This window comes from Anabrus simplex, chromosome 1, assembly GCF_040414725.1.
Source record: "Anabrus simplex isolate iqAnaSimp1 chromosome 1, ASM4041472v1, whole genome shotgun sequence".
Taxonomy (NCBI): domain Eukaryota; kingdom Metazoa; phylum Arthropoda; class Insecta; order Orthoptera; family Tettigoniidae; genus Anabrus; species Anabrus simplex.
Genome location: NC_090265.1, coordinates 441749480 through 442300016, shown reverse-complemented (window position 1 = coordinate 442300016; position 550537 = coordinate 441749480). Strand labels below are relative to the sequence as shown.

General features: G+C 39.4%; 3 protein-coding genes across 7 annotated transcripts; 1 reads left to right on the top strand and 2 right to left on the bottom strand.

The window, feature by feature from the left end:
* Positions 1 to 79492: 79492 nt before the first annotated feature.
* LOC136856926 (probable peptidoglycan muropeptide transporter SLC46) lies at positions 79493 to 301313 on the bottom strand. 4 transcript variants are annotated; one of them, XM_067135184.2, is made up of 11 exons: positions 300738 to 301313; positions 237840 to 238258; positions 218108 to 218282; positions 217849 to 218032; positions 195740 to 195896; positions 177651 to 177752; positions 149688 to 149825; positions 138987 to 139028; positions 111000 to 111083; positions 90907 to 91063; positions 79493 to 80035 (listed from the first exon to the last, which is right to left on the bottom strand). In XM_067135184.2, exons 2-11 carry the CDS (start codon positions 238234 to 238236, stop codon positions 79963 to 79965), a joined length of 1509 nt encoding a protein of 502 aa, XP_066991285.2. In that variant the 5' UTR covers positions 238237 to 238258; positions 300738 to 301313; the 3' UTR covers positions 79493 to 79962. The 4 variants fall into 4 exon arrangements, 2 of the variants coding, with proteins under 2 accessions (XP_066991285.2, XP_066991286.2); XR_010858474.2 differs by lacking the exon at positions 79493 to 80035 and adding an exon at positions 91147 to 91354 and having other exon boundaries at positions 90929 to 91063; XM_067135185.2 differs by lacking the exon at positions 138987 to 139028.
* Positions 301314 to 354122: 52809 nt separating this feature from the next.
* Positions 354123 to 354934, bottom strand: Spase12 (Signal peptidase complex subunit Spase12). Of its 2 annotated transcripts, none has more exons than XM_067144237.2 (2): positions 354727 to 354934; positions 354123 to 354611 (listed from the first exon to the last, which is right to left on the bottom strand). In XM_067144237.2, exon 2 carries the CDS (start codon positions 354536 to 354538, stop codon positions 354248 to 354250), a length of 291 nt encoding a protein of 96 aa, XP_067000338.2. In that variant the 5' UTR covers positions 354539 to 354611; positions 354727 to 354934; the 3' UTR covers positions 354123 to 354247. The 2 variants fall into 2 exon arrangements, with proteins under 2 accessions (XP_067000338.2, XP_067000331.2); XM_067144230.2 differs by having other exon boundaries at positions 354805 to 354929.
* A 70324-nt stretch (positions 354935 to 425258) lies between these two features.
* LOC136867114 (E3 ubiquitin-protein ligase rfwd3.L) lies at positions 425259 to 491903 on the top strand. Its single transcript, XM_067144221.2, has 4 exons — positions 425259 to 425389; positions 458799 to 458887; positions 458970 to 459183; positions 490407 to 491903. The coding sequence occupies exons 1-4, from the start codon at positions 425347 to 425349 to the stop codon at positions 491864 to 491866; spliced, it is 1806 nt and encodes a 601-aa protein (XP_067000322.1). The 5' UTR covers positions 425259 to 425346; the 3' UTR covers positions 491867 to 491903.
* Positions 491904 to 550537: the final 58634 nt, after the last annotated feature.

Genomic DNA, 550537 nt, shown 5'->3' with positions numbered 1-550537 from the left:
TGAGAATATTGTTTCTTCCTTTCCATTACTTATGAGAGTACTTTCAACTAATAATATTCAACTGTCTTGAGATCAGCTGATTTCTAGAACAGGAATACTTGATGTCTCGTGCCGATACCAAATTCTCCATTGGACAAATCAGTCAAAATTTTGAAACAAGGTACAAATATATATATCAGAGCACTCAAACATCATAATCTGCATTTGCTAGGCACTTGCTACATACAGGACATGAATATGAATAACACACACATGAAAATCTTCAGTAAGCACCTTAGAGACATAGCCTCAACACTCCAACAAAATAGTCTCAATATTCTTGATGAATAGATACAATTTACAGTACAACCACATCACACAAAAACTGCCTTTTTGACAACATGATGGGCATCAAGTGTGTCTGTGATGAGTGTCATTTGCTGAACACAGCCAAAGGTAATCAGTTGAAAGTGCTTGTAGTGAAGTTGATACCTTTATTAGTTAATTAAATTATTAATTGCTGTGAACTTTAATATGAAAATAATAATCCAACACATACAGAACAGAGGCTATTAAATACAGTAGTATGAGCCCTATATTTTTCTAATATAATATTAATGATGTCGCCCCCTGTGGGTGGAGGACACAGACGAAGAATTCACCCACGGTATCCCCTGCCTGTCGTAAGAGGCGACTAAAATATCCGACCAAGGTATGATCAAATTAGAACCATGAAACTACTTCTGATTAGTACCACCACGCGGGGAACACCTTGGGTCGCTTTTACTTGCGCGTAGTACCACTATGTTGGGTACCAAATAGGTTTATCATTAGTAGCAGACAAGAGCACAACGGCTTTTACAGTACCTGTGATTAGTAGCACTATATGAGCGACACCATGGGATGAGGGAATCCATGGTTCTAGCTTGTCTATGATTAGTACCCACTATATAAGGAACAACACGGGATAGTACAAGTCCCTGTGGTTAGTACCCGTATGTGATGAACCCCATAAGTTCGCGTTGCCTACAAATGGTGCCGCAATGTGGAAAACAGCATAGGTCTGTATTACATGTGCGAATTTCATTACCTGTGAGTAGTACCATAATGCGTTGAATACCGCGATTCTATGCTACTCTTGATTAGTACCGCAACATGACAGATACCATGGTTGTACTTTCCTAGCGATAAGTACCATTGTGAGGGGCCACTGACTTGGATTTTGGACCCCTTTCAACTGCAAGTATCATCAATTCAGTATTGTGCTATAGAAGCTGTCCTTTAGTCAGTAATACTATTGTTCTACGCCAGCTTCTGTGCATGTGAGGCACTGTGGGTCGGTTCCACTGATCGTTTTAAATTCATATCCATCCATCCATTCATTCTTAATCCTCACGTTTTGAATTGTGGTCAGTGGATGTGTTTGGGCTTTTAATTTGTCAATTCATTTCGTCTCATTTCATACCATTAGGGCCGATGACCTAGATGTTAATCCCCTTTAAACAACAAGCAGCAGCAACATCATCATCATCATTAATGATGCCAGATCTCTACTGCTCATGGGGATAGTAGTAATCGTCACAGAACTTGCTGACTGATCTTATGTTCATTATAGTTAAGAGATCTAATTGGGTTTAATTTGTAATAGGCTGTGGTTATTAGCAAATTATGAGAGAACCAAAAGTTAAGATGTATGAATCTACTCTAAATGAAGACAGTCATTTGTAATGTCTAAAAATTTCTGCGCTGGGTGTTCGCATTTATGATATCCTTTTATCCTCTTCACTTTGTGTTAAATATGTTCATTGGTTTCTAATTTAAAAAACTGGTATTTGTAAAATATTAGCACTAGCTTTCAGATGACTGAATGATACAGAATGATCAGATATGTTCAACTCTGGCGCAGTGTTTTTCCTCTGGGTGAGGTCCCCGCTCATTCGCCATACACAGGAAAGGGATGGTGTGGTATGCCGTCATATGTTCTGATCCTTGGCGCCGACCTTTTGTTATGTGTGCATGCACATCCCTGCTAGCTGACCTTGTATGTGTGTGTAATGCCACAGTATATTACAGCTGTTCCCAACTGAGTGTGTGTTTTTTTCTTTCTTACTCAGCAAGTGGCCATGCAGTTAGGGTTGCGCAGCTGTGAGCTTGCATTTGGGAGGTAGTGGGTTCGAACCCACTCTTGGCAGTCCTGAATATGGTTTTCCGTGATTTCCCATATTCACTCCAGACAAATGCTGGGGCTGTACCTTAATTAAGGCCATAGCTGCTTCCTTCCCACTCCTAGCCTTTTCCTATCCCATCGTTGCCATAAGACCTATCTGTGTCGGTGTGATGAAAAAAGTAAATTGTAAAAAAAAGAGTTATCCTAAGTCTGTAATGAGTTAAGCTTGTGGATTGTCAACAGCACAGCCTGTCGTGATCAATGATTCGTATCTTAACTCAGCTTGTGAAGTATCAAAGATGGTTTCAAAAAACTTCCTGGGTGTAGACAATCCAGGTCGTGAAATAGTCCATAATCTTTATAATAAATTTCAAGAAACTTGAAGTGTCCAACCTAAGAAATAAAAAAGAAAGCAGCGTAGGTTTCTCGCAGAAGAAAAACTAGATGACATTGGTCATCATTTGGAAAACTCTCTTAAAACATCACTTCATTGTCTTGCACAACAAGTGGGAATTTAGGCAAACAAGAACTGAAACATAATATTCTTCAGTACACTGCCAGGATTCCTCAATATGAACTGCAGTAAATGATGAATAATTTCCTAACGAGGTGACAAAACTGTGTGGAGAATGAATGTGGGCTGTTTCAACACCACCATTCATAATTTGGTAAGTAATCAACTTCTTAAAATTGTTTGTGTTGTATGGCTTTCCTTCCTGCCACAGACCTTCGACCCACACGTGGCGAACGAGTGCACACTTACCCATAATAAAAACACCGCAAGCCAGAGTAAGGCATTTCTGATCACCCTGTTTAACCTCAATTTATAAGATTATTTTGTAGCACCTTTTGTCTTGTTGATCATTGAAATATAGTTTGTGATGTCACTACATTTTAAAATCTGTCTTCAGTAATCATACTGTGCTGATTGTGAGACATTGTACTCTATGCCAAGCAACAGAGGTGATCACAGATCCTGTGAATGAGACATTGTTGTAAATATTACATCTGTTTTTTTTTTTTTTGTTTTTTTTTTTTAATACTGGGTGCTCTGTATTATAAACAGACTAAATGTTCCAACCTTTAATGTGAACTGGCTTGTTTATTGTATGATTGAAACTTGTTAAAATATAAAGGGTGGTCAAATGAAAACCGAATACCTGTCAACAGTGTGAACATGGAATGGTTTTATTCAAAAGTAATGACCAAAATCGTTCATACATTTATCCCACTGGGAGACGAGATGATTAATTCCAGTTTTGTAGAAAGAGGTTGATTGCTGATGGATCCACAACCACACCCACTCTTGCACTTCCTCGGCTGAATGAAACTAACATAGATCGCCAAAAATGTGAAAATCACAAGGTGAAAGATCTGGGGTGTATGGAGGATGTTGAAGTGTTGCCCAACCAAATCACTGAAAGGCAGCCTTTGCCAGATTGGAAGTATGGGGGCAAACATTATCATGCAACAGGATGACTCCGTCCGACAGCATTCCAAGGCGTTTTGACTTTATGGCATGTTGCAGTTTTTGCAAAGTGTCATCATAGCGCAGCACCACTAGGAAATGAACCACACTTCTCTGCTTTTTTTTTTGCTTGCCTCCATTTTTACAGCTGGATGAACACACTAGACCAGTCCACACACCAACAAAGACATAACCAAACAACTGCGTGCACCTGTGAGTTGTCACTCTACAGTTCTCCTACCACAGCGATGGCAGTATCAATATGTAACAACAGTGTTGCCACCTTCTATGCGGAATGTGTGTTATGGCAGGTGTTCGGTTTTCATTTGATTGCCCCTTATACTTCACATGATATGTATATGTGGTTGACAATGAGGAATTTGCTCTTACTTATATCCTTCTGTCAGTTGCCTAAATCATTCGAACTGTGTAATTTATGGCCATATCCTTCCTCATTTCTTCATGCTCATAATGTATTTTGTTTATATTGCTGCTCTAGTGATGGCTTATGCTTATTGTTTCTTATTTATATGGAACTCAGTAATTGTGGTGGAGGGTTGTGGCTTTAAAAATGAATGGTTGCAATTTGCCTACTTTCAGAAATACAGAAATTTTATTAAATATGCTTTAAAATGTAACTGACAAGGAATTAATACATTTTATTGCTGCCCCCTTCAATTACAACTGTAATCAGTCTCGCCCCCTCTATTTTTCTCAAAACTTTCTTCTCAGTAGACTTTGATTCTTTAAAAGTTTCTCCATTTCTGTTATAATATAATAATATAATGTTATAAAACTCAGAATTTGTAATTTCTGCCATATGTTCTTACTTTTATTAATAGTGCATTTTGAGTTTCATTATATTTTCCTAAAATTTGTATTAGCTGTAACAAGATGTGTTATTTGGGTTTATTCATCATATTTGTTGTGCTTTCAATGCTCCTTTTACAGTTTACAAAATATATATGTGAATAATCCCCGCATATTTTCAAAATTTGGCAACAAAATGTTGGAGTGCAGATATGAATCAGCATTGGTCCAGTGCTCCATACATACTGAAATTTTGAAGTTGATATTTTTCCGTCCAGTCTGTTGTCAACTCTTTTCCCGCCCCAATGGTTCTTTCATTTTGGGGATGAGGTCAAAATCACACAGAAGGCAGGTCCATTGAGGATGGCAGGTGTTCCCAGTGCTGAAGTTGTCTCTGCTGTATGTGGTCTGGAGTTGGTCTTGGATATGCAACTGTCTATGCAGGCAGGTTCTGTACCACGTTGGTGTCACCGTTGTGCCATGTGGAATAAAGTGACACACAGTCACGCCTCTGACGTTGTAAACTGTAATGACCATCAGCTTCACAGGGGAACTTCTGTCTTCATGGTGACCTGCATGTTGCCATTCTACAGACTGGCATTTGAGCTCTGGTTCATACACCCTGGCCCAGAATTCATCCACGGTCACAATTCTCTTCAGCATTTGCTCGCCTTCCTGTCGGTAGCATATCAAGTGGTCAGAGAATATGACATACCATGTCCACGTTTGGACGTCAGGAAGTGCACATGGCACTCACTGTGATGCAGTTTTACACAGATGATCTTCCCATAAAATTCTGCGGATGGTTTATTTTGCAATGCCTGTTTCAGCTTGTAACTCAAGTAGCATCCATCTTCTGTCCATGTACATGCACTGGGTAATTACTGCATGCGACACATCAGTTCCGACACTAACAGGTCTTCCGGACCATTGCATGTCACTACTTGATTCACATCCATGCTGCAATGCTGCTGCCCATTTTACAATGGTTCGGTACAGAAAGGCATTATTCCCCACTACTTCCACAAGCTCTCCATGATATTCTTTGGCAGTGTGACCCCGGTGAATGGTCAGTTTGATGTTCACACACTGTTCTTGCCTCATCACATCCATTCTGCACGGAGCTTAATTCACTACTGCAGTCCCATCACCCTGTGCTTGGTACCTGTCCAACACACCCTCATCACATGCTGAGTCCACGTACGATGAGTGTCATGCTTTCCAGGACATATGAGTATTGTGTGGTAGCACTGTGCAAATGTGAGAAAAAAAGTAGTTGACGGACCCTCATATTACATTGGTTGCTTTCCATTTTATTTTACAATTCTGAAGGAGGATAGTTGATGTTGCCTGATATACAGAGTTGAAGTGCTGTATAAATAACTTAAAAATAAGAAAGTCATATTTTATTGAAGTATTGTTTAACAAATGCAGAATACAAACAATAAGTAAGTCTAATAAAAAATATGCTAGGAAAAGTGACTTATCTAGGTAAAGTTGCAAAATACCCTTGTTGAATAGTCATAAATAGAGTGGTCATATAAGTTCTTCACCTCAAATACCTTCTGACTAGTTGAATAACAATGAGGGACACATGAAGGATCATGCAGTACATGTCACATGTGTAGTTGATCTTCGGCAGCCATATTCAGCAATGCAATTATTCCCACATACATACATGTAACCCTGGCAAAAAGCAGTATTGAAGTACGCCCTTCCCGCGTCCAGGATAGGTCACGTAAAAGAAATCCCGACCAGTCTCTCAGGGTTCTTCAATGTCTAGTTGTTTTACATGGGATCAAAGAAAAGCTGATATGCCAAGTACAGTACTATTTTATCTATCTGCCAGTAGACTTGATGGACGTCTCCATCCGACGCTTCAATAGATCAATAAATTGTTTGAAACTCATTGCCTTAACTCTAATGTGTCTTACACTACCATGGAAATCTATAAGTAAGACCTCAAGTAAATTTTAACTATTCTTATTTATTAAGGGAAAATGTAGGCCTATATAAAAATCTACGAAGAGAAAAACTAAGTGCTGTAGTGTAATTAAAATTCAAATTTCATTGATTACTAAACATCACTATTGAAATGCACTAAAACTCATCTTATTTACAACATTGATAAAATAAAATTGTTAATAAATGCAAACTCCTCCTGGGAAGATTAGGTTGCATTATAACATTCTTTATATTAAACATTCTTTGTTATCTGCAGTAGTCTTACATGTTCATATCACCGTTTGTTAAAATAATGTTTAATAGCTTTACTCCAGAATTATCTCATGATGTATATATTCTTTCCTAATAAGCATCTGGAAAGTGGATAAATTTTTTGTTAACTTAAGCCAGAAATCATGTCTTAAATTAACATTCCTATCCAAGGTAAAATGATCATTAAGTCTAGCTTGGTATTCACAGCTTTAAATGATTCTAGGACTATAAGATCTCCAATCTCAGATTCTGATGTACTTCAAAATTCCGAAACCTCCTCAGGAATGCAATCTTGAATTCGTCATAGTCATGGAAACTGTATTTAAATGCTTGGTACCGTACACTAGGATTTGAGTCTAAAGGCTTTTCAATTATGTGCAATTTCTTGTCCTCAGGAATCCTATTTTCCATAAAATATTCCTCCATCTCTCTTAGGAATTGTTTTGGTGATATGCTTGCAGTGTTATTAAAATGTTTAGGCCTATCATCATATGTTTTAATGATGTTTATATTTGCGGGATTGCCGTTGTTGTTGTTCCCCATTATAACATCATTGCTATTCAGGTTTGTTTCTGCTGTAACTGTAGGCGTTGTTTCCCTCTCGTTGATTTGGACTTCAATCGCTCCTTGCCTTTCATTATAATTTGATATGACAGATTTCGTCACCTGGTTTTCCGTTCTTATTTCTTGGATTTCCTTCTGAATCTGTCTTAATCCTTCTTCCGCCTTGTCATTCCTTTCGTTGGCTTCATTTTTGTTGTGTCCCATCTCTTCTTTCATGATGTCCAACTTGTGTCCGATCTGATCGCGAGCTACAATGAAATTCACCTCCATCGATTTGTTTGTGATCTTGATCCTTTCATTTAATTTGCTTCTTCTCTCTTGATATTGTTCCCATTTTTCTTGCAAATTGATTTTCAATCCCTCGATGTTTTCTGTCAGTTTCCTTATCTCTTCTTCTTTCAAGCTTTGAACATAATTTTGGTTTTCTGACAGTTCTTCTCTGATTTTGTTGATCTCTTCGTAGACATGTTTATTTTTATTTTCCATTATCTCCGTCATTTCATTGCGCAGGTTTATTATATCATCTTAAAATCTGTGATTTCTGATCTGATTTTCCCAATCTCTATTTTTACTATTTCCTTTTGCATTTCCTCCATACTTCTCATTTCTTCCATCTGCTTCTGTTGTAATTCCTCTTGCCTCTGTCAAAATTCTTCTTGCTTCTGTTGTCCATCTTTCATGTTTCCTCCGCTGTCCTTCTCTAATGTTTCTGATTTCTTCCATCATTTTATCTCATTTTTTCTGATCATCTCTCCTTTCTGTCCTCATTTCTTCGATCATTTCCTGCTGTTTCTTCTCCTGCTTATAATTTCCTTCAGAATTTCTAATATTCCTCTTTGCTCTTCATTTATCTTTTTTCTCTCTTCCTGGTTACTCTTTATTGCTTCGTCCCTCTTCTGTAGTTCTTCTCCTGCTCCTTCTGGTATTCCTCGAATTGTGCCCTCATCTACTCAGGTTTGCCATCTCTAAGTTTATTATTTCTCTAATTCTTTCGCGATCAAGAATTCCTAGGTTTCCTCTAATGTCTTACACTAAACTTATATCTCTGCCTTAACCACTAAGTACTTTTATTAATCTGTATGTATGATGTGGGTGCGTAGACTACCCGAAGATTCCCTTGCTGAGCTATACTAAACCATTCCAGATCATGAGATAGTCCTCGCCCTAACTACATTTTTCAATTTTAGCCCATTTCAGTGTGATCATTACACAAGGAATTAACATTTTATAGTACTTCTTTGCAATTTTTATTTCACAGATTAGTAAAATTTATATTTTATTCTACCATTTTCATCTAAATTTTGCAATTTATTGTCTATTGTCGCTGTAACCAGTCCTTTTCTTCTTACTCCAACGTTGGGTGTCATAATTACTTTTTATGTATACGTGTGTCTATCTTTTTCTTGCCTCCACGTTGGTCATCATGATTTTTTAAAATCTCTTTCTTGCCTCGATGTTGGGCATTAATTTCTCTTTTTTTAGCTGCACGTTATGTCATATTTCTCTTTTAATCTCTGTCTTTCTCTTCTTCTTGCTTCACGTTGTGTGTCAGTTTTCTTTCGTGCCCCACATTTGGGAATCATATTTTCTTTTTACACCCGTCCCACGTCCAGGATGTTGTTGTTTGAGTCATCAGTCCATAGACTGGTTTGATGCAGCATTCCATGCCACCCTATCCTGTGCTAACCTTTTCATTTCTACGTAACTATTGCATCCTACATCTGCTCTAATCTGCTTGTCATATTCATACCTTGGTCTACCCCTACCGTTCTTACCACCTACACTTCCTTCAAAAAACAACTGAACAAGTCCTGGGTGTCTTAAGATGTGTCCTATCATTCTATCTCTTCTTCTCGTCAAATTTAGCCAAATCGATCTCCTCTCGCCAATTTGATTCAGTATCTCTTCATTCGTGATTCGGTCTATCCATCTCACCTTCAGCATTCTTCTGTAACACCACATTTCAAAAGCTTCTATTCTCTTTCTTTCTGAGCTAGTTATCATCCATGTTTCACTTCCATACAATGCCACGCTCCACACAAAAGTCTTCAAAAACATCTTTCTAATTCCGATATTAATGTTTGAAGTGAGCAAATTTCTTTTCTTAAGAAAGCTCTTCCTTGCTTGTACTAGTCTACAGTTTATGTCCTTCTTACTTCTGCCATCGTTAGTTATTTTACTACCTAAGTAACAATATTCATCTACTTCCTTTAAGACTTCATTTCCTAATCTAATATTTCCTGCATCACCTGCCTTCGTTCGACTGCACTCCATTACTTTTGTTTTGGACTTATTTATTTTCATCTTGTACTCCTTACCCAAGACTTCATCCATACCATTCAGCAACTTCTCGAGATCTTCTGCAGTCTCAGATAAAATAACAATATCATCGGCAAATCTCAAGGTTTTGATTTCCTCTCCTTGGACTATGATTCACTTTCCAAATTTCTCTTTGATTTCCTTTACTGCCTGTTCTATGTAAACATTGAAAAGGAGAGGGGACAAACTGCAGCCTTGCCTCACTCCTTTCTGGATTGCTGCTTCTTTTTCAAAGCCCTCGATTCTTATCACTGCAGACTGATTTTTATACAGATTGTAGATAATTCTTCGTTCTCGGTATCTGATCCCTACCGTCTTCAGAATCATAAATAGCTTGGTCCAATCAACATTATCGAATGCCTTTTCTAGATCTACGAATGCCATGTGCGTGGGCTTGTCCTTCTTGATTCGATCCTCTAAGATCAGACGTAAAGTCAGGATTGCTTCACTTGTTCCTACATTTCTTCTGAAGCCAAATTAATCTTCTCCCAACTCAGCTTCAACTTGTTTTTCCATTCTTCTGTAAATAATACATGTTAAAATTTTGCAGGCATGAGATACTAAACTAATGGTGCGGTAGTTTTCACACCTGTCAGCACCGGCTTTCTTGGGAATAGGTATAACAACATTCTGCCGAAAATTAGATGGGACTTCTGTCTCATACATCTTGCACACTAAATGAAATAACCTTGCCATGCTGGTTTCTCCTAAGGCAGTCAGTAATTCAGAGGGAATGTCATCAATTCCAGGTGCCTTGTTCCTATTCAGGTCACTCATAGCTCTGTCAAACTCTGACCTCAAAATTGGGTCTCCCATTTCATCTGCGTCAACAGCCTCTTCATGTTCCAGAGCCAAATTTTCTACATCTTTACCTAGATACAACTGTTGGATATGCTCCTGCCATCTTTCTGCTTTGTCTTCTTTCCCTAGAAGAGGCTTTCCATCTGAGCTCTTAATATTCATACACCTAGATTTCCTTACCCCAAAGGTTTCCTTGATTTTCCTGTATGCAGCATCTACCTTTCCCAGGACCATACAGCCTTCGACATCCTTGAACTTCTCCTTCAGCCATTCTTCCTTAGCTACCTTGCACTTTCTATCCACTTGATTCTTTAATCGTCTGTATTCTTTTCTGCCCTCTTCATTTCTAGCATTCTTGTATTTTTGTCGTTCATCAATCAGGTCTAGTATCTCCTGAGTTATCCACTGATTCTTAGTTGATGTTTTCTTCCTTCCTAACATCTCTTCAGCAGCCCTACTGACTTCATTTTTCATGGCTCTCCACTCTTCTTCTATAGTGTTTCCTTCAGCCTTTTCATTTAGTCCTTTTTCAATATGTTCCTTGAAACAATCCCTCACACTCTTTTCTTTCAACTTGTCTAGATCCCATCTTTTTGCATTCTTACCTTTCTTCAATTTCTTCAACTTCAGATGGCATTTCATGACCAACAAGTTGTGGTCAGAGTCCACGTCTGCTCCTGGGAAAGTTTTGCAATCCAACACCTGGTTTCTGAATCTCTGCCTAATCATAATGAAGTCTATTTGATACCTTCCAGTGTCTCCAGGTCTCGTCCACGTATACAGCCGTCGTTTGTGGTGTTTGAACCAAGTATTAGCAAGCACTAAATTATGATCAGTGCAGAATTCAACCAGCCGACTTCCTCTTTCGTTCCTTTGTCCCAATCCAAATTCTCCTACTGTACTACCTTCTCTTCCTTGGCCTACCACTGCATTCCAGTCTCCCATCACAATTAGATTCTCGTCACCTTTTACATATTCTATTAAATCTTCTATCTCCTCATATATTTTTTCGATTTCTTCATCATCCGCTGAACTAGTAGGCATATAGACCTGCACTATTGTGGTGGGCATTGGTTTGGTGTCTATCTTGACGACAATAATTCTTTCACTATGCTGGTCGTAGTAGCTTACCCGCTGCCCTATTTTCTTATTCATTATTAAACCAACTCCTGCATTTCCCCTGTTTGATTTTGTGTTGATAATTCGGTAGTCGCCTGACCAAAAATCTTGTTCTTCCTGCCAACGTACTTCACTTATACCAACTACATCTAACTTTAGCCTATCCATCTCCCTTTTCAGATTCTCTAACCTACCACAACGATTCAAACTTCTAACATTCCACGCTCCGACTCGCTGAATGTCAGTATCCATCTTCCTGATAATCGCCCCCTCTCGTGTAGTCCCCACCCGGAGATCCGAATGGGGGACTAGTTTACCTCCGGAATATTTTACCCGGGAGGAAGCCATCATCAGTACATCATTCATACAGAGAGAGCTGCATGTCCTCGGGAGTTAGTTACGGCTGTAGTTTCCCGATGCTTTCAGCCGTGTAGCAGTATCAACACAGCGAAGCCATGTTGAGTATTATTACAAGGCCGTATCAGTCAATTATCTAGACTGCCGCCCTTGCAACTACCGAAAGGCTGCTACCCCCCTTTCGATGAACCATTCGTTAGTCTGGTGTCTCAACAGATACCCATCCGATATGGTTGCACCTGCGGCTCGGCTATCTGCATCATTGGGACACGCAAGCCTCCCCACCGCGGCAAGGTCACATGGTTCGCAGAGGAGGACGTCCAGGATAGGTCACGTAAAAGAAATCACGACCAGTCTCTCAGGGTTCTTGAACGTCTAGTTGTTTTAAGTGGGATCAAAGAAGAGCTGATACGCCGAGTATTATTTTGTCTATCTACCAGTAGACTTGATGTACGTCTCCATCCGACGCATCAGTAGATCAATAACTTGTTCAAAAGTCATTGCCTTAACTCTAATGTACCTTACGCTACTGTAGAAATCTATAACCATGACCTCACGTAAATTTTAACTATTCTATCTATTAAGGGAAAAAATATATAAAAATCTACGAAAAGAAAAATAAAGTAGTGTAATTAAAATTCAAATTTGATTGATTACTAAACATCTGGTGTGTTGAGCTCATTTGTTAATGATCACATTTTATCTTTCATCTCTTTTTATCACTATTGAAATGCGCTAAAACTCATCTTATTTAAAACATTGATAAAATAAAATTGTTAATAAATGTCATCTCCTCCTGGGAAGATTAGGTTGCATTATGATAACATTCTTTATATTTAACATTCTTTTTTTATCTGCAGTAGTCCGACTTGTTCATATCACAGTTTGTTAAAATAATGTTTAATAGCTTTACTCCAGAATTATCTCATAATGTAGATATCCTTTCCTAATAAGCATATGGAAAGTGGATAAGTTTCTTGTTAACTTCAGCCAAAATTTGCTGTCAATAAATAAATACTACTCAGTCATTCAAAAATCATGTCTTAAATTAACAGTCCTATCATTAAGTCTAGCTTGGTATTTACAACCTTAAATGATCCCAATTAGGACTATAAGATCTCGTGTGAATCAATTAACATTAGGGAAATCTCATTTTTGAAGACATAATACGATATCAACTCATACATACTCTTACATGCAGTAGCAATGATCCTCTGTATTATTATAATTGTGCCATGTTGAGTTTAACAGAATGCAGCTATTTACAAGAAGTTCGACCTTAACATGTCCAAGTGGAATGAACATTTGTTTTCATAGGGATGTCTTTAGATGACCACAACCTATCATCCTATTTTTTTTTATTATTTTTTTTTTTTATGAAGGTTAAATACGTTATAACTATTGTAATACATGGATTCTTGATAACATACAATGTTACTCAATTACTAGCACATGTGATCCTAATCTGCGTCAATCGTTTTGCTCATGGCTTTAAGCATTCCATCTCTTCTTTCATTTCATCATAGAATATTCTTCCATTGAATCCATCTTTTATTTCTTTCCTGTAACAACTCTATAATTTCATCAATTATCCATTTCGACCCGTATTTCTTCTTATTATCCTCATCTCTTCATAATACTAATAACTTTCCTTGATGCACAAGTAGTTTCATTCTCATATACTCTCAATATTGGATCAACTGCTTCTTAATTCGTAATAACCGTCCTCCTATCTGGTGACATTTTCATATCTCATAATAACAACGTATCACCTACTTATATTCTTTGAATATATCACCTACATTTGTATCAAACTATTAGTTGGAGTCTATATATTCTCATAACATCATCATCTTATAAGAACTTCGCCTTCAGCTATGGCATAACATTACTTGGATCACATATTCCTTTTGATATCTGAGATTTGCTTCTTTGTATAGATGACTACCTACTTCCTTTAAATCGATTTATACAGAAATCACTCGCGAGAATCTACTGTAATATAGGTTAATTTTGATGATTGTAATGGCATAATAAAAACACTTTGACTACACATTCATCTACTCAAATACTATCTGCCAAAACTATGTATTTTATTTCAAGAATCTTATCTTCTTTCCTTCGCTTCTGGAATGGTTTAGGTCTCGTCCATTCTCTACTGCTGGAAGCGATCCTCGTGGTTCGTGGCTGGCTATGTGGTCGTCATCTGCGATGTCAGTTCATCACATTCAGCTCAGGTAACCCCAGGTAGCCTGTTGCCCATCTGCTTAAAGAGATACCATCTTGAGATGCTCATTTATGGAAATAGAAGACATATATGAGATCAGCTGACACATGTTAATATTATCAAAGCCTTCTAATTGAACAATTATCTTTCTTTTATAATTTTTATTATCAGACCTCCAAAATGTCTGCATTACTCTCAAAATCTATGTTAAGTTGGTTTGCTTTTATAGGTTTTAGCGATGTTATTTCGTTATTGTGGCTTCTTGCTTCTTTGGTCGGTACAATTCTATTAGCGTTTTATAGATGGCTAGTTTCCACTCATGTCAAGTATTTGGGATAGTAATTGCACGTTTTATTATGTTTCGCTTTGTTTCGCGATAACTCAATGTGTTATTCTAGCTGGTATATCCCTTGTTTTTTTTGAAGTTTTTATCTGATTAATTCCAACTCTTATCCGCGATTCGTGTATATGCTAAGATTGTCAGTCATTTTGTGTGATTTTCTTTTCACATTATTAGGTCTTCTCAACAATCCAAATCCTCTGTTTTTTTTTTTTTTTTTACAGTACTATCATGATTATATATTTCGATATTGCATCTATCTGACCTCTGTGACATGCTATGAAGTTATTCATTCTACTTAATTTTGCTATGGGTTATGTGTGTTTTCTCTGACTTGATTGAACTTTCATTTCTGGAATAGTGCAATGGTACTACAGAAGTGTATACATTTTCAAACATGGTGCCGAATGTTGCAGACATGGAAATGGTGATAAGTGACTCCCCGATAACATCAACATGAGGTATGAGTCATACATAGTCCCTGTCTTCTTGACCTCTGGGCTACTAACTCCTAACACTGCAGTGTTTGGAAACTTGCCCACTTCTGTACTCCTTTTCACCAGTGCTACATCTCGGATTGTGAAGATAATTACATCGTTGTCTGTGACTGCCTATATCCAGCTATGTATATGACAGAAATGAGTATAGATACATTTTCTTTTTAACTTTGGTATAGCTGCCTTGGTGCTTATTAAGGCATGGGACACACGTTGAACTTTCTTTCATGTATCCGTTATTCACTGGTGAAAGTAGCCTATTGCTACCTTCAACTAGACCAAAGATATCTACAGTGGGGCATCCTGTATAAAAAGATAGGATCATTAAAATTAACCCATAATAGTATAAACACAATGACAGGTTAGTGTGGGAAGAGGGAGAGTAGTATCCAAAACTCTTCGTAGAAATTGGTGACTAGATCCTCGGGACCACATATGAGATCACAGCTATTATGCATGGTTTACTATACAAACTAGGACATGGCTACAGAAACCCATGTCATGAACCCTCAAGTCTTTTGCTTATCATAAGAAGTTTCCACATCCTAGAGATTCTACACAGGTCTCAATTCAAATAATAATAATAATGATTTTTTTAAAAAGATAGCTGAGCGAATGGTTTCAGTTCTAAGTCCACTTACTGTTAGTGTCAATGTATTTGTGGTGCCTTTACTAGTGTGTATATTAATATTTAAGAGCTAAGGTCATTATTCTTCACATAGGGCCATTATTGCTTTCACCTAAATTTTTAATTGGGAAAGCATAAAAAACAATTTCAAAAATGGCCATTGTAATATTCAACCCCTCCTCTCTCTCAAATTGATGGATAACGGTCACTTTGATTTTAACCATGATGTTCTGAATTATCCTGATTGGTGACACGTCAACAAACTGTATTTTTCCATAAATTGCCAACTGAGCCATTATAATCAGATTTATAGATTAACCCCAGAAAATCACTATTGGTTCATTCTTTACCAGTTGAATCAAGAGCATAAAGCAGTGAGTAGGGCTTGCTGGGCACTTTGCTATTTGATTTGGTAACATTATGATGATGATGATGATGATGATGATGTTTGTTGTTTAAGTGATCTAACTTCTAGGTCATCAATTTGTCATTTGAAGTTCTCTATACACAATTGGTGGAAAATGCTGGTGGGTGTAATCACTCTGTAACATTATTACTAGCTTCTCACCAAGATGGTTTTCATTAGATTTTTTTAAATGAAAGGCTAAGTTCCAATGGAGTTCCTGATAAAGCTATTGCCCTTGTTCATAATGATTTTTTAAGATATATTGCAGCATAAAATTTCAAGATTGCATGCTTGCTTGCATTGGAAATGCTGTTATAAGCCTTCTGGATCAGGAATCCATCAGAGAGATGCCTTTCCTTATAAATGCTTACACACTCAGAAATTTCTCTAGCTGATACCTCTATATAATATTTGCTTTATTTTATTCAGACAGTAAAAGCACACCTGGAAGACTATTCGACTCATAGTTTTTACACTTCATTTATATATTTAAGTTCTAACATATTGAAAATATTTTTAGTATTAAATTATAAATAAACCATATATCTCACAACTACTCTAAATGAAGAAAAAAAAACAGTTTAGGGAGATGACAGTTATGAAATTTATGTAATATTGTACTATCAGTATCTCTCAGGAGAATTATTATTATTATTATTAGTATTATTATTATTATTATTATTATTATTATTATTATTATTCACAGACTGTAAAGTGTAGTGGGCAGTAATAAAACCTGAATTTTTTGTACTATAGTAAACACTAGACATGAATGAATTAGTCTTTTTTAAGTTTTTTGTGTAGTAATATCATGCTTTCTGACATCTCTGACTGAGCTACATCCGAAAGTGTTTTTTTTTAATCTTGGCAAACTGTTATTGTGGAATCCTACCTTTTGCCATTCAGTTTACCCTCAACTGTTAATAACTTCATGTTCAGTCTTCTTCTGGTTCTTTTGTTTCCTTAAACATCCACCCTCACCACCATTTTATGACTAAAATAACATGTGATCCTTTCAGTGTTGTATATTTGCTTTCTTTATTCAGTGTTTTTTTGTTTGGTATTTTTTTGTTATTAATGTAATGGTACATTTAGTGATCCATGGAACCTGTAAATGCTCTTTTTTTACACATATTTTAAATGAAAGAGTTTTTTTGAATATCAGTCACTATGCAGTATAATTTATCATGATTTCTGTTTGAGGAAGAGACCTAGAAGAATTAGGAAACACCATAATTCAAAAAAGTAATAGAGGTTGATTATGTCAGGGGTGCAAATAAGTACAGAATATTTATAGGCTCACCAGAAAATCTATAGGCCCACATTTCATTCCTAATTTACTGCTTATAGTGAAACCAGCATAATTTCTTCAGAAACCAAAATATGGCTTCCGATTGAGATAGCTAAAATAAAAATTCAGGAAACTCAATCATCAAAAATTACCAGTGTTTCGCCCACAGTGCGGCATGGGCTCATCAGTTGGATGCATGCAGTGGGCGAAACACTGGTAATTTTTGACGATTGAGTTTCCTGAATTTTAATTTTAGCTATCTCAATCGGAAGCCATAGTTCGGTCATGCTAGCCTGGGAGGGCAATATAGCAAGTGGAGATGCAATTCTCCCCTAGTACATCGGCACTGCATTATGCTTATCACATGTATGGCTTGCAGTGGTGTCGCTACCGGCGTGCTAGCCGGCCAGTGTCTTGGAAAAGGTGCGGTATCCAGCTGATGAGCCCATGCCGCACTGTGGGCGAAACACTGGTAATTTTTGACGATTGAGTTTCCTGAATTTTAATCTTCAGAAACCAGTTTTGAATGGATTCTGTTAAGTAGTGATGGGCAACGCTCTCGCTCGAGACTCTCGAAACTGACGTCGCACATCTTGAGACTCTCGCGAGAATCTCGAGACTGATTTTCCTGTAGTGCGAGCTGTGCGACGTACCAGTAACTATGAGTGTAAACTTGATAGCATATCATCAGCAGTTATTGCGTGAAATAATGTTCTCATATGGAAACGTGTGAGCCAATAAATTTTGTCAAAAGCCCGGCAAAGAACTGCATGTTTAACTATGAACACCTTAATACCATTAAAGAAAGTGAAAACAGAATGTTGGTATCTTAAACTATTCGCGACTTATTTGGGGTGGACATCTTAGCTGAATAACCCTGCATAATTTGTGAATAACTGTAGATAGCATGCATACCTACTTGATTACTAGAGGCATGCATTATTCAAACTTGAGACGGGGAAAGATGTGCTTTGCTACATATGTAACTACCATTACACATGAGTGGAACGTGTAATCTAAAATGCCCGAGTTTGCTCCAATTCTTTCGACACGGGTGATGGGCTCTCATGCTGTGAGCTGTGCGACGTCCCAGAAACTACGAGCGTAAGCTTCATAGTATATCATCAGCAGTTCTCATATGGAAACATGTATGACGATAAATTTTGTCAAAAGCCTAGGAAAGCACTGCATGTTGAATTGTGAGTTCCTTAATATTATTAACGAACATGTAAACAGAATATCAGTATCTTGAACTGTTCACGAGTTATTTCAGGTGGACTTCTTAGCTGAATAACCCATATAATTTGTTAATAACTGTAGATAGGATGTACATCTACCTGGATACCTTGCAATCATTGTCGACAGGGTAGCTTCTTGTGATGCAGACCGGACCAGAGGTGTTGTGTGACGATTCCTCATCATTGATATTATGCGTTTTTAAGTGCCGGGTCATCCCAGAAGTATTTCTGCCCACGTATTTTACTTATTTTGAACAAGCAACACAGCGGGTTATGCTATGTGACATCTCTTCAAAATAACCGTCATCCGTGACTTACGTTGCGTTTCGGACATCGTCTTCAAGTTGTCGCGTACAACTAGACGCAATTACATATTGCACAGTCATATATCGAAGTACCTAATTATGACACGAATTCTCTATAAAATTGTAAGGAATTATTTCCTTCGTCACCCAAATATCAGTAAACACAAGCAGTGGTCGTATGTTATTGAATGTGGAGTCTGATAACGATGTACACGTACCTGTCGAAAGAATTGGAGAAAATTGAAGCATGTTAGATTACACATTCCACACATGTGTAATGGTGGTTGCATACGCAGCAAGGCGCATCTTGCCTCGTCTCGAATTCGAACCATGCACGCCTCTATTATCCAGGTACGTGTACCTACAGTAGCCATCGGGTTCTATAATTAAACCACTCATTCGTGTACCTGCCAGTGCATACAATGCCAGAATGCTTATCCTTTATTATTATGTTATACTGCGTCAAAATAGACCTCGGTAGAAATAAACGCCCAAGTCGTTTGTTGACACGTATTTACGAAATTGAGAAGGCCCGTGGTTGGCTATTCACATACTTGGCACAAACAACATTCAGCTCCGACAACCTGTAGGCCTACGACGCTGCTTGCCGCACAATGCGAGGACAACACTCTCGAGATCTCTCAAAATTTCTCGCGGGAAATAGTACTTGCGCTAGTCTCAAGAAATCCCGAGAAATCTCGAGACCTCGTCTCAGACTGCCCATCACTACTGTTGAGTCAAAGGCTGTGACAGATGGTCCATTCATACTGATAGTCATTAAATTCTTGCAGTATTTCAAATAGAACTGTGTATCTCGCTAGATTTTATTCAATTTATATAATTAATATCTTCCATCTTTTCCCAAAGAAGGACAAAGTATTTTTTTGATATGACATACAGCTGTTTACCGAAACAAACTTGCTATATGAAATTTCTGAACGAAAACTCGCAAATGAGATAAGGCAGACAACTGTATACAAATGTGGTAATTTCACCTGCTCGCATGCTCCAGTATGCCCTCACTGGTGAACCAAGATTCCTGGCAGGGAAATTGATGTATGCTTCTGGTCACATGTGCGTATCAGAAGGTTAAGGTGTGACTGCATAATAGACATTGCAAAATAATATGAAGTTTTGAAAATTTGAAACATTCATTGTAGAACGTACATTTTCAGAGATTTTCTTTTAAATTCTGTCACCCATGTTACTGGAATCTTAGGAACCTGTCAAAATAATTTAGACACTCGGGGCATGTGGGCATCTGCTTATTTGCACCTCTGGATTGTGTCACACAGTGAAAACCACTGTATGAATATACAGTATAATGTAATTACCTTTGTTCTGAAAATGGAAATATATATTTATATGTAATAATGGTATCTCTTGGCACAGGGCAGAGCAAAATATGGCTTTCGCTGAAGTCTCTGTCTCATTTATGGCTGTGACTGTATGGAAGCTACTGATATATGTGTGGTGCTGAGTAATGACATTTGGAGTGTGAGGAGTGTGTCTCTAGATGTTGTGAAAGGTGCTGTCTAGCTGAGAGAGGAAAGCATTGGCAAACTACTTCATTCCTCATCTTGCCTAATATGGCTCATTATGGCACGGGCACCAGTTTTTGTGGTTTTTTAATGGCATAATCTTTAGCAGTGCTATTTGAGGATTCAATCAGCCTCTGTACTTATGACTTGACAGACAGACAATAAATGGTGTAGCAAAGACAATGACAATATAAGAAGCTAGGTGATGAGAGTTTGAATTGAGAATGAAATACAAACATGTATACTCCTCAGATCAAAATATAAGTTCATTCTACGAGAGTTCTACATATCAGGAACATGTTCTTTTTTTTTGCCCCAGACTTATAAGATCAGGCTCTTGTGACTGTTTAACATAATCTGCGGAGTTATTTTATCTCATTAGTTACATATGAAATAAAACAGATACTGTAACTATAGGTACTTTATAGGCAGTTAATGTAATTAGAGCATCTTATCTGAAGACTCTTGTCTTGTATTCTTGTAATTCATACAAATTGCAGGGAAATTATATTTCAGGTATGCTGTGGAGACTGTTTGAATTAGGTATTCTCATTGTCTGGAAACTGCTGTGTAACGAGACCAGGACGTACATTCACAGAGTATTCTAAATCTATTTATCTCGGTTAAAATTTTACCAAATGTTTTGATGCATCAGAATTGGCTGTTCAATTTGAGCATCTGGCAACATTACATGAAAGCATGGTATTCTTGCTATGGTAGTACAGCAGTCGATATGCTGCTGTGTTAGCTCGCTGGTAAAGCACTCCTATATTACTGTGGTTAACAGTTCTCTTATGTGTGATTCAAATTGAGCTGCCCTCTAGTACTGCCTTCTGCTGTTATTCGGTGTTTAGTCCTTGACTATGCGCAGCCATATTTGTACAGTTCAGTCCTTGCTGCTCACTTGACCTGTTGAGATGTATTCTTTGTGTTAATCTTATTCTATTCTTGTGTACAATAAACTCGCACTCTAGATTAACGGATGTCATGTTTCACCTCACCGTCCACATCCTTATTAATAGGTTATGGGCCCAGGTATTGTGTGTGAGAAAGTGAAATTGTAGAAAGATACGAAAGTGTGGTCATGTTATCTGTAACGTGGCAAGAAAGAACGAGAAATGGCGTCGCCTGCGACAATTATGATTCGTGGAAAATTCACATAAAAGCGTTATTCATTAAAAATGATGCGTGGAACTACGTGAGTGGTATGAAAGTGAAGCCCGAGGTAAATGCAAAGAATGTGGCCGTAGTAACGGCGTGGGAATCAGATGATAGTAAGGCTATGTCAGACATACTTCTGAGAAACCCTTCAACCGAGTTGAAACAAGTGAAAAGTTGTACGATGTCGAGCGAACTTTGTCAAAAGTTGGAAAGTGTTTACCACCAGTCCATAGGCCCTGCAAGAAAAGCTAACCTGCTGAAATGAATAGTGCTTCAATGCATGAACGAGGGCGATTACATTCGTGATCATCTACGAAGATTCTTCGATGTTGTTGACTGACTCATTGATATGGAAGTGCTGTCACTATTGTTACCCTACAGTTTACTGGCGAGTTTTGATCATTTTTGTATCGCAATCGAGTTACGTGACGAACTCCCAAGTCCCGAAACACTGGACATAAAAATAGTCAATGAAAGTGACGCGCGTTTGAGTAACCAACAAACATGTGCAGAATGCGATGTTAGTGCAGAAACAGAATCATAACAACAGTCAGAACTGTGGTAAATCAGGTAAATCGAATAAGCATGACAGTGGCACATTCAGATGTTTCAAGTGCAAAAAGCCGGGTCATAAAGCAGCGAATTGTCAATCAAGAGTGAAAAGTGACCAAAACAAAAGCAAGATGGAAAACACGTTGTTGTATGCTGCATCAGTTTCGAACGTGTGTCATGAAGCAAACGTCTCATTGGTCCATTTCACAGACAAGAAACTGTGGTGTTTGTATAGTAGGTATACCGCACACATGGCCAAGTACATTGACAGTTTTAAGTGTATTGAATCAAACATATGTGAAACTTTTAACTTGCCAAACTCCAGCTCCACGAAAATCGATGCCATAGGCATTGCACAGTTGATAACACGAGTGAATGAACGTGATAAGACAGTTGACTTGGGATGATGTTTTGTATGTGGCAGATTTACGAACCAATCTTCTGTCATTCGGGAGGATTTTTGACAAGGATTATCGTGTGACATTCGATGAATACGAGGCTGAAATTATCAACAAAAAGAGCGGCATTGTCGTTTTGCATGCGGATCAGGTGGTAACTGGATGGGGAGTGTCTGTTGGAAAATAAACAGTGGTTGGTATGCATGAATGTTGACAGGGTGGAAGGAGTACCATTGGATGTATGGCTGTTTTGCTGTCTGTTATGTCATCACTGGTATATTTGTCTTTTGAAGTAATATCAGTGGTAGGGTGTCTGTCTCCGGTTCCCAAGATAGCGGGTTCAAACCCGGCAGAGGTAGTTGGATTTTTGAAGGGCGGAAAAAAGTTCATTCGACACTCCATGTCGTACAATGTCAGCATGTAAAAGATCTCTGGTGACACATTCGGTGTTTACCCGACAAAATTAATTAAATCTCGCCCATAGACGTCCAAGAGAGATTCGGTTTACTCGGTCTGCCATCCAGTGGGCTAGAGTAAAACGGAACGTCGAAATTGACAAGCAGACAGCCAGATGGCGTCAAAATAAAATGTCTGCACACAGTAGCTGAGGCCATAAGATTATTATTATTATTATTATTATTATTATTATTATTATTATTATTATTATTATTATTATTATTATTATTATTAATAATAATAATAATAATAATACTGGCTTTACATCCCACTAATTATTATAATGTATAATGGGGCCATCAAGGACCACATTGTCTTCTTGCATTTGACTCTGAACTTGGCCTTCTTTAGAGCCCAAATTTCCCTCATTCTTTGTGAGTGGGCCTGCTTACGCTCCTCTGTCCAAGGGGCACCGTGTCTTCTCTTCGGTTGCTCGTCTCGGTTTAGCCCGTTCGTCAATATTTTCTTGCGGAAGCAATCTCTGTTAAGGGCATCTTCTGAGATATGTAGCATTTGCAAGTCTTCTTTGGTATTTCTAAACCAGGGAATTGTGGCTTTGGGATTTGAATCAAAAAAGTGAAAGATCTCTTTAGTTAACTTTCTTCCGTCCATTCTTTTCAGATGACCATAAAATCGTGCCCGCCTTTTTTGGATTGTGTCCGTAATTTTCTCTATTTTGCTGTAGACTTCTTCGTTGGATCTCTTTTGATGGATTCCATTTCTGTACTTTGATCCCAAGATTCCTCTCACAATTTTGCGCTCTTTTTTCTCCAGTTCTTCAAGGAGTCCTTTGTTGGCATTTAGAGACAGGGTTTCAGCTGCATATAGAACTACTGGCTTCAGAACTGTTTCATAGTGATGTATCTTGGTGTTTTGGGAAAGGCATTTTTTGTTGTAGATTGCCCGGGATGTTTGATAGGCTATTTCCAGTTTGCATACTCACTCCTGAAGTGCTTCTTTGTCCAGTCCATTTTTCATGATGATCTCACCCAGGTATTTGAATTTGTCTACTCGGGTGATGTCCCCGTATTTTGTATGGAGTTTTGGTGGGGCATCTTTGATGTTAGTCATTACTTCTGTTTTTTTCAAACGATATCTGCAGACCAGTTTGTTCGGCAATCTCCGTTAACATTTCAACTTGAGCTGTAGCGGTTTCTACGTCGTTTGAGAGAACGGCAATATCATCGGCAAATGCTAAGCAGTCTGTTGTGATCCCCTTGGATTTGGTTCCTATTCTTAGTGGACTGTAGTTGGTTTCCTGTAATCTCACTCACCAAGTTCTGATGATCTTTTCAAGAACGCAGTTGAAGAGTATCGGGTATTACCCATCACCTTGTCGGACTCCTGTTTTGATGTTAAAGGATTGCGAGAGACATCCGTGGAACTTCACCTTGGATTTTGTATTGGTCAGGGTGGCTCCAATTAATGCCAACAGTTTCAAATTGACTCCAAATTCATTTAAGATGTTTAGCAGGACTTCCCAGTCAATGGAGTCGTACGCTTTCTTAAAGTCCACAAAGACAGACACATACTGCTTGGACCTTAATGTACAATATCTGATGATCGTTTTGAGATTTTGGATCTGTTCGGCTGTTGAGCGACTTTTTCTGAACTCTCCTTGGTATTCACCTATTTGGTGTTCGGCTTGTACTTCCAAACGCTCCAGGATGGCAAGTGATAGAATTTTGTAAGTCACGGGTAGCAAAGATATTCCTTTGTAGTTGTTGATGTTCTTCATGCTGCCTTTCTTGTGTAACGGATGGATCAAAGCTATTTTCCAATCTCTGGGTACGGTCTCCTTGCTCCAAATTTCTTCTATTTGCTTTTGCAAGATATCAAGTGATTCCTCTGGGCATATTTCCATAGTTCTGCTACTACTGAGTCTTCCCCCAGTGCTTTATTATTTTTGAGACGGGCAATGTGGCGCTTGATTTCATCTTTGTCGGGTGGTCTGGAATATGGGTACCTGAGTAAGGGTTCCTTGGTCTCAATGGGGCTTTGCGGTTTAGAGCAATTAAATTCTTGAAGTAGTCTGCCAGAATGCTGCAATTTTCTTCATCTGACGTCGCCAGTGTGCCGTCCTTTCACTCAAAGCATAGAGATGGTGGTTTATAGCCAGTGAGCTTGTGTTTGAAGGCTCTGTAATACTCTCTGCTTTCATTCTTCCTAAAGTTTTGTTCTATCTTATCAATGAGAGATTTTTCGTATTTACGTTTCTCAGTTCTGAACACCCTAGCTTCTTGGGCACGTTGGGTTTTGTAGGATTCCCAATCAGTTTCTGATTTCATAGAGTAGTACTGTTTCCACGCATTGAGTCTTTCTTTGATGACTGATTTGCAGGTACCATTCCCCCAGGCATGCTTTTTGTTTCTCTTGATTTCTGCAACGTCTTTGGCGGCCTCAACGAGAAGACTTTTGGTGTTGTTAAAGTCACAGTCATTTGGTCTAGCCTCTCCTGGAACTCCTCGACCCTTTGCCGAAGTGTATCATTGTCGAAGAGATTATTATTATTATTATTATTATTATTATTATTATTATTATTATTATTATTATTATTACTACTACTATTATTATTATAGGGGACTAATGCACTAATAAAAATGTTTAAACCGATCCACTACTCTATAAGTCCAGCTGGTAATTCTTCACATGGTGTTTTCCATCGTCCAAGATGCTCAACCCTAGCTCACCACAAAATGATTCTTGCTTGCTGTTGTGTTCCTTCAAGTTTCTGTGTGATCTTCCAGGAACTTTTGTGTGAACTTAATCATGATGGTGCTGGTTGGAGTCCATGCATTGGATGAGTTCGTGATTTTAATGATGTAGTACTCTCCTTGTAGGCTGCTCTCTCTCGTCGGATATCAGGAGGTGCAATACCAGCAAGATAGTACAATTTTTCTTGTGGTGTAACCTGTGATGATGTGATGCGTTTCATTGATTGGCTTATCTACTTCTTTAGTTTGGCCAGATTTGTCCTATACTGGGCAAGCGTACTCTGCTGCTGAGTAACATAATGCTAGTGCTGAGGTTCTCACTGTGTCTGGCTGTGCTCCCCAGATTGTTCCAGTCACAATCCTTACCACATTATTCCTGGCAGCCACTTTGTTCTTTGTGTTCAGACAATGTTCTTTATAGGAAAGTGTATGGTCTATAGTAACCCCACAATATTTTTTGGTTTTACAATGTGCCAGCTTGATCCCCAACCTTGTGATGTTCAGGTATCTAGCAGCCTGTTTACTCTTCAAAATGGAAAACATAAGTTCAAGTTTTTGCAGGATTTGGCTTCAGTTGATCATTCCTGTAGTATGTGATAAGATCTTTCAAAGTGCTAGTTAGTCATCCCTTCAAAACTGTCAGCTTGAGTAGTGAGAGCAAGGTCGTCAGCAAAGATGAAACTCTGAGTTCCTTTGGGTATTGGTTGATCATTTGTGTAGATGTTAGAAGGGGCTGGTGCTAGTACACTACCTTTAGGTAAACCATTTTTCTGCATTTTCGAACTGCTTCTCTTTCCCTGGAATTCCACAAAGAACCTCCTCTATTGTAGGTGATTTTGTGGAGTTTTGCCGCAAGGAGATTATGTCTGACAGTGTCATAGGCTGCTGAGAGACCGATAAAAACAGCACCTATTATATTCTGCCTTTCAAGACCATCTTCGATTTGTTGAGTCAATGTGAAGACCTGTGATGTACAACTCCTAACTTCCCTGAAACCTGCTTGTTGAGGAATGAGATAAGGTTTGATTTTATCCATCGTTCTTTGAAGGATGAGTCTTTCAAGCAGCTTATAGAGATGACATAGTAATGAAATGGGTCTGTAACTCATCAGGTCGTTCTTGTCTTAACCAGGATTAAGGATGGCAATGACCTTAGCTTTCCTTCAAACTTTTGGTATCTTGAATGACTGGATGCATTTGTTCATTAATTGCAGGACCCAAAGCTTCATAGTAGGACCAAAGATCTTAAATTTGTTCAACTAGTATGTCATCGAGACCAGCTGCCTTGCCTTTTTTTAAATTTATTCAAAGCCTTTTCAAGTTCAAGAAAGATTGTTGCTCTCCAGCTCAATTCCCCATATCATTGTCTTCTTTGTTATCTTAAATGAGTTACCTGGTTTACCAGTTAGTAGTAGCTGATGTGCAATTTGATCTGCTTTGATACTGGCTTGCATGTTTGTTGGGGTATGATCATTAGCAAGATGCTGTAGGTCTCCTAGCTTTCTGGCTACTCCTGTTCATGTTGCTTTCTGATAGCAACTTCCATGATGGAAGCGATAATGTTCTCTGCTGCCCAACTAGTTTTTTCTCCAAAAGGGTTTTTTTGATGGAGTTTACAGTATTCATCTAGTAAGGCAGAAGTTTTAGTTGTTATTCCTGGCAGGTAGTTCATTTTGCATCCTCTAGGAATTGATGCCCTTGAGCAGGTTTTCACTAAATAAACAAAGGAGTCTTAATTCTCAGGTAGTGGATCTACACTTCGTACCTTCTCATCTAAAATGTTAGAGAATTTTGTCCAGTCTGCCTTTTTGAAATTTTATCGGCATTTGAATTGTTCTTGTGGCCTTATAATGGGAAGAAATGGACACATTTTCGGTTTATGTTAGGTATTTGGAATCGGTGAGCATACGGATTTTGAACATTGTTGAACTATGGTTTCACTAACTAAAAAGGAGATATATCCTCTTTGACATCTTCCACTGTTGAAAGAGTAAGAGAGTTTGCTGTCATGTATTAGAGAAAGTTTGTAAGTTTCAGCCCAAGAAAGAACTGCTTCTCCATTTATATCCTCTTTGCTGTATCCCCAAACATAACTACAGTTAGTGAAATCCCCATTAATGGTGGATGCCTTGTTACAGTTTTTTAAGTTCTGAGGAGGAGTAAAACCTGCTGTAGGGGTTTGTGTACCGAGGTGGCTTCACAACTACTGAGTTCCAAAGAGATGATCTCGATGTTATTGTCATGTGTTGGATATACACTGTCAACATGGAGCTCGGGTTTTACAAAAATGGCACTGCCATATTGAGCATGGGGTCTTTCGGCGACAAGTTTCATTCCAGGTATTCTAGGACGCCTCTGATATATATCCCTATGGGTTTCTGGAATACACAATACATCGCACTTCTTGTTTCGGCATACATCATGTAGTAATTGTTCTTTGCACGATGATATGCCTTCGATGTTAATAGATATTACAGTGAGGGTTATCTCTGAAAAGTGCCATTGATGAGCATGAGTGCCAGTCTTGAAATACTTCCAACATCCACTCTAACCACGTGGCCATCCCAGTGCAACCTCACTTCCCTCATCTTACCAGGAATGGAGGCAATTCTGAAGTTGCTCTGCCTAGTTTGGTTTTGATATGGTCAAGTTGTATCACTCCCATGCACTGTCTCAGCATACACATCTCTTTTGAAAGAAGCATTTGTTCATATCTCTTTATCACTCACTGGCCAGTATTCAGAACTCTAGAGTGGCAGTGGACAGATTATTGTGCAGTAGCCCCAATTCATAAGCTTGAGCATCCAGGAGGGTGTCGCCATCAGATGTTATGTGGGAGCTGAGGTGACAAAAGTCATAGGTCTTGACAAGCAGAGTACCATCAGTAGTACCATTCGTTTGTTCACCACTCCCCAAGTATTCCGTCTTAATCAGGTTAAGTTGCAATTCAAAAGCATCAAAACTGGTTTTCCATTGATGGACCAGTCAGCATAAAGCAACCTCCATGGATGAGGTGCTTGCAGGTCAACAGACACCATGTCCATACATAAGATAAAGGCAATGATGACCGAGCGGATCCTTGGTGGATACCGATTTAAATGTTGAATGGCTCGGTGATGCCGGCAGTGCTGTTGTAGAAGAGCTGTTGTTGGTGGACATAAGCATGTATCTTATTTGAATTTAATAAATGCACATGCATCAAATCTACCTAGTAAGCAAATGGTGTTTTATTCTTGCCAAAGCCAAGGGTAAGTGCAGCAAGTTCAGCCTCCCTGGTTGGGCAAGCGAGAAGAAGGTTAGGCTGACTGTCCCCAGTAAGTTATTGTTTTGTAGAGTAAGAATAGAATATCTTATGACTGTTTCACAAAATATTTCAGATAGGTGTCTTACATTTTATATACCGGTACTACATTTGCAGACCTACATATGATTTAAATTATGACTTTCTTCAATAGAAACACAGCTATGGAAGATAGTTCGGAGATCAACTGTGAACTATTTGGTTCTGGTTGACTTAAAATTGATATAAAATCAGGAATAAGCATTTCTTAGAAAAGTGGAAAATATACCTGAATGTTTCAAGAAACACGGTATAAGAAATACTGGTGGGTGAAAGCAATTGAATAATATAAACATATCATTGTTGCTATTGTGTAATGTTGTAATTGTTTCATGAAAGATTGTGTACCATTCAGCTTACATGAAGGAAATTCCCATACTTCACCACTGATTTTGATTAAGTTTTTTTTCAAACTTTAATCAAAATCATTAGAGTTGTGTTATTAGTTATCTAAGGAAATAGTGTGTACTTCAGTATATGACTTTCATTGTTTGAAGCCTTCATTTACTGATGGGTTGTTAGCAGAAGGAGAAAACATGGAAACATATCTGACATAGAGATACCACAGCATAGGGCTATGCTAAATATACAGTATGTAGAAAATAATGTTGCTGCAGATTTGGGTCATTGCTCATAAGCTTATAGATTAACATGAGAGCAACAAACTCCTCTTTTTCTTTTAGTAGGCAGAAGGAGCTGCTTATTAATGGATATGACCTCCAAGTGATATTACTGTTTCTTTTTCTCATCAAGGTAGTTGCATTTTGAATCATGGCCAATGTAAGGAATTTTACAAATGGAAAGTCATATGCCTGTGGTTCATATTCCACATAAAAAATTGAAAGTCCTGTAGCTGTGAACACTGTGTCAACAGTTGTATAAAACTACAGGCTGGCTTGCTTGCCTTTGCAAGTTACCTTCTTGTGTTTACCAGACTAACCTGATTGGAAATATTAACAGGTAGTGATTCTTCTTGATCATCAGATTTCCAAAAGTAATTAAATATCTCCCTTTCACCATTGCCATAGGAAATTGTAAACAATATAAATGTGAATTTGAACTCTTATCAGGAATATCATATTTACTGCAAAAGTTCTAGTCTGATTCTTATTTAAATTTAGCACAATCATATCTTTGCAGCATTAGAGGCTTGAGCTTCCAATAAAAAAAATAGACAGACTAGAGTTATGAAGGGACATTGAACAGACATTTACTGGCCTTAGCTAAAATATGATGCAAGGCAAATTTTACTAAAGGGAGACTTGAGAAAAAAAGTTATCTAGACTTGCTTATTTGTTTTGAGGAGAGTACAGTGAGACTGTGTGTGTCCAGCCATTGTCCTATTTCTCTACGGGATCGGGTACAAAGTGAGATGAATCTTCGTAGCAAATCTTTTAGGACCGGATACCCTTCCTGACATCAACTTCATCAGAGGAAATAATGAGATGAAATGAACGATGTGATATATGAAATTAGGAAGGGAGAGGGTGAAACCTGGTTCCTGCACATTGCCTGCTTCTGTTGATTAGCTCCAAATGGTCTGCTCACATCTGCTCAAAGCTTAACATCCTCATCTGACAGATGAATTGCCATCAGTAATGTCATATGCTCTCATTGCATATGAACACTGCAGAGAGGTTTGGAATGAATCCAAAATTTTGTCACACAATCTAGTGATCAGAAATTGTATACCATCACCTTTCCTGCCCTAGCGGCCAACATTCTGATGGCAATGGGACTCGAACCAGTAAACCATGGTGTCAGTCCATATAGATTTGATGCCTTAACACTTATGGCCACGAAACGGGCTTAGTGTACAATGAGACTATTGTAAAAGTATCACTGTTGTAGCATATATTTTTCGAGGACAGATGCTTTTGTAATGCAATGCACCTATGTTGCCAATGAAACAATTTTGTTCGAATTAAGGTTTGTCGTTGGTCCCTGATATAATGTAGCAATTACTTAATCTTGTTGCTAAAGATAAAATTAACTGTTCTCTTACGAGAAATAAACCCAATTTCTCAACTGAAGTATCTTTGCAGTACTACTTGAGTAATAGTTGTTTTTCAAACTCTCTTATAAGCAGATGTTGATTCCTTTAAAAATATTGAATTAGTCAAGTGAGTGGATACGTATTTACCGAGAGTATTCTTATTTTGTCATTCATGCTGCATCCTTCATTTTTTTTCCTTTTATTGAGAAAGAACATTTAGTAGCACAGTCATTCCTTTCCAAAATCAACCCAGTAAAACAGAAGACAGTTTTGAATCATTGCAGGTCAAGTTTACTGGTTGAAAATTATAATGTGTGATGTTGGTTCTGCTGAACATGCCAGTTCTCTGCCCTGGCAGGCTCATTAATTTTTCTTTTAATACTGTATTTGATTTGTAAATTTTACTTTATAACATTTGTAATCATTGACTAAAAAATCATGTTAGAGTTTGCTGGAGGAGACTGCTACCATTCAGAATTGATTCTTTGTACATCCGTCCAATACATAAGAACTCTGTATGCCAAGCATAACTGTGAGTAGCAGAAACATGAGTGTTAATTATATCTTATGTATATACACACTCTGACTCATGTTTAATCTTTCATTTTCTTCCAATTGTATATAAGCATACGAATTTGTAATGTTGATATTATTTGCTTTTATTTGATATATTATTAAAAAAATATTTCAGCATATATGTACTGACTAGTGTTCTAAATTTCCTCTGTTCCTACTTCAAGATGTTCTTTAATGCTTGAGGTTATTTTTGTTTGATTGATTTTTACGTAGAATAAGATGAAAGTTTTAGAAATTGTGCTGGAAGAGAGCTTTCTTAGAAGCAGTCATTGGAAATGTTGGACACCCTTGTTAATTAAACCATAATTCTCCTTGATATATTATTTGGAAGAAGGAACACCTGTTCATTGGCCTTTCTATCAAAATGAGTACTAAGTTACTGGTCTAGAAATTGGGAGAATTTGGTTTTAAATCTGAAGGATATTTGACATTTCCTACTCATTCCTATTTAGGTTTGATGTGAATTTTTAAGCATATTTATTGTTATTATTTCTCAGTCATAATAAGGATGCTTGAATTTCTAAGGCATAATCATCTTGGTTGACTCCACTAAGAGCGGGTAAAAAGGGGTTGACCCTTCATAGAATGAGAGCCCATGTGAACAAATGAATAATTTGAAAAGACTGAAGTCGAGGTAAAATATGCCTAGGACTTCAAAAATCAGAAATTTGAAACACAAGCTAGATTTTATCTCTCCAAATGGACATTATCACTTGTAGATTTTAGTCTCAATTTTTTCCACAGGTGCAAATTCCTTTCATAACTTCTATCTAACATTACCCACAAGACAAATTTCAGATGGATGCAATCAAGTTACAGAATGGTCCACAAGTCATGGTTGATTACAAGGTTATGAAATTCTTCATTAAATGCACGAAGTAAATTTCTCCTGCTGAAAGTATATTTCCTTACCTGAGTTATGGAATTAAAAGTTTCATGTATGAAAATAAGCCCAGTGAGCCTTGAAGCACTGATTGCACACCAAACCCCAACTTTTAAGTTGTATGACAGGATTTTCCCGAATTCTGAACTTCACTGTTAACTATTTGAGATTTAACACCACCACTCAGGTAAAACCAGGCCTCACGAAACTATAGCAGGCAGATATCCCGCTGAAACCAGTTAAACCCTAGGCCAACAGCATACATTAATTCAGTATATTATCAAAGTGCTTACCGAGGCTGACAATACTTCGAATTATTGAAAATTCGAGGTATACAAAAATATGGATACTTCTTCGGCTCCACAAAAAGAAAAAAAATTGAACTTGCTGCTTCCTCCCGGAAGAAAAACGCAACTCTTGTATAGTGTTAGAAATCTTGTCTTTACTTTTTGTGAATGTTAACATTGTATTAGCTGGAATATCTGCTGCAATGTCTTTCTTCTTTCTCCCACTTTTTTCCCACTTCTTTAATCAGCTTCTGTTTTTGTACTTGCACTTAAACTTTTCAGCACATATTCCTTCTCCATGGTGCTGAATCTAGCAGGTCGACTTACATATCATCCCCTACTTTCAACAGCTTGCTGAGAGTTGCAAAGTAGCCTGAAGTGGAGTTTTAAGCTGCTATGTGGCTGCTCAAGATTGTGAAGTGCAGTAGTGTTTAAATGCTATTGGCTTATAGCTAGTCAAACAATACACATGGACTAAAATACAGTATAGAGAATGCTTTGCTTGTATAAAGAGATAGTATCAAGTAGGGAAATCAAGTACGGTACTCATAAGCGTAATTTTCTGCATAACTGTGAGTTAGATAAAAATATTTTACTTCTGGGCTTAATATCCTTCGCGTTATTGAAAACTTCAAGTAATAGAACTTTGAGTTATAGAAAATATATAAGATCCCTTTCAGATACGTACTATACGTTCAAGTTACAGGGTTGTAACATTATAGTGATACTTTGCCCTATGCTTGGGCATCATTTGTAACTCTGTTCATTTCACATTCAAGACAAAGTAGAAATAAACTACAGATGGATAGGGCATGAGTGAAACTATGCTTCCTCATCAACTCCTGTATGATGCTGGCACAAGACTTCATGGAGCCCCTTTGAGGCGTTTCAAGGATCAGCTAAAGCGTACTATGAAAAGAGCTGAAATTAACACTCAATCCTGGGATATGCTTGCTGTGAATCGTACACTTTGGCGCCAGACTGTTCCTACATCAGTTACGGTGTTTAAAGAGGAACATCGATGACGTGACGATGATAAACAAGAAGCATGGAAACTCCATCAAGCTCAGCCCCACCCTCCCCCAGCCATTCCATGTGATCTATGTGGATGTTTGATTCATGCCAAGATTGGGCTACTAAGTCATATGAAACATATTGATTGATCTTGATGAAAAGCAACTCCAAGATCAATTAAAGACTAAAGAATACTTGTTTATTATAAGGACATTGGTATAGTCCAACACCATTCATAACAGTTTTAATGTGTTATTTTAATTATAATTGCAAATGTGTAGTCTGACATTTCACCCACACTGTTTTAGATTAAGATTTTACTAGACATATAAATTGTCATGTCTCCGACATAGCCCGTTCCACCATCCGTGTACGGAAGAGCGAATGGTTTGATAGAGAGTCGAACTGCGACCTTTCAGTACGAAAAGCAATGTAAGAAAAGGGGTCATAGATTTAAGAAAAAGGAAACTCAATCACAAGACCTATGACAGTGTCATAGTGGAATACGCAATCAGAAAAGGTGAAAGTGTTCCATGTGATAAAAATATATGAGAATAATTTAATACATACTGGTATATGAGAAACCACAAAGGCATGCAGTTCACGAAGGCTTTGAACAAGCCAGGGCATGGCAGGATATTAGGACATATCACAGGATGTTTGTACCATTTTTATCATTGGTATGTAAATATTCTAAGAGCAGTAGCTGGGAACTTCAGAGGTGCACGTAGACAATGGAAATATCCATGTTCTCTGTGCTTCTAGTAAACACCAATAGCAACAACCTTCCTTGGTAAGGGAAAACACCAGCCAGTAGAGAAGGGCCAACTCAGAATCACGAGCAGGGCGAAGTCGAGCGCCTGACAGTAGATTAAAAAAAGTAAGAGGTTATTTAAGGAGGTGCAGAGGGTAAAATTAGGCAGTAGTAGTTGGTCAGGTAGTCAGTCAGAGAGTTGGTCAGGAAGTCACATAGTTGCGCAGCCACACAGTTACCGACAGTCCCAGGGTAGTCAGTCAGCAGTCAGAAAGAAAGTCTCGGTCTTAGTCTTAAAAGTTGATTGAGTGATGGTCCATGGAGGAAGCCGAGAAGTTAGCCTATAGACTTTACGGGAGATAGTCCGAAGAAGAACCAAGAGAGGTAGACTTCTGACTTTATGAGAGTAGGCTCAAGAAAGAAAGAAAGAAAGAAGTGACTTGTAGACATAGTACAGAAAGTTGGTTAGGAGAAACCACGGATAGAGACGAGCAATTCAAGTAGCCACGTACTCAGTAGAGTAAGTGTCCAAGCTTTTGGGGATTTGGACTATTCACAGGACAAGCGAATTGTGGTCTACTAAAGTATCCTCTAAAGCCTATTGAAAGAAATTCTTCCAGCTGCTCATAGGGAAATACTATAGAGGACTGCTAGGTATCAATAACCCCAGATTAGCCTGACAGTAATCCTAGAGCATCGTACGGACAGGTGAAAGCAGCCTACGATGGAGGAGTAACGTGACATGGGAAGGTGAATCGAAAGACCGACTTAGAGCTTAAAAGAACTGCATTCCCTTGACGGTTAGCGAAGTGTGAAGTGCTGAAACCCTCAAGTGCTGGTATGTACAAAAGGAGCTAGGAGAAAGAAGAAAGAAGACGCTGCAAGAAGATCATCCCCCTCGGAAGATAAGTATTCACTAAAACAGACTCTTTAAGGGACAAAGGGAACCAAAGACTTCTTAGGTAGCTTGAAGTCTTATCAGGCTAGGAAGTTCCCTTATTAAGAAGAGAGAGTATACTTGTACATAACTGTGTAAATTTCTATACATATGTTTTGTATGATAATTCCTGGTAATTCTAATATACTTTAGCTCGGCAGAAGGCCATCTAATTTGGTGTCATTATTGTATCATGAGTGGAACAACTGGAGAGAGAGATTGTGTCAATTAATTGTGTAATGAACCCATTCCAGTCCCCAGCCTGTTCTATCCTTAGGATACAACACAGTTGTAATATTTTATTGGTGTCCATATGTATACATGCTATTTCTAATTTTGATCATGGCTGAGGATGATCTAATGTAGCAAGGTCGAAACTAGTACTAGTATTAATTTCAGATACAACATTAATCTAGTGGTATTGAATAGGTGGATCTTTCTCTACCCTTTGATAGCAGTGAGCATTTGTTGAGAGGATACATCCTAGATATAAAAAGTGGTTGACCTGCTCCAGTGGAGTATTCACATTGGAGATATTGAAAGCTGGGAGGTTCGACCCAGGTGCAAGCTGTGTGAGTACTTTGGTTTTCTAAACATTATTGGAGAGACCAAAACAATTGCAAGCTCTCTTGAAACAACTGACAGACTGTTGTAGCTCATCAAGTATAAGAGTAGGTGCGGCAGAGTCATCTGCATATCTGCCAGCTATGTGGACAGTACTGAAACACTTTGGCTGTCCACAGCATTTTGTCGATCAGGTCAAGGATCTTCATGATAACACGTCTAGGCAAATCATTTATCAGAATATTATCTCTGATCGATTTCCTGTGGAGCATTTCATGGTAACTCTTTTAAAATTCCTTTGATGTTCACTTTAGTTTACTTGTATTTTTTAGCGCCTTTAGTTTCCTGAATTTTAAATTCCCTTTTGGTATAGAGTTTATAAAGCAGGTGGTGATTTTCTTTCAGTAGGAACATTATTTGGATACATGCCATGATGTGGCAGCATATCCAGTTATAAACTTAAGGTGCAATAAAGATTCTCTTATACAGTGAGCCTACCTCGAAAGACCAGACTTGATTATCCTCTTAATATGGGAAACCTGCTAAATACCTGGTGACCTTAAAAATGACACTATTATTACTCTTTTCAAAACAGGTGATCGTAGTTTTTGTGGCAACTATTGGGGTATATCATTGCTATCTATATAGCAGGTAAAATCCTTGGTTTTCGAACGTCTAGAGGCACAGCATATATGATCTTCTGTGCAAGGGAAATCCAGGGAAAATTCGAAGAGCAACAGATTCCTTTATACCTAGTATTCTATGACCTGGAAAAGACATTGCAATATCTCTCTCCATTTTTGGATCATCCTCATTTACCATTATATTCCCATCTGCACCATTTTTCACATTCAGGAGTTTATTGAAGTAATCTTTCCATCTATTCCTTATCTCCTCTATGTCTGTTGTTATATTTCCACTCTCTTCCTTCTCTTGTTTTGTGTAGATGTTTTCTTTTCTCTTATTTTTTTATCAATCCATACAATATTTCCAATTCTTGTGTGAATCTCTCCCAATACTTTTTCTTTCCTCATTTACCATATTTTTACACTTAATTTTAATTTCCTGATACTTAATCTTACTTCCTTCTTTCCTATCTCAGTTCCATTCTTGCCATGTTTCTTCTTTCGTTTAAAAACCTCCTTTACCTTTCCAATCCATCAGAGTGACTCCTCTTCCTTCACTCTCGCTGAAGTTTGCCACATATCTTCTCTGCACAACTTACAAATGTGTTTTTAAATTTTAGCCATTCTTCTTCTACACTTTCCATTTCTGATATAGGGATGTGCTGTTTTAATTTCTCCTGAGTTCCTTTATATTTTAATTTAGATAAGTTTTATTTTATTTTTTTATTTCACTCTCACAATTTTACTTATTTTCAATTTTGCTACCAATATTCTGTGGCCTCAATCAAATGTCTCACTTGGTAGTGCTGTTTCATCCATTAACTGTTTACATTTGTTATCAATAACTGTTTTCATCCTTCCTTCACCCCAGCTATATCTAGTGACCTTTCTACTATTCTTCTTTCTAAACCAAGTGTTATCCATAATCATTCCATTTCTTTCACAAAAGTCAATCAACTTATCCCCCTCGCTGTTCCTTTTTCCATATCTAAAAGGACCAATCACTTCTACTTTCCCAGTTTCATCATTTCCAACCTGTGCATTAAGGTCCCCCATGACTATCACTTCCACATTAGTGATTACTTCCACAAGTGTCTCCAAGAATTCCTCTATATTTTCTCAAACATGCCAATATTGGCATATTATGCTTTTGGAGGTGGCGAATTTAGGGCTCTTCATAGAGTTAGTAAATAATACACTAGAGGTAGCATTGGTGCTGGAGTCACGTGCAAAGTTGAACGAGCGTGCTGTTTGGCAAAAGCTGGATTGTTTGGCACTGTCACTACTGGAGCTTCCCGCTAAATTCAAGTAGGCCTATATACTTCTCTGAAGGAAAATGCCAGTCTCCTATGCAGCTTAAGGCTGCATAGAGAGGTTCATAAAGGGCAGTGGCGTATCATTTCACAGGTATGTTTCCTTGAAATGCATTTCCATGCATATAAAATAATACTTTGTGTGACACTTATTGTCATGTGAATTGGCCTACTTGCGCTGACTTCGCAACTGATTCCCCTGTCGGCGTGAACGAGATTCTTTGGATCTTTCCTTGAACGAAATTAATGTTTTAGGAAATATAAGGGATGATATTTTCCTTTCACTGAAAGCGAATATTCATTAATTTTATATTTATTAATAAATTTGTTTGAAACTTTTACATTCTGTACTCCAATACGGCTAACATAATGAGACTCATAACATGTAATGTAAAAAAAGACCTATGGGTATCGGTGTGACGTAAAGCAAATTGGTACAAAAAAGAAAATAAGAAAAGCTGTGCATGATAGCCTGGAATTGTGCTCAGCTTCAGTGGAATAACCTTTCCTAAACCCAAACTGCCTTCTATCCAACCACTTATTAATTTTGCAAACATGTCTGATATAAACAGAAAGAATGCTTCCCCAAAGCTTACATGCAACACATGTCAAACTTACTGGCCTGTAATTTTCAGCTTTATGTCTTATCATTGGTGATGGGCAATGCTCTCGCTCAAGACTCTCAAGACTGACATAGCAGATCTCGAGAATCTCGAGACCGATCCTCCTGTAGTGAAAGCTGTGCGACGCACCAGTAACTACGACTATGAACTTGGTAGTATATCATTGGCGGATATTGTGTGAAATAACATTCTCATATGAAAACGGCGCAATACATTTTGTCAAAAGCCTGGAAAAGTACTGCATGAACTATGAGCCCCTCAATACCATTAACGAAAGTGAAAACCGAATGCTAGTATCTTAAACTCTTCACGGCTCATTTAAGGTGGACATCATAGGTGAATAACCGTAGATAGGATGTACACCTACTTGGATACCAGAGGCGTACATTATTTGAACTTGAGACGGGGAAGATGTGCTTTGCTACATATGCAACCACTGTTACACGAGTGGAACTTGTAATCTAAAATACCCGACTTTGCTCCAATTCTTTCAGCAGGCGTGATGAGTAACGCTCTCGAGACCGATTCTCGTGTGCGACACGACGTCCCAGTAACTACGAGTGTAAGCTTGATAGTTATCATCAGCAGTTTTCATATGGAAACGTGTGTGACGATAAATTTTGTCAAAATCCTAGAAAAGCACTGCAAGTTGAACTTTGAGCTCCTTAATACCATTAACGAAAGTGAAGACAGAATGCCAGTATCTTAAAACTGTTCATGAATTATTTCAGGTGGACTTCTTAGCTGAATAACACGTATAATTTGTTAATAACTGTTATAAGGATGTAAACCTACCTGGATGCCTCACAATCGTTGTTGGCAGGGTTCCTTCTTGTGATTCAGACCAGGCCGGAGGTGTTCTGTGACAATTCCTCTTCATTTATATTATGTGTTTTTAAGTGTCGGATCATCCCAGAAGTACTTCTGCCCACGTATTTTACTTCTTTTGAATAAACAACACAGCAGGCTGTACTATGTGGCATCTCTTCAAAATAACCGACATCCAAGACTAACGTTGCATTTTGGATATCGTCTTCACGTTGTCAAGTACAACTAATACAATTTCACATTGCACCGTCATATATCGAAGTACCTAATTATGACGGGAATACTCTATAACATTGTAAGGAATTATTTCCTTCCTCACCAAAATATCGGTAAACACGAGCAGTGGTCATAATATGATACTGAATGTGGGGTCTGATAACGATGTATACCTACCTGTCGAAAGAATTGGAGCAAACTCAAGCATTTTAGATTACACATTCCACTCATGTGTAATGATGGTTGCATATGCAGCAGGGCGCATCTTGCCTCATCTCGAGTTCGAATAATGTACGCCTCTAGTATCCGGATAGGTGTACCTACAGTAGCCGTTCTTCTTCTTCTTCTTCTTCTTCTTCTTCTTCTTCTTCTTCTTCTTCTTCTTCTTCTTCTTCTTCTTCTTCTTCTATTATTCCCTTTTCCAGATTCTCTCTGGGTAGGGTAGTGTACTAAAGCCCTCCACTTTAATCTTTCCACCACTCCTCTTCTAGTACTTTATTGCTATCAACTCCTCTATTTGCAATACAGTCCACAACAGAGCTCCTCCATCTCATTCTAGGCCATCCCCTAGGCCTCTTTACAGTCTCTGTGTATCCATGAAAGTTCTCTTTAGTATTCTCTCTCCTGGCATTTTCATCATGTGTCCAAACCATTCTAGCTTTGCTGTATCAATCTCTTCTTGAAGTTTACACACTCCCACGCTTCTCCTTATTTCCTCATTTCATATTCTATCTCATCTTGTCTTTCCCTGTATGCTCCTCAATAACCTCATTTCAGCTGCTGTATCTTACTTTGGTTTCACTTAGTCTGTGTCTAGGCTGCTGAAGCATAGGTCAATATAGGTTTATAATAGGATGAGTATAAAACCTTCTTGCACTTCATTGGCACATCTTTGTTACATACAATGTATCTCACACTGGTAGAAACTCGCAGACTGCTTCTTTCTTAAATCATTTCCTCCATCCAAATTTCCATCTTGTGACATTATGCTGCCCAAATATTAAAAAATTTTCACTACTTCAAGAGATTCATTTCGCATTTTTATCATTCCCCTGGATTTTCTGTTACCTCTCGTCATGATCAAAGTCTTGCTTTTCGCAGTACTAATCTTCATTCCAAAATTTCTTATCTCCTCATTCCATAAATCAACTTGTGTCTGTACTTTCTCTTCATTATGTCTCCAAACTACATTGTCTTCATCAAAGACTTTACTTGCTTGCCCATCATCTTCTCCTTGATATTATGTAGAATTCTATCCATGATGATAATGAAGGGTAAGGGAGACAATACACTTCCCAGTCTTAAGCCTGTCTCAATTTTGAACCATTCAGTTTGACCCACTTTGGTTCTAACACAGCTTTTGCAGTTTTGATACAGTGCTATTACCATCTGCATTGTTTCATTCCCAATCTGTGCCTCTGTCAACGTTTTCCATATTAAATTCCCTGGGACACTGTCATATGCCTTTTCAATATCTAGAAATGTTACTACCATGTCCTTTCCATATTCCCAATACCATTCCATCAGTAGACACAATGTAAATATTGGGTCAAATGTGGACCTGCCTCTTCTGAATCCATACTGGTGTTCTGCCAATTTTCCCTCTACTCTGTCTCTTATTTGTTTTACCAAGATTCTTTCAAAGATCTTAGCTGTACGAGGTATCAGTGTTACTCCTCTGTAATTTTCACATTGCATCCTGTCTCCTTTCTTGAAAATTGGTATAATGACCCCTTTCATCCACTCTTTTGGAACAGTCTTTTCTCTCCTTATCACTCTGAAGAGTCTATACAACCACTGTAGACCAAATTCTCCTGCTGCTATTATCATTTCTATGGTGACCTTATCAATTCCAGCTGCCTTGTCTTCCTTCTTTCTTTTGGAGGCCCACTCGATCCCTGCCATGGACATCTCGTTTTCCTTATCTTCCATCTGCACTAAATCTGGTTCTTCGATTTCTCCTTGTGCCGAGGTATTTTGCACGTTGTAAAGCTGTTCAAAGTATTTTCCCCACCTCTGCAATATATCCTGCTTCTGTGTCATCACTTCCTCCTGTTCATTTTTAATGAAGTTAGGAACTTCACCTGGGTTTTTTTTCTTTTTTACCCACTGGAATGAGATCTCTTTGCTTCCGGTTTTATCTTCTGGCAGAGATTCAGTGAATTTTTTCCAGCATTTCTTTTTCTCTTCTTGAACCACCTTTGAGCACTCTTTCTTGTAATGCCTGTATTCTGTTTTGCATTCTGTTGTTCTGTTTCTCAGCCTAGAAACATAATCTACTGAACACAAACTGAACTACTTGTTATAAAATTCAAATATATATCACTACTCCCAATTTCTACCAACAAGCGCTAAACACCAATATCGTCATCATCAAAATTTCCCCTTATCCAGCTCCTGCCAATTTAGGGTATTTATATCACTTCTCTATCTTTCCTTCCCAGTCTAAATTTTGTCTTCTTATGCTGCTCTTCACTGATTTAATTCACCTTGTTCTAGGTCTTCCTCTTGCTCTCTTGCCCTTGCACTTTACCTCCAGCATCAGTCTAGGAATTGTATTCTCCTCCATCCTCTTTACATATCCAAACCACCTTAGTTTATTCTTTTCAACTCCCTCATTTAGCTTTCCTGTCCCAACTTCCTTCCTAACATCTTCATTTCTCACTATGTCTTTCCTTGTCTTTTCTATCATACTTCTTAGGAATTTCATCCCATTGGCTTGAATTCTACTCTTTTGCCTGCTAGTCAAAGTCCAAGTCTCAGCTGCATAAGTCAGTATTGAAACGGGAACGCCCTACGAGCATTCACGTTTCATTCTTTTATTAAGAGGAGCTCGCTAACACCCGGCCGTAAGCATTTAAAACTTGCGCCGAGCGCACAGGCATAGTGGGAGCTGCAAGCTCGCGATGTTCTAGAACACCGGCCAAGGACAAGCGACGTCACGCAGAAGGTTCCTTCGTGTTCCATAGCATTGCTGCATGAACGAAATATAATCTCAATATTTCAATAACGTCACCTTGCAGGCAGGAATAATGAACGCTGCTAGCCGAAATTTCGTGTCAATCGGTGTGAAGATGGCCAAGATATAAAATTTTCTTGGGGTCCACATGTGTAGCCACGCCCACCGGCCTTCGGCAATATAAGCGAGTTGCCAGCCTGGGGTAAGGCAGAGAGAGTGTGCGGTACGCAGCGGCAGTGTGCTGTAGGCAGTAAGTGAATGGAGTCGGCAGTAAGCCGCGAGTTCAGTGAGTGTGTGCAAGCAAGCACGTCGCGACATAATTCGTCACTCGGTCCGGCTGTATACTTGAGTTCAGAACGTTCGTGTTAAAAGCTTTCTCCGTAGCCTTAATTTCATTTAAAGACTGTGTTCTCGCATAAACTGTGCCAGCCTTGATTTCATTTAAAGACTGTGTGAAAACAGCGGTAGTGTTTCTAGCCAGCCTTGATTTCATTTAAAGACTGTGTTCTCGCATAAACTGTGCCAGCCTTGATTTCATTTAAAGACTGTGTGAAAACAGTGGTAGTGTTTCTAGCCAGCCTTGATTTCATTTAAAGACTGTGTTCTCGCATAAACTGTGCCAGCCTTGATTTCATTTAAAGACTGTGTGAAAACAGCGGTAGTGTTTCTAGCCAGCCTTGATTTCATTTAAAGACTGTGTTCTCGCATAAACTGTGCCAACATTCCCTCTTAAAGACAGTGGAATGCAGTATCGTGATTTCTTTTCCGAGGAACCATGTAAATTCCCATCATAACCTGTTCAGAATCACGTAAGATCTTAAGTGCCAGTGATAATCTTCTAAAATTTACGACGTAATGGAACTTGGACTGTCATTTATTTCAACAAGTGTATTGTGCTGATGGAGTACAGTGCAGAGACTGTACCCGGTAAATTTAATTTTCTTTATGAAGTGCTTAATCATTGCACCTCGGAAGGTCCTAGATTGTTTTCGTTTGTTTATTATTCCAAATACGATAATTCCTTCCATCTTATCCTCGTGGAACTGTGACTCTAACTTTATCCTTGCCGCTAAAGTGCGTTCAACATCATTGACTGTGGGAACTATTTCGGCGTGCTTCGCCTTAGAGAAGTGTCACACCAGTGTCCCATGACGTCCAATGTGGAAGCTCCACATTTCCCCGTTCCTGCCTCAGGTTCGAGTCATCAACACTAATACAGAGAAAACCCCAACGACGGAAGACAACACCGACGCCGACCGCAAGACGACGCAGCCGCCGCAGGACGACGTCCTCTCCACGCCTTCAGGGATAACTCCACGATTCAGCTGTAAAAGGTGACATAATTCTTTGCATATCTATTGAATAAACTGAAGGATCCACTTAATCATGATTTTTTTTTTTTTTTCACTACCCTTCTCTCTCACTCTCTTAGCATGGGCCGTACACGCCTTGTCGTTCCTCATGCTCTCCGACAAACTGAAGTACGGGCGTTCCTGTTACAGTATGGGTACATTGTACATTTTGTACATTATCTCTTTACTTTTCCTTGAAAATACCAATATATAAATAGTACTAAATGGGTTGCGATCATTTGGTATAGCTACTTCATGCAAACAACAATCAAATAAGTACTTCAGGTATGGCACTATATCCCAATCCATTGTCTTTAGTATGTCCCCAGAAATCTTATCAATTCCAGCCGCTTTTCTAGTTTTCAACTTTTGTATCTTATTGTAAATGTCATTGTGTTCATATGTAAATTTTAATACCTCTTTAGCACCAGTCTTTGGTCCATTGCATGTCTTATATCGTCAGTCACTTTGAGTGGGGCTGTAGTCGAGGATTGGAAGAACTAATGATTGTATGTGTTAGGCTCTCACGTTACATGACATAATATTGCTGTTTCTTAAGAGAATGAAGCATAGAAAATATCTTTTTACAAATACTTTTAATAAGTTCATACCAATTTAAAGTTTCATTCATAGTCACTCCAAGGTTTCTCACAGCTTGGTTGAATGGAATTACTCTGCCATTCAGTATAAGAATAGTTTCATCTCATAGTGTAGTCAACAGTTTTTAAGAGCCAATGATGATTGTTTGAGGCTTGGAGAAGTTAAGGAGGAGGGAATTTTTCATGGAGTAAGTACAAAATCGCTGATGGTCAGTGTTGACGTCTCTTATGGCTTGAGGTAAATCGGAGGTCTTACCGTGACAGTAATTTTGTATGTCATCTGCGTGAAGATGGTAGCTACAATTCTTTAAATTAGATGAAATGTCGTTTAGGTACAGAGTAAAGAGCATAGGACCTAAAATACTGCCCTGTGGGGTGCCAGCCTTCCTGATTAGCCAGTGAGAGGTTTTATCAAGGGTTATAACCTGTTGCTTGTGATGTTTAACTGAAATCGAGGATAGTAAGTATTGCCGCCAGTCTTTGGACCATTGCAGGTCTTATATCCTCAATAACTTTGAGTGGGGCTGTTCTTGAAACCAGATTACAGTGCTGTAGGAGAGAATGTTTGCTTAAGTATTCCAACATCTGCTCATGAACCAAACGCTCAAGTGTTTACAAAAGTGCGGGGAGAATAGAAATTGGGTGGTAGTCAGATGGTTGGAAGAGGTCGGATTTCTTAGGCACAGGGATTACATTGACTTGATTCCATAGTGGAGGAAAAGTTCCAGTTTTAAGGCAATAGTTAGAAATGTGGGTGATGACTGGTAAAACAGCACCAATAATGATGTGTAAGAAAGTTATAAGGCTATCATCCACTCCTCTGGCTTTGATTTGATAGGATATAATACATTTTAACTTTATTAGTAGTAACAGGATGAAATGAAAATGTTATTGGTCAGGTAAAGGGTTAATTATGGAGTTGGGTGTTGAGTTATGAGAATTTAGTACATTAGGTGGTATTCTTTCTTCAGTAAAAGAATTTAACATCAAGTGGTATGTGTGGCACAGGAGGTTGTTGCTGATGTTTTCCTATGGCTAAGGTACAAAGCATTTTCCAAGCACTGTTTGAATTCATATCATTTATAGTTTCTAATGAGCTTTCTAATTCAGTATGTAAGGACATGATAGTTTCCAAAGCCACTTTGGTTATGAGTTTGTTTAAAGCATCTAAAAAGTGCATCACAGTGGGCCATCAAGTTTTTAATTTCACTATTTAGTCAAGGATAAGATGAATGAGTAGCTTTTATGTATCATTTAGAGGGTGTTTATTGTACAGAGTGATTACAACGGAGTTAAAATGATCTACTTTTGCATCTATATCGTCCAATAGGACTGTGTCATTCCAGGGTTGATTGTGTCATCCATTTTAATGCTGGAAATAACATAGTTAGGATTATAGTTTAGCATTCGGAGGGAGATGGCTGGGACTGGAATCTGGCCATCGTCTGGGTTATTTGTCACAATGTGGTCAATTAACGTATGCGTTCTCTAGTTATCTGTGTAAATGCGATTCATAGGCTCTAAACGGAGGATGGTGATATGACAAGAAGAAAACATGTCAATAAATTTAATCTCGTATGTTTTAGTAAGTACGTTAATGGTAAAGTCTCCTATGGCAATAATATGCTTGTAACTAGACAGTAATCAAGTAAACAGAATTTGAATTTGGTCATATTTGTTATTTTGGGTGGCTTGTATACAACAAATATCAAGAGTTTCTGTTGGCTAACAATGATTTCAATCAATCACTACTGATCTGCATTTAGGGCAGTCGCCCAGGTGGCAGATTCCCTATCTGTTGTTTTCCTAGCCTTTTCTTAAATGATTGCAAAGAAATTGGAAAATTATTGAACATTTCCCTTGGTAAGTTATTCCAATCCCTAACTTCCCTTCCTATAAACGAATATTTGTCCCAATTTGTCCTCTTGAATTCCAACTTTATCTTCATATTGTGATCTTTCCTACTTTTAAAGACACCACTCAAACTTATTCGTCTACTGATGTCCTCCCATGCCATCTCTCCTCTGACAGCTCAGAACATATCATTTAATCGAGCAGCTCATCTCCTTTCTTCCAAATCTTCCCAGCCCAAACTTTGCAACATTTTTGTAATGCTACTCTTTTGTCGGAAATCACCCAGAACAAATCGAGCTACTTTTCTTTGGATTTTTTCCAGTTCTTGAATCAAGTAATCCTGGTGAGGGTCCCATACACTGAAACCATACTCTAGTTGGGATCTTACCAGAGACTTATATGCCCTCTCCTTTACATCCTTACTACAACCCCTAAATACCCTCATAACCGTGTGCAGAGATCTGTACCCTTTATTAATCCGTAGAGTGGGGCTCGCTCCAGGTGACGCGACCGGAGCGAGCCCGCTGGTGGGCGCGCGTCATGTGAAGCGCGGAAAGTTTTTATTTTTTATCTCTGTTACGAAATAAGCGGTAGGTTTGAAACTTTCTCCGTATCTTCCGAGAGGTGCTGCCATCTGACAGAATTTTTTTCATCTTCGTGTATCTGCGCAGTTCTCGTCTAGGAATCCTCTTATCTGCTACATAGGTGCATAGTGCAAGAACAACCTAATGTGGCGCTTGGCGAGAAGCTCAGTCAGTATGCTGCGAGGAGCGTAGTATTTCGTGTCTCGGTGTGAATGTTTTCAGCTCTCATAAGTAGTTTTGTTGGTATATAAATTTATCTTGTGATTTATATTTTTAATTCTACATGTAGCGTTTCCTATTTGTAGTCAACATGTCAAAAAGAATTGTAGATCTTCTGAGTGATGATATACGGGATATTCTCGAGCTCAGTGAGGAAGATAGTTGCAGTGATTCTAGTTTAGATAGTAATGGTGAAACTATCCTGCTATTAGATGCTCCAAGCATGAGTGCTTCCATTGGAGTAGGCCTGTTGCCTAGATGCCATGGACAGGTGTCGAGTTCGAGCTCCGATGAGAGTAGCGAGTCAGAAAGTGAGAGCAATTTGCCTCCTACTCCGCCTAATGACTGGGATGTAAGGGGATGTAGGAGAGCCCGATTTCCAGTTACATACCAAAGTGGAATTCAGGGCAAACTTTTAAATAAAAAAGAACCGGACGAAATATTTGAGCATTTCATTGACGATGAACTGTGCGAACTTTTTGCAGAGTAAACTAATCTGTACGCTCAGCAGTCAATACAAGCTAGTACAGGAACAGCTAAAATGAAAAGGAGAAGCAGGGAGAGGGATTGGGTTCCTACTAACAAGGAAGAAATAAAACTTTTATATGGGATCTTTCTTCTTCAGGGTATAATTCAAAAGCCGAAGCTATCTCATTATTTTTCACATAATAGATTGTTTGCTACGCCCATGTTTTACGAGACCATGTCCGAGAAACGTTTTTTCCTTCTACTGAAATTTTTACATTTCTCAGATAATGAGGCTTATGATCGGCAAGTATCCCCAAAACTCTACAAAGTGAAGCCAGTTCTAGACATTCTTGTATCAGTTTTAAAATTTCCTATTTACCAGATGATCGTCTATCAATTGACGGAAGTTTACTCCTTTGGAAGGGTCGCTTGGGGTGGAAAATGTACATTCCGAAGAAGAAAGCTCGTTTCGGAATGGAATCTTTTAAATTATGTGAGGCTAAAACAAGATATGTGTGGAATATCCTGTGGTACACAGGCAAGGAAACTGAGCTAGTAAATGAGGTTTGTGGGGTAAATATTTCTCAGTATACCAAGCCCTGGAAAGTAGTGTTTGCTCTAGCCGAACCTCTTCTAAATAAGGGATATCTCATAGCTCTAGATAATTATTACAGTAGCCTGGAACTCTTCGATCATCTCAATGAGTTTCAAACAGACGCTGTCGGCACTGTAAAATCTAACAGAAAAAATCTTCCGAAGGACATCATGGGGAAAAAGTTGAAAAAAGTTGAAAAAAGGGGAGGTAGCTTTTGCCTATAAAAACAAACTCATGGCCTTGAAGTGGAAAGACAAGAGAGACGTCTGCATGCTGAGTAGTATTCATGACACGGAAATGCGCACTGTTCTAAACAAGAAAGAAGAAACCAAAGAGAAGCCGGTCGTATGTATTGAGTACAATGACTCAATGGGAGCGGTGGACTTATCGGACCAATGTATCTTGCCATACAGTATGGCGAGGAAAAGAATGAAGAAATATTACCACAAGATTTTTAGACACCTACTGGATATAACAGTGTTCAATGCTTTTGTGATATACAAGAAACATGGCAGTAAATTCACTCAGCTGGAGTTTCGTATTCAAATTGGGCAGAAACTATTTCAGAAGTATGCGAAAGCTACCCCTAACGCAGCCTTGCCAATTCGATCAGTGAGACCCGCACCCGTTGACTTGTCAACTCGATTTTCAAGAAGACATTTTCCAGATTTCAATCCAGCCTCGAAATCAAGACTGCATGCAAATAAGAGATGCGTTGTTTGCATGGCGAAAGGCCAGCGGCGGGACACTCAGTATTGTTGTGTAGTATGCAATGTCGCTTTGTGCCCCTCTCTTTGCTTCAGGCTATACCATACAGTTGAAGTATGACATTGCAAATATGCCAGCGAGTCTCAGGTTCCATACTCGGGGAATCTGAGAAGATCGTAGTCTACACTCTGTGACCGCTGTACAATCTGTGTGCCGGCAACTATCAGTGACCATCCTGAAATAGTTCTTTTCAACTTTTTTCTCCAGTCATTTGTTATGGCTATTGAATGTAAATAATTAGTGTAAATGGTGTTGAACAGTGTAGTGTAATTTTGTGTAATGTGGTGACAAAATTGTGATGAATGAACTCATGCATTACTCGCTGCCCTCTTCAATGGCAAGTTATAGGCCTACGTGGTGAGTACATTTTTCTATTTTATTTCAGGAAAATGTAATATTTGAGTGAATGTGTCTGTATTATTTGGAGTATATGATACTTTTTTATTTGTGTGTTACGCATTTCAACATTGAATTAATACAAGCAACACAAATAATACTCCGAATCGGAGTAAATATGAAATGGCACATATGCAATTTTTGTACTGACACTGGATGAATTGAAAAATCGTTTTAATTGTAAATAATAACTCAGTTTACACTGCAACATATAATTTTATGCTAATTTTAACATAACATAATATTTAAGTGGGTGTAGGTTGGCAAAAACTACTTATCTTTTAAAGAAAAAATTAAACCCAAACTGCCTTTGCAAACATGTCTAATATAATCAGAAAGAATGCTTTCCTAAAGCTTACATACAATGCATGTCAAACTGACTGGGCTGTAATTTTCAGCTTTATGTCTATCACCCTTTCCTTTATACACAGGGGCTACTATAGCAACTCTCCATTCATTTGGTATAGCTCCTTCAACCAAACAATAATCAAATAAGGATTTCAGATATGGTACTATATCCCAACCCATTGCCTTTAGTATATCTCCAGAAATCCAGAAATCTTATCAATTCCAGCTGCTTTTCTAGTTTTCAACTTTTGTATCTTACTGTAAATGTCATTGTTATCATAGGTAAATTTTAATACTTCTTTAGTATTACTCACATCCCCTATCCGGACATTATCCTTGTAACCAAAAATCCTTACTTTCTGCTGACTGAATACTTCTGCCTTTTGAAGATCCTCGCATACACACTCCCCTTGTTCATTAATGATTCCTGGAATGTCCTTCTTTGAACCTGTTTCTGCCTTAAAGTACCTATATATACTCTTCCATTTTTTACTAAAATTTGTATGACCACCAATTATGCTTGCCATCATGTTATCCTTAGCTGACTTCTTTGCTAGATTCAATTTCCTAGTAAGTTCCTTCAATTTCTCCTTACTTTCATAACCATTTCTAACTCTCTTTCCAGTTTGCACCTCCTTCTTAGTCTCTTTACTTCTCTGTTATAATATAGTGGATCCTTACCACCTTTAAAGGAACAAACCTATTTTCACATTCCTCAACAACTGCTTTAAACCCATCCCAGAATCTGTTTACATTTTTATTTACCATTTTCCAGTGATCAGAGTTACTTTTTAAAAACTCCCTCATGCCTGTTTTATCAGCCATATGGTAGTTCCTAATAGTCCTACTTTTAATACCTTCCTTTCTTTCACATTTAACTACGGCAAAAACAGCTTCGTGATCACTAATACCATCTATTACTTCGGTTTCTCTATAGAGCTCATCTGGTTTTATCAGCACCACATCCAAAATATTCTTCCCTCTAGTTGGTTCCATCACTTTCTGTATCAGGTGCCCTTCCCATATTTACTTATTTGCCATTTGTTGGTCATGCTTCCTGTCGTTCACATTACCTTCCCAATTGACATTTGGTAAATTGAGATCACCTGCTACTATCACATTCCTTTCCATATCATTTCCAAAATAGCTGATTATTGCATGAAATAATTCTGAATCAGCGTCAGCGCTACCCTTTCCCGGTCTGTACACTCCAAAGACATCAAGTTGCCTATTATCTTTAGAGAAGAGCCTTACACCCAGAATTCCATGTTTTTCATCCTTAACGTTTTCGTAGCTTACAAATTCTAATTTCACTAGAATGAATACTCCCCCTTCTACCATTCCTATCCTATCTCTACGATACACAGTCCAGTTCCATGAGAATATCTCTGCATCCATTATATCATTTCTCACCCATGATTCAACTCCTATTACAATATCTAGTATTTTATTTATTTAATCGTATGGTGATTATAACTACAAATTTATAAGTCCAGGTCCAAGTGATTCAGCCATTCTACAGCACTTTCTAAAAGATGGTACAGGTCGCTGGGGCTTCCGGATTAGGCAAGAAGAGGGCACCGCAGGATGACATGGTCCACGGTCTACTCCCCCTCACCATATTCACGCATTGGAGAATCCATCCAATCCAACTTATGGCGTAAGAAATTGCAACGTCCATGCCCAGTTCTCAGTCTGTTGAGGCGACACCATAGTTTTCTTGGGAGGTCGAATCTCTTCATTTTCTGGGTTACAATATCTGGTAAGTATATATCTATTAAATTACTTAATTCGATTCCTTTGTTTACAATGCTTCTACAGTTGAGCACTAACATTTTTATGTCATCCCTACTTGATTTCCAGTTCCCTGTTCGCGTAACACCGCTCCCTAGGCCACCCTGTTTCCCTGAATGTACCTGCCTATAATCCTTCTAAACAAGTTTCCTAACTTATATGTACCACTGTGGTTTAAGAGAAGGCCATCTGGGCGCAGATCCCTGTCTCCTGCCCTCCCATTAGGATCTAGAAATCTCACTCCCAGTTTCCCACATACCCACTCCATAGTCTCATTTAAATCCCCAATCACCTTCCAGTCAGTATCCCTCCTACAGAGTATTCCACTGATAACAATCTCCGCTACCTTAAACTTCATCTGTGCTGCATTTACCAGATCCCACACATCCCCAACTATGCTGGTACTTATACCTGCTTGCCTTACGTTGTTGATACCAACGTGAAACACTACCACCTTCTCCTTTCCCTCTTCCTTCTCTTCTACTTTCCTCAACATCTGCCTCAACCTAATTCCTGGATAACACTCTACCCTGGTTCCCTTTCCTCCACACACTTTCCCCACATGTCTAACGATGGAATCTCCCATGACCAGAGCCTCAACCCTACCCACCTCATTTGATCCCCTCCCCTCCTGGTCAGCTCTATCTTCTCTCACTGCTGCAGAAGCTACTTCATCCTCACTTTTCTCCCTCCCATGACCCTGTTCCACCTGTCTTTTCGTTTCCACTACACTACATTTCCCTTTCCTACTTTTTCCCTTCCTCCTACTTCCACACATCTCAGCAACAATTCCCTGTTCCTTATATTCCCTCGATTGTTCTACCTGCAGTGACTTGTACCGATTTCTAACAGACACCTGTCCTGAATTCTGATCCTGAACAGAGCCCTTAGCCTGCAATCTCCTTCCCCTTAAAACATTAGACCACCTGTCTTCTACAATTCTCCCATTTCCTTCCCATCCCTCCTTTACACCTGCTGTATCCTGTACATTATTTGAGGGAGGCCTACTTTCTTTCCTGTCCTCTGAGAGAATCCTAATTAACTCCCTCAAACTCTCCCAACTCCTCCCTCATACTCCTTAATGCCTGGCCACACCCACAGTTCCTACAGTTGCACTGCTTAGCCATTATTTAGGGAATAATGGGAAGAAAAGGAAAAATAAAATAACTTATTCTGTGCAAATAAAAATGAAAGGAAACTAATATTGCTCATAAAAATGAAAGGAAAGAAATATTGCCTATAAAAATGAAAGGAAAAAAATATTGTCTAGGATAGTTCACAAAAATCTCACAACAACAAGGTAATTAATATAAGCTACTACTACACTACAATACTACCGGTACTTAGTTGTACGAATTTTTTTCTACAACACCCTAACAGAATGAAAATTGCTGTTAATTACTGAAAACCGAAAGTAATACACAAGAATTAGGTCCACACAATTCTAAACTGCAGTTAAGTCTGCCCTAATTACTGCAACAGAATTCTAGTAAGAGAGTTAATACAGATACCACAGATACTATAGATACTACAGATACTATACTACACAAATATTTCACAGTAATAGAATAAACGCACTAATTTATAATAAAATACCTACTATAATACACTAAAATGATTTTAAACTACATTCAGACATAACCTAATTATAATATAACTGGTTATTACTAAGCAGAATCTGAAATGGAAATTACAATTGAAGTTTGAAATTCGCAAGACTACTCAAAATAGTAGAATAAGCACTCTAAATCATAATAAGTCACTACAATACACTACAACAGTTTTTAAACTATGTTCAGATGTATCCTAATTACAAATAGAAATGAAAATTGCAATTAGGCCTGAAGTTTGAAATTCGCAAGAACTACCGTACTCAAGGATTACCAACAAAGTTAAACGCATAGACAGAAGATTATTTCTTTAGGGTATAACTTTATCCTACTATGCTCTAATAGAAATGAAACCTTGTGTTTGGTTAAATGCTTAAGTATCGAAAGGATTGCTGTACACAAAGAAAAACACGAATATAACTGGTAAGATACTATCTAATATACCTTATCTTCACTACAACAAGCATAAACTCTGGCCCTAGTTGTGCAATGTCGATAAAAGATGGGTGGGGTAATGGTGACAACTGAGATGAACCAGTACAGCTTGATATCGCATTTGTTTGTTATTCGTAAGTGGTTTTATAAATGTATTATATGTTTGTCTGTAACTGTTATTCCGCTGATCCTTTATGCTCTCCAGTTCCGGGACAGTAGTGACAAATCTTTTCATCCCATTGGGAAGGTAGATCACGGTGTGTCCATCTTGAGCCCAGATGTGGGATGGCCGGAAGTGATCCCTCGCCAGGTTTAATATGTAAGAGAGGTAACTTAAAGGGTCCACCTTTTCAATACAAATAAATGTTATAATGTTTAAGTTATAACATATTTTTACTTGGAACTAGTTTCAACGCTATTCAGCCAAAATGTGAGAAATAGGCATAGGCGTATACATGCAGACATGTACATTACACAAAGTGTTACAGCATTATTATTAAATAAGAGTAAAAGAGACATAAAATATTGAATTACAAGGTCAGAAATTGTCAGTCATCAGAATAGTCCATGAAGGGTGAATCAAAACTGTACAAACACGAGTTAGGACTCAAAAACACAATCCCCCAAAAAACATACAACACAACAAAATCACACGGAAGTTTGAGAAGAACTTGGCAGTTAAAGATTCAAATTTTTTCAGACACTCTTCCATTAAATGTCGCCTGCCACAAGTGTAGTAGAAACATAAGTTAGGATTCAACAAACACAATCGTCTCAAAAATGCACATAACATTTTAAAAAAACTTAGGATTGAGATGAACTTGGCAGTTAAGGATTCAAATTTATATTCACTTTTTCACTAAGTGTCAATTCAAAACAGGCTGTGAAGGGTGAAATAAAATTGTGCAAGCATGAGTTAGGACTCGATAAACGCAATCTTTTGAAATACATGTAACACATTTGAACTTTGTGTAAGCTCGAGATGAACTTGTAACATTTTGTGTAATATAAATGTCTGCATGTATACGCCTATGCATATTTCTCACATTTTGGCTGAATAGCGTTGAAACTAGTTCCAAGTAAAAATATGTTATAACTTAAACATTATAACATTTATTTGTATTGAAAAGGTGGACCCTTCAAGTTACCTCTCTTACGTTCTCAGTTCAATACGGACAAAAAATGAAATTCTTAGATTTAAAAAAAGGTTTAATATGGTCTTACCGGTCTTGGTGAGGGACTCAGTAATAAACACCTTTGTGCCCTTCAGGAGCTGCTTCACCTTCCACACGTGGTCACATTAATGGTAGCAATTCACTGTAGTCACCACTACAGCTGCTGAGCACTGAGGCCACCCACTCCTATGGCTCTGGTCAAGCTCTCCATCGAGAAGTCCACGTTCAACTTGGTTCGGAAAGTGTAACTCACTTCCTCATAGATATCCTACCATGGTTCCTCATTAATGCCATGGATTAGGGAGCAGTTCCTATGGCTGTACTGCCCTCCTCCATCAATGAGCTCTTCTTGATGATCAATCCTTGAGAGCTGCAAACCCATCCTCGTTACAGAGCTATTTCTTGACGAGTTCACAGAGTTCTTTCTGGATGGCAATATTAACAGACACCATGAGCCTTTCTTTTGATATTGTGTTTCTTATGTACAAAACACTCACTTTATTAACACATTCATGCCCGTATCAGAGTTATTGCCTATAGCGTATGTCTATGCTCTGGACCGTATCCGAGTTAGCCTGGATAACCACAACCTTCAATTGTAGCCGTTCCTATGCAGCTGTGCTTTATTTTTGTCACAAATATGTGTGACAGAGATGAAGGTAATACCTTTTTGAATGCTTCTTTCTGCTTCTACTTACCAGAAACCATATGGCTTTGGAGATTTTCCCTTCCAATGCATTTTTTAAATTCCGTTTCTGAACGAAGGCTAGTGCTGGCCAAGCTAGCTGCGTAGTTGGTTTATGATTGCACAAGCATGTGTATAGCCACATTCTAAAGTGTAACCATGGCGTTTAGGGACAATATAAGTGTTGACGAAATTGCCGACATCCTATTCAGTGAAGACTCAGGTGATGAACTAATTCCTGAACTAAGTGACAGTGATGACAATGAAGAAGATTCTCCTGAACATGTGACAGAAAGCACAATACCTGAAGGTTCACCTTTATTTCACCCCCACTACTATCCCATTTATGCCTAAACTAGGTCTGACTATTGAAACAGAAAACTCTAACAAGATATTATTTCTCACAGCTGAATTTCTCGAATACCTGTGCGAGCAAACAAATCTGTATGCCAGTCAGTTAATCAGTGCTGCGCCACATCCCTTCTCTAAACACTCTCTTACACAAACCTGGAGTCCGGTAACAGTTTCAGAAATGAGACAATTCTTGGGTTTGATGTTCACTACCGACATCATTAGTAAACCATCTCTCAGAATGTACTGGACAGAAGATCCAATTTTCTCCCTATTTTCTCAAAAACCATGTCACAAAAACATTTCGAAAGTATTCTGTCATTTCTCCACTTTAGTGACAGTAGCAAATACGAGCACAGCACTGACAGATTATAAAAATTAGACCCATTTTACAGAAACTTGTGTGATAGATTTACAGTGCTTTACACTCCTAAACAGAAAATTGCTCTGGATGAGGGAATGCTAGCCTGGAGAGGATGCCTAAGATTCCCCGTATACAACCACGGTAAAATAATAAAATATGGGATTTTAGTGAGGATGGTTTGTGAGTCTAACATGGGGTATATCTATAAACTCATATGATGCAAGTGGTGCAAATTTACAAAGCACAGTTTTTCAGCTGCTTGAAAATTATCTTGGTCAGAGATGTATGTTGTATGTATGTATGTTGGGTATTCAGCCTGAAGGCTGGTTTGATCCTCTGCAGCTCTGCCAACAGCTGTCATAAATAGCCTAGGCGTCACTGAAGAGGCGTACTAGGGAAATGAGGAGTGAGGTAGTTTCCCGTTGCTTTCCTCACCGAGCCAGCCGCTGCTATTACATATCAGTCTGCCAAGCCCACTGAAATGCATGCACCAACCGACCCTATGAGCAATATCTACACACCATTCATAACAGGGACTGGCTGTATAAGCAATGGTATTACTAGCATCACTCATACCTCAGTCACTTTCATATTGTTAAAGCCAAGGGTGAGACTGAGACAGGTCAATGAAAGTAACAAATTTGATATAGCCCATACCAGAAGACATAGTGCACTGTAAACACTACATCTCGCCAGCAAAGGCATTGGTCAGAGATATACCATATTTATTAGTGTCATGCAAAATACGCTCTATGATCGGTTCATATTTGTACAGTATGTCTATGACCGAATTTGCTTCTCAAAGGCGAGCCTTGTTCGTTCGACCTTGCCCCTTGATACTCGCTCCTTCATGTGCTGTCTGAGTCACAGGTAGAAGTGCTTGCCTCCCTCCATCCTTGCTTAGTTGTACTTTGCTGTTTGTCTCGCGTGCCTTTGCATCAATGGTGGACTCATGACTGGGCATGAAACAGTAATGAAATGAATAATTAAACTCATATTTTTATACTATGTTTCTACACTATACTGGGAGAAATGGTTAATGGATTTCACGTGCTGCTACATGTATTCCTCCTGGCTAGCGTACTTTACCGCTCTATATATGGAAACTAAATACACATTATTAATGCATAAGCCATATATTTCACTACTAGCCATAGCAGAGACATTGTGCTTAAACTGTGAAAATTAATGCCATTATAACGCATGAAGTTAAACATATAAACCTCAAAATTAATGGAAAAAATACTCTTTGCTAAAAATTGGGAATGAATTACAAACTAATTATTTATTGTTATGATTAATATGAATTAATAACAAGTCGTTCACTTGGCCTGGGTTTGGCTGACACCTACGACTCATAAAAATCTGGAATGCACAACATACATCTAGCAATTACTGGCAGAGTGGGCAGACTGATTTCATGTTCCTTCCACCAGCACAGTAGGTCGTCATCATCTTCACTAGCATTCATATCCTAGTACAGCTCTACTTCGTCACCAGCAGCTCAGTCTTCACTTATTCACTCACTGAATTGTTCTTTTTTCTTTGGATGCTCTTGTAGACTGGTCGATGCATGCACAGTATGACATGAAGGATCTACAGAGACACCAAACACCTTATTTATTAACTAAACAAGGTGTTTTGATGGATGTTGGGATACAATTACGTAACTAGACACAACAAATATTTTCCTTCTTTCTAAATCCGTTTACCCTCCAGGGTTCGTTTCTCCCTCGGATTCAACGAGGGATCCTAGCTCTACCACCTCAAGGACAGTGTCCTAGAGCATGAGACGTTTGGGTCGAGGGGATAAAACTGGTGAGAAGGACCAGTACCTCGTCCAAGCGACCTCACCTAAATATGCTGAACAGGAGCCTTGTGTGGGATAGGAAGTTTGGAAGGGATAGGCAAGGAAGATGGAAGGAAATGGCTGTCGCCTTCCCGGCATTTGCCTGCAGGGGAAGTGGCAAACCACAGAAAACCACTTCGAGGATGGCTGAGGTGGGAATCGAACCCCCGCTATTCAATTGACCACCCGAGGCTGAGTGGACCCCATTCCACCTCTCGTACCACTTTTCAAATTTCGTAGCAGAGCCGGCAATCAAACCCAGGCCTCTGGGGTGGCAGCTAATCACACTAACCACTACACCACAAAGGCGGGTGCAAATTATATTACGAACCTGATATACAGATCTGTTATACAGATGCGCCTGACTTCGTCCATTACGGCCTTCCTTTCATCTTCTTCTAATGTTTTCAGGTGGCGAAACGGAGGCTATAGTAATGTGGCTATTTTGTATACAGTTGAGACTTGTACCTTTTCACTTCAGAGCTTGTGAGCTCTGATCTTTGTCTACCGGGCGAGTTGGCCGTGCGCGTAGAGGCGCGCGGCTGTGAGCTTGCATCCGGGAGATAGTAGGTTCGAATCCCACTATCGGCAGCCCTGAAAATGGTTTTTCCGTGGTTTCCCATTTTCACACCAGGCAAATGCTGGGGCTGTACCTTAATTAAGGCCACGGCCGCTTCCTTCCAACTCCTAGGTCTTTCCTATCCCATCGTCGCCATAAAAGCTATCTGTGTCGGTGCGACGTAAAGCCCATAGCAAAAAAAAAACTGATCTTTGTCTTACGGATTTCCTGAAAGTAAAATTATGGTTCAACATAATATTAATGTAATGACTATATGCATATTACTGAAGTGACAAACTACAGAAGTCAACCATAAATAAATACCTCACAGTCTGATTGAATGACTGAGCAGTGCTGTCACAGTTTATGGAACCACAAGAGTATTGAGTGAATTGTTGGTGCTGTTTCTTGTTCTATGTCATTTATGAATGGTTTAAGGAAAGCTACCATCTGCTCTGCAACCTCATAACAGAAGCCACCTAACTTTTGGAAGGCCTTATGATTTTGCAACATATTGCTGATCAAACATAAATAAAGCTTTTGAAAATTATAGACGTCTGCCTTGTGCTGTTCACTGCAAAAAATCATACTGCTTAAAAACAGCCTGTAACATCGTATAGAGACTTCATGATTACTTCTTGCTGTATCATTTTTGAAGCTGGGTAGCAAGACTCTGTCTGTGTGTGCGTGCGTGCGCGCGTGTGTGTGTGTGTGTGTGTGATTTTTTTTTTTTTTTCAGATACCTTTGTGGCATTTATTGTGTTTGCATATACTGGAGCATCTTTCATAAGAAATCTTGTTTCATCAAATACGTGCGCATGTGCTTTATTTATGCAGTGAACAGCACAAGGTAGGCATCTATGATTTTCAAAAGCTTTCTTTATGTTTGAACCCTGATCTGTTATGAAAGCATGTCTTTATAATCACACTGAATAATGTTTTACTTTCACTTGTTTCCTTTATATCTGGAAATTTTGTAGTAAAAACCAAATTAATGAACAGTTTCCACTCTGTCTATATGCTGCATAAAAATGTAGCCAAGCTAACATTAGTTGTGCATGGCAGAAATAAGGAGGGTTTCCCCAGTTACTACAGGAAGCGAACTAGAGCGCACGTGTCACTCCTGGAAGCACCTGCATGTCGTTTTGTTTTGATCTGTCTGGTCAATGTGATTTAGAGAAGTGCTGTGAACATTCATATCATACTATTGTTGCCTCATGGCCAACCAAATTTCAGATATATGGTAAGGCTACATTGTTGGCCTTTCCGATGCTAATTTCTCATTATCGCGGATTGTATAAGAGTATAAAACGAAAGGTCTCAACACTAGTAAGTCCTCTGTAGGCAATGTAATAAAATTACATCAGAATGGTTTCCTGCCAGAAACAACAACTTCGAAAAACTGCCACGGAAGAGAGTTTGACCATTCAGGACTCTGGACATCATTCAGAAGGTAAAGGCTGCTGTCCTGAACTAAAATCCACCAATTCAAGGACACCTTGCCAGCCACATAAGTACATCTAAAGGTACAGTCTACCATATAAGTAAGAAAGATCTGAACCTGGTGAAGTGGCATAAGGCACGTGGATGTGCTTTGAAAGCAAGGCACGTTAAAGAATGGTTCACTAATGCCAGAAAATTATATGAAAACTACCTATCAGGCGATAAAAGGCAGTCGATTGTTATCTTGGATGAAGCTTTGGTTTATCTGGATGACACCAACAAGTCCCGGGCAATTTACTATCGCCAAAAGGCCAAAAGGGGCACTCAAACTCATCAAGAAAAACAAAGAAAAGTTTGCCAGGGGCCTCATGGTAGTGGCAGGATAATGTGCTTGGGTAAACTCAGAATCCTCAGTTTGCTCAAAAAAGTGATGTTCAATGCTACCTACTTCCAGAAGAATGTCATGGACCCCTATTTTGATGAAGATATCCCTCGGCTGTACGGTGAGGATGCTTCAAATGTCTGGATCCGCATGGATAAAGCATACAGTCACACTGCCAGATCATCAGTCACTTACTACGAGAAAAAAGAAGCAGAGGCGGGTGTCCGTGTCATACCATTTAGTGACATCCCTGTCAAATCCTCGGATGTCTCACCGATGGATTTCTGTGCCTTTGGTCTCCTGCAAAGAGCTAGATGTCCCGCCACTGTTGAGGGTCTTCGGAAAGTGTGTAAGGAGGTATGGGACAATATTACGCTTCCTGTACTCCGTTCAAGTCTTCTGGAGTGGAAATTGAGATGTAGGGCAACAGTCCGTGTCCGTGGCTATCACATCGAGCACATCTGGGTCTGGAGAAAACTAATTGTGTAGGACAAAAGGTAGTCAAAATTGTCCGAGCTTGACTGGGGCAACCCTCCGTAATCAGAGGCAGTTACTGTTGTGCGTCTTTGTGATTACATCATTGGCGACCGTGTGACAGGACGTAAGATTTTACATATTTTTTACATATTTCATCTGCCTTTGCTTGGACGTTTCTACTAATGGTGGAAGGATGTGCTAACACATCAACAATATCTACTTTACCAAAATTAGCACCGATATTAATTAGTTCTTGCCCTAATTCTGATGCAAGTGTAATAGACTGATATAACTTGAAAACAATATTCTTTAACCCATGGATAAATAATGCAAGTATTGAGCTCGAATTATTATTATTATTATTATTATATGATTATTATTACTTGTGAGGTATGACCATGAAGTGTTTACATCCATTTATTATTATTATTATTATTATTATTATTATTATTATTATTATTATTATTATTTACGTAGTTAAGTACGGACAGTCATTATTTGTGAGGTTATGTCATGAAACATGTGCTGTATATATATTTATGTGAGTTTAGTTAATGTAAGAACCTGTAATTAGTAGTTTAATTTATTATTATCTGTATATATGATGTGTAATCCACTACAGTACTAGCTGATGTACCCGTGCTTCACTACGGGATTCTCAGAAAGACTGAATTGGTGGTCTAACTGAATTCAACATAGGTCATTACAAAAACGTCAGTAGGAATGTAGCGATTGAAAGCAATGTTATCATGTAAAATACTCGATCAAATGAAAAACCGCACACTTTCTCATTTTCAACGAACAGTACTACGGTGCCGATCTAAGAGTCCAAAGTTCCAGAGCTGGAGTAACCAGGTCGCAGACTGCCGTGAACACTCCTCTATCATTATTCCGTTAAATATGCACACTACACATTCCAATCAGTGCCTCAGAGTAGGGATTGTATAGCTCGAATATTATGATGAACCAGTGTGTTACGTACCAGATATATCAGAAAATGTATGAACCAGAGGAATGGCATGCTAAAGAAGAAAGTTATCTTACACCCCAGCTACTTCCCACCAATATACAGGCAGGCTCTTACAGTCGGTACGACCAGGCGAGTCGGCCGTGTGGTTAGGGGTGCGCAGCTGTGAGCTTGCATCCGGGAGATAGTGGATTCGAACCGCACCGCCGACAACCCTGAAGATGGTATTCGGGAAATAGTGGGTTCGAGCCCCACTGTCGGCAGCCCTGACGATGGGTTTCCGTGGTTTCCCATTTTCACACCAGGCAAATGCCGGGACTGTACCTTAATTAAAGCCACGGCCGCTTCCTTCCACTTCCTAGACCTTTCCTATCCCATCGTCGCCATAAGACATATCTGTGTCGGTGCGACGTTAAGCAAAAAAAAAAAAATGGCATTCCGTGGATTCCCATTTTCACACCAGTCACACCAGGTTGTACCTTAAAGCCAAGGCCGCTTCCTTCACACCACTATTCATTTCCTATCCCATCGTCGCCATAAGACCTACTTGTGTCGGTGCGGCGTCAAGCAAATTGAAAAAACCTCGGTACGCTGCAGTAATCCTATCTATCGGGGATGAGAGGAAACAGAAGACAAAAAGCACATCACAACAAACAATGGTCAATGTAATGTTATTGTTGATAAAGTTTATGAGCTTTCTATATTGCAGGCCTTCACATTAGTTTTCTTTCCACTCTGTGATATTAGGCTGTCTTACAAAATTATTTATATCGTAGACGGTAGTTCCTTATTCTCAAACTTTACATACCGATTTTCACTGAATTCTGTTTACCCATTTTCTCGTGACTCGGCGCTCATATGGACTTAGTAACAAAAATCCAAATTCATGAATATCTCGGATTATATGCGGTAAGGTAACAATGTATAAGACATAAGTGATCGGAAATTTAATAACTTCTTACATAACTACTACTAACTTACGACATAACTAAAGTTATGTTAGTTATGTAGTATTTATCGATACGACCACAAATAACATAAATAACTTATTTGAGAATTACATTTCAGACCTTCCCCTAAACTACCATTTCACTCAGCGTGAAAAAATAATTTATAACCAGGCTTGTAGTGGTTCATCTGCCGACATTACATACCGATTTTCATTAAATTCTCTTCAGCCGTTTTCTCGTGATGCGTGTACCTACAGACAGACAGACAGACAGACAGACAGACAGACAGACAGACAGACAGACAGACAGACAGACAGACAGACAGACAGACAGACAGAAATTATGGAAAAGTAAAAAATGCATTTTCTTGTTACTGTGGACATGACCGATGCAGAAATACCATCCTTTTCAAATTCTGAGCAATGTACAGACAAAACTCTTATTTTATATATATAGATTACATTTCAGGCCTTCCCCTAAACTACCATTTTACTCAGTGTGAATAACATTATTGACAGCCTAGATTATAGCGACCTATTCCCCGACTTTGCATACCAATTTTCGTGACGATACGACCACTAATAAAATAAATATATGACAATTAAATTTTAGGCCTTCCCCTAACTACCGTTTTTCTCAGCGTGTATAGCCCATATTGTAGCGACTTATTTCCCATCTTTGTCTAGCGATTTTCACTAAGACACGACCACTAATAACATAAATATTTGAGAATTAAATTTGAGGCCTTCCCCTAAACTACCATTTCACACAGCGTGATTAAAATAATTTATAGCCTAGATTGTAGCGGTTTATCACCCGATTTTACATTCCGATTTTCATTAAATTCTCTTCAGCCGTTTTCGCGTGATGCGTGTACATACATACAGACAGACAGACAGACAGACAGACAGACAGACAGAAATTACGGAAAAGTAAAAAATGCATTTGCTTGTTACTGTGAACATGACCGATGCAGAAATACCATCCTTTTCAAATTCTGAGCAATGTCCAGACAAAACTCTTATTTTATATATATAGATTGTGTAACACATTGTAATATCCAGAATAACACTAGTAATGTGAGAACTATGTAGAATCTTCCTTTCAATTGTAACTATGTATTAAGTGCACTAGAATTTACTAGAAGATATGTTAGGACATATCCTTCTAGAAGCCTGGCCAGGCAACATATATAAGGAAGCGGTCTTGATGGTGGAGGAGAGTTATTGTTTAACAGGAGTTGTTTTTGGTGAACACGTGGTTTGTTTAGGCTGACATGCTAAAGTAAGCAGTCAGCAGTCAACTGTTTCAAGGTTGCAATCTCCATATGCTTCGTGATAGGCAGTTGTTAAAAATGGTGGTTTGTTGATGTGTGACAAATGTTTAACAGTTCGTAAATAAAATTAAGTGTACACATTGATAGCATTTTGTGCGTCTTTGTGATTACATCATTGGCGACCGTGTGACAGGACGTAAGATTTTACAAGTGAATATGAGCATAGTGTGAGATAGATCAAAATGCACGTGATACTAAAAAATATTTCTGTACAACAGCTCAAAGACGAGCTCACCATGAGAAATCTTCTGACAAACGGCAAGAAGAAATCATTGCAGATGCAGTTACGGGAAGATCTCGTTGAGAAAGGAGAATATCCTGAAAAGTTTTTCATCGAGGTTGACGAAGACAAAACTTCGGAAGATGAGGTAAATATTTCCAAAATGTGTTCTAACCTAATGACCATGTTGCAGGCACTCAATGACAAAATCTCAGACATTGATTCATGAGTTAATTCCACCTTGATGGAACAGAAGACAAACTTGCAGACCAAATTTTGAAAGTAAATGACAAAATTTCAGACAACATTTCTCAAGCTAATGCAGTCTTAACCAGACAAATATCACAAGTGTACACGCAGGTTTACCAAGCAGAACAGGGCCTAGAATTGAAAATTTCAACTGTAGATGCTAAAATTTCATCCCATGTTAGCAACGTCACCAATCGATTAACACAATAGATATTGGACATCAGGTAAGAACTGGGACAGGTCGAAGAGATCGATAGTAGGGTAAGCCAGCTGGAAGGGGACATCTCGAACCTCAAAGAGGAGGTGGAAATCCAGGTTTCTGGCATAAATAATGCAAGTATCGAGCTAGAATTATTATTACATACCTGCCAACTTTACAAAACCCAAAATCAGGAGATTTTGATGTGAAAATCAGGAAAAATCAGGAGAAATCAGGAGCTACAATTGGTCAAAACTGCTTATTCTACATGACTTGTGCAATACAGTACTGTGATATATTTATAACACTTGTAGTCTCAAAGCCCGACTGCTGCTATACAAGGCTACAAGGCTAAAAATTACACATCTCTATTACCTCACAGAAAGTATGTAGTGAGATGATTGGCCTCTGATAAGCCTTCCAAAAATAGTATGAACTCATGTTCCACACGTGTCAATCGGTCATGCACTCAGATGCCATCACTTAGTAAATGCATAGATTACGGTAATATTTTGCATTAAGCGCCTGCACGATTATGTGAGGTTCAATGCTATTTGTATCATATAACTAGCTGTTGTACCCATGCTTCGCTACAGAATTTTCAGAAAGACTGTCCTTATAGTTTTCCCAACTGAAGTCAACATAAGTCATTACAATAATGTCAGTACGAATGTCACGATTAAAAGTAATGCTGTCATATGAAATATTCGATAAAATGGAAAACAGCACGTTTTCTCACTTTTAACTAAAAGTACTACGGTGTCGATCTAACAGTTGAAAATTCCAGAGCTAGAATGACCAGACCACAGACAGCCACAAAACACTCCTGTGTCATTATTCCATTGAAGTGTGCACACTGCTCATTCCAATCACTGCCTCAGAGAAGGGATCAAAAAGCTGGAATACTATGACGATCCAGTGTGTTATGTACCAGCAGTATTGGAAAATTTATGAACCAGAGGAATAGCATGCTTAAGAAGAGGGAGATCTAACTCCCCAGCTACTTCCCTGCAGCAGTAACCCCATCTACCGGAGATAAATGCCAGCAGAATACACAAAGCACATCATAACAAACAATGGTCAATGTAATGTTATTGTTGATCAATTTTGTGAGCTATCTGTATTGCAGGCCTTCAGATTTAGTTTTCTTCCAACTCTGCGATATTACAGCATCTTATGTAAAGTGAGTCCTTTCTTCATGACTCCCTCTTGTGTTATTATTTAAGTAATCGTTCCTTCATGACTTTTTTTCTCATTCTTATAATCATCTTCACAATTTAATCACCATCACCACCAATATTGTTATAGGTGATGCAGTAAAACTGAATAAGACATAAATAACCAGACATTGTACTTTCTATAACTTTTGTTATGTAGTAGTTTTCAATATGGCCAATAAGATAGGTAATTAAAAATTAAATTTTTGGCACCTTCCCCTAAACTACCATTTCGAACAGGGTGAACAAAATTATTTATAGCATAGACTGTAGTTCCTTACTTCCCAACTTCACATACCGATTTTCATTAAATTCTGTTTACCCATTTTCTCATGCTTTGGCGCTGATATGGACTTGGCAACAAAAATCCAAATTCATTAATATATCTGTTATCATAGCCAGTACGGTAAAAATGTATAAAACGTAAATGATAGGAATTTTCATAACTTTAATTATGTAGTATTTATTGATAGGGCCAATAATAACAATATTTGAGAATGAAATTTTAGGCCTTTCCCTAAACTACCACTTCATTCAGTGTGAATACAATTATTTATGGCCTAGATTGTAGCGACTTATTCCCCGTCTTTATGTACCAATTTTTGTTAAATTCTCTTCAGCCGTTTTCTCGTGATGGGCGTACATACATACAGACAGACATTACGGAAAATTAAAACGTGCATTTCTCCTTGTTACTGTGGTCACGACTGGTACAGAGATATCATTCTTTTTAAATTCTGAGCAATGTACAGACACTCTTTTTATATTGAGATAAATTAAAATTAGTCAGAAATGTCTCCAAATGGCTCCTAAAATCTCTAGAATTTATTTTATTTTATTTATTTTATGAAATACTTCCTCTCATGCAGAGGCTGTCTTGCGACAAAGTATACTTTTACATTTATTTTTAGAAGAGAAATAGATATCCTGTACTTGAGAAATGTTGAAGGTAACCTAATTGTAACAGTGATTTCTTAGAGTTATCAGCGAGTCCTTTAAAGCTATGTTAGCAATCTCCCATAACGTTGTAACTGGCAGAGACATCTGTTTCCAGAAATTAGCTGCAAAAGCGGGAATCGTTCCCCTTGCTCCAATCATCAGACCTACTATGTCGATTTCCTCTATCTGGTATTTCTCCCTGTAGTAAGGAATTGTTGGTAAGTAAATATTCCTTTTCTCTAGTCGTTATCATTGAAATTCTGTCACTAAATTGCTAAAAAAGAATTCATATCTAGTGACTAGAATCTGAATCTCTAGAATCGACTAGAATGATGTGAATGAACACGAACATAGCACGCGAGAACGAGAGATTGACAATTGATATACGCGTCGCGATATACAGGTTTCAATAATCATTGCACATTCGTGCACATTTCTCGTATTAATAAACGTCAATATTTCATTTGAAAGCGGCCAATGAGCAAAGGACTTCCGGCCACTGCGTAAAAAAAAAAAAGCTGAAACGGTGGGATTTGCAAACGAATGTTTGAAGTTCACCAAAATAATAAGCAAAAATCGGGAGAAATAATAGAATAACCGGGAGGCGGGAAAACTGTGGAAAATCGGGAGTCTCCCACCTAAATCGGGAAAGTTGGTAGGTATGTTATTATTATTATTATTATTATTATTATTATTATTATTATTATTATTATTATTATTATTACTATTACTTGTGAGGTATGACCATGAAGTGTTTACATCCATTTATTAGTATTATTATTATTATTATTTACACAGTTAAGTACAGATGATCATTATTTGTGAGGTTATGTCATGAAATATGTGCTGTATATATATTTATATGAGTTTAGTTAATGTAAGATCCTATAGTTAATAGTTTATAATTTATTATTGCCTGTATATATGATGTGTAATACATTACAGTACCGGTATTGTGCAACATATTGTAACATCCAGAATAACACTAGGCCCTAGTAAGGTGAGAACTATGTGGAATCTTCCTTCCAATTGTAACTATGTATTAAGCACTCTAGAATTTACTAGAATATATGTTATGACATATCCTTCTATAAGCCTAGCCAGGCAACATATATAAGGAAGCGGTCTTGATGGTGGAGGAGAGTTATTGTTTTACAGGGGTTGTTTTTGGTGAACATGTGTTGTGTTTAGGCCAACATTCTACGGTAATGTAAGCAGTCAGCAGTCAACTGTTTCAAGGTTGCAGTCTCCTTGTACTTCGTGATAGGCAGTTGTTAAAAATGGTGGTTTGTTGATGTGTAACAAATGTTTAACAGTTTGTAAATAAAATTAAGTGTACGCACTGATAGCATTTTGTATGCGTCTTCGTGATTACATCAGTTCTTTAAAGTCTTCTCTGGCAACAGTGTTAAACGGTCGGAAAACTTTGACACACATGAAAATACTTAGCGTTAGTTATGGTTTGCTTTGTATTCCCGGGCAATACTTGGTGAGAAAAGCTAGCGTTAAATTTGCAAACGTGCCTTTTTTTAATGAGTTGTACTGAATTTATATGTTAAAAATGCACTGCAAGAGTCACAGAAAACATACCCTGTCTGCTGATCGTCTGCAGTGACTACAAGCAGGAATTTCTTCCAAACATCAGATCTGAGCCCATATCTCATACTTAGTTTATATTATTTATATTCATCCATAACGCTGTCTGTCGATTCATGTGGCATGGCAAATTTCAGTTCAAAATTAATGGTTAACTCAACCATTCCATCATCCTTTTATACCCCCCAATTCTCGGCCTTTGCTCTATGTAAGCAAGGGCTTACTCATATCTGGATGAACCACATTGATTGCAACGTCAGTAAAGCAAGCAAGGTCAACCTCGCTAGTCATCAAACTTCTCTTCGAACACACCCTGTCGAACGAATTGCAGCAAACTCGGGCATTTTAGCTTACACGCTCCACTCATGCATGATGGTGGTTGCATATGCAGCAAGGCACATGTTGCTTCATCTTGGTTACCCATCTCAAGTTTGAACAATGCACACCACTAGTATTTATGGATAATTATTACAACAGCGTTGGACTCGTGAAACAATTACGGGAACAGAACACTGCCGTATGTGGAATAATACGGTCAAATAGGGGCGTACCGAAAGATCTAAAGGAACACCTGGCAATTCTCAAACAGGGCAAAATGACTTTCAGGAGGGACGAGGATGTATTGCTTGTTTCTTGGAGGGACAAAAAGGTTACTACTATGGTAACTACCATCCACTCAGCAGAAATGGTTGAAATAAACAAATCTGGAAAAAAATACTGAAACTAGAGTCTTTGACTGACTATAATCAACACATGCATGGTGTTGATACTGCAGACCAGTACTTGGCACTCTGTCCTTTCATGAGGAAAACAGTAATGTGGCCAAAAAAGGTTTTCTTTTATTTACTGTACTCCTCATTTTTTTAATGCATTGTGGCTCTTTCAGAACTCAAATCCTCAAAAAATAGTTTCAAAATTTCGTGCAGACAATAGTTAGGAACTTTCTCCAGGAAAAAAGGGAACCTGATATACAAGTACAGTCACCTCTCTCTGACATCTCAGCACCCTCCACTTCATCAGCTCCAAGTCTACATCCTGCAATTTTGCCGCAAAAAGGGTACCGGCCAAGGATCTACCATTCAGGTTAGATGGGAAGAGAAAAGAACATATTCTCTTGAAGTTTCCACCATCAAATAAAGTAAAATTCCCCTGAAGAAGGTGCAAAGTGTGCTTCAAAAAATAATTAATGAAACACACTATTTTTGTAGAAAGCGCAGGTATTCCCATTCACCCAGGAAAGTGTGACATTAGCTGCCACACTCTCCAGAGATACTAGAGGACTTCTTTAAGGTATGTGAAAAATTTTGTTTCCATATATCATTTAGTTTAGAACTTATTGTAAAAATAATTTGTTGTTGTTTTCTGTGCCATTAACAGCTGGAATACCTGGGCCAGCCATTTAAATAGCCCGCTCAGATGGTAGGCGTGAATGTGTTAAATGAATTCATAATACCATATTGCATACCATTTTCAAATGATGTGCTCCACACAGTAATTATAACTCACTATAGTCTCTAGAGAACGCTAACACAACACAAAAATGTTAATGGAAGTGGCCAGCATTTGAGCCAAGAAGAAGGATAAGACAGTTGAAGGACAGGGTTGCCTTAAACTAGAAGTTGTGTACAGGATTGGAAAAATGGATTTGGACATTTATAATCATATTTTTAAAATGTTCAATCAATCAATCAATCAATCAATCAATCAATCAATCAATCAATCAATCAATCAATCAATCAATCAATCAATCAATCAATCAATAATGTTCTGCATTTAGGGTTGTCGCCTAGGTCACAGATTCCCTATCAACTCTTTACCTAGACTTTTCTTAAATGTTTTCAAAGAAGTTGGAGATTTATTGAACTTTGCCCTTGATAAATTTTTCCACTCCCTTATCCACATCCTACAAATGAATACTTTCACCACTTTCTCCCCTTGAATTCCAACTTTATCTTCGTATTATGATTTTTCCTACTTTTAAATGCTCCACTCAAGTTTACTTACCTACTAATGTCATTCCATGCCATCTCTCCAGTGACAGCTCGGAACATACCAAGTCTTCCCAGTCCAAAGTTTTCAACGTTTTTCATAATGCTACTTTTTCTTCGAAATCACCCAGATTTCCTTTTGATCTTTTCCAGTTCTCATATCAAGTAGACCTGGCATGGTCGCCATACACTGGAACCATACTCTAATTGGGATCTTACCAGGGAGTTATACACCCTTTCCTTTACATCCTCACTAAGTGCATAATTGTTTACTAAAAATGAACTGCATACTGGTACTTTATTATTAATCAACTATGTAGTTGAAGGTGATACAATTGGAATGAAACATATCCTGCAGTAAACATGTTTTTGTGAATGTACAACTTTAGTTCAATTCGGCTATTTTAAGTAAGTACCACTTTTAAATATTGCCACTGCAGTGTTTTGATTGTTGTTTAGAGCACGCACGCTAAGTAAGTATATCTGTACGCTAGCCATTATAGAAGCATTCACCTGTATTTTAAGTTTGTTTGTATGTATTGAAAATGTCTCTGACAATTAACGGTCCCACCGAGTGTGAAGTACGCACTGTGATTCGATTTCTAAATGGAAAAGGCATGAAAGCTGTTGAAATTCATCAACAGATTAGTGAAGTGTACAGCAAACACACTGTGAGTGATGGAATGGTAAGAAAATGGATTAGAGCATTTAAAGAAGGCCATGCTAATGTCCACGATAAGAAGTGAGTGGGCGACTGTCCGTCATTACTAAAGACTTGGTTCAAAAAGTTGATGCAAAGATTCAAGAAAACAGATTCCTTACGATTTTGTCATTAAGTTATGAGTTGCCTGAAATTTCAAGGAGTGTCCTTTATGAAACTGTGACAGGATGGTTAGATTATCGGAAGTTGTGCCCACACAGTCCAAAACAAACAGCATGGCATGCTCACAAAAGAGATTCTTTTGCTCCATGACAAGGCGTGACCTTACACAGCTAATTGAACCCGAGACCTCATTGCTTCATTTGGTTGGGGACAATTCGATCATCCTCCGTATCTTCTTCTTTTCTTCATGGGGACTCTAAATATTAGTTCCTAATCAGCGTCGACCTCTAAGATCTTTTGCTACCATGTTTTTCCTTTATTCCCACCCAGATATACCTGCTCCTTTCACAAAGCTGCAGATTGTTCTTATTGGGTCTTCTTGGATTTTTTCTCTCTCTTCACCTGGTAGTCCTAGAGTGCAGAGAGTGATTCTACCCAGCGCCTCACATTCGAAAAGTAAGTGTTCAGCTTCCTCTGCTTCATTGCATTTCCTACATATATTGTCTCTTATTACTCCAATTCTATGTAAGTGTTTTTTTCAGATGGCAGTGTCCTGTCAACAGTCCTGATACTCATCTTATATTTTCTCTGCTGAGTTTCAACAGTTCTTTAGTATGCTTCTTGTTTGGTCCTTTTATCAGTTCTTTTCCAAGCCTGCATCCTGGAGTATTTTTCCAGTTCTCCATTTGTTTCTTTTGTACCCATTTTTCTGTGTAGTGTCGGGCTTGTCTATAGGAAATCCTGCATACAGATTCTGGGCCTACAAAATGTGTTTCTGCCCCTTTCCTGGCCAGTTTATTTGCCTTTTCATTTCCTTCTATACCTACATGCCCTAGTACCCATATTACTTTGACAATGTTGTACTTTGAGAGCTTCAGAAGAAGTGAATAGCAATACCAGACAATTCTGGATATTATCCGGACTGCTTCCAGTGCCTTAATGGCCGCTTGGCTGTCCGTAAAAATGAAAATGTTCTTATTCCTATAGTTCATTTTCAGATTTTCTTCAAGACATGTTGTGATAGCTATCACTTCAGCTTGAAAGGCTGTAGTGTGTTTGCCCAGGCTCATCTGGATTGATCTCTCAGGTCTTCCCCCGCTGATCCCTCCTCCTGTTCCATCCTCAGTCTTTGAGCCATCAGTCCACCACACTATATCTTCTTTTTCAGTATTCCATTTGTTGATATCCGAGACTTATTTTTTTATTATCTGGGTCTCAAATGGTTTTTCAAAGTTGTACTTTGGTATCATATGATCAGAAGGCATGTGTAGAACTTCCTCTGTTATTACTCTGTTAATTTTACAGTGTCCTAGATTGGGTCTTTGTGCATTCCAGCACTCTGATTGTGCCAATCTATATGAACTAATTCTAGCCTGTCCTTTTATGAAATTATATAGTGATGGGAGGTCTAGTGAAGTATTCAAGGCTTCTGTCGGCATAGTTCTCACAGCTCGAGTTATGGCTATGCTTGCCATTCTCTGCAGGCTATCCACTCTACTACTTACTTTTCCTTGACTTACTTTCTGCCACCAGATGATTGCAGCATAGGCCATCAATGGTCTAATGATCATTGTATATATCCACATTACCATTGATGGTCTTAGGCCCCATGTCTTCCCGACAGCTCTTTTACATGCATACAGCAAGTTTTTGGCCTGGGTTATGTTCCTTTCTATATGTGGATTTCATGTTAGATTTTTATCTAACACTACAACTAGGTGCAGTGCCTGTTCTTCCATATATATATCTTGCCCAAAGAGCTTCAGTGATCTCTTTCCCTCTAATTTTCTCCTTCCTGTAAAAGGGACCAGAGTTATCTTGTTTGGGTTGACTGATAGTTGTTCTTTTCGACACCAGTTCTCCTCAAGGTTAAGTGATCTTTGCATGAGGTCCTGGATAACACTCATCACCTTACCTCGTACCGCAAACACTAGGTCATCTGTGTACCTTTGTGCATAAAAACCATGTTCGTTGAGCATAACTATGATTTTGCTCACCACTAGGTTCCACAGCAGAGGAGAAAGAACTCCTGCCTGAGCACAGCCTCGGGTGGCCCTAACCACCAGCGTTTCTTCAAACAGGGTTGCTTTTATCTTCCTTCCATCTAACATGGATTTAATCCATTTGACGATGGTTTTAAGCACCTTGCTCTTTTCCAATGCTTTGATCATAGAGTCATAGGTTGTTTTGCTGAAGGCTCCTTCTATATCTAGAAATGCTGGCAGTGCAATTTTTTTTAAATTCTAGGCTTTTCTCTAGTTTACAAACCAACTGGTGGAGTGCTACTTCAGTGGATCTGCCAGGTCTATATACAAACTGATTTTCATCTAACTTTGAGTTCAGTTGCACCATTCTTCCGATATATTTATCCAGAATTTTCTCCATTTCTTTCAACATGAAGGAGGTTAAACATAATGGTCTGTATGCTTCGGCTTGGGCATAATTTGCCCTTCCAAGCTTAGGTATGAATACTGCTTTAGCTTCAGACTATGATTTCGGTACGTACCCTAAAGCTAGACTAGCTCTGAAAAGATCCATCATGGCATTGACGAGTATCACCCGTCCTTCCTGTAGGAGTATCGGAAGTATGTCATATGGTCCCGGAGGCTTTATGGGATGAAACGTGTCGATTGCCCATTTTACATGGTTATATTTTATTGTTCTGTTGGCACAGTTCCAGTCTGCTCTTGAAGCTCCAGTCTCTGTTCCAACCATTTCTTCTTCTGTCATCTCCTCAGCCTCAGGAAAGTGACACGCCATTAGTATCTCCAGCGTGTCCCTCCCCGCCTGAGTAAATGACCCATCTAGTTTTTCCAGTGTCCCCATTTGATTTATATGGGTTGCTTTCAGAACCTTCTGGAGCCTTGCTATTTCAGTGTGTGATTCCACTTTCTCACAGAACAGTCTCAAAGATTTCTTTTTTTTTTGGCTTTCCGTATTATCTCTAGGTTATACTCGGTGAGTTTCCTATAGGGTTGCCAGATGTACGGTTTTGCCCGGAACAACATGGTTTTTTCTCATTTTGTTCCGCATATGGTGCACTATTTAAACCGTACGCCCAATGTTCCGTTTTTTTAAATATCATGGTTTAGACAATAGTATAGTATCAAAAAAGTGCGTGGTTATGATCAAAATATTCTGTATTCTGACCTGACCAATGATCAGCCATCACAGTTGAGAACAGCACTTCTGGCAGTGTTCTAGCGGTACTAGTGGGCATGTAGTCTCCTCCATTTTATATATATATATATATATATATCAATGATTTAATTGGCCCAGAAAAACTGAAGAACATTTTGATGGTACTTAAGTTTGTCATAAGTATATCTCCATCGAATGCATATACTGAAAGAGTATTTTCAGTAATGGCAATAAAATGGAGAGATGACAGAAACAGATGCTCAGTAGATATAATAAAAAATGAACTTCTTGTATACTTCAACTATGGTGACAATTGAAAGGAATTTCTCAAGAAAGTTTTGTTGAATAAGAAACTGTTACAAATTGCTTCTTCAAATGACAAGTACTTGTGAAATGTTAATTTCAATGTAAAGACTAACGCACTATTAGTTTTTTGTAAGTACCTACATATTTCATGCTGACGCTGTTATATTATTACCGGTATTTACTTGTTAATATATCCCTGGTATTTTCTCTTAATCATCGCTATGGTGTCTTAATTTAGTGCTATATGGCAAGGGAATGGAAGTGTTCCTTATTTGCCATCAGGAAATCTAGCAACCCTAGTTTCCTATGATATATGTCCCACATACCATTTCTAGATGATATTCTATATAACATCCTAACTTTTTTTTTTTTCATTTTGGCTAGTTTGTTGTTCCACCACCTTAATTTTTTCGTGTTTTTCTTTTCTTTGAGAGGACAGTTTTCATGGAATGAATCTATAATGGCCTCTTCTAATAGTTCCACTGCCTCATCCAATTCTTTCTGTCCTCTCACCTTAGTTGGAATTTTTTGTACAGCCTTCCCTAGAATTTCTCTGTATCTACCCCACTTAGTTCTTTTTGGGTCTCTGTACATCTCAATCCAACATAGTCTCACATCTAATGCAAATTGGATGTGCTGTTGGTCTGCCAATGATGGTTCCTCCAGCACCTTCCAGTCTTCAATAAAGTTTGCAATATGCTTAGTGCTTAGTGTAATGTCTATTACCTCCCTACGATTTTTATTCATAAATGTAGGCTTGTTTCCTAGGTTTATTATTGTCAACTCAGTTCCAATAATAAACTCTAGTAAAGACTCACCTCTTGCATTGCAGTTCATGCTGTCCCATGCCGTGTGATGTGAATTTGCATCTGCTCCAAGGACTAGGTGTTCACCTTTCCTTTTTGCGTTGCAAATTAGGTTCTCAGCTTCTTCTGAAGAGGGCAGATTAGTTGAGTTATATGGGAGATATCCAGGGCCTATGGTTATTTCTCTGGATCCCTCCCAATTTCAAAGTTTAATCTTGGCCACGGTTAAGACCCCTGAACAGTGTTCCTGCAACACAAGACATTTTAATTTCCCGTTCACAAGAAGACATGTTCTGGGTATTTCCGATGTATCGTACATCAGCTTACGTCCAGATTCTGCCAGTCCTGCTACTCCTGCTACTCTGCCCTTGACTACCCATGGCTCTTGAATAAGGGCCACATCAATAGCCTCAGACTTGAACTTCTTGGTGAAATTGGGCACAGCTGCTTTTTTATGCTGAAGATTGCCCTGAAGGACCTTCAGCTCCATCTTTATCAACATTGGGTTTCGTTTTTTCCTCTGATGACCTGAAACTTGATCTGCCTAAGTCTGAGCTTGGCCTTAAGGCTTCTCTTTTTGAGCTCTTCAAAGTCTCTTTCACCAAGGGCTAAAATGACTGTCCTTCCTGTCTTGTCGATTGAAGTGGTATTCAGCACTCTCCACTCTTGTGTTAGTAGTTTGGTATGGTGCTGATTGATTCTGACAAGACCGGGTCAGTTGGCCGTGTGGAGAGGGGCATGTGGCTGTGAGCTTGCAACTGGGAGATAGTGGGTTCGAATCCCACTGTCAGCAGCCTTGAAGATGGTTTTCCGTGGTTTCCCATTTTCACATCAAATAAGTGCTGGGGATGTACCTTAATTAAGACCATGGCCACTTCCTTCCAACTCCTAGGCCTTTCCTATCCCAACATCTCCATAAGACCTATGTGTCAGTGCAACGTAAAGCCACTAGCAAAAAAAAAAAAAAAAAAAAAAATTCTGACAAGAACATCCTCCACTTTTATCTTGTCAAAAGGAGGTGGGAACTTGATGATGACCTTGGTCGTGTTCAGCACCTATTTTGTGTCCGCCACCTCTGGGGTCTCCCCTTTCCATGGGTTACAATTTGATACTGTCTGTTCCAGCCAACTTTCTGTTTCTGGATTTTCACAGATCAGTACCATAGCTCCACTTGCCTTGGTGACACAAGGAAGCCTGGCAGACATCCGTCTGACAGCGGCTTCATTTGTGCTATCAGAGCAGATAATTCAGTTACGTCTTCCTCCTTGAGTTTTCCATATGGAAAGGTCTTAGGTATTATTGCGACCTTAACTGAGGCTAGTCTTTCCGAAAAGGACATGACTTTTTCTCCCTTCTGTTTCTTGGAGGGTGGTTTTGTAGGCAAACTTGATGGCGTGCTTTCCTCCGACCTTGGCCTTTTGGGCATAGTCATTGATATAGCGTCTTGCGGATCCCTGTTCCTTGGCTTCTACTCCACCCAAGTCCCAGCTGCTATCTTGGCTTCTTCCTCGTCTTCTTCTTTTCCTTGTAGTAGGCACTTGTGTGAGGTGGTCTATCTATGTGCATCCTATTTAGTTTCGATGCCCATATCTTCAGGTCTTTCTCAGTGAAATCTCTTGTTTCCTTTTGTCCAGAAGTCTGCTTTCCTGTTGCTTCTTCTGTTTCTTCTTCAGATTTGAATTCAGCCTGCCCTACTGGGACTTCTGTCTCCATATTCTCCTCTTGGGCCTGCCGCTGGACCTACTCTTCTGGAGCTTCCATAGCTTCCCTTGGTATTTGTTTAGGTGGTTCATTTGGAATGTCCATAGTTCGATATGACACAGGGTTTTTGCCCTTTCTAGGGTCCTGAGCAGCGTTCTCACCATCCGTGATGAGGCATTCCACCAGACATTGTCCTCCCGCAACTCAGGCTCTCCGTAGCAGGCGCCACGACCCTCAGCCATCCATCTAGCAGTCCGCCCCTAGCTCGAACCCGACCAGGTTTGTTCCACCTTCAGTAGACCTACTCACATGGTTTTCACTTGGCATTTCCACGACTGAGTTCACAGCCATGGGTTCCCCCTAGGTTGGGTTTGCCCCGTTCTCAACCTGCGGCTTGTTCAGGCTACGAAGGGCAAAGCGATGTGTTGGTTCCGGTACACCGCAGTGAGCTTTCACCACAATCAGCAGCACCCACTTCACCCGAACCACCGTATCACCCATGAGGAGGTAACATGGATGCCTCTCTAGCATGTGTGGATCCTCCGTGTAGTTGTGACCTAGTGTCTAGTGACTACCACTTGTTCCTGTACTTGGAAAAGCATTTATGCGGTCAGCGCCACGACAATGATGATCTAAAAATGACAGAAGCTGGTTTCACGATATGATAAGTGCCTTAGTAGTTTAATGTACAGGCTTAAATGTAAAAAAAAAAAAAATTAAAAAAAAAAAATTACTTTTTTTCTATATCAAATCAGTACTTAAAAAAAATATGCCTCATATAGGTGGACCCTCATAATAAAAAGAACATAATTTTATGATTGAGTTACTCTTCAAGATACTATAGTCTTTCGTTAAGTAGTGGGTTTCCTTTTACGGAAACAATGCTATAAGGTCCATGACTGCTCTTGTTATCTCTCCACTGATAGCATTACCAGGTATACATTTTCTGTGTTTATTAATGGGGAATTTTCATACAACTAGTAGGTTAACCACTCTACAGACTCAATTTGGAGTGATACGAAGTATACTAATAAATGTAAACTTACATACTGTCTTGAAGATGACGCCAAAATTATATATTTCATTTTTTGACTTTTACACGTGGCCTCCTTTTCTGTATTGGGGCAACTTTCATCAGGCTCTGCAAGTATGGATCCTGCTCATTCTTGGTGTAAGTCCTTAATGCAAGTTCCCTTTATTATCTCACACTTGTACTCTAGTTGTTACTGACCTTTTTCCCTTTTCTTGACATCCATAACAACATTGTCTTTCTCCATGATGTACAATAATAGCTTCTTACAGCAGGAAACTATAGTGACCAGTGCCATTAGTTCATATGGTTGACACCAGAAATGTTTAATAGGGAAACAACTCATGTCCTGGATATGTGTGCTTTCTCAAATAAACAAGATTTTCAAGGGCCCGGTAAAACCCCTGTAATGAGGCAGACATGTGTCTTTCCCTCTAAAATATGGGAATACATATATTTTTAACACACATGCATTAAACTCATTTTGCCCAAAAATAGATGTGGTTTCTCAAATATACAATTTGATTTTAGTTCACTTACTTCACTTGATGGCTGCCTTCACATATAGTCTGATTAACTTGTAATAATTTCAGGGTTTGAAGTGGACACTAGGCAACCAGGGCAAATATCATCATCAATCAATGTTCTGTCCCCTTAAAACTCAAATGTTTGGGAATATCCCATAGCCTGTTTCCTAAAAGTCATCTTCAGCATTTCATAACATTTTGAAGCTATTTTTTTTCCCTAACCTGAAGAAGAATTTGATTCAAACATGCTGTTGATGTTCATTGTCCATTTTGCTATTTGCAGACAGCATGTAGGTATAAACACAAATGTAGCATCACTACTGATGCATAGAAAGCGCTGATTTTCAGTCCACTGACTCATCAGAGCGTGACTATTCCACTTTCGGTGGGTAATGATGATAACAGTGCTCTATACATGCATGGGAATTACAGTCTGGTTTTAAATTACCAGAGTGGTACATTGTAAGAAGAGTAGTTTCATTGTTTAAATGAGTAATAACACCAAATATGGTAATGTTGAAATCATATTTGACTTATACCAGTGAGAACTTCAAGGAATGCAAGTTTTGTCATCAGGCCACACAGAAACAACTATACATATCTCACAAAAACATAACAAAATGCATACAACATAAAAAAATCATAAATGGAAAGGAAGGGGACGGGGAAAGAGATGAAGAGTGTGTGGTGTGTGTGAGACATAAATGGAAAGTAACCATATCTCTTAAATTTTGGCCAAATGATATTGAACTTAGAATTACATTAATAACACTATAACTAACATTGATTATACAGGAATAATAAAAAGCTCCCAGATGTCCAATGTCCAAATGATACTGATTTACCAAGCCAGTTGGCCACGCGGTTAGGGTCACATAGCTATGAGCTTGCATTCAGGAGATGGTGGATTCAAATCCCACTGTTGGCAGCCCTGATGATGGTTTTCTGTGTTTTCCAAATTCATACAAGACAAATGCAAAAAGAACAGAATAACTTGATTAAGGCCACACCCACTACCGTCGCTATCCTTGCATTGCTGAAAGCCTTTGATGTGTTAATTAAACCACTAGCAAAAAAAACTGATTACAATTCATCTTCATATATACGAATTTTATTTATTTACACACTGCCATTTTCATTTTTTCACAATCATATTTTTCTTTGCAGGTCGTAGTACATATTAACATCTATCAGTTGATTTCATTGTCAGCTGAACATCCAAGTTCACGTTCTACAACAATGTGTTGAATTATCAGCACACATCTGGAAAGAAAAAAAAATAGATTCAAAATATGGTTGACTTTTAGAAAAAGAATATACTGTACATTTATGGATTTTTTCTTCATTATTGTTCATTATTAGGATCACACTTCAGTTCCAAAAGACATGCCTCACTATCCAGTGCTAAGCCCACATCCCACATAATTAGGAAATATTGAATGATAGTAAAATGTGATAGAGACCAAGGAAAAAAGAGTAAAGTGAAATGTTAGAAATTCAAATGGCTCTTATCACAGAATTCCCATCAGTATTTTTCCCAAATGCAAGTTGGAAGTAATTACTGGATGAACATAAAAGCAAAAGATTAGTTTTGGAGAACAGAACTGATTATAACAAACAATGAACATCCTCAATAGAGTGTTGTTATCTAAATGAATAAAACAGTAACATTTATCTGTCCATTTGATTTTTTTTTTTTTTTTTTTTTTTTTTTTACACCTGTCTGTCTATTCCTCCATTACATAAAATTCACTGAAGATATTTTTATGAACATTTTGGCTAATCCAGGCTGCCAATCACTACTACTTTAATCAAACTGATTTAAAAATTAATTTAAAACAAATTATATTTTGATAGGATCACACTTCAGTTCCAAAAGACATGCCTCACTATCCAGTGCTAAGTCCACATCTCTTTGCTCAGCAACTGTCTTTCCTTTAAATAATTAGGAATGGCTTGTATTTTAAATTGTTAATTTAATCACTCAAAGTAGCCGCCTTCTACGGCCAGGTCAGGGATTTTTTTTTACTTGGACCTGAGAGCTGGTTCGAGGCTCACTCAACCTACATGATTACAATTGAGGAGCTAAGTGATGATGAGACGGCAGACCTGGTCTAGAAAGTGAAGAATAATGGTCGAGAGGATTCGTTGTACTGCCTGTGGATCACCCCATAATCTAAAGGCCTTTGAGATAAGCAGCGGTTGCTTGGTAGGCCAAAAGGTCCTTCAGGGTCAATAGTGCCATGGGATTTAAAAAAATAATAATGCCTTGTAGTAAGAGTATTACTGTGAGTTCTTTGAAGCTACTTGGGGGTTCTGAGTCCCAAGGAGAGAGAGCAGCATGTTTTCATTTATAGATAGTTAGGCAGTCTACTATACAGGAATATGAGACTGTGAGTCAGCAGAAAGACCAGCTGTTAGCAGACCATGGGTATCACTCCTGGGACTACCACCACAAGTCTACCATTATGCTCAATTAATGTCTTTTCATTAATCGCCAGATTCAGAGAAGGGTGCAACAATTTAAGCATCATCATGTGGAGTGATGATACACTCAGATTATAGAAATGGATATAGAGATGCAGTTTACTGATCACCTAGCTTCAGAATGTCAAAGCCATGCTCACATGCTATATTAAGAGTCTGGAATTGCAGTGCATGCAATTTTAACACCTTGTTTAGTTATGCTACTTGCAAGTATCAGATCAGAGTTGTAACATCTTTGCCACTGGCCACTGCTGAATGAAGGAGGTAATTTGCAATTTGCGGTCATTACTGAGAGTAGTGAGATCATTTAACATCAGCCCAACGTTGTAATATCCCAGCCACTAACAGCCTGTAAGTCTATGTTTAATAAGCCAATATTTTCATTAAGGTTTTGTACTGTGTAGTCTATGTAGAATTGAAGGTCGTCAGTGTACATATGATATTTACAGTGCCTTAGATTAGATGAAATGTCATTCACAACGAGTGTGAAAAGAAGAGGTCAGAGTACAGAGCCTTCAGGATATCCTCTGTTCATATGGCGTTATGAGGAAACGAGTTCATTATCACATTTCACACATTGTTAATGCCCGTGAAGATAGGAATGCATCCAGGAAATCGTACTCTGAAAGAAATGTAGAGCCTTCAGTTTTATAAGTAAAATGTCAATGTCTACACTGTTAAAAGCTTTACTATAATCTACCCCTGTCTATTGCTTGTCGAACGTCCTTATTTTACATTCAGTAAGGCTGTAGTTATATTATGTCCTCGTCGGAAACCAGACTGGGATGGATTATGGGTTTGAAGGTACTCAAGACATTTGTGTATGGACTATATATTCTAAGATTTTAGATAGAGCTGATAAAATACAGGCTGGATGATAGTCTCTCTCTTCCGAAGGCATTTGACTTTTCGAAAAAGATAGCACAATATCCGTCTTTCATGGAAAAGGATATGTGCAATGTAGAAGAGTGAAACTGATTATTGGTAATATAAATTTAAAATCAAGAATGAGTTTGACCATGTCACTCCCAATGTCATTAATTTGTTTCGCTTTCGTGCTTATCCTGAGGAGTGCATTTCTGACTTGGGTGTCATATGACTGAAATCTAACGTTAACAACTAATCCTGACAAAATTCTGACTCACGGCCAATTCTGAGAAAATGCCCAGCGTGTGAGGTGGTTTACATGTTTAATCTGTAGATAATGTGGTGTTGTGCACAGAACTGATTACGGCTAGATGAAAACATGGCCAAGTGTTTATTATTTGTTCATTCTTTGACTAATACGGCATGATTGTTGTTATTTATTGATTCCACTGTAGCCATTTTACATAGTGAAGGTGTTAACAGAGTATAGTGAGGTGACTGGGATTAATTTTTTTGTACAGTTTAAACATGTGAAAAATTGATTCCATGGTGATGGTACTATTTTTATTTTGTTCATGTAAATAAGGTTAAGAAACCATCAGTCTGAAGCGGGACCTTCAGAACTACGTATGTTTGTAAATAGTAAATGATGTTTGTGGATGTTTATTTTTGTAAGCAGCAAAACAAGTTGGTCTCATCACGTGATGATTATTGTTGGTGTTTGTTTTGTTTTATATTGTGTCAGAAGTAAATTCACATAGTGAAACTTATGGTAAATCTTTTATTGGTGGAGTAAGGAAAAACCTGGCATGCTACCCAAATTTATTTTCAGAGTTAAATGGTAGCAGGTAAGGTAATGAAGCAACTTTGGAACCTCATCAGCCTGATGACCATCGCCTTGGGAGGAGGAGTTCATTCATGCTATACAAAGTGAATTATTCCTGTAGATCTTTTGCAGGTGGCACCCATTCTCATTATTAATTGCCCGACATATGTGGCGCGAGGTTCACCTACAACAATCCTAACATTTACGTAATTACTAATTTATTTAAGAAATATGACATCAAGGTAGCATTTTCAACAAACAATAACACTGGACACAGGTTTTTCAACCATAACATGGTTAATAAGAACAAAGAAGAATGTTTCCAGGATTCAGGAATTTATAAGTTGATATGCAACCAGTTCAAGGCCACAACTTTGCAATAAGGTATCAAGAACACGTCAATGTGGAAAAACATAGAAGGTTTTCTGCAATGGGAGTACATATGAAAAGACGGGCCATAAATTTACAGATATCAAACAAGACCTTGTAATCATGAATAGACTAAATAAAGGAAGACTGATGAATAGTTTAGAAAATATTCACATTTTTCTGGATAAATTAATTAATAAGGACAAGAACTTAAATGAAATGAATGAACAAAGAAATTGAGATATATGGAATTATTAGGTAGGAATCATATATGCCCAGCAATTGTAACAGGCAATCACGAGGCCGCTACATCACAGACAGAAGCCACCTCCTCGCGTGAAACAACAAATGACGACATGTCCTCGCTTACCCTCCCCCCTCCGAATCAAGCTAGCATACAGACATCATCACACCGCTACTACACAAGGTCGAGGATAGCAGAATCAGACCCACACCCGTAATTAAGGGAAGTAAAGGAAGTAAATTAGACAGGGGTAAGTTCAAAATTTCTCAATTAATTTCCATTATTCTAAACAGTTTCCTTAGGCAACACATCCCCAGGTGATTTTAACTAATAGACGCATATTTCTTTCTGCCGGTTACAGATCGTACAACAAGCTATCCGACTTGACGAGTTTATGAATACAAAAATTGTTTAATTCAACCAACAGCGGACACACACTTTTCACTTAGAAAAAGGATACGCAAGAGAATCACGCTTCATAGTACAGTACAAAAATGACGCGGAAGAAACAAGAAGTCAAGTAAAGAAGAAACAGACTCCAGCAAAAAACTTTTCTTCAGGATCATAACACTAAAAAATCTTTTAGTTTTTTAAACAAGTGATTTTATTATGCCTTCAGGACTTGAAATGAAACCAAAGACATTCTAGTCCATAGAGAGTATTTTTAATTTATTTTAAGTTTAACGTCCTAGTAACAATCGCCCCCCCCCCCCCCCCTCCAACCCATACGTCCCTTAAAACACCAGTTTTTTAATGACAACTATGTGATTGTTGTATGCTGTTTTTATCTAAGCTTTTATGTAAGCAACTGATGATGATCGCAAAGCGATCAAAACATGTCCTGATATAATTAATGTTTTTATAAGTAGCCAAAGGCTAAATAAAAAGAAAGGTATCGATTAGGTGGAAACATTTTTTATATATTGATTAGACTACATTATCAATACGGCAATTAAGCGGACAGTTTGTAATTCTAGGACCTTATCGGCTAAAGAGGCCAAATATTCCATCTATAAACTTGAGGGTTTGGCAGTTTTGTTTGCACTAGAGAAGTTCCGACTCTACCTGGAACATGTCGATTTCGACCTAGAAACGGATAACCAAGCCTTAAGTTGGATTTTAGGTAGACCTCGTCGTACTGGTCGTATAGCCCGCTGGGCCATCAGGATTTCTGCTTTCCAATTTGATGTGAGGCATATTAGAGGATCTGAAAATGTAGTTGCGGATGGACTAAGCCGCATGTTTTCTCATGAAGTGGAGACGACTGAACAGGAAGATAGTTCTTCTCTTCCCACGCCCATACCTTCGGGGATTAATGCTATTCTAACTGACATCCGTATGTTATTTCGGGATATTGAAAAATATCAACGTGAAGAGCCTGTGCTGGTTCCTATTATGGAAACCCTTTCTTTTGGGGAACATGTGGTCCCTTATGTGTTGAGGAATGGGGTTTTGTGTTGCCCTCCGAGGCACGATTAAAATATGAAAGTAGTAGTTCCAGCTGTGCTTGTGCCTATGATCTTCAAGTACTATCATGAGACCCCATTGGGGGGGGGGGGCACTGAGGCATCTTCAAAACTCTGGAAAAGATCCGAGAGATGTTTATTTGGAAAGGTATGGATGGTGAAATCAGAGGATTGGTAAAAGCTTGTAAATCTTGCTTACTCAGTAAGCCCACCTTGTCCACTAAGCTAGGTCTATTGTCATCTCATCAAGCTTCTCACCCCATGGAACGTCTATATATAGACTACGTCGGACCTTTCCCACAATCCAAGGGGAACGGAAATAAATTTATTCTGGTGTGTGCAGACGGCTTCACTAGATTTTCTTGGTTATTTCCGACTAAGTTGACAACTGTGCAGTCTACAATATCTTGTTTGAATACTATTTCTGCTTCTTCTGGTCCTTGTCAATATATAGTTTCTGATAATCTAAGGCATTCACATCTAACTTATTCCACAAATTCTGTTTTGACCTGTCTATCTCACACGTAACCACTTCAGCTTATTACCCTCAAACGTCTCTGGCTGAGCGAGTCAATCGTAATCGCATTTCATCATGAAGATCATTTCAGATGGGATACTTCTCTGCATTGGTTAGTTTTTGCTCTAAATTCGGCAGTTCATGAGTCACACAAATTCCCTCCAGCATCTCTCGTGTTTAAGTTTGTCCCTAACCCGCCGCTCTCTAATCTTTGGTCACTTAATGATATATTACCAGAGACAATAGATCCCAATAATATTAGAGATCTATGGAAGAAGGCTAAAACCAATCTTAAAGTTTCCCATGAAAAGGTTAGAGAAAGATATGATCGTGGACAGAGGCCCACCAATTTAAAAGTTGGAGATCAGGTCATGGTTAAAAATTTTGTTCCTGCGGGCAAGCTTGCGCCCAGATTCCATGGGCTGTGCATCATTCTAGATTTTCTAACACCGGTTACAATATTGGTCAGTAACCCAACCACGGAGAGGATATTTAGGGTTCACCTCTCTCAGGTGAACCCTGTGTAAATTCAGGGTTGTTTTACATTCGCCACTAAACATTGGCAGGAGTCGAAGGTTATCTTTCCTTTTAAGAAGCGTTGTCCATCTTAAAATATATTTAATGACAATAGGGAGGCCTTTTGTTCTTATTATAATAAGTATCTAGTGAGATTTCTGCTGTAAAACCTTACCCTCTGATAAAAATTCCTTCATCCACGCATTGCTGTCACACACGCACAATCAACGCCGCCTGCCCCTCTGCCTCCTGCAAATAAAGACTGTACTCTCAAACTCCAGCAAAACAATCTGTCACCCAGATATTATTGTTTCAGTACCCCCCTCAGCCATTGGCGGCCATGTCTCAACATCTGGCGAGCGATACCGGAGTGGGGTAAAGGCCCACTCCACTTTAGTGAAGTCTCCTTCTGAACAGCACGCTGGAGCTCCATCTTTCCGGCAAGGGCTGAAGTGCAGTAACTCCACCGCCAACTCATCTGGGGACTGCACATCTACATCTGATCTGCAGCAACCATCACCACGACCACCTCTCTCATAGTAATGGGAGAGACGTATCTGAGGGTACTTGGGGAGTCCGAGGGACCTCGCCTGAGTATCGGCAGCAGCGGCCGGTCTTGACGTCAAACTTAATTGCTATATCATAAACTTCTACGGTGGCATGAAGACTTCCTAACTAGTTTCACAACCTTTTTTTTTCCAAAAAGAGACTTTACCAGATATTTCTCATCTATAAAATTTCAATGTGAAAATTTTCTTCTTTCAAATTTTTCTGTGTCACCCAAGGAAGGACCTTTGGGGAGGGGAGGTCTGTACCGGGTGGTACACCTCAACGCTGCACATTTAAAAGAAGCGCCTTAAGGAATGCTATCTCTCATACAAAACGTGAAACAACTAATTCATGAAGTTGGGACATTAACGAGATGTCACCATTAAATTATTGAGTAATGTGTTATTTTGAAGTTACCTAAACTGACTGGATTTATTTTTTTGTGTTTGTTTACTTCAAGAAGTTTGAATGTTTCTCCATAGATGTCCTTACAAAAACTGTGGGCATGCACTCTGGTGCACGGTGGAAGAACAAGTGATTTAAAGAAGTTTTGTGTTATTATGTTTTCTCAACTAAATTAACTTTCATTATTTCATTATTTCAAGGTTTGCAACACTTCTTTCTCATTCCACCAGCTTTTGAATCTGGCCAATCAGGAATTTTCTGTACGTAATTATTTTTCAACTAATAATAGGCTTCTTGTACCTTTTGAATTTGCCAATAAAAATGAGAGGGTGTGTCTGGATTTAGTCCAGAACCCTCTCGAACTATCTCCTCGGGTATAGAAGCTGCAGATTTTTCAAGCTATCTTGTCTTATTGATCGTCGTCTTACTGAGTGTGTGTGTTATGACAGGAGGTGGCCCGGCTCATTCTTCGCCAGGCAGTTCAACAGCCCAGGTATGGCCACCAGCCTTATATTTCTGTAGCTACCTTTGCAGACTTACACGAGGGGAAGGTTCTAATTTCTAACTATGTAACTACCTATTTTCTAAAATGTAAACCTTCTTTTGGCTAATGTAAAATTTCATAAAGACTTAAACTGTAAATCGGGGGTAGAGAGTGCGTTACCCTCTCGAGTTCCCCTTCAATTTATCTGGAGGTGACTATGATTTTGTAACTGTTTCTCCTTTCTGTAAAGCATTAAATTAACCTTCATTCTAGTCACCTCAGTAGCAGGCTCTGCATCATCGAGCCGCGAGCCCAATTAGAGTTTTATACTTACTTTTCTAGGAGCGCAAGTATACACCTCCATACATTTTGTGTTCGGGCCAGTAATTTAACCTGTTCTCCTTTCCATGAAGGCCCAGTAGTTTTGGTAATAAATACTCCTGTGAAAAAATGGTAAATTATAGGTTGGGCCTAGCGAGGCCAGAAATTTGTAACTTTTTTTTGGTGTAATGTTGTCTTGAGCGGGCTGTAAGAAATTGGGATCGCAGTCTCCTTAGTTAAAGTTGGAGAGCATGTAAGCTCTTTTTTGAGATTGCTAATTTTACTGTAAAATTGAAGGGTGCCTTTGGAAGGCTGTATCTGTAACCTTTGGAGCAAAGTGCTCTTGAATTGGGAGATTCTCTCCTCGTCCAACTAAATGCAATATTTGTGATGTTGTGAACTTGTAAATTTGGAGCTGGAAGCTCAGCACTTGTAATTTCCAAACTGCTATTTGTACCTGTAATCTTGTCATTTCACCTAGTGAAAATTGTGTTAAGTTTGTGATTTGAAAAGAAAAGAAATATAACCTTTATTTAAAGTTTTAAGTTAATCTTTGGTATAGTAGATAGACCCATTCAGCCCACATCTTCTTTCACCTCTCTGGGATCCACTAAAGCACGGTAACAGTTTCGACCGGAAATCAATAAAACATCAAACGCTTACTTAATACGCTATTTATTGTTACAAATCAAATCAATTACTACTGATCTGCCTTTAGGGCAGTCACCCAGGTGGCAGATTCCCTATCTGTTGTTTTCATAGCCTTTTCTTAAATGATTGCAAAGAAATTGGAAATTTATTGAACATCTCCTTTTGTAAGTTATTCCAATCCCTAACTCCCCTTCCTATAAACGAATATTTGCCAAAATTTGTCGTCTTGAATTCCAACTTTATCTTCATATTGTGATATTTCCTACTTTTAAAGACACCACTCAAACTTATTCGTCTACTGATGTCCTCCCAAGCCATCTCTCCACTGACAGCTTGGAACATACTACTTAGTTAAGCAGCTCGTCTCCTTTCTCGCAAGTCTTCCCAGCCCAAACTTTGCAACATTTTTGTAACGCTACTCTTTTGTCGGAAATTGTCCAGAACAAATTGAGCGGCTTTTCTTTGAATTTTTTCCAGTTCTTGAATCAAGTAATCCTGGTGAGGGTCCCATACACTGGCACCATACTCTAGCTGGGGTCTTACCAGAGACTTATATGCCCTCTCCTTTACATCCTTACTACAACCCCTAAATACCCTCATAACCATGTGCAGAGATCTGTACTCTTTATTTACAATCATATTTATGTGATTACTCCAATGAAGATCTTTCCGTATATTGAGACCTAGGTATTTACAACGATCCCCAAAGGGAACTTTCACCCCATCAACGCAGGTTGTGAAACTCACAACCCGACTTCTAATCCGGTTATCATCATACCTTTGCCTACTGTCCATCTCACAACGTTATCGAGGTCAATTTGCAACAATTTATTACTCTGTACAGAATAACATCATCTGCAAAAAGCTTTATCTCTGATTCCACTTCTTCACACATATCATTGACATATATATAAGAAAACATAAAGGTCCAATAATACTGCCTTGAGGAATTCCCCTCTTAATTATTACAGAGACAGATAAAGCTCTGCCTACTCTAATTCTCTGAGTTCTGTTTTCTAGAAACAAGCCACCCGTTCAGTCACTCTTTTGTCAAGTCCAATTGCACTCATTTTTGCCAGTAGTCTCCCAAATGCCTTAGACAGGTCAATCGCAATACAATCCAATTGACCTCCTGTATCCAGGATATCTGCTATACTAGTATTTAAACACAGACAAACACTTTCAACATAATAATTATAATAATGAGATTGCCTTTTGCTGATGAAATTGAAAATAAAAATTCAAGTTCTGTTTATGGAAAATACTTTTAAAATGATGTTTAATTTCATTTAACAAACATCTAGACAATGCTCCTTCTCCCTCTACTCAACAATGAATGATAACAGTGCACTTTATGCATTATAAATACAATAAGTCTACACTATGAGTCGCGTATGGTTGAATAGAACGGAGACGGGTAACGTGAGGAACTGCATGCAATGAAACGACCGGATAGCCAGCTTGTCACTCACTGAGGGAGTGGAGGGGGGTAACAGTGGTGTGACAGAAGTGTGGACGAGTCCATTGAAAGGTACTGACAGGTAGGAAGTATAATAAACAGTGTTCACAGAATGATTGATCAAAATAAACAGAAATGGTTGAAACAACCAGATGCGATCCCTCATGGGTGAAAACATTGAGTAGTAGTAGAGGAGTGTTCACAGCTTACGGCTGTCTGTGGCCTGGTCATTCCAGCCCTGGAACTTTGGACTGTTAGATTGGCAGTGTAGTACTGTTCGTTAAAAGTGAGAAAATGCGTGGGTTTTCATTTGACCAAGTATTTCATATGATAGCATTGCTTTTAATTGCGACATTCCTGCTGGTGTCATTGTAATGACCTATGTTGATTTCAGTTGGGAAAACCACTAAGACAGTCTTCCTGAGGATGTAGAAAGGCAGGTGGAGACTGTCAGCCATTATAATGAAAACTCCTCCAACTTGATCATGACTGATGGTAAGCAAGAGGGCCTACCATTATAATGAAAATTCCCTAAACCAGTCTTCACATAAGAAAAGATGTTTAGTGACTTCCCTGTTGCGTTTCTAGGGCAACGTTAAGAGCTATGCAATTTAATACAATCTTACTCACAATGTGTACACTACCTAAACTAGAATTCTGTATACAATATAGAATTCCATAGCGAAGCACGAGTACATCAGCTATATTAAAAAAATTATAAACAGCTTAATTCTCAAAATTTGTGTGTATACTTTCTTTCTACCTTACTATCTACAAATATCCACACTTGTTAACACAAAATAATAGGAGACTAGCAATGTTTTTGACTCATTTAAATGAATTTGTTGCAGATTCAAAAGATACTTTGCTATTTTAACTGATATTGAAATTTCCAAGTTTGAACTTCCCTTTTTAAAGTGTTAAGTGATTTAGTATGGATTATAAACTACTTCTTGAATTTCATTCTACTTACAAAAGCATCAGAGCATCAAATGAGAATATCCCTGCAGACAGAAGTAAATAAGCTCCAGGAAATATATTCAGTGTTGCAGTGTAGAGTAGTGTGTACACAGCGCTGGATGCCAGAGGTGTCAATGCTTCCAGTGATGCCAGCAAGGAGAACACTTTCCCTGGCAAAAAAAATAAATAAATAAATAAATATATATATATATATATAAAAACCAACAAGTCATAAGGAAAATATTTAACTTACCTTATAAGCAACATGGATATAGAACCACATGAAATAGTTGGAGAAAGTAATTTCTACTAAGTGTTCAAAATAGTATTTCATCAGTATGAGATGTTGATCAACAAACTGATCCTGATGAAGGATCCATCCCATTTGAGCAAAGTGAGGTCATTTTCTGGCAAGTTTTCACTTCAAAATAAAAAGACTGAGGTTTCCACCTTTTCCATACCTATTATAAACAAATTAGTGATTAAATTACATTACTATTGAAATTTGCAGGACATGTTTTGTCCCTTAGAGACATCATCAGTTGCTTATTTCTTGCATAGATTAAAAATAGACATATACCTGGTAGTAAAGAGTTGTTAAACACTTATGATTCCTATATTGACAAAGATGCACTTGTGTTCAATAAAATCAGAAAAAATAGTGCTTAAAACCAATAATTAGAGTCTTTCTGTTTTAAAGAAACTTAAAATTACACTTTTAAAAAATCTGCAGTAGAATTGTCCTTGTAAAACTGGTCCTGTTTTAAAGCCATTATTATGATAATCTTGCAGATAATTCAAAAGATGATGATTGAGGTGACAAATTAATCAAATATATATGGAAGAGGGGACTCCTCAAGGTCGAAACAAAGATTGTATTATATAACATAGATATTTGAAACCACTGTGGAAAATGTTGCAGAATGCAATATTCAAACTGGGAGTCCTCTTTTTATTTTATACAGCTGATGCCCCTCAAGAGCCGTGAGCGGTCTTAGCAGCGGCAGTTGCTTGTCGTTCAGATATGGAAAGCTCTTGGCCCATGGGATTTGTAGTTTCTGCACCCCTTTAGGCCTCTAGCAGCGTAATGGCCAATGACGGCCGCTGCAGCAGTGTCTGACCAATGCACGGCAGCCCTCAACCCGTCAGGTTGTTTGTCAACAAACGGGGTGGGGTCACAATGGATCGGTCCTCCTTCAGCTCCACTCCACAAAACAGTGAACACACCACAATATATTATAATTTTATCCAAGGGAAATATGAGTGGACATGAGATAACACCTTTATCATGTAGCCTAATACAAAAGCATAGATAAATCAAAGAGACATTATGAGAAAGATCATTACTAAAATACATATGTTCAGTAGTTCCTAATCCTACCGCATATACAAATGGACAATAACAAAATATAACTAAAGGGTGATTTTTCCATTGCAGGACTACTCCATGCAAAACGGCCTCCTGCGCCTAGCTGATAACTTCAGTGATTGGGAGTCAGAAAGTCTGCACCTGTGATTGTTGTGGTAAATTATTACTAATAAACACTTAAAAGGTAAATCTATTCACCTGTAGTCATTCAAACAGAGGAATAGGAAATTCCCATTTGCTGAGAAAGATACCAAAATGATTTTTACAGAGCATGTCCTACGTTATCTACAGTTTCTTGTGTGAATTTCGCTTATGACTGTGTACAATTTTTATCACAAATACTTCCCATTAAAAAAAAAAAAAAAAAGTTTGCCAATCTGTGAATCGGACTTTAACAACTTAGAATCATAACTTTTAAGAGAATTTATGTTATTGGTTCCACCTTTCAATACAATTTAAACCTTACACTACAGTTGAATATTAAATTCAGAAATGTTTTCTTCCTGTATATGTTTCAGCCCTCATTGGGCCATCCTCAGCTGGCTTCAACAATTGACAAAGACATCTTAAATACTACTAGAACTGTATAAAAACATGATACAAAAGTGATGACAATGAGTCACGAATGCTTAAAAGGTTCTTAAAAATGCAATTTAGCGTGACTGTCTTAAAAAATCCTCTTGTTACAATCTTGATAGAAATTCAACAATATTGTTCCAATATGTTCTAGTTGTAAAATGAGCTGAGTTTTTATTGAGTTAAATTGTAGGGAACTCCTCAAAGAAAAGAAAACTAAATGAGTATGTTGGTGGATATTGATAAAATGAGGCTAAAAGTAACTGAGTAAATGATGATGCTGTGTACTTACTCCCCGTCCTTCGGCCTCTGTCTTGTCCACACTTTATTTAGTTCTTGATTCTGACATATTTAGTAATCCATCAAAAATGATGTTGTTTCTATCAGAGATTTTGTTAAGATTGAATTTAGGGTTAAATCTTTGGGCGAGATGTATGTGGGGTTGTTCTCATATATATTGAGCAATGCCTTTATTAGCTATGGGTGAAATGTCCAAGTCTTGGTTAATGGAAGTAAAGGAGTGATTAAAATCACTCATATGGTCACTCATAGCTGAAAATCTACTGTATCTCTTGGTGTTCACGTGTTATTTATACCGAGTTGAAAAACTCTCCCTACTTGACCAATGTAATTGGCGTCACATTGGAAACATTCTAGTTTGTAAACATCAGAATCCCAATTATTTATTGTTATGGTTGAAAATGTGTGTGCTATAGAAAAGCTTAGCAATGGTATTGACAGTTCTGAATGCAATGTTAGGACCATGCCTTTCAAATATATTTGTTATCAGATGAACATTACTATTGTTGAAGGAGAAGGTGAGAACATTTTTCTTGGTTCTTTTATCAGCATGGTGAAGACGGGGAGTAAGTACATAGTGTCATAATTTACGCATTTTCTTTTAGCCTTGTGTTGTCAACTTCCACCAACATACTCATTTAGTTTGTTTGTTTTTTCCCTAGACTCCAACAGGCGTAAGAACTGCCAGTAATTCTGACACTTGATTTTCCGTGTTGACATTTTTCAGTTACAATAAGTTGAGAGAAAGTCCACCTAATCAATACATATTTTACCACTAGAACAGGAGAAGGGGTCAAAATGACACCGACCTTCTATTTTTCTTATATCATTTCTCTTCCAATATCTTTAACTTTTATAGGTTTTTGTCCTGTTTACGGTGATGTATCACACCCAGCAAAATATTCACATTGTCATAGATTTTTTATATGGCATACCCTGGACAGTGGAAGGGGTCAGTTTGATACCTGTAAAATTCCTTATTACAATGCAGCAGTTTGCATTGCCAGACAACAGTGTGTACCCAGCCTGGACTTTTAGTATTGTTGAGCACTTACGGTCAGAAGAGTGTTCCAGTTAGCAGGATTATTTTATTCCTCTTACCATGTATTTTTCCACTGAAAAGAAAATTCAGATGTTGAGTCTGAATGTGAACTATCCAATTCAGAAGACGATTGTTTGCTTGAGACAAGCAAGACTAGTGAGGACGAAGATCATGATTATCAACAGGAGAAGCGAAAATTACTAATCTGCCTCCAAACTCACCTCATATGTCTCAGTCTGAGTTAGATGCTCGAGACGGAACTGAGTGGGAGATTTTTGTGCGTTGAACATCCTGAAAGAGCGTGGAGGTCCCACTACAGTACATATGCTTACCACCGAGTTCTAGACTCTGTCGTCTCCTTATTGATGAATCGATGCTTCACCTAATGAAATGACACACAGATTCAATCACTCGGAAAGAACTGGAGAACACAGACTGGACTGAGTCGCTTGAGGAGTTTTAGGCTATGATTGCAATAATGTATACCTGTGGTCTTCTGTGTTCTAAAGATGTGTCTGTGGATGATCTATGCTCATGTTTTTGAGGACAGCAATTCATGAAGGGCACAATGTCAAGAGATATTTTTCGAGTGCTTCTCAGATTCATCAATTTCAACAAGAGCTAAGCGCTTACCAGCTAACAGGTTCACTCTTGTCTCTGAAATCTGGGACAAATTCTGTGGAAAATTCCCTTTACTGTTACCGCCCAAATGAAAATATTGCAGTCAATGAACAGTTATTTCCCAGCAAAACCAGGTGCAGATTTGTCCCATTTATGACAAACAAGCCCAACACATATGAACTCAAATTCTGGATTGCTGCAGTTGTGGCCACAAAATAAATCTGCAATTCCACTCCATACATTGGGAAGGTCAACGCGCGTCCGGACAAGCAGCCACTGGAAATGAACATTGTGCTTTGCCTTATGGAGCCATTTCTAAACCAAGGAAATAAGTGACAACAATCAGCTTCTTCACATCCCTCCAACTTGTTAAGAAGCTCCAAGACATAATACTTCGTTGGTGGAAACAATCAACCCCATTTGTTGTGAAATCCCTACTGAGGTGAAGGAATCCAAGCCTAAATTATACACTACAATGACCTTGCGACAGACTGGGAACCCACAACGCACCTTGACAGTGTACCAACGGAAGAAGAACAAGAATGTTCTCCTTCTTTGCATACAGCATGCTCACGTAGCAATGAGCACAGAACAAAAGAAGCCAGAAACTGTAACTTTCTACAACAGCACAAAACATGGGGTAGGTATGGTCGACCAAATGTCTTGTAAATACACTGCCTGACAAAAAAAGTTAAGCACCCAGGAGTGGTCCAATATTATCCCACTTCGATATACATGCATACCATTGATGTGTGGGTAAATGTTAGATTTACAAGGAACTGTAATGTGTAGAGCGCCCACCAGAGTGCATTCGTGATGGCACCGTCCTGTTATTGATAAGTTGTTACCATTACATGTTATCATTCTCATGTTTAGGTCCATATTGAAATGTACAATGAAGTCAAATAAATATTAAAGTTTATTTATTCCACCTATTCAATACATAAAAAGAGATTTTAATAATGAATTAAATCTGTAAATAAAATTATAGGGACATGTTTTGCCCTTTAATTAAGGGCATCTTCAGCCTTAATCTCAATCTGCAAGATAATTAATCAGGTACCTGATTGTAATTAAATTACATATGAATGTGAAGAAGATGTTGGAAATGAGCAATAGTTATGAAATTCTTATTATGAGGTCTTAATAAAGTCTAAAATACAAATAGTCGTAAATTTATACACACTCTTGAATGTCCTTGTTTAGAAATTGGTAACACCGAGCTCGATAGCTGCAGTCGCTTAAGTGCGGCCAGTATCCAGTATTCGGGAGATAGTAGGTTCGAACCCCACTGTCGGCAGCCCTGAAAATGGTTTTCCGTGGTTTCCCATTTTCACACCAGGCAAATGCTGGGGCTGTACCTTAATTAAGGCCACGGCCGCTTCCTTCCCACTCCTAGCCCTTTCCCGCCCCATCGTCGCCATAAGACCTATCTGTGTTGGTGCAACGTAAAGCAAAAAAAAAAAAAGAAATTGGTAACAAATTGTATACTGGTAGTTTATAAGAACGTAAATTTTGTAAAGTGGCGTCTTGTGGAGGTTGAGGGCGTTAGAGGGAACTTTTGGATCTTTAACAGATTGAATGTCACAATAATAATAAAAATGTAGTTGATAATTCCAAATGGAGTATTAATACATATTAAAGCTGGTAAAGAGACGTTTCCGTTGCTCACTTCAAGTAAGGTTTATAATAAATTGTTACATCGAAACATTGATAGTTGAGGGAGTTAGAAAAAATTTATCGGGTGTTAAACAGTTCAAACGTCAGGATAATGATGAAGAATGTAGTTAATAACTTAGAATGGAGTTTAAACACAATATTAAAAAATGAGTAAAGAGACGTTTCTGCTGTTCACTTCAAGTGGGGTTTATAATAATATGTGAAGTGATAAAACTGTAGTCTTCTAGAAGCATGAGAGAAGAAGAGTGCTTGAAAGTAAGTTGATGTGTTGAATGTTAGCTGGAAGGAACGGCACCACCAACTGATAGCATTTGACAGAGGCCGCATTGTGGGAGAGCATGATGCTGGTTGGTCGTATTGTGCAATTGCCAGGCATGTGGCCATTCAGATGTCACAGATGTGAATGATTTGAATGACATATGAAACAGTATTGAGGTAAGATGCGGAATTCTTGTATGTTTTCGGAAGAGGGATGTTTTGAATGTGAAACTTTATGTGTGTTCTGAATGACAGTCTGTACAAGTCACATGTGAATGAGTGGGAATTTTTTTTTTGAGGTTGGCAACAATGATATGTCTGTTCACTGATGAAGAGGTACCTCAGGAGGGATCTTCCAGTTGGCTAGATGCAATCTTCAAGATGATTGGTGCAAAGACAGTAAAGCAGCAGCAGTGGGAAAGGAATAGTTTTAAGGTAGGGGAGGAGGTCCTGTTGAGAGTTCCTCATCTATCCTCTGCAGATTAGAAGGAGATCCACAAATTTTTCAGGCTCAGTGAGGGCACATATGGTAATTGATCAGAGCAAGGTGGTTGGCACCTATAACATACATAACCTGAAACCTTATGCGAGATGACGGGAGTGGTTTGCTGCAAGGAATTGAAGGAATGTTATTGAAAATATTTTTTCATTTCTTTGACAAGCCTGAGCTAAACAGTATTCCTGTTATAATTGTGATTTGCTGAATTGTCAGTATCTCAATTATTACAACAACATATTTATGATCAACATTTACATGACATCCAGGGAGTTGATATTTCCTTCCCTCCCCCCACCCGACCCCATATCCAACACAACGCCTGATATCCTCATACTCTCCCCTAACTGAGAACTATGACGTGTCTCTACCATTGTCCGGTCCCAAGTTCGGAATGGGAAAGAAGGAGGGTTAGCTGGCTTGGCAACCAGCTGCAAAAACTGCTAACACCGAGTGTTGAGTGGCGGTAAATAACTCGATCCCCCATAGGGGCCAACGGTTTAGGGCGGATGAGCCCCTATGAGTGGGGTGATGGTCCCCTCAGTGTAGGAAATGACACTGGAACCCATCATCTCTGCATTTGGCCCAACGGCAAAATGGACGCAGGAACTTCCTTTTTGTGGTTCTCAATGTCTGTGGAGGCGGATGAGGTCATGTCAGACGGACTGGCTATGAAGGCGCAACTCAGTGGTATTTCGAGTCTGCGGCAGTCCGTTGCAGTCATGGTACTAGAACCTGCAAGTCATATTTCACTTGTGCCGCAGGGTATAGTTCCGAGATCACAGTGTGTGGGTCACCACCTTCTAAGCTGCGATCCACCTTAAACAAAATCCCGCTTGTGGAAATTTTTCCTGCTGTCATGCCCTTCAACTCAAGTCCAACGGCGATGGGATACGGATGGTGGAGGCAGGATTTTGGGTAAAACTAGAAGCCTCTAGTTCGGACCTGCACGTTGGCAGCAGATGTGTGATGGTCATCTTTCTGAGACCCCGTGACTACTCTGGAATTTGGTCCTGCATCTGCGTTTGGGCAAGCCTATTTAGGAGCACCGCTGCCCACTCTGAATGGGGAAGGCCCTAGAAAATGTGGGCTAAACATCAGTAGTCACACTCTCAGCTGGCTGGGAGGCCATACCCAGCGGGTCACTCTTTATGCGGTCGAGAAACGAAGATTACCAAAACTTTGATTATGGGAACCTGGAATGTTCGAACCCTACTTGATTTGAAAGACAATAACAGACCTGAGAGAAGAACAGTGCTTCTCACCCATGAGCTTGGATGAATCAACATTGATATTGCTGCCTTAAGTGAAACCAGACTGTCCAGCGAAAGTAAACTTACAGAGTTCAGCTCAGGTTACACAATCTTTTTTCTTTGCTAGTGGCTTTACATCGCACTGACACAGATAGGTCTTATGGTGACGATGGGATAGGAAAGGGCTAGGAGTAGGAAGGAAGCGGCCATGGCCTTAATTAAGGTACAGCCCCAGCATTTGCCTGGTGTGAAAATGGGAAACCACGGAAAACCATCTTCAGGGCTGCCCACAGTGCGATTCGAACCCGCTATCTCCCGGATGCACGCTCACAGCTGCGCGCTCCTAACCACACAGCCAACTCGCCCGGTTACACAATCTTCTGAGAGGGAAAAGATCAGGGAGAATACAGCATTCATTCGCTGTGAATACTACATTGGTGAATTATTATCAGCTAACTCCAACCAGCATCAACAGCTCCCATGAATGCTCAATTGGATTAAGATCAGGGGATCTGGAGGCCGAATCTATGGTCCTAAATTCACTCAAGTGCTCTTCCAACCACCTGCGTGCCACCACAGAGCGGTGACAATGTTCATTGTCCTGTTCAAACAATGCATGTCCATTAGGGTACTCTAGGGCCAGAAAGGGATACAGATGGTCTGAAAGAATGTCCACATAATGTACACCTGTCAGCACACTCTTCAGCCGGACAATGGGGCCTAGTTGCAACTGTGAGAATGGCGCCCAGACCAGAACTGAGCCATCTCCTGCCTGGACACTACCATGTTGACATGCAGGATCCATAGCTTCATGGGGCATACACCACACTCTCACACACCCATCAACTCAATATAACTGGAACCGACATTCATCAGACCACACTGCATGCCGCCACTGCTCTGTGGTCCATTGCCAATGTTCGCGGACGCAAGCACGTCGTTAAGCTCTGTGTTGAGATATCAGCAAAGGAACACGAGTTGGTATTTGGCTGGTGAAGCCTGTACGGTGCAGTTGCCTCCTTACGGTCCTGGTAGAAATGGGTTCCTGACTCACAATAGCCCGTCAAGTGCCCAGTATGGTTTTGAGGAGGCGACGTGTTGTCCGTTCGTTAAACACCTGTGGTCTTCCCGTGCAGCAGTTTACACAGGTGGTAACATTCTCTTGGTGATATTGAAGACCCAACCTCGACACTGTTGACCCTGGAAACCCAACTTTGTGTGTAATCTCCACGTTCAAAGTCGGTTAACTCACGATGTGTTGCCATCTTCACGATACTGGTGTCTGTGACAGACTGCTCAGCTATGCCGCAGCTAGCCACAATGCTCAGGGGTCATGCACAGCGCATTTTCTAATGGGACACCCCTTTTGGCCACTCAGTGTATATACCGGTATGTACTTTTTTTTTTTTTTTTTTTTTTGCACAACTACAATACAAATGACACAGTAAACTATCCCTTTAGACTTGTATAACAATAAAACAATTCTGTATCCTAGGCCTAAGATTTCCAAGTTGAGCTGATGGCCCACTCCTATAAGGGAGAATGAAAAAAATTAAAATAAAAAAGAAGAAGAAATGGAAAGAAAGAAAGAAAAAGAAAGAGATTAAAGTAAGACCGGAGCTGGTCCTGCACACAGTCCAGTACCAAAGATGTAAACAGAAATGTCTCTTTGCATTTTTAACTCCACGATTAAGTCTTCAAATACATGAGAATATCAGATGGTGAGTACAACACTCCAATCAATACTGATGATGAAAGTAGACTGATTTGTTAGGTGCTTGGTTGGACCTATTTGCACCGATGTTCACTGAAGCAAATAGAACACACACACAGCATTACACTTTCTGGAACACTGTGGATAGCATGATGTCAGTGGTGACATGGAAGGTTTAATAATGCAATGACACTGCGTTCAGTCTCTAAATAGCCTCAGTAGAAGATATCTGGTCTTGTTGGAGAATTACAAATTTCGATGGTGCTGACACGGTGAAGATTTTCAAGGTAGGACACAATCATTATGGGACTCAATACACTTAATACATCGACACACACAAACAAAAATACATGCAAATGTTCCTACACTTACACTCATACAGACCTCTTCCCCTCCACTTCCGGCCAGCCTTCAAGTGTGGGAAAGAGACGAGTAAGATGAAAACTTCAAAGCTTGGCCAACTGCACATGGACTGGTCCCACGAAGGACAAATCACCCAGTACTATCTTTATCAAGGATGGTTTAATTTAAATGGAACAGAACCATTTAAAAAGGCTTATTGCAGGTGATCATCTCTGTAGCTAAACAGGGTTTACCTTACTCTACAAGACATTCAGAGATGTGAGGCTGGAATCCAACAGCTTTCATAGACTATCTACAAGTATGGTTTCTCCCAGCACTTACTCCAAGAATATACTGAAAATACTTTCTTGAAGGTGGACAGTAGCTATCTCCTTCCCTGACCTAAAAATATATATTATATATGGCCCACTTGACATAGTAAAAATATGAGGGCTATTTTTTTCATCCTCCGATCGTGGTGACCAAACAAGTGGAAGGGTGCGGGATCTGCTCGCTATGTTTCTGCAGATCTAACCCACTATAACATTTGCCATTGCCACGTTCAAAACATCAGTTGGAGTTGAGTTGTAGGCACTTAAACAAAGTCAGCATTATTGCTTTTCCTGCCAAGTGGGAGTTGCGCAGCATCATTCGATTTCTACAGGCAGAAGGGAGTAGTGCAGCAGAAATTCACTGCAGAATGAGCCATGCTTATGGTGCAAACCACATACTGCTGCAGTAATCCAACAGTTTCTTGCTCAATTTCAATGGAAAGTGTTCAATCACCCATCACACAGCCCAGAGATAGCGCTGAGTGACTTTCACCTTTTTGACAGCTGAAGAAAGCTCTGGGAGTACAGCACTTCCACATCAAGGAAGTTGTTCAAGATGCCATGCAGACATATCTCAAACTTCTGTGAAGAGGGTATTGGAAAACTCAGCCACAGGTATGACAATAATATCTCAATCTTCACAGTGACTGTGTGGAAAAGTAACTTCAATTGTACTTGAATCCTGATAATAAAACAATTTTGTGATTCACACTCATCGTTATTTTATGCTCCATCAGTGACTGAAAAAGACAGTCCTCTTAAATTACCAATAAGCTTTCTGTTGCTATAGAATTCTTAATTTCTCTTATTTCCCTTGGATAAAATTATACTATATACAGGGTTGCTCAGCTAACCTGTCCACCTCAAATATCTTTTGATCCTTTAAAGATATTGATATTCTGTTTTCAAATTCTTAAATTGTAATAAGGGGTTCATAAAATACTGTCCAATTTGCCTCTATCACATGCATAATTAGTGAGAAAATGATAGCAACTTTGAATTTTTAAAAGAGACTAAAATTCATTTCAACCAACAGAACAACCAAGAACCGAGCGACAAGTTCAGTGATGTGTTAATTTTTCAAATCCGATGAGTACTTTTGGAGATACTAAATGGTTTCATATGTGGAATCATTACACAGAAAGAAATGTGCTATGCACTTTGACATTGAGCGCATAGTTCTCCTGCGTGATTCATGCCTTGTTGTTAAACACACAAACCTTGCCTTTATCTCGAGCAGGCCTGAAGAAACAACAGTATGTTGTACAGCATTTCGGAGTTACAAAGCTTTTATTTCATTGATGTTGAATCCGAAAGAAACTAGATTAGTCACTGAAACTGTAATACTTCAAGTGCTTTATTGTCCTCCTCATGAGTACACAATACATGAAATGAAATCAACAATTTAGAAGTCCAATGAATGACCATGGTCATTTGAAAGAATGGATGCAAAAATCAATGGAGAACATTATTGTTGTGTATTTTGCTCCTCCTTAAAGCCAGCATATAAGATCAGTGTACCTTAGCAACAGACAGTGGTCAAGTAGAGAGTAAATTAGATTTGATTTGATTTGATTATTTATCATCAACAGAGTCATTACTTCTCCAATTACAGATGATATAATAAATACAAATATAGCAATACTAACAACAACAACAAATAATAATAATAATAATAATAATAATAATAATAATAATAATAATAATAATAATAATAATAATAATACGAAAAGTACCTGCAGTTAAGTACTTGGGAGAATGGATTTCTGCGAATCAGAGCGAGAACCCAGCCATAGATGCCAGATGTATCAAGTTTGAAAGGGCTTATCACTCGTGTCATAGTATCTATTCATCTAAGTGCCTCTCCAAGAACCTCAAACTCAGACACTACAACTCGGTAGTCAAACCATCTGTTCTGTATGCTTCTGAGTGCCTTGTAATGGCTAGGAAGGGCCCACTCAGAAAGCTGGAGTTAAAAGAGAGGAAGATCCTGAGGAGGATATTAGGACCAATCAGAGAGGAAGGAGGCACTTACAGAATCCGCCATAATGATGAACTGTATGAACACCAGGAGGACATCGTCACGTCTATAAGGAAAAGGCGCCTGACCTTTTATGGACACTTGGCCCGTCTGGATTCCAAAAGACTCACCAACAGGATATTCACAGTAACAGGAAGAGGCAAGGCTTCTAAGAACAAATGGATCACGTCAGTTAAATCAGATATGGAACAACTAGATATCCCACTGGGACAAACTCATGACCGACTACTGTTCCGTCAAGCCATCCGACACAGAGTTTTCCCAACGTCCCTTACAAGTAAGAAGACTACAGGAACTAAGTGGACCGAGGAGAGAAAGCTGGCTCATAGTCAGCAAATGAAGGAGTATTGGAAGAAGAAGAAAGCAACAACTTTACCCAAGAGTAGATATGAGCTCCGTGGTCCTCAGTAGGCCTAAACGACAAAGAAAGAAAGAAATAATAATAAAAACAACAACAACAACAATAATAATAATAATAATAATAATAATAATAATAATATGATATGCTAGCATAATCTGCTGTTCAGACAAAATGGTTCAGGTATTTCTTATTTTTAGGAGCAATGTTTCATTCTCCCTTTTTTCAACCATTTCCATCACGCTCAAAAAGTAGTGTATGGTATTATTTAAGTCTCTCCCAGTCACATCTGCGCTTGCATTAAACTACCTCATTTGGTTTACATGTTCCTGGAAAAAAAAAAAAAAAAAAGCTTGAATAAACTGGACAAGATGGTTTACCACAAATGCAGATGTGCTGAGAGAGATAAAATACCATGTACCAAATCACTTTTTTTTTTTTTAAACTGTACAAATTCCTTCTGATGATGGTGCTTGTGGTTGTTAATTCAAGAGTGGAACATCAAGGTTATCAGCTGTTTGTAACAATAAAGGAAAGAAATTAAAGAGTTGGTCCTCTTGAAAACTAAGGATGTCAATATGAAAGGGAAAGCCCATGCAAAGCAGAAAACTGGAGGACACTGTAGGCAACCCACATTTTACAGTTTGTGAGCTGTGGAGTAACGAATAGAGTTTAATTGAAATGATTGATTTTAAATGCTTACTTTCAATATGCTTTTTTGGCATCCATGTTGTAATGGTAGACCATATTGATCCAACTGGACCACTAGCTAAAGGTGAATTTTGAGCATGTACTGTGAACACATACATTTTCAGCAGTAATAAATATGAAAGGTTCCAGAAATTTGAACGCATAATACCATTGCGCCTGGAAGTGGTATGGTGGTGTTCGTTTTTCACATACTATTTCACTTACAAACAATTAAAGTAGAAGTCACTATTACTGCATGTGCTCAAATACGTCACCATCAATGGCGATGCATATCTGCATACAGACTGAAGTGTTTCCCTTGATATACCCCCTGTGGGTGGGAGACGCAGACGAAGAATACACCCACGGTATCCCCTGCCTGTCATAAGAGGCGACTAAAAGGGGCGACCAAGGGATGATTGTCTTGGAACCATTAAACCACTTGTGATTAGTACCACCACGTGGAGAATATCATGGGTCGCTTTTACTTGCGCATAGTACCACTATATTAGGTATGGAATAGGTTTGTGATTAGCAGCACACAGGAGCACCGTGCGGTCGGCTTTTGCAGTACCTGTGATTAGTACCACCATATGAGCAGGACCATGGGATAATAGCTACCATGGTTCTGCCTTGCCTATGATTAGTACCCACTATATGAGGAACACCACGGGATAGGGGAAGGTCCCTGTGGTTAGTACTCTTGCGTGATGAACACCATAGGTTTGCGTTGCCTGTAAATGGTGCCGCAAAGTGAGAAAAACCATAGGTCTGTATTATGTCGCATTTCATAACCTGTGAATAGTACCATTATGTGTGGAATACCGCGAGTCTCTGCTACTTTTGATTCGTACCGCAACATGACAGATACCATGGTTCTACTTTCCTAGCGATAATTACCGTTATGAGGGGCTGGTAACATGGATTTTGGACCCCCTTTAGGCTGCAAGCGTCATCGATTCAGTGTAATGCTCTAGCAGCAGTCCCTTGGTCAGTAATCCCATTGTTTTCCGTCAGTTTCTGTGAATGTAAGGCATTGTGGGTCGGATCCACTGATTGTTTTAAATTCATGTCCATCCATTCAATCTTCGTCCTCATGTTTTGAATTCTGGTCAGTGGAGAATTTTGGAATTTTTAATTTGTCATTCCATTTTGTTTCATTTCGTACCATTAGGGGCCGATGACCTCGATGTTAGGCCCCATTAAACAACAATCATCATCATCATCATCATCATCATCATCATTTCCCTTGATATCATATGACATGCTGCAATAAAGCAGCTCTATAGGTCATCTGGAGTCGTCGGGGCTTGCTAGTAGACTTTGTCCTTTCCTATACCCCAGAGAAAAATCCAAAGGAGTCAAATCGGGGAAACGGTCAGGCCACCTAATTGTGCCTCCATGCCCAATCCACTGGTCAAGGAAAGACCTGTTAAGGGTTTCCATAACAATGAGTGCATAGTGAGCAGAGACCTGTCATGCTCAGGTTTACATTGCCATCTTTCATAACCATGATCCTACACTTGCTGGGGAAGTGATATGCAGTATGGATGGTACTTGTGTCTCTGAAAAATACTTGGCTGGCTGAATCCTGTGCCCTCGAAATGTCCGTTGTGCTCATCTGTGGATTGTGCTCAGCTGCTGCAGGAACATCCATTGTCACTGTTTCACCTCTTGTGGATTTGTTTCTCTTTCTCTCCTGAGGCATCCAGTTTCCGTCAGATAACAATTTCCTACATAATCTTTGAAGGGTAGTTCATGATGGACAATGTCACAACAGATACCTCTCCACATATAACGCTACCACTGATGTTGCATTTCTTTTACATTTACCATAAATACGAAGCATGCCCACTCTTTCCTCATTGCTGTAGTACATTTTGCTCCACTTCAGCAGTAGCCTACATGGAACATAATCATACAATGGTAGCATCTATGGAATACCATCTCTTATGCATGTGTGCATTTCCTCCTAACCATCTCGTCCTGTATTCAAGCGGAAACATCTGAAACCACCTCACTGTGTAGAATAAATAATAAGTACTCTACTGGCAAATCGGTGAAATTTGAATTCATTTACACAGTAAAATTAAGCACGAAGCAAAACTCGTGCATTTAGTTTATTGCGAATGTCTCATCTAATTTTAATTCTTACGAGTCTGCGTAACCATCAGATACTTTGAGAATATACAATCCATCACAGTTTGCTACGTATGGAATACTTTCAGTATGTGCGTTTATCAACAAGTCATACAGGAGAACCATGCGCTCAATGTAAAAGTGTGTGGCATTTCTTTCTGTGTAATGATTCCTCATATGAAACCCTAATATCACCAAAGATACTTGTTGAATTTGCAAAACTTGTACTTGTCACTCAATTCTTAGTTGTCCTACTGGGTGAAATTAGTACAGCTCCACTTCAGAAACAAAGCTGCTACCAGTTTCTCAGTAATTTTTTATGTGATGAATTGCACAGTGTTTTATGATCACCTTAATACATACAATTTAAGAATTTGAAAACAGAATGTCTATATCTTTAAAGGATCAGAAGGTAATTGAAGTTGATATTCCTGCAAACCCCCTGCTCTTTTGTTTCTCCTGAAGCTTATGGGAAAGAATCTAGGTTAAGATTTATCATCAAAGTTCCAATACACTTCTTTGCTTCTGGGTACTCCTGATTTGCCAGGCTCCCTTACCTAATGAGCCAGCCATACTAACTAAACAACTGGAGTTTCTAGTAGAACAGTATGCATGAAGTGTGTACATCTCTCATACAGAGCATGATCTTTTTGTTAAAAAGTGAGTTCTATAAGTAGTAATGCTGTAGTACATCTGAAAAGTAAGATTGTGGTACTCTTGATGGAGTTTAGTACATTAAGATGAGTTGTTCTTGTAAAACTAAACTTCACACCAAAATATGGTATTAGAAAAATTGTGGAATTAGTATTGTAACAACAAAAACTGTGATGGTCTGAGGAGGGAACAGCTTGCAGACAACAACACTGGGGAAGATCCTGTGGGAAGCTAAATTGGTACAGCAACCAGCATGGCTGAGCGTAGCCCAACGTATGAGGCATACTGGACTCAGTGGAAATCCCTAAAGGTCAACGACAGTCTGTTGACAAGTATATGGGAGTCAGTTGACAGCAAGAACAAGGTCACCCAGCTAGTAATTCCCAGGAACAAAAGGATGGAGGTGGTGGCTAAGTTACATGGAGTAACCACTGCAAGCCATCTTGGGGTCAATAAGACCTTGGATCGGGTCTAGCCAGTACTAATACTGGATGCACCTGAGGACGGGCTTTGAAACATGGTGGCAAATGCGTGCCACCTGCACAGCGAGCCAAAACCTTCGTAGTTGGGCCAGATGCAGCAGTAAAATGTCAGAGCGTCCTTTGAGAGGATAGGCACTGACATCACAAGACTATTTCCTAAACAAGATGTCAGAAATCGCTACCTGCTTCTAATCATGGACTATCTCATGAAGTGGCCGAGGTCAACACCATCCTCATTAAGGAACTGATACTGTAGAGAAAACTTCTTCTGCTGCTTTGGTGTCCTACGAAGGCTGCCCAGTGACCACGGTAGGAACTTTGAATTGATACTGATGAAGGCCATTCTACAGCATCTCGATGTATGCAAGACCTGAATGAGATTTGTTCACCTACAGTCAAATAAATTGGTTCATGAAGACTATGGAGGAGCACCTGAAGAAGATGGCATTGGCACATCAGGAGGGACTAGGATGAGAATATGCCCTTCTTTCTGATGGCCTACCATGTACAATTCATAAGACAGCAGGCATGACACCCGCCAACGTGGTCTTGGAACGTAATGTTTAGGACGGCTCGGGAGCAAGAACAACTGGCAACAGACTACACATCGAAACTGGTGGAGTGTTTTAGCAAGACCGACTCCAATCCTCAGACCTTAATGCTACTCTCGATCGTTCAAAGATGGCGAATCGAGTAGCTGGAATTGTTGGAAATGTGGGTTTGTTTTGGCTTGTTGTTATCGTATGTAGTCGGTGTAATTTTATGAAAGTTGACGATAAATGTTAGTTTCTTCATAGAATATAAGTGTGCGAGTGTATTTATATGAGTCAGTGGATACATAGGATCTGTAATTATACGCAGTAATGTGAGAATGTGCTTGTTTTGATCGTGTTTTTACCCATTAAAGAACATGAGTGCACTAGGTGGACCAGTTTTTAGTCTAACTATGGCAATGCCTCTCATACAGCTATTCTTAGGTTTCCTACGGAATTGAACATTAGAAGAGAAATCGTTTAGGAATATACATCCTGATTATTTTGAAGTCCATGGCAAAACCATAGCGTGCATGCATCATTTTGAGAATGAGTCTGAGGTTAGGGAAACCAGTTCTCTACTTCCAAACTATTCGTATTCCTCGAAAAATATTGACTTAGATAGAATATAATTGATATTGTGTTATTCTGTCAGTGTCTATGTGCTTAAAGTGTCTAGTGATTTACATGAAAGTGTATTTTACAATAATCTGTGCTTTACCTGCGGATATGTTTGGCTGGATGTTGGAGTATAACAAAACTTATACATGTGACAGATGGAGCAATCTGTATACTGTTACACAAAAGAAATAGTGACTTAGAGGGATTAGCTGGGTTTGTAACGTAGGGTTTTACACTACCAACACCTTCCGATTCATGCTGTGGCTATCTGTTATCAAGCAGACTGTGCCGAACTGAAGCTCGTCCATGTGGTTAAATATCAATGTTTAGTCAATAGAGTTTTTGCACTCATGTTCTTTAATGAGTAAAAACCTATTATATCTTTAGTGTCTGAACGTTTCATTACTAAGGTTACTATCATTGTGTGAAGTGCTGTTATGCCATATGTCAACATTATATGAACATTACCAGGGCCGTTCATTGGGTTAACATAATCATTTCGGGTGTGCTTGATCTGAGTGTCTCAGACGGTTAAGGCGCTGGCCTTCTGATCCGAAGTTGGTACATTCGATCCTGGCTCAGTCCGGTGGTATTTGAAGGTTCTCAAATATGTCAGCCTCGTGTCAGTAGATTTACTGGCACGTAAAGGAACTACTGCAGGACTACATTTCGGCAATTCGACGCTTCCGAAACCCGTAAAAATGTAGTTAGTGGGACGTAAAGCCAACAAAAATTATTATTTCGGGTACACTTCCCATTCATTGGGTGGTGAATTTAAGAAATTGTCCTTCACTTCAAAACCAAGGCAACAAGTTATGTTTCACAGTTCCCTGAGAGCGAATAAATCGTGGAATTTCGCACCTTAATTTATTTTGAAACATTCAACATGATGTTTGAAATATCATTTTAACTGTTTCATCATGTATTTTCATCTATCCAGCGAAGTGAAATCGAAGAGAAAACGTTATTTGACGAATTGAAATGTCTAAATAATCAGGTTGTTGGTCTCTTTTATAGTAGAATATATGTGATTCTAGTTGATTATATGTGGTGCGTACTTGTTGGCGAAGCTTTTTCAACCGAGCTCGATAGCTGCAGTCGCTTAAGTGCGGCCAGTATCCAGTATTCGGGAGATAGAAGGTTCGAACCCCACTGTCGGCAGCCCTGAAAATGGTTTTCCGTGGTTTCCCATTTTCACACCAGGCAAATGCTGGGGCTGTACCTTAATTCAGGCCACGGCCACTTCCTTCCCACTCCTAGCCCTTTCCTGTCCCATCGTCGCCATAAGACCTATCTGTGTCGGTGCGACGTAAAGCAACTAGCAAAAAAAAAAAAAAAAAAAAAAAAAAGCTTTTTCATACGTGTAAAAGTGATTTTCCCTACGATGTTACATTTATCATATTAAATTGCCGCCGTTTATATAATATGTACGTGATATTTTCGTGTTAGTCAATACCAGCAATCCGGCTACTTCGGCCGCCATGTTTTTTTAACATTACGGTCTGAGGATTGGAGTCGGTCTTGGTTTTAGTGACAACCATGAGTATGTCCGATGGCACCTGAAGGTAGCTAGCGATCTGATGAAGGTCTGATAGCATCCTGAAGATGGTATTCCGTGGTTTCCCATTTTCACACCATGCAAATGCTGGGGCTGTACCTTAATTACGGCCACAGCTGCTTCCTTCCTATTCCTAGGCCTTTCCTGTCCCATCAGTGCGACGTAAAGCAAATAGCAAAGGTCTGATAAAACTTGGTAGGTAAACTTAGCAAAATTACAGGAAAGTAACCGAGTGTGGCTATACCAATCCATATGAACAAAAGGAAAGTCATCAAAGCTCCAGCCACCACATAAAGGTCTCTACATTATTATCACCAGGATTAACAAAGCAGTCTACTGGATTCAGCAGCAACCCTGAGGGAAAATGATGGTTGTTCCCCAAGACTGTCTTATGTATTATCGTCAAGCTACGCAGTACAAGCAGGTTTATGAAGGGAGCAGGGAGCATTGTGACAGTGAAGGCTGTGGGATGGGCAGATATAATACCAGTGAGAGATAATAATTGCAGCTCAGCGGTGACAATGTGTTAGGGTCAGCAGCGAGCAAAACAATCTGGAATTGGAAACTACTACTGTGGGCTAGGTATATAAAGAGCTCAAATGGTGCATGCCAGTCAGTCTCGAGTGAGACAGTCTCAAGTGTGTCAACATGAGTAAATGTAAACAGATGGTCTTGAGTCTGTGACAGGTCATTCATCAGGAGTGAGTCCACTGGCAATGTAGAGTTCCAAGAACCTTGTTGGTTGAGAACTGTTCTGGAATGATATTGGGCTGAGAGAAGCTGAGTGTTCTGGAATGATATTGGGCTGAGAGAAGCTGAGTGGAGAACAGGGTTTGACACACTGATATTCATGTGAGTGTGTGCTTATGTGTGTTAGTGTGTGTTATGATCTTGAGTAAAAACTGTCCCAAGCAGAAAACTCCAAAGCAAGTGAAATTATGAATAACTCTAAATAGCAGTTAATAAACTTAGTGGATAGTAAAAGATTTTACCTCTCTGTGCAGCGATTTTTGTTTTAAGGACCCGCCAAAATATATTTTAACTTACCAATTTCATCACCGGGAACAATCTTTGTAAGAAGAGACCGGCTGAGAGGGCCAACCAAGGAGCCACTGACACCAATAACAATAGCTGGAAAACAAAACATATTTACACTTAAACTGAAGATGTAATTAATTTTTAGTTCTTTGAATTAATGTGAATGGAATGCAGTCAAATTAAGTAGATGGATAGGATAACCAATGATGGCAAAAGTAAGGAGGATTAAAATGCAGACTGGCCCCAGCAAAAAGGCCTTTTTTTTAAAAAAATTTGCCATATTAAAAAGGTGTTTCTAAAGATTACTGCATCAAGAATAGCACTATATATGTAAAACACAAGCAAATGCAGAAAGAAAGAGAATATAAACATTTGAAATGTGGTGTTGGAGAAGAACGCATAGAGTACGATGGATAAATTGAGTCACAATGAAGAAATACCACATCAAGTTTGTCAGAGAACAACAATTTGGCAAAATTTGACCACAAGAAGAGATATTGATAGAAGGTATCTTAAGGCATTCAGGATTTACCCCATTCTTAAAGGTGGAAAGAGGTCAGATATTGCAAATTATTGCCTGGTCTCTATACTACCTGCTTTATAAATCATTTGTGAAAGGATCATTCACCAGCATTTGCTTGCGTTTACAGTTCCATACATATCCCCCCAGCAGCATGGAAGCTCCTGCGTAACTAACTTGGCTATCCTCCTCCATCATGCCATGTCTGCCATCCACTCAGGCTCTCAACTTGATGCATGTTATATCGACATCATGAAGGCCTTCGATACCGTGGAACACATGCACACAAACTTTCTGAATGGTTTAATGTGCATGGGAGACTCCTAGCTCACATTAATAGCTTTCTGAGTGAAAGACTTCAGCACTTGGTCCTTAATGGATGCAGTTCTTCTCCCACCACCACCCTCTCTGGTGTCCCGCAGGGCAGTCTCCTACATCCCCTTCTTTTTGCCCTGTTTATTGATGACCTTATTGATACTGTTTCCCACCATTCACGTGAAATCCTTCTATTTGCAGATTATTGTAAAATCTTCAAGCAGATCAATTCTCCCACAGATACAATCCAATTGCAAAATGCACTTGATTCACTGTCACGATGGTGTACTACATGGCGTGTTAAACCTCGTCTCTCCAAGTGTTCCACCATTTTGTTCACACTTTGTAAATCCCCCATTCTACAAGAATATCACCTACTGAACCAACCAATTGCAACTGTTGACATCTTGACAGTAAATTGTTGTTTTTCTCGCACATAAACAGGATCACCTCACATGCTATGTCTCTCCTTGGTTTACTCTACAGGTTTTCTGACATCACAGATGTAAATGCCCTCTGAGCATTCTAAGTTTCCTGTATCTTACCGCTTGTTGAATACACCTCTCCAGTCTGGTCCATTTCTGCTTTTTCAAATCTCAGCCACCTTGACCATGTACAATCTTTTTTCTGTGTTATCGTCAGAACCAGGTCCCTGCCTGTCGCAACTTAAGCACTATCCAAGTGCTTGGGAAACTAAAACTCAAAACTATTTCTTCTCATAGGAAAGTAGCCGACCTAAAGCTGCTATACAAAGCAGCTAATGGTCTATTTAGGTCTCCAGATTTAGCTTCCTTATTCCCCCTCCACGTCCCATCCCGTAGTACCAGAATGAAGACCATATTCCATATTCCTTACTCCCAGCTTTCTCTCACCCAAAGGTCCTTTTCTGTACATATTCCAGAAATGTTTAATACATTATCTATCAACAAGAACCTAGACATCTTCAAATCGTTTCCTTCCTTCTGTCATATAACATAATTATCCTTCTTGTTATTTCCTGTTTCTGCTCCTATATTTACTGTAGATGTATTTTCCTTTGTTAATGTCGCTGTTTATGTAAATATGTATTAGATAGGATTGAACAGTTTTTATTGGGTATATTTGGGTTCTTTTTAAATATTTATATCTCTTTCATTTTAGATTAATATCTATCGTACATAGCTTGGATCTTTGTAATTCGGCGTTATGCTGTTGCTGATCCTGAATGAATGAATGAATGAATGAATGAATGAATGTTGTTGTTGTTCGAGTCATCAGTCCATAGACTGATTTGATGCAGCTCTCCACGCCACCTTATCCTGTGCTTTTTCCATTGCTACGTAACTATTGCATCCTACATCTGCTCAAATCTGCTTGTCATATTCATACCTTGGTCTACCCGTACCGTTCTTATTGCCTACACTTCCTTCAAAAACCAACTGAACAAGACCTGGGTGTTTTAAGATGTCTCCTATCATTCTATCCCTTCTTCTCAGTCAAATTTAGCCAAATCAATCTCCTCTCACCAATTCAATTCAGTATTTCTTCATTCGTGATTCGATCTATCCTCACCTTCAGCATTCTTCTGCAACACCACATTTCAAAAGCTTCTATTTTCTTTTTTTTCTGAGCTAGCTATCGTCCATGTTTCACTTCCATACAATGCCACGCTCCAGATTAAAGTCTTCAGAAACATCTTTCTAATTCCAATATCAATGTTTGAAGTGAACAAATTTCTTTTCTTAAGAAAGCTCTTCCTTGCTTGTGCTAATCTGCATTTTATGTACCCCTTACTTCTGCCATCGTTAGTTATTTTACTGTCCAAGTAATAATATTCATCTACTTCCTTTAAGACTTCAATTTCCTAATCTAATATTTCCTGCATCACCTATCTTCGTTCGACTGCATTCCATTACTTCTGTTTTGGACTTATTTATTTTCATCTTGTACTCCTTACCCAAGACTTCGTCCATACTATTCAGCAGCTTCTCGAGATCTTCTGCAGTCTCAGATAAAAAATAATAATATCATCGGCAAATCTCAAGGTTTTGATTTCCTCTCCTTGGATTGTGATTCCCTTTCCAACTTCCTCTTTGATTTCCTTCACTGCTTGTTCTATGTAAACACTGAAAAGAGGGGGGACAAACTGCAGCCTTGCCTCACTCCTTTCTGGATTGCTGCTTCCTTTTCAAAGCCCTCGATTCTTATCACTGCAGACTGATTTTTATACAGATTGTAGATAATTCTTCGTTCTCGGTATCTGATGCCAATCACCTTCAAAATCATAAATAGCTTGGTCCAATCAACATTATCGAATGCCTTTTCTAGATCTACAAATGCCATGTACGTGGGCTTGTCCTTCTTGATTCGATCCTCTAAGATCAGACGTAAAGTCAGGATTGCTTCACGTGTTCCTACATTTCTTCTGAAGCCAAATTGATCTTCTCCCAACTCAGCTTCAACCTTTTTTTTCCATTCTTCTGTAAATAATACGTGTTAAAATTTTGCAGGCATGAGATACTTAACTAATGGTGCGGTAGTTTTGCACTTGTCAGCACCAGCTTTCTTGGGAATAGGTATAACAACATTCTGCCAAAAATTGAATGGCACTTCTCCTGTCTCATACATCTAACAGAGTAAAAGGAATAACCTTGCAATGCTGGTTTCTCCTAAGGCAGTCAGTAATTCATAGGGAGCGTCATCAATTCCAGGTGCCTTGTTCCTATTTAGACCTCTCACAACTCTGTCATACTCTGACCTCAAAATTGGGTCTCCCATTTCTTCAGCATCAACAGCCTCTTCTTGTTCCAGAACCAAATCATCTACATCTTTACCTTGATACAACTGTTGGATATGTTCCTGTCATCTTTCTGCTTTGTCTTCTTTCCCTAGAAGTGGCTTTCCATCTGAGCTCTTAATATTCATACACCTAGATTTCCTTTCTCCAAAGGTTTCCTTGATTTTCCTGCATGCAGCAACTACCTTTCCTAGGACCATATAGCCTTCGACATCCTTGCACTTCTCCTGCAGCCATTCTTCCTTAGCTACCTTGCACATTCTATCCACTTCATTCTTTAATCGCCTGTGTTCTTTTCTGCCCTCTTCATTTCTAGTATTCTTGTATTTTTGTCGTTCATCAATCAGGTCCAGTATCTCCTGAGTTATCCACTGATTCTTAGTTGAGCTTTTCTTCCTTCCTAACATTCCTTCAGCAGCTCTTACTGATTTTATTTTTCATGACTATCCACTCTTCATTGTGTTTCCTTCAGCCTTTTAATTTGATCCTTGTGCAACATATTTCTTGAAACAATCCCTCACACTCTTTTCTTTCAACTTGTCTAGATCCCATCTCCTTGCATTCCTTCCTTCCTTCCTTCCTTCCTTCCTTCCTTCCTTCCTTCCTTCCTTCCTTCCTTCCTTCCTTCCTTCCTTCCTTCCTTCAATTTCTTCAACTTCAGATGGCATTTCATGAACAACAAGTTGTGGTCAGAGTCCACGTCTGCTCCTGAGAAAGTTTTGCAATCCACCACCTACTTTCTGAATCTCTGCCTAATCATAACAAAATCTATTTGATACCTTCCAGTGTCTCCGGGACTCGTCCACGTATACAGCCATCGTTTGTGGTGTTTGACCCATGTATTGGCAAGGACTAAATTATGATCAGTGCAGAATTCAACCAGCCGACTTCCTCTTTCGTTCCTTTGTCCCAATCCAAATTTTCCTACTGTATTGCGTTCTTTTACTTGGCCTACCACTGCATTCCAGTCTCCCATTACAATTATATTCTCATGCCTTTTACATATTGTATTAAATCTTCTATCTTTTCATATATTCTTTCGATTTCCTGATCATCCACTGAACTAGTAGGCATATAGACCTGCACTATTGTGGTAGGCATTGGTTTGGTGTCTATCTTGACGGCAATAATTCTTTCGCTATGCTGGTCGTAGTAGCTTACCTGCTGCCCTATTTTCTTATTCATTATTAAACCAATTACTGCATTTCCCCTCTTTGATTTTGTGTTGATAATTCGGTAGTCACCTGACCAAAAATCCTGCACTTCCTGCCAACGTACTTCACTTAGGCCCGGTTTCACAGTTTGAGTTTAAGCCGAAGCTTTAGTAAGCCACGCACGCCGCTTAAGCAAGGCTTACTCTTTGGCTTAAACACTACGAGTTTCACAGTAGGGGGACCATGTGCAGCTTTACTAAGCTGAACATCTCCGAAGTTGGTAATGCTTGCGCATGCGCAATGATTCAATTCTCATCTTTGTTTACATCCGTAGCCTATGATTGATTGACTTGTAGGTTATACATCGTTTATCAGCCAAGATAATTTAGAAAAATGAACGGAATATGTGATTCCAATAATAGTAACAAAAATAAAGTTTAAAAAAGGTCACTCGCCCATCCTGCTGACACGTATTACTACTACAGTCCAAAATGGCCATAACTTCTGAACCATTCATGCAAATAATGTCCTGACAAGGTTATTGTAATCCTTATAAAATACTGGAGGAGGTCAAACAATTTATTTCGATGAGGAATTGGAGAATAATATCGAAATATTTATTTAATGTTAAGGAGTTATATTTTTTACCGCTGAGTATAGCATAAAATGGCTTCTAGAGGGCAAACGGTTGGAAATACCATTGCGGACATTTTTGTAGAGGTTTCTATGCTCTACAATTCGTACACTTACACTTGGGGTCTATCGTTGATGGTTCACGCAGCGTAAGCCAAGAAAGCAAGTGACCGACCAACATTTTTGTCTCTTTTACTGTATATCGGAACACGGAAACTGTATTATTTCACGAGCCTCGAAATATATTCAGAAATATAAGTTATTCAATGTTATTGGTTTTACGTCCCATTAACTATGAATTTGAGCACCTTCACCACAGGACTGAGGCAGGATCGAACCTGCCAAGTTGGGCTATAAGAAGGCAGCGCTCTACCATCTGAACTGAATCCTTAGCTTAAACCTCAGTTTCATACAGCTTAAGCCAGTCACAGATAAGCTCGGCTTACCACTTGCACTCCCCACTGTGAAACTCGTCCAGAGTTTAAGCTCCCGCTTAAGCCCGATCCAAGGCTTAAGCGTATACTGTGAAACCGGGCCTTATAGCAACTACATCTAACTTTAGTCTATCCAACTCCCTTTTCAGATTCTCTAACCTACCACAATGATTCAATCTTCTAACATTCCACACTCCGACTCGCAGAATGTCAATATCCATCTTCCTGATGATCGCCCCTCTCATGTAGTCCCCACCCGGAGATCTGAATGTGGGGCTAGTTTACCTCCAGAATATTTCATACAGAGAGAGCTGCATGTCCTCGGGGGTTAGTTACGGCTGTAGTTTCCCATTGCTGTCAGTCGTGTAGCAGTATCAATACAGCTAAGCCATTTTGAGGATTATTACAAGGCCTTATCAGTCAATCATCCAGACTGCCACCCTTGCAACTTCTAAAAGGCTGCTACTCCCCTTTCGATGAACCATTCATTAGTCTGGTCTCTCAACAGATACCCATCCGATATGGTTGCACCTGCAGCTCGGCTATCTGCTTCATTGGGACGTGCAAGTCTCCCCACCACGGCAAGGTCACATGGTTCGCAGAGGAGGAATAAATAAACAAGTTAGTTTCTTTTTCTTTTTTTTTTTTTTTAGGGAATTTTAGGAGATAAGAATAGTAGGGGGAGGTCAGACTTGAATATGACAGACTGATTAGAACAGATGTGAGATGAGAAGGTTAGCACTATGTAGAAAGACTATGGAGGGCCGTAACAAAACAGTCTATGTACTAATCACTCATTAAAAACACTCAAAAAAGCAAGTGAACAAAAACAATGGATTTTTCTAATTATTATGTAGCTTCATTTGGGAGAAAACTAGTGCCTCATGTGTTATTTGTATAAAATTTAACTAAATTCATATGAACACTCAATTATAAGTAGAATATTACAACATAGCACTATAGAAGAATTTATGCAAAGCTGAGTTTGAAATTGAGGTTAGATCAATTTATGTGAAGCAAATCCTAAATTGCAGTCTGTATTTTGATCTATTATGTGAAAAAAATTCAAACTTCATAAGATTTTTAAAAATTCTAAGTTATGTTGAGCTATGAGAATTTTATATACAGTAAAATTTGTCCTCAGCAGAAACCCAAGGGACTGGATATTTTTTCTGCTATAAGCAGAATTGAGGTTCATAAAGGTGGTTAAAAATAAAATAAGAATCATAAGTACATACCTCTGTTAGATAATCCAGCAGTAGATTTATCCTGCTTAGAACTTTTATAGAAATGTTTTATAGAAATAACACCAATAGTAATACTGTACAGTACCGTACTGTCATTTACTTCTTCCAGTAATCCAGAATTGTACACTGGTAACAACATATCCCTGGTAGCACGGTTCTCAATTAAAATGCGGGCATGGCAAGTAATGTCAAACAATCCCACGTCATTTTTCACTAGTGAAAAAGAATGAATGTCCTTTACGGCTGATAGGCCATGTCAGAAGGACTTCACGTTACATAAACCATTTTCTTCATTGTCTTCATTCTCGTCATCATTGCCATCAATTTCTGTTTTCTTGTCTTGGAAATGATGAGTGACGAACTCTTCAATGTTGTATAACACCACCTCTGTCTCACCTTGTCAATCAATGGCCATGTAATCTTCTGCACTGAGATTACCATAATTACACTGTTCGAGAGTTTGTTGTAACACATCTGTATTTTTGTTTATTATGGTTTCTTCGTCAGGGTGTGAGACAAACTTGGACTCGTGAAAGCACTGACGATTTGGCGATATCCCTTTCACTGCTTCTGCTATCCAAATTACAGCATCAAGCATAAAGACAGTGTCAGTTCGGTGGCAGAGGCTGCTGATTCCATGTTTGCAAGCAATGGTACCATTATCAGTTTTCTGTAATTAATCTTAAAACAATTAATGTTGCTCTGGTCCATTGGGGAGTTACACTAGGATTATTTGGAGGGAACCTTGTGAGCTTAATGTTAGAAAGCTGTATTGCTGGATGGCATGTAGCATTGTTGAGAAATAGAACAATGTTCCTGGTTTGTTGCTTCATTCTCAAGTTGAATGACACCAACCATTCTTTCATTAGGTGTGACATCATCCAAGACTTTTATTGGATCTCCAGTCAATAGGAAGACTCTTTAAATCCATGTTTTTGAAGCATCTGGGTTTTGCTAATTTTTCATAACTAATGGCTTTCCAAGTTTCCCCGAAAGAAAACCACATTAAAATACTGTCAGTCCCTCTTTGGAAAGGTTCCCTCCTGTACATCTTTCCCCTTTTAGAGATAATGTTTTGCTAGATAGTGCTTGGAAAAATAGTCCAATTTCATCACCATTAGCTATGTTCCGGGGTTCATAACCTGTAATTAGAGAGCCAATTTTGTAAGTCTTGTCTGCCAATGTTTCCTCAGTGATGTCTCCATCCTCTCTGCAGGCCTCCTTCAACACTCTCTAATGTCTTTTAAAACTTTCCAACTACCCATTGAACATGGTAAAATCTTCCTTTCTGAGCTTTTCTGCAACTTCTCTTGCAATTATTAAATTTTTGCTATCTATAACTGGGCTACCACAAGACAAACAAGCACCACGCTAGTCAACTTCACACAATTATGTTCCTAATCTGTAGGTAGGCTATCACGCGACAAATATTTGCTACCCTTTACTAAATCACTCAACACAGAACGAATTTCTAACTTCTGAATGGAATGCAAAACACAAGCAAAAATAGATTTATTGGGTTATTCAGCAGTATCACTGAAAACTGGCAACCAAAGTTGAACTTTCCTGAGGCTAAAGGCTTGCACTCCAATGGTGTTTACCTCTGTTTGGTTCAGGAATTCAAGGCCATTTCCTGTTTTTGTGTATATTTTCCGACGTGCCTTATGTGGCGAGGGCTGTTTTCTGTGTTGGAAATCACATTCTTTTCACAAGGGAAAACTGAGTCGATTTTCAAGGTTATGGAAAATGTAATCGTACTAAGCGGTAATAGCAAAAATATGTGAAGCGAGTAAATGAGGTATTTTTATATAGATTTAATAAGATGAGTTGGGACTTTGATTTTACGATGTGCTAAACGAGAAAATGTCTTAACGAGGAGCGTTCTATTGACGTTTCACTGTATGTAGTTCACAAACAAATTATTATACAAATTTATACATTTCCAATAGGCACTGTATGATATTACTTGCATTCCACTGTTACTATTACTGTTACTATTTAGTAAGGACAAGGTGCGACAACCTGTCTTATGGACTTTGGTTCTAATATGAAGGTTTAAGTTCAGACTGCATAATACTTTCTTCATCTGATAGAATGCCACTCACGTTTTCTCAATTCGAATTTTTAATCCTTATCTCTCATTTAGTGAACAGCCTGAATGATCTGTCCTCTGTACTCTTAGCAGTTGTTTCCTACTGATGTAGATAGAATTATATTTGTTAAAATTCTTACTAATGACCATCATTTTAGTTTTCAGAATAAGGAATATACCTACTATATATTTTTCAGTAGATGCCACGCCCCTGGCTACATCTTGATTCAATCTCACTTAATATGGCTTTATGCTGGGAGAATCAAAATCCACAGCCTGTTTCCAGTCATTCGACTGGGTCAGGAATGGAATGAATGAAGCCCCCATCTAGCAGCGAGGATAGGAAATGTGCCGGCTGCCGAAGCCTATCGCACTCCTCTGAGGCAATGATTAATGAATGATTAATGAAATGAAATGATATTGGAGAGTGTTGCTGAAAGATTACACAGGTGAAACTGGAGTACCCGGAGAAAAACCTGTCCTGCCTCCACTTCGATGCTGGGAGAATACACATCCCAAATATCTGAAATTACTGAAATTATTTAATTGTTTTTGTTTTGAATACACCTGAGATTCAATTCCCTTAGGTTTCTTCTGTACTGATATCACTCTACTCTTGAAAGTGTCTCTTTCTATCATACACACTGCACCTATTTTCAAGTCCCAATATATTAGATTGCAGGCTTTCAGCACACTCTTCAATTAACGCCAAATCATTGGCATAGGCCAAACTGTCTACTACATTTCTACCTTACTGAATCCCTCACTGCCACTTTATACCTTTCAGTACATGATTCATGTAAACGGTGAACAACAAACGTAATCTAATTACTGTAAGTACTTTGAACAAAAAACTCATTCTACCATCAGATTTCACAGTAGCCTAGTTGTCAACATAAATGCCTTTGATTGATTAATGCTATAATCCCATAATCCCTCAGTACTTTGTCATATGCCTTCTCTAGAGCTACAAAACATAAACTTAACTGTCTATTCCTCTCGTAGCATTTTTCAGTTACCTGGTGCAAACTGAAAATCTGATCCTGACAGCCCCTATGTGGTCTGAAGCCACACTTGTTTTCATCCTACTCACTCTCAACCATTGATCACACCCTCCCTTCCCAAATCCTTCCAGTTCCCTTGTTTACAGATAGGTGCAATTAAATATTTCATTGAATCAGAAAGTACCTTACTAACATTCCATGTCAATGTCATTAGATTGAGGAGCTATTTCATCCCCGACTTCCCAATGTATTTCACCATTTCAGTTCTACAGTAATTTCATCCATTCTTGCTATTTTATGCCAGTGGATTTATTTATGATCTTTTCCACTTTCACAAGCGTAATTTCATCGACATCATTGTCCTCCTCCCCATGAGTTTGGATGTTCGTGACGTCACCAGAAAGATTTCCGTTTATGTTGAGAAGATTTTCAAAATATTCCTTCCACCTGTCCTGTGGTTCCCTGGGATCTATAATGAGTTCACCTGATTTTCTCTAATTCATTTCCTTTTTTGCACTCCCTTCATAAGATGTTAACGCGCTTCTCCAGGACTGGGACTGGGACTGTACCTTAATTAAGGCCACGGCTGCTTCCTTCCAATTCCTAGGCCTTTCCTATCCCATCGTCGCCATAAGACCTATCTGTGTCGGTGCGACGTAAAGCCCCTAGCAAAAAAGAAAAAAAAAAGACAGATGGCCTATATTTTTTTTACTGTACCCATGTACTGTACGCATGTCGAAAAAACATATAAAGTGTTTACATATCCCTGTTGAATAGTTTTTATTTGTGTATTCACTAGTACGTTTTCCCGCCTAACATGTTCTCTTTCCTTGTACTCTGCAGAAACATCTTAACGAGGTTTTACTGTAATATACTGTTTGTTAAATTTGGAGACATATGAGTTGGCTTATAAGGCAAAATTGGTTGGTATCATCAGATGATGGTTGTTGTTGATGTTTCTGTTGCTGTTGTTGTGTATTTATGGAGTAAATTCACATAGTTAACCTAATAATACATTTTTTTATTGGTGGAGTGAAAACCTGGCATGCTACCCAGATTCGTTTACAGCGGTTTAATAGTGTCATGTAAGATAAGGAAGCAAATTTGGATCCTTGTCCATAAATAACCATTGCCTTGGGAGAAAGGATCCTTTCATGTTCAACCTAATTATTTATTTCTGTAAGTATTTTGCAGATGGAGTCCTATATCACCAATTTATTTGTTATGACAATTGCCTTAAAAAATACTTATGTTGCCCAGGCTAATAGGGAGTATTTATTCTATGAGCCATTTCTGTGTAATAGTAAGATTTATAGGAGTTCATGTTGACTCTTGACAGCAATTTGTTGGTCATGAAATGTCATCTGAAGTTGAAGAAATTGAAGAAAGGAAGGAATGCAAGGAGTTTGGATCGAATCAAGTTGAAAGAAAAGAGCATGAGAGATTATTTCCAGGAATATATTGCACAAGAATTGAAGGCGGCAGAAGGAAACACAATAGAACAAGAATGGACTGTCATGAGGAATGAGATCAGTAGGGCTGCTGAAGAAAGGTTAGGAAGAAAGGAAAGAACTAAAAATCAATGGAACTCAGGAGATACTAGACCTGGCTGACAAATGGCATAAGTACAAAAATGAAAAATAAAAAAAATAAAAAAAATAAAAAATGATAAGGACCGAAAAGAATACAGGTGATCAAAGAGTGAAGTAGATAGAAAGTGCAGGACAGCTAAGGAAGAATGGCTGACAGAGAAGTGCAAGGATGTCGAATATTGTATGGTCGTAGGAAAGGTAGATACTGCATACAGCAAAATCAAGGAAATCTCATTAAGATGTTTCTGTAGGGGACAAGGAAAACGAATGTGCTAAGCAAGAAAATGTACTACTGAATATATGAATAAAAACTCTCCAACAGGGATACAGAAACACTACATAAGATTGATTTTTTTTTTTTTAATATGAGGGTATATTACGTCCTATATCTGCGGGTACAGTGAAAACTATATCTACCAATTCTATGGATGAGAAGAAAGTATTACAAGGTGTGAAAAACACAAGACAACAATACGAAAACATTTGCACGGGGGCCCATAAGAATGTCGAAGTATTACTGCAGATCACAATCGCTCTCTTTCTAAAACAAGTGTTAGGAGAAGCCTTTTATTTCAGACCAGTGGGTTATTAAACATTATTTTCTGGTCACACTCTTAGACAATGAATTACACTCGATCATATGCGACTGTGAGGAAGGATTTTGGCCACCATTTTGAACAAGTTTCAATATTCGTGCCACCTCTGTGCTCTTAAAATGTGGATGCCACTCTACTTTCTGACAGATTTTAATTTTGTCTTCATTTTAAGGAATTTTAAGACTTTTTCCGTAATAACAACAACTAGGCTATCACAAGACAAATATGCACCATGCTAGTCAACTTCACACGATTATGTTCCTAATCCAGACATAGGCAATCACGCAACAAATATTTGCTACCCTTCACTGTACCACTAAAAACAAAATAAATTTGTAACTTCTGAATGGTTGCAAAATACAAGCACAAGCAGGCTTACTGTTATTCAGCAATATCACTGCTAACTGGCAAGCAAAACTGAGCATTCCAGAGGCTAACAGCTTGCACCCCAAAGGTGCAACTTATCTTGTGAAGTTCAGAAATTCAAGGCCTTTACCCATAATCACACAACTGTAGCGACAGTTCTTACCCGAACTGGAAATCACATTTCCTTCACAAGGGATGACAAATAACATTTTCAGGGCTAGGAAAAATGTGATCATATTAAAAGGTAATATCAAAAATTCATGACTCCATAAGTGAGGTATTTTTATATACATAGGTGGTTTGAAAAGTTCTCGGAATGTACTAGAATTAAGTATCTTACCTCAGTGGAACTGCTTTTATTTTTCAACATAGTCTCCCTGTAGACTAATGCATTTGGTCCAGTGATGTTCCAATGCCTTGATCCCATCTCGAAAATGAGATTCCTCCAGGCCTGCAAAATACCTCTCCAATTTGGCTGTCAGTTCTTCCCTTGTAGAAAATCTCCGTCCACCAAGGAAAATTTTCAGCTTGGGGAATAGATGAAAGTCTGATGGTGCCAAATCAGGTGAATAAGGTGAATGTGGCAACAATTCGTACCTCAGTTCATGAAGTTTTGCCATGGCAATAACACTTGTGTGCGGCGGAGCGTTGTCCTGATGAAAGATGACTTTTTTCCTTGCCAAACCAGGCCTTGTTTCACGTATCTTTTCCTGTAGTTGGTCTAGGAGGTTTGCATAGTATTGCCCCGTAATTGTTTGTTCAGTAGGAAGATAATCGATCAGCAGATTGCCTTTTGCATCCCAGAAAACTGAGGCCATGACCTTTCCGGCTGAACGCACTGCCTTTGCTTTCTTTGGTGGTGGTGAATCAGCATGTTTCCACTGCTTTGATTGCTGTTTTGTCTCTGGGGTATAGTAGTGGACCCAAGTTTCAACTGTAGTCACAAACCGGCGCAAAAAATCTTGTTGGTTGCACTGAAAACGGGCCAGACTTTGTTCGGACATTTCCAATCTGGTGCGTTTATTGTCCAATGTCCCATCTTGTGGATAATTTTTTCATACCCAATTCTTCGGTTAAAATATAATATACCCATTCAGAAGACATCCCTACAGCTTCAGCAATCTCCCGCACTTTCAGTCGACGATCCTCCATGACCATTTTATGCACTTTTGCGATAAATTCTGGGGTCGTAACACTTTTTGGCCGTCCACTACGCGGATCATCATCCAAGCTCTCCCGACCAAGTTTAAACTCGCTGGTCCACTTGGCAACAGTTGAAAATGAAGGAGCAGAGTCCCCCAAAGTGTTCTGAAAGTTGGCATGAATTTCCTTTTTTTCATACCTTTCTTTACAAAGTATTTAATCACTGCTCGAATCTTAGGTTTTTCCATTGTCACAAATCATTACGCGGGAACAATAACAAAGAGTCGTTACTACCATACTTCTGCAGCTAGAGCACTGACGCGCCACGTGTTCACTCACAAAGGATGTGTGATTATTGTGCGGGAACCTCGTTGCTCTAGCACTGATATCTAGCGGTGATTCCGAGAACTTTTCAAACCGTCCTCGTGGATCTAATACAATGAGAATCGGAACTTCAAATTTACGATGTACTAAGTGGGAATGCACTAATAAGGTTTACAGTATTAAGAGCTCAGATGGAAAACCACTCCAACAACAAGGCATAAAGATGGCAGGAAAATATCCAACAGTTACATCAGGGAAAGAAGTACAAGATAATGCTCTAGAACAAGAAGAGGCTGTTGATGCTGATGAAATGGGAGACCCAGTTTTGAGGTCAGAATTCAACAGAGATTTGTGAGACCTAAATAAGAACAAATCACCTGGAATTGAGGACATAAAATGAAGACAAGCACAAACAAGGAAGACCTTCCTCAAGAAAAATTTTTTGCTCACTTGGACCACTGATGTAGGAATTAGAAAGATGTTTTTGAAGACTTTCGTCTGGATCATGGCATTGTATGGAAGTGAAACATGAATGGTAACTAGCTCAGAAAGAAAGAGAACAGAAGCTTTTGAAATGTGGTGTTACGAAAGAATGCTGAAGATGGATAAGTAGATTGAATCCCAAATTAAGAGATACTGAATCAAATTTGTGAGAGGAGATTGATTTGGCTAAATTTGATGAGAAGAAGAGATAGAATGATAGAACACATTTAAGACACCCAGGACTTATTCAGTTGGGTTTTTGAGGGAAATGTAGGTGGTAAGAATGGTAGGGGTAGACCAAGGTATGGATACGAACAAGCAGATTAGAGCAGATGTAGGATGTAGTAGTTATGTAGAAATGAGAATGTTAACACAGGATAGGGTGGCATGGAGAGCTACATCAAACTAGTCTATGGACTGATAACCTAAACAACAACAACAACAACAACAAAAACAAATACAAAGGTGTGAAAATTATTAGACTCAAAGGAGAAGATGAAAAATGAAATTGCCTTAGTTTTAGTTTTTGCCCTCACTTGCCTTTCTAATTTGTTCCCTGGAACTCCCTATCCTTCAGTCAAATATTCATGTGACTTACTAAACTTTGTGAAATACTGTATTATTCATATTTTTTAAATATTATATTGAGATTAATTATTTCTGTTTGGTTTGTTGCTACAAGATCACTTTCCAAGATTTTGGATAGTAAATAGTACAAAGCGCAGAAAATTACCAGCACTCAAGTAAAGCAAAATATCAGAGAACCACTTCATGTAATTCCATTTTATCTAATAACACTCAAAAGAGAAATTAAAAATCCTCAACATTGGAATTTAATACTGATAGAGGAGTCTACTGACTATAATATTGTCACTGATGTAATCGAAAGAAAATGTGATTTGCCTTCTATAATTTACTTTAAACAGACAATAAATAAAACATACAAGAGCTCCACTGCAGCACAAAAAAAGAATTTTATGGGCAGGCAAGTAATAGGTAATGCGACAGTGGAAATAAGAAAAAAAATTAGTGTTGAGTTTAATAATTTTCACGCCTCTGAATATATGCATCATAATAGTCAAAAACTAATAAAAATAAAATAAACCCTTTGTTTTTTGAGAAACATTATCTGAAATTAGTGGCTGTTGCAATATATAAGGAAAGTTATTATAAGATTTTCTTTTATGAAGCTCCTACATTTGTCAGTTAAGATTGTTTTATACAATGAATTTGTCCTTTCTACATCACATGATATCACAGGCACATGTGAAAAATATCACAATTCTTATTCACTGAATGGTACTCTCATTTCAGTCTTTTCACCCAACAGTGTTTTGATGATTTTGTAACCAGGATTTTTATTTCATACTTGACTAAGGTTACTGAATGCAATGTTAGCAGTACTGTGAGTTTCTGGGGGCAATAGTTATGCATAATATTATTTCACAATAAGGATGGGTATTCCTCTGTTACATAGACACACACTACTTTCTTATTTTATACCCTACTGATTCCAGAGATTTTATTAATTAATTACTGGTAATTAGCTAATGACAGAAAGGGTACAAATAATAATTTAATAAGACATTACAAGTAAAGTATGAATTTTTGCATTGATAATGTTAAAAATGTGCTATCAAACACTGTCCAAAATTGTCTGTGAAGGTGTGATTTACAAAGTATATCATTACTGTATATTTTTTAATTAAAAAATAATGTACAATTTGCTTACAGATCTGGCAATTGAAGCAGGGTGAACTACAGTATTAGACATCAGAGTCCTGGCCAGAGAGAATTACTTTACGCTTCTGTTTAACTTTCTACATTGACAACAGAACATGAATAGAGCTGAAAAGAGTCTAATATCATAATACGAAGCGTATTTTTAAAGTAAGGTCCATTTTGTTGTAGACACTAGTAGTTCACGCGCATATCGCAACGAGCATGTGCGGCGTGTACCGGCATGCCTCGGGAACAACTGTGCTCAGTTTCAGCTCTGTAGCTAACCTGTACGGTTCTGTTCTGTGCCTTCAAAATGTTTAAGACTATCAACTCGCCTGCCGTGAGTGAGGTTCGGTCAGTGATACGGTTTTTGTCAGCAAGGAACCTGTCTGCAGCAGAAATTCATCGACAGATTTGCGAAGTGTGCAGTGATACTGTTATGAGTGAAAGCAAAGTGCGTAAGTGGGTACAACAATTCAAAGACGGCCATGACAACGTCCATGATGAGGACCGCTCCGGTCACCCTTCTTTGATTACAGACGATTTGGTGGCTTCAGTTGAAGCGAAGATTCGTGAGAACAGGCGCTTCACAATAACAGGTCTATGTGAAAGGAAGTGCTCATTGAAAATGCTTTGCAGTGAGGGACTATCCTAATAACTATTGTTAACTATTTGTTGTTTTTATTTCCTGCACATTGTGCGCTTTTCCTCTTTAAAATAACAGGTCTCTCAAACGAATTCCCTGACGTGTTGAGATCAGTGCTTTACAACATTGTTTCTGAACACCTAAAGTTTAGGAAACTGTGCTCCCGTTGGGTCCTGAAACTCCTAACAGAGGACCACAAAAACCAAAGATTTGAGTGTGCGATGAAATTCTTGACTCGTTATTACGAAGAAGGTGACGGCTTCTTGAGTCAGATCGTAACTGGAGACGAAACATGGGTTTCGCATATCACGCCCGAATTGAAGCAACAGAGCATGGAATGGAGACACACACACTCGCCTGTACAGGTGAAGGCCAAATAGACTCTGTCCCAGTGCAAAATCAATGACGTCAGTGTTTTGGGATAGGCATGGTGTTTTGTTGGTCGACTTCATGCAACAAGGAACCACTATCAATGCAGAAGCATACTGCCAAACCCTGAGAAAGCTACACAGAGCGATTCAAAACAAAAGACGCGGCATGCTGACAAAGGGAATTGTCCTTCTCCATGACAATGCAAGACCTCACACTGCAGGTCAGACCCACGATTTATTGGACAGTTTTGGCTGGGAAGTTTTAGACCACCCACCCTACAGTCCTGATCTTGCGCCGAGCGATTACCATCTGTTCCTCCACCTCAAACATAACCTCAGTGGCAACCATTACAATGATGACGACGACGTGAAAATGGCAGTGCACTCTTGGTTATCGGAGCAGGCGGCAAGTTTCTATGAAGAGGGTATTTTAAAATTGGTTATGAGATATGATAAGTGTTTGAACAAACTTGGCAACTATGTCAAAAAAATAGAGTGAAGTATGTACTTTCTGAAAATAAAGTTACTTTTTTGAAATAACTTTTCTTTGTGTACATATTTTCAAATGGACCTTAGTTAAAAAATATGCCTCGTACAAGATATTATACAAAACCTAAGTTTCTTTAGCAAGATGTCCCTTTACACAAATGATATGGCAGACTCCATGCTTTAACAGTTAAGGGAGGTAATAGATGACAATATGCCAATAGTGGTTGGTCACCACTCTAACTTATCTATACAGCAGTCTTTCTCAGGACTGCCAATAAGCCAAATCCCTCATAGTTGATATAGACAGATCTAGGAAACGTTTGAAGCTACTAGTCAAAGTACAGACAAAGAATTGCACAAACTTTCCAGTATTTGAAATTCTGCATATATCACTGTGCTAAACTTGAGTTGTACAGTATATTTTCTGATGTATTTTTATCAACAGATAATTCATTTTAATTTTACTGATGTTGCATGGTATACTAGCCAAGTCATTCTGGAATTTTACAGTTCGACAGAACAAAAACCAGACAGACATCCATCCTATAATCGAGTTCCTACCATACACATTGTAACTGAGGTTAACAGTAGCCACTGCTTCAATGGTTCTTTGTCGAAGTGCTATTAAATTCTGCAGCAAGGGGGGAGACTAAACAAATCTTTAATTAAACCCCTACAGGAAAAAGTCACACAGAGTCAGATTGGGTGATCTTGAGAGACCACGACACAAAATTTAAGTCTATGTTTTTGTTTGAAGAGTGCCTGATCCAGCAATTAGGAAGTTTAGCATTAAGATAAGCATGCATATCAGAATGAAAATGTGGTGGTGCTCCATTCTGATGGAAAATACTATCCATGCTATCTTCTTGCAATTGTGGCATTAACAAATTTTCCAACATGTACAAGTAGGCAATACAAATAACAATTTTCCCACTGAATATAATGGTCTGTACACTTTATGAGAAGAAACTGCACAAAACATATCAAGTTTTGGAAAGTCACAGGCATGTGTTGGTTCAGAGGGCCCCAGATTCAATTCCAGGCCGGGTCAGGTATTTCAATCTTAAATGGTTAATTTTCTGGGAAATAGGTGTTTGTGCTGTCCCCAACATCCCTGCAACCCATTCACGACACACAATACTATCCTCCACCACAATAACATGCAGTTTTCGATACATAGCAGATGCCATCCACCCTTTACGAAATGTTAGCCTTACAACGGCTGCACGAGGCTAGCAACAGTTAGGCGAAATGATGGACATGTTCCACTCTTGTGCGAGGACTTTTCAAGTCCCAAATATGCTCATTGTGTTGATTGATTACACTGGAAACATGGAACATTGCCTGGTCGCTTTACACAAGTTTATCAGCAAAGCCATTGTCATCTCCCAGTCTCACTTGCAGTTCTTCACAGAATTGAAAAAATAACATTTTATTTTGGGGACTGAGTGCCTGCATTAACTCCAGCCGGTACAGTTTGAAAGCAAGTATTTTGCGCAGTATGTGCCGGACAGTTTTCTGAGACATTTGCAGTTCCTGGCTTGCATAATACACTGATTTAGGTTTTTGAGGACTCTATCTATCTATCTATTTATCTATCTATCTATCTATCTATCTATCTATCTATCTATCTATCTATCTATCCCCTCCGGAGGGCCGGACCACCTTGAGGGTAATGCCCTTTCTCTGGCCAGGAGATTTGGGCAGGTTGGGGATAAGTGAAGGATTAATGAGGTGGGTAAAGGATGTGGACAGTGAGGAGATGAGAGGGGGTTTGCGGCCTCTTGGCTAAGTATATGTATACTTTATCAGGTTAATTAAATGTGGTAATTTATTTCTTCATTTTCTTTTATTAATTTATTTTGTTGTTGCTGTGATACTGAATGGTTTGGAGATGAAGAATGTGGGGTAAGTGATTAATGGAAGTGGGAAGTATGAAAGATGGACGAGCATTTTATATATATATACACACAATAAAATCCTGTTATTACAACTCCGCTTATAATGCTGTCCTGTTTATTACACTCACTTTGTAAGGCTGCTGGACAGCTCACATAAAACAATGCATAATTTTACCCTATTACATTGCTTTTTCCATGTCAAAAAAGAGGGAAAATTCAGTATAAATTGTAAAAACAAAGACTGCACTGTATTTGAGATGTGCAGTTGTGAATTGTGTAAAATAGCAAAGCATAAATTTCTTTCTATAAGTGAAAAACTACAAATTCTCTGTAAGCATGACAAAAATTCTACACTGAATCAAAAAGATTTTTCTGATTTTCTTCATCCAGCTTAAAAACATTAATAAAAACTAGGGATGCTATTACTGATGCAGTTAAGGGTGGTTGAAAACATAAAAAGGTAAGACCTGGAAAATATGAAGACGTTGAGGAAATTCTTATTGAATGGACTCACCAGTCTCCTGATGCTTCAATCTCATTAAGCAGCCAAATCATAGAAGAAAAAGCATGAGAAATAGAAAGCAAATTAAATACAGTGCTCCGAGTGGTTGGCTTGATAGATTCAAACAAAGGCATGGCATAGTATATCGGCAAGTCAGTGGTGAATCAGTCAGTTAGGGACAGTGGTAAAGGACTGGCAAAGTGAAGTGCTACCTACATTCAATAAAAATTGTGCACCGTGCAATGTGTTTAACACGAATGAATGTGGGTTATTCTTTAAGCTAATGCCCGACAAGTCAAATGTGTTCAAAGGGGGAGAAATGTCAGTGTGGGAAATTAAGCAAAGAAAGGGTAACTGTGCTTGGTGCTGCAAATGCCATTGGATCTGAAAAATTACTTCTGTTACTGTTGTGGAAGTCAGCTAGACCCTGATGGTTTAAAAGCATTAAACGTCTGCCTTGTGAATATAAAAATCAAGCCTGTGCCGGGATGACTAGTGACTTGTTTGTTAATTAGCTCAAAGAATTGGACCAAAAAATGGTAAAAGCCAATCACAAAATCCTGCTTTTTATTGACAACTGTCCAACTCACCCAAAAAATGTGAACCTGCCTGCCAACACAACCAGTAAACATGCTAATGAGGAGCACACTAACAAGGTTTCACTGTATCTGCAGTGCATCAACAGTGGAGCTGTGGGAGTCATACAAGTGCTCAAGCATTTCCATCGAAAGCGTGTTGTTATACAATACAGTAAAACCTCGTTAAGACATTTCTGCAGGGGACAAGGAAAAGGAACATGTTAAGTGAGAAAACGTACTACTGAATATATGAATAACAACTATCCAACAGAGATTTTGGAACACTAGATACGATTTTTACGTTGTGTATCCATGGGTACAGTGATGTGATGTGATGCAAGTGTAATTGGAAACAATTCTCTAAACCCATGGGTAAATAGTGAAAATATCATGCTCGATTAGTAGGTGTTGTTATTATTATTATTATTATTATTATTATTATCATCATTATTATTTATGTAGTTATGTACAGACTTTATTTGGTATAAATCGTGGTCATATCATTTATTATTTGTGTGTTGTATGATCTATTTTGTGTAACAAAACATGTGAGGTTATGTCACGATATGTTGTGACATACTTTTCTAGAAGCCTGGCCAAGCAAGGTATATAAAGAGACAGTCTTAAGCTGAGCTGAGTTGTCAGTGAGGAGTTGTTAGTAACTGTGTGAACTCATTTCGTGAGTTTGTTGTGTTGGTAGTTGGTTGACAGGCTAATGTGGCAGTCTTCTTCTTCAAGTCAGTTCAAGATGGCAGTTCATTAGTGTGTGTGTGTGTGTGTGTGTGTGTGTGTATATAACGTGTATATAATTTGTAAATAAAACAGTGTACACAATTGACAGCATCTCCTGTGTGCGTCTTTGTGATTGCGATAAGTTATATATACCTGTCCTAAAGATGAAATGAAATGGCGTATGGCTTTTAGTGCCGGGAGTGTCCGAGGACATGTTCGGCTCGCCAGGTGCAGGTCTTTTGATTTGACTCCCGTAGGCGACCTGCGCATCGTGATGAGGATGACATGATGATGAAGACAGCACATACACCCAGCCCCCGTGCCAGAGAAATTAACCAATGATGGTTAAAATTCCCGACCCTGCCGGGAATCGAACCCAGGACCCTCTGAACCGAAGGCCAGTACGCTGACCATTCAGCCAACGAGTCGGACGTCCTAAAGATGAGAGGAAAGTATTAAAAGATGAGAAAACAAATATGAAAACTTTTTTCACTGTGGCTTATAAAATAATAGCAGTGCACTGAAAGGTGTGAAAAACACCAGACAACAAATATGAAAACATGTGCAATGGGGGCCAATAAAAATATCAAAGTAGTATTGCAGATCACACTCTTTCTAAAACAAATGTTACTAGAATCCTTTTATTTCGGACCATTGGGTTATTCAACACTATATTCTGGTCACACTCGTAGACAAGACAATGAACTGGAGGTTACACTCAACCAAGTGCAACTGCGGGGAATGACTTCGGCTGCAATTTTGAATTGGACAAAATCTTCAACCAACTCGAGGTATCGAGTTGAAACTCAAAGTTGCGAGTTCCAATATTTGCGACCTCTGCACGTTTAAGATGCGAATGCCTGCCTATTTTTGGCAGATTTTAATTTTGTCTTCACTAGCAAGGAATTTCACAACTTGAGCTTTTCCTTATCCATAACTAGGCTATTATAAGACAAATATGCACCACACTAGTCAACTTCACACAATCATGTTCCTAATTCACATATAGGTTATCACACAACAAATATTGGCAACACTTTACTGTACCACTGTCTGGCTCCATGGCTAAATGGTTAGCATGCTAGCCTTTGGTCACAGGGGTCCCGGGTTTGATTCCCGGCAAGGTCGGGAATTTTAACCATAATTTGCTTATTTTGCTTCTGTATGTGTCATCTTCATCACTATTGCACCCTCATCACGATGCGCAGGTCGCCTACGGGAGTCAAATCATAATTCCTGCACCTGGCGAGCTGAACTTGTCCTCGGACACCCCCAGCACTAAATGCCATATGCCATTTCATACTGTACCACTCAACACAAAATAAATTTCTAACTTATATATGGTAATAACCCAATGGTGGGTAATAGACAAGACTGACATTTTGATAAGATTGTGAATAGAAGAGTGTAGTTTTTAGTTTATTTATGATACACATCAATATCAGGTAAGAGATGTTTAGAACAAAATATGTTGTACAGGTTATAAGAGGACTTGTTAAGAATGTGATTGGTGTTTAATAATTATAAGTAGGTCCAAGAGATACTTGTTAGTTTGAGTAAACCGCTGATGAAGAGGACACTAAGCTCCTTGAAACATGTACGGTGTATTATGTGGTAATAAATAATTAATTAACTTCAAGTATTGAGGAGGCGGATTTCAAATATAACCATGAATTTATTGGAGTAGAGATTGTAGTCAATATGGACCAATACAAAATCAAACCTCTATGGTTAACTTATTATAAATGGAATGCAAAATACAAGCACAAACAGGCTCACTGTGTTATTCAGCAATCTTGCTGTTAATCGGCAAGCAAAACTGAACATTGCTGAGGCTAACGGCTTGCTCCCCGAAGGTGCAACTTATCCTGTGAAGTTCAGAAATGCAAGGCCTTTTCTCGGAGTCACGCAACTGAGGCAAAGGCTCTTACCCGAGTTGGAAATGACATTTCTTTCACGACTGATGACAAATAACATTTTCAGAGTTAGGAAAAATGTGATCACACTAAGCGGTAATGGCAAACATTTGTGATGCAATAAGTGAGGTATTTTTATATAGATTTAATAGGATGAGAATCAGGACTTCGAATTTACGACATGCTAAGTGGGAAAACATGCTAATGAGGAGCACGCTAACAAGGTTTTGCTGTATGTGCAGTGCATCATCATTTTATTGGATGCAATGAATTTTATCTCTGCTGCATGTGAATGGACCAAAGTGCAGACCATTGCCAGTTGCCTTAATAAAGCAGGCTTTTTTCAAGGTAAGATTCTAAATGTTGTTAGATAAGGACACTGTACTTTGTTGGTCTTTTGTATGAAACAAGCTCCGCCATGGTGCAGACTGTAGAACATCAGCCTCTCACTGTTCCGGTGGTTCAATCCCCGATCACTCCACGAGAGGTATGTGCTGGACAAAGCGGAGGTGGGACGTGTTTTCTCTGGGCACTCCAGTTTCCCTGTCATCTTTCATTCCAGCAACACTCTCCACAATCATTTCATTTCATTTGTCATTCACTGATCATTCCCCTGTAATGAAACAAGCCTCACCAGCCAAAACAATTCCTTTCCTCAGCGCTACTTACAGGCTTCATTTATCTCATTCCAGATCTGGTCAGTTGACTTGAAACAGGCTTTGGATTTTCGGTTTCTGTTTAAAATGTTTTTGTTTTGCCAGGGGGTTAATTTGCCTTTTTTTTTTTTTTTTTTTTTTTTTTTTTTTTTTTTTTTTTTTTTTTTTTTTTAGGGGACATGGTGCAACACCCGGTGAAACAAATGCCCCTGTGACAACTAATAATGACGAGAATTGGGGTACTGTACAGAAGAAGTTAGGAAATGTTAACTTGGAAGATTCTGTGTCAATTGACAATGGTCTAGTGACATCAGAAATCCGCGGTATCGATGACGTGGTTGCGGATCATGCTGCAGCTACTGTCCAAGTTAAAGGCAGTGATGAGGAAATTGAATCTGTGGATGAAAAATATCCCCACACTAAATGAAGCTCTCAGTACAATCAATCTGCTCTGAAATGACATGATCACTGTTATTCCTAGCAGTGTATCAAGTGATGTGAACAACTACTTAAACCACAAAGAAAATGTAGTCATTCACAGCAGTAGTACACACACTCGACAAGCATCAATCAAAGACTTTTATAGTAGGAAATGAGATAAAACAAATTTGCATTCTGCATTGGAACTACGGTAATGGACAAGATCGCACTGAGCTGCAATAATAATAATAATAATAATAATAATAATATACATTACTGAAATATTGTTCCCAATTGTTTTCCCATTTCGCAAATCATTTCCCGTATATAGCACTGTCCCGCTTATTATGCATTTAAACCACAGTTCCTTGAAGAGCGTAATAACAGTTTTTTTGTTTGTTTGTGAATAAGGAGAGACAGCAAGCGGTTGGAGGTGAGAAGTATGAATGAGTGAGCATTTTATTCCTTTCTTCTTCCTCTTCTTCTTCTTCTTCTTCTTCTTCTTCTTCTTCTTCTTCTTCTTCTTCTTCCCGTTAACCCAAGTCCCCTCAGCTGATAACCATATAGGTGATGAAAAATATTCCTCCACACCCACCCAGATTACCAAATTTATTTAGAAATACATATGATAAATGGCTGAAAAGGGCAGGGGCTGAGGGGAAGCATAGAGCTTAATTTATGGCAGAAGGGGCAGGTGTCTGGAGGGAGAGAATAATAGTTTATACCAGAGTTTCAAGCGGTGTGAAAGTGAAATGCGTATTCAGTCCTGAGTGCGATGCCCAAAAGTGCAGATTCAATGTTTGGTTAGCTCCTGCCTGTAAATGAGTGAGTAATGCCAGGGGGCACTGAAATGGATGGATGTTCTTTGTTTTTTGTTTTTATTTGCTTAACGTTGCACCAACACAGATAGGTCTTATGGCGACGATGGGATAGGAAAGGCCTAGAAATGGGAAGGAAGCATCCATGGCCTTAATTAAGGTACAGCCCCAGCATTTGCCTGGTGTGAAAATGGGAAATCACGGAAAACCATCTTCAGGGCTGCCGACAGTGGGGTTCGAACCCACTATCTCCTGATGTTATATGTGGCAATTGTAATAAATCTTATCATGTCCTCGATGGTTGGTGGAGAAAGCAATGAGCATGTTGGGGTGGTGGATTTGACAATGATACACACAGGAGCTACGAGTTCTGGTCTGTCTCTGGGAAGGGTAGCGCGGGCTATGCAATGCCTCGATTAAGTTGCGTGTTGTTCTCTGCAGGTATTGAACCGGGGAGGCTGGGATACGTTAGGGCATTTAGAGGTGTGGTGGCACTGGGTGCATTGACCGCATACAAGACGTTCAGGATTGCAATGGGATGTTGTATGTCTATTGTAAGATAAGCAACACTCACAGCGAATGGGCTGTGGTAGAGTTGCACGAGAGGCTTCCGCCTTGTGGTAGTGGGAATGAATTGCAATCCCCGCTCACAAGAACTCTGTCAAGGTCACAAGTGGGAAGGAGTATCCCGACCATATAATTGGGCCCAGCGCTGTTCTTTATACGGAAAGCCTTCATCGCGGAAATTCCTTCCTCGTTGAGTTCCTTGAGAACTGTTTCTTCTGAAATAGCTGGGTATACACCCCAGATCACACAGCTGAATAAGTTATGCGTCGGTGGTGGCGACGGGAAGTGGCTGTGAGAGAGGTTGGAATGGTGTACTAGAACCCAGTTGTGCTGAGCCTATCGACTGAGTTAACTTCGGGCTGCACCCTCTCCACTGACTTTCGAGCCATTTGATGTTGGTCCGATGTCAGCTGTATCCTCCCTCCTCAAATTATAACACAGCAGTATAGTGAAGATTTTGGATGGTGAGCAGAACTTGGCTGTGGGGTTTAAGAAAAGGTAGGAACGAGTGCCTTCTGAAGTTAACTGAAGAGTATGGGGGTTTGAGACAGGGGGACATGTTCCCGATATTGGGAGTTCAGATACAGCAGAGAAGATCGAAGTGTTGGAAGGGCACTCATCTGCCATAGGTTGATCTTCAGCTGTAGAGATGGTCGGAGCTGGTGCCACCGAAGAACCCATGACATGCAGCGGGCTCTGCTTCGTGGGGAAACTGACGAGGTGCATTTTATTGCACCTGTGAATTGTCACATTGGGGGTCTGGAACCTCTAGGAGATACTGAACATAATATGAAGGGTTGGCGTGGGTGAACATCAGAGCTGTGTGATAAGCAACAGCTGTGGTGGTGGTGGAGATCGAGGTGACCAAGTAATGCGGCCAGTATGGGTACGTTGTGAACAAAGATGCTGACTGGTACAGGGGAGCTAGAACAATACTCAGACGAGGAGAAGTGCCTTAAAGTGGAGTTGGGAACTTCAAAGTTATAGGATCAACCCAAGGAGAAATGGCGATTCTACCCTAGAACATAGTTATCAAGAAAAAAATGAGCTGGAAACCTCGAAGTGAGGGGATTAATCCAAAGAAATGGGGATACAACCCTCAATGTGAGGTATTGCATCTAGGCCTGTGAACCGAGGAAAAGAGGCAAAGTCCCGAGGTAAAACCTCATGAAACACTACTTAGTTCGCCTGGCTGATCAGTTTTTCAAGTGGAAATGAACCACTGTGACAGAATTTGGTGTTAAGAGTGCTCGTTGGACTACAGCACTGTAGTTACAACACCAAGAGAAGTGCTCAGTATGACAAAAAATGTTGAGGACTCCTTGTAAAACAGTTATGTATGCAATATAAAGTCTAAGGTGGTGGGCCCAGTCTGCTTGGTCCTTTAGCATAACATACCACTCTCTTACAGTCTTATCTGTCAGAGGATCTGTATGAAACTTTGCATGAAACATACACCGAACCATTACAACAGACTCACTTTTACCAAACTGTAAGACACAAAACACTTTCTGTTCTCTTGGAAATGCCTACTGACACTACTGACTCCTGGCAGGATAATGCACAACTTCATCATGGCATATAATATGAAAGAAACTAGTACATTTTCCTCATTTGTTGACACACTTTTTTCTTCTTGATGTCTTTTGGTTACCGCCCTGCCCATTTCTAAAACCTTGGAGGGACTTATGACATAATATGTAGTGTTTACTAGTTGCTAAGACTTACACTGTGGATGTATTGCCTGAAGATAAACACAATGGAAACTCTAACTTGAAGTATGTGAAGGTTTATGCTCCTGTGACAGCACATTATCATAGCAACATAAATAAACTGTATTAAGCATGATAAAACAATGTAGAGATAAACAAGATCTAGATGTTAATGAGAGATGTGACATTACTAGTAAGATCCATTTAGCCTCAGCAGGATACAAATGTGAAGCATGCAGGACTTCAAGCACAAGCAACAAGCAGGTTAAACAAAGCAGGGTAAGTGCCTCTTCTTCCTTGACAGTCCAAAACAGCAGTGAGCACCAATTCTACAACAGGAAACAGAAAACTAAGTATACAAAATATCAGAACTGACATTGGGCAAAATTGCATTTTATAGAGCGAACAGCTACTATTTATATGTAATTTAGCCATATGTGAAAAAAATAAACAGAGAAAAACATTAATTAGCTTACTTTAGCCATATGTGAAAAACATAACATTGAAAAGTAGTAATTAGTATACTTTAGCCATATGTGAAAAAAAAAAAAAGAAAAGCATTAATTAGCATAATCAAGCAATGTAAATTATCTACAGTATGCAACAGTTTTCACTCTCCTGTAAAGTAACAAATTAAGAGTTTCCATAGTATACATAGGCAGTTGAAATATATAAATTATGTTTTTTATATTCTTGCAGGCATGTGTATGGATATTAAGTACAGTGTAAAGATCCATTTTTATCTAATATCCTTCACTTACAAATACCAGAAGATGTTCCTCCCATCCTCCAAGCAGAATCACTTCAGGAGAAATAATTCTCCACCAACATCTGGCTTCAAATATGGAATTAAGCTGTTCCTCAAGAACTTGCAACTATAGACCCTGCTCAGACACAAGCTGGCATGGATTTATCATGGCATGTTTGAAAGACTACATGGACAACTTGTTCAACTGGGATAAATCTTCCTCACTCCAGTGCAACAGTAGCAATGAGATCCAGATCATACAGCATATTATGAAAGACTGCAAGCTGAATACCTATCAGGAAGATACTAGCAATTTCTATGCTGTCACACAAACAGCTCTTGCATGAATAGAGGAACTCAATATTAAAATCTAGTGCTGATTTTAAATGCAGAGTCATTAAAAAAGAAAAAGAAGAATGAGTACATAGTATTGTATAAATTCCTTGTAGATAGGCCTATACTTTTCTCAAAAACAATTGAATCTATACATATAATGTTCGTTGTAGATATCCACAGAGTTTGTATCTACATGGGAGGTGAATTATAATAGTTTGATACTGAAAAAAAAGAAATCGAGTATGGCTTTTAGTGCCTGGAGTGTCTGAAGACATGTTCGGCTCGCCAGGTGCAGGTCTTTTGATTTGACGCCCGCATGCGACCTGCGTGTCGTGATGAGGATGAAATGATGAAGACAACACATACACCCAGCCCCTGTGCCAACGAAATTGACCAATGATGATTAAAATTCCCGACCCTGCCGGGAATTAAACCCAGAACCCCTGTGATCAAAGGCCAGCACACTAACCATTTAACCATGGAGCCGGACAGTTTGATACTAATTAAAATTAAGTCTGATAAAATATTAACTGCAAGGAAAATACAATACCATGCACTCATTCTTTGTAAGCAACAATACGTTCATAAATAAGTTGAGGATTATATTGTCATTCAGCTAGGGCAGGCAGTCTGAAACAGAATCTCAAGATTTCTCGAGACTAGCGCAAATAACTATAGCTTGCTAGATATGCTGAGAGATTTTGAGAGTGCCGTATCCGTATCGTGCGGTGAGTAACATGCATTAGGCATTGGGCAGAGCTGCAAGTATGCGAGTAGTAAACCATGAGCCTTCTCAATTCCATAAATATGTCTCAACAAGCGACCAGGCTGCTCAATTCTAGTGTGCATCTACAATTGAAGTGGTATTACTTAACCTATAAACCATAACCTATTGTGTCAGTATATGTATTGGTAATACTCTTTTTCAAGACTACTTTGTAAAGCAATGATTTATGTCTTAAAACTCTTGGACTATAAATGTTAGATTAGGTAATTACATCATGACTAGAGGTAATATAGAGTTTTTGTGCTGCACTCATTCGTTAATATGTTCAGAAAGCATTCTTGAAATGAATCTAATGTCATTTCTTCATAGTAATCTTCAGTCTTTTTTGATTTAAACATCCATTTGTTCTCAGGAATGAAACCTGTTTTAGCTGATCCTACATGACAAACAACTAATCAGCTCCCCTTTCCCACAGGCACGTTCAGACTCCCATTTCTGGCTGAATCCTGCCAAGTATACTTCACGGTATGGTTCTGACTGATCCACATTTCATCTAGGTAAAATATAGGACGAGTGTCATCTGATTGTCTAATGGTGTGCATAGTGCACAAGAACTTCAATCTTGCAGCAACTACATCACTTCGTTCCATAAGGAACTACAACTTATGAATTTCATGTTGGTTCTGTATTGACAATATCAATAAATTCAATCTTATAAAAGAATTTTATGAATGAGTCCACCTACTCAATACCTGTCTTGTTATAGTAAAAAAAAAATTAAAACAACAGGGCATGGTTCAGCCTATCATATTTGGCCAGCTTCAGCTGCTATAAAATTAAGCTGTACACTTTAAAAAAGTGAGTGTCACTACAAAGGTACATGTTAAAAGAACATATTAAAAAACATATAAAAACTACACATTGATTTTGCAATAAAAATATCCACTTTAATGGGTGTTGAATTGCTGATTGTAAGATGGAGAATGTTCAAATGGTTTCTTTTTATCAAATCAAATGACCAATGTAAAGAAGTTACTGAAATAAAATACTGGCATGATGATGTGTGCCGGTCGTGATGAGACTGGAAGTGTTTGAGTTTAAGGATCATGACAAGCCTTGGGGTAATCGCTATGTTTTTGTTCTTAACTTAATTTAAATTCAATGTAACCTTTTCCTTTTAGGAGTTTACCCCAGACATTGGCATTCGCTAATATGTTCGTCAAAATGACAGCTTTACAGTTAGTCATTATTCTTTTGTTTTGGAGGCCTCCTGTAGTTCAGTGTCCCTCGATGTATGTTAGATTATTATCTGCTCCATACCAGAAGTGTTTTTGGTATGGGAGCAATTTAACTTAGACCCTACATCAAGTTTTATCATTCCCTTTTTCTATACTGATATTATAAAGAGGAAACATTTGTATGTTTGTTTGTAAAGAATAGACTCAAAAACAACTGAACTGATTTTAAAAATGTCCTCACCTACAGAAAGCTACATTGCCAGTGAGTAACATGGGCTGTATTCTATTTTCAAAACAATTCGAGGTGGAGGGCACGGGGGGGGGTATAAAAATAATATGCAAATATAGGCAAAATATCGAATTTGTCGTATAAGGACGAGACAAAGCTCAATTTAATCCTCTTGACGCAAAGAACGAAACTCGGTAAGCCCCATGGATTCAACAATGATAAAGGTGTTTTAATTTAGTTGTATTTTTGATTATTGTATTTAGGCTGAAGATGCCCTTAATTGAGGGCGAAACATGTCCCATGTAACTAAGAATTTAATTATGTAACAACTATACGTGATAATATAAGTATTGAATAGGTGGAATAAATTAAAACACCTTTATCATTGTTGAACTGTTAAATTTTCAATACGGACCTAAAATGAGGTTTATAACATGTAATAAGCCCCATGGACCCGAAAACCCTGTTTTAAGGCCATAAAACCAACCGTTACGGAGATATTGGCACCACACTACCCCTGCTCTAGGAATCGGATAAAAGAAATGAACTGCCGTAACCATGGTAACGTCAGCTCCAGGCTTCTAGAGCAGCGAGGTTATGCATGTACGTTTGGGCATAGCTACCAACCAAAATTGGTACACATAAGACTTACTATCTGGAAAAAATATACTGTTGTGTAAGGCACTCATTGGACTCCTTTGGGCGGGAATGGAAAAGGGGTGAAGAATAAAAATCTTACTACATATAAAAATAGATGTATGTGTGTGTGTAAACGACATATCTCCTCCTAAACTACTGGAGCAATTTCAACCAAACTTAGTAAACATATGACTTACTATCAGGAGACGAGCACTGTGGGGGTAAGCCATCCCTGGCGCCCTTAAGAGAGGGGAGGGTCAGGGGGTTAGTTATAAAAATAATCGAGAATAGTATCAAATTCATAGTTTTCGGTGTCGCTGAGTTAAAAAGTAATACTCCAGAATTTTTTGAAGTCCAAGTTCAGCCCCCTTTTAGGTGGGGAGCGAATGGGGGTGAGATATAGAAATCATTAAAAACAGTTTCGAATCCATAGATTTCAGGGTCTCTGAGATGAATAGTAATACTCTGGATTTTTTACAGGTCCAAGTGGGGGGGGCAAAGGGGGTGAGATATAAAAATAATTGAAAAACTATATATAAAATATTATGTTCTCTTCTTTTTACTATATATAAAAATGGATGTATGTGTGTGTGTGGGTGTGTGTGTGTGGGTGTGTAAATGACACAACTCCTCCTAATCCACTGGAGCAATTTCACCAAACATAGTACACTTATCAATTAGTATCAGGAGACAAACCGCGTGCGGGTAAGAGACCCCTAGCACCCTTATGGGCAGGGGACGAGCGGGGTGGTATAAAAATAATCTAGAATAATATCAAATCCATAGTTTTTGTGGTCGCTGAAATGAATAATGACACCCCGAATTTTTTAAAGTTCACGTTCAGCCCCCTTTGGGGTGAGGGTAAAGGGGGGAGTGAGATATAAAAATAATCGAATGCAGTGTCGAATCTACAGTTTTCGGGGTCACTGAGATGAATGGTGACAATCCAGATTTTTTATCTCTTAGGGTGGGGGGGGGGGGGGTGGGGGGCGAGAGGGGGACAGTCTCATTGACAGTTGAAATCCTGTACATCGTATTACATCGTATCTATAGTGCGATGGCTAAATACATATAGTTATCACTTATTAATTTTTGACAGGATCAAATACTTCCCAGTCGATTCGAGCTTCCATAAGGACGAAGTTTTACTCGAAAATTAAATATTCTAAAACTTGAAATCAAACACATCTAAATAATTCTAAAACTACATTATAGATCGTAACATATCAATCTGCAAGTCCAAAAGGAATTCTATAAAACTTCACTTCACACATAACTAACTGGTAATGCAAATCTTAAAGGGAAATATTCAGAAACCATCCGGGCAATGCCGGGTATTACAGCTAGTCATTTAATATTGTAGTATGCAATCCTGTAAGCCACTAATATTTCTTTTAAATTAAGTGAATTTCTTTGGTGCTTGTAATTGCTCCTGTTTCAAGTCTAATTTTGTTTTGTTTGATATGTGTTTTGAATTACTTTTGCTGGTAACACATGCCGGCCAACCTACATTCATTGAAAATGTATTTACATCGCCAACTTACTTACAGTGTAAATGTTTTAATTTGTCATAATTTCGTACGTTTTCATGTCATTCTGATCTTTATTTTGTTAGTAAAATTTTGATTTTAAAGGGTGACCCCCGTTCATTTTTCTTTCCCTACAACGTCGAGTAACCATTTACCCTCTTAGGGATCCTAGCCGCCTTCCTGCGTACTTCACTAGCTGTCATGTTGGTTTACCTGTTTGTTTTCACTTCTAGCAACTTGCATCTCCAAACCTTACGATGGTTGCAACTGTTGTTCTGATATTTTTATGTCTTTTGCTTCATTCTCATCAATATTTTATTATTATGTATTATCATAATTTAATGTAGCCTCTGACGAGGTTACTCCTATACCTTTCTTGTATCATAATATAGTCTATTTTGTACCTTTCATTATTAATTCTAGATTTCCAAGTATATCTCCACCTTTTTACTGTTTTCAGAAAATAAACGCTGAGAAAATACGCGATAGTGCTAAACAGTTTAATGCAGATGATATTCAGAGTGATGGGTAGGTTCTGAGATGCAATGTTTGTGATATATCAGTAATTGATCAAAAACACCAACATAATCACGTTATGCAGCATATAGATAGCGCAAAACATATGAAGAATAAGGAACTGCAATGTACGCAGTAAGGGTGGATTCAAATTCAAGTATGTTTGGTGTTTTTTTTTTTTTTTCTTCTGAAACAGCAAAGACATTTGTAGCATGTGGTATCCCTCTTTCCAAACTTAACAACATTATTATGAAGACATATATGCAGAAATACACTGACTGACAGAGCAAATGCAACACCAAGAAGGAGTGGTCAGAAATTTTTTCCAATTGCAGGGTAGACTGACGTCACTGAGGTATGCTCAAGATGTGAAATGCGCCGCTGTGCTGCGCACGTAGCGAACGATAAATGGGACACGGCGTTGGCGAATGGCCCACTTCGTACCGTGATTTCTCAGCCGACAGTCATTGTAGAACGTGTTGTTGTGTGCCACAGGACACGTGTATAGCTAAGAATGCCAGGCCGCCGTCAACGGAGGCATTTCCAGCAGACAGACGACTTTACGAGGGGTATGGTGATCGGGCTGAGAAGGGCAGGTTGGTCGCTTCGTCAAATCGCAGCCGATACCCATAGGGATGTGTCCATGGTGCAGCGCCTGTGGCGAAGATGGTTGGCGCAGGGACATGTGGCACGTGCGAGGGGTCCAGGCGCAGCCCGAGTGACGTCAGCACGCGAGGATCGGCGCATCCGCCGCCAAGCGGTGGCAGCCCCGCACGCCACGTCAACCGCTATTCTTCAGCATGTGCAAGACACCCTGGCTGTTCCAATATCGACCAGAACAATTTCCTGTCGATTGGTTGAAGGAGGCCTGCACTCCCGGCGTCCGCTCAGAAGACTACCATTGACTCCACAGCATAGACGTGCACGCCTGGCATGGTGCCGGGCTAGAGCGACTTGGATGAGGGAATGGCGGAACGTCGTGTTCTCCGATGAGTCACGCTTCTGTTCTGTCAGTGATAGTCACCGCAGACGAGTGTGGCGTCGGCGTGGAGAAAGGTCAAATCCGGCAGTAACTGTGGAGCGCCCTACCGCTAGACAACGCGGCATCATGGTTTGGGGCGCTATTGTGTATGATTCCACGTCACCTCTAGTGCGTATTCAAGGCACGTTAAATGCCCACCGCTACGTGCAGCATGTGCTGCGGCCGGTGGCACTCCTGTACCTTCAGGGGCTGCCCAATGCTCTGTTTCAGCAGGATAATGCCCGCCCACACACTGCTCGCATCTCCCAACAGGCTCTACGAGGTGTACAGATGCTTCCATGGCCAGCGTACTCTCCGGATCTCTCACCAATCGAACACGTGTGGGATCTCATTGGACGCCGTTTGCAAACTCTGCCCCAGCCTCGTACGGACGACCAACTGTGGCAAATGGTTGACAGAGAATGGAGAACCATCCCTCAGGACACCATCCGCACTCTTATTGACTCTGTACCTCGACGTGTTTCTGCGTGCATCGCCGCTCGCGGTGATCCTACATCCTACTGAGTCGATGCCGTGCGCATTGTGTAACCTGCATATCGGTTTGAAATAAACATCAATTATTCGTCCGTGCCATCTCTGTTTTTTCCCCAACTTTCATCCCTTTCGAACCACTCCTTCTTGGTGTTGCATTTGCTCTGTCAGTCAGTGTATATTGGGAAGTCTGTTCTAGATGAGAGCATGTTATGAAAATCATATCTTCAGCCTTTGCAATGAAAAAAAAAAAAAAAATGACAACAGATCAGGCAAGTAATAGATGAAAATCCAGTATACTTGAAGAAAATCAAGAATATTTGATGAAACCAGTGCAGGCAAACCAGATATATTCTAGACATTTTAATAGCACCCCTAAATGGACAGCAAGTGAAACCCACACAGTTGAAAATGCAGTTTATGAATTAAACCAACAATGCCAGTGTGGTGCAAAGTTTAAATGATGCATGTATTGTATTGTGGCCTAAAAGAATACAGTATCAACAAGTGTGGCTAGTACTTAACGGACCAAGCATTTTACAAGTTATCGGCATTTGCCAACCTGAAACCTATGTACTATAGCTCTCTTAATGACATATTGAAAAAAATGGGTGACTTCTAATAATCTTCTTGCTATTTTCCAAATCTAAAAAGAAAAGAGAAATGGAAGATGAATATTTAATATCTCTGCACAGCTAAAGTGGAACAAAAATGCATGAGAAGTGACAATCGGCAATATAATCTTATACATTGCCGCAGAAAGTTTGTCAAGGTCCTTAGAGTCAAATGCTTCCAGTCTCATCATGGCCAACACACAACAACATACCAGTATTTTATTTGAGTGACGTTCTTGACACTGGTCATTTGATTTGAAAAGAAGAAACCACTTGAACATTCTCCATCTTGCAATCAGCAATTCAGCGTCCATTAAAGTGGATATTCTTATTGCAAAATCAATGTGTAGTTTTAATATCCTTCTGCTGCTCTTCCCACACCTGTGATGTCGTGGGTGCAAACTGTGTCGCACATGGAGATTTGGCCCTGCTTTACGGCTGGATGCCCTTCCTGATGCCAATGCTATCTAGAGGGATCTAATCACTATTGCATGTTTCTGTGGTGGTTGGTAGTGTAGTGTGTTGTGTGAATATGAGGAGGAGCACATTGGGACAAACACAAACATCCAGTCCCTGAGCCAGAAGAACTAATCAGACGCAGTTAAAATCCCCGACCCAGCCGGGAATCAAACCCACGACCCTCTGAACCGAAGGCCTCAATGCTGATCATTCAGCCAGGAAGTCGGACCAATGTGTAGTTTTAATATGTTTTTAATATGTTCTTTTAACACGTATCTCTGTAATGACACTCACTTTTTTAAAAGTGTATAGCTTAATTTTGATAGCAGCTGAAGATGGCTAAATATGACGGGCTGAAACATGTCCTGACATTTTAAATAAATTTTTACTGTAACAAGACAGGTATTGAATAGGTGGACCCATTAATAACATTCTTTTATAAGAATTGAATTTATGTATACCATAATGAATTTTTTGTCTGTCTTGTGTTTTTCTGCACCTGAATCCCAGCTGTTTGAGTATTCATTTAGTGGATGAAACTGAACCACTGTAAGTTAATTTTCCCTTAAGTGAAGATGTTAATTTCTTAGCTGTTGGGAAATCTCATTTACCGTAAAATTAAAAAATTGCACATCGCACAATGTGTTTTTCGAAATCGTCTAACTTTGTCAGCCTTTTAGGAATATTTATGTGCTTTTGAGGCGAGACGAATAATTTCTGGGCACCCTATGATTTTACATTTTCAGCTTCTCTACATACACGTGACACAGTTGACGCACTTACCAAATGCGCTTCAGCATTTAAGTCTTAGCACTTAGAAAAATTCAGCTGTCTGCAGTTTTCTTCAAGCGCGTATTATTGGAAAAAGTCAATAAACAATATATGCCATCTTCCGAACTTTACCACTATATCCCTGGGCTTGTTGAGTGACATTATTTTCAGTGTTCTAAACTGACAATAAAAACTTCAATTTAATTTTTTCACTCGACTTGCTCATTAACACAACAGTTTACTAGCCAGACTATTCTTTACAGTTGACACGTATTGATCCTCTCGATTACGGGCATCTGTTTATAGTACCTTGTCGATAATGCAGCTGAATAAACATTCTACGCCTCACAATAATATCCCCTTCGAAGTAATGAGTCAGCTGTCAATGAATTAATTTATAATTTTAAGACCCTGGTGCTAATGTATGTAGCGTTATATAAAGGTTAATAAAATGAAAGAATATTAAGACCATTACATTGCAATATATTACCCTACCACCTTATTGTATCACCTCTCTCATCCCTGGAAGATCTCTAGTAGTAGCACGTACTTGTTACGTTATTTAGAGAAGTAGGATGTCATGGTCATCAGTCTCGTGTGTGTGTGCTGTTGGTATACATACCGGTTGTTCATGCCGAGTGGATGCCTCCAGTTAATTAGTGTTAACACACGAAAGGAAATAATCGTGGAGCTATGAAAATTTGTTTTGCTTTATTTGCCTGGAGTTGAAATGAAAAACCATGCAAAAATATTTCAGTCATTTCATTTGTGTTTATTTCCAGTTTTGTTGCCAGACGAATTTTGAGATGGCAATAACCTGTGTATGAACATGGAAACAGATTATTGCTATTTTATTTAACAAACAATAAAAATGCTAACCACTCAGTGTAAAAATATGATTTATATTCCTATATATTCAAAAAATTGTCCTTATCTGTGTCAGTAACCCTCCAAGTCCCAAAAATGAAACATTTCTCCGAGCGCTCATGGTATTTGATTTTAGTTTTACAAGCGGCAAGATAGTCTGTCTGTATGAGGCAATGCAGTTCTTTTGCACTGGCGATGAGGAAAACATAAAATGGTATGAGGTTACAAATCAGGATCCAGGAATGCAAACAATTCTAATTTATAACATAAATAAAGTCTCGAATTTGTTTCCCATTTTGACACACATAATGTACTGTGCATATCTATTAATGAATATTTCATTTTCAATAATTATACTGTAGTATTAGTGATAATGAATTATGAAGTAGGCAAGAAAGTGAATTACAACTAAGTTTTGTGGATGTAAAATCTGTATAGTGTTTTGTGACATTAGTCAAAACAACTGTGTAGTGTGCCTTGTGCCACGTTTGCATGAAAACATGCAGTTGAGTATTTATTTCTTCCAGAATAATGGATACCTGCAATCTATTCTGATCAAATTAGGTATGAATGGCTTATTTATATTTCCTAACTGTTTATATTTCCAGAGTGTTTGTGTTGGTTAACAATAAAAATAAAATCACAAAAATTAATTACGCTCACAACCAAAAATGTAATCCACTTCACAAGGGTTAATATAGCCATAAACTGTATACATGCCAATTTTTACTTAATTACCTTTAGAAATCATAAAATTTAACAATAAAGATTAGTTAAAACACAGGTAACAAAAGAAATTCACCAGCATAAAGGTACCACGATACTGGTGACAGGGCAGCTAAAACTGCAGCAACAGCTTTGCAAAAGTAGCCAAACATTACCAATGGAGCATCAGGTACTTGAAGCCAGGTGCTAAATATAGATGTCCCCAGCAGCATTCCTTAAGAACCAGAGAGAGAAAATCATAAATTTTAGACAAAACAATATGCACTTTTGTAATTAACTCATTTCCCATTACCAAGCAGTACAATTGAAGATCTTGGTGCAAGAAAGTGTTAACTCCTTTTTATTAGTTTTGAGATATTTTGAAGTAAAGTGAAAGTTTTGGAATTTTTATGTAAATGTGAATTTTATTTTACTTTTTCACAGAAGAGCAACAAAACATAATTAATATAATGTAAGTTACAATGCTCTACCCTCATAATGAATTAATTTCTTCAAGCTATTTGTAAAAAATATTGAGTTAACGTCTTCTTGCGGAGTGGAGAGAATGGCATAAAATTTGCTTGTATAAAAAACAAAGGGTCATGTGCAATAATTTGTTTATTGAAACAGAAATAATTTCACATCAACAATACAATACCAGTAGTTTAAAATACTAACACTTAATGATAGCAGCTTACTCCGTTTATGTGAACATTTTACAAGATGAAGTTTTTGCATGCCAACGCCTTAATCACAGGAGGAACCCTCTTCGGAGGCAGCTCTGCCCAGGGAGTGGTGCCCCTGCCTATGTGAGTCCCAGAGCACACTGACCCGGTGTGTAGCTCCTGGCAGGGGTTCCAGATCAGGGTTTTGAGTAAAGACCTCAACGGAATCTATGGCAGAGAAGATGAACTTCTGAACGGTGGAGATTGTGGAAGAGGCAGCCACGTACTCAGGGAATAGTATGAATACACTACTGATTAGCAGCGTTTGTTTCCTATGATAAGGGCAGCTGCAAGAGTGTCTGTTCCCCATTTAAGGGGTGGCCTGAATAATTGCTGACAGTAGAGCTAAAATGCCTTTGGGAGTGGTGACCCCCCTGTAACAACAGCCTAAAAATGAGGGGTGGCATACCATCAACACCCTGATCTGGCAGGAGCTGGACAAGCCGGACTGAGAAGCTCAGATGGTTGAGGCGCTGGCCTACTGACCCCAACTTGGCAGGTTCAATCCTGGCTCAGTCCGGTGGTATTTGAAGGTGCTCAAATACGTCAACCTCGTGTCGGTAGATTTAATGGCACGTAAAAAAACTCCTGTGGGACAAAATTCTGGCACCTCGGCGTCTCCACAGACCATAAAAGTAGTTAGTGGGATGTAAAGCAAAAAACATTATTTGGAGTTGGACAAGGAGAAATGAAAAAAAAATGAACACTTTAATCAATATACATTCCACATTTTATTTTTCTGATATAATACGAATAGCAAAGCAAAGCAAAGCAAAGTCACCTCTGTACAGGCCAGAAGGCACTTGGAGGAGTGGAAGGTAAAGGCTTCCACCATTGTTAATCTCGGCACGTGATGGGGTAGAGTGGTTGGCTCTACACCTGGCCGCCTTTGCCCCCAGGAATTAACCTGGTACTCATTTTTGGTGTAGGGTGAGTGAACCTCAGGGCCATGTGCACCTCCGGAAGTGGAAATCTCGTTTCTTAAATTTTACGACTTCCTGGCGGGGATTCGAACCCACGTCCTTCCGGGCGAGCCGAGCACGCCTTTACCGCCTCGGCCAGGCAGCCCCATTTAATAAGAATACCTAGCAAAAATCAATTTTGTGCTAATTACAAAAACAGAACATTTTGTAGTATTTTTATTTCATACTAGCTGATGTACCCATGCTTTGCTATGGAATTCTAGATTAGGTGTACACGTTGTAAGATTGTATTAAATGCATAGCTCTTAACGTTACCCCAGAAATGTGGCGAGGAAGTCACCATACGTCTTTTCTCATGTGAAGACTGGGTTAGGGAATTTTCATTGTAATGGTGGGCCCTCTTGCCTACCATCAGTCACAATCAAGTTGGGGAACTTTCATTATAATGGCAGACACTCACTGTCCACCTGCATTTGTTACATCCTCAGAAAGACTGTCTTAGTGGTTTTTTTCCCAATTGAAATCAGTACAGGTCATTACAATGCCGTCAGTAGGAATGTTGCAATTGAAAGCAATGCTATTACATGAAAAACTCAACCAAATGAAAAACCACACATTTTCTCACTTTTAACAAACAGTACTATGCTGCCAATCTAACAATCCAATGTTTCAGAGCTGGAATGACCAGGACGCAGACAGCCGTGAACACTCCTCTGCTATTATTCTGTTAAGCGTGCACACTGCTCATTCCAATTAGTGCCTCAGAGTAGGGATCAAATAGCTGGAATACTATGATGAATCAGTGTGTTACATACCAGCAGTATCAGAAAATGTATGAACCCGGGGAATGACATGCTAAAGAAGAAAGTTTTCTAACTCCCCAGGTATTTCCCATCAATATTCAGGCAAGCTATAATACTCGGTATGCAGCAGTAATTCACAACAAACAATGGTCAATATAATGTTATTGTTGATCAATTTTATGAGCTTTCGATACTGTAGGCCTTCACATTTAGTCTCCTTCCGACTCTGAAATACCACTCCTATCGTAATCGGTACAGTAAAACTGAATAAAACATAAATGATCAGAAATTGTATTCTCTATAACTTTTGTTATGTAGTACTTTTCGATAGGGCCAATAACATAGGTATTTACAAATTACATTTTAAGCACCTTCCCCTAAACTACCATTTCATCCAAGGTGAATAAAATTATTTATAGCCTAGACTGTAGTTTCTAATTCCCAGACTCTACATACGGATAATCATTTAATTCTGTTTACTCGTTTTCTTGTAGCTCGGCGCTGATGTGGACTTAACAACACAAATACAAACTCATGAATATTTCTGTTATAGCCATTATGATAAAACTGTATAATACATAAATGATCATAAATTTGATTCTATGTAACTTTACTTCTGTAATATTTATCGATAGGATCACTAACAACATAAATATTTCAGAATTAAATTTGAGGTCTTCCCCTCAACTACCATTTCACTCAGCGTGAATAAAACAATCTATAGCCTAGCTTGTAGTGGCTCATTCCCTGACTTTGTATACCGATTTTCATTAAATTCTCTTCAGCGTTTTCTCATGATACGCATACATACATACATACATACATACATACATACATACATACATACATACTGAACCCGACAGGGGCATGATCCAAGGACCTTAGGTTGATATCGATATCCGTAATTACGCACGCAATGCTATTAAAGGGAAAGAACGCTGAAAATGATTAATATTCATATCATTAATAGAGGTCATACCGGAACTAATTAATATTCATACCATTGAGATAGATAAATTGTGTATTTTAAAATTATTTTACGAGATTTCTTTGTCTGCGACTTATTGCGCAGTATTATCCTTTGTGTAGCGGGGGCCCCGCAGATGAAGCCAAGCCAACTTAGACCCGGGAGGGGTTACGAATGGGGATTCCCTGTGACATCACTCGAGAGAAGACATCCCTCCTCAAGGCTCACAGAATGAGGGGAAACTAACTTTTTCGAAACGGAATATAGGAGCCATCTTGGAATCGGACTGGCCAACTTAATTACCTACGAGGTAGAAAATTAATAAAACTCGAATTAGGGGATCATCTCCCGATTTAAAAGGGATGAATGTTACTGGGACATTTATTTAGAGTGTTTAATGTCCTCTTCCGTGATAACTTTCAGCAGAAGAAAGAATACTGTGTTGTTTCTGCGTGGAAAAGTACTGAGGCCATCTGGTTAGTCTCATGACACGTCCTCGACGGAGGGACTTCACCCCGTGTGGTAGGGGAAGCAGAACATATTTTAATTAATTTAAAGAGATTCACCGAAGGATAATTGAGTGGCTATGTCTCAATCGCACCAACTAGATACTGGTCACCGACCACCCGTACTATTTTACCTCGAGTACGCCGGGAATAGGCGCTACACAAATTAGTGGAAGGGGTATCGCCCCCTAGTAAAAACTACTGCAGGAAGGGAGAAGAGTCAGTCGGGATTTGTGGCTTACAGACGGCGGAGCTACGTGCCGTCGAGCTTCCAGCGATCTTTTGTTTGAGTGAATTTCAATTTAATTTACAAGTGAAATCGCGTACTGTGCGTAAATATTGCAGAGATTGGATAGACGTGATGCTAGTGTCTAAACTTTAAAGATCAGGGACGTGTCGCGAACATTAAATATAATTTGTAATAATATTATTATTATTATTATTATTACCGTACTACAGCGCTACTGTGTCGAGTAGTAACAAAGGTACGCGGAATCCGATACTGAATCGCGGATTGCGGAGTGAGGTCCGATATCGTGGCTGGACGTTCACACCGAATGAACTAAACAAATCTTGGAATAAATAGTGACGTGTTGTGTGCCTCAGGAATACTGCCAGCGGTTTCGTCAACCTAGAACAATGGACTCCCGGTTGGAAAGAAGAATGGTGCCTCCAGTAACTGCTTTGGTGCCTATGGGTCAGCACTAAACCAGCAATGGACTCCCTGAGCTGACAACGGGTCATCGAGATGGAGATGAGTATAAATCATAATTAATATGACGTAATCAGATTGGGCGGGGAACAGTTATCATTACCTGACGCTATAATGTTAAAGATTGTAACTTCAGTAATGTAGATGTGCTACCATGATACACGTAGCTTCTATTTACTTTATTTAATTAGTAACACGTCTGAGCAATCAATTGTGAATAAAGGGGTAATACGATAAGTTTGCATGCAGTAGTAGATTGACTTAATCATTTTATTTGGGAAAACTTGTAATTATTGATGCGTCAGGAGACTAAATTTTAGTAATTCAGAGTGATTCAAGTTAGGTTGTAGTTAGTCCAGCGATGATAATGCATGGCTGGTAAATAGTGTAATTTTATTCCGTGAGCACCCAGAACTACGAGATATGACTTCGGAACTGACATCCCAGGCCTCCACTGACATATATTTAGATAGGAAGTGTACAATTTTAATTGGAAGGCTTATCACAATTTAAGTGCAAATTGAGGAATATTTAATTCATAATTGTATTACCGTGTGACGATTTTATGAGAAATCACAATTTAGATATGGATTAATTACACCGTTATTACGAGGAAGTTAATTATGATCATGCAGTATGGTCTAATTTCCAGGTAAGTCGTGTAGGGAGATGGTGTAATGATGAACCCAATAATAATAATAATAATAATAATAATAATAATAATAATAATAATAATAATAAATTGTAGTTATGGTAATCATGCAAGTATTGGTATCATAGAAACCGGTGTCGCGTCGCGGGATCATGATATTGTAAACGAATGTGTGTGTTGAATTGAAGTGAAGTATTGAGAGCCAATGTAATTTTGTTTAATGAACAATGAAGCTCAGTTTATTAGTGAACGATCCCCGAGATGGGGTGTTATGTTAAGAAAGGGCGTTATGCCGGTGAAGGCCGAGGCCAATGACCACCCGCCGGGCAGGGCTGGGGCAGTTGACCTAGTGAGGAGAAGTGTTGGTTTTTTTTGTACGCTCGTCCGCTCGTGTAGGGGAGCCTTGAGTTGAAGAGAATGAGGGCGAAAGAATCGCCTGATAATGAAATATTCAACACGCCAGAATGATGTAGTTGCTAATAAATGACACGGCGATTGTTACCAGTACTTGTTAGTTTACTGTCATTACACACTTGAGTATAACGTAGCTTAGGGTTTTCAGAGTCCCACTTCCATCCCAACGGGTGTCAGTTCAGTTCCCGACAGCGGCATTGGTACCCCAATGCTCAACTGAAGGCTGGATGTCTCACGTGTTTACTGTATATAATTTGTGTTCTTTAAGGGTTTATGTATCTTGTTGTGATTATATTGAGTTGCCGATGGTGTTGACCATCGGGGTGGTGAATTGTATACAAGTGAGGGTCGGTTCAAACCCGGGCGTTTGTTCCACATCTTTATGAGTTCCTTCGTGGTACTTCGTTGGGGAATAGTCGTGTGTTTAGTATAGGGATTGCTCAGATTCGTTGCATGCATGTTAATCCTATTGGTCAATGATATCACATAGCCTCAGTGTCTATGATAAGTGTTTTCCCGTTCGAATCTCGTCATAATGGATCGCTCTGCGATAGATAATACTCGGATCCATCACATACGACTAAAAGTCGATAACAAACAACAACAATTGATAATAATCCATGTAATTCATTTGTATATAAATGCGTCATTACCATCATCATCATTAAGGCCTAATAAACCACTTGTATTTGTCTAAACTTTAACCCGAATGTGTTCTCATTGTAATTAGGTATGATCCGTCTCCTACCCTGTATGCCTTTAAGCTTAGTCTAGTTAAGCGCCTATTTGTTTTATTCCAACCCGTTAACGCCCCGTAGATGTCATGCCGGAGCCATTAGGCGTAGGGACGGGTGCATACTAAATGGCGCCCAACGTGGGGCGTGTTCTAATGTTAAATAGGCGCGTATATTTATATTACCTGACATTTACACGTTGCGCACCATACTAAAATATCAGTCCAACGTGGTGCGAGATAAAAGGGCGTAAGTGAACTGTGGGGGCTCGATATGTCCGTAAATAAGGGCTACTCAGATTTAGGAAATTTAGCGCCATATAGAATGACATCCAAGGTCTGGCTATATAAATATGGCCCAAGGTGGGACACATTCTACGGTTTAATAGGCGTATTTTGATGTTTAATAGGCGCATAATTATCCCACCTATTGCATACCATTAATGCAAAGATAGGGGCGTGTTGTGTTGTGTATTAGGCAAGGCATACTTGTGCGGCTTCCAGGAGTGGGCACGATTATTTTGGTAACCCATGTCTGCTTCTGACATTTCCACGCGAGGCCCAGTTCATTATGATTGAATAAGTGACACCTTGATGTCAATATTAAATCGTTTTATGAATGAGAACACAGTCATGGTCCAATGATATGGGCAGAGCCATGACATTCGAGTAAGCAGGGGCGTATCCAAAATTCAAGGGGATTAGTTCGAATCCCGGGAAACAAAATGAATTTCCCATAAGTGAGGTTTGAAGTGAATAGTGGCTTTTTCTTAGTGCCTGTTTATTCACGGATATTAGCCAGTGGTGCGTGTTTCGTCACCAAACAACCTGCTATTAGGAAATATATTTTACGTTAGTATAACCGTGGATGAGAAGAGGTAACCTCACGCCTACTTTTCTTTTTCGAGTGGCAGTAGGTTGATTTCATGGGTTCAGTTTGAGATTCTGATGACTTTGTGTGTTTGAAGGACCTCAATGCTGAGGACATGGGTTGATTTACTGGCACTATACCACATGTGTTGGTATTTAAAATCGAGCCCAATTTTAGAATCACAGGTCAACCGGCAACTTTATTAACTGAATCTGAGGGCTAATATTATAATCATTTTCGGAAATTTCCCGTTGCCTTCTTATATCAATTTCATGAACCTTAATGATGTTAGGCGGTTAGGCAGCTTCAATGATAGCCGTTTTTGAGGCTTAATTTGCAATGATGATTAAAGTAAAAATTATTTGAAGCTGGAAGAACGTAAAGTTTGGATAGAGGAATCCTTTCTTTTAAAATAAATAATAATTATATATTGTTGTGGTTTGTTGACGCCAACGTTAGCGAGGGGGGTCCTGTCATCTCAAAGGATAGCGACATGGATAGTGAAGCCATGCGGGCTTTGATGGAGGAGATTTTGGTCAGCGTGAAGGACGATATTAAGACGCTTGGAAATAGGATGGAAGAGAATAGTGCGCGGAGTAGGGCACTCGAAAATAAGATGGATGAGAATAGTGCGCAGATTAGGGATATGAAGGACGGTGTGAAGGACGATTTAAAGGCGAATCTGGAGGAAATGAAGGACGATATTAAGACGCTTGAAAATGAATGCAAACAGGGGCGCGCGGAGGTCAGAGAACAACTAGAGAACTTTGACGGTAAATTAACACATTTTGAGATTAAATTGGAAGAAAACCGAACCGAGACTAGTAAGATGATTGAGGAGAAATGCAGTAGTTTAATGAACAAAATTCAGGAGGTTCAACAACAATGCGAAAAGGGGGCTAAGGAACTAAGCGATAAAATAGACGCGGTTTCTCAGCTCAATGCCGTTGTTGAAATAAAGGTCGAGGGAATAGTTGAGCGGCTTGGTCAGGTTGAGACCGGTATCGAGAGAGACATAACTCGCGTGAATGGCGAAATCGTGGATGTTAAAGAGGAAATCGATCGGCTGAATGGTGAAATGGAACAGGTCAGGTCCAAAGCGAATGACCGCGACACGAAGATCGAAGAGATAGTGGAGCAGGTCAAAGACAACCAGATAAATATCAGGATCGTTGAAGAAAGGACTGAGAAAGCCTTGGCGGTAATTGAGGCCCTAGACGAAAAGATTACGTCAGTATCGCAAGCAGCGCAGTCCGATACGAAACTAACTTTTGCCAGGTTACGGAAGGAAGTGTCAGGACAAATAGTAGGAGAGGCTGCTAAACAGATCCACGAATGGAGCGAAGAGAAAGGCTCGAAAATGATGGTGAAATTGGAGATCCACGAAGAACAAATTAACGCGCTTCGCGAAGAAATAGAGGGAATGAAGAAATTAGACATTCGGGATGAACCACATTTCAAAATGGAAACGGCCGGAATGAAGAAAATGGAATTGGGTAGCGGATCACATCAGTTGGGCTACAGTCTGTTCAAGGAGCAACTACCCGGCAATGAAGAGTATAAATTACCGACGATGGACGAGAGAACGTCGACCTTGCTTGGCCAAAATTCAATACCGATGTATAGCCTCTTACGTTCGGCGGATGATAAGCCAAAAAAATTCAAACCAGGCACCAGGACCACACCAAAAAGTTTCCTCCGCGAGGTAGATGATTACATGGCGGATCACCGGGTACCAGCGGATAGGAAGTTACGAGTAGTTGAAAAATTTTTGGAAGACCAGGCCCTTGAATGGTTTAAAGCTTTCCGCTACTGTTTCGATAGCTACGAAGGCTTTAGGAAGCTATTTTTGGAAAAATACTGTGGTTTGGACACGCAGCAAGGGCTTAGGTTAGAGCTTTACTCGAGGAGGTACGCTTCGGGAGGACCCACAAGGTTCTGCGATTATTTCACGTCCCAGCTGGTGAAGATGCGCGAACTGGACAGCCCACCGACTGAAAATGAATTAATAACCGCTATCACAAAGCAGTTCCCAGCTGACGTCCAGCGCATGTTGATTGCGGCAAACATTCGTACGGCAGTGGAAGCCGAGCACGTGTTAAGACAGTTGGATCAGACATCTCATGTCGGGCACGGTCGAGCTAGAAACGTAGAAGCCATCAACACGTTAAATGTTCGAGAGGGAGATCAGTCGGTAAACCGGAGTACTCAGGTGATAAGTACTCAGACTGACGCTCAGATAGGCAACCAGAACAGGAATAATAGGGATTGGAGGTCTCCGAAGTGGGAAAACCACCAATGGAAGTGTCGAAATGACCAGGGTAGGAGTCAATGGTATCAGTCAGGGAGGTACAACCACGGACAGAGCGGCGCACGAGGGCGACGACCTTACGAGAGAACACCCAATTCCTACTGGGGTAACCGTGGTCGACAGAACAACAGACCGCGAGAATACTATCGGGGTGACCTCAACGACAGAAGGAATGAGTCACGTCGTTACGTCAGAGATCTGCAAGATACCCAGGCCGGAAACGATCGGTGGAAAGATTCGATGCAGCAGTTTGCTAAGTCGGATGAATGTCGAGGGGCAGAGAGCCTCGAACTACAGGCACATAATGCTGCAAACCGTGCCAGTAATCTTGATCCCCGCGCACCACCATATTCAAGTGGAGGCGGAGGTCAGCAAAAAAAATTAGGAAAACCGAGTGAGGAGATAGTCGGATTTTCGAGGACTACCGACGCGAAGGGGGAACCGTGGACGTCCGTGACCATCGCATCTTGGATAGTTCAGCCCGATGACCTCGTTGAAGATCCCGTTCAGGCATGTCCAAAACCAATCAGAGCGTTACCCGTCATTTTTGTCCGTGTCAACCAGTTGCTGGTTCGTTGCCTCGTAGACACAGGCGCGAGCGTCAGCGTGGTATCTAAAGTATTAGTTAGAGAACTGGAATCGAAACAACATATACCAATCATTCCGATTTCCAATATTAAGGTTAGAGGAATAATTCCGGACCGCACAACTACATGCAATAGCCAGGCCTATCTAGATTTGGAAATTGGGAACAACCTCATATCACATCCATTTATAATTTTGACTAGAATGGAATATAATATCATCATTGGAGCTGATTTTCTTCGGGAATTCAAAGCGGTCATTGACATGGACAAGAATGAAATTAGATTCAGGAACGATTCAATTCAGGGAGATGTAAGGTTAAACGACTTCGAGGGACAGCACGGGGAGGAGAAAATTTGGACCATGGAGATAGAACAATTGAAACATGAAGGAGGAGATTGCTTCCCAAACTGGGATGCCTATCGGGACGAGGTGATCAAGGAGTTTGAAGGGATGATTTTCAAGTTGGAAGCGGAGAATGAAGGACCATCATTGGCGGAGGTAGTCCAAGAAAAGATCGACGAAGCGAAGATAGGGGAGGAAGACAAAGGCACATTACAGAAAGTCATAGAGAGACACGAAAATGTATTTGGTTCACGTCCAGGGAAAATTCCAAATTTCAAATATTCCTTAGTCGTCAACAATTGGGAGCCATTTCGGCAAAGACCATATCCGATACCTGAAAAGTTTCACGCTGGGGTGAAGAAAATTATACAGGAGATGGAAGATAACGGAATTATATCAAAATCACCCACACCATTTTTGAATCCGTTGGTCGTGGTGGAGAAGGGCAACGGTTCGTTGCGGGTTTGCCTCGACGCGCGAGCAATAAACCAGCGATTAATCCCAGAGTATGACCAGGCCCCGTGTATAAAAGAGGTCCTCAAGAAGTTCCGGGGAATGAAACTATTTAGTGGAGTTGATCTGACATCATCATTTCATCACGTTGAACTTGACCCAGCCACCAAAATTTTGACCGGGTTTCTGTTTGATGGGCAAACCTACGTTTTTAACCGGTTACCCTTTGGATTGAAAACAGCAGGGTCAGCGCTCATTAGGGCACTAGATCGTAACCTCAGTGACGAAGTTAAACAGTTTACGGTGAGGTACGTGGATGACATCCTTATTGCATCTGAAACTTTGCCAGAGCACCTGGAGAAACTTGATAAACTATTAGCTGATTTAGAAAGGAACAACTTCAAGGTAAACCTACCCAAGTCTAATTTCTGCCAAAGGAGTATCCTATTTTTAGGTCATGTGATCGACTCAGAAGGAATCATGCCCAATCCTGTTAAATTAAAGGCAATTCAAAATTTTCCAAAGCCGACGAAGGTGAAACATGTCAGGCAATTTTTAGGAGTTTGTAACTTTTTCGCGGATCATTGTCCGAACTACACCAGTATAGTTGCACCATTACAAGATCTCCTCAAGAAAAACAATAGGTGGAAATGGGACCTTGCATGCGATGAAGCATTTGCTAAAGCAAAGGATCTGTTGGCCCATAGTGTGAAATTAGGATATCCGAACTATACACAAAAGTTTATTGTGCAAACTGATGCGTCGATTATAGGAGTCGGGGCAGTACTGTATCAAGAGACGCCCGAACCCGAACAGAGGATCACCTATTTGGCTTTCATGAGTCGCAAATTAAGATCGCATGAGTTGAAATACACCGTGACCGAACTAGAGATGCTCGCGATCGTGACCGCTCTTAACCATTGGAAGAAATACATTTATGGGTACCCAATTGTGTTGAGAACGGATCACAAAGCTCTGACGTTCATGATGAAATCTGCATTAACAAGCGAGAGAGTCAGCCGGTGGTGCTTGTTTGTGCAGCAGTTCGACATTACAGTTGAGCACTGTGCCGGAAAGGCAAATGTAATTGCAGACGCCCTCAGTAGAAATCCAGATCCGGAACCTATCGTGGTTAACCAAATACAGTTGATAGAATAAGGGGACCGCGAAATCATAGAAAGGCTGCGGACTATTGGTGAAGAACAGCAGAAATGTCCGGAAATGAAGAAGTTGATCGATTTCCTCCAACGTAGAATACAGCCGGGGACGGATGAATACGGTGAACTTCAGAAAAGATCCGAGAAGTACCAATTTTTTAATGGCATGCTGCATAAATTCGTGGACGAGGACCACACGCAATTCAGGATCGTGGTTCCAACGACGTTGCAGGTTGATTTAGTTTGGCTCGCTCATCACGTTACAGGTCACGCAGGGAGAGATAAAGTGATTGCAACGCTTCGGGAAACTTTTATCTGGAAAAATTTGAGGAAAACTGTTCAGCAGGTACTCCTCACTTGCGACATTTGCCAACGGGTAAAACCCAATCCGTACCTACTTAAGCAAAAACCGAAGCCGTTGTTGCCAAGTAAACCTCGGGAACTGTTCGCTTTAGACTTTTACGGACCACTTCCCAAGGGAAAGAGAGGGCTTCAATACATTTTGGTATGCGTGGATGTGTTTTCAAAATTCGTCACTCTCTGTCCAATCCAGAAGGCAAATACTAGAGCCGTTATAAATCAGTTGAAGACTAAAATCATACCACGTATGGGCAAGCCCGAATGTGTTCTCACGGATCATGGGTCGCAGTTCACATCGGGAAACTTCAAGCGAGACATCGACAACTTAAACATCAAACATCACCTAAGTTCAATTAGGCATCCGGAGTCGAATCCCGCAGAGCGGATAATGCGAGAAATCGCAAAATTTTGCCGCATCTACTGTCCTAGACAACATTGGCGTTGGGTGGACGTGATTCCTGTTATCACAGAAAGTATCAACGGCACTATCCACGAATCCACCGGCCAAATTCCGTCAGTGATTCATTTCGACAGTTTCCCGAAGAGACCATGGCACGAGGTCTTAAAATGTCCACAGGATCCTAGGCTATCGGTTGAGCTATGCATACAGGAGACAGCAAAACATTTGAAGGCCCAAGCAGAACGAAGATTACGTCGTCTCCGTAACAAGAGGTACCATCGACCACTGCGCGTAGGGGAACTTGTTCTCGTTAAACGACCAACAGTATCCGATCCACCTAACAAGTTCTACCACAAGTTCGCTGAACTGTACATCGGTCCTTACCGAGTCATCCAGAACCTCGACAACAACGCGTACAAGGTGCAAAGCATGGACGGCGCGACCGAAACCATCTATAACGCGGCAAATCTGAAGTTGTACCATACGTCCGGAGGCAACTTAGAAGACGTGGACAACGCTGAAGAACTTGGGGCAACGGAAGAAGAAGACGATGAGGAAGACGGAGAAGAAGATCGACGCGACGTGTCAGATGAAGAGTCGGGACCAAATGAGGAAGCCGAAGAAGTCAATTATTTGGAGAATTTGTTTTCACAGAGAGATCTTGGGGAAGAAGAATGTCCAGAATGTCAGTACCTTGAGAACTACAGAGAAGCATTGCGTCAGATAGCATATTATTTGGAAAGAGAGAACCAGGAACTTCGCCAGAAAGCAAAGGTTTGGAAACAGTTGTAAATCGATATTGCCAATTGAATATTTAGCGACGAAATGTGTCCAGTGCCTGTACCCATTTCTTCTCGGGGAGAGGGGAATATGAACCCGACAGGGGCATGATCCAAGGACCTTAGGTTGATATCGATATCCGTAATTACGCACGCAATGCTATTAAAGGGAAAGAACGCTGAAAATGATTAATATTCATATCATTAATAGAGGTCATACCGGAACTAATTAATATTCATACCATTGAGATAGATAAATTGTGTATTTTAAAATTATTTTACGAGATTTCTTTGTCTGCGACTTATTGCGCAGTATTATCCTTTGTGTAGCGGGGGCCCCGCAGATGAAGCCAAGCCAACTTAGACCCGGGAGGGGTTACGAATGGGGATTCCCTGTGACATCACTCGAGAGAAGACATCCCTCCTCAAGGCTCACAGAATGAGGGGAAACTAACTTTTTCGAAACGGAATATAGGAGCCATCTTGGAATCGGACTGGCCAACTTAATTACCTACGAGGTAGAAAATTAATAAAACTCGAATTAGGGGATCATCTCCCGATTTAAAAGGGATGAATGTTACTGGGACATTTATTTAGAGTGTTTAATGTCCTCTTCCGTGATAACTTTCAGCAGAAGAAAGAATACTGTGTTGTTTCTGCGTGGAAAAGTACTGAGGCCATCTGGTTAGTCTCATGACACGTCCTCGACGGAGGGACTTCACCCCGTGTGGTAGGGGAAGCAGAACATATTTTAATTAATTTAAAGAGATTCACCGAAGGATAATTGAGTGGCTATGTCTCAATCGCACCAACTAGATACTGGTCACCGACCACCCGTACTATTTTACCTCGAGTACGCCGGGAATAGGCGCTACACAAATTAGTGGAAGGGGTATCGCCCCCTAGTAAAAACTACTGCAGGAAGGGAGAAGAGTCAGTCGGGATTTGTGGCTTACAGACGGCGGAGCTACATGCCGTCGAGCTTCCAGCAATCTTTTGTTTGAGTGAATTTCAATTTAATTTACAAGTGAAATCGCGTACTGTGCGTAAATATTGCAGAGATTGGATAGACGTGATGCTAGTGTCTAAACTTTAAAGATCAGGGACGTGTCGCGAACATTAAATATAATTTGTAATAATATTATTATTATTATTATTACCGTACTACAGCGCTACTGTGTCGAGTAGTAACAAAGGTACGCGGAATCCGATACTGAATCGCGGATTGCGGAGTGAGGTCCGATATCGTGGCTGGACGTTCACACCGAATGAACTAAACAAATCTTGGAATAAATAGTGACGTGTTGTGTGCCTCAGGAATACTGCCAGCGGTTTCGTCAACCTAGAACAATGGACTCCCGGTTGGAAAGAAGAATGGTGCCTCCAGTAACTGCTTTGGTGCCTATGGGTCAGCACTAAACCAGCAATGGACTCCCTGAGCTGACAACGGGTCATCGAGATGGAGATGAGTATAAATCATAATTAATATGACGTAATCAGATTGGGCGGGGAACAGTTATCATTACCTGACGCTATAATGTTAAAGATTGTAACTTCAGTAATGTAGATGTGCTACCATGATACACGTAGCTTCTATTTACTTTATTTAATTAGTAACACGTCTGAGCAATCAATTGTGAATAAAGGGGTAATACGATAAGTTTGCATGCAGTAGTAGATTGACTTAATCATTTTATTTGGGAAAACTTGTAATTATTGATGCGTCAGGAGACTAAATTTTAGTAATTCAGAGTGATTCAAGTTAGGTTGTAGTTAGTCCAGCGATGATAATGCATGGCTGGTAAATAGTGTAATTTTATTCCGTGAGCACCCAGAACTACGAGATATGACTTCGGAACTGACATCCCAGGCCTCTACTGACATATATTTAGATAGGAAGTGTACAATTTTAATTGGAAGGCTTATCACAATTTAAGTGCAAATTGAGGAATATTTAATTCATAATTGTATTACCGTGTGACGATTTTATGAGAAATCACAATTTAGATATGGATTAATTACACCGTTATTACGAGGAAGTTAATTATGATCATGCAGTATGGTCTAATTTCCAGGTAAGTCGTGTAGGGAGATGGTGTAATGATGAACCCAATAATAATAATAATAATAATAATAATAATAATAATAATAATAATAAATTGTAGTTATGGTAATCATGCAAGTATTGGTATCATAGAAACCGGTGTCGCGTCACGGGATCATGATATTGTAAACGAATGTGTGTGTTGAATTGAAGTGAAGTATTGAGAGCCAATGTAATTTTGTTTAATGAACAATGAAGCTCAGTTTATTAGTGAACGATCCCCGAGATGGGGTGTTATGTTAAGAAAGGGCGTTATGCCGGTGAAGGCCGAGGCCAATGACCACCCGCCGGGCAGGGCTGGGGCAGTTGACCTAGTGAGGAGAAGTGTTGGTTTTTTTTTGTACGCTCGTCCGCTCGTGTAGGGGAGCCTTGAGTTGAAGAGAATGAGGGCGAAAGAATCGCCTGATAATGAAATATTCAACAAGCCAGAATGATGTAGTTGCTAATAAATGACACGGCGATTGTTACCAGTACTTGTTAGTTTACTGTCATTACACACTTGAGTATAACGTAGCTTAGGGTTTTCAGAGTCCCACTTCCATCCCAACGGGTGTCAGTTCAGTTCCCGACAGCGGCATTGGTACCCCAATGCTCAACTGAAGGCTGGATGTCTCACGTGTTTACTGTATATAATTTGTGTTCTTTAAGGGTTTATGTATCTTGTTGTGATTATATTGAGTTGCCGATGGTGTTGACCATCGGGGTGGTGAATTGTATACAAGTAAGGGTCGGTTCAAACCCGGGCGTTTGTTCCACATCTTTATGAGTTCCTTCGTGGTACTTCGTTGGGGAATAGTCATGTGTTTAGTATAGGGATTGCTCAGATTCGTTGCATGCATGTTAATCCTATTGGTCAATGATATCACATAGCCTCAGTGTCTATGATAAGTGTTTTCCCGTTCGAATCTCGTCATAATGGATCGCTCTGCGATAGATAATACTCGGATCCATCACATACGACTAAAAGTCGATAACAAACAACAACAATTGATAATAATCCATGTAATTCATTTGTATATAAATGCGTCATTACCATCATCATCATTAAGGCCTAATAAACCACTTGTATTTGTCTAAACTTTAACCCGAATGTGTTCTCATTGTAATTAGGTATGATCCGTCTCCTACCCTGTATGCCTTTAAGCTTAGTCTAGTTAAGCGCCTATTTGTTTTATTCCAACCCGTTAACGCCCCGTAGATGTCATGCCGGAGCCATTAGGCGTAGGGACGGGTGCAATACATACATACATACATACATACATACATACACACACACACACACACACACACACACACACACACACACACACACACACACACACACACACACACACACACACACACACACACATACATACATACATACATACATACATACATACATACTGAAACAGGAACGCCCAGTTTTGCAGAGAGCATGGATAACGCCAAGGCGTGTACAGTTCATGCTTTAGAGAGTATGAGAGAAGGGTAGTGAAATAAGTTCATATTTAAAGTGGAACTTGCAGTTTATTCAAAAGAAATGCATAGAAATTATATCATCTTGTACAGACGAATAGTTAGATTGCCCTTGAAGATGTGGAGGAGGCGTCGTTCTGCGGTGTCGGTGTCGTCTTCCGTCGTCGGCGTCGCGTCGTCCCACGTCGTCGGTGTTGACCCACAGCTGTTGTCAGCCCTTGATGTTGACGGAGACTTGAACCTGGGGCGGCCGTCTGATGATCGTGCAGCATGGAATAGTTGTTAAGTTTTGTATTCCACAAAGTCCTATGCAAGGAGCAGAGAAATGTAGAACTTTCGCACAGAATGTCAATGGAATCTGATACGACACTTCTCTACCGCACTGCACTGCGAATTAAGGCGAGACACTGTTAATTGGTCGAATAGGTTCCACAGTAAATGGTGTTGGACGCACTTTTGAAAAAAGATGAATTCAAAGTCACAGTTCTGTGAGAATAATGCAATAGGCACTATCGAACTTAAAATAATAAGTAATGAAAATAATCTGGACTTTCTGTAATACGGTAGTTTAGCACTTCACTCAATCTCAAAAGAAAATAAATTAAGTCGTTTGGACACTGTCTCTGCACTGTTTGCAATGAGTACATTCGCTGGCCTAGCACACACACACTCATAGAAATAAATTAAAGCTTCTGCGAAAACATAAAGAAACATTTTATGACAGTCTTGTGAAAGAGAACAAAGTTCTGTTACAACTCAGTCTTAAAATAAAAAAATTAAAAAATCTCGTAACTTCTCAGAAGTAAAATTATCACTGAGGCATAATATCACACGTAAATTCAGACATAGTCTTTATGAGGGAAATTGACATAGTCCCTCGAAAAGAAATAAAGGTACTGTATTCCACGAATCAGCACTGTCCTTGAAAGGAAATATCGGCACAGTTTTATGAGAGTAAGTATTAGCACAGTTTTGTGAAATAGATTGACACAGTCTTTGAAAGAAATGAAGATTGGCACAGTTTTACGCAGAGAAAATGTTGACACTGTTTTTCTCACGGAGTGATTGATACAGTCTTTGGAAGAAAAGTAGGCACTGTTCTTTACGAAATAAAGTGACACTGTCCATAAAAGAATTGTCTTGTCACTATGGCACAATTTTACGAGATGGCCCAACACAGTCTCTTGTAAAGGAAACAACTAAATCACAGTCTTTATGCCCTAAGTCCTTTAAGCACAGTTTCAAAATGTACAGTCTCTTCAATTACACAATTCACAAACGAAATGAAGTTACACAGCTTGACAGACTGATATTAACGAGAATAAGCTTTCGCTTACACGCGAAGTTAGAGTCCACAGAGAAGACTTTCAACACTAGTATTACGTACTTTCGAACCCCGGTCCTCAGCCGGACAGAGTAACGAACTATATCACATAGCGAGGCGACTGGTTCACGACGATGTGCTTGCTCGCACACACACACTAACACATCCAGTGACACACTGACCCACTCAAGGCTGGCGACTTTCTTTTATTGCCGAAGGTCGGATGGCGTGACTGTAAATGTGAGCATCTTAAAAAATTTATATCTCGGCCATCCTTCCGCCAATTTTAATGAAATTTTGGTTAGCAGGATTTATTGTCCAGGCCTACAAGAAGACGTTCTCGAAATTATGATTTAACCTTCCGTTCGTGATGAAATGCCATAGAACAGAAGAGAACCTTCAGTGTGACGTCACTTGGCCTTGGCTGGCACTCTGGAGCAGCGCTTGCTTGCACACTGCCTCCCACAATGCCTGCGCGCTCAGCGCTCGTTTTGAATGCATACAGCCGGGTGTTAGCGAGTTCCTCTCAAGAAATACATGAACGCGAATGCTCGCAGGGCATTCCCGTTTCAATACATACAGTACATACATACATCCATACATACATACATACATACATGCATACATACATACATGCAGACATACAGACAGAGATGATGCAAAATTAAAAAGTGCATTTTCTTGTTACTGTTGACATATCCGATACAGAAATACCATTCTTTTTTCAATTCTGAGCAATGTACAGACAAAACTCTTATTTTATATATAGAGATTTTCTCATCTATCACACAAATCATGTTATAAAGAATGTCATTGATGTTATTGCTGTACCCTTTGCTTTTATAACAAATAGGTTCAAAATATAAAAAAAGTAGACATTTTTCTCCTTCAAATTTCCTTGTCATCGCCCCTCACTGATAATCCACTCCATAATAAATGCCTCTCACAACGTTCATAGTCAACATCCCTTGTCAATAAGCAAAAAGCATCACTCTTGCGTTGCCACAATACAAGCCCTTATAAAGGACATCTTCCACGTGTAGAGTCATCTGATGGACAGCATCTATCACCTACAGAGCTACCAGCATCTTACAATCTATGATGTTGAGTTTAAACTTTTAAACTCATAGCACTCTGATTGGCTACTAGGACGTCAACACACAATGCGCTAGGCCCTACTCATTTGTTTAACATCTATAACACTGAGCTCGATAGCTGTAGTCGCTTAAGTGCGGCCAGTATTCAGTATTCGGGAGATAGTAGGTTCGAACCCCACTGTCGGCAGCCCTGAAAATAGTTTTCCGTGGTTTCCCATTTTCACACCAGGCAAATGCTGGGGCTGTACCTTAATTAAGGCCACGGCCGCTTCCTTCCCACTCCTAGCCCTTCCCTGTCCCATCGTCACCATAAGACTTATCTGTGTCGGTGCGACGTAAAGCAAAGAAAAAAAAATCTATAACCTCAATATCAGGATATTTTCAGTTGTTGCTATGGAAAATGACTAATTCTACATGAAAACGCCACCCCAGCCAATGGCTGTTCGAAATATGTCTCGAAACTTTCTAAGTTTCTTACAAATTCTAAAAATTCTTACAAATTCCCTCCTCTAAGTAATTTTCATGCATAAAATGTCATTGTCTGATATGATAGCTTAAGCTAATAAAATGATATCAATTTATACAAAAATAATTAATTAGTGGAATCTTTATATCTGTCAAATCTCAGGGTTCATACTCTTATACGGTTACATTACACACAGTTGTTCTAGGTATTTCGTTACTGTTTCTACCACACCATCCCTGTATGCCACCAACTCTCCTTCTATATCCTCAACCTGCTTACAATCTACTGTTGCCGGGCTGAGTGGCTCGGACGGTTCAGGCGCTGGCCTTCTTACCTCAACTTGGCAGGTTCGATCCTGGCTCTATTTTTTTTTTTTTTTTTGCTATTGGCTTTACGTCGCACCGACACAGGTAGGTCTTATGGCGACGATGGGACAGGAAAGGGCTAGGACTGGGAAGGAAGCGGCCGTGGCTCGAGCTTGGTAAGATCCTGGCTCAGTCTGGTGGTATTTGAATGTGCTCAATTACATCAGCCTCGCACATCAGATTTACTAGCACGTAAAAGAACTCTTGCGGGATAAAATTCTGGCACCTCGGTGTCTCCGAAATATGTAAAAGTAGTTAGTGGGACATAAAGCAAATAACATTATTATTATTCAATCTACTGTTTGGAAGTTTTCATTAATCATATCCATGTACTTCTGTCTAATTTCCTCATCTTGGAGATTTTGTATCCTTATTCATCTGCATACAGATTTCACTTTCTCTATCCTTGGCCCAGAGGTACTTAGAGAGTGGTCTGTCATCATCATAATCATCATTGTCATCATCATCCAACTCCAGCTTCCCAAATGTGGTGTGCAAGCGCTTGCCATCTCTTCCTGTCTGCATACATCTTCTGTTCCAGGACATCTTCCCATATGAGACCTCTCTCCTCCACATCTGATTTTGCTGTGTCTATCCAGCATTTCCTTGGCTTTTCCCCTGGTCTTTTACCTTGGGCAGTAAGGCAGAAGTATTTTCTGGCAAACCCCTTGCTCTTCATTCTCATAATGTATCCTTACCATTGAAGGCTATGCTTCTTTATTACAATGGTAATAGAGACATTAATGACATCTACCTTCCAGTTTCCATCATTCTTGATTTTGTCATTTCGAGTAGTTTGATTCATAGTTTTAATGAAACTCATTTCTGTTGCCTGAATTCTGCTGTAGTCAATCAATAGTACAGCACATGCCTTTTAACAATATGTGAGAATCAGTATGAAGTATGTTTGGTACAAAGTTGTGTTTGCTTTCTTGTGGTATTTTTCAGTCCCAGTATAGGTTTCTTACTTGATGGTCAAAGTTCAATGCTTTCTGTGTCCTACTGAGTATTTCGTGATTGACAGTGTTGTCTTTGGAGATTGTGCTTCTGAGATACTTGAAGTGAGAAACCAAATCTAATTTTGTTCCTTCCAAAAAGAGGTTTGAGTTTGTTCCTTTCCTGCTGATAGTCATTTGTACGGTAAAGGCTAATGGATATTACTCTGACAGAAAACTTTCTGCAGTAGGGTCTGTATCATCAGAAAATGCCTGGAATGCCCACACATTCCTAAAAGATTTCCTGAATTGAAAGTTGGTCGTGATATACAGTCAAAACTGGTTAAGACGTCTGTCTCTAGTGCATTTCTCTGGTTATGTTGCCATTATTCCTAAGTTCCAGTCCTTCTCCAATTAAATACATGTTAAAAAATTTGGATAGGCAATTATGTCATCTTTAGTACATTCACAACTCCCGCTGTAATGAATTTAAATTAGCATTCCTGGCCACGTTGCAAACACAACGTGCCAGCGACATCTGGTTTGGATAAGGATTTGGTAAATATCTTAATTTTGCAATTCTGGACTGCTTTTCATGGTAGCATGTTGGCCTACAGCTACAGGAAGCGTAAGTCTCAAACCAGCCTTTACTGTGGTTGTGCAACACTAGCTCAGCTGACATGTTGGTGCTTAATTTTATGTTCATAAGTGAACTGTGTAACGACATATGTAAATGTGGCCTACTGTACTTATGGATACAGCTGACACGTTGGTGCTTAATTTTACGTTTATAAGCGGGCTACTGTGTAACAACATTCGTAAATTAAACATACTGCACTTACACATAGTGTTTTGAAGGACATTCGGTTATACAGAAGAAGAAAGCTGGACAGTTTACAAATTAAAATAAAGTTTATTGTAAATGTAAAAAGAAGGCTTATCAGAAATGGCTCCAAACAAGGGCCGAGGCAGACAGGGAATTGTACGTAGGTGAAAGAAACAGAGCAAAACAAATAGTTGTTGAATCCAAAAAGAAGTCTTGCGAAGATTTTGGTAATAACCTGGAAAAGCTAGGTCAAGCAACAGGGAAACCTTTCTGGACAGTATTAAAGAATCTTAGGAAGGGAGGGAAAAAGGAAATGAACAGTGTCTTGCTAGTTGCTTTATGTCGCACCGACACAGATAGGTCTTATGGCGACGATGGGACAGGAAAGGGCTAGGAGTGAGAAGGAAGTGGCCGTGGCCTTAATTAAGGTACAGCCCCAGCATTTGCCTGGTGTGAAAATGGGAAACCACGGAAAACCATTTTTCAGGGCTGCCAACAGTGGGGTTCGAACCTACAATCTCCCGAATACTGGATACTGCCCGCACTTAAGCAACTGCAGCTATTGAGCTTGATAACAGTGTTTTGAGTAATTCAGGAGAACTCATAACTGATCCCAGGGAATCACTGGAGAGGTGGGGGGAATATTTTGAACATCTTCTCAACATAAAAGGAAATCTTCCCGGTAGTGTTGCATACAGCCAAGCTCATGGGGAGGAGGAAAATGATGTTGGTGAAATTATGCTTGAGGAAGTGGAAAGGATGGTAAATAAACTCCATTGTCATAAAGCAGCAGGAATAGATGAAATTAGACCTGAAATGGTGAAGTATAGTGGGAAGGCAGGAATGAAATGGCTTCATAGAGTAGTAAGATTAGCGTGGAGTGTTGGTAATGTACCTTCAGATTGTACAAAAGCAGTAATTGCACCTATCTATAAGCAAGGGAACAGGAAGGATTGCAACAACTATCAAGGTATCTCATCGATTAGTGTACCAGGCAAAGTATTCACTGGCATCTTGGAATGGAGGGTGCAATCAGTAGTTGAGAGGAAGTTGGATGAAAACCAGTGTGGTTTCAGACCACAGAGGGGCTGTCAGGATCAGATTTTCAGTATGTAGCAGGTAATTGAAAAATGCTACAAGAGGAATAGGCAGTTGTGTTTATGTTTCGTAGATCTAGAGAAAGCATATGACATGGTAACGAGGGAAAAGATGTTCACCATACTGGGGGACTATGGAATTAAAGGTAGATTATTAAAATCAATCAAAGGCATTTATGTTGACAATTGGGCTTCAGTGAGAATTGATGGTAGAATGAGTTCTTGGTTCAAGGTACTTACAGGGGTTAGACAAGGCTGTAATCTTTCACCTTTGCTGTTCGTAGTTTACATGGATCATCTGCTGAAAGTTATAAAATGGCAGGGATGGATTCAGTTAGGTGGAAATGTAGTAAGAAGTCTGGCCTATGCTGACAACTTGGTCTTAATGGCAGATTGTGCCAAAAGCCTGCAGTCTAATATCTTGCAACTTGAAAATATGTGCAATGAGTATGGTATGAAAATTAGCCTTTCGAAGACTAAATTGATGTCAGTAGGTAAGAAATTCTACAGAATTGAATGTCAGATTGGTGATACAAAGCTGGAACAGGTGGATAATTTCAAGCATTTAGGTTGTGTGTTCTCCCAGGATGGTAATATTGTAAGTGAGATTGAATCAAGGTGTAGTAAAGCTAATGCAGTGAGCTCGCAGTTGCGATCAGCAGTATTCTGTAAGAAGGAAGTTAGTCTGTTTTCAGACCAACTTTGCTTTCTGAGAGCGAAAGCTAGGTGGACTCAGGATATCTTATTCATAAGTTAGAAGTAACAGACATGAAAGTAGCAAGAATGATTGCTGGTACAAACAGGTCGGAACAATGGCAGGAGGGTATTTGGAATGAGGAGATAAAGGCTAATTTAGGAATGAACTCGATGGATGAAGCTGTACGCATAAACTGGCTTTGGTGGTAGGGTCATGTGAGGCGAATGGAGGAGGATAGGTTACCCAGGAGAATAATGGACTCTGTTATGGAGGGTAAGAGAAGTACAGGGAGACCAAGACGACGATGGTTAGACTCAGTTTCTAATGATTTAAAGATAAGAGGTATAGAACTAAATGAGGCCACAGCATTAGTTGCAAATAGGAGATTCTGGTGATGTCTAGTAAATTCACAGAGGCTTGCAGACTGAACGCTGAAAGGCATAACAGTCTATAACGATAATGTATGTATGTATGTATGTATGTATGTATGTATGTATGTATGTATGTATGTATGTTTATTGAGAAAGTGGATGCTAATCCTCACATGAAGCGTGTGCGTGTGCAAATCGCCCAGATGATGGACATTCCTATGACGACTTTAAACAAAATTAATTGTAAGTGACCAAAAGAAGGTTGAGGATGCTTGTCTGGTAGGAGGAAACAGCCAAATGAAAAGTATTCATAAAAGCCAGTTTCCAAATTTAGAAGATGTTCTAGTGAAATGGTTTAAACAAGCTCCGGCTTAGGATATTCCTACTGATGGAACAGAGATTTGGGTCAAGGCATCATTCAGCCACCAAAAAGGATGGCCTGAATTTAAAAAAAAAAAAAAAAAAAAAAAAAAAGGAATAAATTTTCATAGAAATTCTACCTGGGGGAAGCTGCCAGTGTCATTATCGATACTGTTCAAACTTGGAGAGATATGACACTGCTGAAAATCTAGGACTATAGCCCTTATGATGTTTTTAATGGGAGTGGACCAGGGCTATTTTTCTAGCTTCTTCTTGATAAAACATATGCATTCACGGGTGAAAAATGCCATGGAGGTAAACTCAGTAAAGAGAGATCAACTGTGCTATTACAGTATGCCGCAACGAGAGTAGTACAGAGAAATTGATGTTGCAGCGTACATACCTTTTCATGCCAGTTCACGGCAAATACTAATGCGTGGATGACATCAATTTTTGAGACCTTCTTGCGATCACTTGATGCCAGAATAGGAGTGTGGGAAAGGAAAACCGTATTGTTCATTGACCGATGTGCTGTGTACCCAACTGATATATCTTATGTGAGAAATGTATGTGTAGTGTTTCTTCAAGTGAACTGTATAAGCCATCTTCAACTTCTAGACCAGGGTATCGTCTACTTTAGACACGTTTCTTACAAGCAAGTGATGATGTGCAAGTTACTCTGTTTATTTTTAAACATGTGTTTCTCTATTATGAATCAAATTCTCGACAATTTTTGTGCGTTTTTTAAATTTTTATGCACATACTGACATGTATAGTTCATATTTCTAAGAACTTATTTCTTGATGTTTTACTATGCTGGTGAATTTAAAATGTACTATTTCTTTATTCATTTGATCAATTATAATTGTAAACACTTGTTTCTTTGCTTTTATCATAATTATGTTTATGTTCAAAACTAACTTTAAATTTAACTGCATATTTTTTTTCATTTTTTAGCAGATTTCATCTTTATGCTTTTTTTTTTTTAGTCCCCACAAAAACGTCCAAATAAATTTTGGCTGTAGTATATTATGAATCTGGTATCCCTACCCTCCCATGTGTAACAGTGAATAGCCTTATACCTGAAGAATGTAAATGTAATTGCTAATCCCAAAATACAAGGACTGGGGCAAAAGTCACTGCAACCATTTTTCTTTCTTGCAGATACCAGTCTGATTGAAAAATGCAACATATACAGATGAAAGGATGAGGTGGGAACTACATGTGGACATTGACTAAAACGCAAATATTGTGCCTCACATATATATTACAGTAGTTTACAGGACAATACTGGTTTCATGGTGCAAAATAATTACAGCCAAGCATACCTCCTACATTACAGCACAGCACACATACAGCTAATATGACAAAACTGGGTCTAAAGGCCCTCAAAGAAGTCCTGTGCAATGTTCACCACACACTGCCAATGATGTGGGAGGCAATGAATACCATCTGCGTCACCATTTGCTGCACCATATGTGAATCGGGTCATCTGTTGTCGTACAGCATTGGTAGTGTCCTCTCATGTTGCAAAACACCTATCATGTAGCAGTTCCTTTACCTTTCATATGAGATGAAGGTCACAGGACGAAAGGTCAGGAGAGTATGATGGGTGGTCCAATTCTTCCCATCCGCAGAGTTGCAGTTGCCGCCGTACACGTTCTACTTTATGTGGTTTTGTGTTGTCGTGCAGTATGATTGCATTGTTCACATTATCGGGACGTTTCTCCCACACCTGTCGCTCCAGGATGTCCCTTTAGTACTCTGCGCTCACTGCTCTGCCATGTATAATGAAGTGGCACACAGTGACACCCCTGACATTGCACACGACGATCACCATCAATTTCACGAGGGAAGGATTCCGATGGAACTTCTGCTGCCTTAGTGATCTGGCATGTCGCCACTCTGTGGACTGATGTTTGAGTTCCGGTTCGTATGCCCTGGCCCAAAATTAATTGATGGTGATTATTCGTGGCAGGAAGTAGTCGACGTCCTGTTGTCAGCGTGCTAGGTGGTCGGAGCATGTTGCATATCACATCCGTTGTTGACTTCCGTCAGTGCATGCCGTACCCACCGCAATACAATTTTGTGCAGTTGCAGCTCTGTCCGCAATATCCTGTGGATGGTGCGGTTCTCGATGCCACTTGCCTTCTCTAACTCCAGCAGCGTCCATCATTTGCCTTCCTATAGGAGCTGCTCGATGATGGCATGTGCCATGTCGGTCTGCACACTGACAGATCGTCCCGTGTGTTGCTGATTACCAGTTGTCACATATCCTCGGTGAATCTTTCCTACCCACCATGCTACTGTACGGTATGGGAGAGCATTATTCACAAGAGTTTCAACCAATTCACCAACCAATTCTCCCACGGAGAATCGCTATTTTGATGTATGCACGCTGCTCAACATGGGTTACTTACAACTTGCAGACACTCGCCACATAACTGATTTCACAGCGCTCTCTATGCTACCACCAACAATCACAGAGCCATCTGTTGTTGTGAATACACACTATGCCTGCATAGCTTCCATGCGATGAACAGCAGGTTGTGATCCACTCACATATCTACAAGAAAAAGATTTGTTGCAATGACTTTTGTCCCAACCCTCACAGCACAGAAGTTCAGTTAACACTTCCTGTTCCTATTAGCTTGCATATTTTCCCCACATTTACCCATCACCTTCTTATATCCTTCAGTTCTATTTCCAAATCTCATATTGAAATCACCCATTAGCACTAGCCTATCCTTGCTGTTGACCCTGACTACGATGTCACGCAGTGCTTCAAAAGGGGCTTATGTAAAACATTCTGAGCATGTTTGGTAAAAAGCAAGGTACTACCCTACTTGCACATAGTCAAATTGAAAATCTCTCCTCTAATGGGTTAGAGATCACTGGTGGATTGTAGTCCTAGCCACCTGAGCACAAAGGGGGCCATGACCTAGAATATGTCCGAGATGCCCACGCCTATTCCACAGCAACTGGTATCCCAACTTTCATGACCACTTACTAGGCCACTCAGCCATTGCCCATGGATCACGAACTAGGACGTGACTACAGTAACCCACACCATGAACCATCCAATCCAAATGGGTACATGGTAACTTTAAAATTGGTGGACTAAGTATGTTCAGGTGCATTTCTTCAGACATTGCATTAAGTAAGCTATTCCTTGAGAATGTCATATCAAGAATGTTCATAATAAAAATTATCACAGAAATGAGAACAGTTCAAAGGAAAGTACAAGCCCTTTGCTATACTCACCAAAAATGGAAATGACCAAGTTAGTGGAGAGAAGCAATGTGTAGTCCTTGATTGTCCAGCCAAACTTATTTCTTGTAAACAAAAATGCCACTGCACCTTCCCCTGCAAGTACATTTAAAAAGAAGAATAGATTCCCAACAAACTTTTATGTCATTACAGAGCTACCAGTTTCTGAGGATGAGATGAGTCAGGCTCAAATTCCAATTCCTTGTTGTTTACATCATGAGCTGTGAGAGAGACAGAGCATGGATCATATTAAAACTGTTCTTTCAGAAGACGCAGTTTTGTACAATTTTCTAAAAATTGCAACAGAATATTTCATATGCTGTTAAATCTACAACTTGTTAGAGATCAGGTCAAAAGCTGAGCCCTACTGATTACTGAATTACCACAAGAAGCTAGGTAGAGTCATCTCATGCCTCAGGGGAGGCAACAAATGAATGAGAGTGAGAAATATGATACGCAAATATTTACCTATAAATATAAAACAGCAACAAAGTAGTGTAAATTACATATCTTACTTTTGTAAGATCTGCAAAAGTCAGAGTTATAAATCATGATAGACGGGAGGTACAGGAAGTGGTTCAGACACAAATGCTATAAAACCAAATAAATCTCAACAAAATGCCTCCAAGTTATTGCAGTTGCCAAGGTGACAATTCACTAGCAGGATTTGTGAAATAAAAATCTTTCATTATACACAACATATCTTTCAAATAAACTGAATTCTTTTCAACTTTGCTTTGGCAACTATATAACATTATTTTTTGCTGCAAGATAAACAATGTTCCTCCTCTCCCCTCATGCTTAAGTGAATGCAGTAGTTCAATTTACCTTCATTTAACCCACTATGAAAGTTTGAAAGAACGTTGGATTGTAGTCATGATAACTGGAACACATGTGATCAATTAAGAAAATGTGGAAAAGTAAGCAAGCAAGCAAGCAAGCAAGCAAAGTGCGGACTGAACTGTGTCTCCTGCTATGGGCTAAATCAAGTTTGTTACTTTCATTTTTCTCTCTCAGATTCATCCGTTGCCTTTGACAACATGAAAGTGACTGAGCAATGATAATAATGCCATTCCTTATGCACACAGTCCCTGTAATGAATGGTGTGAAAGTGCTTTGCATAGGGTCGATTGGTGCATGCATTAAAGGAGGCTTGGCAGACTGATGTAACAGCATCTTCTGGCTTGGTGGGGAAAACATTGGGAAGCTACCTCACTCCACATTTCCCTAGTACATCTCTTCAGTGACACCTGGGTAGCCTATGACAGACGATGGCGGATGTGGTGAGGATCTAACAAGCCTTCGGGCCGAGCACTCGACATACATCATCCACAAGGTCATTCATCACATTTGATCTAACCACCCCTGTATCTCTGTATCTCAACATTCCCTTTTCCTGGACTTTCTCTTTGGTACTTCTCTTTCTATCCGCTTCTTGGTCACCCTAGAAGTCCTTTGTTCTTCCAGAAACTATGTTCTTGAATCATCATCTCCATTTTCATATGTCCTTATTTTATACTCATATTTATTTATTTGCCATAGCAATGCTGACTTCTATTTTAAGTAGGTAAGGGAAAGGAACGAACAAATGCAATTCAAGTCATACACAGAAAGACGAGAACGATGAAATACATAACAGGAAGTGTTCCTGTCTTTATATATATATATGACTTGCCTTTTATTTTAGTGAAACAAATTTCTGTTCAGAGTCTGTATAAACTTAATTGTATATTGGTACCTGCATATTCCTTCTGTGTTTAATGTTCTTGGAGGCTAGATATATTACTAAACAGTTTATGCATTTATGGAGATGTATACTTGGAATGCTTATACCAGGGTGGTTTAATAAGTAATGCACATCCTACTTTTGTTGTGAAATGAGATGTTGGACAAGAACCAAATTTTATATACAGCAACTACAAACCTTTCTTGGCAATGCCACAAAGTTTGATCATTGTTCATTATCATGGTAACATAAAGTTCTGTTGCTCACGAAGTACGTACAAATCAGACAGCTGTGACTGAATTTCTTTTTGTGGAGAGGAGACTGTTACAAACATTCACAGGTGATTAAAAAATGTCTATGGAGATCACGCAGTACAGTCTGTCATTAGATAAGCGAAATATGAGTGTCACTACAAGGTAAAGCGAAACTATCAGATCTTCAACGTTCGGGAGGGCCGCATGCAACTGTAACACCGGCAACTGTTCAGTGAGCAGATGGGCTTATCTGGGATAATAGGCGAGTAACAACCAAAGAAGTGGCTACTCAATTTGACATCTCTGAAGGTAGTGCCAACACAATTATTCACCTGTTAGGTTATTCAGAGGTTTGTTCCAAGTGGATCCATAGGCCATCAGCTGAAAACAATATGGAACAAAGGAGGACCATTTGTGCGGAGCTGCTTGAACATCACAAGGTTAATGATGATTTCTTACCGGGCGAGTTGGCCGTGCGGTTACGAGCGCGCAGCTGTAAGCTTGCATCTGAGAGATAGTGGGTTCGAACCCCACTGTTGGCAGCCCTGAATATGGTTTTCCGTGGTTTAACATTTTCACTCCAGGCAAAAGCTGGGGCTATACCTTCATTAAGACCACGGCCACTTCCTTCCCACTCCTCTGGGCCTTTCCTGTCCCATCATCGTCATAAGACCTATCTGTGTCAGTGCGATGTAAAGCAATTTATTAGAGATGATTTCTTATCCAAAACAGGAGATGAAACATGGATTCATCGTTTTGAGCCTGAGATCAAACGATAGTCCAAGGAGTGGCAACCCACGAATTGTCCTTGGAAGAAACATTTCAAGTCAGTACCCTCAGCTGGCAAGGTTATGACCTCAGCCTTCTGGAATTCTGATTGATGCATTGTCTGCTGGTCCCACGAAAACCACAGAAACGAGAAACTGAAAAAACTGAAGAGATGATTTCTGCATGTTCATCCCCATAAAGGTCAATAACATCCTCCTTCAACATAACAATGCAAGGCCACTCACAAGCCTGTGCACCCATGAAGCATTTACAAAACTTGTGTGGACTGTTTTTTCTCATTCACCCTACAGCCTAAATCTTGCATAATCTGACTTATTTGTTTGGTCCCCTTAAAGATGCAATCCGTGGGAAGCAATACAACACCAATGAATTCATAGGTGTAGTCCGAACATTGTTGAGAAGGAGACCAGATGAATAGTGAAGGAAAGTCATAAATTCAAATGGAGACTATGTTGAGTGTATTTTTAGTTATTTGTGGAATAATATGGTATATTCCTTGTTGCAAATAAACAACGAGAAAAACAAAATAATGTGCATTATTTACTGAACCATGTAGTACAGTACTAGATTCATTCCTTAGGAGTTTAGCTCCTTACACTCTCAAAAATATCATATTTTCATTCAACCATTTTGAAGCTCACATCAAATGCTTTTTATAGTAAAGTAAGTGATCATCCTTCCATTCTTCGCGGTAAAAATAGTACCGAACCAGTTTCACAAAATGCTCGAGTACAATATTACACAAGGCTAACTGTTAGCTGCTGAGTTGTGATTAACATAGCCTAGTCATTTAAACAACCACAGATTTCCTTAGCTGACAGGGGCACTAGCTGTCAAGACCTCCAGTTAAAATACTGCACATTCTGGTAAGGCTTTGTGCACCATAAATTTCAAAGAACATGAGGTAACTCTTTAGCTTTTACTTGTGTATATTCAATTCCCCCAAATTGGGACTTTTGTAATTTCATCTCAAACAAATTTCATGATCTACAAAGTGACAAACCTATATAAAAACATTTCCCATTAAAAAAAAAAAAAAAATTAAATCAAATATGGCACCACAGCCCCATAGGCCCTTCACCAAACAGTCAGATGGCCAGCGGATACTGGAATACCATGTACTCAGTGATGCGACATCCTCAGCTGTATTGCTTGTCCTTCTTGACCGGGTCCACTGTCTCTCATAACAGACAGCTCCTCAGTTGGTCTCAGAATGCTGAGTTCAACCCCGTTCCAGACCTCAGTCCAGAATTGAAATTCTTGGACAGGCTGAGAATCAAACCCAGGGCCTCAGGGTAAGAGGTATGCACATAACCACTACACCAAGTGCTGACCTGTCTAATTACAGTACATTAAAATACTTCTGATTGCTCAGCAAAATATGAATAAAATCCACCATATTTCACAAATATTCAGGACTAATATTTGATAAACATGAATTATAACCATTTTGAGCAAAGTAACTTTTATTCAGCTGTTTGGTAGTTGAGTAGTTTCAGTTTGAAGGTATGTTGAGTACTTAGCCCATAGGCTGGTTGGATCTTCAACAGATCCATCATCAGCAGTCAGAGGTAGCCAACGCATCACTAAAGAGGTATACTAGGAAATGAGGAGGGGTATTTTTCCTGATGCTTTCCTCCCCAAGCCAGAAGCTGCTGTTACATATCAATCTACCACGTCCACTGATATAGATATACCAACTGACCCTATGAGCAACTCTTTCATACCACTCATCATAGGGAGTAGCTGCATAACAAATGGTGTTATTAGTAATACTCGTACCTCAGGTACTTTCATCATGTCAAAGCCAAGGATGACACTAAAACGAACAGAAAAATGAAAGTATCAAACTTGATCCAGCCCATAGTAGGAGACACACCGTACTTAGCATGCTAGAAGAGAAAATCAAAGGAATATGATGTTACTTGAACCTCAGGTCCTCTATTGTCACGTCGGACGTACTCATTCACTTGAGCATTTGCTAACTTAGCCTGGAAAGGAATATTCTAGCTTAACTGTCTGGCTACCTCAGGAAAGTATATAACAATAGATTAAACTGTTATAAGCATAACCAATGTTACACAGTCAGCATCCAAGTAACTGATGTAACTTGCCAGTAAATCACCTAACACAACACTCACTTTCTGAGCTCATAGTTGCAGGGTCGAAAGATCTTTGGCATAGATTCAGTAGCATATTAACCAATAATAATTATATTATTATTATTATTATTATTATTATTATTATTATTATTATTATTATTATTATTATTATTATTATTATTATCCAAGCAGCAGAGGGTAAAAACTTGCTACTGTTGAGATAGAAGCTAAGGAGACTCAGAAACTTTTGGAAATTGATAAAATTAAAATAGGAGGGTTGGATTGTAGAATTCGAAAAAGGATCGTGGTACCTAAATGCTTTCGATGTCTTTCATATGGGCATCATGCACAAAACTGCAAAGGTACAGATAGAAGCAAACTTTGTTTCAACTGCGGGGAAACTGGGCATAGGACGGTAGGTTGCAAAGCAAATCCGAGATGCATAACTTGTACAGACTTTAATGTTGACAAAGCTGATCAAAGTCATGTTCTTGGCTCAGGAGCCTGCACAGTGTTTCGTGAAGCTCTCGAAAAAGCAAATGATGCAGGTTATTCAGGCAAATATCCACAGGAATTGCCAATGATCTTTTGACACAGATGATCTATGAGATAGGAATAGACATATTTCTTCTTAGTGAACATTATCAGGACAGGGACCACCCAGGATGGTTCATGGATAATTTTGGGACAGCTGCAATTTCAATACCAGATTTGGGAAATGCCCAGTATCAAACCAAGGATGCAGAGACGGTTTTGTTTGGGTCTGCACTGGTAGATATACTTTTGTGAGCTGTTATTTTACTCCAAATGAGTCAGTATTTGATTTTCAGGCTAACCTGGATGGCCTACAGGATTTATTACAAGGGTTTGACAACAGTTTGATCGTTGCTGGTGATTTCAATGCCCAAGTACAAGAATGGGGTATGTCACAGTACGACTCTAGAGGGTACCGAACTATGGAGATGGCCACTAGGCTGGGTTTGATGGTCACTAATATTGGAAATGTGCCAACGTTTCGACGACCAGGCTGTAGAGAAACTATACCGGATGTGACTTTTGTATCTGAGGACATCGTTGAAAATCAATGACTGGCAGGTAATTGAAGAATACACAGGAAGTGATCACCAGTACATTATTTTTTGTGTCTTTCCTAAAACTCCACAGATGAATACATATAAACCAACACAGTGGAATATAGAAACTATGGACAGAGAGAAATTTCTTGCTGTCTTAAGAAATGAAATGGGTAATATAAGAGAACAAAGTTGTTGTTATAAAGGGAAAGAAGTGGCTGAGAAATGTGTTGAACTCACCATGCAGCTTATTTGGAGAGCATGTGATTTGTCCATGACTCGTAATACATTACAAAACAGGAAGCATTCAGCATATTGGTGGACCAAAGAAATTGCTGACCAGAGAAGATGTTATTGCAAATATAAAGATAGGAACTTTCCACCTAATCAATACATTTATTCATTATAAGGTACTTAAAATATTCAAATATAACAGTACCAGTTTCGACCCCATTTGTAGGTCATTAGGTGGGAAAGTCCCTGGCGTGTATGAAGCAGTGCATGGCGTGCTCCCGACTAGCACACAATGTCAGGCTAAGACAGCAAATTATCTGACATAATCAAACGGAATGCGAATATGAAGAGGGGAACATTTGCACCTTAGTTAATGGAACATCAAACCCAACAACTTGACCCTGAGCTAATCTTAAGAAGACTTTAAATTCATTGCTAAAAACATGCAATTCATGCCTATCTCATCACACAAGCTCATCAACATACCATACATCATTATACAATACCAAATCTCCAAGTTGCTATCTTTCATTTACCTGAATTGTTTAGATGGAGGCCATGTTTTGTATAACAGTATCTCTCAAAACTGCTGCTGCAAATATTGTTCTAGATTTTATTAATCTTAAGATATGTATTTTAAAACAGGCAACTCCCTTGAGTTATACTACTGACCAGGAAAACTAGTAGAACCAACTCGTCTCAATAACTTACTAGATGTATTCTTGGTTAAACCATGGGAAATTGTTCATAAAACTGAGGTAATTGAAGGAATAAGAGACCATAAGGCTGTAATAATGGATGTAGGACTCGTACCAAAAAGGCTTAATAAGAGGGTTACATAAGACAAGAAATTGTACAGAAAAACTAAAGTTGATGAATTTGGGACTTACCTTAAATCACAATTCAGTTGTTGGATAAGTGAAGGGAGTAATGTGGATACACTTTGGGCTAAATTTAAAGGAATCATTTGGGAAGGAGAGAAGAGATTCGTACCTGTGAAGAAGGGCAAAATGACCTCAGACCCTGTTTATTATACAAGGGAAATAAGAAAATTAAAAAGAAAATGTAGAATAGTAAACAAGAAAATCAAAGAGGGTAGGGAGAGTAGAGAAACTAGAAAACAGCTAATGAGGGAACTGAATTGAGTGAAAAAGGAAGCAAGAGAGAATTATATGAATGGCATACTTCAAGAGGGTAATGACCACAAAGGGAAATGGAAAAAGCTGTATTCATATATCAGGAATCAAAAAGGAAAAGAAATCCAAATTCCTACGATGGTGAGAGAAGGGGGTGAACACTATTTAACAGATACTGAGAAAGCAAACCTATTTAGTAGGGAATTCAGAGATTCATTGCTGGCAAGATGTAGTGTTTACAGTGCGCTATGTCTTCTGGTATGGGCTAGAATAAAATTGTTACTTTCATTGACCTGTCTCAGTCTCTTCTGTGGCTTTGACAATATGAAAGTGGCTGAGGTATGAGTGACGCTAGTAATGCCATTCCTTATGCAGCCAGTCCCTGCTATGAATGGTGTGAAAATGTCGCTCATAGGGTCGGTTGGTGCGGGCATTTCAGTGGGCTTGGCAGACTGATGTGCAATAGCAACTTCTGGCTCGGTGAGGAAAGTAACGGGAAACTACATCACTCCTCATTTCCCTAGTACGCCTCTTCAGTGACACCTAGGCCATCTATGACAGCTAACGGTGAACCTGTTGAGGATCCAACCAGCCTTCGGGCTGAATACCCCCAAAAAAAGTATATGATTGTCAGGAGTTGGAAACCGAAACAGAAGATAGAGAGGGAGAGAGACAGAAGGAAACAAGAAGCTTCTCATTCACAAATGAAGATATTCTCAGAGAAATTCAACTGCTTCAGCAAGGAAAAGCAGCAGGAAGTGATCAAATTACTGGGGAGGTATTAAAGACAATGGGATGGTACATAGTGCCTTATTTAAAATTTCTCTTTGACTATGTCATAAATAATAATGTAATACCAAAGGAATGGAAGGAATCTATAATAATACCAATTTATAAAGGAAAGGGTGATAAAAGGAAACCAGAGAACTACAGACCAATCAGCCTGACCAGTATAGTTTGTAAAATACTGGAGAGTTTAATATCAAAGTACATCAGAGGGATTTGTGATGATAAAAATTGGTTCATGAGGAGCCAGTATGGATTTGTGAGGCACAACTGGTGGGATTTCAGCATCACATATCAGATCAATTAGATTCAGGAGGTCAGTTAGATTGCATAGCCATATATCTTTCCAAAGCCTTTGATAAAGTGGAACATGGAATATCATTAAAGAAATTGGAAGGAATAGGATTGGACGTAAGGGTTACACGTTGGATAAAAACATTTCTAAATTCAAGGGTTCAGAAAGTCAAAGTAGGAAATAATATATCACAGGAAGAGAAAGTTTGGAAGAGAATTGCACAGGGTAGTATAATCGGTCTTTTCTTAATATATGCAAATGATTTAGGGAACAATATAACATCAAAAATAAGATTGTATGCACATGACATAATTGTTTATAGGGAAATAAACAACATTGAGGATTGTTCAGAATTACAAAGGGACCTTGAAAGTATCCAACAATGGGTTGAAGAAAATAATATGAAGGTTAATGGAGGCAAATCAACTGTTACAACTTTTACAAATAGGAGCTTTAAAACTGAATTTGAATATACTTTGGATGAGGTAGTTATCCCAAAAGATGGCAAATGCAAATACTTAAGTGTGAGATTTGAATGTAATTTGCACTGGAAGGGTCATGTTGATGACATTGTTGGGAAAGCATACAGATCGTTACATGTCATAATGAAGCTACTTAAAGGATGCAACAAAGAGTTAAAAGAAAAAAGTTACTTGAGTATGGTTTGTCCAATATTGGAATATGCAAACAGTGTTTGGGATCCTCACCAAGAATACCTAATAAAAGAAATAGATAGTGTGCAGAGGAAAGCAGCAAGATTTGTAACAGGGGATTTCAGGAGAAAGAGTAGTGTATCAGAAATGTTAAAGGAACTTGGGTGGGAAACTTTAAGTAAGAGAAGGGAGAAAACTAGACTTATAGGATTATATAGAGCCTATACAGGAGAAGAAGCATGGGGAGATATCTGTGAGAGGCTTCAGTTGGAAAATAATTATATCGGCAGGACTGACCACAAATATAAAATTAGAAGGAATTTTAGCAGAAGCGATTGGGGTAAATTTTCATTCATTGGGAAGGGTGTGAAGGAGTGGAATAGTTTACCACGGGTAGTGTTTGATCCTTTTCCAAAATCTGTACAGATATTCAAGAAGAGAATAAACAGCAATAGAGAAAATAAATGAAGTGTTAGAGGGCATCTGACCAGTGCAGGTTATTGTAAATAAAATTTTAAAAATGTGTGTGAATAAATTAATTCCATCTCCTGGTCTAAGGAGTTTGGACAGCCAAAGTAGGGGACTGCCTGTAAGGGTGAAGTACAGTAGGGACTTCGAGGGCCCTGGGACCGCTACGGTAGCTGTGGAGGCCCTTCAGGAACTCTGAAAAGTGGTGGCAAAAGGGGCTCTGGTTAAGATGCAGCAGGTCGTTATGCTACTTAGGTTCCAGAATGGGTAAAAAAAAAAATTTAAAAAAATAAAAAATAAATAAATAAATAAATAAATAAATAAATAAATAAATAAATAAATAAATAAATAAATAAATAAATAAATAAATAAATAAATGCAATGTAAATTTTAATCTTATACCAGTTGTATAGTATCATTTGAAGTAATTCCACATACTGTATATCAGTTGACTATATTTGTAAGTAGTACAGGAGATATTATAAGTAGAATTTTGTAAACAATATAAATTTATTAAGGATGAGCTGTGTGTTTAATAGAAAAAATTGTTAGTGTAAATTGTATAATATTGTATTATAGGAAAATTTTCTTCTCTTGTTAATTTAATACTCAGTGCTTGACAATAATGTATTTTAGTGTACCATTTGCCACCGAGGTAGACACCTCATTTGCAAATAAAGTGAATTTGATTTGAAAGGATTAGAGAAACTTCTGCAGCCAAGAATACTTTCAGCAGTTCAACTAGCTGGGGACCTCTCTGATCGTCAACATGGTTTTCGAAGAGGACATTCGATGCAGTGTGGGAAGTGTTGAATACAGCGAAAAGTGCACAATGGGTAATGATCATTCTTGAAAAGTGACACTTCTTGTGACTCTGGATGTCAAGAATGCTTTCAACTGGATAATGTGGAATGACTTGTTGGAAGCCCTTCAAGAAACTTCCAAACTACTAGAGTATCTCATGCGCATAATGAGAAATTATTTGAAAGATCGTACTCTAGTATATCATACAGAAGATGGGCAGAGAGTGAAAAGGCCCACAGCTTGTGCAGCACAAGGGTCCATCCTTGGCCCAAATCTGTGGAACATTGTATACGATAGATTGTTGAGGTTAGAGATGCCGGAAGACACAACGCTAGTGGGCTACGCTGATGATATAGCTGTTTTGATAGTAGCTTGAAATTTGGAGCTGGCTCAGTTTAAGCTAAATCAAGTGATGCAACGGATGAAGGATTGGATGACGAATCACAGATTACAACTGGCAGATCATAAAACAGAGATAGTTCTCTTGACAAGAAAAAGGATCACGACCGTTATTCCAATGTATATTGGACAAACAGTAATTGAAACATCTAGAAGCATAGTACCTCGGTGTGACACTTGATACCAAACTTACATTTTGGGATCATATCAAACGGGTGACAGATAAGGCGGTGAAAACAACAATTGCGCTGAGTAGATTAATAAGCAACGTTTACAGTCCGAAGTCTAGCAAACAATGACTTCTGATGTCGATAGTTCACTCGACACTTCTGTATGGTGCTGAAGTTTGAGCTGAATCTCTGAAGCTGGAAAACTACCGATGAAGGATAGCTGCAATACAGCGGAGATCAGCTTTGAGGTTTTTAAGTGCATATCGTACAGTATCTGAACCTGCAGTTCTTAAGGTAGCAGCGGTAGCACCGATTGATTTAGTTGCCTTAGAGAGACAGGAAGTCTGGCAAAATCAAGGGGAGCTCGGAAAGAAGCATGCTAAAAAAGCTAGCTTATAGGCAACAAATGGAATGATGGCAGCAAAGATGGGAGGAAGATCCTCGAGGAAAACAGACCAAGTGGCTGATACCATGTTTAGCTGACTGGGTTGCACGAGCTCATGGTGAGGTTAACTTTAATCTTACACAGCTCTTGATGGGTCATGGATACTTCCAGAAATTTCTACACAGAGTAGACAGAGCGAGTGATCCGGCATGTATTTATTGCAATGATGTTGACGATGTACTTCACACATTTTTTGTATATTATCATTGGTCAACACAAAGAAGATATTTAGAAGCTGAGCAAGGAGAATTAACACCAGAAACTATTGTGCAGGTGACGCTACAAAACCAAGAATCTTGAGATCAGGTAACAGTATATGTTCAAGGCATCCTGCGTAAGAAAAAGAGGGATTTAAATGCTCATGAACGGCAGTAAAGGATGAATAAAGGAAGTAGAAACCTGAGGAATTAGCATGACACCGCACTGAAGTAATGCGAGAGCAGTTCCGGGGCGGAGATATACGTCGTGGGAAAAGGGTGTGTGAGGAGATTATCATCATCATCATCATCATCATCATCATCATCATCATCATCATCATCATCATCATCATCAGAACCTGCGATTCTAGTAGTAGCAGCAGTAGCTCCTATTGACTTGCTGGCCTTCAAAAGACAAGAAATTTGGCTCACACAAGAAGAGCTAGGAAGGAAAAGGGCAAAGGCTTTGGCTCTTAGTCGCAGAATGCAACGATGGCAAACAAGATGGAAAGATGATTCTAGAGGGAAATGGACGAAAAGACTGATACCTTCTCTGGGCATATGGGTTGGCCGAAATCATGGTGAAGTGAACTATTATCTCACACAGTTCTTGACAGGTCATGGATACTTCCGAAAATTTCTTCATAGGCTAGGGCTAGCAACTAGTCCGGTGTGCATATACTGCGGTGATATCGATGACGTATTACATACATTCTTTGTGTGTGTTCGTTGGCTGCCACAAAGAAGATGCTTAGAAGTTATGCAGGGAGAATTGACGCCAGAACGGATCGTGTCAGTAATGCTACGAAGTCAAGAATCTTGGAACCAGGTGGCAGTCTACGTAGAAAATATTCTGCATCAGAAGAAGAAGGACCTGGACGATTACGACAGCCAGTAAAGCAGAAGAAGAAAGATGAAGCACAAGATGCATTAAGCACGACATCCGTCATGAAGTAATGTGAGAGCGGTTTCCTGGGCGGAGATAAACGTTGTGGGAAAAGGGAGTGCGGTTTTTAGTGGGTAAGAATCTCCACACACTTGTTGAGTGCGGACCCTCACAAGCGTCTTATGAAAGATTTTCCACACTTCCTTGCAAAAAAAAAAAAAAAAAAATATTATTATTATTATTATTATTATTATTATTATTATTATTATTATTATTATTATTATTATTATATTATATTTTGCGAATGAGCCCATTAGGACTATGCAAAGTACTTAGAGACAGGCATTTGCCTTTCTTTGTGCCCACACTTCCTTCATTCGTTTGCTGTGTGCTTCTTTTCTCTCTTGAGACCATGTTGTTCCGGTCTTCTTCTTTGGTTTTTCCTCTTGGTCAACTTGCTACTTATGAACTTTGGTTCTGAAGATAACCCGGCTTTGGATGTCTTCAGGTGTAATTCCTGCCAGTTTGAGATCTGTTTTAATTTCGCCAATCCATTTTATTGTGTCCGTTTTGGCTTTACTTCGGTTTTCATAAAATTCAACTATTTGCTTGGTAAGTCTATCTGGGTTCATCCTTTTTATATGTCCAAAGAATCTTAATCTGCGTTTTCTGATGTCGCTGTGAATGTTAGAAAATTGTTTGATTTCCTGTTTCCCTCTAAGGCGGTACTGTTCATCTACGAGTTTTGAGCCTAAAATTTTTCTAATGATCTTGCGTTCCTTTTTCTGAATATTTTCTAGATCAGTTTTCCTGTTCAAAATTAGTGTCTCTGATCCATAGAGGCATTCTGGTTTTATACCTGTATTATAGTGTCTTAGTTTTGCATGCTTGGAGAGACACTTTTTGTTACAGATATTTTGGGTGAGTCTATACGCAGTTTCCATTTTTTGGCATCTAACTTCATTGGCTTTTGTTTCCATTCTCCTGAATTATTTCACCGAGATATTTGAATTGCTGGACCTGTTTTATTTTGCCATATTTTGTCTCCATGAATTTAGGGGCTTCTTTGTTGCAGGTCATGTATTCAGTTTTTTCAAACGATATTTGGAGGCCGACTTTTTCCGCTGTTTCTTTCAGGAGTTCGATCTGGTTTATGGCTGTTGAAACGTCACAAGTTAAGATTGCCAGGCAGTCTACTGCTAATTTACCCCTACCAAGAGTGGTTGGTTGGTCAATCTTGAGGACAGACTTCTGTTTGCGCCATTCCTGTATTACCTTTTCAAGGACGCAGTTGAAGAGTAGTGGAGAGAGCCCATCTCCCTGTCTTAATCCTGTTTTGATCGGAAAAGGGTCTGAGATTTCCCCCAAGAATTTAACCTTAGATTTTGTATCTGTCAATGTCTCTTTTACAATTGCGAGTGTTTTCCGGTCTAGACCCTGTTCTTTTAACTCTTTCCGGTCTAACTGCGAGCATAGCTCGCAGCGGCCGAAATTACGTTCAGGACGCGCTGCGGGCATAGCCCGTAGTAAGGTTTGACAATTCGCTAAAAATCGAGAACGAGCTATGCACGCATTCTGGTGGTTACATAGTGTTTCTTCATGTATTAGTTACGAGAGTATTTAAGCAGATGGCAGTATTATGTGTCAAAGTCAGAGAATTTACGATATTCTTGAACTGCATGCATCAGTAGATGTTGTCACTCAGTGAGCTCTAAAACATGGTTTCTCGCGGCAAACATGTGCTTGACGAAAGTGATATTTTCGATATTTTATGATATATTATAAGTTTATGCGCAAATGAACATATTATTGATATATGAATTCGAAACAACTTCTTGCATTTCATTATGATTGGTGATCGTTTTACAGCCTAGCGCATGTTCCCGCACATTTCATATTTGCGTGAATACGTAAGATTGTCTATATATTAGTAAAGTTGTCTGTTTATAAGACTTATTTTCTCTTTCTCAGAAGTATTTTGTGGTAAATGGAACAATAATTTTACATTTGAGTAAGTTTTAACAAAATTTATCAATTAAAATACAATTTCGTAAGAGCTCCCATTTTCGTTATTGTAATTATTACTATTATTATTATTATTATTGAAAAATAATTGTTTTTATATCGTACTTATTATTGTTGTTTTGTAATTGCAATGCACATTTTATATTAGCGATATAGGGTAAATATAACTGTATTTCAGAAAACTGTACTTGCTTAGTTATCCGTCAGACTTTTCTTCCATTCGCAAAACATGGTATAATATATAAACAATTTTAAAATCTCAAGTGATAGTTGACATGATACAAAGAGCGCTTTTGAAAATTAGATTCTCAAACAAGCACAAAGAAAAAAGAATCATGCCAATATCTACTACAGGTACAAAGATATAATGTTTTAAAGATCCTTAAAAATGTTCAGTCCAGAACGTTTGTTAGGGATATTAAGGCCCAGACTGGAATGGGTTAATATCTGAAACAGTGATTGACGATCAACTGAATCATAGGCCTTTTTGAAATCAACAAAAGTACAAACTACATTTTTGCTACAAATTCTCTGATGCCTTAGGATTAACTTTAGGTTCAAAATTTGCTCTGGACATGAACGGCCTGGTCTGAAACCTGCTTGATATTCTCCAATTTTTTGTTCTAGTTGCTGTTGGGCTCTATCGAGAAGGCACTGAGGTAAAATTTTGTAGGCAACAGATACCAATGAGATTCCCCTGTAGTTATTTACGTCTGTTCTGTCTCCTTTCTTATGTAAAGGATGTATTATTATTATTATTATTATTATTATTATTATTATTATTATTATTATTATTATTATTATGCAATCAAAAAAAGTAAAGCCGATAAATGGTGGGCACTGGCTAAGGAAGTAGAAGATGATCCATGGGGACAAGGTTATAAGATTGTAATGAAGAAACTCGGGACATTTTCAACCCCGAGTGCGGATCCGCAAACAATTAAACAAATTGTGGATACACTATTCCCAGACCATCCAGAGAGGATTGACTGTGATGACGAAAAAGAACTGGATGATATACCCCTCTTCACTGTAGAAGAGCTGAATAGAGCTATTAGCTCTCTTAGAAACAAGAAAACTCCAGGACCAGATGGTATACCTACAGAAGTGTTAAAGATAATAGCAGAACTATGTCCAGAACTGTTGCTGAATATGTACAATCATTGCCTGCAAATGGGTGTTTTTAGTCCCCGATGGAAAATGGCTCGTTTGGTTCTGATCAGCAAAGGAAAACTTGGCGGTTATAGACCTTTGTGTATGCTGGACACAGCCGGAAAAGGCCTGGAGAAACTTCTGCAGCCCAGAATCCTCTCAGCAGTTCAACTAGCAGGGGATCTATCTGTTTGCCAACATGGATTTCGGAGAGGACACTCGACGCTAGATGCAGTGTGGGAGGTGGTGAATACAGCAGAAAGGGCACAAATGGGCAACCATCATTCCCGTAAATTGACACTTCTTGTGACCCTGGATGTGAAGAATGCCTTCAATTCGGCAAGATGGAGCGACATGTTGGTAGCTCTTGAGGAAACTTTCAAGCTACCACAATATCTTATGCGCATAATGAGAGATTACTTCAAAGATCGCACTCTGTTGTATGATACGGAAGATGGAGAAAAGACAAAACGCCTGACGGCTGGTGCAGCGCAGGGATCGATCCTCGGTCCAGATCTTTGGAACATAATGTATGATGGCTTGTTACGTTTGGAGATGCCAAAGGACACGAAGCTTGTGGGCTACGCTGATGATGTGGCCGCCTTGATAGTAGTTCGTAATGTTGAAATGGCTCAAATCAAACTGAACTAGGTGATGCGGAGCATAAAAGAATGGATGATGAACCACAGTCTAACATAAGCCGAACACAAAACGGAGATAGTTCTTCTGACGAGGCAAAGGATCGAAACTCTTGTACCAATGACTGTTGGAGAGTTAGTGATTGAAACATCTGCGAGCACAAAATATCTAGGAGTGACACTTGACTCCAAGCTCACATTCTGGAATCATATTCAGAGAGCGACAGACAAGGCAGTAAAATACATGACTGCACTTAGCAGACTAATGGGAAATATTAAAGGTCCGAAATCCAGCAAACGACGTCTTCTCATGTCGGTTCAGTCAGTGCTCCTATATGGCTCTGAAATCTGGGCTGAATCCTTGAGATTCGCTTGGTATCGGAGAAGGATAGCGGCCGTACAACGGAGAGCGTCTTTACGTATTGCATGTGCATACCGCACGGTCTCCGAACCTGCAATCCTCACGGTGGCAGCAATAGCCCCAATAGACCTACTTGCATTGGAGCGACATGAAATCTGGCGAATCCAAGGAGAGCTGGGAAAGAAATGTGCAAAGAAGCGTGCCTTCAGTCAACGGATGAGGCAATGGCAACTCAGATGGGAAAGTGACCCTCGAGGCAAATGGACCAAGTGACTGATACCACGCTTGGATATCTGGGTTGAAAGGGCCCATGGTGAAGTAAATTACTACCTAACGCGGCTTCTAACAGGGCATGGATATTTCCGGAAATTCCTGCATAAAGTGGGCAGAGTGAATGACGCAGCATGCATATACTGTGATGACATTGACGACGTATTTCACACCTTTTTTGTATGCGGCCATTGGACGATTCAGAGAAGATGTGTGGAAACTGAACTAGGAGAATTGACAGCAGTTAATATTATTTCGGTGATGCTGCGAAACCAGGAATCCTGGGATCGCGTGGCAGTGTACGTGGAGAATGTCCTTCGTCAGAAGAAGAAGGATTTGGAAGCATACGAACGTTCGTAAAGCAGAAATGAAGAAAGAAGACGTCTGAAAGACAAAGCACGATATCACCCTGAAGTAATGCGAGAGCGGTTCCGTGGTGATGATACACATCGTGGGAAAAGGGTGTGTGGTTTTTAGTGGGTGAGAATCCCACACACTTGTGGAGTGCGGACCCTTCACAAGTGTCTTTTGAAGATTTTCCACAATCCCTCGTTAAAAAAATTATTATTATTATTATTATTATTATTATTATTATTATTATTATTATTATTATTATTATTATTATTATTATTATTATTATTATTATTATTATTATTATTATTATTATTATTATTATTATTCCTGGCACTACTTTATTTTTCTACTTCTTACTGAGAGTCCCAAGATTTGATTCCTGGCCAGGTCAGATTTTTTTTACAGGATCTCAGGGCTGGTTCAAGGTTCACTCAGCTTACATGAGAAGAACTGAGCAGCTAACTGATGGAGAGATAGCAGCCCTGATGTAGAAAGCCAAGAAATAATGGCTGAGAAGATTGATCGTGCTAAATTTCTGTCACATCATCATCCTATGACAGCAATAAGAGTTGCCGTCTGAGCTAAGTTTTGCTTTTCAGATTCATCAGAAGGGCAAGCTTCAACACTCACTGAGGAACCATCTTTACAGATCTTTAGGCTTGATGTGGGAAGTGCAGGATAAGAAGGAAGCTGGGTAACCGCAGGAATAGGAAAGAGACAAAAACATAAAGATAGTATAGGTGGTAACATACCAGGAACAAAGGACAATGCCAAAGGAGAAAAGGAACTCAACAGGTCAATGTCATTACTTATAAAACTGAACACTGTCTCTTACCCAATACAAAATTTCTAAGCAAATTATTTACCATCAAATGTAGAAATAAAGGAAGCTAATGCCAAAATGGTGAGGAGGATCAGAACACGTCCATGATTAGGCCTAGCCTTGAAACTAGTCTTAAGAACATCTATAATATAGTGCCACTGAAACAGGTCATGTCCAAGGCAGCAGGAAGGGTGAACTGCCTAAAATAGAAAAAAAAAAAAGACAAATAAAATTAAATAAAAAAGCAACACAATCAATCATATTGGTACTACATTTTAAAGGTTTAACTGTGAAGTGAGATCTGGCTAAAAAACACTTTCTAGAGAAAATGATTGAATATATAGCATGAAAGAGAGAACCATTAAAATACTGAAACAAATATAGTATAATGATCTGCATGGAGTGGAATGGGAAATATATACTTACATTAAAGGGAATTCAAAATATCGATGCAATAAAATGTTCAGTAAAGAGGTGTATTGAATGATGCAACAAAGTATTTGAGAAACTAAGAGGAATATCATGCATTCTACAAATAAGTTGTAGAATTGTAAGATTACATCATGCTTAACTAAAATTAAGATAATTCAATTTAATAATGGAAGACATTATTTAAGAAACAGTTAGAAAAATAACAAGATCACCTTGTCAAGTAGCTAGAGTTTCAAATTTGGACACCAAAATAAAACTTAAATACTATGTAAATGCTCAGATAAGAAAGCTAGCAGGAGCAAAATATATACACTTATAGGGAAACAGATGGAGAGAAGTGATTTATCACATAAGAATGCGTGTACAGAGTAGGCCTAAAAAGATGGATCCAAAATTTTCGGCTGAAGGCTTTGTCTATGGAGGACAGAATAAGGAATTTATGACCCATGTCTTTCTTTTGTGGGTTGGGTTGAGTGGCTCAGACAGTTGAGGCGCTGGCTTTCTGACCCCAACTTGGCAGGTTTGATCCTGGCTCGGTCCAGTGATATTTGAAGGTGCTTAAATACATCAGTCTCATGTCAGTAGATTTACTGGCATGTAAAAGAACTCCTGCACAACTAAACTCCAGCACCTCGGCGTCTCCGAAAACTGTAAAAGTAGTTACCTGATAACATTATTACTATATTTATTTTGTATGTACTCTATCCACGCATGCTTACACAGTAAGTCACTGCTCTCCATCTGTTTTAAATACTATGTAACATAACTCCAAGGAACTCACTGGCCTAGCCACTAAACTCACAACTTGAGTATCCTGGGTTAAAATCCCAGAGACTTCGAAGGTGATTTTCTCTAGAACCAGCACATAGTGATAGGATGGACATCCAATTTTAAACCTGCAGGAAGATCAAAAATTGAGGCTGAATATCCTGTTGGCCCTGTAGAAATCTGGGATGGTGGCATTGAAAGAAAATAATATGAAATTTATCTTCCTCACCCCACCAGATTCTATTCATACAATCTTCTTCTATCTGCTATGTTTTAAACTGAACATTTATATTCTCTAGATAATGCAGAGAGAGAGAGAGAGAGAGAGAGAGAGAGAGAGAGAGAGAAAGAGAAAGATTTAATACAATATTTAAAAAGAGATGAGAATCTAATTGTGATGGGAGACTGGAATACAGTGGTAGGCCAAGGAAGAGAAAGCAATGTGGTAGGAGAATTGGGACTGGAACAAAGGAATGAAAGTTGAAGTCAATTGGATGAATTGTGCACCGATCATAATCTAGTCCTTACTAATACTTGGTTCAAACACCGCAAATAATGGCTGTATATTATGTGGATAAGACCTGGAAACATTAGAAGGTATCAAATAGACTTCATTATGATTAGGCAGAGATTCAGAAACCAGGTGTTGGATTGCAAGACCTTCCCAGGAGCAGACATGGACTTTAACCACGATTTGGTGGTCATGAAATTCATTTATTTGACTTTAACAGTGGCGAAGTTAGGGCTTGTGGCCCTCTCTTACATTTAACCACATAAATTACAATTTAATACATATACAAAAGAGACATACTAATCTAATGTCATCTGAAGTTGAAGAAATTGATGAAAGGAAGGAATGCGAGAAGATGGGATCTACATACCCTACTGCTTATTAATTTCACTACATCTAATTCCCTGTAGATACAGATATGGTATAGTACCATGGTTACGCAAAGGAATAGTACAACACTTGTAAACATGTCAGGTTTATGTGTTTGTTTTCATCTAGATGCAATATTACCCCAGAAGAATGTTGTGTACATAAACAATAGATACCTGAACTGGTATGTTTGTTTACCTAGTTGACGAATGAAGGCCATTCGATGCACTTCTGTTGTTCCCTGTAGTGTCCGCAGTACACGTCAAGTATTGCTAAGATACGTATTATCTGGTTCCTGCATTTCAGTTCCTTAGTGACAGTTGACAGTGTGCACATCGTTATTATGCCTTCAAGAGTGGAGATATCCATAGAAAAATGTGCAACAATTGTAGCAATCAGACAAGCAGGTTTATCAATTTGCCAAATGGCAAAACAATGTAGCATGTCTATAGTGGTAGTGAAATACACCCTTCGCCACCAGATGACAACAGAGGCAATAAGAACAGACCATGACCAGGATAAACTCGTAAAACAACTAAAAGTGATGATAAATTCATCCGAATTACTAGTAAGAGAAATAGGTTCAAAAACAGCACCACAAATTTGGACAGAATTGATAGAATGATCAAGAAACAAATATCTGTTGCAACAGTAAAAACGAGACTGATTGAAGCCTGTTTGAAAAGATGTGTGGCAGCAAGGAAACCCCTTCTGAAGCACTTAAATAAAAAGAAGAGACACAAATGGGCTAGAAAACATCATAATTGGACACACGAAGAGTGGAAGAAAGTGTTATTCATAGATGAAGCTAAGTTCAAAATTTTTGGAACAAGAAGGAGCATATTTATTCGCCGATGTGAAGGGGAAAAGGTGGTCCAACAGTGCGCTCTACCTACAGTTAAACACGGTGGGGCTTCTATTATGGTTTGTGGATGTTTTGCAGGAGATAGAGTTGGAGACATCGTGAAAAGAGACGGATGTATGGATCAGAAGGACTACCGCCGCATACTTCAGTATCATACAATACCATGTGGATTACGCTTAACAGGAAAAGGGTTCACCTTTCAACAGGATAATGACTCAAAACATCGGTCAGCATTCTGTAAGAAGTACATTACATGAAATGAAAAACAGCAGAAAGTATTGAAAAATATAGTCTGGCCATCCCAAAGTCTGAATTGTAATCCCATTGAAATGTTCTGGGATGAAGTGGACAGACATATCAGGGAAGTTCATACATCCAGCAAGGAACATCTCTGGAATGTTGCTAACGGTATGTGGAACCATCTAGACTCAAAATACCTTCAAAAACTGACTGACCATATGCCTTGAATTTGTGAGGCAGTCATTAAATCCAAGGAAGGACACTTTGATGAAAGTAAAATATAATCATTCTGTTTGTAGTATATATGTTTATATAATTATATTTTTGGAGAAATAAATTTTGTTTTGTGTTCATATCTGAAATACCAGATAACATTCATGGTGTATTGAAATTAATGAGTGATAGGGTAAGCTGAAGGAAAAGAGTGTGAGGGATTGTTTCAAGGATCATGTTACACAAGGTCTAAATGAAATGACTGAAGAAAACATCACTGATGAACAGTGGACAGTCATGAAGAATAAGATTAGTAAGGCTGCTGAAGAAAGGTTAGTTTGGAAGTTTCATGTTTAGTCTTTGGTTTTTCATATCTTTCAGAAACAAGTGATCATTAATTACTGTGTTATTGTATCATTTTGTACATATCAATTTTACATAAAGGAGTGGATTGATGAAACAATTTGGTATTGTTAATTTCCATGCATTTTGGTGACCCTGATATGATAGATGCGTGATGTTACAGCATCCAGATTAATGTGTTATCAGCAGTTAAAGTAAAATGGACCATCTTGTGACCAAGAGAAAACCAGTTAGGATGCTATTTACAAAAAGTTACAATCAGTTGATAGAAGAATTATCGAGTGTTGTCATAAAAACGAAGTGAAATTGAAGTGTAGACTATTGTGAATAATCAGATATCTGAGTTACTTCTTGACAATTTCGCTGACAGCTATGAATGTGAATATGTACGAAGGTATTGAAGAACATCGAGAAAAAATGGACAAGGCATGCATTTAAGTTGAAACTTTTTTAGCCAAATAAGAAATCAAGACTCAGCAGCAGGAATGTCTCGTACACTCTCTACTAGTTGTAACAGTTTCAAATTGCCTTAAATAGAGTTGAAAACATTTGGAGGAGAAGTGAAAAAATGGTTAAGTTTCTGCAGTTGATTTAAAAGGATTCATAGAAATGAAGAGTTAGGTAACAAGGTGAAGTTTCAGTACTTAATACAGTCAAACGTAAAAGGTAGTAAACTCAGGAAAGTAGTGGACAGCTTCCTGCCATTGCAGAAAATTACAAAAAAACTACTGATTGTCTAAGAACTAGATTTGGAAGGGATGCGTTACTGACCACGTTTTACATCAGAGAATTAATAGGGTTGGTTGTAAAAAACAATGTACATCAAAGGTTTAAAGTAATTACACCTCAGTAGTAGTAGTAGTAGTAGTAGTAGTAGTAGTAGTAGTAGTAGTGGTAGTGGTGGTGGTAGTAGTAGTAGTAGTAGTAGTAGTAGTAGTAGTAGTAGTAGTAGTAGTAGTAGTAGTAGTAGTAGTAGTAGTAGTAGTAGTAGTAGTAGTAGTAGTGGAAAGAATTGCAATCACCACAGCAAGTTTTAATGATAAGGGGAACTATCCTACATTACGAGAGCCCGGATGGCAACAGAGCAGGCCCAGTGTGTTGCCTACAACTAGTAGTAGTAGTTGTTGTTTAGAATTCTATCTAAGGGCAATGGAATCTATTGGTGTGACAACCAAAAAGTATGCAGCAATGTTATTTCCTTTAATGGAATCCTGCATACCAGAGGACACTTCCCAAGTGCAGTTGAAAAGTGTGGCGGCTAAAGTACTAATACAGAATCAGAGCAATAGTTACGAGTTAGTTACAACAGCTGTTACTGTTCTTGAAGAGTGACGTAGATGGAGGGGAAAGAATTGCAATCACCAAAGCAAGTTTTAAAGACAACGGGAACTATCCTACATTAAGAGAGGCTGGATGGAAACAGAGTAGGCACAGTGTGTTGCCTACAACTAATGATTTGTTTTCCGCTGTAAGTCCAAAACAGTCAACATAAATGCAACTAGTGTGAAAATTTTTATGGTAGTAAAGACTGTTTCTTGCTCATGACATGACTAAAAGAAAAGGAAAATATGGAAAAATAAGAGGACTTGCTTCATTTGCTATAATTTACACAAAGAGTTAAAGATTGTAAGTTAAAAGTGAAGTGTATCATATGTCCAAAAAAAAAAAAAAACACTTTTGTATAATTTATCCTGATTTTGAACATTTAAAAAACAGCAGTGTCCAGTGAACAACAGCAAACTAATGAAAAAGATATTTTCAAGTATTTATGCATCAAATCATTGTTAATCGCAAGAAGTTCTACTTCAGACTTAGAGAGGCAATGGTATTGGACATATTGTTTAATAGACAGCAGATCACAACAATCCTATATTCTAAAGAAAATCACTGATGGAACGTGGTGTACATCTTTGGGAAAAGAAATTTTGGTTCATGCGTTATTTGGGGGGAGCTAGGTTGTAACCTTACAAAAGTATGAATCCCAGATTTGTTAGGTTAGGAAATTTTGTAAATTAATTTTTTGTAAAGTAGTGAAAATCATGTGATTTTATTAAGTTAATATGTAAGAATATAGTATCATAAGAATGGTTTATAGTTAGGAAATAAGGGCACATGTATATTATTGTATTTTGTACAACTTTTTAACTTTGGGTAAAAATCTGTATATGTAGAATGGTAGCAGAGATTGTTCAAGATTGTGTAACATAGTGCACCTTAATCTAAAGAAAACCATTGATGGAATGTAGTATACATCTTTGGGAAAGGAAACCTTGGTTCATGCATTGTTTGGGAGAGCTTGATCAACTGAAGTAGTCCAAGACTGTTATAAAGTATAAGTAAAAAATCTTACAAGATCTTATTCCAGCAAGATTTCTGTGCTTGATCAGAAAATCTTTTGCAGTACAGTACCCAGACTTTCTAATGGATCTTGGGTGGAAGAATTAAAGATTAATTACATACAGGGAAGGGATCTCCTGAAATTGAGATGCTGATAGGTGCAGATTTTCTTGGTAACATAATCACAGAAAACACCTTCAAACTCCAATGTGGCCTGTTTGCAATGGAAACATTTCTTGGTTGGACAGTGATAGGATAGGCTCAGAAGGAAACACGTGATGGCTACAATGGTACAATAATTTCACTTTTCACTTAGTCAAGAAATATAGCAGACTTATGGAAATTAGAGACATTTGAATTACTGATCTCTGTGCAAAAAAAATGACCAAGAGATGGAATTAGTTGTGAAGGAACAGTTTTAGAAGACACTAGAAATTACACCACCTTCAGGAAGATATGAAGTCAGTCTTCCCTGGCTAACAGACTCTGAGGATTTGAAAACCAATTAGGAAAATGTGGCAAAGAGACAACTCTCTAGAACCTTAAAACTCAATAGTGGGAAAATAATTGAGGATAGTGACACTGTAATAGAAGAATGGTGTAAACAAGAAATCATTGAGCCTCTTGGACGAAGAGGAGGAGGAGGAGGAGGAGGAGGAGGAGGAGGAGGAGGAGATTATCTGCCCCATACAGCTGTGTTCAGAGTTTACAAATAAGGTGAGGTCACTGTTTGATGTATTGTGTCATATAAAAGGATCACCTTTCTCATAATGACTGTTTGACAAAAGGTCCAATTTTTTGGAAATAATACCAAGGGATCTATTAAGATACAGAGAAAAGAAGATTGGAATAGTATCTGATATTAAACAAGCTTTCTTGCAGATGCTTTTTAAGGAGTAAGACTGTTATTTTCTGAAATTTCTATGGTGGAAGGACTAGCTCCATCAGGTCATGTTTGGGGCGACCTGCAGACCATTCTTGCTCAGTGTGGTTATTAATTATCACCCTGACAAATCTCAACATCCTTTCCAGGCATTCAGCTTGCAAGTTAAGAAAGACATTTTATGTCATTAATTGCATCACTTCACTAGACTCTGAAGAGGAATTAAAGTAGTTCACAAGCCATGCAACTAATGCAAGAGGCAAAAATTCTACTAAGAGGATAGGAAAAGCTGTCTGCTCATGGAGCCAGAACCTACAGAGATTACATCAGTTCTTGGACTGCTTTGGGACAAATCTGAAGATGTGTTATACTGCAAACTAGACAATGTATCAGCATCCAAAGAAAAATTAACAAGGAGTATTCTTCTTGCAGTAGTTCAGCAAGTTCAACAAGGCAAGATAAGGATGGGATAAGGAAATATTGTTGTTTGCAGATGACTTAGTGATGTGGGAAGTCAAGAAGTGCAAATCCCACTAGAGGCTTTAAATGACAACATTGAGAAATATGGTACGAAAATCAGTGTGAAGAAAAGCATAAGAGTGGTGATGACAAGAGGAGAAAGAGAAGGAAAAGGCATCATTAGTATCAGGGGTCAAAACCTTGGGGTTGTTAAATATTTAAAATTTTTGGATTTTTTTTTTTTTTTTTTTTTTTTGAAGTTGCTTTACGTTGCACCAACACAGAGAGGTCTTATGGCGACGATGGGACAGGAAAGGGCTAGGAGTGGGAAGGAAGCATCCGTGGCCTTAATTAAGGTACAGCCCCAGCATTTGCCTGGTGTGAAAATGGGAAACCACGGAAAACCATCTTCAGGGCTGCCGACAGTGGGGTTCGAACCCACTATCTCCTGAATACTGGACACTGGCCGCACTTAAGCGACTGCAGCTATCGAGCTCGGTCAAATATTTGGGAAGTGAAATAATGCAAGATGCAAGGTTGGCTAAGGAGATCAGCAGAAGGGTAAAATCGGGAAATACGCTCTACCAGAATGTAAGGAATCTTGTAATGATACAGGAGTTGGATCCCTAATTATAAAAAGAATAATTTGCTATAATAGTCATGTTATGGTTAAGAATTATATTAAATTTAATTTATTAGTTTAAGATTTGATATACAGTTATGATGTAGTTACCCCACCTGGTGGCCATGATTGTTAAGGCATTGAAGTCTAAACGGTCTGACACCAAGACCCGTTGGTCGAAAAAAATTTCACCATCAGAATGCTGGCCGGCAGGGTAGGGGAGGTGGTGGTATACAATTTCTAGTCACTAGATTGCGTGCCAAAAGCATGGATTAAATTCCAAACCTCCCTACAGTGCTCATATGGAGTGAGGGCATATGACACTGTTGATGGAGATTCGTCCATCAGATGGAGGCATTAAGCCTTGAGCAGACTCCTTGGTGCTATTCGACAGGAGTAGGCTATGTGCCAGCACTGGGTTTCACACTCTCCCTTCCTACTATCATGTATATCACGTCATTCATTTCATCTCATTATCTCTCCCCCTATGAGCGGGAGTAATAGAATAACACTATCAGTATCCCCTGCCTGTCGTAAGAGGCGACTAAAGGGGGCCCAAGGGGCTCTGAACTTTAGAGCATGTTTGGTGACCACGGGGCCCTTAGCTGAGTTCTGGCTTTGCTTCCACTTACTTGTGCCAGGCTCCTCACTTTCGTCTATTCTATCTCACCTTCCTTGGTCAACTCGGGTTCTTTTCCAACCCCAATGGTATTAGGTTTGTGAATCCTAGGGAGTCTTCAATTTTCACACCCTTCGTGGCCCTTGTCTTTCTTTGGCCACTACCTTAATTTTTTAAAGTGTCGGATCTCTTCCATTTTTTCTCTCTGATTAGTGTTATACAGATGATGATTGCCTAGTTGTACTTCCTCTTAAAACAATAATCACCACCACCACCTCTCATTAACTCCTCCGATGAGGTGACATCAGGAACGGCATCCAGTCATAAAAACCTGCCATGACAGATTCATCTCACCGCATACCCAACCCCATGGGAAACGGGACAAGGGTTAAACAAACATACAGTTATGATGTAGTTACTGGTATATGGTACGGGTGTCATCATAGATGTCAACACCAAAATTTAAAATTCATCGGTTGCCAATTACGACCACCCCATCATCAAGTCAGTCACCACTCCTCATACCACAAAGATAAACAGTGCAAGAGACACAACTCTCATTAAGACCACCTCAGTACAACAAGCAACTCAAACTCCGTTTTACAGGCGATGGTTACAAATCTGATAAGGAAGGTCCCAAATTCATTTTCCATATCACCGTACATTTCACATTCCTCAGCACTACGAAAAATAATTATACATACTAAAATTTTACAATATGAAGCATTTGTAATACTGTGTTCAAAGTTCTCATCTGAAAGGATGTCACAGGACCTCAATATCTTGTACAAATGTTCCAGAATTCTTTGTTTATTTTACTTGTTAAAAATACTCCTAGAATCCTCCTTCTTCTTCTTCTTCTTCTTCTTCTTCTTTTTTTTTTTTTTTTTACAAGCGAATGGACCACTAAGGATCACGCTACAACTTCATTTCTTTCTCTTCGTGTGGAGTTTTCTCTGTGTCCAATACTCCTTCATGCGTTTGCTGGCCTGCTTCCGTTGTTCATCTGTCCAGGCTCTTCCGGTCTTCCTAGATCTTCCTGCGGCTTGAACACCTTCCAAATTCTTCAGTGTGTTCCTAAACGCATTCCTTTCTAACAGCTGGTCTTCCAAGATGCTCAACCTTTCCATATCCTTCTTCGTTTCCTTAATCCATGCTGTAGTGGTCTTTTTTCTCCAGAAGTAATCAAATATCTGTTTGGTAAGTCTGTTTGCGTTCATTCTGTACAAGAAACACCAGCCTCCTTTTCTTCATGGTCTCTGAGATTCTTTCCACCTTCTGGTAAACTTCGTTGTTACTCCGAAGTTTCCATCCGCTTTCAGTTTGGACAGCTCCCATAATTTTTCTGAGGATTCTTCTTTCTAGGACTTCTAGCTTCTCCAGCTTGTAGTTCATGGACAGGCATTCACTGACATACAGGCATTCTGTTTTGACCACGGTGTTGTAATGTTTTAATTTGGAATTCCAAGATAAGCACTTCTCATTGTAGATGTTTTTTGTCAAGCCATAAGCTCTCTCCATTTTTGAGATCCGATCTTCCACTGCAGCTTTTTCTAGTCCATTCTTCTTCTTCTTCTTCTTCTTCTTCTTATTATTATTATTATTATTATTATTATTATTATTATTATTATTATTATTATTATTATTATTATTATTATTATTATTATTATTCCCATGTATTGTGTAAATACTTCAGCAATGATATGTTGTTGAGATATTTACATTTCAATATACTGCAATAGTCCAGACCTTTTTATATGGTACAATGATTTATTTTCAATTTCAATTCATCTGGCACACTTATATATCAAACCTACATCTTAAATCAGGTAATCATACTCTGAAATCTCTACCGAAGTTTTTTTCTTTTCTGTAAATCCCTCTTAAGCTCTTAATCTCATGCAATTAACATACGTTCATCATATAACATTATGATATGGGTTGTAGATGTTATTTTCTAAAGAGGGTTACAATCTGGTGTGGAACAGAGACGTTTCTATGAAACGTAAACAGATAATGTACAAGATGTACAATACCCCTATATTAACGTATGCATCAGAGATGTGGACTTTGACAGCAAAATGAGAGTAAAATTCCGGCCAGTGATAGGAAGTTCCTGAGGGGTATGGCAGGGAAGACAAGGAGAGAGAGAGTAAGAAATGCTATCGTTACTTTAGCCCTGGAGACAAGGATAAAAGAAGTGATGTTTGAGGTCATAGGAATTGATCTGGCTGGACCTTTAAATTTAAGATTTGGGCAAAAGGCATGGGTGTTGTCAGTTACCTGTGCTTGTTTATAGGGCCCGTTCATTTGGAACTGTCTGCTAATGACTTTGTAGTGGGCTTTTGCAGATTTGTATCACAGTGTGGGAGACCAAAAACAGTGTGCAGTGACAGTGGCATAAATTTTGTTGGAACATGGAACAAGTGAGTGTGATCAAAGAGAATCTTCTGTGTTGAGAATTCAATGGACGCTCAGCCCATCATCAGCACCTTGGTGGGGTGGTTGGTGGAAGCGGTTGATACAATGTTAAAGTCATTATTATGCTATGTTCTAGGCAATTTTATTGTTCTCTTCACTATGACAAAATGAAAATTATCTTGTGTGAGATTGTGAAGCAGTGATTAATTAGTGACCTCTAACTTATGGTGGATAGTGATGATTACACGCCACTAACTTTGGTGATATAAAAGTAGGGTAATATAATAATGGGAGTACCTGATTTAAACAAGCTTGATGAGGTTAATCTGGTAAAATGCTTCCAGTATATTCAACATATCAGGGAAGATTTAAGGCAAAGATTTAAGGCAGAGTATCTGAGCCAATTGCCCCAAAATCCCAGTAAAACAGGTAATCAAGAAATTCATGTAGGAGATATTGTTCTGGTGGGAAGAGAGAACAAAAAGCTAATCAACTAGCCCATGGCAAAGGTGATAAAACTGTATGCTGATAAAGATGGTAAAATGCGAATGGTGCATTTGAAAATACCTTCAGTCTATACCACAAGGCCCATCCAGAGAACGTTTCCCCTGGAAGTAACAGCATCAGTGGAGTGCTCAGTTCCAGCAAAGTGTACAACTGTGGAGGAAACCCTGACCTTCCTGTTAGAAAGGTTGTGACAAGAAATAATAATGTTATTGTTTTTACATTCCACTAACTGCTTTTTCGGTTATCAGAGATGCCGAGATGCTGGAATTTTGTCCCACAGGAGTTCTTTTACATGTCAATAAATATATTGACACAAGGCTGATATATTTGAGCACCTTCAAATACCACGAAACTGAGCCAGAATCGAACCTGCCAAACTGGGCTCAGGAGGCCAGTGCTCTACAGTCTGAGCTACTCAGCCTGGCAGTTGTGACAACAAGTGGCAGAGAAGTTAAATTGGTGGTTATTTTTTTGTGAGGAGGTTCAACTGTCATACTGCAAAGTTTACGTCAGTGGACAGTTTCATTTGTTTGGATTTGGACATTAATAAATCCAAAGGTGAGAGTAGTTCTATGTTTAGTTTCATGTTTACTAGGGCACCTGTGCTGCTCTGCAGTATTATTTTGGATTATTAGAATTAAGAAATAATGACATTATGTAATAGTTTATAACATTTATTTCACAACACTTCCTTTCAGACAATGTTCGCTGTGCATCGACCCTTAGGTTTAATTTCTACTTTTACATCTTTAAATGTTTTCCCTCGGGATAAAGCAACATACAATTGTCCATCTCTAAAAACAGGATCAGGCAAATAGATTCCAACTAGATGAAGCGTTTGACCCTGCACTTTGTTGATCGTAATACAAAACGCTAATGTAATAGGAAATTGCCGTCGTTTAAAAGAGAAGGGCACATTGTAGTGTCAGATGGTGACAAATCTACGCGAGGTAGTAGTATTTGCTCTGCACTGTTTACACCAGTTAGAACTTCTAAATCGATGATATTGACGTACATTTTTCTAACTATTAACCTCGTCCTGTTCAGTAATCCCTTAGTTGCATTGAAATTCCTAAGGAGCATTACAATAGCACCTTCTTTCAAAGTCAGCACATAGGGAGGTAGACCACTCATCTCAAGGCTGTTCAAAAATTCAATGGGAAACTGCAAAACTTCACTTTCTTCTTCACTTACCAATGTATTCACACTTGTGTAAGATCTTGAAGTTCCTGGAAGTAGATCTGAAACTACCCTATTAATTTCATGGCAATGTTCATTTTTCGGTGCAAGAATTGCAGTCATGGAGAGATTGAAGGTATCATGAGAGGATGAAAATAAATTTTTGCCATAAATTTCAGTGACGATATCTGTATTTGAAATTATCGAAGAAAGCAAGTCGATGTTCTCATCATTAAAAGGGTATTCACCATTACCGATTTTCAAGAGGAAGTCTGCAAATTCACATTCATCCGCCTTAGCTCGCATATTCTTGTGAAGTTTAAAAATTTTGAAAAGTGGCCACAGAGGTGAAAACCTAATTGAATTTTGTACTATAGCAGCATGAGGAACAACAGGTAATACTTGTCGGAAATCTCCTCCTAGTATGATAATTTTTCCACCAAAAGGTACTTCGTTACCCATGATATCTTTCAGTAACCAGTTTATACACATTAAAGAATGTTTGTTTGCCATGGGTGCTTCCCAAATGATGAGCTTAGCAACTGTGAATTAAACATGATACACAAAAATCTTTCCAGTACCACCTGGTCCATCCAAAAACTATGCCTTGCAGTCACTTGTAGATGCATCATTATTCAAGAGTAAGTGAAGAATTTTATCATAACAACCCATTGTTCTTCGTTAGCTGTAGCCCTCATCTGTGTTAGTTCACCAACTTTGATTTCCTCCCGAGTTTCCTCTTCATTTTCAGGGGGATCCTCAATCTTAGGTAAATCGAAAGACGAAAGAGAAAAACCATGTAATTTTAGTATAGTGGAAATGTCCTGCATAGCTAATTGGTAAGCTATTTTGGGTGTGTAGGATTTAAGGAAATCTTCAGACATAGTCTCTTTGAAGACATTCCATAAATTTGAAGCATTTGAAGGTGAATGAAATATGCATATGTAGGCAAATAACTGTCGAAGCTGATACGGCATTTGAAAGGAAGAGGCCTCTTCTAGACCACGTTGCCATTCAATATCATTCAATATTAGCCCTCGTGCTGTGGCAGCAGCTTTGAAAGTATGGTGCGTTACATTTTTATAAGTCCTCAAATCTTCAAAACAGGTGGCTCCTACCACATGTAGCAATAATCGATGTAAATGATACCATTCCGAATCAGAAGGTGAAACATTGTGCATTCGCCCTATAGTTTTAGTATAAATTTTACATTTATGCCATTCATTCTTACTCCATACATAGTGAACTGGGGTTTCAGGGTAAATGTAAGGACTTCTTGTCGCAGGATTGCTGTTCAGTTTAAACCATGCAACTAAATGTGTCATATGTAACTCAGTCTGGATCAATGCTTCCTCAGGAGAATCATTCTTGAAGTAAACATTGTGAGAGTCAGGCAAATGAACTGGCAATCGAACTATAGTATGCGACTGATAGTGCATAGGATATGCAAGCATTCTCCAAGCAGCTTCACTTGGTCCAACATATCGAGCATTCAAGAATACATTAATTTCATCATGAGCAACGGTATCATCTTCCACAGCTACTTGTATATTACAGCAATCATGACCTTTATAGACATACTTATGCACATATTTGATCGAACGCACACTTGAACAGATCTCAACATTGATATGAGCATGGAAATAAAGCAAAAGGAATGGATTGTACGGAACAATGAATTGATTGGTTACTTCAACATACTCTCCAAGAATACGTTTAGTTATGGTTCTACCATTATCTCTCCATCGGTAAAGGGGATAGCCACTGACATTATCCTTTGTTTCCTCATTGAACGATTTTGGAAAATCCTTTTTACATTTACCATCTTGCATACACACACACAGGAAGGATTAAGATGACTGCATGGTCCATGTATCATGTGAGCTTTAACCATTTCATTAGAAAGATCAGGAATTTCAGCTGATACAACTTTATCTATGTCCTTTGTGTTCCTAAATTTCAAATTATCTTGTAAGGATAGTAAGAAATGAATATGAGGCAGCCCATGTTTTTGAAATTCCACAGTGTACAAGAATGCTTTAACTATTCCAAAGATTTCCACTTTATAAATTAGTTGTATTAATTCTTGCACCTTAGCATGGAAAACTTGTACCACAATGTCCAGTCGATTATTTGGAGTCTCCCAAGGTTGAATACTATTTATTCTTTTGGGGCATGCAGGGTTAGAGGTGAATGTGATAAACATATTGGGTTTTCCAAACTTTCTGACTACTGCCATAGCATCCTGGTAATTCTGCATCATATTCCTTGGACTCCCAATGAACGAAGAAGGCAGAACTACCATCCTACCTACTCTCAAATTCTCCTGTTCAGCTCTCACACGTACAGCATCTGCTAACCCTACATATGTCTTTACACGTAATTTAGTTTGTTCCCTCTGTATGTACTTTAGTCTGTCCCCTTCAGTACGGCAGTAATAATCCACAAAAAGTTGTTGAGTAAGTTTTCCAGCATTTGTGACAGGATTGAAGGCACCAGAAGGACCATCTCCTCTCACTGCAATTCTATATAAAATATACTCTCGCATAGTAAGTCTTCCTTATTGGTGTCTGATGTACACCCTCAATAGGCATATCTATATGCTAACCAGGTTCACCACAGGGCCAAATTAAAGTATAACACAGAGGATTGCAATGCATACTATCATAATCTATTTTCTGTAATCTGCCTTCCTTTTCATACACTGTAATATGTCTGTGAGAAGGTGGAGCTCCATCAGCTGTTTCAAACACAGCAGCAATTTCAGAATTTGTTGGATCATTATAACGTCGCTTATCTGCAGATGGTTCACAGTAGAACCGCATAACAAAATTGAGTCGAGGATGATTTTCTTTCTGAGCAAGAACTTCTTCCTCTTCGACCTTCTGATGCATGGCCTTGTATGAACGAACATAAGGATTAAATTTATTCAACAAATCGTTGAAATCTGTAAGTGTCTCTTTGGTCAAATTTAGGTTGGCGTCATGGGATATTCTTACTTCATTAGCTTTGGCGAAGTCAAGAATATATAACTAACCATATGAAGCACTTTGCCCATCTTTAGGGTATAATGTTGAAATTCGATGCTGAACCATACCATGTATTCTGAAAGTGTAAGGACCATAATTTGGTGGTAAGTCAACTTTTGCACCAATGGAAACAAATGACATTGCGTTATTGTACTGCCGAATATTCTGTCTAAAGTTTCTGGATTTTCCATCACTACCAGTGAACAACTGTTCCAGTTTGTCAACAAATGTAATAGGTTGAAGTTTTACTTTTCCATCATAACAACAGAGAGTGAAGCGTCCTGCTGTATTCCTCTCGGATTTAAAATACAGCGCAGAGCAATATCGACAAACCTCTTGAATATCACCTGCAGAAAAAGACCTTACATTTGGAATAACATGTGAAACAGCACACCCTGAAGCAATATTAAATTTCAGACCATCAATTTTGTGATTACGCTGTCTTACAGACTTAGCAGTTGACTCACGACGACCTGTTAAAGTGGCTTTACGTTTACGCCTCTGAACTTCAGGAGTACGACCTGTATTGTTGGGTTGGAGCTTTTCCAGGATATTATAATGTCCATTGTCCAAATCCCCAGTAAATAATAAGTCATGAATCATGTGGCCAGAACCGTATTCCATTATTACATCACTGTTTTCCCTGTGACCTCTGAAGAGGTGCTCAGAAAACAACTCACCCACACTGTGAAGTTCAGCATGTCCACCTTTCTGTCCATTACCAATCATTACACATTTATAATCAGCAACCTTAGTGATATTTCGTCTATAGGACACGTCATCAATAATAAAATTCTGATATGCAAGCCACTTTTTGGTAATACTGTCTACAACAATTGAGCGTATTTCAATATGTCTGTCTTCATTTTCATATAAACAATATGAAATTGCATGGAATAAACAATTACCATCACCAATAATAGGAATCACTTCAAAACTGTTTGTATTTGAAGGACCATACGTCACTGAAAAATTCTCATGCACAAGAAGTCATCTTTTTTTGTTTTAGAAGGACCACACGTAATCAAATTGCACTCCGTATGAAATTCCTTGCCATTTTCCAACTGTTTTTCATATATCCGCTTAGCATTCTTCGTCTTCCTACCAACACTCAAAATCTATTAAAAGAAGTGAAACTACTCGCAAAAATGAAATGTTTACATCTTCATGTAAAACAGCATCTTATAGCCCATGTAACAACAAACTTTCTCACTCCCCAAGGTGGCTGAGTAAATGCTCCTTGGAAGAACACTACACGTCGAGCTGTTTGCTCTTTGAATATGCAATGGCATGAATTCGTTCCCAAGGTGGCTGAGTCTTCGATGTAGTATTAATGCTCTAAAGGCTGAGTAAACCTTCGTTAGAAGAACACTGCGCGTTGAGCTGTTTGCTGTTTGAATATGCAGTGGCGGGAGTTCCTTCCCAAGGCAGCTGAGTAAACGTTCCTTGGAACAACACTATGCGCCGAACTGTTAAAAAGTCCTTCAAAGATCTTCGTCATGGAGACAAATGTACTCATAACTTTTCTCAGAATCTACCAATTTAAGTAGTTAATGTCTCAAAAGAAAGCACTTGATCCACTGAGTATATTTAGACCAAAACAAACTGCATACCTTAGTTAGAACGAATGATATGATTGCTTCAATGAGAAAAAATTTTGAAGAAATAAGACGTCAAATTGAATGTGCACTCATAACTTTCCTCAGAATCAACCAATTTGAATAGTTAAGAGCGGAAATGAAAGAGCTTGATCCAAAGAGTGTTCTTAGGATAAAACAAACTCCGTACCTCAATTAGAACCAAAGATATGATTGCTTCAGAGACAAAAAATTGAAAAATCAAATAATTTGAGGAAGGCAGAAGGTAAGTGATTTATAGTACTTGATGACAAATCTGTGCATGAATACCTTTCAGTTAAAAAGAAAATGAAGGAAATCAACTGGATAGAATAGCCACACTGATCGACTTTATTTTTCATAAAAAAATTTAATATATAGATTCTTATTTTTTGGTATTTGCTTTTAGAAACAAGCGATAAAGATATTCATTTTCATTGTAAAGAAGAAATAGCATCACTGATTGTGTTATTGTACCATTTTATACATATCAATTTTACATAAAGGAGTGGACTGAAGAAACAATTTGGTTTTATTAATTTCCACAAAGTTAGGAAGAAATGTACACTAGTGTCCAAAAGTTAAGCATAATCACTAAACAAGGCCATATCGCCTGATAGGAATGTCAGACGGACTGCTGAACAAACGGAAGCTGAATCACACACATCATATGTCACACAACTTGTCCAAGAAAACAATGTCAGAAAAGTTCTGATAACTAAGGTTCATCTTTGACAACAACTAACAAAACTTGGCAATGTCTTCCACAACAAAATATGCTGTTAATAGGGTGTATGGTTACCCCTAACGGCCACACATGCTTCGCAGCGACGTGGCATGCTTTCTATCAGATGGTCCAAGAGCTCTTGTGGCAGTCGATCCCATTCCTCTGAAAGGGCAACGCGAAGGTCTTGGAGGATCCTTGGTGGAGGCTGACGGGATGAAATTCGCCTCCCCAATGCATCCCAGGTATGTTCTATAGGATTCAGATCCGCAGATCTCACTGGCCAGTCCATGTGATGTCTTCCCCAGCCAGAAATTCATCCACCAGAGCAGCGCGGTGCGGTCAGGCATTATCGTCCATTAAGAGGAAGTCTGGACCAACCGCAGCTCTGAAGAGTGGAACATGTAGTCTCAGTACCTCATCCCTATATCTCCGAGCGTTAACAGTGTTCCTTGGACCACCCATGAAGATGTGCAGGTCCATACGGCCATTCAACATGATGCTGCTCCACACCATGGCGGTACCACCGCCATACTGGTCCCGTTCCACGATGTTCCTGTGGTTGTATCCGCTAACTGGTTCTCTCCAGATTAATGTGCGACAGGAATCGTTCTGCAAACTGAAGCAGGATTCATCTGTGAAGAGCACATGTCTCCATTCATCATGGTCCAGTTTTGATGTTGATGGCTCCACAGTAAACAGGCCCATCTCTGTGCTAGAGTGAGCGGGACGCACACCGCTGGTTGTCGGGAAAACAGCCCTGCTGTTCTGAGCCTCCGGTACACAGTTTGCCAGGAAACGGCAACTCCTGAGACGGCTGCAAACTCCGCCGACAATTGTCTCGCAGGTGCACTCCGATTTCGTTGGGCGGTTAAGGCCAGATATCGGTCCTGCTGTGGGGTGGTTACCCTTGGTCAACCTGGAACTAGTCTATGACTAAAATCTCCTGTGTCTCAAAATTGTCTCCAAAGCCTGGAAATGACACTTTGTGGCACATTCAATGATACAGCGACTTCGGTCTGTGTCTGGCCTGCTTCCAGGCGGGCGAGTATTCTACCCTGCAAAACTGGGTCCAAATGGCGTCCTTGTGCCATTATGTTGTCACGTTCACCACGAGGCTACACTCCGCACACTATAATAGGGCAAACACTACTGAGGAATATGGGATGCAGGCACTGGCTGTGGTTATGCTGCTAGTCAAAGCAGGGAACACTCCTTTCCTATACAGAGCGAACACGTAATGTTGGTAGGTGCATATGTCGTGCAATTTGCAGTCTATTTCCTGTTGCCCTGCTTGCTTGTAACTTTTGCTTAATTTTTGGACACTAGTGTAGTTCAAGTACGAATCAAGTGAATAACTCAGGAGATAATAGACCTGACTGACGAACAGCAAAAGTATAAGAATGCAAAAAAAAAAAAAAAAGGCGGCAGAAAAGAATACAGGCAATTAAAGAATATAGTACATAGAAAGTGCAGGACAACAAAGGAAGAACACCTGAAAGAGAAGTGCAAGAATGTTGATGAGGACTGTAGGAAAGGTAGATGTGGCATACAGGAAGATCAAGGAAGTTTTTTTTTTTTTGCTAGGGGCTTTACGTCGCACCGACACAGATAGGTCTTATGGCGACGATGGGATAGGAAAGGCCTAGGAGTTGGAAGGAAGCGGCCATGGCCTTAATTAAGGTACAGCCCCAGCATTTGCCTGGTATGAAAATGGGAAACCACGGAAAACCATCTTCAGGGCTGCCGATAGTGGGATTCGAACCTACTATCTCCCGGATGCAAGCTCACAGCCGCGCGCCTGTACGCGCACGGCCAACTCGCCCGGTCAAGGAAGTTTTAGGAGAAAGGAAAACTAGGTGTACGGATATTAAGAGCTCATGATATAGATGTTGATTCCCATAGGGAACCTGAAATATTTGCCCCGAATGAGTAAATTTATAATACCAATACAAATGGTCCGTTATTGGACATCATAAATTTTCCAGCTAACTCATTCCTGGTTGCCAGCATTTTACCCACATGTGCTAGGTTGGGCTCATCAGTTGGTACCTAGCACACCCACCAAGACGCTGGCTAGTCCATACCGTGAAGGCCACTGCGTATGCTAGCTGGAGCCATCAGCAGTGCCAATGCACTATGAGAGACTCCGTCTCACTACCAAAAACTTGATGCCTGCTTGGCCATCAGATGATATAGATGTTGATTCCCATACAGAACCTGAAATATTTGTCCCTAATGAGTAAATTTATAATACCAATATAAATGGTCTATTATTGGACATCATAAATTTTCCAGCTAACTCATTCCTGGTTGCCAGCGTTTTGCCCCCATGTGCTAGGTTGGGCTCATCAGTTGGTACCTGGCACACCCACCAAGATGTTGGCTAGTGCATACCGTGGAGGCCACTGCGTGCGCTACTTGGAGCCACCGGCAGTCCCAATGCACTATGAGAGACTTTGTCTCACTACCAAAAAATTGATGCCTGCTTGGCCATCAGATGATATAGATGTTGATTCCTATAGGGAACCTGAAATGGGAATCAACTGATGAGCCCAATGGGAATCAAAATTTATATCATAAAAATGGGACACCACAGAAAACCATCTTCAGGGTGACCGACAGTGGAGTTTGAACCCACTATCTCCTAAATGCACGCCCATAGCTGTGTGCCCCTAACGGCACAACCAATTTGCTCCAAGCTCTAATGCCAGGCTGACTAGCTCAGATGATTCCAACTTGCAGGTTCAATCCCGGCGCAATTCTGTGATATTTGTAGGTGCTCAAATATGTCAGCCTTGCGTTGTTAGATTTACTAGCATGTGAACTCCTGCAGGACAAAACTGTGGCACCTTGGTGTCTCAAAAAACTGTTAAAAGTAGTGAAATGTAAAAACCATTATTATTACAGAAGCTCTAATTAAATGGATCAATTACAGTCATCATTTTACATATTGGCACTTACTGTCCAAAAATAAGTCTTCTATTATAAATACCCAGCAGCACTTTCATAGTAGCTCTTTAACCTTCTAGCAAATTTTCAAAACCATGGATGCAACTACGGTCTTTGAAATTTCTGTCAGTAATAACAAGCTCAATGAATCTAGGGATAGCCTGTTTTTTTTTTGTTTTTTTTTTTTTCAGAGTCTGCCGTTCTTTCATTAACCTGAAGAATATTATGAAAATAGCAAAGACAACTTGTATAGTCTACTGTCAGATTTTCAACGTGGACTGACACAATAACAGCACTGAACTGGTGCACTCACAGTTCATTAACTCATTAACTATTTCCCTTTATTCTTGTCAGCTTGGATCACTGAGGAATGTCAGTGATGTCTTATCAATCACACACAACTGCACAACACTTGATTCACATGTATGTGGCTGGTATGGATATTTGTCACATATTACACATAAACGAGTAAAAAATAGCACTCGGCGGCAACATAAAAAGGTACAAGAGTGGATACCTTGGTAAGAATTATATGAATTTCTCACAGAGTATCCTAAACCGGTTCTTGAGTACAGCGAGTGGACTGGCATGTGCATTCTGCCTCCCCTACTTGCCAAGCGGCTAGAGGAAGAGCATAGCAACATGAGTTGGCCTGCGATAGCAAGCAGGTTCAACAACTCCTATACTCTGCTACTGTACTTTAACGCATTAACACCACTACATAAGGAGAGTACACCATAACCGCTGTTTCCTACTACGGCCATTTAAAACATATTACGTCCTGAAATATTTGGCTCATTTACGGGGAAACTCATAAATAACCATTAATAACATGACAAAGTAAAACATACCTAGCATATATGTTCAGAGATGTATTTTTCTTTACCAAGTAGCAAAATATCAGCAGGTATACTCCTAGTCAAATTATTTCCTAAAATATACTGTGTCTGGCAGTTATGTTAAGCATGAAATATAACCTTAAGTAAGAACATTTCTATTCTGATATTTTGGAAGTGTATAACTGGTAATGACGATAATCATACTTGTGTCCTGTTGATTGATTCAGGCAGGAGAAAAGCACAGTAGAGGAAACCCAAGAAGCAGCAAACTCCACTGATGGCAAATATTGTAAGGTAGCCCATATCGCCAGCAGCAGTGAATACAAATGAGGATGCAGATGCTCCTGCCAGCATACCGCCATATAAGCATGCATCCACAATACCTATCCTGGAAATGAACATCAGATGAGAGGCATTGTACTGTTATGTTATAAAAGCAATGGAAAAGAATTCAACCACTAACCTTAAAGAACGTTTCTCAGGAGTTGACACATCAGTGACATAGCTGTACATTCCAGAAAAGATGGAAATGGACCCTCCACTTAGTCCAAGAGGCAAACTTGCAAACAACAAGAAACTTGGAGGCAAAGAGGGAATAAAGGTAGCACCAAGATATGAAAAATACATTACAGAATAGCCTGTAAAGAAAACAAAAAAACAAAAGATGACTGGATAATTCAGAATGAAAGCAGTTGGATGAGCATTATTTAGAATCAAGAAAGTAGCATTTCTGTATTAAGAATATTCAATCAAGGAGAGTTAAATGGTCATGAAATGGCACATATCACACACCAATGCATATTTACTGTAATTTCTTCCATCCTATGTTAACACAGGGTGATCAGATCTAGAATCAGGAAAAATGGGACACTTTTCTTGAACATTTCGATGAAATTATTTCAGAAGGTAAGCTACATGTTAAAACATAATTCTAGTGGATGTAGAAAAAATAATGTATAACCCCACATACAGGGTGAAGCGTAATTCACGCACTCGGGCGTCGCAGCGCGACTCCTCACATGCCAGCAATAAAAAAATCTCTCTTACAAAATTTTGTCTTGCGAGTATATCCGGCAGAAAAACGACGTTGATGAGTAGCAATCTGGCAACATTGTAACCATATGTAGGGTAACTACCTCTGTCAGGAGAAGTTAGTCGTATAGTACAGCTGGTGCAGTGGATAGAGTTTTGGGTTAGCATGCAGGAGGTCGACTGGTCGATCCTGGGTTGAGGCGTATGTTTTTTATTTCGTAAATGTCGTTCAGGTGGTATGGTATCTGGCATCTTAATCGTCAACAGCGATTGCAGTGGGTCCTCTAGAAATCATTTGCCCTTACATACTACGTTCCTAGAAATGGACGAACAATCGTTTTCATTTGTCAGCTTTGAAAGGCATCCTTTCCACGACGTGGGCGTGAATTTATTTGCACCACTTCATCTACTAGATGTAAAACCTGTTTTCTTTGTACCCTTCTTTGTACCCTCCTCCAATGGTCCCATAGATTAGTACCAACTATTATTCTTGCCTCGTTCAGGTCCATTACATTTCGTTAGGGCCTTACGTTACGTTACGTTGTTTTAGCGTTACAGAATGTGGTAAATGTAGGATACATGTGACCTCTGAAACGGTGTCTTACTGTATTACAGTAGGTAATGTCAGATGGAAATTAGCAAATAAAAAATGCGCCTCAACCCAGGATCGAACCATCGACCTCCTGCATGCCAACCAAAAACTCTACCCTCTGCACCAACTGTACAGTACGACTAACTTGTGCTGACAGAGGTAGTTACCCTACATGTGGTTACAGTGTTGCCAGATTGCTACTCTTCAACGTCGTTTTTCTGCCGGATATACTCGCAAGACGAAATTTTGTAAGAGACATTTTTTTATTGCTGGCATGTGAGGAGTCGCGCTGCGACGCCCGAGTGCGCGAATTACGCTTCACCCTGTATAAGTAATTTTACAACATATTAAACAATGAGCCTCCGTGGCTCAGATGGCAGCACATCGACTTCTCACCACTGGATACCGTGGTTCAAATCCCGGTCACTCCATGTGAGATTTGAGCTGGACAAAGTGGAGGAGGAACAAGTTTTTCTCCGGGTACTCCTGTTTTCCCTATCATCTTTCATTCCAGCAACACTTTCCATTATCATTTCATAGTCTGACTCATTGGCTGAATGGTCAGCGTACTGGCCTTCGGTTCAGAGGGTCCCGGGTTCGATTCCCAGCTGGGTTAGGGATTTTAACCTTGATTGGTTAATTCCAATGGCTCAGGGGCTGGGTTTTTGTGCTGTCCCCAACATCCCTGCAACTCACATACCACACATAACACTATCCTCCACCACAATAACATGCAGTTTTCTACACATGGCAGATGCCGCCCACCCTCATCGGAGGGTCTGCTTTACAAGGGCTGCATTCGGCTAGGAATAGCCACACAAAATTATTATTATTATTATTATTATTATTATTATTATTATTATTATTATTATTATTATTATTATTATTATTATTATTATTTCATAGCATTTATCAGTCCTTCGTAAATCACTTTGGGAGTGGTGACCCCATTGTACTAATAGCCTATATATATATATATATATATATTGAACCCGAGTGACTTAGGCCCATAATCAATCATGATTTGATCGGTAAAATAATATGAGACATTTATTGAAATACAGAGGAGTGTATTTGAAAATATTTCGTTTATGTAATGTTGAAATCAGAGCGAAGGAAGGACGACAGACTGGAGCCTGACGGATTAGCTCAACCCGACAACTTTTAGCTACTTCACAGCAGGGAATATCATTAGTTGGCGTACAAGGAAATACAGAGTCCACAAATAAGTCTTGGTCAGAAAGAGGAAGGGGGAGAATCATACAAAGAAAACTCACCACATGAGTAAGACCTTGGGATATTTTTGGTAGGACGGAAATTCCATGACCTCATGGAAAATTACAGCGGCTGAGTGTACGTTCGCTAGCCTAAGTTCGAGCAGGTGGAGATTTAAATCACGTGACCGCTTGCCGGCCAATAGTAAAAATTTGATGGGAGACTCAGTGATACCATCTTAAGGAATGATGGATGAGATATTTTCGTAACTACAAAAGTATTCAGTAATAAATTAATATGAGTACGCGGATGGATGTAATGAATTTATTAGATGTCACGCATGGAAAAATAATCAATACTTATTGGCAAATTAATTAAATTGAAGGCTGGATTTCTTGGAAACCGGACAGCTTGAATCTCATTGGCTGAAAGAAGACCACGTTGTCAGGGACGCTTACGAAGGCGCGAAATGTGAGGAGCGAAATCCATCCATATCTCCTAAATCTGTGATCACCTGGAGTTCATATTTTATCCAGCAGATATGCTAGCGGAGTGGATTAATTTGATGTAAATTTTAACTTCCAATTCGGAGTGCAAGTACCGATATTAAAAATCCACCCCCTCCCTAAGGGGCATGACGTCAACAAATCCGCGGGAAAAAGGCTTCATCCATATATACGGAGCTGAATTGACGCTCGCCAGCCACTTGTCTTGAATCGTTGGAGCTGAATTGACGCTCGCCAGCCACTTGTCTTGAATCGTTGGAGCTGAATTGACGCTCGCCAGCCACTTGTCTTGAATCGTTGGAGCTGAATTGACGGTCGCCAGCCACTTGTCTTGAATCGTTGGAGCTGAATTGACGGTCGCCAGCACACGTGAATTGAATATCGGGAGTTGAACTGTTGGTCGCCGGTAACTTAGAATTCTACGGACGTACAGTCATTTAATGGCGCGAGCATCCGCCAGTGTTTGTAAAGTGTGATCGCGCTCAAGCAACATGTTAAATCTGGAAATAGTTAACGTAGGACAGTGTCTGTCATTTATGAATAATCAGTGACGTAAAGTAATTATCCTGCAAGAGAGTAGTATAAAATATATCACCATAAGTACGTACATAATAGACTGTGTGACGAACAGTACTTTAAGGAAGTAGTAGCCTGTACTTAGCTATACCGAACCGATGTAATGAACACGTCAAGAATGCCGTATAAATCGGGCGTATCGCGGCGGGCGTAATAGTTGACACCACGTCGTACGTGTCCAGGTCCATTGTGCGGTAGGTGGACGAAGATTAAATAGTGTAAATATATTAAATTCTTGGGTCTAGGATAGAAATTTGTTGTATCCAAATTAAAGCATACAGTGTTAACGTAGTAAATGGTGAAGGTTTGTGGTAATCAAGATATGAGTGTAAAATAATAATAATGTGCCAGGAAATCTTTTGTGAAACTACGCCATCAAGGATGGAGGAGTAAAACGCAGAGAGGGGCTGGATGAAGCCTCTCGTCTGCAAAGCTGCAATGGAATACCGATAACTAAGATGAGTACTAAACTGTAAAATATATTTGGGAAATGTTATCGTGATGGGAAAAATGGGAATAATTTGATTATACTTGGTTACCTTCTGTAACAAGATGGGTCGCTTAACGACCCCATCCTAAATTTGTAGCACGGACAGTAGTAAATCATAATAATGTAAATAATCGGGTCTTTTATGTATTCAGTTTGTTGGAGATGTAAATTTGTATATATAGTGTAGTACGTTAAGTCATGCATGCATTCATTATTTTCTTTGTAGTCGATAAATTTTCTTTACATTTGATTTTGATTATGCTAGTTAAATAAGACCCGATATGTGCTTTTATGTTTTGTCATTTTAACGAGCCATTTAATGACATGGAAGGAAAATCCAGCTTCGCCATACCAAGTGTGTTTTGTTGAAATTAATATGGTCATATTTTCAAAGTGAAGTTGTTAAATTTGTGAGATGCGATTAATATAATATTTCCAAGTAAATCATATCTGGAGTGATTAGTGCCAGAATAAATTGAATTTGTAAAAGGGGTTATGCGTTAAACATAATAAGAGTGGACTACCGAGTTACAGGCGAAATTATTATTTTTTTTAAATATTAATAATAATAATAAATAAATAATATAACTATTTTTTTTGTGAAGATATTTCTTTTTTAAATATGATTTGGAGATAATAATAATTTATGTGATCAAGTGTTGAGTTTATTGGGAATTATTTAATGACGGGAGGTCGTTTTAATTTGGAATTAAAGTGCGTGATAATTTAATTTGATCGATTAATAATATTGAAATGTAGATCGGTGTTAATAATCCGTACATGTTAATGAACGTGTGGTTTAAATTACGGTCCAATATTTTTTTACGTATAAATGTCGCGTTTTGAAGTTGCGATTCATTAGCCGGAACATGTAGTGCTAATATTACGAGACCATGATTGTCAAATTTTGGTCAATATAATTTCAAGATGTTACGATTATTTGTGGAGAATGAACTAAGGCATAGATCCAAATGAGATAGAAAATGTGAAAGAATTTGCAGTCAGATAATAAAAGGTCGTACGATGTCCGAAATGAATAAATAAGTCAGTTGATAATTCTGTGAGGAATAAATAAATGAATCGAGGAATATTGAGATAGAGAGGAAAATAAATTCCGTACGAGAGACACTTAGGATATTGATATGAGTGTAAAATGTACGGGCAGTGTCACAGAGAAATACTGAGTTACGCAGCGGGTAGAATTCGAACCCGTGACAGCATGTACGAAATAAATAGACTGCACAGCTATTCGTTGAGATACAACGGATCTAAGGATAATGAGAGTTCAGATTCCACAGAAATGGTCGTATATTGTATTCATTGTAATAACGAGTGTGGACAATCATGATGTCGTAATAATAATAATAATAATAATAATAATAATAAATATTGCAGATAAAGGATTGGACCGCCTTAATTAAATGAGCGTTGATAACGATGTTAAACGGGAATCTAATTGAGAATATGCAACCGATAATAATAACAATGTAAGGACGATGTTAAATCACCGCGGTCGGATTAATAATAATTGTCATAATAATAACTGTAATGATGTCGTTGGTTGATCAGTGAATTAATTTGTAATTGCGACCGATATCTTAATATATAATTTGGCGGAGGTGACCGGTCCATTAATAATAATAACCTCTTAAGTGACGTGAATAACAATAATAATATCTTGAGTCACCTATTAATTAATAATAATAATAACCACGAGAGGGATATAATAATAATAACAGTAATAACCACTTGGTGTTTGCATCCCGCATAATAATGACGATATTAATCAACGTGACAGTGCCAGGGACCGTTGAATAATAATAATAATAATAATAATAATAATAATAATAATAATAATAATAATTTCGAGGATGATAATATCGTGAATTAAATTATTTGGTGACGATATCCCTCTATTCGTATGTTTGAACAATGAGAATGATAATATTAGAGTCTTTTGGTGTCTTTTTATTGTACGGTTTCCGTATGGGACGATGTTACAGTCATACTTGCGTGTTTGTTTACTTCGCTCGCGATGCGAGGGGGGTCACTGGCCACGGTATTTCCCACCGCTTCTCGTTATCTCATCTGTGTCAGTAGTCTACTGAGGCTAACTGGTGACAATTCAGATCACAAGTAAATAAAATGTAAATGCTAATTCATTGGTATGGTATCAGCTGGATATCGTAAGATAGGGACTGTCCGCGGAATCCAGTTTTCGCACTTCACGAGAAACATTACCCAGTCCGAGTACCGGTCTCGGAAAAATGTATATAGCCGGAGTACATCATCTTAGTTAAATCGGGAAGCCGACCGTAACATGGGTTATACTCGGGCTCCCGATAGAAGGAAGCTATATCCTTGAGTAACGGTTCGATTCAAATGGAATCGATCCGTAAATTATACCTCCAAAATGTCATTTTATTTCAGAAGCAACGCAGCAAGATATTGATACCACTTGCGGTATGGCAAGTGATTTATATATGTAACATGTGTGTAAATTCAAATATTGTTGCCACGTGTATCAAAGTTTTATACGTCAAATGGCGCAATAAACCGCTCCTTCTGGCAAATTATTTCAAAGGAAACCACTCTCATAATCTTTTTATTGTAGTTAGATGATGCCCTTTTTAAAGTAACAGTCACTTCCTAGTCCTATCATGGAGTCCTTAAATTCAAGTTACAATCGAGCCTTCCCCCTTTTAATTTTAAGTTGCTCCGTTCATCCCCGTGTTCTATTATGCCGTTATATTTATATTTGATGATTTAAATAATGAACCGACACCCCTGAGATAAATGCTAGTCTGGGACTCGGGAGGTGGACGGAAGCAAAATGGCGCCCAGCGTGGGGCTTTAAGAACGGCAGAGAGGGCCTAACAAATGAAGGGAAGAACTACGAGTCATGTTGGTTGACATCAGTAAAATGATGACCAATTGTAGGACATGTTACAGTTGGGCCAGAAGCAAAATGGCTGGCCCAAAGTGGGGCTTTAAGAACGGCAAAGTGTTGCTTTAAGAACGGCAGAGAGGCCAATATCATTGCTAATCAATTGTAAAATTTTTATATATTTTTTTTCCAAATTTTATATTTTTTTAATTTTTGATTTTTATTAATTGATGACCGCATCACGGTCAAGTGTGTGTTCACTTGTAACGTAATATCATGCTAGAGTAAGGTTAGTTTCGAACGGAGCTAGATTTGGCTAGTTATTAATATAATCCATTGCTAATCTCTTCAAGTTTGGCAATGATTCAAAATTCAATAAGCTCGAAGATTTGATGTTTCTCTTTTCCCATATGAAATTTAATATTATTTTGGTAATTCAGGACTCCATTTAAATGTCATTGGACATGAGATGAATATTATAAACAGTTGTTTAGGAAGGCTTGAAATGGTAAAAATATTACTGAGCACCAGTTCAAGTTATTATTTAAAAAGAGGTTGAGATGGTATAAATTAAAATTAACATATTTCAGGGCAGGAGATTTCCAACTTCATCGTTGTTTTTAATGTTGTTGTTGTTGTTATATTGGAGCGGTTTATTGTGAAATCTTAGGCGCAAGCCAGCATTCAAGTTGAATGACCGGCAAATGTAAACAAGTTTTATAGTCAAAATTTTTTTGTTAAATGAAAGTTAGTGTAGGGGTATAATGTTATAGGATAGGGCCTAGACCCAATAGCGTATTCCTTCGTGTGCAGCAAGGTGAGAGGCCGATCGGCCCTTTTGCTTTCTCAAGAAAAGTTATAATGTCTGACGACGGTGGGGAGCGATCCCAGGACATAGTGGTAGAAGGACAGGGAAAGGTGGTCGATAGCACGTTAGTGGACTTAATACGAAATTTAACTTTGAAGATGGATCAATTACAGACTAATAGTGTTTCATTAGAAAACAAAATAGATCAAGTACAGGCTAATAGTATTTCATTAGAAAATAAAGTTGATCAAATGCAGGCTGATAATGTTTCAACTAAACATGAACTTGCAGAACAAATGAAGGTTAATAGTGTTTCACTAGAAAACAAAATAGACCAAGTACAGGCTGCGTGCGAAGTTAATAAAACAGAACTCAAGGCACAAATAGATGCAGTTCAGGCCGCGAGCGTAGCGATGGGACAGGAACTTAGGGACAAATTAACTCAAGTCCAGGAAGCATGTCACTTCGCGAAAGACGAATTAAAAGTGCACATGGATGCGTACATTACCATCGTTAATGAAAAGGTTGACCGCGTTAGAGATGAGGCTCAAATGGAACGCGCAGAAATTAAGGAAAAATTGAACGCTAGTGTCAAGGAACTCGCCGCTCTGCGATTAACTGATAAAAAAGACATAGAATCACACATAGAGGAAATTCGGGATGAGTGTAGGAAGGAGAATGACATCGTCCGGGGACAAGTAGAAGAAAAATGCGCGCAGATAGCTGGCACCTTGGACAAGCATGGCAAGGGCATGAACGAGTTACGTGGGGAAGCCGCACGTACACTTGTCATCGTAGCAGGACTGAAAAACAAAGTCGAAGAACTAACTATAAATTTAGAAGACCGTAGCCAGAGAATAACTAAGTGCGAAGACGCAAACTTAGCGTTATTCCAGCGGACGGAAGATCTAATCGAACAGGGCCAATCATTTGCCGACACGGAAGTTCGCCTATTAGAACAATGCAAGGCGTATAATGGGCAAAATTCCGGCACAAAAGAAATAGCCAGTTGTAATCCCGACGGAATGGATGACATCCGAAAAGACTTGGAGATGTTGAAGGCTAGGTTGGAACCATCAGCGTCTAGCCAAGATTTTAACCTCCAATATCGCGAATACGAACCCCATGATAACCAGGGGATTCATAAGAAAGGAGGCCTATCCCATGCTGATACACACGGTTTCAAGTTTGAAAACAGAGATGGGTCGTCTACGTCATCAAGTGCTATCCCGACATCGGTGGTACACGTCATTAAGATGTCTGATGACAAGCCACCAAAGTTCGATGCCCGTGGGCATATTACCCCGAAAGGTTTCATCCGGGAAATCGCCGGTTATATAAGTGAGAATAAAATACCAGTAGAGCGACAACTGCGAACAGTCGAGAAATTCCTAGACGGAGCACCAGCTGTATGGTTCAGGGCTTTCTTGTATACTTTTGAAGATTTTGAAGGATTTCGGCGGGCTTTTCTCCAAAAGTTCTGGAGTATTCAGGAACAGCAGGAGTTAAGGCTGGAAGTATACTCCAGACGATATGCAACATCTTCACCAACGAAATTCTCTGATTACTTTGTGGCACAATTTCACAAGCTACGGGAGCTTGATAATCCAATGAGCGAAACAGAATTGATTAGCGCCATTGGAAAACAATTGCCATTCGAGGTCCAACGAATGATGATAGCGTCAAATGTCCAGACAGCTGTCGATGCGGAGGCTTTATTACGTCAATTAGACCTCACAACGCATCATTCGAACCCAAGACAAATTAGGAGCAGGGACCAACAGGTGAATAATATCGAACGGATAATCGAACCGAAGACCACTAGTACGAAGAACCAGGGAACTAGTACGGATCCGGAACCTCGTCGAGCATATAATACGGAGTGGAAGCCGCGACAATGGACGAGACCAAGGAATTTTGCGGAAGGCAACCGGCAAACCAACCAAGGGAACTTTCGAGCTGACAGGGGATACCGTGGATTCCAGAGAAGTAATTACAGGCCGTATCCAGCTAGGAATCAAGGGAACCCGAGATATTACCAGGGAGGATCTCGTCAAGAGAAGGATGACAGATACCAAGAGTCTAGGCGGTACATAGAAGAGCTGAACAAGAGAAAATGGAAGGAGGCGATCCATGATCGAGGCCGTGATGAGGAAGCGACAGGAGCGGAGAGCTTGCAATTCCAAAGAGCAAGGAAAGGGGGCAGCGGCCTAAACCCGAATGCACCGACGTTCGATTCGGGACAAGAAAACAAAAGGATGTGACTAGAAGCAGAGGATGAACGAGAGGAAGCAGATGACGAGCCGGAAGAAGATGATGTCGAAGAAGAGGATGAAGAAGATGACGGAAGGGAAGAAGAAGTCCAAGTAATCCATACACCAATTGAAGCAAGGCCATGTCCAGAGTGTGGAGAGATAGACAGAGACGTGCAGGAATTTGTCAATACAATCCATCAAATCGAAAGACAGAACGAGGAGTTAAGGGTCAGGAACCAGATGTTGAGAGACGAAATCAATAGCCGTCGCAGAACAGAGGATCCAATGTCAAATCATGATAGTGATGATATGGACACATCATAAAAAAAAAAAATCTCATGATGCTCACTAGATTTTTTTTTACCTGGGCAAGAGGAAGATGAACCCGAGTGACTTAGGCCCATAATCAATCATGATTTGATCGGTAAAATAATATGAGACATTTATTGAAATACAGAGGAGTGTATTTGAAAATATTTCGTTTATGTAATGTTGAAATCAGAGCGAAGGAAGGACGACAGACTGGAGCCTGACGGATTAGCTCAACCCGACAACTTTTAGCTACTTCACAGCAGGGAATATCATTAGTTGGCGTACAAGGAAATACAGAGTCCACAAATAAGTCTTGGTCAGAAAGAGGAAGGGGGAGAATCATACAAAGAAAACTCACCACATGAGTAAGACCTTGGGATATTTTTGGTAGGACGGAAATTCCATGACCTCATGGAAAATTACAGCGGCTGAGTGTACGTTCGCTAGCCTAAGTTCGAGCAGGTGGAGATTTAAATCACGTGACCGCTTGCCGGCCAATAGTAAAAATTTGATGGGAGACTCAGTGATACCATCTTAAGGAATGATGGATGAGATATTTTCGTAACTACAAAAGTATTCAGTAATAAATTAATATGAGTACGCGGATGGATGTAATGAATTTATTAGATGTCACGCATGGAAAAATAATCAATACTTATTGGCAAATTAATTAAATTGAAGGCTGGATTTCTTGGAAACCGGACAGCTTGAATCTCATTGGCTGAAAGAAGACCACGTTGTCAGGGACGCTTACGAAGGCGCGAAATGTGAGGAGCGAAATCCATCCATATCTCCTAAATCTGTGATCACCTGGAGTTCATATTTTATCCAGCAGATATGCTAGCGGAGTGGATTGATTTGATGTAAATTTTAACTTCCAATTCGGAGTGCAAGTACCGATATTAAAAATCCACCCCCTCCCTAAGGGGCATGACGTCAACAAATCCGCGGGAAAAAGGCTTCATCCATATATACGGAGCTGAATTGACGCTCGCCAGCCACTTGTCTTGAATCGTTGGAGCTGAATTGACGCTCGCCAGCCACTTGTCTTGAATCGTTGGAGCTGAATTGACGCTCGCCAGCCACTTGTCTTGAATCGTTGGAGCTGAATTGACGGTCGCCAGCCACTTGTCTTGAATCGTTGGAGCTGAATTGACGGTCGCCAGCACACGTGAATTGAATATCGGGAGTTGAACTGTTGGTCGCCGGTAACTTAGAATTCTACGGACGTACAGTCATTTAATGGCGCGAGCATCCGCCAGTGTTTGTAAAGTGTGATCGCGCTCAAGCAACATGTTAAATCTGGAAATAGTTAACGTAGGACAGTGTCTGTCATTTATGAATAATCAGTGACGTAAAGTAATTATCCTGCAAGAGAGTAGTATAAAATATATCACCATAAGTACGTACATAATAGACTGTGTGACGAACAGTACTTTAAGGAAGTAGTAGCCTGTACTTAGCTATACCGAACCGATGTAATGAACACGTCAAGAATGCCGTATAAATCGGGCGTATCGCGGCGGGCGTAGTAGTTGACACCACGTCGTACGTGTCCAGGTCCATTGTGCGGTAGGTGGACGAAGATTAAATAGTGTAAATATATTAAATTCTTGGGTCTAGGATAGAAATTTGTTGTATCCAAATTAAAGCATACAGTGTTAACGTAGTAAATGGTGAAGGTTTGTGGTAATCAAGATATGAGTGTAAAATAATAATAATGTGCCAGGAAATCTTTTGTGAAACTACGCCATCAAGGATGGAGGAGTAAAACGCAGAGAGGGGCTGGATGAAGCCTCTCGTCTGCAAAGCTGCAATGGAATACCGATAACTAAGATGAGTACTAAACTGTAAAATATATTTGGGAAATGTTATCGTGATGGGAAAAATGGGAATAATTTGATTATACTTGGTTACCTTCTGTAACAAGATGGGTCGCTTAACGACCCCATCCTAAATTTGTAGCACGGACAGTAGTAAATCATAATAATGTAAATAATCGGGTCTTTTATGTATTCAGTTTGTTGGAGATGTAAATTTGTATATATAGTGTAGTACGTTAAGTCATGCATGCATTCATTATTTTCTTTGTAGTCGATAAATTTTCTTTACATTTGATTTTGATTATGCTAGTTAAATAAGACCCGATATGTGCTTTTATGTTTTGTCATTTTAACGAGCCATTTAATGACATGGAAGGAAAATCCAGCTTCGCCATACCAAGTGTGTTTTGTTGAAATTAATATGGTCATATTTTCAAAGTGAAGTTGTTAAATTTGTGAGATGCGATTAATATAATATTTCCAAGTAAATCATATCTGGAGTGATTAGTGCCAGAATAAATTGAATTTGTAAAAGGGGTTATGCGTTAAACATAATAAGAGTGGACTACCGAGTTACAGGCGAAATTATTATTTTTTTTAAATATTAATAATAATAATAAATAAATAATATAACTATTTTTTTTGTGAAGATATTTCTTTTTTAAATATGATTTGGAGATAATAATAATTTATGTGATCAAGTGTTGAGTTTATTGGGAATTATTTAATGACGGGAGGTCGTTTTAATTTGGAATTAAAGTGCGTGATAATTTAATTTGATCGATTAATAATATTGAAATGTAGATCGGTGTTAATAATCCGTACATGTTAATGAACGTGTGGTTTAAATTACGGTCCAATATTTTTTTACGTATAAATGTCGCGTTTTGAAGTTGCGATTCATTAGCCGGAACATGTAGTGCTAATATTACGAGACCATGATTGTCAAATTTTGGTCAATATAATTTCAAGATGTTACGATTATTTGTGGAGAATGAACTAAGGCATAGATCCAAATGAGATAGAAAATGTGAAAGAATTTGCAGTCAGATAATAAAAGGTCGTACGATGTCCGAAATGAATAAATAAGTCAGTTGATAATTCTGTGAGGAATAAATAAATGAATCGAGGAATATTGAGATAGAGAGGAAAATAAATTCCGTACGAGAGACACTTAGGATATTGATATGAGTGTAAAATGTACGGGCAGTGTCACAGAGAAATACTGAGTTACGCAGCGGGTAGAATTCGAACCCGTGACAGCATGTACGAAATAAATAGACTGCACAGCTATTCGTTGAGATACAACGGATCTAAGGATAATGAGAGTTCAGATTCCACAGAAATGGTCGTATATTGTATTCATTGTAATAACGAGTGTGGACAATCATGATGTCGTAATAATAATAATAATAATAATAATAATAATAAATATTGCAGATAAAGGATTGGACCGCCTTAATTAAATGAGCGTTGATAACGATGTTAAACGGGAATCTAATTGAGAATATGCAACCGATAATAATAACAATGTAAGGACGATGTTAAATCACCGCGGTCGGATTAATAATAATTGTCATAATAATAACTGTAATGATGTCGTTGGTTGATCAGTGAATTAATTTGTAATTGCGACCGATATCTTAATATATAATTTGGCGGAGGTGACCGGTCCATTAATAATAATAACCTCTTAAGTGACGTGAATAACAATAATAATATCTTGAGTCACCTATTAATTAATAATAATAATAACCACGAGAGGGATATAATAATAATAATAACAGTAATAACCACTTGGTGTTTGCATCCCGCATAATAATGACGATATTAATCAACGTGACAGTGCCAGGGACCGTTGAATAATAATAATAATAATAATAATAATAATAATAATAATAATTTCGAGGATGATAATATCGTGAATTAAATTATTTGGTGACGATATCCCTCTATTCGTATGTTTGAACAATGAGAATGATAATATTAGAGTCTTTTGGTGTCTTTTTATTGTACGGTTTCCGTATGGGACGATGTTACAGTCATACTTGCGTGTTTGTTTACTTCGCTCGCGATGCGAGGGGGGTCACTGGCCACGGTATTTCCCACCGCTTCTCGTTATCTCATCTGTGTCAGTAGTCTACTGAGGCTAACTGGTGACAATTCAGATCACAAGTAAATAAAATGTAAATGCTAATTCATTGGTATGGTATCAGCTGGATATCGTAAGATAGGGACTGTCCGCGGAATCCAGTTTTCGCACTTCACGAGAAACATTACCCAGTCCGAGTACCGGTCTCGGAAAAATGTATATAGCCGGAGTACATCATCTTAGTTAAATCGGGAAGCCGACCGTAACATGGGTTATACTCGGGCTCCCGATAGAAGGAAGCTATATCCTTGAGTAACGGTTCGATTCAAATGGAATCGATCCGTAAATTATACCTCCAAAATGTCATTTTATTTCAGAAGCAACGCAGCAAGATATTGATACCACTTGCGGTATGGCAAGTGATTTATATATGTAACATGTGTGTAAATTCAAATATTGTTGCCACGTGTATCAAAGTTTTATACGTCAAATGGCGTAATAAACCGCTCCTTCTGGCAAATTATTTCAAAGGAAACCACTCTCATAATCTTTTTATTGTAGTTAGATGATGCCCTTTTTAAAGTAACAGTCACTTCCTAGTCCTATCATGGAGTCCTTAAATTCAAGTTACAATCGAGCCTTCCCCCTTTTAATTTTAAGTTGCTCCGTTCATCCCCGTGTTCTATTATGCCGTTATATTTATATTTGATGATTTAAATAATGAACCGACACCCCTGAGATAAATGCTAGTCTGGGACTCGGGAGGTGGACGGGTGCAATATATATATATATGGTTCATTCATTACATCCCTGACCCGGTCAAAGACTCGAAAACAGGTTGTAGGTTTTTCATTAAACAATGGGACATGCCAACTGGAACATTATTTAATTTCTTTACATACCTAGTAATATATAGATGGTTATAAATCTATTTCAACTGAGTTACATTCACATTCTTGTATTTTTCTAGTGAATGTATACTGAATGCTTTATTGCTATATTAGTCAACATTTTAACTAATAAGTGTCAATAAGGCTTACAATGAAATTATTAACAACATATCTAGAAAAGAAACTTGCCTGATCAATAAAAGAATAAGCTTAATAGTTAAGGTAAATTGCCAACAGAGTGCAGCACCATTCCAATTTAGGATTTGAGATGCTTTAGATGATATTTTTATCTCTCATAAATGTAGACAGGAAAAAAGGAATACTTACATGCCCTTAAGTTTCTGTCGGGACAATGGTACAAGCCTGTTAAAAATGGGACATCTGGCCACCCTATGTATATCCTCCTGTTTCTTACTAAGAAATAATCCAGTAGAACTAGAGGAAGTCTGTTTAGTTTACCTGGTTTGCTGATCTTACTGTACATGGTGTCCATAAATATTCTTTCAATACATGGAAATTACTTGAAGCATTTTTGGAGCAATAATATTCAATTTAGTGACAGACTGGACAGTGTAAGAAGGAAGAGATTTGAGTGAGAATTGGAATAGCAGACTGCTGTATGCTCAGAAGCCTAGGTTAGTTTTTGAATACCAATGCGTTCTGTGTATACAAGAATGAGGTGAAGTGGACCAAATAATGACTGAGAAGTGGTGCGAAGGAAGTGGGAAGAATATGGCCCCAACAGATTCACCCAACATAAAATAGCTGAAAACTCTACATAATGATGATGATGATGATGATGATGATGATGATGATATTAAGATACTGAATTTTTCAATAGAACCTGTTCCCATTGTACAGTGTGGTGCATGAAATGAGTCACCATTTGTTTCTTACATAATTTATCAGTTGAGATTAGATATCCCATTGAGCATCTCAACAGCAGTAGCAGTAGAGCATGGAGAACAAATGAGTTAGGAAATGATGTGTGATTCATGGTACCGTCAGTAGGAGACATGTTTACAACAATAGCCAACAAGGGAAGACTTGACAACGCATCAGTGATCAGCAGTTATGTTACTCTTTCATGAAACAAAAAGCCTTGTTGTGATTCAGAAGCGTTTTCGACAACAGTTTAATAATAACAATATAATACCAAAATAGTTGGTCCATTATTGGACATTATAAATTTTCCAGCTAACTCATTCCTGATTGCCACCAGCATTTCACCCCAGTGTGCTAAGTTGGGCTCATCAGTTGTGCTATTTATCAACTGATGAGCCCAACTTAGCACACTGGGGTAAAATGCTGGCAACCAGGAATGAATTAGCTAGAAAATTTATAATGTCCAATAACTGATCAACTATATTCGTATTATAAATTTACTCACTGGGAACAAATATTTCAGGTTCCCTATGGGAATCAACATCTTTATCAACAGTTTAATACACAATGAGCCTCTTGCAAGAGAACCATTCACAGGCTGTATGAGAAATTTGTATGAGAAGAAACAATACTGGAACCAAAACGATGTCGATTAAAGCCTGTTTGTTCGCCGGGGAATACTGAAGCACTACAGACTGCCATACAGAGAAGCTCCGGCACGTCGTGTAAAGGCCAATTGTACAACTGGAAATATCCAGACACTCGGTTCAACAGATTCTTAAAAGTGACCTCCATACAAGATGACTTCTGTACAGAAGCTCACTGATGAACACAAGCATCATAGACTACTGTATGCTCGTTGGGTGGAGCATTAAACAACTAACTCTTAACAACATTTGGTTTCCTGATAGAGCGCATTTTCATTTGGACGGTCAGATTAAAAACAAATTGTACACTTATGGGCTTCTGAAAATCCACAATTGCTTCATGACCGACAACATCATGCTCAGAGGATAACAGAGTAGACCGCAATTTCCAGTCAGGGACTTACTAGACCCTTTTTCTTTGAAGATACTGTGAACAGTGAGCATTATTTGAGCATGCTCTGCAATAACTTCATTCTACAACTTCTTACTACTGTGTGCCTTTCAACACTCAGTGATTCATGCAAGATGGAGCAAGGCCAAACACTGCAAACACTGTGTTGGATTTCTTACATGAGCATTTTGACATGTGGGTCATTTTACTCAGGTTTTCAGGTCATTTCAATGACAGACAATTCTGACTCCCCAATAGTTCAGGCCTCATTCCATGTCACTTTTTTCCTTTTGGGGATTCCTAAAGGAAAGGATTTTTTCAAAATGTCCACATGATTTAATGGAGCACAGAAGACTTATTCTTTACACTTGTAGAGAAATCACCGAAGACACATGCTGTAGGGTAATCGTTAACATCAGTGTTTGTTCGAAGGAAAAATGGTGACTCATTTCATGCACCACCCTATAATTCAATACTGCCCTCAAGAGGCTATAGTGATCTGTATTTTGAATGAATACACAACAGATCAATAACTTTCAGAGTAAAACACTTCTCAATGACAGCCTTGTGAGAATGGGGAAACAACATGCTGGGCCGTGCACTTCTGTACTAATCATATGTATGGACAAGAATGTGCATAAGAATAATGAGAAAGACAGACTTCTTCCAGCAGTGGACTTTAGCAGAAAATATTCCTGGAATAACAGATGAGTTTTATTTTTTGCTATGAGGTGTGGTACATGTGCATTACATTCTACTTTCACTAATGTCTTCAATAGACTATCTGCATCATATTTCATTTCACACTCAGAGACAGAAATTATATACTAGCCCAGAGCCATGCACCCTAATTTTTCCACTTATAAGAAGACAAACAAACAAACAAACAAACAAACAAACAAACAAACAAACAAACAAACAAACAAACAAACAAACAAACAAATTAATTAATTAATTAATTTAAGGGCCAGATAAGAATAGACCCAGGTTTCAGAGCAATCTGCTATCGCAATTCTCACATAAATCTTTCTCCTTCTCATACCATCCAGTCTATCACTAAGCTTCCTTGGATTCTGAGTAGAGAAGAAAGGGTTGGATGGGACCAAAATAGATACAGGTCATGTAACTGTCAAATTTCTGATTTGTCCATTGTGAAATTCTCTAGGAAAACTGTCTTCTCTTTTCATCATTCATTTTTCAGCTTGACTCTTTTCTTGTATTCTATTTATTTGAACATGTTATACAATATGTTAGGGAACAAAAGCAACAAATACAATAAAAACAATACACAATAATCCGTAGTCAACTGAATTACAGATAATAATCCCAAAACTAAACTAATAATTATAGCTAGCATGTAATACATTTGTTGCATATGTACTCTCTTCTTTGATTGTATGTTATGCAAAACATTTATGGTTGTTCAGCTGTTACATGTCATAACTGCATGTATCATTAGGGATTTACTTCTATGTGTAACACAATCAGTGTTTCTTTGAGAATAATTTTAAAAGCTAACTCATTTCAAATATAATGCCTAGAATACCTCAGCTTTCATGAAATACTTTTGTGTCAAGGCTACAAAATTTTAGACATCTCAATGGGACATGAAAAGACAAGGAGTTCAGCTGGTTGAAATAAAATGACTATTTCTTCTAAATGAACAAACGAGAATTCAGTTGTAAGATCAATCAATCAATCAATCAATCAATCAATCAATCAATCAATCAATCGCTACCGACCTGCATTTAGGGCTATCACCCAGGTGGCAGACTCCCTCTTGAAGAATTTCAGGAAACTTAAAATTTATAGAATATCTCCCATAGTAAATTATTTCAATTCCTAATTCCTCTTCCTAAAAATGAAATTCTGCCCCAATTTATCCCCTTGAATTCCAAACTTTATCCTCATATTCTGATCTTTCCTAACTTTAACAATTCAATTCAAACTTATTCATCTACAAGCCATCTCTCCACTAACAGCTCAAAACATACCACTTAGTTCAGCAGCTCCTCTCCTTACTCCCAAGTCTTCCCAGCCAAACGTTAGAAACATTTTTATAACACTACTATTTTGTCGGAAATCACCCAGAACAAATTGTGCTGCTTTCCCTTGGATCTTTTCCATTTATCGCATCAAGTAATCCTGGTGTGGGTCTTATACACTGGAATGATACTCTAAATGGGGTCCTATCAAAGACTTATGCGCCCTCTCATTTACATCCTTACTACAATCCCTAAATATCCTCATAACCATATGAAGAGATTTATAACTTTTTTTACAACTTCATTAATGTGATTACCCCAATGAAGATCTTTCCTTATATTAACACCTAGTTATGAAGAGTGATCCTCATGAGGTACTTTCATTCTGTCAATACAGTGATTAAAATTGAGAAGACTTTTCCACTTGATGAAACTTACAACCTGACATTTTCCTTCATTTTTCCTTATACCACTATCTGCTGTCAATATCGAAACTATGTTGAGGACTTTTTGCATTTAATGGTGAAGTTCTGCAATATTTTAAAAATATTTCTATTTTGAATCAAGTATACTAATTATAGATATGTTTAGAATCTATGCAAAGTCGTGGGAAAAATCCTCAACACAATATCCACTGCCACAGCTCATGGGGAGAAAGTTAAAAAATTATGCTTTTTTTAGTGACAGGTAGAAAGTCAATGTCAGCAGCTTTCATTTGACTTTTAGGTTTAAAGAGTATTTTTAAGGTCATATATCTTTAATGAGAGAGGAGATTCATTATGATTAAATGATGGTAAATTTGCTCTTACCTAGTAAAGACCACATGAGTAATGGCCTTCTACCGTATAAGTCACTCCATGGGCCAAGGAAGAATGACAACACTGCTGGTACACATGATTCCAAAAGAGACTTGCCCAACAGTAAAACTGTAGTATGAGGCTGCACCAGTGTTTCAATATGATGGAGCTCACTGTCAGAACCTTGACTATCAAGATGAGCACACACTGTGTAGTTGAAGTTTAAAGTGACTCTGCATGTCTGATACAGATACAGGTTGGTGAGTATAGTACCCGACAGTGATGAGCTAAAGAACACCAACACCACCAAAGGTTCAACTGTGATCCACCGGTGGTATGCTTTAGGAAGATTGATCTTAATATCATCAGAAGGAAGAAGCTGACTTCTAGATCCACATGTGTCATCCATCCTTGTTTGTGCTGAACTTACCCTGTAAAAATAATTTTAACGAGTGTTTAACATAAATTTCAAGGTAAAAGAACCTATAACTTTCTACTTTGTAGATTTTAATATTCAATGACACAAAGAATAACTCCTGATCAACAGTGTCAAGTACATCTACTCATGTTAGAGTAGAGGTTGAAAGTTACGTAGAAATTGAATTAACAAATTATGTTAAACCACCTTTGAATTGCAAAACAAGTTTTGTTGTAGAATCAATTACATGTACAACATACTGTAACTATACAGAACTGAAAATAAAAACATACCTCTAATAGAACCTTAATGATGCTTCTTGTAAAACAAGTCTGAAAAAATAGGAATAAACCATGCAACTTTAAATGGTCTAAAAAAGATTCTTTTATATTGTCTAATGACAACCTAAAGTATTTGTATTTCTGTAACTATTGGTGGATATTGACCAATTTATCATAATTTTTGATCCTTCTGGCCTGTTTTTAGTAGATACAAATTCAGTAGGAAATTGCTTGTAATGTTTTTTTTAATGTGCCTACGTATGACAGCTTTCCCTTTTGAAGCTCAAAAATCAGGTTGGTGTCTGAAAACCAGTTGTCTGCCATAATATTATGCAATGTTCCATAAATAGGTTCTACGAGCCTTCTGACTACATCTGTAGGTTTATTGCTGATGTTATAAACACCTTAGGGTTGTTTTCTGGCATAGATTTCTAGATTATAAGAGCAGAGGACTTTTGCATCTATAAGAGTATATGTTTTTGTGCCATATTTATTTGGTTTAGAAGGAATATATTGCATAAACCCACATCTTTCTCTGAAGGCTTCTAGTTTCTCATCAGGTGTGAAATTATTTTTACAATTAATCACAAATTTTGTGAACAAGTCCCAAACTGGTACAAGGTAATTGATTTTTCTTCTTTCTTCCCTGCTTGTCCAGTCATCAAACCTAATGCACCTGATGAGGAATATGAAATGTCGCAATGGCATTACAAATCTGAACTTCTCAACACCATCACTATCTGTGCCCTACAGTTCCTCTAGTTTCTGCTTGCCGCCTCTCAGTGCACCTGCCAGATAGAGTAAGCCAATAAAAGCTTTTATTTCTATCTTGTCTGCCAACCTTGCGTCCTTTTCTCAGCTGAAATTACCTTGAACCTCTATGTACTGATCTGTATACTGAACAATATCATCCAGCATATCTTCGGTCACTAAACAGCTCCATGAATCCAATGGTCTCTTTGCGTTTCTTATTTACCAGTGACTCCAGGTAGTTTAGTCAGTATGTTATGTGACCTCCAACGTACTTAGGAAGAACACTACAGCTTTTTCCACTTCATCACACTGTCTATTCCCATAAAGTATGTACCAGGCTCATCTACAAAGCATGATTAATCTGCATCCATCTCACTCTCAGAATCACTCTCTCTTTCCTCAACAATGTCATCACCTTCGGATCCCTCATCACTGATACACTCATTATTACAGTCACTGTCACTTTCACATAGAACTGAACAAATTAATTCAGTGTCATTTGTGTTTTCTGGGTTGAAGCACTCCTCATTTACTGCTGTCAACACACATACTCAAGGATGTCACGCAGCATCACGTCACGATCGGTCGCGCTGTATCCCACAAAGACAAGACTAATAGGGAAAATGTGAACAGAAAGACAGAAAATTCCAGCAGGGAATTCGCAAAGCAGCTATAAGCAGCTACTGAAAAGCATGGGCCAATGGAGCTTATCGTTTAAGAAATATGATGTGATGAATGACTTGCGTATCTTACAGATATGGCATGACCTACGGAAGGTTAATGCTCATAAAAAGATGAAAGAGACTTCAGGAATGTTTAGAAGCTATTGCACTGGAGTACCAGTGGATAACAACAACATCATTGTCAACATTCTGGATAAGTTGAATCTTTGGAAGTCATGTTGAAAAGCTCTGACAGATCCCCTCAGTATAATATTGTTGAAGATGGAATGGGACCAGACATCTTAAACAAAGAGGTGCTAAAAGTTTGGGGGTTTTTTGTTTGTTTTTTGCCAGTGGTTTACCGTCGCACTAACACATCAATGGTTTTTAGTGACATAAAGATGGGAGAGAGTTAGGATTGGAAAGGTGATGAGCAATGCCTTAATTAAAATACAGTCCCAGCATGGTGCTAAAAAGTCATACAACATACAACAGTCAAAGTGTAGAAAAGCAGTTGGTCCGGATGATGTTCATATGGAATTACTGAAGGACGCAGACAATCAAATACTATAAGCCCTAATACACTTGTTCAACTTGGTCTATCAAACTGGGTAATTCCTCAAGACTAGCTTAAATCTACCTTTACCACCTTTTCAAGAAAGCCCAGTATAAATGATGTGAAGATTATCATACTATTAGTCTTATGAACCTTGTACTGAAACTGTTCTTGGGGATCATCCATGCCTCTATCTATTGGAAATGTGAACAGAGGGTCTCTAAAACATAATTTGGTTTCAGGAGTGGACTTAGAACAAGAGATACTTTATTCTGCACGCAAGTTGTTGTGCAATGTGCCATCGATATCAAGAAGAATGTATACCTTTGTTTTATAGATTATGAAAAGGCCTTCAACGAAGTACAATATGAGAAGTTAATGGAGATTCTACAGAACATTCATCTAAATAGAAGAGACATGTGAATCATTACAAATTTGTACTGGAATCAGAATGCTGCTGTGAGAGTGGATGGAACACTATAAGAAGAAATAGAAATCTGTAGAAGTGTCAAACAAGGATGTGTTCTACCCCTGCTATTATTAATATCTATTCATAGATGATTTTGATAGAAGCAGTTGCTCAGCATGCGTATATCAGAATCCATGTGAATGGAGGATGTATCGATGCACAAACCAGACGACACAATGCTTTTAGTTTAAAGCATAGACACCTGCCTGTCGTAAGAGGTAACTAAAAGGGGCCCCAGGGGCTCTGAACTTTGGAGCGTGGGTTGACGACCACGGGGATCTCAGCTGAGTCCTGGCATTGCTTCCACTTACTTGTGCCAGGCTCCTCACTTTCATCTATCCTATCCGACCTAGGCCCTATCTTGGTCAACTCTTGTTATTTTCAGACCCCAATGGTATTACATATGGAGGTCTAGGGAGTCTTTCATTTTCACACCCTTTGTGGCCCTTGTCTTCCTTTGGCTGATTCCTTCAATTTTCGAAGTGTTGGATCCCTTCCATTTTTTCCCTCTGATTAGTGTTATATAGAGGATGGTTGCCTAGTTGTACTTCCTCTTAAAACAATAATCACCACCATCACCACCTTAAATCATAGACAATCTACAAGAACTACTGAAAGAGATGCATGTGGCTTGTACTAGATATGGTCTAAAAACAGACACTAAAAAGACTAAATAAATGATATTCAGCAAAGACCTAGTGTTTCGAACCACTGTCACCCCATTAATGGTGGGCCTGAATAGTCCACTACATACAAGCTCATATCATTATATGTCACATCCTTGCAGTGGCAAAGCGTGCTAGTTTCCACTGTTACCACTGGTAACAGTTTGAAATTATAAAATCTAGTACTCTATACTATTAATATTTAATATATTTATTTCTTCGCCGGGCAATCCGAACTCAATTATTCTAACCAATGTGTAATCGAACGATTGTTAAGAAAAATATTTAACATGCTTTTTTTTAAGGAGAAAAGCAGAATTATAAATGAAGGACAACTGCATCCAACTCTGAATGTAACTACACAACTTAACAGAGTTACATGGTCAAAGGATGTCGCTACCTGATTTCAAGGCGTCATGTTTTGCGAGTGAACGATATATCCTGTTGGTAGGGTTCAGAATCATGTGCAAAATGTGCTCATTGGACATTAGTACCATCCATCCTGTAGGAGAATAGCCACCTTATAACCATGTCACACGTTAGGTGGGTTGCATAAAACTACATTGGAAGGGGCAGCTGAATCACATGGTATAAAAACTTAAGTAGGTCTGTGTTTGACTATGGCAGTCAATTTATACATTTGGCATCAGATGATAAAAAGAAAGAGAAGAGACTCATTACAATACACAGGGAGCCCAGCACTAAATTTCCAAATGGAGGACAGACTTAACAAAAGGAGAACTTTTCATATAAATGGAGGACATATGGAATTTTAATTTTGAAATACATAGTTTACTATTACAGTACATAACTTACAATTATGTAGATGAAGATACTAAAGTTGTAGATATTTTATGCTGATACTTATCGACTGCACCCACTTTCGACAACAAAGATGAATTGTTTTCTTGTAATAAATAATTGACCGGGCGAGTTGGCCGTGCGCGTAGAGGCGCGCGGCTGTGAGCTTGCATCCGGGAGATAGTAGGTTCGAATCCCACTATCGGCAGCCCTGAAAATGGTTTTCCGTGGTTTCCCATTTTCACACCAGGCAAATGCTGGGGCTGTACCTTAATTAAGGCCACGGCCGCTTCCTTCCAACTCCTAGGCCTTTCCTATCCCATCGTCGCCATAAGACCTATCTGTGTCGGTGCGACGTAAAGCCCCTAGCAAAAAAAAAAAAAAAAAAAAATAATTGTAAAACTCTCCACATGGCATGTTTTTCAAGTTGTTCTTCATTACTGTAAAACTCTTAACTGAATCTGTCAGCAGACTGTTTATTTCTTCTTACCACTGTGTATTAATCAGCAAAAACACTCTTTTTTTTTAACAGTTGCATGCAACCTGGAATAACGAAATAAAACTGACAAATTTTAAGCAGCTCACTAAATGTTTCAATGTCAGGGCTACATTTGAAAAAATCACACCAATGACTATCTAATGTTTATCAATGGAACTCCAGGCATAATTCTGAACATTGCAAAAAATGGTCAAAATGCTTAGAATCATCCATTTACACACCTATAGATTGCAAATACTGGAGACAAGGAAGAACACCTTCACACTTAATGTCTTTGATATTATAAGGCTTCTTCCACTGGAAACACTTAAAATCTTCCATCATAGGGTAACTCCACTTTAATAGCGACTGAATACAAGCCATAAAAACCAACAACACGTTCTACAAATGCAATGCATTCCCTTCTGAATCCATTTTCAGTGAGGAATTCCAGCTACCGTTTGACTTTAAGAGGCAAAAATTTACTTTCCATCCTATCATTCAGTATGGCCATAGTTGAACCTAATACATCACATACTTCTGCTATAGAGATCGTTTCTTTTTCAGTGGATGAAATTCTGTTGTGCACGGTCAAATGCCTTCCCGACACCACCTTGTGTAGAAGGGCAATGGAGATTCGCGGATTTTGCTGACGCCATCTTGAGTAGTAGGGCAATGGGGATTTGCATAAGAGAGCATGACTAACCTCATGGAAGGGCCTAAATACACAGGGCCCAGTTTTACGGATAGATGCCCTTCCCGACGCCATTTTGGAGGGGTCTAACTACACAGGGCTCATCTATACGGTCAGATACCTTTCCCGTCGCCATTTTGGGGGCCTAACTACACAGTCGCTGTATTGGACCCAGTTTTACGATCAGATGCCCTTCCTATTATCATTTCGGGCGGCCTAACTACACCACCGCAATAATGGCCAGTTTTACGGTCAAATCCCCTTCTCGTCGCCATTTTGGATGGGCCTAACTACACAGGGGCCGATTTTACGGATAGACGCCCTTCCCGTCGCCAATTTGAGGGGCATAACTACACAGTCGCAATCTAGGGCACAGTTTTAGGGTCAGATGTCCTTCTCTCCTCACAGACAATATTTTGTAGGGTCTTAACTACACTGTCGCCATTTTGGGCCCAGTTTTATATATAGATGCCCATCCCGTCGCCATTTTTGAGTTTCCTAACTATCCAGTTGCCATCTTTGGCCCAGTTTTACGTACAGACGCCATTTTGACAGGGCCCAATTACATAGTCGCCATCTTGGGCCCAGTCTTACGGTCAGATATCCCTCCCTCCTCCTCATCTGGCCTAGTCGCCCCTTGGAGTGGCGACACAGCTGTGACAATAAGCGCGGGCGATTCAAAAATTCCGTTTTAACATGCAGCGATTACGTCGACATGGCTATGCATGTTTGGACCTTTTCATTATCAAGGTCACTCTTTAGTAAACTGATGATTTTATAGATGTGTAAGTGTGAGTTTGTCTTTAGTCTCTGAGATACAGTGACAGAGAGTAAAGCGCTTTATTCCATCACGACAAGATTAATAGTTGATGTACAAGGCTTTAAAGTAAACGCCAACAAATTTGTGTTCAAGGAGGTGGTTGTGTTAGACTGCACTCTGTTGTGGGCGCCAAAACTCGTCAGTTTAGTATTTAGCTCACTTTTCCCTTACTGTTTGCAAATAGATGAAGACAAAAAGCAGACACAATGGATAGAAAGAAATTAGGTCTACAGTGGGAAGAAAAAGGAATACCTATCACTTTCTATTTATGATCATGAACGCTTATTTGTCAAGAGCACATCTTGTTTTTTAAAGGGCTGTGAAAAGAAGGAATGGCTGTGTGAGTATCTACCATCAAGATGCGAAATTATCGACATGCATGAATTAGGATGTCCATCATTTAAAACTCTTCAAAAGGAGCATAGTGGAGAAACAATTAAACAGTCTTTACGAAAACGTGTGCATGCTCTTTGACTGGTTGTGTTGCAGTGCACGACGGGAGGTGAACAACATATGTAAATTGCAGTGTCAAAATGACGTCAGTGTGAAATACACATTTGTAGAGTAAATACACCATGTCATTTCTATCTGATACTAAGTGTAACGCAGTTGAAAAGGCAATCGTAAAGTTTTATGCTCGCAAAAAAACTAAACACTTTTACTGAAGAAGCATGCAGTAAGGTCTTATGGCGACGATGGGACAGGAAAGAGCTAGGAGTGGGAAGGAAGCGTCCATGGCCTTAGTTAAGGTACAGCTCCAGCATTTGCTTGGTGTAAAACTGGGAAACCACGGAAAACCATCTTCAGCGCTGCCGAGAGTGGGGTTCGAACCCACTATCTTCCGAATACTGGATACTGGCCGCACTTAAGCGACTGCAGCTATAGAGCTCGGTTTACTGAAGAGTTGAACGCATCACCAAAGGTATTTCTGGTCGATGTAGCAGCGAATGCTGTAAAGAAGAGCTGAGATAAGGTGCCTCGTGAGTGGACTTAAGATCCTGTTTTGTTAGAGTTTCAAACGTGCAGTTTAGATCATGAACATGTGAGGTTTAGCTCGGAGACCTTCCCTGAGACAGTGCCGTACAAGTCAACTCATTAAACTGTATAACGGATCCAAAACTAACGAGTTGTCTTCGCTTATAAACACTTATCATGACTGCAAAAAGAGTAAGCAAATTGTCGCAGAAAAAGGTGAAGAAACGTGCTGGGAGAAAGGTGAGGAAGCATGCTGGGCATGGACTCATCAATAAGGTGATTGAACTTCTTCCTTTTGAGCTTCATCTTCCTAGTAGCCAGTACTGCGGCCCTGGAACACTAGTTACGTTCGCTTGGCACATGGTGATCCTGGTATTAATTTGTTAGATGCTGCCTGCAAAGAGTATGACATTGCTTATCACCAAACAATCCTGAACTAAGACGTGTAGCTAATGAAAATATGCTTCGTAAAGCTATGCAGCGCGTGTCGTCACCTAATGCTTCACTTACTGAGCCGGTGATATTAAAGGAAACCTCTTACTGGGTGGTGGCATTAAACAGCGAAGACCGTAGAAATAATCTATGTAAGAAAAGAGAGAACAGATTTACTCGAAGAAAGAAAAATGTATACATTCTAAAATAAATACGAATTCTGAAACATATTGCAGGTGTTTTTAATATTAATCTTACCCTGCAGCATGTCCTAAATAAACTAGTAGTAATAACGTTGACTTGCAAGTTTAATCCTATCTTATGACGTAGAAGAAAGGAGAGGTAGAGGTTCGAGAATGAAAACCTCAAGTTTTAAAGTAAATACTCTTTATTAACTCATGAATTGAAGTTGTTATTGAAACCAAGCCATTTGACATACAGTTTATTTCCACAACGTCGAATAACACGTTCGATTAAATAGTGATCAGGATATTTTGTTTTCTGCAGTTCTCCGATGTAGAATCCTTCTTCAATAGGCTGTCCCGTGAGATCGCGAAGTAAATACGTAACTGGATTAGTAAGCTTAACACCCCTGATTTAAAAAATGTCAGTGCTCCAGTTAGGGTGTATCCTTTTCCAAAGATAGACTTGTGTGTGCTGATGCGAACGAAATCACCTTTTTAAAGCGATGGCGGCGCGGATCAGCCGTTTTGTTTACAGGATGAATAGCATCTAAGTGTGGGGTATTCTAAGTAACAAGAAGTGCCTTTGTGCCGATAGTGCGATGAGGTGTATCGTTGTAGGTAGACACGAGTCTAGGTAGCAGTTCAATCCAACGATAAGAACTTTGAGCTGTAAATTCTCGCACAATCATTGCTTTGAGTGTACGATTAAAGCGTTCTACAACACTTACTTTGAGATTACTGTATGTGGAGTACTGATGAATGCCAAGTAACTTGACGTAAGAAGAAAAATCCTTGTTTTAAAAATCTTTATCTTGATCGGTTTGAAGAAGCCTTGGACAGCGTTTCGATTGTACAACAATATGTTTAAATGCGTCTTTGACTTGAGCTGCTGTCTCAGAACGCACAGGTTGTGAAAAAGCTAACTTACAGTACACATCGATGACAGTAAGTAGATACCTCTACCCCTTATTGCTAGAGTCATATGGAATCATTTCTACTAAGTCTGCTTGTCAGAGATCATCTTTTCCGCGTGTAATAACGCGTTTGCGACAGAAGGTGCAACGATCTGGTTTATGTAACTCGTGTGCGATGCTTATTTTTACAGGCGAGATCCTATCATGACGAGCCATTATTGTATAATACCCGCATGACGTAATTCTCTCTCTATTTCTAGAATTTCTGTTTCGTGACCTGTGTGACCAGCATGTTGCGAAGCTCTTAGAAGTTGTAATCGTTCAACGAGTAAGTTAGGGTCATTCCAGTATCTTACGTCTACATACGACAACAAAGGCTTGTAGTCCACGTGCAGTTGGTTGATGTGACGGAAACAGCTTAGGAATAAACTCTCGACACTTGTGACTCTTATTTGCGTTTACAGCTTCTGTCCTCTTGGAATTAAGTCGTGTTGCATCAGCAGCAAAAAGTATTGCTTTATATTTTTAAGAACATCTTGTACAATTATATGCTTGTCAGGTATTTGTGAGAAAGAAATTCTAAGAGTCCTTTAGTAGATTTATAGGTAATGCCTTTTACGATGAGTCTGTTGCTATTATTCTCAACATTTTCATTAGCTATCAAAAACTGTCGTCTTCATAGCGAATACCGTAGGTTGTGTCAATTTGTCCTCTAAAGAGTTTTTCTATATAAGGAGCAAATAAAGATCCATAGGTATTTCGAATAACAGTCTTAAACTGATCAAGATACTCTGGCGTGATCATAACCTCAGACAAAGAAGGTAGCTCCCGTGTTGATGTAGTCGGTGTTTCAGCAATAACATCTGTAGTTAAAAACTTAATACCCTTAGATGGTGAAGTATCGCTAAATTCTTCTTCCTCATCCTCTTCTTCAAACCTATCCTGCTTTTCCTCTTCCTCATCCCACTTCTCTTCTTCTTTGTGCTTTTCTTGTCCATGTGTCTCTTTATTATATCAAATCAAATCAAATCAAATCAAAATCTCTTTATTTGCAAATGAGGCGTCTACCTCAATGGCAAATGGTACACTGAAATACATTATTGTCAAGCACTAAATATTAAATTAACAAGAGAAGAAGACATTTTCCCTGGAATACAATATTATACAATTTACGCTAACATTTTTTTCTATTAAACACACAGCTCATCCTTAATAAATTTATATTGTTTACAAAATTCTACTTATAATATCTCCTGTACTTGCAAACATAGTCATCTCATATACAGTATGTGGAATTACTTCAAATAATACTATACAACTAGTATAAGATTAACATTTACATTGCATTTATTTATTTATTTATTTATTTATTTATTTATTTATTTATTTATTTATTTATTTTACCCATTTTGGAACCTACGTAGCACAACGACCTGCTGCGTCTTAACCAAAGCCTCTTTTACCACCACTTTTCAGAGTTTCTGAAGGGCCTTCACAGCTACTGTAGCGGTCCCAGAACCCTCGAAATCCCCACTGTACTTCACCCATACAGGCAGGACCCTACTTCGGCTGTCCAAACTCCAAAGACCAGGGGATGGAATTATTCACAAACATTTTTTTATTTACAATAACCTGCACTGGTCGTATGCCCTCTAACATTTCATTTATTTTCTCTGTTGCTGTCTATAAGATGATTGCATAGAAACAACACTTGCAGTAGACCTGAGCAATGAAGTAGAATTAAAAATTTCTTTCAATGGTGAACCCGGTTGTGTTTTCAAAAATAAAACAGTGTTTCCTGGAATACGTTTAAACTCCTTAAATTTTAGTAGAATATTGTTTAGAGCACGGATTACATGTTTTGTAATCTCTTTGCTGAATGTTAAAATGATGGTTTTTTGATCAAGTGGTGACTGAAACTCTGTGTTGATGCATAGAAAATGATCAAAACCCATGCGATTTCCTCCATAATGAACATCACTTTCTTTATCAATAACTAAAAAGCCGTAACGATGCGATGACCAGCATGTAACATACATACGTTTAAAGTCATTGAATGTTATATCAGTGTTAAGATGATCATCATACACATGCCGCATGTTGCACTCATCTTGCCGATAAAGCACAATAATATTTGCGTTGTCGCGTATCAACTGCTTAGGCAGACGAGAATATTTTTGAAATAGATGCAGTCTACATATTTATGTCGTCTTATACTAAATACTAAAGTATGCACGAATAACGTTTTGCTGTTCTGTTGTGACATCGTCAAAGATCATAAGAGAATTGGAAAGCACATCATCCGGTGATGGTACTTGCTCATGTGCATTAAACTGAAAATATGTCATTCCAACTTTAACAAGATCGTGCATTACAATTTGTAGAAAAGTATACAGCGGTTGGTAGAGTGACTTTGCGAAAACGTAAATATTATCGTAATGAGTAAAAGATCGTTACGGCTTTTTAGTTATTGATAAAGAAAGTGATGTTCATTATGGAAGATATCGCATGGGTTTTGATCATTTTCTATGCATCAACACAAAGTTTCAGTCACCACTGGCATCCCAATGGGCCAGATATAATACATCGAATAGTAAAAGGAAACAACGTTTCATGTCGTCATTTTGTAGCTGTACCAGAACCAGGTAAGAGATGTGGCACTATGTCACTAACAGGTAGTGTGTGTTCAATCAATCAATCAATCAATCAATCAATCAATCAATCAATCAATCAATCAATCAATCAATCAATCAATCAATACTGATCTGCATTTAGGGCAGTCGCCCAGGTGGCAGATTCCCTATCTGTTGCTTTCCTAGCCTTTTTCTAAATGATTTCAAAGAAATTGGAAATTTATTGAACATCTCCCTTGGTAAGTTATTCCAATCCCTAACTCCCCTTCCTATAAATGAATATTTGCCCCAGTTTGTCCTCTTGAATTCCAACTTCATCTTCATATAGTGATCCCTTCTACTTTTATAAACGCCATTCAAACTTATTCGTCTCCTAATGTCATTCCACGCCATCTCTCCGCTGACAGCTCGGAACATACCACTTAGTCGAGCAGCTCTTCTTCTTTCTCTCAATTCTTCCCAACCCAAACATTGCAACATTTTTGTAACGCTACTCTTTTGTCGGAAATCACCCAGAACAAATCGAGCTGCTTTTCTTTGGATTTTTCCAGTTCTTGAATCAGGTAATCCTGGTGAGGGTCCCTTACACTGGAACCGTACTCTAGTTGGGGTCTTACCAGAGACTTATATGCACTCTCCTTTATATCCTTACTACAACTCCTAAACACCATCATAACCATGTAACCATGTGCAGAGATCTGTACCCTTTATTTACAATCCCATTTATGTGATTACCCCAATGAAGATCTTTCCTTATATTAACACCTAGATACTTACAATGATCCCCAAAAGGAACTTTCACCCCATCAACGCAGTAATTAAGACTGAGAGGACTTTTCCTATTTGTGAAACTCACAACCTGATTTTTAACCCCGTTTATCAACATACCATTGCCTGCTATCCATCTCACAACATTTTCGAGGTCACGTTGCAGTTGCTCACAATCTTGTAACTTATTTATCACTCTATAGAGAATAACATCATCCGCAAAAAGCTTTACCTCCGATTCCACTCCTTTACTCATATCATTTATATATATATATATAAGAAAACATAAAGGTCCGATAATACTGCCTTGAGGAATTCCCCTCTTAATTATTACAGGGTCAGATAAAGCTTCACCTACTCCAATTCTCTGAGATCCATTTTCTAGAAATATAGCAACCCATTCAGTCACTCTTTTGTCTAGTCCAATTGCACTCATTTTTGCCAGTAGTCTCCCATGATCCACCCTATCAAATGCTTTAGACAGGTCAATCGCGATACAGTCCATTTGACCTCCAGAACCCAAGATATCTGCTATATCTTGCTGGAATCCTACAAGTTGAGCTTCAGTGGAATAACCTTTCCTAAAACCGAATTGCCTTCTATCGAACCAGTTATTAATTTCACAAACATGTCTAATATAATCTGAAAGTGCCTTCCCAAAGCTCACATACAATGCATGTCAAACTTACTGGCCTGTAATTTTCAGCTTTATGTCTATCACCCTTTCCTTTATACACAGGGGCTACTATAGCAACTCTCCATTCATCTGGTATAGCTCCTCCTACCAAACAATAATCAAATAAGTACTTTAGATATGGTACTATATCCCAACCCATTGTCTTTAGTATATCCCCAGAAATCTGATCAATTCCAGCCGCTTTTCTAGTTTTCAACTTTTGTATCTTATTGTAAATGTCATTGTTATCATATGTAAATTTTATTACTTCTTTGGCCTTAGTCTCCTCCTCTATCTCGACATTATCCTTGTAACCAACAATCTTTACATACTGCTGACTGAATACTTCTGCCTTTTGAAGATCCTCACATACACACTCCCGTTGTTCATTAATTATTCCTGGAATGCCCTTCTTGGAACCAGTTTCTGCCTTAAAATACCTATACATACCCTTCCATTTTTCACTCAAATTCGTATGACTGCCAATCATGCTTGCCATCATGTTATCCTTAGCTGCCTTCTTTGCTAGATTCAATTTTCTAGTAAGTTCCTTCAATTTCTCCTTACTTCCACAGCCATTTCTAACTATTTCTTTCCAGTCTGCACCTCCTTCTTAGTCTCTTTATTTCTCTATTATAATAAGGTGGGTCTTTACCATTCCTTACCACCCTTAATGGTACAAACCTGTTTTCGCATTCCTCAACAATTTCTTTAAACCCATCCCAGAGTCTGTTTACATTTTTATTTACCGTTTTCCACCGATCATAGTTACTTTTTAGAAACTGCCTCATGCCTGCTTTATCAGCCATATGGTACTGCCTAACAGCCCTACTTTTAAGACCTTCCTTTCTATCACATTTATTTTTAACTACCACAAAAACAGCTTCATTATCACTAATACCATCTATTACTTCAGTTTCCCTATAGAGGTCATCTGGTTTTATCAGCACGACATCCAGGATATTTTTCCCTCTGGTTGGTTCCATCACTTTCTGAATCAGCTCTCCTTCCCATATTAATTTATTTGCCATTTGTTGGTCATGCTTCCTGTCGTTCGCATTTCCTTCCCAATTGACATCTGGCAAATTCAGATCTCCCGCTACAATCACATTTCTTTCCATGTCGTTTCCCACATAGCTGACTATCCTATCAAATAATTCCGAATCCGCGTCAGTGCTACCCTTTCCAGATCTGTACACTCCAAATATATCAAGTTGCCTATCATCTTTAGAAATGAACCTTACACCTAGAATTTCATGTGTCTCATCTTTAACTTTTTCATAGCTTACAAATTCTTCTTTCACCAGTATGAACACTCCCCCTCCCACCCTTCCTATCTCTACGATACACACTCCAGTGCCGTGAGAAAATTTCTGCATCCATTATATCCTTTCTCAGCCATGATTCAACTCCTATTACAATATCTGGTAAATATATATCTATTAAATTACTTAATTCTATTCCTTTCCTTACAATACTTCTACAGTTCAACACTAACAATTTTATGCCATCCCTACTTGATTTCCAGTTCCCTGTTCCCTTATCACCGCTCCCTAGGCCATCCTGTTTCCCTGAATGTACCTCCCTATTACCCTTCCAAACAAATTTCCTAACTTATACGTACCACTGCGGTTTAAATGAAGGCCATCTGAGCGCAGATCCCTATCTCCTATCCACCCATTAGGATCTAGAAATTTCACTCCCAGTTTCCCACATACCCACTCCATAGTCTCATTTAAATCCCCAATCACCCTCCAGTCAGTATCCCTTCTACACAGTATTCCACTAATAACAATCTCCGCTTTCTTAAACTTTACTCGTGCTGCATTTACCAGATCCCACACATCCCCAACTATGTTGGTACTTATATCAGCTTGCCTTACGTTGTTGGTACCAACGTGAAACACTACCACCTTCTCCTTCCCCTTCTCCCTCTCTTCTACTTTCTTCAACATCTGCCTCAACCTAATTCCTGGATAACACTCTACCCTGGTACCCTTTCCTCCACACACTTTCCCCACGTGTCTAACGATGGAATCCCCCATGACCAGAGCCTCAACCCTACCCACCTCATTTGATCCCCTCCCCTCCTGGTCAGCCCTATCTTTCCTGATAGCTGCAGAAGCTACTTCCTCCTCCCTTTTCTCCTTCCCATGACCCTGTTCCACCTGTATTTTCCTATCCTCTATTCTACATTTTCCTTTCCTACCTTTTCCCTTCCTCCTACTTCCACACATCTCAGCAACAGTTCCCTGTCCCTCATCTTCCCTCCGTTGTTCTACATGGAGTGACTCGTACCGATTTCGCACAGACACCTGTCCTGAATTCTGATCCTGAATAGAGCCCTTAGCCTGCAATCTCCTTCCCCTTAGAACATTAGACCACCTGTCTTCTACAACTCCTCCCTTTCCTTCCCCTCCCTCTTGTACACCTAGTGTAACCTGTACATTGTTTGAGGGAGTCCTATCTTCCTTCCTGTCTTCTGTGAGAATCCTAATTATCTCCCTCAAACTTTCCAACTCCTCCCTCATACCCCTCAATGCCTCGCCACACCCACAGTAAGTACACTCGCGCTCCTTAGCCATTCTTTACGGGGGGAAAATGAAATTAAAAATAAAATAACTTATTTGCAAAAAATAAATGAACGGAGGGATATATTGTCTGGGATAGTATACAACAATAAGGTAATTAATATACGACTACACTACAATACTACTTAGTCGTGCTCTATTTTTTTATCCTACAATCCCTGACAGGATAAAAACTGCTGTTAATTACTGAATATCGAAAGTAATACACAAGAACTACACAATTTCAAACTGCAATTAAGCCTATTCTAATTACAACAACAGTATTTTAGTAAGAGTTTCTACGGATACCTTTACTACACCAGTACTACACAAATATTTTACAATAATAAAATAATCACACTAAATTCTAATAGGATATTACTCGTATACTACTGTACAGTACACTACAGTAATTTTAAACTACTTTCAGACGTATCCTAATTACGATACCGGTACCGTACCTTATGTCACTAAACTAAGCACAACAGAAATGAAATTTGCAAGAACTACTGTACTCAAAGATTACCAACGAAGCTAAATGCTTAGACAAATTATTATTAGTGTTACGGTCTGCTAGATACACACGAAAGATAACACACGAATATAGCAGGCAAGATACGGCTCTATCTAAATGTACTGTATCTATACTACAATGTATCTACACTACACTGCGTTTGGTTAAATGCTTATGTATCGAAAGGATTGCCGTACATGAAGAAAAACACGAATATAACTGGCAAGATACTATCTAATATATTATACCTTATCTTTACTACAATTCTACTGAAATGTGGTAATGTGATTATTACAGCTGGTGGATTACTATTATTTTCCCTACTCCACGGGACGGAGAATAAAAGTGTCCTTAATTAGGCCTACTGAAAAATACGAGGTTGTCTACAATAATTTCTCAAATATTTCTATCAAAACTACTACTACTACTACTACTACTACTACTACTACTACTACTACTACTACTACTCCAGGGACTTGAACTGCAATTACTGGGATATATGAACTTTATTATTATTAGGTAACCGCTCATAAATACTGAATGATCGAGGGAGCGAAATATAAATTACGGATACTTTAATTACCTACTCAGAAGTACAAATGAATGGAATACAAGGTCAGCTGATTTTTATTTGTATTTACTTGACTACACTACACCCTTTGTTCACGACTGTAGCCAACAATGCAATATTTGAATATGAGGAGCGGCAATAATCAATAACAATACAACGACTGTTAACTATTACCGTGTAATCTCTTTAACTTCTTTTTAAATGGATGTTTACAGGCGTATCGTGTTTTTTAATGTAGCTATTTTCGCCTGAAGAATTTTAAAATAAAGCACAGATTGTTGTTACAGACCGCTCCTATGATGAAAAATCTATAAAATAATCTCCTGACGACATTCGTTTAGAATTTGAAACATCTGAAGATATTCGTGCTAACACAACAGCCTATTGTCTTAGTATTCTATGAGTGATGCCACTTACCATCCGCTAATTAACATTGTTACAAGACTATAAATATGGATAGCCCTTTATCATAAACATCAGCGTGTGCTTCTACATCGTACACTATGGAACAGAAAGAAGAAAAAGTCTACACGGTTACAGACCATCTTCTTGATAACAGACAAAACTGTGAATGTGCATCCTGTACGCCTACCAGCGTAACTAATACGTAACATCTTATTTATCTCACACAAGTGAGGCTATTAAGATGTTCTATAAACATAGAACCTTATACGGATGCCAACACATCTGAATCAATGTTCTTATCTACGTACGCTGCTCCTTTCGCAGATGCTTTCTGGGACATCCTTCCTCTCCACAGTAAGATGTCAATCGATGTAGCTTTATGCAGACCCTGGCGACGTCAATACAAGCATCGAGGTAAAAATGGTTCGGATGATTGGGATGGACCTAATCCGAAGATTGTAAACTGTACACAGTGCATTGATGAACTTTCTTCCTTCATTACAGTATCTGATAATAATTCAGAAAGGAACAAAACACATGAATAACAACAAGGTAAGAACTGCATTAACTTCTTTGTGTAACATAACATACATAGAATATATTTAAACAAGTTTCATAAACAATAAATGTTTTGCTTAATTTGAATGCTGCAAGGAGTATTACAATTTTGGAAACATGATACCTCTTCACGGTAAGATGTTATTTATCTCACACAAGTAAGTGAGGCTATTAAGATGTTCTATAAACATAGAACCTTATACGGATGCCAACACATCTTAATCCCTTGTCGGCAGCATAACTAAGACTGTAGTATAACCGGTAGTAGTTGGTTTAATTTTGTAAATAATTAGACAATAAATATTTCATTAAATTCAAAATGTCCTAATTATTGCATACCCTTTGCCTCCTCACACCTATCGAAAATATTCACACTCATACCATCTATAAATGCTTGACATTATCAGAGGGTGACCTTGATAACGAACAAGTCTAAACATGCATAACCATGTCGACGTCATCGCTGTTAAAACGGAATGACCTTAGTATAGCACATGCTCAGTCCCGTCGGAGACAACTCTGGCACATGTAGACAGCTATGTAGAGATCAGTTTTAAGAGGAAGGAGAGAAGGGTCGTGTATAAGGTGAGGCAAAAGTTCGCGGCGGAAAGGCCAGCGTCTCAACAGTCTGAGCCATTCAGCCTAGCAGGGCAAGGTAGGTGGTGATATACAATTTCAAATTACTAGATTGTGTGCCCAAAAGAAGCCTTCCAATCCTCTCCGCAGCAAGGGCATATAACGCAGTTGTTCGTTATTTGTCCGTCAGATAACGACATAAAGCCTTGAGCTGACCTCTCGATGCTATTCGACAGAAGAAGGCTATGTGCTACTATCGGGTTTTACTCTCTCCATGTATTATAACATTCATTTTATCTTCTTTGACGTCAGGAAGGGCATCCGGCAATCGATCTTAATAGATTCATCTCACTATAATCTATCAGCTTCATTGTCCGTATTGATGAATTAAGAATGCAAGTATGAAGAATGAGATTTCCACCTAATCAATACTTTATTACAAATGTTTGAAGTTATCTACATTGAAACAGTACCGGTTTCGACTTGTAAAAAGGCCATCATCAGCTGTTGGTGAACCTGCTTAATAGCGATAGTATGTAAAACATTACTGAAACTAATTTAACAAGAATGCCTTATTCTAATATAATATTACTTAAGATATATACATATGGTACAATATGGGGCTTAGACTCATTGGAGTTCCATTCAAAAACCTGTGCTGTTGCCAACATTATGTCAAACAATATACATATATACATATGGTGCAATAAAGGGCTTTGGCTTGCTGGAGTCCCTTGAATGCCACACACTCCAAAAATTGTATAACAGAGGTTGAAAATACAGTTCCTATAGAATAAAGGATTACTGAGGTTTCGGTGTTAAGTTGAAACGTCTTTGCAGCATGTCGGCACTGAGACCAACCGTTGTGAATACACAATCAAGGTGCTTTGTTAGCCGCAATTTTGCGGGGAGCGTAATCGACTGAGGTTCTGTAGCTTGTTCATTCTTATTGTATGATGTTGCTGATAAATACTAATTCCCAGGTTCCTTGTTGAGGCATGTCGTGCTATGGATGAAGTTATGAAAATAAAGAAAGGTTGATAGAGTCCCCTCTTCACACTTGCATTTGTGCTCAGGTAAATTCAAAATCTGAGAAAGAAAAAGGAAGTGGAATTAGAATAACTGATAGAGAGTGCCTGATAAATGGAAGTAGGAATTGGATAACTGATAGAGAGTGCCTGCTAAATGGTTTGTGTGCTAAGGAGTGTGTGTTACTTACGTGTGGGCTGGATATGTCTTCAAGTGTAGCCGGGAGTGTGCTGCACCTTGTTGCGTGTGCGTCGTGTTGCTGTCGTAGTGTTCAGATTGAGAGGTGGTGGGGAGGGGGAGGCAGCTTCTGGAGGGGGTGGGATGGAGTGGGTTGTGTCTTTTGGGTTTTGTGTGGGTTTGTGTCTGCTGATTCTTTTTAAATATGTGTCTTTTAGAATGGGAATGGCTGTGTTGAAGAGGATGTTAGTTTTATCTGTGATTTCATTTAAGTTGAGGTTGGGATTAGCGTATTGGTCCATATTGATATAAAAATTTTCCATTATGTTGAGCAATGGGCCTGTGGGGTTCATATTTAGAATTTCCATATCGTTCTCGATATTAGTGAACTTATGCTTGTGTTCTTCGACATGTTGCCCTATGGATGAAAAGCGGTTATACTTAGTGGCATTGACATGTTCGCTGTAGCGAATGGAAAAGCATCTGCCGGTACGTCCGATGTAGCTGGCTTCACAATCGTTGCATTTCATGCGGAACACTCCTGAGTGGCTGTATTTGTTGTTTTCATTGACAGATTTAGTGTTATATAAAATGGAAGCATTATTACGTGTGGTTCTGTAAGCTATTTTTAGATTGTGTCTTTTGAAAATATTAGTTACGGGGTGGATGTAGGTGTTGTTAAAGGCAAAAAGTGCGTAGTCTTTCTTAGGTTTGTTGTTTCTACTTAATTTGGATTTCGGTTGGTGATTTATTTTGTGAATGATATTGTTTATCATGTTTCTGCTGTATCCGTTATGCTCCGCTATTTCGTGAATTAGGTTTAGTTCCTTGTTTAATTCTTCTGGGGATAGGGGAATGTTGAAAGCTCTGTATATCATACTGTAGTATGCTGCCTTCTTGTGTGCATTGGGGTGAGTGGAATCTATTTTTATGGTATTGGAGGTTTGTGTAGGTTTTCTATAGATTTTGTATGTCAAGTGGTCTTCTGTTTTGGTTATGGATAATCAGATGGCGAGAGCCGTAAAAGTGGGGTTAGGCCCCTCCAAGACGGAGACTGTTGCCGTCGGGAAGGACATCAGACCGTAAAAGGTAGGCCCCAAGATGGCGACTTGAGGTTAGGCTTGCTCTCTTATGCACAATCCGCGTCGGGAAGGGCATCTGGCCGTAGAAATGAGGTTAGGCCCCTCCAACATGGCGACTGTGAGGTTAGGCTTGCCTCTCTTATGGAAAATTCGGCGGGGGCACTATGTACGTATGCTAGGAGTCAATGACCTCGTGGGAGAATGCTGACTCAGCGCAGATTCAGCACCCATTGTTTCTGAATCCCCCTTGCTTCACTACTGAAGCCTGAGAAAGAAAGTACGACTTTAGATCCGGAAAGAGTTTTAGCACATTTTCTACTGCAGGAAACAAAATTCACCACCGTGTTTTGCTGTGACACAAAAGCTGTTCATAAGATATTTCAACAAACTTGCAGAAATCTTGGACTTCATTTGTGCGAATTGTATAGATATGGAAGTAATTGAAAACAATTAAAATCTATACTCTCTGCATCACCTGGAAATGCATCAGAACTAAGTGGCAAATTATTATGCAGTACATGTGCAGGACATCCAACCCAAATTAAATGTTCATTTAATTTACTTTTCAGTACCGAAAATAAGTTTTTGTCTTCTCTACGATTAGTCCCTCCAAAATTTACATTTGCATTATCCTGCAACGCATTTAGCAGAAATATTGTTTCTTTAAAGTCTCATAAACATAATTGGATACTGTCTCTGAAGTTTCATTAGGACATGTTTGTAGTTCTCAGGACTTTATATACCTTTCTTTTTAGTCTAAATATTGTATAACAACAGGGAAAATGTTCCAAACCCCATGCTTATTGGCTTCGGTACCCACTCCAAGCAAAGGGACACCCTTATTCAATTGTTATTGATAATTTCAATGGAATGAGGGGAGATTTATGATAACGAGCGAGATGGTCTCGCAGCTGTGAGCTTGCATCCGGAAGACAGTGGTTTCGAACCCCACTGTCGGCAGCCCTGAAAATGGTTTTCCGTGGTTCCCCATTTCCATATCACGCAAATGCTGGGGCTGTGCCTTGATTAAGGCCATGGCCACTTCCTTCCCTATCCCATCGTCTATCCGTGTCGGTGCGACGTAAAGCAAATTGTTAAGACTTATTTATGATAGCGTCAATTTTGGTTCTAAGGCATACTTTGTTAGCAATCTCGGAATCTGCAAACAGAAACAGTGTGATATGCCAATGTTGCCTCTGTTACACGAATTTTCTTATCTAGTTTCCTTATAATTGTGTTTGTATGCTTTTCACTAGCGATATATCTCTCGAGATCACCGGCACCTTTGTTTCCAACAGGCACATAACAGTCACATATATAACATTTCTCCTCACTTTCGTAACGGCCATCCCCAAAACACGGGTAGTTCAGTTTAGTTTCTCCGAGGACTTACACTTTCTTTTGCTCCGCCACATTTCAGTGAGGACATACTGATGTTATCCAATTTCATAATGAAACCACAAACACTACACTCACTCAAAGCTTCGAATCCAATTAACACAGAAACAGCAGTACGTAATATCGCAGCAAATACAGTAGATACAATACGCAAAATTCCGGATTTAGCCTTGTTAAAATGGGAGACAATTTGCGAGTGGCGCTCCTAGTGGCGTGACCTAAAAATTCGCGCTAAATTTTAACTTCAATAGAAAAGCATATACGGAAATGGATAAATAAATTAAGTCTAGAAAGAAAATGTTATTACGATATTAACTTCAAAGTCGGTAAAGCAATTCTGGATAAACAAATGAAGAATTATTTAACAGGTTATTATTTAAAGACTGAAATTAGACATTAAACAACATGTGAAATGGACTGGTGTGAAAGGGCTTGATCTTTCGTTTATGCATTACTTTTTTGGCTTTAGCATTCCTGCCTGAACTTTTACGGCTAGATTTGTCTTTTTTCTCATTTAAAAAACACTGTATCATCACATTAAGTCACTCGTCAATAAAAATATCGGCATATTCCGTACACACATGATCCAATGAATTAACATTTAAGAGGTCGACAATTTTCCTCTTAACTTGAAGACTACTAACAGAAAGAAAATCTATAAATCTTGCCTCAAATGCATTCAAAATTTCCCTATAAGCAATACTTGCCATTACATTACGATAAAGCAAATTTGCATCATCGTTTTGTTTCAACAAAATATGTACATTTCTTAAGTCACCCACATTTTCTTCAGTGCTTGACAACGCATTACGGTATGCCAAATGGGGTAACTTGGAACACAAGCAGCCACACACATATGCACATGTATTTTCCTGAATTAAATCAAAATCCACAGATCGGACCTACAACAATACATCGGTATTGAAGGTTAACTGCTGCACTATACAATAAAATAAGCTAATTATATTTTATGGCAGTTAAAATATGGGTCGCGCAGGTCAGAAGTTTACGAAGTGCTATAAAAATCTCGTGTCACTTGAAGAATATGTATGCAAACACAAACATTACTTCATTTTCTTGTCGCGAGGGAAACGGAAGAAAGACCGCGAGTCCTTCTACACTTCATCGTTATTGCAGCCAAACATAGCACATATCTTTCCACTCATGTTGAGAGGAGATATACAGGAATAGCACAGGCTACTATTTACTTATGTCAGCTTACTGCAAACGCATAAATATCCCCAAAAACTTCACAAACAAATACACGTGCTCTCATGACAGAATCATTAACTCCAGGTCACTGGTGGTGGTGATTATTGTTTTAAGAGGAAGTACAACTTAGCAACCATCCTCTATATAACACTAATCAGAGAAAAAATGGAAGGGGTCCGACACTTCGAAAAATGAAGGTATCGGCCAAAGAAAGACAAGGGCCACGAAGGGCGTGAAAATGAAAGACACCCTAGCCCTCGCAAACCTAATAGCGTCGGGGTCGTAAAAGAACAAGTGTTGACCAAGAGAGGTCGGATAGGATAGGTGAAAGTGAGGAGCCTGGCACAAGTAAGTGGAAGCAATGCCAGGACGCAGCTAAGGGGCCCGTGGTCGCCAATCCACGCTCCAAAGTTCAGAGCCCCTGGGGCCCCTTTTAGTCGCCTCTTACGACAGGCAGGGGATACCGTGAGTGTTATTCTACCGCCCCCACCCACAGGGGGAAACTCCAGGTCACTCCGCTAGACAGAGCTCAAATCGCTGTCCCTCGATATCTAGCAGTGTCGCTCATTGTCTCTACTGTATTTGATCGCAGTCAGCGTTACTTGACTTGTGAATTACCGCCGAGAATTACTGGTCCCTAGTAAGCTTTATTTATTTTAATAGAGGAAGTAGATTATTGTTAACAATATGGAATTATTTTATTGTATAATCATTCCACATTTACAAAACGAGAAACCAAAACATCTATCGACATAAACGAGGGAAAAACTAGATTTTCCACAACCCACTGTTTCTTGGATTTTAGTCATTGACAAAAATCAAAATAACTATATTTAGCGGGAAACCCTCCCAGTTGGCAACACTGCAAGCTTACTTCGGTGAATACCCGTTTTAGTTCAACTGAAAGCCAGGGCAGGAATGGAGAACATAAACGGACTGGTGAAACCTGCGATTGCATGGCAAGATTTCATCACTGACAAAATCAGAGCGCATGCACATCGATTATCCAAGTGAGTAAATGACGTATTTTGATAGGAGGTTCCATAATGTGGACTGAGATACAGGAAATTAAACAAAAATAGCTTTGCAACTGAGAAAACAATAGCAAACTACATAACTAAGAACGTAATATTAAAAAAGCCGGACATTTAATAGCAAATAATAAATGCCTGCCGGACAATGGACAAGTATTAAAAAAGGAGGCTATATCCGGCAAATGCCGGACGGTTGATCACCCTAACAATATAAAGCTATTAGACTGATTACAGGTACTATTATGTCGTCTCCAACACATGCGCTATTAGTTGAAGTTACTGAATCACCGTTACAGTCGAGACATAACCACATATACAAAATACCTTAACAAGAAAATGGCCAGATATCAACACCCTTTCCTTCCGAAATTGAAATTATTAACGGAATACTACGAAGAAGAGAATGTAATACAAAGCACGTGAACAATTTTTATATTTTTGACCTAATTTAATTAACACACGAATTCACCCCAAGTTCTCCATACCGTACCCTGCCAAAGTACACATATTATACGCAAAAAATTTGAAGATAAAAGTTCCTACATCAATTTATATTGTAGAATAACAAACAGGACATTTCGTATTACTTTAAATAAATACAAACAATATGTCACATTTTATACAGACAGATCAAAGCTTAATATTACATCGGATGTCGGAGTCGTATTTCACTCCGCACAAATAGAATGATAAAAAAATCATATTACCACAAATAATACATATATATACATGGCTGAAATATCTGCAGTTCAGCAAGTACCTACTAATATATATATTCGAATATCCAAAAAGCACTCATACGTGCGGATTCTCTCAGCATTATTGAAACACCAGAAAATCCGTAAAATACGGTACTGGTATATAGGAAACATAGAATATTTATATATGATTTAACCTTTAAAAACGATCAGTAATATTCACGTGGATTCCGGAACTCACTGGAATGTCATGGCTGATAAACTAGCCAATGAGGCAGCTATTGGCCAACGACAATATCAAATAGCAATTCCACATAATGATGTCTGGACACATTGCCAGAAATTTCTCTGTGAAAGGTGGAGTGAAAAGTTACGTCAATCGGCGCGGCATGAGGTAAATATTTATACAATATCCAAAACACAATGTATTAAAAAAGCCATGGTTCACAATGGCATCTTACACTGGGTGCTACATAAACACTATAATCAGACATCGTCTGAATCATGCCTGTACAGCGGAATACCCATATCGTTTAAAGATTAAGGATAGCAATTTGTGTATTTGTGGTAATCATACCGTCACTGTAAGTCATATATTATTTCAGTGTAATATATATCAAATACAGCAACAAAATTTAATTTCAATATTACTATCAATAAGCTTTCAATTCCCTTTAAATGTTTTTTGTTAAGTATAGCATCTGACAGTTCAAACGCGGTATTGTTGACAAAATATTTAATGTAATATCACGATATAACACTAATCTTTCCGGAATCCCTTATTTGTGATCTGGTCATGTTTGTGTTTGTAAGACGCCGTGATAGATCACACTTGCGTGAAGATGTGCTACTAATATACTATCAAGTTTAGATACAAAATGAAAAACAGCTGTCACTAACCGGAGGAGGTAATTTTACAAATTTTAGAGTAAATACTCAATGTATCGCACTCAATAGCTTTGCTTTCGTCTCTCGGTAGTCAGTAATACTCGAAACAAGCCAGTGACTGGACGTAGCGCGCAAGCGAAATCCAAGCAAATACGAAGAAGAAAAATGCACTAGTGATATAAACAAACTTTTTTGTTGAGAATATAATTAATGAAAATTTGCTATTCATTCCTTTATAGGGCAAAATACCGCCCGTGACTTCCAACCCTAGTAACATTACTAGCAAGTAGAATTATTGAAAATCTTACTTGGAAATCCTTTTAGGAGAGAGATGTTTTCAATGTGATGTTCAGGAACCCACGATCCCACTTCAAGAAGTACATTTATTTTACAACCTAAAAATGAAAAGCGACTTTCGCCGTTTTTAAAGTAGCTACTTGCATTCCTATTAGCTAATGTAAAGTCACATGTGACGTCATGCCCGTCAATCGTTATAAGTAATTCTATCACCAACCCGGGTAGAATGAAAGCACAAAAACAAAACACATAACGGAAACAATGCTGAATATGGGATATGTATAATTTTATATATGGAACTTACCTTGGCCCTAGGCCAAATGACATGTGCGCTTTCGCCCTGGGACAATCTGTATTTCAAAAATTAATAGAATGCGCAGCTATCGCCTAAAGAAAACTAGAGGCCTAACGCCGCTTCGCGGCTTTAATCTGGGGGCTTTCAACCCCAGAACGCCTTTGCTTGTCCCCAAATCACTGGTCTTGTTCAGGCCTTCCTGTAACCTATCTAGACCAGGCCCTACCCTCATCAATCCAAAGGGCGCAGCGAAGCGGGCTTTCTGGGAATTGGAACCCGCCACCCCCCTGGAATGTTTACAAAAAATAGAAGCTGACAATAAAGAAGTAAAAGCCGACTCAAAATGTTGGCTCTTTTGAATATTCGTAGAGAATAACAATTTTTAACCAACAAATTTCTTGGATCTATTTTCTAAGAAGCTTCGAAAGTTGGATTTTAGATTGAAACCTAAACATATATTCGGCTCCGTGACTAAATGGTTAGCGTGCTGGCCTTTGGTCACAGGGGTCCCGGGCTCGATTCCCGGCAGGGGCGGGAATTTGAACCATCAATAATTAATTTCGCTGGCATGGGGGCTGGGTGTATGTGTTGTCTTTATCATCATTTTATCCTCATCAAGACGCGCAGGTCGCCTACCGGCGTCAGATAAAAAGTCCTGCACCTGGCGGACCGGACATGTCCTCGGACACTCCCGGCACTAAAAGCCATACAGTATTTCATGTCATTTATCTCAACATATAATTCGCCGTAAACGTATTTACTTCGATCAGATTTTTCTTGTTCTGTATTTCAATGTAAGATTTTGTAATGTGCAGGCACTGCAATCTGAATATAAACATAATTTACTTGTATCACCGTGTTTATGACACTCGTGCATGCGCGCACTACACATGCACAAGCAAGGTCATTATGTTCTATCTTAATTTTGTAATCATAACCCTCCATAGGTCGATCCTGGCAACGCTACTGACAAATTCAGACCAACGATCCCGTCCAGGCCAATGCTCTTTACACAGCAAACTAGAGGCCTAAGGCTTCTTCGCGGCTCTAACCTGAGGTGCTTACGCCCCCAGACCGCCTTTGCTTCTCCCCAAATCAGTAGTCTTGTCCACCCCTACGCTAACCTATTCAGATTAATGGTGTTAAGGCCGCTTCACGGCTCTAAACCGTTCCATCATTTACTTGCATCAGGACGAACACAGGTTGGCAGCCTTGTCGACAGCCCCATCTACGTCCCCCGCGAGAAGGCCAAGAACGCCGTGAGAAGGAAACAAAATTCAATGTACAGTTCACCTCCAGACATTGAAGAGTGTTGACGAATTCGGTGGTGCAAATAAGTTTTCGAGTTGACCAGAATTTAAATTTATTAACTATTATTCTTGAAGTGACCCTTGAAATGACTTTGTTAGCTTCGATGTGTGATAACATTAATAGCCACTAGTCGGATATTAGCGAACATTATCGTTCCGTTTATACAACTATAATACTACTTCAATCTTATTCCTGCTGGTGCTGTCTGATTAGAGAGTAAGGTTTACAACCCTACGGTACATTATGGCAGAGGAGTTTAATAATGTGGTTTCTGACAGCGAAGCCTTATCTATGAAGGATATTGTCTTAGATATTGAAATACAGCCTGGTTCTCAAGCTTTATCAAATAACCTAGAACCGGAAAACTAGATTCTAGGAATCCTAAGCTTATTATGAACACCATTCAGGTCCTTATATTGTCTTTGTGGAAGCTGAGACTTGAGAATACAAATCTAGGTAACCTCCATCCGATGGCTCTTGTTGAGCTTTTTACGAACGGAAAGTAGTAGGAATGCGTCAAATGACTCGTAAGATGCGTAATAGAACTCACATTGAGTTGCATCTCGGACGAAGGCCAACCTTTTTTTTCCAATCCCATACTTCAGGAAGAGAAAATATCTGGGTATATTCCGTCATCGTGTATTACCAAAATGGGTATAATTGGGGGAGTAGACAAAGACATTACCCAGGAGGAGATTCTTAAATATGCAGAATCGTCTGCTCAATTAGTGGCTGCAAAACATATGAATAGAAGGTCTTTCAAGATGGTTTTACTAAATACAGTATCTACCGAATGGGACTTTTAAGATCAATTTCCAATGTCAGGTGCTACCACAATATGTGGCTTTATGTAGAGTTAGATCGGAAGTTCTAACTTGTATTTTCCAGCCAATTATTTGTCAAAAGTGCCAGAGTTATGGTCATACTGCTAACAATTGCGGGGCTAAAGCACCGTGTTGCTCTAAATGTGCGCAAGCCCATGATTCAAATGCAGGCACCGCTACTAGCTTTCAATGCAGTAATTGTCTAGGAGATCACCAGACAGGATGGTTAAATGTCAGGAACACAAAAAGCCGCAAGAAATCAAAAAGAAAAAAAGGCGTTAGAAAACAAATCCTATTCCGAAGTTACCTCCTTCACTACTCTTAACTAATAGTTTCCAGCCAAAAAAGAACTGCTTGAATCATTTAAACTTACTAGATCAGTGACTCTGAAACAACCCAGTTTTACCATTAATCCTAATATGGAACTCCCACGAACGCGGCGCAGCGCTAGTTCGAAGCGGAAGCTGACCGAACCATCAGAATCAGTCTAAGAGGATCACATAACATGTGTTTACGTAACACATGACATTGGCAAGTGTATGACACTGACACAAGCCTGGAATGAAACATCTGGCGATGAGGAACTTACGAATTCCGACTTCGTCATCTGGTGACGAGTGAACGTACCATTTCCACTTTTATTATAACGTCTAAATTTCAAAAGCTCATCGTTCAAGAACGTAAAGAATTTCACCTTATTTCCTTGACACGACATAAGCCCAAAAGCCTATATTATGTCTATAGCATTTTGTTCCTTACGGTCCAATTTCGTCCAATACTTACGTACAGAATTCGACTTGGATGTCTAAGCAAGAAAAATCTGCAAGAACTCCTCCGGAAAGGAAAGCAACATTACGTCCTTATGCATTGCTACGAGCAATTGAAACACGAAGACGGTGAAGACGGTATCAGTCGTAGTGATACGGACCTAATGACAAGAGTTTCAAAATAACTGGGGTAAGTGTTTATTTCAATCTTGTTTCTATGATAAGTTTCTGACATATTGACAATCAGTTGAAGTGGAAGAATATTTCATTATGAACCTAACCTAACTTAACCTAATCATGTCTTGTCTCGACTTTGATACAGTTTGCAAACTTAACCTTAGTGTATTCATATTGACTTACGGCATATGTGTACGTAATATATTTGCTAATGTGTATTATCACAGCGTGGTTTCGGTTTAGTCCGAGAAGTATAAGAAAGGAGTTGAATAGTCTACACCAGGTAAACACTGGAAGCGTGAAGTTCCAGTGACCGGCATAGACAGTTTTTCTAAGGAAGCGATAGCAAGGTTTATGTATGATAAATTACATAAAGTTAAGGTATCTTCAAAAGGAATCTATTGCAACATAATTTACATTATTTACAGAAAATGGCACGCAGGTGAGATAACTTCCCAAAAAAAGTTTTGTGCATAAAGCATATAGTTTGTGTGGAGTAAAGGTTTTCCCTATGCGTATGTTAGAGGAAATTAAGGCATTTGTTTTAAGAGATCCTGTTTTCTGAGGGAATGCATGCGAAATAAGGACAGCGAGATCCTAAAACCTGTTGTTCTCTTGGATGAGACCTGGAATTTTATGAATGGTAAATATATGTTATATATAAAGAAATAAATGAACTGGATTAAAGCCACTATATATAAATAATAATAATAATAATAATAATAATAATAATAATAATAATAATAATAATAATAATAATAATAATAATAATAAAGCCAAGCTTTCAGCCAAATGGCATTGGCCTTCATCAGGGCATGTGAAGTTTTGCCTCCGACAGTAAGCAAAGAAATTCTCCCAAGGAACGTGGAAGTCATGCCCGTACTATCCACGGCCTACCCCACGAACTGGACTCAAGGATCGTCGCGCTGTGCTGTGGTGGTTGGGAGGGAAGTTACTGATTCACCGCCCTCTGTCGACAGTTTGAGTGCGTTCCGCTGTGCCATGGTGGTGTTATGCATGTATTTCTGCAGTACAGGTCTCCATGTATTTGAAAACTTGAAGCAGTCTTCCAAGCTGTCGATGGAGAGGTGGTGTGGAATGACATTGGTAGACGAATAAATTTGAGTGGTGCTTTCAAAGTAGGTAAGAACACACTACAATGATAAAGTTAAGGGTACAGATTGGGGCAAATATTTGTTTTTAAGAAGAGGAGTTATGGATTGAAAAAATGTATTAAGGAAAATGTTCAATAACTTTCCAAATTCGTTGCAATTATTGACGAAAATCCTAGGTAAACTACATCTGCCGCCTGCGCGACTGTCCTAAGTGCAGATCAGTGGTGATTGATTGATTGATTGATTGATTGAAATTGACTGGCACGATATCGGAAGTGGCATTATAACTTACCGCTTCACTGGGTTCAATCTGTGGTTCTTGATTTTGACTTCTCCACTGTTAAGGGATCTCTTGGTTGTTAAAAAGACCTGCAGGTATTCATTTTAGGCCAACGATTAACTTTAGGGAGGCACTTCAATTTAAACTTCTCCAGTGTATTTTCATATAACATTACTGGATATTGGTATCAGTAAATTACTAGTACTGTAGGTCTATTAATTAGGTTTGTTCCGTATTCGACAATCTCCACCTGAATCAGTGCATGATAGGCCTAGCTGACTGTTGGACACCCACTATGATTCTTATTCCTTAGTGCCTGATATAGGTTCAGTGTTCACAGCGATTACATTTCTTCTAAGGTATTAAAATTTGTGTTTATAGTTATATATCATTATGATCTTACAGGAATTAATTTTTATTTTTCCTTTAATTTATAGTCATGGTTGAGGCAGAATGGGGTGTCTCCACGAGAAAACGCAATAAAAGATGAGCTACAAAGGTCGTATCATATTAATCGAAGTCACTTAAAGAGGTACAGTAGCATCTAAACATAACTTTAGGTAATAGGTAATGTTGTTTACTTTCCCGTATGCATAACAATATTTCCCTGTTTTTTATTACCAGGTATATTGTTGATGAGATGCTGCGCAATGAGGGCCATACTGTCCTACGGCTTCCTCCACGGATTGGACCGAGCTAGAGCTGTGTGGAAAGAATGTCTTGATCAGGTAGGCAAAGTGGAAATGATATTTATTGGATATAGGCAGGTGGAGTTTATCATATACTTGTCAGGTAGTGATACTTCAATATATCCTACAGGTGACAGTAGAAATATGGAGAAATGAAGTGATACACACAGAGAAGATTGTTGAGTTCTACAATAATGAGGTGAGAGATGTTCCTGAAATGGAAGAACTAGTCATTCATCATGGAAGCAGTGAATCAAAGGAAGAGGAAAAAGAAAGAACAGGAGAAGCTGAGAGGTTAGCTGTACCATTGTAAGAACCATTCCATGAGACTAACGGTTTTCCACTTTTCTGAGTAATAATGCATAACTAATTGACCTGTCGTTTCGGATACAACACTTACACTTGAAAATTGTAGGTAAATACTACATTTTTGATAAATATAGCTATTTTATGCTGGTACCGCAGTCTAGGTGTGTACTGAGTCTGGTTCTTATTAAGTGTTATGGTACTTTTAGGAGATTTCCACCATTACAAAGCGAATTAAATTTATTCCTTTCAGAATATCATTTTAAATCATGGTACATGTTTCGTCCTCATTGTAGAACATCTTCAGCCATCGAGTTCATAAAAAGAAAAAGAGAGCAAGGATATATATTTAAACTTTGAAAGACACTGAATAATCTTGGTATCTGGTCCTGTCTATGTGCTCTGACCATAATTTATCACATTAAATATTATCACATTATTACGCATGCATCTAATTTTTATAAAGTTGCTTTACGTCACACCGACACAGATAGGTCATAACAAGGTACGATGGGACAGAAAAGGCCTAGGAGTGGGAAGGAAGTGACCGTGGCCTTAATTAAGGTCCGGTATGAAAATGGGAAACCACGGAAAGCCACCCTCACGGGTGCCGACAGTGGGGTTCGAGCCCACTATATCCCAAATATTGAATACTGGCCGCACCTAAGCGACTGCAGCTATCGAGCTCGGTGCATCTAGAAATTAAAACAGTAGAGTCTAGTAAAAAAGACATTCATTATCAATAAAGACTGTTATGCCTTTCAGCGTTCAATCTACAAGCCTCTGTGAATATACTAACCGTCGCCACAATCTTCTACTTGCAACTAGTGCTGTGACCTCATTTAGTTCCATACCGTACCTCCTTTCTTTAAATCGCTAGAAACTGAGTCTAACCATCGTCGTCTTGGTCTACCTCTACTTCTCTTACCCTCCATAACATAGTCCATTACTCTCCTAGGTAACCTATCCTCCTCCATTCGCCTCACATGACCCCACCACCGAAATCGGTTTATGGGTACAGCTTCATCAATTGAGTTCATTCCTAACTTAGTCTTTATCTCCTCATTCCGAGTACCCTCCTGCCATTGTTCCCACCTGTTTGTACCAGCAATCATTCTCGCTATTTTCATGTCTGTCACCTCTAACTTTCACTCCTGTAAAGCAAAGTTGGTCAGAAAACATACCGATGTAATCATAGTTTCGTCTGGGAGCTGAATTCCTTCTTACAGAATACTGTTGATCGCAACTGCAAGCTCACTGCATTAGCTTTACTACACCTTGATTCAATCTCACATACTATATTACCATCCTGGGAGAACACACAACCTAAATACTTGAAGTCATCGACCGGTTCTACATTTTTACCACCAATCTGACATTCAATTTTGTTGAATTTCTTACCTACTGACATCAATTTCATCTTCGAAAGGCTAATTTGCATACCATACTTATTGCACATATTTTCAAGTTCCAAGATATAAGACTGCAGGCTTTCAGCACGACCTGCCATTAAGACCAAGTCGTCAGCATAGGCCAGGCTGCTTACTACATTTCCACCTAACTGAATCCCTCCTCCTATTTTATACCTTTCAGCAGATGAATCATGTAAACTACGAATAGTAAAGGTGAAATATTACAGCCTTGTCTGACCCCTGTAAGTACCCTGAACCAAGAACTCATTTTACCATCAATTCTCACTGAAGCCCAATTGTCAACATGAATGCCTTTGATTGATTTTAAAAATCTACCTTTAATTCCATAGTCCCCTAGTATGGCGAACATCTTTTCCCTCCGTACCCTATCATATGCTTTCTCTAGATCTACGAAACATAAACACAACTGCTTATTTCTCTCGTAGTAATTTTCAATTACCTGGCGCATACTGAAAATCTGATCCTGACAGTCCCTCTCTGGTCTGAAACCACACTGGTTTTCATCCAACTTCCTCTCAACTATTGATCCCACCCTCCCTTCCAAGATGCCAGTGAATACTTTGCCTGGTATACTAATCAATGAGATACCTCGATAGTTGTTGCAATCCTTCCTGTTTCCTTGCTTATAGATAGGTGCAATTATTGCTTTTGTCCAATCTGATGGTACCTTACCAACACTTCATGCTAATCTTACTACTCTATGAATCCACTTCATCCCTACCTTCCCACTATACTTCACAATTTCAGGTCTAATTTCATCTATTCCTGCTGCTTTATGACAATGGAGTTTATTTACCATCCTTTCCACTTCCTCAAGCGTAATTTCACCGACATGATTTTCCTCCTCCTCATAAGCTTGGCTGTTCGCAAAACTACCAGGAAGATTTCCTTTTACGTTGAGAAGATGATCAAAATGTTCCCTCCATCTCTCCAGTGATTCCCTGAGATCTATTATGAGTTCAAATGAATGACTCAAAACACTGTTCATTTCCTTTTTCCTTCCCATCCCATGTTGCTCTCCAGAAAGTTTTCCCAGCTGCTTGACCTAGCCTTAATCCATACCTTTCCAGGTTATTACCAAAATCTTCCCACGACTTCTTTTTGGATTCAACGACTATTTGTTTTGCTCTGTTTCTTTCATCTACGTACAAATCCCTGTCTGCCTCGGCCCTTGTTTGGAGCCATTTCTGATAAGCCTTCTTTTTACGTTTGCAAGCTGCTCTCACTTCATCATTCCACTAAGATGTTCGCCTTTTCCCATCTTTACACACAGTTGTTCCTAGGCATTCCCTTGCTGTTTCTACTACAGCATTCCTGTATGCCAACCATTCTCTTTCTATATCCTGAACCTGCTTACTGTCTACTGTTCGAAACTTCTCACTAATCATAATCATGAACTTCTGTCTAATTTCCTCGTCCTGGAGATTTCCTACCTTTATTCGCTTGCAGAAAGATTTCACTTTCTCTACCCTAGGCTTAGAGATACTTAGTTCACTACAGATCAAATAATGGTCTGTATCATCGAAAAATCCCCGGAAAACTCGTACATTTCTAACAGATTTCCTGAATTCGAAGTCGGTTAAGATATAGTCTATTATGAATCTGGTTCCCCTAGCCTCCCATGTGTGGCGGTGAGTAGCCTTATGCTTGAAGAATGTATTCGTAACTGCTAAACCCATACTAGCACAGTTCAGCAAACGCTTCTCATTCCCATTAGCTTCCATAACTTCCCCACATTTACCAATCACCCTTTCGTATCCTTCAGTTCTATTTCCTACTCTCGCATTGGAATCTCCCATTAGCACTATTATATCCTTGCTGTGGACCCTGACCACGATGCCACTCAATGCTTCATAACACTTGTCAACTTCATCCTCATCTGCACCCTCGCATGGTGAACACACTGAGACAAATCTACCCACATCATTCGCTCATTTACGTGCCTAACAGAAGCTACGAGTATGTTGCGAGCAATGGTATTCCTGATAAACAACCCTACCTCATACTCAGCCCTTCCCTTTTTAACACCCATCAAGTACACTTTTTAATCTATCTCTTCCTAGTTATCTCCCCTTACCCGAATATCACTTACTTCTAGTACATCCAGATGCATCCTCTTTCCTGACTCAGCCAGTTCGACTTTCTTTCTTCCATACGCCCCATTAATATTGATAGCTCAGCATCGAATTCCATTTCGTTCGTCAACTTGTTTCCAAGGAGTCCCTCGCCTGTCAAATAGGAGTGGGACTCCGTTACTCCCATAGGTCCGAGGCTTGCTTAAATATTCTGAGCTCGGTAAATTCATGAAGCAGGATGCCAACCTACTTACACATAGCCCAAATGAGCATCTCTCCTCTAACGGGTTATGGACCACCGGTGGATTGTATAGTCCTAGCCGCCTGAGCACAGGTAGGGACATGACTCTGAATATGTCCGAGATGCCCACTCCCATTCCATAGCAACTGGTGTCCCGATTCTCAGGACCACTTACAAAGCCACTCAGCCGTTGCCCGTGGTTCACGAAGTAGGACGTGACTACAATAACCCACACCATGAACCATGAACAGACACCATTATAAAAATTTACAACGACCATAACAAACATTTTCATGTATGGAAATACAGTGTGGTGTTAAATTGAGATCTGTCATTAATAGACTACAGTTAGTGGAAAAATCTTAATGTTGTATGTAGTAACACATAAAATATAGGTTAGTGTTTGTTAACATCTTAAGGTGTTTTTATGCAATTATTTGAAAACAAATCTTAAAATAGTACATTATGCAACAAGTCTATAATTTAGGCAATAATTAAGACACGAGTATGTTTATACGAGTGTCTTAATTACCATTACAGGCGAGTTGCATACGACTGTTTATGCTCGACGATAATTATAACTCTATTTTTTAATTGATAGATTTCTGTCGAGATGTCGCTTGACAGTTGAGTTAACTGAACAGAGCCCAGAGCGCATGCGCTGTGTAATTGATTTTCCGTGAGTGGAATAGAGACCTTGACAATGTCATATGTTTTCACAGCTTTGATAGAAGGTTACAATAACCTAGCTTTATTTCAAATGCAAATTGTTTATTGTACAGTTGGTAAAGTGAATTTGTGGGAATATGCTGTGTGGTGTGGATTATTCGAAGTAGAAGGTGCACTGATATTAATATGTGTGTCCGACATGTTTGATTTTGGAAACAAGTGAGAAACTAGTGCATTGAGCGCAGGTGCGATGCTATCCTTACCTAACTGGTCAAACAGTTGTATCATAACGAAAAGCTGAACACTGATTCGTGTAGAATCTGTATCATAACGAAAATCTGAACTCTGATTGGTGGAGAACCTGTATCATAATGGAACTTGAACTATAATGAGCCTCATTAAGATTACGTTTCTTGGCATATAATATTTATATTTCGGCATCGTCGAGCATAAAAATATGTTCAAGACTTTCGATGAAGGCGGTGGTTCCTATTGGATTGGACTATTTTCGAAAGGGAATTTCTCTTAGAAGTTTTGCAAGCTGAATGCCGGGCTTGGCTTCATAAAGATGTTAAAAATGAAGAAGTGTCCTCGCTGGTCTCGCATCAGCCTGGTCAGGCTTTGTGCCATCTTGAGTTGAACAGCATGTTGAACGAAACATGTACCATGTGCGTGTACCATGATTTAATGTTATTCTGAAAGGAATAAATGTAATTTGTATTGCAGAACTGGAATTATCTTAAAAGTACCATAACACATGTTAAGGTCGACAATACGGGTTAAAAATGAATATCCTTTCTTGTAAAGTCTCGCTCTTACCGGGAGGATCTGGGTTCAGTTCCCATGCAAGTTGGCGATTTTAACCTGGGTTTATGGACAGGGCCTACGTGAGAACAACAGAGGAGCAATGAGGGAAGAAGCCAGAATGGGCCGGCACATCCATAATGTCATACTTGAAATACCTGCCTGGGCAGTAGGGGTTTTAGATGGGGAGAAACTAAAATTAGTGATTAACCTATATACTTTTCTTTTATCTCTTCTCTCTCGTTCCCCTGCGTAGACTTGAATTCGCCTATCTTCTCTTACTTTACATTTATTTACACCGTATATATTTACATCGTACGTGAATTTAACTTACTGATTATACATTCCTGCCGACGGGTCGACTTGAACCACCAATCTCGAAGTCCACAGTCTTTCAGCGTTATCACTCTGCTAAAATGTCACTTAAAGGTAATTTTTAAAAGTCAAATATAGGCTGAACAGATACATAGTACTTTACCATTTAGACAGATAGCATTGCGAATATTTCATCTTTACCATGAAATGTATTGTCGTACATGACTGAATTTCTATCAACATATCTTAGAGAAACTATAAAGTACATGAAACCCAAATTGCCACGCCACATTCTCCTATAAAAAGGAAACCATGTAGTTTATACACTTCTTTTCAGCCACATAAATATACAGCAAAAATTGCAAAATCACAGTGGAGAACAAGTCAATTTTTTTAAGTACAAATAACCCGGAACATAGTTTAGTGAGGTTGGACATCCTGCCAGTCATCGTTCATGAGTCGCTGTTGAACGTGCTGTGTATTCAGCGTATGATGGATACTGTACTTGTCAATACTAGTAAGTTGCTACTTTGCACAAAAATAGTGAAATGAAATGGCATATGGCTTTTAGTACCAGGAATGTGCGAGGACATGTTCGGCCCGCCAGGTGCAGGTCTTTAGATTTGACGGCCGTAGCCGACCTGCACGTCATGATGAGGATGACAATGATGATGAAGACGACACATACACCCAGCCCCCGTGCCAGAGAAATTAACCAATGGTGGTTAAAATTCTCGACTTTGCCGGGACCCCTGTGACCAAAGGCCAGCACGCTAACCATTTAGCCCTGGAGCCAGACAATCATAGTGAAAAACCAAGTCCACTGCAGCTATTGTTGACTGGATATGTATTCTCTTTAAAGAACAGTGAGTACCACGAATTAATATCCTGTTCTGTTGATTCCTGTAAACTTTGTATGTATGGTGTTGGTTCGCCAGTTCCTGGCGCATCTACCAGAGGAAAACTCTATAGACCAACTGGTTCACTTTTATGTTTATTGCATTCAATCGTCACGACAGTGGTTTCAATGACAACGGTCGGTCAATTACAAATCATGTCGAACCTAACCTAACCCTGTGACAATCAGTGGTTTTCAGTGGATCACAACGTAACCAGTCATTATAATTTGTTTTCGATGGATCACAACCTAACCTGTCACTATCAGTGGTTTTCGGTAGACTACAATGGTCTTGTCACAAGCTTACGCCCCCAAACCCCCTTTCCTTGCCTCTATTCCAATGGTTTGTCACTAGCCGGACCTACCCAAACCAGCCCAATTGCCAGACGTAACGATACCCATTGGTCTTTTTACTAGGCTGACCTAGCCAATCCAGACCAATGGTTTGGTCACTAGTTGGACGTATCTCATATTCTGTCATGTTCTTGTCTCTAGCCATGGTTATTGTCTTCTTACGTCATGCTCACTTTCACAAACCAGTTATTAACGTTTCACCCAACCTACTCGTCCCTTTATTTGCTACGCTTGATCTATGTTCACAGCTTTAAAATGTCTCAGCTCCATGTTCATCATGATCTTTACTTTCCTATAACAGGGCATTTATGTTAATACTTTCTCAGTCTTTCTTCATTACGATGACATGAGGACTCTCCTGTTTGAAAGTCGTAGGAGAAAAAATCTGAGGCTTGGGCAACAGTTTAAACAAATTACAAGCCATCGATAACGAAATAAAAGAGATCAGTTATATATATTCCTATTTGTTTTTTGTCGCACTGTTACAACAAGTCTTGAATCATTGTGTGAAAATGGGAAAGTGCAGAAAACAACCTCCAGGAATGCCGACAGTGGGGATGGAACCCCTGTCTCCAAATTCCATCTCCACACTGCGTAGCGGTCTCGCTCTATAGATAAACCATATTTTAGTGAAAAAACTTTTCAAGCAAAACACCTGTTCGTCATTCCGGGCGACCATGAAGGTTTAAAAGGAAAATACTTTCATTGGCATTCTTATGTGTTTACCACCCTAGTAGGCTTAACATGAGTGACAGGTGTTTAACGTAATTTGGAAATAATGTTTTGCGTATGATATATCATTCCGTGGGCATGGCCTAGTACCCAAGGACATCCGACCTCAGACCCACGGAGCACATCTGAGATGGTCTCAAGCGGCATGTGAGCCCTGGCCATTGTTCCACAAGACCTCTGTGTACTATGGGAGGCTGTGCAGTAGTTATGGATCAAGATGGCTTCCCAACGTTTCTAGTGTCTTTCCGAAACCATGCCATTCCGTATCGTCACAATCAGGGCGAACGTTGGTCTACATGCTACCAGCCAGGTATCACTGATTCAACTGTTCATCAGTATACAGTACGTATTATTCGGAGAAGATACTCCCTTTAGTCATACAACCTCAATTGAGAATCTGCTACGAGATTGTTCAAAATGTCGGTTTATGCAACACCACCTCCAAAACACACATGCTTAGTTAAAGGGCACCATTTCAGGAACGTAATTCCTATGAAGCGGAGTACATGCTCACAAATGTTTAATATAATTAATTAAACTAAAAACTCACGTTAGAGGCTGCGTGGCTGAGGCGGTAACGAGCGTGCTTGGATCGTCCACCCTGAAGGACGTGGGTTCGATTCATCGTCAGAAATTCGAAAAATTTAAGAAACGAGATTTCCACTTCTGGAGGTGCACATGGCACTGAAGTTCACTCTGCCTACACCAAAAATGAGTACCAGGTTAATTCCAGCGAGCAAGGGCGATCGTGCCTAAAGCTAACAATCTACCCCACCAAGTGCCAACATTATGGACAGTGGAAGCCCTAACCTTCCACCCTTTCAATAGCCTTCATTGTTTGTACGGAGATGACTTTGCTAGTATTCATGTTGATTATGTTTATTTATTCATACCCCCAGCTTTGTAATTCAGTGACCATGAAATTGCTCTCGATGTTGTAAATAATATTTATTTCTTTATTGCATATTATTATTATTATTATATTTTCCTTAACATGTAAATAAGCTAACATTTAATATACTAAATTATGCTTATCTCTTTGTATTCATTCGTTTCATTAAATATTGTTATTTTTATGACAACGTGCCTTGATGTAATAAAAGTATGTCTTCCCAAATAGATTTGCTTCACCTGCACCAATCAGAAAACGGACTAGGGAAGTATCATTTATTAAGGTGCATAATGTTCTTACATACATGTATAATTAAAGAACTGAAGATCCATATACAGGTAAGAGGGACGCCCTGTGGTATAGATGTTGAAACTGTGTAAATTGGGAGAGTAAGGCCATGTGGTATTAAGAATCACAAGAAACTGAGTAAATTGGCTGTGCAGTTCGATCACATTGCTGTGAACTTGCTTCCGACAGATGGTGGATTCGAAACCCACAGTCGGCAGTTCTGATGTGTTTTCTTTTCTCTCTCTCTCTCTCTCTCTCGCGTGGTTCCCTCATTTCCACTTCAGGATAATGCTGTGGCTGTACCTTTATTAGGACAACGATCACTTCCTTTCATTCCAGTACTAGCCTTCTTTTCTATCCCATTCTTGCCTTACTACTTGTCTTCAATCAGTGTGATTTAAGCTAATAAATATTTTTTTAAAGCTGGTAATGTTGTTTGACTCATTAGTGCCCCTGTACACTTCCTTGCCACGAATGCTAAAGCTAGAAAAGTAATGCATAAATGAAAGACTAAGCCTTTTTCACAGCAGTCCATTTCACATCTTGATTATATGTCTAATTTCTGTCTTTAAATAATAACCTGTTAAATAATTCTTCATTCGTTTATCCAGATTGCTTTACCAACTTTGAAGTTACTATCTTAATAACACTTTCCTTCTAGACGTAATTTATTTATCCATTTCCGTATATTCTTTTCCACTGATATCAATCACTACTGACCTGCATTTAGGGCAGTCGCCTAGGTGGCAGATTCCCTATCTGTTGTTTTCCTAGCCTTTTCCTAAATGATTTCAAAGAAATTGGAAATTTATTGCACATCTTCCCTGGTAAGTTATTCCAATCCTTAACTCCCCTTCCTATAAACGAATATTTGCCCCAATTTGTCCTCTTGAATTCCAACTTTATCTTCATATTGTGATCTTTCCTAGTGTAAAAGACACCACCCAAACGTATTCGTCTACTGATGTCCTCCCAAGCCATCTCTCCACTGACACCTCGGAACATACCACTTAGTCAAGTAGCTTGTCTCCTTCCCCAAGTCTTCCCAGCCCAAACTTGGCAACATTTTTGTAACGCTACTCTTTTGTCGGAAATGGCCCAGACCAAATCGAGCTGCTTTTCTTTGGATTTTTTCCAGTTCCTGAATCAAGTAATCCTGGTGAGGGTTACATACACTGGAACCATACTCTAGTTGGGGTCTCACCAGAGACATCCTTACTACAACCCCTAAATACCCTCATAACCATGTGCAGAGATCTGTACCCTTTATTTACAATCATATTTATGTGATTACCACAATGAAGGTCTTTCCTTATATTAATACCTAGGTATTTACAATGATCCCCAAAGGGAACCTTCACCCCATCAACGCGGTAATTAAAACTGAGAGGACTTTTTCTATTTGTAAAACACACAACCTGACTTTCATCCCCGTTTATCTTCATACCACTGCCTACTGTCCATCTCACAACATTATCGAGGTCATTTTGCAGTTGCTCACAATCTTGTAACTTATTTGATACTCTGTACAGAATAACATCATATACGAAAAGCCTAATCTCTGGTTCCACTTCTTTACACATATCATTGATATATACACTGACTGACAGAGCAAATGCAACACCAAGAAGGAGTGCTCAGAACTTTATGCCAATTGCAGGGTAGACTGACGTCACTGAGGTATGCTCATGATGTGAAATGCGCCGCTGTGCTGCGCACGTAGCGAACGATAAATGGGACACGGCGTTGGCGAATGGCCCACTTCGTACCGTGATTTCTCAGCCGACAGTCATTGTAGAACGTGTTGTCGTGTGCCACAGGACACGTGTATAGCTAAGAATGCCAGGCCGCCGTCAACGGAGGCATTTCCAGCAGACAGACGACTTTACGAGGGGTATGGTGATCGGGCTGAGAAGGGCAGGTTGGTCGCTTCGTCAAATCGCAGCCGATAACCATAGGGATGTGTCCACGGTGCAGCGCCTGTGGCGAAGATGGTTGGCGCAGGGACATGTGGCACGTGCGAGGGGTCCAGGCGCAGCCCGAGTGACGTCAGCACGCGAGGATCGGCGCATCCGCCGCCAAGCGGTGGCAGCCCCGCACGCCACGTCAACCGCCATTCTTCAGCATGTGCAAGACACCCTGGCTGTTCCAATATCGACCAGAACAATTTCCCGTCGATTGGTTGAAGGAGGCCTGCACTCCCGGCGTCCGCTCAGAAGACTACCATTGACTCCACAGCATAGACGTGCACGCCTGGCATGGTGCCGGGCTAGAGCGACTTGGATGAGGGAATGGCGGAACGTCGTGTTCTCCGATGAGTCACGCTTCTGTTCTGTCAGTGATAGTCACCGCAGACGAGTGTGGCGTCGGCGTGGAGAAAGGTCAAATCCGGCAGTAACTGTGGAGCGCCCTACCGCTAGACAACGCGGCATCATGGTTTGGGGCGCTATTGCGTATGATTCCACGTCACCTCTAGTGCGTATTCAAGGCACGTTAAATGCCCACCGCTACGTGCAGCATGTGCTGCGGCCGGTGGCACTCCCGTACCTTCAGGGGCTGCCCAATGCTCTGTTTCAGCAGGATAATGCCCGCCCACACACTGCTCGCATCTCCCAACAGGCTCTACGAGGTGTACAGATGCTTCCGTGGCCAGCGTACTCTCCGGATCTCTCACCAATCGAACACGTGTGGGATCTCATTGGACGCCGTTTGCAAACTCTGCCCCAGCCTCGTACGGACGACCAACTGTGGCAAATGGTTGACAGAGAATGGAGAACCATCCCTCAGGACACCATCCGCACTCTTATTGACTCTGTACCTCGACGTGTTTCTGCGTGCATCGCCGCTCGCGGTGGTCCTACATCCTACTGAATCGATGCCGTGCGCATTGTGTAACCTGCATATCGGTTTGAAATAAACATCAATTATTCGTCCGTGCCGTCTCTGTTTTTTCCCCAACTTTCATCCCTTTCGAACCACTCCTTCTTGGTGTTGCATTTGCTCGGTCAGTCAGTGTAATAAAATTAATGATCCCACGCTGCATCAGTGGCATTAATTACGAATATAAACTTTACTTTCGTCGTAACGCGCATCCTCGTAAATAATACTAGACAAAAAAGATAAATAACCTGAATCTCAACTTTTGCGTCCAGGTTACATTTTCAGTCTTTTTATTTTCTATAACAGTTTCGTTATACAGTCAATTAATTTTAACATTTCTTCGTATGTGTATATTTCAGTCCTAATTCATTTTTTGACCTGGACTTCCACATTATAGCTTAATAAGAGTCTGATATTGGATTCTAGTAATACAATTTCAAAAGGAATAGAGCTAAACAAACGAAAACACCATGGAACACATATACCTCCGCGCTAAATTTCATTATATTTTCAGTAACCTTATTACCAACCCAATAAAAATGTTACTACTTCCGCATTACAATACCATCGTTAAAATCCGTTGGTAGTACGCAAGAAAATATTTAACTTCTAGTTTGCAAAACTGCAGCCTACGTATCTGCCTGTTTATCTGACAGTCGTAGTACAGGCCCAGAGTCTTTTTCCTCTAACCTCCAGTTCAAGAATTGATTTCAGGATCTTCATTCCTCCCATTCTTTTCATGTGCCCATACCACCTCAGTCTCGGCCGTTCTCCTCTCTGTCCTACTTTGCATACACCTAGTTTTTCTCATATTACCATATTTCTTATTCAGTCCTGTCTTGTCTTGGTCAGCATACCGTACTTCTTAGGAAGTTCATCTGACTTGCCTGGAATTTACTCTCCTCTGCTTTGGTTGTTACCAAAGTTTCATCTCAGTAACTACGTCCAGACTGATAGAAAGTAGTTTTACATGATTTATTTGCACTGTATTGGCACTTCCTTACTCCATAACAATCCTCTCACACTATGGTAAAACTTTTCAGCTAACTGCACTCTTCTTCCTATCTCGTGCATCATTCTTCCACCTTCTCATATCACAACCCCAAGATGAAATGTTGTTAGTATCTCTAGTGGCTCCTCTTTCTTTCCTTGATCGTATGTAGGCTTACTCAATTCAGAACACAAATTAAAATATTAATGACATCAAACAATAATGTGAACAACAATGAAGCTGCCACTTCTCAACTTCAAGTTTATTTCATAACTTTCATTTCAAATACATGAAGTGGGAGAATGAAATTGCAAACACACTTAAGTAGTGGGGAACACAGTTAGGCCCTACACACTTCAAAATTTTCTTGGGAGTGTAGGATAGTCATAACTAGTCAGCTACGATAGTTGTCACTGTTGAAAACTGTTTAACGAACTATTGGTTAAAATATCTGCCAAAGAATCATCATCTTGTAGCATAGGAGAGTGATTGCTTGATGGCCCTTCAGTAAATGGATTCCTTATCCACATGCCAAGTTCATCCTTAATCTCTTGGCTGCAAATGCAGCTGCTTCAATTATGTGACTTTAAAATGATCCCCTTTGGATATCTGGACGAAATCTAACATAGAAGGGGTTTGCTCGAAGATTTTAGGACCTAATCTCTGAATTCATATCTTCAATATTTTTTATCATTCTGTCTACTCTCAAATATAAATAGTGAATGAGAGAACATTGTATTTTTCTTAAAAGTGTCTGTGTAATTCTGAGGGTCTGCGGACCCCACTGTGGGAACCTCTGGGTAAGACCATTAGTTTGTATAGGTTAGACCATTGTTCTTGAAAAGACCACTGGTCTGGTGGCAAGCAAAGTAACCTCAGGCCTCTAGTATCCTGGAGAGTCCTGCTAAAATGTGACAAAAAATTCCATTGACAATACACAAAAGATAGGTTAGAGATCCAACAAGGCGTGGCTTGGATGACATCACATGGCAGCACTTTGGCCAGACATGAGGTGAGCACTATCCGAGACGGCAGGAAACTAGCCATCACAGCTGACCAATGTTGTTTGAGTCATTAGTCCATAGACTGGTTTGATGCATTTCTCCATAACACCCTATCCTATGCCAACCTTTTCCTTTCTACATAACTACTACATCCTTCATATGTTCTAATCTGCTTGTCATATTCATACCATGGTCTACCCCTATCGCATTACTCAGATTTATATGGTCTCCATTTTAATTCTTCTATATAAGCAATAATACTTTTAGGGGCAGGTTGGTGGGATCCTGGGAAGCATAAAGGAGGGATCTCTCTTCTATGCTACTTCAGATACTGCTCCACGTTATTATTCGATGCTATGCTTTTTCATATGTGAATGGTAAATGGAAGTATCGCTGAGTGAACCGTTTCTTCATATGACATAAACTTATTAATGATCCATAATGACAGTTGTTATACGTGAAATGAGGTAAAAAGGGATGATATTCAATACATAAATATTAATGACAAATATAACTATATCTGTAAAAGTCTGTTACATTCTCATTAAGACATTAATTAACAGCACTAGTTTCAACCATAGCCTACTTGGGTCATCCTCAGCCATTAGGTCCTACATACAGTAGTCAAAATTGGCACAATTAAAAACACTGAAACATACAAAATACCTAAAAAAGATAACACTTTAAAAATGAGTCTGTGGTGAAAAATATATTTAAGACTGACACAAGTGCCCATCAGTTGTAATGTGACATACAGGAGCAAATCTATATATATAAAATAAAAGTTTTGTCTGTACATTGCTCAGAATTTAAAAAGAATTGTATTCCTGTATTGGACAAGACCACAGTAATGAGGAAATGCAATATTTAAAATTTTCTGTAATTTCTATATGTATGTACATATGTAAGTACACGCATCATGAGAAAACGGCTGAAGAGAATTTAATGAATATCAGTATGTTAAGTCAGGGAATAAGTTGCTACAACCTAGGAAATAAATAATTTTCTTTACGCGGAATGAAATGGTAGTGTACGTATGTACGTACGTACATACTTTATCATTATAGACTGTTATGCCTTTCAGCATTCAGTCTGTAAGCCTCTGTGAATTTACTAAATGCCACCACAATCCTTTATTTGCAACTAGTGCTGTAGCCTCATTTAGTTCTATACCTCTTATCTTTAAATCGTTACAAACCGAGTCTAACCATAGTTGTCTTGGTCTCCCTCTACTCCTCTTACTCTCCATAACGGAGTCCGTTATTCTCCTAAGTAACCTATCCTCCTCAATTTGTCTCGCATGACCCCACCACCGAAGTTGATTTATGCGTACAGCTTCATCCATCAATTTCATTCCTAACTTAGCCTTTATCTCCTTGTTCGAAATACCCTCCTGCCACCTATTTGTACCAGCAACCATTCATGCTACTTTCATGTCTGTTACTTCTAACTTATGAATAAGATATCCTCTCGTAAAGCAAAGTAGGTCTGAAAACAGACTAATGTAAAGATGGTTTCGTCTGGGAGCAGACTTCCTTCTTACAGAATACTGTTGATCGCAACTGCAAGGGCATGCATTAGCTTTACTACACCTTGATTCAATCTCACTTACTATATTACCATCCTGGAAGAACACACAACCTAAATACTTAAAATTATGTACCTGTTCCAGCTTTGTATCACCAATCTGACATTCAGTTCTGTTGAATTTCTTACCTACTAACATCAATTCAGTCTTTGAGAGGCTAATTTTCATTCCATACTCATTGCACCTATTTTCAAGTTCCAAGATATTAGACTGTAAGCTTTCGGCACAATCTGCCATTAAGACCAAGTCGTCAGCATAGGCCAGACTGCTTACTACATATCCACCTAACTGAATCCCTCCCTGCCATTTAATACCTTTCAGCAGATGATCCATGTAAACTATGAACAGCAAAGGTGAAAGATTATAGCTTTGTCTTACCCCCTTGTAAGTACCTTGAACCAAGAACTCATTTTACCATCAATTCTCACTGCAGTCCAACTGTCAAAATAAACGCCTTTGATTGATTTTAATAATCTACTCTTAATTCCATAGTCCCCCAGTATGGCAAACATCTTTTCCCTCGGTACCCTGTTGTACGCCTTCTCTAGATCTACGAAACATAAACACAACTGTCTATTCCTCTCGTAACATTTTTCAATTACCTGGCGCATACTGAAAATCTGATCCCGACAGCCCCTCTGTGGTCTGAAACCACACTGGTTTTCATCCAACTTCCTCTCAACCACTGATCGCACCCTCCCTTCCAAGATGCCAGTGAATACTTCGCCTGGTATACAAATCAATGAGATACCTCAATAGTTGTTGCAATCCTTCCTGTTCCCTTGCTTATATCATCATTATCATCATCATCATCATTTTGCAGTTCCAGTTTCCCGGATACTGCTAGCGAGCCTCTTCCATTATGTCTTATTGAGATACGTTCTGCTGTTAACACGTTCAAGCCGATTGTAGCACACTATTCCACTGGTGCCAGGCGTGAATTTATAGTAATCTGCTGGTGCCAAAGCAATTATATATCTTGTAGGCTGTTTATATAATCCTGGGATTTTTTTTTTGCGTTACGCTGCACCGACACAGATAGGTCTTATGACGACGATGGGATAGGAAAGGGCTAGGAGTTGGAAGGAAGCAGCCGTGGCCTTAATTAAGGTACAGCCCCAGCATTTGCCTGGTGTGAAAATGGGAAACCACGGAAAACCATCTTCAGGGCTGCCAACAGTGGGATTCGAACCCACTATCTCCCGGATGCAAGCTCACAGCTGTGCGCTCCTAACCGCATGGCCAACTCGTCTGGTTGGGGAAATATTAATATGATGTACTAAGTAAACTTTATTTCATCATACCAAGGTCATGTGTGACACCATATGGTGTCACATCAATTTTTACTAAGCATAAAATATAGCGTGATGCCATACGGTGTCACAGAATTTTTCGATGCATTATATGGAATGTACAACACAAATTTCAAATATGTCAAATTTATGTGATAATTCAAACTAACACAATATTTATGAAAACCTGCTGAAATGCAAAACAAGTCCTTGTATTACATTACATATTTTACCCCCTGTGGGTGAAAAGGGGCGACCAAAGCACGGACACGGATTGTGGTTTTGTACCATCTGTTGGACCATCTGGGGATGGGAGGGGTTGAATACATCCACACGTAGTTCCTGCCTGTTGTAGAAGGTGTCTAAAAAGGGTCATGTGGCCATCGGTCTGCTCTTTATTTATTTTGAGGGTTAGTTGTAGACCGATTCAAAATTCTTGATGTGCGTGCTCCTGTGGCTAAAGAAATATCAATTTGAAGATTTCGATGCTCCTAGCTTGTAGATCGAATATCTTTCTGTGTCCCTACACAAGGACCTCAGTCATCATTGTTCACATGATTGTGTGCACCATTTGCACCAGCATCGTCCCCGCCTATAATGTCACTATCAGTATCACCACTGTTTACCACATCACTCGATACATCCACCATGCTGTCAGTGTACTCATCGTCACTAGCGTTATATTCACTGTCATCAACACTTACATCTTTCTCTCCATCAGAATCCATAACTAATTTACAAATAATCAATTCACTAATTCTCTTCTTGGTAAGTCACCATTTCTACCAAGAATATTACCAATACCTTCCATTTCTTTATATTATTGCACAACTATACAAACCGAATGATAATTCGCACATAAACGAGGGGGAAAAAAACAAAACAATGCCTGGGGCACTTTCACTAGTGAGAATGATAACTGGCCAGTCAGTGATTTTGGAAGAATACTGTGGCACCATATGGTGGCACGTAGTAGCAATACATAGCTGGAATAGACCCTGTAGTTCGCACTTCAAGTAGTACCAATTTTACGTGCATAGATGTCACAGCTGATTTTCTACAGCGCATCGCCTGAAACTCTGCTGTGCCGCCATATGGCGTCACGCCAACTCTGATTTCAAGACCTGTGTGCTGCCATATGGCGTCACGCCATCTCAAATTTGAAGTCCTGTGTGACACCATATGGCGTCACGTGGCACCCAACGTGTTACTGACATCCTCCAGTGTCCTTCCCCGATCTGCAATGTCTTACGATATCCACCCAGCGGGTTCTTGGTCTTCCCACCAACCGTTTCCCTGCCAAATGCTGCTCCAAGTTAACATGCTGTCCTTGTTGGCTCCATCCTCATTACATGCCGAAACCACCTCAGTCTGGACGGGCTGATCTGATCTAACAATGATGTAACAAACCCAGCTTCCTTCCTAACCACATCATTCCTCAACTTGTCCAGTTTGGTTTTTTGCATTGTGGACCTAAGGAACTTCATCTCGGATGCCTGCAACCTTGATGAGTCTTTCTTAGTGAGGGTGCAGGTTTCAATGAATTAATAATGTTATTTACTTTACGTCCCACTAACTACTTTTTAAGGTCTTCAGAGATGCCGAGGTGACGGAATTTAGTCCTGCAGAAGTTCTTTTACGTGCCAGTAAATCTACCAACACGGGGCTGTCGTATTTGAGCACCTTCAAATACCACCGGACTGAGCCAGGATCGGCAGGTTTCAATACCATAGGTTAAGATTGGTATGAAGTACTGAGTGAACATCACCAGCTTTGATTTTATTGGTACTTTGGGATCCCAGAGGAGTGTTCGTACTTGCTAAGATTCTTTATCACTGTCCAGAAAGGTTTCCTTACTGCCTGACCTAGCCTTTCCAGGTTATTACCAAAATCTTCCCAAGACTTCTTTTTGGATTCAGCAACTATATGTTTCACTCTGTTTCTTTCATCTACGTACAATTCCCTGTCTGCATCAGCCTTTGTTTCGAGCCATTTCTGATAAGCCTTCTTTTTACGTTTACAAGCTGCTCTCACTTGAACATTCACCAAGATGTTCGCTTTTGCCCATCTTTACACACAATCGTTCCTAGGCATTCCCTTACTGTTTCTACTCCAGCATCCCTGTATACCACCCATTCTCTTTCTATATCCTGAACCTGCTTACTGTCAACAACTATTCGAAACTTCTCACTAATCATATCCATATCCATGTACTTCTGTCTAATTTCCTCATCCTGGAGATTTTTTACCCTTATTCATTTGCAGACAGATTTCACTTTCTCTATACTAGGCCTAGTGATATTTAGTTCACTACAGATCAGATAGTGGTCTGTATCATCAAAAAATCCACAAAAAACCCGTAATTCCTACCAGACTTCCTGAATTACATAAAATCAGCTTCATGGTCCGTATCGCACTTCAATAGATTCACAATTAAGTATTTCTTTATTTTCCACCTAGTCGATACAATGATTGCTTAAGGCAATTTTTAATGGTTAAAAGTGATACATGTTTCGTATATTATTCTTCCTCTTTATCTTCCCTTACCCGTCCGACTCGTTGGCTGAATGGTCAGCGTACTGGCCTTCGGTTCAGAGGGTCCCGGGTTCGATTCCCGGCCGGGTCGGGGATTTTAACCTTCATTGGTTAATTCCAGAGGCCCGGGGACTGGGTGTTTGTGCTGTCCCCAACATCCTTGCAACTCAGACACCAGACATAACACTATCCTCCACCACAATAACACGCAGTTACCTATACATGGCAGATGCCGCCCACCCTCATCGGAGGGTCTGCCTTGCAAGGGCTGCACTCGCGCTAGAAATAGCCACACAAAATTATTCCCCTTACCCGAATATCACTTACTCCTACATCCAGATGCATCCTCTTCGCTGACTCAGCCAGTTCGACTTTCTTTCTTCCATAAGCCCCATTAATATTGATAGCTCAACATCGAATTCCATTTCGTTTGCCAAGCTGTTTCCAAGGAGTCCCTCACCTGTCAACTGAGAGTGGGACTCCATTACTCCCATAGGTCCGAGGATTGCTTAAAATGTTCTGAGCTCAGTAAATTCATGAAGCAGGATGCTACCCTACTTACACATGGTCCAAGTGAGGAACTCCCCTCTAACGGGTTAGGGACCACCGGTGGATTCTATAGTCCTAGCCGCCTGAGCACAAGGAGGGCCAAGACTCAGAATATGTCCGAGATGCCCACTCCCATTCCATGGCAACTGGTATCCCGACTCTCAGGACCACTTCCTAGGCCACTCAGCCGTTGCCCATGGTTCACAAGCTAGGACGTGACAACAGTAATCCACACCATGAACCATTTAGTTTAGGTGAAGACCTAACATATAATTCTCAAATATTTATGTTATTAGTGGTCCTACTGATAAACACTACATAACTAAAGTTATACAGTATTAAATTTCTGATCATTTATGTCTTATACATTTTTACCGTACCAGCTATGATAATAGAGATATTAATGTATTTGGATTTTTGTTACTAAGTCCATATCTGCGCTGAGTCACGAGAAAATGGGTAAACAGATTTTAATGAAAATTGGTATGTAAAGTCGGTGAATAAGGAACTGCAGTCTGCGCTATAAATAATTTTATAAGATGCCCTAATTTCACAGAGTCGGAAGAAAACTAAATATGAAGGACTACAGTAGAGAAAACTCAAAAAATTGATTAACAATAACATTACATCGACCATTGTTTTTTGAGATGTGCTTTGTCTTCTGCTGCCACTCATCTCCGATAGACGAGATATCTGCTGCATACCGAGAATAACAGCCTGCCTCAATATTGGTGAGAAGTAGCTAGGGAGTTAGATCTCTCTCTTCTTTAGCACCCCATTCCTCTGGTTCATAAATTTTCTGATACTACTGGTACGTAACACTCTGGTTCATCACAGCATTCCAGCTATTTAATCCCTACTCTGAGGCACTGATTAGAATGAGCAGTGTGCACATTTAATGGAATAATAGCAGAGGAGTGTTCGCTGCTGTCTGCGGCCTGGTCATTTCAGCATTGGAGCTTTGGACTATTAGATCGGCAGCATACTACTGTTAGTTAAAAGTGAGAATGTGTGCGGTTTTTCATTTGATTGAGTATTTTATATGATAAAACAACATTGATTTAATCGCTACATTCCTACTGACATCATTGTAATGACCTATGTTGAGTTCAGTTGGGAAAACCACAAATTCCGTAGAGAAACACGTGTACATCAGCTTTGGTTTATTAAATTAATGACACTGTATTTTTTACGCTGTAGAAATCAGTCTTAATCTTAATTTATACTGTAACTTATGATGAAAAGTATTCGGCAAACTTGAAAATTGGCTGAGGGAGACATCTACGAATTAGTACCATGAAAACAGTGACCCAATATATGTTTAAGGTTGTTGATATGGATCAGATCTGTGTATCTGGAATAGATATCTGGAAAGAAAAGAAAAAAAGGAAATGAACCATTGTTTTTATGAACAGAAAATGAAAACATGTATATAATATGAGACTTACCCCCATCACATGGCTTTAAAGGTGTCTTTCGCAAATGGTGGAGTGTGCCACGCTGATTGCTAAGTCAAAGCAGAGGCTAGCAATAGGTTGTGGGAGGAGCGGAGGAGGCAAAGCGATAAGCGGTGGTGAGAGGCTAGTAAGACTAATAGTGTGTCTGTTTATACTAACTTTGTGTTTGTTATAAATGAGAATTATTATATATAATAAAATGTTGTGCTTTTCAGATATTTCATTTAGGTTGCATTTAGGATTGAAGTATTGTTCCAACTGAATAAAACACTTGACGATTGACACCAATGTCCATCAATCACAATGTGATGTACAGGAGAAAATGTTTGTTAAATTAATGACACTGTATTATTCATGTGAAGATTGAAGTATTGTTCCAAGTGTTTTATTTAATTTGATATCATTCCTACTTATAATGAACAGAGGCTGTATTAGCCTTACTAGCCTTTTTCCATTCCTACAACCTCTCCCCACTCTCCCCGCAACTTGAAACTCTTACCACTAACCTCTGCTTTGACTTAGCAATCAGTGTGGGGCACTCCGCCTTTGGTGAAAGACACCCTTGAAGCTTTGTGACAGGGCTAAGTCTCGTATTATACACATCTCTTCATTTTCTATTCATAAAAACAGCAGTTAATTTCCTTTTTTCTTTTCTTTCCAGATATCTATTCTGGATACATACATCTGATCCATATCAACCAACTTAAACGTCAAGTGGGCCACTGTTTTCACAGTACTAATCCGTAGATATTCCCCTCAGCCAATTTTTAAGTTTGCCAAATATTTTTCATCATATGTTACAATATAAATCAAAATTACAACTGATTTCTACAGCATGGACAATAGTGTCATTAATGTAACAAACATTTTCTGCTGTACATTACATTGCGACTGATGAACACTGGTGTCAATCTTCAAGATATTTTTCACCACAGACTTATTTTTGAAGTGTTATATCTTTTTTTACAGATGTTTTGCATGTTTCAATGTTTTTAATTATGCCAATTTTAACTATGCAATGGCTGAGGATGATCCAAGTTGGTTGAAACTAGTAAGTTACCATTAATGGTGTCTTAATGAGAATATATCACTAAACAGTTTTTATGGATAAAGTTACTGGTATATATTTGTTATTAATATTTATGTATTGAATAGGGGGACACATTTTACCTCATTTCACATGAACTGTTTCCGTCTGTTTTGAATCCTACCGTGAGGCGTGAATGACCAACCAAGGACCAGTCAAAATTAATAATCTTAGACAATTAAAAATGACCCTGTAACATCAATTCTTTAAATTTTGCTAAAGATAATGGAATTGTTTTATTAAAATTTCCTCCACACTGCAGTCACAAAATGCAGCCTCTGGGTTTGAGGGTATTTGGTCTTCCTAAGGCTAGATATAGCAGTGCCTGTTCTGACTTCATGTGTAACTTCAGAGCATCTCCAGACAGTGACCCATAAATCACCATAAGATGTCACAGGCACTGTACGTGCAACATCTTGAAGGTGTTCAGTATCATTAGAATTGAACCTTTCAACTTAAATTTCACTGAAAAAGACTTTATGATTGTCGCCTTATAAGGGACAGGTCTCTGTTAACACATAAACCAGTTTTTAATGGCACCCTAGGGAAAGGACCAAGCACCATCACACATGGCAATGTCAGCAGCCCTCAGGTGCAAGCAGAAGAACAAATAACATAAATTACTTCTCCTGAAGAAGTATGGCCCTTTCTTAAGGTGAACCACATAAAACCGACAACAGGTCAAAGGAGAGGAAAGTTGATCATCCTTGCAGACACACCAGTTAAACAAGCATCTGCAAGAAACTGCAAAAGAACAAGCAGCAAAGCAGTCAACAAAATGGGAAAGACTTGAAATTAAGACATCTGATAAACAATGAACATTACACGAGACGATGGTTATACAAAACTTTTACAAGAGAATTGTTTCCTCAAGAAAACATGAAGCAGCAAATGAAGAAAAAACCTTGGTTGCTATCACTAAAATAGTTGTTCAGTTATATTGTTGCCATACAGGGCACCAGAGCTCATTTTGAGAACATGATTTGGTTCCTAATTGATGTCTCTGAATCCAGTGACCATTAGGTCTAGTTTTCTCTAGTCTAGGTCTAGTTCTGTATATTTTTCATCTTAAACTATGTGCTATAAAGTTTGCAATGTAGCTACAATTGAGGCTACCATCACAATAATGGCCTAACCCTCAGAACTCTGGTTTGTGGGAATAGCAACTGGAAGATCTGGACGTTTGAAAATCTGGTGCATAGGGTAGTGTTTGTGGCACAAAAGGGATGATTATGATTATGATTATGAATAATGAGGTATGGTATACAATGTTTGGACAAGCATGTAGTTAACAGTGGATCAGTGACTGTTTTGGTGTGGGTTAGGCCACTGTTGTTTCGGTGCACTTGGCCACAATACACGAAACATGTTGAATAGCATATTTTACAATACAAACTATTAAAACATTTGACGACATACACATATGGCATTAATCTTAGTCATCAGCATCATCATTGACAGGAATGGTGTCCGCAAAACTGTAGTGCAGATGCCTTCAAGTTATGGCAATAACCATGGTAAACAGGAGGTACACACTGCAGCAAGGTCAATAAATCTTTCTGTTTTCAACTTGCTAATAGAGCATCCATTGGGATACAGTGAGTCCAGGGTCTCAATTACTTTTGATCCACGTTTTGCAAAACTTAATTCACCAGACAAAACATCTGGCTCATAGGAATACTTGTAATACATAATATGGGGACATGAAGATTTATAGAGAAGCCACTGAACCCTGGAATTTTGTGTACAAACTTTTCGATTATTTACGTCATTCTGTGTCATAGGTATGGCGGTGAATGGGTTCTTTCTCTGTGCACTAGTAATGACGTTCATCGAATCAGAAGGTGTGTACCAGTACATGTTAGGGAAATTTCATGTTTTTCACAATGATACCAAAGATTTTGTCACATACAAGGGATGAATGCCCACTGACTAAGAATTTATGTTTGATTTCTTCCAGTGTTCCCGTAAGATCTCCGAAGTTAAACAACACTGAGCGTGATCAGGAATTGGATGGGTTGCCATGCGCTGTTGGTGGGGGGGTAAGGGAATGGAGGAGCGGAAAGGAACTGGCCACCCCACCGAACGTAAACTCCGGCTCAGAAACACCTCTGCGGAGGTTCGGACCTGCCTTCGGGCAGAATAACCCTTACCTACCTCTTCCAGTGTGAAGTCTGGATGAAGAACCATGAACTAATACAATAAGGCCATTTTTATATTAAATTTTGGCCACCACATTGATCCGAGTACATAATCAGTCTCTTTGCTTTGACACTTATTTTTAATGTACCTAATGTAGGAAGCACGATCCAATCTCTTGCAGTCCTTAGAATACTTTGCAATCATTCCATACATACATGGTAGCTATTTTGGTAAGTCATGTATTCGAAGGCAGTATGTTCACAATTGACTCTTGTAGTAATAGATACCTCTCGTAAGTACTGGTGTTGGTAAAGTCTTCACCGAATCAAATGCAACAACCATTGCATTGCTGTCCAGGCACGTCCCTTCTGAATCCTGAGCATTCCCGTCCGCTCGCTCTCGGCCGTTTGGTGATGCAACTCTCTTTCACGTCCCCATTTAGCCTTCTCTTCCACAGTGTTGGCTGCGTCAAGTTTGATTTTATAGATAGAAGTCACAATTTCAAGAGGAATCACTTCAATTACAGTTTTTTTAATAAGATGAAAACGTTCGCAGTTAATCCGCAAACCGGATAATCAAGAGTTATTGTATAATGGCTCTGATATACTGGAAAATATTTAATGAAGTTCTCTACTTCAACAATCTTTTCCATTCGTGTTTTGTTTTCAACAGGGCATGTGCCGCTTGTATCCACAGGTGAGGTCTGTTGCATAACTTTTTGTAAAAGAACCCTTGTAATTCTGCTGTGTGATATTTGCAAAATATTCTTAAAGAACATTTATCTTAGGAACAACTTTCACTACAGCAAAAATATATGCCGACTGCAGGTCAAAACTACCTAACGCATAGATAGAGCCAAATAGATGTTGCTGGTGTTCAGGTGAAGTGTCAAAAACATTCAATCTTATACGGACGTGCTTCAAAGTTGGGACATTTCTTTGGGACTACATTTCCTTTAAGTTCTATGTATTTTTCCCCTTATCACTTTTCTTTTTGAATGTTCTGTGTCCAGTTTGTCACTCTAAACGCATTTTCTTCCTCTCTGAGGTTCATTAATGTTAGCAGTACTATGATCTCCTTCCAATGCATCTGTGATTGATGTAGTCAGTGTGGTATCATTACATGTACCGGATAGATTGGGCTCTGATAACAGAATATATAACTCGTCCGATGTATATTCGTACGCTGGATGGGTGGGCAAGGTTTACATTCCACTTCCGAGTCATTGGTATTAGTTTCAGATCCAAATATTTCTGAAATGGAAATGTTTTAAACAGGTACTTACCCGTAAAATGGTTTCTATCACATAGTATTAAGGAGCTATTAGTCCGACAAGGGAACATAACACCATCCTTACCTTGCAATGCAACTTCAGCATTGCCACCAGAGCTACTACACATTTTGTTTTGTAGCGCACGCGCACGTGCACACACACACACACACACACAAAATGAACGTTCCACAGTGTGTCGACCACAATACTGTTAGCATCTACTATAGTTCTCTCTTCCACTAGCTGTCACGTGCTGTATGACGTGTGGTACGATGTACCGCTGGCCTCCTCGCTATGCATAAATGGAGCAATATTGGCCTATGTGGCATAGGCCAATATTAGGCATAGGCCAATATTACGTTCGGTTTATTATGGAACTACACGGTGAATAAAGAAACCCTATGCTGCCACATTGTCCCTGTTGTCCAAATATGTTTATGCCCATTGTAGGATGTGAGGGTAGACTTTAAAGGGACGCTATGTGTGAATATCTCCAATTTTTCAAAAATGTGGGTTAGACCACTATTGCACTGATAACAGGATAATGTAATACAATTAATGTAATACAAATTTCTAGTGATTGAACTAAGAGGTCCAGTTAACCCACCTGCTAGGGTTAAGCGGACCACATTTGAGATGAATATTTTTTCCTTGATTCTTGAAATCCAAACAGCACAGGGTTATGATGAGAGCAGGGAAGCATATGTATAAACTTAAGTTCCCAGTCATGACAGACAATGATACAAAAGTAAGTTGTTGTTTTTTCGTAAAGTTCTAGGGAAGAAAAAATTCACGGTTCAGTTAATCCCAACTTCTCCTACAATGTATTGTCTTCCCCACACCCTGGAGGGGGTCATGGGTGCAAACTATGTCTCACATGTGGACTTGGCCTGCTGTTTTATGTCCGATGCCCTTCCTCATGCTAACCCTATGTGGATGGATGTATTCACTATTGCGTGTTTTAGTGGTGGTTAGTATTGTGGTGTGTTATGTGTATGTTTAGAGAAATATATTGGAACAAACACCCTGTCCCAAAATCACAGGAATTAACCAGATGCAGTTCAAATCCCCAATCTGGCAGGGAATTGAACTTGCGGTCCCTCTGAACCGAAGGCATTGATGCTGACCATTCAACTATGGAACCGAACAAATAGTACTATGTATATGTTTCTGAACAAATAACTTTTAAAATATAATGAGCATCTGAAGTAAAACTTAACTGAGTAGTGTGCAAAAGAGAGGTTTGTGACAAGACTGTTGGGCTGGGGGCAAGTAAAGGAGGTCTGGGGGTCGTTAGCCCTTGGGTTCGAGCTGTGAAGCGGTCCACAGGCCTCTAGAATTCCCTGCGACAGTATTGGCTAGCGACTCTACCATTGGATAGTTATTGTAACTACATCTGGCACAGGCCAGGACACGTTATTTTCAAACTCCACGGTTTCATTACTTTCACAGAATGTGGTAGCAGTGGACCACATGATACGAGCTCTATCGGAGACAATAGGAACTGCTCTGTAGCCAACCGGAATACAGGAAATGGCTGAATTTCAGAGAATGACATAGTGTTGGCATGGTACGGCTGGATGACATCACAGCACATTACACAAAGCTGCCAACGTAGGAACTTAGGTCACGCTAGTGACAAGACCATTCACAAGTGACAAGAATATGACAAAATATGAAATACATCCGAATAGTGATAAGACCATTGGTCTGAGTTGGTTATGCCCGACTAATTACAAGACCACTGGTTTGAATTGCTTACGTCCGGCTAGTGACAAGACTGTTGGGCTGAGGGCAAGTAAAGTAGGTCTGGGGGTCGTTAGCCCTTGGTTTAGAGCTGTGAAGCAGTCCACAGGCCTCTAGAATTTCCTACGACAGTATTGGCTAGTGACTTTACCATTGGATAGTTATTGTAACTACATCGGGCACAAGGCATGGCACGTTATTTTCAAACTCCACGGTTTCCTTACTTTCACGGAATGTGGTAGCAGTGGACCACATGATACGAGCTCTATCGGAAACAATAGGAACTGCCCTGTAGCCAACAGGAACACAGGAAATGGCTGCATTTCAGAGACTGACATAGTCATCATCATCATCATCATCATCATCCTAAACCATCTTCAGTTTCCCGGGTGTGGTATATGAGCCTCCTCCATCTCATCCTGTCCTTGTACCATTCCTCCTCCACCAACTTGTCCCAATCATGACCTCTCAGCAGTACATCATTCTTAACTAAATCTATCCATTTCCTTCGTGGCCTTCCCATGGGTCGTCTTCCTTCGACTTTTCTGTCAAATTCCTTCCTTGCAGTTCTGTTAACTGGCATCCTCTTCATGTGACCAAACCACTTCAGTCTTGATATCTGAATCTTATTGAGGAGAGAATCATCTATTCCTACTTCTTCTCTAATTTTCTCATTCCTAATCTTGTCTTTCCTGGTTTTCTGGATCAGAGTGCATAGGAATTTCATTTCAACTGCCTGGAGTTTGGAATTATCTCTATTGGTCAGTGCTGTGGTTTCGAGACTGTATGTAAGAATTGGTGTAAAATAGGACTTGTACAATGTCATTTTTGTTTTCATAAGTATTTGCTCATCCCACAGCAGGTGTCTTACCTGATAGTAAAATTGTGTTGCCTTAATGATTCAACTCTTCAACTCATGTTTTGCTAGGTTGTCATTTGATAGAACGCTACCCAAGTATTTGAAAACTGGAACACTGTCCTGTTGGGCTTCGTTTGACATGACTATTGGTTCTGCTCCTTCCCCCATACACTTTCATCAACACCGTCTTGGTTTTACTGATGCTTATTTCTTAAACTCCTCATTCCAGCTTTGCATTCTCTCTCCCAATCTCTCTTCTGAGTCACTCTAGATCGCAATATCATCTGCAAATGTGAAGGCTTTGATATCTCCATGTTCTTTCCTTTTAATAGATTTCATTACTACATCCATCACAATAATAAATAGAAGTGGTGACAATGAGCTACCCTGCTGCACTCCTCTCTGTTTCAAACCAGTCCGACAAACCACGTTCTACTTGAATACAACTTCTATTCCCACTATACAACATTTTCACTTTGTCTATGCGGTTGTCTCGCATTTGAAGTTCTTTCATGCATTGCCAAATTCTTTCCCTTGGTAGACTGTCGTAGGCTTTCTCAATGTCCAAAAATATTAGAAATAAAGGCTTGTTGTTCTCCCAGTAATTTTCCATTAGCATCTTAATTGCAAATATAAGGTCTGTAGTTGACCTTCCTGGTCTGAAACCTTACTGCTCTTCTTCCAAAACTGGTTCAACAATATCTCTGATTCTGGTCTCTATTATTTTTTCCACTATTTTCAGGACATGAGACAGTAGTGTAATACCACGATAATTAGTACATTTCCGTCGGTTTTCTTTCTTGAACAGAGGTACAATGATGCCCATCTTCCAGTCCTCAGGAATAGTATTTTCCTCCCATATCTTGTTGAGCAGCCTGTAAAGCCATTGGATTCCCAGAATTCTTGCCGCTTTCAGCATATCTGCACTTAGTTCGTCTATGCCCACTGCCTTTCCTTTCTTCATGCTCTTGAGCGCATTTTCAACCTCAAGCCATGTAATTGGTGGTTCAGTTGTGGTTCCTCGACTTGGCTCTCCTCTATCCGTTGTTATGTTTTCTGTATCTCCATTCAGCAACTTTTCGAAATAGATCTTGAGTTCCTGTTTAATTTCTGACATAATGTCGGCTTTAAATTTTTTATATAAGTACTAGTACGAATAATTTTAGGGGTGGGTTGGTGAGTGAATTCCTGGCAAGCATAAAGGGAAGGATCTCTACTCTCATCTACTTCAGGTATTGTATCACATCATTTTTGCATGATTTTCAACTTTCTAAAAACGTGAATGTTCTAATAAAGTATAACCATGTCTGAATCCCATCTCTCTCCACTATTATAATTATAATAATGTATTAACAATTGCAAATATCCACCCCACCCATCCAGATAGCATCCTGCGGCCCCTTTGAGATTCACGACCCACAGTTTGGGAAACACGATCTACTGTATAATTGCTGTCCATGAGTGTGTGTAAAAGTGAGAGAGAGAGAACATATGTTAGAAAGATGTCTGTTCAGGTGTATGCTTTAATAATAGGAGACACCCAGACAGAGAAAATACTTAGTCTAAAGGAAAAGTGCCATCCCAACTTTTACATCAATTGCAAAACCATGGAGAACTGTTACAAGTACGGCTGATTTATTTTATCCCCACTCGTCACTTTAGTCTATGGTGCATATATTCTTTGTCAATGAGTTCTCGCCACACTAGGTGAAGTGGAGTGTAAAATGGTAGGCCTAACTATAGCATATCGGTAACTGTGGTATATGGTACATACTCTTTGGTCTATGGGTTCTTGCCACACTAGGAAAAGGGGAGTGTAAAATGATAACTAACTAAGCTACAGCACATCGGATTACATCAGACTTGATTCAGTTTTATGAACATTTTAAGTGTCTTTAAACCTCAGATACTAAATAAAAAAGAAACAACCATCTGCAAGGTCTGTAAGCGATTTCCCTCTACTCACTGTCAGGCGGAGGGCTGTGTCATGCTTATTTTTACATTTGTTAAAAGTTCCAAACCGCCTAATCTGGTTCCTTATGTATATAAAATATATGAGAGAGTGGGAAATTGCCATTGGAAATCAAAGATGACAGGCTACATGGACATAAACATGAGAAACGTATGTAAGCACCACGCCAGTACCGCTACGGAAGTTTTAAAGCTGAATATCACAGGTTTAACTATTACAAAACTCAAGAGCATTAGGTATAGGTGTTGTATGACTACTGGAATTCAAGTAGGCCTACTGCCGCTGTCGGGCCGTATACTGCTTTGTTCAGAAGACAGAATTACGGAAATAACAATGCAAAGTAAATTTTAGTTCAGTGATTTTTGCCACTATTTAATTACGCAGCAGTAACATTTTAAGAAAAACAATTGTTTAGAACGTACGGTTCCAGCTCTGTCGAAAATCACGGACTGTGCTGCGTCGTCATAACGATCCTTCTGGGCCCGGGTCTCAGAATTGCTCAGAATTGAATAAGCCTACTTACTTCCACAAAAGAGTATCTTGCATTTTTTTTTTTTTTTTTTTTTTACTGTGAAAATGACTGAGTTGTTGAAAAACCGCTCATGAGAATAGGTCAAAGTTTCCATCCTTTACAGGTGATAATACGATATATAGTATATACATCCCTTGACTTTCACCGCATCCTTCTATTTTGAACAAAGCAACCGAAAATAATCATGTACCCTTCTATGGTTAATACGATCTTCTTCTTCCAAGTCATTCTCCCGATCATCTGGAGAGGGATTCTGTGGTTAACACAAATAATTCAATTATACCGGTACTGGTATTATTTTGCGCTTTCTCATCGTAAGGCTCAGTCATACGGCTATCTTTGCACTTACCTTCCGTAAGTTTAGGTTGATTGATAAACGATGTAAGGAAAGTCTTGTCAACAATAACACAGCATCTCGTGACGGGAGTCGTAAACAAGAGTTCATATCCACCAGAAGCAATCCACTCGCATGAAGGTCGTTGCACACAAAGAAGTGATCACGTGCTGCGAATGAGTTGTCAATGTAAAGGCTCATCGAGACATTTTGCGTTAATAAGGTTAGGATCGCCAAGCGATTATTTCATAATTTATGTTCAGATTTTACTTTTATTCGTCTTTCCACTTGTTTTTAAATTTTTCATTTTATTTATTCATAGAGGCAGATTCCAGCATACATTTAAATTTGCCTTCTATTGTCCGACAATAACCCTCAAAAGAGAGCGACAACAGAACTCGCTATCAACTGATCCAGTTGTTTGTCGTTAACAGTAGTCTATTATACTACTTTCATTGCTGCTTTTCTCAAAAGTAGAAGACCAAACGCATCGTCTAATTTGTCCTTGGCAATAAAATAGTATGAAATCATTGCTAGACTGCGTGCCAAAGAAGGCTGCGTGCTGCGCATACTTGAATTCGAGGACTCGAGGACCTGTCATAACACGATCTCGCAATTCAAACACAGTGTTGCCAACACAATTTTCATTTAACAAGCTAGATTATCATCCAATATAAGCTAGAGAAGAACCTAAATCGGAACTAGAAAAAGTTATAAAAATAAGAAAAGTATTTATAGCACTGCTCACGGGGTAGAGATGAAATTGTTCTTTGTTATGTTCAATAACAGCAAAGTAATATAACCGCAAACCATGGATATTTAATTATGTATACTGAGCTAGTTCTGACAGGTGGAGGTGGTGATGTTTATTGTCTTAAGAGGAAGTGCAACTGGGCAACCATCCTTCATAAAACACTCATTAGAGAGAAAAAGTGGAAGGGGTCCGAAACCCCAAGGCACTATAGCTCTTGAAGGGCCTTGGCCTACGAAGCGACCTCTGCTCAGCACGAAGGCCTGCAGATTACGAGGTGTCGTGTGGTCAGCACGACGAATCCTCTCGGCCGTTATTCTTGGCTTTCTAGACCGAGGTCGCTATCTCACCGTCAGATAGCTCCTCAATTGTAATCACGTAGGCTGATTGGACCTCGAACAAGTCCTCAGGTCCAGGTAAAAATTCCTGACCTAGCCGGGAATCGTACCCGGGGTCTCCAGGTAAGAGGCAGGCAAGCTACCCCTACACCACGGGGCCGGCACGGAAGGGGTCCGGCACTTTGAAAAATGAGGATATCTGCCAAAGAAAGACAAGGACCACGAAGGGCGTGAAAGTGAAAGACTTCCAAGGCCTCGTGACCTAATACGGTCGGGGTCGGAAAAGAACAAGAGTTGACCAAGGGAGGTCGGATAGGATAGATGAAAGAGAGGAGCCTGGCGCAATAAGGAAGTTTTGTGAGGTGATTGGACGATAGTAAGAAGTGCCGGTATGAAAAGGAATGCCATAACATTACATCATAAAGGCACATTCAATGCTCCTGCTGTACCTGTGATGAGTCACCTACCGTGATCATAGGTAGTTTCGCTGTTACTACCACGTCATACAAGGAGAGAGAGAGTGCGTGTATTCGTTCATACTGGGGAGGGCACAACGCCACATCACATGAGGCACGTTGAAGGAAATAAGATAGATTTAGCGGGGGATAACCTACAGCGGGAATATTGTTCTTTTGTCGCTAAACGTTGGATTAAATAAGCCCAGAGCCATCTACAGTTAAAGCCGGAAGGAACGCTTGGCAACGCTGTATCTATCTGTCAAGCGGAGGTCCGAGGGAGAAAAGGGGGCGTGACCGATTTAGAATGACTTCGCCCATATTCACTACATTTAGACCAACACAATGATTCGTAAAATAGGACTAGGAAACACACACGTCAGTAAATGCATTCACTGAAGTTAGAAATGTACATTTTGCACGAAGAACAGTACTCACAAGCTCGATTATTGTGGAGCGTTGACAGCTTCCTCCGCTTTGTGTTTTTATCCTCACTGCTGACAGCATTTCATCTGCTTTCAGCACTTATTTAACACGATATTGGAAAATGTGGACAATAAACAATCTATCGCACCATTATTGTCACGCCCACAATGACGGCGTTTAAACCAGAACTGTTGATTATCATCTCTTCCTAAAGCAGCTCGGGGTAGAGAGAACAGAAATTCTTTATAATTTTCACAACCCAGGTGGTCTTCGTATACCACTGTTCTGCAGACACACACAATACAATGTGATGACACCACTAACCCACCTCTGTGAGGTTCTTCAAAATAGAGATCACCTGTTTCATTACTTGCAGGAGACCTAAACAAATGTCACAGCTTATCCTTCTGGATATTGTCCTTAGTGTATACCCAGATATGTATAGCATATTACCGCTGACATCTCAAATGCCCACCAAAAAATTCAGATGATAAATGTGAATCTAACTTGTTTATTACTTCCACATTAAGCCCAATAACATCTGTCTTGATGGAATCAGACATATCTGATAGGTTACAGCCAAACCTCACTTTTCCATACCATCAGCAACACCCTTAACACTAATTTTCATCTCACTTTAAAGGACTTGAGGTGCAGTAACATTGTAGTTACAACCAATAAGATGTAAGTACTGAAAAAAACCTTCTTTCTAAGTTATCACTTTGAAAGTTTCTTGACAGTAAATAATTTGCCTTCACAGTTCCAAGCGAAACTTTTGAGTAGGGCCTAACTCTTTTTCCTTTTAGTGCAAATAATAATAATAATAATAATAATAATAATAATAATAATAATAATAATAATAATAATAATAATAATAATAATAATAATAATAATAATTGCTTTACGTCCCACTAACTACTTTTACGGTTTTGGGGAGGCGCCGAGATGCCGGAATTTCGTCCCGGAGGAGTTCTTTAACGTGTCAGTAAATCTACCGGCACGAGGCTGACGTATTTGAGCTCCTTCAAATACTACCGGACTGAGCCTGGATCGAACCGACACATTTCTGCGCGAACAAAGTAGTTCATGCAATGGCCGCTTGGATCGCGTTTATATTCTGTTGTTCTCATGTTCTGTCTATATCCTTATATTGAAGATTCATACAATAACGCGAAATAATACATTTTATTATCGTTATGCCGGGTGTGAATCAGATATAAATATAGAAAACAACTTAGAACATACTACACTTCATATATTTCTTTCATTTAGCACTTGATTATCACACAAGAATAAAGATAGGGAAATAGGCCCAAATAGAAGTAGCCTACTCACACGATTTTTCCCTATTTCTATAATTTCAACACTTTTTTGCCAAGAGGCTTGCTGTTGAATTTGTTTAATAAATCACAGTCTTCAGTCACTTTCTTTGCATTAGTGTCAAGAACAAGCCTGAAAAATTTTGTTAAGTATAACGTATGTGATGTGTGCTTGATCACAGTCGCGGCACTGAAACGTCTCTTTAAACTTTGGAGCGGTAAGGAATTTCAGCTTTCGGACAAGGTTACATTTTCTGAGATATCCTAACGCCCGCGTTGTAAATAATAATACATTTTTAAGAAGAAGACGAATTTGCGGCGCCACTTTGTCGGGGAGCAGAATTCCGCTCACTGTACTTACACTGTCATCTGATTCGACTAAGTGCAAGCTACATATTCTGGAGTTATCATTAGGAACTCAAAGAGATACTTTTCTGCTGCCCTGTCGAGAAATAGCAAGCCTCCATCTTTCCCCTAAACTCGGATCTTTAGGAAAAAGATGAACATTTATATTTGTGTATATTTCTTCACTGTGTCAGATGTGCAGTTAGGAACGCAACAATAAACCACTTTCCTACAGAATGGAAAGAGAAATTTGACGGCAATTGGACCCAGGGGCTCTGAAATTTTGATCGTGGGTTGGCGACCACGGGGCCCTTAACTGAGTCCTTGCATTTCTTCCACTTACTTGTGCCAGGCTCCTCACTTTCATCTATCCTATCCGACCTTCCTTGGTCAACTCTGGTTCTTTGCCGACCCCGACACTATTAGGTTTCCGAGGGCTAGGGAGTCTTTCATTTTCACGCCCTTTGTGGCCCCTGTCTTCCTCTGGCAGATGCTTTCATTTTTCGAAGTGTCTGGTCCCTTCCAGTTTCTCTCTCTGATTAGTGTTATATAGAGGAAGGTTGCCTAGTTGTACTTCCTCTTAAAACAATAATCACCACCACCACCTTCACGGTAATTTGGAAGCACATAACTAAACAAATGTTATGTGCATCTCAGCAACCATCCATATATTGCAAATCGTGAGACCAAATAAATTAAAAAACGACAAAACTCTTTTTATTTCATGTTAGGTAAGACCTTTCCTTATAAAACAAAGTTTAATATGTAATTTCTTCTCATAAAACACGTTGCAGTAACACACGTAATCATAAAATTCGCGCCAAACAACAGAACATAAACGCGAACTTAGCGGTGGAAAAGAGAAAAACTATTACCCCGCTTTTAATCCAAGAAATTGGCTCTCTGTCCAGGCCTTCTAGTATCTAGTAGGCTTTGGCTTAGCCTCAACGAGCTAGTTATTCTAGCTCGTTGCTTAGCCTACAAGGAATACAAAGCCTGCTCACTCGCAGTGCTCTCTTCAGAAACAGTGTCCGCCTGGCAGTGCGTGTCTTGACCACTGCAGCGCTAGTATACCACCTCACATCAACACTCACTAGCATTGCTAATGGGAGTTCAAACCAGCACAAATTTACCTCTACACTATACTTCCTGTATATTATATACGTTACTGGGCAGAATGAAGTAGAAAATAATAAATGTTCACCTTTTACCCCTGGGAGTTCAATTCAGCTGTGGATTTTCATTTCAGATAACACACAGTCGAAATTTATGTCTGGCATTTAAAAGGATATAAGTTCTGTACTAGATATTTTTACTACCGCACCGTAGATGTTCAGTGAAAAGGAACGACTTTAACCATTTTCCTTGATATTTTCTTCTCAAGAAGTATTCACGGCGAAACTCGCCTCTCATGCTACTAGCGTAGTTAGTGACAGAGGGGCGCAGAAACGTCTGCAGTATTATTCTGCTTAGTTCCTCAGGATGATCACTTTTCCCACACTGTAGAATAGGATTTTTAGCAACATGTGGCAACAGTATTTCGGTTCATGTTTGTGCTATTTTTGGACTGGCCAGCGTTATCGATATCATATCGTCCGTTACTTGCCCCAGTTTCATCAGGAGTGAAACAAAACTTGTTTTTGGATGCCTGAGACCACCTCTGTCTTTGATTTTTATTAATGACGTTAGTGGAGATGGACTCTGGATACTACTAATTTTATCAACAAATTCTTGACATGGCATGTGGTCTTCGACAACTCTTACCAAACACCCTCCAATATATGCCATTGCAGCACTCGACATAGACACGCATGGTGCTCCTTTGGCTTCCTTTTCGATGCTTTTCACCTGTATTTGAAAATTTCTTGCTACCGGGCGAGTTGGCCGTGCGGTTAGGAGCGCGCAGCTGTTAGCTTGCATCCGGGTGATAGTGGGTTTGAACCCCACTGTCGGCAGCCCTGAAGATAGTTTTCCGTGGTTTCCCATTTTCACACCAGGCAAATGCTGGGGCTGTTCCTTAATTAAGGCCACGGCCGCTTCCTTCCCACTCCCAGCCTTTTCCTATCCCATCGTCGCCATAAGACCTATCTGTGTCGGTGCGACGTAAAGCAACTAGCAACAACTGTATGCTAACTCAGGATTCGTTGCTGCCGGTTCATCCTCGTGTGCGATTTGTTCACTAACTAACTGTTGCAAAAGTTGGAAAAGATACATTTCATTTATTTTGTTCCGAAAAATAAGAAAACCATTTAGAAACTTATAGGAGACCATTTATTCCTTTTCTGGTTATTTTTCACGAAAAACTGAAAGGTAAAAAGGAACTACTTATATATTATGTCACTTTACGTTCCACAACTATTCTTCTCTTCCTCCTGCATAGACGAGCACATTAACTTACGCTCCGTGATAAGAATGGACAGCTGCACTCTTCGAGTATTCCAAGGTTCAAATCACACTTTCGACACTGGCAATTCTCAATGTTAAGTGCGGCCAGTATCCAGTACGGTAATCGGGAGATAGTTGGTTCGAGTTCCACTGTCGACAGCACTGAAGATGGTTTTCCGTGGTTTCCCATTTTCACACCAGGCAAATGCCGGGGCTGTGCCTTAATTAAGGACACGGCCGCTTCATTCCATTTCCTAGACCTTTCCTCCCATCGTCGCCATAAGACATATCTGTGTCGGTGCGACGTAAAGCAAGTAGCAAAAATATATATATATATATCTCAATGTGAGTTTCATGTAGAGTATACCACGGAAATAATGAAAGTATGAGGGAACCTTCAAGTCCTGGGGTACCTACTCCAATATGTGTGCCAAATACGATGGCCATGACACCCAAGGAGTCTGGCATTCCCAAATAATATGCTAATATTGACGGATCATGTAACTTCTAAATATTTTCATTCCTCTCCTGAAAGGGGGGCGGGCTTCCTAGACGGTGACACCGTCTCTCGGGCCAGGAGATTTTATATCGAAGATAATATTATCATCAGAACAGGAGCAATAGTAATAAGTAACCTAATTTTTGCCGTCACATGGTCTGCGTATTTACTGGAACTTACCTTGTCTGCTTATTCCTTTAATCCATACTTCCCTAGTTGGCTCTTGGCAAGGGAATTCATGGAAACTAGTTCCAGGAACTTTATTTCTAGAGCCTTGTTTGCAACACGGTACGCAACAGTACACCATTGTAATATAATTGATGTATTTTAACAATACTATGTCACCAGTAAGCATACAACGTGAAGAAATACCGCCAACCGAGGTGTTCATGTGAGATTGAATTACAGCGCCTCTAGCGGCAAATATAGCATCGACAGGGCGGACAGCTATGAGTGGCTGTTGGGCAGGCCTTGTATTCCGTGTAGGCTAAGAGCAGAGTGTCGCATATTGTCTCTACTCTATTTGCTACATAGGCCTACTACGTTTTTCCTTCTATTCTTACACATCGTTATTATTATTATTATTATTATTATTATTATTATTATTATTATTATTATTATTATTATTATTATTATTATTACACTTGACTGTACGTTGGACCGACACATATACCGGTAGGTCGTATGGCGACAATGGGATAGGAAATAGCTAGGAGTGGGAAGGAAGGGCCCTGACATTTATTAAGGTAAATATAGCCCAGCATTAGTTTTGAGAGGCCGAGCTGCCGGAATTTTGCGCCCAAGGAGTTCTTTAACGTGCCAGTGTATCTACAGACACGAGGCCGACGTCTTTGAGCACCTTCAATTACCGCCGAACTGAGCCTGGATCGAACTTGCCAAGATAAGCTCAGAAGGCCAGCGCTATATCGTAGTTATCCTAATATAAACCGTGCTGATCTTATTACTTTCCGAAACACCATTCCTTTTCAACACGTTTATGGGCCCGGGATGCGCGTTTGAAAAGTGATTAAATGTGTACTGATAAAAAACATTGAAAAATAGACGCGTGGAAATATCGTGTCGCACACGGTTGTCGAGATTGAGTTAAACGTTTAACCAAGTGTCTTCTGCGAATAAATTGGTGTGTGAAGTATGGTGCGCATCGAGACGTTGTCAAAGGACAACTTTGGTTCGTGGAAAATTCACATGAAGGTTATGCTAGTAAAAAAATCATACGTACCGGTAGCTGGGACAAAGTTTAAGCCTGAACCGATCGCCGAGAACGCAGCCGTCATTACAGAATGGGAAGAACGTGGCAGTCAGGCAATGGCAGGTATTATCTTGGGGATTCAACCCTCGGAATTGAAACATGTAAAATATTGTGTCACTTCGCACGAACTGTGGCTAAATCGAAAACCAGGTGAGTTGGCCGAGCGGTTAGAGGCGCGCGGCTGTGAGCTTGCATTCGGGAGATAGTGGGTTCGAATCCCACTGTCGGCAGCCCTGAAGATGGTTTTTCGTGGTTTCCCATTTTCACACCAGGAAAATGCTGGGGCTGTACCTTAATTAAGGCCACGGCCGCTTCCTTCCCACTCCTAGCCCTTTCCTATCCCATCGTCGCCATAAGACCTATCTGTGTCGGCGCGACGTTAAGCAGCTTGCAAGAAGAAAAGCTAAATCTAAAGTCCTATTACCAATCGAAGGGGCCCGCACGGAAGGCAACATTGTTAAAGCTGACGGTGCTTCAAAGAATAAAATGGGGACGTACGCGATCATTTACGGATATTTTTCGACGCCGTGGACAAGCTGAATGGTATGGACGTGGCAATCAACGATGATTTGTTATCCATGTCACTTCTGTATAGCTTGCCAGTCCGTTTTGTATACTTCCGGTGTGCGATACAATCTCGCAACGAACTTCCAAAGCCCGAGGTATTACGCATAAAAATAGTTGAAGAAAGTGGCACGAGGAGCAGTGACCGAGGAATGGTCAATATTCAGGGATATAACAGGACCGATCATTTGATGCAAATAAAAAAGAAAAAAAAACTCTTCATATGGACATATGCCCTATTTCGAATGGTTTCCGAGGTAGAACACATTTAATGTAGGCTTACTTTTGCTTTTGGGCTGGTGGCGCGCACGTATGTGTCTTACCCACCCAAACTCTTTGACGTTTTGAAACGGGTAGCAAGTTTTCCGTATGTAATGTTGACCGTACACGTGTTCGTGGGACATTCATACGTGCAGAAAGTCGCCGTGTGCTGGTAGTTGGACTACACTGCGCTATTTCAACACTGTGTTTCTGTTCCTGCACGGTTTGTTGAACTTCACGTTCAGGAGAAAAATGGGTACCGTACTTGGAAGAATACGTGTTTCACGCAATGTGCTGAAAACTCTGGTAAACACTCTATTAGGAATTCGACGTGTCGGAAAGCGCCGACGGTATTGATCGACAGAAGCAGGAGCACTACCATCGCAGAAGCCGTGAACATTCACAGAGTCTGCATATTCTTCCCTAGTGTAGATGTATGACATTTTAGCCAGCACGTGTATAGTACGCGAACCTTTTCTTGATCCCAAGACAATTGCGTGCGCGCCACTAGTCCAAAAGGGCCATATGTCCATATGTAGCTTTTTGCTTCAAATGGTCGCTCCTGTCTTATCCCTGAATACTGACCATTCCTCCTGGGACACGCTGTATATTACAACAGAACTGAACTCGTGCAAGTTCGTGACGGACCGCAACGGAGATAAAATGTGGTGCCTCGACAGCGGTTGCAATCGCGCGCATTTGTAAAAATCTGGACTATTTTTCACTAGTAGAATTTGATGTTTTTGATAATTTAAAATTAGCGAAGCTCCACGACGAAAGTAAGTGCAAAAGGTGTTGTGTCAATGTCAATGAGCGTTGATGGTCGCGTTAAATGTGTTAACCTATGCGATACCGGTCTATCTGATCTGCGTACTAATCTACTGTCAGTCGAGAAGATCGTACACAAGGGTCACCGCGTAGTGTGTCTGGCTCCATGGCTAAATGGTTAGCGTGCTGGCCTTTGGTCACAGAGGTCACGGGTTCGAATCCCGACAGGGTCGGGAATTTTAACCTTAATTGGTTAATTTCGCTGACACGGGGGCTGGGTGTATGTGTCGTCTTCATCATCATTTAATCTTCACGACGCGCAGGTCGCCTACGGAGTCAAATCAAAAGACCTGCATCTGGCGAGCCGAACTTGTCCTGGGACACTCCCGGCACTAAAAGCCATACGCCATTTCATTTTTACCGCGTAGTGTTTGACAAAACATCCGCTCGAGTTACAGATGCGAACGATAGAACCTTATTCGTCGCACGTAGAAAAGACGGACTTATTACATTAATGGGTTATATACCGAAGAACATGAAAAAATTGCCCGAGCTGAAGATACGCGAAAAGGTCTATTATGGACTGGCACATTCGACTGGGAATCTAAACATAACTGATCCACGTGAAGCAGTGAAAAAAAGAATAGAGGAAATCGAAGTCATCGACACTGAAGAGGATTTTGAATATGAGATCTTTCCTTGCAGGGAAAGATAGCACGTAGGGCCTACCCGTTTACCGAAGAAGTCCGACCGGAGAATTAATCCAACGTAGCTGATTCACGCCCAACATTTGTGGCCCTATTAGAGTCTCCTCGAATGGAAACGCGCGTTACCGTACTTCATTACATTCGTTGACGATGCGACTTCAAGGTGCGAAGTGAAATTTCTTCGTCAGAAAAATGAAGTCGTTAATGAGTTTCAGGACTTTAGAATAATGAGTTTTAGGACTTCAAAAGACGTTTGGAAACAGAAAAAATGCGAAGATAAAAGTTTTACAATCCGATAACGGTAAGGAGTACACAGTAGCGGCTATTGGGAGTTAGAATTGGAGGGCACAAACATTTATAGACAACAAAACTTACCCGGGTTTAAGCGCTAAAGCAGTAGGGAGTGGATGGATATAAAAATTGAAAGAAAAAAAAAAGCTATAAAATGGTTTCTTTAATGCTGCCTGAGCAAATTTCTACAGCAACATACCGTAAAGGTTGAGTCTACCAAATTTAGTGCGGTAATAATAGTACTATACAATAAAACTTTCACCAAAAGGACAATAATTACACATGTATTACAATTAAATAGAAGTTTGGCATGATTATACTATTAAAATGTCATTTAGTATTTGACTACACACTAACAAAGAATAGACACTAGATGGAACTGGACAGACACATTTACTGAGTGAGACTGTCAGACTGACTAATGCGCGTGGGAAGCAGATGAATTATACCTCAGTGTCCATGACCTTGGCAAGAGAGCTTCATTGCTATTGAAGTCAGTCGGAACCCTTGACAATGCCGAATGCAGCCTTCGGTGAAACGTCGGGACTATCACATGTTCCTGGACCACAGCCTACAAGCCCGGAAAACACTGATATGATTTTAATTTTTTTGCGTCTTTCCGCTAAGTATTTGTGTTAATAATTAGATAAATTAAAGGAAGGAATTAGCTGAAAAATCAATAGGGATTGTACAAAAAAAATGTCTATAATTTCTGGTTTCAGGCGATTTTTAGTAACTCCTAGGTTCTTCAGTCTGTCGGAACTTAAAATAAGTCAGGTGGCTAAAATGGAATAAACATTTATTATTTTCTCCACACTGCTACTGGGAGTACGTGAATTCACAATTCGAGTCATTGTTGAAGACCTCTGGGACCCTACGACACCTGACGATTCCATGTATCCCAAACAAAATGGAGTAGCAGAAAGGAAAGAAAAGTACACTTGTCGAGATGACCAGATGTTTATTAATTCAGTCCGGACTTCCTCCTCCTTTCTGGGCAGTGGCTGTTGCAACAGCAAAATGTCTGTAAATTCAAAAAATTGGGATATGATCGCCAAACGTGGGAAAATTCTACCCTCGTGGCAAAAAGGGCATATTCCTTGGATACTGTATATGGAGTAGTCAAAAGGTTTCAGAATGTGGATACTACAGGAACGAAAATGTCAAGTTTTTGAGAGGAGATAGAAAATTCATTATTATTTTTTCCCAAGTTGGCGCACAAATGTATTTCTTCAACAAGAGCACTGTGATGACAATTGTGCCAACAAGGAGCAGAAGCAGGTTGTTTCTTTCATCAATATAAACATAATTCCTAGACACACAGAACGTACAGAAAGCATCGAATATTCGGATAGTTCAGAAGAGAAATTTCTCTATTTTGAAAATGAACCAGAACCAGAAATACAACACTCTCAACATGCTCCAGAGAGAGCAAAACCAATTCATTCAGGAACATGAGGCAGACCTTGAAAGCTTTATGAGGAACGTGATGGAGGACAAATGATTTGGTATGTCTGGTTGAGGTTCCAATTAAAATGGCATTTTCAGGTCCAGAGAAAAATGAATGAATGCTGGTGATGGCAGATGAATTTGTCTCTATTCTAAAAGACAAGACCTGTGATCTCATAGACCACAATTGGAAGTCATGAAGTCCTTAGGAATGAGTACGGAACAAGTGGTGAGAGCACAAGAAGGAAGGCTAGAGTCGTGGCCAAGGATTTTTTCCAGAGGCAAGGAATAGATTATACCAAAACGTTTACACCACTAGCATGACTCAACTCAATACAAATGGCTATTGCGCTTGCTGTTCATCGTGGAATATAACTGACAATTCAATGTAACAACTGCATACTTAAATGGAATTGTCGAAGGGGAAATCCTTATGGAGGTGCCAAATTACACCAGCCGGGCTGAGTGGCTCAGACGGTTAAGGCGCTGGCCTTCTAACCCCAACTTGGCAGGTTCGATCCTGGCTCAGTCCGGTGGTATTTGAAGGTGCTCAAATACGACAGCCTCGTGTCGGTAGATTTACTGGCACGTAAAAGAACTCCTGCGGGACTAAATTCCGGCACCTCGGCGTCTCCGAAGACCGTAAAAGTAGTTAGTGGGACGTAAAACAAATAACATTATTAAATTACACCACGGAAATCCTCAAATTCACTGTACAGGAAAGCCATTCAACATCCGAGATTGTAGTTGAAGCCAAGAGAATGCTGAAGATGCTGAACAAGGATTGTGTGTGCCACATTAAAAAAGGCTCAGTATGACTTGAAGCAGACGGGCCGCTGTTGGCCTCGACTCTTGAACAAGCAACTACTAAGGCTTGGTCTCAAACCAATGTCCGGTGATTCGAGCATCAACTTGAAGGGTGCAGATGCTGATCTTTTCTTGATCATCATTTATGTTGATGACATTTTAATTTTGTCACAGAACTCAAGAGAAATTGACAAGGTCTACAAATTTCCACCAAAACTGTTTGAGGTCAAAGACCTAGGAGATGTTAATTACTGTCTCGGAATTGAGTTTTTCTAAATGAATCTGATATAACCTTGAAACAGAAAGGTTACGTTAAGGGCATCTTAGATTGCTTTTGAATGTCTGATTGCAAGTCCATGGCCACAAAAATGGAAGCTGGAGTTGAATTGTCAAGATCGAATACTTGGCCCAAGGATGATGGTGAGAGCTGTTAAGTGCTCTTACGTACCTAACAATTGCAATGCGTCCAGATGTATCTCATACAGTGAGTGTGTTAAGCCACTACAATGATTCTTTTGGCAAAGAACACTGGCAAGCAAAAAGGAAGGTACTGAGGTACCTGAAGGGTTCTTCCGATGTGTGAATAACTTTTTGGAAGCAATACCAGTAAGTTAACTGGATGTGAAGATGCTGATTGGGCTGAATGCATCAATGATCGCAGATCATACACTGGCTTCACCTTTAAGATGTACTGCAGAGTGGTATCATGGGAGTCCAGAAAACAACGGATAGCGGCATTGTCCTCAATGGAGGCTGAATATATAGTCTTGAGTGAAACTAGCAGGGGAGGTAAGCATAAACAGCGTATCGACTGTACAGCTATATAATTACAACATTGGAGCTAGGAAGCTTGCTTGGAAACATGTTATTCACTCTCGGACTGTTCCTGGGTTGATGACTTAGATGTTAGACTCCTTTGAACAACAAGCTTCACAAACACTCTTGGGCTGAGCACGTTGCTATGTAGCATCATTTTGTATGAGAGGTTCTTTCATCTGAGGACATTAGTCTTGAATACCTGTCAACTGAGAAGATGCCTGCAAACATATCAGCCAAGTGGCTACTGAAGGATAAGCACTGTAAGTGCTTAGAATATTTGGGTGTTAGAAGATTGAAATGTTACAACTGGTTCAGCCTTTGAGAGGGAGTGTTGCGAATATTTATATATTTAGTACGTTCAATATTGATTTGCACTCCCACTATTACTCCTGCAAAGTAGCAGTTTGAAATGTGTGGCAATGTATGCTTGAAGATATACTATAGTACTGTCTACCACCACCAAATGGTGTTGCTGTTTCCCATAGGTGGGGCATTGCAGCAGCACTTGTTCGGGCTTGCGGGTACACTGGTGGACATCAATAAGACAACATGGAACTGGGCAAGCATGGGCAACGGTGTACAGTGTGGTTTCTCTGGAGGGAAGGGTTGACTGCTTCAGACATCCACAAGAGGTTAGTAGTGATGGGCAATGCTCTCGCTCAAGACTCTTGAGACTGATGTCACAGACCTCAAGATCGATCCTCCTGTGCTGCGATCTGTGCGATGTCCCAGTAACTATGAGTGTAAGCTGGATAGTATATCATAAGTAGTTCTACTTGTCGGCTGAATGGTCATGGTACTGGCCTTCGGTTCAGAGGGTCCTGGGTTCGATTCCCGGCTGGGTTGGGGATTTTAACCATCATTGGTTACTTCCAATGGCCTGGGGGCTGGGTGTTTATGCTGTCCTCAACATCCCTGCAACTCACACATAACACTATCCTCCACCACAATAACACGCAGTTACCTACACATGGCAGATGCCGCCCACTCTCATCGGTCATCGGAGGATCTGCCTTACAAGGGCTGCACTTGGCTAGAAATAGCTATACGAAATGTTTTAAAAAATTGCATGAAATAACGTTATCATATGGAAACGTGTGAGCTGATAAATTTTGTCAAAAGCCTGGAAAAGTACTGCATGTTCAACTATGAACCCCTTAATACCATTAACGAAAATGAAAACCAAATGTCAGTATCTTTAACTATTCATGACATATTTGAGGTGCACATCTTAGCTGAATAACCCTGTATAATTTGTGAATAACTGTAGATAGGATCAGTGGCGAAGCGTGAACTTAGTAAGGGGGTAGACTTATTTTTTTTACTTAAACTGTTTTAATCATAAGTTATATATTGAATTTTCATTTCGACGCATACTGATCTGTATTCAATAATATGTTAATGACTCTGAAACTATGACAAACCCTATAACAACTTATAACTCTACGTGCACTCGTTTTATGTTTAAATATAGACTAAACAGGCAGCGGGGAGTTGTCAAATAACAACATAATCTTAGAATAAAAAAGTAACTAGCAATATAATTGACTGTTATGTCGATTTAACAAGAGAAATAATAAATTGATTTTCATACGTCACCTTAAACAGTATTTTGTAAATGAGTTCAATTCGCCTGTCCTTCATAAGTCAGCCATCTTGATCGAGTTCCCACGTTGGACAGTTTCTGGTTGGTCATCGCATTCCTTAAATAGGTTTTGATTCGTTTCAAGGCACTCATAGCGCGTTCACTAGAAACTGATGGTTAACGGAATAGACAGCATCAAGTTAAGCGAGTTTGTTGTTTCCGTATGCACACTCTGGAGTTCATTATTAAGAATGTAAGCCAATAGTTGTTGGGGCTATAATATTGGCAGGCAAGAAACTGCATGTACTTGAAGGGTTTTCATGCTATCATTCACATATTAAGTGTAAGTTTGCTATACTTAGTAATTGAATATTATTTTATAACTGAGATTCAAATACTAGCCAATGGGAGCAAGAAAAGATGCTGTTAAGTCTGTCTACTGGGCGGAGAAATCTCGTTATAGGAAAATCATAGTTCCATAGTCAGCACCTACAGATAGCGTTAGTGTTGCTCTATCTGAAAGCCTTGAAAATCAAAGGGAACAGAGACAGAACGGACAGCGTCTACTTTCGCCTACAGTACGTGCTTCTTGTAACTGACCCATGCTGTAGCATTGCCGAAGTGAGACGAAAATAAGTAAAGCAGGAAATACAATAATGTCATGTATGTGGAAATAATTAATGTTGTAAAAATAATTGAATTAACTAGACAATATTTCATTAACAAAATGTTAAGGGTACACGCTGCCTACCCTGTCTCCCCTGGATAGGATGTACACTACTTGGGTAGTAGAGGTGTGCATTATTTTAACTTGAGACGGGGCAAGATGTGCCTTGCTGCATATGCAACCATCGTTATGTATGAGTGTCTGACTCGTTGGCTGAACGGTCAGCGTACTGGGTTTGATTCCCAGCTGGGTCAGGGATTTTAACCTTCATTGGTTAATTCCAATGGCACGGGGGCTGGGTGTATGTGTTGTCTTCATCATCATTTCATCCTCATCACGACGTGCAGGTCGCCTACGGACGTCAAGTAGAAAGACCTGCGGCTGGATTTGATAAGATTTCTGGGGATATACTAAAGACAATGGGTTGGGATATAGTACCATATCTGAAGTACTTATATGATTATTGTTTGGTCAGAGGAGCTATACCAGATGAATGGAGAGTTGCTATAGTAGCTCCTGTGTATAAAGGAAAGGGTGATAGACATAAAGCTGAAAATTACAGGCCAGTAAGTTTGACACGCATTGTATGTAAGCTTTGGGAAGGCATTCTTTCTGATTATATTAGACATGTTTGTGAAATTAAAAACTGGTTCGATAGAAGGCAGTTTGGGTTTAGGAAAAGTTATTCCACTGAAGCTCAACTTGTAGGATTCCAACAAGATATAGCAGATATCTTGGATTCAGGAGGTCAAATGGACTGTACTGCGATTGACCTGTCTAAAGCATTTCATAGGGTGGATCATGGGAGACTACTGGCAAAAATGAGTGCAATTGGACTAGACAAAAGAGTGACTGAATGGGTTGCTATATTTCTAGAAAATAGATCTCAGAGAATTAGAGTAGGTGAAGCTTTATCTGACCCTGTAATAATTAAGAGGGGAATTCTTCAAGGCAGTATTATCGGACCTTTATGTTTTCTTATATATATAAATGATATATTTAAAGGAGTGGAATCGGAGGTAAGGCTTTTTGCGGATGATGTTAATCTCAATAGAGTAATAAATAAGTTATAAGATTGTGAGCAACTGCAACGTGACCTCAAAAATGTTGTGAGATGGACAGCAGGCAATGGTATGTTGATAAACGGGGTTAAAAGTCAGGTTGTGAGTTTCACAAATAGGAAAAGTCCTCTCAGTTTTAATTACTGCATTGATGAGATGAAAGTTCCTTTTGGGGATCATTGTAAGTATCTAGGTGTTAATATAAGGAAAGATCTTCATTGGGGTAATCACATAAATGGGATTGTAAATAAAGGGTACAGATCTCTGCACATGGTTATGAGGGTGTTTAGGGGTTGTAGTAAGGATGTAAAGGAGAGGGCATATAAGTCTCTGGTAAGACCCCAACTAGAGTATGTTTCTAGTGTATGGGACCCTCACCAGGATTACCTGATTCAAGAACTGGAAAAAATCCAAAGAAAAGCAGCTCGATTTGTTCTGGGTGATTTCCGACAAAAGAGTAGCGTTACAAAAATGCTGCAAAGTTTGGGCTGGGAAGAATTGGGAGAAAGAAGAAAAGCTGCTTGACTAAGTGGTATGTTCCGAGCTGTCAGCGGAGAAATGGCGTGGAATGACATCAGTAGACGAATAAGTTTGAGTGGCATTTATAAAAGTAGGAAAGATCACAATATGAAGATAAAGTTGGAATTCAAGAAGACAAACTGGGGCAAATATTCATTTAGAGGAAGGGGAGTTAGGGATTGGAATAACTTACCAAGGGAGATGTTCAATAAATTTCCAATTTCTTTGAAATCATTTAGGAAAAGGCTAGGAAAGCAACAGATAGGGAATCTGCCACCTGGGCGACTGCCCTAAATGCAGATCAGTATTGATTGATTGATAGACCTGCACCTGGCGAGCCAAACCCATCCTGGGATATCCCGGCACTAAAAGCCAAACGACATTTCATTATGTATGAGTGAAATGTGTAATCTAAAATGCCTGAGTTTGCTCTAATTCTTTCGACAGGGGCGATGGGCAATGCTCTTGAGACCAATTCTCCTGTGCTGTGATCTGAGTGATGTCCCAGTAAGTACGAGTGTAATGATAGTATATCAACAGCAGTTGTCATATGGATACGTGTGTGCCGATAAATTTTTTTGAAAGCCTAGAAAAGTACTACAGGTGAAAACAGAATGTCAGTATCTTAAACGGTTCACAAGTTATTTGAGTTGAATAATCCTGCATAATTTGTGAATAACTGTAGATAGGATGTACACCTACATTGTTGTCAGCAAGGTAGCTTCTTGTGATGCAGGTCGGGCTGGAGGTGTTCCCTGTGACGATTCCCCTTCAGCGACATTATGTGTTTTTAAGTGCCGGATCATCCCAGAAGTATTTCTGCTGACGTATTCTTTTGAATAAACAATACAGTGGGCTGTGCTATGTGGCATCTCTTCAAAATAACATACATCTATGACTTACATTGCATTTCGGACATTGTCTTAAAGTTGTCGCATACAATCAGACACAATTACACATTGCACCACCATATACCAAACTACCTAAGTATGATGTGGATACTCTATAACATTGTAAGGACTTATTTCCTTCATCACCAAAATATCAGTAAACTCAAGCACTGGTCATATGGGTATTGAATATGGGGTCTGATAATGATGTACACCAACAGTAGCCATCAGTTTCTGTACTTAGCCTATTCATTTGTGTACTTACTACTGCATACATTGCCAGAATGCGTATCCTTTATAATTATGTTATACTGCATCAAAATAGACCTTGGTAAAAATGAAAGAAATGAACGCCCGAGTTGCTTGTTGAATGTATTTACAGAATGGAGAAGGTTGTGGTTGGCTATTCGCACACTTGGCACAAACAACATTTTGCTCCATGTACCTGTAGGCCTACAACATGCTGCTCGCCACACAATGCAGGGACAACGCTCTTGAGATTTGTCGAAATTTCTCGCGAGAAACAGTGCCTACACTTGTCTCGAGAAATCTTCAGACCATGTCTCACAGTGCCCATCACTAGTTAGTAGCCTAGCCATATGCAGGGAAACAGCACCAAGCCACAGATCCATCTTTTGTTGGATATCAGCATTTGCAGACGGGAGGGACTGGGCTCAAAAACGCTAAAGCACTGGGCATCCAGTGACTGCACACAAACAAAATAATGGGGCCCAGGAAAATTAGATTTGGTGAACTAGAGAAGGCAACAGATCTATCACAGGAAACCCTCCACACCATCATCCATGAGGATTTGAAGATGGAGAAGGTGTGTGCACAATGGGCGCTCCATTCCCTCACCGTTGCGTAGAAACAGAAGCGTGTGGAGATATGCCAACAATTGGGGCAAAAGTACAGTGCAGATCTAGTAGAGTTTTTTGAGTGTCTGGTCACCATCAATGAGTCATGGTTCTTCCATGAGACTCCAGAAAAGAAATGACAGTCTATGGAATGGAAGCATACTGGAAACCTTCATCCCAAGAAGACACAGCCAGGTCAATTCGTGCAGAAACAAATGGCGACTGTGTTCTGGGATCAGGAAGTGATACTGCTGGTGGATTGGCTCCCTCCCAAAACAACCCTGAAAAGTGATTGGTACAGCAGTTCACTGCACCAACTTTGCCAACGCATTCAACAATGCTGCCACGGAAAATGGGGCCGTGGTGTTCTGCTCCAACACAACAATGCGCGACCACATGCCAGTTGCCAAACCACTGCCATCATGCATGAACTAGGATTTACTGTACTGCCACATCCTCCATATTGGCCAGATCTGGCTTCTAGCATCTATGCCCTATTTGACGCAATGAAAGAGTCCATCCGGGGTAAGATGAAGAACTTTATGCAGATGTCCAACAGTGGCGCTGGGATACCCCCAAAGAATAGTCTGCTACACAAATATGGAAGCTGCCAAAACGATGGCAAAAGTGCATAGACATTGTCTGGGAATGTCTGTAATATAATATGCATTTGTTTTTTTTAGTAAATGGTTCCTGTGAACATGAAAAAAAATTGTAGTGCCAATCATTTCTGAATGCTCCAAGTATATTCACACAACTCTGACTGAGCCACCATCCTACTGACTTTGCCCTATTTGATGCAATGAAAGAGTCCATACAGAGTAAGAAGTTTACCACCAATGAAGAACTTCATGCAGTTGTCCAACAGTTTGTTTTTTTCTTCCATTCTGACACATCATTATTGTAATCTCCATGTTTATTGTTTCACTGTATTCGTCCTTAATTTATGGCTGTAATAATTATAGTTATTAGGTATAACATAAATCATGCTGATCTTATTACTTTCTGAAACACCATGCCTTTGCAAACATACCTCTTTACGGGCAACTTGTTAATCACACCTGCCTCGGTACAAAGGTTTAATCGCCAGATAAACTCGTACAAAAAGTAAAAACGATTGTATGAGCATCCCTAGCTGTGATGATGACTCCTTGCTGCCAACTCTTCTTCATTTTCAACAGACATGGTATAAACCATGTTCTTCACATTACCCCAATTGAAAAAATCAAACAAAATTCAATTCCAGAGATCAGGCTGGCCAGGTAACAGATCCTCCCCAACCTATCCATGTGTTTAGGAATGTAGTATAGAGGTATTGACACACCCAATAGAGAACAGTGAGCTTGGGGTGCCATAAACCTGAAACCACATTCACTGTCTTATTGCGAGGATCATATCTTGTAGTTGTTCAGGGAGGATTTCCTCCATAAATATCCTGTACAATCTACCATCCAGGCAATTGGATAGTAAGTATAGCGCGATTAAACAGTCTAACACCACCCACACGCACATTAAAAGGGAATTTCTATTGTGTGCCACATTCAGTAGCAGCGTACAGATTCTCATAGATATAAATTTTGATTCCACATGGAACCTGAAATATTTGTCCTAAATGAGCGAGTTCATAATTCCAATATAAATAAATATACATTTTCCAGCTAACTCATTCTTGGTTGCCTTCATTTCACCCCAGTGTTCCAATTTGGACTCATCAGTTGGTAACTAATTAGCCCAACTACCAAGACACATAGCTAGTGCATATAGATGAGGCAAGCAACAGCAACAAAAGTTGGTTCATTCCTTTCCCAAATTGTGGGAAAGGCAGGTCTCCAGCTAAACCAATAGCTCTTTAGCCAGAGTAGTGTGGCATTGTTTTAATGTGAATTAATGAATCTTAGTAGTATATTTCATACATACATAATTTGTATAATATTTTCAGAATAATAAAATAATAATATGGTCACGGTTATACATATTACTACATTGGTTGACATGTAATTTTTTTATTTCCTATTTGAGTTCCTTTTCAGTTCATTTATAACATTTTGGGGATATGTATTCGCACTTGTTGCACGTACTTTCACTAATTAATTATTTTAACCATAATGGTCATCTATCTTATGTCTGTATTGAATTAAAATTAATCATACATTCATTTATTTCGTCGCCATAAGACCTATCTGTGTCGGTGCGATGTAAAGCCCCTAGCAAAAAAAAAAAAAAAAAAAAAACATTCATTTATTTAAACACCTTGTTCTACCTTGTCAACATTATTAACAGTTGTTGTTATTAAAAGCTGTACATGTTTTGAGAAACTTTAACTGCTCTCTTCTTCAGCGGGGTAAAATTACCAAACATACTCTTGGACTTGTTATATCATTATAATCCCAAATTCTTAACTTGACACATTCAAATAATTTTAAACATCTATGATAACTATAATAATGAGCCCAAATTGGCACACTGGGGTAAAACACTGGCAACAGGAATGAGTTAGCTGGAAAATTTATAATGTCCAATAACGGACCAGCTTATCACCAACACCCTTCAACGTGGTTCTAGCTAAGGTCATGAAAACACTGTGGAAATATAATGACTCAGGTGCTATAATAGGTACTAAATATAAACATGCCAAATCCAAGTGTTTGGCCTTTGTTGATGATTTGGCACTTTTCGCTCAGACAGAACAGGAAGCAATAACACAGATAAATAAACTACAGGTGACAGCCGAGAAAAAAGGTTTAAAAATCTCCTCCACAAAAACAGAGATGATGAGCACGGACAGGAATTATGTGAAGAGAACAATGAAGACTAAATATGGTGAAGTGAAAGTCATAAAGCAGTTTAAATACCTGGGAGAGATTATCAGCAGCAAAGGGATGGATAAAGAGGCCATGAAAAATAGGTGACTTAAGTTGGAAAGGCTAAACACTGCCACCAAAGCCATTTACAGCAAAATGACAAACTAACAAGGGGGCATTCCCTACTTGTCACCACCAATTGCGCTCAAATTTATAGAACATGCAGGGCTTAGCTAGAAATGAAAGTACCCAAAGTGGGAACTCCAGATGGTCAAGCGTATAGAAAATAAAAATAACAATGTTGACGCGGCTCTCGCACCGTGCAAGCCACTTATGTTAATGCGCACGCTAAGCAATAGTTGGCGTAGCGGTAAGAGCTTGGAGTAGTAATTCGGTGGTGGTGGGTTCGACTCCCTGTATGGAGACTTTTTTTTTTCAATTTCTATATTATTCATTTCTTTTAATTTATTTTATTTATTTGTATGCAAAAGGCATATACGACGTCATTTTTTAAATGAGCGCACAATTATAGAAAATTTGGAGTTGCGAACTTTCCCGACGTGTTCAAACAGAAATTCTTCTTTTTTCTCCTTTATTGGCTATCTCCTTGGGGAATGTGCCATAAATGTGAATAGTCGTTTCGCTGTAGAATTCGTCTTCACCTGACAAGTGAAGGTTGCTCCTGGTGGCTGTACACAAACAATAGATTCTTGGCGCAGGTAGAAAAAAGTCTGACAATTAAATCCCAATTTTTTACCTTTTCTGTGCCTTTTGCGTATAAATAAAAAAATAAAATTAATTATTCACTTCTTTGCTCAATTAGAAAATGAATAATATAAAAGTTGACAGAAAAAAACAGTCTCCACACGGGAGTTGAACCCACGACCATTGAATTACCAGTCCAAGCTCTTACCGCTACGCCAACAACTGCTCGGCGTGCGCATTAACGTAAGTGGCTTATAGGTGCGAGAGCCGCGTTAACATTATTATTTTTATTTTCTATACGCTTGGCCATCTGGAGTTCCCACTTCGGGTACTTTCATTTCTAGCCAAGCCCTGCATGTTCTATAAATTTGAACAAAATCGGTGGTGACGAGTAGGGAATGCCCCCTTGTAAGACATTATGATGCTGTGGTAAAACCAGTGATTCTGTATGGGGTGGAAACAGCAACACTAACAAACCTGGAAAAACTACTTAAGATTGAAAGGAGAATATTAAGGAGATTTATGGCCCAAGGGTGGTAGAGGGAAACTACAGATTACGATCAAATAAGGAGTTATACAAAAGAACAGAAGACCTGGAAACAACAATAAGGAAAAGATGGCTGTGATTCTATGGACACATGGTCAGAATGGATCCAGCAAGGTTAAATAAACAAATTTTTAATAAACTAAACTACTTGAAGAGCCAGGGGGAATATACCAAGCAGATGAAGGAAGAACTCAAGAGGTTAGGAATTGCAGATGAAGAAAGTCGTGATAGAGACCAATTTAGGAAAAGACTTTCCAACATAAAAGTTCTTGTGGAAGAAAAGAAAGAGCACAGAGGGGGGAGATGGACTAAAGAGAGAAGAGCGCAACATTCTGAAAGAATGAAGGCACTGAGGAGAAAGAGGAGGAAGAAGGGATGATAAGAAGGAAGTGAAGTGGTATTGACATGGTCCTAAGTTTGGCCAGTTCGCAAGAAAGAAAGAAGTACCAATTATAGTGATATTATAAATTTACTCATTCGGGACAAATATTTCAGGTTCCCTATGGGAATCAATTTCTCTAACATCTATATATATATAAAATAAGAGTCTTGTCTGTACATTGCTCAGAATTTGAAAATAATGGTATATCTGTATCGGTCATGTCCACAGTAACAAGGAAATGCACTTTTTACTTTTCCGTAATTTCTGTCTGTCTGTACAAGCATCACAAGAAAACGGCTGAAGAGAATTTAATGAAATTCAGTATGTAAAGTCGGAGGATGAACCACTACAATCTAGGCTATAAATAATTTTATTCATGCAGATTGAAATGGTAGTTCAGGGGAAGGCCTAAATTTTAATTCTCAAATATTTATAATATTAGTGGTCCTATCGATAAATACTACAAAACGTAAGTTATATAGAATTAAATTTCCAATCATTTATGTCCTCTACATTTTTTTATAACAGAGATATTCATGAAATTGTATTTTTGTTGCCAAGTCCATATCAAACCCGAGCCACAAGAAAATGGGTAAACAGAATTTAATGAAAATCAGTATATAGAGTCGGGGAATAAGAAATTAGTCTAAGCTATAAACAATTTTATTCACGCTGGATAAAATTGTAGTTTAGGGGAAGGAACCTAAAATTTACTTTTTAAATACTTATATTATTGGTCCTATCAAAAAGTACTACACAACAAAAGGAATGGAGAATACAATTTCCGATCATTTATGTTCTATTCAGTTTTACTGTACCGACTATGATAAGAGTGGTATTTCAGAGTCGGATGAAAACTAAATGTGATGGCCTACAGTACAATATCGAAAGTGCATAACATTGATCAACAATAACATTACATTGACCACCGTTTGTTGTGAGGTTCTTTGTCTCTTATGCTGCCAATCGACTCCGATAGATGGGATTACTGATGCGTACCGAGTATAACAGCCTGAATGAATAATGGTGGGAAATAGCTGCGGAGTTAGAAAACTTTTCTTCTTCAGCATGCCATTCCTCTAGTTCATACATATCCTGATACTGCTGGTATGTAATGTACTGGTTCATCACAGTATTCCAGCTGTTCGATCCCTACTCTGACGCGCTGTTTTGAATGAGCAGTGTGCACACTTAAGGCAGGGTCTCACGTAGTAGTAGTAGTCATAGTACCTGGTCTAGAAGTACAATTTAGGCCTATTTCAAATTATAGCACCACGATTCACTAAATAACTCAAAATTCAAAAAAGAAAAGAAACTACAGGACTTTCATTATCCTGCTCAACATTTTATACAGAAACTCCAGAATATTCAGGACCCTTAGTACTTCTCCACCATGTTCTCCTTCCCACCATTATTCAAATGCATCAGTAATGATGTGTTGCCGAGATACTTATATCTCAGTAAACTCCAAGGCTCCAGGCTCCCTTATTGACTTCTTCTAGATTTATCTTCTCAGCCTTACTACCTAATCCCTCTCCTGCACGACTAATTTCTCAATCCCCTCATTATGCCCACCAAATCTTTACTTTCAAATATCATGGTCTCCCTTACTGACCTCTTCTATGTTCATCTTCTCAGCTTCATCACTTAATTCGTCTCCTCTTGCACTATCAATTTCTCAATCTCCTCATTTTGCTTTACATCCTTTTTGTTGATTTCTTTTAGGGCATTATCCAATTTCTTAATTTTATCACTCCTTTATACATCCATGACATCCTTACAAATTTCAATTTCATTAAAATTCAGTTAGTACTGCTTAAATATATCCTTTTAATGTCTCTCTTTATGTCCGCCTCTGTGGTGTAGTGGTTAGCGTGATTAGCTGCCACCCCCGGAGGTCCGGGTCCGATTCCCGGCTCTACCACGAAAATTTGAAAAGTGGTACGAGGGCTGGAACGGGGTCCACTCAGCCTCGGGAGGTCAATTGAGTAGAGGTGGGTTCGATTCCCACCTCAGCCATCCTCGAAGTGGTTTTCCGTGGTTTCCCACTTCTCCTCCAGGCGAATGCCGGGATGGTACCTAACTTAAGGCCACGGCCGCTTCCTTCCCTCTTCCTTGTCTATCCCTTCCAATCTTCCCATCCCTCCACAAGGCCCCTGTTCAGCATAGCAGGGCGAGGTACTGGTCATACTCCCCAGTTGTATCCCCCGACCAAGAGTCTGAAGCTCCAGGACACTGCCCTTGAGGCGGTAGAGGTGGGATCCCTCGCTGTGTCCGAAGACAAAGCCGAACCTGGAGGGTAAACAGATGATGATGATGATGATGATGTCTCTCTTTATACAACATATATCTCTTAATCAATCAATATCCTTCTCCTCTATACAGTGTATATATACAATAGTACCATGACAACACATTTTCTTTCCTTTCCCATTGTCATTGAATGCAACATACAAATGGACATTACACAACTACTACAATTTATAAACAAATCTACAATTTTTTAAGTATTATTTTAACACATCAACACACATTACAACCAGAAATTATATCACAACCGCAATACAAATTACAGCTTGTATCCTTGTATAGTTAGAAGGATTGGTGGTTTTGTAGGTTCCTATAGTGTAAAACAAAAGGTAGGTTGGTAGTGGCATGGTATGTAATGTTGGTCAGCAAGGATAATAGCTTGCTCTATTTTGGTGGTAATGAGGTTGAGGATATTGGGTATTGAGGTAGGTGGGGATAAATTGGTGAGTTGGTTTGTTATTGTTAGCCTATAGTCATCCCAGTTAGTATAGGAATAACGTCTGGTAGAAGGGGGTCATGGAGGGGAGTGACGTTAGTGAGGGATTATTCCTGGAAGAGTGTTGAGGGCAGGAGTATGATCAGTATCAATAGAAATAAGTGCTTGAATGGCGTATGTGGTAGCTAGGGAAAGTGAAAGGATTAGGATATCAGGAGTGAGTTTAAAGGTAGGGTGAAGAAGAGGAGGGTGATATGCATGCCCTGGTGTTGAGTACACAAGTTTTGATATTCGGTGAGTTGGGTATATGAGGTAATGTTAATATCTGCTAGGATGATACAGTAATTAAATAGACTATCTATAAATTTAATAAAATGTATAGGGACAGACTGACTGACATAGGTTTTCATAGAGGGTTATGCCCTCTCTTTGACCAAGAGATGTGGGTGGGGAGATTGGAACTCGGGGGGGGGGGGCAGTGTTGAAAAGTAGAAATGAATGCGCTCCTGAGGGGTAGGTTGGAGCAAATGGGAATGTCTTGTGCTGGATACGGATGAAAATCCAAGCTAAGAGGGTGGTTGTGGTAGTGGGGGTAGAATTGAGAGGAATGTGCTGATTGATGGCGTCCATGGATGGTACACTTGTAATGTCTGTTGATGGTGCAGGTTCCAGAAGAGAGCAAGCCAGCATGTAAATGGATCCGCTGGTGCTCGCAGTAGGAGATTCAGGGCACTTCTTCTTATTTCCGCTGCCAAAGTAGGGTGTGTCGTATTCTGCTGATCTTCTAGCTTGCTTGAACTGCTCAAGTTCATGATAATTGGCTGGAGATTTCAGAGGAGGCCAGAGTGACAATGAAGTATGACTCATAGCTGACAAATGTTGATTGATGTAGCTTCCAGTTAGCAGTGATGAAACTGGATGACATAAACTTCTTCTTCAGTCATGAAAGGCTCGTGCACACGTTATGGACTGAGTATCATGGAAACCATCATCATCAAGTAGTTGGTTCATTCTTTACCGGAATATGGTGGGGAAGGTGGACCACCAGCTGAACTTTGCAGCTCTTTGGCCAGTGAAATAGAATTTATTATAATTTATTGATGAAGTATGTGTCCTACATATGTAATTTTATTCATATGTTTTGTTTTCTGTCGCAGAGGTGACCGCGACCCCACAAGGGGACCTACAAAGGCGATGCAATGACAGGGTGTGGGTATGACGAATGCCTGGTGAACATCATCTGCCAGTGTGTGTAGTGCCAACAGTAAAATTCGGAGGCAGTGGTGTTACGGTGTGGTCGTGCTTTTCAGGGAGGGGGGCTTGCACCCCTTGTTGTTTTGCATGGCACTACCACAGCACAGGCCTATATTGATGTTTTAAGGACTTTAAGGACCTTCTTGCTTCCCACTGTTGAAGAGCACTTCAGGGATGGCGATTGCATCTTTCAACATGATCGAGCACCTGTTCAGAATGCACGGCCTGTGGCAGAGTGGTTACACGACAATGACATCCCTGTAAAGGACTGGCCTGCACAGTGTCCCGACCTGAATCCTATAGAACACCTTTGGGATGTTTTGGAACGCCGACTTTGTGCCAGGCCTCACCGACCAACATCGCTACCTCTCCTCAGTACAGTGCTCCATGAAGAATGGGCTGCCATTCCCCAAGCAACTTTCCAGCACCTGATTGAACGTATGCCTGCGAAAGTGGAAGCTGTCATCAAGGCTAAGTGTGGGCCAACACCATATTGAATTCTAGCATTACCGATGGAGGGCACCATGAACTTGTATGTCATGTTCAGCCAGGTGTCCGGATACTTTTGATCACATAGTGTATATGTAGGTGGTTTGAAAAGTTCTCGGAATGTACTAGAATTAAGTATCTTACCTCGGTGGAACTGCTTTTATTTTTCAACATAGTCTCCCTGTAGACTAATGCATTTGATCCAATGCCTTGATCCCATCTCGAAAATGAGATTCCTCCAGGCCTGCAAAATACCTCTCCAATTCGGCTGTCAGTTCTTCCCTTGTAGAAAATTTCCATCCACCGAGGAAAATTTTCAGCTTGGGGAATAGACGAAAGTCTGATGGTGCCAAATCAGATGAATAAGGTGGATGTGGCAACAATTCGTACCCCAGTTCATGAAGTTTTGCCATGGCAATAACACTCGTGTGCGGCAGAGTGTTGTCCTGATGAAAGATGACCTTTTTCCTTGCCAAACCAGGCCTTGTTTCGCATATCTTTTCATGTAGTTGGTCTAGGAGGTTTGCATAGTATTGCCCCATAATTGTTTGGCCAGTACGAAGATAATCTATCAGCAGAATGCCTTTTGCATCCCAGAAAACTGAGGCCATGACCTTTCCGGCCGAACGCACTGCCTTTGCTTTTTTGGTGGTGGTGAATCAGCATGTTTCCACTGCTTTGACTGCTGTTTTGTCTCTGGGGTATAGTAGTGGACCCAAGTTTCATCTGTAGTCACAGACCGGTGCAAAAAATCTTGTTGGTTGTACTGAAAACGGGCCAGACTTTAAAGTTGGAATTCAAGAGGACAAACTGGGGCAAATATTCATTTATAGGAAGGGGAGTTAGGGATTGGAATAACTTACCAAGGGAGACGTTCAATAAATTTCCAATTTCTTTGAAATCATTTAGGAAAAGGCTAGGAAAGCAACAGATAGGGAATCTGCCACCTGGGCGACTGCCCTAAATGCAGATCAGTATTGATTGATTGGATTCGTTTGCGTGTTTGTAGAAAAAGTACAAGATATTTGAGTTAAGCATCCTTACTGTTCTTGTTTTACTAATCTTCCGAGACCAGAACATGAAAACATACCACACCAAGGACATTTCCAATCTGGTGCGTTTATTGTCCAATGTCAAGAGCAGCGGCACCCATCTTGCGGATAATTTTTTCATACCCAATTCTTCGGTTTAAATATAATATACCCATTCAGAAGACATCCCACAGCTTCAGCAATCTCCCGCACTTTCAGTCGACGATCCTCCATGACCATTTTATGCACTTTTGCGATAAATTCTGGGGTTGTAACACTCTTTGGCCGTCCACTACGCGGATCATCATCCAAGCTCTCCCAACCAAATTTAAACTCGCTAGTCCACTTGGCAACAGTTGAAAATGAAGGAGCAGAGTTCCCCAGTGTGTTCTGAAAGTCGGCATGAATTTCCTTTGCTTTCATACCTTCCTTTACAAAGTATTTAATCACTGCTTGAATTTCAGTTTTTTCCATTGTCACAAATCACTACGCGGGAGCAACAACAAAGAGTCGTCACTACCACACTCCTGCGGCTAGACCACTGACACGCCATGTGTTCACTCACAAAGGATGTGTGATTATTGCGCGGGAACCTCGTTGCTCTAGCACTGACATCTAGCGGTGATTACGAGAACTTTTCAAACCGTCCTTGTATACTGAATAGTGATAATGAAACAAAGGTGAAAATGATATGCTGAAATGGAGTATGGAGTGAATAATTAATTATTGTGTTAAGTTAACATGATTGGCAATAACACTTGTGGTGCCTTAAGATCAGTAACGTAGCAATTTTTGGCATGTGCCACCACTGCTAGGAGCAGCCTGTAGACATCTATGAAAAATACAGTATATACTAAAATGTTACCTTAAGTGGCAGTGGTGGGAGGGAAGAATGTTATGTAATGAGAAGTGAGAATAAGTGAGATGTGGTAGGAATTGGAGTGTGTTGGTGGATTGCAGTGGCAAGAAGGGACAGGGTAAGGGCTTTCTTTTATATATATATATGTGTGTGTGTGTGTGTGTGTGTGTGTGATATGAGTAAAGAAGTGGAATCAGAGATAAGGCTTTTTGTGGATGATGTTATTCTGTATAGAGTAATAAATAAGTTACACGATTCTGAGAAACTGAAAAATGACCTTCATAATGTCGTGAGATGGACAGTAGGCAATGGTACGTTGATAAACAGAGTTAAAAGTCAGGTTGTGAGTTTCACAAATAGGAAAAGTCCTCTCAGTTTTAATTACTGTGTTGATGGGGTGAAAGTTCCTTTTGGGGATCAATCAATCGATCACTAATGATCTGTAAGTACCTAGCTGTTAATATAAGAAAGATCTTTATTGGTGTAATTACATAAATTGGTTTGTACACAAAGCGTACAGATCTCTGCACATGGTTCTGAGGGTATTTAGGGACTGTAGTAAGGATGGTGCCGGGCTGAGTGGCTCAGATGGTTGAGGCGCAGGCCTTCTGACCCCAACTTGGCAGGTTTGATCCTGGCTCAGTCCAGTGGTATTTGAAGGTGCTTAAATACATCAGCCTCATGTTGGTAGATTTACTGGAATGTAAAAGAAACTCCTGCGGGCCAAAATTCCAGCACCTCGGTGTCTCCAAAAACCGTAAAAATAGTTAGTGGGGCGAAAAGCCAATAACATTATTATTAGTAAGGATGTAAAGGAGAGGGCATATAAGTCTCTGGTAAGACCCCAACTAGAGTATGGTTCTTGCGTATGGGACCCTTATCAGGATTAATTGATTCAAGAACTGGAAAAATTCGAAAGGCAGCTCGATTTGTTCTGGGTGATTTTCAACAAAAGAGTAGTGTTACAAAAATGTTGCAATGTTTGGGGTGGTAAGACTTGGGAAATGAGATGATGGACTAAATGGTATGTTCTGAGCTGTCAAGCTGTCAGTAGAGAGATGGCATGGAATGACATTAGGAGACGAATAAGTTTGTTTCTTTTTTTTTTTTTTTTTTTGCTAGTGGCTTTACGTCGCACTGACACAGATAGGTCTTGTGGTGATGATACAAATAAGTTTGAGTGGTGCCTTTAAAAGTAGGAAGATAAAGTTGGAATTCAAGAGGAAAAATCGGGGCAAATATTCATTTGCAGGAAGGGAAGTTAGGGATTGGAATAACTTACCAAGGGAGATGTTCAATAAATTTCTGATTTCTTTGCAATCATTTAAGAAAAGGCTAAGAAAACAACAGATAGGGAATCTGCCACCTGGGTGACTGCCATAAATGCAGTTCAGTAGTGACTGACTGAATTGATTGTTAAGATGATTGTGGTGTTGGAGGCCTTTGTTAGGGTAGTTTAGGCAGAGGTCATGGATATGTGTGAGGATAGAAGGAAAGGAGTAGAGTGGTTGGAAATGAGCAGTAGAGATGTCATAAAGTAAAAAAAATGGTAAGCTATGCATATTGCACGTCTGTCTAATTTAAGGAGTTGTGTGTATTGTTTTCCGTCAGTAGTCAGCCATGTCAGTGAAGCGTGCGTCACTACAGTGTGGATAAAGGTTTTTTATAAACATTGATGATTTGGGATGGCTTGAGTCCCTACGTATTCCCATTAAGAATACGAAGGACCTGAAACTTCTGAAAGGCTTTCTTATAAACTGAGGTAAGGTGGTGGAGCCATTTGAGATTATTTTGGAATGTATTTGAGGAGGTTAGTTTTGGTGAGTGGGATATTATACATAGTGAGTGGGACTTGGTATCAGGGACGACAGAGATGGGACTTGGATGGGAAGACTATAAATTGGGTTTTAGTAAGATTAACAGATATATGAATTCAGCCAGGTTTCAATGGTATTAAGGTATATTTGGAGTTCAGTGACGGAAGTGACAGTAGGAGTAAGAGCAAGTAGGCCAGCTCATCCACATATTGATAGAGGCAGAGTGGGGGTTCCGGGTGAGGAATGTCATAAGTAAATAGGATGTAAAGGATTGGGGAGATGGAGACCCTGTTGCAGTCTGGCTGTTATAGTCCTGGCATGTTAGTCTTAAGAGATTATTGACGTTCATATATTATACTATATATAGTTAAAGAGGTCCCGAACCTTGACCTAAAGGTTGTCTACATGCTGAAGATGCCCAAATAATGGGTGAAACATGTACCTGATAAGTCTACATAAATTCATGTAGATTCAAACCACATTAAACGTGGAAAGTATTGAATAGGTGGTTTTATGAAATCATCCTTAAGATGTCCGACTCGTTGGCTGAACGGTCAGCATATTGGCCTTCGGTTCAGAGGGTCCCGGGTGGGTCGGGGATTTTAACCTTAATTGGTTAATTCCAATGGCACGGGGGCTGGGTGTATGTGCTGTCTTCATCATCATTTCATCCTCATCACGACGCGCAGGTCACCTACGGGAGTCAAATAGAAAGACCTGCACCTGGCGAGCCGAACCCGTCCTGGGATATCCCGGCACTAAAAGCCATACGACATTTCATTTCATCCTTAAGATTTTATGCCTAACATCATCTTCAATACGGAACAATAATGAGAGTTGTTACTTGTTATAGAGAAGGTATAGGAAGAATTTCCATGGATTAGTATTTGGGCAGTATGATATCTATATGGTGATATGAATCAGTAGGTGGCAGAGCTTGAACAATAAACCTAGATGCCAGACAGAATCGAAAGCCTTGTCGACATCCAGGAATACGTATTTTTATATATGCAAGTTGCTTTACGTCGCACCGACACAGACAGGTCTTATGGCGACGATTGGAGAGGAAAGAGCTAGGAGTGGGAAGGAAGCGGCCATGGCCTTAATTCAGCTACAGCCCCAGCATTTCCCTGGTATGAAAATGGGAAACCACGGAAAACCATCTTCAGGGTTGCCGACAGTGGGGTTTGAACCCACTATCTCCCGAATACTGGATATTGGCTGCAATTAAGCGACTGCAGCTATCGAGTTTGGACCAGGAATACCAGGGCAGTGGTTCTTCTTGGTTGAAAATAGGATTTGAAAGAAGTGGAGATGTGAAATAAATGGTCTTGGGCTGCAAGAAGAGAACAGAAACCAATTTGGAATTTAGGGAGGAGTCCTAAGGAGCTGAGAAAAGAGATTAATCTTTTACTCAGTATTCCTTTTAGGATTGTTATGAGGAATATTGGACGATAGGATCGAAGGTCTGAATGGGGTTTATTAGGCTTGAGGAAAAAAGTATATAGGCTTTACCCCAATGTTTGGGGTAAAAACCTGTATACAGGATGGAAGTGTGTATAATACTGAGTTGTTCGATGGGGAGAGAGTTCTTTAATATGATGGTAGGTGATTCGACTGGGGCCAGGAGAGATATTTTTCTTGTTTTTAAGGTATTGGAGAAGTTTTTTCAGAGTTATGGGAGCATTTAAGGGAGAGGAATAATCTACTTGGGAGAAGTGGTGGCAGGAAGGTTGGATTTCTGGGAGATGAGGGTGGGGAAAGTGATTAATGGTAGGTTCATCAGGGTGAATCAAGTCAGGTGCTGAGGAGGGTGAAAATACTCATCTATAATGGTCGGTGAATAAGTCAGGTTTTATCTTGTTGGTGAGAGGTTGGTTGGGTAGGTGTAGAATAGGAAAATTAGGAAGAGGTTGATTGGTCTTGGTAAATCATCAGAATGTTTTCCAGAATTGTCTTGGTTTGTGGTAGTATGCTAGCCCAGTACATTTTTTTTCAGTCTAGAGTTTTCGCTCGATAGCTTTTATGTAAGAGCGAGCATGATGTAACATTCAGCGATGTTGCTCCCAAGTGGTAGGGTCTTTGGTTCTAGTGTAAGAATAGCAAAGGTTATAAGCTAACTGTAATAAACGCAATGCTTTGGGAGGGGTGGGGTGTTTAGAAGAGTGTTAAGAATGACGAGGTATACGGAGGTTGTTGACAGTCATAACTACTTGTTCTATTTTGGTAATGAGGGATTAAAGGAAAGGGTGATAGACATAAAGCTGAAAATTACAGGCCAGTAAGTTTGACACGCATTGTATGTAAGCTTTGGGAAGGCATTCTTTCTGATTATATTAGACATGTTTGTGAAATTAAAAACTGGTTCGATAGAAGGCAGTTTGGGTTTAGGAAAAGTTATTCCACTGAAGCTCAACTTGTAGGATTCCAGCAAGATATAGCAGATATCTTGGATTCAGGAGGTCAAATGGACTGTACTGCGATTGACCTGTCTAAAGCATTTCATAGGGTGGATCATGGGAGACTACTGGCAAAAATGAGTGCAATTGGACTAGACAAAAGAGTGACTGAATGGGTTGCTATATTTCTAGAAAATAGATCTCAGAGAATTAGAGTAGGTGAAGCTTTATCTGACCCTGTAATAATTAAGAGGGGAATTCTTCAAGGCAGTATTATCGGACCTTTATGTTTTCTTATATATATAAATGATATATTTAAAGGAGTGGAATCGGAGGTAAGGCTTTTTGCGGATGATGTTATTCTCTATAGAGTGATAAATAAGTTACAAGATTGTGAGCAACTGCAATGTGACCTCGAAAATGTTGTGAGATGGACAGCAGGCAATGGTATGTTGATAAACGGGGCTAAAAGTCAGGTTGTGAGTTTCACAAATAGGAAAAGTCCTCTCAGTTTTAATTACTGTGTTGATGGGGTGAAAGTTCCTTTTGGGGATCATTGTAAGTATCTAGGTGTTAATATAAGGGGTAATCACATAAATGGGATTGTAAATAAAGGGTACTGATCTCTACACATGGTTATGAGGGTGTTTAGGGGTTGTAGTAAGGATGTAAAGGAGAGTGCATGTAAGTCTCTGGTAAGACCCCAAATAGAGTATGGTTCCAGTGTATGGGACCCTCACCAGGATTACCTGATTCAAGAACTGGAAAAAATCCAAAGAAAACAGCTCGATTTGTTCTGGGTGATTTCTGACAAAAGAGTAGCGTTACAAAAATGTTGCAATGTTTGGGTTGGGAAGAATTGAGAGAAAGAAGAAGAGCTGCTAGACTAAGTGGTATGTTCCGAGCTGTCAGCGGAGAGATGGCGTGGAATGACATTAGTAGACGAATAGGTTTGAATGGCATTTATAAAAGTAGGAAAGATCACGATATGAAGATAAAGTTGGAATTCAAGAGGACAAACTGGAGCAAATATTCATTTATAGGAAGGGGAGTTAGGGATTGGAATAACTTACCAAGGGAGATGTTCAATAAATTTCCAATTTCTTTGAAATCATTTAGGAAAAGGCTAGGAAAGCAACAGATAGGGAATCTGCCACCTGGGCGACTGCCCTAAATGCAGATTAGTATTGATTGATTGAAGGTTATGGATTGAGGTGGGTGGAGGGAGGTTTTGAAGTTGATTAAAGATCGTTAGTCGGTATTAATTCCAGTTAGTGTGTGATAAATGTCTGGTGGGTGGGGGTCGAGGAGGAGAGTGACGTTTATGAGAGAGAATGCTGGGTAAAGTGACAAGGGCAGAAGCGTGATCACTACCAACAGATACAAGTTTTCTGATGGTTATGGAGCTAGTTAAGGAAGAGGATAGTACTGATGATGCTGATGCTTGTAGTTTAAAGGGGCCTAACATCTAAGGTCATCAGCCCAAGGATATTATTAGGACATCGGGAGTTGTGTTGTATAATAAGGTGTGGAATGGGAAAGGAAAATTCATACCTCGGATGTGGGTATATAGATCAAAAAACTCAGGGAGTTCAATATATAATGCAACACATTTTTTTTTTTCTAGAAGCAGGTTGGTTTATTTGAGGATTCAAATACACCATGTTATTCCCCAATTCTTTTGGTACAATACCCTATTTTTCAACATAATCTCCGTTCTGTGTTACGGCCTAATGCCACCGCAATATGAGGGCCTGTATGCCTGCATGGTACCACTCGATTGGTCAATGTCAGAGCCAATGTCGTGCTGCATCGATAACTTCTCCATCATCCACGTAGTGCTTCCTTCATTGGGCCAAAAAAATGGAAGTCAGAAGGGGCGAGATCCAGGCTGTAGGGTGGATGAGGAAGAACAGTCCACTGAAGTTTTGCGAGCTCCTGTCGGGTGCGCAGACTTGTGTGAGGTCTTGCATTTCGTGGAGAAGGAGAAAGTTGTTTGCATTTTTGTGGCTACAAGCACACCGAAGCCGTTTATTCAATTTCTTTAGAGTAACATAATACACTTCAGAGTTGATCGTTTCATCATGAGGGAGGACATCGAACAGAATAACCCCTTCAGAGTCCCAGAAGACCGTAGCCATGACTTTACTACCTGAGAGTACGGTTGTGAACGTTTTCTTCATGGATGAGTTGGTGTGGTGCCACTCCATAGATTGCCGTTTTGTTTCCAGTTCAAAGTGATGAACCCATGTTTCATTGCCTGTGACAATGTTTGTCAAGAAATTGTCATCTTCAGCCTCATAACGAGCAAGCAGTTCCGCACAGATGTTTCTTCTTTGCTCTTTATGGTCTTCTGTTAGGTGTCGAGGAACCCAGCGGGAACAAACTCCAAATGGTGGATAAGTGTGTCAGCACTACCGACAGAGACATCAAGTTCAGCAGCGAGATGTTTAACTGTGATTGGTCGATTACCTCGTATAAGGGTGCCCGCATGTTCCAACTTTGCAAGCGTTACAGCTGTGTGCGGCCGACTGGCACGCAGGAGATCAGACAGGTTTGCTCGAACTTGTGATGATGAAACACACCTAGCCCAATGACTCACCATGCTTTTGTCCACAGCCAAGTCTCCTTAGACATTTTGCAAGTGCCTACGAATATCTGCGATGCCCTGGTTTTTCACCAAAAGAAACTCAATAACTGCTCTCTGCTTGGTACTCACCTGCATTACAGAAGCCATTTTGAAGGCTAGTTATAGTGCTTCCACCTACCAGAAATTAATGAAACTCGACAAGACAAAGTGGGAATATTCAAAGATGTCTCAAACAAAATTCCAAATTTTTAAAACTGAAATTGGCTGAGAAATAAAATGTATTGCATTATATATTGAATGCCTCTCATATATGAATTGACATTGATGTCAGCTAAAATAATGTAATCACTGAAATGGGTATCAGTGAACTTAATGAATTCTACTGGGATGGGATTATGGGAGGGTGGATTGGAGTGGGACATTGATGATGATATAGAGGGTGGTGATTTTAAATGTTGTAAGTGGAGTTACGACTCCTATGATTAAATATTAATTGAAATTATTGGTGAAAGGTGGGAAAACATGTTGAAAAACTGTGAGATCCTTTCTGACACCAACAGCGTCACTGACCCTCACTTCATTGGAGTGGTCACCATGGAAAAAGTTGAAAAAACTGAACTCTGGTACTTGATGTCGCATCAGAAAAGAGAAGTTTCAAGAAGCGTCTGGTTTGCATTTAATGATCTAATGTCAGTGTAATATATCTTCATCACACTAACTTAAAAATGGGAAGGTATTCAAGGGAAAGAAAATTAAGTGCATCCTGTTCCCTGAATAAGCAACATCTACATGGGTGTTTAAGACTAGCTGCGCTGCTAATTGAATTTCGGTAAATATATGAAGGAAAACCCTTGCAGGGGTGATCAAAATATAAGCTAGTACATACGACTCGGTGCAGCGCGTGAATGTCTCATCGTTTGCATTGAAGGCCTGGCGAATGCTCACATGAACATCATGTCAAATGAGTTGAGTGGCTTCCGAGTCCTCTGTATACTTGCCAGTAATGTGTGTCTATAAAGCCTCCATCCAACCTGCCCTAATTTATGCTTCCAAGATATGGCTTACTGCTGACAGTAGACAATGCTAACAAATACTTAAAATTGACCAACATGCACTATAAATAGCATATCATCTTTCATATGACATCCCCGTCCACTCACTTCATGCTGTTCTACTCCTTCCCTACCATTCTAACTCACATCCAGTTACCTCAGTTACCTTAAAAATGGTATCCAACACAACAGTAACAGTATCTCTGAATACTTGCTAACATAATCCTCTTATCAACAACCTACTCCTGCCACTGCTTACCTTTTCCCACCTCCTATCCAGCTGCGAGATGGTTCCACCTGGTCCGGCGTCTGAAGATTAGAGTGCCATCCCTGAGCAGGGCAACCAATGTTGTGGCATCCCAGGATAGTATCTTGATTAGGCTGGTAGGACCCTCGCAGCTCTCCACTACAGAAGATCCAGGGAAATGCAATGATAGGATCACCCAACAACAGCGCCGTGTGTGCAGCATGAGGTACGTGCCATCTGCGCCAGTCAAGAGCACGCCACTAATCATTGTCCCAGCAAAGCTAACCCGAAATGTATCAACTGCAATCAAGCCCATCTGGCTTATAGTTATATATGTAAAGCTAAGCCAACCCCTGAATCCTCACAACCAAAATTCGTCATCCCTGTCACCTCCCCACCCTTGTCTCTTCCTCCTCCCTACCCCCCCCCCCCCCCCCCCCAAGTTCTGAGATTATCATCCGTTTTATAATGATGGTACTCCAGAACATCCTTCCCTTTTGCAAACTTCTATGAATAGAAAAGGAATGTGGCTTGTTTGGAGCTCTGCTTCCAGGAACTTGTACCATTATAGCCAGCTTTCATAGCTGATGGACGTACATGAAATCAGCTCCTCAGTCAAAGTGAATTAGCAGGTGTTATTTCCTAGTAATATATATCAAACGTAGTGTTAAAGTGTGCAAACATACTCTGAAAGCGTTTAAAGTGAAAGTGTCTCCCTGTCGTGGCCATATTTTTATCAGTTCATTAAAATATTCCATTGTGAAACAAGATGACCAGGAGCAACAAGCGCAACAGCAAGGAAGCGAACGGTAGTGCCAACCTCATGGAAGAGACCGTCACGAGGATCCTGAATGAGACTCTCAGCTTGGGTAAGTTTCTGGACAGAATTATAGAGGCGATATCGGAGCGAGTGACCACACTTGTCGTAAGGGAACTAGAGAAATCTCTCCAGTTCAATGCTGAACTTGTAGCGGATTTAAAGAACAAAGTTGAGTGCCGGGACAAGGAAATCCAGGCACTTAGGTCAGAATTGGAAGCTAGAAGCGACTCTCTCAAACAATATAGTAGGACAAATAACCTTAGAATCTTTGGAGTGCAGGAGAGCTCACAAGAAAATATTGACAAACTTGCCGCAAACGTCTTCAGAGATATAGGCGTGAATATAAATATCAATGATATTGATAGAAGTCACCTTAATCGATCCTGGGAACTTCAGGTTAACGGAGCGACTTTTGCAAGTAAGAGGAGCCTTACCCTCTTCCTCAAGTCTGACACGCTTTCATTATAAAAAGGGATGCAAACCAAAGCAAGCATCTTATTTCGATTCTACCAGTTGCACTGTGTGGTGGTAGTAGGTAATCCCCCTATTGAATTAAGAATGGTGGACAAGAAACCACGGAGTGACAATGTTTACGTTTTACCTAGACCGTGAGTGTTAACATATTTTGTGCCGTGTAATAGGGATGTACATTTAATTTACAGGATTGATATAAAATAAGGATAGAGCAAAAAGACACGATGTGTACTTTGTCAAGTCTTCATCTGTAGGCAAGACATCATTTCTGCACGAGATATTTGCATAACAAATTCAAGTTATGAGGAAACTTAAATAGTATAAAAGAAGCTTCTCAGCCATAAAATTATACCCACGCTTTTCTTGCACATACAGTACTGAATTGTTATTGGAATGTTGTTCCTATAATTTTTAAATTTATTGCATTCATATATGTGACCTGTTGTGCGGAAAGGGACCCAAGTTGGGAATGGCAATTTTACAGCAGAGTTAAACAAAAGTGTCTGTGATGTAAAAATTGTGTTTCTATGTTTTGACTTCTTGCACTACCTATGGGTCTTCTTAACTAACCAAGTTACACAGCAGTTTGAGTCTTCACCCCTCAATGTCGTGAAAACTTTGTACAATTGCTAAAAATGTTAGAACAAGCTGTTACAGCAATTTTTTTCAAAATACAGTTTTCTTAATAGCAATAATATCGTCTGAAGTATTGCAGCTAGAAGTATGATTTTTTTTTTTTTTTTTAATGCACTGTATCTTATGCCAATTTTAGATCACAAAAATCTCAAAAATGAAATATCCTATTTAAGTCCCTTTCCGTGCAACGGGTCACATATATTTTCTGTACCACTTTCGCACACACTGTTACTGGTGTTGCTGTCCGTACTAAGGGCACACAACTTACGAAGAACATATAGGGATATTCACTTCAAACCAAATTAAACAACAGATCACTACATCTGATGAAAAGGAATACCTATTCAAGTTATGAGTGTTCTCCTACAAGCTTCATACAAATTATTACCCATATTACTAATGAACAAACATAATTTATAAATCAAGTGGCTCGTCTATACAAATGGGGATGCCAATTCCCAGATCAACTCACAAACATTCGGTTGCTGCAGGAGCAACAACACAGTTCGGCACCAACCACAGCAGTTTTGTTATTCGGACTTTGTTAATGTTTTAAAATTGGGATTGTAATTTGTGATATTCCAGATAGTTTACTTTATTACTGGTTATATGTGAGCATATGTCTTCCAATTGGAGCGTGGTGGAAGAAGACCCAATATATATGGGGTCAAAACCAGTCCCATTTATATAGGACAATATACAGCTGCCTCTGTGGATCAGTTGGTAGAGTGTCGGCCTCCGGATCCCAAGATAGCGGATTCAAGCCCGGCAGAGGTGGTCGGATTTTTGAAGGGCGGAAAAAAGTCCATTAGACGCTCCATGTCGTATGAAGTCGGCATGTAAAAGATCTCTGGTGACACATTTGGTGTTTACCCGACAAAATTAATTAAATCTCAGCCATAGACGCCCAAGAGAGTTTCGGTTTACACGGTCTGCCATCTAATGGACCTAGAGTAAAACTGAACATCGAAATTGACTAGCAGACAGCCAGATGGCGTCAAATTAAAATGTCTGCACACGGTAGCTGAGGCCATACGATTATTATTATTATTTAGGACAATATACAAGCTAATGGTATTGAATAGGTGGACCCTTCTCTACCCTTTGAATGGTGGTGGTGGTGATTACTGTTTTAAGAGGAAGTAAAACTAGGCAACCATCCTCTATATAACACTAATCAGAGAAAAAAGGGAAGGGCTCCGACACTTCGAACAATGAGGATATCGGCCAAAGAAAGGCAAGGGCCACAAAGGGCGTGAAAATGAAAGACTCCCTAGCCCTCACAAACCTAATAGCGCCGGGGTCGGAAAAGAACAAGAGTTGACCAAGGAAGGTCGGACAGAACAGATGAAAATGAGGAGCCTAGCACAAGTAAGTGGAAGCAATGCTAGGACTCAGCTAAGGGCTCCGTGGTCACCAACCCATGCTCCAAAGTTCAGAGCCCCTGGGGCCCTATGGTGTTATTCTAACGCCCCCACCCACAGGGGGATCTACCCTTTGATAGCACACTGTTACTTGTGAGCACAAAGTCTCTAATTTTTTATAAAGACACAAGAATCATATATTTTGTATTCTGTTTCTTAATGCCTTCAGTAACATACATTATAACTTTATTATGTATGCATTTAGCAGCCTCCGTGGTTCAACGCGTCGGCACCTCGCCACTGGGTTCCATGATTCAAATCCCGGTCAGTCCATGCGAGATTTGTGCTGGGCAAAGCGGAGGCAGGTTTTCCCCGTCATCTTTCATTCCAGCAACACACTCCAATATCATTTCATCCGTCAGTCATTAATCATTGCCCCAGAGGAGTGCGACAGGCCTTGTCAGTTGGCACAATTCCTATCCTCACTGCAAGATGGGGGCTCCATTCATTCCATCCCTGACCCGGTCAATGACTGGAAAACAGGTTGTATGTTTTCATATGTGTGCATTTACATACAAAAGATACTGTTTGGAGAAGAGTAGTTTATCAGTAATCTAAGAATTTTTTTCCCAATAATTCTAAAATGTGCATTCAGTTTCAACTCCACATGTTTGCAACTGCTCCTTCAATTGTTGATGGAGGATTTTTTTTTTTACAACTGGCTTTATGTTGCATCGACACATTTGTACATTTTTAATGATCCAATAGTTTAATAAAAGAGCACAACAAAACATGAAACACAAGACATAATGATGAACCAGTATTACAGTTTTCTGGCTATAAGGACAGCCAAAGAAACCATGATGGTGCAATTCACTTCTGTGCACCAGACAACACAGTAACCACCTTTTAAAAGTCATCCTTCAATTGTTGATGGAGGATATATATATATTTTTTTTTTTCAACTAGCTTTACGTTGCATGGACACATGTTATATGGCGAGGATGGGATAGGAAATGGCTAGCAGTGAGAAGGAAGCGACCGGTGGCCTTAATTAAAGTTGTGAAAATGGTAAACCACAGAAAACCATCTTCAGGGCTGCCGATAATGGGGTTCGAAACCACTATCTCCTGAATGCAAGCTCACAGCTGTGCGCCCCTTTGGTATCAAAATTTAAGAACTTACTAATAATACATTATTTCAGTTTTTAAAAAATAATTTTTATCTTTTCTTTTTGACTCAATACCAATTTTAACACCTTTGCATATAATACAGGATCAAAAGATTACCAACATCTAGAAAATCGGGGAACTATATTAAGGTAATACCCTATCTGACAGAATTATTTATGTTGTGTCATATTGCTCTTTGCTTTACATCGCACTAACACAGATACGTCTTATGGCGACGATGGAATAGGAAAGGCCTAGGAATGAGAAGGAGGCGGCCGTGGCCTAAATTAAAGTACAGTGGGCATTCTCGACAACAGGCAGACCAGGAGCAGTAAAAAAGTAACGCCAAATATAGAAATATGACATACAGCGACACACTTTGCAGTTGTTTCACTTCGGGTTATTTTGCAGAAAGAACTTCCATGAGCCGGATGTAAGCTGTTTGTGAACTGTGTGGAAAAGTATGTGAATGCTACCACACAGATATGAATAAAAAGATCAATGTCTTTAGTACTTAACATCTTGTGTAAGCTATGCACATTTATGATATCCTATAATTAATTATTCTGAGAGGAAAAATGCCAGTAACCGCTCTGCAGTGTAAATAACATTATAGCAAAAAGCAATAGATGTAAATCATACCTTGTATAACTTGTAGGAGTGTAATAATCATATGGCCTCAGCTACCGTGTGCAGACATAATTTAATCTGACACCATCTGGCTGTCTGCTTGTCAATTCTGAAGTTTCGTTTTACTCTAGGTCTACTAAATTGCAGAGTAAACCACATTCCTCTAGGGTGTCTATGGCCAAGTTTTAATGAATTTTGTCAGGTAAACAGCAAATGTGTCACCAGTGATCTTTCACATCCCAACATTGTACGGCATGGAGTGTCGCATAGACTTTTTCCGCCGTTCAAAAATCTGGACTACCTCTGGAGTGGGATTTGTTAGTTACGAACGCCAGGGACCATCAGCCCGCCCCAACAAATATGTTTACTTTTATAACTGAATATCATAAATTGCAAATTTTCCGCACCTCCTGCAGCAACTAGCACTGCCATTGGTTGAAATTCACGGAATATGGTGTTGCTCTTGGAATACAACACAGATTCAGAAGGCAGTAGAGACACTAAAAAATGACTGGGGATCGAAAATGATATGAGAAAAAATAAATAATCATGTTGTGCAGATGACAGATTAGATGACCTGCAATGGGCAGACCTTAAGAATAACACAATTCATTCAAATAACTAGGGGTAGCTATTCAGGTAACAGGAAGAGCATTTGCAAATAATATAAATCAAAAGCTCATGGTAGCAGTACATGCCATAAATTAGAACAAGTGCTCAATAGATATGTTGCTGGCTATAGTCCTGAAGCTACACTAAATTCAATCGTATAAAAATATTGTGACATGGGTCCAGCTACGACATTTGGAATCCACAAAAGCAAGATTTTTAATGGGCCCTAGGGCTATCCAGATATACTGTATTCTATCAAAAGTTTATGTACTTGAGAGAGATACTTGCTTTCTAGCAAATCTCACAACAGAACTGTTATTGTTAGCCACGGAGAACTGTAAAGCAGTATTAGAGGGAAGGATGCAGAGGAAAGTGGTAATATGGGAGGAATTTTACACAATAGACAGCATGACTGAACAGGAATGGAATAAAGCAAGCTTCAAACTGAGGTATGTAGTAACAGGCCTTGCTGTACACGGCTACTACTAGACTCCTTTGCTGTCTGCCAAAGTACGTATTCAGGCTCCCCATTACCGCCACACGATGTTGGTCCGAATACATACTCAGGCTTGTGCAGCTTTGCCTTAACTGCTTTGACTGTGGCTGAAAATGGAAGCTAAGTGCACACCATTGGAATCACAAAGATATTCACTTTGTAAGAGTGCTCTAAATATTTATCCTCCTTGCATTGCTGACTAGAGATGAAAGAACGATGCTAGCCACCACTTGTCTACACTGGCTTCCTCATCGTGCAGTGTTTCGCGTTGTTTGCTAAATGATGATGTTGAAAGAGCATTGTACCGTGATAATGATTTATGTAGTGAAAGTGACAGTTCAAATGAACCTAGTAATGGTAAAAATCAGACGTGACGAAAATGACATTGGTATTCTCGATATTGTTTTACCAGCAAAAGGTGGTGGTGATTGGACTTCATACTCTCAAATTCCCCCAAATTTGTAGATTCTGATCCTTTCCCTGATAAACTACAATTTACTGGACAAGCTGGTTTGAAAATAGATATTCCTGTCAATTTTACGTCTCAAATATTTATATTATTAGTGGTCCTTTCGATAAATACTACGTAACTAAAGTTGTATAGAATTAAATTTCTGATCATTTAAGTCTTATCATGTTTACTGTACCGCCTATAACACAGATATTCATGAATTTGTATTTTTGTTGGCAAAGTCCGTACCATGGTTGGGCAATTGTTTGAAACAAATCAGTGCTCCTGCTCCTTTCGATAGGCTCTGTGCTGCACCCCGGATGTGTTGGACAATGGGTTTTGATATTAGCCAAGACATGAGCAGACCAATACAGAAATGAGTGCTTCAGTACCAGTACCTGAGAACAGGTGATGACAGTTCATACAAAGTAATGATAATGTTATTGGCTTTTCAACATATTAACTACTTTTACAGTTTTTAGAAACGTTGAGGTGCCGAAATTTGGTCCCGCAGAAGTTCGTTTACATGACAATAAATCTACCATCATGAGGCTGATGTATTCGAGCGCTTTCACTGGACTAAGCTAGGATTGAACGTGCCAAGTTGGGGTCAGAAGGCCTCAATCGTCTAAGCCACTCAGCTTGGCTCTTACGAAGTAAACTGCTAGGAACAAAAGACAGTCAAGAAGCAATGACTTGATGCACTGCAGTGGGGCAATTAGCTGGCCCAGGAGGTAGTGTAGTAATGCCCTGTAAGAATAATCAAGGATTTACACTATTTTTTGTCATGAAATACAATGTGTTGCTTAGCAATAACATACATTAAAGAACTCACCTAAAATATAATTTAAAAAATACAGAAAAGAATCTGGCGCATTCACGTTGCGGTAGTGGGTATCCTCCACATCAGTAGGCCAGTGTGAAGGAGAGCTAAGTTCAGGCAGGGACCCAATCTCACGGGGTATAACGTGGAACCCATGCCCAGGGTTACGGGTGAAGACCTTAACCCTAGAAGTGCCGAGTGTTTTTCCCTAAACGCCAGGCCATTTTCGCATGCATTACACATGTATGTTTTTAACAAATTTAAGCCCGTTTAGATGAAAATGTTAGGCATGCAGCACCCATATTACTCAGAAAGCTTTGTTTAAGATGCATATATAAGTATTAGATCATTTATTTGCTTATCTGGTGCGTATCATGTGATCAAAAGTTTTTTCATATTTTCAAGTTCACCATTAGTAATTTTAACAATTCACTAGATGCAAAACACGCTAATTTTTTTCTAGTTTTAAAAAATATCAAGTCCTCAAAAGTAAACACAGAAGTAAAATCGCAAAAGAATTAACATTTTCGAGCTGCACACAGTTACGTCTACCGCAGAGCACTACTGGGAGTCATTCTCCGAGAGTTTTCTCCTCCTGGCATGTCTCGGGCCTCCCCAAATCCTGCAGTTTATGAAAACGTTTATGGAAACATTCACGGTGCACACACTTTTTTTATTAGAATGGCAATTTACTTTTTCACTTCGGAGACAATTACTCAAACCAGGATCGCATACGAGGAAAGGCCTTAATTTCTCCAGAATGTCTTTTAGTTTTAGTATTTTCGCCGCATAGTCATTACTTGCTTTCACCAAGAGCTTCCAAATCAAATCCGTAAAGAACAAGTAGACATACATAATAGGTGTACTATTTCGGGGCGGACAGATCCTAATGCCAGGATCCCTTACGCGGAACTTGTTGGAAACATCGAACTGCTGTTCGGGTGGATAAACCCCGCACCACTTTGGTGTTACGGAAACAGTATCATCCAATGGAACGTCGGCAGGCGTGCTCTCTTCATCGGAATCACTTTCAGCTTCAGATTCTGGAATATATTCTTCTCCGCTGTCAGAAGAATCATCAGCTAAAGAAAATATGTCGCTGGAAGAGAAAGCATCCCAATTAGCTTCAAGAACTTCATGAATATCACTTGAATCATGTAGTTCATTATCCATGATGAAAGTTTACACTTCAAAAGAAACATTTTTAGGAATAAACTCAATCTGTTGAAAGATAAGAATATATACTCACAGAAACTAACAGGAACAGCGAGTGAGCGCCAAGTTGCATAGCAACTGAGACGATAGGGGGATGAGGAAAGAGTAGCTGAATTTATACCTACCCTCACCTTGACCGAGTCATTTCCGGCTAATAAGGAATATGTGATGGAAGAATTAAAGCTTCCTCTTCAATGTCTTACTTATTACAACAGCATAAGTGAACGATAAATTATAACTGATTAAGTGAATGCATGTACCATCCGTTGCACGTGCGACGTTGGCATTCTAGTGACATTATATTGAGTTGCAAGTGCGACGTTTGTCAGTTCTAGGGTTAACAGCATCTTAGGCAGACAAGGGGACCTTCGGAATGACGAAGATGGTGGATGAGGCAACCCATCCTTTCTGGGGAAAATTAGAAGAGGAAACCACTGCCTTGTGGAGAAGAGGGATCTTCAAAGGCTAAGGGAGTAAACCCCGAAAGAAAATCCTCAGATGTGTTAGGCTTAGCAGGTCAGCAGATGAGTACTTGCTTTCAACTATAATACAAGCCTTGGATGGAAGTTTAAAAATGGAAATGCAATTGACAAGTGTTTGGCTACAGTTGCACAATATGATGGTAATGCTGATGTTCGTGTAAGTGTTAGGTCAGAGAACAAAACCTGGTTTGGAACAATAAATATTCTAATGAATGGGAAGGAAAATGAATTGATTGACCTAATTGAGAGACGAAGTAAAAGAGAAAGGAATGAAGACACTAAGAAAAGGGTATACTTTGCACTGGATGAGTAACAGTAAAGAGAAAAGAAATGGAGTGAGATTTGTAGTGAATCAGAATGTTGAGCCAATAGCTGAAGTTGAGTATGTAAATGAAAGAATTATAATAGTGCACATACATGTAAACAAGGAACTACTTAAGATAGTACAGGTGTATGCTCCACAGATAGGATGTAGCACGGAAGAAAAAGAAGAGTTCCTCAATGAACTGGAAAAACATTATTGGAGATGGGATCATGATAATGGGAGATTGGAATGCCCATGTGGGAACTGATAGAATGGGATATGAGAATGTTCTGAGCCCACATGGGTATGGCAATAGTAATGAAGATGGAGAGAAACTGTTGGACTTTTGTATCAGAAATAACCTGACAATAACGAACACATGGTTTATGAAGAGTAATAGCCATAAGATCAGCCGATATAGTTGGGATGGACACTATGGAACACTCATCGATTTTATAACAACAGACCGAGAATGGGGAAAATACGTCATGAATATGAAGATGATCCCCAGTGAAAGTATAGAAGGTGATCATACATTACTAATTGTGGAATTAAAACAAGTAAAAATCTCTAAAATTGTATTGAAAGAGAAACCAAAGATCAGGATTTGGGAATTGGAGGAGGATAAAAAGGAAGTTGCCTAACACAGAAATACGAAGTGGAGAAGAAGAGTGGGACAATTTACGACAGACATTTGTGGAAGCAGCAATTGAGGTATGCGGGAAAACAAAAGCAAAGGTTAAGGGAAAAGAGACACGGTGGTGGACAGACAAAATAAAAAAAGAAATAAAAGAAAGGAACAAGGCGAAGAAAGAAATGGATAAGGAAAAGCAAAAAAAAAACGGATCACAGGGATGAGAATAAGATAAAAATGTTACATCTGGAATACAAAAGATTGAAACTACAAGTAAAGAGGAATATCAAGGAAGAAAAGGAGAAATGTTAGGTTAGGGAGAGTTTACCAACAAAATTGAGCGAGATAGTCAAGGAAATCAGAAACATGACGAAAAGAGTCTTCAGAAGGTGATGGCAAAGTATTCTGAAAAACTTTATAATGAGGATGAATGCTTGGAGGAAAAAGGAGATAAGAAAATGTAAATACTAGGTGGAGAAAAAGAAGAGAACCCGATAACATGGTTAGAACTTCGAAAGGGCAGTGAAAGCAATGACTAAAGGTAAAGCAAGTGGAAAAGACAAATTCAATGTTAATATGATTAATAGAGGAAAATTTGCACAATGTGCATAAATGGTACAGTCAGTATATGGTTAGTTGACTAGCACAGAACGAGGTCAGCGATTCAGTCCTTTGCTTGCAAAACATCGCATGATATATGTCACACACACCACAGCACACCACAGCACACACATTCTTGTCCTGAAGAATTGAAACCCACTTTCTGACATAATAGGTGGTGAAAACCATGTACTGCAAACCGAGTCGTCACATGTCTGATGATGATGATGCTTGTTGTTTTAAGGGGCCTAACAGCGAAGGTCATCGGCCCCTAATGGTACGAAATGAAAGAACAAAAATTACAAAGGCATCCACTGACCAAAATAAAAATAAAAAATGTCATGAAGAATGAATGGATGGACAGGAACCCAACAAAACACAAAACAAACAAAAACAAAAACCAGTGGATCGGATTCAATAGAGAACGAAAATAACAGTATTACCGACCAAGGTACCACTTATAAAGCACAATGATGCTTGGTGTCTAAAGGGGGTGCAAAATCCACGTCTAAGGCCCCACAGAATGGTACATGTCGCGAGTAAAATAGAACCATGGTATGTGTCATGTTGGGGTATTAATCAGAAGTAGCGAAGACTCACGGTGTTCCACAAAAGATAGTACTACTCACAAGTATTGTACTTCGTACAGGTAACGCAGACCTATGGTGTTTCGCACACAATGGCGTCACTTACAGCCAACGCAAACCGATGAGTTTCCTCACCTAGGGTACTAGTCACGGGTGCCGGTCCCAAGGGCCCCGTGGTGTTCCGCACATAGTGAGTACTAATCACAGGCAACGCAGACCCACGGTGTCGCTCATATAGTGGTACAACTCACAGGCCACGCCCAGACCCGCGGTGTTGCCCACATGGGTACAACGCACGGGTACTGGAATCCACCAGGCCAGGCTTTTTACTGCAACGAATCACAAACATATTTAGTACCATATTAGTGATACTACTCGCAAGTACATGCAACCCATGGTGTTCCCCGCATGATGGTACGAATCAAAAGTAGTTGCATGGTTCTAATTCATTCATCCCTTGGTCGCCCCTTTTAGTCGCCTCGCACGACAGGCAGGGGATACCGTGGGTGTATTATTCGTCAGCCTCCCCCACTCACAGGGGGTGTGTGTTTGGTCCGCGAGAGGTATTTTATTTCCCTCAAGTCCGCCGGCAAGCCGGTTAGGACCCCCCTATCCGCCACCTGGGACGCGCCACGTGGGAGTATCACCTCTCCCCCTGCTACGCCTGCGTAGCAGGTTCGTGGCGTCACATGTCTAAGGTCATAGTTTGGTTGTTTCCAATCTTGTATGATCATGGCGTCGGTGGCATAGAACTCTTCCCAGATTTCTTCTCTCTTCGATGCAAGTTCCATCATGGTGGATTTGTACGTGGGTGTGGCTGGAAGTAGAAATTTTTTTTTGCTAGTTGCTTTACATCGCACCGACACAGATAGATCTTATGGCGATGATGGGACAGGAGAGGGCTAGGAGTGGGAAGGAAGCGTCCGTGGCCTTAATTAAGGTACAGCCCCAGCATTTGCCTGGTGTGAAAATGGAAAACCACGGAAAACCATCTTCAGGGCAGCCAACAGTGGGGTTCGGACCCACTATCTCTCGAATACTGGATACTGGCCGCACTTAAGCGACTGCGGCTATCGAGCTCAGTAGTAGAAATTTTAGCCTTATTTCCTCCAAGTAGAATAGTTCCCTTGCCAATACGTAAACCAAGCGAGATGGAGTGTACTTGGAGACACATAAGGCTTTCTTCAAAAATGATGCTTTAACTTTTTCTATGCTTGACAGTTGAGCTTTAGTTAGGTATGGCCAGATGTTTTCTATTCCGTAGGTGATGACAGGTGAAACCTTGACATTGAACAATTTTACTGCTGTTTTTAGTGATAATTTCCTCAGATGTTTTATGCTATTTGCTCTTCTAAATGCTGCGGTGACTGTCTTTAATGTAGCAAGAAAATTTGTCTCCACCTGTTTGCATGATCACTCCCAGATATTTCACATATGATACTGCTGCTAGGGGAACTGTTCTATGGAAGAAAGTTGCCTGTTTCCCACCTCTTCTAAACGTCACAGTCACTGTCTTTTCTTTATTGATATATAGCTCGTTATTCTCCGCCCAGTCTGCCAATTGATCGAAAGAGGTTTGCAGATCCTCTTTCGATGTTGAGACCATCACAATGTCATCTGCATAGATGCTAATATGATTAAGGCAGCAGGAAGCATTGGACTACAGTGGCTATACAAAGCCCTCAATGCCATATGGAAGGATGAAAGGATACCTGAAGATTGGCAACAGGAAGCATTGTACCACTGTTCAAAAAAGGAAATAGGAAGAAATGTGGAGGTATAACCCTATTATCACATGGGCTTTAATGGACAAAGGGATTTAATAGAAATACAATTGGAGGAAGAACAATATGGCTTTGGACTGAATAGATCAACAATAGACGTGATATTTACAGTGCGAACGACAATGGAAAAACATCTGAAAAGGAACAAGGAAATCATATTCGTATTTTTTGATTTGGAAAAAGCTTATGATACAGTTAAGAGAAAACATGTATGGCAATGCCTACTGAAAAGGAATGTACCAAAATCATTAATTAACAAGATAAACATGTTGCATCACGAGAGTGAAAGCAGTGTACAAGTGAGGAGTGGCGACTGAAACATTTTATACAAAAAAAGGTCTCACGGAAGGAAGTGCACTGTCGCCATTATTGTTTATTATATTGATGGATGAAACCATAAAACGTGTAAAACAGTATCAGTAGTGATGAAGTGAATGCTTTGGTATTTGCAGATGATGTGATTTGGGGAAAGGGAGAAAAGGAAGTACAAAGCAGACTGGATATTTGGAATGACACTCTGAAGGAGTTTGGAATGGAAATTAGTAAAAAGAAAACTGTAGTCATGCACTGTGGAAAAGAGAAGCCAAGTGAATATAGATGGAGAACGGTTAGAGAATGTAGAACAGTTTACATATCTGGGTAGCATTATTAATGGAAGTAATGAAATCAACCCTGAAATTAATAACAGACTAAGAAAAGGTACAACGTTTTATCAAGTCAGAGAGCTTTTACGGGATGACAAAGTAACCAAGATAATGAAATTAACATTAGGTATATAAACAGTATTTCATACCAGTTGTAATATACGGACTAGGAACGCTGGTAACTAATAAGAGACAGATAGTAAGATCCAAGCAGGGGCCTATTCCACGAACAAACTTTGCAACTTTTCACTCTGCACTTTGCACTTTTCAGTTCGGATTTTGTTCCACCATCACTTTTCAGATTTAGCTTGCAAAGTGAAAAGTTAGGAATCTTTTCACTTTTCAAGCCGGTTATGTTCCTCCATTGGTACAGAAATGCAAAGTGAAAAGAAATTAAGTGAAAAGTTTTCATAAATTTTGCAAAGAGATGATTCTCTTTTCATCTGTTAATTAACAAGTATGTATACTAGCTTCTCGGCGTAGAATTTGGTTTAGAGATATAAACACGTTGTGACGAGAGCTTTTGCTAGCATCGAGTGAGGACAGTGATGAAAAATCCAATAAGAGAACGTACAAAGACAGGATTAATTTTCATAACCTCACTTCGATGGACTTTCGCGAGTGATATCGTATTACCCCAAAACAGGCTGACTATATTCTTGAAATGACCGGTCATTTATTGAAACATGCAACAAAAAGAAGTAAATTCCTTTCTGAAAAAAAGAACAAATTCTTATATGCTTACATTCATTGGTAAATGGTGCCCAGCTGCACGGTGTAGCACCAATGCATGGGACATCAAAAACAATTATGTACGGAACTGTTACCAAAGTCACAGATATTATAGTAAATGTAATATTTCCTAACAGTACGTTGGCCTGATAATTCACATAAAATAGCGACAGGATTTCTAATGAAGGGTGAATTTTCTTCTGTGTATGGATGTGTTGACGGTACTCTCGTTAACATTGATGTGTGTCATCATTTGAGAGGTTATGTTTAAAGTTGGAACAGGCCCTGGGAGTAATGAAATTTTTAAGAACATCGGTTAAAAAGACAAGAAGACGTGGAATTCAAAATAAAATCAGAGAAAAGATTAATAAGAACCGTTAGTACAGAACATACAGAAAGGAAGACTGAGGTGGTTCGGACATGTAAAAAGAATAGGAAAGGAATGGGTAGCAAGAAGCGAATTGGAAAGGGAAGTTAAGGGAAAGAGACCAGTTGGAAGACCAAGAAGAAGGTGGATGGATCAGATTTGGAAGGACATTAGAGAAGCTGGATTGGATGTGGCGGAAGTAATGGAGCAGGAAAAGTGGAAGGAAAGAAAAGGGTGGGGGCTTGTAAACCAGACCCGGGCGACTGGAGTGGGGCATCGATGATGATAGAACAGAATTCTAATAAAGTACAACGAAACCCATATAGGCTACACACAAGAAAAGTGAACAAAATGATGTAAAATGAGAAAAAAAATGTTCCACAGTTGTGATCTTCAATGTAAGTTGAGATTCAGTCCGAAGTAACAGGAATGCACCTATACTCTGCCTTTCATCTCCAGTTGAATGATTCCAAAATGCATTTCTGATACTTCTGAAACTGTGTAACAGCATTACTTCCCGATAACAATTCAACATTTGCAACTTAATAGTATTCTGGGGTCATACACAACAGACTTACAAAACAGAGGTACGCACTGCAAAGTGAAATTCATAAGTCAATCTTCGATCAATTATAGTTTTAATTCAATTTATTTAAAAGGAATGTAGACTGACAAAATGCAAACAAACAGTGAAGCCCCAGCAAAGTCTTCCACATACGACACAACAGCATTTATACACTAAAGTCTCACTTTTTCTTCTTCGATTTTACAGACGATTCTGAGACATCATTTTCCGAACGTGGTTTTTGCCACTGCAAAGGCTTACGGCGGTACATTGGCCACGGTGGTACAGTGACAAGAGCTGCCAATACAAAACCAGCGATTAAAATGTACACAGTCTGAGAAAACTGCTGAATTATGTATCCCCATACAAGGCCAACAACACCAAATAATGTTATGATAATGCGTGACAATTTTTCAGCTCTTCTCTGGCCATCGAAGTCCATGTGTGTCGGTATGGACTCAAAAAACTGCATTTTTTTGTTTGTTTGTTGATAAACCAGACTCTGCGAGGTGGGGAAAATTTCATACGCATAAGAATACAGAGACCTGAAAAGATAGGAGAATACACCATCAAGAACACATTTCTAAAATGTTCACGAAAGAATAAACCTACTTGACTGAAATAACTTATAAAATTTGAAGTACGGTATTTGATTCATACCATTCCAGTCACAATGAATCAGATTCACTGTAAATAGCAGTCCACACAAAACTGTTTAAATGCCTAATCTGAAATTACCTCCAACACATAAAACCTGAATATCCAATATGGTAAGATACGAGGTATCACATATAACTAAGCGGTCACTTCCACATCAAAACACGTAACGTCTAACGTGGCGCTGTGGAACGCAACGAGGATAGTGTCACCACGGCCAACTTGATGCGTTGCTCTAGCCTCTAGGAGGCGCTGGCCTTAGCCTACAAGGAATACAAGGACTGCCCAATAGCCACTCATAGCTGTCCACCCTGATGATGCTATATTTGCCGCTAGAGACACTGCAATTCAACCTCACATGAACACCTCGGTTGGCGGTATTTCTTCACGTTGTATGCTTACTGGTGACGTAGTATTGTTAAAATACGTCAATTATATTACAATGGTGTACTGTTGCGTACCGTGTTGTAAACAAGGCTCTAGAAATAAAGTTCCTGGAACTAGTTTCCATGAATTCCCTTGCCAAGAGCCAACTAGGGAAGTATGGATTAAAGCGATAAGCAGACAAGGTAAGTTCCAGTAAATACGCAGACCATGTGACGGCAAAAATTAGGTTACTTATTACTATTGCTCCTGTTCTGATGATAATATTATCTTCGATATAAAATCTCCTGGCCCGAGAGACGGTGTCACCGTCTAGGAAGCCCGCCCCCCTTTTCAGAAGAGGAATGAAAATATTTAGAAGTTACATGATCCGTCAATATTAGCATATTATTTGGGAATGCCAGACTCCTTGGGTGTCATGGCCATCGTATTTGTCACACATTTTGGAGCAGGTACCCCAGGACTTGAAGGCTCCCTCATACTTTCATTATTTCCGTGGTATACTCTACATGAAACTCACATTGAGATTTTTTTTTTTTTTTGCTACTTGCTTTACGTCGCACCGACACAGATATGTCTTATGGCGACGATGGGAAGAAAGGTCTAGGAACTGGAAGGAAGCAGCCGTGTCCTTAATTAAGGTACAGCCCCGGCATTTGCCTGGTGAGAAAATGGGAAACCACAGAAAACCATCTTCAGGGCTGCCGACAGTGGGGCTCGAATCCACTATCTCCCGATTACTGGATACTGGCTGCACTTAACATTGAGAATTGCCAGTGTCGAAAGTGTGATTTGAACCTTGGAATACTGGAAGAGTGCATCTGCCCACCTTATCACGGAGCGTAAGATAATGTGCTCGTCTATGTAGGAGGAAGAGAAGAATAGTTGTGGAACGTAAAGTGACATAATATATAAGTAGTTCCTTTTTACCTGTCAGTTATTCGTGAAAAAATAACCGGAAAAGGAATAAATGGTCTCCTATAAGCTTCTAAATGGTTTTCTTATTTTTCGGAACAAAAGAAATGTATCTTTTTCAACCTTTGTAACAGTTAGTTAGTGAACAAATCGCACACGAGGATGAACCGGCAGCAACGAATCCTGAGTTAGCATACAGTTGTTGCTAGTTGCTTTACGTCTCACCGACACAGATAGGTTTTATGGCGACGATGGGATAGGAAAAGGCTGGGAGTGGGAAGGAAGCGGCCGTGGCCTTAATTAAGGAACAGCTCCAACATTTGCCTGGTGTGAAAATGGGAAACCACGGAAAACTATCTTCAGGGCTGCCGACAGTGGGGTTTAAACCCACTATCTCCCGGATGCAAGCTAACAGCTGCGCGCCACTAACCGCACGGCCAACTCGCCCGGTAGCAAGAAATTTTCAAACACAGCTGAAAAGCATCGAAAAGGAAGCCGAAGGAACACCATGCGTTTCTAAGTCGAGTGCTGCAATAGCATATATTAGAGGGTATTTGGTAAGAGTTGTCGAAGACCACATGCCATGTCAAGAATGTGTTGATAAAATTAGTAGTATCCAGAATCCATCTCCATTAATAAAAATCAAAGACAGAGGTGGTCTCAGGTATCCAAAAACAAGTTTTGTTTCACTGCTGATGAAGCTGGGGCAAGTAACGGACGAAATGATATCGGTAACGCTGGGCAGTCCAAAAATAGCACTAACATGAACCGAAATACTGTTGCCACATGTTGCTAAAATCCTATTCTACAGTGTGGGAAAAGTGATCATCCTGAGGAACTAAGCAGAAAAATACTGCAGACGTTTCTGCGCCCTTCTGTCACTAACTACGCTAATAGCATGAGAGTCGAGTATCCCCGAGAATACTTCTTGAGAAGAAAAACTATTTTTGTGAAGAAAATATCAAGGAAAATGGTTAAAGTCTTTCCTTTTCACTGAAAATCTACGATGCGGTAGTAAAAATATCTAGTGCAGAACTTATATCCTTTTAAATGCCAGACGTACATTTCGACAGTTATGTGTGTTATCTGAAATGAAAATCCACAGCTGAATTGAACTCCCAGGGGTAAAAGGTGAACATTTATCATTTTATACTCCATTCTGCTCGGTAACGTATATAATATGCAGGAAGTACAGTGTAGAGTAGTGATGGGCAACGCTCTCGCTCGAGACTCTCGAGACTGACGTCACAGATCTCGAGACTCTCGCGAGAATCTCGAGACCGATTCTCCTGTATTGCGAGCTGTGCGTCGTCGCAATAACTACGAGTGTAAGCTTGATAGTATATCATCAGCAGTTCTCATATGGAAATGTGTGTGCCAATAAATGTTACTAAAAGCCTGGGAGAGTACTGCATTTTGAACTGTGAGCCCCTTAATACCATTAACGAAAGTGAAAATTGAATGTCAGTACTGTATCTTAAATTGTTCACAACTTATTTCAGGTGGACATCTTAGCTGAATAACCCTGTATAATTTGTGAATAACTGTAGATAGGATGTACACTTACTTGGATACTAAAGGCGTGCATTATTCGAACTGGAGACGAGGAAAGATATGCGTTGCTACATATGCAACCACCATTACACATGAGTGGAACGTGTAATCTAAAATGCCTGAGTATGCTCCAATTCTTTCGAGAGGGGTGATGGGCATCGCTCTCGAGACCGATTCTCCTATTCTGCAAGCTTCGTGACGTCCCAGTAACTACGAGTGTAAACTTGATAGTATATCACCAGTTCGCATGTGGAAACGTGTGTGCCAATACATTTTGTCAAAAGCCTAGGAAAGCACTGCATGTTTAACTATGAGCTCCTTAATACCATTAACGAAAGTGAAAAGAGAATGTCAGTATCTTAAACTGTTCACGACCGATTTCAGGTGGACTTCTTAGCTGAATAACCCGTGTAATTTGTTAATAACTGTATATAAGATGTACACCTATCTGGATACCTCGCAGTTGTTGTCGTCGACTGGGTAGCTTCTTGTGATGCAGACCGGCCCGGAGGTGTTTTGTGACGATTCCTCTTCAGCGATAGTATGCGGGCTGTGTTATGTGACATCTCTTCAAAATAACCGACATCCACGACTTACGTTGCTTTTCGGACATAGGCTTCAAGTTGTCGCGTACAACTGGACACAATTACACATTGCACCGCCATATACCGAAATACCTAATTATGACGCGAATACTATATAACATTGTAAGGAATTATTTCTTTTGTCACCAAAATATCGCTACACACAAGCAGTGGTTATATGATATTGAATGTGGGGTCTGATAACTATGCACACCTACCTGTCGAAAGAATCGGAGCATACTCAAGCATTTTAGATTACACTCGTGCGTAATCGTGGTTGTATGTGCAACAAGGCGCATCTTGCCTCGTCTCGAGTTCGAATATGCACGCCTCTAGTATCCTGGTAAGTGTACCTACAGTACCCGTCAGTTTCTGTACTTGGCCTATTCATTCGCATACTTGCGCTGCATGTAATGAGAGAATTAGTGACGGGCAACGCTCTCGCTCGAGACTCTCGAGCATGACGTCACAGATCTCGAGACCGATCCTCCTGTAGTGCCAGCAGTGCGACGTACCAGTAACTACGGCTGTAAACTTGATAGTATATCATTGGCAGTTATTGCGTGAAATAACGTTCTCATATGAAAACGTGTGAGTCAATACATTTTGTCAAAAGCTTGGAAAAGTACTGCATGTTCAACTCTGAACCTCTTAATACCATTAACGAAAGTGAAAAACGAATGTCAGTATCTTAAACTGTTCACGACATATTTGGAGTGGCCATCTTAGCTGAATAACCCTGCATAATTTGTGAATAACTGTAGATTGGATACTAGAGGCGTGCAATGTTCGAACTTGAGAGGGGGAAGATGTGCTTTGCTACATATGCAACCCCCATTACATATGAGTGGAACGTGTAATCTAAAATGCCCGATTTTGCTCCAATTCTTTCAGCGGGGGTGATGGGCAACGCTCTCGAGACCGATTCTCGTGTGCTGCGAGCTGTGCGACGTCCCAGTAACTACGAGTGTAAGCTTGATAGTTATCATTAGCAGTTCTCATATGGAAACGTGTGTGACGATAAATTTTGTCAAAAGCCTAGGAAAGCACTGCATGTTGAACTATGAGCTCCTTAATACCATTAACGAAAGTGAAGACAGAATGCCAGTATCTTAAACTGTTCACGAGTTATTTCAAGTGAAGTTCTTATCTGAATAACTAGTATAGTGTGTTAATAACTCTTATTAGGATGTAAACCTACCTGGATGCCTCACAATCGTCGGCAGGGTATCTTCTTGTGATTCAGACCGGGCCAGAGGTGTTCTGTGACTATTCCTCCTCATGTGTTTTTAAGTGTCGGACCATCCCAGAAGTTTTTCTGCAGACGTACCGGCATTTTACATCTTTTCAATAAAAAAAAGCGGGCTGTGCTAGGTGGCATCTCTTCAAAATAACCGACATCCACGACTTACGTTGCATTTGGAACATCGTCTTCAAGTTGTCGCGTGCAACTAGACACAATTACACATTGCACTGTCATATACCGTTACCGAAGTACCTAATTATTATTATTATTATTATTATTATTATTATTATTATTATTATTATTATTATTAATAATAACAAATGCATCGCAAATGGGACATATCCCGGTGGCAATTGTCACTAACAGTAGTGTAATAATAACCACCATACTGATGTGGGCAAGTTTTCCTTCGTAAACAGGACCATAAGGGATTGGAATAACTTACCTGCAGCAGTCTTTGATAGATTCTCTTACGGTATCAAATCCTTTAAGATGATAATTAATGCTGGTGTAAAGTGAAAAAATTAAAAGCTGTAAATGACGGACACTGAATTTGTAATTTTCTTCTGGATTTAAAATGTTAAACTAATAGTACGGCATTTCTTCTAATATTTTCTCTTCATGGAATTCCTTGTTGTTGTAGTTGTTGGGTAGTTTTGTTTTAACTTTAATATCACTTGTAGTATTAAGCTAGTAGTACATTCAACCTATAGTATTGTAAGACATAGTGTTAAGTAATGGAAATACTTAAGCTGATGCTGGATATAGAAAGTTAAACTCGTAGTATTTCTTGTCATATTTTCTTTCGTTGTTGTTGTCGTTATAGTTGTAGTGTGATCATGGTTTAACTTCACTTTATTATCACTTGTAATGTTAAGCTAGTAGAAAGCTCAACCTGTAGTATTGTAAGCGGTAATGTCAAGCACTGGAAATACTGAATTTGTGCATGATGATGCTGAATTTAGAATGTTAAATTAGTAGTACTTCTTGTAATATTTCATTTCCATGAAATTACCTGTTGTACTCTTCTTGTTGTTGTTGTTGGATAATTATGCTAACTTTACATATGACGCGAATACTCTATAACATTGTAAGGAATTATATCCTTCGTCACCAAAATATCGGTAAACACAAGCAGTGGTCATAATATGATATTGAGTGTGGGGTCTGATAACAATGTATACCTACCTGTCAAAAGAATTGGAGCAAACTCAAGCATTTTAGATTACACATTCCACTCATGCTTAGTGGTGGTTATATATGCAGCAAGGTGCATCTTGTCTCGTTTCGAGTTCGAATACTGCACGCCTCTAGTATCCAGGTACGTCTACCTACAGTAGCCGTCAGGTTCTGTACTTAAACCACTCATTCGTGTACCTACCAGTGCATACAATGCCAGAATGCGTATCCTTCATAATTATGTTATACTGCGTTAAAATATACCTCGGTAGAAATGAACGCCTTAGTCGTTTGTTAAAACGTATTTACGAAATGGAGAAGGCCCGTGGTTGGCTATTCGCATACTCAGCACAAACAACGTTCAACTCCGACACCTGTAGGCCTAACGACACGCTGCTCGCCGCACAATGCGGGGATAACGCAGTCTCAGACTGTCCATCACTAGTGTAGAGGTAAATTTGTGCTGGTTTTAACTCCCGTTAGCAATGCTAGTGAGTGTTGATGTGAGGTGGTATACTAGCGCTGCAGTGGTCAAGACACGTACTGCCAGGCGGACACTGTTTCTGAAGAGAGCACTGCGAGTGAGCAGGCTTTGTATTCCTTGTAGGCTAAGCTCTATAGCTAGCTCCTTACCGGCCTTTATAATCGGGTCCACGCACTAAAATCGGAGTAGTCCCACAGCTCGACACGTCACGCTGGCAGCCTATCTATTTGCGGTAGAAATGCATACTTCTTTATGGAAAAAATATTGACTTTGATTGCCGATTTATCTTAATTTAGGAAATAAAGGAGTATGTTACATTGACTAATATTGTTAAAATGATTAAACCTAAAGGCTACTTTCATTGATATGTGCCAAAATAACGTCTTGAAATGAAACTGCGGAGAGATGGAGCAGTCCAACTAACGTTCTTTAACTGTGAGGAATAAGAGTAATACCGGTAGCTTTTATTATCATGGCATTTAGATACATAGTATAACTTACCACAATACTTTTGTCATCTGATGTTAACCTTGAGATTAAGAGTCATTGTTCAATTAGAATTTTAAAATTCTTCAAGTGCTGCTCTCAGGAAAAGGGCTGGACAAAACACACAAAAAACCCTACTTTTTTCTATATTCGTTGTACGAATAACATAAGTATTTTGACTCAATAATGGTTAAATTTTAATATAACGTATATAGTTCCAGATTATATTTCATTCATATCTTTCAATATAATTTTAAATACCGGGCAAGTTGGCCGTGCGGTTAGGGGCACGCAGCTGTGAGCTTGCATCCGGGAGATAGTGGGTTCGAACCCCACTGTCGGCAGCCCTGAAGATGGTTTTCGGTGGTTTCCCATTTTCACATCAGGCTGTATTTTAATTAAAGCCACGGCCGATTCCTTCCCACTCCTAGCCATTTCCTATCCCACCGTCGCCATAAGACCTACCTGTGTCGGTGCGACGTAAAACAAATAGCAAAAAAGGAGAAGAATAATTTTAAATAAAAATTCAGTGAGAGAAATGTATTTTGAGTAAACACATTGTAAACTATGCATTGGTCAGGTAACAACACTTCATACGTTGGCTTTACCGTCATAACAGCAATGGTTCTTACTTGTCAGTGTTTAAAATGTTAAAGTTCAGATTATCTTGGATAAAAATGTGTTGTGTTGTTGTCATATGGCAAATACGACACCGCCTAAAGGATTATTTAATGAAAGAATATTTAGGGGTAAAAAATACCCGATTAGCGTGATTAGCTGCCACCCCGGAGGCCTGGGTTCGATTCCTGGCCCTGCCATGAAATTTCAAAAGTGGTACGAGGGCTGGAACGGGGTCCACTCAGCCTTGGGAGGTCAACTGAGTAGAGGGAGGGATCGATTCCCACCTCAGCCATCCTTGAAGTGGTTTTCCATAGTTTCCCACTTCTCCTCCAGGCAAATACGGTGATGGTACCTAACTTAAAGCCACGGCCGTTTCCTTACCTCTTCCTTGTCTATACCTTCCTATCTTACCATCCTCAAAACAAGGCCCCTGTTCAGTATAGCTGTTGCGGCAGCCTGGGCCAGGTACTGGTGATCTCTCCCAGTTGTATCCCCCGATCCGAAGTCTCACGCTCCAGGACACTACGCTTGAGGTGGTAGAGGTGGGTTCCCTCGCTGAGTCCGAGGGAGAAGCCAACCCTGGAAGGGTAAACAGATTAAGAAAGAAAGAAAGAAAGAAGGAAAGAAAGAAAGAAATAAAGAAAGAAAGAAGATAAATACCCGAAATAGAAACGGAAAACTAAGATGATTGCTAACTACTTTGAGCCACTCCGTAGTTTTGTCCTGGTCTACAGAGAATTCGTGAAATGGTAGTGTCCTTTGCTCTTTTTCTTCCTGTTCGGAATACAAAAAGGCACACAGAAATACATATTCCAATATTTCCAAACACAGTTAAATAAAAGCAAATCACTACACCATTAAAAATGAATTAGCGCATAAATTAAAATTCTTGTTTAGGACGAAGTTACAGCGAGAAAACAGTTTGAGCCACTCATTATATTTGTTCTTGTTTGCAGAAATATTTCTGTTCGAAGTACAAAAAGGCGCACAATAATGACAAAAATTCCAAGAGTTGTAAACACAATTTAAAAAATATAAACACCACCCCACTACACAATACAGAATTAAACTCACTCGCGCATAAATATCAGCTCAAATTATCAAGCCAACAAGCACCTTATTGCGAACACATTGCCAAAATTTACAACATTAAAACAATATAAATAAACTGGAAATGCTGCAATTTGTGGTATACAGCTTCCTGTCAGTGAGTAGGAGGCTAGGGTTCCAGCGGCATCACCCAATTACAGCTTTATGCTGGGCTTCACATGTGATGGTCAAGAACGGTATTAGGAGCGCAGAGAGGGATCGAATCGGCCGTGGTGTCACAGTCTAATATATACAGTCGTGAAGATCTGATGATATTTTCAATGAGACGACTACAGTGGTCCAAGCGGCGAGATAGAGGAAATGCTGTAATTTCACGTAATACCACTACAGTCTAAATTGGTCATAACTTCTAAACCATTCATGCAAATAATGTCTTGACAAGGTTATTGTAATCCTTATAAAATAATGGAGGAGGTCAAGCAATTTATTTCGATGAGAAGTTCGAGGAAAATATCGAAATATTTATTTAATTGCAAGGAGTTCTTTTACCTCGGACTATAACATAAAATCGCTTCTAGAGGGCAACAGGTTGGAAATAGGTATATACCATCCCGGACTTTTTTGTAGAGGTTTCTATGCTCTACAATTCGTACGCTTACACTTGGGATCTATCGTTGATGGTTCACGCAGCGTAAGCCAAGAAAGGAAGTGACCGACCGACATTTCCGTGCCTTTCTTCGTATTTACTGCATATCGGATCACGGATACAGTATTATTTCACGATCTTCGAAATATATTCAGAAATATAAGTTATTGGCATATAATAATGTTAATGTTATTGGTTTTATGTCCCACTAACTACGTATTTTTCATTCAGTCATTTATATCTGGCACCTTTTTACCGTACTACCTGTAATAATGGGGATATTCAAGAGTTTATTACAAATTGTACGGTATCAATAGCCAACCATTGCACGAGGAAGTATTGTTATGTCATCACAGCAGTAAACTAACTGGCTGTGATGGTTGTTGTCGTGATTGTCTTTATAATATGCAAAATAATAATAATGTTATTTGTGTTACGTCTCACTAACAATATTTACGCTTTTCTGAGACTCGAGGAGCCGTAATATTGTCCCACGGGAGTTTTTTACGTGCCGACAATTTGTAGCACCACACGCGTTTCCATAATATTTGACTGCATTTTAATCAGTACAGTGGTTCTACTTTAGATACTGACAACATAAACACTGTTCACGTAGTGAACCACTATAAAATTATTTTTATGTGCTAATAGCCGGGCTGAGTAGCAACTCAGATGGTAGAGCGCTGGCCTTCTTAGCCCAACTTGGCACTTTAGTCTAGCGCCTGACAGTCAGGAGCAGTCATCGGTTATATTCGGTGTCTCTCGGCTCATAGCGCCGAACGCATCGTGTCGTCACAAGTCCCGTTCACATTTCATTCTTTGAGAATCTTTGAGTGAAATAATTTAGCTAGTGTATTATTTAAGTCTATTGCGTCGCCACAAGTAATTAATTAAGGTAGTGTATTAAATTCAATCCTAAAATAGTGAAGAGTAACTTCGTGTGTTTAGTATGTTCTACCGGTACATCCTATAATTATACATGAGTCTTTCTTTCTTTTCTTGTAGTGTATGCATTCCCGAAACATGCCATCTTCTTCTAAAAGAATAAATTTTCAACCGCAAAGAAGACTATTCTCCACTAAAAAAGGACATTATCAAAGAACAGGCTTATCCTTGTAAAGACCTACTGTAGACTGTCTGTCTGTTCGGTCATCAGCCCAGAGGCTGGTTGGAACCTCAAATAGCACCACCAAAGGCTATGCAGTTATAGGGAAACCACAAAAACCAATGGCAGTTCCAAAATGAGGCGTACTAGGCAAGACGAGGAGTGAGGTAGTTTGCCATTGCTTTCCTCACTGGGCCAGGCAGTGCTATTGTAGCACGACTGACTATGAGCAACACCTTTCATAACACTCAAATGCACTGGTTGTACCCTGAATGCCGTTACTCAGCACCACCCATACCCAGGAGCTTCCATATTGTCACAGCCATTGATAAGACTGGGACTTCAGTGGAAGCTACACTTTTCTCTGGCCTATCCTTGTAAAGACCTACTGTAGACAAGCAAGAAATAATCTGTGCAAATTTATTACTCCGCTAAACTACATATCACAGCCACGTAATAAGTTGTATCTTCCCCCAGTTTGTTTCACAATGATAATATGTTTCTCATATATCAGTTAAGATAAATTGATTTTTTATTAGTTAACATTTCGAGTGTGAATAATAAGTTATTTACAGAATCTGTGCCAAATATGTCAAGTGATATTAGGAACTAAGCTGTCCGACTCGTTGGCTGAATGGTCAGTGTAGTGGCCTTCGGTTCAGAGGGTCCCGGGTTCGTTTCCCGGCCGGATCGGGGATTTTAATCGCTTCTGATTAATTTTTCTGGCTCGGGGACTGAGTGTTTGTGTGGTATTTGTGTCCGTCCCAACACTCTCCTCTTCATATTCAGACAAGATAGCACACTACCAACCACCCCATCATTGTACAATGGCTGGATGAAAGTAATGCTTCCTCCCAAGTTTCGACTTTTCTGTTCCTGGCATGTTGACCGCGCGTAGAGAAAAAAAAAACTTCGTGAAATTAAAGGGAAAAACAGGCTGAAACTTCCAAGATATTAAGATATTGGCGTCAGGAAGGGCATCCGGCCATAAAACAGGGCCAACTCCACATACATACATACATACATACATACATACATACATACATACATACATACATACACAAATATATATATGTGTGTGTGACGCAGTTCGCACCCGCGACCTCACAGGTGTGGGAAAAGCGGTAGGAAAAGAAGAAGATTACGAACTAAACTATAAGTGCTGAAACTGTGGTAAAAATCGTTCGACAGGAACAATAAAATGAGTTTCAACAATCCTATTCCCGTCGCTTTTGGAGAAGTAGAACGAATTTGTTAAGTCTACTTTTATGATAAATAATTTTCCAGTATAAATAAATGGCCAGTCCGTATACAGTTGTAAGAGGGAGACGTCTCATCCTAGCAAAGACAAGTTTAAATAAAATAAATGATGTTTTATCAGCTCGCTCTCCTTACAATATTATATGGGCCTCCATCATAACGATATGATATGAATATTTGTAACTAGGTATGCCTTTCATAATAATATTAGCCACTTATTTTCTCTTAATATGTTAGAAATAACACGTAGCATTAGAACCGATTATAAAATGGGCACGCAATAGCAATGTGAGCGTTCAATTATATCACTGAGCCTGTAATTCCGTTCACAATACACTCAATTCGAGGAAAGTGTTAATCCTTAGTTCTGAAACACTCAAGCAGAGGGAGGATGTGGCTAAATATCGGGCCACGACGACCATGCACGAACTTAGCCGATGCTGGCTCCTGATTGCCAGGCGCTAGAACAAAGTCAACTTGGCGGGTTCGATTGTGTCTCATTCCGGTGGTGAAGGTGCTCAAATGCGTGGTTAATGGGCCTTAAAAGCAATAACATCAACATTATTATGTGTTAATAACTTATATTTCTGAATATATTTCGAAGATCGTGAAATAATTCAGTATCCGTGATCCGATATACAGGAATACGAAGAAAGAGAGAAAAAATGTCTGTCGGTTGGTCGGTCTCTTGCTTTCTTGGCTTACGCTGCGTGAACCATCAACGATAGACGCCAAGTGTAAGCGTACGAATTGTAGAGTACAGAAAACTCTACAAAAATTCCGGGATGGTATATATCCAAACGATTGCCTTCTAGAACTATAGTCCACGGTAAAAAACTCCTTAAAATTAAATAAATATTTCGATATTATCCTCGAACTCCTTGTCGAAATAAATTATTTGTCCTCTTCCAGTATTTTATAACGATTACAATAACCTTGTCATGACATTATTTGCATGAATGGTTCAGAAGTTATGACCATTTTAGTCAGTAGTAGTAATACGTTCCCTGTTGTCTGCTTACAAGTTGCCACTACCTTGCCGCTAGAGGTGCTAGTGTCGCTTCAGCTTTCAAATGGATGGACCTTCCTCTTATTAGAGCTTCGCGGCTATATATCTTAGACTGTGATATAGTTCTTCTTCTTCTTCTCTACGATGTTTATGGGCTCTATTTTAGCCTTTGCTTACGTTATTATCCAAGGCTGGGAAATACAAGGCCTCGCTGGTCGTGAAACCTGTTCCTGCTCACGCTCGTGAAACGCATCGTTTTGCCGCTAGGTGCGCTCTTCTTCTTAGTCATAAAATTGCGTGGGCGAAGTAGTCATTCAGATATTCACTAGACGTCAAGACATATTTTTGTACTTTAGGAGCTTTCTTGTGCTAGTGCGGCTGATTATAATTTAGTGAATGAAATTAATGACTTATTTACGTAATACGAACATCGGATAATTCTTTAAAAACATGGTGTACTGTAGTGTTCCTTCCTGTACATCGAAGATCTGAAAACGATGTGGTAATTCATTTCACAGCTTTCCGTTGAATTTCTCGTCGAGAAAATAGACTGGGATCTCTGGGGAGATCTTGTGTGCATTCCATTGTTTTGCAGTAGACATTTTAAGGGAACCTGGGACATATTTTTTATTTTCCAGAATTTTTGAGCGATCACAATGAAATTGGTGTGGAATATGTAGGACGATTATGGAAAGAACATATCTTAATTTCAGCTTAATATCCTTATTAGTTTATGAGATATGATGTACTATGTGTTTATGACAGTCGCGAAACAGGCAACTTACAAAAAGTTCCCTGCGGGATGGATTTTTACCTGAAAGTTTGAAAACTTGTGAAGTGATTCTTCCTTATGACATAAAAACTCAAGGATGGAATTTTTTATTCACCCTATGTTGCTCAATTAACTCATGTTTCAATTTTTTAATTTTATTTCATGTAATTTTCCACTTATTTTCTTTACATTTTGCTTCATAAAATTAGTATATTGAAGAAGAATGGAAAATCCATCCTGCAGTTTCTTTGTTAGGTCACATAGAAGCTACATACCAACTTTGGTAAATATAGGTTTAGATTTGACCTGCATGGAACACTGCCGGTTACGAAAAATGGTGTTATGAGTTAAATTAATTTTAGTTCTAAAACCATTAAACATTTTCATAATGGCCTTTCCAAATCTCTTGAAATTCACAATCAGTATAACTCCTACCCTCCTGCTTCTTCTTGGCTTCCTTCCTGTGCACCTTGAGGATTTTCAGTTTTTTCCTTGCTGTTTTCTTTTATTGTATGACTGCCTGCTGACTGTCAAATTTTCTCTTTTATATCTTTGTGTGGCAAGTTTGGTGGATACTGGTGAAAGTTTATGATTCCTTACTGCCATTTTCATTTCTTGTGTTGCACTACATCCCATGTTATTTTCTGCAACTGCATTAGAAACAGCTATTTTGAGGGCACAAAGGACTCTTTAGGGCACTTTTTCCATATACATGTATGAAGACTTTCATTGGAATTTTGAGTAGCCCCTTTACAATATCTAGACAGAAGTTCTGTTGATGCCAGCCTTTGGTATACAGGCACAATTTTCAGCAGCATTGTAGTTGTGAACTGAACTCACATTTTTTGTGGGTTTGAAGGGCTTGTCCAGTTGCGATATTCTTGTTGTAGAAGCACCATGATTCAGGTCCTTGGGAGTATTTCTTATGCTTAGGATCTTCATCTGTGGAGGAGTAATGGTACAGTGTGGCATATATTGCAGTTTTCATATTATCTACTGAGGGAATATTTGCACATAATGCTTGCCTATTATAATTTGTGATCTTCACAATAGTTGCTTCCTTCAAACTTCTAGGCCCCTTCCACCAAGTGTAGTTCCCTCGTGGTTGACTCAATTGTAGGTACAAGTAGTTCATAACGTAGCCAACAGGTGGCAGTATATGTTGCAATTTTCAAAATTAGTGTCATCTCAATGCTACAGTAAAGAGGGAATTAATGGTAACAGAAGGGACACGGATAGCCGAGCATACAGAGGAAAGGGGACATGGTGGAGAATTAAATGACCGTGCAGAGCCCTTTTAAAACAGCCGTAATTACGTCAAAAATAGTCACTGCGGTACAAAACCACTTTTATTATGTACAGGAAGGTTAATATAATTTATTTATGGCAGAATTCAAATTTCGACAATTTCATCCATTTACCGAAAAAATGTGTCCCAGGTCCCCTTAACGACTCAGATTAGTGTGAACACAGCACTATAGATCCTACTTTTGAATCTCATTCAGTCTATATTTCAAGCTTTTCCCGGACACAAGCAAGGCAATCTCATACAGGAAGACCACATATGTGGAAGGCTAGAGAAGTGGAAAATTAGCTAAACTCTACAAGAAAATAGAACATCAGATATAACCAACCAAATCTACAGCCAGCGAAGAGAAGGAACCTCCACCTGTAATTATCAGTGAACCATTATATAAAGCTACAGACACAGTGTTCTGTTAAACTTGAAATATACAGCACTGAAGTAGGTTTGAAACTGAAAAGAATAGTTTGACAACGTAGGAAACAAACAGCACTTATACTGAAGCAGACAAATATTATTACCACATCAACTCAAAAATGAGAAATCAACATGGACTTGAGAGTCAACCAAATAAAATTACAAAAGTAGCTGAACGAGGTGATCTGAAAGAAAATTTCTTGATTGAGCCGATTCAAGCTTTTTGTAAAGAGAAGTGGATATTCAGAGATAATACTATAAAGGTCTGCATATTACTATCCAACAGGTCACCAACAGGCTACAGTTTCCTAAGATCTCTTAATATTTTGCACCTAGCACATCAAAAAACCTTTAAAAACTTTCATTGGCCATTCTAGCGGAGAGATAAGAGTTACTTATTTGGTACGAGCTCGTCTGATTGCAGAAAATAAATATTTACAGCACGATAATGAAAAGGTTGCTTCTCTCATCATAGATGGCAATAAAATCAAAGCTAGTCAATGACAGAAATTTGGATAAGCTTCTTGGAATGACTGATATACTGTAGAGAGAGATGCTATCGGTATTGAAAACAAGCTTTCTAATAAATTGCACTACATTCTGTTCAAATGTCTTTCCACACATTACAGGATTCCTGTGTTATATTATTTTAGACACAGCAAACCTTTGAACAGAAAAGTGACACCACGTACTCTTACGCGATGAAAAAGTAGATTTTTTGGCATCACTTTAATAAGTATTTTCTCTGTTTTGTGCTAATGGTACAGCTATGATTCTTGTAACATATAAAAAGCAGTATATTCTGAGCTGTTTATGACCATGTAGTACTACTTTTCTTTTATAGGATGTGTGAAATGAATAAAAATTTGGACAGATACGTTTTTTGTATAAGTTACTTCAGGTACACATTTCTCAGTTTTTTTCAAATACTCTCAAATTTTGTTCACATACAGGGAATAGACGTTGGCAGATGAGTAACCACTTTGTTTCATTATTACTGGGACAGAATGCAAGAAAAAAATTCCGAAATCTTTCTTTTCAAATTTATTCAAAAACATGTATCAATTTTTCTATTCCCAATCCAGCCCTACTGTTTTTTGGAAATGAAAATAGGTTAACGTTCAAGTACTCCATTAGGCAAGTTAATGTACAAAAAAATTAGCTCTCTATCTTAAATGGTTTCGTAGTTATTGGTACCTAAACATGAAAAATGAGTATTAATGGGAAACAGCTGGCAAAGTTAAAAGTATATTTTTCAGAGAGTTACCTGTATTTTAGAACATCGCAACTGCAAAATCATGATCTTTCTCCAGTTCTGATTCTTCCCTCTTCCTATTTATATTCCTATATCTCATCCTGGCCTCTTTGGTGATCTGTTCAGCATACCTTTCGGTATCTCGTGCTCTCCACCTTGTCAACAGTGATGACACTATTTTTCATGTTAGGTCCACATTTTATCCGCAAGTTCTTCAATACATTCATTCCAGCTGTTACAACTCCATTGAAACAGATTACTGCATCTAAAACACTCATCTTGAGAGTATTATGCCCAACGAGAACATTTTTTGGTGCTCATCCCCAAATACAATGGTTCAAACTTGCATTAGGATTCTGAGTGCCAAAATGTAAGCCAGGATTGCCATCCAAGGAATTCATGCATTTTTCAAGATGCTGAACAAGGGACCTTCTGTGTTATGTTTAATGATAACCAACAGTACACAGATGACATTTAAAGTAGGCGTGACGCTTGGGACGCTTATTTAGAAAAAACGAATTTAAGGTACTTTTAGACGTCTAAACCCCAACAAAGTATATATATTTGGATTCAGAAAAGAATGAAGAATTTTATGGTGCCATTACCAAAAAATCGATTTTTTTCATCATGTAGGAGTACGTGGTGTCCTTTTAAAGCTGAGTAAGGCTAGGCAGTGGTATGAGATTCAAATGGCGACACTAAACTGGAGACCCATTACAAATACTACTACTTTAGGTATACGGTTTCACGTATGTATAACTTGACTATATATTCTCACAAGCACTTGAAATCACATTTTTAAATATGTATAAATTCGTATTGATTGTTGGTCTATACTGCGACGACTCTCAACCTCAAAATACTGACGTAAACAAATTCCCAACAAGACATGTTAACATTATAGTGACAGAATATTTGCACTACAACAAAAATGAAACACATGTAACATTCAGAACACGTGGGTTCTCCGTAAGTATCATAATTAGCTATACATTAGCGAATTTTCACAAGAACTTGTCACAGGATCCATGCTGAACTTAAGGCGAAATTCAAAATTTATGTCATAGAAAGACGATCCTTGCGGGAGAACTGAAAACTAAATTCGGTGACCCCACATATCATTGGTCATTTCCCAGCCTTGCGTTGTAACGTAAGCAACGACTTTTGCCCAGTAATGTCACTTGCAAAGACTTTAATATTACTTATCTAGACTCACAGAGCGCGCTGACGCTATGCGGAATATTGAACACTTTCGCGCATCGCCATGTTGCGGGCGCTTCAGCTTTGACTGCATGGCTAGCACGTGGTAATGTTTACAGACCCTCGCATGTTTTCGATTTGAATCATGCCTGTTAGTGGATCTGTTTTAGTATTATATGTGACGGAGTGATAATATACTGTCAAATATTTTCAAGGAATGTGGGAGCCGAAACATTACAGTAGTTTCGGCATTATTAGGCCTAAATTTAGGGCTTACGTGTGGAATGGAAAGATATTCACGAGGGTGAATTCGGGTGCAGCCTTCATTTGTACAGGTTGCTATCGGAAGGGATCTGGTATTTCTTTTCATATGTGAGTAGAAATTGAACTGTTATAAAATAACTTTAATTTGCCATAGGGCCTAACCGAGAACTAAATAAGTTATAGGGTGGTTGATTCAGAGAACGCATGGACATGACATTTTGAATATTCAGGCTTCTTCTTCTTCTTCTTCTCTTGTTTGCCTTTTTCGAATTCATCGGAGATAATTGTTTAGAACTAAACAACTGTTCTGAAAAAGGCTACATATTTTTCACATGAGCTGTGTTGCGGTATTACAGATTTGATAAACCTGGGCCTAGAATCCGTAAGGTATGATTGATGAACTTGATAAAACCCTTTAATATTAGGGTAAGGTATTGCTTGAAATTATCAATTACCTGAAAGATTGTGTATTAGTATCGTATGCCTTCATTTCTCCAATTTTTTCCATTTGCTTTATAATAAAAGAATACAATTTTTAATACGCTATTCCAGAAAAATCTGACAGTATAATGTCTAAATAAAGCTCATTACAATCTTGTCAATCCTAGTCCGCAGTAGAAAACGCTAATCAAAGTAATTGTTCACCATGACGTTAATCTTTTTGTTTACAAGTGATTTACTTTCAGTTTCATCTATTTTCTTTCTGGAGTAAATCATGGTGCTCATATTAGAGAAAAATTAGAACGCTATCTCAGTTTTTATGTGCTCAGATAATGTTAATTCAGAATGAGTTTGTAAAAGCAGTAATATTTAAGAAGATAATATTATGAGGAGTGTTTTACATCTTAAATGATACCATTTTTACTTAAGCCTAACCGAGGGAGTTGGCCGTGCGTTTAGGACCGCGCAGCTGTGAGCTTGCAACCGGGATATAGTGGGTTCAAACCCCACTGTCGGCAGCCCTGAAGATGGTTTTCCGTCGTTTCCCATTTTCACACCAGGCAAATGCTGAGGCTGACTTTAATTAGAGCCACGGGCTCTTCCTTACTATCCCATCCTCGCGATACGATCTATCTGTGTCGGTGCGACGTAAAGCAAATAGGTAAAAATAAAACATAGGCCTAAACCACGCAGAGAAACTCAAACTAACCCCAGATATTCATTTCATTTTAAGAAATACATAATAGAAGACTAGCACTAGTGTAACAAATGTCAGTCAGCATTTACCTAAATCCAAATCACACAATAATGATAACTTAACTTCTGCTCATCCAATTACGTTATTTCATATCCAAACCAAACTAAACCCCATGACACAGCAGGCCCGAAAAGCTATGGCCTGCCAAGCGACCGCTGCTCAGCCTGAAGGCCTGCAGATTACGAGGTGTCATGTGGTTAGCACGGCGAATCTTCCCGGCCGTTTTCTCACCGTCAGATAGCTCGGCAATTGTAAAAACGTAGGCTGAGCGGACCTCGAACCAGCACTCAGATCCAGCTACAAACCTCTGACCTGGCCGGGGATTGAACCCGGGACCTCCGGGTAAGAAGTAGACACGCCACCCCTACACCGCAGAGCTGGCATTTCATATTCAGAAAATGATAAAACATGTATCTGATTGTTTTAGAAAGATTTCTGCAGCCATGTACTTTTTAAACAAAGTGTTCAGAAAATTGAGTAAAATTTTCTGTAGGCCTAATGACTTATCAGAGAGGAATCATAAGCTTTGTACCTTTCATAGAAATATTATATTTCACGGGTTTCCTTTTTTGTTGATACTGAAGATTATTGTTATCGGCAGAGGAGTTTGTAAGTATTTATTTTTTCTCCAGTCTGCTGAGAGACAGGCAATTTTTCTCTCACGATATGTAATCATACTTAAGTTGTAGACTGCTTTTTGAACATGTCTTCTAATTTTCAATAAAGCTAAATTGTAGAGTCTAGGTTTCTCAAGAGACAGATTGTCACGTGATCCTCGTCCTTTGAGTCTGGCCTTCTTGCCATACGTACAATGTTCAAACACATCAATTAAAAACATGACCCTTATATTAAAGTTAGCGACATGATCATTTCCGAGGTACCGCTAATGTATTTTTGTAGTAGTGTATTTTTCAGTCTTCTTATTCAGTCTGCTAAAGTGGTTTTTTTTAGGTGTGCCACCTATGGGCTATCCAAAGGGTTTCTGTAGACTGTTCAGTTTGTATACAGAAATATATTTTAATATTACCACAGTCTTCATATTATATATATTTGTTGCGTATGTACACGGTAGTCGGTGTAGGCTGTTATTAAGTTTGTAGAGCGGATGTTTTCTTGTGTGCGAAATTTAAGTTAAAGCACGAATTCCATACGATCTCCGCGTCAAGCTGAGGAGCGCCCGCAACATGGCGGTACGCGCATGGACATGTCTTCCCCAGTCACACGCTCCTGCGCAGCCAACGGTGTGGGGGCTTGGTCTCTTGAGGTGACCTTAAAATACGGTAATTTATAACGCCAGGGAATGGATGTCACACACACACGCACAATGAAATGTCTTCTTGTACAGAGGCATCAGAATATATGGAGTAGTAAACAAAAACGGTTGTATCGTAAACTCATGGGGAGTCAGGAGCGTACAACATAAAGACTTGGAAAAGAATATTAATGTATTATTAATAAGAAAAGCACACAAACGTGCAAATAGTTAAGGTTCATTGTTCTTTGCTATATTCCATTAGTGATTTAGTGCACTTGTGGCACTCGCTGAAGTGGTAGTACTTACAGGTCTAGCCGAAGAGGCTGCATACCCACTCTGGTGAGGGTTTGTGGAAACTGTTTCTCGTGCATAGCTTTTGGTGGATACCGTGCACCGAGAGTCTAGTTATGGCGCTTCATATGTCCTTGTTTGGTCCCATCCAGATCCGATCCAGCATCGTATTTTGCGTAGAATTCGGGCCAGATATCCGCTCTCTTTTTTTTGTCTGTTCCGATGTAAGTCCGAGTCTTGTTTGGTCGCTGGCAGCTGTTGTCTGAACCTCAAGTCTTCTATGAGGAAGCACGTTTTTGCATGCTCGTAAGCCAGTGTTGAAGGGGCGTATTTGATATTCCCAAAGTTCTCTTCAGGTATCCTCCTTTCACACTCTCAATGGTCGAGAGGTCTCTAGTTGTCAGGTTGTTCCATAAGAGTTCAATGCCATAGTCTGAACAGGTATTATCTTTGCGTAAAAAGTTTTATTGCGGTGTCTAGTGCTCGTATTGCCAGATTCTTAATGTTGTAGATGGCTTTGATGGCAGCGGCTGCAATCTCTCGTATGTGAATTTCGTAAGATGATCCCGATGATTGTAGGATGATGCCCAGGTACCTGAAGGAGTTTGCAATCTTTAACTCTTCGGGTCTGTAGTATAGTTTGTCTTGTGCAGAGGTTCTTTCTCCCCTTCTGAAAATCATTTGCACCATCTTGTTGGTATTCACCTGGAGTAGGTTGTTTTCAACCCACTCCTGGAACTTATCTACAGTGTATTGCAGGGTCTTCCTGTCGTGCGTCCCTAGTACTATGTCATCTGCGTAGAGGTACATTTTCACTGTGTCCTTTTGTAGGATGTCTGTGACGTCTGACATGACGATGTTGAATAGGGTTGGGCCAATCGTTTCTCCTCGTAAAACGTCGTTGGTCTGTACTGTGTTTTCTGAAGTCGTCACGCCATCTTTGATTATGACTTTGTTGTAGGTGAGCAGGGTTTTGATAGCAGCTGTTGTTGGGTTATCCTTTCCTGTCATACTTTCAAGTTCTTTCATGAGTATCTGTCTGTTAAGCAGGTCAAAGACTTTTGTGAAATCTACGGAAACTGCGTAGAATTTTCTCGACGGGTGTCTTAGTGCGTTGTGTATATCTTCCAGAAGATTGCCAACTGCGTCAAGTGTTCCTTTTCCCTTCCTGAAACCGTTCAGTGAGGTTAGGGTCTGTTAAGGTAGCAGCAGTGATGTAACCGTTGCTCACTTTTCCGAAAAAGTGAGGTTAGTGTCCGTCAAGATGGCAGCTGTCAAGTTGCCAGCCGTCAAAAGCACGTGGCTTTGTTTACAAACATTAGCAAGTTGTCTTGACGTTACTGTCACGTGGTCATTACGTCATGGGGTCAATGACCTTGGCTGGGGTCAATGACCACGTGGGAAAATGCTGAAGCAGCACCCATGGTTTCTGAACTATCACAGCTTTCCTACGCACGTGATAGATAATGGACGGCATACCATAACTTCGTTACAGGGGTGGATGTTGTCAGAGACGAAATAAAATTCTCACATGCTTCTCGTCGTGTGACATTAAAACACGTCTAGAATGAGCTATATTGTTTTCTAAGTTGTAATCATTTAGAGGCGTTAAATGTTTCAGATACAGTTGGAATAATCGTCGTCGCTGTTGTATGATTTGATGGCATTCGTTATCCCACCATGGTAGGCGGCAAGGTTGCCGTGTCGGAGGAGTATTGACTACCTTAATGGGGTGGTATGTAATTATATAACCAAATAGTATATTGAGGAGGGAAGCATATGTCAACGTAACATTTGAGATGGAACTGAGTTGTGTCTCTATATAATGACCCAAGGTAGCTGCGTCGATATTTTTTGTGGATCGGACGTTATGGGTACCAATGTGGGGGAACAAACGACGGGGTCGCTCTTCCCAGACCACACGTGATGATGGGGAAATGGTTACTTGTGTATATCTCTGCTAATGTATAAAAACTAAACCCATGGCACTACAGCCCTTGAAGGGCCTTGGCCTACCAAGCGACCGATGCTCAGCCCGAAGGCCTTCAGATTTTGAGGTGTCGTGTGGTCAGCACGACGCATTTTCTCGGCCGTTATTCTTTGCTTTCTAGACAGAGGCCGCTATCTCACCGTCTAATGTATGGCAAGTTAAAATTGGTACCATGGAACTTCGACAGATGGTGAGGTTCACGGCACTGGGAGGAGCTCCAGGCGGCGTTAAGCTCGTGGGTGAGCCATCGTTAAGTATAGTTAAATCATGATGTTGCGTTGCATCTATGAGGTGGGTGCCCTTAGGTGTGTCCGTGTGACTACCCGCATTGTGTGTTGGCAATTTAGAACCTCAAGGAGAAGTGTCTATGGTACATGATCAAATTGAAGAAAATAGTTCAAGCATTGACGTTGTGAAATACGAGTATATGCATATAGTGGACAATAAAGATTAATAATGTGTTCATTACTATAAATAATACCGATACTAAATGTATTAGGGATCTGATTTGTGATATGTAGAAGTTTACATGACAATTTGTTTTTCACAAGTATTGCGACACCTCCTGATCCCGTCCATCATATCTTTCTATAGTGTATCCTGTTACATGAATGTGGTGATTTGGTGAAAACCATGTTTCCTGTAGCCCTATAAACTGGGGGATATTTGTTCAATAATTGAATTTAATTCATGTTGTTTAGACAGTATGCTCTTGGCGTTTCATTGTGTTATTATGATCATAATTGGAGAATGTGTTTTGTACACTGTTGTGCAGATGGTAAATAACAGATGATACCAGATGTTAGGAGCAGGTTCCATACTATCAATAATGGTCTACCGCAGGGATCCGTTCTCTCCAGTCTACTATTCAACTTGTATATTCAACCCTTCACCCTTCCAACCTTTGAAATGTGGCACCGGCTTGAGACATCACAGGGTCGCTGACTGGGTACTACCCACAGAGACATCTTCGGATGTTATAAACTAACCTTAAAATTATTAGGCAGGAAGGATAAAATATAAGAAAAATAATTAAATAAATATCTGAATGAGAACCTTTACGAATACAAATTTATTGAAAGAAAATTCTAAACTTTGGCAAAGCCATATCCCTACACAAATCAATAACATTTCGGACCAAATATTTGTACATCATACTTTACATCACTCGATTCATCTAAATTATGTTTAAATTTCATTACCATTTATTATGAGACACTCCTCACGCCATCATTTGTTACGAATTCAACAATGTAAATGACCAAAATAATGTTTGTAAATTTTGTCAACTCCGACTATGAAGTATCAACAGCATGACCCATAAAATTCAGATCTTCTTCCAAACACATTATTTAATTTGATTACTATTACATCTCATTTTATTTACCAACTCTACTCCAATACCTCCAATTTTAATTCAATTCAATTCCAATCATATTCGGTTACCACCATATTTCAAAATTATTAATAATAAAAAATGTTATTATAATTTACCATCATAACCTTCATTAACTCGTCAGAGTGACCTTTGAAACGTTAATATATAACCAAAACTTCTTCCATTTATTCTTTGAATAAATAAATCCATATTTACTCTCCATACTTTCAAATTACTCCATCATTATATTATAAACCTTGTAATTACAATTATTAAATTATTAAATTTTTTACTTTATTACAACCCTCCATTCTGAAATTTATGAAGCTATATGAATTCATTAAATCCAACATCCGCCGTGTAATTCATGAACTCATCATTTCGATTAATTAAATTCATTAAAATTATTATAATCCACTAAATTCGGGGTTATCATGTTATTATAATCATTACCTCTAAGATCATTAAATTATCCAATTACATTTGTAAAATCTGGTAATCCTTACCCAAAATTTGATAAAACATTAAATTATTTGTCTCAATAATTTATATAAAATAATTCCTATTATTATTTAAGTCCGAAATTATCTGACTTATTCTTTCTCAATACCATCCTCCACTCATATAAATGCTGATAATATGGAACGCACGCGCGAATCGAAAGTAACCCTGACATAAATAAATTATTTTACTTCACTGATTCATTTAAAATTATAAATATCCCGCACATACATAATCAGCTGTTTCACCATACATAAAACATATGCCTACTCTGTAGCAAGAAACCTACACTACTATGGTAATACGCAACTTAACCTACACTGATTCTACAAACAATGGGATAGAACCTCATTGTCACAAGTACAAACAACCATACGAGAACTGAATTCACACATTAACAAGAAATATTACAATTGCAAACCAGAATTTGCATTGCTCAAACATTGTAGAACATATAACATGGACACAAACACAACATCATTCAACCAAATAATCACAGGGAAAATCATTATTCACTGACCTCGGCCGGGCATCGAACTCCGACCCTCAGCGTGGCATCATTACAGTGACCTATCATTATACTCGCCACAATGAACTGTCACGAAGTATATCTATTATTTTTAATTTTAATGTGCTGTCCTAAGTTCCACAAAACAGAATTATCTTACGAATGACTGTAATATTTTTACTTGTAAGACCCTGGCAAGGCTGTCTGATTTCCTCTAATACACGGCATGCCAACCTGGGCGACTACATTAACTCAAGCGCCTTACTCATTTCATTAACGCGGCATTTCGATCCGTCCGCACTCAATTAATATTTCTCTCTCTCCGCTCTAATGAACTCATATGTTTCCTCCAAATCACCTTTCGTATCCTTGCTTTCTGTGCGAACAGTAACTAATTATATATAACACTCTCAATGCATCTTATTTGTTCCAATTCTCACGTGTATAATTCTACATTCCTCACTCAACATTATTAAGAAACATGTATATCGCTATGCCGGTATTTATTCATATATTGCGCTACACAATCTCATTGGTTCGACCCCTGCTGCTGGCATTTTGTGTCTTAGAGGCCCTACTTCGACACTGGCTAACTACATCTCGGATAAATTATACGATGAAACCTATTCCCTACAGCACATTTCTCGTTCACTGGTTAACAATACACATTACTTACTGATGACATACACTCTCAAATTTCACTGTAATGTGCCGGAATAACCAAGGTTCGAATCTTTGGTCAATGAAATTCCACTCGACGAACTTTCTGTCATGCGACATGCCAGGCTAATCTATTTACTCCCTTTAACTATACCTTACACTGATGCCTCCTACATCACATTAAATTTTCACACACACACACACGCTGGTATTTATCAGAAGGTCGCGCACTAAGGAAAACCATATTTCACACACGTAATAGAAGATCATTATTTACACACACATATTATTTCATCATTCGTGAAGACCATATTCAACACACGCCACTTATTTACAATATTCACTTCCCCCTAGGCATCAGTGTGAACTTTACGCCCTAAAAATCTAACTATCCTTGCTACAGTAAACTAAAAAAATAAACGAATTGTCATGCATTAATTTATTTACAAGTTAACAGCTAATCATGCACATGCCAGGTATAATGAATCAGGGTACTTATCGATTCGGCGACGCTCCATACTCAGCTCCACGGCCTCATGGTTTCAGGTCAGCCCCATGATGTACTTAAGCCATCATATAGGCGGCCTTAACACGTGAACCAATGCCTTTCTTCATGACCATGGTCTTCATTCTTGCGGTTTTAATGAATTCACACGACTTCACGTCTTAATACACTAAAATACATACAAACACATATATAAGTAAGTTATTATAGCACATAAACACTTATTTACACTGGTAATGAATACTTTGTCTCTGCTCTTTTCGCGAGTTTAACACGTGGCACTGCAAAGCGTCCTTGCATCGATCTCGCTCCGGTCTTTCTACCTTGTCTCAGTTAATATTGTAAAATCGCCTTCCCGAATTTTAACCAGATTTTCGGTCGTTATTTAGTTGAAATACATAGTCTATCGGACCCGTCCTATCCTATCGACAACTAGTTAGTGGACTAAGAAATGCTCAAGATTAGGAGTCCGCGTTGACCACATACGCTTTACCTCTGAGCCGTTCAAATTTCCGTAGCAGAGTTAGAGTCTTGAGCAACACGCGTCTTCTTCTTGCACACCAGCTCCTGGATATGGAGCTCGGGGAACACCATCAACAGTGATGTAATATCCCGTCACGTATGCCTGCATTCATTTATTACAATAAATTATCAGAAATATGCCGTCTTTACTTCTTGTCCACGGGAGAGTTTACTATTGATTTCACATTATCCCCTTGGTGGATTTAATTAATTTTGGAGGTCATTCATACGGCACCCATCTTTAATTTTCCCCCATCATTTTAGACTTGCTACGCTGCTATTCGCTGCTTGAAAGTGCTACCAACTTAAAACTGGAGACCTTGATCACACACCTCACGGAATATTCCAGTACTTCCCATTTCGTCATCAGATGACCCTGACACGTGGAACTTAGCTCTAAGCCTGGGCAAGCGAAATGGCGCCACACATCTGGCCTATAATGAAACTGTGGTTCATTCCCTTATACATTTCTGTAATTTATAATATTTTACGAGCCAGTTGGGCTCATCTTTCCCCCACTTTCTTTTTGGAAAAATTGCTGACAAGTGATTTTTCCAATCATATATCTTCCAAACTCATCATTGTCTTTACATTTATTTCTTAACAAATCCACATTTTAAACTCAAATTTTCTTCCTTAAGACGCTCATTTTCCTTCAATAGCTCAAATACTTCCTTGAACCTTTCTCTAAGTTCAATTAAGTCTTCACAGGCATGTTTTCCGTTGGAACTTCCATTTTCATCCAGTTTCCCTCTAAGCATTTCTTCTATGGTATCGTAGGTTAGCATGACATCTTCTTCTCCTTCATCTTTCGTTTTATCGTTTTCTCCTCCGTCTTCTTTCCTTCTTCCATCTTCTCCACGACGCTCTTCAAGACCGTCTTCGACTACCAACAGTGTGCCTTCTTCTTTACTCCTGTTCCTTCCAAGGAAAAACCCGGAGCATTTGGATTTAAGCCCCTGGCTTCCTCTCTCTGTGACATGTCATGATTTTCACCAATTTCATCTCTACATCTTCTATCCGGATTCCCTTGCTGAATCGCACTCTTCCACTGGTCCGACGATACTCCTTTCGTGGCCAACTCCTCAACATATCTTTTTGACTCATTCCTGCGTTCTTGAAGATCCATTCTGTCGTTTTCTTCTCTTCTTGGTCGACCTCTTCCATCACCTGGTCTATTATATGGTGGATATTGTCTTCTCATCTCTCCAAACCTTCCATATCTATATCGGTACCCTTGTCTTCTGTTTCCTCCATAATTCTGATTATAATTTGACTCATGACTTCTGTCGTTAAATCGTCCTCTTCCAAATGATTGAGCTTTCCAATTTCTTCCCTGGTATCCTCCTCGATACTCTCTGTTCTTATTATCATCGTTCTTGTTGCTGTACGTGTTGGTTCCCTGGGTCTTCCTCTCTGTTGAATTTTCTTCCTTGGTTAAGTCAATGGTATGGACTGTTTCAATGTTCCGATTCCTAGGATGATACATGTTCGATGTTTAATCTAATTGCCTCAACAATACTTCGGCCTCTACAGCTGTTTTCACGTTCGCAGCTATCAATGTCCTTTGCACATCCACAGGTAGTTGTCTTTCGATTGATGCGATTAACTCTTCTTCTGGAGGCGGACAGTCTAATTCCCTAAGCTTCAAAAGTTGCCCACTGAAAAAGTCTGCGTATCTCGTAGATACTGTGCTCTGGTATTTTCGTGAATACAATTCAAGTCTGAGTCCTTGTTGAACTTTCTGGTCCCAGTATTTTTGCAAAAAGGCACGCTTGAATCCTTCGTAGTCGTCAAAACAATATTTGAAAGCTTTAAACCAGATCAATGGTTGTCCATCTAGAAATCGCTCTACAATCCTCAACTGTCTATCCGGATGAATTCTGTTGTCCTGAATATATTCTGTCATCTCTCTAAGAAAACGTTTTGGTGTTATCTCGGGTCCACCAGTGAATTTCCTTGGCTTTCCCTCTGATAATCTCATCAATTCAAAATATGGAATTGGTCCCATAATCTGTGGTGTTGAAGTTCGTTCTTCGAATGGTTGGTTGGTAGTTTCAGGCAAACGAGTCTGATCTACTCCATTTTCCTAGTCCTACACTACTAGAATGGCTTCCTGCTTGTTCCAATATGTTTTGTTTATTTATCATTGATCGCATAAGCAGTTCACCCTTAGTTTCTTGTAATTTCAATATCTCGACATCTTCCTTAAGTCCCTTGATTTGTCCGATCTCCTATTTCATCTCTTTCATTAATTCTTCGTGTATGTCCACCTTCACTTCCGTCTTATGGCATTTATGAGCCCATTCACTAATCTGCTTAATTACTTCGCAACCTTCAGCTCGAAGATCCGCTTGCACTCCATTTATTTCCTCTAAGAGTTCTTTCCTATTTTCAGCCATCTCTTCTTTCAGTTGATCTTCTACCTACTTAACTTCTCCATAGACATTATCTCCTAATTGCAATAACCGGTCATTAAATCCCTCGGCAGTCTTGACAAAAGATTCCTGTGTTTCCTTTTGTAGCTTGGTGACTTGGCGTCTGTCAATACGATAGCTTCCTCAATATCAACCATCTTATCCTTGATCGAATTTACGGCTTTCTGTTGACCCTCGACATTTATTTCGACTTGACTCAGTTTCTCCGACAACCTGGCATCTACTTGCGCTACTGTTAAAGCGACCTGATCTATCTTTTCTTCCAACTTATCGCTGCGGGTTACTGCTTCCATTCGGACCTCTTCTATCTGCTTCTCTAATCTTTGAGCATTCCTATCACAGCCCTCTTTAACTATAGTTATCTCTGTCGATAGCTGATCCTTGATACTGACCATCTGGTCCCTAACTTCTTTAAATTGTTCATTGACACCATCCTTAACCTCTTTAAATTGTTCATTGACACCATCCTTAACTTCCCTAAATTGTTCATTAACGCCTTGGAATTGTTCATTATTGCTTTCCTTCGCTTCTTTAAATTGTTCATTCATGTCCTCCCTCAATTAATTCATAAGTTCTAACCACGTGTCGTGGATATGAGAAAGAATAAGTTCAGATTTCCATAATTACTATCATATAATTTAATTCCAGCTTCTTTACTTTACGTTACATGGATAATCTCAATCAGAAATTTGGCCTACGACATTGCCATCTAGAAGCTGTCCCTAAGAATATTATGTATTAAATTGTCAATTGGAATAAGAAGTTCGATTTCTTGATAGCACGGAGTTGACACGTGGCAAGGGGATAGCTACTTTCCGTCCCACGCTCTGGGATACGTGACGTCATCCGCACATGGCGTACGTGGAAGCATACCGAAGAAAGTTTGAGACTGCTAAGCCAGTTTGGTGGGTTATTTCAGAAGAGCGCGTGTGTATGGCGTACCCACACCAATTCGACATAAATATAGTGCCTATCAAATGAGGACATTTATCCAGCTAATTTAATATGTATAAATTTTAAATGTCCATGAACACTACCGCCAGCAATGTAGCAAGTACGTGGTGACCTTCACAACTCTTTTAATTACAGTTCAATTAAGTCAGAAATCATTACGCAAATTTCTTGGCGGCAAGGAAAAATACCTGGAGAGAGGGGCGCCATGAAGAAGCCCCTGCATTTTGTATCACGAGGCTGAAGACAGAGGGTTGTACTGCTCTGTAAAATCGAACGACAAAAGTAGACTAAGTCCAACCAACAGATTTTAGCCGATCTGGCTGCGGTCTTGACTCTCTTCTCCATGTGGAGAAGTAATTGTACAAAACGGACGGTCAAGGTACCGAAGAAATTTGTATAAATTTTGTGTGGTAAAGAAAGTAATTCGTGTGCGGGAAATAATTTCAATCCGTCGTGAAATAATTACAATCCGTCATGTGCGATCACGTCAAGTGAAGGGCATTTTTACATGCTTTATTTCCAGGAAACCGGAAGATAAAATGATCTGTATAGCCAGAAATGTAAAAATGGCTAAATAAAAATGCCAGGGTCACAGGTGAGCTCTAAGATGAATGCTGACGTGACTTAAGGTATGTGACTTGCCATCTTAGAGCCTACTATATCTTGTTTCATAATGTCTAACCTATATGTATTTGAAGGGGGTATATACGACGCAGTTGGTCACCCCTATGTGGTTTTCTAAATGCCAGGATACGACGAAAAAGGGTCATTTGTTTTATTTTCCACTTGTATAAATTTTTGAAGTCTTGCGAGTGCCGTTTGGTGTTGTAAGAAGTTATTAAATGGGTTTCGGAGTGATATCACGTCCGATGTAGATCGTCATTTCCGTATGTTTATTGCTTATATTTTGTGATGTTAAATTAAGATGTTCATTCGACAAAAGGGATCCGTGGTTACCCATTTTCAATCGGATGGAAGCGCTGTACGTAGTGTTGAGTAACGCATGTTGGTGAATTTGTCATGAGTGTAATGTATTCTATGTCCGTTTAAACCGTGTCTGAGTGACAATAATATCAGGAAATTTTCGTGAAAATCCAGTTATTAAATACGATATCATTTCATGCGAAGTTACTCATTATTAAAGCATTGTGCGTTATTAGACGTCGTGTATTCTAGTAAGGATTTTATTCCAGTTCTTTTGTCAGTGAGAGTCGTTGTGTTTGGGAAACAGAGGTTAGTTTTGCCGTGTGAGTCGAGATAGGATTTGTGAATCAGCTCTTTGGAAACCTGTCGATGAAGCCGGGACTTGTGGGAGCCCGAGGAAGATTTCATAATGTTGGGAATGCAAAGCAGAATACGAGAATCCGCGCCGGTATTAATTTGCGACGTGTGCAATTATTGTGGGACTTTTAAAAGTAAATCTATGTGCAAATTTGGTTGGTCAGAATACACCGTATTTTGTAATTAGTATTTTTGCGTAGTTAAATGTTTCATTCTTTGAGGTCAGTCAGGCAGGATGAACAGATGTTTCATATCGAGACTGACAGACAGAGGAGGGTCGTTTGTGCCGAGACCGTCAGCTGATCGAGGGGTGACAGTTTTGTATAACGAACGTGTAGTGGTTTACGTGTTGGATTGAGATTGCATTCGTGGCAAAGGTGATAAATAATTACGGAATCTAGTTGAAATTTCCATCCGGGAATAACGTGCGAGTTGTTGGATACTGGGAATTTGTTTAATTGAGATCGTAATGTACATTTGAGACATTTGAGGTGCTAGATAAGATCATTGGTCTGAATAGACCATTCTTATGGCGAATAGGTAAGGGGATCTGGGGGCGTAAGCCCTCATCTTAGAGCCGCGGAGCGGCCATAAACCTCTAGATTGCACTGCGAACACCATTGATCTGGACTGGTTAGCGTATGGCCTGAACTAGACCATTGGTCTGGACTGGTTTGGATAGGGGCTTGACAAGAACATTGGTCTGGATTGATCCGTCATATGGGGACAAGCAGTTGAATCTGGAGACCTGAGGCTGCTTTGTTGCTTTAACCTGGGGGCTTACCTCCCCAGACACAATTCACTTGTCTCCAAATCATTGCCCTTCTCCACCCCATACCATAACCTATGAACATATGTTGTCTTATATCAATAACATAAACAGAACTTCCATGCTTTGCTCTAAAGTCAAAGTGTTCAGTCCATCACATAACATCTCTGGAAACAAAGATGGATATGATAAATACATTCTACTACTTCATTATGAGTAGTTATTACCAGTATTACCCAATAGAATCACTAAAAATCCTACATTTCGGGAGTAATTTTCAATGCAATGTTATTATTTCTATTTCCAGTCCCCTACTTCTTTACCACCGTCGTACAATGGCTAGCCACTTCTTCCTGTGAAAGGGTGTCAAAAATAGATTCTCTTCATCTATGTTCTCCCACTATGCATTCCTCTTGCTAACCTCCGACTTCACTGTGTACAGAGAGAATGGACTCCTTACTCCTAGCACTTGTCGAGTCAGACATACAGTAGTGATGGGTAGTGATGTGCAAAGATTGCGTGATGTGCGCTCCTTCTCCATCTTCTTATCCTTCTTCTCGTTTAGTTTTTGGACATCGCAGTGAAAGCACCGAAGCAACTAGCCTTGAACAATAGTAATTAACTAAGTCATTTCCCGCTGTGAAATAGTCCCAATAAAAAGGAACACCTTCCCTTGTGTTGTGCATCTATCTACTTTTAAGTTGGCACCTCCAGTAAAATATTTTTTATGCTTATGGGCTCCTATCATTTTGCCTAGAAAAAGCTTGATTTATATGAAAAACGCTCGCAATATGTTTGTACGAAGCTCGACACTTCACTTAGAAAATATGGTAGTCAAGCACGTATAGCACGCATGATTCTAACAAGCAAAATTATGTACAGAAAACACCAGTGAAAGCAGGTGAAACACTCGCTCACAATTGATCTTTTTTTGATGATGATTGTGGGCTTCTGTATGACAACTGGTAAAAAGTCTTATTTTATAGGAGAAACACTCACAATATATTTATCCATCAAACAGCTCAACACGCATTAATGTTGGCGTACATTCACGTATAGCACTATAATGTGTATATACAAAATAAACAAAAAGTTGTACTGAAGACACCCGTAGAAGCAGGAGCGTTTAACTCAATGGGACGGGATGAACGGTGCTGAATATCACAATGCAAGTTTTGAATCCTCAAGAAATCTGTTGCATGCAGCAATCATATCAGGCGTTGGGTTATATAACAAACAGGAAACACGGGTTGGAAAAGGGTGTTTAAGACTAGCGATTCGGCGAATATGTGTCTGACAAGCGAATTGATGTAATGGACATTGAAGAAATAAATGATCGACATCTCAGTCTCGGTCACCACACGTGCAGTTAGGCAAGTTGGTAATGTGAAATCTATACCTTATTGAGGAGTGAGTGCGTGATTGAATCGTAAGCGAATTAGTAATATGTCGGCGGGAATAAGTTCCTTTCACAAACCAAGGTTTTTGAGGAATAAGGGGTTGTAAATACTATCGTCCTTTGTCTTTTGCAGTATTATTCCACTCTGCTTGCCAGGCATGAAATGCGGCATCCTTGATAAGTGGAAAATAATCTGTCGGAGGTATGGCTACACGAAGGGGAGGTGTTGAAAGTCTAGCAGTTCGCGTGGCGAAATAATCTGCCTGCTCATTTCCGAAGATACCGGTGTGCCTGGGCACCCAGACTAATGTTAGATACACTCCGGCTTGTTCCAGCGTACAGATGAGATGCCTAACGTTATAAAGATACCAGTTTTAAGAGGAGGAGAGGGAAGATAGAGATTGTAACACACTCAGGGAATCAGTATAAATGGTTGCTTTGCAGAAACCATGTTTTTTATATATATGAGGGCTTGGCAAATGGAGAATAATTCAGCTGAGTAAATGGAAAAGGTGCTAGGTAAGCGGTACTGTTCAATGACGTGGGAATGAGACACATAGAAAGCCGCTACAACACCGTGATGAGTTTTGGATCCATCCGCCTCTCTTGGAGATGGTGGATCGTAATTTCTTTGTGGCCGGTTCTGTGCATAGATGGGCATGTTTTGCTTGGCGGTAACTTGTAGCGGTTGGCTGGCTAGTGTAAATGTGAACGGAGGTGATATGAAAGTTCTCAATAAATGATCTCGATATACATTCATATGCATAATACAGCGCTGGCATTTGTCGGTTCCTAGGACGTTGCATTGCGTAATATTCATATTCATTCTGAACGTACAATTAACTTTTCAAAATCGCTCATATATAAGGCAAAGATGATTCCATTGAAGATATCTCCCTGTGGAAGACCGTGAGATGTTTGGCGGCTAGAGATGAGGCGTTGTGTTGATTTAACAATGAGTGTGCCGTATTGTCGTAATATATGCATAAAGCTGTTTGGGATTCGACTTATAGAGAGGCGGTCCCAGATAAGGTGAAGTGGTGCAGAATCGTACGCTCCTTGGATATCTAAAAATTACAATAGTACTTTGTTTTCGGTATTTTACCAATAGTACATCAGTTTTGAAAGTATTAACTATTATTACTACTACTACAAATTATATTTTAATTCCTCCCCTGAAGGGGGAGGCGGGTCGCTTAGACGATAATGCCGTCTCTCAGGCCGGGAGATTTGTTCGGTGATGGTGATATTCGTAGAAGGTGAGGGTGTTGGTGGCCATGACCCATACTATGAACTGTCCCGGCATTCGCCTTAGTGCAGGATAATGGAAAACCACGGAAAGCCATTCTCAGGACGGCTGACGGTTTGGGCCAGCCATGAGATCCAGCCCTGTCCCGTCTTCCGAATTCAGAGGCGTAGATCCATGGCATAGCCGTAGCCACCCTTCCTCTGCTCGATTGGACGGTCGGAGTGCAGAGCTGTTGGGCCACGGACCGGCCGTGGCCACTGGTAGGCCGAGACCCACTCTGCATCCACCGACCCCACTGCTTAACTACTACTCCTAAAAGGTTTTCATTCCTTCCCTGAAGGGGGAGGCGGACCTCTTAGATGGTCACGCCATCTCTCAGACCGGGAGATTTGTACGGTGAAAGTGATATTCGGAGAAGCTGAGGGTGTTGGTGGCCATGACCCATACTAAGAACTGTCCCGGCATTCGCCTTAGTGCAGGATAATGGAAAACCACGGAAAGCAATTCTCAGGACGGCTGACGGTTTGGGCCAGCCGTGAGGTCCTGCACTGTCCCATCTCCCGAATGCAGAGGCGTGGAGTAACGGAAGCCGCCCCACTGCTTAACTCTAGATGGAGTTGTCTCTTTAGTACAATTGTACTTTGTTAAACAATGAGGAGTATTATATTATGCCGTAATCCCCGTACAAGTTTTGGTTTATTGACAATCCATACAATCCGAGAATCATATATCCTGATCAAATTACAGTCGTATTAGAGAATGTATACTTTTGATAGTGTTTCTTCGGTGTTTTGGGTTTATAAGCTTATTATTGCATTTTCTTTGTCAAATTATGATAAAAAGTATCGTATCAGCAATATAGGAATTAAACCCGACGACGGAGGGTGAACACTATACGCGTGACGTCACAACTGTTGGTAGCAGGCCTCTATATATCAAGATGGCCGTGCCCGAGCCAAACGAAGATGATCCTATAACGCGGATTACAGCAGGCCCAGATACCAACCATGGACGTCGCTCAGAGAAGAAGAAGGAGCAGACCTAGGCCAGACCCAAGAAGCAGGAATAAGATAAGTTTCTAATAAAAATACACATATTTGGTAGACAATTATTATCTTAACCTAATGTGATTGGAAGTTAGGTGCTGTGCCGCTTAAGTCGTCATAAAAATAACCAGTGTTAGATATTCTCGTGAGTGATTTCACTAGAGATCGATTTATAAGGAATCAGGCATTCTTCTTTAACATATAAGCAAATCCAATTTAGTAGCTCCGTAGCAGTATCCAGTCTAAGTTTCATTGTGCCATAACCAATGCTGTAATTAATATTATAAGAATAGGTTAGAAGTGAACTATATTCCAAGTAGCAATGTTATATGATTGAAGGCAAAGTGATTCAAAACACATTTGGGGGAAACATTATTGTGTTAAGGAAGGTTATGTGATCATAGAACGACATTAGAAGAAGAGAAAAGTTACGATATATTTGTAAACTAATGATCAAAGTGACAATATTTATATATGTAAGAAAGCATTCATGCGTCAAGAGAGGTAATTAATGCTAAGAAGAGTTGTAGGTTGATTTCAAGATATATGAATTGGAATAGATGATATACGAAAGTAATATGCTACGTGAAGAAAATGAATGAAAGAATAAAGGAATTTACGTCGAATTGAAGCAAGATGTGGAGTGCATAGAATGTTTAGTGGAAAGAATGACGCAAATAAGGACCACAGGAGATTTGAATTGTCACATAATATGGATTATCGAGTAAGCAGATGCTGTATAGTTACTACAACGTATGTCAATGTGTAAAAATTAGAAAGATCACAGTCATCAATTAAAGCATATCTTTGTTGGAATAAGCCACGTATTAGACTTGGAACTAGTCAGGTAGAACTTCAGATAGACAGCGGTATTCTTATAAGCAGACCAAGGCAAAAATTAGGTTATGCAGTGAACTAGACTTACTATATATGTTTAAAGGTCAATATGTCACAGAAATGAACTTACCATAACATTAGTTGTCTTAAGCGTGACCTTATTATTCTATTCAGACGTATTTAAGTTGATATATTGTAGATGCTATTTTTAACACCCTTATTTGCATGTGAATGCTAATTTTAAGATAGTATGGTAGCTGATGGATTTAAGTTAGGTACTGTCAGCGTATTTTGAGTTGAGATAAAATTAAATCATATCCTACGGCTTGTGAAACCATACACACGAGCATAGCATGAGATAACGTCTCGAATCCGAAGGATAGAAATTAAGATATGAGTTAACATAATAAGGAGAAGTAATAATTTCATATAGACATAGGTCAAATAGTGAATTGTTATTAGATGAACAGGTGTTGTGTAGATTAATTTTTTCCTGGGAGAAGAGTGTATAGATACAATATTATAAATGATTAACGGTGAGCGTATCTCAGATTTAGCTAATTTCAACGCAATTTCTATGTAAATAATTAACACAGAGGGGATTGGAGATACCCAATACAAATGAACCTAGTGTAAGAGATGATGATTATTAATCGGTTATGAAGATGGATAACCAATACTAATTATATTTTTGTCTTCCTGAATATTATTTTCTAATGTTGCCATTAATGCTTTCACGGCCCGACTTATAGACATGATACTGTATAGGCTTTTGGGCTTATGCCGTGTCCAGAAAATAAGGTGAAATTCTTAACGTTTCGCAGAGAACTGTGCTCTGCGTCCTCAGAAGGAATCTCGACTGTCCACGAGAAGGGCTTCTTAAACAAAGACACATTGAATTTGGACGTTATAATAGAAGAAGTCCTTAGACGAGGACCAAACGGCAGTTTCTAGATAGGGGTTTTACTTTCGCTGTCGTTCCCTTTAAAATTCCCACTTCCGTTGAGGCAGCCATCCACAAACTATCTACGGATGAAGCCTATGATGTGTTGGGGGTATGTTGATGGTGCATTTGTGGTCTGAAAAGAAGGTCCTCAGAAACTTCATCTATTTCTAAACCACCTAAATCAACAACATCCGTCAATAACATTCACTATGGAGATGTTGTCGGACGGATGCTAGCTTTCTTGGATTTCCTAGTAAGAAAGAAACCGTACATCTCCTTAAGCCATAACGTCTATCGTAAGCCTACCCACACAAATCGCTATCTTCATGCAGATTCTCACCACCATCCAGCACAAAACAAGGCATTCTCACAACACTGGACAAGAGGGCGAGACGAATTTGTGAGCCATTACATATCCAGGTGGAGATGGACATTGATCAAAGTCGCGTTCAAGGGTAATGGTTACAGCGATTTGAAGATTCATAGGGCCCTACATCCCAGAGAAACGACTAAGCAAAGCTCACAGAAGGAAGAAGTGAAGGGAACTGCCTACTTGTCTTACATTCACAACACCACAGATCGAATTGCCAAGGTCCTCCGTAAACACAATATAAAAACCGTGTTTGGCACCGGAAGAAAAATTGCTCATAGTCTGAGTAAAACCAAGGACAAATTGTCCCCACTTTTACATCCTGGGGTGTACGAAATTCCCTGTACGTGCGGTAAGGTATACATCGGCCAAACATGCCGGTCCATTGGTACCCGTATTAAGGAACATGAGTATTCGTCTCAACCAACCAGACAAATCAGCAATATCTGAGCACGCTCTATCGTCTGGTGATGACATGTTCCAAGATGCTCGAGCTCTTACCCACACTAGACACTACAGGTCAGGATTATATAGGAAGCTGTGGAAATAAGTAGAAATTCTAAGAATTTCAACAGGGACACCGGCTATCAATTAATACATGGCTGCCAGCCATTACGAATTTACGTAAGTACTTCCCTTCTCTGTCCCTTCACTTTCGTCTCGGTGTTTTCCAAATTCGTACGTTCCTCGTCGCCAGATGTTTCATTCCAGCCTTATGTCTATGTCATACACCTGTCATATGTTACGCAAACACGTTATGTCTGATTGTGATGGTTCGGGCAGCTTACGCTTCGAACTCTAGCGTTGTGCCACTTCCTGGGGACCATCTGGTGGCGAACGAACGTACCATTTCCACTTCTATTGTAACGCCCAAATTCAAAATGCCATTGTTTAAGAAGCCTTTCTCGTGTACAGTCGAGATTATTTCTGAGGACGCAGAACACAGTTTTCTGCGAAACGTTAAGAATTTCGTCTTATTTTCTTGATATGGCATAAGCCCAATAGCCTTTACAGTATCATGTATATTATTTTCTAATTTGCATAATAAATAATTCTAAGTTTTAATTTCGTCTGTGCTGTGTATTTATGAATTATATGTTAGTATAATATGCATTACTGTTAATATGTCAAGCTTTCGAGTATATTAAGTTAAGCCATACAGAAGTCGGATAGAGATGATAAAGTAAGTGAGGGATAGTTACGTAACCTAGTAGACGGTACATCGGCATTCGCTTCTCTTCTTCGGAATCCACGTGTAACAAATCAAATCACCCTGAAAACCTGGCTGAGATTCCAAAAGAAAGGGTGGACTACTGACTGCTGGACGCCCAACTGCCAGGATACCTGCATTACAGTTACAAGATATTTTATGTCAGATGGGGCATTTAAATATGCTTGTCTGTAGTCATCTCAATTGAAAGGACGTCACCCAGCTGATAATATTGCCGATCGTCTATCTGAAATCATATGTCGATGGGGGTTAACAGGAAAAGTTTTGGCCTTAACCAACGACAATGCAGCAAACATGGTTGCTGCGATAAAAAACTAAATCTACGGCATGTGCCCTGTGTGGCTCATACATTATATTTGGTGGTTAACGACGGGATCAGACGTACTGCTACACTTGAAAATATCCTGAAACTTTGCTCCAGAATTGTCCCATTTTTTAAGCACATCAACACGGCGTAAGAAAAGCTTAAAACCTTTCAACGTCGGCAGAGGTCTAAGAATTGTGAATAATTCAACAGTGTCCTAAGAGATGGAACAGCAATTACAGTATGATAAGTATACCGCTGGAAGTTAGGGAGCTACATATTCATGTTCAGTGTGAACTACTGAATGCACCTCAAATCCTGAAAGCCGAGGAACGGCAAACCATAAATGAAGTAACATTATCTTGCACCCTTTAAAAGTGTGACTGTTGTTCTGTCAGCAACTCGGTATGTAATTTCCTCCCAAATCATTCCGTTAGTTCAAGGCTATTTCTTCAGGTCTCGGAGAGGAAGCCGCACACTGAAGTGGCGCTCGTGTTCCAAAGACAAATTTTGTATGCCTTTTCTAGAAGGCTATTTCCTTATGAATGCCGCTCGATAACTAGGGGTACTACACTTGTCTAACCGCGCTACCAGAAAATAGCAGTCCGAGCTCCTGCAAAGGCTGAAGAAGCTCGCCAACAGGTGGAGAACGAATACTTAACGACTTAAGGTGAACATTTTAATGTCCAAGGAGCACTTTTCATTTTTCATGTTTCTTGATAATTTATACCTTATTTTATAATATACTGCTTGTTTATTTTGTACAAGTCATCCCTCAAGGTCTCAAACGGCATTTGAATGTCAATCTAATATATTGTTGCCACATTTTTTAAAAAGCATTAAATTTCGTGGCATTTACTCTCGTTCTAGGGTTGGTACAGGTGTTGTAGCTTGGCGGGTGACGCTTGCCTTGTGTTTTGTATCATGGCTGTTGTTTTGATCAGGTTTTGTTGCGTAAAATAAAGAAGTATTTTTGTAGGAAGCGTGGCTCAGGTAGATTTTTCAAGAAACACCGTGAAGGCCCTGGAAGGAAACCTAAAGCGACTATTAACAATAATATTACGCTGTGTGTGAATAATAGTTCTGCTGAGTGTAGTAACGTGAGTGTGAGGTTATTGGAGACATCTCTTTGTAGTGAAACAAAATCAACCCAGTGAGCAGTAAACCAAGAAGCTTTTCACTGACCGCAGTGTAAGTAACAAATGTGACAGTGAATCTTTGAATGAAATTGACAATGAAAGCAGCAGGGAACAAGTATGTCATGGGTAGTGAGCAGGAATATGAAAAGAACTAGGAATATGATTCTGATGATCCATATGATCCAGAATATGGGCCAGGAATGCACTAGGCGGTGTATAACTTTAAGCCACAATTTCCGAAAGTTTGATTTTCAAAGGTATTCAGTTATTTTTCTCAGGATACATTTAAGCCAGTTAAGTGACATTTCTACCAGATATTGTATTGTATTTGATGAATATACTGACATTATGTTATGCCTCTAACTCAAACAGTTCCAACGTTATTGAATATGAAACTTCCAAAAAGCAACTATTTTTAGCAGTAAAGAAAAAAATGTTTCTGCTATACCGTATATGAAGCTAGATCAAGTTATAAAAGTGTTTGTATATATGGCGAACGTTGCCTTTGAACCATAAAAAGTTTCATCAATCTATGCTTTATAGTTTTGTAGAAAAATACTTTTAAATATGGACAATTTAAAATTGCCAAGATCGGTTGTGCCACCTCTCCTTAAGAAGTGTCCTCAATAAGCGTGCGACAAAATCGTAAGAAGATGGTGCAAGTACATGTACACTGTCTTCAAATTTGGAAGGGGCTGCAGATGATATCCTAGTGTTCACGAAAGTGAAGGTGGCGAGAGTGAAGGAAGCATCGATGGTGCAATCAGATGCTGCAAACAAAATGAGACAATTAATAGAAACACATCCGCTGCCAGTTACTGCGGATCCGGTTGATTATTGGTCCAGCAATAATTTAAACCTCTTAATTGAACATGTTCTTGCTTACATTAGCTAAAACTGTGCCCACAGAGGAGATGTTTTAATGTGCTGGAGAAATTATTTCAGACCGATGGTCATCGCTGTCTGCAAATCAAGCTGAAACTCTGATATTACTGAATAGAAATTCCTCAAATATAACATCTGCTCCATGCAATACAGAGCACTAATGGTATTTCCCATACTGTCTCTGTACTACGTATTGTGTCTTTTTAGTGCTTGTCACAAGATGAATATATGAGTTTATTTGTATACTTTACTTGTTTCCATTACTGATGTTATCTTAACAGATTTGTCATTTAACTCATCAAAACATAGTTATCAATGAAATGTTTGACATTATATGAGTTTAGGCACATTTCAAAGAACTAGATTTTATATAGAGTGTTCCAAACTCTTAACATTAGTGAGCGGTCTCCGGCCAACTGTTGAATTGTTTATTGCATGTTTACTAAGTGAATTAGTTCAATGTTTGAGTGAAGTTTCGATTACGTGCTCTTATTTAGTGCAAGGAGGTAGTAAATTCAGCAAAAGGAGGATAACTGAGCTGTTGCACAGTGTAAAAAATATGGCCTGTATAACCACGGTGGCTAAAGAGAGACGGTAGATGTCATGCGCAACCGGCCAGGAGCATGTGACTACCCTCAGGGGCTCTATTCTGCCAGGCACTGTGACTTACTACAAATCAGTGTGCCGAGCGCTCCGCTTATCTGCCTTATCACAAATATGTTTACGTTTTAATATAATAGTTTCAGACAAAAACCACTAAGATATTGTATAAAAGTATTATATTCATTATTTTTTATTTGTGTTTCGTAAATATTGCAGACCTACTTTTAAAACAAGAATAGTTTAACAATCATTTTTAAATCTTCCAGTACACCGGATATGTTAGTATTTACAGTTCCCAAATTTTTGAAAGAATTTAAAATAAGTACCTCATACACGTACAGATTAAATAAATCAGAGCTTATCAATCAAGAAAAGATATTAACGAAAAAAGTCTAAATAAAATACACAAGATTAAATACTGCATGTTTTTTACTTTTCCTGAAAAGAGTAAAAACTGTACCAATAATGATAATAATGATAATAATAATAATAATAATAATAATAATATTAATATCCAATATAATATGTAGCCCTAATTCTCAAAAGTATATTAAGGCTGTAGATTATAATCACAAAATATTTCAAAACAAAAGTTTAAGAGTTCAATTGGTTGATGATAATTACAACAATAATCATAAGTGTTCTGGGGATTGTGTAGAACGCAGAGGTGAAAGATGGTGCGGGCTTGAATAGGTGGATATACGAAAGTCGAAAGATTAATCAAAAACTTTAAAATTGGCAGTTTTATTTCTGTTAAACTCTGTTAAACTATGTTTCATTATTTTCACGAAGCAGAGTTTAACATGCGTAGGGAGTACCCATTCTACAAGGTCTTTGGTAAAAACAAAAGTTTAAAGTTACTGGCCCAAAAATTAAAATGGTGAAGACGCGGACACTTGCGCTCCATGAACATTTAAATGTAATGCTTAAACACTATTTGGGCTTAAGGCCTGACGTTACAGAGGAGGTGACTAGATTGAGAAAAATATTTAAGTTTCAGCAATTAACAGATAGAAAAATTTGAAAAATCATAGTCACCTCAAAAATAATTTGAGGCGAATACGAGAGGGTAATGTACCATTTCATTGCCCTAAATATATTTTAAAAATAACGGAGAGATGAAATCGTCATTTGCCGAGAATAACGGTAAAGTTCCGCAAATCGTGAGGCAGAAAATTCGAAGTAATGAAATACAGACTAATGGAATCCATGTGGCCGCTAACATAAGGGAAAGTATACAGACAAACGGAATCCAAGTGACCGTGGTATAATAAAAGGTCACTATAAACCAACAGTAGGAACTTTCGAATATCGTAAAAAGGAAGAATATACACGGAAGATTTCAAGAAGCTAATATATAAAGAAAGAGCAGATTTTAGAGGGAAAATACTAGAATTATCTAAGATTTAACAAAAATACGAAGTCCAAACGCTATACGTCTCATAAAGGTATAGGATCATACGCAAATTACGCTGCATGAGATGAAAAAGACGACTGAACGGAAAGCAGGGTTGAACTGAGGATCGATGAAAGTTTATTGAAGAAGACTTCCAAGAAAATGATATCTTGAATCATTTTAACATTAACCTGACAGTATTTAAGCCACCATTCGTGTCATTAAAACTGCAATAGTTGAATTTACGTCATCATATTCTCCTCATAAGAACCTAAAGAATATAAGAAGGCTTTATAACTAAGGAGACCATGGAATTAATGTTGTATTTGTCTATGTTTTTCATGCATGTACGTGAAAACGATGTGATGTCCTGCTAGATGGAGATGGGATTGGCTACAACAAAAGTCCAGCGATCAAGACTCGGAGATGCCGTAGATATAAACCAGAGATGATCGCCACATAATAGGACGAAATTACAGCAGTCCCAGCCCAAAACACAGGCAGAATAAGATAACTTTAAAAGCTTTATTTTCAAAATTTGATATTTGTGTAGTATCATGTAGTAATTTGTTGATTGTGTTGATATAAGGAATTGATCGATGTATCTTCGAGAGGTGACTTATAAAGATAGTTTCCTCGCGAACGTATTAATAGTGCTGTTCAGATGAAAGTGTTAGGTAATCTTCAAAAGCATTTAAGAACTTCCATATTTAGGAAATGTCGCATTCGCCAATGATGCATAATAATAACGTCTTGTCAGTCGATTTTCAAAGAGTTATGCCATAAACAATCTGTTCTAATGTACTTGGAGTGAGTGTTTAATGCATATCGAATCTTAGGTTACCAAGATCATCATTAACATCAACTTATTTCCAAACGTGAGTAAATAAGGGTTATATTTATGCGTATATTTTGACAAATCAAGTGCACATTGTCAGAAATAGAAGTTGTCGATCCATAAAATTATAATTTGATTGGGACATGCAATTATTCAAATGGAGCGTTACATTGAGTAGATCAAATGAAGTTTATGTTTGCGGCGATGTAAGGATATGATGGAAATATGATATAGGGAGTGCGAATAATAAATAATAAATATCCTTGGGTATTTATTTGAGGAATTATAATAAATGGAAGGTCGTTTGAGGAAAGAATCTCACGTATAAGAAATTAATGAGAGTGTGTGTAACGCAGTGTAGGATTATGGTTTTATTTGATGCTTAAAGCGACGTAATCTCGAATAACCTATAATGTGAAGTATTGGCAAATTGAAGATAGGTTTACAGGATGTTAATGGAGTATGGTCATCGAAAATTAATCTCAATTAACCTACAACTCAGGCTATTATAGCAACCTCGAAGAAAATTTCCACCTCCTATTTAATATTTAAGTTGATTTAAACTGAAACACTAGATTAGTGTAGGCAGGTATGATATTAGTGTCCTCGTAATATTAGCTTATCGCTATTAGTGTATTAGGAACTGTCCTCTAATGTGTGCCTTGACTTATTGCAAACATATAAGTGAATTTATTAAGCGAATGAATGAAATGTTGTTGAGTCTGTCTTGAAGATTTTACAGGTTTCATAGGAATATTTTGATTACATCTAGTCATGAATAATTATATATGTGTATTTTTAATACATATTAACATAGATAGATATTACGAGCTACAATAATGAAACATTTCTTATTCTGCGTGTGTTTTCTGAATGATAGAGTTAGTTGAAGAGCCTAGACAGATAATTACTTACAAAAAATAAAAATACAAAAAACATTCTCGGATTCTTTGAAACTTTGTAAAATAGCAATAACCAAAACTGGATGTATGTCAGAACTCGACATTCTGCTGAAACTTTACAGTAGAATCTAATATTTCATGAGAATTTGACTTTATTCATAAAAGGTTTCACTTCTATTTCACTCTTGTTATGTCATTTACACAAATTCAAGATAATTCATAATATAATTAATTCCTAAATATCAATATGAAGAATTATACAATTGTAATTTTTTATTTGAGAATGAGAAGATGAAGATAGATTGTATTTCATAATAGGTCAGGATGAATACATCGAACAATTTTAATCCATGAAAAATTTTAGGAGAAAAATTATTTGATAGGATGAGACCATAGGCAATAATGAGATAGTTTTTGATTAATGATCATGGACTGAAGGCTACGATTAACGCACGACTTCAAGATCTGTTTTTGTTTGGATGAAATACCAATGTACATAAAAAATATTTACAAAACATTTAGCTCATCTGAAAATAAGATATACATTACAATAAATGTTAATAATTTAGAATTTAAGTGATTTTATATTATTCATAGATTATAAGATTAATTAAAGATAATATCTTACCTGATGATGGTAATTAATTGAATTTATTACTGAGTCTTCATGACCAAATATTCCAATCGATGTTCGCATGTAATGAATGGTAGGGATGGTAATCCCAGTCGGATTCACGGTAAAAAAATGCTGATGTAACTTATTCTCTGAGATATTACTCGAAAATGGAATTTTCTTGATTGCCGAGGAGGACCGAAAAGTGAGATAGGCATTGTAGCACGGCTCAAGATAAATAGTCATCCATAAGCACGGTGCAAGAAAAATTGTTACCCAGTCGTAGAGCTCGAAAACGGAAAGACGCCGCGGAACTAAGAGTTCGATTCAGGAAAAAGTAGTCGCCCACGCGACGCAAGAAAAATTTTCCCTAGAACGAATCAGTACCTCACTCTCCATTCCCTGATTTCGGTTAAGTTCTTTCGGCTTGTTTGAAATTTACATTTAGAATTTTAAATTTACATTTTAGAAGATGAATATTACATTAATATAGATTTGACAACATCCCTCAAGCTAGCTTTGAAAGACTATCAGATTTTAAACAGAACCTTCCATTACCTTGAGCTGTAGACCTACCGAAGATGGTTGCTGCGCCGCCCCCTCCGTTACAAAAACATAAACTCTAGACTGGAGCGATCACTAAGACAACCTGGTCTGAAAATGTGCCAGATTTTATAAGAGAGGGGAGAGTTCCAGGAAAATCTGAGCTAAGGCTCTGACACCCCCGAAATCTCACTGGATGATCAAATAAATATCAAAAGGATTTTATTGGCCGAAAAATAAATATACAACATTTTTTTTTGGCCAACATCCTAAGTTGACGGGAGGAGATAGAAGCGTTGATAATTTTGAACGCCAAAAACAAAGTATAAGCGATTCAGTTTAGAAACTTTAACATACAAAATTTATCTTGAATTTTAATTGTTCATCTTCACCCCAGAGGGCACGACATAAGTTTATAGTAGCGACATCTCTTGAGAAATGTTCACACTATTTCCGAAATTAGTTTCGGGTATCCTGATATAGGGAGCAGTATACAAAGCGCTATTTTTAAACATATGGATTGGGTGTACCTCCAGTACAGACCTCCACCCCTAAAGGTTCAACACAGGTGACACTATTTAGAAAATTGTACTTTTTAGGAAAATTTGAAGTTGTAGTTTATAGTCAGAATATTTTTTGTTGAAGACTTCATTTGTAAGTAATTATGCAGTAATTAAGTCTTGAAGACTTGCTGAAGCTCTAGAAACGCGGGAGGTGCAGTTCAAGTTTGACGGCAAGGGCGGTCGCCACTGACGATACCCGGATGGGGTCCCCCGGTTCCCCCAAGTACCCTCAGATACACCTGTCTCGCGACCATGAGAGGAATAGCCAAGGTGATTGTCACCAAAGACCAGATATTGAAACACTGCCCCGTGATGAAGTATGTGGTTTTGGTACCGCACCTCAGCCTTTGCCGGTAAGGAGGGTGCTCCAGCACTGCGTTATGAAGGAGACTGGACCAGAGAGGAGTGGGCCCTTACCTCACAGCCGCGTCACTCGGCAGCTGTTGTAACTCGGCCTCAGATTACAAAGAGAGCGCTGAAACAATAATTTACTGGGCGAGACTGTCGTTTTTATGTAGACAGCGAGTTTTTATATTTAACCCGCAGGTTCAGATGAGGCGTGCGGCATCGAGGATGAGTGTGTGGAATGAAAATTCAGTTTTGGAGGCGGGGGAGAGGTAATGTCAGCCGGAAAACGGATGAAAAGTAATATTTCTCCATAGGGGAAAGTTTTGAAAGGATGATACATCACCAAGGTAATACAATAGAAGCATATAAGTGGGGCAGAAAACCTCCAGTTTTCAATTTGAATTTTACATTATTAATTTTAAGATTATAAGCTGTTAAGGAAAGATATATAACTGTTTTCTTACTGCCATGACTTAGTGGCCTATACTGCAAAACAAGAAATTTCAGATCAGTTTTATTTGCGATAATGGAACCCTGAAAATTATTTCAGTGGCTGGATTGCTCACCAAAATTGTGACTGGTGTTAATAAATCCAAAATAATACATGGCCTATGAAATTTGGGGGCAAGCTTGCCCGCAGGTAAGACATTCTTAACAATGACCTGATCTCCGAATTTTAAATTGGTGGGTCTCCGTCCACGATCATATCTCTATTTAACCTTCCCATGGGAAGCCTTATGGTTACTTTTAGCCTTCTTCCACTGGTCCCTGATATATTCAGGATCTATTGTCTCTGGCAATATCTCATTAATGGACCAAAGATTAGACAACGGCCGAATTTAGAGTAAAAGATAACCAATGAAGAGAAGTATCCAACCTAGAATGATCTTCATGATGAAAACCTATCAAGGCAGATCGAATATTACGATTACGATTAACGCGCTCAGCAGGAGATGGTTGAGGATAATAAGCAAAAGTTGTGATATGGGATATGGATAAATCAAAACAGAATTTTCGGAATAAGTTAGATGTGGAAGCCTTTGCATTATCGGAGACAGTATATTGACAAGGAACAAGAGAAGCAAAAATAATATTGTGCCCGTTTACATCTCGTAGACAGCTTTCAAAGTGGCGCCGAATGAAGGTATGGCCCATCCGATCTATGAGATACAAGGAAAATATATGTAGTGCGATATTATAGAAGGCCATGCATGTCTGGGAACGGACAAATATTGAAAGCACTACGGGACAGTAGAGAGTCAAGAGAACTGTTTTACAAAAAAAATAGAAGCGAAGTGATTGTTAAAAAACTTCACTTAAAAATATGCATCGCAAGAGTGAAGACGTAACCGATAAACAGGCTATATATTGAAAGAAGGTACAAGAATTTAGAGGAGATTCTTGAAGAAAAGAGATCGCCGTTGTAAAACAAATAATATAATTTACCGGCCGACGAACCAGAGTTAATTAAAATATTAAGAAATAAGCAAGATACGGTGATATACGCCTAGAAGCACCCCGAGAGCAATCGCGTCTCATTCTGTAAGGAGGGACCAATTGAAACCCAAGAGAAATACTTTCATTGGGCAAGGAGACTACCTTGGTCTAATTCAAGAAAAAAGAAGAATAAATTTTCGAGATTTTCCCAGAAAGATCCGATATATATATACGGAGAACTTAATCCCGACGAGGTCAAAGTTATATCTCAGAGAGCAAGAAAAAGGAATAACAACTGGAGAATTATTATTGTCAGATGGATCATATCATGACAATTTTCTGCTCCGAAATGTATATTTTTTTATCAGCAGAAGTAATATGATGTGTGCCTGCTAAGCATGCATGATGGAGCAAATTGGGGAGCGGTACATCCTAACCAGATGACCAACCCATGATGAGGAAGGCAAAGGCTAACCAGATAACCAACCCATGATGAGGAAGGCAACGGCTAACCAGATCACCAACCCACAATGAGGAAGGCAACAGCCAACCAGATGATCAACCCATGAGGAAGCCAACGGCCAACCAGATGACTAACCCACATCCTGACTGCAGAGCTAACGACATCCGAGTGGAGGCGGAACAACTGGACCAAATGTTACGACAAGCGATATAAGTCTTTACATTTTTAATTACGTAGCTTTTGATTTGCGTATACCGGTACATTTACTTGTGGCATGTGCTGATAAGTTGGTGATAAAAACTATTTAATTAGGAGTGCAAGTGAATAATGGAAGTGAAGTGTGAGATATTTAAGTCTATAGTAATACGATCGAGCAGTGTAGAATAAGATTCTAGTACATTACATATACGCCACCGCATTTTTTGGTCAGAATAACTAGTGAGTTACGAGAATTTGAAGGAGGTGTCTTTTATAACAGCTGATAGCAATGATTTAACATTGTGGAATTTCGATAAATCTCGTATTGGTTATACTAAATGTTTACGTCATGTTTGGTCCGCGCGTCTGAGATGAATGTGTAGAATCACGTACTCTTTGCTCCACAACATAAGAGTATGGAACTCAGTTTGGGTTATGATATATAACGTTATTGAGATGTGTTTATAAGAAAGGCAATTGTGACATATTTGGCATGGTAATATAAGAGTAATCGCGACATGTTGTAGTGGAGGTTATTGAATGTTGAAATCATGTTACAGTATTGGTAACTGGGCGAAATATGTCAATTTATAATGAAATGCGGATGTTTATTTATGTGTTACGGAGAGGGCAAGGATTGCCTGCATCTAAGGAAATGCCATGCTACATTTATAAGAGGTAAGGATTTGTGTGAAATGATACATGTACGTGAAACTGAGCACACCGCGGGAATGACTTAAACTAAGGTATGAGTGATATACATTGAAGTAGAATTGAGATTTTGATGGGATTATATGACAATAGTATATGCTGTATTTCAAGTACGAGAATATTATGATGTATTTTATAACGGTGTTCATGGCCAAATGAAAATGTGATATTTAAAAATGCGGTAATATATTTCCGAGCATAAATGCGTAGTATTTAAATTCTGACTGCCCAAATGGATTGAGTAACTTGCGAAGATGAGAAATGTTATGGAATATGACAAAGGGAGAGCACATAGAGCCTGAAATAGATGTGTATGTGAATCAGAAATTATGTGGAAACCTAGATAGATAACTTATTTATTCTGACACAGAGTTTATTTGAATTTATATTCTTTAAGAGAATAATGGATAGGGAAATGATAGGCTAGGAGCCAGATTTAACAGGCATTAGGGAAATATGCCTTAGCCCGTAAGTCGTTACCGAAGCGCATCATAGAAGAAACACCAAATTAAATGAGTTCAGATTTATGTTCAAAGTTATGTTCACACTTATGTTAAGATTTATGAGCAGATTTATATTCATATTCATACTCAGATCTCTTTGTTTATTTTACGTTTTATTCTGCTAAACTATACATTTTATTCAGATCTAATTAGCCTGATTTTGATGATAATGAGCAATCTAAACATCATAACGATATTTGCGTCAACTTAATGTCTTATTTTCAATGAAGACTGTGGATGTCCAGTGATCAATTGTAAATAGTAGGTAATATTCATTTTTACTTCATTTCGGAATTGGCGTAAATAGCTTAACATTGCATTAATTTTTCTTTTTACAAGCCACCGGTGACTCTGAATTATTATCTGTACATAGTAACAAAGCAAATACTACCCTAAATTACATTGCTTTTTCATAGGGCATTCTTTTATTCAAAGAAATATTATTATTATTATGTTTTCTAGAAATTGTGTGTGATGAATTCTTCCCCTTTTACGTAGTTGATAAGCTAGTTGGTAAGCTAAGAAAGTAATTGACTTGGTTGATGCCTGATTGGAATTTATCAAGGACTTACATCGTTGGTACTCTAGTCAGGTGAATTAATTATTTGGTATGACGTCCTCCGTGAACCGGTATTCTCTTCGAACTCACGTTAAGCGACCTAATGTAAAATCTTCAGATTTTACTTGAGAAATGGATACCCTGAGGAGAAATTGAGCCGCTGGGAAATTATCTGCTTACCACTTTCCAACATGGGGGCACAGTATTAAGGCATGAAATAGACTGAGCGGTAGCCAGCTTTGTCGGAAATAACCACGAAAATCCAGTGAAGCAACCTACACATACAAGGGTGAATTAATTTCCGTTTCCCTTAGATTGAGGGAAAGGTCCAACGTCATCTATATACAAACGCTTCATGGGGCAGGATGCTTGATGCGATGACAATAGCCCTAGCTTAGTAGATAACGTGGGCTTTCTAAGCAAGCAATTTGTACATGCTTTAACCATTTCACTGATTTCGCCGTCCATACTCTTCCAGATAGAGAAGAATGGTGGAGAATGGTTCATCGGCTAGAGGGCTGAATATTATGATAGTCACGACGCCTCAGTCATGAGGCAAAACGAAGAAGAAGACTCTTCCATATAAACAGTTCTCTGATTTTCTCTATGGTTTTGAAGATGCATAAATGCCCCCTTAATGGGGTCTTATGATAGTACTTGAAGATCATGGGGGCAAGAACAGCTGTAACAACTACTTTCATCTTCTGATCGTGCCTCGAAGGGCAGCACAGAACCCCAATTCCGTGCACATAATGGACAAGATGTTCCCCCGAAGAAAGATTTTCCATTATAGGTGCCAGCACTGGATATTCCCGTTGATATTTCTCGATGTCACTAAATAACATAGGGGCATCCGTCAAAATAGCACTAATACAAGAATGTAGGGGAATAGAAAGAGAAGAACTTTCCTCCTGTTCAATAGACTCAACATCTCCAGATTACATGCGGCTTAACCCATCTGCGACCACATTCTTTGATCCTCTAAGTCTGAGCGGACACTTCTTGGATATGCGACATGGGACACGTATATGCACACTTCGGGTCATTAGTTAAGATGTCTTCTAGTGATCTGGAAGGCTTGTTGTTACTTGGGGAATTATGAAGAAACCCGGTGAGTAGAAGGAAAATGAGATTTTTTTGTCAAGCCATATAATGTGGACTGCCAAGAGAATGGTGCATTTGTGTTGGTTAAGAAAGTTAATGAAGAGCCTTCACAATTTCATAAATTTTATAGAATGAATTGGGAGACGTTTCAAGAGTTACTGCATACGGTAAGACCACTAATTGAGAGAAATATACCAAATTCAGGGATCCAAATTTTACCAGCTGAAAGATTATTGATAATACTCAGGTAACAAGTAATGATTCTGGTTTTGCATGAATTCATTATAAAAAGTTATACTAGTTTGTTCAGCATAAGTATATGAAGTATGTTGCAGCTTACGGTAAAATGGAAATGAATAGGACGCTGGTAAATAGATCATTTTTAGGCAAACCATATTTCCGATCATGTTATTCCAAACAATGCACGATTGTTCAGGTTGAGAAGAAGTTCTGTCGTCTTCATTCGGTGACACTATTATCACATTTTGAGATGTCTGAGACTGAGATGTCTGTAAATTCCAAATCTCACTCAGTGAATTTAAAACTAAATTTCTGAACAACAAATTATGTTCAGTATTAAGGTCTATTACCTTGGTAAAACTGATTTTAAAAATGGCAAGTCCGGATCCGAATCGTCTGTCTGGAGTTTAGCCCTCTTTTCGTTAAAGTAGTCGGCAAAGGCTTTTTCACTTGCTTTTTCTCCTGAAGATGAATATTTACCTCTCAGGTTTTAATTTTCCGTATTACCTAACATCACAGACACTTTTCTGCTACTAGATGATCCGTCTTCATCTATAATAGTATTGTATCTACTTTCTCCCGAAAGACCATTTGGATCGGGATTGTCCTGTGTTACACACTCCTCCTCCTCCTGGCAGTTATTCATATTTCCTGATTGCCTAGAATCACAGATTTATTTGATTTACTTGAAAATTCTGTAGTCTATGAAAATATAACGTCAATGAAAACTTCAGTTATTTACAGAATTTGAGCTGTTTACACTCGACAACACTTACCCCCTGGATCTTGTGTATACCTTCAGAAATTAAACATACTCGGCAAGATAGTATGTCTTTCTTTTCCCACCTACAGAACCACTTTTCGGTAGTTGCCTTAAATGTCGCAGGAATGCATGCCGAAGGTCCATTTCTTCTCAGCTTCACGAGCTATAAAAAAGTCTCTCTATCAGAATTATTATTATTATTATTATTATTATTATTATTACTATTATTATTATTATTATTACTATTATTATTATTATTATTATTATTGGTTAGTTTGTTTCTTTTTCAGGTTTCTTGGAAACGGAGGCAGTTTTAAATCACTTACCTTCCAGTTCAAACGAGGGGAAACTACAATAAGCAAAATTGTGTTCGAAAATTCGTTGCCATTTGGGACTCCCTAAATGAAGATTTCATGCCTACACCAGATACTAATAATGTGTTACAAACAGCAGCTAGATTCTATGAATGGTGGAATATGCCATATTGTATTGCTTGTATTGACAGGAAGCATTTCAGAATTAAGAAACCGGCCATGTCAGATTCCTCCTACATAAATTACGAAGGATATTTTCGGTTGTACTTCTAGCTGTGTGATGCTGATGATTTGTTTATTTCTATAGACGTCGAAGAGTTTGGAAGTAATAGTGATGGATCTGTCTTTCACAATTCAAAGCAGACATCTGATGAATGGTATATGGAAGTTGCCACCACCTTCTGGGTTCCAAAATGATATGTCATTTTTATGTCCTGGGCGATGAAGCATTTCCGCTCAAAACTAACCTCATGCGATACTATCCAGTTAGGATCTTGGAAAAAGAAAAGAGAGTGTTTTATTATAGGCCCAGTAGAGCAAAGCGAAGTGTCGAATGTGCCTTTGGCATGCTTTTTGAAACACCGATTTCAATAAAAGTCTCCAAAGTTGATAGCTGCATTAAAGCTGCTTTCATTTTACACAATTTCATCAAATTGAAAAAAGGACATTTCACCAATCCGTTTGTGTCAGAAGAAGGTGAAAATCGATGCACAAATCAAGATCATCATTTCCGACTTGGCCATTATAATATTCGTCCTAGAACCGGAGCTCAAGGAATAAGAGATCAACTGTGTACATATTCAATGAAGCCAGAAAATGCACTTCCATGGCATGAAGCGTTAAACATTCATTTAGCTACCTAATTACATTAGAATCCTACAAGAAAAAATAACAACTTCAGTCTATCATGTTTTCATTAATAGGTCTATAGGCCCTTTTTTAAATTTGGGATAATGGTACTGTGAGGTGAATGTGTTCGTTCATCACACCAACTATAACAAGCGATTTTGTTATTCCAAGTACAGCACCTGGTATTTATAAGTTAAAGTATTCACTAGATGTATGTTATCACTGTAAATAAATGTTGGTAGCCTACTTACCGTTCATGCTGAATACTTCGATTTCTCACCAGATATGTTCACATATGGACCTATTTGAATAATCCTTTAATCTGTAATTATACAACACTTCATGTTTCTCCACTTCCGCTATAAAATTTATGGTAGTTTCCTCTGCTGAACTGCACATATTTAATTCACTACACCAAACTCACGTGCGAACTGATGGGACATGTCCTACGAAATTCAACCGGTGATACCTCGACGGGACATGTCCGCTGACACATGAACAGTCCATGCCTTCGTCCGATAAGTGTGCGGGCTTCCTCTTGATTACACGTGATGCATCCACTTGAAACATGCCCTTTCTGTCGCATCGCATGTGTCGTGTCCCTTCTCCTATAAGTGTGCGCTCCGCCTAATGTGTCGCACGTGGAATTGAAAGGCAGAAATATGGATTGCCCAACGGGTGATACTTCCTGTACGACGACGTCTAGCTAAAACCCAAATTAAAGCTTGTTTCTAATTGAAATCTCACATACTCCAGGTAAAGGCGGAACTTCTCCAAGGCAAACAGGACTGCAAGTCCTTTTAACTCATATATGGGGTACTTGGCTTCTTGAGCCGATGAGGTCTTAAATGCATAGGCAATAGAACGCCTTCCGCGTTCAGTTTCTTGAAGAAGGACAACAGCAACAGCAGATGAAGAGGCGTCGGTTTGGACTATGAATTTCTTAGAGACATTTGGCATGACTAATACTTGGGCGTAACAAGGAGCTAACTTGAGATCTTCAAAGGCAACTTGCTGCAATGGCCCCCATTCGAACTTGACACCTTTCCAATGAAGTAGATTTAGGGGTCCGTCCTATTAGCGAAGTTGGGAATAAATTTCCTGAAGAAATTCACCATACCTATGAACCTAGCAATTCCTTTGACGTCCTTAGGCGGCTTGAAGTCACGAATAGCCTGCGTTCTGGAATGGTCTATAGAAACTCCATCAGGTGACACAATATGCCCTAAGAATGACATAGAAGGCTTAGCAAATGCTACCTTAGATAACTCAACTTTCAACCCAGCCTTACGAAGGTGATTTTTAGGACTTGCTAAAGATGGTCTAAGTGTTCTTCAAAGGTTTCAGAAAACACAACGACGTCGTCAATATAATGATACAGATACTCAAATTTGATGTCGGAGGAAACTCCATCCGGCAGTCAGGTAAGGACGGCTGCGCCCTTGGAGAGCACGAAATGCACGCGGCTGTATTCATAAAAATTCCAGTCGGTAGCGTAAGCCGTCAGATGTTTGGATTCTTCCGCCTGAGGGACCTGATTATACGCTTGGTTAAGATCTAAGATGGTGAAGTACTTAGCCGTACGAAACCATGAAAAACATGAATGAAGGTCAGGAAGGGGCACTGATTGAAATACGACCTTACGGTTTAGAGCCCTGTAATCAATGGCAGGCCTCAAACCACCTTGGGGTTTCGGTACAAGAAAAATGGGCGATGAATACGCCGACTTTGAAGGTCGAATAATGCCGTTGTTTAACATTTGATCGATGATCTCCTTAGGAGCCTTCATTTTAGGTGGGGATAGACTATATGGAGGAAATCTTACAGGACTTGAATCCGTTACCTCAATCATACTCAGTTAGGTCATTGACACCAAAGGTTTCTGAAAATACGTCAGGAAGAGACTGACACAACTCTCGAATACTCTCAGCGTAGTCCTCAGGTACAGTAGATGCCTAAGATCTAACGACATCTCACTCTGGGTAGGCGAAATAGATGAAAATGTCCAAAATTACATTTCGAAAGAGGAATATTAACATTACTATCAAATTTGAATGTGTACGACTTGCTCTGAAGGTCGAGCACAACACCAGAATGAGACATGAAATTGACCTCCAATATTACAGGGCAAGACAACTGTTTAGCCACAAACTACTTAATTTTCCAAGTGAATTTCGAAATACTGGTTTTAGGAGAAATGAAGTCTAAAATTTCTAACTTTGAAGAATTTGCCTAAACGCTTTTAACAGAAGACAATCAACAGTCTGGAAATTTACAACAGGCTTTGAATTAGTCTACCACTTCTCTAAAATAATGGAACTAACGCTCCCTGAATCTAATAGCGCCGTGGCAGGTTCATTATTTACCTCAATCTTAAGATATGGCACGAAACCTGGGGCCTCAGAACCAATTCTAAGGCACTCCCTAGAGCCTTCAAATGATAAATTGGAGAAGGTATCTTCCTCGAATTGTTCGGTGCCTGATTGAACGTGGGCTGAACCTCGGGCTGTTGAAAATGGTGACTCAGCCGATGACGCTTGTCACTTCCTAAGTTAGTTGAGACAGTACGAGATGTTTAACAGGAAGGTGTTCTGTTAAGCGAAGTGCAGTTTTTGGCTAGATGGGAAATCGACCCGCACTTAAAACAACCTTGGGACGGGCCTGCTCCGTACCCCGTTCCACTAGATTTTACCAAGGGACACTTATTCCGAAAGTGTTGTGTCGATCCGCACGCAAACACATGCGCGGAGGGAATGTTCAGTGAGGTGGTGGCCGAGAACTGTTAGATGACGGAGGAGGCTCCCTAGCGACTCGTAAGGTGTCAGCGTACCTCACCCCCTCGGCTGACACTGCCATTGCCTCAAGTCCGGAGAAGGTTTGAGTTCGAGAAGCAAAACATTAGTATGACCTATAAGGTGGAGAAATTCCTTCGACAATGGTTTGCACAATTCGATCTTCAGGAAAATGGAGAGCAAATACACTGGTATAGAATTTAATGTCTTATAAGAAATCAGCCAAATTCTTGTCGCACCTCTGAACTCCGAAGTAGAACTTCTATATTACGGATGACATTCCTCTATCTGGAATAAAGTTAGCCAAAGGATGGGCATGGAAGTCTTCAGTAGAACATCTGTCAGCTACTGCTTTCACAATTTTGTCCGAGAGGACACCTACAGAATATGGGTAAATGATTTGTAGAATCTGAGTATGAGACAGAGCAAATACCAAAGTATGATCTTGAGATTCAATTAGGAATCTTAAAAAGGATATTACCCCATTGGTAGAATTATCGAAAATTTGGACATGCCTTAAACAACATGGCTAAGGAGTGGGGCAAGCTGATAAACCATGGCGAAATAATATTTGACGGCATAGGAAATAGAGTTTTCAAAAACAGCATTACTCATAAGGAAAGGTGGAAGTTGTTTTAGATGATCAGATGCTTTTTCTGATGGGGCCGACGTTTGTTCTGTAGCCACCGATTTCCTACTCTCAATAGACCTACTAGAGTCCTCTCCCGTAGTTAAGTTTACCGTTGGAACGTGGTCACTTTTAACAATAGCGGCCCCGGACAACAATTGACTAACCCTATTAGACACATCAGACAGGTGTTCGACCAAGATACTAGCTTCCTTAGCATGCTCATCCTTCAATTTGAGAGAAAAGGGTCCCTTTTCCTCCCGACATATCCATTACTGAAACACAATGGCCTTAATTCCTTCAACAGTTCGATACTGCGTCGAAGATTTTTCTCCTGGGTGACTATAACAGTCATCATACAATGTAGGGCAGCATCACAGACACGCTCAAAGGCTCCAACTTGCTTGATGCGTCCCACCGTTATGACTTATCCATACTAAATGATGGTTCACCTACTCGCCTTACACCACCCGGATCCCCCTCTAGCGCAGTGCATCTCACAGTTTGTCGTCGTATTATGGTCAAGTCACCACGTGGCATACCTTAACAGATACCTCCTCCAGCGACCATTTCCCGATCGTAATTACATGTGGACTCGGAAGACCTCACCCGTTACCTGTTGCCCCAGCAAGTTTTAGGAACGTGCGCTCACTTCAAATTTACGATATAAGTACATACATCAAATATCTCACTACTCAACTCAGCCTAAGGCCTGGCCATGCACTAACGTACTCATCTCTTCTTAAAATTATGCGTGATTCGATTAATATCTATCACCCATATAAAATAGCTACTGCCTTTCCGGCGAGTCCATCTCACTGTATACACTGGTGGGATAGGGAATGCCATCAACTAATTCAAAAGCGTCGTCTATTGTTCCACATTTACCATAAAAGCTTAACTTCCCACCGTTACCTTCGTTTAAAAGTCATATCGCTTACTCGAGTCGAGTTTTTAATTCTAAACGACGAGTGGCATGGAAAGCGTTTATTTCATCCCTAAATACTCACATTCCTGCTGCACAACTTTGGAAAGCTGCCCGCGTTCTTACTCGAGTCTCACAACATGCATAACAAACGACACCACCAGTTGTATTCTGGCTTCCTTCCTTACCTCCACAACTCCGGATTACGTTGTACCTGCTTTAGTTTCCCCTGCTTCCCCCTCCAATCCCCAATTCTGTATCCTACTTCAACTCATCCATTCCCATGAATTGGAGCCGGCCTTATGTGCAACTTCGAATTGCACTCCGGGTCCCGATTACATTATTTATACAATGATCCGCTTATTACCCCCATGTACTAAACAAGTACTTCTTGCCTTTTATAATAATATTTTGATATCCACCAACACACCTGTGCAATAGAACGAATTTTTTCTACTTCCCATTCTCAACCCACGCAAGATACCGTCTGAACCTAGTAGCTACCGTGGCATAGTTTTAGGATCATGTCTCCGTAAAACATTTCTAAAAATACTTTTGCAGAAATTCATGTGGGCGTTAGATTAATATAATCTTGTTCCAAAAATCAATATGCCTTTCTTAAGGGGAGGAGCCCTCATGATGCCATTAATACCCTTTTCATTGATGTTCTATTAGCAAAACATCGTAAATAAATTACCATAGCTATCTTTTTAGATATTCAAGGAGTATACGATTCTGTTCCATTTCACCTTCTCTGGGACAATATCGTTTTAAGAGGAATCCCAGTTAGCATTTTACATATCTTACGCCAATTGCTTACGTATCGTACACTCATAATTAAATCAACACAACACCTTATCCCAGGTCGCCAAACTTCTCATGGTCTGCCTGAAGGGGATATCCAAAGTGGAATATTATTTTCATTTTTATGAGTGACTTTGAGCGGCTAATTATGCGTTCGGACCGTTTACTTCCTTTTGCCGATGATTTTGTCATTTGTTATTCACAAGATTATATAGATACGTGTAGAAACCATTTGTCACATATTATGAGCGAAGCATTAACATGGTCAGATACGTATGGCCTCCAACTCCGCATTGCAAAATGCTCGGCTATGATTTTTACTAACAAGCGCAGTTATGATAACTCCCCCCCGGCCCATTTCTTTCGATGGGTACGAAATTCCCATTTCCAACCACCGCAAGTACCTCGGAATAATATTAGATAATAAACTAAATTGGAAACAGCATATCCCCCACTTTAGTCACAAAGCCGATATCTACCTCAAAGTACTCAAAACTGTTACGCGTCGGCATTGGGGAGCAGAGTCGTTGTTAGCCATATAATTATACAAAGCTACAATTAGATCGTATATGGATTACAGTGCACCTATTATCGATACCGCGACAGCCTCCACATTAGCGCAACTAAATACAATACTATTTCAAGCACTCCGTATTTGTTTTGGAGCACTCGAAACTACCCCCAACAAACGCTCTCCTTGTAGAGTCCGGTGAACCGCCGTTACTTATCTGCCGACAAATGCTAGTTCAGAAATACCTCCTTAACCAATATTCACTTACGACCAACCCACTTGTCCCAAAATTACAATTACTTCACGAATATTATCAATTGCACAGCCCTAGAAACCGCCGAACACCATTAATGTATTTTGCTTATAAATCGCTACATAATTATCTCGATTCCTTATTGAGAACCCCTAAGCCACACGCATTATTTGAAACATAAGATAACAGCGGTCATTTTAATTACGCTTTATCTATGAGAGTATGTCACATAGAGCGGACTTTGAAAGCTTTACAACAAACAGCAAGTTATAAGTACGACTTCATTTAAATGTAAACACATATTCAAGAAAATTACTGACTAAGTAACATAACACCCACAAAAAATCAGTTTAACAACAGCACAACATACCTATTAGCTCATTGTTCACCCTTCACCAAAATATTGCAGTCGAACAAAACTAGTAGTGCACACATACAAATTAGACCTTCAGACTAAGCCGCATAACACCAAGCAAAGAAAAAAATCAGTTTTCCTCCTAACTTATTAACACAAAACCCATTAGCTCGTTATTCACCCTTCACCAAAATAGTGCAGAGGAACAAAACTAGTAATGCACACATCCAAAAAACAAATTACAGACTAAGCAATATAACACCCGGCACAGAAAAAAAATCAGTTTTCCTCCTAACTTATTAACACTAACACAACATAACAATTAGCTAATTATTCACCCTTCACCAAAATATTGCAGGGGAAGAAAGCTAGTAGTGCACACATCCAACAAACAAATTAGGCCTACAGAATAAGCAACATGACACCAAGCACAAGAGAAATCCTTTTTCCTCCTAACTTAATAACACTAACACAACATACCCATTAGCTCATTATATTGTAGTCGAACAAAACTAGTACTGTGCATATCCAACAAACAATTTTAAAGAAAGTTTCTACACCATTCAAAAGTTTTAGAACCTCTATTGTGAGTTTCAAAAGTATTTCTAGATTTAGTTCCGTTACCGGGAAGAGTCCAGTAACATCTGTGTGGTCAGAAAGTATTGAAGACGACATAAAAACCTGCATTGTGGTAGCTGGATCCAGCTCAGAACTATATTCTGCCACTCCTAAAATCTTTTCAACTTTATATGTCAATTTAGAACTGACAAAGACTTGATCCAACATCAATGTCACAACTTTATTATTGTGTTGGAGAAGTTTAGCCTTCTCCTTTAAAAATGCTTTCTTGAGAAGGCCCAATATCAGCGCTGTTTGGACTTATTTTTGTCAAAAGTGACCTAAATAGACAGAATGTGGTAAAGTCATCACGTGTGTATTCCTCAACATGCGATAAGCCCCAGGAAAAAAATAGTAAAAAGTTGCTGCCCATATTAGCAACTCAGAAGTATATCTCACTTGCTTCAGTAAACTAAGTTCCAACTGTCCTACTGCAAAATTAATTTTGTTGTGTTACAGTTTTTCTTTTTCACAAACTAAAACAAGGGCTGTTTTCAGAAAGTTCACCAAAATAACTACTCTATCACTCAGTTAAATACTAGTTTCTTCATAATTACCAAGATGACTTACCAGAGTTTAGAATTTGCTCCATCTGTCACACTTCAGGCCATCCTGTCCTTCACATCCTAATATAAACCATAATTTTTGTGAAGGTAAAGGAATGTTTTTAACATGCACTTTAACTTCTAGGTCACTCAACACTTTAAAACTCACCACTATAGATGGAATATCTTGGTCTTGAAGTTTTAAGAATAGAACACTATCATCCTTTACATTCACATTGAATGGGCTCACATTTCTCTTCCTGGCTTCTGTCGTGAAAACCTGAAAATTATCTCTCTTGTCCTCTTCACACCAACGTTTAAACGCTTCTTCGTATCTCTGTAGCAATTGCCGTTTACGCTTTTCAGGGTCCTTTCTTTCTCGAGGCAAACTTATGGTGTTATAGAAAGGCTGTTTGTCAAACATGGTTGGATGGGTATCAGGTGCAATTTAGGATTCTTCCTAGAGATGCGAATCGGTTCACCATTCTCAACGGGAAAAACAACTTCACGCACAAAAAACTTACGGTCAAAATGTTTGCTGCACACAACAGTCTTATTATTTATAGTGAAATTTTCACGATGTATGCAACGAACTCATTTCTCTCTTAAGACTTAATCCTTCGGAAATGTGAAGGCAGAAATTCCCGAAGAATTGCCTAGACTTATAGTTACCGGTACAGAATACGATCGAACCATGCTAATCTAAAATATGTACATTACATTCTAAAACGACACTAATAATACTAACAATAACACGCGAACACAAAGATAAACAAACACATAACCTGTACGTGACCACTTGTTAACAGGAGATAGCCTATACTAACCATATTAAACTTCCAGAAAAAGAAAAGAACCGGGCGACTCCTATACTTTTTTTGTCACTATTGAAAGTTATTAAAAGCAACCACAAAAGCAGACCCGAAATACTCCAGTCACAACGATTACTTTGTATTGTCTTTTCTTGATTTGATAATTTAATGGGTTTCGCTTGGGAGCGGTATACCCAGCTACGCATCCTATAATCAAACTCAAAGTATGGAGGAGGCGGAAACACAAATTAAGAATGTAAAGGGGGGTTTTGAATTCATCTACAAATCTACCACACAGGAAAAACACAAGGACATGAGGTGCTAGACTTCACGCCAGAGTGACTGCTACTTGGCGACTTTCTACCAATCACACACATGACCGGGTCTACACACAAGGAAGAGATAAAGGGACATAACCTACAGTAAAATGTTGGTGTCATAAAGGAAATTCGATAAGGCAACTACCGTAGTCGGCGTGGGATCTAGTATCCAACACGTCAATTGGGTGGCTAATGCGAATTGTTTCCGAAAAAAGGTTGTAACCATTTACGCCTGCTAACTTCGAGCAACGGACACTGAAAGAATATATGATTAATAGTAGCAATCGACGTACGACACTTACAAAGGTTAGACTCGACCAACTTCATACGAAATAATAGATCCGGCGTGCACATATGGTTAAGCCGCATGCGGATAAGATTAATAATATGACGTCGAGTATAATGATGTTTTGTAAAGCACGGAGAACGTGGGACATTCGGAAGGATTGTGAACAAGTGCCGTCCTTTATGACACGCGGGATTACTCCACTCAGTCTGCCAAATCTGTCGTATCTGCTCGCGACAACTGTTCCAAAACTCCATGAATGGCAACATCAAATGAAACGCCACACCCTGACCTTGCGCAGCTGCCTGAGCTAAGAGATCCGCCTGTTCATTACCAGTGATATGTGAATGACCCGGAACCCAGATTAAGGTAATCCTTTTACCTCGTTGGTGAAGATCGAAACAGATTTTACGAAGATTTTGAACGTACCAATGTGATCGGGAACTGGGATTTTTTAAAGCATGAAGCACACTCAAGGAATCAGAAGCATTGTATGCATTATCGAGGTGTGAATACTTAACGTATAGTAGGGCTTGACGGATTGCGAAAACTTCAGCCGTAAAAATAGAATTCTCCGATGGGAGGGAGAATTGTTTGGAAATAACTAGATCCGGGGAGAGGAAGGCCGCCCCCGCACCTGGGGGGGGGGGGTGCAAGTTTTGGACCCAACAGTATAGAATACTGGTGCTAATGCGTGGACATCCTGGGACAAAATCCGATGAACAGATTTCCTAGCACTTTGTGTCCTGGCCGGGCCAAATGGTTGAACACCTCCTGATGTTGGCAGCATCATGTCAGGGACATCGTAGTTTGCCTGAAAGGGGAAAATGTAATTAGCTGTGGACGGGTTACGCAGAATAGAGGTACGAAGGGAACTAAAGTTCCAATAAGCCCATGCCAGCGCTGGGAATCCGTGCAGAGGTGTACCCATATCTTGATAGTAACGAGCTAGCAACGATTATTTAGGGAGGAGAGGGTGTGAGTTAAGAGATAGAGTCCTTAGAAGCAACTTGGTGGCTAGCAATTTTCGCCGCAGTTTTAATGGGAATTCCGCAGCCTCAACCAGTGTTGCATTGTTGGGGGATGATTTTAGATCCCCAATACAAAGTTTAACAAACTGTACTTGAAGTGAATCCAATTGAGTAAGTTTTTGATTGGCCACCGTGTCGATAAATCCCGAGCCATAATGCAAGGACGAACGAATAATGTTACGATATAACAGGAGCATCGTACTGGGATCTGATCCCCAAGATCGCTGTCGTAGTGTAAAAAGATTGTTTTTTTTGAAGGGACTTATCCACCAGGTATTTAACGTGGGTGTGCCATAGTAATTTCCTGTCAAGGTAAATACCTAGATATTTAGTAGACTGGACGATCGGGATCGAAAACCCTTGGAAGCGTATAGGCGGGTAATCTGTACGCTGAGCCCAAGAGAAGACAATCGCACGACATTTGTCGAAGGATACTTCGAAGTTATGATCATTGAGCCAATTACCAAAATCCAGAAGCGTCATATGTAATGACTTGTACACCTCTTCAAGTGATGGGAGACTTAGATATATCGCGAGATCGTCGGCAATTTGGATCATACGTGCCCTGCGTGTAATAATTTTCTCTACGGACATCGAATTGATTGCGAATAAAATAGGACTTAGGATGTCCCCCTGAGAGAGCGCTGTAGAAGTCATACGTGCTGGGATCTGTGGGATGTGTTTTAGTTGAAGTGATCTGTGCATCGGCATGTTCAATATAAAATTAATAAAGAGGGGCGGGAAATTGTAATTGAGCAATTTTTGGAGTAAACTTCTGAGGTCAACATGATCATAGGCTCCTCGTAAGTCAAAAAAAAAAAATTGCCAACAAGGGTTCCTTCCGACATCCTGCTAGACTGATATCGGTAACCAAAAGGTTAATGGCATCAGAGGTAGAACGACCCGGTAGAAAGGCAAATTGAAATTTGGGTAACAAGTTATAAAAGTCGAGAGACCATTTAAGGCGTTCCAGAAGAATTTTTGGAAAAGTTTTCTACGGCATTGTCCCAGGTAAATACCCCTATAACTATCAGGAAGGACAGGATTTTTGCCTGGTTTCAACAGGGAGACTAGAAAAATATGTTCCAGGTGGAAGTGGTTCGAGCCGTCTCAAGGCAAAGATTGAAAATCTGTAGTAAGTGCTGCCTAGCTAAAAGGGGGAGCTGCTTTAATACGGAATACGAGATCGCATCCCGTCCAAGTGTCGAATTATGTGATGTGTTTATGACCAGATTTAATTCCTGGATATAAATTGGGCTCATGAGGGACGAAAAATTATTAGAACTAGGGGGGATAACGAAGCTATAAAGGGGGTCGACCGAATCCGGCGTTAGTTGATGAAAAAAGTTTATCAAAGCCTCCATATTGAAATCTATTGTACATGGGGAACTAATCAGGCGGTTGGATAGGCCGGTATTGCTCGCCATATATGTTTGGACGGCGTCTGTCTATTCAGAGAGGCAATGAAGGTTTTACAAGCTAGTCGGCGTTTGTCATTAAACCCTTTTTTGATTGAGCCACCATGACTTTATAGTGTAAGTAAGATTGTAACGTACCCAAACGTCGAAAGGAGCGCAGAGCTGCTTTCCGGCGTGATATTAAGTCTGCACATTCTGCGTCTCACCAGCGTGCATAATGAATAGATTTGGGTCTTAACTGTGGTTGTATCGGATGGTATACATCTAAATATTCAGTGATAATAGCTGTGAAGGTATTATAGGACACCGGTTGACCGTCTAAGGCAGAAAACATTTGGACCAAAAACTGAAACTGTGAAGTATTGAAGGGGCTCATTCGTCTGCTGGCTTTAACCGGGGGCAGAGCGGCTGGCAGGCTGTCAGCCAACCCATAAGATAGGGAAATGATCACTGGAATGAGTGTCCTTGACGACCTCCCATTCCATGCGGTGCGCCAGATTGCCCGAACATATGGTTAAATCGACTGCACTTTTATTCGTAAAAGGGGGCGTAACTCGAGTAGGTGAACCATCACTCAAAATTCGTAAATGATGTAATGTCGCTATTTTAGCTATTTTATTGCCTTTAGAGCACGAAACGTCGCATCCTCAACACTGATGGTGCCCGTTTAGTTCGCCCCCGAGGAGAAAGGGGTGTGGCAGTTGCGAGAAAAAGTTCGCCCAATTAGCATATGTGCTTTGGATGCGTGGGGGGCAATAGATGGAAATAAAATGTATGTTGGCGACCACTATAGCGACCGCCTGTGTACCAGGTATTCTATAAGTCAAAGATGCCGACGAGTATTGTAGGCTGTTATCTACCAAAATACAAGCCCCGTCAAAACCATAATTGTCATGACGAATACAGGTACAATTAGGTATGTGAAAACGTTTGGCCGGAGCCAACCAAGTTTCACTGATTAAAATTATATGAGGTTCATAAGAATCAATTAGTAAAAATAGTTCATGTCTCTTGTAAACTACACTACGTGCATTCCACTGAAGAATTATCATTTAAAGAAACAAATGATCTTAATGAGTTGAGGAGTGCCAGAACTCCCTCCTGCTTAGTGAGGAGCATTTTTGACCATTTAGCATCGTTTTCAGCAGTCCTAGCAGAAGCAGAGAGTTTGTCTGAAATAGCTGTAATGGTAGCCGATACCGGGTTTGAGGCCCGGGATCTTTCTTGCTTCGAGTACATAGTCGAATCTACCTGCCTGGAAGTGACCAGTATGTTCTTCCCAGATACAGAAGGTATAGGAGGTATTGCAGTTTTGACAGAGGGAGGCGGTTTTAGAAGTGCACGATATCCCTGGACATCGTAACCTGGCGAGCGATCCGGAGTAGGTGGAGGCGATGAAACAACCGCCGTGAATTTACGTTTTCTCTGCGGCTGAGGCTGAAGAAACGGAGAAGTGCTCGAAAGAGGAGGAAATTGTGTTAGGGTCAAAAGGTGGTTGAATCTATTGGCTACCGGAGTAAAAGGGACTCTGAGGAGAACGTAGAAACTTCCAAAGCCTGCTTTTTTCATTTCCTGTTGTCCCTTATGTTCTGGGCATTGAAGGGATCCTACTGAATGTTCCCCTGAATAATTGAGACAAAGTCTGGTAGAATTCTTACATTCTGTAGTTTCATGATCGTGTGCGCAATTGGCGCATCGAAGGTTTTCAGCCCTACCGTTTTTCCTAGTATGGCTATATCGTTGACATCGCCGGCATATCGTCGGTTGGAAGACAAATGGTTCGACCTGGGTACGGACCCCATAAGTGGAAATGAAGGCAGGGAGTGTCTGGCTGCGAAACGTGAGTTTAATGTTGCCAGTTGGAATATAACTGACCCGTCCATCCTGAACGGTGCGTCGTTTCATTCTCTGAGCTCCGACTAGAGGGACGTTCGATTCAGCAACCTTACAAATTTCATCTACCGACATATCTTTATCAACCCCTCTGATAACGCCTATCTTATATAGAGACGCGGAAGGAATAAACGCTTTAAGATGTTTTTCCTTTAAGATAGGGTTAGTGAGAAATTGATTAGCTTTTGTTGTTGTCTGAAACTCAATTTGAATCATATGGCGACCTCGTCTGGCAATTTGAGTAACACCCTCAAATTTACGGACATAAATTTTATTCCCAAAGCCATGGGATGTATGCTGCCCAATTTCTTACTGTCATCAATGGCCTCCACAAATTCTAGGTAGGGGCCCGTATGCCTATCATCATATATCTGTGTTTCAGTTTTGAGAGAACACATATCAACATTAGTAGAGGGAGCACGGTTACTTTCAGGTGGGGTTGAGTCATTTAACACAAGTGTGTTCTCCATAGAAAACTCACGACTATCAGCTTCAATAGACTCCTCCTCCATACTCTGTCCCCCACTCGACTCCGCCATGAGGTTCGGAGTGAGTTGGGAAATTAACACATATAATACTCACAAACTCTCTCACCACTCCCAATGAAGCTAAGAAAGGTGAAACACGCTACCAAATCCGAACCTACTCGCACACTACACTGAGTAATACGCTAGCACCGATAGCCACACGTCCACTCGCCACCGGGAACCAGCACCAACTTAAGGATTACTTTAAAATGGCATTCACGATCACACTGAATTCATTCATGGCCCGCGCTCACCGCCATCTTGCCACAAATCGAAACCTGCCTTGAGGTCTGAGTATTGGAGTTGGTCTTGCTCTAATACTGCCTGCTCTATGCCACTAGTTTAACACAGGGAGGCGCGACTACCAATATTTCTCCAACTCGCCGTAAGAGTCCAGCAGTAGACGCACAATCTTCGCTGTCAGTGTGGGTGTAGCACTTTGTTATTGGTGCATGAATGTGTGTGAAAACCTGAGTTATTTCGTACAGTGAGTAAACGTGTCTGGTCACTTCCGTTCGTACAAGATATATTTTGTATAGGACTGTGAAATGAATTAATCATATTATACTTACAGATATTTCAAAAGTGATTTTAAGGTGTTGGTACTTGTTTCTTTACGTTCGTGCAAGGTATATTTTTCGTAGACCTGAAACTTCAGATTCTTTCCCCGAAATATTCAACTGTTATGTACGGTTTTGCCAATCTTGGCAAGGTTGTTCGCAGCCAGAAAAGATACGACTCCATGAAATACCGTCTAGAAGGGCATTAAGAGAAAAACGGTTGTCGGCTTTATCTAGGCAAGGGCCTAATAAAGGTAGTAATTGGATATCCTCAGATTACTCTCGCATCTGTTCCTTTGCACCTTATCTGAGTATGGGATGGAGCCTCCGCGGCTCAGGTGGCAGCACGACGGCCTTTCACCGCTGGGTTCTGTGGTTCAAATCCCGATCACTGCATGTGAGATTTGTGCTGGACAAAGCGGATACTCCGCTTTTCCCTGTCATATTTCTTTCCAGCAACACCCTCGAATATAATTTCATTTCATCTCTCATTCATTAATCATTGCCCCGGTGGGGTGCGACAGGCTTCGGCAGCCGGCACAATTCCTATCCTTGTTGCTAAATGGGGTTTCATTCATTCCATCCCTGACCCGGTCGAATGACTGGAAACAGGCTGCGGATTTTTTTCTAGAAAGTGTTTGAAGCCGTGGAGGATAGTGGATTCCTTGTGATAAGAATTGTGACGGACAATCACAAAACGTCTTCATGTTTAGACCTTTTGGGCAACCTCAGATATCCAGACGATAATATTCCAATCAAACTAGAGACAGAAAATCAAATCCCAATTTGCGGGTACTAGGTTCGTGTTGTTGAAGAGGAGGATGGAGTGTGACCTTTGTGTCAGCAACATCTCATTGCCTAGAGCTTCGACACCGCTACATGGAACTGATTATGCATCAGAACAGAGGAGGTGTTCGATACCCAAAACCTTGTTTGGTTGCTTTGGTGAAGCATCTGCAGGAGTTCGTTTAAGCTGCTGTGCTCTATTGTCGAAGTCCTTCAAACGTACGAGCGTAATACGAGGACTTGCGACGTCTTTCCTTTCAGAATACCGGGCGAGTTGGTCGTGTGGTTAGGAGCGCGCAGCTATGAGTTTGCATCCGTGAGATAGTGGGTTCGAACCCCACTGTCGGCAGCCCTGAAGATGGTTTTCCGTGGTTTCCCATTTTCACACCAAGTAAATTCTGGGGCTGTACCTTAATTAAGGCCACGACCGCTTCCTTCCCATTCTTACCCTTTCCTATCCCACCATCGCCATAAAACCTATCTGTATCGGTACGACGTAAAACAAATAGCAAAAAAAGAAAAAAACAACTTTCAGAATATGTTTTGTTACAGTGTGAGGTCAATGAAAATCAGCAAACTGTTAGTGATATTATCCTAACCAAGTACGTAAGACCTCTATAATTTGATATTGCGTTGACAAGAACACAAAAAGTACGTTACCACTCCAAGCCTTCGTCCAGGGAAATTTTTAAATTGTGCATGGAAAGGCCAACTGCGACTTCATACAGGGAATGTTGCCGATATTTAATGTTACTGATGTAATTTACGAGCTTCAGTGAACATATGACCATACTGCATAGTGTTTTATACGCTGTCGTCATTAGAAGAATTTTAGAACATTTTGCTTCTATGTCTGCCATCTACCGGAGAAATTTTATCGCAGCGTAGTCGGAAAATGGGTCGCATAGAGGAGACGGTATATGATGATCCAGACGGCGGTGATGGAGCGCAGCGAGGGATCCAGTCGGCTGTGCTGCGCTTTTTTGTTTTTCACCCAGTAAGTGGTGGGAATGTTTGGATATTTTGGGGAATTTCTTCGACGATCATTGTGTTGGTAAACAACATCTGTTTACAGATTTTGTAAGTGCTGCGCGGCTTTCGGTTGTCACAGTGTAATGTTATTATTTTGGTCATATTTAACTGTCCTAATGTAGGCTGTGGGCTTTTCGGTTTTTCTCCTCGAATACATACGTGGAAGAGATCACATTGGAATTGAACTATCATGGCTGGAAACGATGATTCGGACTCGGATGCAACTATATCAGGTGAAGTACCTCCAAGAAACATTTTTAATCATAAATATTTATTGACATGAGTAAGTATCTCATCATATTTGTTGTAATGATTGTAATTCCTTCGCGGAAACAGCAGTAGTTGAATGGTGGTAGATCATTTATAATTTGTACAGTAATAGCATTTCGTTTATTAAGCCCTTGTGATGCATTAGTCTCTTACACTGAATCCAGTTCGAGGCAGGAAATGTTGGTTAGCATTCTGGATCACGTAAATGTGGGAGACCATAATAACTAATATCAATTCCAAAATTTTTATTATGATAACATATTATTCTGTATAATGATTAGAAGTCACCGGAATGAACACTATATTCAATTATCATGTCAGTATGCTGTCACTAAATTTGTGCTAGAGAGAAGAATTTAGGGGTGTTTTACTGGGTTTTGAATTTGATAAGTGACACCTCTATCATTGTGGTAATAAGACATGAGATTACATGTATTATTTAGCTACTTCTGATAGTGGAGAGGTGTGTTCATTGCGATGCCCAGGAACTCAACATCCCGCCCCAAGAAGTACATTTACTTTTACAACCTAATTAAGATTATTACACGCCATATTCATTTCTCAAGTAGCTTGTTGTATTCCTATTGGCCAATGTAAAATGGCACGTGATCTTCCCGTGAAGAAACTTAATCATAATGCATTACCAACCACAAAACAATAAAACTGCAAGTAAATGTGCTGCTGTTGTGGTCCCAATACATACCAATCGTGTTTCCTCACTAAACTAGAGGCCTAGGGCTGCTTCGCGGCTTCTACCCGTCCAGACCAATGGTCTTGTCAATGGTAAGAATCCTAACCATCCAGACCAATCGTCTTCCATCCAGACCAATAATGTTTCCTCACGAAACTAGGGGCTTAGGGCTGCTTCGTGGCTTCTAACTGTCCACACCAATGGTCTTGTCCTACGGCAAGAATCCTAACCGTCCAGACCAATGGTCTTGTCCACGGCAAGAATCCTAACCATCCAGACCAGTCGTTTTGTCCGCGGCAAGAATCTAATGACCACCACCACCAGCTATCGAAGCAAGCATAGTTCCTAAGTATAGAGGTTGGCAGCACTGAGCACTGCTAGAGAACATCCTTTCCGAGTAGACCACGAGCGAGTAAACAAAAGACAGTCATTACGCGTGTGTGGCCCCCGGGCTGGACATTTAGGTAGATATTGACTAGTTCTAGAAATCTAAGTAATTTTTGTGTGAGGCTGTAAGAAATACAAATTGTCATTGAGAATACTTTTTGGATCTAAAAAAAATTATTTTATTATTCAGGATTGTTTTGCTGTGTTTCGGCACATAGTCTTCTCCTGTCGAATGACACCAAGGGTTTTGTTCAAGGCTTTATGTCCCTATGCAGAAGATGAATTGCTCGGTGCCAACAGTGTCACTCCATATGAATACTGAGAGGAGGTTTGAAATTAAATCCAAGCTTTTTTCATACAATCTAGTGATTTTAAATTGTATATCGCCACCTCTTGTACCTTTGCAGCCGATATTCTGATGGTGACATTTCTTTTTACCCAACGAAACTTGTACCGGCTACCCATGGTGTCAGACCACACTGATCATGGCCACCAGGTGTGCTTATAATAATATAAAACTCATTTAAAAATATACAGTATGAGAACTTTCCCAGTGGATAAGATTTATTTGCTTTCCACATAGATCAGGCGAGTTGGCTGTGCGGTTAGGGGCGTGCGGCTCTAAGCTTGGATCTGGGAATAGTGGGTTTGAATCCCACTGTCGGCAGCCCTGAAGATGGTTTTCCGTGGTTTCCCATTTTCACACCAGACAAATGCTGGGGCTGTAACTCTCCATTCATCTGGTATAGCTCCTTGCTATAGTAGCCCCTGTGTATAAAGGAAAGGGTGATAGACATAAAGCTGAAAATTACAGGCCAGTAAGTTTGACATGCATTGTATGTAAGCTTTGGGAAGGCATTCTTTCTGATTATATTAGACATGTTTGTGATAGAAGGCAATTCGGTTTTAGGAAAGGTTATTCCACTGAAGCTCAACTTGTAGGATTCCAGCAAGATATAGCAGATATCTTGGATTCTGGAGGTCAAATGGACTGTATCGCGATTGACCTGTCTAAAGCATTTGATAGGGTGGATCATGGGAGACTACTGGCAAAAATGAGTGCAATTGGACTAGACAAAAGAGTGACTGAATGGGTTGCTATATTTCTAGAAAATAGATCTCAGAGAATTAGAGTAGGTGAAGCTTTATCTGACCCTGTAATAATTAAGAGGGGAATTTCTCAAGGCAGTATTATCGGACCTTTATATTTTCTTATATATATAAATGATATGAGTAAAGGAGTGGAATCGGAGGTAAGGCTTTTTGCGGATGATGTTATTCTCTATAGAGTGATAAATAAGTGACAAGATTGTGAGCAACTGCAACGTGACCTCGAAAATGTTGTGAGATGGACAGCAGGCAATGGTATGTAGATAAATGGGGTTAAAAGTCAGGTTGTGAGTTTCACAAATAGGAAAAGTCCTCTCAGTTTTAATTACTGCGTTGATGGGGTGAAAGTTCCTTTTGGGGATCATTGTAAGTATCTAGGTGTTAATATAAGGAAAGATCTTCATTGTGGTAATCACATAAATGGGATTGTATATAAAGGGTACAGATCTCTGCACATGGTTATGAGGGTGTTTAGGGGTTGTAGTAAGGATGTAAAGGAGAGTGCATATAAGTCTCTGGTAAGACCCCAACTAGAGTATGGTTCCAGTGTATTGGACCCTCACCAGGATTACCTGATTCAAGAACTGGAAAATTAACTGCAAATTAACTTGTTTAAAATCTTAGCAATTCACCTAAGCTACAATAACAGCTGAGGATGTTCCTAAATAGGGAACTAAACATGTACTGTTAACAAATAAATTTGCCAAAAGGCAGAAAAAGTATCAAAACGGTGGAAGTATTTTATATATTGTAAAACTTAGTGATTACATTTTGTTACGGAAAATGAAGTTGATTACTTGCAAAAATAAGTGGTATGTTCCGAGCTGACAGCAGAGAGATGGCGTGGAATGACATTAGTAGACGAATAAGTTTGAATGGCGTTTATAAAAGTAGGAAAGATCACAATATGAAGATAAAGTTGGAATTCAAGAGGACAAACTGGGGCAAATATTCATTTATAGGAAGGGGAGTTTGGGATTGGAATAACTTACCAAGGGAGATGTTCAATAAATTTCCAATTTCTTTGAAATCATTTAGGAAAAGGCTAGGAAAGCAACAGATAGGGAATCTGCCACCTGGGCGACTGCCCTAAATGCAGATCAGTATTGATTGATTGATTGATTGACTGTACCTTAATTAAGGCCATGGCCGCTTCCTTTCTATTCCTAGCCCTTTCCTAACCCATCGTCGCCATAAGACCTGTCTATTACATGTCATAAATCTCATTTTTGGTCCGTATTGAAAATTTACAGTTCAACAACAATAAAGGTGTTTTAATTAGAATTTTAATGGGAGAAGTTTTAGTCTCTGACAAGATTATAGTTTAACCATTGACATTGTTTCCATTAGCATCTTTATATATTGTATCATTTTTCACATTTTTTCCCGAATTTTAATAACTGGCTAAACTTTTAGCTTCCACATTTAATATTAGTTATACTCTTGATGATTGTTTTTAGGCTGAAGATTCCCTTAATTGAGGGCGAAACATGTTCCATTTAACTGATAGGCTAGTCTGTTTATGTAACCACTATAAGTGAAAATAAAAGTATTGAGTAGGTGGACTAAATTAAAACACCATTATTGTTGTTGTAACCTATCTATGTCGGTGCGACGTAAAGCCACTAGCAAAAAAAAGAAACTTTCCACATAGGATAATGTAGATGTTCAAGGGTATTATTTGTTGATTCTGGAGTTCATGGAAATTTAATGTAGGCTTCGATCTACCTAAGATAGAAAATAAATATATTGAAATAAATATAGGACCAATATATCAGATCACAGAGTTCAGTGAGTGGGCAATGAAAATTGAACTTGTATAATGCTTGAGAAAGTAAAGAGAATGGTAAACAAACTAGTATCTTTAAAAAAAAAAAAGCAACATGAGTGGATTGTGTGTGTGTGTGTGCAGTTTTTAGCAAGAAATACTGGGCAAATTGCAGAAACGGTGTTTAGACAATGTCTATGGTTAAACAGTGTCTGAGTATGGCTTCCGTATTGCAGAGATGTTATTTATCACTTAGGCACTGTCTAAAGTCGATGTTCAAGACGACATGTTTAACCACTGCTGAGAGCACTGTTTAACCTCAAAATAGAAGCGAATCGCAGTAGTTGGTTGTTTACTATGAAGCATGTAAATTATGCCGGTAGGTTGAGACGGTTCGGGAGAGAAATGGTAGTCAGACGGCCTCCTGTACTTTGCCTGCTATGAGATTGGAGCAATCCTTTTGGAATGTACGGGGAGGCACAATTTAAAACACGATTTCGCTTTTCAAAGGGAGTTGTTGCGCGACGTGGAAGAATTAATCAAGCATGACACAAGAGGTAGCCCATTACCTGTCATCCTGCAGCTCCTTCTGACTTACGATTCTTGGCAGCCAATGCATTTTATACTATGAACGGTGATACGATAAATGTCAACGTAGCGACTGTGTGCCGGACAGTGGATCGTGTTGTAAGTGCCATCAATAGTCTGAGGAGAAGATTTATCAACTTCCCTAACAACGATGAGCTACCTGCTGTCAGGAATGATTTCGCTGTCCTTTCCAGGTAAATAGGCCTAATCTTTTTTCTGTGGATTGAATGTAATGATCATCTCTGTAATGTGTTAACTCATAAACGTGTTATCCTTTTACACTGTGGAAGATAATTGTTATTATTTCTAGGGACAACTTTCCCGGAATAATAGGTGCCATTGACTGTACTCGTGTCAGAATAACTTGTCCCAATCGTCAGAGAGCTGTCACATCAACCGGAAGGGATTCCATTCTATCAATTGCCAAGTAAATGCACATAACACTGACGCAAAACAGCACTTATTTTTCTGTAATGGCTGTTATTTGTACTCATCCTAATGACAATACTCTTATTAATGTTACACTTCATTATATGGCATGCACAATAGTGGACATAAATAGGGTGTAACGAGTTCATGTTATCACTCCTTTACAACCAGCTACTACTACTACTACTACTACTACTACTACTACTACTACTACTACTGCTGCTGCTGCTGCTGCACTTGAAACCTACTTACATACAACGGTTTTTATTTCATTGCAGGTGATATATGACACTAAGATGAGAATAAGGCGTATTGTTGCTTGTTGGCGTGGCTCAACTCATGATGGCAGAATATTTCGAAATTCTACTATCCATGACCGCCTGGAAAGAGGAGATGTTAGGGGACATCTTGTCGGAGATTCTGGCTACGCTTGCAAGAAATACTTACTCACTCCAGTTCTGAACCCAAGGAATGCAGCTGATACTCGTTATAATCAAGCTCATGTCCTGGCCAGAAATGTAGTGGAAAGAACTTTTGGTTCGTGGAAAAGAAGATTTCCCCGTCTTGCACAGGGTCTGCGAACGAAAGTTCGAAAAAACCCTGAAAATTATTGTGGCGATTGCTGTGTTACATAACCTCGCTGTGCAGTGCAGTGAACTTGACCTGGAGGCAGACTTACCAGATGATGAAGTGCCTGTTGAACCAGTAGGTGACGATGTGATAGGAAACAGATATCGTCAGCTCATAATTGATAACTACTTCACCTGCTAGAAATCTTGCTAAGATAAGATCACCTCAAGTGAAATGAAAATATGTCATTTATTCATTAATTATTATTTAACATGGTTATCAATTAATTGAATTATACCACTCCGGCAAGTAATAACTTTTTTTTTTTTCATTTCCTGTTCAATTAAATGTCTAACAGTGCCTTCCTTTCTTGTAAATCTAACACATGCAACTGTTTGTTGTGGATTTCCTGCATCATTTTCACCGCCTTGTCCTCTTCATCTTCCTCGTGTCCCCTTTTGCTGGACTTGGCACTGGAAGTACACGAAAACATGTTTAGAGGTTATACTGTACTTTTTCCTAAAAGAACTGAGGTTACATTCCATAGAGAAAAGAAATTAATTCAAATTTCTGACCACAACTTACCTTGGAGTCTGAGGTGAAGATCTCTCCCCTGTGAATTCGATTAAGTCCTCCTTTTCCACCTCCTTAACTTTGGCGTCAGGACGGTAACCTCTCTCCACCTCACGCTCGCTGAGCAGCGACAGCTGAGCTGCAACACCTTCCGCAGGGATTTGTTTTCATACGGAGAAAATAATACTTCGTCAAGCAATTTATTTACAATGCATTTCCTACATCAAGAGTAATGATTATTTAATAGTATCCATTATACGTACGTAAGCGAGCTCTCCCTCACCATATTATGGATTTTCGAGAGGTTCGCCTGAATCGCCTAACACCACCAGCACATTCTCCTCTAGAGGACTTAAGGGGCTTGGTGGAGGCCCGCCTCCTGTTGTTTTGGATTTTTTCTTTTGTCATCCAAGTTGTTTTGAGCCTGGAGCTTCAGCCTCCACCACAGTTCTGTGAAAATACCCCAATACATTTTAGTGCATGCCTATTGAGTCAGTTTTTGCATTTATTTTGATTCAACATGATTAGTTTTCCTATATAAAACAGCTTAATTCCCACTGAAATAAATACAACCTGCAAAATTATCTTGGAACTTATCCAACAGAGTCTTGCTGTCACGTGGGGGTTCTGAGGAAAACTGTTGTTGAAAGCCTCTGTAATCTTCTGCCAGGCTACCTTCTTTTTCTGCACTGTATCGCTGTTGTATGCCTTACATTCTACAACATCATATGACTTTAACAATTTCAGAAAATACTATTTTTCCTTCGCTTGAAAAGTTTTCTGAACGTCTTTGTCATTTTCACAACACACAACAGCTGATTAAAGTTGGCGCCTGCATTGTTGAGTTTTCATTGGTCCCAGCTGGCAAAGAGTAGCTTCGAAGACACTTCTATTTCCGTTTTGGAGCTGATATGGAAATATAAACGATGTCTTGTTAAACACCGGCTGAACACCATTTAAGCAACGGAAAATCGAACATGACTTAAACGTCGTTTAGTTCGACGTTGCCTAAGGCTTAAAATTAGTCATTGTTTCTGCAATCGGCCCTCTGTGTTTTGAGAGAAGTATGAAAAACAAAATTAAGACCTAATCATATAATAGAATTCAAAATGAAATCATAGGAGTACTTGGAAATAATTTTGAAACACTTGTCAGGTGAGTGGGAATCATTCTGAAGTGTACCTAGTTAGTATTTTTAGAAATGGGGTGGAGGGAGAAATATTTTGGTTAAGTTTAGATTGTGAAGGAGTGCTAGGCCTGAACATATAAAGGAATATTTTGGAAACATCTTCATTGGGAGACAGGAAGGTAGAATAGAAGTGAGAAATGGTTTCAAATTATAGGCCTACTGAAGGGGGGAATGAAGAAGCAAGGCGAAATGGAGTTGGTGTAGTTATGAGAATAGGTCTAAATGATGAAGTCAGGTGCATGATAGGACATATTGAAAAGAAGGCTGTCAGTGAAAGGAAGAAGAAATGAATGATACATCATGTGTTTGTGCCACAAGTAGAATTTGACAACACATGACAAGGAGCTAGTTGAGGAAGAGCTACAAAGACAGATAAGTGACCAGAACACCATGGTCATGGGGGATTTAAATACCCATATAGGCATGGCTTGGCAAGGATACAGAAACCTGCTGGGAGCCAAAGGCTGGAGAACGAGTTATCAAGAAGGAGAAAGGCTACAGGGTTTCTGAAAGAGAAATGGTGTAGAGATTAAAAACCCACGGTGTAAGAAGAGTGAGAGACATAAGATAACTTGGTATATACCAGGGATAGGTCACAATAATCCATAATGGATTAGGCCTACATCTTCTTTGATTGGGAAACTGAAAGATTCATGACCGATGTAAAAGATAATTCCTTTGGAAGCCTTGAAGAGAACCCATAGAGAGGAGGTGAACAGAAAACCAGAAAAGATGAATAAGGGCATGGAAACTCAAAGAGCAGGTAAAAAGAGGGAAAGTGGGAGAAAATAAAGAAAATCTTTCAGTTGATGAACCTAAAAGAGTTCAGGAAAATGGGAACAGTTCAGAAAAACATTGGTAGCAGCTGCAGAGGAAGTTTGTGGTAAGACTAGCTGTCGGAAAAGGTGGAAGGAAAACACCATCGTGGAATGACAGGGTAAAAGAAGCAGTAGGTATGAAGAACAAGACATTAAGGTAGTGGTTTCAGAAAGGACAGAAGAGGCAAGAGAAGACTAAAAAGCCAGAAAAAAAGAAGCAAAGAAGTTAGTTGCAGTGGAATGGAGAAAGTGGTTGATGATGGAAGAAGACATCAAGGCTAATAAAAAGAGAAGTGGTGCTTTGGTACCCATCCCAGTTGTTTGGAATCATAGAAAATTGTTTTATGATACCTAAGGTAGTAGAAAGGACAGATCATTCTTTTATTCTTGCCCAGGATCCACCAACCTGCCCCAAGAAGTGTTTTTACTTACTGTTCTAGAATTAAAAGTGAGACAGAATAAAACCAGGAAATGCAACCATTTTCTTTGTTGTTATTAGCCGGCTGCGATGAAGGCAATATTCATATTGTCTCCAATAGAATTCCCATTGTGTGTGACCGCAGGACTGACACATTTGTTGAAACCAAGAAAACAACGAAGTTTGGAACTGTCGTGACATGCTGGTTGCTGTCAGTCTGATTCGATGTTGGTGGATCTCTAACCTATCCTTTGTGTTTGCCACTTTGTAGGAGTATCCAGGCCAATCTGCTATCATGGAAACAGTTCGAGAAGCTCCTTTATCTTTGTCTGCAGTGCATGCTGTCCTCACAGCAAGAACAAAATCATTCAGTGGCTAAGTGTTATGTTCCAGTGTTTGCAAGCATTCTGAGTGCATTGTCAGGTTATCCGAGCTGTGCCATATTGAATCTCTAACCTATCTTTTGTAGGAAGGGTACCAAACCTTTACCAGAAAGTGCTGTATGGAATGATTAGAGGGGGGAAAAAAGGTATGTGGGATGATGTCATAATCGTGGATTAGAATGAATATGAGGTGCATGGAAAGGAATTATGAAAGGAGTGCTTTGAAGATGTAAAACCCAAATGAACACCGTGAGGATGCCACGACTGAACATGTATGTTGTGGCACAGAAATGGTAAAGGACCTATCATAGTTGAAAGTGGAAAAAGTACTGAACAAGTGGAAAGGTGGGAAGGTACTGGGTCTGGATGAGGCCAGCACAGAAATGATGAAAGTATCAGGAGAGGTGGCTGTGTCAGTTAGTGAAAGTAGTGTGAAAGGGGAGAAGGACCCTGAAGACTGGAAGAAGGGATAATCATACCCATTTTTAAGGAGCGCAGACATTGCAGGTGAGTCATGCTCATGTCTCACTGTGCAAAAGTTTTTGAATAGCATCACGGACAGAGTGGGAGGAGAGTGTTGTAACCAAGGTTGAGATTTACAAAACACAACTTTATTATTCGCTTCAAATGCAAAATACACTATTTACACAAATAAAACAGAAATTTAACTTGAAGCAAAATGAATTAGAAATCTTGAGAAAGAGTCTATTTTTTGTACACTATATACAGGTTTGTAGTATTTACATCCACTACTATCTCGAAAAGATAGTCCTTGTGCTATGAAAAGTCGATAGTCGAAAACTATCAGAAGTACTGACATAAATGTTTTGGAAAGTCCTTCCTTGCCAAGTTCATAAAAGCAAGTTCACTGTTGGAAGAATTCTTACTTGGCGAAACCAAGGGAGCTTGCATTAATTAGGGAAACATAACGGTATGTAATAGTATGACTGGATATGGGCAGCGGAATAAGAGGAGCGGTGACCAGAGGTGAGACCTCGTACTGCCAGAAATTCAGTCCACCTGGCCGAAGCACATTTTCAAGAGGAGTAGCCTCCGTGCTCGACGTAGGGTGTATTCTGGAGCTGGACACCGGGGCAAGTGGGCATCTGGACAGGCTGGGAGTTCCTCTTTATAGTACACACACGATGGTTCAGGCACGCGCACTGAGGGCTGCGCGTCGAGGCTAGAAGAATGACACTTGGCGCGCGTGTAGCTGGCTGGCGGAGCGAGAAGGGAGCGCCGGACATACAACACCCTCCCCTCCTAAATACGCCGGTACGGCGTGAAACGGCGGCGGCGCTGGCGGCGGCTGCGATGCTGGGCCGGAGCTGCTGATGTCTCTGTTGGATTGTCCGGAGCTGGGACCGGGCGGAGTGGCGCTGTCTCGTCCTGAAAGGAACCCATGGTTATTAAATGGTCTAAAGCTCGTTCAGCAATAGATTTATCTGGCTGAGCAATAGAATCAATAGCTGGACATGGGCGGTAGCGCAGACGTATCTGGTCTTGATGGCGGCAGATACGTTTCTCCGTAGTCTGTATTTCGTAGAGACGATGACCCAAAGATCTGCAGATGACTCCAGGTATCCAGAGTGGGTTTGACCTGAATGTCCGGGTGTAGACCTTGTCGTTGACTGAGAACTTCGTTGGTGAGGTCTGAGACTGGGCCGGAAGAGGCTGCAACAGAGAAAGTAAAGTTCTGTGAGGTCGTCCATGGAGCTTGTGTGCAGGAGTGATATTATCAGCGCCGGGCAGAGTTCTGTAGTTGCTTAAGAGTTGGAGCAATGCTTGGTCTTTAGTTAAGCCGGAAGAGACAGCTTGTTTCATACTTCTCTTAAATGTTTGTACAAAGCGTTCAGCTTCACCATTAGATTGAGGGTGAAAAGGCGGTGCTAGGATATGACGAATGCCATTATATGTACAAAATTTCTTAAAAGCAGTAGCTGTAAATTGAGGTCCGTTGTCCGAAATGAGTACTTGAGGTAAGCCTTCTGTAGTAAATATTTTCTGTAGAGCACGAATGGTAGCTTCGGTTGTAGTAGTCGAATGCATATCCACTACATATGGAAAGTGCGATAGTGAATCGATGACTATTAACCACATGGAATTGAGGAAAGGACCTGCGAAATCAATGTGAACTCGTTCCCATGGAGTAGTAGCAGGAGGCCATGAAGCTAGATCAGAAGACGGGGCGTTCTGATTCAGTTGACATTGTTCACAATGACGGATGAGCTTTTCGATGGTGGCATCAATACCGGGCCAGTAGCAGTGTTGACGTGCTAGTTGCTTCGTTCGGGATATACCCCAATGGCTTTGGTGTAATAATTCGAGAACTTGTTTCTGTAGGCTAAGTGGGATAACCACTCGGAAGATGGTGCCTGCTTCTAGGAGTACGACTCCAGCACGAGTCGTGAGACGATGCTGCATACGATGATAAGGTGCAAGGTGGGCGGGAAGATTGCTCTGAAGAGGCCAACCGTTGCGGATGTAAGTACGCACAGTAGCAAGTGTACTGTCCTTATCCGTAGCTTTAGCTATGCAGGTAGCATCAATAGGAAAACTGGAGACAGTATCTTCAAGTTCTATGTCCAACTGAAGACATTCAGATTCTTGAGAATCGAAGGCAGTATCAGGACCAACTGGTAAGCGTGAGAGGGCATCAGCATTACAATGCTGGGATGTGGCTCGATAGACAATCTGATAGGAATAATCAGAAAGGAACATGGACCATCTTTGAAGCTTTCTGAGGGAATTCTCAGGGATCTTATTACCAGGATGGAATAAGTGTACGAGAGGCTTATGATCAGTAATGATCAGGAAATGGTTGCCATAGAGATATTCATTGAAACGGCGAATACCAAAGATGATGGCTAAAGCTTCTTTCTCTATCTGTGAGTATCGACGTTGATGGTCATTAAGTGTTTTCGAAGCGAAGGCGATGGGGCGTTCCTGTCCATGACGATCCTTCTGGGAGAGAACGGCACCGACACCGTAGTCTGAAGCGTCAGTAGCTAGCGTGATGAGCTTGTCGGGCTGAAAATGAGTGAGTTGTATAGCTTGAATTAAGGCGTTGTTGATGGTTTTCCATGCCTGTTGGCATTGCGGAGTCCATTGAAATTTAACACCTTTTTTACGTAGAGCGTTTAATGGAGCTGCCACTGTAGCGAAGCGGGGAATGAACTTATTATAGTAGTTCGCTTTGCCTATGAAGGACTGGAGCTGCTTGAGGTTCTGAGGTGGTGGCATGTTGACGATAGCTGAGACATTCTGTGCACTAGGGCGAATTCCAGTCTTATCAAGTATATGTCCTAGGTAGTGAACTTGAGGCTGAAAGAATGTACATTTAGCGAGATTCGCTCGTAGGCCATTGTCTTTCAATTTCTGGAGAAGGAGGCGTAGATTGTTTAGATGTTCCTGATGATCTTTTCCAGTAACAATAATATCATCCAGGTAGTTAGCACAACCGGGAATGGAGGCAGTGAGTTGAGCTAAATAGCGCTGAAAAATAGCCGCTGAGGATGAAACACCGAATGGGAGCCGCTGGAGCTGGAGCAGTCCGAGAGGAGTGTTGAGTGTTAGAAATTTCTTAGAGTCTTCGTCTAAAAGTAGCTGGAGATATGCTTCTTTAAGATCAACTCGAGAGAAGAATTGTCCACCAGCGAGACGACGGAATAAGTCTTCTGGACGTGGAATAGGAAAGATATCTGTGTCGAGTTGTGCGTTGACTGTAGATCGAAAATCGCCACAAAGTCGAACATTACCATCAGGTTTCTTGATTACCACTAGTGGAGTAGCCCATTGACTAGAAGTAACTGGTACCACAATGCCAGTTTGTATCCATCTTTCTAATTCTTTTGTGACCGGGTCTTGAAGTGCTAGGGGTACTGGACGTGCTTTGAGGAAGCGAGGCTTAGCTCCGGATTTCAGCTGTATGTGAGCTGTATAGTCTTTTGCTGTTCCGAGCTGAGAGTCGAAGACTTCAGGAAACTGCTTTAGGAGATCGGTAACGTCAGAAGTAGGATGCAATGTAGATACAACGTTAATGTTGTCATGTATCTGGAAACCAAATAAGTTAAATAGATCCATGCCCATAATGTTGGATGCAGTGTAGTTGTTAACTACGAGAAGAGGAATGGCCTTCTGAATTCCTTTATAACTAGCCTGAAGCTGGATTTGACCTTTAATGTCAATTTTCTTTCTGTTAAACGTCACAAGCTGGATGTCAGCTGGAGAGCATGAAGGGGAACCTAAGTCATGGTAGGTAGCTAGATTAATAATAGAGACAGGTGATCCAGTGTCTAATTGAAAATCGACAGATCGAGTAGAGAATGAGAGAGGAACGATGATCTTGTGAGAATTCCTTGTGGGAAGAATAAGATTGATCTGGTCAACTTCCATGTCTTGGCGGGGCTGTATATGCTTCGGGCGTGCTGCAGGAGCCTTAGCAGGGCGGAGCGAACTCCGACATACAGTCTTAATGTGTCCAAGTTTATTACATCGTTCACAAGTGGCTTTGAAAAAACGACAGTCACGACGTTCATGATGCTTGAAACAGCCTCGGCAGGAAGGCAGGAGTTTCGAGGTGCTTTTAGAATTGGGCTTCCTTGTAGCATTACGAGAGGGAACCTGGCGAGAATGCTTGGTAGAGAGCGCCTTATCTGGACGGTTCACTGTAGCAGAGGACTTGCGGGCCTGAGTCGAGACTTGAGCAACTTCGTGTGGAGAAGCTATGGCTGCGGCAGTCTTGGTAGTAAGCTCATAAACCGTAGCAATACGCTGGACGTCTTCTAAAGAAGGGTTACTCTGCTTGACAGCGTCAAAACGTATCTTGTCCTCAGGAGTATGTAAAATTACCATGTCCCGAATGAGAGAATCAGTGTAGGGTGAACCACAACCGTCCTTGGAGCATATGAACTGGCAGGGTTTAGCTAGACCACGCAATTCAGTTATCCATTCAGTATGTGTCTGATGGGGTTGCTTTCTGCTCTGAAAAAATTTATAGCGAGCAGCCACTATGTGAGGAGCTTTGGCATAATGTTCAGTGAGACGGGCCAGGAGCTGTGCGAATGGTACCTCAGAAAGGTTTTCTTCTGGACCTAATTTACGTAGTAATTCACACGTAGCATTGCCAACCGAACTAAGACATAGTGTTCGGCGGCGTTGATCATCCGTGACAGAATGGCAGATGAAATGCTGTTGTAAGCGTGCTAAATAAACTGACCATTCTTCCTTAGCCGGATCAAAAGCAGAGAACGGAGGAATAGCTGATGGCTGTGTAGAGACAGAAATAGCTTGAATAGCCTGAATTAATGCTGCCTGTTGTTGTTGCATAAACTGTTGTTGTTGCTGCTGTAAGGCTTGGAATACCGTAGCGAGTTGCTCAGCTGTAGCCATTGCAAGATGCGTGCAATAAAGAGCAAGGAGAGCTGTGTGTCAGAACTGGTTGTAGGCGCGACCTTGACCGGTATATGCTGGGAGTGAGAGAGAGAGCAAGCAAACACGCTGGAGCGTGCCACACAGGTGGAGCACACGACAGAGAGCTGTGGAATGTCTGTTGAGTGGGCGACACACTGAGCACTGATTGACTTCGTCGCCAATGTCTAAGTGTAGGAGGGCACTGAGTTTGCTGTACCTCGTTGTGAAGGAGTGGATGAATTGCAAGTTATTATCCTGTCGCCACAGAGTTGGTGACTGGGGCCGATGAATTGGAGTGTTTGTTGCGTTCCTTTTTTTTTTTTACCTCGTCGCCATAGAGTTGTGTTGTAACCAAGGTTGAGATTTACAAAACACAACTTTATTATTCGCTTCAAATGCAAAATACACTATTTACACAAATAAAACTGAAATTTAACTTGAAGCAAAATGAATTAGAAATCTTGAGAAAGAGTCTATCTTTTGTACACTATATACAGGTTTGTAGTATTTACATCCACTACTATCTCGAAAAGATAGTCCTTGTGCTATGAAAAGTCGATAGTCGAAAACTATCAGAAGTACTGACATAAATGTTTTGGAAAGTCCTTCCTTGCTGAGTTCATAAAAGCAAGTTCACTGTTGGAAGAATTCTTACTTGGCGAAACCAAGGGAGCTTGCATTAATTAGGGAAACATAACGGTATGTAATAGTATGACTGGATATGGGCAGCGGAATAAGAGGAGCGGTGACCAGAGGTGAGACCTCGTACTGCCAGAAATTCAGTCCACCTGGCCGAAGCACATTTTCAAGAGGAGTAGTCTCCGTGCTCGACGTAGGGTGTATTCTGGAGCTGGACACCGGGGCAAGTGGGCATCTGGACAGGCTGGGAGTTCCTCTTTATAGTACACACACGATGGTTCAGGCACGCGCACTGAGGGCTGCGCGTCGAGGCTAGAAGAATGACACTTGGCGCGCGTGTAGCTGGCTGGCGGAGCGAGAAGGGAGCGCCGGACATACAACAGAGAGCTTCCGACCTGGGAGGTCAACAATAGACCTTATATTTGCTGTAAGGCAGCTACAATAGTGCCATTCTGAATGTGGGAAGGATCTTCTGATGACCTCTGTATATATAGAAAAGGTGTTTGATAAGTGTGAGTAGAAACAGGGTATGGAAAACACTAACAAAGGAACATCGGCAATGGTTAAGTCGCCGCTCACGATGAAACTTGGAAAACACATTGAAGTACACGTAAAAAAGATGTCAGCATCAGTTTTGGGTGCCAACATTCATTAGGGCGTTAACTAAGGGGCCTAGAAGTTGGGACATTTCAAGTTCCGTGCGAACAGTGATGAATACCTGCTGGCCAATGCTTAAGCACACTGTCTGCCTGGAGACACACCTCTGCACCTCCACCCCTCCTCCTACTTTGCCACCGCACGCTTCCCTTCTCCCCGCGCCTGCCCGCCTGCTTAGCTGTCGAACAGAACCGGTGCTACACTTTGTGTACTCTATCAGCCTACCTCATAGCTCTCCTTTGTAATTTCCACATTGTATTAGTCAGTTTACATTTTCTGAAATGTTTATGAAAATGTTTGCGACAATTCCTGAAGCACAATGTCGTTGAGAGTGTCAAAACTTATTTTTCATCTTCGAGCAAATCACGGAAGTCACGGTGAAGAATATCTGTTGAACTTTCGGGAACTGCAGCTTTACGACATGATTGAGGGTGAGTGTTAAGCAGTGAACTGTTTTCAAATAAGTTTTGATGCTCACGGGGTGATGTCACACTGCGTGACGTAGGCCGTAATAACGTAGATTGAAGCGTGGTCTTTTGCACTGGATGTGAAATTTTAGGTTTTAGTTTTCAGCACTGGACTGTCTGATATGTTGATACCGATAACTCTCTCGGTTTTTTTTAAAACAAACATTTGTGTTCTCCGTTGTTTCTGTCAATAAATATACATATAACAACATGTATTATAATTATTTCATTTTGTTTTTCAGAGCTTATAAGTTACTATCTTAAAGGTGACACACTCTATTTGGAGGACGTTAAAAGTTTGACGTACAGGTCTGATCATTACATGTTGTAAATTTCATGTTATGGTCTGTATTGAAATGTACTTAAAGTCAAAGAATAATACTAGATTATAAATTCCACCTATTCAGTAAAGAGTTCTTTCCGGTATGATATTTTTAGGCTGATGATGCTCTCATTATGGGCAAAACATGTCCCTGTACCTAATATGTTACAATCTATTTCTTAAATTTAAATTAAAATCTCTTACGTACTGAATAGGTGGAATTTATAATCTAGTATTATTCTTTGACTTCAGGCCTGATCAGTCGGAGGTAAAGGATATTGAATATAGTGAGCCAGAACCAGGACAAAGCCAAGACGGTGCCAATTCGACGTACACTGCAGGTTTACAGTATGAAACAGGAGCAGTCAACTACTGGAGGAGTGGAAAACGGAAAAATCTGAAATTTGCAACTGGGCAGAAGAAATTCCATTGTTTGCATAGTGTGACACAGTTCTCCGCCTGGAAACAAGTAGTGCCTCTCTCCGAGACAAATGTGGTCTTATTGCGATGGATTGCAAGGAAAAATTTGACGCGGAGTGCCGTACGTCCACCATCCATGACATCACAATCAAAGAGTGGGCAATGCAAAGTGCCCTCTCTCAGGGATCCATGACTTTAAAGCGTCCTCAGGCTGGTTGTACGACTTCAAAAACAAATTTGGAATCACATCCCGAAAAATTACTGTTGTGACAAGGAATATGGAGGAAGGTCTTCATTCTGGTACTACAGGAAGGGACATGGAGGAGAATTCAAAAAGACAAAGAGGGGCAAATCATGTCAGTATTTTCCGGGCTTGTCGGTCGCTTGTAGCACGCTGCTATCGAAGTCAGTCTGAACCCTTGACAATACGGTAAATTAATTGTAAATTTTAATATATTGAATTTCAATACGGTCTAAAAATGAAATGAATCACTTGCAACCCTTGACAATGCTGAACACAGTCTTCGGTGAAATGTTGGGACAATCACTTGCTCTTGGACCATGGCCTACAAGCCCGGAAAATACTGACATGATTTGTAGTGCTGGCCGTGAAAGCCTCACTTACTATACAAAGAGGGGCAAGTACACGTAAAAAAGATGTCGGCATAAATTTTGGGTGCCGACATGCATTAGGGCGTTAACTAACGGGCCTAAACGTGCGACATTTCAAGTTCCGTGCGATCAGCAATGAATACCTGCTGGCCAATGCTAAGCTGGCACACTGCCTGCCTGGAGACACACCTCTGCACCTCCTCCCCTCCCCCCCTCCAACCGGTTCGCCGCCGTACGTTTCCCTTCTGCTCGCGCTTGCCGGCTGCTTAGCTGTTGAACGGGACTGGTGCTATACTTTGTTTCTTTTCATACTACAATTATTGAAATCCTTTAAATAACGTTCCGTTTCACACATAATGATAATAAATAACCTAAACTAATATACCATATTTAATTCAAATTTTATATTTACATTCCTGCTAATTCCGGTGAATTGTCACATTCGTGGGTACAACCCCAAGTTAAGCACCATCGGGCGTGGTCAAACATGGGATGGGTACGGTGTTCGACCTACGCTTAAATTATTATTTACTTCGAAAACTCCTTAGCCAACGGCCGTAGCCGTGTTGAAACACTGGATCCCGTGAGATCTCTGAAGTTAAGCAACATTGGGCGTGGTCAGGAGTTGGATGGGTAGCCTCGCGCTGTTGGTTGGGGGTAAGGGAATGGAGGAGCGGAAAGGAACTGGCCACCCTACCGCACGTAAACTCCGGCTCAGGTTCGGACCTGCCTTCGGGCAGAATAACCCTTACCTAAAACGCCTTAAAGTGGTCGGTAGCGTCTTTTAGAGTGGGCATATATATGAAATTAATTAAATTAAATCACCCACCTTTAAACAACGTTAAATATCTTTTGATTTAAAGAAATTATGTGCCCAGGTAGAGGATCTCAATGAATGTAATGAGATGCAGTACCTCAGGATATCAAAACCTGGTTACAGGTCCAGACCTTCTTTTTATGTCCCTCCTCCCATTTTGTGTACGCTATCAGTTGTGTCATAACGAAACGAAATTGCGGACAACAGCAATTATAAACTCTGAGTTTGAAACTACTGGTATTTACTATATGGTGTACTCTGTATAAGGAATACAGGTAGAATGTTTTTATTTGTGCTCGTACTGAACGATTTATTTATGTTTTGCAGTGACAGACACAACACATTTCAATTGCAGCAATGGTTGTCGAATATAAATCAATTTAATGCATAGACAACTTTGATACGAGTATGACATGGAATGTAGTAAAGTTTGATGTAGTAAGAAAAGCCTTGAAAAATACAAAAGATTTGCTTTTATATATGCAGTAGATATACAGTAATCACAGGCAGACCTGTAGTCTTACTTTACCAGTACTTATGCGTTATAGCTAATGAAGGTCTATGTATTCAACAAGTACCGATATTAAAGTATCACACTACAGTCTTCTGGGTACAATGGCAGTTGCATAGTAAAAATTTAAATGGCTATTGTACGAACTGGTACGACAGAAAATTACAATGCAACACAATAAATGACTCTGTGTACATTACATCGGGCAAACTCCCCATCAATAACTGATAGCAAACAAAAACAATCTTTGGTCCATTCAAAACATTAATAAATAGTGAAAAGAAAACTGAAACAAAACACAGTTAACAACAGACACCATACTTTTATCACGGGACGTATGCTTTCATATTGTCCAGGATGATGATCAAGGTACCCACTGCGGTACCACAAGTACTTCCACGTGTTTTTGAATCGAGATGTCAGCTGGAAATGGGTTTTTTTTTTTTTTTTTTTTGCTATTTTGTTTTACGTTGCACCGACACAGATAGGTCTTCTGGCAACGATGGGATAGGAAATGCCTAGGAATGGGAAGGAAGCGGCCGTGGCTTTGAATAAGGTGCAGCCCCAGCATTTGCCTGCTGTGAAAATAGGAAACCACAGAAAACCATCTTCAGGGCTGCCGACAGTGGGGTTCGAACCCACTCTCTCCTGGATGCAAGTTCACAGCTGCACGCTCCTAACCGCACGGCCAACTCGCCCGGTAGCTGGAAATGTAACAGTGATTGCAACTTTAAGATGGTGTTATGGTGGTGCAGCACGATGCCGGTATTCATAAGTCGCAACCAGGAATACATTCGTCGTGTATACGTTTTCCATTTAACATAAGAAACTTCATCTTGATTTACCCGTATTGAACTGAGATTACGATTACTTATAAAATCTTACAGGTTACACCTTTTTCAATACAAAAACAATGTTGTCAGATGTTTTACGATATATCTTTAATTGCAGAACTAGTTTCAGAGCTAATTATGGCGCCATAATCAGCTGCATGACAGGAAAGTGAAACTTGGCAATACACATAAAATATACAACATATTCATACAAGTAACTCCTTAATATCTTGTGTTAAATTGAAGTTAAAAATTACCCCAGGTTACTACAAGTTAACAACTTATGGGTCAAAACATTAAAAATCATAAGTGAAAAATCTCATCTCAAGATGAGTTGGATTCCATTATTTAGTAATACTTAATACTTTTTATGCTCTGTATATCAGTTTGTTGCGATTGAACTCCAAGTTCAAATACAATATTAGAGTTAAACAGTATAGATCTAAATTCAAATTTATAGTATTAAAATGTTCATTCCACAGGTATAATACTTTTAAAATCTTATGCCTATAAAACTCGTTGTGTTTCGTTATTTATGTTATAAATAATAATACGCCGTCTTCTGAAGCTTGGTGGTTGTAGCAAAATGTAAAACTTGTGTTGTTGCCTGATTAGGTAGAACTGTGACAATAATTGCCCTGAAGATGTTAAATGGACTAAGTTTCTCAGTTCAATACCGGATCCGTCAACGGCCATAGACTTAGCGCAGCGGCTGCAGCACAATGTGATACACGTCATGTGGCTGACAAACTGCTGTAGCGCCGGATGGAATCGTCATAACTTCTACTTCCGTGACATGAACAAGTGCATTGTGGCCAGAGAAAGAATCTAACAATAAAATATTTTGTCCATCGCGTAAACTTGGTTTCAAGATAAATGTAATTATACCAGCTCTGAACTTCTGCTTTGCCCATCTTTGCAGACGTGGTGCACACGACATTAATATTTTCGTGTGAAAATATTCTTTTCTCAACAAAGGAACCAAAACCACCATTTGTTTCCTTTAAAACTATTAGCAATGGGGAGAGTAGCTCACCTTCTGCTGACACGGTAGGCATAATCGTGTAGCTGTGTGTAGTAGAGGGAATCATTTGGACCACCGTGATAATCGACTGTTTCCTCAGCGCGCTAACTTTCTGCCGGTGTACATTTCCAAATTAAAGCCGTTTTGGTCACTGTTAAAAATATGTGATGGGCTGTGTAACTAGAAAATATTTCCTTCCATGGACTCATTATCGGAGCTCGGAACACAATCCTTAAATTTCTTGTACAGCTATGGGATTCTCCCGGTCTCAGCCGGACACGACTTCACGACATCGCTATCGCCGCAATACGAGGTTCGGTGACCATACTCCGCAATCATCTATATAACATCTGAAGAACCGTATTGCAAATCTATTCCTGAGCCTTTTGGTTAATCTTCTAACTGGCACACTAGCAAAGTCAACAGTAACTTAGAAGACAAAATACTGTGTAGTCGACATACTTTGTCCTTGTGGCAGCCTCCACATGGGGGAAGTTGTAATAATAATAATAATAATAATAATGATAATTCTCTTACTATGCTATTGTGCTAATGCAAGATAAGGTTAAGAATGGACAGTCTTCTTATCCGTAGGAAATTATCAGAGCTATGTATAGTTGTAGTGTAAAGCTTGTAGATGTTGTTTGTGGATGTTTATATTGGTCTCATCACGTGATGACTATTGATGTGGTTTGTTTTCTTTTGTTTCATTTTATTTTATTTTGTTTCGGGAGTAAATTCTAGTAGTTACACCAGTAGCAAATCTTTTGTTGGTGGAATAAGGGAAAACCTGGCATGCTACCCAAATTTATTTTCAGGGTTAAAAAGTAACAGGTAAGATAATGAAAAAGTTTGGAGCCTTGTCAGCCTGATGACCTTGGGAGAAGGAGTTCATTCATGCTCTACAGAGTCAATTATTCCTGTAAATCGTTTGCAGGTGGCGCCCAATTTCGTTATTGATATGTATTTCAAATTAATATTTTATTACATTATCCAGATTTAGTGTTTCAATTTTTCCAAGAAGTTACACTCTGTAAGGCAGTTGGAAAAGAGGTACATGTATGTGCTGTTTCTTTTAGCAGTATTATGCTGCTAGGGCATAGACATCTATGGCTAAATACTTATTAATTCACGGCGAAGCTCGTGTGGAGAGAAGGATCTCAAGCACACATCCAAGATAAGGAAATCACTGAAGCGATCATTAAACATATTAGCTCATTAAAATGCCAAGAAAGCTGTAGTGGAAGATCAAAGAGTGTTAGAAGCTACCTTCCACCCAAACTTCCTGTGCAAATAAACAATGAAGGCAATGGTGGCAAATACAGAAATTCCATGGAGAACATAGTGCTTCATATTCCACGTATCACAGAATAGTTTCAATAGATTTAAATCTGGTATTCAGGAGTTATAAAGTTGATGTTCGCTCTTTCTGGGAACTTAAAATAATAAATAAAGGAAGTCAAAAATGAAGATAAATAAAAATATTACTGAATATAGGCTACATATTGTCAGGTTTGAATAGTCCAGGCAGTAGGGAATTTTACGTGTAAAATTTCATGGTAGTTCTGCAAATTAACATTTTTGGGTTAACTTCGCACCGAAATTTCTCCCTGCAACTGCCCAGAATTTTGAGGAAACCTCGCAAAAATGTGGACTTCATCTTTTCAGCACCTGAAAGTCTCCGACCAACTTCGTCTTCCTAAAAGTGACATAAGACGAAGAGAGGGGGGGTACTTTCAACCTTGGAAACAGAAATTTTTCCAAGTTAATGATGGAGAGTTTGAATATAAACCAAGAAAATACATACGTGCAATAATAGTACAAGGCAGTTGAAACATGATTTAAGTATTACAGAACCTATTTTTTTTTTTCAAGTCTTGCCAAAAAGGAGAAAAATGGGGAACGGAGATTCATTGGTGTTCGTATTATTTATTTATTTTGTATAGGTCAGGACCCCTATTTTGGTGGAAGCTGAAAACATTTTCTCTTAAAATTAGGAACATACAACATTACATGATGGATTGGAAAAAATGAACTTCCCCTACTAATGAAATGTTTTTGAAAAAAAATGAAAAATTATTACAAATCTGTCTGTTTTTTGGGATATTTAAAGAAAAGTGGTTCGAAATGTTCCATCATATGCCTTGAGTGCAACAATTCACCTGAGAATATCCGTGAAGATATCGTGTCAGTAGATTTACTGGCAGGTTAAAGAACTCCTGAGGGAAAAAATTCTGGCACCTCAGTGTGTCCGAAGACCGTAAAAGTATCATGATCAAACTGCTATGGTCCCAAAGAGAAACAAATATACTGTCATTATACAGGGTGGCGCAAAAGACACTGGGCACTGATTTAAACAAAAGATTGAATTCTTGTTTCAATACAAACACAAACAATGGTTATGATTATATTTTATGTTCAAACTGTTTTCTGTCGGCCTGAATACATCTTTCAAGTCTTTTTTGGAATACTGTTACATACTCTTATGGCATAGTGTGGTATCACTGTCCAAATCATGAAATGCGTCGTGTATGTAGTTTTTTATTTCAACAATGGTCCGAGGCTTTTTAGAATAAATAGAATCCTTGATGACGGCATTGTCATCTAGTTAAATTAATAAATTTCATTGTTTGTCCGTATTGAACCAAGATTACAACTTTTATTATAATTTGGATCCACCTTATTCAATACATAAAAACTGTTGTTTAGATGAATTTACAACATATATTTCAATCAGAACTAGTTTCGACGCCCCTCTGCGTCATCATCAGCTGATATAGGTTCTTGGAAAAATTGGCAATCACGTAAGTTTATCTACGTCAAATTGAATACAATTTAAAACCATATTAACAACTTAATACTGTGTTACGATTATACTGTCTCAAAGTCCATATTTTCTACAAGTCCGAGACTTGCGAGTCTTAAACCATAAATTGATGAAAACATATGCAAACCGGTTTGCTCACTTATAAAATAACATGCTTGCTAGGCTTCATTGTGCTTCGCATGGACAGCGATCTTTTGAGGTCCGTATTGAACTGGGAATGTTGTACTTGTTAACATCGTAAAGAACCGATTGCTTGTTTCCACCTCACTAGGATTGCTCCATTAAAGCAACTCTGAAGTTTTTATTGAATTATTTTAATACGATTCTACGTCACGTTTTAAGAAGTGTGGTAAATTAAGGTAATGTTTCTTCAAGACTATTTTATTTTTAAGTTGTTGTTCTTTTAAATCCACGTTATTTTATAAGTGTGCAAACCGTTTGCATATCTTTTCATCAATTTATGGTTGAAGACTCGCAAGTCTCGGACTTGTAGAAAATATGGACTTTGAGACAGTACAATCGTAACACAGTTTTAAGTTGTAAATACGGTTTTAAGTTGTATTCAATTTGACGTAGATAAACTTATGTGATTGCCAAATTTTCCAAGAACCTATATCAGCTGATGATGACGCAGAGGGGCATCGAAACTAGTTCTGATTGAAATATATGTTGTAATTTCATCTAAACAACAGTTTTTATGTATTGAATAAGGTGGATCCAAATTATGATAAAAGGCATAATCATCATCATCATCATTGTCCCACTCCAGTCGCCCAGGTGTGGTTAACAAGCCTCCTCCACTCCTTTCTGTCCTTCCACTTTTCCTGCTCCATTACTTCTGCCACTTCCAATCGAGCTTCTCTAATGTCCTTCCAAATCTGATCCATCCACCTTTTTCTCGGTCTTCCAACTGGTCTCCTTCCCTTAACTTGTCTTTCCAATTCCCTTCTTGCTACCCGTTCCTTTCCCATTCTTTTTACATGTCTGAACCATCTCAGTCTTGCTTTCTGTATGTTCTGTAGTAACGGTTCTATATTTAGCTCTTCTCTGATTTTAATATTTTGAATTCTATCTCTTCTTGTTTTTTTAACCGATGTTCTTAAAAATTTCATTTCTACTGCTTGGATCTTACTATCTTGTCTCTTATTAGTTTCCAGTCTTTCTAGTCCGTATGTTACAATTGGTATGAAATGCTGTTTATATAATGTTAATTTTGTTCCCTTGGTTACTTTGTCATCCCATAAAAGCTCTCTTACTTGACGATAAAATGTTGTACCTTTACTCAGTCTGTTATTAATTTCAGGGTTGATTTCATTACTGTACTTCCATTAATAATGCTACCCACTTATGTAAACTGTTTTACATTTTCTAACCGTTCTCCATCTATGTTCACTTGGCTTCCCTTTTCCACAGAGCATGACTGCAGTTTTCCTTTTACTAATTACCATTCCAAACTCTTTCAAAATTTCATTCCAAACGTCTAGTCTCCTTTGTACTTTCTTTTCTCCCTTTCCCCAAATCACCACATCATCTGCAAATACCAAGCATTCACTTCATCACTACTGATAATCTGCTTTACACGTTTTATGATTTCATCCATCAATATAATAAACAATAATGGTGACAGTGTACTTCCTTGCTTGAGACCTTTTTTTGTATAAAATGTTTCAGAGTCACCTCTCCCCACTTGTATACTGCTTTTACTGTCATGATACAACATTTTTATCTTATTAATTAATGATTTTGGTACATTCCTTTTCAGTAAGCATTCCCATACGTTTTCTCTTAACTGTATCATAAGCTTTTTCCAAATCCAAAAATACGGACATGATTTCCGTCTGGTGAACGTGGAGGCATGTCAATATCTGCCCTTCGATCAATCACTTTTCTTTGGAAAGTTTTGTTAAAATAATCACGGGCCGCAGTGGCATAATATTGTGGTACCCCATTGTGTTGAAAGTAAATTTCTTGAAAGTTTTCAGAACACGTCATAAGTCCTGGTACCACGTAATTCTGAAGCATATCCAAATACTTATCCCCTATCACTGTTCCATCAACAAAATATGGTCCAAGTACACCAAATGATGATATTGCCCCCCCCCAGACATTCACACCAGGTTAATTTAGTTGTTCTTCTCAGTATACCAGTAAGTGCAGTTATGTCTGTTAACTTTATTTATTTATTTATTTATTTATTTATTTATTCACGAAGCACAAGATACAGCTACACTGAGCAAATTTCACTTGCACTGTCAACAGACTATTTAACAAACGTAAACTTTCATAATAAAATATAACAAACATAACAAAATATAACAAGATCAGGTACACATTCTACTAATAACTGTCCAAATCGAAAACCATGAGAATGTCCATGTTCATAGCCAAGTCGTCGTGGGTCAAGATGGCGGTATAATCCCTTCACATCAACTTATCTTTAAGATACTGTTTACACACCTCTCGAATACACTTTTATTTGATGCTATATCAAGCTCTTGTCTCCTATTAATATTGTTAAAGAGTGTTGGGAGGCGGATTAGGAAAGATCGTTGAAGTATTGAGTGCTGAGTGTGGGGAATGTGGAGAAGGTCTTTGGTTCTGGTGGAGCGGGAAGGAACGCGGAGAGAGAAGAGAGAAACAAGATGTTCCGAGCGGTAATGTCCATTTAAGATCTCGTGGAGGAAACTCAGGTCAGCTACCTGTCGCCTGATGTGCAGCGGTGACACATTAATTGCCATTAATATCTGCTGCGTAGACAGATTTCTGAGCTTGGGGTTTCTGTTCCTTACAATTGCAGCAAAGAAGGACACTGCTCTGTCTAACTGCTTGGTATTGGAGGGGGCGGCTGTTGTCCAAATCGGAGAGCAGTAGTTTAAGAGAGGTTGAACGATCATGAGGAAGAAGTGGCGAAGAGCAACGGGGTCAGAAATTTCTGTGAAGCGATAGAGAATGCCTAGTAATTTCATAGCCTTGGTTGTATATGTTTCTATATGGGTCTTAAATTGTAATTTTGTATCGAATATTACACCTAGGTCACGCTGTTGCGTAACCACGGTGATGGGCTTGTCGAGTAGGTAATATGATGTCGGTAGAGAAGATTTACGCAGTGTTATGGTCATGTGGCTGCATTTTTGTGGATTGGGGATAAGTTTCCAAGTACGGCACCAGTTCGAGAGGGCATTAAGCGATGACTGTAGCAGAGCTGCATCTGCTGGATTCCTGATCTCCCTAAATATCTTGCAGTCATCAGCAAAGAGTAGGGTATTCGCTGTTTTGTTGAGTTCGGACGGCAGATCGTCCATAAACAAAGAAAACAGCAAGGGGCCAAGAGTACTGCCTTGTGGGACACCGGAGGTGACTGGTAACCATGAGGATGAAGTGCCTGATATTACCACTCTCTGCCAACGGTTATGTAGGAAGCCAGCAAGAAGGGTCAGTAGACTGCCATGTATATTAAATCGTTCGGAGAGTTTATGGAGCAACAGAGTATGGTCAAAAGAATCGAAAGCTTTCGAAATGTCTACGTAGCAGATATCCAGCTGTGATTTAGCTGCAATGGCGTGTGATGCAAAGCTATGCAGAGTGGCCAGGTTTGTTAGACAAGAGCCACCTGGTAGGAAAACCATGCTGCTTGGTTGAGATATACGGCAAAGTGAATGCGAGGAGACGCTGGTGTATAATTTTTTCAAAGATAAAGGATAGTGTGGGGAGAATAGAGATTGGTCGGTAAGATGAAACATTAAATTTGTTGCCTGATTTGAGAAGTGGAACAATATTTGCCTCTTTCCAGGTAATAGGAAAATAGCCCGCGGCAAAACATCTGTTAAATAATTTAGAGAGAGGGACGCAAAGAGTGCTGGCAGTATTTTTTAGGAAAAGAGGACCTATAGTGTCGGCACCGGTAGCTTTGTTGGTACGAAGAGTTTGAAGAAGGTTATGAACTTCACTTGGTGTGGTAGTAATGCTTGATAGGGTTCTGTTTGAAGCTGTACCAACGGGAGGGAGCTGTTGGTTTTGTAACGGAGGGGAGAAGTTGGAGAAGAAATACCTGTTGAACAGTTCATTGCGATCGGCGCCATCTGCTGTTGTATCGTTGTGGTTCACGCTGACAGGAATCCGCTCCGTCCTTCTCCGTGTGTTGATGAGACTCCAGTAGCGCTTGGGATTGCTGCGGAAATTTTCAGTGACAGTGTCTACGTGTGTTTTGTAGTCTCTTCTGACCATAAACCTCGCGTGGCGGCGGATTTTAACGAAGGTATTGTGAGTGTGTGGGTTAGGGAAGTCTTTCCACAGGCGCCAAGCTCTCTTCTTATTAAATAATATCAGTCTGGTCTCTTGTGATATCCAGTGTTGATGTTTGCTAGTAGTATCCCGTTGTGCAGGTACGAAGTCTTTAATTGCAACTTACAGCCAGTCGTACAGCAGGTCAAGAGCCGATTCGATATCAGCTATTTCGAGCAGACTCCAGGGAAGGCATTCCAGGGCACGACACATTGCAGGCCAGTCGGCACGGCGCCAGATGTAGGTCCGCTTAACTTAAAATTGGCCTCCTCAGACCACACAATTTTATTTAATAGGTTAGGATAATGTTTTTGTTGGTGTAGCATCAGTTCACAAAACTGAAGACGTCGATCTGGATCATCTTCAACTAACCCATGTCGTAAACGTGGAATGTAAACTTTAAACTTGTGTTTGTGTAACATTCTTTGCAATGACCTTCGCGATAAATCCAGCTCAGTTGCTAATCACCTGGTTGATTTTCGCAGACTTTGGGTTACAGCTGAACATACACGCAATTCAATTTCCTCACTTGTGACTGTTCTTGGGCTGCCAGATCGTGGTGCATCCGTAACAGATCTATGCTCTTCAAATCTATTCCGTATGTCATACACTGTTTGTCTAGAAGGTGGTTTTGATCTAAAGTGTTGTCCCCATTCATTAACAACTGCAGTAGCACCAGTTTTATAAAATGTTTTTAACGCGAAAATCCTTTCTTTTTCTTTAACATCATGATAATTCGGAAAACTACAACTCTAAACCTGTCTCACTGATCACGCTTTAACAATGCACTAGTTTGATTATCGTATTTCTTTTGTTTGTCGTAGCATTGTATACCAACTTGACAAAGCGTAATCATCACCATTTGGTAATAACTACTTAACGGGTTAAAACTACCTACTTTTTTTTTTTTTTTTTTTTTTTTGCTGCTTGCTTTACGTCGCACCGACACAGATGGGCCTTATGGCGACGATGGGACAGGGAAGGGCTAGGAGTGGGAAGGAAGCGGTCGTGGCCTTAATTAAGGTACAGTCCCAGCATTTGCTTGGTGTGAAAATGGGAAACCACGGAAAACCATTTTCAGGGCTGCTGACAGTGGGGTTCGAACCTACTATCTCCCGAATACTGGATACTGGCCGCACTTAAGCGACTGCATCTATCGAGCTTGGCAAAACTTCCTTCTGTACTATGTCTTGCTGTTACTTTTGTTTTCTTTTAACTAACTGTCCACTGAATTTGCGTCACCCTGTGTGTGTATATATATATATATTGAACCCTTTAGGTCCATATAGAGGGATACCTACCTTTCTTACCTATCAGCAAAGTTCATGAGATCTGTCTCTTGGGTCGTATCGGGTTCTTCGTCACTTGCTGAGGTAAAGGTAGGGTTCAGTAATTCTAATCTATCTACTGGAATGAAAGGTCTGTTTAAAAGATTCCTATTTATTCAGGAAAATTCTGAAGCAATCTGATATGTCAACGGTATCATAGAAGTCAATTGTGTCCACTGGACACCACAATCATTTTTACATAAATGTCAGAACACTTGTGTTAGACTTTAACGTAACTGCCTGATGGGCATTCTTACTAGAAACCATTGTCTCAGTTATTAATTATTTAAGAAAGGAAAGTCTGGAAATCCTAAAATTTGGCTTCCATGTGAGACCACATGCACCATCATAGTGATTCGTTATGGTCCAGCCCTCGTAACACGAACTCTGGACTCTGGGTATTATTAAGGCAGTCCAATTGGTGTGTGCCACACAGTGGTTCTACGGCATGGACCCTTAATTGAATCGATGTGACCTGCGTCTATGTCATGGACCGACATCTAAACTTCTAAGTTACTTTAAAGTCATTGTGGATGATGACCGCAAGGAAAATGATGCTACAATGGCATATGGCCCTAATCTAAGTCACTGAGGTTGATGACCCCCTGACCATCCAAGTTTCTAGGCTGAAGGCTAAACACAATTAAGTTACATCGGTTGATGACCAAAGTTTCCACTTTACTATCCCAGCACATTCACTGCTCAATCAATCAAAGTTCAATAATTACAACAATAGCAATGCTCACAAACTTTGTGGCAGTGAAATCCATTTCCTTCGGATATGTCCCTTTAATTGTTACTTTATATTTAAATATTCCCCCAGAAAAACAAACTAAAATTTCCAGAATGCATCTCCAAGTTATTCGCTTGATTAAAGTTATTTCAAATGAGGTTTCACTGAATTTAATAATTAAATAAATGATTTAACGAAATGTTAAAGAACCGTAAATTTTATCTCCGCGGACTCTGGTTTCTTCACAAATTCCTACGCAGCTGTGATGTGAATTCAATCTAATGATGTTTGTCTGGCTGGAAAAGAAATGTTACATAATTCATGTCCAGTTATATATCTTGTCTCATGATTTCACACTTTAAAATCTAATCTAGTCCTAACCGTTATTAACACTTGGATATCCTAATAATCTACGTACAAACCAAACAACTCGCCATATAATTACGATGTCATATCTCGTCATACCATTTATGAATTTTGCACACCCCTCACAGACAAACCAATCATCACGACCATCGCTCCATATTTTGGACACCCTGAATTTGGTTACTCTGTTCCTTATACTCGAAGTTCATGGTTTCAAATGTTCAATACGTCCCCAATTAAACAAATTTTACAGTATTTCACAATACTCAGATCATTACTGGCTATGAATTTCAACTAAATCCAGCATTTTAACGTTTTCCCCGGCCGAGAATACAGTACAATCTCAATTCCACGCCTGTCCCGTTATCACAGCTGAGGCCTCTCGTCCCCAAGTTCGCTTGGCAGTTACATGAAACACCTGGTTTATTCCAGTCGACTGGCTTCTCAAAATGCTCTCTTTAAACTCTGCCGACAAAATTAAACAAATACGATATTCTAACCAACAAAATGCACAGATTAAGCTTCAAGATGCCCACACTAATTATACGCGTCGCCAATTAATACCGCTGTGGATTTCTATGTATTTCTTTCCATTCCCAACATTATAAAATATACCTCGGGCTATCGTGTCCCGGCTTCAATGACAGGACTCTAACCTGATTCGCACATCTCATCTCAACTCATATAAAACATTCCTCGGGCTGTCATGTCCCGGCTTCAATGACAGGTCCAACCTGATTCACAAATCTCATATCAACAAAACTAACCTCTGTTTCCCAGCTCCACAATTATCATCGACAAAGAACTGGAATAAAATCCTCACTAGAAATCTCGACGTCTAATATCGCACAATGCATTAATCATGAATAACTTCGCATAAAGGATATCGTATTTAATAACTTGATTTTTACTAGAAATGACTGAAACATTCTACTAGATCTTTTTATTGTCAGTCAGACACAGTTTAAAATGGGCCTAGAAAAACGTTTCTCTCCGTGACCAAATTCATCACCCTAGATTCTCACCCGACAGCGCGCTTCCACTCGATTGAAAATGAGTGACCATGGATTCCTACCTTATTAACGTCAAATTGCAGACAGAAAAATTTTACGTCGACTGAACATCTTAATTTGGCATCACAAAATATAGGCAGTACACTCACACGGATGACGATCTACATTGGACGTGATATCACTTCGAAACCCTATTCAATAACTTTTACAACATTATACGGCACTCGCAAGACTTCAAAATTTTTATCCAAGTGGAAAATAAAACAAATGACTCTTTTAGTCTTACTCTCACATTTACAAAACTTAGTAGGGGTGACCGCTGCGTCGTATATCCCCATTCAAATACACTTTTAGAGATCATGAGACAAGATATAAGAGGTAGTAAGATGGAAAGTCACCTACCTCATGTAGTCACACCATTGTTCGTCATAGGGCTCACTTGCGACCCTGGCATTTTATTTAGCCATTTTTACATTCATAGCTTTACAGTTCATTATTAATTTTCTTCAGGTTTCCTGGAATAAAGCATAAAAAAAAAGAAAATACCCTTCACTTGTTTGCTGAGCGCATACGATGGACTATAATTATTTCCGCACATGAATTACTTAATCACATTAGAATTTATTTATTACTTTGACCGTCCTATCTGGTACAATTATTTCACTCAAGAAAACTATCTCCTCATGGAGTCAAGACCTATCCACAATGGCTAAAATCTGCCGTTGAACTCAGTCTACTTTTGTTGTTTGATTTCGCAGAGCAGCTCAACAATTTTTCGTCCGCTTAGTATCACAAATGCTGGAGAAGGAGACTTCGTCATGGCGTCCCTTCATATTTATATCAGTTACCCCCTCTCTTCGGATATCTCCCTTTGCCGCCAAGAAAATTTCTATAGATTTTCTGACTTAACTAAACTGTAATTTCAAGAGTTTTGAAAGTGACTACATGCTTGCTACATTTCTGGCGGTGGTGTTCATGGACATTTAAAATGTATACGGGTTTGATTTGTGAGATGATTGACCTCCTTTGATAGGCACTATATTTTTTGACTTGGCTTGGATCACGCCATGTACACGCGCTTTGAAATAGTTCATAAAAATGACTTGAGATTCTTCCGCCGTCGACACGCGTGGCTGACGTCACGTATCCCAGAGCGTGGGACCGAAGGTAATCACCCCCTCGTCACGTGTCAAATCCATGCTATCAAGAATCCAACTTTTAGTTTAATTGTTAATTTATACATAATGTTCTTAGGGCACAAAAGTCATGGGTTCAATATAGATAGATATAGATAGAGGTATATTAGGCCTAATAAATTTGATCATACTATAAACAAGTCTCAGTAGGTAATACAATATTGGGGCATGGTTGGAATATCCTCCCAAGATAGAAGTGAAGAGCAAGCTCGATAGCTGCAGTCGCTTAAGTGCGGCCAGTGTCTGGTATTCGGGAGATAGTGGGTTCGAACCCCACTGTTTGCAGCCCTGAAGATGGTTTTCCGTGGTTTCCCATTTTCCTACCAATCAAATGCTGGGGCTGTACCTTAATTAAGGCCACGGCCACTTCCTTCCCATTCCAAGCCCTTTCCTGTCCCATCGTCGCCATAAAACCTACCTGTGTCGGTGCGACGTGAAGCAACTTTCATGAAAAAAAAAAGGAAGTGAAGAGGAAATTGAATCACAGGTTTGTTTTTTAAATATGAAGAGATTAGTGTTTGTGCCGATGGTACTTTGTGAGAAAGAAGTGAGTTTGCAGACAAAATTATACTTGCAGGGTTTAAAGGAAAAGCTGAAGGGGTCTTGTATAATCCGTAGGTAAAATATGAAAGTACCATGAATGATTACTGGAACATGCAAGTGCATATAAAGGCAGAACAGTACTTATAATGAAGAGACTTTAGCAAGTTAGTGATTAAAGTATTGAAAACAAAATGCACCGTAAATTGCACTACGGCACATCCTGCGCAGAACCGTAATTTTTTCTTGTTATTTCTGTGTATTTCTGGTTAGTTCTGCTTCATCCTGGTTATTACAGTAAATGACTTTTAAGAAGGTGGTTTTCTTCCTCTCCTGGAAATCGGCAGGAGGCCTTCTTGCCCCTTTTGAAGGATTATTCTTGTTGATGGGTATTTTTTATTTATCTTAATTATACTGTATACACATTTTTATGTTTTTTTCATGTTTCAGATTTTGAAGATGAAGATGGTGGTCAGGAAGAAGCAATGGAAATAGTGAATTCTCCTCCAAGTAGAGAAAGAGTTCCAGCCTCTTCAGTTGTAAGAATATCCTTCAATTTGCAAGTAATAAAATTAGTCTGTATTGTTGGGGAAAAATTAAATTTTATTTTTGTTTTTATAGGACCCTTCTGATCAAGGTCAGGCTAGTACTTCCCAAAGTGCACCTGTTGAGAGAGCAAACCAAAGTGATGAACCCTCTGAGGAACCAGGTGAAGTAGCTGAACGTTTGGAGGAACCTGGACAAATTATCAGGAATGGTGATGAGCCTGGTGAAGTATGCGAGCTTCTTGAACCAGGGGAGTTGGCTATCCCAGACCAAAAAAGGAACAGAGAAGGTACACTGTCTTGTTTTTTATCATGTGTTGAGAAATTTAATGTACTTCATGGGTAAGGAACAGATACAGTAGAGTCCCATTAACCCGCCAGTGGTTGCTATATGAGAAAAATGCTCACGGTCATTGAAAATCATCTGCTCTTTTATACAGCATGTAGTTTTGAACTTGAGCCCTGATGTACCTTTGCACTGCAGTTTAGAGAGAAGGACGGATGCATTGAAACGCACATCTGTGACCTTGGGAAGGGACAGGGAGGTATTAATTATCAATGACCGTCAAGGTTGAGCATTTTGCTTCACGCTTGACCAGTCACATTAGCGCAAATTTCTGTGTGTGTTATAGTTTCACTGTTGTTGTATGTTGTTTCATAGTTGAAACAGTTCTTTGCAACTTATTATATTAATTTGCTGTGTAATTAGTGCGTGACGATGGCTTCAAGTCATAACATTTTGACCTGGTTTGATGAAATTTCTAGCGATAAACTCAGGGCGAAAACAGTGACTCGGACTGTCAAAGTGAACACAGTGAACATAATACGGATACCGAACAGTCCGAGCCAGAAGAACGTGCTGATGGAACCGTACCTGGAGAGCAATTTGTAGCTGGAGAACAACATATGTTGGAGGTAAAGGAGAATTTCACGTTTAGTGACGATGTTTATATAGGGAAAGATATGGTGACATAGTGGGGCAGACACCTACCAAGAAGAAATCCATGCTCACGTACTTGTGCTGAAAACATAGTGACTCTTCCTCCTTGTGTAAAGGGCATTGCGAAAGACGCACGTACTATTTTAGATGGTTGGGAATTGTTTTTTCCAGATACAGTTATAACTATTTGAGATTTATTACTATATGTAATTTTATTTGTAATTTTATAGTGTTCTTTATAACCACTTGAGATTTATTCTTATGTCCATTTAATGTGTTAATACATTTACGCTTGAAATCGGTTGGTATTTATTATGTAAACACGTCATCATACCGTGAGCATTTTGCTCAACGCGCGACCACTCGCGTTACTTTCATCCTAGCGACCACTGGCGGGTTAATCCAAACTAATTGGGACCAAGCCTCTTTTGTTTTAACCGGAAAATTGTTCCTAGAATGCAGCATTGACCTGTGATGTTTTCAAAAACTGAAGAAAGTGGATATTAAGAACAATGATCTCCCCAGAAATTTTCATCAGCAGGGTGGCAGGAATGAGTAGCCGGGTGGGGAATTCTATTTAAAAAATGAATATGATAAAATCTCAATGTACCCCCCTCAGACAGGCAGTAGCATAGCCAGGATTTCAGTTTGGGGGGGGGGGGGGGCATTCATCCAAAATTTTATTTTGATAGGTGTCCAGACTTCCAGAGTTTAGATGGTATAGAATACCTAAAAAGGAAATGAGTGTCCTTGGATCCAAGTAAGATTGGTGGATTCGTGCAGATTCCAGAAGCTAATAATAATACAGTATTACCACACATTTATGTTCCCTGCTTTTACAACATTTTTTTGTTGCTCCCCTAAGATTTCCTATGCTCACAATGTATTAAAATCCTCAAATTTACGTTTGCGACATTTTATGCTTTCCGCCATTTACAGGTCATTCGAGAGGAAAAATTTGAGGTAAAATGGCGTTGCAACTAACTTAAAATGCTTTGAGTAACCATGGCAAAACGACCAAATCAAACAACCATGGTCTATAATAAATTTTGCTATTTGCTTTACGTCGCACTGACACAGATAGGTCTTATGGTGACGATTGGACAGAAAAGGTCTAGGAATGGGAAGGAAGCAGCCGTGGCCTTAATTAAGGTACAGCCCTAGCATGTGCTTGGTGTGAAAATGGGAAACCACGGAAAACCATCTTCAGGGCTGCCGACAGTGGGGTTGGAACCCACTATCTCCAGGATGTGAGCTCACAGCTGCGTGTTCCTAACCACACGACCAACTCGCCCGGTGGTCTGTAATAACTCTTAGAACTCTCAGTATTGAACTTCCACTTAACCAACGCAGTGCATTCTTTGATAACAGGTGTTTTCCACAATGTCCTAAACCTTATTTTCAAATCCGACAACGATAAAGTGCCCATTAAACCTTCAAGGAGAAGAAGAAATCCGGCAACAGGTTGAATTAACAAAACCGCAACAGAGGAGGAGGAGAAGAAGAAGAAGAAGAAGAAGATATGTGTTTGCTTTATTTCTAAGTACAGTATAAGCTACAAGAAGGAGATGTTATCAAGTGATTCAGTGTTTGTCTTGCCCGATTTTGTTATTTTACGGTTATTGTTTTACACTTGTGTTTGTTGTTGGAGTTGTTAAAGTTATTGTTGCTGGTTCGTCACATTTACTTTTTTTGTTCTTGTTATACGAGTCAAATGGTCAGAGTGAATTGCCGCGATCTTCATTTCCCGTCGTGTGTATTTGTTAATCCTTCTTTGTTATTGTTTTCCTGCTAATAATGTAAATAAAGAAGAAAAGAAAATCTTTCACTATGGATGAGAAAGTTTGAATATTAGAAAAGGTTGAATCGTACCGCGGAACACATGTTTCATTGGCACGCGATTTGCAGCTTCCTGTATCCACGCTGAATACAATTGTGAAAAACAGAGGAAGCAGTACATCAAGTGCTTCAGAATGCAGACCAAACTCCAAGAAAAGGAAGTATGCATCTTACTGCAAATACGAGAAAATGGAAAAATCGTAAAAAGTTGGTTTGAAACTTCAAGAGCCACAGGCATTCCAATTGATGGTGTGCTCTTAAGGGAAAAGGCGCTTAAAGTGGCAAACATTCTTGGCATTGAAAATTTCAGCGCGTCCAATTGCTGGATCGACCGATTTAGGAAAAGGTATAACCTAACCTATAAAACTGTTTGTGGGGAATCTAATGCAGTTAGTGATGAAACTGTGGAAGAGCGGATCGATAGAAGATTGCAGGAGCTGACCAAGGATTACGAACCCAGGAACATTTTAAACCTAGATGAAACTGGACTGTTTTTCAGTGTGTTGCCCAGCAAGACTTTGGCATTCAAAGGAGATAAATGCCATGGTGGGAAACACAGCAAGATGAGGCTCACAGTGATGTTGGGAGCCAATGCTGATGGCTCTGAGATGCTCCAGCCCTATGTGATAGGGAAATCTAAAAAGCCTCGTTGCTTCAAGAATGTGCACTCATTACCTACTGCCTATGATGCCAACCACAAAGCTCGGATGACCTCAGATCTTTTCCGACAGCAGTTAATTGCTCTGGTCTCAAAAATGGGTGCGCAAAGTAGGAAGATCCCTTCTTTTCATTGACCGTTGTCCTGCACATCCTGTGGATATTAATTTGAGGAATGTGCAGTTAGAATTCCTGCCTGCTAACTGCACAAGCAAGCCATAACCTATGGATTTTGGTGTTATTAACTCCTTTAAGTCACTTTATAGGAAGAACCTGGTGCAGCGAATTTTATTCCTTATCGATGCTGGAAAGGATCCATCATCATTGCAAAGTCTTTTAAAGCCGTGAAGCAGACTACCATCTCAAATTGTTTCTTGAAAGCAGGATTTTTTAAGAATCATGCCGAATCTCAGCTGCAAGAAGAAGAAGAAGGCCTGCTATCTGATGTATAGAGGATGTTGCAGTCAGACTGAACTACTGAAAATTTTCTTCGGGTAGATGATTCAATGATCACTGCAGAGGAAAGAAGTGTGGAGGAGTTGGTTGCTGAGCAAACAGCAGCTGAGTCTCCCACCAGTGACAGTGATGAAGCAGAGGAAGACAGTGAAGAGATGCCTACCAGTGCTGATGCAAGTGCAGAAGTGGATGTTTTAGGCAGGTATCTGTCATCTGTAGAGGGGGGTAAAAATAAGCATCTGCCATGTGTAGGTAACTGCATGTTATTGTGGTGGAGGATAGTGTTATGTGTGGTGTGTGAGTTGCAGGAATGTTGGGGACAGCACAAACACCCAGCCCCCGGGCTATTCGTATTAACCAATTAAGGTTAAAATTCCTGACCCGGCCGGGAATTGAACCCGGGACCCTCCGAACCGAAGGCCAGTACGCTGAATATTCGGCCAACGAGTCGGACAGTAAATACGGTAATATTGTTATAATAATGGTCATGTGATAGGCTATAAAGAAGTAACATTTTATACAAATAATGTGGTGAAGAAATACATACACAATATATATAGAGAATGTAAGGTGTAGGGCAGGGATGGCAAACCTATGCCACGTGTGTTACTAGGTGACACGCAAACACGATTTCGGTGGCATGCCACATGAACATAGTAATGTTTTAATATCTGTCTCGTACCACAGACAATACCGTACATATCTTTTAGTGTTTCACATGTAAGAAATAAATATCGAAAATCAAAATACTAGTTCCATCCGGACGTGCAATATAGCAACACTGCTACACTGATAGGTCCGATAGTCAAGTGAGATAAAAATCAATAAGCACTCCCACTAAGCCGATAAACATATCACATCCCTCCTCCTCTCCGAACGCAAACAACTCCTCCCCATGTGCCAACCATAAGCCTATAGCCCCGCCTTCTCAAGTCCACTCCCCACCACCAAGGCGACACACTTACAGTACGGGGAGCAGAACATTGGCAACTTTCTGAACTTAGGAATGAAACATTCTTAGCTTTTACACACACATTGACTGCAGTTGTTCAGTTATGCAGATATATTTTCAACAAATATAAATGGTCCTATATTCTGACAGGTAAGCTACAGACAGACAGTCTAGAGGGCAGATTCGGAGCGTACAGAAGTTTAAGTGGCTGCACATATAATGTCTCAGTAGAATAAGTGCTAGAATCTGAACGAAGACTCAAGGTGATAAGTTTGTTAAAACATTCTGCAAAGTTAGGGGAATTTACTCTCAAGGATCTGACAGTTACTTTCAGCCAAGATAAAGTAGTTCATAACTTGGACAAATTTCAGTCTGCCTTGGAAGAAACACCTTTAGTGTCAGTTTCTCTTGAGATACTAAAAATTATTGTATGTATTGCAAGTTACAAGAGCAGTGAAGCACAGTGAAGCACATTGAATATTGTTCAACAGAAGAAGATGATCTTATGACACTTCAACAGTTCTCATAAGTTGTTATTTAATTGTTCAACATAGTTTCTCAAGTATAATTACAACATGAAAGCAACGTCCTTTTTTGCTAGGCACAGTATCAACATAGAATATTGCTCAATGTAATAAGATGTCTAATGACATTTCAACAGCCTCATCAAGTTGTTCTCTAATAAAGTTCAACATAGATGCTCAAGTAGAACTACGACATAAATATAACGTCTTTCTGGGCCATTTTACAAACTAAAATTTTAGAACTTATTCAATATCTTTTGAATAAGACTCAAGTATACATACCAAGGTCCAATATTACGTAAAAATGGCACAGTGTTGGAATGCATTTCCTTTCTAAGTTTTTATACAGTTTATTTTTTCTTTGCTCTCTATTCACTTTCATCATTTGTAAACAATATTTTATACTTTCATTCACATTCAACATTGACCATGGCTCAAGGCCATCAACATTGTTAAATCCACTTGTACCTAAATCAAGTTACTCATGTAATGACGGTTTTTTTAAGTGAAGTTTTTTAATTTACTCAATTTTGTAGTATATTTTATATTTTAAAAATTGAGTACCTGATATGGTTTGAGATAATGCTGTGGCTGATCTTATTTTAATGAGGATTTAACTCTAATTTAAATATTGAGTTGTATCGAACAGGTGGAAGAAAAATAAATTTCTCATATTTTTCATATTCTCAGTTTTTCAGTGAGCTGTCTAAGAACGCAGATATGATCTACTGTTGACCGCCCCGACCGGAAATCTCCTTGGTATTCACCTCTTACTGATTTTGCCAAGGTTTGAATAAGGCAGTTAGATTCTTTCATTTCAGTTTAAAAAAGTAAAATAATGTTTTTCAAACTTCGGTTCAGATTTACTCATTGCAATATCCATTTTCTAACTATTTGCAGGCCCACGATTAGTATTTAATTTTATGTAAGGCGCAGTTCATGAGAACTTTAATTTATTATTTACAGCTATCTCATGCAAACTTTAATTTATGAAATGAAAAATTTACCTTTGGATATTTGGGCATTTCAGTAGTTTATCATGGTGTGGAAAATTCTGAAGCAGTCAGGGATGCACAAAGCTACGAGACATTTACTGCATTCATAACGGCTGTTGCTTCACTTCTGTGCTCTTCACATCACACACTGTCTGGATGGGGTCTTCTTTACGGGGTTGGGTGGAATAAATATGACAAAATGGGCTCACTTTGCAGCCTGCAATCTCATTGGGGCAACACCTTGTGGTCTGCCTCTCCTAAGGTACTCGGGTAAAGTTATAGTTTCTATTGTTTGTTCAGCCAGTTTGATTCTGAATTCAATAAAATGTATTTTTCTACCAGTGATTTTCTTTAGGAGAACATAAATGTTGTATATTGACACATCCATGAGATAGAAAAAAAAAAGCTTTTTATACTCGCTGGTATACCTCTTCATAATCGGAAAACATGAAAGTTGTTGGTCTTGTCTGTCTATTCCATTCATGAAGTAGTTTTAGTCAATTACTGTCTTAGGTTTGATAACAACTGCTTTGGTTTTTCTGTTTATTTTGCCTGTTTGAGTCATTTCGGCATCCTCATGGTAAGTTAATAACATGGTTACAGCGTACCTATCCATCCACTGTAGAGCCATCAGATTGTATAAACACCTAATGAGAGTTTCTCCTTTCTTCATTTTGCTTTTTTTTTTTTTAATCATCTGGCCTATTTTTTGTAGTAACTTTAACAATACCTACAGTATTTGTTTTATTTTCCACTAGCCTCATAAAAAGGAAAGGTGAGGTATACCAGTTATCTACAGAAACAGTATGTCCCTTGCCTAGGTAAGGTTCCACGAGTTCCATAACCACAGCCTCGCTTGTTGGCGTTTCAGTAGATGTTCCGTGTGGTTTCTTCCCAGTATACAGTAGACATCAAACCCTAAGCAGTACCCACTAGCAGATTCACAGATTGTTGCAATTCTCGATACCGAAACAAGCTTTCTTTTGAGGGCCGAACGGAGTATAACAAAGATGGCCCCTGAATTTTACAAGGCTTTCATCTACTGCTATATTCTCCTGCAGGTAATATGTGGCCCTGAAACTTCATTGAAAGTGACTGATGACTGGCTGGAGTTTAGATAATCTGTTAGCAGGATCACATTTTTCATTATCTGTAAAGCACGGGAATTTTGAAAGGAGCAAATATCTGCTGAATGGCATAACATCGGAAAAGAAAGGAGAAGAAACTGGTTTGCGAACCAACCAGTAAAATTGAAGGGTGGGTTGTCTCACTTGTCCCAACAGATTACAGAGAGCAAAATACTCCTGAATTTCAGGTGAAGTAGTAGGAAACCATTTACTTTCTGTTTTGGTGTTTGAATCGCTATTGTAATACTGGGTGGCACATACATTTTTTTCATTTGTAACTTATATCCAGAATATTATATTTGTGGGATGATTCTGTATATCAAGTGGTGTGGATTCTGGAGGGATTTACCTTAGTAATATTGGAGCTACACCACTAGTCACAGAAATTGGATTTCTCTGTGGTTTGCTGTCCTGCCCCTCCTTCCAATATTAATTTTTAGTTTCTTAGTGCTACTAGCAGCCCACACTGTAACATTACAGTCATCACTATCACCATCAGAATTTTCTGATTCAGTGTCACTTTTCTCGAATCCACCACTGACACTAAATAATTCTTCACAGTCTGAAGTTTCTGATTCACTTTCATTATCACTGCTGTTCAGAATATTCTACATATCACCACTGGCTAACAACTGGCTTTTATGTGCCATGCTATCTGCACACCTTGGATGGAGACAGACACAACAGGGAATAACTTTTCAACTTTGATTATAATGCGTACTAGTCAGTAATCGAACACAATCACCATTGCGAGAAAGAGCAACTCTTCCTCTTACCAGTGATTATAACATGTCAGTTCCATCTCTTGGCGAGTTTCTGAAATATGTGCTCAAAGCTACTTGTACTCGGGTCGACAGCTGTGAGCTGTTGAGCTAAGTTTCATCCTGCAATAAATCGCACGGCTGAGAGCCGTGAGTATATTCCAGATTATCGGGTTTCAGATTAGTGAGACTCCACTGTATTGTACCTTTCATCGACAATTTGGCCATGTAGGTGGTTTGGGTAGATGATGAAATCAAATTAAAAGTGGCACATTCCCACTTTTAATGAACAGTACTGTACTTGTGACCTACCAATGCCAAGTTCCAGCACTGGAATGACCTAGCCACAGACAGGGGCTACTTCTGCTGTTTAGCATTTATCGATAGGACCAGTATTAATTGGAAATATTTTATAATTAATTTCCAGCCTTTCCATAAACTAGTTGTTCACCCATCGTGAATACAGTTATTTATAGACTGTGTTGTAGTGTCTTCTCCCGTGACCTTAAATACTGATTTTCATTTAATTCTATTCTGCCGTTCCCTCATGATGGGCGTGATGGAAATTTTAAAATTGCATTTTCTTGTTCTAATTTTTAAAAATTCTGACCAAAGTATTTCTACAGGGTGTAATTGAAATATATGAATTTTGTTAAACTGATGGTGGAAGATGGTACTCTAAGCAAACATCTTCAAATATTTTACGTAAATACATACATACATACATGCTTATATACATACATACTTACTCTGCCTGTTTATGCCAGGACTAACTACAGCAGAAACACAAGACACCCTAAGGGGTGATCAGTAAGGGATTGATATGTTCCAAAAGAAAATGGTATGGATCAAAGGAAATGGGCAGATATCGGCAAATAACGAACCATCAGAATATAAATTAATGGTGGATGATTTATTTTTAAAATGTTTGTCATTCTGAGAACTGTGATTGTGTAAGATCACTAAAATTTTAAATTTTACTTTTAATCTTGATGTACATCCAAAAATAAAGCAAATGGGATGGTACATGTTAATAATTTCCTACTGATTCTGACAAAATTTTACATTGAATCATCATTATAGAATTTTGTGAATGTTACATTTTTATTTGTTAAGAGATTGATGCTCATACGCATGTCAAATCATGCCAGAAACTCTGGAACAAGATTTTAAATGTTTAAGTTACATGACTGGTCAATATATATGAGAATACAAAGAAAATTTTAATTTTTAATCTGCACTTAAGTTTGCTTGAGTAATTTTTCCTCCAATTTAACTCGACATTTCAGTGATTATCTATTCAGCATAACCTCAGAATACACGTGACTTTTTCGTGACAAAAGTAAGCAAGTAAAAACAAATTTTTTAAATTAAATCTTTAACCCTGTGTAATGACCTTAACACAATGCCGAAACTTAGAACAATGATGCTAACACACACATCAATAACTTACAATAAAAATAAAAATCACTCAACCTGTGGAAATAACAAAAGGAAATGCATATAATAAATCTCCCGTTACCATTATCTACCAAGGTGAGAAATGCAACTAACTTCGACTGAAAATACTATTTTATAAATGTACAACACGTGTCCACACGTTATTCATCCATTTTATGGAGATGGAATTCTCCCATAAATGATGGCCTGAAACAACAGTAATTAATCCGGTAGAAATAGTCTGGGTAATGGTGACTGCTAAGGTCGTCGATACCTACATCGAACTCAGGTCGTTATCATAATTTATCGAATATTGATGAATTGGGTCGTATCATACAGCTACGATTTTAATATCATTGTGATGACGCTCATCCAGTATGACTAAAGCCTCTGATAATCTCATACATCAATTTTATTTTATAAGAGGATATGTGGTTTACCTCGTGGTTCAAAAATACTTCGTGAAGACGCTACCGTCTATGGTTCTCTCACAAAAACAACTATTCGCAGATATATCAAATGATGATAAATTATCTTTAAATATTCATTCATCATTATACACAACATCGCAGAAAATAGATTGCATGTGCTTCTGATCATAGTGACGCGAAGATTCGCCCCCAAATAGCAAATAGCCATACGCTAAATAAATGTCATAATCCAATACAACATCTCTCTACATGGCACGTGAGAGGGAAAATATAAAAAATAATTCGCAACATCCGTCCAAAATATAACAGATAAAATTACATAAATGACTGGAACCACACAAGAATGTAATAATCAGACAATGTCCTCCCTTAAAAGTAGGAAATCAGATTCAAAAGAAATCTATCAGTATCACTACATTAGATGAGCCTGCTTCCTTATAAAAATGTAGCAAACACTGTTGGTAAAAATATAGGAGAAATAAACTCCGAAGAATAAAAATATTACACGTACACAATCCTCAATATTGTAGTAATTTAATGGAAAAGTAATATTCCTTATAGGTTAGCCAATGGGTGATATTTAAACTAGATACTTGTCTGATGACATGACTTACTTAAACCCGTATAGTCGATGTTGACATACAGTCATCATGCACCTTAAAAATTGCATAATAGTAGATAATACAGACTCAACGTCATATAACACAAGAAAATGGCATGGTAAAGTTACTAAAATCTACTCAAACTACGGTTCAACCAATAATCCCTTCAAGAAGAAAGTTAACTACTTATTACAGCTACATAGAACAGATAATACCCAGTATAAATGAATTGCCAACTTAACTTGGTTATCTTGATGACCCTGGTTTCCTTCTAGGCTGGATTCATGGCATTAGGACGCTGTCGGCATTGGTCCTCCTTTTTAGTGTTGCATCTTGAGCTGGTCGATGTCTTCGGGGCAAACAAATTTCCTAATGCTGGTCTTCATTGCCTCAGCTGGTTACGAACTGGTACCTCTTGAAGTTCACTGAAACTTACACGAAAATATTAGTATGGATTCCCAACTCGTAGTTTCACAGTTGACATGTAATGATACCTACTTTCTTCATGAACACTATTGACGTCTGCTATGAATGTAGATGGTCTGTTAAACTATCGAGAAATAAGACTGTTCTCCTCGTGGTGGCGAGCAACAACTGTCCAAGCCAATAAGAGACCTCCCTGCGTAGTGAGCACTTGAACACCGCATGGCAAGTAAGTAAGTGAGGGAGTCCTTGATTGTGTACACCACCTATATTCTGAGCTCTGACATTCAGCGTACCTCGTGATTCGATTGACGTCCTAAATTCCACTATGTCGTAAATAACATGTCCCATATGAATTAATTGGTTAATTAATTCCATAATTAATTTTATTTCATAATATTATTATTTATACCTTCCTAAAAATGCGTTATCAAATCTTTTATGCACACTTGTTGGGGAATGTTTATTAAGATGTTGAATCTGAAGTTTTGATATTACGAGAAATTTTAAATGTAATGTTTCTCGTGGACGGAGAGTCTAGCAGTATTAATAAATTTTTCCGTCTTTTCTTGCGGTGATAACGCTGTTCTTTACCCCTCAACAGGTTATATAAAAGAAAAAAGAAAGTCACCCCTTTGGGTTTCACCGGCGAACAACTGCGTTGAACACGTAGCGTACAGTCCCATCACATAAAATTCACTGCCAATTACAATAGACCTAAAATGTCACAATACATAATTACATACTGGAACCATACTACCGCGCCGACAAATGACCCACATTGGGCTACAGCCATATGGGACCATATGCCAAGTTGCTAGATGGTATGGGACCTATTTGGTCAAGAGTCAAATGCCACCTCATCTGGAAAGCCAAAAAGGTCTGGTTTTGGTTTCAAACAAATCCATATTACTTTTACAATCCTATCATATGTAATTTACATACAAGAAATTAAACCCCGCATTTACAAGACTACATAATATTTCAAATCAGTGTACTTATCGTCGTTTGTGGATGTCCATGGCTCGAGCCTCGAAGAGGCCCCTGGTGAATGTTTACGCTTGCATGATGCTGGCACGGATCACTGGTTTGAAGTCTCCTCTTGCGATCACCATCGGTACCTTCATGGTTCTAAGATCGGATCCACTGGAACTGGCTAATACAAAGGACGTTCAGTTAATCACGTCTTCGTTCGACACTGTTTATGAAATCAAATTATGGTGGAATCTCCTTAAATTTTCACAGACACTGTTTATCAAAGCGACTTATGGTAAAATCTAATTTGAATTTTCACCAACACTGTTTATTCGAAACAAACCTATACAGTCTCCGCTGTGTAACGGCGATACAATCGTCTTTTGCCCGCATGAGTTTTCACATTATTTCCACCTTGCTGGGATTTTTACATACATATTCGTAACCAGCATGAGGATTACATATATATTTGACTCAAGATTGTCTCTTTACAAAAGAAGTGATAACCGTCAATACGGAATGAGATTCATAACTTGCAAAATTGTCTCTACGACAGCGTAACGACACAATTCAATTTTTCATTCCCGCACAAAGAAAATAGATTTGCTGAGCCGTCTGTCTCCTCTCAACACTTTATGGCAAGTCATCTTGTCCTCAACAGGGCGGTCTCTTAAATAAACTCACTCCAACTCGTAGAATGGATAGCAGACTGTCCCCACTTCAATTTCCATATCTTGTGTTCTCTGGGTACTCTGACAGTGATGATGCGGTCAAAGCGTGTAGCTCATAATTCTATGACGTCAGATTATATGCGGACAGCAATCCGATCGGTAATTTAGCAGATATCTTCAATCAAATAAGATGCTTCTTCGGGAATTTCCCGTCTGGAGTCTGGGTTCACAGCTGGCGTGGGTACGCTTCTAATGCTTGCTTACCTCATCTTCTTGTTACGCAATTTGACTAACGCTGAATTTTGATAACCCTTTATAATTTTGGCAGGGGTCTAATATGCTCACATATGACATGCCAGTGTTTCCCTTAATAAGTAATGCAATTATCTCGAAATATCCAGTCTTAAACCAAGTTAGCAAGTTGGCATTACCGTATTTTGGCCATTTTTAGTGGGCGGGGTTATTGGAATGTGTCTACCCTCCTTGTTCTTTCCTTAGCTAGGATTCTCTTTCCAGGTATTTTTCAAGCTATGAAGTACTTGAGTAGGCAAAGTTTTGAAAAAAAAAATATTTAACTCTAAACACCAAGTCAGAGCTGTTGCGCAATCCAAAGCAACCTAACTTCCATACGGACAAAGAGGGCTTGGCACTTTTGATAAGTTGTGGAACCTTCAGCGGTAGAGTTATAAGTTGTCCGTCTTCACAATGAAACTCTGTATGTTTCCTTATTTTGATTGGATTAAAATGTAATTCACAGGCCTATAATTGCAGACAATCAATTATCTCAACCTGAACGCATTTCATCAGCCATGTTGGTGGTTAGATCCCATCTAACCTGACTACCATTTTTCAGATAACATTTTGTATCATCCTTTGATTATATGAATTTATGAATAAAATATGAAATGTAAATGGAAAATACATAACCTAATACAGTGAAACCTCATTAGTGTGTTCCTCATCAACATGTTTTCCCGCTCAGCACATCGTAAATTTGAAGTCCCGATTCTCATCGTATTAAATCTGTATTAAAATACCTCGCTTATCGCGCAGTGTTGCCAACTTATATTTTCCAAGATCCGCTAAATACTACTAAACACCCACTAAAATTCCGCCAAGAAATCCAATCTCAAATAATGAGCAATAAAAATGACTAAAAATAATAAATAATAATATTAATAAAAGTAAATGTCTGCACTCACCTGATCTGTGAGTTTCACTGGGATTAACCCCCTGCCTGCGAGCTAAAACTTGTAGGCGTTTTACTGCTGGTGCAAACTAGGTGAATCCCTTACCTCAAGAGCCACACACTGAAGAGGCCAGTTCATTAAACGGTCTTCCTTCTTAGCATAAATATAAATGCTACTCTCTCACAGTTTCATTTTATGTCATCATTCGTAAACTAAGAGATAAGTAACCTTTCCCCACGCATTACAAATTTATGATACCATGATCTCATAACATCAAATCCAAATAACATTTTTTCCTCATGTGACTGCTAGCTCCTTACAAGAAATACAGAATACTCGGAGACAGACAGGAGTACAAATTTTAAAAAACGTAAAATGGATAAAACACTAAATTCCGCTATAATAAATCTAGAATTCCGCCAAAAAATACGCTGTCCGCTAAATTATATATTTCTCTGCCGACAGTCTTCTAATTCCACCAAATTTAGCGGAAAATCCCCTAAGTTGGCAACACTGTTATCACGTCACAAATGTTCACTTTTATTGCTTAGTACGATCACGTTTTTCCTAGGCCTGAAAATGTTATTTGTCATCCCTTGTTAAAGAAATTGTGCTTTCCAACTCTGGTAAGAGCCGTCGCCACAGTTGCATGATTACGGAAAAAGGCCTTGTATTCCTGAACTTCACTGGATAAGTTGTACTTCCAGGGAGCCTGTTAGCCTCAGGAATGTTCAGTTTTTCTTATCGGTTAGCAGCAAGATCCTAAATAACACAGTGAGCCTGTTTGTGCTTGTATTTCGTATTCCATTTAGAAGTTAGAAATGTATTTTATGTTGAATGGTACAGTGAAGTGTAGCAAATATTTGTTGCTTGATAGGCTATATGTGGATAAGGAACATAATTGTGTGAAGTTGAGTAGCGTGGTGCATATATATCTTACGATAGCCTAGTTATGGATGTGAAAAATAGTTATGAAATTCCTACTAATGAAGACAGAATTAAAATCTGTCAAAAAGTAGACTGGCATCCACATTTTAAGCATGCAGAGGACACGAATGTTGAAACTCGTACCTTTGAGTTTCGACTCTTATCACTTGAGTTGGTCGAAATTTTATCCGATTCAAAATGGCAGCCAAAGTCATTTCTGGCAGTCGCACATGGTCGAGTGTAACGTCCAATTCATTGTCTAGGACGGTGACCAGAAAGTAATGTTTAATAACCCACTGGTCTAAAATAAAAGGCTTCTACTAACATTTATTTTACAAAGTTGACTTTGATATTTTTATTGGCCCCCGTGCACTTGTTTTTCATATTTTTTTGTGTGGTGTTTTTCACACCTTCCAGTGCACTGCTGTTATTTTATAAGCTCCAGCAGAAAAGGTTTTCATATTTGTTCTCATGTGTTTTTGACACCTTTTAATACTTTGCTCTCATATTTAGGACTGGTAGATACAGTTTTTGTTGTACCCGCGGATTAGGACATAAACTTTCCCTCATGTCGGAAAGAAATGTACCGGTGTCTAGTGTTTCCATACCCTTGTTGGTTAGTTTTTATGTGTATAATGTGTACTACGTTTTCTCGCTTAACATGTTATTTTTGCGTTGTTCCTTGCAGAAATGTCTTAACGAGGTTTTACTGTATGTAGTTACTTATCTCTGAATGCTTCGCTGGAACAAAATTCTCATGCTTTATTGCATAAATCCATTTCTTTTCTAGATCTTAATTTTTCAGAAATATAAAAATCTGTACTTTGCCCTTAGCACTGTACAACCTTTTCCGCCACAATTGGGCACACAACATTTGTAGACCAGAATTTGTATTTTGTAAGGTAAAATTAAGGATCTGTTTCACAGTGCAATGTCTCAATAGTCCGCCATTTTCCTTTTAATATCGGCACCATGCACAGGCCTTATATCTAGCTGGTGTTGCTATTTGTTAGCTGATATCACTCGTGGAGAAGAGATAATATAACCAATCCACAGGTGCAGCCATATCGGATGGGTATCTGTCGCAAAACCAGACTAACGAATGGTTCATCAAAAGGGGTCTAGCAGCCTTTTGGAAGTTGCAAAGATGGCAGTCTAAATGATTGACTGATATGGCCTTTTAATAATACTTAACATGGCTTAGCTGTTTTGACACTGCTACACAGCTGAAAGCAACAGGAAACTACAGCCATAACTAACTCCCGAGGACATGTAGCTCTCTGTAGGAATGATGTACTAATGATGGCTTCCTCCTTGGTAAAATATTCCAGAGGTAAAATGGTCCCCCATTTGGATCTCCAGGTAGGAACTACACGCGAGGGGGTAATTATCAAGAAGATTGATACTGAGATGCTGCGAGTCGGAGCATGGAATGTTAGAAGTTCGAATTGTTGCAGGAGGTTAGACAATCTGAAAAGGGAGAAGAATAGACTGAAGTTAGATGTACTTGGTGAAAGTGATGTACGTTGGCAGGATGAGCAGGATTTTTGGTCAGATGAGTATAGAATTATCAACACAAAATCAAACAGGGGGAATGCAGGAGTTGGTTTAATAATGATGAAGAAAATAGGGCAGCGGGTAAGCTACTACAGCATAGTGAAAGGATTATTGTTGTTAAGATAGACACGGGACCAATGTCCACCGCAATAGTGCAGGTCTACATGCCTACTAGTTCAGGGCCAGAGGTGTACAAACTCTGCATTTAACTTGCCCATGCTTGCCTGGAGAGCAGGCAAGCAAGCTAGCTGCACGTAAACAACAGTACAGGCAGGCTGCTGCACTCCTGGCCAGGTCAAGCTCAGCCCAACTTGGGCAGGCTACAGGTTAGCTTGCTTGCTTGCTTTCTTCTTCCTGCTGCGTTAATCGATGTTTGCTAGTTCATTGTGCTGATATGGGACTCGCATGAATGCAGACAGGAAAGGGGTTGTTACATGCCAGAATTTATATAGGATTCGTCAACACAAATATTATTTTGTATGATTATTTAGTATTATGTTAATTATTACAAAGTTATGTTTAAATTTATTTCGTAATTCAGACGTCTTGTGTAACTAATTAACATATAATATTTCTCTATGTCAAAAATAGTTACTTAATAAAAAGTAGGTTCTTTGAACAAAATATTTGAATATTTAAATAAACATAATGACAGTTGATGGATTTATGACCATAAAAATAATGTATTATTTATTATTCGAGAAAATTAGAAGATATACATAATGTAGGTACAGGTCATACATATCTTTAAAAAGAATAATTTTATAGGTAACCCCACAAATCAAAAATAAATAATTATAAACCTAATCAGTTTAGAAGTGTAATTTTACCACTTGCTCTCTTAGTTTGTGGTCGCCTCATACTGTGCACTACTGCATACCATTATTTAATGCATGGACACATTATCGTTTGTGTGTATTACTATGAGATCATTTAGTCTTTGCACATCAAGATGGGAACGTTTTTTGCTGATTAAATTTCCTGAGCAGCTGAAGACACACTCTCTGGAGGCACTCGTAGCGGGTATGTTAAGCACTTTTTTCGCTACACAGGCAAGTCGGGGCAGTCTGTGCAAATTCTTTTTCCACCACCGCAGTATATTTTCATCACTAATAGACCCTTCTTGCAAGTACCTACTGACCTCACCATGTATCATTGACGAATTTTCTGCCCAGTTGTCAAATTTCGCTTTCTTACGTTGCAGTAAATTTTCTTCATTTGAAGAAGATGGGACTTCTTGTCTATTTTGATTGGGTAGCTGCTCTGAAAATATATATGCCCAAGTTATTTATATTTTATGCTAATGTTAGAATATTAAAAGTATGTAATTTGCATAGGTATAATACATAATAATAATAATAAAATAATAATAATAATAATAATAATGAAGAAATAACCACAGAATCTTACCTTCAACACACATTTGTCGAGCTGCCTCAAAAACAGACATTTTTCTCCTGCATTTAGTTTCTTTAATGTATGATATTTAGGCACCAAAAATGTTGGAATGTTGTGTAACATAGTGACTTCCATTTTCTGCTCCAGGAGGACACCACTGGTTTGTTTCAAAAGCTTCAAGTACTGAAAATTCATTTAGTATGATAACATTTTTACATTTAAATATCAGGAAACACGCATTAAAATTTAAAAGAAATGAAATATTACCTGTTCATCGTCATCCTGTGGAGTACAATGGGTTTTTGAGGCATAAAACCACGGATGGACCAGATGTAAAGTCGGCTCCTCATCACCCTCAAGATCAATTGTGGCTTCCTTAAATGGCTTAAGAAATGTTATAAGCAGGCCAGTAATGTCCTGATCATAACCAAGCATTTTATCAGAGACACCCTCCTTCTCTAAAATAGTTCTTACAGCATCTATCTGGGAATGAACTGATTGCAGCACATCAAAATAACTGTTCCACCGAGTGGAAAGATACAGTTTCAAAGATGATTGTAACCTCACATATAAGCCTCTTCTCTTAAAGTACGAAACCAGAGATTTCACTGAATGTATAACAGCTAACACATTAGGAACACTTTATTTCAAAAAGGGTTCGCTCAGAACATGCTTCAAGACCGTATTAATAATATGAGCCATGCATGGAAGACACTTGTATATCCTGAAGGTCTTAACAATATTGCTTCCCTGGTCTTACAAATGTAATTTTGCAAATATCTTCATGAGAAACGCCATGTCCTTTCAAACGATCTTCGAATATTGCGAATACTTTCACCAGTTTTTGGACACTAAGGGAAGGCCGAACACATTAATACATATTTATTGAGAGACCAATCTGCATTTATATAGTGCATTGTGACAGACATATAGTGCACACCCTTTAATTTAAAAATCCTTCACCCTCAGTAGTTGTAAATTGTCTCAAGTCCTATGCATGCATTTCCACGCACTTGTCAGTCACCAAGTCCTTGTCCTCTTTCAATTTTTTTTTTTTTTTTTGCTAGTTGCTTTACGTCGCACCGACACAGATAGGTCTTATGGCGACGATGGGACAGGGAAGGGCTAGGAGTGGGAAGGAAGTGGCCGTGGCCTTAATTAAGGTACAGCCCCAGCATTTGCCTTGTGTGAAAATGGGAAACCACGGAAAACCATTTTCAGGGCTGCCGACAGTGGGGATCGAACCTACTATCTCCCGAATACTGGATACTGGCCGCACTTAAGCGACTGCAGCTATCGAGCTCGGTCAAAATATTTTTAGACTGTGGAAAATTTGGGTCAAATTTGCAGACATGTTGCAACATACTTGAGGTCCCTGAATGGGTGCTGAGTAGCTTTTTGCAAAAATTGCATTGTGAGTAACCTACTGACTTATTTGATTACCTGTTCGTAAACACATGAAAATTTTTCCCATGCTAGACTTTTTAATTTTTCATAGATTCCCTTTACGGTTGATTTGTTCATTTTCCTGCTGTTTGCACATCTAACTACAACAGAGCTGCACTCAGCGCAATACTTAGCTACACTAACATATAATGACACATTCACGTCGCATCAATAGCAAACTTGACGTTCACTCTTGTCAAGTCCGGCAGTCCCAATGGGTCCCAGGCAACCTGTCAGGCTTAGGGAAACCCAGGTTTTGGTTTGCTATGACTAGCGTGCTCAGTATGCGTTCACTCTTGCTTTGCTGATGTTCAAGCTAAGCTGCTTTGCTTGTTGCAGAGCAACTTGGGGCAGGCAAGCCTGACGTACAATTTGTACACCTTCATTCAGGGGATGATGAAGAATCAAAACAGAGATAGAAGATTTGATACAATATGTAATAGGTGACTAGGAGCTAATTGTGATGCGAGACTGGAATGCAGTGGCAGGCCAAGGAAGACAAGTAAGAGAAGGTAATATAGTAGGGGAGTTTGGATTGGGACAAAGGACTGTAAGAGGAAGTCACCTGGTTGAATTCTGCCCCGATCATTACTTGGTCGTTGTTAATACTTGGTTCAAACATCACAAACAATGTATGTATACAAAACCTGAGATACTGGAAGGTATCAAATAGTCTTCATTATGATTAAGAAGAGATTCAGAAACCAGGTGTTTGGATTGTAAGACTTTCCCAGGAGCAGAGATGGACTCTGACCACAAACTGTTGATCATGAAATGCCATCTGAAGTTATGAAATTGAAGAAAGGAAGGAATGCAAGAAAATGGGATCTAGATAAGTTGAAAGAAAAGAGTGTGAGGGATTGCTTCAAGGAATATGTTGCACAAGGACTAAATGAAAAGACTGAAGGAAACACCATAGAAGAAGAAGTGATGGTTGTGAAGAATGAGGTTAGTAGGGCTGCTGAAGAAAAGTTAGGAAGAAAGGAAAGCTCAACTGTGAATAAATGGATAACTTAGATTATACTAGACATGACTGATGAATGACAAAAGTACACAAAACCATATCAACCATGGGCCGATTACCTTAGATGTTAGGCCCCTTTAAACAAGCATCATTATCATCATATCAACCAAATCATCTACATTTTTATCTTGATACAACTGTTGGATATGTTCCTGCCATCTTTCTGCTTTGGTTGCTCTCCCTAGAAGTGGTTTTCCATCTGAGCTCTTAATATTCATACACCTAGTTTTCCTTTCTCCAAATGTTTCCTTGATATTCCTGTAGGCAGCATCTACCTTTCCTAGGACCTCACAATCTTCAAAATACTTGCAGTTATCTTTCAGCCATTCTTCCTTATCTTAATATTCATACACCTAGTTTTTTCCTTTCTCCAAAGGTTTCCTTGATATTCCTGTATGAAGCATCTACCTTTCCTAGGACCAAACAAACTTCAATATCCTTGCACTTCTCTTTCAGCCATTCTTCCTGAGCTGTCCTGCATTTTCTATCCACTTCTTTTGTCGCCATAAGGCCTGTGTGAGTCGGTGCGACGTAAAGCAACTTGTAAAAAAAAAAACTATCCACTTTGTTCTTTAATCACCTATATTCTTTTCTGCCTTTCTCATTTTTTTGCATCAAACTGATTACTCACACAACAACAACAACTACATATATTATTATAAAATTAAATGTTGTATTGAACAGAAGGATATATAATATGGATTCAATAAATCTTACATAATAGCTGTCAATATGAATAATAATGAAATGAATATCTTGTGATCACAACTTCCGTATTGAGGTCATAACCTATCGTTTCAAACCTTTGCCATTTGGACTTACTTTGAGCCCATTTCTCCTGTCCTCTAGCCTTAGCGAACTGGCAACCCTGCATCGAGAGAATCACCCATTTGTGTTGGCACTTCTCAATAAATTAACATGTATGGATGACTTCATGACAAGTGTAGCAGATGACATCTTTGCGATGAAGTTATACTACGAACTCGGCCTTTTGATGGAGATCAAACTCCCACTCTGCAAGATGGCTACTATTTTGCTGCCCTTGAAGGAAGCCTGGATCATTGAGGTTGTGGAAATGAGATCTGTAATGAGTGTGCTGGGTATTGATTGGGATACTTCCGAAGACACCATCTCCAGCAACAAAGGGAAAATAGCAAGAAACCTGGTGGATAAACCAGGGATGAAGACGAATGTTTTGGACGCCACCGCCAAATTATATGACATTCTCGGACTTTTCGCACCTGTAGGGGTCCTAGCAAAACTGATATTCCAAGACGTGTGGCTCCAAGGCCTACCGTGGGAGGAACATCTTCCATCAGATCTTGCACGTAACTGGTGTTGTGGACTTCCAGATTTCAGCATCTATCAGCCATATCCATTCCCAGGTGGATGGGCCTTACAGGAGCATGAGATGAACCAGAGCTGCACATCTTGTCTTCTGTGATGCTTCTGAGAGAGCATATGGAGCCGCCGTCTACGTGAGCTCAATGCTTAGCAATACTTCTGTCACAAAACTCTCCTGTGGCAAAAACAGACTAGCGCCCTTGAAAAGAGTAACCCTACCAAGACTAGAGCTGCTGGCCGAACTGGCTGGTACATACCTTCTTCACTACTTTTGTCAAGAGACGGCTGCAACATCAAGAAGGCTCAGGTGTGGAGCGATTCTACTGTAGCTCTTGGGTGGATTCAGAATGATCTGAATAAGTGGAAGACCTTGGTCTGCAACCGTCTGATAGAAATACATAATCATGTAAACCCCAGTCATTGGAGACACTGTCCCAGAGAACAGAACCCTGCAGATAACCTCACTCACTGGCCCATCAAGAACAAAGACTCATGGCCACGTGATGCAACACCTGCTTGCACGCACTTGCCAGAAGCCAGGAAGACGCACCAAGTTCTTATGATCAATAGCCAAACCTCCATTGGATATTTTGAGGTACAGTTCCTACTGGAGATAGCTGTGTATCAGAGCTTGGGTACTTTTTGTCAGTATGTTGAGCAGTAAGACTAAATACCCTAATGTACTAATGGCTAAAGAGCTACATGCATCAGGCATGTACTGAATGAAAAGGGTCCAAGAGGAACGATTCATTGTTGAACTAGCTGCATGCAAAATGGTGAATGATTGCCAGGCAGTTCACAGATTGCTCAGTTCAGTCCATTTCTGCATGCCGGCAGACTACATTTAGCATATTTGTCTCAAACTGAGAAACACCCAACGATCTTGGGTAGTCACCACTGGTTTACCGAATTCATCATTCAAGAGACGCACATCAAACTTCATTATCTAGGAGTACACATAGTACTGGCAGAACTACGTGAAGAATTCTGATTCTGCGAGCTCAACAAATAACAAAGATTCCTGTCTACCGTGCAAATTAGCTCACAACAGCAGACCGGAGATAATTGAGGCACCATTACCAGCAGACCATATACAGTTGACACATCCTTTCTTTGTGACCGGAATCGACTTCACTGGACCTCTATATGTTAGATGCGGCAGCAACGTTAACAAATTGTACATTGTTCTTTTCACTTGTGCCGCCACCCGTGCTGTTCATTTTGAGGTATGTACAGACATGTCTACAGATGGCCATGCAGATATTTATCAGCGGACTAGGCATACCGCACCCCATATGTTTCAACAATACCCTGACCTTTCTTGCCACTCATAACAAGCTCACGGAACTCAACAAGATTGTGACAGACACCAGGATGCACCATCACTGTGCTCACAGTGGTATCCGTTGGAAGTTCTTTGCACCGAGGGTGGTGTGTTGGGAATGCTTTTGGGAGAGAATGGTTGACCCCATAAAAAGATGCCTAGGAAAAGTATTCGGCCATTCCCAGCTGAATGAAGAAAGTCTCAATACAGTATTGACAAGTATTGAAGCCAGCCTCAATAGCAGACCAATCACTCAGACCACAGACACTGGAGAACCCCTAACACCATCCCATGTTTTAGTTGGGAAAAGGCTAACGTCTATTCCAGGAGGACCAGAACTGAGTACAAGGAAAAATCTGCTAAAATAATACAAATACAGTGAAAGGTCTCAGGGAGGACTTTTCATGACACTGGAAGGAATGTCTGCTTCAACTTGAGAAGTCACCATGAGGTTAAACATCTGAAGACCCAGATGTATTAGCCCATGATTGGAGACATCGTTCTTCTCCAAGATGATGTCATACCCCGCCACACGTGGAAGAAAGCAGGGATAGAAGAGTTGTGCCCAGGGAGAGTTGGATGCCCAAGAATGGTTGTCCTGCGGCAGCCTGACAACACACTCATTACTTGGCCAGTGCAGCTAGCCATCCCTTTGATGATAGACCAGGGTGGGGAGATGTTGCATAATGACATTTGCTATGTTATCTAAAACATATTTGAGTATTTGTATATAGTTATATTTATTCTCTGACGAGTGTGAGCCATGGTAATAAAGGTGATGTTGTGAACTTAAGTGAAGTCCCCTTATAATTCAGTAGTTTTACAATTTATACAACACATACGTCTGGTGCCGACGACCTTGCCGCAATCAAATACACTGAGGTCTCATTTCATACCCATCGTGTAGTCGTCGTTTCTCATGCTGCCCATGCAAGGTCTGACTTTCTCACTTTTACATGCCACGCCTTCCTATTACATTCGCCAGGTCGAACACAGCGGCATATCCTCAGATTTCCTTTTTATTCATAAAAGAGTTCCAGCGGTAGTCAGTCTGTGAGTGATGTCAGTGGAAGTAGTTCTGGAAATAAAGGAAAAAAAATGTACTGTACCTTAGTCTTACATTGGACACATTCCTAATAAATAACCCTCCACTGAGCATAGAATAACACCCACTGTTTCAACTGTCTGTCATAAGAGGTGACTGAAAGGGGGCCCAGGGGCTCTTAATTTGGGATCATCGGTTGGCGAACATGGGGCCCTTAGCTAAGTCCTCGCATTGCTTCCACTTACCTGTGCCAGATTCCTCACTTTCATCTATTTTATCCAACCTCCGTTGGCCAACTCCTGTTATTTTGCGACCCTGATGGTCTTAGGTTTGCGAGTCCTAGGCGGGGTCTTTCATTTTCGCGCCCTTCATGTCAGTTTAAATATCTTGGAGAAGTAATAACACATAACTTAAATGAAAAAATCTCAATCCAAGTAAGAACAAATAGATTAGCTAAAGCACAAAAATTAACATGGGATATCTACAAAAAGAAATGTCTATCAATAAATACAAAAATAAAACACTACAACACAGTTATAAAACCGGAAGCTACATATGCAGCAGAAACACTCTTTTACCTGAATAAACAATCAAAGACTGACAGACTTCAGAAAATTGAAAGGAGGATTGGAAGAACCTGTATCAACAAAAAATATCAGAAAGATGGACAGTGGCGGTTAATACCTAACAAAGTCGTGTACAAAGAGCTAGAACCCATTACAGATACTATGCGTAAGAGGAGACTGGGATTCTTTGGACATATCATGAGGATGCAGGACTCGAGACTTCTGAAACAACTAGTACAACACAATCTCGTCTCAAAAAATACCACAACAGGATGTAAATGGATCAGAGAAGTAAGAGAGGATCTGAAGGAAATAGGCCTTACAACAGAAGACACCAAAAATAAGATAAAATTGAATACAAAACTCAAGAATATAAACCTCCGCTTTACCCTTACACAAAACAAACCAACAACACGCACATTTTCAACTGAGGAAAGGGCACGAAGATCGGAGCGTCTGAAGAAGTACTGGGAGGACCGCAAAGCCCGAACAATCCCTTCAAAGAGACCTGAACGACGGACTGACTAAAGTGATCCTATGTGGTCATAAAAGAAGAAGAAGAAGAAGAAGTGTAAATAGAGGATGGTTGCCCAGTTGTAGGTCTACTTCCTCTTAAAACAATAATCACCACCACCTCTTAATAAAAAAACATCATCATCAACAAAATTTTTAGTAATACAGTTATACTCTGTTATGAAGATTTTCTGGTGGTAAAAAAATTTAAAAATCTTAAGTACCATAGGGAACTTCTTAAAAGAAAAATATCAGAAAACTTATACCCTGAAAAACACGTGAAACACATGGTTGACATATTGCCTCGTTTTTTAACAATGCCAAAGCAGGTCAATGTATATAAGAACTGCTGACAGAAAAACCACATTATTTAAATTTTAAAATTAGATTATTAAGACTTGTATTTTTAGAAAAAAGAATGTAAAATAATAGGGCATATAGTACTTTTAAAAAACTTGCTAAGGGAACACTTGATCAAGGGATAAGAAGAAATACTCACGAACCTACTACGTTGGCTTAGCAGGAGGAGAGATGATACTCTCATGTGGCGCGTCCCAGATGTCTGATAGGGGGGTCCTAACAGGCTTGTCGGTGGACTTGTGGGAAATAAAATACCTCTCGTGGACTAAACACACAACCCCCTGTGGGTGAGGGACGCAGACGGAAAAATACACCCATGATATCCCCTGCCTGTCTTAAGAGGCGACTAAAAGAGGCAACCAAGGGGTGATTGTATTAGAACCATGAAACTACTTATGATTAGTACCACCACGCGAGGAACACCATGGGTCGCTTTTACTTGGGCATAGTACCACTATTACATGTAAGGAAGTAAGAGCTCGGCGACTGCCAGTTGCTCTAAAGCCCTCAACATAAGTTAACTTCTCAATGGTCAAAGAGAATTTCATCACACACTTGGCTACCCACCGATTGACAACAATGTTCCCTTTCGACTAGTACGCTCACCTCAACATGTTCAACAACAAAGAGCCACACCTATCACAAACTCTTCCCACAAATACTACATCAAAGAAGATGGCCTAATGACATCTACACAAACTTCAGTATAGCCTACGGCACCAGCATTCCAACTAATATTATCTTCAAAAGAACCAGGCCATATGAAAATTCTTCAAAATTTATAAGCATATAAATTAAAATCAATACTTATTAACTTCAAGAACCAACGACCATTACCCTTGCTCGACTTTCTTTAAGTTTTTAACAACACGCCATTTGACATTTAAATGGAATGTGCTTTCTGATTTTTATCTTTATTGTAATATCTTTTAACATCAGGAACCAACCACCTATGTTGTAATCTTCTAATAATTGTCATGTTTTTAGACTCAAATATTAACACAATATTGTTAAGTAATAGCATACCACATTTTATTTTGTAATAGTTGTTTAACTATCTCCAATCCATTTTACAAGGCATAGTTTTTAACAGTATTCATAAGTCATTCCAAATCAGGTGCCTGATCTATTCCTAAGGTAAAAAATGTCTGATGATGTCTACTGTTGATAGGTGAAACATGTACCATACAATGTATTAATTTTATGTTAACATTTTGATAACGACAAAGTCCTACCTTTTAAGATTGTATTGTATTGAATAGGTGGGAGAACAATAAAAACATACTAGTGTTATTTAATATAATAGTACCACTATGTTAGGTAAGAAATATGTTTGTGATTAGTAGCACGCAGGAGCACCATGCGGCCAGCCCCCCACTTAGAGTGCACTGTTGGCTTTTACAGTACCTGTGATTAGTACCACTATTTGAAGAACACCCTGGGATAGTATGGGTCCCTATGGTTAGTGCACTTATGTGATGAACACCATAGGTTTGCGTTGCCTGTAAATGGCGCTGCAATGTGCGAAACACCATAGGTCTGTATTACATGTGTGAATTTCATTACCTGTGAGTAGTACCGTAATGTGTGGAATACCGCGAGTCTACGCTACTTTTTGATTAGTACAGCACCATGACAAATACCATGGTTCTACTTTCCTAGCGATAAGTACCATTATGAGGGGCCAATGACTTGGATTTTGGACCCCTTTAGACTGCGGGCATCATCGCTTCAGTATTGTGCTTTAGAAGCAGTCCCTTGGTCAGTAATACTATTGTTTTACATCAGTTTCTGTGAATGTGAGGCACTGTGGGTTGGATCCACTGATTGTTTTAAATTCATATCCATCCATTCATTCTTTGTCCTCATGTTTTGAATTCTGGTCAGTGGAGGATTTTGGACTTTTAATTTTTCATTGCATTTCGTCTCATTTCACACCATTAGGGGCCGATGACCTAGATGTTAGACCCCTTTAAACACCAAGCATCATCATTACCATCAAGAAGAAATACTAAAAGCATTAAATGAAAAGGCTTAATAGTGCATGTACATTGTATAAAGACAATTCTGTCATCATCATTGTTCCCTTTGTCCAGTTTGATCTTGGATTGGATTATGGATCATTGATTTCCATCTCTCCTGTCTTTCCACCATACTTCATCGAAGACATCTTGAAAGTATTCAAGAATAGACTTTGAGATCCTTGTCCCTCCTGTTCTTTTCACATGCCCATACCACCTAGGTTTTGATCATCTATTTTTCCCACCCTGCATACACTTAGTGTTTCTTATTCAGTCCTGTCTTGTCTTGGCCAGCATACTTCTTAGGAATTTCATCTCATTTGCCTGGATTTTACCTTTCCTCTGCTGTGGTCATTACCCAAGTTTCAGCTTCATATGTCAAGATTGATAGAAAGTAGTTCTTGTACATGGTTTCCTTGCATTGTATTGCCACTCCTTACTCCGTATCAGTCCTTTCACATTTTGGTAAAAAGCCAGCAGTTAACTGCATTCTTCTGCTTATCTCCTATATCATTCTTCCATCTTCTGATGTCACACTCCCAAGGTACTGAAATCTTCTTACTACCCCTAGTGGTTCACCCTGTTATACCTCCTCTTGCATTCCTTGATCTTTGTATAAGAACAACTGTTTTACTCTTTTCCTTGTAAATTATTATTCCTCATTCTTCAATCACTTCATTCTATATGTTTGCCTGTTCTTGAATTTCGTACCAAGTGAGTTGGCTCTGCGATCAGGAGCTCGCAGCTGTGAGCTTGCATCCGGGACATAGTGGGTTTGAACCCCACTTTCGGCAGCCCTGAAGGTGGTTTTCCATGTTTTCCCGTTTTCACACCAGGCAAATGTTGGGGCTGTATCTGAATTTGGATAGCAGTAATAATTTGTTTAATGAAGCTTCAGTTCCTGGTCTTGTTAGTAATAATGGCATATGACCTCTGAAAAGGCCTGCTGCAGGTCTTTCGAGTTGACGCCGTATAGGCGACCTGCGCCTCTGTGAGGATGGGGCCCTACCTGTGATGAATTCTGATGCTGAATACGGCACACAGACCCAGCCCTCAAGCTATCAGAATTAACCAATGAAGGTTAAAATCCCCGACCTGACTGAGAATCAAACCCGGGATCCTCTGGACCAAAGGCCAGCACGCTAACCATGTAGCCATGGAGCCAGGCCCTTGTCTTGTTAGACGACCAAGTAAGGTACCTCCGTGGTTAATACAACAACCTGAAATCATCATGAATCTGCACACCAGTCCTAAAGTGAACATAGACCCTCCATTTATTGGAGGCTCTTCCTGTCCGTTGTTAACCGGTATCCAGGTTGAGTAGTTGTTTACACGGATGGTTCAAGGGCAGAAGCAAAAGTTTGTTGTGCATTCGTTGTTGTCAATAAGAAGTTTCTTTTTCCTCTACTGGAAACATGTAGTGTGTACACAGCAGAGCTTATGCTATTCTTGAAGCTCTGCAGTATGTGCTGTCCAATGAACGTTGGCACATTTTGCTGTGTACTGACTCCTTAAGCTTGATACTATCTATTTATGCATGTTTCGTGCAGCACTCTCTGGTGCAACAGATCCAGAACCTGCTGGTCAAGTGTTGGAGTGCTAGCACCAGAATCACGTTTTTGTGGCTCCCTAGCCACATGGGTGTTGCAAGAAACGAGTTAGCTGATAGTGCTGCCAAGGAGGTCGTCACATTGTCCCCATTGCCTTGCAAGGTTCCACCCAGTGATATTTATTCTCAGCTGAGACATTTGATGATATCCTATTGGAATATGGGGTGGTAGGTCACCTCTCTTTCAAATAATATGAGAACGATTATAGGAACTACGAAAGTATGGAAGACTTCCCTTTAGGTTTTTCGTACTTGCAGCGGTAATCTGACCGTAATACACATCCTTACAGAGTGCACACCTGGCCTTTCTGCATCGTAGTCTAAAACTTCCTAGTACCTTCCCCCTCATTCTGCGAGATGACAAGCAGTTGGTAGACCTCGTTATCTATTTTATGAGGTATAGTAGCCTGTTTTATCATGTTTAAAGTGCATTTTATATTTTTTAATTTTATTTTATTTTATTAACTGCTTTTTATTAATTATGTTTGTCTGGCTTAGTGTGTTTTTAAAACTTTTAATTTGATAAAATATATGATTTCATTTCAAAGACATTTGACTTATTCTATTTTAATACATTTTAATCTAATTTTAAATCATTTTATAAGAAAATAAGGCATTGCGAATTCAATCCACTGATTATTTTATATTCATAATAGTTTTCATCACCACCATCTTTTAAATTGTAATCAGTGGGTAAATTTTAATTATCTGTACATTTAGTTTCATCTCGTACCATTAGGGGCCAATGACATAGATGTTTGGCGCCTTTAAACAACAATCATCATCGTAATCATCATCATAATCTTCTTTTTTTTTCCTGTATTTATCCAGCTTTCTTGTTATCCTACACTTCCCACATCAAGACAAGATCTGTCAAGATGGCTCTTGAGCAACAGCCCCAAATGCAGATCATTGATATTGATTCATGTAGAACAGCTAGGATTGATGAGGAGAGAGCCTATCTATTTGAAGACAACAGTCTCTGAAGAAATGGTGATTGTCCTTGTCCATTTATGTTGTCATGTTTTTCCTTGTCTCCTCTTCCCCACTGACCTGTCATTGCATTTGTTCTATTGTGTGTGAGAGGACTCTGTATCTGTATACATGAGTGCCAACGTTCATTGGACAGCACGTACTGCAGAGCTTCAAGAATAGCATATGCTCTGCTGTGTACACACTACATGTTTCCGGTAGAGGAAAAAGAAACTTCTTATTGACAACAACGAATGCACAGCAAACTTTTGCTTCTACCCTTTAAGTTATGCATCATGTAATTTCCTATTTTTTATGTTTCGTGCATTTTACCACGTGAGGCATAATAAAAAGAATATTCATGATTATTATATTTTTTTTTGCAAACTTCTAAATATCTTGGCAAATAATAGTTCTGTCTAAAAACTGCACATGTCAAAACACTGTAGAAACGGCAGTTTCCAATCTCATTTACCTCGTTCATTTTTACTGTATGAGTAAACTGACGTATTAATAAATATTAAGATTTTTATTGCTAGGTATTGTGACGAGCATCACTGCCATGGAAATAATGTTCAGTCATCATCATGATGAGTTAACTGGCAATGATGGTGGTGGTTGTGATTGATTTTATAAGATGCAAAACTGCATGGTCATTAACCCATATTGATTATGAAAGTAATGAAGATGGCTGTTTAAATGAGAAAAAAATGTGACAAAATAACCACCCGAGTAATGAGGTCAGAGCCTAGGCTTCATATGCCCTAATATCACTGAGCTGGAAAGAAAAAGTAATGGCCCCTAAAGCTTATCAACAATAACATTACACTGAATTGTTATTGTTGTTGAGGTGTGCTCTGTCCCTTCTGGTGGCACTTGTCTCTAGATGGCATTATTAATGCAATTACAGAACATAACCTATCAACAATTGAGGGAGATAAATAAGATATTCCACTTATAATGAGCATTACCTACATTTGAATGGGCTGAGATGATGTGGAAGCAGTAAAATTCTCATGTTTTTCAGCAAAGAAGTTAGTTTGGGAAGTACTCATAATATTTGGTGGTATATATGTTGGATAATCTGGGTCGAAATTACAAGAAAACATTACAAGGTAAGTAATAGGTAGAATACATGAGGAAATAATTTCAAGGTAAGTGATAAGTGGATTAGCAGGCAATTTTTTTCAGAATCCTCGTAAGAAAATGTGTGTGCAGATATATGTCATCAATAAAAATTACGAGGTATTGAGAAGAATTTTAATGAATGCCTAGTTACTGTCCGTGCTTTGGGTATTTGACTCACAGTCTTAATGTACTTCGCTGTAACTCTTGTTTCAAAATAATTCTTCAAGCTGTAATTTGATGTGCTGTTAGCTCATTTTTGCCCCATTATAATGCCTTCTTTTTTTTCTTGCTTTCAGCTGGCACTTTGAAACGAAGTCATGATGATTCTACTGATAAAGATGACCAGGATGATGGATCTTTGTGTCCAATCTGTATGGATATGTGGACTAATTCAGGAAATCATCGCTTGGCTTGTCTCCGTTGTGGTCACTTATTTGGTCATAGTTGTATTGTCAGGTGGCTGAATGTTGGTTGCAGTGCTGGTCAGAGACGCTGTCCCCAATGCAACAAGCGAGCTGCCCTGAAGGACATCCGCTTTCTGTATGCTCGTAAGTTGCAAGTTCTTGATACCGCTGAGAGAGATCAGCTGAAGAAAGAATTGGAGGCACTTCAGATGGAGAAAAACAGATTGGAGCTGGAGCTAGTACGGGCTAAGTTGAATTCCAAAATGCAGCAGTTAGAAGTGGAACAACTTAAAATTAGATTAATAGGGACTCAGAATGATGTGAAAAGTCAGCTCCCTGTAAAAAGTTCAAAAGGAAATTTTACCCTCCGTCATACCTTGGAAATATGCAAGAATGAAGGTTGTCGTGTTCTGGCATTTTGTGGCTGGTATAATATCCTTTGCATATCTCAAAGTTCAGCTAATAGGTTATTTTCTGGCTTTGGGATTAAGAAAATAGACGCTGTAAATATGAAACCTACTCAGTTTCTGTTTCTTCATCCTAAACCTATTCGAGATTTATCATTCAGTCCTCATTGCCGAGATATGTTGCTTAGTGTGTCTGTGGATAATTCAGCAAAGCTTGTGAGTGTACTTAGTAACACTGTGGTACACAGCCTCAATACAGAAGCACCATTATGGAGTTGTTGTTGGGATGCTGATAACTCCAACCAATTCTATGTTGGAAGTCAGAAAGGCGTTGTTATGTTATATGATGTTCGCCAGCCTCAAACTAGCATGTTGACCCTTTCTACACCAGGTGATAAATCACCAGTAACATCGGTAGTGTCGGTTCCAACCAATCGAGGGAAATTTCTACCCCGAGGTGGACTTCTCGTGTGCAGACTCAATTCTGTGTGGACGTATAAGCGATTGACTGATGAAGAGTTTTCAGGACAGCAAGCTCCTCTGGATGGACCCTTCACATCACTCTGTTATGAGCCAGAGACAGAACTAGCTATGGTATCTACTCGGCCAAATGCAAGGTTTCGTCAGACCTCTCACATTTTGTGTCAGTTGGACATAGAAGAAGAATGTGGAGTAATCTTAAATCCCATTCATACATACTTAGGCAGTACCTCACAAAAACTGCTTTCACGGCCATGCCAAGTGGTTGCACCACATGATACATATGTAGCAGCGCACTTGGAGAGTAATGAATGTATCTCTATATGGAGTGCATCTACTAGAGAGTGTGTGCAAAAACTTCGTACCTCTGAATCAATCATAGACTTGTGCCCGTTGAAAGTCAATGATACACTTTCTCTAGCTGCATTATCTCCTAACTCATTGCAGATTTACACTTATGCATAGTTTGGTGTTCAGAGTCTGTAATGTTAAAAATGTTCAAGACAAAGGAAAAGAAAAACTTTTAAAAAAACAATTTCTTGCCAAGAGAGATGTTTGAGTCATGTACTATGTTGTTTAATGCCAGTAATATGTTATTGAAAGAAGAATCTCTATGGAAATTCTGCTGTGAAAACTTGATGCATAATTTTGAAGAGGATAGGAAAATTAAATTATAATTATTAAGGTGAAAGCTATTAATTGGCTATGAATGAAAATATAACTTCTATTTTTGACAATTATTTGAAGCGGAAAGAAAATCTTACTATGGATATTTAGTTTTCTCAACTATATAAAACTCATATTAGGCTTTCTAGCTATTACATTGTGTGTACTCCACATGACCTAAGAATCAAAAGCCTAAGTTGGTGAAAACCCTCACTTTTTGTCAGTTACGTTGTAGAAACTTTTGCATTTAAATTTGGAGAACTTAGAATATTAACAAGATCACCTTCACTTATGCTATGTTCATACAAGAATAATTTTACTTATTTCAGAGTGATAACTTTGAGTTTGCTTTTTTTTTCCATCGTATTACTTTTTACGTTAGGTGGCTGTACACATAGATCCAATCATTGAACTTATCATTATCTTCACCAGTTATGGGGAGATACATCAGATCTGTCTCCATTCTGAATTGTCGCTCTGCTGTTGAAGGGTTTTGCATACAGTAGCCAATTATTGAAAATGTTAAGATTCTGCTGCATTGCTTGGATGTGGTTGTTGCAGTGCAATGCTGTTAGGATGTTCATTTTCCTTTGCTTTTTCTGATCTGTCCCAGCATTTATTAGGCAAGCAGGTGCTTTCTTTAAAGCATTTTTGCAGCATATTATTATTTCTGTAGTAAGTGCTCGCTTTCCAGCTTGGAATGTACTGACTTCATGTTGGTTTTCCACTTTATTCTACCATTTCACAATTTGCAAGTATACGTAGTTTGTAAAAGTTTCTTTCAATATGCTTCAGACCTATCTGATGTGATTCTTCTCTTTCACTTCTGATTTTTCTTTTTACATAATCAGCAGAATTAAGTGACGAGGCATACCACTGGTTGTAAAATGCTTATTAACCAATAACAAATACATTTTTAAAATGTGTTGCTTGGATCGTCAGTCCATAGACTGGCTTGATGCAGCTCTATGTGCCTCCCTATCCTGTGCTAACCTTTTCATTTCTATGTAACTACTACATCTACTCTAATCTGTTGGTCATATTCATATCTTTGTCTACCCTTGCCGATTTTACCACGTACACTTCCCTAAAAAATAACTGTGGTTATTGGGTGTCTTAAGATGTGCTCTACCATTCTGTCTCTTCTGGTCAGATTTCACCATATCGCTCTCTTCTCACCAGCTCAGTTCAGTATCTCTTCATTTGTGATGCGATCTACCCATCTCACCTTCAGCATTCTTCTATAACACCACATTTCAAAAGCTTATATTCTCTTTCCTTTCTGAGCTAGTTATCGTCCATGTTTCACTTCCGTGCAATGCCATGCTCCAGACGAAAGTTTTCAAAAATGTCGTTCTAATTCCTATATCAGTGTTTGAAGTGAGCAAATTTCTCTTCTTAAGAAAAGCCTTCTTTGCTTATGGTAGTCTGCATTTTATATACTTCTTACTTCTGCCTTCATTAGTTATTCTACTATCCAAGCAACGAAAAACGAAATGGAGTATGGCTTTTAGTGCTGGGAGTGTCCGAGGACATGTTCGGCTCGCTAAGTGCAGGTCTTTTGATTTGACGCCCTAGGTGACCTGCACGTTGTGATGAGGGTGAAATGTTGATGAAGACGACACATACGCCCAGCCCCCATGCCAGAGAAATTAACCAATGATGGTTAAAATTCTCAACCCTGCCGGGAATCGAATCCAGGACCCCTGTGACCAAAGGCCAAAGGCCAGCATGCTAACCATTTAGCCATGGAGCCGGACTATCCAAGCAACAATATTCATCTACTTCCTTTAAGACTTCATTTCCTAATCTAATATTTCATGCATCACCTTACTTCATTTGACTGCATTCCATTACTTTTGTTTTGGATTGATTTATTTTCATCTTGTACTCCTTCTCCAAGACTGTACCCGTACCATTCAGCAATTCCTTCAGATCTTCTGCAGACTCAAAATAACAATATCATCGGCAAATCTTCAAGTTTTGATTTCCACTCCTTGGATTGTAATTCCTTTTCTGAATTCCCCTTTGATTTCCTTTATTGCCTATTCTGTCCAGCTCCATGGTTAAATGGTTAGCTTGCTATCCTTTGATCACAGGGGTCCCGGGTTCGATTCCCAGCAGGATCGAGAATTTTAACCATCATTGGTTAATTCCGCTGGCACGGGGGCTGGGTGTATGTGTCCTCTTCATTTCATCCTCATCACGACACAAAGGTCACCTACAGGTGTCTTCAGGAAAAAAAAATAAATGCAAATATGCTCGAATCCAAGCCCTACTTATCACTGTAGACTGATTTTTGTACGGATTGTAGATAATTCTTCTCTGTCAGTATCTGATCCCGTTCGTCTTCAGAATCTGAAATAGCTTGGTCCAATCAACATTATTGAATGACCTTTCTAGATCCATGAATGTCATGTACGTAGGCTTGTTTTTCTTAATTTGATCCTCTAAGATCAGACGTAAAGTCAGAATTGCTTCACGTGTTCCTACATTTCTTCTGAAGTCAAACTGATCTTCTCCCAATTCAGCTTCAACTTGTCTTCCCATTCTTATTTAAATAATATGTGTTAAAATTTTATAAGCGTGAGATAATAAACTATTGGTGCAGTAGGTTTTACACTTGCCAGTACCTCATTTATAGGGAATAGGTACAATAACATTCTGTCTAAAATCGGATGGCACTTCTGTATGATATATCTTACACATTAAGTGGAATAACCTCCCCATGCTGGTTTCTCCTAAGGTGGTCAGTAATTCTGAGGATATGTCATCAATTCCAGGTGCCTTGTTCCTATTTAGGTCTCTCAAAGCTCTGTCGAATTCTGACCTCACAGTTGGGTCTCCTATTTCATCAGCATCAATGGCTTCTTCTTGTTCCAGAACCATGTCATCTACTTCTTTCCCTTGATACAATTGTTTAATATGTTCCTGCCATCTTTCTGCCTTGTCTTCTTTCCCTAGACGTTTTTTTCCCATTAGAGCTCTTAACATTCATACACCTAGTTTTCCTTTCTCCAAATAATTCCCTGATTTTCCTCTTTCAGCCATTCTGATCTACACTTTCTATCTTCTTCATTCTTTAATTGCCTGTATTCTTTTCTGCACTCCTCATTTTTTTGCATTCTTGTACTTTCAATGTTTGTCATTGTCGTCTAGTATCTCCTGAGTTATCCACTGATTTGTACTTGTTCTTACCGTTCTTCAATAGCCTTCCTGATCTCATTCTTTACAAATGTCCACTCTTCCTTCACGCACTGTGTTTCCTTTTCATGTAGTCCTTGTGCAACATGTTCCTTGCAGCAATTCCTCACACTCTTTTCTGTCAACTTAACTAGATCCCATCTTCATGCATTCCTTCCTTTCTTCAATTTCTTCAACTTCAGATGACATTTCATGATTACCACATTGTGGTTAGAGCCCACATCTGCTCCTGGGAATATCTTGCAATCCAACACCTGGTTTCTGAATCTCTGCCTAATCATAATGAAGGTCTATTGGATACCTCCTGATACGTTACTAATAAAATATTGAAAACAAATTTGAATAATAATAGCTATTATTGGATACAAGACAAAGACCTAGAAATAGGTCATTCCTTATCAGATCAAGCAAATCTAGTCACCACTAGTATGCGCTTAGTGTTGTAGCCTAGGTGGCAGATTCCCTACCAATCATTTACCTAATCTTTTCTTAAAGGGTTTCAAAGAAGTTTGAAATCTGTCAAACATCTTTCTTGATAAATTATTCCAATCTGTAGTTCCTCTTCCTATAAATGAGTATTTGCCCTTATTTCTTCTTTTGAATTCCAAATTTATCTTTATATGATCTTTCCTTCTTTTAAAACCTACATTCAAGCATATTCATCTACTAATATCACGCCACCTCTCTACTGACAGCTCATGACATACTGCTTAGTCAAGCAGTCCCAAATCTAACATAAGAAAAGTTTGTAACATTTTTGTAACACAACTCTTATGTTGGAAATCACCCAGAACAAATCATGCTACTTTCCTTTGCATCTTTTCCAGTTCTTGAACCAAGTAATCCTGGTAGGAAATCGAGTGATCACAAGGTAACAATAAAAACACTGAATTTCTCTAGATCTCCATATTCACCAATTGAAAAGGTGGTTATTCCAACCAATAAAAATACACTTCCTTGCATGGGCAAGTTCTGGAGAGTTCAATTGCAAAACATGTAGAAATTTTGTTATTAAAATTACAGTACAAGCTGCCAGAAAAGTTAGGTACTGCACACGGTTTCACCATATTACAAAATTTATTTGTTTGATATTGAACAAACTGTATAAGTCCAAATAAAATTTTACATTCTTCCTAGATCAAAACTTAATGTCTCTCTTGATGTCTCTGAATTAAATTAAAAAAAAAAAAAAAAAAATACAATAAATCATAGAACACAAATAAATGTCTCTGTCCTCTCTTGATGACTGTTCAAACACAGGTCACAATAGCAAAGCTAAAATGGTTTGGACACATTATGAGAATGCCAGGAGAGAGAATACCAAAGAGAAGGATACAGAGACTGCAAAGAGGCCTAGGTGACGGCCTAGAATGATATGGATAAATTCTGTTGTAGACTGTATTGCAAATAGAGGATTCGATAGCAGTAAAGTACCAGGAGAGGAGTGGTGGAAAGATCGAGTAAGGTGGAGGGCTTTGGTACACGCCCTACCCACAGAGAATCTGGAAAAGGGAATGGATGAAGAAGATTTTTTTTTTTTTTTTGCTAGGGGCTTTACGTCGCACCGACACAGATAGGTCTTATGGCGACGATGGGATAGGAAAGACCTAGGAGTTGGAAGGAAGCGGCCGTGGCCTTAATTAAGGTACAGCCCCAGCATTTGCCTGGTGTGAAAATGGGAAACCACGGAAAACCATTTTCAGGGCTGCCGATAGTGGGATTCGAACCTACTATCTCCCGGATGCAAGCTCACAGCTGCGCGCCTCTACGCGCACGGCCAACTCGCCCGGTAAGAAGATTATTAAGAATAAAAGAGAATGAGGAAATGACACATCTCACTGCTAATGGCTGGCACAGGAAGGAGGTTATGGCCTACAAAGGGAACTCTGCACTGATCTCAGAATCACTGGTACCCTCCAACAACGAATCACTATCACCAGCTCTTAAAGATATTAAACTTTCGACGTGGTTCTCACTACATCTTCATTTTCCCATGCCTCACGTATTAATCCTTGTGTACTGCGCACAACTTTCCTCCAGTCATCAGCACTGACATTCGCCACATCTTCGGCTAACAGTTTTCCACCTCGGGTACAGTAAAACACTTATTTTTTGTTGCAACATAACCCTTAATCTGAGCCCAAGTTTTCATTGCATTGAAATGGCAATGTTAAGGTGGAAGTCGAATAACTTTATGTCCGTGGTTTCCCATTTTCACACCAGGCAAATGCTGGGCCACGGCCGCTTCCTTCCCACTCCTAGCCCTTTTCTGTCCCATCGTCGCCATAAGACCTATCTGTGTCGGTGCGACGTAAAGCAACTAGCAAAAAAAAAAAAACTTTATGTCCATGGCGCCTTGCAATTTCGTCCACGACATACACTGGAAATTGTGGTTTGTTTTCTTTCACAAGCCGCAACAGTTCACCTTTCTTCATGTCGTCCTGCACAGGAATGTTGTGCCTCCTTAACCACTCAGCAAGAATTGACTTCTTTGCTGCCATTGTCGGAGCTTTGTCCTGAATTACAGAATCGTAGGGGGCGTTGTCCATTATTATCATACAGTTTTCAGATAGGTTATTCATTAACATGTATTCAAACCAGTTCTGAAAATGAACACTATCCATCTCCTAGTGGTAATTGCCAGTCTTCTCAGACCTCAGTACATATAAACAGTTAGGTACAAATCCGTTTACAGTACCGGGATGTAGCACAATAATTCTTCCCCCCTTACCAACGGGCACTGCCATTGTACCTTCCATAGAATCATCTGTCCAGCCTTTTCCTACGGTATGGTTTGCATTGATCCATGTTTCATCTAACCACACAATCAAATCAAAATTTTCCTTCATAACGTCCTTAAAAACCGGCAGCGCCACATCACAATATCACTTCTCTCCATTAATACTCGCTGGCCATTTAATTTCTTGTAACAGAATCCCAGTTCCTTTACCACAACATTCAGTGAAGTCTTGCTTCCCTTAAATAGTTCGCTTTCCCTCAGAGACTCGCGTAGTTTTTCAAGAGTAGGGTGGTTTTTTCTGCAGTAGTAGTCAAAATATGCTGACAAATGGCATCTTTCTAGAAACTGTCCAAATTCGTCACTGGTTTGGCCCGATTCCTTTTCTTACCTGGCATTCCAAACTTAGATGATCCAAGAGATTGTTCCTCAGCGTGGTATTTTTCCTTTCCAACTGCCACTACTGTGTATTTACTTACTTTGGTTGCGTCGGTAGTTCTCTGGCTTGTGCTAAAGGAAGCAATGTAGCACCGTTCTCCTTTTCTTTCTCAAAGTACTTGCGCACGTTAGACACAATTTCATGGGCCTGGCTTCTCAAGGGCGTGCCTTGTCCCACACGTCTTGATATCTTGCCATTTGTCCTTCCTGAACTACACTGTGATGTATCCACAAAGATGGACACAAAATGCTGTCAGTTGCGTACACTAATTTATTTGCAACTTATTTTTCACATTAAACACACACATCAATAACCCACCATTTTGAACAACTGCCTATCACGAAGCACAAGGAGACTGCAACCACTGCATGTCAATTACCAACTCTACAAAACTGTCCGATTCCATGGCTAAATGGTTAGCATGCTGGCCTTTGGTCATAGGGGTCCCGGGTTCGATTCCCGGCATGGTTAATTTCGCTGGCACGGGGTCAGGGTGTATGTTTCGTCTTCATTATCATTTCATCCTCATCACGACGCGCAGGTTGCTACGGGCTTTAAATCAAAAGACTTTTATCTGGTGAGCCCAACTTGTCCTCGGACACCCTGCAATAAAAGCCATACGCAATTTCATTTCTACAAAACCAGTTCACATACTTCAAACACAACTTCTACACACACCTCGTCAAAACAATTCCTGTTAATAACTCAACTCCACCATCAAGACTGCCTCTTATATACATGTTGCCTGGCCAGGCTTCTGGAAGGATATGTCACAACATATCTTCTCGTAAATTCTAGAGTGCCTAAAAGCATATTTATAATGTAAAGAACTTTCTACAACTATGTAGTGTCAAAGATATGTTATTCCAGATATTAGAGTGTGTTGCACAATATTGTGGTGGATTATACATCATATATACAGGTAAAAATAAATTATATACTGTTAATTACAGATTCTTACATTAACTAAAGGGGCCGATGACCTTAGATGTTAGGCCCCTTTAAACAACAAGCATCATCATTAACTAAACTCGTATTAATATATATACAGCACATGTTTCATGACATAACGAAGTCGATGATGACCTTAGATGTTAGGCCCTGTTAAACAACAAGCATCATCATCATGACATAACCTCACAAATTATATGATCATCTGACTACGTAAATAATACTAATAAATGGATGTAAACAATTCATAGCCATACCTCACAAGTCATAATAATCATAAAAATAATAATTTGAGCTGGATATTGGCATTATTTACCCATGGTTTAAAGAATATTGTTTTCAAGTTATATCAGTCTATTACACTTGCATCAATGGAGACATGGTAAACACGATGAACTAAGTACACTAATACACGGACGTAAATAAAACTACAGCTATTTTATACTCTGAATAATTAAACCTATATTGTACTAACTTATGCTATACTAAACTGTAAACTGTGCTGTACTGTACTGTACTGTACTAGTGAGATACAGACTAATATGAAAAACACACTAATTACTGAAGGAAAATGCAAAAGATCGCGAATCATACCAAATACCATACACGCTGAGCGAGATAGGTTAAACACATGGTGAATGTAAACATTAGAGTTGGCAACTAGGTTTCGACATCGTGTTCTGCCGATATAAATCGATATGAATGGCAGTTTGGAATTGGTTGAATGTCTATGCTTCAGCGCATAACCACCAGACTTATGCAAAATCTGCCGAAACGTCAATTTAGAAGTAGAGCCGTATGGAGTATAACTTTTAGAATCATTAACCCATTGTTTGTACTTATTCTCTTGCTCATTGTATTCTTCTCTTATAGGACTTGCAGAGTCCTATTTGACTAGTTGGACATTTCACCATTATGTTTTTAGATAGCTGTGATTCAGTCTTGGTTGTGTTTTTTGTCTTGTTTGATTTGCTGAAGAGCTGAAGATGATCATTCCATTGATCGAAACTAGACCAGAAAAACTTTTGAATGAGTTAATGCTAATTACCTCAAATTAATGTATTGATTAGGTGGGATTAAAACTTTTAGTTTTGTAAATAGAGTTTTAAAAAAATACAATTTGTTTTACGTCACACCGACACAGATATGTCTTATGGCAACGATGGGATAGGAAAGACCTTGGAGTGGGAAGGAAGCTGCCGTAGCCTTATAATTAAGGTACAGCTCCAGCATTTGCCTGGTGTGAAAATGGGAAACCACGGAAAACCATCTTCAGAGCTACTGAAAGTGGGATTCGAACCCGCTATCTACCGAATGCAAGCTCACAGCTGCGCGCCCCTAACCACATGGCCAACTCACCTGGCTGTAAATAGAATTCTAATACTTACATGTATATTCAAAATTTCATTAAGTAGTACTGTAAACTTTATTCTCAAAGACTTGCAACTGCTGCTGCTCTTTCTTGGTTACACTCCATGTCTCGGAACCATACAGAAGTACTGGTCGAATGATTGTACTGTAGATAATCATTTTTGCATTCCTTGTTGAATGAACCTGAATAAAGACATTAGCATACAAATTTTTTTATATTCAAATTCATTTATGCTGGCTAATCAAATAGATGAAAAAACTGAAATTTGTACTGTAGTTCATTATTTCTTGAATCTTAATATAATGTACCTACAACAAAGTAAAAGTCCACCAGTATTTTTTTCATTTCTTTTCATTGTAATTTTATACCAAATTATTTGGCTCTGAGATGTTAAACAATTGGGATATTTTTCTGTAAAATCAACTGTTTAGAATTGTAATTTGACAGAACTTATAAATTTGTTTCTCTCTCAATAAAATATGTTGTAGTCATAGTAACTATGGATAACATATTGTTTCAGTGTTTTGCACAACTCCAATTAAAATTGCTGGACTGAGTAGCCCAGACCGTACAGCATGGGCCTTCTGAGCTCAAGCTTAGTCGTGGCTTAATCCTGTGGTATTTGAAGTTGGTTAAATTCGTCAGCCTTGTGTCATTAGATTTACTAGAACATAAAAGAACTGTGAATTAACAAAATTCTGCACCTTGGCATCTCCTAAAACTGCACAAGTAGTTAGGAGTACGTAAAAACATTAACGTTATTATTATTATTGTTGTTTCTCAGTCTTTGTACTGAACATGAACTTTTTATAACTAATACGTTGTTTCGCCTTCCTAATCACTTCAAGACTGCATGGATGCACCCTCACTCTAAGCATTGGCATATCCCTGATTACATCATCACTCAGCAGTGTGATATGAGGGATGTCCTTATCACCAGGACAGCTAAGAATGTCGATGATTGCTGGACGAATCACAAGCTACTATTCTGTCAACTTAGGATCAGTCTTTGCTATAAACCACCCAGGCATCTTCGAACCCCATCCAGGCAGAAGTTTGATATATCTAAACTTTGAAATGGATCCACTGCTATGAATTTCCTCGACATGATCTCTTACATGTTGGCAAATACTCCAGTCAACACAAAAACCTAGAGCATGAATGGGCAATATTGCGGGAAGTGATCATACAATGGGCTGAAAAAAACTATTGGTTTTGAGAAAAAGGTAAGACAAGACTGGTTTGATGACAACAGCAAAGAAATTTTTTGTGTCATAAATGCTAAATGAGAAGCTCATCAACACCCATCTGAAGATCCATCTTCAGATGCAAAGAACTCAACTGTAAATGTAAGCAAATGGCAAATAACAGAGTTAAAGAACTGGTGGCAGCAGAAAGCTCAGGAACTGCAAAGTATGTCTGATGCCCGAGACCTGCAAAATTTCTGTGCAGGAATAAAACAGTTATATGCCCCAACTCACTCCTCCTCCAGGACACTGAAAGCTGCTGATAATGTTAACACTATCAAGTTACTGATATTCAAGAAATCCTAGAGCGTTGGAAAGAACATTTCTCCACTCTTCTCAATTGGAGTTAGAATGCTGCTAAAGACTTTCTTGATGATGTGCCTCTACATCCCCAACAAGCACTGGATGGCTCTCCTGCCTTCATTCAAGGAATTCAATACCACTCTCAATAAACTGAAACTTGGTAAGGCTCCTGGCGCACATAACATTGCTCTGGAAGTGATTCAAAATAGAGGCCTACCTCTAAAGACCAGACTTCTTACTCTTATCCTCTTAATATAAGAAACCTGCAAAGTACCTGGCGACCTTAAAAATGCCACTATTGTTACTCTATTATAAAAAAGGTGATCGTAGTGTTTGTGATAACGATCATGGTATATCACTGCTAACTGTAGTACAGTAGGTAAAATTCCTGCTAGAATTTTGCTCAGTCGCCTGCAGATTATTTCCAAGAGGATCCTACCCAAGTTGCAGTGCAGTTTTCGAACCTCCAGAGGCACAAGAAATATGATCTATGTAAAACAAATCCAGGAAAAGTGCAGAGAGAAACAGACTCCTTTATACCTAGTGTCCCATGGCCAGCTATGTGGACAGTACTGAAACACTTCAGCTTTCCTCCTCATTTTTTTACATCTGGTCAAGGCTCTTCATGGTAACACATCTGGGCAAATCATTGATCCATTTTCAATCACTCATGGATTGAGTCAAGGATGTGTACTTGCTCCAACACTCTTCACTCGTTACCTAGCTACCATGCTATATGGATCATCTACAAACAACCAAGGTGTAAAGGTCAGATATTGTTTTGATGGAGGACTGTTCAGTCTGGCTAGACTTCGCTCCCGAAAGCTCACTAAGGTTACCTCTGTTATGGAATTGCAATTAGCAGATGACTCTGCTGCACTTGCTCTTGCTGCAACAGTCAGTCAAATGTTTCAAGAGTGCTTACGATCGTTTTGTTCTTTCCATTAATGTTCAGGAAACCAAAATAATTGCACAGCCTGCACCTTTGTCGAACCTCCCAGCTTTCTTATCTCCATTGCAGATACTACACTGGAGCAGGTCAACCACTTTTTATATCTAGGGATTATCCTCTCAACAAATGCTAACTGCTCACAAGATGTGGATAGGAGAATTGGTGCTGCCCACTCAGCATTTGGACGTTTATCCCATCATGTCTTCATGAATAAGGACCTTACAGTGCATATCAAGATCATTGTTTACTGTGGTATTGTCTTATCAACACTGCTTTACGGTTGTGAAACTTGGACCCTCTATCATCAGGATATCAAAAAGCTAGAGCGCTTCCATGTGCAAAACTTAGATCCATCAAATGGGACTGTGTCACCAAGCTTGCAGTTCTTGAGAAAGCACATGCTATAAGCATTGAGGCCAACATCATTGGCCATTATCTCAGATGGATAGGGCATGTCCGTTGCATGAGTGATACCAGACTTCCTTGTCATATCCTGTATGGTGAACAACTGCTCTTCATGGAGCTCCTTTGAGGCGTTTTTTATATACCAGCTAAAGCATACTGTGAAAAGAGCTTGAAACACTCAATCGTGGGATACGCTTGTTGAGAATCACACAGTTTGGCGCCCACATTGTTTCTATATCAGTTACTGTGTTTGAAACGAGGTAGACATGAAGAGGCTAAAGAACAAGCACGGAAGCTCCATCAAGCTCAGTCCAGCCCTCCCCGAGCCATTCCATGTGATTTGTATGGACATATGTTTCATGCCAAGATTGGGCTACTGTCATATGAAACATATTCACAAAGTTGTGTGAATGTGAAAATGTAAACTGTTGAAGAATATGTTAACTCAGATACGATTTGCAGCTGCCGATTATTATTATTATTATTATTATTATGATTATTATTATTATTATTGTTGTTGTTGTTGTTGTTATTATTATTATTATTATTATTATTATTATTATTATTATTATTACTACTACTACTACATGAACAGTATTGTCATTAACATACTTTTCTGTTGCTAAAGCCCAAAATGGAAGGAAACCCAGTGTGTTCTTATGAAAGCAGCGACACTTAGGAGAGCAAGGAAAGCATTGCAAACAGTGTGATATGCTGTACTTTTAATTATTAAGATCATTTACCCTTCGTAAACCTTACAATTACTTCATTTTTTCAAGCATTCATTGTAAGAAAGTTCTGCATAAGGACCATAATTTTTAATTGAATTGTAGAAGTTTCAAAAATTGATGGAAATTATTACATTTATATGGGCTTATTTCAGGGATCAAAATATTCAAAAAGATATTTGCAAGGAAGAGAAATGATGCATCAAGTTATCACTACATTTTTATCATTCCAGAGATTTGAAGGGCATGATTAGCTTAGTAGTTTAGCTGCTGGCTTTCCACCTAGAAAGTTGAGATACGAATACCGGTCGATTCTTGGTTGAGATTTTCATCTCAAAAAGCATGTGGTGTTAAGAAAAGCATTGAGCCTTAACACCCCTGGCCTAAATCAGAATAGCCTGGGTGGTTCCAGTGATCTGAGAAATAATTGGGATAAGCTGAAAGTGTTATTCCAGACATTTGGAATTATGAAGTATATTTCCATTTGTTTTTTTAGACTCCATCACTGCCATAATTTGTATTTCCATATTTCCTGTTTTGTTTCATCAGTATTGCATATTTAGACAAGCATTCTTTGTTTTTTGAAAATTTCCCTATTCAGCATACTTAGAAAATTTTACACTTACACAATTGTATTCACCTTTGTTGTACATTTAATCCAATCTGTTACTAATGGTACATTGCTGTTTTAACAGGTTTCTTTGTAATATAGTAATGTAAATATTTATTTCAATGTGCAGAACTGAGGATGTCTGCTTCTTAAATGTATAGAATAATTGTTTGCAATTTCATTGTGTGTAAATATTTAGCAACAATATTGTGTAATTAAAATTTGTTTTACATCTTGAGCATTTAAAAATCCTTTTATTGTAGGACAACTTTTATTTCATTAACTGGTTTGTAAGATAATATTGACTGTTTTTCAACTCGAGCATGAGCTAAATAATCCACTTCACATAGTTAATGCATATAAGAATGTTCATTATCTACATGGCATTTTCAGTTTTCAATTTCCTATGGACTGCATGTTGCCTTAGTAGAGAAGGGGAAGAATGATGATGAAAATTTACGAGTCTTGGGTTTGTTGTAAAGGCAAGCAAACTTCAGTGGCTGGTCTTGCCAAACAAATACTTCATAGATTATGATAAGATTCAAATTTCAGCTTCCATCACTATACACAAGATGTGTTTTAGTTTTGAAGGGGGATTTCAAGGGTATTTCATATTTAGACAATAAATTTTATTTCCTGTTATAATTTTCAGTAAATTAAATGACATTGTTTGTTAATTTTTGTGCAATCTGATAATAAATTGTAGGTTATTAAAAATGAGCTTGTAAATGCTTGATGTTGTTTTCATAGATTTGTTTCTTAGTTGATCACAAATTACTCCTAAAAACTTCTCTGTATTATTTATGTATGTCTTACTCTGAATGGTATATCACAGGACAGCATTCTTAGATACCAACTACTTAAGTTTGAATTTAGGAATTGAGTCAGACACATACTTTTTTTTTTTTTTTCATTCTGTACTTGCTTTGCATAATTGACAGTCGAGCTGAGTTGCATTGGTTGAGGCGCTGGCCTTCGAGCGCCAACTTGACAGGTTCGATCCTGGCTCAGTCCAGTAGTATTTGCCAGTGCTCAAATACTTCAGCCCTATGTTGGTAAATTTACTGGCATGTAAAAGAACGCCTGTGTTACAAAATTCCAGCACCTTTGTGTCTCCAAAAATTGAAAAAGTAGTTATTGGGGTGTAGAATAATAATAATAATAATTATTATTATTATTATAATAATAATAATTTGACGTTAGGAGACTGAGAACGGAAGCATTTTTGAAGTTAAAGATTTCCAAGGAAAACTCTGCATCAAAATTTAAAAGAGAACTACCTGTAGAGATCTTCCCTAAGTACACACGCAGGTGAATCACACATTTGGTATTCTGCCTAGCTTGTCAGTCGATCCTCATGCTGGCCGATCCCCCGCTTCCATCTTCCCCTTTCAGAGGGACTCTCCTCTCAGATGCTCAACACAAGTTACACTGCCACCTGACAAGACCAAGAATATAGCAAAAACCCGTCCTCAGATAGCAGTCAAGTTGAATATACCAGAAGGAGAAGAAAGAGAAGACGTGATTGGAGAATAGGTTTTTAGGAGAGGAGCAATATAATTGGAGGATACTTTACTAGCTGGGGTGGCAGCATAAACAAAGCATACAGACCACATGAACATACTTAGAAAAACAAAATTTTGTCATGCTCCAATTAAAATCCTTGAATACTAGACTGTATTAGTGATGCTGCAATACAGACATCTGTTCCTTAAAGACAAAATTTCTTCCATCAGATAGTTCATGCATCTTGCTGTAGGCAACACTACAGTAGAGCTGGAGGACGATTTGAAGAGCCGGGAGGTCAAACTCAGGGTTCACTTATTATTATTAATATTATTATTATTAGACATAATATGCACGTTTGAGCTTATGCCGCGTCAAGAAAATAAGGTGAAACTCTGTACGTTTTGCAGAGAACTTTGCCTCGCGTCTTCATAAGAAAATCTCGACTGTTCACGAGGAAGTCTTCTGCAATAATGAGAGTTTAAATTTAAGAATGCTTTACCATTTGAGAACAGTAGTGGTACGCTCGTTCCTCGCCAGGTAGCACGCTGTATGCTTGCATAGTGCTCCAAGAGGGAGCTGACGACAACATTAAGCTCCAATTAAGATGTTCTATCACACCGTGTGTGGGCTTGAGAAGTATCAGAGAGGACATCAGATAAATCAGGGACAAATGTGATGGAAGTAATAAATAGAAACTAATAAAATAAAATTCAATGAAAGACACCAGGATAGAATAGAACAGAGCTGAAGAATGGAAAGAAAGTGTGTGGAGAAACCCAGAGGATAATAATGATGTGATACGGTGCGGGAGGGGGATAACCGGTGTACACACATTATGAAAGTATGACACTTAACACGTAGCTTGGAATGAACCCTCTGATGATGACGAACGTACGAATTTGGAAAACACCGAAATGAAATAACAATAATAAATATTCAGATCTTTTTGACAATGCCATAATCCTACATGATAACGCGACAGCTCACACAGCAGCCATTGTTCAGCGTCACTTCCAACAGTGGGGATGGGAGGTTCTTCCACACCCGCCTTATTTACTTATTCGACTGATCTGAGCCCATGTGACTATGATCTGATCCCCAAAGTCAAGAAACCATTACGTGGACAGCGGTTTGCTAACAAAGAGGATATCGTAACAGCATTTCGGAGAGATGTGTCACACGTTAGTGCTACTGCAAATACTGCGAATTGTATTCAGCGCCTGCCCCACCGCCGGCAACGCACAGTGGAAACTTTGGGTGATTATTTCAAAGGTCTGTAACCAGTGGAGACCTGTCCTTTGTACGTAGTCTTGTGTATTTGCTCTCTATACCATAATAAAACAATGTTTAGCAATGGCCTGTGTTCTGTCACTTTTCTACGAGAATTTCCTGAAGTCAGAATTTGTCTTCAGGCACTATGCATAAGTACATGCCCTATATTTTCAAGTGCATGTCTTAGATTTTCCATGTTGTCTCCTATTGCAAGAAAAAAAACAGTTGCCATGACTTATGACTCGACCCTCGTATTACCAAGTGAGTTGGCCGCGCGGTTAGGGTCGCGCAGCTATGAGCTTGCATATGGGAGACAATGAATTTGAACACCACTGTCGGCAGCCCTGAAGATGATTTTCCGTCGTTTCTCATTTTCACACCAGGCAAGGCTGTACCTTCTCATTCCTAGTCCTTAAATCAATCACCACTGAAGTGCATTTAGGGCAGTCGCCCAGGTGGCAGATTCCCTATCTGCTGTTTTCCTAGCCTTTTCTTAAATGATTTCAAAGAAATAGGATATTTATTGAACATCTCCCTTGGAAAGTTATTCCAATCCCTAACTCCCCTTCGTATAAATGAATATTTGCCCCAATTTGTCCTCTTAAATTCCAACTTTATCTTCATATTGTGATCTTTCTTACTTTTAAAGACACCACTCAAACTTATTCATCTACTAATGTCATTCTACGCCATTTCTCCATTGATAGCTCGGAACGTATCACTTATCTGATCAAAAATTAGATGTTGGCTTTTCAGGCGTTTGCTCTATTAACCAGCGTTTTGTCTTAGGTCTGACACTAGACTCGTCAGAGTGGGATGTGTCAGACCCTACCCACTGATGCTGGGGTGTATGCAGGTGAACTTTTCAGAAGCCTATTTATGAGGCACAGTCTGATAACCGCATATGGGAGATAAAACTCCACAATGGAATTAATGCCCGCCTAGCAATTCCAAATGGAAATTCTAAGTTCCCATGGAGGGAATTCGATATTTTTCCACCAATAGAGCATATCAAAAATCTGATCAAAAATCAGATGTTGGCTTTTCAGGCGTTTGCTCTATTAACCAGCGTTTCGTCTTAGGTCTGACACTAGACTCGTCAGATTGGGATGTGTCAGACCCTACCCACTGACGCTGGGGTGTATGCAGGTGAACTTATCAGAAGCCTATTTATGAGGCACAGTCTGATAACCGCATACGGGAGATAAAACTCCACAATGGAATTAATGCCCACTTAGCAATTCCAAATGGAAATTCTAAGTTCCCATGGAGGGAATTAGATATTTTTCCACCAATAGAGCATATCAAAAATCTGATAAAAAATTAGATGTTGGCTTTTCAGGCGTTTGCTCTATTAACCAGCGTTTCGTCTTAGGTCTGACACTAGACTCGTCAGATTGGGATGTCTCAGACCCTACCCACTGACGCTGGGGTGTATGCAGGTGAACTTATCAGAAGCCTATTTATGAGGCACAGTCTGATAACCGCATACGGGAGATAAAACTCCACAATGGAATTAATGCCCACTTAGCAATTCCAAATGGAAATTCTAAGTTCCCATGGAGGGAATTAGATATTTTTCCACCAATAGAGCATATCAAAAATCTGATAAAAAATTAGATGTTGGCTTTTCAGGCGTTTGCTCTATTAACCAGCGTTTCGTCCCACTCTGGCACTGCTTTATAACCATCCGAGCGATTCAGTTTATGCAAATAAACCTTTTTTTTTACAAACTGATTGAAGAAATAAACACAATTAAAGGAATGTATGTAGAAGATGGGATGATTTTATTGGGGGATTGGAATGCGAGAGTGAGCAATAGAGTACCGGTGTACGGGAAAGAAGTAAAAGTAGACGGGGTACTGCAAAGGAAGAGTATGGATAATGTTGTAAATAGTTATGGAGAAAGGTTATTAAGAGTTATGTGCTATAGAACATTTATTTATTTTAAATGGGTGGATGAAGGGGGATAGTGTGGGAGATTTGACCTATATTACAACAAATGGAGGGAGTGTAGTGGATATAGGAATAAGCTCAGAGATAGCGTTAAGGAGAATAATAAGTTTTGAGGTGTTAGAATGTGGGTTGACGGAACATATGCCTATCAAAATAAAATTGAGAACTTTGGTTGCTGATGAGAAGGGAAAGATGGAGGAAAGTAAGGAGAGATATAGGAATGGAGGATGGAAGTATGTATGGGATGATAATACTAAAGAGAAATTAAGACGGCATTTGAAAGAGGAGGGAGATATATTAAGGGTAGGAAGGGTAGGGCGGTAGAAGGGAATGATATGGATAACGTGCTAAAATTAATAGAACTCCCTGTATGGAGGGTGGGGAAGAAAGTGAGGAGAAGGGTAGAGGGAAAAAAGAATAAAATGAATGGATGGTTTGATGAAGACTGTAGGAGAAAACGTGAGGTTGTAATGAGAGCCCTTGCGGAATTTAGGAAGGAGGGTGTGCAAGAAAAAAGGAAGGAATATTGTAAATTGAGAAGGGAATATAAGGAGGTATTGAATGAGAAGAAAAGAGGATGGAAGGAGGCGGAAGCTGAAAAAATAAATATATATTGTAGAGAGAAGGAATTTGAGAGGATTTGGGAGTCAATAAACAAGATCAGAAGAACGAAACCGGTGGGGAAGGGGGATAAAATAGGAGAAACGAGTGGGTTAGGCATTTTAAAAGGCTTTTAGAAGGGGAGGGGAAATTGGGTAGAGAAATAGACAAGTCACAAATTGGAAGGGAACTGGAAGTAGGCATTACAATATTGGATGGGGAGATAACAAGGCAGGAGGTAATTACAGTATTAAAAAATGCTAGACCCAAGGCTGCAGGAGGTGTGAATAGTATTTCCAATAGTGTCTGGAAGGAGGTTGGGGCAAATGAACCGATGTTGAGAGGGATTGTGAAATTCTTTAATAGGTTGCTGGGAATGGGGAAATTTCCTAGAGATTGGAGGAAGGGGGTATTATGCCTATTTATAAAAATAAAGGAGCTAGTAGTGATCCAAACAACTATAGAGGAATTACACTCCTAGACTCGCTGTCAAAGGTGTACACATGGGTTTTGGCAAATAGGATAACAAATTGGGCGGAACAGTACGGTAGGATATCTGAGTTCCAAAATGGATTTAGGAAAGGACGTAATACAGTCGATAATGTTTGGATTCTGGACACTTTGATTGCAAATTATGTGAGGATAGCAGGGCGTAAATTATTTATAGCAGCGATTGACTTAGAAAAAGCCTTTGATAGGTAAGTAGGGAGGCGCTATTTTTGAGATTAGGGGAGGTTGGAATGTCGAAAAAAATGAGGGTGGCAATAGAAACTATTTATGAGGAAGTGTTTGTGATGATTAAATTGCAGGATGGAAGGTTGAGTAAGTGTTTTGAATCAAAAAGCGGGGTGAGACAGGGATGTAAACTACCCCCGATATTATTTATATTATTTATAAATAATATTTTAGAGGGTCATGCTGGAGATGCATGGCAATGCCCTTGGGTAGGGAAAATGGAGGTTCCGGGGTTGCTGTTCGTGGATGACCTACTGATTTTGGCTTTGACGGCAAGTGGGTTGCAAAAAGGGTTGGACAAGGTAGTTGAATATACTAGGAAATGGTCTCTCAGAGTAAATGTAAGAAAGACTCAGATAATGGTGTGTAGGAAAAGGGGTGGGAGAAAGAATAATGAAGTCTGGAGGCTAGATAAGCAAGAAATTAAACCAGGGGGGAAAATTGAGTACCTAGGTGTAATAATTAGTAAGAATGCTTCTTGGAAAAAATCAGTGTAAGAAGGCAAAATTTAAAGGAAGAGGAGCGGTTGCGGCAGTGGAGGTATTAGAAAAGAAATTTCCAGACGTTAAATACAAAATTCAGAAAACGGTGTTTAAATCACTGGCAATGGGCAAAATGCTATTTGGGGTTGAAGTATGGGGAATGGAGGAGGGCAGGAGTGAACTAAACCAGGTGGTGGCGAAATTGAGCAAGATCATGATGGACCTCCCGAATTGTACAGCCAATGCCGGGGCCAGATTAGTCTGTAAAGAATCGATAGAGGTTGAAATAGCGAAGAGGGTGTTCAAGTACTGGATTAGATTGGAGGAAGGGAAGGGTGGGGCGTTAGTACAAGAAACGTTCAGTTTTCAGAAAGGTATGACGAATGAAGGTTACTGGGTGAATAAGTGCAAAAAATGGTTACAAAAGATTAGATTGGGGGTATATGGAGAGGTCTGGGGGGATGGTAGGAATAAATGGGTATGGGAAAGGATAAAGGGAAGACTACTAGATGTTGAAAGACAGAGCTTGATAGGGGAATGTAGAGAGAGAGTCTCTTTATTAGTATTAAATAAATTGGTGGAAGTAATAAACCCGAAAACGGAGTTTGAGGGTAGAAGGGATAAGAGAGGTTTGTATTGGTTGATATTGGGCGTTCCAAGGAATAGGGGATGGGTAGGTAGTGAGAATAGGGATAGATGTGTGTTATGTGGAGAGAAGTGGGAGGACCTGCATATTTTTAATCATTGCCGACCATTGGCGGAGATAAAGATCAAACTACTAAGTAAGAAGGAGCTGCATATGGTAGGGGAAAGCTATAAGATAACATCTTGGTTATGTAGAGAGTGGGAGAAAGGAACGAATATAGCGAAATTCTTAAATGTGGCCAGAGCTATATTTATAAAGAAATTGAGGGAGTAACAGGGGTTGTGCAGATAATGTGGTTCGTGCCGAGGGAGAAAGGGGGAAGGAATTCTGCTCAGAGGAATGGATCTCCGCCCTGAGCAGATGCGGGAAGGGTATCATGGTAATCATATCAGAAGAGGGGGCTGTAGTGTTAGGGGAATGGGGGAGAGCACCTTGCCCTATGGAAAGGTGATCCGCCTGGGGCCAAGGGAAAGCCTGAGAAAATTAGGTAAGAGTTGAGAAAAGGGGAGGTTGAGTAGATTTGAGGGTAGTGTAAATTTAAGAAGTTGGTATTGAACCCTTTGGTCCATATTGAGGGATACCTACCTTTCTTACCTATCAGCAAAGTTCATGAGATCTGTCTCTTGGGTCGTATCGGGTTCTTCGTCACTTGCTGAGGTAAAGGCAGGGTTCAGTAATTCTAATCTATCTACTGGAATGAAAGGTCTGTTTAAAAGATTCCTATTTATTCAGGTTAATTCTGAAGCAATCTGATATGTCAACGGTATCATAGAAGTCAATTGTGTCCACTGGACACCACAATCATTTTTACATAAAGGTCAGAACACTGGTGTGAGACTTTAACGTAACTGCCTGATGGGCATTCATACTAGAAACCATTGTCTCAATTATTAATCATTTAAGAAAGGAAAGTCTGGAAATCCTTAAATTCGGCTTCCATGTGAGACCACATGTACCATCATAGTGATTCGTTATGGTCCAGCCCTCGTAACACGAACTCTGGACTCTGGGTATAATTAAGGCAGTCCAATTGGTGTGTGCCACACAGTGGTTCTACGGCATGGACCCTTAATTGAATCGATGTGACCTGCGTCTATGTCATAGACCGACATCTAAACTTCTAAGTTACTTTACAGTCATTGTGGATGATGGCCGCAAGGAAAATGATGCTACAGTGGCATATGGCCCTAATCTAAGTCACTGAGGTTGATGACCCCCTGACCATCCAAGTTTCTAGGCTGAAGGCTAAACACAATTAAGTTACATCGGTTGATGACCAAATTTTCCACTTTACTATCCCCAGCACATTCACTACTCAATCAATCAAAGTTCAATAATTACAACAATAGCAATGCTCACAAACTTTGTGGCAGTAAAATCCATTTCCTTCGGATATGTCCCCTTAATCGTTACTTTACATTTAAATATTCCCCAGAAAACAAACTAAAATTTCCAGAATGCGTCTCCAAGTTATTCGCTTGATTAAAGTTATTTCAAAATGCGGTTTCACTGAATTTAATAATTAAATAAATTTAAATGATTTAACGAAATGTTAAAGAACAGTAAATTATATCTCCGCGGACTATGGTTTCTTCACAAATTCCTACGCAGCTGTGATGTAAATTCAATCTTGTGATATTTATCTGGCTGGAAAAGAATTGTTACATAATTCATGTCCAGTTATATATCTTGTCTCATGATCTCACACTTTAAAATCCAATCTAGTCCTAACCGTTATTAACACTTGGATATCCTAATAATCTACGCACAAACCAAACAACTCGCCATATAATTACGATGTCATATCTCGTCATACCATTTATGAATTTTGCACACCCTCACAGACAAACCAATCATCGCAACCATCGCTCTATATTTTGGACAACCCTGAATTTGGTTACTCTGTTCCTTATACTCGAAGTTCGTGATTTCAAATGTTCATTACGTCCCCAATTAAACAAATTTTACAGTATCCCACAATACTCCGATTATTACCGGCTATGAATTTCAACTAAATCCAGCATTTTAACGTTCTCTCCGGCCGAGAATACAATCTCAATTCCACGCCTGTCCCGTTATCATATGGTGTAAACCTCTCAGCTGAGGCCTCTCGTCCCCAAGTTCGCTTGGCAGTAACATGAAACACCTGGTTTGTTCCAGTTGACTGGCTTCTCAAAATGCTCTCTTTTAAACTCTGCCGACATAATTAAACAAATACGATATTCTAACCAACAAAATGCACAGATTATGCTTCAAGATGCCCACACTAATTATACGCGTCGCCAATTAATACCGCTACGGATTTCTATGTATTTCTTTCCATTCCCAACATTATAAAATATACCTCGGGCTATCGTGTCCCGGCTTCAATGACAGGTCCAACCTGATTCACAAATCTCATATCAACAAAACTAACCTCTGTTTCCCAGCTCCACAATTATCATCGACAAAGAACTGGAATAAAATCCTTACTAGAAATCTCGACGTCTAATATCGCACAATGCATTAATCATGAAAAACTTCGCATAAATGATATCGTATTTAATAACTTGATTTTTACGAAAAAAATGACTGAAACATTCTGCTAGGTCTTTTTATTGTCAGTCAGACACCGTTTAAAATGGGCCTAGAAAAACGTTTCTCTCCGTGACCAAATTCATCACCCTAGATTCTCACCCGACAGCGCGCTTCCACTCGATTGAAAATGAGTAACCATGGATTCCTACATTATTAACGTCAAATTGCAGACAGAAAAATTTTACGTCGAATGAACATCTTAATTTGACATCACAAAATATAGGCAGTACACTCACACGGATGACGATCTACATTGGACGTGATATCACTTCGAAACCCTATTCAATAACTTTTTACAACATTATACGGCACTCGTAAGACTTCAAAAATTTATCCAAGTGGAAAATAAAACAAATGACTCTTTTAGTCGTATTCTCACATTTACAAAACTTAGTAGGGGTGACCACTGCGTCGTATATCCCCATTCAAATACACTTTAGAGATCATGAAACAAGATGTAATAGGTAGTAAGATGGAAAGTCACCTACCTCATGTTGTCACACCATTGTTCGTCATAGGGCTCACCTGCGACCCTGGCATTTTATTTAGCCATTTTTACATTCATGGCTTTACAGATCATTATTATAGTTGTTCAGGTTTCCTGGAATAAAGCATTAAAAAAAACAAAATACCCTTCACTTGTTTGCTGAGCGCACACGATGGACTATATTTATTTCCGCACATTTAATCACATTAGGAATTTATTCATTACTTTGACCGTCCTATCTGGTACAATTATTTCACTCAAGAAAACTATCTCCTCATGGAGTCAAGACCTAGCCACAATGGCTAAAATCTGCAGTTGAACTCAGTCTACTTTTGTTGTTTGATTTCGCAGAGCAGCTCAACAATTTTTCGTCCGCTTTGTATCACAAATGCCGGAGAAGGAGACTTCGTCATGGCGTCCCTTCATATTTATAGCAGTTCCCCCCTCTCTTCGGATATCTCCCTTTACCGCCAAGAAAATTTCTATAAATTTTCTGACTTAACTAAACTGTAATTTCAAGAGTTTTGAAAGTGACTACATGCTTGCTACATTTCTGGCGGTAGTGTTCATGGACATTTAAAATGTATACGGGTTCGATTTGTGAGATGATTGACAGCCTTTGATAGGCACTATATATTTTGATTTGGCTTGGGTCCCGCTATGTACACGCGCTTTGAAATAGTTCATAAAAATGACTTGAGATTCTTCCGCCGTCGACACGTGTGGCTGACGTCACGTATCCCAGAACGTGGGACCGAAGGTAATCACCCCCTCGTCACGTGTCAAATCCATGCTATCAAGAATCCAACTTTTAATTTAATTGTTAATTTATGCATAATGTTCTTAGGGCACAACGGTCATGGGTTCATATTTCCCCCCAAGACACGAATTCCTTTCGCACAGTGACAAGGAATTTCCTTTAAAACAATCCAGATGGTGAAATTCCTAATTTCGACGTCTGATGAAACATGACCTTTGAACACAAATTCCTTTCTTCTCTCTTATGCAGTTGTTCATCTCCTGGTGTATGGATGTTAGTTGATGCCTTCGGCTTCCTGGTAGTTCTTGGTTGCTTGGAGCGTTCGGGGTTGCGGGGTAGATCTCCAGTGAATTGTAGTTGACTTATTGGAAGTTAGGTGGTTTGTCCTTCCAACTTCTCGACGAACTTGCATTCACATCGAAATGCGAAGTTTCTGGGTTCAAATCCCTGTCCTCATTACTATCGTTGTCACCGACTTTCTTCATTTTTGCAGGTGGTTTACCGTTCTTCTTCTTCATCATTCTCCTCATCTTCTTCATTTGAGCAGCTGACTGACCCTTCTTCTTCATCATCATCCTCATCTTCATTTTAGCAGCTGGCTTACCCTTCTTCATCATCATCATCCCCATGTTCTTCATTTTAGCAGCTGGTTTACACGTCTTCTTCATCACCATCCTCATCTTCATTTTAGCAGCAGGCTTACACTTCTTCGCATTTGCTTGAGCCTTTCTTGACGGACTATAATCGTCATCACTGGCATCCCCGTCTGAACGTTCATCAATTCTGCTTTTCTTAGGCCTCTTCTTATTGGCACCAGATCGTTTAGGTTTTGCTTTTTCCTCTTCAGACCCATGCCATAGATCTGAACGTCTGGATTCGTAATTATTCCACCTTCTATCGGCTTCATTTCCACGATGGCGTCTGCGTCTTTGGTAAGAATTTTCTCGACATCGACCCTGGTTCCTCCTACATGGATCACGGCGTCTATTCCACTTTCCGTACAGGTAGCTAAGCTGTCCCCAGTTCTTACTATCCTGGATTGATAAGGTTTCAAATCGTTGTCCATTATTCTCTTGTCTGTCTGCCTGCGAAACATCCCTATCCGGTCTACTCTCTTCGATATGGTTTGCGACATTCGTTTGGTTTTCCACATGCGTAACTACTTGTGACGCTGATTTAGGAGACTGAGTGTTATCTATCCGTCCAAGTATACGGACCATTATAACATCCACTGTTTCTAACTTCTTATTCAAGTCCTTCGCATCCGCCTCTATATTTTCACTTGGTTCCTTCAAGTCTGCCTGTTCCTCCTCAATACTCTTAGGCGTTTCTTCCTGAGTCGTAGCTAACTTTCTTATATCCTCTTCTACCTCCGTCTTCAGATCGGCCCTAGGCTCAGCTGGATCTGACATCAACTTCTTATGTAAATCTCTACTTCCGTTGACGTGCCTATCGTGGTCTCCTCTAATTATGTCCCGATTTTCCCTGAGAACACGATGTAGCTCGCGAGTTTCTATGAACTGCTGATCGATGTTATGTTTAAAGTCACCAATGCCCTTCCTAATATCAACGCTAGCTTTCTTACAACTATCCTGGGTATCCTGCACTTTAATGTCAACATTTTGAACAACTTCCTTCATACCTTTTAATTCTACATCCGCACTATCTAATTTATTGTCCATGGTTCCCACGACTTCCTTCATACCTTTCAATTCTGCCTCTGTACTATCCAACTTCATACTCATAGATTTAACATTTTCATTTAAGTCCTTGATCATTTGGTACAACGGCCCTTGGGCCATTTCTCCCTCCTGCATAAACATACTGTATTTAACAGAAAACGATAGGTCATTGGTGAGCCCGAGACTTCAACGGCGTATAATAGGACTACAACGATAAACATCACAACATCCTCCTATCTAACACATCACACTGTTAATGCAACATTCTCTAAAATTTTATTTAATAAAATGTGAAATTCAATGTTCACTCGATCAAAGTGATCAGCCAAAACACTCAAACCAGTATTCAAAAATTTGGGACATTACTCTTAACACACTTATACCTTTCATTCAGTAGATAAATTATTCTCATAATTGTATCTCCTAGCCTTACTCATCGGGCGTTTATCTATTTCTTCAAGTTCACTCTCAACTCTGGCGCACGATTTTATCATCCATAATGTGGCATAGCCTCAACATTATTTCTCATTTCCTCTAGTACACGATTTTTCCAAAATATCCTTATCGTTATCGCGACTTAGGTTCCCTCATCGTTATCGTGACTTATACCTCAACGTTGGTGCGACAACTTTTACTGGTCGACCAACGTATAACAATCCTACAATTGGTCATCGTTTCACTGATGTCAACCAACCTAACTTGTAGTTCTTCTCTCGATGTACTTAGGCCCTCTCTTAAGTGACTGAAGCCACCACGTTGGACAACATTTTACTGATGCACAACGTGTACAATTATCCTCCTCGCTATCGTGGCTTAAGCCCCACTGTTAAGTGACTGATGCCACCACGTTGGAAGCCATTTAATGAACCCTTTGGTCCATATTGAGGGATACCTACCTTTCTTACCTATCAGCAAAGTTCATGAGATCTGTCTCTTGGGTCGTATCGGGTTCTTCGTCACTTGCTGAGGTAAAGGTAGGATTCAGTAATCTAATCTATCTACTGGAATGAAAGGTCTGTTTAAAAGATTCCTATTTATTCAGGTTAATTCTGAAGCAATCTGATATGTCAACGGTATCATAGAAGTCAATTGTGTCCACTTGACACCACAATCATTTTTACATAAAGGTCAGAACACTGGTGTGAGACTTTAACGTAACTGCCTGATGGGCATTCATACTAGAAACCATTGTCTCAATTATTAATCATTTAAGAAAGGAAAGTCTGGAAATCCTTAAATTCGGCTTCCATGTGAGACTACATGTACCATCATAGTGATTCGTTATGGTCCAGCCCTCGTAACACGAACTCTGGACTCTGGGTATAATTAAGGCAGTCCAATCGGTGTGTGCCACACAGTGGTTCTACGGCATGGACCCTTAATTGAATCGATGTGACCTGCGTCTATGTCATAGACCGACATCTAAACTTCTAAGTTACTTTACAGTCATTGTGGATGATGACCGCAAGGAAAATGATGCTACAGTGGCATATGGCCCTAATCTAAGTCACTGAGGTTGATGACCCCCTGACCATCCAAGTTTCTAGGCTGAAGGCTAAACACAATTAAGTTACATCGGTTGATGACCAAAGTTTCCACTTTACTATCCCCAGCACATTCACTACTCAATCAATCAAAGTTCAATAATTACAACAATAGCAATGCTCACAAACTTTGTGGCAGTAAAATCCATTTCCTTCGGATATGTCCCCTTAATCGATACTTTACATTTAAATGTTCCCCAGAAAACAAACTAAAATTTCCAGAATGCGTCTCCAAGTTATTCGCTTGATTAAAGTTATTTCAAAATGCGGTTTCACTGAATTTAATAATTAAATAAATTTAAATGATTTAACGAAATGTTAAAGAACAGTAAAGTTTATCTCCGCGGACTCTGGTTTCTTCACAAATTCCTACGCAGCTGTGATGTAAATTCAATCTTGTGATATTTATCTCGCTGGAAAAGAATTGTTACATAATTCATGTCCAGTTATATATCTTGTCTCATGATCTCACACTTTAAAATCTAATCTAGTCCTAACCGTTATTAACACTTGGATATCCTAATAATCTACGTACAAACCAAACAACTCGCCATATAATTACGATGTCATATCTCGTCATACCATTTATGAATTTTGCACACCCTCACAGACAAACCAGTCATCACAACCATCGCTCTATATTTTGGACAACCCTGAATTTGGTTACTCTGTTCCTTATACTCAAAGTTCGTGATTTCAAATGTTCATTACGTCCCCAATTAAACAAATTTTACAGTATCCCACAATACTCAGATTATTACCGGCTATGAATTTCAACTAAATCCAGCATTTTAACGTTCTCCCCGGCCGAGAATACAATCTCAATTCCACGCCTCTCCCGTTATCATATGGTGTAACCCTCTCAGCTGAGGCCTCTCGTCCCCAAGTTCGCTTGGCAGTAACATGAAACACCTGGTTTGTTCCAGTTGACTGGCTTCTCAAAATGCTCTCTTTTAAACTCTGCCGACATAATTAAACAAATACGATATTCTAACCAACAAAATGCACAGATTATGCTTCAAGATGCCCACACTAATTATACGCGTCGCCAATTAATACCGCTACGGATTTCTATGTATTTCTTTCCATTCCCAACATTATAAAATATACCTCGGGCTATCGTGTCCCGGCTTCAATGACAGGTCCAACCTGATTCACAAATTTCATATCAACAAAACTAACCTCTGTTTCCCAGCTCCACAATTATCATCGACAAAGAACTGGAATAAAATCCTTACTAGAAATCTCGACGTCTAATATCGCACAATGCATTAATCATGAATAACTTCGCATAAATGATATCGTATTTAATAACTTGATTTTTACGAAAAAAATGACTGAAACATTCTACTAGATCTTTTTATTGTCAGTCAGACACAGTTTAAAATGGGCCTAGAAAAACGTTTCTCTCCGTGACCAAATTCATCACCCTAGATTCTCACCCGACAGCGCGCTTCCACTCGATTGAAAATGAGTAACCATGGATTCCTACATTATTAACGTCAAATTGCAGACAGAAAAATTTTACGTCGAATGAACATCTTAATTTGACATCACAAAATATAGGCAGTACACTCACACGGATGACGATCTACATTGGACGTGATATCACTTCGAAACCCTATTCAATAACTTTTTACAACATTATAAGTTTATCGTGGATAGTTGAAATGAAGCTTAGGTGGAAGCAAAAAGAAATGAGTTGACTGAGTGAACTAATGGACTTGGAATGGAGTACTGTCTGTTGGTGTGTAAATGACGAGTGGAAAAAAATGAATTGTTTAAGTGTATTTGTGTGAGGAGGGAGTATAAAGAAGGTGTATGTGATAGAATTGAGATAGATTAAGTGGGAATGTAGTTAAGGAGAAAATGTTGGCAGTATGGAAATTATGAAAGTAGGTCATATGAAAAAAATGTTAAATGGTGTAGATGCCTTGATGAGGGGTGTAAAATTGAGGGATTCTTGATGTTTATGTATTAAGTTTAATAGGATGGAAGAAATGGGATAAGTCTAACAGTTTGATGTAATTGAGGTGCTGTAGACTGAGAAGACGGAGTGAACTAATGGATCTGGAATGGAAACTGTTTGTTTCTGTGTAAGTGAAATGTTAAAAAAAAAGTTAAATTGTTTTAAGTACGATGATGAGGGATGTAAAATGTTTGTTAGTTGATGTTTAAGTCTGAAGCTTAATAAGGTGAGACGATTTGATATGTGAAGTGTGGTGCGGTAGGTGGAGAAGACTGAGTGAACTAATGGACTACGAATGAAAACTGTGTGTCTGTGTAAAAAGTTAATTGTTTTAGGTGCGTTGATGAGGAATATTAAATGGTTGTTAGCTGATGTTTAAGTTGTAAATTTTATAAGGTGAGATGTAGTGAGCGGGAGTAGTGCGTGAAAGGTGAGGGTGACGTATCAAGGGGAGAGGGAAGGGTGGGGACTTGACCCCACTCCAAAGAAGTTAGACTCGAGCATGTCTGCACGGAAAAAAGGAAAGGGAAGGTAGTGCTGACAATGGACAAGAGTATGTGTGACGTACATAGCGGAAGTGTGTGGCAGGCCACCTGTTGGGTCTGGTTTCAGCCAGGGTGGCTTGTAACACATGATAAGGAAAGGAACACAGTGTTTGTCAGCGAGTGTCGGTGAGATACGATACCAGTTCTCACGTGGCAAGGCTGGTGGCTGCTGTAGACGGGTTGGTGGGCGTGTGTTCCATACCAGGGCTGTTGCAGCGACCAGTCTAATTAATTTTTTTAGGTGGTAGTCAGGGGTTGGGCTTAGGGTAGTTAGTAGTGCGGTATCGTCCTGCATGTGTGCTGGCTATCCGCGTACGTGTGGGATGATACTGAGTAGATGTAGAGGTAGTTAATGTAGTTAAGTAGTTTTAAGAGAGATGTAGTTGCTATTATTGCTTGTTTTCCTTTGTTTCGCTCTGTCTGTCTTTATTGCCTGTAAGCCGATGGTGTACACTAGGGTGGGCAATAAAGATATGTATGTATGTATGTATGTATGTATGTATGTATGTATGTATGTATGTATGTATGTATGTATGTATGTACTCAGCATTGTTCATTTTAGATGTTGTGTTTTTGTGCTTTTATTCTGCGTGGGTTGGTAGTAGAATCTGGTTATTACGATTGACGACAATGGGAATGGCCCCACATGTAACGTTACGTTGGCCAAAAGGAATGGAAGTTCTTACTTCATCAATACATAATGGCGACTGTTGCGCTTTATTCGTTACTAGCTGATGTACCCGTGCTTCACTACGGAATTCTACACTGTATACAGCATTCTAGGTTAGGTAGTGTACGGTATACGTTGTAAGACTGTTTTAAATTGCATAGCTCTTAACGTTACCCTAGAAACGCGACGGGGAATTCACCAAACGTCTTTTTTATGCGAAGACTGGGTTAGGAAACTTTCATTGTAATGGTAGGCTCTCTTGCACACCATCAGTCACAATCAAGTTGGGGAATTTTCATTATAATGGCAGACTCCCATTCTCCACCTGCCATTTTACATCCTCAAAAAGACTGCCTTAATGGTTTTCCCAACTGAAATCAACATAGGTCATTACAATGACGCCAGTAGGAATGTCGCGATTAAAAGCAATTAAATACTCGATCAAATGAAAAATTACACATGTTCTCATTTCAACGAACAGTAGTACGCTGTCGATCTAACATTCCAAAATTCCAGAACTGAAATGACAGGGCCGCAGACAGCCGTGAACAATCATTTGCCATTATTCCGTTAAATGTGCACACTACTCATTCCGATCAGTGCCTCAGAGTAGGGACTGAATAGCTGGAATGCCATGATGAACCAGTGTGTTACGTACCATCAGTATGGAACAATGTATGAGCCACAGGAATGGTATGCTGGAGAAAAAATGGAAACGGCGTAGCCTATGGCTTTTAGTGCCGGGATGTTTCCGAGGGTTTCGGCTCGCCAGGTGCAGGTCTTTTGATTTGACACCCGTAGGCGACCTGCGCGTCATGAAGACGACACATACACCCAGTCCCCGTGCCAGGGGAATTAACCAATTATGGTTAAATTCCCGACCCTGCCGGGAATCAAACCCGGGACCCCTGTGACCAAAGGCCAGCACGCTAACCATTTACTCATGGACTATGCTGGAGAAGAAAGTTATCAAACTCCCCTGCTATTTTCTGCCAATATTTAGACAGGCTGTTTACTCGGTACGCAGCAGTAATCCCATCTATCGGAGATGAGTGGCAGCATAAGAGACAAAGAACACAACAAACAATGGTCAATGTAATGTTATTGTTGATGTATTTTATCAGCTTATATTGTAGGCCTTCACATTTAGATTTCTTCCGACTCTGAAATACCATCCTTATCATAGTCGGTACGATAAAACTGAATAAAACATAAATGATCGAAAATTGTATTCTATATAAATTCTGTTATGTAGTATTTTTCGATAGGACCGATAACATACGTAGGCCGAGTCATAAGTCATGGCAACTATTTTTTTCTCGCGAACAGGAGACACGCGTAAAATCTAAGATATGCATTTGGAAACCTACGGTATGTACTTGCGTATGATGCCACTAGATGGTGTATGTAAACAACAATGTGGGTCTAAGCATGCCCCCAAGTTCAGTGTGTGAGTGAGGGCATCACAAAATGGAAGTCAACAAGCAGAAGCAAAGATCGTATATTAAAATAGCAGTTCTCCGTGGCAGAAATGCACGCCAATGCCATGCAGAGCTGCGGGAAGCATTAGGTGTGCGTGCCATGCCCTATAGAACAGTGGCAAGGTGGGTGGATACGTTCAAACGGGGGTAGAATATCACCTGCGATTCGTCTCGCCCAGGCCGTCCAGTGTCCATGGATAAAGGTGATCGATCAGTGTTTACATGAGGACAGGAGCTGGACTCTAGCAGAATTGCAAGAACATACAGCAATACCAGCGGCAACAATACGGCGCATTTTACACAAGAGCCTACAGATGCGTAAACTTTGTGCAAAGTAGGTGCCACGTCACTTAACTGAGGTGTAGAAGTGGACTCGTTACGAAACATGTATCAATCTGGAGAGGTTTCAGCGAGAAGGACAAGCCATGTTGAATCGCATTATTGCACTTGACGAAATATGGGCACGTGCATAAGCACTGAACTGAAGAGACAGTCAAGTGAATGGCGTCGTGACGGGTTACCACGGAGATACATGGTTTGACAAAATCAGTCGCCCAATAAGGTTATGCTAATCCTGGCATATGATGTTTAAGGTGTTCTTGTCTGTCATCCAATGCGTGAGGGGGACGCTGTCAGTGCAGTTTATTACATTTCCTTTTTGTTGTACCTATTTCACCATGCAGTGCGAACCAAATATCCAGATCTTTTGGACAACGGCATAATCCTCCACGATAACGCGACAGCTCACACAGCAGCCATCGTTCAGCGTCGCTTAGAACGGTGGGGATAGGAGGTTCTTCCACACCTGCCTTATTACCTTATTCGCCTGATCTGAGCCCATGTGACTATGATCTAATCACCAAAGTCAAGAAGCCATTACGTGGACAACTGTTTGGTAACAAAGAGGACATCGTAAGAGCATTTCGTTGAGAGGTGTCACACGTTAGCGATACACATGCAGCGAATGGTATTCAGCGCCTGCCCCATCTCTGGCAACGCGCAGTGGAAACTTTGGGTGATTATTTCGAAGGTCTGTAACCAGTAGAGACCTGTCCTTTGAACGTAGTCTTGTGTATTTGCTGTATATACCATACCAAAACAATGTTTACCAATGGCCTGTGTTCTGTCACTCTCCTACGAGAATCTCCTGAAGTCAGAATTTGTCTTCAGGCACGATGCGTAAGTACATGCCCAATATTTCCAAATGCATATCTTAGATTTTCCATGTTATCTCCTGTTCTCGAGAAAAAAATAGTTGCCCTGACTTATGACTCAACCCTCGTACTGTAGGTACTGTAGTTAAAAATTAAATTTTAGGCGCCTTCCCCTAAACTACTATTTCATCCAGGGTGAATAAAATTATTTATAGCTTAGACTGTAGTTTATTATTCCCCGACTCTATTTACCGATTTTCATCAAATTCTGTTGATATGGACTTAACAACAAAAATACAAATTCATGAATATCTCTTTTCTTAGCCGGTTCGGTAAAAATATATGACATAAATGATCGGAAATTTAATTCTATATAAGTTTAGTTAGGCAGTATTATCGATAGGACCACTAATAACATAAATATTTGAAAATTAAATTATAGGCTTTCCCCTAAACTACCATTTCGTTCAGCGTGATTAAAATTATTTATAGCCTAGATTGTAGTGGCTCGTTCCCCGACTTTACATACCGATTTTCATTAAATTATATTCAGCCGTTTTCTTGTGATGCGAGTACATACATACAGACGGACAGAAATTACGGAAAAGTAAAAAGTGCATTTCCTTGTTACTGTGGACACGACCGATACAGAAATACTATTCTTTTCAAATCTGAGCAATGTACAGACAAAACTCTTATTATATATAAGTTAAAATATTACCCGAATAAGGCGAGTGGGTCCGCGGAAAGAATGTAGGCCTATGCTAGCACTGTAACGTACGTGCAACGCACGGAAATACCGTATAGTGCGGTTAGATGATAATGCTACCTCAACCAACGATTTAGAATAGCGTAGAGAGGCGGAAGCGCTGCCTGGCTACAGTTAATAGAACGAGCGTTCGCCATCTATTCATTGGTTACATAAGCAACGGGGCTTGGCTCTCGAAAATCGAAAAATGTTGAAAATATGCATTATAGAATCACTGGTGAGAAAAGTAAAGATCGTTAGCCGAAAGCCTAGAGATTAATAATCATAGAGTGTGAATACGGCCACTTCATGCTTGTTGCGGCGCGAAGCCAACATCATGATCAGTTGATTGTAGAGTAGTTCGAAAAGGATATAAGGAGAATTTCTGTTTCGTTTCTAAAACATAATAGTTCAGATGTTTTATGTAATTCATTGTCAATGGTAAATCACATTTTCTGTGGTATATGTAAAGAAAAATAAAGTATTCCTGATCGGGGATAGCGGTATAACAGGGAATTTCAAAATTAAAAATAATATGTAAGTTCATTTTATCCTAAGATATATAGTGTAATAATTATTATCAGTCTTGTGCTGTTACCTTGTGCAGTTTCTCTCTCTGACACGGAAAGCAACCTCATTCTGACCATATGTTTAAACTTATTTCATCCCCATGAGTACCACTATAATTGTTTAATGTAATTATTTATAAACTTGTAATGTAGGGGTCGTATACTTTTTCCCCCCATTACCGAATCATACTGGAATTACTACCGTGGCTGAAAGGTAATCGTGAAAGTTGTCCATTATGAAGTGTAGCAAAATTTTAAATATTAATGCGACTGATATTTACAATAAACACTTCATAAATTTCACAAAGAGCAGTAAAATACTGTATTTCCCCTGCTTCGTGTACGCTTGACTGAAAAAGGCCTAAATCAAACCAATACCCAAGCACAAGACACAGGGTGACCTTCAGGACCAATCTTCTTCTTCCTCTGCTTCTGCCGCATTTTTCCCACACCTGAGGGATTGCGGATGCGATTGTTTCGAACATGTGGATTTCGCCATGTTTTACGGCCGGATGCCTCTCGTGATGCCAACCCTATGAGAAGGGATGTAATTGCTATTGCGTACACCAAGCGAGTTGGACGTGCGGTTTGGGGCGCGCAGCTGTGAACTTGCATTCGGGAGATAGTGGGTTCAAGTCCCACTGTCGGCAACCCTGAAGAGGTTTTCCGTGGTTTCCCATTTTCACACCGTGCAAATGCTAGAGCTGTTCCGTAATTAATGCCAATACTGCTTCATTCCTACTCCTAGCCCTTTCCTATCCCATCGCTGCCATAAGATCTATTTGTGTCAGTGCGACGTAAAGTTGCTCAAAATACTATGTCACTCAGTTCAATACTACTACTCTCTTCATAACTGATGAAAACAAACAGCTATTACGGTACCGGTATTTCAACGACATTAGACAGCTAAACATACTCGTTACAGCGCCCCTGGTTGAAGCACAGCGAACTAACTTTTGCCTTCAACTCTCATAGCGGCTGCCACCCTTGGTCTTGACAGTTAGCCCTTATCAATTCAATGAATTGATGAGATTATACGTTATTGCAAATTAAAGATATATTTAAGAATAAACACGACATTTTCAAACATGCTTAATGTTGCATTGATGTTATAATGAAATAAGCGCAGTGAATATGGTGAGCATTTGCTTGGTTAAAACGAGAATTACGTATGTAGAAGAATGGATAATTCGGCGTCATGCACTAACAATAAAGTCATTCACTACAGAAAGACATGTTATACGTACAGCAGTTCATTGAGGAATTCGCACGCGTAGAGAAAGATACCCTGCCTTTTCATGACATACCTTCAGTGTCATTCTGGTATAATTCTTGAATTTTGTCTGGTTTGTTACATTTTATGCTTTTTGCTACTTATGGCTACTTTCTAAGAACTGCTGTGCGACATGTAGCACAAACGTCCGTTGGTTGCGGTGTACAATATCTTTACGGCATCCTCTGTCTGTCGTAAGGGGCCACTAAATGGGGTAACCCTAGATTCTAAAGTTAAGAACACCTGACCCCTGGTTGAGTGTAGCATTCCTTCCACATACGGTATCCTACGAGCTTTACCACTTTAATATTTCTACCGGACCTCTCTTGGTCAAACCTCGCCTGACTTCATTCGACTGAATTCATAGCCTACATTTATTTATTTATTTATTTATTTATTTATTTATTTATTTATTTATTTATTTATTTATTTATTTATTCATTAAGTTTCAAAACATGCACAGAGAATACACATAGAACAATGAAATAAGGAGTTACGTCCAGTGCCGCTGTGTGACGATGACGTAGTCAAAGATGGCGGCTACTTTTGACATCTAAGAGGAGCGTTTCCTTCAATGGTAGGGGAGCAAAGCCAGTTCTGGACCATATGGTCAGCATTTTATCTGCTGCGTCAGCACACGAGGTCATTGAAGCCGGCCAAGGTCATTGAACCCATGACGTCATTACCACACGATCGTGACGTCAAGTCCACATGCTCTTGTTTGTAAACAAAGCCACGTGCTTTTTGACAGTTCCCGAGGTGACAGCTGTCATCTCGACGGACACTAACCTCACTTTTGAGGACAACAGAGCATCGCTAACCTCACTGCCGCAATCTTGACGGGGCTAAACCTAATTGCTTCCACCTTATGCATTTAGTGGCGCTGAAATTAAAATCCACGTGCTTTTTGACACCTGTCAAGATGACAGCTGCCGTCGTTAACCACGTGGCCGCGGAATTTATAAGCCACGTGATTTTTGACAGCTGTCAAACGGACACTAACCTCACTTTTTAAGGCCAGCAGAACATCGCTAACTCACTGCTGCCATCTTCACGGGGCCGAACCTCATTGTTGCCACTTGTAGTGGCGCGAAATTTTAAATCCACGTAATTTTTGACAACTGACAGGTCCTAACCACGTGCACTTGTTTTGCCGCGGAGTTTAAACAAGTGAACACGGTTAACCTCACTGCTGCCAGCTTGACGGAGCAAAACCACACTGTTGCCACCTTATGCACATAGGGGCGCGGAATTTGAAATCTACATGCTTTTGACATCTCTCAGGTCCTAACCACGTGGGCGCGGAATTTTAAACAAGTGAACGTGGCTAACCTCTAATGCTGCCATCTTGACAGATTCTAACATTACCGCTGCTATCTAGGGTCCCGGAATTTAAAATCCACATGATTTTTGACAGCTGACAGGTCCTAACCACGAGCACTTGTTTTGAACTGTTGCCATCTTGACAGATCATAACCTCAATGCTGCTATCTAGGGACATGGAATTTAAAATCCATGTGCTGTTGGACACCTGTCACATCGTAATCACGTGCATTTGTTTTGTCGTGGAGTTTAAACAAGTAAACATAGCTTACCTCTGTGCTGGCATCTTGACAGACCCTAACCTCATTGCTGCCACTTTATGCACCTAGTGGCGTGGAATTTACATAATCTTGACGGGACCTAGCCACGCCGCGGAATTTGAGGACAGGGGACCTAACCACAGGCAAGCTGCCCTTCTCGACATCCCGTGCTGCACGTGGCCAGAACCGTTTTGCTCCCCTACTTTCAATAACTACTAACATGACTTATGTACGCCAATTTCTATAACGCAACGATAAACAAAATTAATACTTATCCTGTGCGGTATTACGAGCAAACACGAACCAATTAACATACATTTAAGGTACTTCACATCCCCATTGTCGCGTTTCTTGATGTGGGGTCGGGGATGAGGTGAGATGAAATTATATTTCATGTTTTTACGGCCTTTCCTGACGCCAACTTCAGTTGAGGAGACAATGAAGATGAAGTGAATGGTAGTGAATGAAATTGTGTAAGGAGGTGGAAAGAATCGGCTGTGGCCAATGGATAGGAACTGTTCCGTTATTTCCCTGAAAGTGAAAATGGGAAACCACAGTAAACCATTTACATGTTAGCCGACGGTAGGATTCGAAGCCATTCGTGTCCAGAATGCAGAGCTCAGATCCATAGCCGTAGCGCGATAATAAGTTCGCCCACTTCGCTCGGTCTTCACATCCTAATACCAACTTTAATTTTTCTCCAAGTAAAGCAATATTCTAAAAATACTCGTGAACTTCTACGTCAATCGTCACCTTAAAACTAACTTATATCGATGGAATATCTACACTAGCTCTTGAGAACACTTAACATATTTCATAATCACGTAGAATGGGCTCGCATTTTTATCGTGAAAGTCTGAAATTAGTTCATCCTCACCAACGTTTAAAAGCTTCGTCGTTTTTCTGTGGCAATCGCTCTTCGCGCTCTTTAGGGTACTTTTCTCCTCGAGGTAAATTAATGTTGTTATGCGAGGGCTAATTGTCGAATGTGGCTGAATAAATATGAGGTGAAAATTTAAGATATTTCTTAGGAATATGAATTGGTTCACTATTCTCAACGGAAAGAAGTATATTTGTGGACAATGAACTTAATAATCAAATGTTTTTACACACGACAGTTTCATTGTCTACAGTACAATTCTTGCGATGAATGCACCGAATCTATTTCTCTCGGAAACCTTATCCTCCGATTCGGACAAAAATACCCGAAGAATTGCTGATTTTGACTTACAGAGAAGTACTATACACAACGCGATCGATCCATACTAACTGTTATGAGGAAGCTCTGCTATCATACTGATACCCTCAGCTGTCGTCGTAAGTACGTACAATGCTGAGATAAAATAGTTATACTGTAATAGTTGATATATAGCTTAAGCATACAAGTCGTAGAAGAAGCAGCACGATATTATAATAATAATAATAATAATAATAATAATAATAATAATAATAATAATAATAATAATATACGGCAGAATTCGCGCAGTGAGAAGGAATTAGACCAAGAGAAAATGACAGGAACAAGAAAAATCTCGAACTTAACAGAGTAAATAAGATATATATTTAACAAATAATAAAATAGTAAACATTTCTCAACAAGTTTAGTAAATCGCAGACAAGTGTTTGCTAGACAGTGAAATATATAGAGGAAACTTCAGAAGACAAGGAAAATGTGCCACATTTACAATATAGATATTTAGAAATACATCAAAAACCGTATGAATAAGTATTAAGCGTACAATGAAGAGTAATAAAAGTCGAAATAAAGGAAGCGACCTGAAAGAAGATGCGAAAAGAAGGGAAAGGGGAAAGGAAGTAGGGATCGAACTGGGGAAGGGATTCTCTTCGCCGGGTGTAGCTAAGCTGCAGAATGTGTTATTATTATTATTATTATTATTATTATTATTATTATTATTATTATTATTATTATTACAAAAAGTAGCATTAGTCCAAGGAACCAGATAATCTGATATTCAAAATTCCATTGTCCATAGTACAGTTCGTGGTTGAAAAGTTTTTAGTAGAAATAATGTCTTGCATATATTATTTTGATGCCGTAATAAGCTGGCGAAAGTAAAGTTCAACTGGGGTAGATGGCCCAGTGAAGAATTTAATGTCAAAATAACATTATGATAAATCTTGCTCACCAGGTAACTCTAAGAAAATAACAGTCCAGATGGTAATGACAATATAGAAGGTAGTACAGTTGTCTGGGTGCTCCACCACCGAAACAAAAGCAGACTCAATTTTTAGAGCGGTGGAGCGAGGTTATATAACAGTACAGAAACGTCGAGAAGAATAGAGAAGTTGAAAGCCAGCATATTCCAGAAACGTCATAATCACGTGTCCAATACAGGTAAGCACAAGCACACACACAGGCGGAGAAGGCGGTGCGTGGAGGAGAAGATGACATCAGAGTCACGTGTTGGACAGAGTAGGCAGACGACAGGTGAGCATAGCAGAAGAGTGAGTGAAGCAGCAGCGGCGTGATCGGAGAAAAACAGCATGCGAAGGTAGGAAATATACGTAGCATTAGCGGAGATCGTAACAACCTAACTACACTACAATCTTAAACAACATCACTTAACCTGTACGGCACTACGTGCAAAGACGAAGTAATTAACCTCCAGGTATTTTCAGTTTCCACGTAAAAGCACCTCGCGACTCAAATACTTCAAATACGTTTTTATCAGTATCGAAAAAAAACGAAGTACGACCACAATCAGACTCGAAATAAGTATTTCACAATTATTGCGTTAAACTCCTAACCGCGATCACATACAACCTATGCATGGCCAAGACCGACTCCAATCCTCAGACCGTAATATTAAAAAAACATGGCGGCTGAAGCAGCCGGATTGCTGGTATTGGCTAACACGAAGAAATCACGTACATAAACGGCGCTAATTTAACATGATAAATTTAACATCATAGGGAAAATCACTTTTACACGTATGAAAACGCTTCGCCAACAAGTACGCACCACATATAATCAACGAGAATCACATATATTCTACTAGAAAAGAGACAAACAAGCTGATTATTTAGAAATTTCAGTTCGTCAAATAACGTTTTCTCTTAGATTTCACTTCGATGGATAGATGAAAATACACGATAAAACTGTTAAAATTATATTTCTGACATCATTTTTAAATGTTCCAAATTACCGGGCGAGTTGGCCGTGCGTGTAGAGGCGCGCGGCTGTGAGCTTGCATCCGGACGATCGTGGGTTCGAGCCCCACTGTCGGCAGCCCTGAAGATGGTTTTCCGTGGTTTCCCATTTTCACACCAGGCAAATGCTGGGGCTGTACCTTAATTAAGGCCACGGCCGCTTCCTTCCAACTCCTAGGCCTTTCCCATCCCATCGTCGCCATAAGACCTATCTGTGTCGGTGCGACGTAAAGCAAATAGCAAAAAAAAAAATGTTCCAAATTAATTAAGGTGCGAAATTCCTCAATTTATTCGCTCTCATATGAAACATAATTGTTGCCTTAGTTTTGAAGTGGTGGACAATTTCTTAAATTCAGCACACAATGAATGGGAAGTACACCCGAAATAATATTATTGGCTTTACGTCCCACTAATTCCATTTTTTACGGTTTTCAGAGACGTTGAAGTGCCAAAATTTAGTCCTGCCGTAGTTTCTTTACGTGCTAGTAAATCTACCGACACGAGGTTGACGTATTTGAGCATCTTCAAATACTACCGGAATGAGCCAGGATCGAATCTGCCAACATGGGGTCAGAAGGCCAGCGCCTTAACCGTCTGAGCCACTCAACCCAAGTACACCCGAAATGATTATGTTAACCCAATGAAAAACCCTGGTAATGTTAACATAATGTTGACATATGGCATAACACTACTTCACACAGTGATAGTTAACTTAGTGTTGAAACGTTCGGACACTAAAGATTTAATCGGTTTTTACCCTTTAAAGAACATGAGTGCAAAAACTCTATTGACTAAACATTGATATTTAACCACATGGACGAGCTTCAGTTCGGCGCAGTCTGCTTGATAACAGATAACCACAGCATGTATCGGAAGGTGTTGGTAGTGTAAAACCCTACGCTACAAGCCCAGCAAATCCCTCTAAGTCACTATTTCTTCTGTGTAACAGTATACAGATTGCTCCATCTGTCACACTTACAAGTTCTGTTATACTCCATGATCCAGCCAAACATTTCCGCAGGCAAGGCACAGATTATTGTAAAATACACTTGCATCTAAATCACTCGACACTTTGAAGCACATAGACACTGACGGAATAACACAATATCAATTATATTCTATCTAAATTAATATTTTTCGAGGAACACGAATAGTTTGAAAGTAGATAAATGGATTCCCTAACCTCAGACTTATTCTCAAAATGATGTATGCACGCTACAGTTTTGTCATAGACTTCAAAATAATCACAATGTATATTCATAATCCATTTCTGTCTTAATGTTCTATTCCGTAGGAAACCTAAGAATAGTTGTATGAGAGGCATTGCCATGGTTAGACTAAAACCTGATCCGCCTAGTGCATTCATGTTCTTTATGGGTAAAGCACGATCAAACAAGCATATTCTCACATTACTGCGAATAATTACAGATCCTATGCGTCTACCGACTCATATAAATATACTCGCATACTTACATTCTACAAAGAAACCAACATTTATCGTCAACTTTTATAAAATTACACCGACTACATACGATAACAACAAACCAAAACAAACCCACATTTCTAACAATTTCGGGTACTCGATTCGCCATCTTTGAACGATCGAGAGTAGCATTAAGGTCTGGGGATTGGAGTTGGTCTTGGCATGGCCAGCGTTCACGGCCCTATTGCCGTTAATCGAAACCTGCCTTAAGGTCAGAGTAAGTCTGTCTTGGTTTGTGCTACAGTTGTTCTCCTTGGTTGACTGTACTGCGATGATGCCATGTTTGTTACTAGTAGCGCTGTGCTGTGCAGGACTCCACTCACCTTGGTCGGGTAATACTTCTGGGGTCGGGATGGTGAGATCCAGGACAATGCGATGAACACATCTCTCCTCTAAAAGGAATTCCAAGCAAGATTTCCATAATTTCTTGTTAATGTTATTAAGGTTGGAAGTCACGGTCTTAAATTTTACCTACAAAATTATATAATTTCAGACCTTAAGTCATCAGAGCGATCCACCAAATCAAACATATTTAAATCGGTTGAAAACCTGATTATAACAGAGGAACGCAATTAGGATACTCATTGTCTCCATTTTTAATCTTTGGATTGGAGCAAAAATTAAATCAAAGAATAATAATGTAATACATAAAGACAAAGGTGTGTCCCAATGGTTAATTTCATAGGAAAATACAACGTATATCATTAACTGTTCCCAAAATCATTAACTGTTCCCAATTACTGAAGCCTTCATGATGTGCTCAGCGAGAAGAACACATGGTATTGTGGAAAATCCCAACAAGGCCACATTTGGTAGCATTAAAAAATCTGATTGAGGCTCCATAATTTGCATTGTACAGCATTGAAAAATTTACCTTGAAATTGGCGGGTTCTTCGTCCTTTGGAATTGATGATGTCTCCTACATGTCGATAGCATTGGCATACAGTGAGCAGCAGTACTCCAACACAGAACGTGAGGCGCTGGCCATGACCTGGTACTGTGCCACATTAAAAGAATATATCACAGGCAAATACATAATTTTGGAGACTGACCACAAACAACTTTTTAAAATTTTGCAGACATAATATTAGGACGACTTGACTCCCTGTCTTCAGCGATTACGAATAAGTTTAATGCGTTACTTATACAAAATACTGTAGGTAACGCACCGGGGAAGCACCTGATTGCTGTGAATTGTTTGTCCAGGAAACCTTTGGAGAATACAGTTTCTTACGACTTAAAAGAAGATGTAGGTGCGTACGTGAAGGAAGTGTCTCGTACATTCAAACAATGGACAACAACATACAGCGAATTGTAACAACTTAACAACAAGATCATATGTGCAAGTCTTTATTCGACATCTCCATCGCAGGTTGGCTTGAGCGTTCGAAGCTCCCTGGCTTGCTGCCATATTACTGTGTGAGAGATTAAATCACAGTAATCGACGACATGCTGTTAACTGGAAAATGGATTATAGTAGCAGCTGTACCAGAATCCACGTCAGTCACAATGGGGTGACAAAATGCCGTCTACGCACCAGTAACAGTGTTTCGTGGCCCGGCATATTTCAAGACATAGAGAGGCTGGTAGGACTCTTTCCTCATTGCACCCAGTATAGAGTCCTGAAAAATAAACTCAGTCTACCAGACAAGATGCTCTCGAGGCCACGGGAGTAGACGGCAATAATCTCTTTAATACTGATGGAAAATAGTTCATCATTATTAAAGATTGCTAGTCTCACTATTTTGAGAACGCGACGCTGAAAATTCTATGTGCTTCGGATGTGTTAACAAAATACAAATCCACCTTCACTGGTTTGCCGTACCGGTAGTCGTCAGATCGGACAAGTCAGCCTTGGAGACCACTCACTATTCCAGCGATTTGCTGGAGATTATAATTTTACGTTGAAGACTAGCAGTCTATACCATCACCACATTAACGGCTCTGTAGAAGCCGCCGTCAGAATATCGAAACAAATATTAAAGTAAACCGAAGACCCATACGCAGCTCTTCTTGCCTACAGAAACACCCTTATAGAAAATGTATATAATCAAGCCCAACTTATGATTGGTAGAAGATTGAGAGATGTCATGCCCCAGTTACCTGCCACACTGGACGATCGCCCGGACTCCGCGCAAGTTGAAGAGAAGGAAAAAAACTACAGAGGGAAGTATAAGTTTGACTACAGCAAGAGACACGGTGCGATGCGCCTTCTACCTCTGAACGTAGGTGAGTCAGTATGGGTTCGGGACCTAAAGCGGCCTGGTACAGTGCTACTAAAAGCCGAAGTGTCACAGTCGTACTATATCAAGAAAGACAAAAATGTGATTCGGCGGAACGGAGGACATGTGCTGCCTTATTCGGGATCTGCGATGACGGACGGAGGACTCCACGGACCTTCATATGATGCCTTTTAATCTAGAGCCGTTGGGGCTAGCATAATCGCTCCCTAGCTCAACCTCATCAGGCGGCGTGACACCTCCGGGCTCTCTCCAGCCGCCTCCTTAGAGACATTCAGAGCATCAGCCTCAGACAGAGACAAAAGACTCAACAGATCGGATGCCTGTTGCGGAGGCACCACTTCAGCCTCAGGAGCCTGTCTTCAGGAGATCCGAACATCAAATGAGATCTCCCCAGAAACTTAACCTTTGAAGAAAGTATGTTGTGAAGTTGACATAACTTCGATGCTAAACTGGCGACTATGTGTGTAACGTTTTGTTGTGCTATAGATAAATAAACGTGAAGTTGTGCCTAAATGATATGTTTATTATTGCAGCAGTAATATCCCACTAATGACATACGTATGTGTGATACAATAGAGCTAATGTCATGTTTCTAAGAAAATACTGGGATGATCCTGGTTTGTATTACAACGATATATTGTTCTCGAAGTTAAATTGCATTCATCTAAACTTGTAGAAACCATAAGGTAACCTACGGTATGTGGAGGCATCTTTATTTAAGATGACACAACTTTCTTCTAATTGTTGGATACTCCGTATGGGTATAGCGTTTTATTCTGTTTACCATTGTACGTCAAAAATGGTAAACGGCCATCCAAATAATTATACATCTTATGTACGGCGGGCTCACTGTCAGCGCTCGAGTCGGCAATCTTGTTACCTTAAAGAAATCTGTGATCCTAACAAGTCAAAGGAAACACACTCGAACATTTCATCCACTTGCATTCACAAAGGAACGGATTTTCCCTTTGCTGTTATACTTTGACTCAATTTTATAGTTGGGAGTAAACCACCGCCGTCTCAATTTCTATATACTGCCTGCTCTGTGCCACGAGAATTGCGTTTACAGCGACATTGCAGATGGGAGCACTTACCGCACCCAGAGAACATGTTGGTTAGATGAGAGTTGGTCCGTAACATCAATATAAAATGGAAAATAATCTTTAACATGTTACTAATTGAGAGGATAATGCACATACAGAAACTAACATTCGACATTTGAGCTTGGCTTAAGATATAGAAACGTAAAATAATACAGTAGATATTATATTAGGATCATCCCATGCTGCATGGTACATGCCAATTTCAGAATTTTCTCGACACGAATAACGGAGCACCTTTTCCGTACTTTTCTTACTGTTATTTACCAGCAGTGGGCGCAAAAAAAATTCTATCACTATTTCGCTCAGCCTTTGTTTATGACCAGTTTTCAGGATACATTTTATAGCACATAATGCAGTGCGTGCGTTCGTCATGTCATTAAATCCACCACCCAATCTCACTGAACTAAATAGATCTATTGGGTCTCCAGAAAATCATCTAGCGAGAACATAAAATAACCGATTTTGTAACAGATAAGAGACACATTCCACTATAGATTTCGTTAGCGAGACAGCATCTGCCGTCTCATTAGTCAGACACTTCAGTTTTTCACGTTTTGATTCCAACCGAATTATTTTAACGTACTTGATGAAATCATCATTCAACCATTGTAAGTATTTTATATGCTGGTGAATAGAAATGCACAAAATCTAGATTGTTTTTCCGAAAGGCATACAGTAATCATTTCTGAACTACAAGGGATAGATCGGAGACTTCTAAGCCTTTAACGAGGAAGTAGGCAGCAGGACTAGATAACTTCTCTGAAAGTCGGATTACAAGAAAACACAACAGTTTATTCGCGAGAGCGTGAGATTTTACAATATCTGTGCCCCATACACTTTCAACATGGACCACACAAGCAATCTTGTCACTGGTTCGGTTCTAGACGAGCCGTACCTAATTAGCCATTTAATCAGCGATCAGTTACACTTCTGTCAGTTGGTCTGAGAGTTTTACGTTGTGCTCTAAGTCTTTCCTTGGGATATCCCGACAAATACAATCAACATTTTCCATTTACGCTACCTGTCCAGAGTACTTCGTGACGGAGCTGACACAAGACCAGGAGTTCAGCCATATTCATAACCGTTTGGGATACCATTCCCCACGCCACGTAGTAGTGCGTGATTTGTTCTGACTGCCCGGATTTTGGTTTGCGAAAATTTTGGATTTGATTTTTAAAAATGGTCTTTTTCCATTATATTTGGCTGCTTCCTTTACTTTTTTCAAACCATCAATTTCTGGGTTGTCTTCGAATTGTCTCTGTAGTCTTTTAACTTCATTATGGTAAGTCATCAGCTGTTATCGCAGTCTCAGAATTCTTGATCGTAGCCTCTAATGTCTGATTTTCTGACCTCTACTGTCATTCTTACTCGTTAGAATATTGACTTCGATTGATACTATTTCCTGCGTTGAAGACCATGTTTCATCACAGATTTCTTCCGAAGAAATATCTTGTCGCTGTCTGGTCTTTCGTGGAGCTATTTTTCTGGTTTGAAGGTAATGGGGATAATTCGAAGACCGACTAGGCACGCTCTCTGGCTTCAATATATTTTTATTTTAGTTTTATTTTTTACCTCCATCTCTAAAATTGAGGCTTCAAACACGGGAATAATCGGATGGAATCCATTGATTACCCTTGGTTTATCCTTGCCTTGATATAGCGTTAAGCCAATTTTACCAAAGTTCTTTACTTGGTTGGATAACAGGAATCCTCACACCTGAATAATTTGGATTTCCTGCTTTCATATACAGAGAAGAACACAACAATTAATCATTTTACAACCAGGTACACACACATAAATGCTTGATGCAAACGCACTGGAACACAATAACGTGGGTACGGAGATAAGTTGGGTGCGTTAGCTGGCGCCCCTAGCGGAGGTTCGTGACACTAAGAGCTCACGCTGAGAAGCACGTTAACCGCATAGCATAGAGCAGGCAGTATATAGGATTGAGACGGCGGTGGAGTAAACATACTGTTGTGTGCGACTTCATGTAAACAACTGACTGTAACATAAATAAATAAAAACTGTGAGGTCAGTAACACATTTACGCAACTGAGAATGACATAATCTTGCATTCCGTGTGCGGGAGTTACGAATGATGACAGAGAAAATAGAGAAACCTGAGGTAGTTGTGGAACCGGAGATTGTCAAGGTTTGTACGTGAATGACACAATTCGATAGGATAATGGTTAAATGCTTACGTAGTATTTTGATCTTTTGTACTACCATGGCATATTTTAATACTACTGACGAATTTTCTAGCCTTTGCATATATGTTGAAAATCTACAGCTAAAATTAAATAAAACCCTTTAGGTGGAAATATCAATCCATAGATGCAAATAACTACGGTACCCAAATGTCAATGCAAATTCCATGAAACTCATTGGGAGCGTAAAAAATGGGCAATGACTCATAATAGTCAGCATAAAAGCGTACTTAATCTCAATAAGATTGCTCTAGTTAAATTCTATAGTATGTAAACCAACTACAACGCAAATATTTCGATACTTATGCAATTTTGTACGTGGGTTATAGCTTCTACCTTACCTAATCGTTCGTGTAATTCAGATTCGTGGTAATGGCAATTTCAGAATGACAACCCGTATAACTATGTTGCATTTCACTTTCGAAATCCCTTAATTACGTAGTATTCAGATAATTTAGAGGCTAGGAAGAAAGGGGGCAGGTATCATGTACGGTAGTACAATGGATCATATTTTACAAACTACCGGTAATTGAGAAGTTATTTCCTTCAATCTTTCTATCATTTAACTTGCAGTATATCTCCCTTTTTTGTGTATTTGAGCTGCTAGAAGAAATCGGTAATATGGAACTACTATAAACGCGTTAAAATTAATTACTTGAAGCTGATGACAAAAATTAAGTACGAAAATATTAAGAGCTTACATCAAGAATACTGCCTATCATAAACACTATTACAATGCATATGTATGCCCTGAAATTACTTCAAACATATATCTGGGAGTGAAATTTTTTTAAGTGACGTTCTGATAGTTGTAGTGTATCAGCTTCCAGAAGCAGGAACTTTCAAAGAATTAGAATATACCGTACCGTACGCAGGAGCGCCGACTTTAGTGGGCTAGGCGTTTTCTGCCCCCTCCCCGCAAATAATCTTAGGGGGCAGAGTGCAATTTCCCCCCCCCCAAAAAAACTCCTCCTTATGTTACTTTCTCTTAAAATGTGCAGTTCAGTAGTCTTCGGAGCCCCAAGTCGTGAATTATAGTGTAACAAGATTTTAAAAAGAAGTCCCAAGACTGTTTCTCTCAGGTCTGCTGCAGGATGGGTTGAGCTGAGCTGATGGGGTTATACCCAGAGAGTCCGGTGAGCTCACTAATGGGTTTGGGAAGAGAGTGGATTACTTGCTTTGAAACGCTCGTTGAGCGGTGAGTTGACAGATAACTCGAGTTGACTGACAGCTACTACAGCTACCTGGATATCCTCGACTTTCTGTACAAGGAATCAATGCAAATAACATGTTATCCATGTACAATCAAAAAGAGGTAGGTACAGAATTGCGAGTTATTGGAAAATATAAGTTTCGTAAGTGTGGGTTAACACAATGCGGTCAGAAGTTGAGGTGTTCGAGCAAGGCATGTTCAATGGTAGTAACTTTCTGTTATGTGTGTCTCACAATCACGAACAATGCTGTATGGATCAGTCGAGAATTCATTTCGTACTGTGGAAAAGGAAAGGTGCGTGACGAGAGATGTGAACGGCCATTGAAGTTGCAGAAGTGTATTTACCCACTCTGCCTAGAAGGAGAAAGATTCCCAAATTATATGACCATTCTGAAGATAATTCAACAGAGCAATTTGATTCAGGCCCTGGATTTAATTCAATACCACCGATCACCAACAGAACCATCACCACCACCGATGTTAACACCATCTGCACGATGTTATGGTTACTGATTCCGGTCTGTATTGCTTTCATTTTCATTCTGAATTGCCACCTGCCTAAAGCGCACCGATATTGCTCTATGTTCGGTTAACGACTCGCCTTCGTACTTCGTACACCACTTGTCACTCGCTCAGCACTATAGCGTCCTTTCACCTTGCTGGTTGAATTGCAACTGAAAACTTCGTACATAAGACTCGTTCAAAAATGTACGGTATTTGAGAAAGAAGTTCTATTACTGTTTTTTGTTTTGTTTTTGTTTTCTGTTTTTTTTAATTCCTAGTGTATAGGAAAGTTTGCATTAATAGTTGTTCCTTATTTCACATGTCTGTGTTCATGTTAATTATGCCCCCGCCCCAATAATTACCCGAAATAGACGCGTCTGAATGTACATCTAAAATTGATAGAAAACCCAGGGCTTCAGAATACATTTGGAGAAGACCAACTATATGCTACTTGGAGGCTAATTTTACAACACTATATACATTTGGAGAATAAATAGGATGTACTGTATTGCTGTTGTAACTAGATTATATACCAGTATTGATGTTTAAAATCCGTAACAGTGGAAAGTTTTGCTTTTTTTACGTCGCACCAACACAGATAGGTCTTATGGAGACGACGGGATAGGAAATGGCTAACAGTGGGAAAGAAGCGAGCGTGGCCTTAATTAAGGTACAGCCCCAGCATTTGCCTGGCGTGAAAATGGGAAACCACGGAAAACCATCTTCAGGGCTGCTGACAGTGGGGTTCGAACCCACGATCTCCCGAATACTGGATACTGGCCGCACTTAAGTGATTGCAGCTATCGAGCTCGGTAGTTCGAAATGGATATAAGGATAATCGTCATACAGTGACATACGAACAGGCCTCGAAATCGAAACCCTGCTTGGTTGTTGTGGTTAAGCGCAAATTACATTAAAACCCGTGGATGTAAATGAGTATTTATGGCGGACATCCTTAAAACGAAAGGGACCTACGATAGGTTACACCCTCATTCTGATAATATTTTAAAACGTAATACATCCCCATGAGTAGCACTATAATGGTTTAATGTAATTATATTTTATAATGTAGGGGGCACATCATTATTTCTCACTACAGTATGGTACTGGATTTTTTTTGCTACTTCTTTAACGTCGCACTAGGACATCGAAGGTTTTCGGGACGGAGGGATGGAAAAGGGGTGGGACTGGGAAAGTGCTGGCCGTAGCCTTAATTAAGGTACATCCTGGTGTGAAAGTGGGAAACCACTGAAAACCATCTTCAGGACTGCCGCGGTGGGATTCGAACCCACTATCTCCCGAATGCAAGTTCATAGCACCCCCTGTGGGTGGGGCGGTAGAATAACAACCACGGTATCACCTGCCTGTCGTAAGAGGTGACTAAATGGGGCTCCACGAACTCTTAACTTGGGAACGTGGGTTGGCAACCACAGGGCCCTTAGCTGAGTCCACGCATTGTTTCCACTTACTTGTACCAGGCTTCTCACTTTCATCTATCCTATCCGACCTCCCTTGGTCAACTTTCGTTCTTTTACGACCCCGACGGTGTTAGGTTTGCGAATATTAGGGAGTCTTTCATTTTCGTGCCCTTCCTGGGAGTTAGTGATTGGAATAACCAAGGGTGATGTTCAATAAATTTCCAATCTCATTGAAATCATTTAAGGAAAGGCTAGGAAAACTACCACCTGGGCAACTGCCCTAAATGCAGATCAATATTGATTGATATTGATTGATTTGTCTCTTTATGGGAGACACCTTCAGTTTTTGAAGCATCAAACTCCTTCCATTTGTTTTCGTTTGATTAGTGCTAACAGCTGTACTTGTTCTTAAAACAATAATCACCCCCACCAAGCTTACAGATGTGCGACCCTAACAGCAAGGTCATCTCTTATCGGTACTGGGTTTACTACGGTAGGTGAAAGGTAACATTGAAAGTTGTCCATTATGAACTACAGCTTAATTTTAAATATTAATGCGACTGAAATTTACGATAAACACTTCATAAATTTCACAAATAGCTCTGAAATACTGTTTTTACTATGCTTGGTCCTACGTTTGACTGAAATAGGCCTACACCAAACCAATGCCCAAGCACAACACAGATAGTGACACATAGCCATAAGGATCATCTGTATGTATGTTCAGTTCTCAGCCCTAAGGCTGGTTGGATCCTCAACAGCTCCGCCATCAGCTGTCATAGATGGCCTAGGCATCACTGAAGAGGCATACTAGGGAAATGAGGAGTGAGGTAGTTTCCCGTTGCTTTCCTCACCGAGCCAGAAGTTGTTATTACATATCAGTCTGCCAAGCCCGCTGAAGTGCATGTACCAACCGACCCTATGAGCAACATTTTCACACCATTCATAGCAGGGACTGGCTGCAGAAGGAATGGCATTACTAGCATCGCTCATACCTCAGTCACTTTCATATTGTCAAAGCCAAGTAGTATAAGACAGGGACAGATCAATGAAAGTAACAAAATTACTCTAGCCCATACCAGAAGACATAGTGCACTGTAAACACTAGGTCTTGCCAGCAAAGGCAAAGGGACCATCTATATATATATATATATATAAAATAAGAGTTTTTTGTATGTGCATTGCTCAGAATTTGAAAAGAATGGTATTTCTGTATCGGTCATGTTCAGAGTAACAAGGAAATGCACTTTTAACTTTTCCGTAGTGTCTGTCTGTCTGTCTGTCTGTCTGTCTGTCTGTCTGTCTGTCTGTCTGTCTGTCTGTCTGTCTGTCTGTCTGTCTGTACACGCATCACGAGAAAACGGCTGAAGAGAATTTAATGAAAATCGGTATATAGTGTCGGGGAATAAGTCGCTACAATCTAGGTCATAAATAATCTTATTCACGCTGAGAGAAATGGTAGTTTAGAGGAAGGCCTAAAATTTAATTCTCAAATATTTATATTATTAGTGATCCTATCTTGATGAAAATGGGTATGCAAAGTCGGTAAATATGTCGCTACAAACTAGGTCATAAATAATCTTATTCACTCTGAAAGAAATAGTAGTTTAGGGGAAGGCCTAAACATAAATTCTCGAATTTTTATGTTATTATTGATCTCATCTTAATGAAAATCGGTATGCAAAGTCGGGAAATAAGTCGCTACAATTTAGGTCATAAATCATTTTATTCACGCTGAGTGGAATGGTAGTTTAGGGGAAGGCCTAAAATTTTATTCTCAAATATTTGTGTTATTAGTGGTCCTATCGACAATTACTACATTACTAAAGTTATACAGTATTAAATTTCCGATCATTTATGTCTTATACATTTTACCGTACTGGCTATGATAACAGAGATATTCATGAATTTGGATTTTTCTTGCTAAGTCCATATCAACGCCAAGTCACGAGAAAACGGGTAAACAGAATTTAATGAATATCGTGATAAAGTCGGGGAATGAGGAACTACAGTCTACGCTATAAATAATTTCGTAAGACACCCTAATATCACGGAGTCTAAAGACAACTAAATGTGAAGGCCTGCAATAGGGAAAGCTCATAACATTGAACAACAATAACATTACATTGACCATTGTTTGTTGTGATGTGCTTTGTGTCTTCTGTTGCCAGTCATGTCCGATAGATGGGATTACTGCTGTATATCGAGCTTTTTCTTTATGTCGCACCGACAGAGATATGTATTATGGCGACGATGGGATAGGAAAGGGCTAGGAGTAGAAAGGAAGCGGCCATGGCGTTAATTACGGTACAGCCCCAGCATTTGTCTGGTGTGAAAATGGGAGACCACGGAAAACCATCTTCAGGGCTGTCGATAGTGGTTTTCGAATCCACTACTTCCCGAATGCAAACTCACAACTGCGCGCCTCTAACCGCACGGCCAGCTCGCCCGGTCGTACCGAGTATAACAGCCTGTCTGAATATTGGCGGGAAGTAGCTGGGGAGTTAGATAACTTTCTTCTTAATCATGCCATTCCTCTGGTTCTTAAATTTTCTGATACTACTGGTTCATCATAGCATTCGAGCTATTCAGTCCCTACCCTGAGGCACTGATTGGAATGAGCAGTGTGTATATTTAACGGAACAGTCGCAGAGGAGTGTGCACGGCTGTCTGCGGTTTGGTCATTCCAGCACTGGAACTTTGGACTGTTAGATCGGCATCGTAGTACTGTTCGTTAAAAGTGAGAAAATGTGCGGTTTTTCATTTGAGCGAGTATTTTATATGATAACATTGCTTTTAATCCCTACATTCCTCCTGGCGTTTTTGTAATGGCCTAAGTTAACTTTAGTTAGGAAAACCACAAAGACAGTCTTTCTGAAAATCGCGTAGCGAAGCATGTGTACATCAGCTAGTTATCGATTAAACAAAGAAAGAACCTGAATATCAAACTTCAGTGAATCACACACCAACAATAGAAGGCAACAAAATGAACTCTCAGGGACAAAAGATAAAACAGGCTACCAAGAAGTAATCATTTATGATACCGGTAAGTCGGAAAAAGGGAACATTATCAATCACAATACATACGCAAGCATACGGCTGGCATTCAATCATTCACTACTGATCTGCATTTAGGGCAGTCGTCCAGGTGGCAGATTCCCTATCTGTTGTTTTCCTAGACTTTTCTTAAATGAATGCAAAGAAATTGGAAATTGATTGAACATCTCCCTTGGTAAGTTATTCCAATCCCCAATTCCCCTCCCTATAAACGAAAGCGAGAATCTAACTGTTCATTTTTTTTAAACTTACGATGATCAATTGCCACCCAGAATCTCCCTGTCACCTCAACATTTGTTCTTGAGCCAACTCGCTTTGTTTTGACAACCGTTTACATGGCTGCCCTTACCAACTTGCTTCCGCAGGGTCTTAAAACTCTACAAATAGAACAGAGGTACCAGTATGAAATAATGTTCATAGTTCAATTGAAATGAAGGTTTGATAATTTTAATTGCTCAAAACACTATTGTACATCAGCATAAAGGAGTGGAATAAAAAATTAACACTATTATACCCAGGACAATTGAATTCTGAAGAAGAGTAGCCAACAATGACAGTTCATTTGAATTAGTATTTGACGAATGACAAAAAAGAAAAAAGTGCCTTAAGAATAACTGAAATTAATAATGTAGTCAAAACAAAACTTAAAAGAGGACAATATAGTGGGAGTAGTGTGGGCGGTCAGCTGAATCTACCAATGAACGAATGTCTACCTCCAGCTCTGTTGTTGCTAATCTCAAAAGATGCAGCAAGGAAGATTCTGAAAGTCAACTTCTGTATTGATTTTTAATGAATTTCATAGATGAAAAATACACTTTCACATATGTACGTGCTCCCAAACATTGAAGTCATTTTAAGTCCAAATTGTCTTAATTTTAGGTCTTTTTCACTGGGTAGCAGTTTAAGAAAACGTGATACCTTTTCTTGTCTTGTCTGTTAGAACGTATCGGCTTGTAGATCGCACATCTCAAGTTGTAGTTGTGGTTCTTGTTCTTCGATTGCAGAACCAAGAGGATTCACGTAAAGTTGTATACTGCTTTTCAGAATTTCAGTTTCCTTGAATCGTGTGTTGAATTCTTAAATGATCTCTTGAATGTGTGAACTGAAATCTGAAAAATGTGTGGTTTCTTGGTCCTCCTCCGCCGCTAATTGTAGACAGCAGGGGAAATGAGTCAATTCATTGTTTTGTAAAGAAAGTTTGAAAATTTTCAATTTGTTTCGAAATCCATTAACAGTTCCCACCATATCAGATACCTCATGGTTTCTTCCTAGAAGATTCAGGTTGAAGGTGTTAAGGTGATTCGTAATGTCTGTTAGGAAGGCTAACTGCTTTTTAAAAATCTGGGCTTTGAATTTTCTCTTCTAGTTCTGAGGCATCTGACGAGACAAACCTATTAAGAAATTCGGGTATTTCCTTGCGAATTGCAAAAAAAAAAAAAAAAGAAAAGAAACCGCTGAAGGTACTTCCCTGCACTCAGCCACCGTAAATGGTTATACAACAGCAAGTCTTCATATTCTGCGTCAATTTCCAGCAGAAACTGTTCGAATTTTCTATGCAAAAGGGCTCGATTTCCACCTCTTAACATATTAATAATTGTAACCACAAGTTCAAAAACTTCCGTTTTCTTAATTGATTTCCCACACAACGCTCCCTGGTAAATGAGACAGTGGATCATTGGACATGTTACGCCATTTTCTTTTAGCAATCCCGCCACTCCTCTCTTCACACCCGTCATGTCACAATGGCTGAACATTTACTGAAGCCTCCAACTCTGCGACAGTTATTTTAACAGCATCATAAATGTCCCTCCCTTTTGTTATTCCTTGAAGAGAACAGACATCAAATAGCTCCTCTTTACTACTGAAGTCTTCGAAGATGGTGCGTACAAATATTAGTAGCTGACTGACATCTGACTGATCAGTACTTTCATCAAGGCATAGCGAGAAATATGTGCTTTCCTTAACCAATTTAATGACCGTTTTTACTTGTTCTCCTATATCAGTGACCCTTCTCTATACTGTTTGATTGGAAAGTGGCACTGATTCAAATTTCTCAGCCATGTTAGCATCTCCAAAAGCCTTTGCCATTTCCATAGCGCACTTTTTAACAAGACTGCCTTCAGTGAAGGATTTTTTTTTGCCTTTGCAAGATCAAGCGACAATGCGTAGGAGGCGTACAGAGAAGACGACTGATTTTGTAAGACTTTACTAAACATACCGGTTTGCTGTTTTAATTTATTTTTGAAGTCTGCAACCAGTGTGTGTCGTGCTTCTTCCTTATATGCTGCATACTTTTTCTCGTGCATTGTTGAGTAATATCGTTTAACATTGTACTCCTTCGGCACAGACACTATTTGCATGCAAATCAAACACTGAAGCTTCCCAATGTTGTTAGTAATTAAATAGTCACTCTCCCAGCTTTCTTTATAAATTCTGTTTTCATTTTGAATTTTGCGTTTCAGTGAGCTTCCGCTCATTTTCTATTCACGTAAAAGACGCAAGCACTTTACACTCAACACTAAACAAAGCCTCCAAACTGGACGGTACGGTAACTTGTGAAACGTCACTACACGTCAAACAAGCGCGACTGAGTGTGTGGAGAGAGGAGGAATAGCCAGCAAGCCTTGCCGGACGAGTCTGTTGCTGCGTGAGTGAAGGGGATGGAGGTCAGTGGAGGGGCCCACGTCCACTCTTGTCGCATCCTGCACTCTGAGATACGGCGCGCCGCTCGTAGAACAGCTGACTTAAATCTTTAACAACTTTGTTTGCTCATTTTTTCTGTATCCTTTTCAGACCATCCACTTGCTGTTATGAGTGTCTTTTATACATTTCATTAACATTAGCTATTACAGTTCAGTTTCTGTGGAGTTGGGACCGGTTTCACATGAATGTGAAGATCCTTTGTAACAAGTAGGCAGTGCATTTCTAAAAGAACATTTTTAGACAGGTTGGAAATCGAAATTATGAAACAGTTGAATGTTTCACATAATTTATGTCTGCATGACAATTCAAAAGTTTTTATGTCATCATTAAGATATATATGACAAAATTCAAATGTAAGTTAGTGAGAAATATTCCCAAATGTTTAAATATTGATTTTGTATGAATTGTGGCAAGATATACATGCAGGTGAAAATTTTATCCACACGAAAATATGTGCTTTCGCAAGAATGAGAGTTTTACATTTTAAAAAATAATCTATTCAGATCAAGTGAATACTTAAAAACAAGAAATAATATTAAATAATGAATTAGTTCTGACTTGGGATAATTTCCTGAACGAGCTATGAAGTATTTTTGGTACATTTTATTCAAATTTCCTATATATATATATAATTTTTCCTAAGTTCTCGCGGACAACACAATATGGCTTCGCGAGCCGCCTTCTGGAAACCCCTGCTCTAACCATAAGCCCAATATTTGTTTATTTATTGACTATTGTTGACTTCCGATTAAACATCGTTTTAAAAATCTCTTCAAGAAGAGAGAAAAAATGCGTCTAATCATTTTAAAAATCAGATAAAAGAGGGGGAGGGGAAGGTGCTGAAGCATGAAGTAGGAGGGAAAGGTGGCAAAATGTAGTAATCTCACAAAAAGGTGCAAAATTTGCAACGAACTGTGCTCTATTTGCTTCATTTCATGTCTCCGAATGCATATATTGACCTATGTGTACGAAAATTGTTATATTTTTGGAAAGGTGCTGCACATTAAAATCCTTCCACTATTTATTACACAAAACACTATGGAAAACAAAGTTGGGGTCTATTCTACACACCTGCTCCCCTCTAGAACATATTACAATATCACTAATCCTGACAACACAAAATATCAAAACACTTTGGTCCGGACACGAACCCAGGATACAAAAAAGACCACAAGGCAGAAATTGTGTGATCAAAAAGAAGCCAAACTGATATTAATGCAACAAACAATCACAAAATATTGAGGGAATCGAGGTAGCAGTGAATGAATACAGACGTGTTATTGATGTGTGCTAGTTTTTATCTAAATAAACACACTTCAAGTCCTTTCTCAACACAAATACTGCATTAAATGTGAGTATTACGACTCAGTGCAAACTTCGTGGACTGAACTCGACATAATTTTATTTAATTTGAGTGAACTTTATTGTTTTCTGTTCTACGTGTAATCAACTGTTAGGATATCAATAACCAACAGTTGAACATCGTAATTCAGGGATGCTTCAAAGCCTTCCACACTCAAAAAAATGGCTTCTTGCCTTGGAAATCAGTCCGTACATAACCTTATCGACAGTTTTACCCATAATGTACCTAAGCAGTCTCAGAAAAGTTATGCTTCTCTAATGCAGTTAACACCAAAAAAGAACAGGCTATTATTATTGATGCTCGCGACGGAATACCAATAAGAGACTCCGTCCTTGCTGTAGGAAAAATAACAGATCCAGTTAAAAATGAAAACCTACAACCTGTTTTCCAGTCATTGACCGAGTCAGGGATGTAATGAATGAAACATATATAGGCTGTTATTACAATGGGGTCGCCACTCCCAAGGTGATTTATTAATGAGTGATAAATGCTATGAAATGAGAATGGAGAGTGTTGCTGGAATGAAAGATGACAGGGAAAACCGGAGTACCCGGAGAAAAACCTGTCCCGCCACCGCTTTGTCCAGCACAAATCTCACATAGAGTGATCGGGATTTGAACCACGGTATCCAGCGGCGAGAGGCCGACGCGCTGCCGTCTGAGCCACGGAGGCTCTAACAGATCCAGTTAATATACGTTATATATCTCGTATTTCAAACTCAAGAATTTGCATATTCGTATTGAACACAGAAATTGTTCAGGAATTGTCACCCAGTCACCCTGTAATTAGAATCAATAATATTGATCTCACTC

Bases quoted from the DNA above. Each gene is read 5' to 3' on its own strand.
- LOC136856926 (XM_067135184.2), bottom strand. From the start codon at position 238,236: ATGGATGACACATGTGGATCTAGAAGTCAGCTTCTTCCTTCTGATGAT. The intron at 218,283-237,839 runs GTAAGAGCAAAT...TTTTCTTTACAG, and splicing joins ACTCATGTGGTCTTTACTAG to GCTATTCTGTAATGTATTTT. The intron at 149,826-177,650 runs GTGAGTATAGCA...CTGGTTCTTAAG, and splicing joins CTTGGTCATTTCCATTTTTG to GAATGCTGCTGGGGACATCT.
- LOC136867114 (XM_067144221.2), top strand. From the start codon at position 425,347: ATGGCTGGAAACGATGATTCGGACTCGGATGCAACTATATCAG. The intron at 425,390-458,798 runs GTGAAGTACCTC...TTCATGTTTCAG, and splicing joins CTCGGATGCAACTATATCAG to ATTTTGAAGATGAAGATGGT. The intron at 458,888-458,969 runs GTAAGAATATCC...TTGTTTTTATAG, and splicing joins GAGTTCCAGCCTCTTCAGTT to GACCCTTCTGATCAAGGTCA.